The sequence below is a fragment of the Lepus europaeus genome, chromosome 5 (assembly GCF_033115175.1).
Source record: "Lepus europaeus isolate LE1 chromosome 5, mLepTim1.pri, whole genome shotgun sequence".
NCBI classification, from domain to species: Eukaryota; Metazoa; Chordata; class Mammalia; order Lagomorpha; family Leporidae; genus Lepus; species Lepus europaeus.
In genome coordinates this window covers 107,342,386-107,889,680 of record NC_084831.1, presented here as the reverse complement: position 1 = coordinate 107,889,680, position 547,295 = coordinate 107,342,386, and the positions used below count along the sequence as shown (strand labels likewise).

General features: G+C 41.4%; 8 protein-coding genes and 1 pseudogene across 19 annotated transcripts; 6 read left to right on the top strand and 3 right to left on the bottom strand.

Annotated features, from left to right (window-relative positions):
* Positions 1-12,238: 12,238 nt before the first annotated feature.
* On the bottom strand, positions 12,239-22,563 carry DCLRE1B (DNA cross-link repair 1B). 2 transcript variants are annotated; one of them, XM_062192002.1, is made up of 4 exons: positions 22,098-22,563; positions 21,310-21,475; positions 20,922-21,104; positions 12,239-16,334 (listed from the first exon to the last, which is right to left on the bottom strand). In XM_062192002.1, exons 1-4 carry the CDS (start codon positions 22,284-22,286, stop codon positions 15,256-15,258), a joined length of 1,617 nt encoding a protein of 538 aa, XP_062047986.1. In that variant the 5' UTR covers positions 22,287-22,563; the 3' UTR covers positions 12,239-15,255. The 2 variants fall into 2 exon arrangements, with proteins under 2 accessions (XP_062047986.1, XP_062047987.1); XM_062192003.1 differs by lacking the exon at positions 21,310-21,475 and having other exon boundaries at positions 22,098-22,180.
* Positions 22,564-22,783: 220 nt separating this feature from the next.
* On the top strand, positions 22,784-42,578 carry AP4B1 (adaptor related protein complex 4 subunit beta 1). 3 transcript variants are annotated; one of them, XM_062191999.1, is made up of 11 exons: positions 22,784-22,871; positions 23,011-23,199; positions 24,485-24,709; positions 25,488-25,618; positions 25,970-26,117; positions 27,680-28,176; positions 31,269-31,352; positions 32,099-32,202; positions 36,164-36,371; positions 36,594-36,875; positions 37,142-42,576. In XM_062191999.1, exons 2-11 carry the CDS (start codon positions 23,087-23,089, stop codon positions 37,567-37,569), a joined length of 2,220 nt encoding a protein of 739 aa, XP_062047983.1. In that variant the 5' UTR covers positions 22,784-22,871; positions 23,011-23,086; the 3' UTR covers positions 37,570-42,576. The 3 variants fall into 3 exon arrangements, with proteins under 3 accessions (XP_062047983.1, XP_062047984.1, XP_062047985.1); XM_062192000.1 differs by having other exon boundaries at positions 22,827-22,878; XM_062192001.1 differs by lacking the exons at positions 22,784-22,871; positions 23,011-23,199 and having other exon boundaries at positions 24,621-24,709; positions 25,449-25,618; positions 37,142-42,578.
* LOC133760506 (ADP-ribosylation factor-like protein 6) lies at positions 33,876-36,156 on the top strand (annotated as a pseudogene).
* A 3,367-nt stretch (positions 42,579-45,945) lies between the features above and the next one.
* BCL2L15 (BCL2 like 15) lies at positions 45,946-52,648 on the top strand. Its single transcript, XM_062193492.1, has 5 exons — positions 45,946-47,218; positions 47,322-47,451; positions 48,282-48,403; positions 51,105-51,329; positions 52,552-52,648. Exons 2-5 carry the CDS (start codon positions 47,334-47,336, stop codon positions 52,567-52,569), a joined length of 483 nt encoding a protein of 160 aa, XP_062049476.1. The 5' UTR covers positions 45,946-47,218; positions 47,322-47,333; the 3' UTR covers positions 52,570-52,648.
* An 11,114-nt stretch (positions 52,649-63,762) lies between these two features.
* On the top strand, positions 63,763-121,172 carry PTPN22 (protein tyrosine phosphatase non-receptor type 22). The gene is made up of 21 exons (XM_062191998.1): positions 63,763-63,849; positions 73,798-73,906; positions 74,196-74,272; positions 74,395-74,490; positions 74,969-75,007; positions 76,483-76,554; positions 76,646-76,705; positions 77,672-77,814; positions 78,138-78,204; positions 78,975-79,052; positions 81,967-82,053; positions 93,415-93,491; positions 93,624-94,450; positions 98,478-98,561; positions 98,709-98,818; positions 101,458-101,485; positions 105,733-105,816; positions 106,082-106,197; positions 108,880-108,910; positions 114,919-114,996; positions 121,095-121,172. Exons 1-21 carry the CDS (start codon positions 63,763-63,765, stop codon positions 121,157-121,159), a joined length of 2,415 nt encoding a protein of 804 aa, XP_062047982.1. The 3' UTR covers positions 121,160-121,172.
* Positions 121,173-124,444: 3,272 nt separating this feature from the next.
* RSBN1 (round spermatid basic protein 1) lies at positions 124,445-181,961 on the top strand. Its single transcript, XM_062191996.1, has 7 exons — positions 124,445-125,165; positions 144,083-144,756; positions 165,955-166,092; positions 166,360-166,502; positions 173,965-174,132; positions 176,372-176,480; positions 177,402-181,961. Exons 1-7 carry the CDS (start codon positions 124,460-124,462, stop codon positions 177,870-177,872), a joined length of 2,409 nt encoding a protein of 802 aa, XP_062047980.1. The 5' UTR covers positions 124,445-124,459; the 3' UTR covers positions 177,873-181,961.
* A 1,649-nt stretch (positions 181,962-183,610) lies between these two features.
* PHTF1 (putative homeodomain transcription factor 1) lies at positions 183,611-236,070 on the top strand. 6 transcript variants are annotated; one of them, XM_062191990.1, is made up of 19 exons: positions 183,611-183,752; positions 184,268-184,342; positions 184,946-185,002; positions 198,499-198,568; positions 199,028-199,186; positions 207,600-207,756; positions 211,072-211,209; positions 212,319-212,478; positions 213,312-213,485; positions 213,596-213,685; positions 215,627-215,848; positions 219,190-219,318; positions 219,955-220,227; positions 220,983-221,114; positions 221,598-221,684; positions 227,293-227,448; positions 229,458-229,553; positions 231,576-231,701; positions 234,155-235,304. In XM_062191990.1, exons 2-19 carry the CDS (start codon positions 184,298-184,300, stop codon positions 234,410-234,412), a joined length of 2,529 nt encoding a protein of 842 aa, XP_062047974.1. In that variant the 5' UTR covers positions 183,611-183,752; positions 184,268-184,297; the 3' UTR covers positions 234,413-235,304. The 6 variants fall into 6 exon arrangements, with proteins under 6 accessions (XP_062047974.1, XP_062047975.1, XP_062047979.1 ...); XM_062191991.1 differs by lacking the exon at positions 183,611-183,752 and adding an exon at positions 183,945-184,014; XM_062191993.1 differs by lacking the exons at positions 183,611-183,752; positions 234,155-235,304 and adding exons at positions 235,600-235,696; positions 235,890-236,070 and having other exon boundaries at positions 184,067-184,342.
* Positions 221,619-543,033, bottom strand: MAGI3 (membrane associated guanylate kinase, WW and PDZ domain containing 3). Of its 4 annotated transcripts, XM_062191988.1 has the most exons (22): positions 542,688-543,033; positions 354,675-354,791; positions 333,289-333,408; positions 328,099-328,308; positions 322,398-322,572; positions 319,792-319,871; positions 306,029-306,086; positions 301,164-301,258; positions 299,405-299,593; positions 295,458-296,063; positions 294,256-294,287; positions 291,805-291,961; positions 288,152-288,243; positions 284,975-285,167; positions 279,768-279,959; positions 273,524-273,709; positions 251,997-252,099; positions 250,446-250,572; positions 249,752-249,895; positions 241,818-241,956; positions 240,943-241,033; positions 240,288-240,375 (listed from the first exon to the last, which is right to left on the bottom strand). In XM_062191988.1, exons 1-21 carry the CDS (start codon positions 543,001-543,003, stop codon positions 240,984-240,986), a joined length of 3,381 nt encoding a protein of 1,126 aa, XP_062047972.1. In that variant the 5' UTR covers positions 543,004-543,033; the 3' UTR covers positions 240,288-240,375; positions 240,943-240,983. The 4 variants fall into 4 exon arrangements, with proteins under 4 accessions (XP_062047973.1, XP_062047970.1, XP_062047971.1 ...); XM_062191989.1 differs by lacking the exons at positions 240,288-240,375; positions 240,943-241,033 and adding an exon at positions 221,619-221,699; XM_062191986.1 differs by lacking the exon at positions 240,943-241,033 and having other exon boundaries at positions 237,252-240,375.
* Positions 269,097-269,368, bottom strand: LOC133760505 (small ubiquitin-related modifier 2-like). Its single transcript, XM_062193039.1, has 2 exons — positions 269,210-269,368; positions 269,097-269,159 (listed from the first exon to the last, which is right to left on the bottom strand). The coding sequence occupies exons 1-2, from the start codon at positions 269,366-269,368 to the stop codon at positions 269,097-269,099; spliced, it is 222 nt and encodes a 73-aa protein (XP_062049023.1).
* Positions 543,034-547,295: the final 4,262 nt, after the last annotated feature.

Genomic DNA, 547,295 nt, shown 5'->3' with positions numbered 1-547,295 from the left:
AGGAAAGCAACAGAGGATGGACCAAGTGCTTGGGCCCCTGGACCTACATGGGAGACCAGGATGAAGGTCCTGGCTCCCGGCTTCAGCCTGGTCCAGCCCCGGCTGTTGTGGCCATTTGTGGAGTAAATCAGTGAATAGAAGATCTCTCTTATCTTCCCCCTCCCTCTTCCTCTGTAACTCTGCTTTCCAAATAAATCTTTAAAATATAAAAATAAAAAGGCAGAAACCTGAGGTCAGAAGCAATCTTCTAACACATTCTTTTCTTACAAGTCCTTGGTTCAACCCAACTCTATAAAATGTTTCTAACCCCCTATCCTTCCAAGTTATGTCCCTTCCCACTTTCCCAACATATCTGAAAATTCACCTTTTGGAAGCCAATCCTGATTGACTCTCACATTGATTTGATTTGGCATCATCATCTGACTACCTAAATAATTTACTCATTAGTACCTCATTGATTTATACTTGTTGATCTCCATTTTTATTGTTCTCGGATCCTTGCCTCAGTCTGTTCCAGTATACAGAGAGCTGCTTAAAGTCTAGTGTTTTTGTTTTGTTTTGTTTTTTGCTTTCTAACAAAAATCATGAATTCATCCAGCAAACCCCTGTGTGCTGGCTCTATGCCACTCTGTACCCAGTACTCTGCTGATTACTGGGTCAAACACAAGATGAGTAAGACAGTCTTTTCCCTCTGGGAGCTTTCACTCTAGTGAGGAAAAAAGGCAAGCAGACATATACAACACTTTAAGGAAGCACCAGAGGAGGTAATATTTGAGCAGGATATCTTCAAAGAAGTTTCAAAGTGTGGTGTAGCTGGAGGTCACTTGTCCATTCAACTAATAGCCATAGAGCATCTTCTCTGTGCAGGCACTTGGTTAGAAATTAAACATACGATGGCCTTTTCCTCAGTAGGCCTGAGCGGTTGCTGTTGAAATGGGCAAGTTCAAGAAACCCAGGAAAGTGGTGCTGGTCCTGGCTGGATGCTACTTGGGATGTAGAGCCATTATTGTAAAGAACATTGATGATGGCACCTCCGATTGCCCCTCCAGCCATGCTCGGGTGGCTGGAATTGACCGCTATCCCCATAAAGTGATAGGTGCCATGGGCAAGAAAAAAATCACCAAGAAGTCAAAGATAAGTCTTTTGTGAAAGTTTGTAACTACAATCATCTAATGCCCACCAGGTACTCTGTGGCTATTCCCTTGGACAAAGCTGTGGTCAACAAGGATGGCTGCAAGGACCCTGCTCTTAAATGCAGGGTCCCAATGATATTGTCTTTGATATTTTCGAATAATATGGGCCTATTTTTTTATAATGATAACTCTCCTCAGAAGGTGGCTATGTGTGGCAGGTATTTTTTTCAAAAAAAGATTTTATTTATTTATTTGAGAGGTAGAATTACAGACAGTGAGAGGGAGAGGCAGAGAGAGAGAGGTCTTCCATTAGTTCACTCCCCAAATGGCCACAACGGCCGGAGCTATGCCGATCTGAAGCGGAAACAGGTGCTTCTCCCTGGTCTCCCATGCGGGTGCAGGGGCCCAAGCACTTGGGCCATCTTCTACTGCTTTCCCGGGCCACAGCAGAGAGCTGGATTGGAAGAGGAGTGGCCGGGAGTAGAACCCACGCCTATATGGGATACCGGCGCCTCAGGCGGAGGATTAACATATTGTGCCATGGCCCTAGCCCTGGGTCTATTTTTTGATAATAGAATTTTCCCTATTTTAGGTTGATCATTTATGTTTGTCTCATGGTTTACTCATGATTACACCCAGGTTATCCTTTCTGGCCAGGATACTACTGCATGAATTATATCATAGCCTTAAGATATACCCAAAGGAACATGGTAAATCTCTGTCCCTCATTGGTGATAATAATTTTGGTCACTTGGTCAAGGTGTCTGATTTCTCCATAGTGTATTTATTGATTTTTCTTTGTAATTAATAAGCCATCTGTGGGGAGATGCCTTATATAGTACTCAGCTCCTCACTGAGCCTGTTCCCCTAGATTTAGCACCTATTAATGATTCTTGCCTATACCACCCTCATTGCTGCTTATTTAGTTACTTATCTGTTTATTAATGACATAGACTAATAGATTACTACCTTTCCCAATAGTTTATAATTAGCTGCTGTCCTTAATTATTTTAGTGCTGGAATTTTCCAAATTTAGTCACTGTGTACCCTTAAAAGTTGGTTTCTGTGTCTTCTTTAGCATGTCCTCATAATAAGTTGTCCCAAATTCATCTTGTGCTCTGCGTTCCCAAGCCATTTTTCTGAGGAGTCTTGAGTGCTTTTGTTTTGTTTTGTTTTGGAGTGGAATTATATTAGAGAACAAGATTTGGGCATTGGACTCACAGGAATTTTTTTAATATGTTAAGCATCATTATATCTTTTTTAAGATTTATTTATTTATTGAAAGGCAGAGTTATAGAGAGGCAGAGGCAAAGGAAGAGAGAAATCTTCTGCCCGCTGGTTCACTCCCCAGATGGCCACAATGACTGGATTTGCAAGGATCCGAAGCCAGGAGCTTCCTCCAGGTTTTCCCACGTGGGTGCAGGGGTCCAAGGACTTAGGCCATCTTCTGCTGCTTTTGCAGGCCATAGCAGAGAGCTGGATAGGACGTGGAGCAGCCAAGACTTGAACTGGCGCCCATATGGGATGCTGGCACCACAGGCAGCAAGCAGCTTTGCCCGCTACGCCACAGCACTGGACCCCACAGTGACTTCTTACTGGATGCCTATGACCCTGGGTATAAATTGACAGTTTCTCATTCTTTCCCATAGGGTTGCAAACTGAGGTACACCCAGGATTTTTTCTTTTCAAGATTCGTTAGGGTATCCTTAGCAGAGCAAACTTGCAAAGAGTGATGTGGCAGACATGTTCCTTGCCTATTCAATGAATAGTTAGGTTTTAGCTAACTCCAGTCACAGTTCCCTTAACACAATTAAACTTTATTGTTATTGGTATCATCAGTCACTTAAGTGTGAGTGGTTAGGGGTAAGGGTTTTGTTCTGCTCCTTGACGTCATTCAGGGATCTGACAGCTTGTGTCTAGAGTCGTGTGGCCTCACTGTTCCTTGGAGTCCTGGATTCCCCACCCCCAGCCTCAACCTCCCTGGTTTATTTGCATCCGGTCAGGGAAAAAATGAAAGAGAAAATATGAATGAGTATGTGGGGAGTTCTTATAGTTCAGGCCTAGAGCCAAGAGCTTCATTCAGGTCTCAGACCCATGCTGGTGCAGGGGCCCAAACATTGGCTCATCCCCTGCTGCTTTCCCAGGCACATTAGCAGGGAGCTGGATCAGAAGTGGAGCAGCCAGGACACAAACCGGCGCTCATACGGGATGCTGGCACTGCAGATGGTGGCTTAACCCACTACGCCAGAGCGCCAGGCAATGGAGGCTCCTGAGCAAAGCTGGGAGAACAGAAGTTTAAAATTGAGATTTTAGATGCAGCTTAATTGCTGGTAATGACGGAATGGTGAGGTACAGGGAGAACAACGTCTTTCGAGACGAGAGGTCAAGAAAACTGAATGAGCAGAGTGCTGAAGCCACCCAGAATAACAGAGTGATGAAGGGGGAGAAGGCTGTGGGTCAGTGCTCAGTCTGGATAAACAAGGAGGGAAGGGGATGGCATGGCCAGGCAGGATGAACTTCAGAGGAGAGATTGCCCCCGGAAGGAAGGAGAATGATGGTCAGGAGACGCTAGGAGAGCAGGGAGAACGTGAGCTTCACCTCCTTACTCTGAAGTGGGAGTAAAGGCCTCTACTTGGGGTGGCTGGGCAGAAAAGAGTGTGTCCAGAAGAGAGCCGGTGCTCAGTGCAGGCCAGATGGGGAAGGGAGAACTTCAGAAAAGACTCTGAGGACATGGAATTTGCTGGTCGCAGAGCAGGAGACCCGAGGGCCTAAAGAAAGGAGTGTAATTGGGCCAGTGCTGTGGCATAGTGGGTAAAGCCGCTGCCTGCGGTGCCGGCATCCCATATGGGCACCAGTTCGAGTCTTGAGTGCTCCATTTCTGAACCAGCTCTCTGCTATGGCCTGGGAAAGCAGTGGGTGATGGCCCAAGTCCTTGGGCCCCCGTACCCACATGGGAGACCTGGAAGAAGCTCCTGTCTCCTGATTAGTGCAGCTCTGGCTGTTGCAGCCATCTGGGGAGTGGGCCAGCGAATAGAAGACCTTGCTCTCTTTCTCTCTCTGCTTCTGCCTCTCTGTAATTCTGCCCTCAAAAAAAAAAAAAAAAAAAAAAAAAAGGAAAGGAAAGGAGCATAAGGCAGGGTGATTCAAGACTTGGTCTCTTGATGGTGACCAGCTTTAAGCAGGGATGCAAAACATAGAGGGATTAATGTTGCCATCTCTGACTGTGACAGGGATGGGTGATCAGACCTGTTTCTGTGGTCCAGGGAAGTTGACTCAGGGTATTGCAGGTTGGAACCCGTGGTGCTTAAAGGTGCCTTCCTGGGGCTTCATGTGTTGTAAGAGTCTGAGTCATAAAGGTTTGGAATAACCACTGAAGTACATGGGAGAGAGGGCAGATCAAGGACATAAGGAAATGAGAAGCATCTTTGAAGACAGCAGGAACTAAACTTTGTAGTGATACCAGTTTCATGGTTCTTGTTTTCCCAGTGGTTCTACCTTCCCTGAATGGGAGTTGACTGATTCAAGGCTGATGGTGTATAGAGATAGTGTGGGAGCATAACCTACAACTGCATCACATGTAGGGTCAGGCCCTTTGTTTCCCTGCAGTGCTGTGTCAGGCTCAACCAAGTCTACTCTGCTCTGAACACCCAAGCACACTCTCTGGGCCTCTCATTATCACATGTTCCATTGCTGTAATTCGACCTAGCCTCAGGACTTCTTTTTAATTTTAAAGCTTATTTTTTTATTTATTTGAAAGGCAGGGAGAAAGAGAGAGATAGAGAGGCAGAAGCAGAGACAGAGAGATTTCCCATCTACTGGTTAACTCCCCATATGCCCTTAAAAACTGCGGCTAGACCTGATCAAAGCCATGATAACAAATCTCAATCTGTATCTCTCACACGGGTGGCAAGGAACCAACCACTGGAGCCATCACCTGCTGTCTCCCAGGGTGCACATGACCAGGAACTGGAATCAGAAGCGGGGCCAGGACCCAAACCCAGACTCTTGGATATGGGAGGTGGGCATCCCAAGTAGCATCTCAACCAATGTGCCAAATGCTCACTTCCCTTGGGATTTTATAGTTAAATCTGCTTAACATAGCATTTGAAATGTAATTTCACTTTACTCTCAACATTGTATTTCAAAATAGTTTTCAATTTACAGACCAAAATTGTGAGGTAGTAATATAAAGAGTTCTGATATTCTCCTTACCCCATTACCCTATTAACTTCTCATTAGTGTCTTTGTCACAATTAATGAACCATATTCAGCTTCCCATAATTTTTTTAATTCAGAAAACATTTTCCTTCCTCTGCTATATAAATCCTGAGTCTTTTTTTTTAAGATGTATTTACTTATTTGAAAAGCAGAGTTATAAAGAGATAGAGAGAGGGAGAAACAGAGAGATCTTCCATCCACTGGTTCAGTCCCCAAATGGCTACAACTTCCAGAACTGAGACCATCTGAAGCCAGGAGGCAAGAGCTTGTTCCAGGTCTCCCATGTGGGTGCAGGAGTCCAAGAACTTAGGCCATCTGCTGCTTTGCCAGGCTCATTAGCAGGGAGAGGTTGAAAGTGGAGCAGCCGGAATTCAAACAGGCACCTATATGGGATGCCAGGGCTGCAGATGGTGGCTTAACCTGCTGCTCCACAGTACCTGCCCCAATCAAGAAAACTTTTATCCCTCTCAACTCTCCCAGCCCCTAGTAATCGATATTTGATGTTCAAATTGAGTTGGTTTTTATTTCGTTTTGTTAATTTTAACTCCCATATATAAGGAAGAATATGCAGTATTTGCATTCCTGTGTCTGGCTTATTTCAGTCAACATGATGTCCTCCAGTTGCATCCATTTTGCTTCAAAAAGATTTCATTCTTTTCTATAACTGAATTATATTCCAAGGGACGCCTTGGTTGATTACATATTTTGGCTATTAGGAAGAGTGCTGTTAGAAACATGGTGAAGCAGGTTTCTCTTCAATATAATGAGTTCATAACTTTTGGGTATATATCTAGTAGAGGGTTTGCTGGATCATATAGGAACTCTATTTCTAGTTTTTAAATAAATTTCCATACATTTTCCACAGTGTCTGCACTAATTTACATTCCCACCAACAGAGTGGAAGAGTTCTCCTTTCTCCACATCCTTGCCAGAATTTGTTACTCTCTGTTTTTTAGATAATAGCCATTATGACAGGGGCAAGGTGATATGCCACTGTGGTTTTGATTTGCATTTCTCTGATAGCAAGTGATATTGAACATTTGTTTATGTTGATTTTGTATCCTGAGACTTTACTGAATTGGTTTATCAGTTCCAATGACTTCTTAGTGGAGTGTTTAGGGATTTCTCTGTACAAAGTCATGTAAACTGCAAACATGGATTGTTTTCTAAAGATTTATTTCTTTTATTTATTTGAAAGACAGAGACAGAGATCTTAGATCTTCCATCTACTGAATCACTCCCCAAATGGCCCCAGTGGCCAGCTGGGGCTGGGGCAGGCTGAAGCCAGGAGCCAGGAGCTTCTTCTAGGTTTCTCACATGAGTGCAGGGGCTCAAGGATTTGGGGCATCTTCTGCTGCTTTTCTAGGCCACAGCAGAGAGCTGGATCAGAAGTGGAGCAGCCAAGACTTGAACTGGCGCCCATATGGGATCCTGGCACCACAGGCAGCGGCTTTACCTTTTTTGCCACAGCGCTGGCCCCTAGAGTTCCCTCCTTTTCAATACTTTGGAATAGTTTTAAGAGTATTTAAAATGTTATATAGAATTCAATATTAAGCTCATTGATCAGGCCCCAGGATTTTATTTGATAAGAGACTTTTAATTATTGCTTCAGTATCATTACTTGTTATGGGTCTATTTCAATTTTCTGTCTTCTTGATTTAATATTCATAGGTTATATGTATCCAGCAATTTACCCACTTCTTCAAGGTTTTCCAATTTGTTAGCACATAGTTGTTCATAGCAGTTTCTTATGATCCTTTGTATTTCTATAGTATCGGTTGTAATGTCTCTTTTTAATCTCTGAATTATGTGAGATTTCTCTCTCTCCCTCTTTTTTTTTTTTTCCTTGTTTGGCTAAAGGTTTGTGATATTTTGTTTATAGTCTCAACAAAACATCTTTTCATCTTGTTGGTCTTTTGTATTTTTGAATTTTTTTCAGTCTCAATTTCATTATTCTCAAATTCTTATTATTTCTTATCTCTTGGTAATTTTAGATTTGGTTTGTTCTTGCTTGTCTACATCCTTGCAACATATTATCAGATTGTTTACTTGAGATCTTCATTTTTTTAAAATGTAAGCACTTATTGCTATAAACTTCACTTTTAATACTGCATTTGCCATATTCTGCAGGTTTGAATATGTGGTATTTTCATTTTCATTTGTTTAAAGAAAGTTTTTTATTTCTTTTTTAATCTCCTCAATCACCTATTGGTCATTCAGTAGCATTCAGTAGTTTAATTTCCATGTATTTGGAAATTTTCTATTGTTCTTATTGATATCTAGTTTTATATTTTTGTGATCTGAGACAATACATGGTATGATTTCAATAATTTTAAATGTACTAAGACTTGATTTGTAGCCTAATATATGGTCTATCCTAAATATATTCCACGTGCTGCTGAGGGGAACATATATTCTGTAATTGTTGGGTGAAATGTCTGGAAATGTCTGTTAAGTCCATATGCTCAATAGTGTGGCTCAACTTGGATGTAACTTTGTTGATTTTCTATCTCGTTGATCTATTAATGACAATGGGGTGTAGAAGTCCACCACTATTATTGTATTAGAACTACCTCTCCATTAGGCTGATATTTGCTGTATATATCTGGGTGGTCTTATGTTGTGTGCATTTATATTTATGATTGCTGTATCTTCTTGCTGATTTGGCCCTTTTACAGTGTCCTTTCTTTAATCCCTTTTTACAGTTTTTCATTTAAAGTTTGTTTTCTATGATAGGGATATGCACTCCTGCTCATTTTTATTTCCATTTGCGTGGTGTATCTTTTTCCAGTCCTTCATTTTCAGTCTGTGTTCATCTTCACCTGTGAAATGAGTGTCTCATAGGAATAATATAGTTGGGTCTTTTTTTAAAAAAAAATTTCATTCAACCAAGCTCATTCAGTGTTAACATTCATAGGTAAGAGCTAACTTCTATCATTTGACTAATTGTATCACCTCTCTTAGTAAGTGTAGTACAGTCTTGTGTTATCATGTTGTTCACATCCTATATAGGACTCCCTTCAGGATTTCTTGTAAGGCTGGTCTGGTGGAGGTGAACTATCTCAGTTTTTGCTTGTCTGGGAAATACTTTTTGTCTCCTTCCCTTTTAAAGTATAGCTTTGCTGAATATAATATTCTTGGTTGGAAGTTTTGTTCCTTTCAAGACCCTGAATGTATCATCCTACTCTCTTCTGGCCTGTAGTGTTTCTCCTGAAAAGTCTATGATTAGGGGCTGGCACTGTGGTGTAGCGGGTGAGGCCACCACCTGCAGTGCCAGCATCCCATATGGGTTCCAGTTTGAATCCTGGCTGCTCCACTTCAGATCTACAATTAGTCTAACTGGTATTCCTTTACATGTAACTTCATGTTTTTCTCTTATTGTCTTTAGGATTCTCTCATTGTCCTTAACTTATTTTTTTTTAAGATTTATTTATTTATTTGAAAGGCAGAGTTATAGAGAGGCAGAGACAGAGAGAGTGAGGTCTTTGATCTGCTGGTTCACTCCCCAGATGGCTACAACATCTGGAGCTGTGCCCATCCAAAGCCAGGAGTTAGGAGCTTCTTCTGGGCCTCCCACGTGGGTGCAGGGGCCCAAAGACTTGGGCTATCTTCTGCTTTCCCAGGCCATAGCAGAGAGGGCTGGATCTGAAGTGGAGCAGCCCAGATGGGAACCAGTGCCCAAATGGGATGCCAGCGCTGCAGGCAGCAGCTTTACCCACTATGCCACAGCGCCAACCCCCTAATGATGCTTTATCCCTACAAAGTCTGATTAGTAGGGTAAATGAGCTTGACCCAGTTTTCTTAGCTCCCCAAAAGCATTATCTTGAAGTGAACACACTGGGGATGGGATTGTAGCATTGGTGACAAGCTTTATCTTCCACTGACCAAAGTTGTCAATCGACAGGAGGAGCCAAGACTGCTAAGATAGCCATAATGCAATAGTTTTTTTAAATTTTTTTTTTTTTTTGACAGGCAGAGTGGACAGTGAGAGAGAGAGAGAAAGGTCTTCCTTTTGCCATTGGTTCACCCTCCAATGGCCACCGCGGCCGGCGCACTGCGCTGATCGGAAGCCAGGAGCCAGGTGCTTCCTCCTGGTCTCCCATGCAGGTGCAGGGCCCAAGCACTTGGGCCATCCTCCACTGCACTCCCAGGCCATAGCAGAGAGCTGGCCTGGAAGAGGGGCAACCAGGACAGAATCCGGTGCCCTGACCGGGACTAGAACCCAGTGTGCCGGCGCCACAAGGCGGAGGATTGGCCTACTGAGCCACAGCACCGGCCCCAATAGTTTTAAAATATGTAAATATTTGTAAAGGAAAGACTAACCCAAGTTTAGCCAGAAGATTTTTTTTTTTTTTTTTTAAGATTTACTTATTTATCTGAAAGGCAGAATTACAGAGGCACAGGCAGAGAAAGAGAGATCTTCCATCTGCTGGTTCACTCTCCAAATGGCCACAATGGCTGGAGCAGTGCCGATCTGAAGCCAGGAGCCAGGAGCTTCTTCCTGGTCTCCCGTGTGGGTGCAGGGGCCCAAGGACTTGGACTATCTTCTGATGCCTTCCCAGGTGTATTATTAGGGAGCTGGATAGGAAGTGGAGCAGCCGGGGCTTGAACTGGCTCCCATATGGGATGCTGGCTCTGCAGGATGCAGCTTTACCCACTTCGCCACAGTGCTGGTCCCTAGCCAGAAGTTTTGCATGATTGCAAGATGGTTCAATAACAGGCCAGTGTTGTGGCATAGTGGGTAAAGCTGCTGTCTGTGACATTGGCATCCAATATGGGTGCTGGTTCGAGTCCTGGCTGCTCCATTTACAATCTAGCTCCCTGCTAATGGCCTGAGAAAAGCAATGGAAGATGGCCCAAGTGCTTGTGCCTCTGAACCCGTGTGGGAGACCCAGATAAAGCTCCTGCTCCTAGCTTTGGCCTGACTCAGCCCTGGCCATTGCAACCATCTGAGCAGTGAAGCGGTGAAATATATTCTCCGTCTCCGCCTCCACCTCCACCTCCCCCTCCCCTTCTCCCTCTCCCTCTCCCTCTCCTTGTAGCTCTTTCAAATAAATTGATTAAAAACAAAAGAAAGCAAGCTGGCTCAATAGGATATCTGTCCAGGAGAAGAACCATGTCCAAGATTCAGGGAGGTTTATGTGATCCAGTGGGGCATGGATACGTTCAAAGACAAATTGGCCCAGGAAAGAGACAGTCATATGGAAGGATATGGCTAAATAAACACACTGTGGTCAAAATACAGATAAGCGTAACCCTTCTGAGAATCCCGCATAGCAGTTGTAGATTCAGATGATTATAAGAGAGAGCAGCAGCACTCTGTACAGGACAGATGGGATGTCCTGGGGAAGACAGCAAAGTGCCACAAACCCAAGACAAATCGGCTTGTGACGGTGGTGGTTGGGGAGGGTGGAGGTAGAAGGTGGGTAACACTACCCAACAACTACCAACTAGCAGCAGCGCTAAGGATCTGTGCACATGGACCTCCACATACAGAACCTGTTTAAAAGCTATCCTAAGAAGGCAGCAAGAACTCTCTCCCTAGCAGTGGACTCGAGATAGAGAACCCAGGTCCAAATCCCTTTTCGTGACAAAAGAACAAGCAGACACACTCATCTGTTTCCTACCACAAATGGTAATCTGGGTCAGGAGTGAGAGATGGTTCCCCAAAGCTAGCCAGATTATTTTCTTTCTTTTTTTTTTTTTTTTTAATTTTTATTTTTGACAGGCAGAGTGGACAGGGAGAGAGAGACAGAGAGAAAGGTCTTCCTTTGCCGTTGGTTCACCCTCCAATGGCCGCCGCGGTAGCGCGCTGCGGCCGGCGCACCGCGCTGATCCGTTGACAGGAGCCAGGTGCTTCTCCTGGTCTCCCATGGGGTGCAGGGCCCAAGTACTTGGGCCATCCTCCACTGCACTCCCTGGCCACAGCAGAGAGCTGGCCTGGAAGAGGGGCAACCGGGACAGGATCGGTGTCCCGACCGGGACTAGAACCCGGTGTGCCGGCGCCGCAAGGCGGAGGATTAGCCTAGTGAGCCGCGGCGCCGGCCCAGATTCTTTTCTATAAAGGGACTTAAGCCACTGTCAGTATCCTTGTGGAAAAATACAAATTCTCCCACAGATCATGAAACACTAACGGACGGCTAGAGAACTTCCTTTTTCCTAGCACCTTCAAGCCTAATTGCAAGATCTTCTATGGGGTCACCCTTAGATTCTAAAAATAATGTTCAGCAGCTACTTAAATATGTATGCCATAAAGGTGTTTAAAAAAAAGTTGTTTTGGTTTGGTTTGGTTTTTTTTGAGGATCCGAGACACAGAAAGAGAATGCCCACAACAATGGAAGCTGGGTTAGTCTGAAGCAGAGTTATGAGCTCAATCCAGGTCTCCCGTATGAGCAGTAGGCCCCAACTACTTGAGCCATCACCTGCTGCCCCTAGGGTGCCTATTAACAGGAAGCTGGAATTTGGGAGCAGAACTGGGATCCAAACCCATGGTTATGGGATGCAGGCATCCCTACAAGCACCTTAACTGCTAGGCCAAACATCCAACCCACAATTCAACATTTTTATCTGAGAGAGCATTGAGAAATCATATAAAGCAACTGGCAATCCCTATTATAAGTCACATGTTTAGTTTAGGAGAATAAGATGGAATCTTCCCATTAATAAAATGCAAACTTGCACCAACAACTAAATTTCTTGAAACCAGTAATTTCTGCTTCCCCATGTGAATTCATATAGATCCCTCTTGAAGGAACTTGTGTGACACAGCAAGTCCCAAGGGTGAACAAGTTCCTTTCTTACCAGGAGATAACGCCAATATGGGGACCCCTGTACTAAGAACTCCCTTATCTCTTCCAGCCAGCTTGGTGTCACGGAATTAAGAGAGAGGCTAAGCCTTGCCCACACGGTTCAGTAAATATTTATTGATTTCACACATGTTAGCATGTACTATTCTAGTGACATTTGAATTTAATGTCTTCAGGGTATCTTAATGGCACTTCTGCAGAAAAGATGGTAAGGAAATCTTTCTGGAAGGCAGTTTGGCACAATTTATATCAAGAACTTAAATCCCATTTCCAGTAACCTTCTCTAAAGAAATAAAAATGCCAAGATATATGCATAAGCCATGTGCACTGTGATAAGTACAATTAAAAAAAGGGCACAAAATGAATAGTATGGAAATGGTTTAACTATACTCACACAACAGGGTAGTATATAGCTATAAAAAATGACACCTTGGGGGGCCAGCACTTGGCATAGTAGGTCCCATATCAGCACTAGTCTACATTGTAGCTGCTATGCTTCCAATCCAGCTCCCTACCAATGGCCTGGGGAAAGCAGCAGAAGATGGCCCAAGTGTTTGGGCCCCTGCCACCCACATAGGAGACCTGGATGAAGCTCCTAGCTTCAGCCTGGCCCAGTGCTGACCATTACGGTCAACTGGGGAATGAGCCAGTGGATGGAAGATCTCTTTCTCTCTCTCAAAATAAATAAATCCTTTTTAAAAAATAAAATTCTGGGGACAGGCATTTAGTGTAGCAGTTAAAATGCAGCTGGGTTCAAGTCCTGGCCCTGATTCCAAATCCAGCTTTATGCTAGTGAGCACTGTAGGAGGCATCAGGTGATTGCTCAAGTACTTGGGTCCCGGCAATCCACATGGGAAACCTGGACTGAGTTCTGCTCCTGGCTTTAGTCTGGTCCAGTCCTAGCTGTTGCGGGCATCTGATGGGAGCGCCTTGTCTACCTTAGTCTGACTTTCAAATAAATTTTTTTAAAAAGAAATTTTTAATGACATTTTAAAAACTTATTTTTTTAAAGATTTATTTATTTATTTGAAAGTCAGAGTTACGCAGAGAGAGGAGAGGCAGAGAGAGAGGTCTTCCATCCACTGGTTCACTCCCCAATTGCCTGCAAAGGCCAGAGCTGTGCTGATCCGAAGCCAGGAGCTTCTTCCGGGTCTCCTACATGGGTGCAGGGGCCCAAGGACTTGGGCCATCTTCTACTGCTTTCCCAGGCCATAGCAGAGAGCTGGATCGGAAGTGGAGCCGCCTGGTCTCAAACCAGCAACCATATAGGGTACTGGCACTTCAGGCCAGGGCGTTAACCTGCTGTGCCACAGCGCCGGCCCCTATTTTAAAAAATTTAATGACATGGCAAAACGCTTAAGATATTAAGAAAGGAAAATACAGGCTATAAAATTATTGTCACCCAGATTTTGAAAAAATATATATATTTAACACATTTACATCACAGAAAAAGATTGGAATAAAGCATATCAATTGATCTACATAGAGGAATTAAACTTGACTTTTTTCTTCTTTACATTTTTATGATTTCCAAACTTTATTTTATATATAGAATAATTTTTTGAAAAATCAGAGGCTGAGAAACATTTGAAAACCCTGTCCTGTAGCACACACTGAATTAGAATTTTATCACTTGTTTAATCTCCGTAGTGGTGATGAGAGGTAGGTATCTCAGTCCCTGTGGACTCAGGGACTGTGGACCTGAGGCTCCACAAAGCAATTTGCCGAGGCTGCCCTGAATTCAAGCCCAGCCAATACCCAGGTTTCCTGCTGCATGGCATGCCTCGCCTGCCACAGCTCCTAGTAGGCCCTTGGGAGGCTGACAGTGAAGGTCATGGACAAAACAGCTATATACAGTTTGGCCGAACACAAGCCCTTATTTTGCTTTCTAAACTCTTCATTACAACCTCCAAAATTAGAATCTTGTTTCCCCTGGCTAGGAAACCGAGCCTTCTGCCTTCCTAAGGCCCCAGGTTTCATTCTGAAGCAGTTTTATCCACCTGCCCAGCTCCACATTATCTGTGCCCTTCCTTAGAGCCTGTTCCCTCATAGCTGTGGTGTTGGCTGTCCTGCTTATTGGCTTGGCATTTTGTGTTATGAACAGAAGGACAGGGCAGAACTGCACACCCCCCACCCCTTCCAGCCAGCTGGCTCCGTGGTCTCTTCCCTGGATACTAAAACAAACAGGCTGTGTGCTCTGGCTCCTTATTCAAACCAAGGGGGTAGGGGGGGAGCAACAAATATGCCAGCTATGTGAACAATCAGAGGAATATCTGGCAGCACATCTGATCTTTTGTAACTTTATTTCAGCCAAATAATCAGAGCCTCCACATAGCTGGGAGTCCTGTCACACCCTAGGCCTTAATGCTCAGCCTGGTTCCAGGTACTGCTGCCGGGACGGGTGCCCAACCCCCTCGCTGGCTCTGTTCCAGATGGGTCCCCAGCAACACTAATTGCGCACTCTGATGCAGGAGGCAGGAGGTGGAATTTTTCGCCATGGTTCCAAGTCCTCTTCATTGCTTCCTGTTCTTTCCCAGAGGCAGAGACAGGAAGTTACTTGGACGGGGTCACAGCAAGTCAGGGACATTCAGGACTGGAACATGCTGCTTGGGCCACCACTTTATCCTGTAGCACCACAGTTCATGATTAATGATGATCCTCCAGCACCATAGTTTATGATTAAAAAATAGAACTACCCAGGGGTTTCTGTGAAGGAGGGTGGGGGGGCACATTATGTGACACAGAGCACACAAAGGAACTACGGGAATAACCTACTCTTTTTTGATTCAGACTCATCTCTTTCGGCACCCACAGGAGAGGACTGCATGTACACCAAAGCTTGAGGAATGCTAGGTTAAACAGATCAAGTTACTGTAGGACCTCTAAGAACCTTTAACATGCTGATGCACATGCCCCAGAGTTTTCAGTGAAAAGCCTCTTAAACACAGTCAAGGTTACAACTAAGGATTCCATAGGTACCAGGACTCCAATAAACAAGCTTGGAGAAGTGCTGGTCCAGGGCGAGCCTGTGAGGATCCAGTACAGACAAGCCCCAAACTCCACTGTCTGAAACTGTAGCGTAGGGTTGAACAACACTGTTATTCTGTACTCTCCTGTGTGTGCTCCTGCGAGGGCTTGTGGTATTTTTCCACTTGCTGGTCAAAGCTCCTGGAAGAGAACTCTGCCTGGAAAAAGTTCACTGGAGTCAGAAGATATTTCAGTGCCAGGCCCCTGAACTTAGCAGCTAGAAGAGGGGTGGCCTTGCTATGACCCAGGGGAGAATCATGGCTCACCCAAGTGCTTGGGTTCCTTGTGGCTGCTGGGTCACTGTCTCCTCTGGGTACCAATGGGGGCCTTAAACTAATTTCCTCCTTTGTTTCTGGAGAGATGAACTCCTCATCTGAAGATTTTAAGTGCATAGAACATCCCAAAGGGGCAGTCACCTTTGTTACCATTTTCTGGGACTCACAGAAGGGGGCTGTCCCATCCCATTCTTTGCTGCAGAGATCTGAGAGCAACTGCTTCTTGACTTGCAAAGGACAGTGGGAAAGCTGCTTTTCAAGCTTCCCAGGCCAGGGAGAGTTTTCTTTCTTGGCCTTCTTTGAGTCTTTGTTAGCTTGAGATTGATCAACATCTTTCTCAGGGGATTCAAACACAACACCTTGGGCTCTGGCCCTCTTAAGCCTCCTTTCCAACAGCAAGAGAAAACTTGGTTTTTTAGAGAAGGAACTCATGTATTGCTGCACAGAATCTGGAATCAGAGGCACAGAGATCCTGGGGCCCAGGCTGTCCCAAAAGTAGTCTCCACAGGGCTGTCGACGGACAATGGGTACCACCTGGCATGGCTTCAGTGCTGAAACAAAGGTACGAAGTTCAGAGTAGGAGGAGTGGTCAGAGTAAGGGATGATGTGGATATTGGGGTGGGAGGTATGGATTTTCCGGCTGGTGGGAAGGATGGCAATGGTAGGGTGGGTCTGGTTCCAACGCAGCATGGCAGAATGGCAGATCTCTATGTTGTCCACGGCATGGATGCGGCCTGCCTCCTCCTCCACTGTGAACACATCTGCCAGGCCCAGCAGCTGTACCACCTCCAGACGCTGAGGACTCAACACCACCCAGGACTGACACTCCAGGGCCAGGTGCTCCAGCAGTGACTCCTTTCCCAAGCTATAGAGTCCTGAATAATGTGAATGGCATTGGGGAAAGTAAGAGAAGGAAGCTATTAGAGAATCCTAATATATCAACTAAACATTTAAAAACATACACAAAATTCATGGGGCCATCAGGGGAGTCTACCAGGGATGAGATGGCATTGGAGCTGAGATATATGGAGAAGAGGGAGGAGGGAGGCACACACAATCCACCTTTCCATTTGGTTCAACCAAAGAAAGCATCTACCAAGTGTTAAGTACATGAAAAGTAACAAACAAAAAGACATCTCAGCCCTCAAGGAGTGTAATTACACAAAGACCCAGAAACCCTGCAGTTAAGGGCAATCCTACAGATATGCAGACAGCCCTAGGAGGACACAGATAAACAGTATCTACGAGCTGATGGGATTAGGGAGTTTCCTGGAAAGGACAAGCTGTATCGAAGGGTGGGAAACAGTAAGAGGGGCCAGTTCAATGTTGCTAAAGAAGGAATTGGTGAAAAATGGAATGAGAGAGGCAAGCATATTAGAGGGCCTTGTGTGTACTGCGAGGACCTTGGACTTAGTCCTGGAAGTGAAGGGGGAGGAGTCATTGAAGAGTCTGAAGCAGAAAAATGGTTAATTCTAATCACAGGAATAATATGATCAGAGCAGGGCTTTAGAAGAAAGTAGAGCAGCGACGTATTCTACTGCCTCAATGAGAACAAGCTGAAAGCAGAAGTGCCGCTTGGAAGGCTCAAACTGCAGTTATACAGGAAGAAATAGGAGACATGAAATCGGGTAATGGTAACAGATACTAAAGGACTATTTCAAATCCACAACCAGACTGTGAACTCCGTAAAATATTTCTCTTATCTATTTTTCTTTAAGTTTTTATTTATTTGAGAAGCAGAGAAATACAGAGACAGAGCTCCCATCTGCTGGTTTACCCCACAAATGCCTACAATGGCCTGGGCTGAGTCTGTGAAGCTAGGAGCTGGGAACGCAATCCAGGTTTCCCACATGGCAGAGGCCCAACTACTTGAGCCATCACCAGCTTCCTACCAATGACTGCAATCAGGAGCAGAGCTGGAACTTGAACCCAGGCCCTCCCATATGCAATACAGGCATCCAAACTAACATCTTAACTGCCTGGCCAAACACCTGCCCTATATTTCTTTTTAATCTACTTTATTCCTGATTATGGTTCAAAATCTCACTCTTTGGGTATGAAGGTAGCCAATTTTATTTTCTCCTCATATATTTCCATTTTATTTCACTTTCTAGGTCCTGCCCTACTACCCTGTAAGCTCTCAAAATCAGAGCAATAGTTTATTCAGGTTTATATCCCCACTGTCTATTGAGTCCTTGGCACAGAGTAGAGGCTTATATATTATTCAGTGTGTTCATCAGGCCCTACCACAGCACCCTCCTAACCTACTGTGCTTCTCTGGGAAATTTCTGCATTGAAAACTGTAACTGATATTTCTTCATGAGCAGTTTAGCAATCCTCAGGGCAGAGGATATTTCTCAATCAGCTTGGTAGTTACCCAGGGAAGAATATAATTTTGTTAGTGCCATTTATTTAATCTCACTTTGAAATTCGTTTTAGAATTGGGACATGTCCTTTTTAAAAATATTCATAATGGTGGCAAATCTTTTCCCTTTTTGTGAACAATCAAAAAAGTTATTTAGAACTATATGTTAAATTTTTTTAACATTTTTATTTTCATATTATTTGAAAGGCAGAGAAACAAAGACAAGTGGACAAAGATCTTCCATCCACTGTTTGTTCCCCAAATGTCTACAACAGGCAGGGTTGGACCAGGCCAAAGCCAAAAGCCAACAATTCCTCTGGGACTCCCCTGTGGATGGCAGGGACTCAGGTACTTAAGCCATCACTTACTACCTCTCAGGGTGTACTTTTGAAGGAAGCTGGATTGGAAGTAGAGCTGGGACTTGAATTCAGGCATCCCAATATGGGATGCAGGCATCCCAAGCAGTGTCTTAACTACTGCACCATTTAAAATAAAAACTGGAGGCCGGGGTTGTGGCACAGTGGATTCCTGCAATGACAGCATCCCATATAGGTGCCAGTTCAGATTCTAGCTGCTCCACTTTCGATCCAACTCCCTGCTAATACACCTCGGAAAATCAGAGGAACATAGCCCTTGCCACCCACTTAGGAGGCCTAGATGGAGCTCTGGGCTCTAGGTTTCGGCCTGATCTAGCCCTGCCCACTGTGGCCATTTGGGGAGAGAACTAGTGAATGGAAGATGGCTAAATCTCACTCTCTCTCTCTCTGTCTCTCCCTCTCTCTGTTACTCTGCCTTTCAAATTAAACTTCGGCTCAGTAGGCTAATCCTCCGCCTTGCGGCGCCGGCACACCGGGTTCTATAGAACCCGGTCGGGGCACCGATCCTGTCCCAGTTGCCCCTCTTCCAGGCCAGCTCTCTGCTGTGGCCAGGGAGTGCAGTGGAGGATGGCCCAAGTTCTTGGGCCCTGCACCCCATGGGAGACCAGGAGAAGCACCTGGCTCCTGCCATCAGAACAGCGCGGTGCGCCAGCCGTGGCGGCCATTGGAGGGTGAACCAATGGCAAAGGAAGACCTTTCTCTCTGTCTCCCTCTACTGTCCACTCTGCCTGTCAAAAAAAAAAAAAGTAAAAAATGATTTTCATAATTTTTTCAAAAGGCAACTCCAGGGGTTAGCACTGTGGTATAGCATGTTAAGCCTCCGCCTGTGGTGCCAGCATTTCATATGGGCTCTAGTTGGAGTCCTGGCTGCTCCACTTCTGATCCAATTCCCTGTTAATGGCCTTGGAAAGCAGCAGAAGATGGCCCAAGTGCTTGGGCCCCTGCATCTGTGTGGGAGACCCGGAAGAAGCTCCTGGCTCCTGGCTTTGGATTGGCCCAGCCCTGGACATTGCAACTATTTGGGAAGTGAACCAGCAGATGGAAGACCTCTCTGTAATGCTGCCTCTTAAATAAATAAATAAATAAATAAATAAAAAAAAGCAACTCCAAAAGAAGAGTCCCCAAAATATTCTGTATCATTGTAGAATCACTAGATTAGAAATAGGTGTTTTTCAATGTCCCTAATATAAAGCACAATGCTCAAATATCAATGCTCTGATAAATTTCATTCATTCATATAGTAAACTTTTTAAAAGATTTATTTATTTGAAATGCAGACTAACAGACAGACAGAGAGAGAAAGAGAGACAGAGATAGATCTTCCACTCAATGATTCATTCCCCATATGGCTGCAATGGCCAAGGCTGGACAAGACCAAAGCCAGGAGTCAGGAACTCCATCTGGGTCTTCTAGGTCAGTTCCAGGACCCCAAGTACTGGAGCCATCCTTTGCTGATTTTCCATGCACACTAGCAGGGAACTGAATTGGAAGCAGAGCAACCAATACTCAACCCAGTACTTTGATCTGGGATGCCAGTGTTGCAAGTGGCAGATTAACCCCCTGCTCCCTAACACTGGCCCCAATAATAAGAATTTACTGAATGCCTGAGTCAGGCATTAATGTAGGCATTCAGAATACATATCCACACTAAAACAAAGAGCCCTGGGGCAGGAGTTTAGCCTAGTGGTTAAGAATGACTGAATCCCTTATCGAAAGTACCTGGATTTGGTACTTGGGTCCTGACTCCTGCTTCCTGCTAATGCAGACCCTGGGAGGCAGTGGTGATGGCTCAAGGAATTGGGTTCCTGCAACCTACATGGATACCTAGAATGAGTTCCTGGCTCCTAGCTTTGGTCCAGTCAGCTATTGTTGGCACTTGGGGAGTGAACCAGAGGATGGGGCATTATCTCTCTCTCCCTCTCAAATAAATGAAAAACAAAAACAAAAATCCTTCAACAGCTCTTTGTTGAGTTCAGGATTACCAACACTCTAGTTCCTCCTGCTTTGTTGGACTTCTTGCCCACTGTAAGCCTGTTGGAATGGTTGCCTCTCCTCTATTCCACAGCACACATAGCTTCTTCCCTCTTCCACCCACATTCTCAAGGAGTTTACCTTTGTGTAGGTGGGTGTGTACCGCACGCCCAGGGAAGTAGAGGATAGACAACAGATAATAAGCAATAGCATAATAATAAATGCACAGAGTACACTGGGAGGAGATGAGTGCTATAACAAATGTTAAAGCTAATCCTCCGCCTGCGGTGCCAGCACACCGGGTTCTAGTCCCGGTTGGGGCGCCGGACTCTGTCCCGGTTGCCCCTCTTCCAGGCCAGCTCTCTGCTGTGGCCAGGGAGTGCAGTGGAGGATGGCCCAAGTGCTTGGGCCCTGCACCCCATGGGAGACCAGAAGAAGCACCTGGTTCCTGCCTTTGGATCAGCGCGGTGCGCTGGCCGCGGCAGCCATTGGAGGGTGAACCAATGGCAAAGGAAGACCTTTCTCTCTCTCTCTCTCACTGCTCACTGTCCACTGTGCCTGTCAAAAAAAAAAAAAAAAAAAAAAAAAAAAGCTGAGTTGGTATAGGGGATCAGGAAAAGGGAATACAATTTAAAATGAGGCGGTCAGGCTAAGTTTCATGGAGAAAGGGAGAACTATGGAGGCTTGAAAGATGTGAGAACCCTCAAAGAACCCAGCTGTGGATGAGAGAAGGAAAGGAATTCACTCACCGATCTTTATGTTATGTTGAGGGTGCTCTCGAATGAGCTGGACAATCTGGTGGGCAGCTTCTTGTCGGGTGGGAAGAACCAGGGCTGGGTTGCAGTTGGTGTTGTCTAGGTATAAAGTATGGATCTGTTTGCCCGATGACAGAGGAGGCTCCCTTAGCATAGATGGTGTATATCGAAAATCACCTAGAAGAACACATGTGGGGGCAGAGGGTCAGAAAGCAAGGACTAGAAAAGAAGCCTCTCCCACCTCAAGCACAGATGGGCACGTTCTTACTATTCTGAACGCTGTGCAACATAGCTGCTTTGTGGAAACGTCTCCATCCTGTCCCTGCTCAAGAAATGTAGCATCTAGGCTGGGAAGATGGAAGGGACCCCTCTGGAGGCCCACCTGTGTAGAGGATGGTTCCAAAGTATCCTTCGAAGAGAAACATGACAGAACCAGGGCAGTGATGGGCATCCAAGAGGGTTACAGTCATGGTCTCTCGTCCAATTTCATCGAGCGGCAGCACGTGGCTCTCACCGACCTCTAGGGCTCGGATCCACTTCTTGGACACCTGGGGGAGCAACAGGGCATCCCTGGGACTATCCCGTACACACATCAAGGAAAGCCGACAGAGTCCTGAGCCATCCTGGGCAGAAGCCGGACTGAGGATTCCCAAGCATCCACCCATCCTCCTCCCGTTCCCCACCTTGCCCTTCAGACAACTTTAAACATTCAGAAAACAATCCAGTCTAGATTCTCAGGTTTTCTCCAGGTAGTAATAATCCCTTGAGGCAACTGTTAAAAAAAAAATTCCAGCCAGATTTTTAGGATCCACACCAACCATATCTACTGAATCAGATGGGGGGGAGTGGTAGGAGGGGGCTGGACGATGTCTATTTCCCCAGCCTAGGTGGATTCTTAAGATAAGACACATTTAGGAAACCTGGGCCTAGCTTATGGGAAAAGGTAGGGATACTTTCTGTGGGTGGGCTGAAAGGTTTCCCCAACTAAAATATCTCAACTCGGTGAGTTGGAAGCCACGCTCTGGGCTGGATTCAAACTACTCCGCATTTGTCAAAATCAGCCGTCCGGGGGGGCCCGCTCTGATTCCCAAGGCTGTGACAGGTCAGAATTCCCCACCCGGACGCCGGGACCAGCTCTGCGGAGGCCGACTCCGGTCCCCTGCCCCGTACCTGTCGCTGACGATGCAAGAGGTGGGCAGTGATTGGGGAGCAGTAGAGGGGCCGGGCCCAGGTGCTGGACAGGCCGACCGTGTGGTCCGAGTGCATGTGGGATAAAAAGAAGAGCCGCGCGCTACCAGCCCGGCGCAGGCTCCAGAAGTCCACAGCAATGGGCGTGTGCGGGATCAGGACCCCGTTCATGGTGGCGGGGCTCCAGTCACCGGTGGGGTCTTCCCGGGGCCGCGCGAGGCTTCCACCACGGCGCCTCAGACGCCATGCTGCGGCAGGAACTGGGCCACAGGCCCTAAGGGAAAAGTCAGCTCAGTAGAGAAGGCGCTAGAGTGGGCACCGTCGGAGCCGGGGCGCAAATCGCGGAAGACGCGGCACAGAGAGCCACCCCTTCCCGCGCGGGAGCCCAGGGCCGGGCCCAGCACTCAAAGCGCGCGCGGCGGGGAGGAGACAGGCCGAAGCAGCCGATTTCCGATGGCCCGCCGCAGCTCCACCAGAGGTAGCCTCGCGGCTGCGCTGAAAGGTGAGAGGTTGGGGGAAGGGCATCCCTAAGGTCGGGATCTCGATCGTGCTCGGCGCTCGCAGGGAGAGGCAGCTGCTAGAGGAGGGCCCTCAGCGAGGGGGCGGGACTTCCGCCGACAGCGCGATTGGGCCTATCGGAGCCGGCAAGCAAGGCTGGAACTGGAGAGGGCGGGGTTGTCCGCGGCGGGGTTGCAAATAGGACGCGGGGCCTAGAGGTAGCGGGAGTGATTTGTAGGCGGAGCGATCGGCCTGCAGGTGCGGGGTGAGGTCTGAAGGGCCCGGGGCGGAGGGAGGGAGCTCCCCAGGGTGCGAGGCTCCCTGGACTCGGGTTCCGGCTCCGGGGTGTGTGTGTGTGGGGGGTGTCTTCTCCCTGACCTACGTTTCCTTCGTTCAGGCCCCCGCATCAGGACCTGAAGGCGTCCACGCTTTGCCGGGGCGCGGTGGGAAGTGGCCCGAGGCTGTTGGCGAGGATGCCGTACTTAGGCTCGGAGGACGTGGTGAAGGAGCTGAAGAAGGCTCTGTGTAACCCTCACATTCAGGCTGATAGGCTGCGCTACCGGAACGTCATCCAGCGAGTGATTAGGTACCGCCCACTGCCCCCCAGCCCCCGGCAGCCCCCCGCCCCTGGGAAGGAGTGCACGCCGTCACCCGCGGCGGCTGTGCCGTGTGGGCTTGCTCCTGTGCTGGTGGGAGAGCCCCGGGCTCAGGCTGTAACAGGTACACTGAGCCGCCGACTTCCGGATCTGGGCTACACAGACCTCCTTTTGTTGCTTCAGATGCCCTTGTGCCACTGCCTGCCTGGCATTTCCACCAGGATAGTTCATCAAAGGTTTGCCCGAAAGAGCACCAAGGTCCTTCCCTCCGCCCCGAACCTGCTCTTCCGCTTGTGTCTGTGTCGATGAGGGACGCCAGGCGGCCGACTGCATGAGTCAACCTTGGCACCTGAGCCTTCACTTCTCATGTCAGCTGGGATGATTTCACAGTTCTAAACATCCAGCCTCTCCGCGTCTCTCTTATTGGCACTGGTGGTGTTCTGGTTCAGGCCTTCATTACCGAAGCCAATCGCAATAGCTAACTAGTAGGTCACCTTGCCCCATTTAAGTCAGAATGTTTCCACTGTAACAAATCTGAACACATAATTCTTGCCTACAGCTGTGGTTCACAGAATTTACTATGCACAAAAGGCCCCTCGGATGCCTTTTTAAAAATATATGTATTTTTCATCCTGTCTAACAATGGATTCTGATTTCAGTAGAGTGGGATGGAACGCAAGAATCTGTAATCTACAGAATGAGGTCCAAGCTTACTGTGGCACCTAGGGACCACCCTGCTGATTCAGCTACTCCAAAAGAATGCATCATTCTCTCCCACGGTGTAGCATTACCTCTCTCACATCTGCCACGAACTCCTGCTCATTCAGTCGAAGTATTACTTCCTCTGTGAGAAACATTTTCTGACTTCCTGTCTGGGTTGGACCTCTGGGTCCCCTCTGAACCTTGTAGGTTACTTTTGTTTAAATAGCTTAGCTATGGTCCTATAATTAGTGTATTCTTGTCTCCCTCCTTAATAGGCTTTGGGTTTCTGGAGGCCTGAGATCATGCTTTTTTTCCCCCCCAAGAGTATGTCCCTAGAGTATTTTCCTGGAATGTAAGAGCTGAATTTTACTGGGATGGACTAGGCATTTAGTAAGTTTGCTGAATGAATAGAACAATGTTTATTACAGGCCCGTGGTGTGAGGCATTGTGTGTAGACCTGTGCGCTTTCCAAGAGATCATACACTAGTTGGAGAATGTATAAGGAAAACAGTCTCTGTTGTATGTTGGGGATTTTGCAGTTCGCTTCCTCCTGCCATGTTCTCTTGGTTTCAGGCACATGACACAGGGCTTGGACGTGTCTGGTGTTTTCATGGAAATGGTGAAGGCCAGTGCCACTGTAGATATTATTCAGAAGAAATTGGTTTATCTGTACATGTGCACATATGCCCCCCTGAAACCAGATCTGGCGCTCCTGGCCATCAACACACTGTGCAAAGACTGCTCAGACCCTAACCCGATGGTGCGAGGGTTGGCACTACGGAGCATGTGTAGCCTCAGGTGAGCACCCTCGTCTCTACCTGGCCCTCTGTAGCTAATGAATTCAGTGAGTCACAAGGGCAGGAGCATTTGGCCTGGTGGTTTTGATGCCGGCTAAGATGTCTGTATCTCATGCAAGAGTACCTGGGTTTGAGTCCTGGCTTCGGTTCCCAATTCCAGCTCCTTGCTAATGCAGTTTCTGGGAGGCACCAGGTAATGGCTCAAGTATGCGGCCCTGTCACCCACATGGAAGATCTGCATCAAGTTCCTGACTTCCAGCTTTGGCCCCATCTAGCCCTGGCTGTCGCTGGCCTTTGGGAAGTAAACCAGTGGACAGGAGCTCTGTCTCTGTTGTCTCTCTGTCTCTGAGAAATCAAAAGAAGAAAAAAGAGGTCATGAGGCAGATTTTTAAGGAAGTTGATTCGAGCTCCTTAAATTTGGGGAAAACACTGCTATACTCTGACTGAGCTCAGATTTCCAACCATTAGTTTGGCTTCATGAACTATATCACACAGTTTTACTAACAGGAGTTTTCCATTCTCATTCTCTGTAAAATAGCCCTTAGTTTGGTTAAAGATTTCTAAATAATCATGTGTTTGACTTTTTTTCCTGTCTGTGCAATATCATTTCAAATGAAGAGTCAAGTGATAGCCTTTTAAGTTTGGTAGAGGCTTTCTCTATTTCTACATTATCTGATAGATGCACATTCAGACATCTACTAAACTTTTTGTTAACAGGAGCTTAATTTTGTCAAAACTAGCATTTCAGGATCTGGCTGACTCCAGAATGTATTTGTTAGGATGCCTGGTGTGCAGGAATATATCCAACAGCCCATTCTCAATGGTCTACGAGATAAGGCTTCGTATGTCAGGAGGGTAGCAGTCCTTGGCTGTGCCAAGATGCACAATCTTCACGGAGACTCTGAAGTGGGTAAGTTCAGTATAATCCATTGTAATCAATATTTATTTGTGCTCCATTGTATATATGACATTTTAAAACACGGTATATGTTTGGTAAAAGTTAACGTGGCTCTGCTTTGTATATATCTTTTTAAGGTAGGATGTAGTGCTTGGTATTTTCTGAGACCAGAAAAGTGCTTTCTTGCTTTCTTTGGGGGCCAAATAAGATCATTTGCATTAGCTACTTAGAACCATCTGGAGGTTTTTTTGGTTGTTGTTTGTTTGCCTTTGTCATTTTTATAGCAGAGAAGTTCGCTGTGATTGTGAGGAGCTGTTAACATGTTCCTTCCATGTCTGAGATCTTTGTTCTTTTTTTTAATAGATGGTGCCCTGGTAAATGAGTTATACAGTTTGCTGCGTGACCAGGATCCAATTGTGGTTGTGAACTGCCTGAGATCCCTAGAGGAAATTCTGAAACAGGAAGGAGGAGTGGTCATCAATAAGCCCATCGCCCACCATCTCTTAAATCGGTTTGCTTTTTTTTTTTTAAGATTTATTTATTTATTTGAAAGGCAGAGCTAGAGAGAGACAGAGGCAGAAGGAGAGAGAGAGAGCGAGGTCTTCCATCCACAGGTTCACTTCCCAGATGGCTGCAATGGCTGGCAATGAGCTGATCTGAAGCCAAGCTTCTTCTGGGTCTCCCACATGGGTGCAGGGGCCCAAGGACTTGGGCCATATTCTGCTACTTTCCCAGGCCACAGCAGAGAGCTGCATCGGAGGTGGAGTAGTCAGGTCTCAAACAGGTGCCAATATGGGATGCTGGCACTGCAGGCGGTGGCTTTACCCACTATGCCACAGCATCAACCAGAGAAGTGGGGGGGGGGGGGGCACTTTTTTTAAGATGTATTTATTTGAAAGGCAGAGCTAGAGAGAAAGAGATCGTCCATCTGCTGGTTCATTCCCCAAATGGCTGAAATGGCTGGAACTGGGTCTATCTGAAGCCAGGAGCTAGGAGCTTCTTTCGGGTCTCCCACATGGGTGCAGGGCCCAAGTCCTTGGGCCATCTTCTGCTGCTTTCCCAGGTTCATGAGCAGGGAGCTGGATTGGAAGTGGAGCAGCTGGGACTCAAACCGGTACCTGTTTGGGATACTAGCACTGTAGGCAGTGACTTTACCTGTTATGCCACAGTGCTGGCCCCCTCAGTGCTCTTTTTCTAATGAGATCCGCATCCCAATGGGACCTCATTGATGTATTAAATTAAGGACAAGCCTTGAACAATTTCTGTACATTAGAAAATAAAGTTAACAATTTTTAGCTTCCTCCTGTTTCACTGAGAGTTTACATTTGCCTCAGTTTCTCATGTTAATATCAAGATGACAGTTGTAGCCTTCTCCACAGTCATGTCCCCCAAACTAAGCCATTTACAGTGTCTTAAAATGAAGACAATTCAGTATATACTGATCATGTCTTTGGCCTTAGATGAGTGGGCATTTGTGTTTTCAACTCATCTTGGAATTTAAAGCCTATTTTGTGTGAACTTTAGTACATAAAAAGAATGATTCAGGGGCAGGCGTTAGGATACAGTAGGTTAAGCCACCCCTTGGGATACCCGTATCCCATATAGGAATGCCAGTTTAAGTTCTGACTACTCTGTTTCCAATCCAGCTTCCTGCTAATGCAACTAGCAAAACTGCAAATGATGGCTCAAGTGCTTGGGCTCCTGCCATCCTTGTGGGTGCCTGACCTCAACCTGGCTCAGCACTGGCTATTGTGGTCATTTAGGGAGTGAACCAGTAAATGGAAGATTGATCTCTATCTCTCCCTCTCCCCCTTTCTCTCTCCTGTTTTGCAAGTATTTGAAAATAAATAAGCATTTTTTAAAGAAATGATGAGCCAGCCAAGGACAAGCACTGGTAGACATCTTTTGTAGGGAATAAACATCAGCATTTTTTTTAAAGGAATGATTCAATTATGGCAAGCCTTATTTTAAAAAATTCTCCCCTTGTAATGATGAGCAGCTAAGATGACAGTAGCATCGAGATTGGCCTAATTTTGTTGCTAAAGTAGTACTTTCGTTTTGTTTTTTGGACAGAATGTCAAAACTGGACCAGTGGGGCCAAGCTGAAGTGCTGCACTTTCTGCTGCGCTACCAGCCCCGCAGTGAGGAGGAGCTGTTTGACATCCTCAACCTGTTGGACAGCTTTCTCAAGAGCGGCAGTGCAGGCGTGGTGATGGGGGCCACCAAACTCTTTCTGATCCTGGCAAAAAAGTTCCCTCACGTCCAGACCGATGTGCTTGTGCGAGTCAAGGGACCTTTGCTGGCTGCCTGTTCTTCCGAGAGCCGTGAGCTCTGTTTCGCTGCCCTGTGTCATGTGCGCCAGATCCTGCATAGCCTGCCAGGTCACTTTAGCAGCCAGTACAAAAAGTTCTTTTGCTCCTATTCGGAGCCCCACTACATTAAGCTGCAGAAAGTGGAGGTGCTGTGCGAGCTGGTGAACGACGAGAACGTGCGGCAGGTGCTGGAGGAACTGCGAGGGTACTGCACGGATGTGTCTGCTGACTTTGCCCAGGCTGCCATCTTCGCTATAGGTGGGTGTCTACTACTTTTCTCTTTCTCTCTCCTTGTCTCTCTCCCTCTCTCTTTAAGATTTATTTATTTGAAAGAGTTACAGAGAGGCAGAGACAGAGTGAGAGAGAGAGAGGTTCACTCCCCAGATGGCTGCAACAGCCGGAGCTGCGACAATCTGAAGCCAGGAGCTTCTTCCGGGTCTTCCACGTGGGTGCAGGGGTCCAAGGACTTGGGCCATCTTCTACTGCTTTGCCAGGCCACAGCAGAGAGCTGGATCAGAAGTGGAGCAACTGGGACCCAAACCGGCACCCATATGGGATGCTGGCACTGCAGGTGGTGGCTTTACCTGCTACGCCACAGCACCAGCCCCTACTTTTCTCTCTTGAGACCTCAGCCCAGCCATCTAGAAAGCAGGGGTCAGAGGAGCCATAGTGAGCAAAAGGGAACAAACTTTGTCTCAGAGACAAAGTACCATGCACCAAAGAAGGGAGTCAGTGATTACCGCAAAGGTGGAAGGCAGATTTTGATTTTTGGTTTTTGGTCAAGATGGGTGTTGTCATTACCTTCCAGGATATAGAGTATATTACTAAAATTCACATTGTCTTTTGTTGTCTTCCATCTAAAATTTTTTCCTGTATATCATTTTCCCACAAGAAAAATGGGAAAAGTGAACAAATGTTATTAGTTTTAGTTATTTTATTTTTTAAAGATTTATTTATTTATTTTGAAAGAGTTATGGAGAGTGAGAGATAGAGAAAGAGGATCTTCTGTCTGCTGATTCACTCCCCAAATGGCCACAATACCAGGGCTGGGCCAGGCAGAAGCTAGGAGCCAGGAGCTTCTTCCGGGTCTCCCACGTGGGTGTCAGGGGCCCAGGCACTCAGGCCATCAGCAGGGAGCTAGCTCGGATGCGGAGCATCTGGGTCATGAACCAGTGCCTATACAGGATGCTGGCATCGCAGGTGGCTGCTTTACCTGCTAGGCCACAACGCCAACCCTTTAGCTTCATTTTAAAGCTAAAATCAGGCACAAAGAAATGTTAATAAATTGCCATATATCCCTGAACTTGGACCGGAACCTGGCTTTCCTGACTCAAAGACCAATGCCAATTCACCGATTATTGAGCTTTTACTATGTATTGTGTTGAGTACAGCCAATAGAATACTTCCTAAGTCTATGAGAGACTTCTTCATACTACTACTCTGATTGGAGTTTAAAAGACTAGAGAGGTTCAAAAAATGAAAGCGACTGGGGAGCTAAGTTTTGATGGTCTTCAAGTGGAGGAGGAGGAAGAACACTTACACTTGGGGTATAGTATGCTGCTTTTTAGGGGCAGAGAAGAGCGAACACAGAAGAGAGCGGAAACCCTTAGAGTCAGGAGACTGCGGCAGTGGTCCCAGCAGCAGGCGTATTCCTGTGGAAGAATGGAATTGTCCTTGCTGGGACAAGGGGCTGCCTCAGACCTGACTGCCGTGTACAAATACCTTTGCTACTGTACGTTTGTTCATGGGACCATCTTCAACATGTAAACTTCTCTTGCCATGAACTTCCCATTTTCTGCTTTTAACAACAATTTTTAAAAAAGATTTATTTATTTGAGAGGCTGAGTTACAGAGAGAGGGAGTGAAAACCATAGATCTTCCATCCACTGGTTCTTTCCCCAAATGGCCACAATGGCCAGGATCTGGGCTGAGCCAAAGCCAGGAGCCAGGTACTTCTTCCCAGTCTCCTACATGGATGCAGGAGCCTAAGCACTTAGGCCATCATCTGCTGCTTTCAAGGCACATTACCAGGGAGCTGGATCAGAAGCAGAGCAGCCAAGACTCAGCCAGCCCCCATATGGAATGCTGATGTGGCAGGTGGCAGGTTAATCCACTGTGCCACAATGCTGGATCCCAACATTTTTGACAGGCAGAGTGGACAGTGAGAGAGAGAGACAGAGAGAAAGGTCTTCCTTTTTGCCGTTGGTTCACCCTCCAGTGGCCGCCGCGGTAGGCGCACTGCGGCCGGCGCACCGCGCTGATCCGATGGCAGGAGCCAGGTGCTTCTCCTGGTCTCCCATGGGGTGCAGGGCCCAAGGACCTGGGCCATCCTCCACTGCACTCCCTGGCCACAGCAGAGAGCTGGCCTGGAAGAGGGGCAACTGGGACAGGATCAGTGCCCCCCGACCGGGACTAGAACCCGGTGTGCCGGCGCTGCAAGGCGGATGATTAGCCTATTGAGCTGCGGCGCCGGCCCCCAACAGAATTAATTTTAAAGTTTGTTTTATACCAAACTTAGATTCCTCTTTTTTTTTTTTTAAAAGATTTTTATTTATTTATTTGAAAGGCAGAGTTACAGAAAGGCAGAGGCAGAGAGAGAGAAAAGTCTTCCATCCTCTGATTAACTCCCCAAAGTGGCTGCAATGGCTGGAGCTGGGCTAATCCAAAGCCAGAAGCCAGGAGCTTCTTCCGGGTCTCCCACATGGATGCAGGAGGCCAAGAACTTGGACCATCTTCCACTGCTTTTCCAGGCCATAGCAGAGGGCTGGATTGGAAGTGGAGCAGCTACGACTCAAACCAGCACCCATATGGGATGCCGGCACTGCAGACGGCTGCTTTACTCACTATGCCACAGTGCGAGCCCCCTAGATTCCTCTTAGTTCATCAAGTAAGGGGTAAATTTTTTTTTTTTTTGACAGGCAGAGTGGATAGTGAGAGAGAGAGACAGAGAGAAAGGTCTTCCTTTTTGCCGTTGGTTCACCTTCCAATGGCCGCTGCGGCCGGCGCATCTCGCTGATCCGAAGCTTGGAGCCAGGTGCTTCTCCTGGTCTCCCATGCGAGTGCAGGGCCCAAGGACTTGGGCCATCCTCCACTGCCTTCCCGGGCCATAGCAGAGAGCTGGCCTGGAAGAGGGGCAACCGGGATAGAATCCGGTGCCCCAACCGGGACTAGAACCCGGTGTGCCGGCGCCGCAAGGCGGAGGATTAGCCTGTTAAGCCACGGCACCGGCCTGTAAGGGGTAATTTTTTAAAAAAGATATCTCTGGTCCTCTTTGTCTTTGGTGGAAAATGATCTTAGAGAAAGGTGCTAGTATTTGGCTTAGTGATTTTCTGTTTTTCCTCCTCTGGTAGGTAACATTGCCAGGACTTACACAGATCAGTGTGTACAGATTCTTACAGAACTGTTGGAGCTGCGACAAGAGCACATTACCACAGGTAATAGCTATCTTTCTAGAGTTTTTTTTGGCGGGAGCAGGGGGTTGTCAACTGGCCGATTATAGTTGCTGAAAAGATATTTGTTGTTGAATGACTATTAATAGAAGGGTTTTCCTTGCATCATCTTGTGTTGTTGTCAGAGAAGTGTATGACCTATAGAGCTAGTAGAGTAGAGAATCTTCAGGGTGCCTTGGTCTACAAGGCTATTCTATAGATGAAGGATCGTATAATTTTCCCCATCTTTACCCCTCTTTTTGCTCTGTGACATTATACAATAGGCAGTGGCTTCCAGGGCGGGAACTATGGTGAGACAAGCAAAGTGCGTAGGATGCCAGTGAAAGAAGGTGTTTGGTAGGGAGGCCCCCGTGCAGGTGCAGTCGTGCGTGTCTTGGACTTTGCACCTTAGACACCTCACTTGTCTCCCCAGAGTCCCAGTCCTGGTGGCTCCATTAATACTGTCTTCAAAGTATCTCTTTACAGCAACACTGTCCTACAGTTCGCATATAGCCGTACATTTCATGAAGTGCTTTCCCACACATTAGTTCATCTGTCCTCATCTCAATCTAATGACAACATCCATTCCAGATATTATTGCCCATGTCATACATTTCTCAGATGCTCACTGCCTACCCTGCAAAACCCATGCCACAGATCATCAGACATCAAGTCTGAATGCATGACTCTTGTGATTCCTGCCTGCGTGGAGGTTCTAATCCTGTGCTCTTCTGCCCTGGGCCGAGTTGCAGTGGTGGTGCAGACTTTCCGAGACCTGGTTTGGTTGTGTCCTCAGTGTACCGAAGCTGTGTGTCGGGCCCTGCCTGGCTGTGAAGAGCACATTCAAGACAGTGAGGTAGACTGCTACTCACTTGGACTTCTAGGTAGAGGGGGAATGCATGGGACTCGGCCCTCCACGATGGAATCCAATTCTTCTGTCGGAAGTGGAAAACTCTCAGAACTGACTGCCAACTCACATTCTCTCTTGGATGTGGATGGCATATAAATTATGAACAGAGGATTAATATTATTATTACAATTCTTTTTTTTTTTTTTTTAATTTTTGACAGGCAGAGTGGACAGTAGAGGAAGACAGAAAGGTCTTCCTTTTTGCCGTTGGTTCACCCTCCAATGGCCGCCGCGGTAGGTGCGCTGCGGCCGGCGCACTGCGCCGATCCGATGGCAGGAGCCAGGTGCTTCTCCTGGTCTTCCATGGGGTGCAGGGCCCAAGAACTTGGGCCATCATCCACTGCACTCCCTGGCCACAGCAGAGAGCTGGCCTGGAAGAGGGGCAACCGGGACAGGATCGGTGCCCCGACCGGGATTAGAACCCGGTGTGCCGGCGCCGCAAGGCGGAGGATTAGCCTAGTGAGCCGCGGCGCCGGCTATTATTACAATTCTTTATACCATTATTTTCTCTTTCAAAATATTTTTATTTGAAAGGCAGAGTTAGAGAGGGAGGGAAAAACAGAAAAACAGATCTTCTATCTGCTGATTCACTCCCCAAGTAGCTGCCATGGCTGAGGCTAGGCCAGGCTGAAGCTGGGAACCTAGAACTCCATCCAGGTCTCCCATGTGGGTGGCAGGGACCCAAGCACTTGGGCCATCTTCCACTGCTTTTCCAGGTGCATTAGCAGAGATCTGGATCGGAAGTGGAGCAGCCAGGACTCAAACCACTCATGTGGGATGCCAGTGTTACAGGTAGCGGCTTAGTCTGCTGTGTCACTACGCTGGCCCCAACCATTGTTTTCTTGAACAATTTCTAACTAGAGATTGAGACCATGACGTTTTTGGCTAGAATCAGAACCAGAATCATCTGTAAAAGTTTTACAAAGATTTGGCTTCACCATAGGTTTAGAGATATAAATATTGCAGCAGATGGATATAGAGAGCTTTTAAAAAATTATCTATTTGAAAATAAGAGGTGAGGGGTGGAGTAGAAGAACAACAGAGTGAGAGAAACACAGAAACAGAGAACTTCATCTGCTGTTTCACTCCCCAGATGTCCACAACAGCTGGGGCTGGGCCAGGCTGAAACCAGGAACTCCATCCTGGCTTCCCGTGAGGGTGGCAAGGACCCAGGCACTTGGACCATTACCTACTGCTTTCCAGGGTGCACATTAGCAGGAAGCTGGGATAAGAAAAAAGCTGAAGACGGCAAGGTGCCTCACAAGAAACTGGCAGCTTGCCCGGCTCTCCTAGCCTTTGCTCGCCTCCCGCCCCTCTTTAATAGTTGCTCAGCGTGCATCTGGCCTTTTACGCTGGAGCTTTTCAGCTCCAGCTGCCAGAACACTGCTAATACTCCTAAAGAGGTGAAGCTTCGGGACCAGAAGAAGCTTTTGTTGCCAAGGAAACGCCACTGACCAGCCACTGATGCCCTGCCTGAGGTTGGGGGGGGGGGGGGATGCCAGTTGTTGCAGCTTGTAGAGGTGGTATTAGTCAGGACTGGTGATCTTTTGTAGAGGCATAGTGACAAAGGTTGAGGGAGCCCCCGCACCAGATTCCCTTTCCAGAGACGGATACAAGTGACTGTGTCCATTCTGTTCCGCACTAGCTCCCAGGCCGGCCAAGCTGACCTCAAAGACCTGGTGGTTTGTCATATTTGAATCACATTATGGGCTGCTAGACAGACTTTCAGGCTTGCTTGGCCTGAAGAAGGAGGTTCATGTTTTGTGCCTCGGTCTGGATAATAGTGGCAAAACAACAATCATCAACAAACTTCAACCTTCAGGTGCTCAATCTCAAGATACAGTTCCAATGATAGGATTCAGCGTAGGGAAATTCAAATCGTCCAGTTTATCTTTTACAGTGTTTGACATGTAAGCTCAAGGAAGATACAAAAATCTCTGAGAACACTGGTATAAAGAAGGACAAGCCATTATCTTTGTCATTGACAGTAGTGATACGTTAAGAATGGTTGTGGCCAAAGAAGAACTTGATTACTCTTCCGAATCATGCAAATATTAAACATCATCGAATTCCAGTCTTACTCTTTACAAACCAAATGGATCTTAGAGATGCAGTGACATCTGTGAAAGTGTCTCAGTTGCTGTGTTTAGAGAACATAAAAAATAAACCATGGCATATTTGTGCTAGTGATGCCATAAAAGGAGAAGGCTCGCAGGAAGGTGTAGACTTCAAGATCAGACCCAGGCTGTGAAGATGTAAAGCGATAGTATTTGGAAACCTCAAAAACTTTGACTTCAAGGAATATTCTAAGGCTAACTGAATACCTTACATTTTTTAAAAAATGTGTGTGCATCCAAGAGTGTTCTGTAATGTTCTGCTTGCATTTATGGACTCCGAATGACCTTTTTAAGAACACAGGGCTTCAGGTATGATAGTGTGACCATTAATTATATGAAAATTAAATCTTCCCCCAAAAGGATTCTGTAGAATTACCAACTTCTTGTTCAAGATGTCCATTTTATTATAATTAGGATGTTTAAAAGTCAGAGTTATAAGCCAAGCCATCTCAGTATTTCATCATGATTTATGGTATCTTGTAATATATTTTATCTTTTAATTGTCTTCAAAAATTTAGTTTATGGCATAACTTTGCAGTATGAAACGTGAATATGAGAAAGAACTTGAAATATTTATAAGGGACTTGGTAATTAATATAAAATTTTTACTGTGTAGCATTATCAATAAAATGTAAAATGAAGTTTTTTTAAAAACAGAGCCAGCATCTAGTGTAGCCTGTAGCCACCACCCACCATGCTGCATCCCATATGGGTGTCAGTTCATGTTCTGGCTGCTTCACTTCTGATACAGCTCTCTGCTAGTGGCCTGGGAAAAAAGCAGAAGATGGTACAAGTGTTTGGACCCCTGCATCCACATGGGAGACTCAGATGAAGCTCCTGGCCTCTGACTTCAGCCTGGCTTAGCTCTGGCCATTGTGGCCATCTTGGGAGTGAACAAGCAGATGAAGATCTTGCTTTCCCTCTAACTCTGACTTTCAAATAAATAAATAAGTGGTTTTTTGTTTTTGTTTTTAAAAAAAGAAAAAGAGCAGAGTCAAGACTGGAATCCAGCAACCCCAATATGGAATGCATTCATCATAAACAGCACACCACATGCCTTCCCCCAGAGAGATTTTTTAAGACGCTTTGGGGCTGGCTTTGTGGTATAATGGGTTAAGCTGCTGCCTACATGATCCACATTGCACAAGGGTTCCAGTTTGAGGCCTGGAAGCTGTGCTTCCAATCCAGCTCCCTGTTAAAATGCCTGGGAAAGCAGCAGAAGATGGCCCAAGTGCTTGGGCCCCTGCACTCATGTGGGAGACTAGAGGAAGCTTCTAACTGCTGGCTCCCAGCTCCTGGCTTCATCCTGGCCTAGCCCTGGTCATTGTGGCCATTTGGGGAGTGAACCAGCAGATGGAAGATTTTTCTGTCTCTTACTCTTTCTGTAACTTTGCCTTTCAAATCAATAAAATAAATCCTAAAAAAAAAAGTCTCCACAGAAGACTCTCATGTGCACTGTAGATTAATAACCTTTCAAAAAAAATTGAGAAGTTCTTTTAGGAGCTTCTGCTGAAACACTAAACCCCAAATTGGGTCAGAGGCCCTAAAGCAAAAAGAAGCCTGGTTATTGCTTAATCAAGTAGGTTATAAAAGTTTTGAGTTTCCTCTTTTGCGTTAGAATTTCATTCCTGTTTGCTGTAGAGTGTAGCGATCAATACAATACAAGTTGAAGTAAATTAAAGATTATAGCTCTTCTGGCATTAGGGGGAAAGCAAACCTGTAATTCTCTACTGTCTCCTGTGTTTGGATAGCCACATACTGAGCTCCTGTTCTTACTCCCTCGTTCCCTAGGGCAAGCAGGCTCTTATTTGGCTACTTGGAGTCCATGGGGAAAGAATCCCCAATGCTCCTTATGTGTTAGAGGACTTTGTGGAGAATGTGAAGTCAGAGACGTGCCCAGCTGTGAAGATGGAGCTCCTCACAGCACTACTGCGCCTCTTCCTCTCCCGCCCTGCTGAGTGCCAGGACATGCTGGGGCGTTTGCTACATTACTGCATAGGTAGGTTTTTCAAAAGAAAATAGTACTTGCCATGATGCCTCATAAAGTTCTCACCTTTTTTTGTTGTTCTGTGAGTCATATCTTAGACCTGAGAAAAATAATGTTCATGCTTTCTAGACTTTTCTTCCCTTTTTTCATTTTTTTCCTCCCTTTATGATTGGCACAAGGGCCAAAGGAGAGTGTTTTTGTTTTTAGTTAACTTAGTCTGTTGTCTTACCTCAGAGGAAGAAAAGGATATGGCTGTGCGAGACCGTGGTCTCTTCTGTTATCGCCTCCTCTTGGCTGGCGTTGATGAGGCTAAGCGGATCCTGTGCAGCCCGAAGTCTGACCCTTCTCTTCGTCTTCTGGAGGATCAGGCAGAAAGACCTGTGAACAGCTGGGCCGCAGACTTCAACACGCTGGTGCCAGTGTATGGCAAAGCCCGCTGGGCAGTGATCTCTAAATGCCAGGGGCCAGAGCGTTGTGGCCCAGAGCTTCCCAACACTGCGTCATTTGCCACATCAGGTAAAAGTGGCCCTTGACCTTATCTCTATCATGCTAAGTCTTTATCTATCTCAATGACTGGTAGAAAGTGGAGTTCCCTAGCTAAATATCAGAGTGTTACCTGAATTTGAAGCCTTTATAAACAAGAAGGAAGTTCATCCTTGGTTATTTAAGCCATTTCTCCAAAGACAGATTCACATTTTGAATCTTTGAGAATGTAGATTTAAAAATGTAGCTCTCATTATAGATGAAGAACATCTCTCACACAAGCTTTCCGACTCTTCCAGGACCCCTGATTCCTGAAGAGGACAAGGAGAGGGGACAAGATCTCCCTGATGCTGGAGCCCTCATGCTTGTCCCCGACCGCCAGCTAACTGCTGAGTATTTTGAGAAAACCTGGCTGAGCCTCCAAGTTGCTCATCAGCAAGTGCTGCCTTGGCAGGGAGCAGTCCATCCTGACACCCTCCAGATGGCTCTACAAGTAGTAAACATCCAGACCATCGCCATGAGCAGGGCTGGGGCCCAGCCCTGGAAAGCCTACCTCAGCGCTCAGGATGACACTGGCTGTCTCTTCCTAACAGAACTGCTCTTGGAGCCCGAGACCTCGGAAATGCAGGTCTCCGTGAAACAGAGTGAGGCAAGGACTGAGATGCTGAACAGCTTTATGTCTGTATTAGAAACTGTGATTGCAACGATTGGAGATCTGAAGTCCTGACAGATCCTTGCCACTTTTCCTGAACGAGACAGACAGCTCTCAGAGTTCCTTATCTCTGTCGTCAGAGCTGCTTGCAGGTCAGATCGTATCAGAGGCAGAGGAGAATGGGAAATCTAGGAATCAGGAGTCTTAGATTTTAGTCCAAAGACCGTTGACTTATTCCTTTCATACCCTTGGTGATTGACCCCATGTTTTAATGATGGTGTTACAAAGCTTAATGTTGGGAATAGGGTGAGGTTGGGATTGGGGGTCTTTCCGAATCTGTTTTAAGGACTGTGTTACTAATTAAAGATGGCTGCTCTCTGTGGAAACTGACAGGAGTCATCATTTGTGGGGCTCATCTCTCTGGCCACTCCCCAAACACCCTCTCTCCTGGCAGAAGCAAACTGCTTGCAGTTCCCTGCGTGCACCAGGCTCGCTCTCACCCCTGTGCTTTATCATTTGCTGTTATTTCTTTCCCAGAACATTTCCTCACCCTCATATCTTCTTTAATCCACACCCAGTGTGTCTTTCCGTGTTTAGCTCATTGATGAGCTCCTTCAGAAGCTTACTATGACCCTACTGCCCTCATTAATGAGCCTGTTCAAGCTCTTAGAGCAGCCAGTGTATCCCTCTCGCAGTACTATTAGAATCATTTTGTCATTCGTCCTCACCTTGTATTTTATTCATACTTGACCACATTTTATACATTGATCTTGAAACTTAACAGCAAGAGCCAATATTGCAAAATGATGATAATTAAGAGAACAGGGAAATATTAAAATTCCAGTTGAGATCAGCCGAACTGGGAATGGGGAAATAGACACATGTTCAGGCTGTAAGGGCCTACATAGATGATGGAGTGGAACCTCGCATTTGGCTCTATAGGTGATTTGGCACCTTTAGAGTGAAGAAAACAGCTATAAAATTGTCATCAGAGAGGAAGAAATACTCCAACTTTAATTTCTTTAAGAAAACTGCATGCTTCACAAAGCTGGCACTAAGTGTTATATGTATGTGATCTATGGGAAGTTGGTAAAGGGTTTTATATGACTATTTCTTACCAGTGTTCTTCAGTGAAAGCAGGGAGTATAATTTTAACAGGAAGCATAAGTAAGGCATTTCTCCAAGGACTTAGGATAATATGATCCAAGTAGATAGCCTTCATCATCCAGCTTAATTCCTGGGCTTCTATGTATCTACCAGATACATAGATGAACTGCATAGCTTTCAGATAGTGTTTGACCCATCACTATCAGCTAGGCTCTTCCCAGGAGCAGATAACAGACAGCTGTGACTTTTCTAGTTTTTCAAAGAGTCTTCCCCACTGGACAACTACTAAGGATGATGAATATGTTTCTTTCTCTCCGTCTCCACAGTGCCTACCTGTTTGTCAAGTGGCTATAAGTAATTAGATTCTGGTGGAGTTTTGAGATTGGTATTTCAAGTATGTTTTATTGTATTATATCCACTATACAGAAAATAATGGGATCCCATCTAGACAGATTTTCTTAAAAGTGACAAAATTGACATTTGGACTAGATAATTCTTTGTTGTACAGGGCTTTTCTGTACACTATGATTATTTACAGCGTCTCTGGTTTCTGCCTGCTGGATGCCTGTCAAAACCCCAGGCATGTCAACAAAAAATGGCTCCAGATGTTGCCAAAGATCCCCTGGGTGGGCACCACTGCCCCTATTTGGGAACGAGGATCTAGCTAGCAGCTGAAAAGGGAGTGATCAGAACAGCTTCAGAATTGCTTTGCCATGTTTTTATTTGTTCAGTTAAGCCTATAAATGTTTAAGTAGGTACTAAAAGAAATGAAACTGAAGTGTTAAGAGCTTCCAATTTAAAGTATGACAAGGGAACAGAATGCAGGTGGTGGAAATTGAATAAATTAATTGGCTTTTTTTTTTTAAAGACTACCAATGTGACTGAAATGTCAACCTAAAGAAAATTAGGTATGGCTCAGCAATTTTGAATAAATAATGTTATCAAAGTGGTCTCGACTATTAGAGCTCTTAGGAGATTAAGTTTGGTGCCAGCATTGTAGCTCAGAGGGTTAAGTCACTACTTGCAAGGCCAGCATCTCATGTCAGTGCTGGTTTGGATGCCAGCTGTTCTGCCTCTGACCCAATTCCCTGCTAGTATGGAAAGCAGCAGAGGATGGCCCAGGTGCTTGGACCCTTGCCACCCATGTAGGAGACCAGGATGGAGTTCCAGGCTCCAGGCTTTGGCCTGGGCCAGCCCTGTTCTTGCTGACATTTGGGGAGTGAACCAGCAGATGGAAGATTTCTCTCTCCTCTCTCTGGAGCTCTGCCTTTAAAATAAATCTTTGGCCGGCGCTGTAGCTTAACAGGCTAATCCTCCGCCTTGTGGCACCGGCACACCGGGTTCTGGTCCTGGTTGGGGTGCCGGATTCTATCCCAGTTGCCCCTCTTCCAGGCCAGCTCTCTGCTATGGCCCGGGAAGGCAGTGGAGAATGGCCCAAGTTTTTGGGCCCTGCACCCGTATGGGAGACCAGGAGAGGCACCTGGCTCCTGGCTTCAGATCAGCGAGATGCGCCGGCCGCAGCGGCCATTGGAGGGTGAACCAATGGCAAAAAGGAAGACCTTTCTCTCTGTCTCTCTCACTATCCACTCTGCCTGTCTAAATAAATAAATAAATAAATAAAATCTTTAAAAACAAAGAAAATTAAGTTCTACTTAGTTGCTTTTTTGTAATGTAAGAGGCATAACTAGCAGAATATGAAGTTGTTGCTTTTGGAAACTATGCTTTTTTTTTAAGATTTATTTTATTTATTTGAAAGAGTTACAGAGACAGATACAGAGAAAGTGGTCTTCCATCCGCTGGTTCACTCCCCAGATAGCCGCAACGGCAGGAGCTGCTGTGGTCCGAAGGCAAAAGCCAGGAGCTTCTTCCAGGTCTCCCATGTGGGTGCAGGGGCCCAAGGACTTGGCCCTTCTGCTGCTATCCCAGGCCATAGTAGAGAGCAGGATTGGAAGAGGAGCAGCCGGGACTAGAACCAGTGCCCATATGGGATGCTGGCGCTTCAGGCCAGGGCTTTAACCCACTGTGCCACAGTGCTGGGCCCCTGGAAACTATACTTTTATTATTCGTTCATTTTTATTTGACAGAGAGACAGAATGTGCTCCCATCTGTTGGTTCACTCCCCAAATGTCCATAGTGGCTGGGCTAGGCCAGGCCAAATCTGGGAATCAGGAATTTAATCCAGGTCTCCTATGTGCATGGCAAGGACCCAGCCACGTAAGCCATCACCTATTACTTTGCAGGGTGAACATTAGCAGGAAGTTGGTGCCAAAAGCAGAGGCAGGGCTTGAACCCAGGCACTCCAGTATGGGATGGAGGTACCCAAAGGGATGTTTTAACCTCTAGTAGGGGTGGGGAATCTTTTTTTCTGTCAAGGGCCATCTGGATATTTATAACGTTGCAGGCCATGCAAAATTATCAACTTGGGGCCCGTGCTGTAGCATAGCAGGTAAAGCTACTGCCTGCAGTGCCAGCATTCCATATGGGCACCGGTTCAAATCCCAGCTGCTCCACTTCTGATCCAGTTCTCTGCTATGGCCTGGGAAAGCAGTAGAAGATGGCCTAAGTCCTTGGACCCCTGTATCCGTTCCGGGTGGGAGACCCGGATGAAGCTCCTGGCTTCTTGGCTTCAGATGGGCACATCTCCAGCCATTGTGGCCAGTTGGGGAGTAAACTGGCAGATGGAAGACCTCTCTCTCTCTTTCTCTCTGTCTCTGTCTCTCTCTGCCTCTGGCTCTCTGTAACTCTGCCTTTCAAATAAATAAATAAAGCTTTAAAAAATTATCAACTTAAAAAATTAGCTTGCTATAGCTTTATTGAATTTGGAGTCCTGCCTGCATTGGCCTTGGCAGGGCCAGACCAGTGATTTCATGGGGTCTAGTGCAGCCCTCGGGCCAGGTGTGCCCACTCCTGCTAGTCAAGCCGCTCACCCTGAAAGTGTACAGTTAAGTCTCAGTGAAGAGCTAGTATCTCCTGTAGCCTGGTTTTACTAATTTATAAGCAAAATGACTAAAGCTCAAGTATTCCATGAAGTTAAGTTTAATTCTCTACTATTCTGTCCGCTTAGGTGCACTGTCTTTAGCTTCTGCTGATGTGTGATTTAGGGATGTGATAAAAGTACATGCTTACCTCTTAAAATCCCTAAGAGTGTTTGATACTGTCCTCTTACAACAGTGGCTTTCTGAGTTCAGTCTTAGCTGGTAGGTAAGCAGTTTGCAGCATGTGGAACGAGTGCCTGTGGAGACAGTGGGTTTTTAGGACATTGCAGAGGCCACCTTTTGCTTGGTTACTCACCGTGATTTTATTGTCACGGACCAGCGATGATTGTTTATCACCATTTCTCCTCTTTTTGAAGGGGAGTTCTGCCACAATTATTCTTTCTCAGATATTGAGTAGGGGGTGAGCGGACATAGGACTTGTTTTCGTGGTTACAGGGCTCCATGTTGAGAGGAGCAGCACCCAAGGACAGTCCTCCACATCCACATCCATGCAGATGACGAGATCCTGAGCTTTGAGCCAGGGATGTAATGGTACAGGCTTTTAGGGGAGGGATGTCAATGGAGGGCAGCAAGGGAAACAAGTTGTAGTGAAAGAATTCGAGCTTCATCATTTTTCAGGAATAATTAGAACCACGATATTAGAGCCGCAAGGGTAAAGGTGTGTGGGCTGGGAGGAAGAAATGGTTCAGAAAGGTGTTGCATTGAAGGCCCAGAGAGAAGTAAGTAAGGGGGGAAATTCGCTCCATGTTGCCCATGAAAGCTTCTACTGTGTTTCTATAGTTTTCCAACATTGGTTATAAAGGCTAACGCAAGGGGGCTGATGCTGTGGTGTAGTAGGTTAAGCTGCCGCCTGCAGTGCTGGCATCCCATACGGGTGCTGGTTTGAGTCCCAGCTGCTCCTTTAACAATCCAGCTCTCTGCTTACAGTCTGGGAGGACAGTGGAAGAAGGCCCAAGTGCTTGGGCCCGTACACCCACACGGGAGACCCGGAAGAAGCTCCTGGCTCCTGGCTTCAGATTGGCACAGCTCCAGCCATCGCAGCCGTTTGGGGAGTGAGCCAGCAGATGGAAGACCTCTGTCTGTCTCTTCCTCTCTATAACTCTGCCTCTTAAATAAATAAATAAATCTTTTTTTATAAAAAGGATAATGTAAGAGTCAAGATTAGATTCCAAAGATAATTTTTTAAAGAAGATTTATTTATTTGAAAGGCAGAGCTACAGAGAAGGACAGGCAGAGAGAGAAATCTTCCATCTGCTGGTTCACTCCCCAAATGGCTGCAATAGCCAGGGCTGGGCCAGGCTAAAGCCAAGAGCCGGGAGCTTCATCCAGGTGTGCCACATGGGTGTAGGGGCCCAAACACTTGGGTCATCTTCTATCCTAGACACATTAGCAGGGAGCTGGATCAGAAGTGGAGCAGCCTGGACTTGAATCTGTGCCATACGGGATGCCGGCATTGTAGACAGTAGCTTCACCCACTATGCCACAACGCAGACCCCACCCTCCAAAGATGATATTTAACCATAAACATATCAGTAGTGAAGTGAGGAAGGTGGTATATTATTGTGGGAAAAGCTTGAATTTGAGCTAAGACAAACCTGGTTCTAAATTTCTATTCTGGGACAGGTCCTTGGCCTGGCAGTTGTCAGTAGTTAGGACACCTGCATTAAAGTTTCCAGGTCTGATACCTGCCTCTGGCTCCTGACTCCAGCTTCCTGGTAATGTGGACCCTGGAGAAAGCAGTGTTCCTGCCACCCACATGAGACACCTGGATTGAGTTCCTGGCTCTTGGCTTCTGGCTCCTGGCTCCTGGCTCCTGGCTGTGGCCCCAGCCCAGCTCTACCTGTTGTGGGTATGTGGAGGAATGAACCAGCAGATGAGAGTTCTGTCTTTGTATCTCAAATACATAAATAAATGAAATTTTATGTTCTGCCACTTACTGATGTGAGAACTTGGGCAAGTTATTTGCCAGTTAGTTGATGTCTTATAGTCAATGTTTATTTTTTGTATATTTGGGAATATGTCAAAATGTGTTTCTCAGAATCCTTAGATTGTCAGTGGCTGGCTCTTGTGTGAAGAGGTTGGTCTACATTTTCTCAGAGTACTCTTCTAGTGTTAGAGGTCTGAGGACTACTGAAAAAACTATAGACTCAGCCATTTTGTTTATAGAGAGAATGAGTGCTAGATGACAACAAATCAAAGTGGACTTGTAGGACTGGCGTTGTGGTGCAGCAGGTTAAGTTGCCCCCTGCGATGACAGCATGTCATAAGCACTGGTGTGCATTCTGGCTGCTCCACTTTTGGTCCAACTCCCTGCTAATGTGCCTGGGGAAGCAGTGGAAGATGGCCAAGTATTTGGGCTCCTGCCATCCATGAGGGAGACCTGGATGGAGTTTCTGGATCCTGGCTTCAGCTTGGCCCAGTCCTGACCATCACGACCATTTGGAGAGTAAACCGAAGGATGGAAGATCTCTCTCTCTGTCTCTCCTTGGCTCTCTATAACTGCATTTCAAGTCAAATAAATACATCTTTTTTTAATAAAATGGCCCTTTAACTGTATAGAAACAATTGTTGCTTCTAGTCTAAAGACAATTTATGATCATTTTAAAAAATTAAGATTTCCTTTGAGCAGTTTTAGATTCACAGAGAAATTGAGAAGAAGGTATAGAGATTTTTCATACATCCTTTGCCACCACACATGTATGGCCTCTCTCCTTATGAATGCCAGAGTTGTATATTCTAATTTTTATAACTTTCATCCAAATTCCTCTTGGCCTTTTCATGGCTCAATAACTAATTCTTTTTAGCACTGAATAATTATTTATCTGGATATACCAAAGTTTACTTTTTCATGTACTAAAAGACATCTTGATTGCTTCTCAGTTCTGGCAATTATTATTTTTAAGATCTATGCACTTATTTATTTGAAAGACAGAGTGACAGGAGAGAGAGAGAGAGAGAGAGAGAGAGTCAGAAAGCTCTTCTACTTGTTGATACTCTCTTCAAACAGCCGCAACAGCCAGGGCTGGACCAGGCCAAAGCCATGAGCCAGGAACTCCAACCTGCTGTCCCACATAGGTGGCAGGGGCCCAGGTACTAGGGCCATCTTCTGCTGTCTTCCCAGGCACATTAGCAGGAAGCTGGGTCAGCAGCAGGGTAGCCAAGACTTGAACTGGGACTCTATGAGATGCAGGCATCATAGGTGGTAGCTTAACTTGCTATGCCTCAATACCGGCCTCAAGTTTTGACAGTTATGAATAAAGCTGTTTCAAATATCCATGTGTGTGTGTTTGTGTGGACCTAAGTTTTCAGCGTCTTTGGGTACATACCAAGACATGTGATTGTGGATTGTATGGTAATAGAATGTATAGAATATGTCAAACTTTTCTAAAGTAGCTCTATCGTTTTGCACTGCCCCCAGCCCACTGCTACCCCACCGCAAATGAGCATTCCTGTTGCTCCACATCCTTGCCAGCATTTGGTGTTATCAGTGTTCTGGGTTTGGCCATTCTAATAGATATGTTGTAGTTATCTGTTTTTTAAAATGGAAGGAAACAGAAGGGTGACTGGTTATTTTGCAAGACAGAAATTCTGTTCTGAACAACTGACTATTTGTGCTTGAATTTTTTATGAGTTTTTTTAAAAAGATTTATTTATTTATTTGAGAGGCAGAGTTACAGACACAGAGACAGAGACAGGGAGCGCTCTTCCATCCACTGGTTCATTCCCCAAATGGCTGCAGCAGTTGGAGCTGGACAGATCTGAAGCCAGGAGCCAGGAGCTTCTTCTAGGTCTCCCATGTGGGTGCAGAAGCCCAAGCACTTGGGCCATCTCCCACTGCTTCCCCAACCATAAGCAGAGAGCTGGATCGGAAGTGGAGCACCCAGAGCTCAAACAGGTACCTGCATGGGATGCCAGCACAATAGGAGGAGGTTTATTTTATTGCACCATAGCGCCAGTCCCATTAGTTGGAGTTGTTAAGATTTTCATCAGATGGCCGGTGCTGTGGCTCAATAGGCTAATCCTCCACCTTGCGGCGCCGGCACACCGGGTTCTAGTCCCGGTTGGGGCACCAGATTCTATCCTGGTTGCCCCTCTTCCAGGCCAGCTCTCTGCTGTGGCCCAGGAATGCAGTGGAGGATGGCCCAAGTCCTTGGGCCCTACACCCGCAAGGGAGACCAGGAGAAGCACCTGGCTCCTGGCTTTGGATCAGCGCCAACCGCAGCGGCCATTGGAGGGTGAACCAACGGCAAAGGAAGACCTTTCTCTCTGTCTCTCTCTCTCACTGTCCACTCTGCCTGTCAAAAATAAAAAAAAATAAAATAAAAAAAGATTTTCATCAGGTCAAATAGGTTGAATGATAGGTTGGCTCTGAGAGGTTTGAATGCTGCTTCTGAGACCCTGACCCATAATCTGGGTTTAGCTACATTCAGAAGGTGGCCACAACAGGTGAATATCCAATCCCAAGTTCTTTTAAAAACAATAATGGATTCTAAAAAAAAAAAAAAAAAAAAAAAAACCACACACACACAAAAACAATAATGGATTCTAATCCTGTTAGGAAAATGTCTTTTTCGTGTGTCAGATCCCTTTTATCCTAGTTATTAGGTTTTGGGCTAAAAGGAAGATATTTCCTTCTTTGTGCCTAATGAGTTCCTATTTATACTTCCAAGTTCATCTCAGGTGTTTCTGCAGTAAAGAAGCATCCCAGTCTCCGAGGTTTGCTTCCCTCTCACACTCTCAGTGCAACGTATCATAATAGGGCAAGACATCATGTGATTGTCATTTAACAGCTGTCATTTCTGCTGAAGTGTAAGCTCCCTAACACAAGAATTATGCCTGTATCATTTTTCTGTGTTATTTGTTGTGCTAAACAGTTCTGTGCACATAAGTGTTTAATCATCATTGTATGGTATGGCAAATAAATGCCATAATCAGAAGTTATAGCTTCAAAGCCTTCCTGTAAGTTATACCATACATATAACCTAACAGGAAGTATTTTTAATTTTTTAAAATAAATCTTAAGATTTATTTATTTATTTGAAAGTCAGAGTTACACAGAGAGAAGGAGAGGCAGAGAGAGAGAGGGAGAGAGAGAGAGAGAGGGAGAGAGGTCTTCCATCCGCTGGTTCACTTCCCAAATGGCCACAGCATCTGGGGCTCTGCCAGGCTGAAGCAGGAGTCTAGAACTCCATCTTTGTCTACCATGTGGATGTCAGGGGCCCAAACACTTGGGGGCCATCTTCCACTGCTTTCCCTGGCACATTAGCAGGCTGCGGATCAGAAGTGGAGCAGCCAGGACTCAAATCAGTACTCTGATATGGGATGCCTGTGCCATAAGCAGTGGCTTAACCCGCTGTACCACAGTGCTGACCCTAACAGGAAGTATTTCTTAATGATATTACCAAAGAGGCTCTTTCTCAATTCTATTTCAGTTTTAGATTTAAGTATAACCCTGGAAGTTATTCATTAATCAACTGGGTAGGGTGGGGTTCTGAAATAAGGAACTGAAAGTCTTGAAACAATCCCCAAGTGTGTGGAGAAGCTCTTTAGACACAGCTTTCTTAGCAATCAGCTATTTTTGAAGAAGGCTAGTGGGAAAGTGTCCAGGGCTACACGTTCAGGTAAGAAACTTAACAAGAGGTAGACACGTCTGTTGGTCTTCCAGTGTTTCTAACTCCCTGCTGAACTGCAAACTGCTTATTGTATGTTAAAACAACTCAACAGCAAACATCTAAAATGAAGACTTTTGAGGAGCAAACAGAATGCGTCATGAACGCTCTACTCGCAGACTTGCTGGGCCCAAAATTGCAGGTTGCTAACCGGAACCTAGGCAGCGCAGAAGAACCTGTTTCAGGTAAGCCTCCTGACCTGAGGTAGAGATTAAAGGGTAATAAGAATTTTTTTAAAAAGTTTTATTTATGTATTTGAAAGACAGAGTTACAGAGAGAGAGAGAGCGCGCTCTTCCATCCTCTGGTTCACTCCCTCAAATTGCTGCAAGAAGCTGAGCTTGACGCAGGCCAAAGCCAAGAGCCTGAAATTCCATCTAAGTCTCCATGGGGATGCAGGCACATTAGGGAGCTGGATCAGAAGTGGAGCAGCCAAGACTTGAACCAGTGCCCACATGGGATGCTGGTGCTGCAGGCAGTAGCTTTACCCCCTGCCACAGCACCGGCCCCTCCTCTTAAATTTCAAAAGGCAAAATGTAAGATTTTAGCATGCCTGAAAAGAAAGAGATTCTTTTTGAAGGCAGACAGAGACAAAGATCTCCCATCCCCTGGTTCATTCCCCAAAGGCCTGCAACAGCTAGGGCTGGAGCAGGCTGAGGAAGAGCCAGGAAATCAATCTAGTCTCTCACTGGATGGCCGGGTCTCAGCCACATGGCCTGCCACCTGCTGCCTCTCGGGGTGCGCGTTAGCAGGGAGCTGGAGTGGAGAGGAGCCGGGAGTGGAACCAGGCACTCCGATGGGACACAGGTATCCTAAGCTATGTCTTAACTCTTAACTGCTGCACCAGCCACCTGCCCCTGAAGGGAGATCTTTCTAGTGCTGTTGAAAGAACATCGAAGTTCTTGGGAAAGAGCAATGCCAAACTGTCAAGAAGACAGGAGAACTTTTCTTCATTGCCAGTTCCTGGGTCTTGCCATCCTTTCAAGCATGGTGACAAATGTGTTTTCTCCGTCTTAGGAGAGGCTGACTCTTTTGACGTGGCTATCATTGTTGGTCGCCTTCGGATGCTGGGTGACCAGTTCAATGGAGAGGTGGAAGCTGCTGCCAGAAATGTCATTAAAGAAACTGCTCCGGAGCAGGTCAGGTTTTTACCTCTTGCTATGGTTTGCTGCTTTTTTCTATTTCAAACTTCCTTTTCTTACTACTCCTTTACACTAGGACTAAGAATGTTCTGTGAAAGATTTGGGGACTTATATTCATTACAGGAAACACAGCAGGAATTGTCCAATTGCCATTTCTTAGGAGTTCATCAAAGCCCAAGTGGTACAGAGATGGACAGCTCTTGGCAAAGGCTGATAACCTTTTAGCTTGTCTTCGCTTGATTTTCATCAGAGCTGTGCTCAGTGTGCACAGAGCGTTTGTGTAGCAGGTTATTCTTGGCAAAGTGTCCTCTCTGCAGAGTGGATAGTGAGAGAGAGACAAAGAGAAAGGTCTTCCTTTTTTGCCATTGGTTCACCCTCCAATGGCCGCTGTGGCCAGCGCATCGCACTGATTCGAAGCTTGGAGCCAGGTGCTTCTCCTGGTCTCCTGTACGGGTGCAGGGCCCAAGCACTTGGGCCATCCTCCACTGCACTCCTGGGCCATAGCAGAGAGCTGGCCTGGAAGAGGGGCAACTGGGATAGAATCCGGCGCCCCAACCGGGACTAGAACCCGGTGTGCCGGCGCCGCAAGGTGGAGGATTAGCCTGTTGAGCCACAGCGCCGGCTGACTCTGCATGTTTTAATACTTTGTTGGGCATTGGCGTCACCCCCAACCTTGCTCCAAGGTCCCTAGTGAAGTCCACACAGGAAGTACAGGCAGTTTACAAGTCTGATATAGTGAGAGATGAACCCTTACAGCAGCCCTGTGGCTTTTCATCAGCACATAGATTACTGGCAGTAGAACTTGGACTTTGTATTAGATACAAAAATCATAAGATGGCATTCTAGGAGATATTGCTGATTAATATCAACAATGACAGCTAGTATGAACTCATCACTTACCACATGCCATTACAGTCTCATAACCATTATAGCCCCCTGTGAACCATCATAGAAACTATTATCCCTAGAGCAACCTGTCCTCATCTACATATAACACCAGGGGAGCAGATATCTAATGTGTTCACTGCTAGGCTCACAATAACTTGAACGGTAGAATAGCCAGGATTCGAACTGGGCGGTTATGGGATGCTGGCACTGCAGGCAGCGGCTTTATTCACTACACCATAGCAACGGCCCCAGTTGTTAGTTAAGATTTATTCTATTCATTTGGAAGGCAGAGTTACAGAGAGGGAAGACAGAAAGAAAGGAGAGAGATCTTTCATCTGTTGGAACCATCCATTGGTTCACTCCCCAGAGAGCTGCAATGGCCGGGATTGGGCCAGACACATCCAGGTCTCCCATGTGGGTATCAGGAAACCAAACATTTTGGCCATTTTCTACTGCTTTCCTAGGCGCATCAATAGGAGCTAGATCAGAAGTGAAGCAACCAGGACTTGAACCAGTGCTCACATAGGATGCTGGTGTCACAGACAGTGGCTTAACCCATTGTGCCACAACACTGGCCCCAAATTGCTCTTTTCCTCTTTGTAATTAATAAGTATTTTTATAGAGTGGTACTTTGATCTTATGTAAATATCCCCCTTTTTATCAAAATTTCAATCCATTTATTTCCATATCAGCATGGACCTATGAAGTCCTACTTTATTCTTCGAGGTAAAATCTGTGACTGTCATTTAGTGGCTCAGATTGTCTCAGATTTAGGTAATGGTAGCCCTTTTAATCTGGACTTTGTCTTTTTGATATGTCTGCATCATTTCTAACAGATATTATATTTCCCATATCCCAGCCTGGAACCAGCCATTCTCCAGAGAGCTCTGGTTTCTTTTAATGGAGAATGATATTTAGAAACTAAAATCTAGGGGCTGACGCCTGTGACATAGTGAGCCAAGCCTCCATCTGCAGCACCGGCATCCCAGATGAGCTCTGGTTCAAGTTCTGGCTGCTCCTCCTCCGATCTAGCTCCCTACTAATGGCCTGGGAAGGCAGCAGAAGATGGCCCAAGTGCTTGAGCCCCTGCACCCACGTGGGAGACCTGGAAGAGACTCCTGGCTCCTGGCTTCAGATCAGCCCAGCTGTGGCCATTGCAGCCATTTGGGGAGTGAGCCAGTGGCTGGAAGACTTTTCTCTCTGCCGCTCCCTCTCTCTCTCTCTCTCTCTCTCTCTCTCTCTCTGTAACTCTACCTCTCAAATAAATAAGATCTTAAAAAAAAATAAAGAAAGAAACTAAAATCTAGGCACCCTCTCCCATGGGTGCCCTTCTCAATTTATTTGGGCTTAGATACACTGCTCTGACCACTGTCATCTCCCCTCCCCCCCGCCTCCTCTCCCCAGTAGATCTGGCTTAGCCCCACCTAATGGCTTTTGGGCCAAATGGTTTGAGAAAGAAAGAGGAAGAGGACAAACTAATCTTTTCTCCCCCCACTGTAGTATGTCCTAGTCATTCAAATAATACCTTTCCAATGTGACCAGCTGTGCTATCATGTTCTCTGTAGTTTTCTTTCAAATCATTTTATTGCTATTGTTTTATCCTAAGCAATACTATCTGCAATCACGGATTTGAAGAGCTATTTATATATTTTCCTAAAGCCCCTTGAAATAACAGAATATTAAAATAAGAGAAGCTTGCCCATCCTCCCCTGAAGATTACCTCCGATGCGTTTGCTTTACTGGATTCCACCTGCAGCCTCTTGTATTTTCTGAGTGTTCCTTCACTGATACAGCCTGTCTCTCTCCTCAGGCAGCCACAGTACTCCAGGACACAGTGACATCTCTCAGCAAGGCTTGGTGCACTCAGGATTCCACCTTAGCATATGAAAGAGCCTTTCTGGGCGTGTCAGTGAAACTTCTGGAGGGTGTGGCCCGCATTGCTCCTAAAAAGGCAAGGCCTGTGGTTCGCTGCATGATAACTATGATCAACGGGTACAGAGCCATCCGGGAGTTTGTCGAGCGCCAGGGAGGTTGGGTGAGTATGTCAGGGCCCCTGTTTTTGCCACACATTTACACTCTTTTGGTACTAGTACCTGGGACTCCAGTTATGACCCTTTTTGTAAGGTGAAAATCGAGCAGGAAAACAGGCCTCCCTACTTTGCTAACAATGCCAGGATTTTCTTGCAATGGAAAAGAGGAGCAGACAGCAGCCTAGCCCGTGGGATTGGATCCCAGAGTCATACTGTCTAAAATGTTGATGTCAAGCTAGTCTCTGCTTCCTACATGTAATCATCTACAAAAGTTTATTGCTGGTGGAGTTAGCCTGGCTTCACTGTACTCCCTGGAAAATTTCTAGGTCTTTAGACATGTGTTGCTGAAGTTCAGAATCATTTTTTAAATGTTTATTTATTTGAAAGGCAGAGCTGGGGGGTGAGGGAGAAGAGAGAGATCTTCCATCCATTGGTTCTCTCCCAAATGCCTATAACAGCCAGGGCCAGGCAAGGCCAAAGCCAGGAGGAGGCAGGAACTCCATTTGGGGCTCCCACATGGGTGGCAAGAAATCAGGTACTGGAGCCACTATCTATTGCCTCACAGGCTCCTTAGAAGGCCACTGTATCAGAAGTGGAGACAACACTTGATCGCAGGCACTCTGATACAAAATGCCTGCGTCCCAAGCAGTGGCCCAACCCCCTGGGGCACAATGCCTGCTCCAGAATCATCTTAATATTGTTTAACAAAAAACAGTCTCATCCTCTGTAGTGGTAACTGCTGTAATTATTAGAACTTTAGGGGTTAGAGAGCTCTTGCCTCCCTTTCTAGGATCAGGAGAAGCCTTAGTAAGAGCTGCTGTCCCTGGCTACTTAGAGGAAGTTCCTCAAGACTATCCTTTCTTGGGGCCGACACCATGGCTCACTTGGTTAATCATCTGCCTGTGGCGCCGGCATCCCGTATAGGCACCAGGTTCTAGTCCCGGTTGCTCTTCTTCCAGGCCAGCTCTCTGCTGTGGCCTGGGAAGGCAGTGGAGGATGGCCCAGGTGCTTGGTCCCCTGCACCCGCATGGGAGACCAGGAAGAAGCACCTGGCTTCTGGCTTCAGACTGGTGTAGCTCTGGCCGTAGTGGCCATGTGAGGAGTGAACCAACAGAAGGAAGATCTTTCTGTCTCTCTCTCTCTCACTGTCTATAACTCTACATGTCAAATTAAAAAAAAAAAAAAGACTATCCTTTCTGACTATAGGATTTTCACTGTTCTTCCTAGGAAAATCTGGAGAGCTGAAGAAGAGGTGGAGTCCTTCCCCACACTGAATAGCGCTTCATTTTTGATCAGCTATTTGATTTCTGGCAATAAAAACAAACAAAACCAATCAAAAACCACTTTCTTTTTCTGGTCAGAACAGAACCTAGCTAAATAAGTTTATTTTCTATTGGTTGTTAAAGTCAGAAGCAACTCCTAGAAACCTATAGAGATTTAGCATTTTCTGTTTTCCCTTGAGCTGTAACGGGGTCCTACTGAAGCCAAGACTTCCAGAAACAAAGGAATGACTTTTAGTAGTGGAACTTCAGATAGGAAGGCAGGCTTTTGCTGGAGCCATTTTGGAGGATAGGGAGAACACTGGAAAAGATTTCTTTAGATGTAGCCCTGTCTGTGGGTGAGAATCTTATCTATGAATCTTGCAATCTAAAAGATTTCACTGAAGTTTTTGGTTGAAAAGCAAGGATTTTTTTTTGTTTCCAGATTCTTACCAAATTGTTAATTTCATCAGAGCAGAATTATTTTATGCATTTTAGATGTAGGAAGCCAAAAGTGACAGTTCGTTCATAGATCTTTCACCTAGAAAGGTCAAGGAGAGATACAATAGGTACTGCATTTTTATTGCACAGGGTGCTGGAAGTGCTGGCCCGCATGCAGGATAGCAGTGCCACCCAGCTTAGGTGAAGGCTGCGTACCACAGGAGTTTTGAAAGTGTGATTCACGTATCACTAGTGGATCTCATTAAATCGCTGAGTCCCAGGCCCCACCCCTAGAGATTCTGATGCTGAGCTTGGACCTAGGGACCTACTTTTTTTAACCAGCTCCGTGGGTGATTCTGATGCGCATAGCATTTGCTAACCAATCTTTACAGGAGTTGACAAAATAACAGACCATAGGCCAAATCTGACCTGCTGTCCTTTTTGGAATGTAAGTATTTATTAGAACGTGGCTACACTCACTTTTTTACATATTATCCGTGGTTGCTTTTGCACTACAATGGCAAAGTTGAATGGTTATGGCAGATACCATAGGGTCCATCAAGTCTGAGGTGTTGACCAGCTGGCCTCTTATGGAACAAACTTTCTGACCCCCTCCTCTGGAGCTAAATGAACATTTCTCCTTGAATAGTTGAAACTCTGTGGTAGCCCCAACAATTCCTGTCAATATAGTTATAGATAGGGTTTAAACTCAAAGATATTTACCTCTCGCTTTAGGACTTTGCCTTGAGAATATTAGCCAAAGAGCCGGGTGGCTCCTGAGACATTGAGGGAGGATGTACATTTCCTTGGCCCCACAAGTGAGAGTGGTTGGAAGTAAATCTGATGGTTTCTATGATCTGTGTATCTCAAAATATCTCTCACAATGTAATAGCTCGGTAGGTAATCATCAGGTACAGATTCCAGAAACCAGACTACTTACATGAATCTCCAGAAGAAATGTGTTGCTACATCTATTTATGAAAAGAGACATTCATGACTGGGGCTGGCGCTGTGGTGCACTAGGTTAATCCTTCGCCTGCAGCACCAGCATCCCATATGGGTGCCGGTTCTAGTCCTGGCTGCTCCTCTTCCAGTCCAGCTCTCTGCTGTGGCCTGGGAAAGCAGTGGAGGATGGCCCAGGTGCTTGGGCCCCTGCAGCCACATGGGAAAACCTGGAGGAGGCATCTGGCTCCTGGCTTCGGATTGGCGCAGCTCTGTTGCTGCCATTTGAGGAGTGAACCAGCGGAAGGAAGACCTTTCTATCTCTCCCTCTCACTGTCTGTAACTCTGCCTGTTAAATAAATAAATAAAATCTTAAAAAAAAAAAAAAGAGGCATTCATGACTTTGGGCAAAGTTTGTTGAGGTTAATCACTTCCCTTCCTACAGCCAACCATCTGGCAAAGAACTAAATATGTGATGCTGTTAATACTTTTATTTTTTCAACTTCTGTTTATCTCCCCTCTTCCTCAATAAATCACAATTGCTCAGTAATCCAGAAATGAGGTTTCTTGCTTCCCTTTAGTAGAAATTAGCTTTTTTTTTTTTTTTTTTTTTTTTTGCTGCCAAATAAGACACTTGACATACTCCTTTTGTCCCCTATGCTACTATAAACTCAGGATGGTGAGTTTTGTGGTATTTGACCTCTTAGGCAAAAATCACTGCTTTCACTTTGACTAATGCTGTTCTGTTTATGAAAGAAAATATTTCTGTCTAGCATTTGAAGTAAGTTTCAGCAGGTGCAATCTCAATCAGCTATTAAAGGTCAAAGACCAGCAGCAGCCTCCTCCTTTCATTTTCTTTCTCCTTATTGCCACTCTCTGTTTTACTCCACACTGCCCATAAAATGTTGGACTGTGAGTTTAGTTCCAGCCACTCTGCAGTATCTTGAGATTTGAAGATAGGGTGCCCCTTGGGTGACAGCAGGCAAATGGGCAAGGCAGCAGCTGTGGCCTGAGTGTTGTATTTGCAGCTAGGCCACTCTTTTAGGAGAGCTAAAACAACTGGGCTACGGGAAGAAGACATCGGAGCCCAGCGATTAAGAATGTGTTCAGATTGCCTGCTTCCAACAGTTTAGTTTCATCACAGGCTAATTATGTGACCTTGGCCAGTAACCTAATTCCTATGCACCTCAGTTTCCCCATCTGTAGAGTTGATTTAGTAGCTATTTCATGGGATTGTTGTGAGGGATAAGTGAAACAATACACGCTGGAAGGGACTTAGCCCAATGGCTGGCATATTTTAAGCTCTGTGCCATCAGCAGTTTGGAATCCCATGATTTGCAATGCACGAGGCTCTCGCTGGACTGTTTCCCTCCCCATGAACTCTTGTCTTCCCAACGCCTGCTGCTCTTGGGACTTTTCCTCCTGCCTTGTTGTGGGTGGTTTCTAAGTATGGCTTCTTTCCCTTCTTCCCAAATCCATATCTACGAACTCTAGGTCCCTGGTTCTGTAGGACCCTCTTGTCTCCCATGCTCTCCCAAACCGCCATGCAGCTGTCTCAAAATCTCAGTCATTTTTGCCTTCCTCTCTCCAGTCCAACTCACTCGGTCAGTCCCCTGCCTTCCTGTTTGCCTGCCTCTTCCTCCCAGGTTTTCTTACCACTTGCCTGAACCAGCCTCCTGCCTGGACTTTGGATTCATTGTCCTGTCCCAGTCCCGCCCCTGCCCTATTCCTGTGTGCCCTGCAGCCTGCTACCAAACTAGCCAAAGCTGTGGCTTCTTTGTCCATTGTTTTTTTTTTTTTTTTCTTTTTGACAGGCAGAGTGGACAGTGAGAGAGAGAGAGACAGAGAGAAAGGCCTTCCTTCCGTTGGTTCACCCCCCAAATGGCCGCCACGGCCGGCGCACCGCGCTGATCCGAAGGCAGGAGCCAGGTGCTTCTCCTGGTCTCCCATGGGGTGCAGGGCCCAAGCACTTGAGCCATCCTCCACTGCACTCCCAAGCCACAGCAGAGAGCTGGCCTGGAAGAGGGGCAACCAGGCTTTGTCCATTGTTTTGATTCCTTTTTAGAGATGGAGTAATTCACTTTAAAATTTAATATGCTATGTAGGGAGATGATGAGACATTTAAAAAGGTTATCAGAAGGGAGTGTTTGTTAATTAAAATAATCAATAAACACATCCCCAAAATATTGCTTTGATTTCCATTGTCTTAAAATCCTTCAGGGGAACATTTGAAGGTGATTGGTTATGTTTATTACCTTAATGACCATAGATGTGTTATATACATACCAAAACAAACTATACACTTTTTTGAAATGTATAGTTTATTAGATGTCAATATTATGTCTGTAAAATTGTTTTTTCTAAAATAAATAAAAATAAAATTGATTTTTAAAAACCATTAATGGCTGCCCACTGTCCATGAAATAAATCCTACTCTTCAGCCTGGTGTCCAAACTTCCCCAAGGTCTGGCCCAAACTTTCCTTTCTCCTCTACAAACCCACTGTTCTAATAAAACTGAAGCACTCACTAAAAAATTCCTCCCACTGTCCTCTATGAGAGTACTTCAAAAACGTCATGGAAAATGGAATTAAAGGATAAATATATTTGGCTGCAAAAATTTTGAAATTGTTATGTACAAAAGATCTTCAACAAATTCATTGGAAGTACATATTATGAAAATATTGTGCCTGGGTTTCAAAAATTCCTTAGCATCAAAGTAAACTTATCTTTTATTCCACTTTTCTATGAACTTTTTGAAGTCCTGCATGTGTGTCACATTGCTTTTTCTTGGGCTCTTCCTACGGGAGATCATCACTTCCTCCATGAAAAATATCTTCACCTCCTTAAACTTTTGCTTGAACTATTTTTTAGGTTCTTGCCACAAGTGGCCTTAAACTAGTAACTTGTTTTCTTAGCTTTCCTACTAGAAGAGAGAATCCTTGAATGATAGAATTGGTTCTACACTTGTACAGTACCCGTATATCCCATTTCTCTTGCATGTGCGTGGATATTATAACTATTAATTAAGTGAGTGAATAAATGATTGACTCAGAAAAGATTTCAAGTTTGACTCGACTCTAAACAGGATGCCAAGCCTCAGCAGCAGTCCTGCCTCTCGGTTTCCTGGGGGAGAAAAGGTCAATCATGAGTTATCAGTTGATCTTTGCCTCTTGAGGATTCTGAAACCAAAAGCAGAGCTACGATGCCATGTGTAGCATGGGAAGCTGACTGCGACGTCTGCAGCAGGTGGCCTGCAGAGCCCGATGCACTCCCAGAGTGCTGTGGTGACAAGCAGCAGATTGGAAGAGGGTAGGCGACTCTCCCGCTGCGGATGATGTAAACACAAGCAAGTCAAACCACCTCCTAAGAGATGCTTTATAGTGAGCCTCTTCGATGTCCACTTATAAAAGGAGAAACAAGTCTAGCGTGGAGATAAGAGGAGTCATTTCTCTCTGGCCATTGCAGTGCTTTTTGAGCTGGCCTCTGGACCTCAGCGTGGACACTGCTGCTTTCATAGCAAGAGCCCTGCTGCTTGGGCAGCAACCCTCTGGGAAGCACTGTTGCCAGGTTCCTGGGGAAGGCCCATCTGTGCCTGGCGTGGCAGGAGTGCCTAGCCAGAGACATGAAGCATGGGCGGTGTCAGGCAAGAGGCTGGAGTAGTGGCATAATGAGCAGCAAGTCAGAGAGTGAGAGTGGATCTCGCAGCAAAACCTTGCCCTGTGACCGTGACCTAGCACACCTTACCACCGCAGACTTGTTTAGGGATGCATGAACTCATGTTACGCACTGTGGTTGTACAAATGCATCGAAGACATTGTCACTGCCTTTGATACATCTGAAACTACAGGGGAAACTTCATTTGTCCTCTTTTGAATGAGCTATTTGAAAAGATTTTTGTTTATTTGAAAGGAAGAGTGGCTGAGAAAGAGAAAGAGAGAGAATCTTCCATCCACTGATTCACTCACCAAATGACTGCAATGGCCAAGCCAAAGTCAGGAACCAGGTCTCCTGCATGGGTAGTGGGGGCAACTACTTGGGCCATCATCCACTGCCTTCCCAGGTACATTAAAAGAGAGATGTTTTGGGTCCGGCGCTGTGGCATAGCTGGTAAAGCCGCCGCCTACAGTGCCAGTATCCCATATGGGCGCCCGTTCTAGTTCGACTGCTCCACTTCCAATCCAGCACTCTGCTGTGGCCTGGGAATGCAGTAGAAGATGGCCCACCCATGTGGAAGACCCAGAAGAAGCTCCTGGCTTCTGGCTGCAGATTGGCACAGCTCTGGCCATTGTGGCCAACTGGGGAGTGAACCTGCGCAGCTTAATCCGCTGCACTGCAACATCAATTCCTTAAATCAACTCCTTTTTTTTTTTTTTAAAGATTGATTTATTGTGGCTGGCACTGTGGTGCAGCAGGTTAAAGCCCTGACCTGCAGTGTAGGCATTCCATGTGGGCACCAGTTAAAGTTCTGGCTGCTCCACTTCTGATCAACTACCGGCTAATGTGTCTGCGAAAGCACTGGAGGATGGCCCAAGTCCTTGGGCCCCTATATCCATGCGGAAGACACAGAAACTGCTCTTGGCTCCCGGCTTCCAGTTGGCTCAGCTCCAGCCATTCCAGCCAGATGGGGAGTGAACCAGTGACAGAACTCTCTCTCTCTCTGTCTCTACCTCTCTCTGTAACTCTATCTTTCAAATAAATAAAACTTTGAAAATTATATATAATATATATATATATAAAGATTTATTTATTTATTTGAAAGGTAGAGTTACAGAGGGAAGGGAGAGAAGGAGAAAGAGAGGGAGAGATCTTGCATCTGTTGGTTTACTCCCCAAATGGCAAGGCTGATCAAAAGCCAGGAGCCAGGAGCTTCTTCCGGGTCTCTCACATGGGTACAAAGAGATGGAAGATCTCTCTGTCTCTCTCTCCCTTTCTCTGTTACTCTGCTTTTCAAATAAAAGTAAATCTTTTTTTTTTTCTTTAAAGGCAAGGAACAGGTAAAAAATTAAGAAAACTTCTATAGCTGAATACAAAGATTTATATGAAGAGATTTAAGCTATGAGAAAGTAATGATGAGATGAAGTTGAGACAAGATTTTTGAAGAAAAGGAGTAACTGGGCTTTATGGCTTTATAGCTTGCTTTTATTTCTGCCTTGGAGAAAATTAGGAGTAAAGGTGAGAAGGAGCAGAAGTGGTGGTGGAAGGAACCAGGTCTGTGGGTGATGTGGCTGAGTAGTTTGGGTGGGGATGGCCGATGGTGCAGGGCTTGACGACGTGGTGAGGAACCCGAACTTGCTGCCATAGATTCTCAGACTATTCTGGTTTTGAAGTGGAGCTTTCCAGAAGGTACCAGAATGGAAGAAGACTGAGAAACCTGAGTGTTTTTCCTATTGACTAGTTTATCTTGTCATAATAATCTGAAATTCTCCTTAAGAGATTTTCTCATCTAACTCTTAACACTCCACCGCACTGATGTTGCCCCATAACCCGATACTCTTGTTGGAGTAGGTGTGGGACTGGCACTCCTCTCTGTTGTTCTTCCCCCTCTGACCACAGGGGGCAGCAGGGAGATGTGCCCCCCCCCCCCCCCATACCCCTGCACATCCACGATTCTACTGTTAGAGCTGACACTCGGTGGTTTTGGCCAAGCATTTATGAGTCTTTCAATGACTGGAATTGTTGTGTTCATGTAGGGTTTACGCGAGACTGGTTTAAATGTTTCACTGTAAATTCTTCAATTCTTTTAGGTATTTTCCAACCTTTGCGGCATGCTGTTTCCCCTCCCCTGCTGTTGATCTTCCCACGAGATACAAATGAGTCAACACAGTCTTCATCAAACACCATGATGCTCCTTGAAGGAAGTGTGAAAAATGAAGTCGTAGCTTAGCGTTGTTAAAAACAAAACTGGAAGGTTGGTTGTTTTTTTTTTTGGCCTTTAGTTTGTTGTTTGCTTGCTTGAGTGGTCTCCTCAGGAAATGGCCTAGTAGCTAAATGGGTTTTTGAGGTTTGATTTTTTTATGCCATTTCCAGACCCTTGGGTTTTACAGTAGAAGACACTCCTAAGAACTGTCACTTGCTGTTTACCAAGGCTGCAGCTCTGCTCAGCCTCTCCTCACAGCTGCTGAATTAAAGAACGGTGGGGGCAGAGGCATCTAAGCAGGTGGTATTTTTTGAACTCGAAGCAAGCATTTCTTTCCTGTATTTCTCTGCACTTCCTCCCTCCATAAGAAAAGACAAAAAAGCTAGTGAGAGATGGTTTTGAAATATGGGAGATATATTTTCTTTTCTTAGGCATATTTTGGCACAACAGATGAATAATTAATAAAGTTCTGTTTTCTATGAAAGTAAGACCATTGTAAAGGAATAATGAGATGACTTTATCCCTTGTTTTCCCAAACGTAGAAAATCATTTTCCTTTTAGCAGTGTGCTTTCCAACTTTGCAAACAAGCGAATTAGTTGGGAATGTTTTTCTTTCGATCCATGATCAAGTCTGTAGCTTTAGTTCTGAGATGTTTTATTAACTGGTTAGGGATGTTTCTCACCTGTGCTGGCTTGCTCTCTATTTTATATCCAGCCCCTAATATAGTGCTTAGCATTTAGTAGGTGCTCAGTACATTTGTTGAACACTCATTAATTTTTGTGTTTTTTAAAGAATAATAATAATAATTTTTAGAGGCATCCTTAATGCCATCACACTCACACAATCAGTTCTTTTTTGCATCATTTGGTCTTTATCTAACTGTGTACATAATTTGCATGGTCTCTGTTTGAACTTGAAATTTTATATTTTAGAGTGGATGCATAGTGGGTGAGGCTGCCGTCTGCAATGTCAGCATCCCATATGGGTGTTGGTTTGTGTCCCAGCTATTCCACTTCTGATCCAGCTCCCTGCTGGTGGCCAGAAAAAGCAGTGGAAGATGGCCCAAGTGTTTGTGGCCATCTGGGCAGTGAACCAGTAGATGGACGATTTCTCTCTCTGTGTGTAACTCTGACTTTCAAAAAATAAATTTTTTTAAAAAATTTATATATTAAAATGTAAATTTTTCCTATATTTCATGTGTTTTAGAATAACCAAATGAAACATTTCAACGTTTAAAGCAGCAAGAAATTCTCTAAAGCTACATGGTGATAATTTGAGAAATACTGTCCTGTTCCCTCCAAAAACATTGCTGAAGAATTATGGTTTATTTTAATTTGCATGGGCTGGGATTGAAATTACTTTCTTGGAATCTTGACTCCAAATTGCCTATAGTCCAGATACCTCACTGACCGTCTCCTCTTGTGCAGCTCAATGAAAAGGATGAGGCCCCTTAGGGCTTGGAATAGCCTTCAGACACAGGATTTCCTGAAAGGAGTTGGAATAACATTGCAAAGCAGAAAAGACTGCTGATATTTTAGATACAATACATTTCCCTGTTTCCTTCAATACGATTTCAGATTCATTTTGTTAACATCTTTCTGTTTAAAGATTTATTTATTTATTTATTTGAAAGTCATAGTTACACAGAAAGAGGAGAGACAGAAAGAGAGAGAGAGAGAAAGAGGAGAGAGAGAGGTCCTTCATCTGCTGGTTCACTCCCTAGTTGGCTGCAATGTCTGGAACTACGCCAATCCAAAGCCAGGAGCTGGGAGCTCCATCTAGATCGACCACACGGGTGCAGGGTCCCAAAGACTCAGGCCATCTTCCACTGCTCTCCCAGGCCATAGCAGAGAGCTAGATCAGAAGTAGAGCAGCTGAGACTTGAACTGGCATCCATATGGGATGCTGGCATCGCAAGCGGCAGCTCCACTAGCTATGCCACAGCACCGGTGCCATTAACATCTTATATCTTGGGGCTGGTGCTATGACTTAGTAAGTTAAGCCTCTGCCTGCAGTGCCAGCATCCCATATGGGTGCCACTTTGAGTCCCAGCTGCTCCACTTCCGATCCGGCTCTCTGGTATGGCCTGGGAGAGCAGTGGAGGATGGCCCAAATGCTTGGGCTCCTGCACCCACGTGGGAGACCTGGAAGAAGCACTTGGCTGCTGGCTTCAGATCCGCCAGATGCAGCTGTAGCAGCCATTGGGGGAGTGAACCAGTGGATGGAAGATTTCTCTCTGTCTCTCCCTCTCTCTAACTCTGCTTCTCAAATAAACAAGTAAATAAATAAATCTTTTTTAAAAAATTCATACTTCTTGGCCGGCGCCACGGCTCAACAGGCTAATCCTCCACCTTGCGGTGCCAGCACACAGGGTTCTAGTCCCGGTTGGGGCGCTGGATTCTGTCTCGGTTGCCCCTCTTCCAGGCCAGCTCTCTGCTATGGCCCGGGAAGGCAGTGGAGGATGGTCCAAGTGCCTGGGCCCTGCACCCCATGGGAGACCAGGAGAAGCACCTGGCTCCTGCCTTTGGATCATCGTGATGCGCCAGCCACAGCGCCATTGGAGGGTGAACCAACGGAAAAGGAAGACCTTTCTCTCTGTCTCTCTGTCTCTCACTATCCACTCTGCATGTCAAAAAAAAAAAAAAAATTCATACTTCTTGAACTTCTGCCCTCAGGCAAACATGATATTCCAGTTTTGTGTGTGTGTGTGTGTGTGTTTTTACAGATTTATTTATTTTACTTGAAAGTCATAGTTGCACAGAGAGATGGGGAGAGGCAGAGAGAGAGAAAGAGAGAGAAAGACAGAGAGAGAGAGGTCTTCCATCTGCTGGCTCACTCCCCAGATGGCTGAAATGGTTGGAGCTGCACCAATCTGAAGCCAGGAGCCAGGAGCTTCTTCCGGGTCTCCCACGTGGGTGCAGGGGCCCGAGGACATGGGCCATCTTCTACTGTTTTCCCAGGCCATAGCAGAGAGCTGGATCGGAAGTGGAGCATCTGGGTCACAATCTGGCGCCCATATGGGATGCCAGCACTGCAGGCGGCAGCTTTACCTGCTACGCCACCGCGCCGGCCCTGGGTTTGGGTGTTCTCACCCTGACCTGGACACGAGTGGGGTTGTCCGCATGGATGAGGGAGCTCGAGCAGGCAGAACTACAGAAGCCTTTTCCACAGCAGCCTGCTTGTCAGGGCCAAAACACCGAATGCCCACTGTAGCTTTTCCAAGACAGTGGTGGTTGCCCTAAAGGCTACACTGTTGTCAGGAGGCGGCTGTGGCTGACTGTACTCTCTTTTTTCCTTCAGTTTGCTAGCTGCCTTTGGTTCATCCAAAAAGAGAATCCGAATTCCATAGGGCAGATGCAAAAGTTCTGGATAAAAACGTCTTCTCTGATGAACACGTGGCCACTGCTCACGGAGATGAGAGACCCTGGGGGTGCAGTCCCCACTCCACCCAGTGCCTCTCTCCTCTTCCCGGCCCAAGCGAACTTGGAGTTTCTTCGCGGCCATGAGGAAGCAAGGTGTCACGGAGCCCTGGAGAGCGGGGAGGCAGCCCTCGTGCACGAGAGCCGCCATTCTGCCTTCGGGAAGCAAGCCCAGCGGTGAATGGTGCTTCATCCAGGATGATGGCGCCGAGGCCTCGTGAGAGCCCCCATTTGATGTTCCGCTCAGCTTGTGTTTTGTGAAAACCTTGAACGGCACCCGGGGTTCCTCTGTGGAGAAGGAAGGCGCTAGGGCCCCCGGGAGTGCGAGGTCGGCGTGGTGCTGTGACCACAGAGGCCGGTTGCGTACTCATTTCCTCCAGAGCTTGCGATGCACTCAGCAAACCACAGCCTGCAGCACGCTGCGCTGGGCGGCGGCGGGAAGGGGGGTCTCGGCCATGACACACATCTGACATGCCCTCCCCCGGGCCCCTCGGGGACGGTTTCTCTCACTCTGCAGCATGGACCAGAGAGAAGCTCTGCAGAAGTTCCTGCACGAGGCCCAGAACAAGAAAATCCACAAGGAGGAGCTGGCCGATGAGTTTCTGGTGAGTGCCGTGTGTGTGTGTGGCTCTCCGGGCTCGGCGCGCACTCTTTGCCGGAGTAGGTTTCTCCAACTCCGCTAGACCAGCCTGCATGGGACAGGGGGTCAGATCGAAAGGGGAGGAAGGAAACTTAGAAGGTTGACTTTCCTGAGTGGGGTGTGTGTGTGTGTGTGTGTTAGGGATTGTCTCAAAACCACTGGCTTTGATATTTTCTGGCCAGCTGTTTGTAGTTTGACCAAGAATCCTACAGAAGACATATAGAACTACAGATGTATAAAGGCTATTGTTCACTGCACTCTCTGAGTTCCCCAGTACCTGCCTTGTGCTGTATGCTTCAACTTGCTGATTCTAGTTAAGACTCAGAGGAGACAGACTGAGATGAACTTCTTCAAGGAACAACACGTTTTTTGAGTCTCCCCAGGGGATTCTGTTTGGATGACACAGGGTTTTGAAGAGCATCAAAACTACCCACTGTCACGTTGCCTTTTTTCTTTTCCCTACTAAATAATAATAATAATAATAATAATATTATTATTATTATAAGAGCACGTGGTTTTACAACAGGCTTTTCCTAACTTTTTCTGGTTGGAGAGGTGGAATGGGCAGGGTGGGGAGGAGAAGTCAGCAGAGGACATGGAGAGAAGACAGATGGCTTTGGGCAGGAGACTTTGAGTGGCAGCCGGGTAGGCCCCCTTCACCCCACACTCTGGCACGTCAGGCAACACAGGGTGCCTGATAGCCCGTGGATTTTGGAATACTTCCATCTGGTGTTTTAGAGGCATAAGAAATGTAAACCTGAACTCTTCAGCTATGAAGAAGTGGAAGGCTCAGGAGAAGTGAAATATAAAACCTGGAATTAAATCGTAATTCTGTCACCAACCAAATTATTCCCTATTTGGCATGTTCTCTAATCTCCCTAGAAGTTTCCGGTTTCTGGCTTCCAGGTTGAAGAGAATACTGTGTGTCTTAGCTATCCTTACAGGTGATTAAATATCAATATCAATAGTAATAGCAACAGTTAAATGTGCTTATCACTCAGTTGTATTTATGGAGCACCTACTATGTACCAAGTCCGATTCTAGGCATTGGGGAATATGGTATAAGATGATACAGAATAAGATGAACAAAAACCTTCGCCCTCATGGAGCTGCCATTCTGGGACTAAGGAGCAGAAGTAAATCACTCTGATGTCTCAAGCGACTAGAACTTATGTATGAGTGTCATCATTATGTAGGAAACCCCTCTGCCAGCTCAGCTTGGATAATAACATGGCCTCATGAAAAACGTGCTCTCAGTGCCGCTGGCCAGGCGGCCGAGACCCTCTGGGTAGATTTGCCAGAGGCCCATGTCAGGGGCCTGCCCTTGGACCAGAATTCCTGGGCTAAATTCATCCAAGGCATAAAAATCGACTGTGGGCTCTGTCTTGTTTGGGTTGTGTTATTATTAGTAGTGTATCGCACCCTTAACAGTTTACCTTTTCTTATTTCTGGTCATTGTACTTGCTCACCAGATTCTAGCAGCCACCTCTTAACAGATTTCCCTGCCTCCAGACTTGCCCCACTGGGGTCTGCTATCTGCTCCACACCCAATGATCTTCCAGTAATACAAGTCTGGTCCTTCTTTCCCCTATTTAAAAATCTCTCTCTCTCTCTCAAGATTTATGTATTTATTTTAAAGTCAGAGTTACACAGAGAAAGGAGAGGCAGAGACAGAGAGAGAGGTCTTCCATCCACTGGTTCACTCTCCATTGGCTGCAACGGCCAGAGCTGTGCCTGTACAAAGCCAGGAGCCAGGAGCTTCTTCCGGGTCTCCCACGCAGGTGCAGGGGCCCAAGGACGTGGGCAATCTTCTACTGCTTTCCCAGGCCATAGCAGAGAGCTGGATCAGAACTGGGATGCCAGCACTGCAGGCAGCAGCTTTATCTACTATGCCACAGTGCCGGTCCCTTAAAAAACTCTTTATTGTTTGTGGTTTTTGTTTTTTTTTTAAGCCACTTAAAGTTGTGAGATCTAACACACTTTTAGAAAAGCACATAAATCATGTGAGTATAATTGCAAAACAGCCATCAGCACAGCTGGCACTCAGGTCAAGGGCCTGCAAAAGTTTGTGGAAAAAAAATTAAACAGTAAGTAGTAAGTTTACTTTTAGGCAAAAAAAAAAAAAAAAAAGAGTTGCAGGGGCCGGTGCTGTAGCACATTAGGTTAATTCTTTTTCTGCAGCACCAGCATCCCATATGGGTGGCGGTTCAAGTCCCGGTTGCTCCTCTTCCGATCCAGCTCTCTGCTGTGGCCTGGGATAGCAGTACAGGATGGCCCAAGTCCTTGGGCCCCTGCACCCATGTGGGAGACCCAGAAGAAGCTCCTGGCTCCTGGCTTCGGATTGGCTCAGCTCTGGTCATTGCGGCCATTTGGGGGAGTGAACCAGCAGTTGGAAGACCTTTCTCTCTGTCTCTCCCTCTCACTGTCTGTAACTCTACCTCTCAAATAAAGAAATAAATAAAAATTACATAGAAGAACACTGTCAGATCCCAGAAATCCAGGGTAAAGCCCTTCCCCATCCCCCACTCCTGCTCCCACCCTGACCTATTCTTCCCCAGGGATATTCACCATGCTGACTTCTAGATTAATCACTTCCTTGCTTTTCTAGCTCCTGATGTTAAGGCCCTTGTTTTAGGAAGATGATTAAGTGGAATCTCACTGTTCACTGACTCATGTCCTCCAATGGAAAAGACTCTTGCCCTCCCTCAGCCCCACCTAACGGTTCAGCTGAGACACCAGAGGGCTAGATTTGGGGGAACAGATGGGTGGTAGACAGGTCCAAATGGGGTGCTGGGGCAAGGTGGACACAGCCATGCGAGGGCTTTCTGCCTCGTCACGTCCATATCCTACCTAAGTTCTTAAGATATTTTCCCAGGGTTTGATGTTCCCCAGGCTGGAGGACTGATTCCATGACCCAAAGGCCAATGGCTGGCCTAGATGGTGGTGCCTTGGTGTGAATCATCAAAAGGCATCTTGTGTGCACTTTAAGGTACATTTCTTGTTTGCTGTCACTACCAGAATAAATATGCCACGTCACATTCTCAATCTCTCTCTCCCTCTCTCTCTCTCTCTCTCTCTATATATATATATATGCACGCCATTCAAATAAATAAAACAAATAAATAAATTTGACAGAGACAGAGGGTTCCTATGTGTTGGTTCACTCTCTAAAGGCCTGCAACGGCCAGGGCTTGACCTGGGGCAGAACTGGGAGCCACTATGGGCCCCAGGGTCTGCGTTAGCAGGAAGCTGAAGTCAGGAGCAGAGACAGGAATTGAACCCAAGTCCTCCAATATGGGATGCAAATGTCAACCCTGAGGCTAAGTGCCTACTCCAACAGCCCAACTTTGATTTCTTTTTCCCATCCACCATGGAAGGACCAAGTTTTCTTTTTCTCTCTCGAAAATGCAAATTCATATTATGTCTTCTGTAAAGTAACATAGTCCTTCCTCTCAAAGATATTGTGGTTTAGCACTTTCTTTTCCTTTTCTGTTCTCTTTGCGCAATGGCCTTAACTCATTTACTAGTTAAAAGAATGTATATGGCCGGCACTGTTGTGTAGCTGATATAGCTGCCACCTGCAGTGCCAGCATCTCATATGGGTGCTGGTTCGAGTCCTGGCTGCTCCACTTCTTTTCTTTTCTTCTTCTCCTTCTTCTTCTTCTTCTTCTTCTTCTTCTTCTTCTTCTTCTTCTTCTTCTTTTTTTTTAGATTTATTTTATTTATTTGAAAGGCAGTGCCACAGAGAGAGGTAGAGACAGAGAGAGAAGTCTTCCATCCGCTGGTTCATTCCCCAGATGGCCACAACGACTGGAGCTGTGCCAACCCGAAGCCAGGAGCCAGGAGCTTCTTCCAGGTCTCCCACACAGGGGAAGGGGCCCAAGGACTTGGGCCATCCTTTACTGCTTTCCCAGGATACAGCAGAGAGCTGGATCAGAAGAGGAGCAGCAGGGACTCGAACTGGAATGCCAGCACCTCAGATCAGGGCGTTAACCCACTGTGCCACAGCGCCAGCCCCTGCTCCACTTCTGATTCAACTCTCTGCTATGGCCTGGGAAAGCAGTAGAAGATGGCCCACATACTTGGGCCCCTGAACCCTCACGGGAGACCCAGAAGAAGCTCCTGGCTCCTGGCTCCTGGCTTGGGATGCGATCGGCCCAGTTCCAGCTGTTGCAGCCATTTTGGGAGTGAACCAGTGGATGGAAGATCCACTGTCTTTGCCTCTGCCTCTCTCTAGCTCTGCTTTTCAAATAAACAAATACATCTTAAAATAAAACAGTACAAAATATATATATTTAAAAAACTTGCCAAGTCTTGCTTTTCCCCATTAAGAAAAAAAATGTATGAGGGCTCTTAAAAAAATTTGTGGAAACACATATTAGGAAAAAAGATATGTCTGGATTTAAAATTTTTTGTGCCAGCATAAACTTATCTTAGTTTTTTTTTTTTTTAAAGGTTGATTTATTTAAAGAGTTACAGAGAGAGAGAGAGAGAGAGAGAGAGAGAGAGAGAGAGATCTTCCATCCACTGGTTCCAGTCTCAAATATCCACGACGGCCAATGGCTGGTCTGGGTGCTGGTGCCTGGTGAGAATCATAAAACCGCATGCACTTCCAGACAGGTGCCCTGTGCCTCCACTCCTTGTACTTCCCCTCCCAGATTTCAGTCCCTACTTTCGCTTTTTCTTAAAAAATAAAAAAGTGTTTCTTTACTTGAAAGGCAGAGTTAGAGAGGGGGAGATAGAAAGAAGGGGGAAAGAGAGAGAGAGAGAGAGACAGAGAGAGACAGAGACAGAGAGACAGAGAGAGGTCTTTCATCCACTGGTTCATTCCCCAAATGGCAGCAACAGCCAAGTCTGAGCCACATGGAAGCCAGGAGCCAGGAGCTTCCTCCATGTCTCCCACGTGGGTGGCGGGGGCCCAACACTGGGTCCACCCTCTGCTACTTTTCCAGGCTATTAGCAGGGAGCTAGATCAAAAGTGGAGCAGCTGAGACTCAACCGGCGCCCATATGGGATGCGGGCACTGCAGGTGGTGCTGGCCCCAGACTTATCCTTTCCTTCCATGTTCCCACGGACTTGTGACGTCCCCTTATCTGAAAGACTCAGTTCTGACTTCCAGAATCTGAGGGCCAGGACCCCAGTTCTTCCTCCTTTCTTGAAAAACATGGTATAGGCCACAAATCACATGAACTTCACATTAGCTAATCAGACACACAGATTCTGGTTCCTCACATGTTCTAGCCCATGTCAGGACCCATGAGGGAAGCCAGCATCTTCACTTCACTAAGTGACTCTCCTCCGAATTTCTCTCTCATTTTTTTTTCTTTGACAGGCAGAGTTAGACAGTGAGAGAGAGAGAGAGAGAGAGAGAGAGAGAGAGAAAAGTCTTCCTTCCATTGGTTCATCCCCCAAATGGTCACTACAAAGCCAGGAGCCAGGTGCTTCCTCCTGGTCTCCCATGCGGGTGCAGGGCCCAAGGACCTGGGCCATCCTCCACTGCACTCCCAGGCCACAGCAGAGAGCTGGACTGGAAGAGGAGCACCTGGATAGAACCAGCGCCCCAACCGGGACTAGAACCCAGAGTACTGGCACCGCAGGCGGAGGATTAGCTTAGTGAGCCGCAGCGCCAGCCCAAATTTCTCTCTCTCTCTCTTTTTTTTTTTAAGATTTATTTATTTATTTGAAAGTCAGAGTTACACAGAGAGAGCAGAGGCAGAGAGAGAGAGAGAGAGAGAGAGAGAGAGAGAGGTCTTCCTTCCCATGATTCACTCCCCAATTGGCAACGCCAATCCGAAGCCAGGAGCCAGGAGCTTCCTCCAGGTCCCCCTCACAGGTGCAGGGGCCCAAGCACTTGGGCCATCTTCTACTGCTTTCCTAGGCCACAGCAGAGAGCTGGATTGGAAGTGGAGCAGCCGGGTCTCGAACCAGCACCCATATAGGATGCCGGCGCTTCAGGCCAGGGTGTTAACCCACTGCGCCACAGCGCCGGCCCCCCGAATTTCTCTTGATGGTGCCTCTTCCAGGGCCCTCACATCCCCGCGTGGTTCGCCAAGAAATATTTTTACCCTTTGACCTCTTATCTTTTCTTCCCACACCTCAGTCCATCCCCAGGGTCCACCTTTCTTTCTCCTTTGTTCTCTTGCTTCCCACTCACAGATTCCTCCTCTTCCAGTGTGGTTCCCTCCCCCCCCCCCCCCCCCAACTCTTTGGTCTTTAATTCTGCTCTGTTTTGTGCTCTGCTGGTGTGTGTGTGTGTGTGAGGGACCAGAGGTCTGGTAAGGAGAGGGGTGAATTAAGAAGGCGACCCTCACAGTGGTCTGCCTTTTTGGTTTTTTTTTTAAAGATTAATTTATTTATTTGAAAGTCAGAGTTACACAGAGAAAGAAGGAGAGGCAGAAAGAGGTCTTCCATCCACTGGTTCACTCCCCAATTGGCCACAACGGCTGGAGCTGCACCGATCCAAAGCCAGGAGCCAGGAGTTTCTTCCGGGTCTCCCATGTGGGTGCAAGGGCCCAAGGACTTGGGCCATCTTCTACTGCTATCCCAGGCCATAGCAGAGAGTCAGATTGGAAGTGGAGCAGCTGGGACTCGAACAGGCGCCCATATGGGATGCCGGCACTGCAGGTAGTGGCTTTACCCGCTTCGCCACAGTGCAGGCACCATGGTCTGCCTTTAAAGTAAGACAATGTCGGGGGAAAATCTTACACACTTTTCCAGGTTAGCACTTCGAGCGAGATTTCCTGTGTAATGTTTTGCTTAAAGTGTCTTCCTTCATCATCCAGCCAGACGATGCCAGAAAGGGGAAGGAAGTTGGGGAAAGAAGCCATTCTACCCATTGTAGAGGGTGACAGTGACGGCAACCAAACAAGTGTGAGTTCACAACCACATAACCTTTGTCTGTGACATTTTAGATTAACTGAAATATACCTCACAAACAGGACTTTGACTACAGCATTCTCACTGGAAAACATCGAAGCAAAACAAATAAATAAAAATAGCATAACAAGGTGTATACACTGGGTTTGGTTCTGGAGATTTCTAGAAGGAACTGTTCTGGGGCTTGAGACGTTGTCAGCATCCCTGGGATCAACGGCAACTTAAGAGTGATGATTCTGCAGGTGCCTGAGAGCAGAGAGCTGAAAACCTGGTGTCACTTCCCCAGAAGTACTCCACAGCTGCCACACGCCTGCACCATGTCCAGCGAGTCCTCTTGTAGCCATCTCAGTGTGATGCTCAGCATCTCTTCCTCCAAATCCAGTCCTGAAAATCGCAAGAATTCAAACCATGGAAAGAGACTAGGATTGAAGAACTTACTTAATCTGTCACATCCCTGCTTTACAAGAGGTCACCTGTGTCTGATAAAATTCTAGAAACAGAAAGAATGGTTACTGGAACAATACAGGCTGGCACTCGTGGTCCAACAAATAAGCAAGCATTGGCTGTCAGTTCCATTGGCATTCTTAATTGTAAAAAACTTACACTCCTAAACCCGGAGTTACTATAGTAATGTCATGTCCCATTTGTTATTTAGGAGGTATCAGTTTAATTAAATTCCACATATTTGGCAATTCTTCCTGTTATGACTCTCAGCTAACAAACATGTTATGCTACACTTGATCTTGGCCAAAAGGCCAAGAAGCCATCAAGAAAAATATTATGATCCCAGTGTTTTTCCTCTCCTTGAAGATTCAATCACCAAGTTATTATCATTGGATCTTTCTCCTTTCCCCACCCATTTTTCTTTAAGCACTTAAGTCTCCGTAAGTGAATGGCTACGGATAGACTTCTTCATCTTTAGCTGTCCCGTAATCGGCGAATAGTAAGAAATATGGGAAAGTTAGCCTGGGGTCCAACTAGGGAGAGACTGACACACCTGGCTGCAGAGTTTGGATTTTTTTTTTTTTTTTCCAGCAGCAAAAGTGATTCACTGAAGTTGTTTGGAGTATGGGAGAGATGAGGAGATCAGTGTTTTAGTAAATACTCGTGTAATTATGCCCAGTGGATTTGAATGGAGAGAGAAACGTGTGATGATGACTCAAGAAGTCACACAGTAGTTCGTGATTTAAGGGAAAGAAACTGAACTAAGGTATCTGTAGTGAGCATAGTTTCAAATGCAGCGAGTCTGATGCTCTAAGAAACTCAAGTGGAAATTTCGAGGACCTAGTTAGGAATTCAGGGCTGGAACTGAGTAGTAGTTGGAAGTGTCTCCAATAGGAACTGCAAATCGAATTTTTGAATTAGTTAAATAAGTTAACAAGTAATTGATATGCCTTCAATAAGAGATACGATAACTCTGAGCAATTTATATATAGTGAGAGAAGAGCAGAGAGCTGGGAATTTAACTTTGGAACTTTGGGTAATCTCAATCAGAAGACAAAAAAAGGGTAGAGAGTCAATAAGAAAGCATAGGAAGTGAGGGGGGTGAACCAATGGAAGGAAGACCTTTCTTTCTGTCTCTCTCTCTCACTACCTAGCTCTATCTGTCAAATAAAATAAATAAATAAATAAATAAATAAATAAATAAATAAAATTAAATAAAGAAAGCATAGGAAGTGAGAAGGAGAAGTCAGAGGAGAACCAAAGTGGCATAGGCTGATAAGGATCCGGGCAAAGAGGAAATGTCAGGGTGGAAGTTACAGAGTGACACAGCTGGTTACGCCTCCACTTGTGATACGAACATCAGTTCGAGACCCAGCTGCTCCACTTCTGATTCAGCTCCCTGCTCATGCATCTGAGGGGCAGTGGCTGCTAGGCCAAGTCCTTGGGTCCCTGCCACCCATGGGGGAGACCCAGTGGAGTTTGTGGCTCCTGGATCAGTGCATAGAAGATTCTCTCTCTGTCTCTCCTTCTTTCTCTGTCACACTACCTTTCAAATAAATAAAGAAATCTTTCGATAGTTAGTTTGGCTGGATACATAATTCTACAATGAAAAAAAATTTTTTTAAGAAGAAGGAAGTCAAAGAGAATCAAGAGTGGCTGATGCTGAGAAATCTAGCCACAGGAGGTAATTAATGCTAATTATGTGGCCAATTCACTGTAAAGTCATGGGAAAATAAGGGGAGTTATTTTCTTTAGTTTAAGTTAACAAGTGTTTCTATTGATTATCACAGATGTCCCTCCCCTTCATCTTTTGCAAGTTGCATGAGTCTTTACCAAAGTCAGATCTGGTATATGCAGTTTCTTTGAATGAAAGAGAGATTAAAAAAAAAAAAAAATCCGAGATAGGATGGATTGCTAACAATAAGCCTAGGAGGAACTATCAGTTGCTCGGACCCCAAGTTTTGGTCTACAGTATAGTACTGGAAAATGAGGATACTTGTAAAGCGTTGCTTCACTATCTTGAGAAATCTTGCCAAGCAACAGAGTGTGATGTTGTTTAAAGATTTAGGAGCAGGCTTAAAGCTTGGGTTACATTTAAAAAATGACTCCCTTTGCAACTGAAATCTTTGAAAATTTACTAGATATAGAAAGATTTTATTCAGCTTACGCTCATATCTGCTTTGGGAGCCGGGGTGCAAACAGTCATCTAAAGTGAAAAACAAAAGCAAACAAAAAACTTAATGGAACCGAATAACTCACTGCTGACCATTGAACTAAGTAGCAGCTGTAAAGGAAGTGAACCGAACTTTTAATATTTTTCCGTTGGGTGGAGTATAAAGCTTGCTCGCAGAAGACTTCTGGTCTTTAAAATATGTCTGTTTCACCTCTGAGTTTCAGCTCTCTGCGGCTCAGTGAAATCTTCTCACTTCTCCAAACGTCCATGCACTCTAGGGCTCTGCCCCGAACGGCGGCAGCCCCAGCGAAGGCTCCCAGGATTGACGTGCCGTGTTCGGCCGTGAAGCAGGAAAGCCCTTGAGGGGGAGCTTCTTACCTCCTTTTTCTAAAAGTGATGATTCTTGAAATTTTATTACAGAAGCTGAAAAGGCAATCCACCAAGCATAAGATAGACAAAACCTTCCCCACAACTGTGGCTGAGAGGCCCGCGAATCTCAAGAAAAACAGATATAAGGACATTTTGCCCTGTAAGTTCCATTTCTCCTGATAAACTTGTCCCCTTTTCCAAATTCAATCATTCCTAGCTCTCTCTCTGCCTATCATTCGCTGTTCTCAGTCTCGGGACAGATTGATTCTCTGGTCTGCAAGATTAGGCATGAGCAAATTCGTTTGCGCTATTTATGACTGCAAGAGTATTCACCCATCCATCCATCCTCTCACTCACTCACTCAGTCTTCAAACAGGCACCCACTGTTCACACCGTTGGGCCCTGACCAAACCCTCTAAATCACACCGCATGTTTCTTTTGTGTTATAGATGATCATAGCCTGGTCGAGCTATCCCTGATAACTTCTGATGAGGATTCCAGCTACATCAACGCCAGCTTCATCAAGGTACACCGGAGGGAAACAGAAAGCCTTCCGTATCTCTCTAGGTGCCTGGAAAGGTGACTGGGAGAAGGCCTGTGGGAAGGCTGTGGTTTATTGCATCTCTTGTGATTTCCCTTCCTGTGTAGGGGGTTTATGGACCCAAGGCTTACATTGCCACCCAGGGTCCCTTACCTACAACCCTGCTGGACTTCTGGAGGATGGTTTGGGAACACAGCGTGCTGGTGAGTGCAGAGTGGCGCTTACTACTTTGTTTTCGAGTTCTCAAGGAGGGAAGCTGTCAGCAGGTGTGACGGGGGTTTCCTGTCTATTAAAACCGGTGCTTTTATTTGTCTTTTTCTTTCTTTCTTTCTTTTTCTTTCTTTCTTTTTTTTTTTTTTACAATCGACTACTGGAGTTACAGGTTTCAGGCATCTTTTAGTCAAAATTACAATGTCATTATTGTTCAAGGAAATGAAAGTTCACACGTTACCTGCCTCGTTGGGTGACAAGAATGTACTGATTTGAATAGAGAAAGGGGAAGTGAGTTCAGAAAGAAGAAGAGTAAGAGCAACGCTCTATAGCTTATCAGGATTTCTTTTTTGGTTGAAAAGCAAATCCAAATAGAAGAAGGATGATTAACCCTTTCTGACCCTGGAACCTATTTCCTAGCTGCTCTTCTGACCCGATAGGTGTTGACGTTTCTGTCTGTTTCATTCCCAGATCATTGTCATGGCGTGTATGGAGTTTGAAATGGGAAAGGTGAGTTGCTTTCCAGTACCTGCTGATCTACAGGTGAAGGGGAGAAGAAAGAGACAGGGCAACCAGCAGCAGAATTCTCTCCTTCAGTGAGGTTGGGTAAAAATGGCCATCTCCTAGCTTTCAGTTAGGGAATTCCACACGAAGAATTCTTATTATCTGTTTTCTCAGTGTGTTCTGCTTTTAAAGAATGACCATTCACTTTCCCATTTCTATTGATCAGATATCTTTTAACTTTCTGTAAGAGCTTCAGATCCTGAGCTGGCCAGCGTGCCATCCACTAGCTGCTTTTAGCTCTTAAGTGCTGAAGAGATTGACAGAGTGACCAAGGAACTCAGTTACTTTACTAAAATCTCAACTGATTTAAAAGTTGATCATCAATTCAGTTTTTGGAAAACTTTAAGTATGTTTGAAACAACTGGAGTATGTGAAACTTTTCTTTTTAAGATTTATTTATTTGAAAAGCAGAGTTACCAAGAAAGAGAGAGAGAGAGAGAGAAACGGAAGAGAGAAAGATCTTCCATCAGCTGGTTCACTCTCCAAATAGCCACAAAGCTGGGGCTGGTGTGCAGGCTAAAGGCAAGAGTGGAATTCCAATCGAATCTCCAAAAGGATAGCAGAAGCCCGAGTCCTTGAACCACTTTCCACTGCCTTCCCAGGCTCATTAACAGGAGGCTGGATTGGAAGCAGAGCAGCCAGGACTCGAACTGGTGCTCTGATACGGGATGCCTGCATTGCAGGCAGTGGCTTAACCCAGTACCCCACAATGCCAGCCACTATGTGAAATATTTGAACTACGAATTTTATGAAATCTAAATGGAAATAAAAGTATTTCCAATGAAAATTTTAGCATTCTAATTGAGATGAGCTGTAAACATAAAACACTAGGTTTTGGAGATTTAATTTTAAAAATGGTAAAATATGTAATAAGTGGTTGATGTCAATTACACATTGAAATTTTTTAAGATCTATATATTAAGCTAAGATATTCTATTAAAGTTAATTTCAATTTTTTCATTTTTGAATGTGGCTTGGAAAATTTAAAATTGCATGTGTGGCTCACATTGTATTTTTACTGGACATCACTGTCCTGACCTGCTTGTTGCCATTCTGAGTTGACAATTTTAATCAACAAATCAAGGAAACTTGGTATTTCACTTAACTTGGGCCACTATTTTAGTAGACATTTGATTTCCATTAGTCCTGCTGAAATATTGAAAGTAAGCCAAAGATCTCGAGTTCCACGTTTTTAGACTTGCAGGAAGTCTGTAATTTCTATATCCGTTAATTTTGCTTTCCCGTGCTTGGAGCTCCCAGGCCATGGTGCTGGGGTGGAAGCCCATGGGATTGCAAAGCCCTGAGCTGAGGTGAAGGACCTGAATCTGCTTGTGAGGAAGCGGGTGGGATTTATTTCTGAGAAGAGACTGGAGTGTATGGAGGGAAACAGGGCCGTAACTGCATTCTGCTTTGTGTAACAGAGAAAGTGCGAGCGCTACTGGGCTGAGCCAGGCGAGACGCAGCTGCTGGTCGGCCCCTTCTCGGTGTCCTGTGTAAGTACCATCAGCCCGCCATGGCCCAGCCAAGGCTCCGGGAGCTCCTCGACAGAGAGCTTGACTGATACTATAATCTTCTTCTGCTTAGGAAGCTGAAAGAAGCAAATCTCATTATATAATCAGGACTCTGAAAGCCAAGTTCAACGGGGTAAGTATAGAACGGGAGTGATGAACTCAAAAGCCTGCGGAGAGCAGGCAGGTAGATCCGTGTGTGTGACTCAGGCGAGACGTAGGGCTCTGGACAGTGCTGGGGCCTTGGATGTCCCGAGTCAGTCTTCGTATTCTGAAGAGACCTTTGGTGTGATCTGTGCTCCCCAATCTATTCCACACCATGGCACACATATAAAATAATCTCTGTAGGGTGAACAGAGGTTGGGTAGTGAGTAGGGACTGGGAATCAACCTGTGAGCTCAGACTGCCCTGAGGCCACCCCCCCCCCAATCCTCTCCCAAGGCAGGGATTTAATATAGCAGCGTGCCTGTGATTCATTTGAGGCACCCCAGCTGGGAAGACTTCGTTTGGACTGTGTTCATAGCTAACTTCCTCTTGTGAGTGGGACAGATGGGGACAAGCCAATAGTGAATGACCTTTAATTGCCTTTGATTAAAAAAATTTATTTAATTTATTTATTTAATTTATTTGAAAGGCAGAGTTACAGAGAGAGTGGAAGAGAGAGAGACAGAAAGAAAAAGGTCTTCCAGCCATTGATTCACTCCCCAGATGGTTGCAACAGCCACGGCTGGGACAGACCACAGCCAGGAGCTTCTTCTGGGCCTCCCACGTGGGTGGCAGAGGCCCAAGCATTTTCTGCGGTTTTCCCAGGTGCATTAGCAGGAAGCTGGATGGGAAGTGGAGCAGCAGGACTCAAACCAGTTCATATACCGGACACTGGTCTTAGCAGGCAATGACTTTAACCACTACACCATGATGCTGGATCCAAATTGCTTTTAATTGTTGTCAAAAAGCACTTGGTTATCTGAGGTCCATAGAGAAGAAAGCACAATAAATTGCAAAAAAAGATTCAGATGCAATCTAATAAGCCAGACTAATCTTTTGTAGAATGAGGTGGAGTCCTAAGCTTGAACTCTCCTTTTGTTCTGGCTATTTATTATAGGAAACTCGAACAATCTACCAGTTTCATTACAAGAATTGGCCAGACCATGATGTGCCTTCGTCTATAGACCCTATCCTGGAACTCGTCTGGGACGTGCGTTGCTACCAAGAGGGTGACAGTGTTCCCATCTGCATTCACTGCAGGTATGATGCTGTGTATTCCTCTCCTGCCGAGAATAAACCAAACATCAGAGTCTGGTCTGGACTCTGCAACGCTAACGGAAAAGTCAACAGCAGAAACAAGCTGTAATAAACTCTGGTGAATTCCGTGCAAGCAGTGCAGCTCTAGCGACCCCTGCCGTAAGAGCTTGGCAAGGCCCTGTCCTGAGGTTCAGTGTCACAGGAACAGACACGCTCTGGAAAGTGGTAGGGCTTGAAACACAGTGCCGCCAGGCTGCTTCCTCTCCAGCTCCCGTCCGTGGCCCCCTCTCTGCAAGTACACATGCCACTGTGTTCTTTCGTTTCAGTGCTGGCTGTGGAAGGACTGGTGTGATCTGTGCCATTGATTATACGTGGATGTTGCTAAAAGATGGGGTGAGTTTCTCTCAACACGCATTTCCTGTTTGCTTACTCTGGGCTTTCAGACTTCAGAATTGCTCGGTTTTTCAAAACATCTATCTTCATGATTCATCTTTTCTAGAAAATTCACTCGGAGACCCACTCTGCCAGATGATTCATTAGTTCCTAAATTGTTGGTGCAGTTTCCAGACAAGAGGCATCAGCATCACCTGAGAACTTGTTAGGAAAGCGAATTATTGTAATGGATGGAACCCCAGCTCCGAGGGCGGGGGCTGCAGGTGCTGCTGGTGGGCACCGAGTCTGAGAACCACTGCCTACAATGACACCTACCCTTCCTTAGGTTAGCCAAACTGCTTCAGCAGGTGCACTCGTTTTTTTCACAATAAAATTTTGTGTTTCAATCTATAAACCACTTTTTAGTGCCGACTAAGAAATGGGAAGTTTAAAATGTGGACTCTACACCTGCCTGCCAACTCACTTTATTTCAGGACACTCTCATACTTGGTTTCCACTGAGCCTTGTCCCTCAGTGTATATTCACTTTCAGATGTTTGATCACCCCATGAGAAATAATCCTGAAGTTTCTTCAGTCTTTTCTAGGGAAAACCCTAGGCTCTAAATCATAGTGCATGTGATGAGAAACATCATTAGCTTTATAAATGTATTCCTTTTCTGATATATCCCATGTTAGGAGAACGGATGTCATGGAAGTACAACATTACGAGGAAGTGGTAATAACTTATGAATAAAACATCAAAGTGAATATGTTTCCCTTTTGTTTGATAGATAATTCCTGATAACTTCAGTGTTTTTAGTTTGATCCAGGAAATGAGAACACAGAGACCGTCACTAGTTCAAACTCAGGTATGGACGTGGTGAGTGGATCAAACATGTGTCTGTGTCTTGCTCTGTCTCTGTGTTCAATGGAAAGACGTCAAAAGCAGCTGACTGCCCAAGATAACCAACATAATGCTTCTTATTTAAAAAGGGTGTCACAAAAATTCAATACGCTTGATTTAGTAGAAAGAAGTACCTGGGTCATATTAACTTAAAATTTTATAGTAATAAATTCATCTCTGAAATCATAGAAATTTAGTGATTTATAATTTCTGCATCAGGAGGTGGCAACAGAATCTGGCAAATCCAGTCTATAGCTCATTTTAGGAAATACTAAAAAATAAAAACAAAACCAACCATATTCCTGTCACTTACAGATGCAGATGGCGATTGTCACCATGCTTTCTTTTTTTTTTAAAAGCTGAGTAACCACCAGAATAACATTTTTTAAAGATTTGTTTATTATTTATTTGAAAGTCAGAGATACATAGAGAGAGGAGAGGCAGAGAGAGATCTTCCATCTGCTGGCTCACTCCCCAGTTGGCCGCAATGGCTGGAGCTGTGCCGATCTGAAGCCAGGAGCCAGGAGCTTCTTCCAGGTCTCCCACGCGGGTGCTGGGGCCCAAGGATTTGGACCATCCTCTACTGCTTTCCCAGGCCATAGCAGAGAGCTGGATCAGAAGTGGAGCAGCCAGGACTTGAGCTGGCACCCATATGGGATGCCGGCACTGCAGGCAGCAGCTTTACCAGCTACGACACAGCGCCAGCCCCCACTATTTTTCTGTACTTTCATTTAGTCCTTATTGTAATTATACTTCAAAAAGAAATCACAGTTATACAATTTTATGGATCACAATTGCTGAGCCTACACCAAAATGCCTGCACTCATTCACTTCATTAGGAATCCTCTTTGCTTCTATTGCTGGCCCAAATCTCTCACTGTCTACCGTATTAATTTCAACCATATTTCTACATCCACAGTTTAAAACACAGTTCTAAGTGGTTTCCATCTATAAGATAGAAATTGGCTGTCACCCTTCCATTCATTCATCAAATAATTTATTGATGTTTATTTTGGAACAGGCCCTTTTGATAATTTGTTAGAATTGCTTTTTACTATTTAAAGCACACATAAATGAACTTACACATAGAGTTAAAGATAAAACAATTGACAGTGTCCTTTTAGATATTTTAATCTAGAGGTTGTGAATTGAAAGGGGAAAATAAAGAGCTGTTGTAATATAGATTTATCTGTTCGGCCCACACAGGTTTTCCATTAATAGCTTATGGAAAAAATATATTTTTTCATGTGTTAACTGTAGGTGTATTCTATATTCCATCTGTGGGGGGGAATTTATGTGAAATGGAAGCATTAGCTGGTTTAGTGTTGTCAGACTTAAAAGAACATGACCCTTGTCAATGCATAAAAGAGTCCAGGAAGTACAAAGTCTAGTTATGTGCACTGTAATTCCAAACGAATAAAACCACACCTCATTTCAGGAAGGTTCCATTGCAGGCCTACTTCTAAGAGTTGGAAGACAGTTGAAAAAGACTTCACGTGTTGGCTTGTCACTGAGTAGCCAAACACGTATTTTAACAGTTGTAGCTGCTTTTCCTGATACTGCTGTAACCACAAAAGGACGCTGAGCCAGATGAATGCTTCCTGTCTGATTTTTCTGTCTTGACAAAAATAATGTGTCAGTGGTTGTGTTGAGGGATACAGCTCGGCACGGTCCTACTAAAATTATCTTTAGAAAAAGGTGCTCTTTCTTTGAATAGGACTGTGTAAATTGTCAAGGAAGATCCTGAAGAGACCTATTCAGGGGGAAAGTAAAGCCAAAATCAAAAGCCCGAGCAGATACAGTGGCAAAACATAGAGCAGGGAAAACCCACAAAGCTTATACTAGTAGATGTCTCAGTTCTCTATGGTGAAATCCTTTTATAATCACACATTTTCAAACCTTATTTAGTGGTTTATTTTTCTTGGGTAAATTACTAGAACTAGAACAAAATGTTAGCAACTTGTTCTAACTGCCCTAAACTGAATCAAAAGATCCCATTTCTAAGCCAAATCCTGGAAATTAGTTCTGACTGACCTTGCACAAACAGTAACTAAGGTACACATGCCTAGCTGCTTCGTAGAGCAAGTGTGCAGATCGAGTTAAATAACATAGTAGAGCTATCTGTTGGGGCAGGCACTATGGCATAGCAAGTAAAGCCACTGCCTGCAGTGCCAGCATCCCATATGGGCACCGGGTCGAGACCTGGCTGCTACACTTCCAATCCAGCTCCCTGCTATGGCCTCGGAAAGCAGTAGAAGATGGCCCAAGTCCTTAGGCCCCTGCAACCATGTGAGAGACCTGGAAGAAGCTCCTGGCTCCTGATTGGCCCAGCTCCAGCCGCTGCAGCCATTTGGGGAGTGAACCAGTAGATGGAAGACCTCTCTCTGTGTGTCTCTCTTCCTCTGCCTTTCAAATAAATAAATAAATAAATCTTTAAAAAAATAAAGCTATCTGGCTGTACACCAACCACTAACTACCTAGTCCCAGAAAAGATGAAGGTGGCTTACCAAAAAAATGCACCTAAGATGAAATAAATTTTTAAAAATATGAGCAGAGAGAAAATAATTAGAAGGAAGATGGTGGAGGGGAAGATAAGTAGGAAAGTGGGTTAAGACATAAAAGAAGCAGGCCATACTATCCTTGCACATTAGCTAGAGTTACAGATATTATTTAGCTATTTCTAGTAGCCTTAAGGTGCTTTGAAATCTGAAATGGGTTTTATAAACATGGACTACTGTTATTAAATTTGATAACTTACATTGCTGGTCCTTTCAGTTCCACCGTGTTAGTGTTTGATTGGAGTTCTTACTACTGAAGTCTGGTTCTGTGCTTCACCAATATTTGTTTTTTCATTTGTTCGGGTTCATGACGATCCTCAGGAGCAATATGAACTGGTCTACAGTGCTGTGTTAGAGCTGTTCAAGAGACACCTGGATGTGATCAGAGACAAATACCCCGGAACAGAGGTAGAGTCTGTCCAATTTTTTCCGTACTTGTGCTTGGTCAAGGATCTCAGATCGGTCGTAGGACTTCCCTACTGTCACAGCTGACTGCATGTCGGGTGTGCACAGGGCCGCACTGAAAATCTATGAAGGACAAGTCAGTTTGAGGCGATTTAAGTCAGAGCATTGACCTCTTGGTTAACGTATTATGTACAGTTGTCAGCTGATTTTAGTTTTTAAAGTTATACATTTATTTATAAGTCAATTACAGAGAGAGAGGGTGAGCCAGGAGCTTAAACTGAATCACCCATGCAGGTTACAGGGGCCCAAACACTTGGGCCATCTTCTGCTGTTTTCCCAGGTGCATTAGCAGGGAGCTGGATCAGAAGTGGAGCTGGCAGGACTCCAACTGGTGCCCATAAGGGACCAATGCTGTGGACGATAGCTTAACCCACTGCACCACAGCACCAGCCCCTTCAGCCAAATTTAGAAACAACCTCCTTACTGGGGAGTGAGGAAAAGGGCAGCATGTGGTCTGGTCCCGTGTTTTGTTAGAAGTCAGAGTAACAAATAGAAAGTGAAGTCACAATTGGGTGATTTTTTGGGCTACACTAGTCTTGTTGTCATTGCAGCTATTTGGAAAGTGAATCAGCAGATGGAAGACCTCTCTCTCTGTCTCTCCTTCTCTCTCCCTGTAGCTCTACCTCTCAAATAAATTTGAAAAATCATTTAAAAAATTACTGATTTACCTTTCAGGGTGTATTTAACATCTACTTTTCCATTTTTAAGATTATATTTTTATTTTATTTATTTATTTATTTATTTTTTGACAGGCAGAGTGGATAGTGAGAGAGAGAGAGAGACAGAGAGAAAGGTCTTCCTTTTTGCCGTTGGTTCACCCTCCAATGACCGCTGCGGCCGTTGCATCTCGCTGATCCGAAGCCAGGAGCCAGGTGCTTCTCCTGGTCTCCCATGCAGGTGCAGGGCCCAAGGACTTGGGCCATCCTCCACTGCCTTCCCGGGCCATAGCAGAGAGCTGGCCTGGAAGAGGGGCAACTGGGATAGAATCCGGTGCCCCGACCGGGACTAGAATCTGGTGTGCCGGCGCCGCAAGGCGGAGGATTAGCCTGTTAAGCCACGGCACCGGCCTATATTTTTATTATTAACCTGAAAATATTCACTGCGGTCCTACTGTTTTCTCAGCAGTAGGAATACAAAGTGTACAAGACATAGCCCCGATGATATCTCTCACCAGTTGAATGACGTAGCATACCAACTCCTCAGCAAGACAGGTGGGAAAGGGAGATGGGAGGAAAGCGAGAGAAACTGGTGGGATGAGGGAGCTAATTAAGCATTTTTATAGTTAATGTCAGTTCCAAAGAGAAATGATATGGGGAAGGCACGTGGCTAGGAATTATTACTTCATATTTGTGCCTATTTCATTGACTAGTATTCCCAGAACATCCTAATTTTATTTTATTTTATTATTTACTTATTTTTATTTATTTGACAGGCAGAGTTAGACAGTGAGAGAGACAGAGAGAGAGAAAGGTCTTCCTTTCGTTGGTTCACCCCCCAAATGGCCACTATGGCTGGCGCTGCGCCGATCCAAAGCCAGGAGCCAGGTGCTTCCTCCTGATCTCCCATGTGGGTGCAGATCCTCCACTGCCCTCTTGGGCCACAGCAGAGAGCTGGACTGGAAGAGGGGCAACTGGGACTAGAACCCGGCACCCATATGGGATGCCAGTGCTGCAGGCGGAGGATTAGCCAAGTGAGCCACAGTGCCAGCCCCCCAGTTTTATTTTTAATGACCTTGAGAGGCAGAGAGACAGAGACAGAGAACTCAACATCTGTTGATTGACTCCCTCAAATGCTCGTGACAGCCAGGGCTAGGCCAGGACCAAAGCTGGGAGCAGGGAACTCAATTCAGTCTCCCACATGGGTGCAGGAATCCAATTACTTGAGTCATCACCACTGCCTCCTGGGGTGGGGTAAGCTGGACTCTGGGGCTGGCGCTGTGGCGTGGTGGGCTAAACCTCTGTGTACGGCACCAGCATCCCAAATGGGCGCCTGTTCGTGTCCCAGCTGCTTGTCTTCTGATCCAGCTCTCTCCTATGGCCTGAGAAAGGCCCAACTCCATGGGCCCCTGCACCTACGTGGGAGACCCAGAAAGAGCTCCTGGTTCCTGGCTTCAGATCAGCTCAGCTCCAGGTGTTATAGCCATTTGGGGAGTGAACCAGTGGATGGAAGATTTCTCTCTGTCTCTTCTTCTCTCTGTAACTCTTCCTCTCAAATAAATAAATAAAATCTTTTTTTTTTTTAAAAAAAGTCACTAATGATTCTAGTGTTTCACTGCTAGCATGATGCAGACTTATTGGAGATATTAATTTCATAACTGTTTGAAGGCAGAGTGCATTGATTTCTATTTGTTAAGAATTTTTTCAGAAAGAATATTGAAGTCTATCAACTACATATTTTTGGACTTATGGAATGATTATAGATTTTCTCCTTTGCAGTTATATTATTGGATTTGTTAATGCAAAATCATCTTTACACTCTTAGAATAAAGTCTACTTGGCCAGGAACACCCTTTTAAAGTGCTACTAAGTATGCATGCTAATATTTTATTTAGGTTTTAGAAAATGCCAACGCCCAAAGTTAGCACAGTGGCAGTGCCATGGCTCCAGACAGTTGGATTGTGGAGAATGGATCTTTTGCCAGTAGATGGGATCATAGGAACAGGGCTCAGCCCCTCAGGCAGGGAACTGGTTAAAGCTATCCAGGGTGGATTTCTGTTTCCATGAAGATCTAGCAAACTTCTCTCTGTTTCTGCCACTAAGTGAAACTAGGAACTGTGGACATTTTATATGAAACAAATGTAAGAAGACCAAAAGACACAGAGAAGAGAGCAGCAGAGCCCTAGGAGCTAAGGTATAAGATGATGCTAGGCTCCCTTGAGTTTTCTTCTGCCATTTGTGTTGCAAACTTGGAGCTGAAGATTCCAGCAACTTAGAAATGCCAGTAGTATAGGGAGCAAAACAAAACAAGCAAGAACCTAACCAAAGAACCAGGGAAGTGGCAGCCTATCAAGACAATATTCTTTTTTTTTTTTAAAGATTTATTTATTTGAAAGCCAGAGTTACACACAGAGAGAGGAGAGGCAGAGAGAGAGAGAGAGAGAGAGAGAGGTCTTCCATCCATCCGCTGGTTCACTCCCCAAATGGCTGAGAGAGAGAGAGGTCTTCCATCCACTGGTTCACTCTCCAAATGGCTGTAACGGCCGGAGCTGGGCTGATCTGAAGCCAGGAGCCAGGAGCTTCCTCCAGGTCTCCCACATGGGTGCAGGGGCCCAAGGACTTGGACCATCTTCTGCTACTTTCCCAGGCCATAGCAGAGAGCTGGATGGAAATGGAGAAGCCGGGACTCGAACCAGCACCCATAATGGATGTCAGCACCACAGGCAGCTGTTTTACCCACTACACCACACGCCAGCCCCAAGACACAGTATTTTTAAATAGTAATTAATCTTCTCTAGTTACCACCAAAGACGAAGCTGGCTCTGGCCCCACCTGTGCCAGCAAAGTCTAAGGAGCCTGGACGTCCACCCTCACAAGGTGACCCAGGACCCTTGCTCCACTGCTGGCAGCTGGGACTGTCATCTCCACTGGCCTGTCGTGAGCTCTCGCACACTGCAGTGACAGTGGAGGAGCCTGGGTTTCCACCTGGTAGTAGCGTGGCACCCCGACCCTCCCCACTAACGCTGAAGCAGAACAGACCCAGTGAGGAGTCGGGACATTTGCCATCTCCCAGTGATGTAAAGCCAGTGGAGACGCAGGCCCCCTCCTGGCATTAACAGGATGTCCTAAGGCGTCCCCAATGAAGTGGGATCAGGAGAGAGCTAGCGCAGATTCAGGACTTTCCATGGTAATCCTGTGGTGAGCCAGCCCTGCTGCAGGGGCGGTAGAGACCTCAGAGGGAGCCTCCCCCGGAACATCTCCCCTTGGCTGGCAACAGAGGCTACATGAAGAACCTGGTGCAGGTGGAATCCACCTGGCAGTAAAGAGGCAGTGCCCCCACCCTTTCCCTCGCCAGAGCAGTATCAAAAGGCCCCATAAAAAAGGGAAGGTTTAATTAAGACCCAGAGTCTCAAAAAAATGTGGAAATATTCAGGTTTCAATAGAAAATCACTACAAAATCTCAATTTAAAAAAATAAAAAGGACAATCTATGTCAACACTGAGATGACAGAAATTTTAGAATTATTTGACAAAGATTTTAAATGAGTCATGATAAAAAAAAGTTTATTGAGCAATTCAAAGCATGCTTAAAAGAACTGAAAAAATAGGAAGCCTCAGGACGGGCAATGTGGCGCAGTGGATTAAGCTGCTCCTTGGGAGACCTGCATGAGTCCCAGCCTCTCTGTTTCGAGCCCACTGGGCTAATGCATCTGGAAAGTAGCAGATGATGGCCAAAGTCCTTGAGTTCCTGCCACCCATAAGGGAGACCTGGATGGAGCTCCTGGCTTCTGGCTTCAGTCTGGCCGAGTCCCAGCTGTTGAGGCCATTCGGGGAGTAAACCTGCAGATGAACCATCTCTTTCATTTTCACTCTCACTCTCTCTTTCTGTCAGTCACTCTTTTTTTCAGACAAATAAACCTTTAAACAAACAAACACAATTTAGCCAAAACAAAACCAAAACCAAAACTGGACGATTTTAAAGGAAATCAAATGAAAATTTTGGAACTGAAAAATAAACAACTAGCTCAGCACCTGGATTCAACAGCAGGTTAGAAAGAATCAGCAGACTGGAAGATAGAAATCACCCAGTTCAAACAAGAGATAAAGTAGACTGAGCAAAATAAACAGAGCTCCAGGGAACCAAGGGGCTCTAACAGCAAGTCTAGCGTTTGTGTCACTGAAGTCCCAGAAAGAGAGGAGACAAGTGGTGGAACTGAAAAAGTTTTGGAAGGAGCATCATAATTAAACTGTTGATAACTAAACACTAAGGAAAATTCTAGAAAGCGGACAGAGAAAAAGTATACCTTAATTGTGGAAGGAAAGCAATTAGAATGACAGATTTCTCATCAGAAACTGTGGAGGCTACAAGGAAGGGGCACAGTATTTTTCAAGTTCTGATAGAAAAGAATGTCAACACAGAATGACAGTAGGAATGAAGGGGAAATAAGACATTCTCAGATGAAGAAAAGCTGAGAAAATTTGTCACCAATAGAATTACCCTAAAATACGGCAAAGGACACTTTCTAAACAGGAAAATGATGAAGGGAAGAAGAAAGAACATGATAAGCAAACATGTGGGTAAATTTAATATCTTTCCTTTTCCTCTTGAGCTTTCTAAATTACATTTGACAGTTGAAGCACAAACATTCCACTACCTGATGTGGTTCTAAATGTACTAGAGGAAGTACTTAAGATGACCATATCATAACCGAACGATTCTGTGTAGCCTCATCTGTGCAATTGTGATATCCAGAGGCACCACTAAAACAGCTACACTGGAAAACACTCCAGGTAAATCAAAATGAAATTCTAGAGAAATGCAAGAAAGAAAAAGAGAATGAGAAACAGGACAAACAGAAAGCAAAAAATAAATGGCAGAATTAAGCCCTACCATTCAATAATTACTTTAAAAAGTGATCTAGGGGCTGATGCCATGGCGCACTAGGTTAATCCTCCACCTGCAGCGCCCGCATCCCATATGGACGCTGGGTTCTAGTCCTGGCTGCTCCTCTTCCAGGCCAGCTCTCTGCTGTGGCCCAGGAAGGCAGTGGAGGATGGCCCAAGTCCTTGGGCTCCTGCACCCACGTGGGAGTCCAGGAAGAAACTCTTGGTTCCTGGCTTCGGATCAGCGTAGCTCCGGCTGTTGCGGCCATTTGGAGAGTGAACCAATGTAAGGAAGACCTTTCTCTCTGTCTTTCTCTCTCACTGTCTGTAAACTCTACCTGTCAAAAAAAAAAAAAAAGTGATCTAAGTGCAGCAATATATATGTTGTTGGCAAAGTGAACAAAAACACAACTATAAACTGTCTATGAGGAACTCATTCCAAACTTGAGGTTGGTTGAAAGTACAGTAGAAAGATAAGTGTAAACTGCATCAAAGGAGAGCAGGGGTGGCTGTATTATTATCAGATGAAGTAAACTTCAGAGCAAAGACAATGATCAGAAACAAGGAAAGACATTACATAGTGATGAAAGTGTCAATCCACCAGCAGACAAGCAGTCCTAACCAGCACCTGGAAAACCACCTTTCTACTTTTTTTTTTTTTTTTGACAGGCAGAGTTAGACAGTGAGAGAGAGAAAGAGACAGAGAGAAAGGTCTTCCTTCCGTTGGTTCACCCCCAAATGGCCACTACAGCTGGCATACTGCAGCCGGCGTGCTGCGCCGATCTGAAGCCAGGAGCCAGGTGCTTCCTCCTGGTCTCCCATGCGGGTGCAGGGGCCCAAGCACTTGGGCCATCCTCCACTGCACTCCTGGGCCACAGCAGAGAGCTGGACTGGAAGAGGAGCAACCGAGACAGAATCTGGCACCCCAACCGGGATTAGAACCCGGGGTGCCGGCGCCTCAGGTGTAGGATTAGCCTAGTGAGCCGCGGCACCGCCAGCTTTCTATCTCCATAAATGTGAAGACTCTAGGTAGCCCCTCTGAATGGAATCACACAATACTTGTCCGCTCGTGTCTGACTTATTTCATTTAGTCTGATGTTCTCAAGCTTCAGTCATGTCATGATTTTGGTCAGAATTTCCTTATTTTTAAGGCTGACTAATATTCCACTGTGTCCCCCATTTTGTGTATCTGTTCATCCATTGGTGGGTAGTTGGGCTGCTTCCACCTCTTGGCTATTGTGAGTAATGCTGCTGTGAACACGGATGTGTAAATTTTCCTCACATCCCTGATTTCTTTTCGTTAAAAGGATTTTATTTATGTTTTTTAGCAGAGGTAATTATTTATTTGTTTGAAAGTCAGGGTTGGCTGGCGCCATGGCTTAACAGGCTAATCCTCTGCCTTGCGGCGCCAGCACACCAGGTTCTAGTCCCGGTTGGGGCACCGGATTCTATCCCGGTTGCCCCTCTTCCAGGCCAGCTCTCTGCTGTGGCCCGGGAAGGCAGTGGAGGATGGCCCAAGTCCTTGGGCCCCCGCACCCGCATGGGAGACCAGGAGAAGCACCTGGCTCCTGGCTTCAGATCAGTGAGATGCGCCGGCCGCAGCGGCCATTGGAGGGTGAACCAACGGCAAAGGAAAACCTTTCTCTCTGTCTCTCTCTCACTATCCACTCTTCCTGTCAAAAAAAAAAAAAAAAAAAAAAAAAGTCAGTGTGACAGAGGGAGAAAGCAGGAGAAATGGAGATAGAGATCTTACATCCTTGAGTTCACTCCCCAAATGGCCACAAAAGCCTGAGGCTGGGCCAGATCAAAGCTAGGAGGCAGGAACTCCATCTGGGTCTCCCACGTGTGGCAGGGGCCCAAGCACGTGGCGGCATCATCTGCTGCTTTCCCAGGTGCTGCAAGTGGCGGCTTAACCAGCTGCACCACAGTCTGGCCCGTGTCCTTGTTTTTCACTCTTCGGTGTATACCCAGAAGTGGAATTGCTGATCATATGGCATTTCTGTTTGATTTTCTGAGGAATCACCATATTGTTTTCCATAGAAGTTGTACTATTTAATATTCCCACCAACAGTAGAGTTTCCAATTTCTACATCCTTGCAAACACTTATTTTTTCTAAGATTTATTTATTTACTTGAAATTCAGAGTTAGAGAGAGAGAGAGAATCTTCTATCCGCACTGGTTCATTCTCCAGATGGCCACAACAGCCAGCACTGAAGCCCAGAGCTAGGAGCTTCTTCCTAGTCTCCCGCATAAGTGAGGGAAGCCAAGCCATCTTCTACAACTTTTCCCAGGCCATTAGCAGAGAGCTGGATTGGAAGTGGCACAGCCAGGACAGGAACTTGTACCCAACCCTCTTTTTGTTTTGTTTTAGATGATAGTTATCCAAATGAGTGTGAAGTGGTATCTTATTGTGATTTCTAAAAATTTATTTATTTGGAAGAGAGAGAGAGAGAGAGAGAGAGAGAGAGAGAGAGAGAGAGAGAGAAATATTCCATTTGCTAGTTCATTCCCAAACTGCCCACAATAGCCAGGGCTAGGCCAGGTTGAAGCCAGTAGTTTAGAACCCAATAAGGAGCTCCTATATAGGAGGCAGGGACCCAAGAACTTGAGCCATTACCTGCTATTCCCAAAGATGTGCATTAGCAGTAAGCTGGAATCAGAAGCAAAGCCAGGACTTGAACTCAGGCTCCAATATAGGATACAGATGTCCCAAGTGGCATCCTAACCACTGTGCAAAATACCCACTCCTCATTGTGGTTTTGATTCAACAATTCAATGATGTTAAGCATCTTCTTGTGTGCTTATTAGGGAATTGTATATCTTCTTTGGGAAAATGTCTCAAGTCCTTTGTCCACTTTTGAGTTGGATTGTTTATTTATGTTTGTAGATTTTTAGGAGTTTTCCATACATTTTGGGTATTAATGCCTCATCAAATATGTGATTTGCAAATATTGTCTCCCATTCTATGGGTTGTCTTTTTGATTGACTGATCATGTCTTTGATGTATGGAATTTTGTAATTTTGATGAAGTTCAATTTATTTTTTAAGGATTTATTTATTTATTTGAAAGGCGGAGTTAGAGAGAAAGGAGAGAAAGAGAAAGAGAGAGAGAGAGAGAGAGAGAGAAAAAAAAAACATTTTCCATCTGCTGGTTCACTCTCCAGATGGCTGCAACTGCCAGGGCTGGGCCAGAGCCAAGAGCTCTGGAGCTTCATCTGTATCTCTCACATGGGTGGCAGGGACCCAAGTACTTGGGCCATCTTCTGCTGTTTTCCCAGGCAAGGAGCTAGATTGGAAGTGGAGCAACCAGGGCTCAAACCAGTGCCCATATGGAAAGCCAGCATAACAAGTGGTGCCTTAACCCACTGTGCCACAATGGCGCCCCCATCTGTCTATTTTTATTTTGTTGTTGTACCTTTGATGTTGTAACCAAGAAATCATTGCCAAATTCAATGTCATGAAGCTTTTCCCTTATGTTTTCTTCAAAGAGTTCTACAGTTTTAGCTCTTGTGTTCAAGTCCTTGATCCACATTGAGTTAATTTGTTGTAGGCTTCTAAAAAAAATTTTTTTTTTTGACAGGCAGAGTGGACAATGAGAGAGAGATAGAGAGAAAGGTCTTCCTTTTTGCCGTTGGTTCACCCCCCCCCCCCCCAGTGGCTGCTGTGGCGGGTGCACCGCACTGATCCAAAGCCAGGAGCCAGGTGCTTCTCCTGGTCTCCCATGTGAGTGCAGGGCCCAAGGACTTGGGCCATCCTCCACTGCCCTCCTGGGCCACAGCAGAGAGCTGGACTGGAAGAGGAGCAACCGGGACAGAATCTGGCGCCCTGACCAGGACTAGAACCCTGGGGTGCCGGCGCCTCAGGCAGAGGATTAGCCTGTTTAGCTGCGATGCCGGCCCTAAATATTTTTTAAATTTTCGTTCTATTTGAAAATCAGAGAGAGAAAGAAAGATCTTTGGTCTGCTGATTCACTCCCCAAATACCCACAACAGCCAGGGCTAGGCCAAGTTGAAGCCAGGCACCTGAACCTCAATCTGGATCTTCTTTGTGGGAGGCAAGGACCCAAGTACTTTAGCCATTGTCTGCTACCTCACAGGGTACATATTATTAGCAGGAAGCTGTATTGAAAGTGAAGAGAGGCTGGCATTGTGGTGGAGTGGATTAAGTCAATGCCTGCAATGCCAGCATTCCCTGTGTGCACTGATTCAAGTCTTGGCTACTCCACTTCTGATCCAGCTCCCTGCTGGTGTGCCTGGGAGGGCAGTGGAGGACGGCCCAAGACCTAGATGGAGCTACTGACTCCTGGCTCTGGTCTGGCCCAAGCCTGGTTGTCATGGCCATTTGGACAGTGGATCAGCTGATAGAAGACCTCACTCTCTGTCTCTCCTTTTCTCTCTGTGTAACTCTGCTTTCAAATAAATAAATTTTTTTTTTAAAAAATTGCATCAATCAGAGGGAACAGTAAGTGTAAAAGTCTTGAATAGGAAACAAGTTTAGCTTGCTATAAGAATGGTGACAAAGCCAAAACACCTGTGCAGGGTCTTAGTCCACCCGAACGAGGATGGACTGGGTCTGAAGAAAGGTAAGTGCGCCACTCGCCCGTTCCCCAGCCTCTCGATCCGGGAGACAGTCAGACGCAGCGGGGAGTCAAGTCAAGCAAGAACTCGGTTTATTGCACATGTAGCAAAGCCTTTTAAAGCTCAAGACAGCAGGATTACTGGGCAGGGCATAAGGACCAACCAATTACTTAAAAGGTCATTTTACAGGGCGACTTTTTACAGGACCAGCCATATGTCTGTACACTCATCATCAGTTGTCACCTTCCCTGATGCTGCGTGCCAATGAGCTTTGGTGGTAAATGACCTTTGGGTACCGCCTACCTTACTTCCTTTGGGCGCCATCTTTGAATTGCCTCCTGTGCCTAATTTCCCCACAACCTGGACCACAGTGAGGAGGAGGAAGAGGAGGGTAGAACCAGAGGAAATAGGTACCCAGACCCAATAAGCAACTGTTAACTTTAAAGTTAAGATACTAAAATTTCTGAAGGTAGAACGTTCTTTTACATATCTATTTATTGTTCATTACATATATTTAATTATTATGTTATTTTTATTTATTTGGAAGGCAAAGGGAGAGAGAAGGAGAGAGGGAGAGAGAGGGAGAGGGAGAGAGGGAGAGAGGGAGAGAGGGAGAGAGAGAGAGAGAGAGAGAGAGAGAGAGAGAGATCTTCCACGTACTGATTCATTCCCCTAAAACTCAGAACAGCCTAGACTGGGCTTGGCTGAAGCCAGGAGCTTGGAATTCAATTCATGTGAGTGGCAAGAACTCTATTACTGCTGCCTCCCAGGGTATGCTTAAGCAGGAAACTGGTATGAAAAATGGAGCCAGGACTTGAATCAGGCGATACAAGATGTTATGTGAGCGTCCCAGGAGGCTTTGTCATTGGCTGCACCAAACATCCACTTTTTGTAGAATATTCCTCAGACTGAAGTTACCCCCAAGAACCTTTTAGAATTACCACATTGGAAAAGATGCTATAAACAGATCCTTTCTAGTTTCTGGAACACTAGTTGTCAACTATTTCGATCCTTTTCACCTCAGTAGGTGAAGAAGTTCTTTCTGGGTTCAATATTTCAGAAATCTTTCATGCATTAGTTTAAATCTTTATATTTTCTGAAAAATTACTTCTCAGCATTTTGAATATTAAAGTATCTCCATTACATTGCCTCACTAAAAACTAATCTTTGATTTCTTTCTCTTGAAGGTTCAAGCAAACTATTCAATTACTGAGCAAAATCCCACTCTATACACAGGCTCTCATCCCCCAAATTTACCCAAAAAGTGAGTATAACTTTCATATCTGCGTGTTGACTAATTGTGTCTGTGGCTGGGAGATGAATCTCATGCTTGTACTTGTCATTGTGCTGCCGGGAAGTGGCTTTGAAGTATGGTGTCATTACTCTTTTGTTTCAGCACCATAAAAGAAGCGAGAATGATGAACCAACAGAGCAAACAGAGGGCAAAGGCAGAAAATGCGGAAGCTTCTTCCTTTGACTTTAGGACTTCTGAAATCATTGCAAAGGAGGGGTTGGTTTCGCACCCTGAGAAACTGAATACTTCCTTTGATTTCTTGGAGCTAAATTATGATTACAACAGAAACGCTGACACAAGCATGAAACGGCAGACAAAGGCGTTTCCAACAGTTGGGGAGCCTCTTCAGAAGCATCAAAGTTTGGACTTCAGCTCCATTTTCTTTGGGGCATGTCCTAATTCCAAACCTGTAGATGCAACAGGAAGATATTTTAATTCAAAGGGACCAGTGGTACGAACCAAATCAACTCCCTTTGAACTGATACAGCAGAGAGAAACCAAGGGATCAGACATTAAGGAAGAGTTTTCTTATTTGGAGTCTCAAGGGCACGATGCTTGCCTCATGGAGATGCAGGCTCCAAAAATGATGCATGTTTCTACAGCAGAACTGAATTACTCACCGCCACGTGACTCTAAGCACCAGATGTGCAACGCCTCCAGTGTCAGTCAGCACGCCTCTAATGCTTTCAGTGGGTATTCCTACATGTCTTTAGTAGAAGATCCTTATTTTTCATCATTGCCTCCAAGTAGTGCTGGTTCTAAGATGTCTCTTGATTTACCTGAGAAGGAAGATGGAACTGTTTTTCCTTGCTCTTTGTTGCCCAAATCCTCTTCAACTCTCTTCTCTGACTATAATTCACGTGATTCTTTGGTGCTGAATCCTCCAACCAATTTTTCCCCACCACTGAACCAAGCGACAGCTGTAATGGGTATGTTATTTCTTGGACTTGGTACAGCATTTTATTTGTTTTATTTTATAGCATTTTAGATTTCAGTTTGTATCTATATAATGTTTGGTTTCTTCCTACCCCCTCCCTTTTTCCTCCTCTGCTCCCTTCTCTTTTTTCTTCTATCTCCTCAAATTATTTCAAAGAATTTTTTTAAAGATTTATTTATTTATTTGAGAGTCAGAGTTATACAGAAAGAGGAGAGGCATAGAGAGAGAGAAAGAGAGAGAGAGAGAGAGAGGTCTTCCATCTGCTGGCTCACCCCCCAATTGGCCGCAACGGCCGGAGCTGCGCTGATCTGAAGCCAGGAGCCAGGAGCTTCTTCTGGGTCTCCCATGCAGGTGTAGGGGCCATCTTCTACTGCTTTCCCAGGCCATAGCAGAGAGCTGGAACAGAAATGGAGCAGCCGGATCTCGAACCAGCACCCACATGGGATGCCGGTGCTTCAGGCCAGGGTGTTAACCCGCTGCGCCACAGTGCTGGCCCCATATCTCCTCAAATTAATACATTCCAGAAGTATTTTGATGATGCGATAGGTTGCAAATAACAACAACATGGAATATTCCATTAAACTGGCAGCAGTGGAAGCAGTCAGATCTGGTTTGAAAGTTTGCCAAGAGAACTTCTAAAGAAGGCAAGCCAAATTCCTAGAAATGTGTGTTGAAGGTCACAACTTACACCCTTAACATAGAGAAGTGACTTCCAGAAAGAAAGCAGAAAAAATTCGGCCAATAGTATCCTCTAGTCACCCAGAAATGTTGCACATTCATTTGCCTATAATGAGTTGACCATATTGCTAAGAATTGAGTTCTCTTCCCTTGGGATTTGGAGGGAGAGGACATAATTGCCTGCCCTTTTGTAGTAACTTAGCAGATGAAAATGTGTTGGGCATTTTGTATGCAACTTATATATATGTTTACTTTAATATTTTCTGTTATGTAATTCTGAATTGCGCATGTTGTTTTATTTAACTGAGTAGTTGGAAAGTAGAAGTGAATATTCTGTTAGAGAAGATTACAATAAGTTGATGTAAAAGAAGATAAGGGAAAGCAAAGTGTAAATTTACTATCTTGGACATATCATAAAATAATTTATAAAGAGCATTCTACCTAGATAGGAAGTTAAAAAAAAATCTTTTGCTCTATAATGTTTGTATTGTGCAGTTTTCCTTTTTAAATTTTTTCTTTTTTTTGAAATTAGTTGATTAATTTATTATCATTTCTTTGAAAGGCACAGACACAGCAGAAATCTTCCATTTGCTGGCTCACCCCTCAACTGCCTGCTGGGCTGGGCTGAAGCCAGGAGCTGGGAACACAATCCAGTTCTCCCTCACAGGCACCAGGGGCCCAATCACTTTAGCCCTCACCTGCTGCCTTTCAGGGTGCTCATTAGCGGGTAACTGAATTGAAAGCAGAGCTAGGACTCTGACATGAGATGTGAGTGTCCCAAGAAGTGCCTTACCGGCAAAGCCAAACCTCCATCCCCACCCTGACTTACTTAGTTTTCTTAATAAAGACATGTATTTGTAGCTTTGTTGCAAAGTTATTTGACCTAAATCTAGGAAGTTCCTTCTGATTAGCTTATGTTTTGATCTTGGTTTACAGTGTAAAGAAATTTTCTTCTATATACTAACAATACCTTAGACTTCTCAGATCATCAACATCACCCAAAAAAAACAAATCCTGACTTCCAGGGATTGCAGCAACATTGACGCATGTGCCATCTGGTGGCATTTCTTATAATAGCATTTAAAATGTTCTATACAAATTCTGTTTCTATAGAAATATAGGAAACCGTGTTATTCTATTTTGTAAAAAGAAAAAATGCATATTCTTGGATTCTGTGAATAATGAAGAAGAGATAAAAAATCTTTATGATTTCACTTACTGTGTAACTGAATCTTTGGCATATCAACCTGCTTTATTATGCCTTATTATATGCTGTATGTAAAACAAAAGCAAAGAGTATATTTAGAAAACAATCCAAAATATCCAAGATATAATTTTTATATTATGTTACCTGATACCCAGTGACTCAATCAAAATACTTTTGGTTGGAGGGGGCGGCGCTGTGGCATAGCAGGTAAAGCCGCCCCCTGCAGTGCTGGCATCCCATGTGAGCACCAGTTCAAGTCCTGGCTGCTCTACTTCCAATCCAGCTCCCTGCTAATGTGTCTGGAAAAGCAGCAGAGGATGGCCCAAGTCCTTGGGCCCCTGCACCCACGTGGGAGACCCAGAAGAAGCTCCTGGATTCTGGCTTCGGATCAGCACAGCTCTGGTTATTGCGGCCATCTGGGGAGTGAATTAGCAGATGGAAGACCTCTCTCTCTGCCTTTGCCTCTGCCTCTGCTTCTCTATAACTCTGAATTTCAAGTAAACAAATAAAATTTTTTTTTTTGACAGGCAGAGTTAGACAGTGAGAGAAACAGAGAGAAAGGTCTTCCTTTTTTTTCCGTTGGTTCACCCCCCAAGTGACCGCTACGGCCAGCGTGTTGTGGCCGGCACGCTGCGCCGATCCGAAGCCAGGTGCCAGGTGCTTCCTCCCGGTCTCCCATGTGGGTGCAGGGCCCAAGCACTTGGGCCATCCTCCACTGCACTCCCAGGCCACAGCAGAGAGCTGACTGGAAGAGGAGCAACCGGGACAGAATCTGGCGCCCCGATCGGGACTAGAACCCCAGGTGCCAGTGCCGCAGGCGGAGGATTAGCTTAATGAGCCACGGCGCCAGCCATAAAATATTTTTTTAAAGAATTTATTCATTTATTTGAAAGTCAGAGTTACACAGAGAAAGAAGGAGAGGCAGAAAGAGGTTTTCCATCCACTGGTTCACTCCCCAATTGGCCACAACCTGCCGGAGCTGCGCCAATCCGAAGCCAGGAGCCAGGAGCTTCTTCCGGGTCTCCCATGTGGGTGCAAGGGCCCAAGGACTTGGGCCATCTTCTACTGCTTTCCCAGGCCATAGTAGAGAGCTGGATCGGAAGAGGAGCAGCCAGGATTCAAACCAGCACCCATATGGGATGCCAGCGCTTCAGGCCAGAGCGTTAACCCGCTGTGCCACAGTGCCGGCCCCACAAATAAAATCTTTAAAACAATACTTCTGGGGGCCAGGTGTTGTGGCACAGCATGTTGAGCTGCTGTTGTGTTGCTGGCACCCCATATCAGTGTGCCACTTCAAGTCCTGGCTGCTCAGCTTCCGACCCAGCTCCCTGCTGATGTACATGGGAAAGCAGTGGAAGATAACCCAAGTCCTAGGGCCCCTCCCACCCATGTGGGAGAACCATATGAAATTCCTGGCCCCCAGCTTTGCCCTGGCCCAGCCCTGGCTGTTACAGGCATTAGGGCAGTGTACTAATGAATGGAAGATCTCTCTCTCTCTCTCTGTGTCTCTGTCACTCTGACTGTTAAACAGATAAGTAGATCTTTTGAACATATTTTTGGGATTTTAAAAGAAAAATATATTTGGAAGAATAACAAAAACATCCTGGGTTTGCACCTTATATGAGAGAATTTTGCTCTTTCCTTGGACAGACAAGACCAGCTTGACATAGAGGATGGTGCTTTCAATAGAAGTTCTGTTGAATTTAAATTTAAGATTAGGATGCTGGTGCTGTAGTGCAGCAGGTTAATGCCTTGGCCTGAAGCACCGGCATCCCATATGGGTGCTGGTTTGAATCCTGGCTGCTCCTCTTCTGATCCAGCTCTCTGCTATGGCCTGAGAAAGCAGTAGAAGATGGCCCAAATCCTTGGGCCCCTGCATCCCTGTGGGAGACCCGGAAGAAGCTCCTGGCTTCTGGCTTTGAATCAGCACAGCTCTGGCCATTGCGGTCATTTGGGGAGTGAACCAGTGGATGGAAGACCTCTCTCTCTCTCTCTCTCTCTCTCTCTCTCCTTCTCTCTCTGTGTAACTCTAACTTTCAAATAAATAAATAATTCTTTAATGAAGATTAGGCTAGAATACAAGAATTGCTTTCGGCTTGTTCTCATTTCAAATTGTTACTGTGTATTTGGACAGCAACTTCTCCAGGGATGGATGAGGAAACTCCCCCTCCGCTTCCGGAACGGACTCCCGAGTCTTTCATTGTGGTGGAGAAAGCTGGTGAGTGCAGTTCAGCGTGAGCCAAAGTGTGGACCACCTGCGTGGCTTCTCAGGTCCCCTCCGGGGTCTCTGTGCCGTCGCTGAGCAACACTGGGTTTCTAGAGCAGCACCTCTCCTAGGAACTGGACTCTACTCTCTTTCCTCCAGGAGAATTCTCAGCCAGCAGTCCGGAGTCCTCATCTGCAGCTGGGAAGGTGGAACCGGAAGCCTCACGAGAATGGAGTGGAACGGCTGAATCAGAGCAGTTGGATGAGTCGGTGAGACTCAGGCCAAGCAAGATCAGGGACTTTTTTCTGACCCTATTTATTTGAAGAGTTCTACTCCCTGCATTTTGAACACCTAGCACTCGATAATGATTAAGTAGATACTAAATATGAAACAATGTGCAAGAGAGTGCTTGTGGGGATTTAAGAAAGATATCAAAGATGCAATTCATGACCTTAAAAATCCTACAGATGACATACAGGATGTGGCCACATGTCGTTATGTTAGTGTCTATTGATGGTAGCAAAGCAGACGTGATCAATGCCAGATGAAAGGTAATGGAGATCCCTCTAGGTTGGAAGTGATGGAAGGAGACTCAATGAAAGAGGAAATATTTGAGCTGGTTCTTGAAGGATTGTTAAGGCAAATGTAAATGTTCCATAAGTAGAAGCTTCTTCACACAAGTCATTTGGTGGGCTGTTTCATGTTAGCTGTGAAAATGTATTACAGAAAGTAATGTTTGCAATGATGAATGTGCATATATATATATATTTTTTTTTTGACAGGCAGAGTTAGACAGTGAGAGAGAGAGAGAAACAGAGAGAAAGGTCTTCCTTCCGTTGGTTCACCCCCCAAATGACTGCTACGGCCAGCATGCTGCACAATTCCGAAGCCAGGAGCCAGGTGCTTCCTCCTGGTCTCCCATGTGGGTGCAGGCCCAAGCACTTGGGCCATCCTCCACTGCACTCTCGGGCCACAGCAGAGAGCTGGACTGGAAGAGGAGCAACCGGGACAGAATCTGGTGCCCCAACCGGGACTAGAACCCCGGGGTGACGGCGCCACAGGCAGAGGATTAGCCTAATGAGCCACAGCGCCGGCCTGCATATTATTTAAGATAAACCTTTTTGGAGTAATGTTTCCTGCTCCTGGAAGAAAAAAATCTATACTTCATTTTTTAAAAAAATCATTTTATTTATTTATTTGAAAGGTAATGTTTAGAGAGACAGAGAGAGGGAGAAACAAAGAGAAATCTTCCATCTGCTGGTTCACTCCCCAAATGGCCACAATGGCTGGAGCTGAGCCGATCCGAAGCCAGTAGCCAGGAGCCTCTTCCAGGTCTCCCACATGGGCACAGGGGCCCCAAGCACTTGGGCCTTCTTCTGCTGCTTTCCCAGGGCATAGCAGAGAGCTGGATCGGAAGCGGAGCAGCCGGGTCTTGAACCAGTGCCCACATGAAATGCCAGCATTGCAGGTGGTGGTTTTATCTGCCACAGGACACCGGCCCCAAAAATCTACATTCCTAATAGAAATCATTAAGCAAACATTTAAGGTGGTGCTTTGGGATGCCCGCATCCCATAACATGTGCCTGAGTTAGAGCCCCAGCTCCACTTCTGATTCCAGCTTCCAGCTCAACACTTAGCCTGGGAGGCAGCAGGAGGCAGCTTAAGTACTTTGGTCCCTGCCACACACATAGGAGACACAGATTGAGTTCTGAACAACCTGGCCCAGCCCTGGCCATTGTGGGCATCTACCAGCAGATGGAAGATCTCTCTGTCTTTCTCTATCTTTCAAATGGATAAAAATAAATAGAAGAATGCCCCAAGGGACAGTCATTTAGTTTAACAATTAAGACACACACATCCCATATCTGGATATGCAGGATCAGAACCTGGCTCTGGCATTCGCTTACTGCTGATGCAGATTCCGGGAGACCGTGGTGATGGTGTAAGTGATTGGGTTTCTGCCACCCTTGTGGGAGGACCGGATTGAGACCTGGCCTAACCTAGGCTATTGTGGGCATTAAAGGAGTGAACCAGAGGAAGATAATTCTCTCTCTATCTGTCTCTCTTTTTCTCTGTCTCTCAATAATTAAATATTGTTTTAAAAGAAAGGAAAAAAATGCCTATATTGCAATGCTAATAGGCAAAGATTCTGAAACTTTTAAATAGACACTAATTTTAATGTACCAGAGATTGTTGTCATTATTGTTGATAACATGCATACATGTCATGATCTTTATCTCAACTCCCAGAGCAAAGCTCAGTCACCCCTTTTCCAATGTCATTAAGTAACTTCTATGTCAATAATTTACCTCAAATTAAAATTTCAGAGACATGTTCTAAGTAGGAAAGAAATGAAACAAAAGGAATCAATTTGGGGCCGGCGCCGTGGCTTAACAGGCTAATCCTCCGCCTTGCGGCGCCAGCACACCGGGTTCTAGTCCCGGTCAGGGCGCCAAATTCTATCCCGGTTGCCCCTCTTCCAGGCCAGCTCTCTGCTATGGCCCGGGAAGGCAGTGGAGGATGGCCCAAGTGCTTGGGCCCTGCACCCGCATGGGAGACCAGGAGAAGCACCTGGCTCCTGGCTTCGGATCAGCGTGATGAGCTGGCTGCAGTGGCCATTGGAGGGTGAACCAACAGCAAAAGGAAGACCTTTCTCTCTGTCTCTCTGTCTCTCTCTCTCACTGTCCACTCTGCCTGTCAAAAAAAAAAAAAAAAAAAAGGAATCAATTTGGGACTATTTACCATGAGATATAAAAATCACAGTAAGAGTTCAGGATCTTGTTCATAATTGAGCATACTTATTAATTACAGAAATCAGGTTCTGCACTTCATAACCCTATAGCTATAAGAAGTGTACTTTTCAAGAAACAGCATCTTTCACTTTCATTTTTTTTTTTTTTTCTTTTAGAGTATAAAACTTCGGAGTCCCAAATCAGGTAAAAACTTTTTTGGCTTTACACGCTGTTTAGTAATGTGTACTGCAGGAATGGTTCATCACCTTTGTAATAATTCACCTTAGGAAGCCTCCTGGCTCCCACAATAGCTTGCATTATTTGCTTATTTGTGATTTTTCCCGGACTAGGGATTTTCTTTTGTCACAGGCAAGGTGATTTCAGATAGTGTCTTTCAAAATTTGTAGCTCTTCCACTATATAGATTTTATGCTTGTTGATAGTGGTATTCTAAAAAAATTATTTCTGGCCACTTAGTCCTTTCACTTGCCATTGCTTCTCCAGTACTTTCCTGGGCTTTACTTGTCTTAAACATTGAGTAACAGCAATGACTAACATTTATTGTGTACGTAGAGGTATTTTGCAAACATTGCCACAGGTGGTATCTGTCCTTGACATTTTATTCATGTTATCAGCTTAGGCAAACATGTAAATAGGTAATATAACACGCAGGTTTAAAAGCATATGTTCTGGGGTTAGTTGGACTCTAAATTGCCGGTGTACCAAGAATGTCAAAACACATAACCTTGGTTAAATCACACAGTTTCTCTGCCATTTTTCCTCATTTATACAGTGGGGATAATAGAGCCCCTTGGGGCATTTTTGTGAAGATTGAGATAATGGCTAAGCTTTTAGCACAGTGCTTGTCAAATATAAACCTTCATTAAAGGTTATCTATTACAAGTTTTATTAGATAATCATCAAATGAGGATTAACTAAGCAAGTTTCATACTTTACACAGTGTTTTAGGTTAGCTAGGATAAAAAAGAAAGAATACTACTTAACGCTTAGGTTTAAATTGAGTAGACAAAATGAATACCCCCATGGGAACATTAGGGGAAAACCTGCATGGCATTGATTACAATCACCAGGAGTCTGGGAAAACAGGATGATGTCATTGGAGTGGTTAGGAGAGGCTTCACTGAGTAGAAGAACTTTAAAGAATTTGGATAGAGAGAAAAAGGGAGATTGCCAGGAACAAGGATCAGTCTAACAATGACTCAAGGGTAGCAATCAGCATGAGGTGTACAGAGAAACTGAGTAGGTTTTATCTAGTTAGTGAAATATGGAAAATAAATTTGGGTAGTTAAGATGTGGCAGAGACTGGCATTGTGTCACGGTGAGTTAAGTCATTGCCTATAGCACTGGCATCCCATATGAGCACTGGTTCCAGTCCCAGCTCTGCTTCACTTCCAATCCAGCTCCTTGTTAATGTGCCTGGGAAAGCAGTAGAAGATGGTCCAAGTCTTGGGCCCTTGCCACCCAGGTGGGAGACTCGGATGGAGTTCCAGACTCCTGGTTTCAGCCTGGTCCAGCCCTGACCATTACAGCCATTTGGGGAGTAAAACAGCAGATGGAAGATCTCTCCCTTTCTGAGTGTCACTCTGCCTTTCAAATAAATAAAATAAATCTTTAAAAAAAAAAAAAAAACTAAAAACCCAGATGTGGCAACATTCTGAAGGTCTTAAAAGCTAATCAGATGAAGTATCCAGAATAAGCAAATCCATAAAGACAGAAAGCAGATTAGGCGTTGCTAGGGGCAGGGGAAAGAGGGAGTAGGGAGTGACTACTTAAGGGTGTGGAGTCTCCTTTTATGGTGACAAAAATGTTCAGGAACTAGACAGTAGTGATGGTTACCCACTACCATAAATGTACTAAGTGTCACCAGTGACACATCTTATGTGTATTTTAGCACACATACACACATAAAACTAGGCAGAGGAATTTAGATTTAACACACTAATAGTTATTGTGGATTATTCATCAGGGAAATATTAAGAGGAAATAGTATTTTAGGCAGATACCTACTAGATTATCATTTGCTGACTTTTTTTTTTTTAGATTTATTCATTTATTTGAAAGGCAGAGTTACAGACACAAACACACACACACACTCATACACACAGGGAAAGATCTTCCATCCACTGGTTCACTCCCCAAATAACTGCAACACCTGGCTGGGCCAGGTCAAACACAGGAGCCAGGAGCCTCTTCTGGGTTTCCCACGTGAGTGCAAGGGCCCAGGGACTTGGGCCATCTTCTACTGCTTTCCCAGGCCATAGCAGAGAGCTGGATTGAAGAGAAGTATCTGGGACACCAACTGGTGCCCATTATGGGATGCGGGCACTGCAGGCGGAGGCCCAGCCTACTACACCACAGCGCTGGCCCCAACAGCTTCAATTCTTGAGTATTTCTCATCAGGAAACTGGAAGATGGTAGACTATTTGAGAGTAGTTATCAAATAGTTATTAAATTTTTATTATAAACCATTTACTGTATTAGGTACTTGGAAATAAGTACTATACTTTTGTATGGTAACCATCATATAAGAAATAAACAAGAAAACTTTTAAAAAAGATTTTATTTATTTTATTTGAGAGTTAGAGTTACCGACAGTGAGAGGGAGAGACAGAGAGAAGGCCTTCCTTCTGTTGGTTCACTCCCCAGATGGCTGCAACGGCAGGAGCTGCGCCAATCCGAAGCCAGAAGCCAGGTGCTTCCTCCTGGTCTCCCATGTGAGTGCAGGGACCCAAGGACTTGGGCCATCTTCTACTCATTTCCCAGGCCACAGCAGAGAGCTGGATTGAAAGAGGAGCAGCCGGAGCTAGAACCGGTGTCCATATGTGATGCCGGCGCCACAGGTGCAGGATTAACCTACTGCGCCACAGCGACGGCCCCAACAAGAAAACTTTCTTTATAGACAAATTCTAAGACATAAAAAAAAAACCAATGACAAGCCGGTGCCACGGCTCAATAGGCTAATCCTCCGCCTGTGGTGCCGGCACACCGGGTTCTAGTCCCGGTCGGGGCGCCGGATTCTGTCCCGGTTGCCCCTCTTCTAGGCCAGCTCTCTGCTGTGGCCAGGGAGTGCAGTGGAGGATGGCCCAAGTCCTTGGGCCCTGCACCCCATGGGAGACCAGAAACACCTGGCTCCTGGTTTCAGATCAGTGCGGTGCGCCAGCCATGGTGGCCATTTGGGGCTGAACCAACGGAAGGAAGACCTTTCTATCTCTCTCACTGTCTACTCTGCCTGTCAAAAACACACACACACACAAAACCCAATGACTAGTGGAATTCTAGTACTTAACTGAATTTTCTCATTTTGAAAAGGCGTTAATATAGTACATAATAATAGCGCTATATAATGAGAAGCTTATGCCAACAGAATGCCATCTGTATGTTCAGGAGTTTATAGTGTGGGAAAATAGCTCCATTACTTGGAATTCTTTATGATGGAAAATTTCAAACACATATTTTATATCTACTGTAGTCACCTAACATACTAATAAAATTAAACAATTTCTTATTATTACATAATATCCAGATTATATTAAATTTTTCCTAATTGTCTCAAAAATGTGTTTTATGGTTGGTTTATTTCAATCTGGATTCAAAGTCTACACACTTAGCATTTGGCTTGTGTGTTTCTTAAGTCTTTTTTTTTTTAATCTGTAACAATTCTCCTTTCTTTTAATATTTTCTTATGTCATTCATTTGTTGAAGAGAGGGAGTCATTTGTCCTAAAGACTGCCTCAACATTCTGGATTTGACTAATTGTATCCTCATGATTTTATTTAACATGTTCCTCTATCCCCAGGATTTCCTATGAAATAATAATTAGATGTAGAAGCTTGATTAAATTCAGTTTTCGCTGGCGCTGTGGCTCAATAGTCTAATCCTCCGCCTGCGGTGCCAGCACCCCGGGTTCTAGTCCTGGTCAGGGCATCGGCTTCTGTCCCGGTTGCTGCTCTTCCAGGCCAGCTCTCTGCTGTGGCCCAGGAAGGCAGTGGAGGATGGCCCAAGTGCTTGGGCCCTGCGCCTGCATGGGAGACCAGGAAGAAGCACCTGGCTCCTGGCTTTGGATCAGCACAGCGTGCTGGCCGCAACGCGCTGGCTGTAGTGGCCACTTGGAGGGTGAACCAACGGCAAAGGAAGACCTTTCTCTCTGTCTCTCTCTCTCACTGTCTAACTCTGCCTGTCAAAATAAATAAATAAAAAATAAATTCAGTTTTCTTTTCTGTGGAAGAATGTATCTGCAAATGAGTTATAATACTGGCTAAAAAGGTATAAAGACAAAGTTCTTGAGGTTCTGGTCATTGTTTAGATAATGTTTTATTTGGTGGTTGTAGGTTAAGATTGATTAGTTAGAAAAAATTATACAAGGTCAAAGAGGCTGTCTATTTGAGATCTTTAATGGATGGGAGCCTTTGTGGAATGTGTTTCTCACTGCAGATCTGCATCGAGATCGCTCTGCTTCCCCACCACCTCCACTCCCGGAGAGAACCCTCGAGTCCTTCCTCCTTGCCGATGAAGATTGTAAGTAGCAGGGCCTTCCCCTAAAAGAATTAGAAAAATTAGAATGCTAAAACGTTAACAAGGAAAACCTGAATGGAAAACAAAGAATGATTAAATATCACAAAAGAATACATTTTAAAATCTCATGATGTATAGTAAAAATAATGTCTAAAAAAGTCAAACTAAGAATTATTGAATATAACACAAAGGTTTAAGAAGCTATATAACAAAACACTTTCTTTTCTTTCTTTCTTCTTCATCTTCTTTTGTTTTTTTTTAATTTGAGGTATGCAGCCCCAACGTATAGAAACTTATTCTGCTGGCTGTCCTGAAACCACAGAAAATTCAACATCTTCGAAACAGACATTGAAGACTCCTGGAAAAGGTTTCACAAGGAGCAAGGTAAAGAAGATAGGAGTTTTGGAAAACAAGCCGGAAGCCTTCCCTTGCTAAAGGCTCCCCCCTCCTGCATCGAGATGGAACATTAGATAGACTCTTCACTAAACTGATTATTCATCATGCAACAATCAAAATTAATAGAAGGAAACCAAAAAGCAGAAGAAATACAACTACATTAAGAATTTGTTTCTGGCTGGTGCCGCGGCTTACTAGGCTAATCCTCCGCCTGCGGCGCTGGCACACTGGGTTCTAGTCCCGGTCGGGGCACCAGATTCTGTCCCGGTTGCTCCTCTTCCAGGCCAGCTCTCTGCTGTGGCCCGGGAAGGCAGTGGAGGATGGCCCAAGTGCTTGGGCCCTGCACCCCATGGGAGACCAGGAGAAGCACCTGGCTCCTGCCTTGGGATCAGCGTGTTGTGCCGGCTGCAGCGCGCTGGGCGCGGTGGCCATTGGGCAGTGTCCATTTGGAGGGTGAACCAACGGCAAAGGAAGACCTTTCTCTCTGTCTCTCTCTCTCACTGTCTAACTCTGCCTGTCAAAAAAAAAAAAAAAAGAATTTGTTTCTGCTTAATTTTGATGCCAGTGAAACTACCAACTTGTTTATCCCTGGAACTACATACACTGATGTAAAGTTCATATGAGAAAAAAGGACAATAGTCAGAAAACTGCAAATACATAAATAGGCAATGAAAACAGGAGAGCTTTTTCAGCTGTTGAAACACTGTAAAGCCTCAATAATTAAAATGGCCTGATGTTGGTGTATGAAAAGAAATACATACCAACAGAGTAGAAGCAAAATCCAGAAATATATCCAAATATTGGCAGGAATTTAGCATATGATGAAGGTGGCATCTCAAATCAGAGGTAGGGATGAATGGTTTAATAATGCTTTTTTTGGATCAAATAATCACCTGGGGGGGGGAGGGGAGTAGGATCTATAGCTTGCATCGATACCAGGATAAATTCTAGATGGTTAAAAGATCCAGATGTTTTAAGAAAAATACCATCCTATAGAATTACTAAAAAAACAAAAACAAAAACAAAAAACAAAAAACCCCAAACTTAGAAAGATTCATCTATAACCTGGGAGTGAAAATGACCTTTGTAACTATGACTCAAAACCCAGGAGCCATAGTAAAAGCTACATATCAATTCAACTATCTAAAATAGACAATTTCTGCATTTTTAAAAAAAAATACCTTAGAAATCAAATGACAAAGAGCAGATTGAGAAAAGTATCTGCAGCTGGCACCATAGGCAGAGTGGTCTTTTTCACTAATATATAAAGATCTTCCAGAAATTCATAGAAAAGAATAATCATAAAATTAAAATGTACAAAAATACATAAGATAGTTTAAAGAAGATACATATGCATGGTCTTCCCTTTAAACATTTGATATGTTCCACCTTGTTCATAATAAGGGAAATAGAAAATTAAAACCACAGTGACTTATTGCTTTTCATCTGTCAGAATAGCAAATTCCCAAACCTTAATTACACCCTCTGAGAAGTTTTCAGGAAATAAGCATCCTACTTTGTTGGTAGGAATGCCCAGTGGTCCAATTTCTGAAAAGAGCAATTTAACAATATCAAACTTATAAATGCATGTAACTTTTGACCCAATAATTTCACTTCTAGCAAATATGCTTGCACACACATGAAATTGTACATATATACGAGGTAGTCACTGCAACATCATTTATAAGAGCAGAAGACTAAAACAGCACAAATGTTAATCATCAGGGGAGCCAATTACATAAATCATTTAGTATGTCCAATGGAGTATCGTGCAACTAAAAAAAGAATGACTCTTAATATATTTATTAACTTTTGTTTTGAAAAGGGAAGTTGTGATCTATATGCATGTTTGCTTCTATGTTCATAAGTAACTCCGGGAAGATACCTAAGAAATGGGCGGTGCTTATTTATAGGAGAAGCGTTGGAAACTGGGTAGAGAGAAGACAGGAATGGTAGCATTTTTATCAGGAGTTTTTGAATTATAAATAAATTATCTATTTTCTAAAAATCTAAAAATGTTTCCAAAAGGAAATTATGAAGTGTCTTTTATATGGAAGAATATGTTTCTATAGGGTGTTGGGGAAACAGAAATGTCATAAAGTATAGCTACTTGCTCTTGACAGGAGTATGTAGTTAACCTGTTGGAATAGCATGCCTATGTGAGAAACATGGAAATTATCAAGAATAAGCTTCCCTGAAGTAGATTAAAATCCCATACTGAGGCTATGTGGAGTAAAGTAGGTTCCTGGAGGCAGAGGACCTGGACTTGCTGAAAGGAGGCAGAAGAAAGGAGCTGGCTCCAGGGAACAGCACAGCACATGACTGCAAACATCCTTGGCTGCACTGGGGATGGCTATGGTCAGCGCTATGTGTGGAAGCCATTGTGGGTTCTGAATGATCCTAAATGAAGGAGGAACTTCCTTTTCCCCCTGACATTCGGATTGCGTTATTTCTAAATATACAGTGTGATGCTTACATGGGTAGAAAAAAAATAGATAAAATCAGGTGGCAGTTTTCATCGAATTAAAAATGGCAAGATGGAAACATAATTGTGCATTTTCATGGCTATTGTTAAGGAAATGAATGCTTTTAACTTAAGTCTATATTTCTACTTGATTAAAATATTTTGTATTACACAGAAAAAACTGACTTTTTCCTTTACTTTTGTAGAGTTTGAAAATTTTGCGAAACGTGAAAAAAGGTAAGTTTCTTTGTGTTTATTTTTTAGAATATAGATTACTTTCATGATTATATTTTTCTTTTTAAAGATTTATTTATTTATTTGAAAGGCAGAGTTACAGAGAGGCAGAGGCAGAGAGAGAGAGAGAGAGAGAGAGAGAGAAAGTCTTCTATGTGCTGGTTCACTCCCCAGATGGCCATAACGGCCAGAGCTGGGCTGATCCAAAGCCAGGAGCCAGAAGCCTCTTCTGGGTCTCCCACACGGGTTCAGGGGCCCAAGAACTTGGGCCATCTTCTCCTGCTATCCCAGGCCACAGTAGAGAGCTGGATCGGAAGTGGAGCAGCTTGGACTCCACTGGGCACCCATGAAGGATGCTGGCACTGCAGGCGATGGCTTTTCTGGCTATGCCACAGCACCGGCCCCATGATTATATTTTTCTTTGTGTAACCATCCTATGAAAAAATTAACATCATTCCTAAACAGAGCCTGCCTTGGGTCCTGTGGATCAGATCACCTCTGTGCCTTGTGCTTAGCTGGGCTCCACTGTGCTAAGATCAGGTGGGGAGCAGGGGGATAGAAACCTTTCTGCTCATACATAGAATGACAGTCGAATGTTTGGCACTTTCCACCCATCCTAAGATGATGTCTTATGAGTGAATGTGTTACTTACAATTCTCAGCAGTCTAACCTCTGGTATATTTTCTTTGAAAATAGTCGCAGCAAAACATATTGTGAAACAAATGTGCTGATTTAATGAAATAAGCAAACCATTGACACATTTCCATTTTTACCAAGTATTATTAGCAATAGAAGTCTGTTGCTTACTCTTTCTGCTATATTGTCATGAAAATAAAAGCCATAGACTCCTGAATCTGAGCTAAATTGTCTTAGAAATCCTTATTTACAAATTCAAAGTATATAAAACATGGTGATATACATTTTACAAATGTGATCCACTTGGTTAATCACAGAAGGACCAAGCAATTAATTGATATTATCTGCCTGAACTTGCATGTTTGTCTTCGACCCCTTCCAGATGGTTCACGACTCCAGAATTCCATAGGTCCTCCCTATAGTCCAGATCTCTTACTGGTCCGTAGGTTAAAGTTGTTCCTGCTTTTAATGAAATCGGACTTTCTTTAAAAAATTTTTATTTATTTATTTTAAGGCAGAGTTACAGAGAAGCCGAGGCAGAGAGAGAGGGAGAGGTCTTCCATCCACTGGTTCACTCCCCAGATGGCTGCAATGGAGGGAGCTGAGCCAGAGCTTCCTCTGGGTCTCCCACGCAGGTGCAGGGGCCCAAAGACTGGAACCATCTTCCATTGCTTTCCCAGGCCATAGCAGAGAGCTGGATCAGAAGTGGAGCAGCTGGGACTTGAACCCGTGCCCATATGGGACGCCTGCACTGCAGGTGGCAGCTTTACCCACTATACCACAGTGCTGCCCCCCCCCTTAATATTTATTTATTTATTTTTTGACAGGCAGAGTGGACAGTGAGAGAGAGAGACAGAGAGAAAGGTCTTCCTTTACCGCTGGTTCACCCTCCAATGGCCGCTGCAGCCGGCGCGCTGCGGCCGGCGCACCACGCTGATCCGAAGCCAGGAGCCAGGTGCTTCTCCTGGTCTCCCATGGGGTGCAGGGCCCAAGCACTTGGGCCATCCTCCACTGAACTCCCTGGCCACAGCAGAGAGCTGGACTGGAAGAGGGGCAACCGGGACAGAATCCGGTGCCCTGACCGGGACTAGAACCCCGGGGTGCCGGCGCCGCAAGGCAGAGGATTAGCCTATTGAGCCGCGGCACCGGCCTATTTATTTATTTGAGAGGCACAGAGACAGAAAGATGGAGAAACAGAGAGAGAGGTCTTCCATCTGCTGGTTTACTCCCCCAGTGGCCACAATGGCCAGAGCTGGGCTGATCCAAAGCCAGGAGCCAGGAGCTTCTTCCATGTCTCCCACATGGGTACAGGGGCCCACTGACTTGGGTCATCTTCTACTGCTTTCCCAGGCCATAGTAGAGAGCTGGATTGGAAATGGAGCAACTGGGACTCAAACTGGTGCCCATATGGGATACTGGTGCTGCAGGTGGAGCTACATCACAGCACCAGCCCCACTAAATTTCTTTGTTTAAGCTAGCATTTAAGCGCAGTGTCATTCATTCAATGGATACTAATTGAGTGCCAACTATATGCCAGGCACTGTGCAAGGCTTTTTGTATAAAATAGTGAGCAGAACAGAAATGGATTCTGCCTTTTTTTTTTTTTTTTGGACAGGCAGAGTGGATAGTGAGAGAGAGAGAGAGACAGAGAGAAAGGTCTTCCTTTGCCGTTGGTTCACCCTCCAATGGCTGCTGCGGCCAGCAAAGCTCGCTGATCCGAAGCCAGGAGCCAGGTGCTTCTCCTGGTCTCCCATGCGAGTGCAGGGCCCAAGCACTTGGGCCATCCTGCACTGCCTTCCCGGGCCATAGCAGAGAGCTGGCCTGGAAGAGGGGCAACCGGGATAGAATCCGGCACCCCAACCAGGACTAGAACCCGGTGTGCTGGCGCCGCAAGGCGGAGGATTAGCCTGTTAAGCCACAGCGGCGCTGGCCAATTCTGCCTTTGTGGAACTTAGGTCTACTTAGGCACTGACCTAAGACAGAAAGTTCACAGAAACATACATAATAATACATTGCGATCAATGCTATAAAGGAAAACAAAGGGGTAATTATGAGCGAGTAACAGCAGGTGGTCCTGAAGCCATTTCTAAGGAAATGACATTTAAGCCTGATATGAAGCAGCAGCCAGTCAGGCAAAGGGTTGGGAGATCACTCTAGGTAGAGGGAACAGCACATACAACATCTCCGAGGTGTAAGGATCTGTTGTGTAAGGAACTAAAAGGAAGCCATTCTAGGAAGGTGAGGCAGGAAAATTGAGGGAGGAGTAGGTTCATATGAGTCATGTTAAGTAGAGTTTATTCTAAGTGCAATGGGAAGTCATAAAAGGGTTTTAGGCAGAGATGTTACACCATCTGTTTTTTAAAAAGATCATTCTGGCTGCTGTATGGAGAATGAATTATAGGGTGACAAGAGTGGAAGCTCTCAACCATGATGTCTGATGCCAACTCTGGGTGGGAAGCTAATTGCTTAGAAATCCTTCAGCTGCAAGTTTCAAAAAGCCCAACTTACGCTGACTTAAGCAGAAAAGGGGACATTTACTGGCTTATAACCAGGGGTTCAAATGATGTAATCAGGACCTAATCTCATTCCGTACTGTTCAGTTGTTTTTTTTTTTTTTATCTGTATTAGCTCACCCCTAGGCAAGCTTTTAGCATATGGTTTCTGGCTTATCAAGAAAAAAGTCTTCTCTGGTTGCTGAAGCAATAATCTGATGACTGGTTTTAATTGAGTCTGATTGCCTTGGCTTACTTCACTTGCCCATCCCTGAATCAATGATTGCCAGTATAGTCGATGTTCCAAGATCATACAGGAAAGTATCTCACTGAATCCTTAACAATTGTTACTTATGGACCAATTAGAAATGAGGTCAGCCCTACACTCTGGTGTGACCATGCCAGGGTACCAACGATGAAACAATGCCCTTGATACAGGACATTTCCTGGATCGTAAGGTAGAATCAGCACCATTGGAAGCATGGACACTAAAAATTGGGAAGGGATGGAAAGGAAAAGCAAAGTTCTCTTACCAGAAGAGAAAACGAATGCTGGGGAGGCAGCATACAAATAACCATGACAAGCCAATGTGCAAAAGAGCAGTTCCCTCTGATGTGGATACAGGCAGACTCTGTGCCTCCTTTGTAAAATATTCCCCTTTTGAGATGGCTGTTTTCTGAAGGATGTATACAACTATCAGTGTGTACGCAGTGTAGAGATTACTGACACCTCCTGACCTTCCTCACCTTCATTTCCTTCATATTTGTGTCTTTATGTTCGATGCTTAGCCCAACACTTACTACATAGTGGCTATTCAATAAATATACTTTTTAAAATTATGTATTTATTTTCATTTTACTTGAAAGGCAGAGAGAGAGAGAGAGGAATGGAGAGAGAGAAAGAGACAGAGGAGAGAGATTCTTTCATTTGCCCACTTACTCCCCAAATGTCCACAATAGTCAGGGTCAGGGCTGGGCCAGGCCCACGCCAGGAGTCCAGAACTCAGTCTGGGTCTTCTACATGACAGGCAGGGGCCCAAGTACTTGAGCCATCAGCTGTTTCTTACAGTGCACATTAGCAGGAGACTGGAATGGAAGCAGAGCTGGGACTTGAACCAGTACTCTGATATGGGAGTCCCAAGTGGCATCTTAACTGCTGTCAAATGCTTGTCCCAATATGTATGAGTATCTTAACTGGATTTTATTGTAATTTGCTTTTTATTATATGTATTAAAATTACTAGTGGTTCATGCTGAATTATCTCCAGAAAGAGAAAGTGTTTCTAGAATTCTGCATTAGGTGTGTATGTGCAAACATATATATGCAGTTCTTACACTGCATTATGAAGATGTTGGGGAAAAAACAAAAAAAATAATAATTTCTCCTTATTTATATGAAAGTATATACAAACCTGAAATTACCTTTTTTAAAAAATTTTTTAGGCCGGCGCTGTGGCTTAACAGGCTAATCCTCCACCTTGCAGCACCGGCACACCGGGTTCTAGTCCCGGTCGGGGCGCCGGATTCTATCCTGGTTGCCCCTTTTCCAGGCCAGCTCTCTGCTACGGCCCGGGAAGGCAGTGGAGGATGGCCCAAGTGCTTGGGCCCTGCACCCGCATGGGAGACCAGGAGAAACTCCTGGCTCCTGGCTTCGGATCAGCGCGATGAGCCGGCCGCACTGGCCATTGGAGGGTGAACCAACGGCAAAAAGGAAGACCTTTCTCTCTGTCTCTCTTAGTATCCACTCTGCCTGTCAAAAAACAAAAAATTATAAAAAAAATTAAAAAAAATTTTTTTAAACTTTTTTGTTTTGACAGGCAGAGTTAGACAGTGAGAGAGAGAGAGACAGAGAAAAAGGTCTTCCTTCCGTTGGTTCACCCCCCAAATGGCCGCTGCGACCTGCACGCTGCGCTGATCCGAAGTCAGGAGCCGGGTGGTTCCTCCTGGTCTCCCATGCAGGTGCAGGGCCCAAGCACTTGGGCCATCCTCCACTGCACTTCTGGGCCACAGCAGAGAGCTGGACTGGAAGGGAGCAACTGGGACTGAATCCAGTGCCCCAACTGGGACTAGAACCCGGGGTACCGGCGTCGCAGGCGGAGGATTAGCCTAGTGAGCCACGGCGCCGGCCCACCTTTTTTTTTTTTAATTTCAAGAAAATGCACATGTAAAATGTGGACCAAGTTTCATTGTTTTCAGAACTAGGCAGAAAATAACACATGAATATATTAAGGTGTTGGGAAGACAAATATTTTTAAATTATTTATTAGAGGCAGATTAAGAGGGAGATATGGATATTGGAGGCCTGGGTTTGAGTCCTGGCTCTGCTTCCAAGTCCAACTTCCTGCACCCTGGAAGGCAGCAAGTACTTGGTCTCTGCCACCTATGTAAGACAACTTGTTTGATTTCCTTGCACCTGGCTTTGGCCTGGCCCAGCCCTGATAATTGTGGGCATTTGAGGAATGAGTCAGCAGATGGGAGTGCCCTCTGTCTCTCTCTCTTTCTTTCACTTGCTATCCTTCTCAGCCTCTCAAATTTTAAAAAAAAAAAAAAAAAGTGTACTAAAAGGAGCCAGAGTACCAAATAAGGTGAAGTCTAAAGCCAAAATGTGAATATCAAAAAAAAGTTGATTCATGATATAGTGGATCTTACTCTTTTGGCAACATTCTTTAGTGGTGGGCTTTATTATACAATCTATTTGCAAAGAAAATAAACCTTAAAAAATGAGATTACAGTATCCCATTTGTAAGTATCAATGTTTTATTAACATTTGATATTGATATTTTTGGGGGGAGTATTAATTACTCTGGAGGAAATGTTTAATATTAATAAGTATGCAGTTTGATAAATAGCAGTCTGAGTTGGTCATCATTTTCTTTTGATTCCAGGCATCTGTAATTCTTCCCCACCAAGCAAGCCAACAGAAACTGTTCAGTCAAATAACTCCAGTTCCTTTCTGAATTTTGGTATGTGTGTTATTTTATAGCAGAGTTAAAAATTTGTTAATTATTCATTTACTATATAAGTTACACAACTTTATGATTTAAGGTGGCATGCACAGATCCTTTATAGTCTTTTCCATTCAGTTTATCTTTTTATTTTTACTTTAAGATATTTATTTATTTATTTGAAAAGCGGAGAGGGAGAGGGGGAGAGGAGTGTTCACTGGTTCACTTCCCAAATACCTGCAGCAACAGCAGAGGCTGGGTCAGGCTGAAGCCTGGAGCCTGGAAGTCAACTTGGGTCTTCCATGTGGGTAGCAGGGATGCACCTGCTGCCTCCCAGGATGCGCATTAGCAAGAATGCTGGAATCAGAAGCAGAGAAGGACTCAGGCATCTCAGGTGGCATCTTAACTGCTGTGCCAATGCCTACCTCAGCTTATCATTTTATTTTTAAACTCAGCTACCTTTTTTTTTTTTTTTGACAGGCAGAGTTAGACAGTGAGAGAGAGAGAGACAGAAAGAAAGGTCTTCCTTTTTTCCATTGGTTCACCCCCCAAGTGGCCGCTATGGCCGGCGTGTTGCAGCCGGCGCGTTGCAGCCGGCGCTGCGCCAGTCCGAAGCCAGGAGCCAGGTGCTTCCTCCTGGTCTCCCATGCTGGTGCAGGCCCAAGCACTTGGGCCATCCTCCACTGCCTTCCCGGGCCACAGCAGAGAGCTGGACTGGAAGAGGAGCAATCAGGACAGAATCCGGCGCCCCAACCGGGACTAGAACCTGGGTTGCCGGCACCACAGGCAGAGGATTAGCCTAGTGAGTTGCGGTGCTGGCCCCAGCTACCTTTTAACATCTCACACAAGGACCTTAAAAAAAAAAGATACATTTATTGGAAAGGCAGAGTTACAGAGGGAGAGGGAAAGAGAGAGAGAGAGAGAGAGAGAGAGAGAGAGAGATCTTCCATTTGCTCATTCACTCCCCAAATGGCTGCAACAGCCAGGGCTGTGCCAGGCAGAAGTCAGGAGCCAGGAGCTTCCTTCCAGTCTCCCACATGGCTGCAGGGGTCCAAGGACCTAGGCCATCTTTCATTGCTTTCCTAGGCCCATCAGCAGGGCTCTGGATTGGAAATGGAGCAGCTGGGACTTGAACTGGTGCCCATATGGGATGCTGGGATGCAGTGGCTTTACCTGCTATGCCACAACACCGGCCCTGCACATAAGGGGCTTTGTGGTGCCATAGGTTAAGCTGCAATTTGCAATGATGGCATTCCCATATCAGAATGCTGGTTCAAGTCCCAGTTGCTTCAGTTGTGATCCAGCTTCCTGCTGATGCACCTGAGAAAGCAGCAGATGATGGCCACCCACATGGCAGATCTGGATGGAGCTGCTAACTGTTGTGGCCTTTTGGGGAGAGAACTGGTGGATAGAAGACCTCTCTTTCTCTCTCTCTGTCACTCTGCCTTTTGAATAATAATAAAAATTTTTTAAAATACTCACATAAGACTGAAGTGTTTACGTAGGCAAATTATTATGGTAACCAAATTATTGTATTGGCATGTAGTAAATCGATGAGTAGTTAAATGAAGAATTGACATGCTATGGTATTCTAGTGCCCATCTAAAGCAAAATTCTATAGAATAGACAAGTGTGACAGAAAGGGGGGCTGGTGCTGTGGCTCAGCAGGTTAAAGCCCCAGCCTGCAGCACCAGCATCCCATATGGGTGCCGGTTTGAGTCCCTGCTGCTCCACTTCTGATCCAACTCCCTGCTACTGCGCTTGGGAGGGCAGTGGAGGTTAGCCCATGTCCTTGGGCCCCTGCACCCACAGGGGAGAACTGGAAGAAGCTCCTGGCTCCTGGCTTTGGATCGGCCTAGCTTTGGATGTTGTGGCCAACTGGGGAGTGAACCTGCGGATGGAAGACCTCTCTCTGTTATTCTTTCAAATAAATAATAAAATAAATATTAAAAAAAAATATATATAGGGGCTGGCGCTGTAGTGTAGCGGGTAAAGCTGCCGCCTGCAGTGCTGGCATCCCATATGGGTGCCGGTTCAATTCCCGGCTACTCCACTTCTGATCCAGCTCTCTGCTGTGGCCTGGGAAAGCAGTAGAAGATGGCCCAAGTCCTTGGGTCCCTGCACCCTCGTAGGAGACCCTAAAGAAGCTCCTGGCTCCTGGCTTCGGATTGGTGCACTCCAGCTGCTGGGACCAACAGGAGAGTGAACCATCGGATGGAAGACCTTTCTCTCTCTCTTTGCCTCTCCTTGTCTCTCTGTGTAACTCTTTCAGATAAATAAATCTTAAAAAAAAAAAAAAGAAAATAGACCGGCGCCGTGGCTTAACAGGCTAATCCTCTGCCTAGCGGCGCCGGCACACCGGGTTCTAGTCCCGGCTGGGGCGCCGGATTCTATCCTGGTTGCCCCTCTTCCAGGCCAGCTCTCTGCTATGGCCCGGGAAGGCAGTGGAGGATGGCCCAAGTGCTTGGGCCCTGCACCCATATGGGAGACCAGGAGAAGCATCTGGCTCCTGGCTTCGGATCAGCATGATGCGCCAGCTGCAGCGGCCTTTGGAGGGTGAACCAACGGCAAAAAGGAAGACCCTTCTCTTTGTCTCTCTCTCTCTCTCACTATCCACTTTGCCTGTCAAAAACAAAAACAAAAACAAACAAAAATATATATACACACAAGTGTGATGGAAGGAATAGCAGTTACTGTTAAAAAATTTTATATAATGCATTCAATAATTGGAGATGAAAAACAATTATGATAGTTTAATTGCTTACCCAATTGTCCCTAAGTATTAGCTATAAACTTGATAATTTTATATTATTTTAAGCATTCTATTATTCTATGTGATGTATTTTATGATACTATTTAAAGTAGTACTGTGTATGCTATAATTTTTGTAAGAAGTATAGCAATCTTATATATTTATATATAAATATGTGTATTTATATATATAAATATATAATCACATGTATGATTTATTTATTTGAAAGGCAGAGCAACAGAGAAGGAGAGAGAGAGAGAGAGATCGATCTTCCATCTGCTGGTTCCTTCCCCAAATGGCTGCAATATCTAGGTTGGGCCAGGCCAAGCCCAAGAACCAGGAACACCATCCTGGTCTTTCACAAGTGACAGGGTCCCATGTACTTGGGCCATAAAAATGGCTGCCCTCCCAGGAGCATTAATAGGATGCTGGATTGGGAGCCGAGTAGCCGGAACTCAAACTGGCTCTAATACAGATGCTAGCTTCTCAAGTGTGGCTTAACCCACAGTGCCAAAATGCCAATCTGAGAAGTATGGCAGTTAATCTAGGGATTACTATAAACAATTACTGTGAACCAAAAGGCAGACACCCTCCCCCAAAAGGGGAACTGCTACACAGTGGTATCATCCTCATCTGTATGGTCAAAATTAGGCTGCTGTCACATCCAGGTTACAGGCTGCAAGAGTGCAAACCGGGGTGTGTGGCTTCCCCTCCCTTCTCTCCTGGTCTCAAGGGACTGAGCAGAAGTGGCAACACAACCTCAGCTCCCCTTTACCTGAAGAGAATGTAGATATGGACTATAGCTCAGTGTAAGAGAGTCTGGTACATGGGACATTGGTGGACAGACAGGTACAATTGGCTAGATGATTCTAGAAACATTTTGATGAAGAGGTAGTAATCTCTGCCACACCCTGTTTATGGTCTCTGTCTCACCTTGCCACAATATTTTAACTAGAATCTCTTTTGTTTTTTTAAGATTTATTTATTTATTTGAAAGTCAGAGTTACATAGAGAGAGGAGAGGCAGAGACAGAGAGAGAGAGAGAGGTCTTCTATCTGCTGGTTCACTCTCCAATTGGTCGCAACGGCTGGAGCTGCACAGAGCCGAAGCCAGGAGTCAGGGGCTTCTTCCAGGTTTCCCACGTGGGTGCAGGGTCCCAAGGAGTTGGGCCATCTTCTACTGCTTTCCCAGTTCACAGCAGAGAGCTGGATCGAAAGTGGAGTAGCCGGATCCTGAACTGGTGCCCTTATGGGATGCCAGCGCTTTAGGCCAGGGTGTTAACCCACTGCACTACAGCGCTGGCCCCAGCTAGAATCTTTTGATCAATTTCTTTCTTTTTTTTTTTTTAGTTTTTTTTGACAGGCAGAGTGGATAGTGAGAGAGAGAGACAGAGAGAAAGGTCTTCCTTTTTGCCGCTGGTTCACCCTACAATGGCCACTGCAGCTGGCGCATCGCGCTGATCTGAAGCCAGGAGTCAGGTGCTTTTTCCTGGTCTCCCATGCGGGTGCAGGGCCCAAGCACTTGGGCCATCCTCCACTGCCTTCCCGGGCCATAGCAGAGAGCTGGCCTGGAAGAGGGGCAACCGGGATAGAATCCGGTGCCCCAACCGGGGCTAGAACCCGGTGTGCCGGCGCCGCAAGGCAGAGGATTAGCCTGTTAAGCCACGGCGCCGGCCTGATCAATTTCTTTAGTCCTACAATTTTGTTTGGATTTCATTAACTCTAAGATTTGAAATGCCATAATTTAAAAAAGAAGTACTGATTTTATAAAACATTCATATATATTCATATAGAATATTGCATAAACAATAAAAAAACCCCACTCAACTTTTCCCAGAACACAAATGTCTCTGCTTCTTTCTTTTCTCAAATCAGTAATACCACTGGAGCAACTCATGGCCCACCCACCTTTGCAATAGGCTGTGATCTAATATCAGGATAAAATATTAGACAGCTGGCTTCATGTTGTTTCTTCTCAAATCTGCCTGGATTCGAACACTGTACCACTAAAAAACAGCACTTATTTTTAAAATTGATTTATTTTTATAAAGAAGTCAATATTAATTGTAAAAATAATGGTATTCAAAAAGAGTATTTAAATTAGAATGAGACATTTGTGGTTCAGGTTTATTTTTCCTGAATTGTCCCACATGCACAGAAAAAGTAGATCACTACTGTTCTAAATAATTGAGAACTGACCAGTAAAAGAGACGGAATACAGGAATTCCTCAACCGTTAGGTATTCAGGAATTATGTAATATGTCTTTCCTATTTTGAGTCCACTTGGGTTACAATTGAGCAATCTACACTGATGGGATAATTTTGACTCTATGTGAAATTATGACTTGAAATATTTTTCTGTCATCACTCCGAGGAGTAAATGTACATGAACATGCTATGTGCCCTTCTCCTAATTTCCTATTTTTTTTTTACTACCATTAACAAAATTTTAGTGGCTTAAAAATGTTTTTAAGTTAAAAAATATTTTTTTTGACAGGCAGAGTTAGACAGTGAGAGAGCGAGACATAGAGGAGCAACCGGGACAGAATCCGGCACCCCAACTGGGACTAGAACCTGAGGTGCCGGCACCGCAGGCGGAGGATTAGCCTAGTGAGCCTCAGCACTGGCCAAAAAATATTTTCAATCTTCTTTTCTCCTTCCCTATTCTGCTTCTCTTCTAGTTCTGGTGCAGTCTTCTGTGGGTTTAAATCCGAGCAACATTGGAGAATCTGCTTCATTCCAGGCAATGTTACGGATACTTTTAAACAGATGTCTCAACTGACCCTCCTATTAGTGCTGTAGATCAATAATACGTTTCCTAAGATGACAAATTTAAAGGCTTAGGAAAATCTTTGCATCTTTAATTCTCTGTTTCAAACATTTTATTTATCAATTTAAGTCCCTAAAATTGTTAAGTGTAAGATACCTTGAAAATATTTCACTATAAAAGAAAAAGAAAAGGGCCTGGCCCAGCTTTGGCTATTGTGGGCATGGATGGGCATGGAATCAGGGGATGGAGGATCTCTCTCTCTCTCCCCCTTTCAAATAAATACAAGTAAATTTTAAAAACTGTAGATAAAAATGATATTATATGCCAAATTGTCAAAGTTAACCAGAGTTCTTCATCCAATTATTACCATTATTAAATTTGTAAGTGCTTTAAAAATTCAAAATGTTATTACTATTCTATTATTATCACTTAGCTTTAATTATTATAAATGCCTTTAAAATCTATTATTAAATTGATCAAAGATTCTGCCTAACCTTTTGAAAATAGTCCATGTATTTGCATATATTACAATACTCTAAAATCCAAGTATTCATTTCTATATAAAGGAATCTTCTCTTTTCTTTTTTGTTCTCAGGTTTTGCAAAACGTTTTTCAAAACCCAAAGGACCAAGGAACCCACCACCAACTTGGAAGATTTAATACAACTCTGGATTAAAAGAATTAGATTGCAAATGCATCTGCAAATAAAATCACTAGAATACAGCCAGATAAAATAAGTGATCTTTATTCATAACAATAATGAAGTACTAATGCTTTCAAAAAGAAAGCAATATGCAAATAAGTGCCAGCAGTTTTGCATTTTCATATCACATTGGGTTGGAATCTGTAGATGAGCTGTCACTTGGGCTTATGTGAAGAATGCCATATCAGGGGCTGGTATTGTGGTGTGGCAGGTTAAGTCACTGTTTGCCACGCTGGCATTCACTAGCAGAGTGCCAGTTTGAGTCCAGGCTACTCCACTTCCAATCTAGCTTCCTGCTAATGTGCCTGGGAAGGAAACTGAAGATGGCTCTAGTGCTTGGACCTCTGCCACCACGTGGAGATCAGTTGGAGTTCCTGGCTCCTGGCTTCAGCATTGTCCAGACTTGCTGTAAGAAGCAGTGGATGGAAGATCTCTCTGTCTCTCCCTCTCTATTGCTCTGCCTTTCAAACAAATAAATAAGTCCTAAAACAAAAAGAATGCTGTATGACACACAATGTGTGTTAGAATGGATATATTTTTCATTTTTGGAAGTCATTTGATTACTTTTCTATATTTAGCATTGTTAACAATCGGATCACAAATTTCTACACTGCCAGAATTTAGCAGTTCAGAACAGGGGCTGATGTTGTGGCACAGCAGGTGAAGCCACTGCTTGCAATGTTGGCTTCCCAAATCAGAACTGGGGTTCAAGTCCCAGCTGCTGTTCTTCTGATCCAACTTCCTGCTACCGGGCCTGGGAAAGTAGTGGATAATGGTCCAGGTAGTTGGCCCCTGCTAGCCACGTGGGAGACCAGGATGGAATTCCTGGCTCCTGTATTCAGGCTTCCCAGACCTAGCTGTTGCCGTCATCCTGGGGAATGAGCCAGTCAATAGAAGATCTCTCTTTCTCTCCCTGCCTTTCAAATAAATAATTAATTAATTAATTAATAAACTTTTTAAAAAGTTAGAAAACATCTTTTGTCATTGTAGTATAAAATTTCTTTTTTTTTTTTGACAGGCAGAGTGTATAGTGAGAGAGAGAGAGAGACAGAGAGAAAGGTCTTCCTTTTTGCCGTTGGTTCACCCTACAATGGCCGCTGCGGCCGGCGCATCTTGCTGATCTGAAGCCAGCCAGGAGCCAGGTGCTTCTCCTGGTCTCCCATGCGGGTGCAGGGCCCAAGGACTTGGGCCATCCTCTACTGCACTCCCTGGCCACAGCAGAGAGCTGGCCTGGAAGAGGGGCAACCGGGATAGAATCTGGCGCCCCGACCAGGACTAGAACCCGGTGTGCTGGCGCCGCAAGGCGGAGGATTAGCCTGTTAAGCCACGGCGCCGGCTGTAGTATAAAATTTCTACTTAACAATGACTATTCCCTGGGAATTATTTTTGCCTAAGTGGAGGCTTACATATCTTCCCACTAATATTGTGGGAAACTAGAAAGAAAAGCAGAAGTTATATTTAAGAGACTAATCTGTGAACATAATGACAGTAATCATTCCTAATTTTGCTATATGAATAGAATATTCAACTACATTGGTGATAAATTTTAACCATACTTACTAAATTATTAATTCTAGAAAAAGAATCAATGAAATAGCTATCTTTTGGTATCACTTTCATTTAAAAGGTCCTGTACAAACATGTGCATTTTCCACCCAACCTTTCAGAGGTATTGCTAGTTTAAAATATATTTCTGTATGAATATAGGTCTGCCTTAACAAAATTTACCATTTCAAATCTAATTTCATGTAACATTAGTGGATAATTGTTACAAAGGAGTCACTTGAATTCCACTAATGATTTCACATCTTTTTATTAATAAGAAAGGTTTATAATTTTTAGAAAAATGTATTACATAGGGCCAGAGTTGTGGCATAGCTGGTAAAGCCGCACCTGGGATACTGGTTCATGTCCCAGCAGCTCCACTTCCCATCGAGCTCCCTGCTAATGGACTGGGAAAGCAGCAGAAGATGGCCCAAGTGCTTGGGCCCCTGCACCTGCGTGAGAGACCCGGAAAAAAACTCCTGGCTCCGCTCCTGGCAGCCCTGGTTGTTTCTCGTGTGTGTGTGTGTGTGTGTGTGTGTTTGTTTTGTAGCAACCTGGGGAGTGGACCAGCAGATGGAAGTGATCTCTCCGACTTCCAAATAGATAAATACATAAATCTTTAAAAAATGTATTACTTAAATATCATTTGCTCTTAAATATTAGGATTAGGAAGCCTAATGATGGGGCAAAGTGTATGAAATAGTTACCTGTTGTGGTACAATGTACCCAAAAGGTACTCAAGAAACTTCTTCATCTTTAAGCATCTTACAGTAGTGTTCATTTAGCTTAATTCTTCAGAACTATGGGCATCAAACCCCATTATTGTAATAATTGCTTTCAAATGTCGGTATTGATATTGATAAGAATCCTCGGTAAAAGCTAAGGTGGCAAAATTCTAACAGCTTTAAGCAGCAGTATCCTCTGGTGAACAGTAACGAGTTTTTGGAATGTTCTGTGGTAGCCACCGTTCACATTTTGCAACTTAGGACTTGGAAAATAGAAACTTATTTAAAAAAAAAAAAAAAAGAGCAGAGTTTCCCACGGCAAAACAAACGCTGGCCTCTCCCTGTCCCGACCCTAGAGGGCTCGGGAGGCGGCTGGCTGGCCAGGTGGGGCCGCGCTCGCAGGCTCCGGGCCACTCCTTGCACCTGCCTTGCTACGCCTGTGGTGGCGACCGGAGGCAAGGCAGATACGTGCGCCCCCACATCTCCGAACTGCGACTCCCTTCTACAGCAGAGCCGCCCTCATCCTACAGATTACTAAGTCTTTTTTTTTTTTGCCCCTTCATTCCGTCGCTTGTGAAGGGGCAAAGACTGGAGATTCTTCTACCTCACAAAGGTCTTGAGGGGACTACGAAACTTAGAAATCACTATGGAGACCACCTGCCCCGCGTAAAACCGCGGAGGCGCAGCGGCCGGCGAGAACGCGAGCGCGCCGCCGCCGCCAGACGCCGAAGGCCATTAACATTGTTTGGGCCGTTAAGGCGGTTGGCGGCAATTCGCCGCCCAGCGGCGGTTGCGTCGCGGCCCGAAGCGTGACTCGGCGCACGCTCCCTGTGCGCTCCTCGGCTCCTCCACTCAGAGCCGGGGACGCGGCGCGGGGCGCGGCGGAGCGCTGGCTCCCAGGAGGCCTTGCGCGGCCCAGGGCGCTTTACAATAGAAGCTCGGTTGGCGAGGCCTGAGGAGAAGCGCCGCGGAACTGGCGCTTCCGGCATGTTCGCCTCCGGACGGAGAGCCGCCGACAAATGGAGGGCGGGGGAGAGACTCCAATGCCCAGCGGGCCCTGCGCGGGCGGCGCTTGCGCGCTGCGAGGACGGGGGGGCGGTCGGGCCATTTAAATGTGTGTTTGTGGGTGAAATGGCTGCGCAGGTCGGAGCGGTGCGCGTAGTACGGGCGGTGGCGGCGCAGGAGGAACCGGACAAAGAGGGGAAGGAGAAGCCCCACGCTGGGGTCTCGCCGCGGGGCGTGAAGCGGCAGCGCCGAGCGAGCAGTGGGGGATCTCAGGAGAAGCGGGGGCGGCCGAGCCAGGACCCCCCTCTCGCTCCCCCTCACCGGCGGCGTCGTAGCCGCCAACATCCCGGGCCGCTGCCGCCAACGAATGCAGCCCCAACTGTCCCGGGTCCTGTTGAGCCTCTGCTCTTGCCGCCGCCGCCGCCACCCTCGCTGGCACCCTCCGGGCCCGCTGTCGCTGCCCCGCTCCCGGCCCCAGGCACCTCGGCCCTCTTCACCTTCTCGCCCCTGACGGTGAGCGCGGCCGGGCCCAAGCATAAGGGCCACAAGGAGCGGCACAAGCACCATCACCACCGCGGCTCCGATGGGGACCCCGGCCCCTGCGTTCCGGGCGAGCTCAAGCACAAGGACAAGCAGGAGAACGGCGAGAGGACTGCAGGGCTGCCTCTGATCAAGGCCCCCAAGAGAGGTGAGAGCAGACGAACTGCCCGGGCTGGGGCTCCCTCCCGGTCTCCCTCGGTTTGCTGTGTGCCGCCCCCCACCCCCCACCCCCCACCTCCTGCTCCACACTCCCCCGAGCCCACCGGGGTGGGCTCTGGGTTTCAGGCCGTGGACACAGTTTGACCTACTTGCGGCTTCGCGCTCCGAGGCCGAGCTGTCAGTAGCCGAGCCCCGTCCCAGTGCCCCGGAGCCTCGCGACGATTGTTTTCAAATTCGGCAGGGTTTCCGCGCCGCGCGGTCCCTGGCGTCGGATTAGTAGGTGGGGTACCAAAACTGCCTGCCTGAAGTAGTCGCCACACTCGCTTCTTCCTGTTTCCCCTGCGAGGAAGCTTTGGTGCTTACCCTCCCTCCCCCCTACTCAACCCCTCACCCCACCCCACCGCTCGAAAATATTCACGGGGCTGGTTCAGGGCTTCAGTGAGTTTGAATTCTTACAGTGGTTACGCGACTCCTTGGTTGACTTAGCTTCTGCAGGGTAAACTACCAAACGCAGGTATCCAGCGGTTTAAAAAAACTGGTTTTTTTGTTTTGTTTTGTTTTGTTTTTCTGTCGGCGACTTTAATCCTGAGAGTAGGGATGGGGTCGATTTTCTCTTCCTTTTGATACTAGGAAATAGGGCCACACAGTGCCCCTGAACAGGGAGGGTTGTGTACAATAGATAGTGGAGGCAGGAATTCCAGTTGCATTTTCATCTATGAGTAAGGCAGAATCCTTGTAATTCCAGTAATCTTTAAGGATTTTCAACCTATATAAGAAAAGTTGCATTATCTAATCAAGCGTGGATCTGGAGAAATTAGGTTGGCCAAAATTGGTGCCTTCCGTTCTCAAGTACCTGTAGCATTTATACATGTTCTTTGTGGACGCAATGGGATATACTTTTGATTATGCTACTTGTTTATACCTTGTGTATGATTTTTATATAATTGGTTAGTTGTGTCTTTTCAAGAACATTTTCAGATGTTTCTGTGTTTCTTAGTGCTGGAATACTTAGGCTATTACATTTTAATGAATCTGTCAATCTAAAGTTTTGGGAATCTTGCCTTCTTTTCACATATTTGGTTTTAACTTAGGACTAACCAGTATTTTGTAGTTCTGCTTCCAAATAGCGCATGGGTTGCAAATAATTGCTTGGTAAGTATTTATTAAAATAGAAGTTTAGTCTTCCTTCAGTGGATTATAGGTCTTCTCAGGAATAGAATTTGTTGTGCCAAGCAGATGGGCATGCCAGTTTCCACCACCAATATGCAATGATCCTGCTCTTTTTCTCCCCACCTTCTCATTTCTTTTGTGTGTCTCCATTTAACCATACAGAGCTATAGGGAACCATAGTGATCATTTGGTTTCTATTTGTATTATGGAAGAGGAATCGAGGCCTCAAATAGTGAAGAGACCGGTCTGCTCAGCCACAGTTGTTCATGGGTACCAACTACAAAATTTTTGAGATTTTAAGAACACGAGTCATTGGCATATTGGGGAGTAGAACCTAGACTCTTGAATTCTACCCCTAGCTTCACCCCCAAGCTGTGTGATTTTGCTCTTGCTGTTCAGCTTTCCCATTCTTTTGCTTCCCTTTTTCCAGAATGTTGATATCACAGTGATAGTAGCTGACTTTAAATCAAGGATTGCTGACCCAGCCCCCTTTTATGGGGGAGGTAGTGGTAATGACATGAGTAATATTTCAGAGTGTGCTTCTCAAAAGAGTACACGGGGCCCCATGCTCTTTTAAAAAACGTCTAACCTAGTGCTGATGGGTAGAACTTCCGTAGATGATGGATGTGTCCACTGTGCTGTGCACTATGGTGGCTAAACAGGGGCTTGAAATGTGGTTTGTGATTTTGATTTTAATTCTAGTTACTCACATATGACTTAACAGGTACCCTGTTGGACAGCACAGCTGCAAACATTTGTAGTTTGCCAGTAAATGAAGATGAGAAATGGGTTAAGATCAGGCCGTTTAAACAGTTTGGCTAAGAGGTTGTTGGTTTATATACCCCAACTCTATTCTGGAGGAAAAGGGCTGCCTAGTCAGTTACATTCAGGAAAACTGTGTGCTGTAGCCTTCTAGATAGGTGACATGCCCTGGGATTTTAAAAGTTCTAAAAATCTTACAGAGAAACTAATTTACTTTTGTTTGATCTGGATATATATATATATATATATATATATTTGACCAGGATATATATATATATATATATTTTTTTTTTCCTTTCTGATATCTTTTATTTGTTACCATGGTATGCAGGAGGCATGCTTCTGGAGTTAACACGAATTTATTTATTTATTTTTTCCCTTTAGGTATTTTTTATTTGATATTTTTAATTTGAGAGGAAGAGAGGCATCTATGGGTTCACTCCTTAGTCTCCCACATGGGTGACAGAAACACAATCACTTGAGCCATCGTTGCTGCCTTCCAGAGTCTGCATTAAGCCAGAAGCTGGAATCAGGAACCAGAGCCAAGAATCAAACTTAGGCACTATGATGTAGAATGCAGGTGTCTTAACGCTAGACTAATGCCTGCTCCCGAATCTGTGTTTAATATCGTATGTACTCTGTGACCATGAACAAATTAACTCTTAACCTCAGTTTTCCTGTCTGGGGTTGTAGTATTTCATTTATAAGGTTGTTGGGTGATTAAATGTAACAATGCATGGAAAGCGCTTAAAAAGCTGGTGTCTATGGGATCTGCGTTTGTGACTTAGCAGGTTAAGCTACTGCCTGCAACTCCAGCATCTCATTTGGGCACCGGTTTGACTCCTGGCTGGTCCATTTCTAATACAGCTTCCTGCTAACATGTCTGGGAAAGAAGCAGAAGATGGCCCCAATGCTTGGGCCCCTGACACCCGTGTGGGAGACCTGGATTAATCTGGTTTCAGTCTGGCCCAGTCCTGGCCATTGAGGCCATTTAGGGGAGTGAACCAGTGTATGATAGATGTCTCTCTCTTTCTCTGTCTCTCCCTCTCTTTGTAACTCTGCCTTTCAAATAAATTAATAAACCTTAAAAAAAAAAAAAAAAACCTAGTGCCTAAATCATAGTTGGTACATAGTTAAAAGTGGCTTTTATTATTTTGTTATGCTTGATCCTTGAAACAACTCCAAGATTAATAAGGGGGGTAGGTAGATCCTTGTTATTTATAGAGCTGTCTTCCTTTTGCTTATCCTTAGATTTGCAGAAATAATTTTAACTTGTTATTTCGAGATAGATATTACAGGAAATTGCAAAAATAGCAGAGGTCCTTAGCCTCCACCAGTTTCCTTCAGTGGTTACATCTTACATAACTACTGTATAATACCAACACCAGGAAATTGATATTGGTACAATATTATGTGTATAGTTCTGTGCCATTTTTATCACATTTAGATCAGTGTACCTGTCACTGCAGATACAGAACTATTCCATTGCCACAAAGACTGTCTACCCCTCGTGTTATCCTTTTATAGTCTTGGATACTCTCTCTGTCCCCCTTCCGCCCCATCTCTAATCCCTGGCACCATTAATCTGTTGTCATTTTGAAAATGGTATATAAATGGAATCATGGTATGTGATCTTTTGAGATTGGCTTTTTTCATTCAGCCTCTTGTCTGGGAGATCCACTTGCATTGTATATGTATTAATAGCTCACTCCTTTTCATTACTTGATATATTCCATAATATGCATGTACTATGGCTTCCCATTGACCTAGTCACCTGTTAAAGGACATTTTGATTATATCTAGTTTTTGCCTGTTATGAAGAAAACTCCTATGAGCATTCATGTTCAGATTTTTGTGTGGATATAAATTTTCATTTATTTATGGAATGCAATTAATAAGTCACAATGGTAAGTGCATGTTTAATTTTTTTAGTATCTTTTTTTTTTTTTTGACAGGCAGAGTGGACAGTGAGAGAGAGACAGAGAGAAAGGTCTTCCTTTGCCGTTGGTTCACCCTCCAATGGCCGCTGCGGGCGGCGCACCGCGCTGATCCGATGGCAGGAGCTAGGTACTTCTCCTGGTCTCCCATGCGAGTGCAGGGCCCAAGAACTTGGGCCATCCTCCACTGCACTCCCGGGCCATAGCAGAGAGCTGGCCTGGAAGAGGGGCAACCGAGACAGAATCTGGCACCCCAACCAGGACTAGAACCTGGTGTGCCGGCGCCGCAAGGCGGAGGATTAGCCTGTTGAGCCATGGCGCCGGCCATAATTTTTTTAGCATCTTACCAGACTATTTTATAGCATGTCTGTACCATTTTATATCCCTAATAGCAATGTATGAGAGATCCAGTTTCTCCACATTCTTTTTTTTTTTTTAAAGATTTGGTTATTTATTTGAAAGAATTACAGAGAGAGAAGGAGAGGAAGAGATAAAGAGGGAGGGAGGGAGGGAGGCAGAGGTGTCTTCCATCCACTGGTTCACTCCCCAGATGGCTGCATCTGCAGGAGCTGTGCTGATCTGAAGCCAGGAGCCAGGAGCTTCTTTTGGGTCTCTAATGCGGGTGCAGGGGCCCAAGGACTTGGGCCATCCTTCTGCTGCTTTCCCAGAGAACTGGATCAGAAGTGGAGCAGCGGGAACTGCAACCGGTGCCCATATAGGATGCCAGCACTTTACCCACTATGCCACGGCACCGGGCCCTTGCCACATTCTTGATAGTATTTAGTATTTTCATTGTTTTAAAATCTATTTTAATAAATATGTGGTGATCTCTCTTCATGATCTTCATTTGCATTTCCCTAACGGCTAGTGATACTTAAAACTTCTCATGTTGTCATTTGCTATCTGTGTGTCCTCATAAGTAGAATGTGTCTTTTGCCCATTTTCTAATCAAATTTTTCTTTATTATTGAGTTTTGAAAATTTTTATTTTTTATATTATAGGTATGAGTCCTTGTTAGCTATTTAGTTTGCAAATATTTTCTTACAATCTGTTTCTTGTCTTGCAGTCATTTAAACAACATCTCTCACAAAGAGCATACATAGCATAAGTTTTAAATTTTGTTGGAGTTCAATTTATTGATTTTATTTTTTTCTTTAGTGGATCATGTTTTGTTGTGTTTGAGGCTCCAAAGATTTTCCTACAAGTTTTATATTCTTTAACTAAACTGTGATCTATTTTTGTTAATTTTGTATTGGAGTGGGTTTTAGTTTGAGGTTTATTTACTTAATTTTTAACCTATGGATAGGCAGTTGCTCCAGCTTGTTGAAAAGATTACTGTTCCACTGAATAACTTTTATGAAAACAAATAGTTCTTCTGCCTTTTTTTGGGTACAACTTGTGAGGTAAGAATGGTTTTTGCATTCTAAATTTTTAAAAATTAATTTATTTGAGGGGGTGATGCTGTGGCATAGAGGGTAAAGCTGCCGCCTGCAGTGCTGGCATCCCATATGGGCGCTGGTTCGATTCCCGGCTGCTCCACTTCTGATCCAGCTCTCTGCTATGGCCTGGGAAAGCAGTAGAAGATGGCCCAAGTCCTTGGGCCCCTGTACGCATGTGGAAGACCCAGAAGAAGCTCCTGGCTTCTGGCTCCAGATCAGCTCAGCCATGGCCGATGTGGCCAATTGGGGAGTGAACTAGTGGATGGAAGACCTCTCTCTCTCTGCCTCGACCTCTCTGTAACTCTGTCTTTCAAATAAATAAATCTTTAAAATATGTCAAATATTAAAAAGAAGTATTATTTTTAAGCAGAAAGCAGGCATGAGGTCTCAACCACTGATTCACTCCCCAGATTCCTGCAGTAGCAATGATTTTGGCCAGGGACCAAAGCAGGGTGCTGGGAACTCCATCCAGATCTCGCGTGTGAATGGCAAGAATCCAGTTACTTACAGGTCTATATTAACAGAAAGCTGGGGTCAGGAGACTGAGACAAGTAGCAGTTACTCAGATATTCTGATGTGGGGTGTGGCATCTTAACTGCTAGGCCCAGTGCCCAGCCCTGTGTTTACATTTTAAATGACTGAAGAAAACATTGTAACACATGACAACCTTACAAAATTCAAATTCAGTATCTGATATAAAGTTTTATTGGAACATAGTTCTGTTCATTCATATATATTGTTTATGGCTGTTCTTACACTGCAGGAGTATTAGTTGAGACAAACCATATGGCCTGCAAAATCCTACTCTCTGGTTCTTCACAGAAAAAATTTGCCAGTCTCTGTAAGAAACTTGTTCCTGCACACCAGCCCAACAGTACTCAATCTGAATTCATGTACAGGCTAATTACAACTTGTTGTGACCCACACATTTAGCGTTGCTCATTGATAATTGAAATGAAAATTTTAAATGGTAAATTTGCTTCATCTGTAAAATGGGAAGTAAAACGATTTTTAAGGATGTAAAGTGACCTAGGAGTCCCACTTCTTTATAACTATTCTTTGCTCATGAATTTACAATTTTAATAATATTTTAATGTATTTTTAAAAAGTAAAGAAAAGAGGCATAGCCCTTCAGTTTTCTGGTGTCATGGAGTGACTAGATGGCACGTATGTGTGCCCGTGTGAATCATACTCCCTTTTTCATTTTTTTTTTTTGACCTTTGACCAGCTGTCTAACTGCCATCACAGGGAAAGTTTCCCTAAGGCAGACAGTTGATGGAAATTTTCTATGATGTCACAAAGCTGTTGGCAGGAATTTTAAATCCAGAAACACTTGATTGTTTTTGGTGATGGGAATGGAGAATTAGTGGGATTTTAAAGAGATTTTGAAATGAACAGAAAATCTTATATATAAAGGGATTGTTATTTTTCCTTGCCCACCCTGGAAGAAGCAAAAATGCTATTCAGGGCATAAAAACTTCTACATAGTATTAATAATGCCATCTTTTGATTATGCACAGTTACGTAATGGACATTAAGAATTTGTTGACTCCCTTAATTTATGTTTGTAGTACACCTGTAATTGGAGATTCTTTCAAAGCTCTTCAGAGCTGTTAATTATAACCAGGTGATCTTAGTTGATTACCTGGGAGAGTATTGCAGGAAGAGGAAACAGAAAGGAAGAGCATTGTGTAGTATATTAGAAAATTTTAATTTGGAATCGGACAGGTAAAGGTTTGAATTTTGGCTGTTACCTTGCTTTGTGACCTAATCTCAGTTATATAATCTTGATTCAGGGTCTGTTTTCTTCTCTGGAGACAAGATTGCTACTTGTATTTTACTGGTTTATTTGGCGTTAAAATAAGATAAAATTTCGTGATGTTTTTTAGCATACATTTGGTAAATAAGTTTTCTTCCTTCTGTCAGAGATTTTTGTTTTCCTGTGTTATACTACATTGTACTATACACTGGTCATTTCTGACTATTTTAAGATTTGTTTATTTATTTGAAAGGTGGGGGGGTGGTAAGAAAGGAGGGAGTGAGAGAGAGAGAAGGAGAGAGAGAGAGGTCTTTCATTCACTGGTTCGCTCCCAAATGGGTGCAAATAGCCAGAGCTGGGCCAGGCAGAGCCTGGAACCTGGAACCCCATCCTGATCTCCCCCATGGTGGCAGGGACCCACGTACTTGGGCCATCTTCCACTGCCTTCCCAGGTGCAGTAGCAGGAAGCTGGACCAGCTTCCTACTAATGTACATCCTGGGGGGCAGCAGGTGATGGCTCAAGTATCTGGATCTCTACTCACCTATGTGAGAGACCCAGAGGAAGTTATGGGCTTCTGGCTTCAACCTGGCCCAGCCCTGGCAGTTACAGGAAGTGTTTTAGTGGGGACTTAAACCGGCACTCTGATACGGATGCTGGCATTACAAAGCAGCTTAACCAGCTGTGCCACAATGCTTGCTCCCAGCTTAACCTTTTTTTTTTTTTTTTTTTAAGATTTACTTACTTGAAAGGTAGAGATACAGAGGGAGATGGAAAAGGAGAAAAACAGAGAGAGAGAGAGAGAGAGATCTGTCATCTGTTGGTTCACTCCCCAAATGGCTGCAATGTCCAGGACAGGGCCAGGCTGGAGCCAAGAGCTTGTTCCAGGTCTTTCCTCTGGGTGCAGTGGCCCAAGCAGTTGGACCATCTTCTGCTCCTTTCCCAGGTGCAGTAGCAGGGAGCTGGATCATAAGTCTAACAGCCAGGATATGAACTGGCACCCACATAGGATGCCAGTATTGTAGACAGTGGCCTAACTCACTATGCAACAACATCCTCCCCCCGCCCCCACTTCACTTTTGATACTCCAGAGTTGTTGCCAATTTTTTCTTTAATTTTTTACTTTTTTTTTCTTTATTTTGAAATTAGGTATTTGAATTTGTTTGAAAGATAGAGGCAGACAAACACTGATCTTCCATCCATGGGTTTACTCCCAACATGCGCAATAGCCAGGATTGGGCCAGGTTGAAGCCAGGAGCCCAGAAACTCCATTTGGATCTCTCATGTAGGTGGTAGGGATCCAGATACTTGAGCCATGACCTGCTGCCTCCCACAGTGTGCATTAACAGGAGGTTGGAATTGTAAGAAGAGATGGCAGTTGAACCCAGGTACTCTGGTGTGTTATGTTGGCATAACACTCAGTGGCATCCTAACCACTGTGCCAAATGTTTTCCCTTGTTTTTGCTAATTATTTTAAAGAATATTATAAAATACTTCTTTATGATTATAATTATGATCATCAGGATGACAAGCACTTAGTTATGTGTCAGATATTGTGGTGAGAGAGCTTTATATTCATTGTCTCATTTAATCCTTATAATAACTCTGAGATATATACTATCATTAATAACATTTTAAGATGAGGAAATTGAGGTTTTTTTTTTTTTTTTTCCCCCCCCCCAGAGAAAGAGATCCTCCCTCCACTGGTTCACTCCCTAGTGGGCTGCAAAGGTCAGGGCTGGGTAGGGCTAAAGTCAGGAGTCAAGCTTCCTTCAAATCTCCCACATAGGTGCAGGAGTCCAAGCAGTTGGGCCATCTTCTACTGCTTTCCCAGGCACATTAGCAGGGAGCTGGATCAGAAGTGGAGCAGCTAGGTCTCAAATCAGCACCCAAATGGGATGCTGGCGTCACAGGTGGCAGCTTTACCTGCTACGCTACAACACAGGCCCTGGAAATTGAGTTTTAAAGAGATTTTTGAGTGTGGCCAGAGATCTTAGTAAGCAGTAGATGTGGAACATTAACCTAGGTCTAACTCTAAAGCGACTTCTTTTGCCTTAAGTAGATAGACTCCTATCTCTAGAATTAAACTATTTTGAGGTCATAGTAGTAGTTAATGTGTATTGAATATTTCTTATATTCTTGAACTATTTTACGTACTTAACATGCACTTTTCAATTTACTTTGCACGCTGATTTTGAGGCAATACTATTGTTTCTCATTTTACCAATGAAAAACAAGTTACAAAGATAATAACAAAAGATTATGGTACCTCATTTGTTGGTGGGAATGCAAAAATAGCACAGCAACTGTTTTTTTAAAGGTTTATTTATTTGTTTATTTGAAAGAATTACAGAAGTAGAGGGAGAGAGAGAGAGATTTTTCATTCACTGGTTCACTGCCCAAATGGCCATAAAGGCCAGGGCTAGGTCTGGGCCAGGCCGAAGCCAGGAGCCAGGAGCTTCATCCAGGTCTCCCATGTGGGTGTAGGGGTCAGGCATTTGTGCCATCCTCTGCTGCCTTTCCAGGCATGTCAGCAAGGAGCTGGATCAGAAGTGGAGCATCTAGAACTTGAACTGGTGCCCATGTGGGTTGCTGGTGCTGCAGGTGGTTGCTTAATCTGTTGTGCCACAATGCCAACCTTGGTGCAGCCACTTTGGAAGACAATTAGTTTCTAGCAAGACTAAACCTACTTTCAGTGTATATATGATCTAGCAGTTACACTTCTTGGTATTTATACAAAGGAATTGAAAACTTAGTTCTACACAAAAAAGGCACACGAGTTTTTTTTTAATTTTTATTTTTGACAAGCAGAGTGGACAGTGAGAGAGAGAGACAGAGAGAAAGGTCTTCCTTTGCCATTGGTTCACCTTCCAATAGCTGCTGCAGCCGGCGTGCTGCGGCCGGCGCACTGCGCTGATCCGATGGCAGGAGCCAGGTGCTTCTCCTGGTCTCCCATGGGGTGCAGGGCCCAAGAACTTGGTCCATCCTCCACTGCCTTCCCGGCCCACAGCAGAGAGCTGGCCTGGAAGAGGGGCAACCAGGATAGAATCTGGCGCCCCAACCAGGACTAGAACCCGGTGTGCCGGCGCTGCAAGGTGGAGGATTAGCCTGTTGAGCCACGGCGCCGGCTCACATGAGTGTTTTTAACAGCTTTATTCATAATTGCCAAAACTCGGTAGCCACCAAGATGTTGTTTGGTGGATAAATGGGTAAACAGTAGCCCATCCAGACGATGGGATATTATTTAGCACTAAAAAGAAATGATGTGTCAAGCCATGAAAGTAAATGGAGAAATCTTAGATAGATATTACTAAGTGAAAAAAGTCAGTCTGCAAAGGCTATGTACTGTATGATTCCAATTATATAATACTGTGGAAAAGAGAAAGCTGTGGAGACAGGAACACCATCAATAGTTGCTTAGGAGGCAGGGGAGGGAGGAGTGAATAGGCAGAGCACAGTGGATTTGGTAGGGGAGTGAAACTACTTTGCTTGATAACTATAATGGTGGATGTAGGTCATAATACATTTGTCCAAACCCACAAAATGTATATCACCAAGAGTGAACACTAATGTAAACCATAGACTCCAGGTAATGATGATGTACCAGTGTAGATTTGTCAGTTGTAACAAATTTCATAATGAGCAGCTTTTTGTTTTTTTCTTTTGGGTCAGATTTTTATGTAAAACTGGAAAAATTCTGAAGAAAATTGAAAAGAGTTATCTTCAGGAAACAGCTTTAGTTTTTCCCTTTATTATGGCTAATGTAAATAATTATAATTGTTTTGCATTTGTATTAACATGATTTTGAATATATATTTTAAAGATTTGTTTATTTATTTGAAAGGCAGAATTACACAGAGAGATAGAGAGGTCTTCCATCCACTGGTTCACTCCCCAGATGGCTGCAACAGCCAGAACTGTGCTGATCCGAAGCCAGGAGCCAGGAGTTTCTTCCGGGTCTCCCATGCAGGTGCAGGGGCCCAAGGACCTGGGTCATTTTCCACTGCTTTCCCAGGCCATAGCAGAGAGCTGCATGGAAATGGAGCAGTAGGGAAGTGGAGCAGCTAGGACTTGAATTGGCGCCCATATGAGATGCCGGCACTGCAGACAGTGGCTTTACCCGCTGTGCCACAGTGCTGGCCTGATTTTAAATATATTACAAGTTTTAAAGTTCTAATCTGGGGTTGGCACTGTGGCGCAGCAGGTAAAGCCTCCACTTGGATCACTGGCATCCCATATTGGTGTCAGTTAGACTATTGGCTACTCTACTTCTGATCCAGCTCCCTGCTAATCGACCTGGGAAAGCAGCAGAAGATGGCCCAAGTGCTTTGGTCGCTGCCATGTGGGAGACCTGGATGAAGAAGCTTCTGGTTCGGGCTTCATCCTGGCCCAGCCCTGGCTGTTGTGGCCATTTGGGGAGTGAGCCAGCAGATTTCTCTCTCTCTGCTACTGCCTCTCCCTCTCCCTTTCTGTAACTCGACCTTTCAAATAAATAAATCTTTAAAAAAAATTTAAGCTACAATTAAAGTATAACAATGGTGTTATGAATTTAATGAGACTTTGGGGCAAGTGCTGTGGCGTAGTGGGTAAAGCCGCTGCCTGCAGAGCCGGCATCCCATATGGGCGCCGCTTCAAGTTCCTGCTGCTCCACTTCTTTTTTTTTTTTTTTTATTTTATTTATTTTATTTTTTTTGATAGGCAGAGTGGATAGTGAGAAAGAGAGACAGAGAGAAAGGTCTTCCTTTTGCCGCTGGTTCACCCTCCAATGGCCGCCGCGGTAGCGCGCTGCGGCCGGCGCACCGCGCTGTTCCGATGGCAGGAGCCAGGTGCTTCTCCTGGTCTCCCTTGGGGTACAGGGCCCAAGGACTTGGGCCATCCTCCACTGCACTCCCTAGCCACAGCAGAGAGCTGGCCTGGAAGAGGGGCAACCGGGACAGGATCGGTGCCCCGACCGGGACTAGAACCCGGTGTGCCGGCGCCGCAAGGCGGAGGATTAGCCTAGTGAGCCGCGGCGCCGGCGGCCGCTGCTCCAGTTCTAATCCAGCTCTCTGCTATGGCCCGAGAAAGCGGTAGAAGATGGCCCAAATCCTTGGGCCCCTGCACCTGCATGGGAGACCCAGAAGAAGCTCCTGGCTTCAGATCGGCGCAGCTCCAGCTGTTGTGGAGCTGACTTTAAAATAAATAATAAAATAAATCTTAAAAAAAAAGTTTACTGGCCGGCACCTTGGCTCACTTGACTAATCCTCTGCCTGAGGCGCCAGCACCCCAGGTTCTAGACCCTGTTGGGGCACCGGATTCTGTCCCGGTTGCTCCTCTTCCAGTCCAGCTCTCTGCTGTGGCCCTGGAAGGCAGTGGAGGATGGCCCAAGTGCTTGCGCCTTGCACCCGCAAGGGAGACCTGGAAGAAGCTCCTGTCTTTGGATTGGCGCAGGGTGCTGGCCGTAGCATCCATTTGGGGGGTGAACCAATGGAAAAAGGAAGACCTTTCTCTCTGTCTCTCTCTCTCACTGTCTAACTCTGCCTGTCAAAAAAAAAAAAGTTTACTATGTCAGTGATTGGCAAGGAAATTTAGCATCATTTAAAAAAAAAAACTTTAATGACTTTAATGGAAAGTGTATTAATGAAAAACTTTCAATAATATGATAGTAAATAAATTATGCTGTTTATAGATGGTATTATTGATAATAAAAGTGTATGTTAAAAGTTTGTGAAAAACAGCATTGAAAGTTGTTTATTTTGGTGGAAAAAATATTTTGAAACCCATACATAATTTTTTCATAAAATACATTTCCATAAATGCTTTGAAGACTTCTCTTATCCGTGAATTTCAAAATTTTTGTGTCCAAATAAGTTATCTTCTAATTCTATTTCCATGAACTTTTTGGTTTATCCTCATTTTTAACATATATTAGGATTATATTCATAATGTCAAATATTAATCTGATTGTAGTTATAATGACCTTTTTAAAGACAGCCAGCAATTTTTCTTGAATCAATTTATATTTTTTGTGGGATTTTGTATTTTTATATTGAACCTCATAGTTTGATTTGTGAAATTTCTTCTTAATCCTAGGGATAGCATAGCTTGGCTGCTTTTCTGTAAAGAATTGAGGTTAGTAACTTTTAGCTTTTATGTTATGGGGAATACTTGTCTAACTAAAACATGATCAGAAATGAAAAGATGAAGACTTTAGACATTGACCTAAAATTAAAAAAAAATCATTTGAGATAGATACACACACACACAGACACACACAGAAATAGAGAGAAAGATCTCCTGTCTGATGGTTCACTTCTCAAATGCCCATAATGGCCAAGCCCGGGGCTTGCCCAGGCCAAAGTAAGAACCTTGGAATTCAATCCAGGTCTCCCATGTGGGTGGCAGGGACCCAACTACTTTAGTGATCACTTGTTATCTCCTAAAGTGCACATTGTCAGGAAGCTGGAGTTGGGAGCCAGAGTTGGAACTCGAATCCAGGCATGTCAGTTTGGGACGTGGTTATCCCAATCAGTGGCTTATCTGCTAGGCCAATTGCTTACCCCGATGTTGACTTTTAAATATCGTTTTTTGTTCAAGGTGAGTAGTTAGTTGTCTTTCTTATAAAGAAACAATGGCTAAGTTATTGTAATAACCTTTAACAACATGTATATATTTATGCCACCGCAATAATTCTCAATATTATAATTCTCAGTTGCCACCACCATAATTAGAAATTTATTCATGGAAATTCATTAGCTAATATGAGCTGTATAGTCCCAAATAAACTAGGTAAGTTTACTATATCTTAGCCTTGGATAAGAGTCAGATATTGAAAAACAGAATTAATGAGGAGGTAGATTGATGTTTATTTCATATTTTAAACTTTATTGTGTAGATACGAGATTATGATTTAAGGTCTTTATAATTTTCTTGTACAGTTTTTTTTTTCTTTGAGAGAGGCCATAGTGGACTAATAGAATGGTTTTCATGTAAATGTGTTTTGGAATAAAACTCACAAAGATTTGGCCATGTTAGGTATAGCACTGGTAGGGGTTGGCGTTGTGAGGCATCAGGTTATGCATCCCATATGGTCATGTGTTCATGTCTCAGCTGCTCTGCTTCCCTCTCCGCGTCTTTCTGTACCTCTGCCTTTCAAATAAATAAATCTTAAACAAAAGAAATACTACTGGTAAGCTGATAGTAATATAGAGAATGTGTTATGATCAAGGTAATTTCTTCATGGTTTAATTTTAGTGGCAGATCTAGGTTGAAACTCATCTTCTGCATACCAGTTAGTTCTTCTGAAGCTTTTAAAGCAAGATCTATTGAGAAATTTTTTCTTCTCCTTTTTTCCCTGTGAAATTGCTAGAATGTTTAGCAGAGGATAATTTAGATGATTATTAAATTGGTCTAACTTATATTTCCTTATTTAGATTTATTTATTTGAAAAATTAGAGAAGGAGGGGGAGAATGAGAGAGAGAAAGAGAAAGAGAAAGATCAATCTTCCATCCACTGGTTTACTTCTCAAATGGCTGCAATGGCCAGAGCTGCTGGGCCAGGCCAAAGCCAGGAGCTGGGAACCTCCTTTGTGGGTGCAGGGGCCCAAGCACTTGGGCCATCTTCTGCTGCTTTCCCCAGGTGCATTAATGGAGCTAAATCAGAAGTGGAGTAGCCAGGACTCAAACTGCACCCATATGGGATGCCAGCTTTGCAGGAGATGGCTTCACCTGTTATACCACAATGCTGGTATCCTCTCTCTCTCTCTCTCTCTCTCTCTCTCTCTCTCTCTATATATATATATATATATATATATATATTTATTTATTTGAAAGATGAAGATATAGAGTGACACCTCTCATCCACTGGTTTGCTCTCCAAATGCCCACCATATCTGGGGCTGGGCCAGGCTGCAGCCAGGAGTCTGGAACTTAGTCTGAGTCTCCCATGTAAGTGACAGAAGCCAACTACTTGAGCTATCACCTGTCTCCCACAGTGCACATTATAGCAGGAAGGAAGCTGGAATTTGAAGTGGAACCAGGTCTTGACTAGGCACCAATATGGAATTCAGGTATCCCAGTTGGCATCTAAATTTGCCATTCAAATGTCCATCTCTCTCAACCAATTTTTTTTTTTAAGATTTATTTATTTGAAAGTCATAGTTACACAGAGAGAGAGTTCTTCCATCCGATGGTTCACTGCCCAATTGGCTGCAGTGGCTGGAGCTGTGCCGATCTGAAGCCAGGAGCCAGGAGCCAGGAGCTTCTTCTGGGTTTCCCACGTGGGTGCAGGGGCCCAAGGACTTGGGCCATCTTCTACTGCTTTCCCAGGCCATAGCAGAGAGCTGGATGGGAAGTGGAGCTGCAGGGACTAGAACTGGCGCCCATATGGGATGCTGGTGCTTCAGGCCAGGGCATTAACCCACTGTGCCACAGTGGCGGCCCCTCTCTCAACCATTTTTAAAAACAATTTATTTGGAAGGTGAAAAGATGGAGTCAGAGAGAGATCTACCTACCAATTCCCTCTCCCAAATGTCCATAACAGCTCGGGCTAGGCTAGGCTGAAACCAGGAGCCCAGAATCCAGTCTGGGTTTCCATGCAGATGGCAGGGACCCAAATACTTGAGCCATCACGTGCTGTCTCACTGCCAGAAAGCTGGAACCAGAAGTGGATCTGGAACTTGAACTCAAGCACTCCTTTATGGGATGTGGGCATCCCAAGCAGTGTTTTCTTTCTTCTTTTTTTTTTTTTTGACAGGCAGAGTGGATAGCGCAAGAGAGAGACAGAGAGAAAGGTCTTCCTTTTTGCCGTTGGTTCACCCTCCAATGGCCGCCGCGGCCGGCGTATCTTGTTGATCCGAAGCCAGGAGCCAGGTGCTTCTGGTCTCCCATGCAGGTGCAGGGCCCAAGGACTTGGGCCATCCTCCACTGCCTTCCTGGGCCACAGCAGAGAGCTGGACTGGAAGAGGAGCAACTGGGATAGAATCCGGCGCCCCAACCGGGACTAGAACCCGGTGTGCCGGCGCCACAAGGCGGAGGATTAGCCTGTTAAGCCACGGCGCTGGCCGCAGTGTTTTAAGTTTGGGTCAAGCGCCTGTCTCTCTATTCTGTTTAATTATATTAACATCTAGTTCCTTGGAGAGTTGCCTGCATTACTCATTTGATGCTGAGAAAAGAATTTAATTAAGTTTTGTTTTATTTGGTAAGAACTATTTTTATTTCATAAGAAATATGTCTGTTACTAAGTTTTTTGTTTTTGTTTTTGTTTTTTTTTTTTGACAGGCAGAGTGGACAGTGAGAGAGAGAGACAGAGAGAAAGGTCTTCCTTTTTGCCGTTGATTCACCCTCCAATGGCCGCTGCGGCTGGTGCGCTGCGGCCAGTACACTGTGCCTATCCGATGGCAGGAGCCAGGTGCTTCTCCTGGTCTCTCATGGGGTGCAGGGCCCAAGCACTTGGGCCATCCTCCACTGCCTTCCTGGGCCATAGCAGAGAGCTGGCCTGGAAGAGGGGCAACCGGGATAGAATCCGGTGCCCCGACCAGGACTAGAACCCGGTGTGCCAGCGCCACAAGGCGGAGGATTAGCTTAGCGAGCCGCGGTGCCGGCCACTAAGTTTTAATTAGTGAAATGTTTAGTTGTATAGAGAATGAAAAATTGAGTATTTTACCAGTTTTAGCAATCTGATTACATGTATATTTTGTATTTCATCTGTTTAGTTAGAAGTAATGTTTGCAGATCAAGGGTTTTCTTTTTCAATTTTTTTTTTTTTTTTTTAAGATTTACTTTCTGTTGATTTGAAAGGCAGAGTTACAGAGAGAGGGGGAAGAGACAGAGAGGGCGATATTTTCTTTAGATGGTTTTGTAACTGTTATAGTATCTGGTGATTTGGAGTGATTTCATATAGAGTACTGCAACTATGACATACTGGTATTTATATACAAGGATACTTCAAAAAGGACATGGAAAATTAAGTTCAACTATTTTGCTGCAAAAAATTTGAAGTCCATGCAGTTTTTTAATAGTATGTATTTTCCATCAACTTTATGAAGACCCCTCATATGCATGGATTTTAGATTTTTTGCAACACAATAAACTTGTTTTAAAATTATTTTTCTTGAATATACCAAGTAGATTATTTTCTTTACAATTTAGGAACTTGTTCTACTGAGCTCTAGTAACAGAATTACCTGAAGTATCTGTCTTAAAGTGAATTATTAGAATCATTCTAGAAATCATATTATTTGGTGGAATAATTCCATGCAATATTAGACCAGACTTAACAGTTGGTCAGGATTACATTTGATATTTAATCCTAAAGATTTCTCGCTAGATGCATTTTCTAACTAGAAATAAAAGATTACATTCTGTCTTAGGTTTATCAATCCATGATAATGTTTTAAAAATCAAAAGTAAGTTTTTAAATTACAGAAGTTGTATTTTTTTGTAGAAAATTAGTATAAATAAGCAGAAAAGAAACTAGACATTTATAATGCTACTACTCATAGATAACCACTACTAATACCTTGATATGTATTTCTGTAGGTATTTTTCTGTGTTACATCTTTATTAAACATATTTAGATCAACCAGACTTCTTCTCTCTAATCCTTTGCTTCTCTCTGGAATAATTTCCCCTAGATCTTCAGATGCCTGATTTATATTAGTATTAAGGAAGCAGTCTAATTGTCACCTCTCAAAAAGTGCTTCCCAACCATTTTGAGATGCCTGCTTATCACTACTTGGCACTTTCTTTTTCTTGTCCAACTAGATTGTAATGTCCAGAGAGCAGGGTTTGTGTCTCTCTCAGTACCATATCCCTAGTGCCCAGAAATATGCCTGGCCATATGACAGGTACTTACTGAATGAACGAGTGTTTAATAATATGAAAATGGATTCAGAATAAGTATGGATTAAGTGCTTTGGTAAGAAAGGTAAGATACAGCCCTGACCTTCAGTTGCTTACAGTCTAGAAGGAGAGGTAGAAAATTAGCTTTTGTAATAACACAGAGTATGATAGAGAAGTAAAGTGCTGAGGGAGAATGTGGCAGGAGTGGCTATCCAAGTTGGATAAAGAAGAGTTGTTAGGGAAGGTTCTTAAAAGAGTGACAATGAAAGCATTTGTAACCCTGTGATTCTTTCACCTATGATATAATTTATAATGGATGGGTAATATAGTATGCAGTACCACTACTACCAGAGGTTAGTCCTTTGTTATTAGATATTTAGGGGATTCTCAATTTTTGTTTTAAATAATAGTGTTAGGGATATCTTTATCATCTTCAATTATTTTCTTAGGTAACTTTTACTTGGAATAGAATCTGGGCCTATGGGTTATAACAATTTTCAGGGCCTTCGATACATTTCACTGAATTGCTGTCCATGAAAATTGTATCAGTTTATACTTCCTGCAACAGTATATGAGAAAGACCAAAAATCCATGCCTATTAGATAGGAAAAAACAGTATCTTATGGCTTAATTTGCCTTTGACCCACCTACATGAACCATAGTGATTTATGGATTGATAGCAAAATATGACAGGCTTCTTCAAAATAAGTTTACAATGGTTACTGAACAATGTTTCATAGGATTATAGCTTATGTGAAATATCTTGGTTATTTCCTTTAGTTTTTATTGCAAGTCATTTTATATGCGTACCCTTGTATTATCTATTTTTTAACCTAATCTTCAACCAAGAATGCTATTGTATTTTAAGATCTTTGTGTCGTTCATTTTCTAAAGGTGTAAGTTGTAATGGCAAATTCTGAGAAATTGTAGACAGACTTTAATTTGTGATCAAGTACCTTAAAAAGCTTGTATATTGACGCTAGTCCTAGCAACTAACTTCTTTTTAATTATTGTGGCCAGAAACACCAGATGAAAATGGTAAAACCCAGAGAGCTGATGATTTTGTCTTGAAGAAAATAAAGAAGAAAAAGAAAAAGAAACACCGAGAAGACATGCGAGGAAGACGTCTTAAAATGTACAATAAGGAAGTACAAACTGTCTGTGCTGGCCTGACTCGCATCAGTAAAGAAATCCTCTCCCAAGGACAACTAAATAGCACTTCAGGAGTTAATAAGGAGTCCTTCAGGTATCTGAAAGATGAACAGCTATGCCGATTAAATTTGGGCATGCAAGAATATCGGGTACCCCAGGGAGTACAAACACCTTTCATGACTCACCAGGAACATTCTATTCGTAGAAATTTCTTAAAAACAGGTACTAAATTTAGCAACTTTATTCATGAGGAACACCAGTCCAATGGTGGTGCTCTTGTCCTTCATGCTTACATGGATGAACTCTCATTTTTGTCTCCAATGGAGATGGAGAGATTTTCTGAGGAGTTTCTTGCTTTGACATTCAGCGAAAATGAGAAAAATGCTGCTTACTATGCTTTAGCAATAGTGCATGGAGCGGCTGCTTATCTCCCAGACTTCTTGGACTACTTTGCTTTTAATTTCCCCAACACTCCAGTGAAAATGGAAATTCTGGGCAAGAAAGATATTGAAACAACAACCATTTCAAATTTCCACACTCAGGTAAGGTTAAAATCATTGTTTAATTATTTAGTAAACACAGTATCTTAACAGTATTAACTTCATTCTATTACATAGTTTATACCAGCTCACTTTGATAAAAATTCATGGTGATAAAGGTGCTTCAAATTGTCTGTATATCCCATTGAAAAATTGTAATCACGGAGTTCTTTGGAGTGGGGCTTGTTGACTTTCTTGAAGAAGTGCTTTATACATGTTATGCATCATTCCAAGTCTCCATGGCAAGCCAGCTTGAAAACTCATACTGTCTTTCCCAAGTCAGGTAATGGTAGTGTGGAGAATGTGGTTTAGATCTGGTAACCTCAAGGTAACTTTAAGACTTAAGCTTACTGTCATAATAAAACATGTGAGGTTGTTGGCCTGCTTATTTATTAAGTTTTTCCTATTTGTGTTTCTCTTCTTTCAGTAACTTGTTGGCAGTCTGTCCCAGAAATATATCCCATTTATGTTAGATGGGAGTGTCACTAGGAAGACTGCCGTAGCCTGTGCTCCTTCTGCCTGTGCGCTGTTGTAGGTGAAGACATTTTCTGAAGCCTTGCTTGGGAGGCTAGGCTTAAGTCAGCAGGGAAACGACTGCTTCCTTTCCTAACCAGTATTTAAACCAAGCATTTTTTTCACTGAAGTTATGTTAGGGCGTAAAAATAAATTGATACTGTGTCCTAGTTTTTTTCCTGCTTGCTTTTCTCATAAGGATTATGGTTATGGATGGTAGGCTGTAAGTTTGTACTATGTATGTTGTAAATTCAAGATGAGTGGAGACTGTTTCACTTTTTTAAATGATTTATGATTTTGCAGCCTGTTTTTTCAGGTTGTCTAGTAATTTGCTGCCATTCTTTTCCCTGAAGACTTTTTTTTTTAAAGGATAGTCTGTTGCATAATAAGACTCTCAGCTGCTTACATTATTGTGGTTTCATGCCACTTAGATTTATTTGAAACCTCTAACTTGAATCTTTTTAGTGAGTCTTACCATCCTTGCCTCCAGTGAGGGGAGAAGCCAGTTTAGATTTATGAGCTTCGGAATTTATCTAATTGAAGTTCTCTCTGCAGTAGAGAGAGCAGGAGCAGCCAATCTGGAGAGGTCGCAAGACGGGGCTGCCCAAGACGTTGGAACACGATGTGCAATAAAGGGCTTCGTCTTGGATTTTGGCCTTGTTACCACAATCAGGTACCGAAGTGCTGACTTTTGTAGTAGATTTTCTTTTTTTTTTTTTTAAAGTTTTGCCCTTGGAAAGTTAAGGAGTCCTATTTTTATAAATACAACAGAAGAGACTGAAAACTGTTTTCCTGATATATTCCATTAATCCCAATAAGTCCTTAGTTAACAAGAAAAGATACTGCTGAGAGCAGAGTTAATGTACCCTGTCACTTTTTTAGTTTATAAAAATGCAGCAAATTTTCTCTTCTGATTGATAGACCAGCAAGCATATCTGAGAAATAAGCCAGAAATTTGTGGGAGAAAGGTCCTGGTTTTGTAAGGGTGACTTTTTAACTTTTGTGTTAGGCTTTAGCAGATAAAGTTTGTCAGCAGAGAGTTCCATCTAAACAGTTTTTAGAAAAAGAGTTTTAAAATATCTTCAAATATTCCCTGCTGATTTTTGTCCTCCAATTAATTTTTTAAAATGGAGCTGAGATTTTAATGACTTTACCAACAACTTACCTTGAGATTTACTTTGAGATTTCTAAAATAACCACTTTTTAAAAAATTAGCAGATTATTATTAAATTAGATATTAAGTATGTCAGTCTTATATGAATATTGAGGACTGTTGGACAAGTTTGTGATCTGGAGGTCATGGAACTTAATTGTATTTGTGAATTTCTGGCCTTAGAGAGAAGTGTGATGTAGATATAGGAGGTTAAATGAGCCCATAAGACTTTTAACTTAAATTTGTGCCTGTAAAATCTTTGGCATATTTTAAATGCTGGGATTTAAACTAATACAAATAGTTCAAATTTATTTAACACTTTATGGATTATAGAAATGTTTTCACACTCATATATGAATATTTATAGCAGTTGGGGAGTAGGTAAGCAGCTTTATTTTTCATCCATTGAAGAAACTGAGGATTATGGATGCTCTTTGTTAACCAAGGTTACATGGCTAGCAAGCAGAAGAGTCAAGGTGTAAATCTATTGCTTGAACAATAGCACGCCATTTTAATATACTTGTTCCTTGCTTCAGTCATTGGAGAAGAGATTAGTGCTTTTATATGTCTACTACTGTGTAGTCGGTGAAATTAAACTATCTCCATTTAAAACAATGTACAGAAGGCTTTGTTTCTAATGTTTCTACCACATGCCTTTAGATCATTGGGAATAAATGAATACCTAGAGTATTTTGGATTTCTTTGTCTTGGGAAGTCTTACAAAATGTGATTGACCTGAATAAAGTTGTTAATTTTTTATTTTAGAGATACTGTTATTGGAAGTTATTTATAGTTTAACTATATAGCCATAATAATTATTATTGAGTATTGTTCAGTTTAGTCAGCATTTATTGAGAACTTATTTTGGACTGGGCAGTTGTTCACCTAATTGATGAGCTCAGTGTAGTGGAGATGAATCAACTAACAATTCCAATACAGCTGAAGTACTAGAATAGAGAGGGATCAGAAGTCTGTGGGGTTATCTCAGACTTGTGATTAGGAAAAGCTTTTTTTTTTTGAAGATTTATTTATTTATTTATTTTAAAAGTCAGTATTATAGAGAGAGAAATGGGGAGAGAAAGAGATGCCTTCCATCTGCTGGTTTACTCCACAGTTGGCTGCATTAGGTAGCACTGGGCCATTCTGAAGCCAGGAGCTTTATCCAGGTCTCCTATGTATGTAGTGGGGGCCCAAACACTTGGGTCATCTTCCGTTGCTTTCTCAGGCCTCCAGCAGAGAACTGGATCGGAAGTGGAGCAGGTGGGATTCAAACCAGTGCCCATATGGGATGCCTGAGCTGCAGATGGCAGCTTTACTTGCTATGCCACAATGCCAGCGCCGGGAAGGACATTTTAAGGCATGGATACTTGAGTAGAACTTTTTTTTTTCTTTTTTAAGATTTATTTTATTTATTTGAAAGGCAGAGTTAGAGGAAGAGGGAGACACACACACACACACACATGCACAAAGGAGAAAGAGTAAGAGATCTGCTGTCTGCTGGTTCACTCCCTAAATGGCCACAGTAGCAGGGGCTGCACCAGGCCAAAGTCACGAGGAGCCTGGAAACCCATCCAGGTCTTCCACATTGGTGTCAGCGGTCCAAGCACTCAGACCGTCCTCCACTGCTTTCCCAGGCACATTAGCAGGGATCTGGGTTGAAAGTGGATCAGCCAGGACTCAAAATGGCTGTCATACGGAATGTCGTGTCACAGATGATGGCTTAATCTGCTGTGCCTCAACACCAGCCCTTTGAGTAGAATCTTGAAAGCAGATTAATACTTAACTGGGTAAGGACTTTTTTTGGGGGGAGGGAGGATTTATTTGTTTGTTTGAAAGGCAGTTACAGAGCAAGAAAAAGAGAGAGAGAGAGAAAACATGAGAGGGAGCTTCTATCCACTGAAGAGAGAGAGAGAGAAAACATGAGAGCGAGCTTCTATCCACTGGTTTACTCCTCAAATGGCTACGATGACCTGGGCTGTACCAGTTTGAAGCCAGGAGCTTCTTCTGGTCTCAAATGGTTGCAAGTGCCCAAGCACTTGGACCATCTGCACTGCTTTCCCAGGTGCATTAATAGGGAGCTGGATTGGAAGTGGAGCATCTGGGACTTAAACCGATGCCCATATGGGATGCTGATGCTGCAGGCTGTGGCTTTAACCTGCTGCACTGTAGTGCTGGCACTGGTAACAGCATTGTAAGCAAAGGAGAATTCTAGCTTATGCAAATACATAGAGGCATTTGAGAATATTCCATTTTCAGGGAGCTACAAATAGCTTGACATGCGAGCCGATGGCTCACTGTTAAGAAGTGGTAGGAATTCAGAGAGAGAGGAGAGAGAAAGGAAATCAATATTGTGAAGAGCTTTTATGATGTAGTGAAAAAAAAAGTACTTTTTCCTAAAGGTAATAAGGAATTATTGGTGAATATTAACAGGTGAGTGTTGAGCAATTTATATTTGCAAAGATTGCATGGTACTGTGGGGAATGTAACCAAGAATGGAAATGGAATCAGAAGCAAGAAGATTGATAAGGTTACTGTAGTAAACAGATGAGAAATGATCCATGTCCAAACTGGTATTCTCTCTCTCTTTTTAAACAAGACTTAAGATGAGAGAGAGAGAGAGAGAGAGAGATCCTCCATCTGCTAGTTCACTTCCCGAATGGTTGCAACAGCTGGGGCTGGGTCAGGCTGAAGCCAGGGGCCAGAAACTCCATTTAGGTTTCTCATAAGTGTTAGGGGCCTGCGTACTTGGGAGACTGCTTTCACAGGCCCATTAGTAGGAAGCTGGATCCAAAGCAGAGCATCGGGGACTCAGACTGGCACTCTGATCTGGGGTGCTGGTGACAAAAGCAGCAGCTTAATCTGCTGCACCAAAATGCCTGCCCTCCAAACTGGTATTGATACTAAAAAGAAAATAATAAGATCTGAGATTGTAATTAGATGATAGAGATTAACTAGACTTGGTGAGGGACATGGAAAGAATGTCTTAAGGTGTGGTCTGGACAAATGGGGGATAGTGGTGCTGGTCAGAGTCAATGCAGGGTTGAAAAAGCTGGTTTCTTGGGGGTAGAAGGAGTTGCTGAGTTCAGTTTAAGGCTTTTGTTTGTTTTAAAATTTATTTATTTATTTATTTTAGAAGGTAGAAAGAGAGGGAGAGACAGATCTTCCATCTGCTGGTTCATTTCTCAAATGGCTGCAGCAGCTGGGGCTGGGCCAGGCCAAAGCCAGGAGCTAGGAACTCTATCCATGTCTGCCACTTGAGTGGTAGGGGCTCAGGCACTTGAGCCATAAGCCACTGCTTTTCCAGGCACATTATCAGGAAGGTGGATTGGAAGCAGCATAGCTGGGACTCAAACTGGTTGGTACTCTACTGGGAGATTCTGGCATCACAGGCAGCAGCTTAATCAGCTGTGACATAATGCCAACCTCCAATTTAAGACATTTTGAGTTAGAGATGTCTATATGGGTGCTGTTAGAATATCTATTAGGTACTTGAATATCTGGATCTAAGATTGGGAGGCAAATGCAGGCAGAAGATGTAGAAGTTGAATAAATTAGCAAATAGCTAGGTGATCCAGGGATAGCATTAGAATAGAAAAGAAAGACAAGGGTGAATCTTGTGATGAACTTGTATGAGTATGAGAAACATGGGAAAAGACCAAAAAGAAAGGTAGATGAAAGACCAAGAATATATGTTTTCTAAATTTTTTTTTAAAGATTTATTTATTTGAAAGGCAGAGTTACACAGAGAAAGAGAGGCAGAGAGAGAGAGAGAGGTCTTTCATCCGCTTGTTCACTCCCCAGATGGCCACAATGGTGACAGCTGTGGCGATCCAAAGTCAGGAGCCAGTAACTTCTTCCAGGTCTTCCACACAGATGCAGGGGCCCAAGGACTTGGGCCATCTTCCACTGCAGAGAGCTGGATGCAAAGTGGAGCAGCTGGGACTCTAACCGACGCCCATATGGGATGCTGGTACTGCAGGTGGCGGCTTTATCCACTATGCCACAGCGCTGGCCCCAATCTAGATTTTTTAAAAAGATTTATTTTACTTATATGTAAGAGAGAGACAGTGATCTTACACCTGCTGGTTCACTCCTCAAATGGCTGCAGTGGCCAGGGCTGGGCCATGCCAAAGCCAGGAACCAAGAACTTCATCCTGGTCCCTCAAATGGGTGCAGGGGCCCAAGCACTTGGGCCATTTTCCTCTGCTTTCTCAGGTGCATTAGCAGGGAGCTGGATTGGAAGTGGAGCAGCTGGAATATGAACTGGAGCCCAGATGAGATGCCGGCATTGCAGACTGCTTCTTTGCCCACCATGCCAAACACTGGCCCCTAAAAGTTTTCTAGATTTTAAGAATGATGGAGTGATTATTATATCCATATAGGGAATCAAGTAAGATAAACATGGAAGGTACTGATTAATTAGGAATTTTATTGGAAATGTTAACTATAGATTTTTAAATATTGTAAACTATGCCTTTTCTTTGTAACTTTGCTGTTTATAATGCGCTGTACTTAAAAATTGGGCACTACTAGGGAGCTTGTCAGAAAGGCAGACTCTCATGCCCTTATCCAGATCTTCTGAATCAGAATCTTCTGTTGAAAGGTCCCCTGGTGGCTCATATGTACTTGAAAGTTTGAGAAGTTCTACCTTAGAACTCATGTCCTTTAGCCAGAAGAAATAAAGTGCAGGTTTGTTTTGTGCAAGAAAAATTTTGGTTACTGTGACTTTGCTATTTTTAAATTATTTTAGTGGTTACAGGTAGACCTATGTATATATAGGCCTTTTTTCTTCTATTTTTAACATTCTGTAGAAATAAAATGTTCTAATACCAAAGGAGGTAAGTTTATATCGTTGAAAAAACAAACTGATAACTTATTTGATTACTGACTCTTAGCAATTGATACAGGTTAATGTTGTAAATTTGAATTTTTGCTGTAAAAGACTACATATGTACTGACACAATTTGGTGTCTTAATTCTGCAGTATTCTTCTGTTCTGAATAAATTTTAAATAACAGGCTAAGTACCAGGTTTGACCAAAAGGTTCCAGTGTTTGTGGAATCCTAAGGTCAGTTAGTAGAGAAAAATTAGAGCTCACTTGGAAATGTTATTTCTCCTCAAAATAAAATATGTGTATTTGTATACACACTTATGTATACCTTAAGAATAAATGTTAAGTTATGCTATTTTTAAGTTAGGTTTTGTATTTGTAATTACAATATTGACTACTTGAAAAAAAATTTTTTTTTGACAGGCAGAGTTAGACAGTGAGAGAGAGACAGAGAGAAAGGTCTTCCTTTTCTGTTGGTTCACCCCACAAAAGGCTGCTATGGCCGGCACACTGCGCCGATCCAAAGCCAGGAGCCAGGTGCTTCCTCCTGATCTCCCATGCGGGTACAGGGCCCAAGCACTTGGGCCATCCTCCACTGTACTCTCGGGCCACAGCAGAGAGCTGGACTGGAAGAGGAGCAACCAGGATAGAGTCCGGTACCCTAACCAGGACTAGAACCCTGGGGTGCCGGTGCCGCAGGCGGAAGATTAGCCAAGTGAGCCGCGGCGCCGGCTGAAAATTTTTTTAAGAAAAAGTTTTTTTTTTTTTTTTTAATTTATTTGAAAGGCAGAGAGAGAGTGAGTGAGTAAGAGATTAATCTTCCATCTGCTGGTAACCTTCCAAATGGCTGCAACGGCGAGGGCTGGGCCATGCTGAAGCGAGGAGCGAGTAGCTTCTTTTGGGTCTCCCATGTGGGTGACAGAGGTCCAAGTGCTTGAGCCATCTTGCACTACTTTTCCAGGCCATTAGCAGGGAGCTTAATTGGAAGTGGAGCAGCAGGGACATTAACTGGCACCTGTATGGGGGTGCTGGTGTCACAGGTAATGGCTTAACCTGTGCCACACTTCCAGCCCCCAAAACTTCTTCAATGATTTTTACTTTGAATTGTGATAGCTTGGCGATAAGCATGCAATCCTTGACTTCTTCTGTATTATAAAAATCTTATGGTGAGCTGGATGTTTAGTGTAGCAATTGAAGGGTATACGTGAAGAAGAAGGATATATGTAGAAGATATGTAGAAGAAGGATAAATGTATGTGCTGGGGAGAGGAGAGACTGGTAAATATGCTTTTAAAAATTAATTTTATTTATATGGGAGGCAGACACAGAGAGCTCCCAAATACCAGTTTACTGCCCAGGTACCTGCAGTGGTTGGAGTTGGACCTGCGGTCAAAACTAGGAGCTGGGAAGCTCAGTCCAGGTCTTCCAAGTAGATGGCATGGACCCAACCAGGCAAGCCATCACCTGATGTCTCACAGGGTCTGCAGTGGCAGGAAAGCCGGAATCGGGAGCCAGACCTGGGCTATAAAAACCCAGGCACTCCTCCCATAGGATGTGGGCCTAGACCAAATGCTTGCCCCCAACTCCGTTTTTGTTTTAAATTAGCTACAAAGCAAAGCATGATCATGCGCATGAGCACTAGCTCACTCTGTGAATTCTCTCAGTGTCCACAGCCACCCATACTCGAGAGGTGGGAACTCAATTCTGGTTTTCCAGCTAGGTGTCAGAAACCTACTTTAGCCATCACTGATGCTTCCCAGGGTCTACACTAGCAGGAAACTGGAAGCAGGAGCCAGAGCTGAGGATTGAACCCAGATGCTCTGATGTAGGAACTGCTGTCTTAATCACTAGACCAAACAGCCACTCAATGTGTGTATTTTAAGTTCTTTTTTTCAGAAAAATTATACACACATACACATAATTGTGGTCTTATTAAAGATCATATCTTATGTTACTTTTATTAATCTGTAAAATGGTTATGTTCTGTAAACTTATATTCAATCTAAATGTCTACTGTTCTAGAAAACAAAAACTTATTTCCCTATTGTGTGTGGGACAAAGCCTTAAATGGATTTAGTATGTGCTCTTTTCTCAGATCTTTAATTAACTTTTTATAATGAATTGATACTAGTAATAAAGAGTTTGTATAGTGATGTAAAATTTGGGAGATAAACCCTTAAAGAACTCTACATATCAGTGTGCTATATGAGAGGAGAAATAAATATTTTAAATAGCTGACTTATAAAATTTAATGACACCAGTACAAATAGTAGATTCTTTTTTTGTCATTCCTGAGTACAGCTTATAATTCACTTTGACCCATTCATACTGCTTTTCTCACTGTATGTTTTCAAGTAGTAATGCCTTTCCATTTACAGGTCACAGTGTTAACATAATTTCTGACAAGCTTTTTCCCTTCTGTTTTTCAAATAATTAGTTTGAATAGGCTTCTTCCTAAAACATGAGTTCTGTGAAATAATCTACCCCTCCCCTATAACTGGATTTTCCATACAGTACATTTCTAGCTTGGTACACTACTGAGTTTTTTTTTTTTTTAATTTTTTTTTTATTTTTGACAGGCAGAGTGGACAGTGAAAGAGAGAGAGACAGAGAGAAAGGTCTTCCTTTTGCCGTTGGTTCACCCTCCAATGGCCGCCGCGGTAGCGCGCTGCGGCCGGCGCACCGCGCTGATCCGATGGCAGGAGCCAGGTGCTTCTCCTGGTCTGCCATGGGGTGCAGGGCCCAAGCACTTGGGCCATCCTCCACTGCACTCCCTGGCCACAGCAGAGAGCTGGCCTGGAAGAGGGGCAACCGGGACTGGGACTAGAACCCGGTGTGCCGGCGCCGCAAGGCGGAGGATTAGCCTAGTGAGCCGCGGCGCCGGCTTTTTTTTTTTTTTTTTAAAGATTTATTTATTTGAAAGGCAGAGTTACAAAGAGGCAGAGAGAGAGAGAGAGAGAGAGAGAGTGTGAGCGAGCAAGTGAGCACACCTCCATCCGCTGACTCACTCCCCAGATGGCTACAGCGGCTGTAGCTATGCCGATCTGAAGCCAGGAGCTTCTTCCAGGTCTCCTACGTGGGTGCAGGGGCCCAAGGACTTGGGCCATCTTCTACTGCTTTCCCAGGTCACAGCAGAGAGCTGGATTGGAAGTGCAGCAGCTAGGACTTGAACTGATGCCCCTATGGGATGCCAAAACTGCAGGTGGCCTTACCTGCTACGCCACAGCGTTGGCCCCATCACTGAGTTTTTAATTGGTTATGACCGTCCCTTGTAAACAGTGTGTATGTTGGGAACACAGTTGAACTTACTTAACTCTCAGAAGTTGCTTTAGGATAATTTTGTAAAGTTGAGTTTCTCATCTGTAGGACTAGATATGTATTGACCGAAAACAATGTGTATATTTAAAGATTGCTTAACATTTTACAGCTATTTAAAAATATATCAAATTTTTAAATATATATCAAACTATTTTCCTATATGCATATTTCTGTGATTCCACATCCTTTTCATCTCCCCATTTTGCCTTCTAATTTTACAAAGCTAAGTTTTCTCTGTTGACATGTCTTCTGGCAGCTTTACTTCTTTCTGTTCTTTAGTCTCTCCTTACCTTGCTGTAGTCCTCTCAACACTTATTTCTTCCTTCACTGTGCCCCAGTGTATATATACTTTGGAAAGTGGTAGATATCAACCTCTTTTTGACTAGAGGGAGGATTTCCAGGCCAGAGTTTCCCAAGCCTACCAGATTCAAAGAATTAACTGGGGTTGCTAATTCAAAATACGTATTAGGATCTCAGGTTCTTTTTCTGAAAATTCTGATGTATTAGGTGTGGATAAGTTGAGATAAGTACCTCAACTGATCTGATTCCTGTGATTGAGGAAGTTTAAGAAACACTGTTTAAAACCATATCCCAGGGCAGGCATTGTGACCCAGTGGGTTTAGCCACCCAAATTGGAAGTCCTGGGATTGATCCTGCTTCTACTTTAGATCCAGCTTCCTGCTAACGCTCATGTTGGGAGGCAGCAGAATATGGGTTAAGTACTTGGGTCCCTGCCACCTTAAGTGAGAGATCCTGAGTTCCGTGTTTCTCATTTTGACCTGGCCCAGCCCCAGCTGTTGTGGGCATTTGGTAGAGTGAACCAGAGGATAGAGGATTGATCTGTCTCTTTTTCTGCTTTTCAAATAAAAATAAACTTTGAAAAACCTTTTAAAACTATATGCCGTCTACTATTACTCTGATTCCTTTCATTTGACTTGTAGATAGCATCTTTTTAGAATTCCCTAGCATTATAAACTGAAAGACACTCTTGTCTAACCTCTACTTAGTGCAGATTTTTATTAAAAGAAAAATCATTTCTGGATTGGTAATCATTTCATTTGAGGCCTTGTCTGTTTGTAAGGTTTCCTGAGCTCCATTGGACCCTCAACATTGCTTAGAAATGTCTTTGTTCAGCTTGCTTGCTTGTTCTCCATAATGACCATTTAAGTTTTTAATCAGTACATCTTTTCCTCATTCCTTGTTAAAATAGAGAAGATACCTACTCCTCCTCAAAGGCTAATCTGTCTACTTGGCTTTTGGGTTCCATCTCTTAGCCTGCCTAAATTTTTTTTTTATCATAAAATACACCTAAAAGAAAATTTATCATTTTGACCATTTTTCAGCATATAATTCTGTGGCAGTAAGTTCATGTACAGTGTTACACAGTCATCACCACAGTTCATTTCCAGAACTTTTTCATCATCCCGAACAGAAACTTTGTATTCATTTGTTTAGAATTTTTAATGTCAATTACCTATCCCCACCCTTCCAATTTATATTAAATGAATTCCTGCTTTGTATGTGTTCTCTGCGTTTTGGAAATAAAAAGAATAACTTTTTCTTTCTTCCCAGAAGTAACTCTTTATCCTGAATTTGTGGTTTATAGTTTTCTTGCATCATTTAATATTTTAATAACGTGTGTATTTTGAGAGCCCCCAGCTAAATTGGGGTTTTAGTACCAGAGCAGCTAGGAAAGGAAAGGAAGTTTACAGTGTGCCTTTCACAAGATTATTTTTTAAAAAGATTTTATTTATTGATTTGTGAGGCAGAGTTACAGACAGAGAGAGGGAGAGACAGAAAGGTCTTCCATCTGCTGGTTCACTCCCCGAATGGCCACAATGGTTGTAGTTGAACTGATCCAAAGCCAGGAAGTAGGTGTTTCTTCTGGGCCTCCCACACAGATGCAAGGGCCCAAGTACTTGGGCCATCTTCCACTGCTTTCCAGGCCATAAGCAGGGAGCTGGATTGGAAGAGGAACAGCTGGAACATGAACCAGTGCTCATGGGATGCTGGCACCACAGGTGGAAGCTTAGCCTACTATGCCACCGTACCAGCCCCACACAAGATACTATTTTTACCTGTGGATAACCTAGTGCCTACTTGTGCAGCCGAGTCAGAGGGCCCCTCACGCAGGAAGCTTTTTCATACTGGCAGATACTCACGTGGCTCTTGTCCATTTTATGCCTGTCTGACCATCGCTGTGGTGCTGTGAGCCTGACATTGTGTTCTTCCTGATGTCCCAGCTTGGGGTAGCCCCTGGTTCTTTAGATGGAAGGCCCAAATTTAACACCCCATCCACAGTGGGAAATCTGTTCAAAAATTCATTACTTAAACAGCCTAGCCAGGGAAGGTATAGTGAGTTGGGAGGGTAGTCCCCTGTAGGTAATGAGAGGCAGGGATAAAGAATCAGGCAAAGAGAGAGAACCTAACGACCAGCAGTATGGGAAGGGTCATCAAAAAGTTCCTGGGAAATGCACACTATGAAAAAGACTGCATGGGTTTTAAAAAATTTTACACCAAAATAAATATCTTTTAATTTCATTTTTTCACAAATTAAAAGCAATTTATTCATGCAAAAGACAGTGACAGGCAGGTACAGAGAGTGAGTGAGCTTCCATCTTCTGGTTTACTCCCCATATGGCCTCAACAGCTGAGGCTGGGCCGGGCCAAAGCCAGGAGCCTGGGAACTCTATCCAGGTCTTCTACGTGGGTTGTAGGGGGTCCAAGCACTTTAACCATTATCTGCTGGCTTCCCATGTGCATTAATAGGGAGCTGGATTAGAAATGGAGTGGCGAGGATTCAAACTGCCACTTTGATGTGCAATACCTTATCCCACTGAACTACAATGCTGGCTTCTCTATGAGTTTTTTTTTTTTTTTTTTTTAAATACTACCATATGTGAGGGAATTCGACGTGGTTCACTTTATTTTTTTATTTTATTTTTGACAGGCAGAGTGGACAGTGAGAGGGAGAGACAGAGAGAAAGGTCTTCCTTTGCCGTTGGTTCACCCTCCAATGGCCGCTGCGGCTGGTGCGCCGTGGCCGGCGCACCGCACTGATCCGATGGCAGGAGCCAGGTGCTTCTCCTGGTCTGCCATGGGGTGCAGGGCCCAAGCACTTGGGCCATCCTCCACTGCATTCCCTGGCCACAGCAGAGAGCTGGCCTGGAATAGGGGCAACCGGGACAGAATCCGGCGCCCCGACCGGGACTAGAACCCGGTGTGCCGGCGCCGCAAGGCGGAGGATTAGCCTGTTGAGCCATGGCGCCGGCTGTGGGTCACTTTTAAGATTACAGTCAGATAGCTGAATGATCTATTAAAGGAAGTGGCAGGAAAGTAGGGCACACAGTCTGCTAAGCAGAAGAGATGCGTCTTAAGTTCTCATTTCTGGCCTGTAGCCTAAGTGATTTTGGTATGGTAGAGAACTATAAACTATATAAAGGGTGACTGGGTCTTGCTTCTGGAATAAGAAAGTTAAACTTGTATTCAAAGTGGATGTCCAGGCAACATACAATTATAATTCACTACAGTACGAAGGCAAAAACAGCAGTGATAATTTTATGCTTTAAAAATTTATAAACGGTATATGGCATGTATTCGGCAGGTTGTTGTGGTTCAACATTGTATTTGAGAATTATATTGATACCTGTAATTCCAGTTTGTGCATTTTAACCACTATATTTAGGATTTTGTTGTGTGACTACATCACTGTTTATTCTCCTGTTCTTGTACATTTAGGTTGTTTACAGTTTTATAATTGTGTTACAGTAAATATTTGTATAAATGTCTGTTAATCCACATGCATATCCTGGAACTTCTGTTTGTTTTCTGTTCTGGGATTCCATGACTACTGTTTGGATTTGATGACTCACATAAGACCTCGTGTCTGAATAGTCTTGTATTATATTTAGTTGGTAGTTTATATAGGTGTGGAATTCTAGGTTGGAGATTATTTTTCTTTTGATTTATGAAGGAATTACTCCAGTGTTTTTGAATTTCCCCTTTTGCTGTTAAGAAATTTAATTAGTTGTAATGATTCCTGATTCTTTGTGGTTGTTCTGTTTTATATTTATTTATTTTCATTCTTAGTTGAAAGGCAGACACAGAGATCTTTATCACTTGGTTCATACTCCCCTAGTGCCCACAACAGCCAGAGCTGAGCCAGGGCAAAGTTAGGAATCTGGAACTCCATCTGAGTCTCCCAGGTGGTTGGGCACCTTGAGCCATTTGCTGCCTCCCAGGGTGTGCATTAGCTAGCTGAACTGAACCAGGTATATGGCTAGGAGATGCAGATTTTCCAAGTGACAAAGTAACTGCTGCACCAATCTCTGCCCTGACTATATTTGTTTTGAAATTTTCTTCAATTCTGTAAGTTATCTCAGCTTTCTTTGAGCTCTTTGTTGTTTGTTTTAGTCTTCTGTTTATGTTCCATGTTTTCTTCATATGTGATCTAGTGATTTGTTCATACTTAAACATGTCTGTAAAACTGATGAGAAACTATGAACACATATTGGTAGGACTTCTAGATAGGGAGTCTAGCCATATCATTGTGAATGAATGTCCAAATATCAATGTTAAGAGATCTTTTTCTGTGACTTTTAATTTCTTTTTTCTTTTTCTTTTTTGATAGGCAGAGTGGATAGTGAGAGAGAGAGACAGAGAGAAAGGTCTTCCTTTTTGCCGTTGGTTCACCCTCCATTGGCCGCTGCGGCTGGCGCACCACGCTGATCCGAAGCCAGGAGCCAGGTGCTTCTCCTGGTCTCCCCATGCAGGTGCAGGGCCCAAGGACTTGGGCCATCCTCCACTGCCTTCCCGGGCCATAGCAGAGAAGGCCTGGAAGAGGGGCAAGTGGGATAGAATCCAGCACCCCGACCGGGACTAGAATCTGGTGTGCCGGCGCCGCAAGGCAAATTTCTTTTTTTTTAAAGATTTATTTATTTATTCGAAAGTCAGAATTATACAGAGAAAGGAGGAGAGGCAGAGAGAGAGAGAGGTCTTCATCTGCTGGTTCACTCCCCAATTGGTCACAACAGCCAGAACTGCGCTGATCCAAAGCCAGGAGCCAGGAGCTTCTTCTGAGTTTCCCATGCGGTCTCAGGGGCCCAGGGACTTGGGCCATCTCCTACTGCTTTTCCAGGCCATAGCAGAGAGCTGGATCGGAAGTGGAGCAGCCGGAACTTGAACCAATGCCCATATGGAATGCTGGCACTGCAGGCAGTGGTTTTACCTGCTACGCCACAGCACCGGCCCCCGACTTTTAATTTCTAAAGCTAAAAACCATCACCTTTTTTTTTTTTTTTTTTTTTTTTTGCTAGTGGTAGAGTAGATTATTCCCCTTTGTACTAGAATTTTTGGAACTGAGCTATGGAAGGAGGTAGGTGATTTCATTGTTAAATATATGGAATTTTACTTAATTCCCTCTTATACGTGTGCCTGGTATCTTTGTGTCTACAGTCATTTGTTGTTCTTGTTAACTTTCTCCACAAGCAGAAAAAGGAAAAGAATATGAGGTAATAGGTGAAAAGTAAATGAAAAGATCTAACCGAACCTTAAACATATTTTTTTAAATTTTTTTTTTTTTTTTTTTTGACAGGCAGAGTGGACAGTGTGAGAGAGAGAGAGAGAGAAAGGTCTTCCTTTTGCCGTTGATTCACCCTCCAATGGCCGCCGCGGTAGGCACGCTGTGGCCGGCACACCGCACTGATCCGATGGCAGGAGCCAGGTGCTTCTCCTGGTCTCCCATGGGGTGCAGGGCCCAAGCACTTGGGCCATCCTCCACTGCACTCCCTGGCCACAGCAGAGAGCTGGCCTGGAAGAGGGGCAACCGGGACAGGATCGGTGCCCCGACCGGGACTAGAACCCGGTGTGCCAGCGCCGCAAGGCGGAGGATTAGCCTATTGAGCCGCGGCGCCGGCCCCTTAAACATATTTTAAATCCCTGTTGTCTGTCTTTAGTTCTTTGCTTTGTTCCCATCTTCTCTTATACTTATTCCATGGTTCTGTTGTACAGACTGGCTTTTTGGGTATTCTCTATATAGTTCCTCAGTACTAACAGTTCTCAGTGTGTTCATTCCTCTACACACTTTTCAACTTCTAAAAGGTTTTGACGGATTGTGTCTGTAGTTTTTACTATTGTTCTTTTTGGTAAGCTAGCTTTCCAGATCTTTTATATGGGCATCAAGGCCCTGCCTAATCCAGCCCCAGTTCATTTCTCCATTCTCATCCTTGCTCTTGTTTGTTTTCTGTGTTGAGTATCATTAGCTTTTTTTTAGACCTTGGAAAGGGCAGTGCTTAAGAGATTCTGTTCTCTCTAAACATGTTCTTCAGATTTTAGCTTAATGCCATCTTGAATGCTTTATCCTCTGGATCAAGATTCCGTATTCTTCTTCATATTGTCACACAAAAAACTTTCTTCAGAAAGTTCATAGAAAATGCGTTATGAAAAAACTTTGCATGGATTTCAATTTTTTTGCACCAAAATGTTTTAATTTTATCTCCACAGATTTTTTGAAGTGTCTTCATATATTTTTCATTCTAAAGACATTTAAAGATTTATTTATTTGAAAGGTGGAGTTACAGAGAGGGGGAGGCAGAGAGTGAGAGAGATCAAAAGATCTTCCATTTTCTGGTTACTCCCCAAATGGCCACAATGACCTGTGGTGGGCCAGGCCAAATCCAGGATTCAGGAGGTTTATCTGAGTCTTCCACATGGGTTCAGGGGCCCAATCACTTGGGCCGTCTCCCTTGCTTTCCCAGGCACATTAGCAGGGAGCTGGAAGTGGAACAGTTGGGACTCTTAAGTGGTGCCTTTATTGGTAGCTGGCATCACAGATGGTGGTTTAACCTGTTATGCCATAGCACTGCCCCTCCCTCTTGGTTTTTTGTTTTTGTTTTTTTGTTTTTTTTTTTTAGATTTATTTATTTATTTGAAAGTCAGAGTTACAGAGGGAAAGAGAGGCAGAGAGAGAGGGTTCTTTCATTCACTGGTTCACATCCCAGTGGGCTGCAATGGTCAGAGCTGTGCTGATCCGAAGCCAGGAGCCAGGAACTTCCTCTGGATCTTCACACACGGGTACAGGGGCCCAAGAACTTGGGCCATCTTCTACTGTATTCCCAGGCCATACAGAGCTGGATGGGAAGTGAGCAGCCAGGGCTTACCAGCGCCCATATGGGATGCCAGCACTGCATGCAGCAGCTTTACTCACTATACCACAGCACTGGTCCCACCTCCCTTGTTTTTGTAGGGGTTAGCTAAGTTCAATGACGAGCGGACACCTGACAGCCCAGGTGGGCATCTGAGAGAGCAGACGTGACAATTTATAAAGTTAAGTGTTTTAGGTTAGTGTCTGCCACCCCCTACTGTATGTATCTTGAGAACAGTGCCTGGAATATAATATACAGGACATTTGTATTGAATGAATGAGGCCTGCTTTCTTGTAAATCTTATATTTTAAGATCATGTAAATTTGCTTTTCTATGGTAATAAGGCTCTTAGTTCATTTTCTGTTGCTATAACGAAATAGCTGAGGTTGGTGGTGCAGTAAGGACTCCATTAGTATCTTCTGGGGGTGATGCCCCCATGACATAATCCTCCGTCTGTTGGTTCACTCCCTGGATGGCTGGAACGGCCAGGGCTGGGCCAGGCTGAAGCCAGGAGCCAGGAGCTTCTTCTTCAGGGCTTCTTCTGCAGGGCCCTAAGATTTGGGCCGTCTTCCACTACTTTACCAGGTGCACTAGCAGGGAGCTGGATTGGAAGTGGAGCAGCCGGGACTTGAACCAGCACCCATATAGAATGTCAACACTGCAGGCCAAGGCTTAACCTTCTATACCATAGCACCAGCCCCAAGAATCTCTTCTTTGTGTGTAGGTGACAGTGAGCAAGAAGTGACAAGTTGGTACTAACAGAATTACAAGGTTGTTAATTAAAGTTTGTTATCTTTTGTGTTATATTCACTTTTTTCTCTCTCTCTCTTCCCCCTTTGCAGGCTTATAGTCTCTTTCTAAATTGGAAAGGTGGCTTTATATTCATTTTACATAGTAATTATCCTGTTAACAGCATTTTTAAGTTGTCTTTAAATTTAGTACTGTTAGTGGTGCTGGAATTAGAGTACTGTGATAGAAGAAAAATAGTTCAGTTTTAATTTGTATATAAAATCTAAAGTAATATGGATTCCTTCAAATTAACAATCCATTAAAAGTTACATAATTTAAAATGTAACAGGCCAAGTAAATTGCAAACTGCCATGTGGTAATGCACTTCTTTAGAATTGGTCTTGAGTTTCAGGAACTTTAAATTACAGATCTCAAGGGCATTTCTCCCATAAAACATGGTGTTTTGGTGCAGTGGGTTAAGCTGCTGCCTGCAATGCTGACATCCCATATGAGTGTCTCCTGGATGCTGCATTTCTGATTCAGCGCCCTGCTAATGTGCCTGGGAAAGCAGTGGAAGGTGGCTCAAGTGCTTGGGCTCCCAGCACTCATCTGGGAAATATGGTTGGAATTCCAGTTTCCTGCTTTAGCCTCTTCCAATCCTGGCTGTTGCAGCCTTTTGGGGAGTAAAACAGTGGAGGGAGGGTGGAAGATCAATGTCTGTCTGTCTCTTTCTGCCTTTTGTTTTCTCACATTTTATTATTTTTATTTATTTATTTATTTAAAGGTTATATTTAAGGTATATAAATTTTATATATTTCATATATATATATAGATTCAGGAACACAGTGATACTTTTTATCCTACCTTCCCTCCTCCCCGTATGCCAATCCTTCTTCCTCCCTCTCCTATTCCTACTCTGAATTTTTACAAAGATCCATAACTAAATCAATCAGTCACTTTTTTTTCCCCCAGTACACTGTGTAGTGTGGAAGCTGCTCTTGGTAGAGGAATTTCTGACAGATGGAGATGTCTGGGGATGTACTGGCAAATAACTGATATTTCTTACTATCCCTGGCAATGTGTGATTCCTAGAACCTGTACTAAAGGTTAATCTGCTTTATTTTTAAGGTGCTTGGCTTAGAAAGGTAGAGTAATGATTAGAAAAGCTTCCTTTCACCCCTTTCCTTATCCCTGTACCCTGTGGTGATCCTCTTTTCCGTGCTACCTGCTTCAGCTTTTTATAGCATGATAATCATGCATTCCTATGGGGTAATACGTACAAGTGCATACAAAGTAATTCTGACCTGGGTGGTTGCTGTGTAAGGGTCATAAAGTAATCTTGGGGTAAAGATTTGTAAGGCATTAAGAAATCTTCACTGTTTGAGAACAAGAACTAAAGGTTTAGCATTGTGCAGTGATTAAGCTGATGCATTCGATGCCACATTCCATATCAGAGTTCCATTTTGAGTCCTGGCTGCTCCGTTTCTCACCTAGCTTCCTGATTTTATATGCACCCAGGAAGGAAGCAGAAGATGGCCTAAGTTCTTGGCCCCTACTTCCCTTATGGGAGACTGGAATGAAGTTACTAGCTCCTGGCTTTGGCCTGACCCAGACTTGGCTGTTGTAGGCATTTGGGGAGTGAACCAGCAGATGGATGATTGATACCTCTTCCTCAGTCTCAGTATCTCTCTCCCTCTGTCTTTCCTTCTCTGTCACTCTGCCTTTATTTAAACAAATAAATAATATTTTAAAAATCTAAGATCTTTTTTCTATATATATTTTTGTGTGTGGGTGATATTAAAGTTGTGGGAAAAATATGAAGTTCTAAAAATGCTGCTTAAGAACTAGTGAAGAATTGTGTATGGAAAGATCATGTTAACTGTTTTCTATTAGATAAAATAAGTGACATTTCTATCAGTAATAGTTAATTCTTAAAAATATTTTGTATGTTCAGTGGAAGCCCATGTTATAGATACAGCTATGTTAGGCTTTTCAATTTATATCTTCAGTGAGTAGTAAATGTTAAATAATTGCTCTGAAGTGGAAATGCTGAATAAATGCCACTGTTTTTTAGTCTAGTCCATCTGTATGCAAGGATCTGTCTCTGCCCTTGAGAAACATTCATTTAAATTAAAGTTGGGTGGCTGGCACTGTGGCAGTGCCGGCATCCCATATGGGCGCCGGTGCAGGTCCCAGCTGCTCCTCTTCTGATCCAGGTCCCTGCTATGGCCTTGGAAGGCAGTAGAATATGGCCCAGGTCCTTAGGTCTCTGCACCTGTGTGGGAGAACTGGAAGAAGCTCCTGGCTTCAGATTGCCTCAGTTCTGGCCCATGCAGTCATTTGAGGAGTGAACTGATGGATGGAGGACCTCTCTCTTTCTCTGCCTCTCTGCCTCTCTATACCTCTGTCTTTCAAATAAATAAATCTAAGAAAAACATAAAAAATTAAAGTTAGGATACAGTGAGAACATACTTGAAATGACTAGACGAATAATATTAGATTGTTTGGAATCAATTCAATTCCATTTGAATGCTAAATAGGATGTACTATACAGGTGTGTATAGGATATGTCCTAAATTCATTAGACAGTTGATACAGGTTGGGCATCCCTAGTCCAGCACTTAAACATTTTCAGATTTTGGAGCATTTTAGATTTTTAGATTAGGAATACTCAACTAGTTCAGTCTATGCATATGTTCCAAGATCTGAAATGCTTCTTATCTCAGATAGTTCAGATAAGGGATACTGAGTCTGTGCTTGCAGATAACATTAGTCTTTAGAAAAGGGAAAAGTCATGGAGGGTGACCAGGAAGACTTGTGTGTGTGTGTGTGGGGGTGGGGGGGGATAAAGTCTTGAACTGATCTTCAAAAGATGGGTAAGATTTGGGTTTGCAGAAAAGAGGACATTCCAAGTTGACAGATTAAAGAGACAAATCATCAGAAGTAGAAATAAATTGTGCGTAAGTTGAGTAGAAAAAATAATCAGCTTGCCTAAAGTGAAGGCTCTTACATGAAAGCAAAGGGAGATTGGATTTGGGATCAATCAGCCTGGCATGTAGTCTGACGTGAAAACTTTCAAGTTAGGGAATACAGAATGAATATGGAAGATTGATCTGACCAGTCTGTCTTTTTCCCCCCTTGCCCTGCCAGTTTCACTGTTTATTGTTGTTTTTTTCCCTAAAGATCACACTTTAAAATATTTACAAAGCCCCAAAACCATCATTCTTAGAAATGTTTATTTTAATATGTTCATTATTCTTTGAGATGGTGGAACTATAGGTTAATTTGCACATTAAAATTTCTGTTTGTGGCTCATATCATATGTCATAGCTCCTATCATTATATTCATCAATGTGCTTGGGTGGCTCTGTATTAACTATTGACTTTAATCCAAGGTACTGATCATTGAGTTCTTAGATTTTAGAAGAAATAGCAACATTGGCAACAGTACCCTATTCTGATTATTTAATTGGAGTGTGTACTTCAGTCCTTTTTTCCCCCCTTTCCATATTTCAGGTCAACAGGACATACTGCTGTGGCACCTACCGAGCAGGTCCTATGCGGCAGATAAGTCTTGTTGGAGCAGTAGATGAAGAAGTTGGTGATTATTTCCCAGAGTTCCTTGATATGTTAGAAGAATCACCATTTTTAAAAGTGAGTATTTAATTTAGATTATTAAAATGTATTAAGCTAACTTTGCATATTAAGATTAAATTTTAGCTGGTTTTGATTAGAAATGTTTAGAAAGACTTTGGTACAGAGTACTTAAATTCTTTTTTATATAAATTACTATCTAATATAGTATTTATTTATTTACATACACATGCAAAAATACTCTAAACTTTTATTTGGGTTGGGGGGATTAAGCTATAAGTATACCTATAACAGTTTCTTAATGTGACTCATTCATCTGATTTCTAGATGACTTTGCCCTGGGGTACACTTTCCAGCCTCCGACTCCAGTGTAGGTCCCAGAGTGATGATGGACCTATAATGTGGGTGAGGCCAGGAGAGCAGATGATCCCTACAGCAGATATGCCAAAGTCACCCTTCAAAAGACGACGGTAAACATTTATTTTCTCAAATAAGCAAAGCCACTCCCCCACCATGTTTTCTTAAAAAAAAAATTGAAACCTAAGCACAGTTTGAAAACCATTTGTCTAGATTATTTGAAGAGCTCCAATAAGTTTATCTTCTAGTTGTCATTTTAGTTCAGTTCACTCATTATACAGTCATCAGGGTGACACTTTGTCCTAAAACAAATTTAGCCAGCATTGCGGTGCAGTGGGTTAAACCACTGCCTGCAATGCCAGCTGTTCCTCTTCCCATCCTATTCCATGTTAGTGCACCTGGGAATGCAGCAGGAAGAAGATCCAGGTCCTTGGGCCCCTGCACCCACATGGGAGACCCTGATGAAGCTCCTGGCTCCTGGCTTTGGCTTGGCCTGGTCCTAGCCATTGCAGCCATTTGGGGAGTGAACCAGCAGATGGAAGATATTTCTCTCTCTCTCTCTCTCTGTAGCTCTGCCTTTCAAATAAGTAAATCTTTTTTTTTTTTTTTTAAATAGTTTTTATTTGTTTACTTAAAACCTGGGTCCTGGCTGCCTGTAGCACAAAGATGAAACTCCTTAGTGTGGTTTACAAGGATCTATCATAATCTGACCCTAGAAGTACTCTGTAAGAGGTAACTGCTTCTAAACTGCTCCAGCATTACTGAATTCAGTTTGTAAACCATGGCCTTTCATTAATCTCTGCTTTTACACTAATCTTTTTACTTGGAATGACATCCCTTCCCCCATCTTCCTTTCTGCCTAGCAAACTCTTCATAATTCAGAGCTTAGCTTGATGTCATCTCCTTTGTGAAATTTTTCTTTTTTCCCTTAGATGATTATTCCCCTCTGTTCTACAACATTCTGTTCATTAATGATCTATTTACATGTTTTTGGTTCTTACTCAATTTTGAGCTCCTTGAGGACAGAAGGACTTTTATTTATCTCAGTCTTCATGACACATAGTAGATAACCAGTATTTGTTGAATGAAGCCAATAATATGTTATAGTACAGAGATTCAGTAATTCATATTGTGCTAATATGTTGTGTTTTAGACACTAAATGTAGATTAATTCATTCTAGTACTTTGAAAAGTGATTTCTATCTTTTTAGCCTTTGGAAATTGCAACTTAAACTAAGTGCCCAGTATGAATTCTAAGAGGCCAAACTAAACCTCAACTTAAAGCTTATAGGAGGATTATAACCCTAGGTACTTGATGATGCATGAAAATATTTTGTAAAAACTGCATATTAGTGGAAAGTGGTGGCATGGTAAAAGCTAAATCACTGGAAATGTTTGCATGTGGCTAGACCACAGCAGTTTTTGTACATGCTGATGATGAATCTTGAAATTCTACTAAATTCTTAAGTGCTATATACATTTTTGCTCTGTAATTGTCTCAAAAAAAGAAATGACCATTGTTTCCTGATTATTATAAACTTAAAAAAAAGAGTAAAAAGCCATAAACACACTCACTTAAGCATATTAACCATTAAAATTTTTGTCCATATATTACTTATATTTAAAATTTTCTTCATACAGAAATGAACTCATTTCTTTACAGATTTTATAAAAATTTATTTGAAAGGCAGAATTACAGAGAAGCAGAGGCAGAGAGACAGAAGTCTTCCATGTGCTGGTTCATTCCCCAAATGGCTGCGATGGCTGGAGCTGGTCTGATCCAAAACCAGGAGCCAGGAGCTTCTTCCAGGTTTCCCATGTGGGTGCAAGGGCCCAAGCACTGGGGCTGTCTTCTGCTGCTGTCCCAGACACATTAGTAGGAAGCTGGATCAGAAGTGTAGCAGCTGGAGCCGGCGCCATGGCTTAACAGGCTAATCCTCCGCCTTGCGGCGCCGGCACACCAGGTTCTAGTCCCGGTTGGGGCGCTGGATTCTATCCTGGTTGCCCCTCTTCCAGGCCAGCTCTCTGCTATGGCCCGGGATGGCAGTGGAGGATTCTCAAGTCCTGGGGCCCTGCACCCGCATGGGAGACCAGGAGAAGCATCTGGCTCCTGCCTTGGGATCAGTGCTGTGCGCCGGCTGCAGCGCGCCAGCCGCAGTGGCCATTGGAGGGTGAACCAACGGCAAAAAGGAAGACCTTTCTCTCCATCTCTCTCTCTCACTGTCCACTCTGCCTGTCAAAAAATAAATAAATAAATAAATAAATAAATAAATAAATAAATAAATAAATAAATGCAGCAGCTGGGACTCAGACCGGCGCCCATATGGGATGCCAGTGATTTAGGCTACACCAAGTGCCAGCCCCAGTGAACTAGTTTTTTACATGATGTATACTTTAAGACATTGAAGTTTCTTCCTATAGTTTTATCTGTTATTAATATTAACATATAGCTATGTCATTTCTAAATGACTGTAAGTTTCACCGTTTGGTAGTATCAAGATTTAGTTAACCAGTTCTTTATTAGTATAAGTTGTTTCCAGTTTTTCAGTGTAAACAGTATTTTGACGAGCATGACGGTGTGCTGGAGTCAGTTGGTGCCAGCTTAGAAGGGCCACTCTTAGCATCCCCTTTTATTTTTGCATTGCATGATCTCATATTAGCAGCTAGGAATTGGCCATGTCAGGAGTATTTATACTATGGAAATCAGCAAATCAGCTGTAAATCAGCCAACCCTCCTCCCTGCCACCAGATGTTAAACCTGGAGAAGATACCACTGATTGTAGATGGATGGATGACTTGGTAGAAATATAAGGCATCTTCAAAAAATTCATGGAAAAATGTGTATTATGGAAGAACTATACATGGATTTTGTTCTCTTTTAAAGATTTATTATTTAAAAAGAGTTATAGAGAAGTAGAGAGAGAGCACACAAGAGAGCAGAATCTTCCATCTAGTAGTTCACTCCCCAAATGGCCACAACAGCTGGAGCCTGGAGCTTTTTCTAGGTCTCCCATGTGGGTGCAGGGGCCCAAGGCACTTGGACAATCTTCTGCTGCTTTCCCAGGCACGTTAACAGGGAGCTGGGTCAGAAGCCTGCTCTTACTCACTATGCCACAGTGCCACCCCCCAATACATGGATTTCAAAAAAATTTTTCCCTAGTATAAACCTGTATTTTAATTGCATTTTTTATCAACTTTTTAAAGTACTCTCATATGTCTTAGCAGACATTACTGAAGGCTCAAAACGGTCGGCATTTCTAGTAGACCTCTGGAAATGTACTAATTTATATTCCCGCTCATGTAGTAAGACAGTGCCCCTTTCTTCACAGCCTCTATTAGCATCAGACAAAAATGTCTCATTTTAGTTTGCTTCTCTTTGAGGAGTTTGTTATTTCTTCTTTGGTGATTCTCTTTTTAATTTCCTTTACCTAAATTTCTGTTGGGATGTTTTTCATTTGTAAAAATTCCATATATATGTTGCCATTAATTTTTTGTTCTTCTTATATTGCAACTTTTTCTCTATTTTTCTTCTAGCTTCAGTGTTTTTTTCCTCTTTACTCACAGAAGTTTATATGTAGTCATATCTTTGTATCTTTTTCTCTGATGTTTTCCCTTTAGCAGTAGACTTAGGTCTTTCTTCATGGTATTATGAACTATTCACCTATATTTTTTTGTTTGTGTTTCTTTGATTTCATATCTACATATTTAATCTTCCTGGAATTGGATTTGGTGTAGAGGAAGATATTTAACATTTTCCCCAGTTATTTAGGTAGCTATACTAACATAATTTATTTAATGATCTATTGTTTTTCCATGAGTCTGAGTTGCTATCAAATTTTATTTCTGTTGGTATTAAATATTCTTAAGTGAGGCATTCAAAAGCCCTTTGAATTACAGTGAGTGAGTCAGAACATAAATACTAATGTCATCCTTTTGTGTTAATGAGAACTTCTTATTGTGGAAAATGGTGGAATTACTGTGAACAGCTTTCCTTGTTATCAAGGGCACTGCTGATGAAGGTGATACTTGGATTTATTGGAGTTAAAGAAATCCACGTGCAGAGTTTAAAAAATTACATAGTACGGTAGGGCTTCTAGTGAAAAAATCCTGCCCATCTTTTTCTCCCAGAGGCAAACACATTTTTGTTAAAGGTAAAAGACCTATTTTTTCATAATGTCTTTTTCTGGGGGGGAGGGAGCCAAAGGCTTTGATGGGGTGGTGATTTCTTGATATGCTGAGTGGGCATTCCTTCCTTTCTCCTGTGCTCCAGAGTGTTGTGTGACTCCTCCTTTGCTATTTTCCTCTTTGTGTCTTAATGTCAGCTGTCTTAAACATTGTTGAGATTAATTTATATTCTGTTTTAAAACCATTAGTAGTTTCACATACTTTGTTAATAGGTAGATTCTAAAATCTGATCACCAATAAATGACATCGATAATACGGGTAGGTATGATTATTGCAGGGTTCATGTGTGGGCTAAAAATTCATATTCTATGGGGGCCAACACTGTGGCATAGTGGGTAGAGCCGCTGCCTGCAGTGCTGGCATCCCATATGGCCACCTGTTCAAGTCTTGGCTGCTCCACTTCCAGTCCAGCTCTCTGCTATGGCCTGGGAAAGCAGTAGAAGATAGCCCAAGTCTTTGGGCCCCTGTATTGTGTGGGAGACCTGGGAGAAGCTCCTGGCTTTGTATTGGCAGCTCCAGCCATTGCGGCTAATTGGGGAGTGAACCAGCGGATGGAAGACCCCCCCCTCTGCTCTCTCTGTGTAATTCTGACTTTTAAATAAATAAATAAATGTTAAAAAAATTATATTCTAAGGTTTTGATGTTGTCATCCAAAAGAAGAATGTACAAACATCTTTTTTTTTAAGATATATTTTTATTTATTTGAAAGACAGAGTTACAAAGAGAGGTAGAGACAGAGAGAGGTCTTCCATCCACTGGTTCACTCTCCAAATGGCCACAACAACTGGGGCTGGGCCAGGCTGAAGCCAGATCTTTCTTTTCTGTTTCTGCACTTAGGTACTCAAAATCATGCTTTTTGCGGGGGCTGGTGCTATGGCACAGCGGGTTAAAGCCCCTGCCTTCAATGCTGGCATCTCAAATGGGTGCCAGTTCGAGTCCTGGCTGTGTTACTTCCAATCCAGCTCCCTGCTAATGTGCCTGGGAAAACAGCGAAGGATGGCCCAAGTGCTTGGGCCTCTGTACCCACATGGAAGACTCAGAAGAAGCTGTAGGCTCCTGGCTTTGGATCGGCTCACCTCTGGCCATTGCAGTCATTTGGGAGTGAACTAGCAGATGAAAGACCTGTTTCTCTCTCTATCTCTCTCTTAACTCTTTCAAATAAATAAAAATAAATCTTTTTTAAAAAAATCATGCTTTTGTTTGCTTTTAATTTGTTCTGTTTTCCCTACAGTTTCTGATTGCTCTTTTTGAGGGTAATACTTTTCTTGACAATATCCTAAACGTCTTTTATTCTCTTTCTTATTTACTTTTTTTTTTAAAGTCTTTTTTTTTTTTTTAAGATTTATTTATGTATTTGAAAGAGTTATAGGGAGAGAGATAGAGAGAGGTCTTCCATCCTTTGGTTCACTCCTCAATTGGCCGCAACAGCTGGAGCTGCGCTGATCCAAAGCCAGGAGCCAGGAGCTTCTGGGTCCCCCACACGGGTTCAGGGGCCCAAGGACTTGGCCATCTTCTGCTACTTTCTCAGGCCACAGCAGAGAGCTGAACTGGCTTGCATATGGGGTGCCGGGACTTCAGGCCAGGGCGTTAACTGCTGCGCCACAGCACCGGGCCCCCTCTTTCTTATTTACAATGTGTTACTTCCAGAACCACTCTGAGTTTCTATTTCAGTATGGCTTTCTTGTATAACCTTTTTTTATTTTTTTGTGGTGTTGATAGTTACCTCAAGTCTTTCCAGAATTTTTATTGTACCATCTGTCCTAGTACATAAGTTTTTTAATAATGTGTACTGATCAAATCATGATAATTAGCATGTCTATCTCATCAAACATTTATCACCTTATTGTGTTGAGAGCCTTTGAATTCCTCTCTTTTAGTTATTTGAAATATGTAATAAATTGTTGCAAACTGTAGTCTTATCCTAATGTGCTATAGAACACGAGTAGTTACTTTTTCTGTGTAACTATTTTTCTTAAAAGCATTTATTTATTTATTTGAAAGGCAGAGAATTACAGAGAGGCAGAGGCAGGAGAGAGAAATCTTCCATCTGCTGGTTCACTCTGCAAATGGCTGCAATGGCTGGAGCTGGGCCTATCCAAAGCCAGGATCCAGGAGTTTCTTCCAGATCACCCACGCGGGTGCAGGGGCCCAAGGACTTGGGCCATCTTGTACTGCTTTTCCAGGCCATACCAGATAGCTGGATTGGAAGTTGAGCAGTCGGGACTCAAACCGGTGCCCATATGGGATGCCTGCACTATAGGCCGTGGCTTTACTTGCAAGCCACAGCGCCAGCCCTGTAATTGTATTTTGATACCTATTACCTAACCTCTATCTTTTCTCCCCCTGCCTCTTGTGACCATTATTCTATTTGCTATCTCTGGGGCATGAACCTTTGTCACAGGTGGTGACTTAACCAACTACACCATAATGCTGCTCCCTCTTTTTTATTTGTTTTTGTTTAAGGTTTATTTTATTTACTTGAAGGTAGAGAGACAGATCATATTATATATATATATATATATATATATATATATATATATATATATATATATATATATATTTGAGAGAGAGAAAGAAAATATTGAGATCTTCCATCTACTGGCTCACCCTTTAAATGGCCACAACAGCTTGGGGTGGGCCAGGCTGAAGCCAGGAGCCTGGAATTCCATCTGGGTCTCCCATGTGGGTGCCAAGGGCCCAAGCAGTTGGGCTGCCTTCTATTGCTTTTTGAAGCATATAAGCAAGGACCTGGTTTGGAAGCAAAACAGCCAGGACTTGCACTTAAGGTTTTTCATCTTGCTTCATTGTCCTCTGGCATCTAATATTATTTATGAGAAATGGATGGTGGCCCAAGTACTTGGATTCCTGTCATGAATATGAGACTCAGATGGAGATCTGGCTCCTAGCCTTGTGCTGGCCCAGACCTGACTATTGGGAGCATTTAGGGAGTGAACTAGTGGATGGAAGCTTTCTCTCTCTGTCTCTCCCTCTTTCTAGCTACCTTTCAAATAAATAAATAAAATTTTAAAGAAAAGGTCTAGTAGAATATTTAGAAAAAAAATAAGGATAAGTAAGAGTAAAGAAGCATAAGCCTTAGACTCCAATTGTGTCTTTTGTTGTGGAATACCTAAAGTTTGTATGTCCATATACTACATTTGAGCCTAACGCAAGCTTATAGCTTCTACTTTATTATGACCTACATGGAGAGGGGAGTATCATTGAACATTACAGTAGTGTTCTAAATGCTGGCAAAATCACTGAACCGTGGGTTCTCAGACCTCACCTTAATTAAATCTGGTATTTAGCAAAAATTTTCACTTTACTGCTATTAATATTTCTTTGTTTCTATCTCCCTTGCTTTCTCTTTGCTTACAACCAAATCAACTCTAGATCAATGAATGAAATAAAAAATCTCCAGTACCTACCTCGGACCAGTGAACCCCGTGAAGTCCTCTTTGAAGACAGGACAAGAGCTCATGCTGATCATGTAGGTCAGGGGTTTGACTGGCAGAGTACGGCTGCTGTTGGGGTTTTGAAAGCTGTACAGTTTGGTGAATGGTAAGTTAATGGAACTCAGCTGCAAGGTTGGTTAACAGTGTCTAAGAAAACATGGATTCCACGTAAAAGGTTGAGAACAGTTTTTAAACGTTGGTAAGATAGGTATTAAGTTTGCTATTTTAAACATTTAAAAGCATACATTCTGGGGGTGGGTGTTGTGGCACAGCAGGTTAAGCTGTGGCTTGGGTTGCCTGCGTCCAGTATTGAAGTGCCCCAGTTTCTTTGTGCTTCTGATTCGCCTTCCTGCTAATGCACCTGGTAGGCAGCAGGTGATGCCCCAAATACCTGGGCCCCTGCCACCCATGGGGGAGACCCAGATGCAGCTCCTGGTCTGTCTCTGTCTCCCCACTCAATTTTCTCTGTCACTGTACCTTTCAAATAAATAAATATCTTTTAAAAAGGTATATACTGGAGTGTTAATATAATTATATTGTTGTGAAACAGATTTCCAGAACTTTTTCATTTTATAAAACTGGAACTCTGTACTTACTAATTAAACAACTTTTCCTTTCCTCTTCACCCCCAGGCTCTGGAAACTGTCATTCTACTGTTTCTTTGAACTTGACTACTTTACCTCTTTCATATAAGTGGTATCACGCAGTATTTGTCTTTTTATAATTAGCTAATTTCTATTGGCATAATATCCACATGGTTCATATCATAGCAAGTCCCAGATATGGACCACATTTTTGAAATCCATTTATTTATTAATAGGTACTTTAGTTGCTTTCAGTTTTTGACTATTTGGCAATAAACATTGGTGTCAAATATCTCTTCATGTACCATTTTTCATCTAGTTCTTGGGAGTATATTATACTCAGTGGAGTTGCTGGATCATGTAGTAATCCAATATGTTTTGAAAAAGTTAGTGTTTATTTATTTGGCAGAGAGAGAGCTCCAATCCTCTGGTTCACATTCCAGTTTCCCCCAACAGTTGGCACTATGCTGGTGCAAAACTGGGAGCCAGGAACTCAGTTCAAGTCTCCCATGTGTTTGGCTGGGACCCATCTATTTGAACAATCACCTGGTGCCTCCCAGGGTACACCTTTACAGGAAGCTGGAATCAGGGGTGGAGCTGGGATGTGAACCCAGGCACTCTATGGAATGCAGGCATCTGGCCTGGCTTCTTAACCAGTAAGCCCAGTGCCCACTACCCTATTTTTAATTTTCTGACGAACCACCAGACTGTTTTCCATGGTGGGTGCACTATTTTATATTTACTTGCAGCCCTATTTTAATAAAGTTGAGGACGGCCGGCGCCGCGGCTCAATAGGCTAATCCTCCGCCTGCGGCGCTGGCACACCGGGTTCTATTCCCAGTCGTGGCACCGGATTCTGTCCCGGTTGCCCCTCTTCTAGGCCAGCTCTCTGCTGTGGCCCGGGAGTGCAGTGGAGGATAGCCCAAGTCCTTGGGCCCTGCACCTGCATTGGAGACCAGGAGAAGCACCTGGCTCCTGGCTTCAGATCATCGTGGTGTGCCGGCCGCAGCGGCCATTGGAGGGTGAACCAATGGTAAAGGAAGACCTTTCTCTCTGTCTCTCTCTCTCTCACTGTCCACTCTGCCTGTCAAAAATAAAATAAAATAGCCGGCGCCGCGGGTCACTAGGCTAATCCTCCGCCTTGCGGCGCCGGCACACCGGGTTCTAGTCCCGGTTGGGGCGCCGGATTCTGTCCCGGTTGCCCCTCTTCCAGGCCAGCTCTCTGCTGTGGTCCGGGAAGGCAGTGGAGGATGGCCCAAGTCCTTGGGCCCTGCACCCCATGGGAGACCAGGATAAACCCCTGGCTCCTGCCATCGGATCAGCGCGGTGCGCTGGCCGCAGCGTGCCGGCCGCTGGAGGGTGAACCAACGGCAAAAAGGAAGACCTTTCTCTCTCTCTCTCTCACTGTCCACTCTGCCTGTCAAAAAAAAAATAAATAAATAAAATAAAATAAAGTTGAGTACATAGAATTGCAAACTAATTAGAGAACTGCAAATGCAATTAATTTAAAAGAAACTATTATTTTTAGCCACTGTTGTTTAAATTATGCAACAAATCTGAATTTTATAGGATTTTTGTTTGTTTTATTGGTTTTTATTTTTGTAAAAATTGATTAAAGAAGCAAATGTATACTTAGTCCTTCGAAGATATGTGTCTTTTTCTTTGTTAGTAGTAGCATTTGCAGGAACAAGAAAACTAAAATATTTAATGATTTTCCATTTTGAGATGCTTGTTGCTAAAACTTAATTTTGTTACTATTAGGAGTGACCAGCCTCGTATAACCAAAGATGTGATTTGTTTTCATGCTGAGGATTTTACTGATGTTGTACAGAGACTTCAGTTAGACCTTCATGAACCTCCCGTTTCCCAGGTAACTCTTGGCTTTTTTTACTACTCTTTGAGTGGGAGATACTGGAAATAAGTATCTGTACGTATTTTATTTTGCCTTTTATCTTACAGTTGGATGCATTGGGTGAATTAAATTTTATTTTTATTAAAGGCTGCAGGAAGGGAAAGAGAGGTGTATGGAAAATTCTTAAATGAGCTTCTCAAGGATGCTTGAGTTCCCTGCAGTCTTCAAGTCAGGTGGTTTTGGGACAATCCAGAAAGCCCAGGCTGTTCACTTCTTGCCATGAGCAGTTTCACTAGTTAATAATCCCATTGCACAATGTGCTATTAACTGAAAGACATTAAAGAGGGGCCGGTGCTGTGGCGCAGCAGGTTAACGCCCTGGCCTGAAGTGCCGGCATCCCATATGGGGGCCGGTCGAGACCCGGCTGCTCCACTTCCAATCCAGCTCTCTGCTATGGCCTGGGAAAGCAGTAGAAGATGGCCCAAGTCTTTGGGCCCCTGCACCCGTGTAGGAGACCCGGAAGAAGCTCCTGGCTGCTGGCTTCGGATCAACACAGCTACAGCCATTGCGGCCAATTGGGGAGTCTCTCTCTCTCTCTCTCTGCCTCTCTGTGTAACTCTGACTTTCAAATAAATAAATAAATCTTAAAAAAAAAAAAAAGACATTGAAGATAAAATGTTGCCCCTATGTGTGGCAATGAATATTGATACTTAACTGTACTTTGAAATACTTGATTCCCTTGGCCATCTAACTTTAAGTTGTACTTTGTTAATAGAAAGGTAGAGAAATATTTTGTAAGCATTACAAGATATTTTAGCAAGTTCTATATCATTTAGTATTGCATAACTTTCTCTACTTTTCCTGTGCTAATAATTATACATTATTTTCCTAAATTATTATGTTTATTAAAGTCTCATGTAACTTTTTTCCTTTCTTCAGTGTGTACAGTGGGTGGATGAAGCGAAACTAAACCAAATGAGGCGGGAAGGCATTCGCTATGCTAGAATTCAGCTGTGTGACAATGATATCTACTTCATCCCTAGAAATGTCATTCATCAGTTCAAAACAGTGTCAGCAGTGTGCAGCTTAGCCTGGCATATAAGGCTTAAACAGTACCACCCTGTTGTGGAAGCCACTCAAAACACAGAAAGCAATTCCAAGGACTGTAGTTTACCTGGAAAGCGGGAATTAGAGGTCGACTCCCCATGTGTGAGGATAAAAACTGAATCTGAAGAAACATGCCGAGAGATGCAGCTTTTGACAACTGCTTCATCGTCCTTCCCACCTTCAGCAGAACTCAGTCTCCAGCAAGAGCAGAAGACTCAGCCTACTCCTGTTCTAAAGGTGGAAAGTAGACTGGACTCTGAGCAGCAACACAATCTGCAGGAACATTCAAGCACTCCTGTGTGATATGTACATATTCAAACACATTTTTTAACTTTTTTAAATTTTGATGTGAAGTTATAGTTTTATAACTGGCTTAAGTTAAGTTTTATTGGAGAAATCTTGCCTATAATTCTATAAAGAGAAATGACATTCCACAAATGTCAAGCATATCTTTTTTACACAGATTATGCAAAGTTAAGAGTTGTATCTTATCCCGTTAGTACAGTATGTAATAGTGGGTCTGCTGCTACTTTCTGTTTTAAGGTGTGAGGTAACAATTCAATCTCTTCAAATCAAAATAAGAATTCTCTGGAATAACAGATTCTTACTTGGTAAATTATTCACTTCCCCTTAATTTTATCTTGCCTTGTCTCTTGCCATATTTGCTATTTTTATGATAGAAGAACAGATTTATGCTTTAGTACTTGTGTCTTTACGGCACAGGAATCAGTTTCCACAGTAAAAATGGCATAGGTTGCAGGAAAGAGATCCTGCATCTGGTACATGGGCAAGTAAGTTATCTAGTTCTAACCACAAAGAACAAGTAGTTTCTAAGGAAAATTCAGTGGCTCTCTGGTTTCTTAACAAAAGAGAAAGCACAGCACTTTCTTATCCAAACTGTCTTTTTTTTTTAACTGTTACTTAAAGCCCAGTGGATATATCAATTAAAAAAATCTAAAGATGAATAGTCCTTGGTCATTCATTACCCATGGTTCATTGATCTCTTCTAGAATATTGGTAACTGTGGAAGATTATTTTGGGTAAAAGAGATAATGTTGACACGACACTATTGTTCTGCTTCCTAGCATCCTCACATTTTGTGAGGATACTTTTGCTTCCTAAACTGATTACAAGCATCAGACGTAGAGAAATGATATCAGTCTTTCTGATGAGGCTGCCAAACTTAAGCATCAAACTTAGAAAAAACTATTCTGGTTACTTGGCATCAACCTCTTCATGAGAAGTATCTACTATTGAGACACTTCAGTTCACAGTTTTAACTGGTGAATACCTAGATTTATTTACTATTACAGTGTTGCTATTTTCTAATAAAGAATGTGGCACTAGACTTCATCAGTAGAGTTTCAGGTAGCCTAATGTTTAGTGCCTGAGTATTAAATTTTTTTATTTTTTAAACAGGCACAATTCATATAGCTAGTGTGGTCTTAACTTTCTATTATTTTAGAATGTTAATGTGATACACATTACACTTTCTCTTAGTTAATAATAAATAGGCCTTTTGTTTATTAAAGGAAGAGTACTCCCCACACCTAAGACCAGATTCTTGTATCTACCTGGTTACAGTGCAATTTGAAGATTTTTTTTTTTGGATGGTGAGATTTGAAATACTTACATTAACATAGGCAAAAAAAAAAAAAAGATGCTGCTTTATTATGTCTGTCACCATGAAAACACAGCTGCATCTTTTGAAATATCAAATATGAATTTTCTCTAAAATATTCTGAAATAGTTTAAATCTTATATAAATATTACTTTGTGCAATATTGTTGTGTAGTTAAATGCATATTAGCAAAGTATAGAGGTCACTGTGTAAATCGATAGAAAAGTAACCATCAGCAAATACTGCAGTGATTAGTTAGAATCTGTATTATTCCTTATATATATGTATATGTATGTATTCTCTGTTACAAAGGGTGAAGACAAATAGGGAAACATTTCAATGTAAACCATTTATGAATTGGAAGTGATGTTGCTTTTAGTTATCTTTGTAAATAAGGTAATTAGAATGGTATGAAAGATAATGTGATTATTGCAGGGGTGTTTTTAAATCTTGGGTATAAATTCTAGGGTAAATTCTAGTTTATCAAGACTAGTTTTTAAGGGATCTGCCTTTGAGGGTGTTTTTTGTTGTTTTATGGGGAAGGAGGTTAATCACAAAGTGTATGGGTTTGGGTTACTTCTTGTTTTCATTTTTCTGTCCAGAAGAATTTCATAGAGCTTTACCAGGCTGTGCAAAGTAAAATTCTTCTCAGGCAACATTTGCTTTTTAAGTAATCATGAAGAGCAAGGTTGTTAAAGCAGAAGGTGTTATTTTTCTGTTACCTGTCTTCCAAGATCCAGCGTCCCTGTCTCCCACTCGCCATCCAGCAGATGCCATCCGTCATCTAAGCTGGTCACTACTAATAACAAGGAGACTGTCTCCTGACAGCCAGCACTGTGTACAATCACTCAGGAACCAGCGGATCTGCAAAGACCTTCAATCAAAAGCAAAGCCCTGTTTTCCTTTTAATAAAACATTTACCCTCACCTCCAATATAAACACATTAAAGGAATATTAAAAATGTTTAAAATCATGTACTAATAAATTCATTGTATGTTAGAATTGCAATAGAAAGGAGAGAAACATTTAGCTAGTAATGTATCCGGAAACTCTGAATGTCCTATGTGAGTGAGTAATAGATTTTAATAGCATGCTTTAAAGACTGATGAATATAAAAGCAGAAGTTTTGAGTTTCTTACTGCTTTCAAAACTGTATCCTAGCTTAGTGATACAAATGACTGCAATTTTTCTAAATCATTAAATTACTTGGTTTGGTAGAGTGAGGCATGGAACAATCTGGCGTCTTCTAAGTTGTAAAGTAGTGATGGCAGTGAAGTTGTAACTGAAACTTAAGCTGATCTTCCTTTTTGGTATATTATCTGTTGTGCCAACTCTTGAGATTACTTGCAAAATGTGGCTATAAGTTTTAGTATTTTGTGGAGCAGAGGGATATTTTTTAAATGTGCTTATGGAAAGGACCTAATAAATGAATATTCCTAACTTAATAAATAGAATGATTTTATGGTATCCATTAAAAAGGGTAAATGTCTTCCCCTTGCCCTGGAAGTCATTCTATAATTACCAAGATATGCTAGGAGTAGGATTATGATTCAAAGAAGGATCCCAAATTCATAAAGCAATAATGAAAACCTAGTTCCCCCTCCAAAGTTTTAACTCTTTAAAACTGAATTCCTAGGCTTAATTGTATTTTGAATTTGCTTCTTAAGTACTTAAAATTTGTTTAAACTGGTACTTTATTATTTTAATTAAAGATTTTTGGCAAGTGCCTTTTCCCCTTAGAGACAGTTGGAATATCAGTTGACTAATATTGCAAGCTCTTGTAGGGGGAAAAAGGAGCTTAATTAAATAAAATTCTGTACTAAACTTTAGGAAAAGATGTCTTGCATCAGTCTTAATGGTCATAAAGGTTACGTTTAAAGACTGAAGAAACTTTTGCTTATTGCCTTTCCCTATATAAATATTATTTATAATGAAAGCTAATATAGGAACAAGACTCAAATCCATGAACATCCTTAGTGAATATATTCTTGATCGTTAATATTAGCCCATTATATTTTCATCTGTATTTGCCGTTAAAATTTTATTTTCATTTATACCTTTAGGATAATTGAATTTATCTTAGTAAATCTGTTAGATCATTGCTACAGGTTTTAAGAAAGGAAACTTCCAGTAGCACATGCCAGAGGTTCACATTTGGGCTAAGTTTCAGTGTTTTTAAAACAAGTTGTAGCTGTATTGGTCATGCAAGCAGAGGAGATGCGCAGTACTCATGTTTCCTGTAGCACATAAGGGACCTGTCCTCATCTTGAAAGTTTGTTGCTTTAAAAGCAAGTATCTCTCCATAAATATTATGGCCTTCCATTTTCTTTATACATTTTTTAGGATCCACTTGTGCATGTAGTTGAGACCACTGTCTCTCTAAATATAGCACTTTTCAATTCTCTCTAAAGGAATACTTATGTACTACTATCACATGTTGTAAATTTTCATGTAATAGTGTTTTCTGTGACTAAACTCCATTTTGATTGGCAGCTAAGACTTTTTTTTCCTGTGGCTTTAATTTATCTAAGAGGTCTTTGCATATAGATGAAATGTATAATTTGCCTGGCGGACTATTTGCGTTGTGTGGCCTTAGTTTGTTTATTGACATTAACGAGTGTTTTAAAAAGGTTTTTAATGAATAGTCTTAAATCTAAATTTGTGTGGATAATAATCCTTTTAACACAGTGCTTTTTTGTAGCTGTCTAAGTGTGTTAAATTGTTAAGCTATTTCTTTGTAAAATAGGACAATGGAATGCATAGAGGTTTTTTTTTTTTTCCTGTAAAGTATTTTTTTAATAAACAAAGTCTGATTTGTCCTTTACTGATGTTTTATCACAAAAATGAATAGCATATGTGAATTCTGGACACCTGGAATCTGTTGTTTAAGAGAACTAATTCCTCTCCATCCCCTATTATTTAGATTATTATTTTAGAAAATCTTTCCTATAAAAGAGGTCATTGATGCTTGGGAAAAATTCCATCCATATTGAGATGCAACTAATTTTTCAGAAGAATTACACTTGACATTTGTGGCAGTTACACCTCTTGTTACTTAAAGTGGTTTATATCTGCTTAGGAGAGGACTAATTTTTATTCTGGTGATGTAGATACTCTTGAACGGAGTATTACTGCAAATGGTGTACAGACCTCTTGGAACTCAGTGATGTATGACACAACAAGATGGATTTTTTTTCCTCCTGTTTTTGTTGAGATGCCCTTCTCTTAACTGAGGCACCTGTGCTAATCACAGATTGCCCTTGGTTCTGGAGAGGAAGAGCACTAACATTTATTGAATAAATGCCTTGGTTCAGGCACTTTCTCTGAGAGGATCTGCTGTACTCACAGCGGTTAGCAAGGTAATTCCTTCCCTGATGGAACACGGGCAAGGAAACAAGCGTGTTGTTGAATAAATGAAGCCCACATCGGAATCTGAATGCCGGTGTAGGTTCAAAGCGCCTACCTTTCGGGAAACCCGGCAGAACTGTAATGTTTAGCTGAAAGGAAGGGAGAAAGTTGTCAAGGAGCAAAAAATGCAGCAGGAAACCGCCGCCAGTGCGTGCGACAGAGTGGACAGAGAGACAGAGAGAAAGGTCTTCCTTCGCAGTTGGTTCACCCCACAATGGCCGCCGTGGCCGGTGCACCGCGCTGATCCGAAGGCAGGAGCCAGGTGCTTCTCCTGGTCTCCCATGGGGTGCAGGGCACAAGGACTTGGGCCATCCTCCACTGCACTCCCGGGCCACAGCAGAGAGCTAGCCTGGAAGAGGGGCAACCGGGACAGGATCCGGCGCCCCGACCGGGACTAGAACCCGGTGTGCCGGCGCCGCAAGGCGGAGGATTAGCCTAGTGAGCCGCGGCGCCGGCCTTGAATTCCTTTTTAAAAAATGTTTTGGCCATGATAATTGTGCTTCCTGGGCGGGGGGCTTGCTTGAGCTCAACCTGGACGCCGCTGCCGCGCCACCTCCCTTTACCCTAAGGTGAGCAGTGTGCGCCCACGGGCCTCCGCTGCGGTCGTCCTCTCCCCTCGCCCTGCAGCACCGCCGCCTGCGGCCCCTGCCACACCTCTGGGCCCGGGCGTCGTGAGCTCCAACATCCCTCCCTTCAGCCACCGCCGAGGACCTAATCCGCGCTCGTGCCGGGCCAGGCTTTCCCGGACCCGTACTGTTAGGCTAGCAGGCCCGGCCGCCCACGGGTCCACGGTGGCGAGGCCGTGTCTGAGGAGGCGACTGGGAGGCCGCGCCCCAACAGTGGCGGGGCCCCTGCTCGCGGCCCCCAGGCGCAGGGCTCTCCAGTGCCCGGGCCGGGCCGGGGGCGGAGCCAGCCGGGCTGCGAGAGCCGGAAAGCGGAAGCCGCGTGTGGCGGCGCAGCGGGCCGCCAGCTCTGCGCCGGCTGAGTCACGGCCGGGCCGGCCCCGGAGCCCGAGCGCCGCCGCCCCGCCTACCGCGGGGCCCCGGGGCCCTGCACCTGTGTGTTCCCGCCGGGCCCAAAGCCTTCTGCCGTTGCCGTAGCGACTGGCGGCCTAGCGACGCTGCCCTTCACTTTTGAGCCCCTTCGTCCCCCAGGTCATTGAGTGCTTGTCTTCCGGCGGCCCGTGGCGCCGTGTCGGAGGCGGCAGGCCGCCCCCCTCCGGGCGCTGGGCGGCGGACTGCCTGCGAGCCCCGGGCGGCCGCCGCGGTCTCCATGGTAACGGCGCCGCCGGCGTCGCCGCCTCCGGGGGAAGATGCGGCCTGCAGGGCCGGCAGCCTCGCCGCGGGCCTCACGGCCGGGCGGGGGCCGCTGAGGAGGACGCTCCGGGCCGCCGGCCTGCGGGGCGGCGGGCGCCAGGTGAGAGCCGGCCGCCGGGCCGCGGAGGGGCGGCGAGGCCTGCCCCTGCCCGCCCCCTCGCCCGCCTCCTGAACACCCTCGCTCCGACCATTGCAGAGGCTTCCTCGGTCGCCACTGCGCCAGTATTTTTTTTTTTTGTCGCTGGCAAACAGCCGGAGAAAGAGATAGTCAGCAGCTCATGGAGAGGCTGCGAGGAGTCGGGAGAGTAGCCATCAGCGACTGGCCTCACCCGCTGGTTTTCCTTCGTTTTCAGTGAAATCCCATTTTCTGGCTGGAGACACAGATGGCCTCAAATGAGAGAGATGCTATATCGTGGTACCAAAAGAAGGTAATATCGGTATATATATATTGTTTATTTGTAAAGCGTATTTCTTGCAAAAAAAAAAAAAAAAAAGAGCTCCGCCAGTGAGTATCGTGTTAGGAGTTTGCCAACGCCAGGACTCATATGTGATGTCTCAGCATCAATGGAAAAAGGGATGTGCCGGGTCACTATGGCTTCTGACGCCGGTTTGGGGGCCCACAGTAAGATTTTCGGGGACCCCCTGTCCAGCTTGCATCCACCAGCCACGGACGTTTGCTTCTGATCAAACTTTTTCCTTCAAAGACGCGAATCGCTGGTCTGCGCCGCTCAGCCTGGGGCTGTTCACTCATTCCCGGGTGCTCTGGTTTTCCTGAGAAGTGGAAACCTCTTTTACGTTGATATGAACTTGAAATACTTTGAGTGATACCTTTTAGCTTACCTTTGGATCTAGCTGTTGTAGAGTTTTGAAGGAAACAGCCCTTACAAGGGTTTAATTTATTTTAAATCGGAGCAGCACCAACATTTTCCAGTCATCATCTGCGTACTTAATAGGCTCGTGACTTTTGTGAGGCTTGACTGAAGTATAAGGATTTCTTCTGCATTGTTTAAATAGCCTGCTCCCTGTTTCAGATTGGAGCATATGATCAGCAGATATGGGAAAAGTCAATCGAACAGACTCAGATTAAGGTAAATTGATTTCTCTGATTCTAGTTTTGTTTTGCTGTGTTAATATGAAGAGTGGGTTATACTTTTTTTTTTTTAATTGTACTTTTTCCACCAAGTATGGCATTGTTTAGTTTTTGGGGTTTATAAGGATAACAATAGTACAAGCATAATGGTAAATGACATCTGGCCACAGCATTGGGAAATGGAAGGGGTGGGCCTATGAAGTAGAGAGCGAGGGTCCTGTGTAGATGGGGCAGTGGTTAAACTTAGCTCTGGTCAGTTTTTACCATATAGCAAGTATTGGGCCGGCTATTGGCAGAGGTTCAGAATTTTCAAGAGAAACTGGAAATAAATGTGAAATATCCAGACTCTAAGAGGTGTTGATTGTCTTTTTCTTCCCTTCCCTCCCCTCCTGTTCCTTATCACCGTGCAGCTCAAATAGAATCCATTCTTGGCCTAACTCCATCCTGTGAGCCTGCAGTTTTTAAATCATGTGTTTAGGGTATGATCTTAATGTAAGGTTTGCAGGCTCTTAAACTTTTTTTTACACTGCCCTTAGAACCAAGCAGATTCTCAGGTTCTTAACTGTTAACCAAGCAACCAAAGACTGATGTGTAATTGAGAATGGCAGCTTATTAATTTATAATAGGAGAGGGGAGGTTTAAGTAACCTAATACTCCAGAGTCAGGACTCTGGGTTAGAGATGTATGAGGGTGCTGGTGCAAATTAGCCACAGAATGGTTACTTGGTAGCAGGTGTCATTGGTAGCCCTGAGAGATGTGGGAAAGCCTAAAGAACAGTCACTGGTTCTTAAAAGAATGCTATCTCAGTATACTGACTTAACACTTAAATCTGCAGGGTCCTATTTCCTTGGAAAGTGTTGGGGGTGGGGTGGAGAGGTAGAGAGAGAGGGAGGGAGAGAATGAATGAGAATCTTCCATCTGCTGGTTCATTCGTTAGTTGACTGCAATAGCCAGGGCTTGGCCATGTAGATGTCAGGAGCCAGGAGCTTCATTTGGGTCTCCCTCGTGGGTGGCAGGGCCCAAACACTTGAACCATCTTTCACTGCTTTTCCCAGTCCATTAGCAGGGAGCAGGGACTTGAACCAGTGCCCATATGAGATGCTGGCATTGCAGGCAGCAGCTTTGCCTGCTATGCCACAACACTGGTCCCTGGACTTCCTTTCTTAAAGATTTGTTGTGGGCCATCTAGTAACAATTTAAAAACATATGGGTTAGTACATCTTACTATTTTATTCTATTTATCTGTAAGTCACACTAGTTAGAATGGGACATTTGAATCTTTGTTAATGAATTTAACCAACACTTAGGGTGCATTGTTTTTATAGGCCAACCAACCAGAAAGTCGTTTGAACTACCTGGTACTTTGCTGACTTTTCCCAGTATTGTACAATCCTTGATTATTTATATTAATGGGAATAGGACAGGATGCATAAATCTCCAGCTGTTATTTTGCAGCTCTCTAAATCCTGGCCTGTTATTCTCTTGTGAGCTATTAAACAGTATTGATAGTGAGTGTGGTATAATGGAAAGAGCATAGAATTCAGAGTTAAATCTTCCTTGATGATCTCTAGCCTTGTGATCTTTTTTTTGAAAACAAAACAAAACAAAAAACACTTACTTTTGCCCTCTTGAAAGGCAGAGTGACAGAGGGAGACAGCCAGACAGGGATCCTCCATCTGCTGGTTTGCTCCTTAAGTGCCAGGGCTGTGCCAGGCTGAAGCCAGGAGCTCAGAACGCCATCTGGGTCTCCCACTTGGCTGGCAGGGCCTCAAGCACTTAAGGCACCGTCTGCTTCCCCCAGGATGCACGAGCAGGAAGCTGGACTGCGAGTGGAATGGCCAAGGCTGTGGCTGGCACTGTGATGGTGGCTGCAGGTGTCCCAAAGGGCAGCTTCACTGCCGTGCTCAGTGCCCTCCCCTTATCCTGTGATCCTAAAGAAGGTGCTGTGGTTTGTTTGGGTTTTGATTTCCTAATTCTTACCTACCTCCTGCCCACAGCCAGTTTAAAGATTTCTCAGCTCTTACTTCCATGCCACTTAGTGCACACTTGCTGTGCACCGTATCAGAGTTATTTGTTGACCCGTGTGTGTTCATGGGCCCCAAAAACAGAATCGTGTTTGTATCTTTTAGAACATCCTGATTTGTGCTAGGAACTCTGTCTTGTCATATTTAATTGATCCCATCCATTGGGCATATTTTTACTTATTGTTTAATAAGGGTAATCTGCCTAACCACGCCTGCATGTGTAAACTTTCAAATTTATCAGCATTGGAATGAGTGGAAAGAGAACCATAAAAGGTTACTGAGCTAATGTGCCACACACGTACTTGATCCAAGAATATTGTTTAAAAGATAGATATGGTTCTTGCTTTCAGTGGTTTTACAGTGTAATGGTGGTGGGAGAAAAGCCAGGATATCTCTTTAAATGTGTTTGGTTACATTTAAAAAAAAAAAAAAACTGACCAAAGTGAAGGATACAAAAAAAGTGTGTAAAGCAATCTAAAAATAGATTAACAAAAATAAAAATATTTTTTGAAAACACAAAATAAGGAAAGGGGTACATGTTTGGTGCAGTGCTTAAGTTGCCACTTGGGGTACCCACATCGTGTATCAGGCACCTGGTTTGAGTCCAGGCGCTGCCTCTGATCCAGCTGCCTGCTAATGCACTGGGAAGGCACCGGATGATGGCCCAAGTACTTGGGTCCCTGCCACCCATGTGGGAGACCCCAATTAAGGTCCTGTCTTCAGCCTGACCCTTCCCAGGCTGTTGTGTGCATTTGGGGGTGAACCAGTAAGGAGATGGAAGATCTCTCTCTCTCCCTGTCTCTCTGTGTCTCTCTTTCAAATAAAATGAAAATAACTAAACAAAAACTTTAAAAATATAAACAAAGAGAAAAAGAAGGAAAAACAATAATGTTAACATCATAGTACTATTATGTAAATAGCATACGTAAAAGTATAATTCAAAATTATAAAAGACATTTTAAAAATCCTACCCTGGATCATGAAGAGTAATATGAGCTCTTCACAAACATGGAGTTGATGTGGGTGCTGAGCACAAGATAAGAAGTATTAGGAGGCCGGCGCCCTGGCTCAACAGGCTAATCCTTCGCCTTGTGGCGCCGGCACCCCGGGTTCTAGTCCCGGTTTGGGCACCGGATTCTATCCCGGTTGCCCCTCTTCCAGGCCAGCTCTCTGCTATGGCCCGGGAAGGCAGTGGAGGATAGCCCAAGTCCTTGGGCCCTGCACCCGCATGGGAGACCAGGAGAAGCACCTGGCTCCTGGCTTCGGATCAGTGAGATGCGCCGGCCGCAGCGGCCATTGGAGGGTGAACCAACGGCAAAAAGGAAGACCTTTCTCTCTGTCTGTCTCTCTCTCTCACTATCCACTCTGCCTGTCAAAAAAAAAAAAAAAAAAAAAAAGTATTAGGAAACAGAATGTAAGATTTAAGGGAAGAGCAAGTAGCCCAATGTGATTGCATGTAAGAGCTGTATGTAGATGAAGTGATAAGCCATCAATGAATTTGAATATTACTTGACTACTAAGAACTTTAGATACTGTTATGTAGAAAGTGAAAAGATTTTGGTGCTCTTTGAGTGGCAGGGCCACATCATGTCTGTATTTTTGAAGGATAGAAATAAAAATACATGCATTATAACAAAATCTGTGGGGGGTTTCCAGAGTAATAAGTGATGAATTTATGTACTATAAATGTCTAGTAACAAAGAAATGTCCAGGGATGTACATTTGGCTTAGTGGCTGAGGCTTTGGTTATGACCTTTGGCTTTTGGTTATATGACTCATATAAGAGTGCCTGGGCTCTGGTCATGGCTCCACTCCTGATTCCAGCTTCCTGCCAATGTGCACCCTGGGAGGCAGCAGTAGTTGGGTCCCTTCACCCATGTGGGAGGCTGGTCTGGCCCAGCCTATTGCTGGCATTTGGGATACAGATAGCAGATAGGAGCTCTGTCTCTGCTTCTCTGCCTCTTAAATAAAAAAAAAAAAAAAAAAAGTCTACATTGATTAGGAAGAGTTAGAATGAATCAAATTAGTGTTGGAGACTATAGAGAAAGAAAGTAGTAATAAGAGTAAAGCAGGGAAGGGAATACCAGCAAAGTTAGTGAAAGTAGCCATTATGTGTTCGTGTTTAACAAATATATGTTGAGAACCTGCCCACCATGTGTCAGGCAGTGGCTGTGTCTATCTAATGATGAGCAAAAAAATACTTCACATTTTCTTCATGGAGTTTGATAAAGTGGAAGAGAAACAATAATAAGATAATCTTAGTAATGTATAAAAATTACTTTGTGGTAAATGTTAAGAGGAAGAGCTATTGTTTACAAGCTTTTATACTTATTATTTTTTAAAGATTTATTTATTTATTTACTTGAAAGAGTTACACAGAGAGAGGAGAAGCTTGGGGGGGCAGTCTTCCATCTGTTGGTTCACGCACCAGATGACCAAAATGGCCGGAGTTGGGCCGATCTGAAGCCAGGAGCCAGGAGCTTCTTCTGGGTCTCCCATGTGGGTGCAGGAGCCCAAGGACTTGGGCCATCCTCCACTGCTTTTCCAGGCCATAGCAGAAAGCTGGATCAGAAATGGAGCATCCGGGCCGGCGCCGCGGCTCACTAGGCTAATCCTCCGCCTTGCGGCGCCGGCACACCGGGTTCTAGTCCCGGTCGGGGCACCGATCCTGTCCTGGTTGCCCCTCTTCCAGGCCAGCTCTCTGCTGTGGTCAGGGAGTGCAGTGGAGGATGGCCCAAGTGCTTGGACCCTGCACCCCATGGGAGACCAGGATAAGCACCTGGCTCCTGCCATCGGATCAGCGCGGTGCGCCGGCCGCAGCGCGCTACCGCGGCGGCCATTGGAGGGTGAACCAGCGGCAAAAGGAAGACCTTTCTCTCTGTCTCTCTCACTGTCCACTCTGCCTGTGAAAAATTAAAAAAAAAAAAAAAAAAAAAGAAATGGAGCATCCGGGTCTCAAACCGACGCCCATATGGGATGCTGCGCTGTAGGCGGTGGCTTTATCCGCTACTCCACAGTGCCGGCCCCTAAGCTTTTATACTTATAAAAAGAGCATGCGCCTAGTCCAGGAGGTCAGATTAGCTTTTCCTGAGGAGCTGATGCTTAAAATTAGATTTGAAGGGTGAGTAGAAGTTAATTAGGGCAAGAACAAATCTAGTCCCACACAAACTCTTTCAGAAAATAGAGAAGGAAATGTACTTCCCAACTCATTCTGTGAGACCATATAACTGATACCAAAACCAGAGAAATACATAAGAAAATTCGTCATGATTTTATGTGTGCAGATCCTTAATATTAAACTAAATTTAGCAACATAGAGAATGGATTATTTATTGTGAATGAGTGGGAGTTACCCCAGGAAAGCAACATAGCTTTAACATTTGAAAAAAAAAAGTAACATACTGTATTAGTAGAGGAAAGGACAAAACAGCCTATCTCAGAAATACAGGGAGTGCATTTGACAAAATCTATTGCTCATTAATTAAAAACCAGGAAGAGAAAGTTCCTCAGCCTGTTAAAGGCTGTCCAGGGAAAGCTGCAGCTGAAGAAACTAAGGCACACGTGGGACCAGTAAGCCAGTTATTTCCTCATCTTCAGTGGTAGGAGATGAACGGATGGCATTTGAGATTAAAGAAAGCACTGTAAACATCTTATTTAGAAATAAGGGAGAAAGGCCCACAGGCTCCGCCTTGCTCCCTGTGTGTCCTGAAGAGAGTGGGTGTACTCCCCAAGAATTTCCACAGATGGGAGAAGGAAGTCCTCTCTTTGAACTGCATTAAGTGAGGAGGATTCATCTACGTTTAATATTTCATCACATTGGTATTTTTTATGATTTATTTATTTATTTGAAAGGCAGAGTTACAGAAACAAAGGGAGAGACAGAGAGATCGATCTTCCATCCGCTGGTTCACTCCCTAAATGGCCTCAATGGCCAGGATTGGGCTAGGCTGAAGCCCGGAGCCAGGAGCTTCATCCGGGTATCCCACATGGGTGACAGGGGCTCAAACACTTGGGCCATCTTTTGCTACTTTCCCAGTGCATTACCAGGGAGCTGGATTGGAAGTAGAGCAGGCAGGACTTGAACCAGCTCCCATATGGAATGCTGACATCACAGGCAGTGGCTTTACATACTACGCCACAAGGTGGTATTTTTAAAAAGGGGATAAATCTGAAAATAGATCTCCCATATGACCCAGCCATTTTGCTCCTGGGAATTTACCCAAAGGAAATGAAATCACCATATCTCCATGTTTATAGCAGCTCAATTCAAAATAGCTACGTATGGAATCAACCCAATGTCCCTCATCCGATGACTAGATAAAGAAATTGTGGTATAAATACACAGTGGAATACTACTCAGCTATAAAAATTATGAAATCCTGGCCTTTGCAACAAAATGGGTGCAACTGAAGACATTATGCCATTATGCTTGGTGAAATAAGCCAGTCACCAAAACACAAATTTCTTGTTTTTCCCTGATTTATGGTAACTAATATACAGAGTACAAAAATGTATATGAGAGAAACGGACATTTTGATATGATTATTTTTTATAGCCCTTGATGATGCTCTTGAGGAACAGTGGTTATTCTACTTACTACTTGTCAATTCTTTATTTAGTAAAGGGGTAAGCTTGTGATTTTAAAGAAAACTTAGGGGCTGGCGCTATGGCACAGCGGGTCAATGCCATGGCCTGAAGTGCCAGCATCCCATATGGACACCAGTTCAAGACCCAGCTGCTCCACTTCTAATCCAGCTCTCTGCTATGGCCTGGGAAAGCAGTAGAGGATGGCTCACATCCTTGGGCCCCTGCACCCGCATGGGAAGCCCAGAGGAAGCTCCTGGCTCCTGGCTTCGGATTGGCGCAGCTCCGGCTGTTACGGCCAGTTGGGGAGTGAACCAGCAGATGGAGAACCCCTCTCTCTCTCTCTCTCTCTCTGCCTCCCCTCTCTCTGTGTAACTGACTTTCAAAATAAATAAATACATCTTTAAAAAAAATTTGCACACACACAAAAAAACTTAAAGTATGTCACTGTGAAAATTTTAAAAAATTAAAATTAAAAAAAAATAAAGGAGAGTGGGAGTGAGGGTACAGTGGGAAGTATCTTTATGCTCTTAAAATGATATATTAATCATATGTTCTCCCTGATCGGTGACAACTAACCGAGCACCAAAAAGGAAACCTGTTAAAGTGAAATGGACACTATGAGAAACGGTGACTTGATCAGCCCTTGCCCTGACTGTTGATGAACAACTTAATATGTTATCCCTCTTAGTATTTTTTTTTTGTCGGTTCTACTTAATACTATTGGTTTAATTCTGTAATTAATACACAGTTATTCTTAAGTGTTGAAACTTAACTGAAAAGTGATCCCTGTTAAATATAAGAGTGGGAATAAGAGAGGGAAGAGATATACAATTTGGGACATGCTCAAGCTGACTTGCCCCAAATGGTAGAGTTAGAGACATACCAGGGGATTCCAATTCAATCCCATTAAGGTTGCATGTACCAATGCCATCTCATTAGTCCATTTGATCAATTTCTGTTCACAATTGATCATAATGATAGGACTAAGGATTAAAGGGATCACATAAACAAGACTAATGTCTGAAAATACTAACCGATAGAACAAAAAAGGGAGAGAACGATCCAACATGGGAAGCGGGATACACAGCAGACTCATAGAATGGCAGATGTCCTAAACAGCACTCTGGCCTCAGAATCAGCCCTTAAGGCATTTGGATCCAGCTGAAAAGCCCATGAGAGTATTTCAGGCATGGAAAGCCAAGACACTCTGGCAAAAAAACAAACAAACAAACAAACAAAAAAACACCTAAATGAAAGATCTCTGTGAGTGAGATCCCAGTGGAAAGAGCAAGTCATCAAAGAAGGAGGTAGCTTTCTCTGAAGGGAGGAGAGAACTTCCACTTTGACTATGACCTTGTCTAAATATGATCAAAGTCGGTGAACTCAAAAGGCTTGCATAGCTTTGGCAACTCATGACAAGAGCTTAGGGTGATTACTGATGCCATAAACAAGAGTGTCAATTTGTTAAGTCAACAACAGGAGTCACTGTGCACTTACTCCTCATGTAGGATCTCTGTCCTTAATGTGCTGTACATTGTGATTTAATGCTATAACTAGTACTCAAACAGTATTTTTCACTTTGTGTTTCTATGTGGGTGCAAACTGTTGAAATCTTTACTTAATATATGCTAAACTGATCTTCTGTATATAAAGATAATTGAAAATGAATCTTGATGTGAATAGAAGGGGAGAGGGAGCGGGAAAGGGGAGGGTTGCGGGTGGGAGGGAAGTTATGGCGGGGGGGAAGCCATTGTAATCCATAAGCTGTACCTTGGAAATTTATATGCATTAAATAAAAGTTAAAAAAAAAGAAACATTGTCTGGAAATAACACCTTGGATTGTTTATTCTTCAAAATTTTTATACACTGTGTTAATATGTCACTATCGAGAAGTATGATTCCAGCATGATATCTATCCCTTTATATTGTTTTATACTTTTTGCTAAGTAGCTCAGAATTTTTTCTTTATTTTGATAATCTAATTTTTAGGTTCTCAGACTTGGCTTTTCTGAAATAATTTTTCCAGTTTCATGGTAGACTATTTAAAAATGCTAACTTACAGCTTCTTATTTATCCAGATGTATTTCCTAGATTATGATTTTAGTTCTTTCACGTGTTTTTTACCTGTCATCAAATAAATGAATCATACATCTAAAAAAATAAAATAAAATAAAATAAAATAAAATAAAATAAAATGATACATTAAATTCATGAAATTTGTTTCTTTTTATATAAATAACAAAAAATCAAAAAGAAAAAAAAGTGGTGTTCTCCTTTGACCAAAATGACCACAGGTACTCTCCATGTGTCTTAAATTTTTTTTTTTTTGACAAGCAGAGTGGACAGTGAGAGAGAGACAGAGAGAAAGGTCTTCCTTCCGTTGGTTCACCCCACAAATGGCCACCACGGCCGGCGCGCTGTGCCAGTTCGAAGCCAGGAGCCAGGTGCTTCCTCCTGGTCTCCCATGCGGGTGCAGGGCCTAAGCACTTGGGCCATCCTCCACTGTAAAAGATTTATTTTATTTATTTGAAAGAGAGTTACAGAGAGAGGTAGAGAAAGAGAGAGGAGGTCTTCCATCTGCTAGTTCATTCCCCAGATGGCCGCAACAGCCGGAGTTGCATCCATCCGAAGCCAGGAGCCAGGAGCTTCTTCCGGGTCTCCCACGTGGGTGCAGGGGCCCAAGGACTTGGGCCATCTTCTACTGCTTTCCCAGGCCACAGCAGAGAGCTGGATCGGAAGAGGAGCAGCCGAGACTAGAACCGGTGTCCATATGGGATGCTGGCGCTTCAGGCCAGGCTTTAACCCACTGCTCCACAGTGTCGGCCCTGTGTCTTTAAATTTAAATGATTTTTCTGTAGACAATACAACATTGGATCTTCTAATTTTCTCCTACTAGTCTCTTTTAATTGGTGCATTTGGATAATGCACATTTAAACTAATTATTTATATAGTTGGGTTAGTGTGTATCATATTTTATTTTCTTTCTGTTACCATTGATTGTTTTAACGTCTTATTTATTGATTTGTGTTTATTTGAAGCCCAGGGAGACAGAGGGAGAGAGCGATGCATCTGCTGTTCCACTCCTCCAGAGCGATCAGCAGCTGTGGGCAGGCCAGACTGAAGGCAGGAGCCAAGAAGCCCATCCAGGGCTCCCACAAGTTGGCAGGGGTCCAAGCCCTTGAGCCATCACATTGTGCCTCTCCGTGCATTAACAGGAAATTGTATCAGAAGTGGGGTTGCTGGATTCAGAGCTGATGCTTTGATGTGGGATGTTATTATCACAACTGGTGTATTAACTACTGTACCAAACACCTATGCCAGTTCTTGTTTTTAACTTTTTTTTTTTTAATTTGTATCCATTTGTTTTACTTTAAAAAAAAAGAAAAAAAAAGAATGAGCTACCATCTGCTGATTGATTCCTCAAATTACTGCAAGCGAGGCCGGTGCTGTGGTACAGCAGGTTAAAGCCCCAGCCACTAGCGCCAGCATTCCAGATGGATGCCAGTTTGAGTCCTAGCTACTCTGCTTCTGATCCAGCTCCCTGCTAATGCACCTGGGAAGGCAGCAGAGCATGGCCCAAGTCCTTGGGCCCCTGCACCCACATGGGAGACCTGGATGAAGCTCCTGGCTTCAGATTGGCTCAGCTTCAGCAGTTGGTGCCATTTGGGGAGTGAACCAGCAGGTGGAAGACCTCTTTCTTTCTCTCTTTCTCTCTCTCTCTCTCCATAACTCTTTCAAATAAATAAAATAGATTAAAAAAAAAGGCCAGCACATTAAAAAATATATATAATGTTCTCAATTATTTCCTCCTATCTTGTATATAATTTGTCATTATTTTTATTTATTAGAAGGTATAATGATCCTGTTCATTGTTGATATTATCATTTTAAATAAACATTTATCTTTTAGATCATATGAAAGTAAGAAGGTAAATATTATGTTAAAAAATTGAAAAAATTAAATAAGGAGAAAGAAGAAATAGCTAGGAAATAGGAGTCCAGGGTAAGGAAGGATAAGGCTGGAGTTACTTTTTATTAGCCTTGTATATGAATATTTTAATAAAAAGGATTTTTGAAATTTTCCCTCCTGAATATGTATGTATACACACACACACATATATATATGAATTTAAGTAAAAGTTGTAGAAAATTTTGTATTTCCATGTGAGATAGATAGGTTGGTAGGTAAAGAGATATGCTATATGGGAAAATTGGATATACCAGGAACCTTTATTTATACTAGTTGCAAAGCCAACAAATCTCATTAACATTTAGGCATGAGGTTTAGAGTCAAAGACTTAACTGTATATGGTATTTTCCCTAACTATTCACTTTCCTACTTAGAAGAAGATTATATGGCCCCACCGATTATCATGAGAAATTACGTTTTAAAATATATCATTTACCTTTCTAAAAATTTTTTTAAAAAGATTTGAAAGAGTTACAGAGAGAAGAGAGAAGAGAGGCAGAGAGAGAGAGAGAGAGAGAGAGAGAGAGAGGTCTTCCATCCACTGGTTCACTCCCCAATTGGCCACAGCAGCCCAAGCTGGGCCGTCTGAAGCCAGGAGCCAGAAGCTTCTTCCGGGTCTCTCACACAGGTGCAGGGGCCCAAGGACTTGGACCATCCTCTACTGCTTTCCCAGGCCACAGCAGAGAGCTGGATCGGAAGTGGAGCAGCTGGGTCTCGAACTGGAGCCCATAAGGGATGCTGGTGCTTCAGACCAGGGTGTTAACCCACTGTGCCACAGCGCCAGCTCCCCCCAAAATTTTTTTTAAAGATAGGATTTCATTTAAAAAAAAAAATTTTTTTTTAAATTATTTATCTGAAAAGCAGAGTTGCAGAGGCAGAGAGAGAAGGGGGACGGTCCTCCATCCACTGGTTCACTCCCCAAATGGCTACAGTGACCAGAGCTGGGGAGCTTCTTCTGGGTCTCCCCTGTGGGTGCAGGGGCCCAAGGACTTGGGCCATCTTCTGCTGCCTTCCCAGGCCATTAGCAGGGATCTGGATCAGAGGTGGAGCAGCTGGGACTTGAACCAGTACCCATATGGGATGTCAGCACTGCAGGCAGAGACTTAACCTACCATGCCACAGCGCCAGCCCCATCGTTGCCTTTAAAAACATTTTTTTTTTTTTTTTGAAAGGCAGAACTACAGAGAGCGGGAGAGACAGAGACAGAAAAAGATCTTCTGTCTTAAATGGCTGCAACAGCCACGTCTGGGCTAAGTGGAGCCCAGGAGCTAGAAGCTCCATCCTGCTCTCCCACATGGGTGGCAAAAGCCCAAGTACTTGAATCACCTTCTGCCTTCCCAGCTGTAGTAGCAAGAAGCTGGATTGGAAGTACAGCAGCTGAGACGCCAGCTGGCTCTCCAGTAGTGGGATACTGGCATTGCAGGCAGTGGTTTAGCCTGCTGAGCTATGCAGTAAAGACACTTGAAACTTCTTTTCTAAATTTTATATTTGTTTGAAAAGCAGAGATAGAGAGAGACCAAGATCTTCTGTTTGCTAGTCACTACCCAAGTTCTTGCAACAGCTTAGGTCAGGCTGAAGTCAAGAGCTGGGAATTCGTTCCAGGTCTCCCATGTGGGTGGCAAGCGCTTCCCAGAGTGTGCATTAGCAGGAAACTGGAATTGGGAGCAGAGCTTAGACTCAAACCTGAGTATTCAGATAGACACGGGCGCCCCACAAGGCCAAACTCACGCCCCTTGAAGCTTATTTCGTTGAAACAAGTGATGCCATTGGTTCAGTTGGAGCAGCAGATAGAGTTCTGAGAGGGGGATTTCTGGTAATTTTAAAATCAGTTTTTAAAAATTGATATGTAGGGGCTGGCACTGTGGCATAACAGGCAAAGCCATTGCCTGTGGCACTGGCATCCCGTATGGGAGCTGGTTCAAGTCCTGGCTGCTCCACTTCTGATCTAGCTCCCTGCTAATGTGCCTTGGAAAGCAGAAAACGGCCCAAGTGCTTGGGACCCTGCACCCATAAAGGAGACCCAGGAGAAGCTCCTGGCATCTGGCTTCAGTCTGGCCCAGCTCCAGCCATTGTGGCCATTTGGGCAGTGAATCAGCGGATGGAAGACCTGTGTCTGTGTCTCTTCCCTCCCACCCCGAAGTCTCCCTCTCTGTAACTCTGCCTGTCAAATAAATAAGTCTTTAAAAGAAAGAAATAGCAATATAAGCATATTATTTAGAAATGTAGAAGTAAACTACAAAGAGAAACAGCTACAAGAAGTTTAAATTTGTCTTTGAGGAGTGATATGGAGAGGAGAGGTGGCCCAGGGGACTGTTACTTTCTGCTTACTGATCTTTTGGCAGTGTTGGATAATTTTAAAAAGTGGTAAATCATGTGCATGCTTTGTTAATAAAACTAAAAATGAAAACAAAATAAGTGTTAATGACACAAGTTCCTTAAAGGAGCATTAGGATTAAAGCATCCCTAGTGAAAGGGAGTCACATGGGGGCTGCCATTGTGGTGTATAGCTGGTTAAGCCACTGCCTGCAGTGCAGGAATCCCACGTGGGTGCCTGTTGATTCCTGGCTGCTCCAGTGCAGATCCAGCTCCCTGCTAACGTGCCGGGAGAGCAGTGGAAGATGGCTCAAGTCCGTGCGCTCCTGCACCCGTGTGGGAGACCCAGAACAAAAGTTCCTGGCTTTGGACTGGCTCAGCTCCAGCCATCGCAGCCATTTGGGGAGTAAGCCAGTGGATGGAAGATCTCTCTCGACCTCTCTCCACCTTGCAAGTAAAATAAATAAACTTAAAAAAACAAAACAAACAAAAAACAAGGAGTCAGATGTGGAGAAAAAGAAATGGAAGTTTATCTTTTATATTTAAAGGGGCAATTTTTTTTTACTTACTTCTGGTTTTGCTTTGTTTGGTTTTATTCTAGGGCTTCAAAAACAAACCAAAAAAGATGGGTCACATAAAGCCAGACTTGATTGATGTTGACTTAATCAGAGGTGAGTTCTAAGATGAATTTGTTTCTTAGGCATATTATCATTATTTCATAGTGCTACTAAGGATTATTTTTAAGTGATGTGCCTTTATGATGGTGCGCTTTAATTTCCAAAAGTAACTTTCTTCCCTCATTGCTTAGGTGTTAGCACTTTTCCCCTTTGCCTTGGTGCTGTGTGGCTCTATAAATGACACGGCTTTCCTAAAAGGGAAAGAGCAAGAACTCGGAAGCTTGCTGTCGAGTAATTAAGAAAAATACATTCTGTAACATTCCAGCAAGCCTTGGATGAGCTTGTTGTCTAATGATTGAGGCCAGAAGTCCTTAAATTTATGAGCCTTCTTTGTAACTGAACAGGTTATATGCCAGTTTTTGCTGTCACTTGTTTTTTCATGTGGTAAGACAGTTGGGTATCAGTATAGTGTAGATAAATGATTGATGTTTTTGCTTTATTGTATGTTTAAAGGCTCAACTTTTGCCAAAGCCAAACCTGAAATTCCGTGGACATCTCTGACTCGGAAGGGGCTTGTTCGAGTTGTTTTTTTCCCACTGTTCAGCAACTGGTGGATTCAGGTTACCTCTTTAAGAATCTTTGTTTGGCTGCTACTGCTTTACCTCATGCAAGGTAACTCAAAGAGTTGGAATAAGCTGTGACTGTTTTTTTTTTCTTTAAGATTTATTTATTTTGAAAGATGGAGTTATGGAAGCAGAGACAGAGAGCGAGCGAGCGAGAGAGGTCTTCTACCCACTGGTTCACTCCCCAAATGGCTACAATGGCTAGAGCTGTGCTGATCAGAAGCCAGGAGCTTCTTCCAGGTCTCCCACGCGTGTGCAAGGGCCCAAAGACTTGGGCCATTCTCCACTGCTTTCCCAGGCCATAGCAGAGAGCTGGATCAGAAGTAGAGCAGCCAGGAATTGAACCAGCACCCATATGGGATGCTGGCATTGCAGGTGGTGGCTTTACCCACTACGCCATAATGCTGGCCCCTGTGACTTTTTTTTTTTTTTTTTGCTGCTTTTGGTGTTAGATAATTCAGACCTACTGTTCTTATATTTACTTTCTCATTTGTGGTTTAAAGTACAAAGAATTGAAAGGACATGTATCATTTGGGAATCGTCTTGAAATTATTTGCTTGGAGAGAACAAACATGATGCCTAACTCTCTCTTGTCTCTGAATTTATTTCCACCTGTCTCACTGGCTAGGTCTTCTCAGTCTTTTCTGCCTGACCTTTTTTTTTTTTTTTTTTTTTTAAGATTTATTTATTTATTTATTTATTTGACAGGTAGAGCTACAGACAGTGAGAGGGAGAGACAGAGAGAAAGGTCTTCCCTTTCCGTTGGTTCACCCCCCCAAATGGCCGCTACGGCTGGAGCTGTGCCGATCCGAAGCCCGGAGCCAGGTGCTTCCTCCTGGTCTCCCATGCAGGTGCAGGGGCCCAAGCACCTGGGCCATCCTCCACTGCACTCCCGGGCCATAGCAGAGAGCTGACTGGAAGAGGAGCAACCGGGACTAGAACCTACTGCAAAAAAAGAAAAAGAAAAAGAAAAATGCCTGTTCAAGTCTTTCCCATTTCTTAACTGGATTATTTTGATTTTGTTGAGTTTCTTGAGATATTATTATTATTATTGACAGGCAGAGTTAGACAGTGAGAGAGAGACAGAGAGAAAGGTCTTTCTTCCGTTGATTCACCCCCCAAATGGCCGCCATGGCTGGCACACCGCGCTGATCTGAAGCCAGGAGCCAGGTGCTTCTCCTGGTCTCCCATGTGGGTGCAGGGACCCAAGCACTTGGGCCATCTTCTACTGCTTTCCCGGGCCACAGCAGAGAGCTGGACTGGAAGAGGAGCAACCGGGACTAGAACCCGGAGCCCATATGGGATTCCGGCACCGCAGGCGGAGGATCAGCCAAGTGAGCCATGGCGCCGGCCCTTCTGCCTGACCTTTAAATATTAGATTACTTCCAGGTTGGATCCTTTGTTCTTGTCCTTTAGGTATTCTCGTCATGACCCATTGTTTAAATATAACTGATAGACTAGTGATTCCTAAATTTATACCTTCAGGCCAGGTCTCTCTGCTGATCTTCAGACTTGTAAGTCCCATTGCCTTCTTGAATTTTTTTTTTAAGATTTATTTTTTTATTTGAAAGGCAGAGTTATAGAGAGACAGAGGCAGAGAGAGAGAGAGAGAGAGAGAGAGAGAGATCGATCTTCCATCTGCTGGTCCACTCCCCATATGGCCACAATAGCCAGAGCTGGGGCGATCCAAAGCCAGGGGCCATGAGCCTCTTCTGGGTCTCCCACGGGAGTGCATGGCCCCAGGGACTTGGGTCATCTTCCATTGCTTTTCCCAGGTGCATTAGCAGGGAGCTGGATCGGAAGTGGAGCAGCCAGGACTAGAAGCAGCTCCCTTACAGGATGCTGGCACTGCAGGTGGTGGCTTAACCAGCTATCCATCACAGTGCTTGCCCCCTTCTTGACATTTTCAAATGGAAATTTAATTGGTTATCATGAACTTGATCATATGAGAAATGAAACTCTTGGGTTTTATTTTGGGGGCGGGGACAGATTTGTTCTCCTTTAGATTTTCTCTATTTCACTAAATGATACCTTTAATCACCCAGTTTTCAAGGGAGAAACTAAGTCTTCCTATGCTGTGTTACGATCAGCTCTCGGTCTAGTCTGTCACCAAGCCTGTAAGCTCTATCTCCTGGCCTGTTCCTCTGCACCAGCATCTCTGTCAGACCACTGGAATAATGTCTGCTGTGAGCCTTCCTTCTACCAAGCATTCTTTCCACAGCGATTACAAAAGCCTTATAAAAACAGAAACAGTATCATGTCATTTTCCTGCTTAAAGCTCTTTAATGACTCCCGATTGGCCTTAGAATAAAATGACCTATAATATCCTTCATTAATCCGTTCCCTGCTGTCTTCTCAGACGTCACCTCTCCACATCCATGCTCGCCGTAGGCATCATGGCTGTTTTTCTGTTCCTTATACAGAGCTCTCCTTTTCATTTGAACATTGTTAAGGCTTTTCAAGTGGGTGTCTTTTTCTTGTCTTTAAACCTCAGCTCAGAGTCAGCATGGTGGTGTGATGGGTTAAGCTGCTGTCTGCAATGCAGATATCCCATATGGGCTCAGGTTCGAGTCTCCGCTGCTCCACTTCTGAACCAGTTCCCTGCTAATGCACTGGGAAAGCAGCGGAGGATGGCCCAAGTGCTTAGGCCCCTGTCACCCACCTGGGAGACCTGGAAGAAGCTCCTGGCTCCTGTCTTCAGTCTAGCCCAGCCCTGGCTGTTGGGAGAATGAAATGGTGGTTGGACAGTCTCTCTCTCTCTCTTGCGGTCACACTGCCTTTCAAATAAATAAAACAAATCTTTAAAAAACAAAACCTCAGATGTAACTCACATAGAGTTGCCTTATACATTACTGCCTGATACTGTTCTTCTCACTACGTGCAGGGACTCAATATATTCTCTTTACTGCTGTGTCCTCACTGTCTTCCTGGAATACTTTCAGAAAGTAGGTAGTGTTTACTATGGCTATACCTGTGCAGAGAGAAATGATTTAGAGCAAAAAGTAGGTTGGATTAAGGTGAAAGAATCATGGATGATTTTATCTGTGCCAGTTTCTTTAAAAATTTATAATTATGGAGTGAAGAATATGCATATAAAAGGGTGCTTCGAAATGTTTATGGAAAAATAGAATTGAAAGAGGTTTATTTTGATGTGAAAATTTTGAATCCATGCATAGGGGGTCTCATAATACACATTTCCATGATTTTTTTTTTTTAAAGATTTATTTTATTTATTTGAAAGACAGAGTTACAAAGAGAGGTAGAGACAGGGAGAGGTCTTCCATCCACTGGTTCACTCCCCAGATGGCCTCAACGGCCGGAGCTGCGCCAATCCGAACCAGGAGCCAGGAACTTCTTCCGGGTCTCACACATGGGTGCAGGGTCCCAAGGACTTGGGCCATCTTCTACTGCTTTCCAGGTCATAGCAGAGAACTGGATCAGAAGTGGAACAGCCGGGACTAGAACCGGTGCCCGTATGGGATGCCGATGCTTCAGGCCAGGGCTTTAACCCGCTGCGCCATAGCACTGGCCCCTCCATAATCTTTTTTGAAGACTGATCATATGCATGGTTTTCAAAATACATTATACCAAAATAAACTTCTCTTTTTAATTCCATTTTCCATGAGCTTTTTAAAGTGCCCTTGACTGAACTTGCAGCTTTAATTTTTCAGTTATGACTGTGCTATCCAGTAGTTTCTGAAGTGATGGAAATGTTCTGTATCTTTGATGCCCAGAAAGTAGCCGCTTTGCCATATGTGGCTAAGTGAGTCCCCAGAATGAAGTCAGTGTGAATTAGGAACCAGGCTGGCGCCGTGGCTTAACAGGCTAATCCTACGGCTTGCGGCGCCGGCACACCGGGTTCTAGTCCCAGTTGGGGCGCCGGATTCTATCCTGGTTGTCCCTCTTCCAGTCCAGCTCTCTGCTGTGGCCCGGGAAGGCAGTGGAGGATGGCCCAAGTGCTTGGGCCCTGCACCCGCATGGGAGACCAGGAGAAGCACATGGCTCCTGGCTTCGGATCAGCGAGATGCGCTGGCCGCAGCGGCCATTGGAGGGTGAACCAACGGCAAAGGAAGACCTTTCTCTCTGTCTCTCTCTCTCTCACTATCCACTCTGCCTGTCAAAAAAAAAAAAAAAAAAAAAAATTAGGAACCAAACTTCATTTTTTTTCAATTTTAGCTAAATCTTCATGACTTTCATTTGAATGGCTGCATAGTAATCCTTCATATGGGCTTACCATCATTTAAAACTAGACCAGGATAAGCACCTGGCTCCTGCCATCGGATCAGCGCGGTGCGCCGGCCGCAGCGCGCTACCGCGGCGGCCATTGGAGGGTGAACCAACGGCAAAAGGAAGACCTTTCTCTCTGTCTCTCTCTCACTATCCACTCTGCCTGTCAAAAAAAACAAAACAAACAAAAAAACTATCATTTTTTAAAAATATTTATTTTATTTTTTTGAAAGACAGAGTTAGAAAGAGAGGTAGAGACAGAGAGAGAGGTCTTCCATCCACTGATTTACTCCCCAGATGGCTGCAACAACCAGAGCTGAGCTGATCTGAAGTCGGGAGCCAGGAGTTTCTTCCAGGTCTCCCACATGGGTGCAGAGGCCCAAGGTCTTGGGCCATCTTCCACTGCTTTCCCAGGCCATAGCAGAGAGCTGGCTGGGAAGAGGAGCCCCAGAACTAGAACCGGCACCCATATGGGATGCTGGCACTGCAGGCGGTAGCTTTACCCGCCACACCACAGCACTGGCCCGCCCCTTCCTTCCTTCGTTTCCTTCCTTTCTCCTGCCTACCTCCTTTTCTTTTCTTTCTTCTTTCCCTCCTTCCTCCCTCCATCCCTCCCTCCCCCTCTCTTTCCTCCCTCCCTCCCTCCCTTCCTTCCTTCCTCCCGTTCTTTCTCTCTTTTTCTTTTTCTCTCTTTCTCTTCCTTCCTTCCTTTCTTTCCCTTTCTTTCTCTTTTTCTTTCTTTCTTCCTCCCTTCCTCCCTCCCTCCCTCCCTTCCTTTCTCTCTTTCTTTCGAGAGAGGGAGAGACAGTGGATGGCAGCAACAGCCAGTGCTGGCCCAGGTGAAGCCAGGAGCTTCATCTAGGTCTTCCATGTGCATGGCAGGGACCCAAACACTTGGGCCATCTTCTGCTGCTTTCCTAGGCCATCAGCAGAGAGCTGGATTGGAAGTGGAGCAGCTGGGACACAAACCAGTGCCCATATGGGATGCCAGCATCACAGGCAATGGCTTTACCCGCTATGCCACAGCACCAGCCCCAAACATTTTGCTTTACAAGTTATCCAGCCTCAGGTGTTTTGTTATAGTAATAGAAAATGGACGAATCCAACCATATACTTTATTAGTATTAATTTTTCAGTGCTTAATTCTCATTAATTCTAATAGTTTTTTAATGCTTCTCTTAGATTTTGAAGTACTTGAGCCTACCATGCCTGTGCCAAGTATTCTTCTAGGTGCCAAGATAGATGTCCTACTTTTAAACTATATTTGAATTTCTAACATAAACCCTGCATGATTGTGAATTATTCGTTTGCTTTGTTGTTCACTTTGTTAGCATTTCAGCCATTTATTCAACAGATACTTAGTGCCTACTATCTGCTGGGTACTGATCTGGGTATAGGGGCAAACAAAACACAAAAATTCCTGCCTTCAGGATGCTTACTTTTTATTTTTTTAGCTTTTATTTAATAAATATAAATTTCCAAAGTACAACTTTTGGATTATAGCGGCTTTTTCCCCCCATAACCTCCGTCCCACCCACAACCATCCTATCTCCTGCTCCCTCTCCCATCCCATTCACATCAAGATTCATTTTCAATTATCTTTATATACAGAAGATCAATTTAGTAAATACTAAGTAAAGACTTCAACTGTTTGCATCCACACAGAAACACAAAGTATAGAGTACTGTTTGAGTACTAGGTATACCGTTAATTCACATAGTACAACACATTAAGGACAGAGATCCTACATGGGGCGTAAGTGCACAGTGACTCCTGTTGTTGATTTAACAATTGAGGCTCTTATTTATGGCGTCAGTAATCATCTGAGGCTCTTGTCATGAGTTGTCAAGGCTATGGAGGCCTTTTGAATTCACCAACTCTGCTCTTATTTAGACAAGGTCATAGTCAAAGAGGAAGTTCTCTCCTCCCTTCAGAGAAAGGTACCTCCTTCTTTGATGGCCCGTTCTTTCCACTGGGATCTCACTCATGGAGATCTTTAATTTAGGTAATTTTTTTTTTTTTTGCCAGAGTATCTTGGCTTTCCATGCCTGAAATACTCTCATGGGCTTTTTAGCTGGATCTGAATGCCTTAAGGGCTGATTCTGAGGCCAGAGTGCTGTTTAGGACACCTGCCATTCTGAGTCTGCTGTGTATCCTACTTCCCAAATTGGATCCTTCTCTCCTTTTTAATTCTTTTTTTTTTCCTTTTTTTTTTTTTTTTTTGACAGGAAGAGTGGACAGTGAGAGAAAGAGAGAGAAAGGTCTTTCTTTTGGCCACCGTGGCCAGCGCGCTGCGGCCGGCGCATCTCGCTGATCCGAAGCCAGGAGCCAGGTGCTTCTCCTGGTCTCCCATGGGGTGCAGGGCCCAAGCACTTGGGCCATCCTCCACTGCATTCCTGGGCCACAGCAGAGAGCTGGCCTGGAAGAGGGGCAACCAGGACAGAATCCAGCACCCTGACCGGGACTAGAACCCGGTGTGCTGGCGCTGCAGGTTAGCCTATTGAGCTGCGGCACCGGCCTCTCCTTTTTAATTCTATCAGTTAGTATTAGCAGACACTAGTCTTGTTTATGTGAGCCCTTTGACTCTTAGGCCTATCAGTGTGATCAGTTGTGAACTGAAACTGATCACTTGGACTAGTGCAGGATGCTTACTTTTTAGTGGTGAATTTATATCCAAATTCACAAGTTATCAGGGACAGGACTTTTTTGTTTTGGTGATGCCATTTTTATGTTTGGGTATCAGGATTTTATTAAGGCATGAAATACATTTGATAATTTTCATTTTCTCTACACAGGAACAGTTTAGTCTGAAAGGACTCATGTAAACTTGTCTGCCTATGGACATTTGTGGAGATAATTTTGGATATTTTTGCATTTGTTTATTTTTTGAACATTCCATATGCATATACAAATAGGCAGTATGGCACAGTAGTTAGGAGTGAGGACTCTGGAGTCTGAGAGTTAGGTTCAGATCTCAGCTTTGCTGATTGCTTTCTGTAAAACCCTGGGCCTGGGGAAGAACGCTTCCTGTGAGCAGAACAGCAGCTCTTCACAATGTCTTAAACAGCATCTCGTGTTCTGTGATGGAACTCTCTTAGAGCACCTAACTTATCTTGTTACCAGAAAGGCTGATTTTTTGTTATTTTTAAATAATAAATTTTAAAATAATTTTAAATAATTAAATAATTTTTAAAATAATTTCACTTTACTTGAAAGGCAGAGAGAGAAAGAGAGGAAGAGAGATCTTCCTTCCAGTAGTTTACTCCCCAAATGCCTGCAATGACCAAATGCACCAGCTGAAGTCAGGAGACCAAAACCCAACCTGGGTCTCCCATGTGGGTGGCAGGGATTCAAGTACTTGAGCCATTGCCTGCTGCCTCCCAGGGTCTGCACTGGTGGGAAGCTGGCGTCAGGACCTAAAACTGGTTCAAACCCAGGCCCTCTGATACAGGGCATGGGCATGTTGACTGCTAGGCCAAATGTCTACCCCATTTTTATTTTCTTTTCTAAGGGATAGGTTTTTGTAAAAACAATTTGTATAGGGGCCGGCACTGTGGCCTAGAAGGTTAAGTAGCCGCTGCAGTGCTGGCATCCCACATGGGCACTGGTTTGAGTCCTGGCTGCTCCACTTCCAATCCAGCTCCCTGATAATGCGCCTAAGAAGGCAGCAGGAGTCCTTGGGTCCCTGCCCCTCACGTGGGAGACCTGAAGAAGCTATTGGCTTCAGCCTGTTCCAGCGCTGGCTGTTGTGATCATTTGGGGAAGTGAACCAGTGGAAGGAAGCTTGCTCTCTTTCTCTCCTTTCTCTCTCTAACTCTGCCTTTTTTTTTTGACAGGCAGAGTTAGCGACAGAGAGAAAGGTCTTCCTTTTCCGTTGATTCACCCTCGAAATGGCCACTACGGCCAGCACGCTGCGCTATCCGAAGCCAGGAGCCAGGTGCTTCCTCCTGGTCTCCCATGCGGGTGCAGGGCCCAAGCACTTGGGTCATCCTCCACTGCCTTCCCGGGCCACAGCAGAGAGCTGGACTGGAAGAGGGGCAACTAGGTCAGAATCTGGCGCCCCGACCGGGATTAGAACCCAGGGTGCTGGTGCCGCAGGTGGAGGATTAGCCAAGTGAGCCACGGCGCTGGCCTAACTCTGCCTTTCAAATAAATAAAATAATCTTACAAAAGAAACAATTTGTATAGTTACTAGAATTAATTTTAAAGGTGAAATCTTGTGTTGTCCTTTTCAGTTATAGCGATTGTGTTATATTTAATGATGCCTATTGTGAACGTAAGTGAAGTACTTGGACCCTTGTGCCTTATGTTACTCATGGGAACTGTCCACTGTCAAATTGTGTCTACTCAGATAACAAGACCATCTGCAAACAACGGAAATCGGAGAAGAAGGTAAGATGACAAATTACATTTTAGTTGTATATTTTCTGGAGGAGGTATTATAGAGACAGAATATTCAATTAAGTTTATTTAAATTTTGGGCCTGCAACACCAGTATTCCAGGCGGGTGCTGTTCGAGTCTTGGCTGCTCTACCTCTAGTCCAGGTCCCTTCTGTTGTGCATGGGAAAGCAGCAGAGGATGGCCCAAGTGCTTGGCCCCTGCCACCCAAGTGGCAGATAAGGATGAAGTACCTGGGTCTTGGCTTCAACCTGGACAGAAAGCAAACTAGCTGATGGAAGACTCATCCTCTCTCTCTCTCTCCCCCCTCTCCCCCTCACCCCTCCCCCCATGTAACTCCATCTTTCAAATAAATAAGATAAATCTTTAAAATTATTTAAATTCATCTCCTTTTGTACATGTTTTTCATTTTTTGGCTTAAAACTAAAGGCTTTCCTTTTCACTTTTCTCCTTGATGCTAAGAAGCCTTGTTATAAATTTTTAATCCCAGGTGGGATTCTACCATTTGGTACAGTTGTTTAAAAGAGAAACTCATATGCTGTATTATTCTTTATTAATATTTATGCCAAATAATGATCTTTTTTTAAAGATTTGTTTATTTATTTGAAAGTCAGAGTTACACAGAGAAGGGAGAGGCAGAGAGAGAGAGAGGTGGGGGGAGGTCTTCCATCTGATGGTTCACCCCCCAGATAGGTACAACAGCTGGAACTGTACCGATCTGAAGCCAGGAGCCAGGAGCTTCTTCTGGGTCTCCCACGTGGGTGCAGGGGCCCAAGGACTTGGGCCATCTTCTACTGCTTTCCCAGGCCATAGCAGAGAGCTGGATGGGAAGTGGAGCAGCCGGGACTAGAACTGGCACCTATATGGGATGCCAATGCTTCAAGCCAGGACGTTAACCCACTGTACCACAGTGACGGTCCCCCAAATAATGATCTTTAAAAAACTTTCTCTTTGAAATTTAGCCAGTCAAAATTTGGTACAACTTTAGTATAGACAAGGATCTTTGAAGTATGTTAGGTTAATGCTACGAAAAATTTTACCATTTTTCAAAAATATATAAGTATTGATTTTCAAGTGATCTAAGATTTGACTTTTTACACATTTAATTAATGATTATCTTATACATGTGAGTGTCCAAAAAGTGTATTATTTTTTCTTAAAATATTTCTAGAATTGTGCTCTCTTAATTTGGTGCAAAAAATTTCAACATGCTCTTGGTTCCCTCCCTCCCTCCCTCCCTTATTTATTTATTTATTTAAAAGGCAGAGTTACAGAGAGGGGGAGGGAGAAAGAGAGAGTGAGCAAGCCAGGAACTGGGATTTTATTTTGGGTCTCCCACGCTGGTGCAGGGGCCCAAGCTCTTGGGCCATCTTCTGCTTTCTCAGGCAATAACAGAGAGCTGGATGGGAAGTGGAGCAGCCGAGTCTTGAACCCACATGGGTTCAGCCCTTATGGGATGCTGGCACTGCAGGCAGAGACTTTATCTGCCATGCATCAGCGCTGGCCCCAGTATCTATCCTTTTTTTTTTTTTCCCCAAAGATTTATTTATATATGTATTTGAAAGAGTTACAGCAAGAGAGGTAGAGACAGAGAGAGGAGAATCTTCCATCCACTGATTCACTTCTGAAATGGCTGCAATGATCAGAGCTGGGCCAGGAGCTTCATCTGGGTCTCCCATATGTGTGCAGGGGCCCAAATACTTGGGTCGTCTTTTGTTGCTTTTCCCAGGAACATTAACATGGAGATGGATCTGTAGTAGAGCAGCCATATCTCGAACAGGCGCCATGTGGGATGCTGGTGTTGCAGATGGAGGCTTAACATCTTGCACTACAGCACTGGCCTCAGGATCTATCTTTCAATGATGTAGGATCAAAAACATTAGTGATCGGTTGCTGTTATTTTGTATTACTCTAATTAAAAATGCCAAAGGAGTAGACATGCATTAAAGAAATTGTTCAGCACCAGCGTTGTGGTGTACCAGGTTAAGCTGCCGCCTACAGTGCTGGTATCCCATAATGGCGCCTCTTCAAGACCTAGCCACTCTACTTCTGATCCAGCTGCCTGCTAATGCACTTGGGAAAGCAGCAGAAGATGGCCCAAGTGCTTAGGCCCCTGCACCCATGTGGGAGACCTGGAAGAAGCTCCAGCCTTGTTCAGGTTGGCCCAACTCCAGCCGTTGCGACCATTTGGGGAGTGAACCAGTGGATGAAAGATCTTTCTCTGTCTCCCGCCCCTCCCTCTCTCTCCTTCTCTAACTCTGCCTTTCAAATTACAAAAAAAAAAAAAGCTTAAAAAAAAATTGCTCCTTCTACTAGTGTTGTTGAGTGTGCCTGAAAAAAACAGGTGAAAAATTTCCTTCAAGTAATGTTTCTGGACAGCAGTTTTAAAAATGACTGAATAGTGGAAAGAAATGGCCACCAAAGAAGGAGGTACCTTTCTCTGAAGGGAAGAGAGAACTTCCACTGTGCTTATGGCCTTGTCAAGCCAGTGGATCCAAAAGGTTCCATGGCCAAGGCAGCTCATGTCAAGAGCCTTGGGTAATCACTGATGTTGTACATTAAGAGTGTTGTTTGTTAAATAAACAACAAGAGTCACTGTGCACTAACTTCCTATGCAGGATCTCTGTCTCCAAAGAGTTGTATCGTGAGACTTAATAGTAAAACTTATTTTCAAGAACCACTTCCATTTAGTGTATTAAATGGAGGATAACACTATGTCTCGTAAGTTAAGAGCTCACAGTTAGCTTGTAATGTCTAAGAGTGCACAAGAGATGTACCCTCCTTGGGTTCTTCTTTAAAGGTGATTAAGTTTCTAAAAGGAAAGAAGGGGGAGGAAGGAAGGAAAAAGAGGAAGGAGGGGGGAAAAAGTGAAATCTCCTTGGAGAAGCAATGACATAGAACGGCCTTTGTCTAGACAGTTGAGGAACCGTTCTCTTAGTTTTTTTTATTCCATTTCTTTCTTTTTTCTTTCTTTCTGTTTTTCTTTCTTGGACTAAACAGGAGAGGGAGGAGGAAGTGGGAGGAGTGGGTGGGAGGGGTGGGTATGATGGGAAGAATTACTATGATCCTAATGTATTTATGAGATACATACAAATAAATGATTGAAAAAAATGATAGCATAGTTCTGTGGTTTGGGATTTGTTTTTGCCCTTAGTCAAATATTTTTGCATAATATAGTCTCGGTGTATGACATTAACCATTCTTGATTTCAGGTAGTGATCTGTTAGTATAACTTGCTGGAGGGACATTTTGGCAGAAACAGAAAAGTTTTTGTATAATCTAAAGTTACTGAAAATTTTTTTTTGTAGAAAATTACGGAAAACTGTAAATGGTGATGGAAGCCGAGAAAATGGAAATAATAACTCCTCTGACAAAGTCAGAGGCATAGAAACTTTGGAATCTGCACCCATTATTGGTGGGGTTTGGCGGACTCTGTTTGGCAACAGGTAGGAGTCTTATACTGGAATGTTAACTTCATTTTACAGTGTATATGATATAATCTGCCCACGGGAGTAAATGGTGTAGGCATTTTACCATTGTGGTGTGATTTTTAAGGGTTGTAGAAGGATTTATTTAGTTAAAATGTTGTCTTTCTGTCACATTACCTATAAATCCAGTAATCTGCCATAAAAATTTAATTCTGTTTGATTGTGACTTTTTAGACAAGATATTACAAATACACACATACACACACACACACACACTCTGAAAGAGTAAATATTTTAAGCCATGTCAGATAGCATCTCGAGAGAAAGAGGATTTTAAAAGGATTTTGTATTCTTCAGTATGAGGCTGATAACCATTTTAGAATTGGGGTGCAACACAGGAGCCTGCTGTTGATTGGCTTTGGGAGAGACAGGAAATGGATCTCAGACAGATTTTACCTTATTCATAATTTTGCAGGTCTTGACAGCACTATTTCATGATGTACTGATGATTGTGACTTAAAAATAGTTATTTTGTAGTTACTTTTTTGAATATGAAGTGTGTCCACATGTTTTTCTAAAGTTATGTTAACCCCCTTAGTTAACATGTTTGAGTTCTTTGTGCTGGGCACCACTCATCCCTTGTTCTCAGTGATTTTGAGAGCAGCAGGTATGGTGCAGTCACTGCAATGTGAAAATGAGTGACTGCTGACTGTAGGCCTTGGAGCTCAGCAGCTGGAGTGGTTTTTCTGGAATAGTCAGCAAGAGGCAAAAGGAGCAGAGGGTTGCTGGGCTCTGAAGGATGGGCTGGGCAGGAAAGGAGAATGTATTCTATGAGGTGATGCTGGGAGAATGGGGGGAGCATTGTGCACTCGCTTGCAGCAGGGAAGAGAACAGGCTTCTTCTCATGAATTGACAGAAGTATTTGAAGAATGAACACATATTCTCTGAGTCTCTGTGAGCAAATACTGTGTCTTTCTGTACCCTAAGCAAGCCAAAAGCCTGAAAAGTGTGATTTCTGAAATTTCTTGACTTCTGAAGACTATATTGTACTTGTCAGAAGAAAGCAATTTCATGGAAGGTTTTTAAAAAATCCAGTTAGTAATCTTTTTTCCTTTTTTTAAAAATAGGATTAGAAGAGTGAAATTAATATCTAACAAAGGGACTGAAACTGACAATGACTCAAGTTGTCTACATCCTATCATTAAGAAGAGACAGTGTCGACCAGAGCTTAGAATGTGTCAAACAAGAGAGAAAACAAAATTTTCAGATGGAGAAAAGTGCCGTAGGGTAAGATTTAGATGGATATGATAAAATCTTTTCTTTCCCATTTAAGATATTTCTATTCTTTCTTAGACTCTGGCTAGAGATACAGATAGATACTGATATGTTTGTAAACAGGTCTCAACAAATGAGTAAAACCCCAAGGCATGAGAAAGAAATTATCACGTAAAGATAGGAGCTCATTCCTAAGATTTCTATGTCTACACAGTGTTACTGGGTCTGCCGCTGATCCAGCTTTGGCAGTTGGCTGGCAGTAAATGGGTTAGTGTAGGCTATTGCGTCCTATTCCACAGAGGCAGTGATGGTGTAGTCTGGACTTGAGGAACTGTTTGTTAGGTTAGGTGGAGATGGTCTGCTCTGTGACTCCAGCTAACTACATACTTCTACCTTGTAGTTTTGAATGATTTTCTTATGTGTTAGACTGGTAGTAGTTGAATATTGAGCCATTACTGTAACCAGACATTGTTCCAGGTGTTTTCAACAACCCTGTGAGACAGATGTTTTTACTGTCATTTCTTTTCAGATAAGGAGACTGAGGCCCCGAGAAATTTAGTAGATTTCCCAAGGATACATAGCTAGTGAGTAGAAGAGCTGTGATCCATGTTTACAGTTTGACTTGTGCCTAAGCTTGTAACTGCCTCATCATACTGCAGCATCCATTAGGCTGTTCAGTTTCAAGTTAATATTTTTCTCTATTGAGATCAAGCACTTGTTTAGGTTTGTTTGGTTTAGGTTTCTTTTAGTGCTTGGCAGTTTTTGTATGACTTTTGTTTTCACATGTGCAGTGCACTAGCGTGTTCTGGGCTGTGCCCTGTGAGAGAGTGCTGTTCTCTTTGCAGGAGGCTTTTAGGCGTTTGGGGAATGGAGTTTCAGACGACCTGTCAAGTGAGGAGGACGGTGAAGCACAGACACAGATGATGCTGTTGCGTCGGAGCGTGGAAGGGGCCTCAAGTGACAATGGTTGTGAAGTTAAGAACAGAAAATCAATACTTTCAAGGCACTTAAACTCTCAGGTAGTTTTTATTTTAGTTTACAAAACTGTAGGAATTAATTCCTTAACCACTGAATAGTAACGAGGCACTTGACTTGTTTTCCTGTTGTTTGTTGGTTTGATTTTTGGCAGGTAAAGAAAACCAGTGCAAGATGGTGTCATATTGTGCGGGACTCAGATAGTTTGGCTGAATCAGAATTTGAATCAGCAGCCTTCAGCCAGGTAGCGTATCCTTTTGAGAGATGAATATTGAAGGTGTACTCTTGACTGTAATGACTTTGTCCTTTCATTTTGTACCAGGTCCCCTGAAGTTGTGTTTATGTTTGCCTCCCTTTCCCCTGCCGCAGTGATCTAGTAGCTTTTAGATGACTACTCACCCTCAGAATGAGAATGAATTCTTTCTTAGTTTGACTTAAAATTTAAAAAGTATTACAGATGATGCTCAGAAAGAGGTTACTGGATAGCTAAATGATGAGATTATTAATACTCCCCTGGAATATGGAGTTTCTTCTTAAGTATCCTACTTGGGATTGACATAAGTGAGATTGGACAGATTATTGCAAAAGGACCTCTTAAAGATGTGAGCAGTAAATTTCACCATGAAAGCTAATGGAGTATCTGTAATATTATCATTCAGAAATGAATGGTAGGTTTTTGCTTTGTTTTGCTTTGCAAGGTAATTGGGTCCGGTAAACACTTTTCTATTTAGGTTTGTACTGTAAGAGAGCTGCATGCCTATACTTTTCTCTGGCTGATTATCCTTCAACATGTTGGGGCTGGGACCCTGGACGTAACTAGGTCTACAGTTAAGATCGTAATATTTGAAGGAGAGAACATTTTGCGTGTTTTAAAAGGCTCAGCCAAGCCAACCAGTTGATCCCATGACTGTGTTTACAGGAGTCACTCCCATCCCAGAAAACCTTGGTTGTACAGTTCCATGACTTTAGCAGCAACTTCTTAGGAGGTGTTTTTTTTTTTTTTTTTTTTTTTATTGATTTGCAAGGCAGAATTAGAGAAACGGAGGGAGGGACACAGACACAGAGACAGAAAGGTCTTCCATCCTCTGGTTCACTCCCCAGATAAACACAACACCGGGGCTGGGCCAGGCCCAAGAGCCAGTAAGTAACTTCCTTTGAGTCTCCCACGTGGGCGCAGGGGCCTAAGGACTTGGGCCATCTTCTACTGCCTTCCCAGGCGTATTAGAGAGTTGGATCAGAAATGGAGCAGCTGGGACTCGAACTGGCGCCCATACAGGATGCCAGTAGTGCAGGTGGCGGCTTAACCCACCACGCCACAATGCCTACCCCCACCCCCATTTTTTTTTTTTTTTTAATATTTGTTTGTTTGAAAGAGCTGTATATAGAGACAGAGAGAGGTCTTTCACTCACTGGTTCACTCCCCAGGTGGCCATAACAGCTGGTGCTGAGCCAGGCTGAGGCCAGGAGCTTCATCTGGTTCTCCCATATAGGTGGCAGGGGCCCAAGCACTTGGGCCATCCTCTGCTCCCTTTTCTAGGCTGTTAACAGGGAGCCGGACTGGAAGTAGAGCAGCTGGAACATGAGCAGGTGCCCATATGGGATGCCGGCATTGCAGGTGGCAGCTTTACCTGATAAGCCATGATGCTGGTCCCCTAGAGGGGGTCTTTTCAAGTCCTGCTTGCTATTTATCTAAGTTTGACATTCAAATATTAAAATATGGAGGCGAGCATTTGGCACTGCTGTTAAGATTCTGCTTGGGACACCATATCCCATATCAGAGTGCCTGTGTTCGAGTCCCAGTTGTGTTCCTCATTCCAGCTTCCTGCTAATGCACACGTGGGAAGGCAGCAGGTGATGGCTCTAGTAGTTGGGTCCCTGATATCCATGTGGGAGACCTGGATTGAGTTCACAGCTCCCAGCTTTGGCCTGGCCCAGTCCATGCTGTTGCAGACATTTGGGAAGTGAACCAGAAGGTGGCAGCTCACTCTCTGCCTTTCAGATAAATGGAAATAAATACAATTTTTAAAATGTTAAAATATATTGTTACATGAAGCCTCATGGAGAAATGAATATATGGTGATCAACTTATGAATGTTTGTCAGCCATTGCCATAAATAATCTGTTATTTTATTTCAGATATCTTTTTTTTAAAAGATGAGAGAAATAATTGTGCTTTCCTTGCAAGGGCTCTAGATCTGGTGTGAATGGCTGCTCTCGAAGCCTCAACCTGTCAAGAAGAGACTCAGAAAGCACCCGCCATGACTCGGAGACCGAAGATATGCTGTGGGACGACCTGCTGCATGGCCCAGAGTGCCGATCGTCTGCCACCAGTGACAGTGAGGGGACCCACGTGAGCACTCTGCACTCAGGAACCAAACGTGACCCGAAAGAGGACGTTTTCCAGCAGGTCTGTGGAGGCCATAACCGGTAGCTAGTAGTTGTTGCCTGGGTCAGGTACACTGTAATTGGACTTTACGGTCATCTGAGAAGGTAGATATTGTTATCCTCGATTATGAGGTCAGCAAACTGAGTACAGCTTGTCAGTCAAGCTGCTGGGATTAGAACTCTAAAGGAAGTACTCTCAAGTTGCCCCAACCTCCCTTTTTCTTCCTAATACATTTCTGAGTTATTACCATTTTAAGGTTATTTTTATTTACTTGAAAGGCAGAATTAGAGGGAGGGAGGGAGGGAGGGAAAGAGACAGACAGACAGACAGACAAGTTGCAGGTGGCAGCTTAACCCACTATGCCTCATGCCAGTCCGCTGTTATTTTTCTTAGAGTGATTCTCAGTGTTTATTTTATAGGAACAGGGTTGTTTGATTGGGATACTTGCCTTATATTACATTTTCCTAACCACAGAGTGGTAAATGAATTTATTAGGAAGTGAAAGTTTGTTTCTCTAATAATATAAAACTCAAGTTTTTTTTTTAACTTTAGGTTTTTTTTTTTTTTTTTCCTCTCTCTCTCTCTTTTTTTTTTTTTTTTTTTTTTTGACAGGCAGAGTGGACAGTGAGAGAGAGAGACAGAGAGAAAGGTCTTCCTTTTTGCCGTTGGTTCACCCTCCAATGGCCTCAGCGGCCAGCGCATCGTGCTGATCCGAAGCCAGGAGCCAGGTGCTTCTCCTGGTCTCCCATGTGGGTGCAGGGCCCAAGTGCTGCCTTCCCAGGCCACTGCCTTCCCGGGCCATAGCAGAGAGCTGGCCTGGAACAGGGGCAACCGGGATAGAATCCGGCGCCCCAACCGGGACTACATCCCGGTGTGCCGGCGCCGCAAGGCGGAGGATTAGGCTGTTAAGCCATGGCGCCGGCCTAACTTTAGGTTTTTATTATCATAAAATTATAGAGCCTAGAAATGGAGATTCTTTGGAAGGATATTTCAACCTTCCAAGTAATGTAGGAATTCATCTTACACCTATAGAAATTTTTTTTTTTACCATCTCTCATGGGGTAGTAACATTTCCTACTTCTTTGGAATATCGTGACACAGCTAATAAGATAATTTAAAGTGCTTAGTATAATGCCCACAGGAGTGTTTACCTAGTAAATGGTAGTATTATTATTATCCCTGTCAGAACAGCAGTCACCATCTACTTAAACACTTCTGGAGCTGGAGTGCTCGTGATTCCTGATACAGCTTATTCCATTGCTGGTTAGGTTGAGTGATTTAAAAACGGTTCTCTTATCAGCCTCTCCAATGTTTAACTTACTCTATTTCCAGATCACCTTATAAATAGTAGTGGATGATGGATTGTCTAATTATTGAATTTTCTTGATTGTAAGGTACCATTTAGGATATGCATTTTCATGAACAACAACAACAAAAAGACCTACATTATTAAATATGTACAATTTTTAAACAGTTAACCAGGAACAACCTGCATTTTCTCATTTTAGTTTTATGCTAATCTCCTCAATGTTGCTGTCAATGTTCAAATGTAATGTTCTTTATATTTAGTCTGAAAATTCATCTGAATTACATCAGCCCTCCATGGTTATGTGCAGCGTCATGGTGATCTTGGCCTCTGTAGCGCTTTGGGGATGCATGGTTTGATTCTAAGAATAATGGAGGCAGGTAAACTCATGCTGTCAGACAGAAGTCATCGCTGCCCAAAGCTTCCTTGCTCTTCATTCCCCAGGCGTCTGAATACCGTCACTCACATCCCAGGCAGAACCCTTGCGGTGACTGTCGCCTCCACTCTGTACCTGTCATGCGTCCTCACGTTCTCCTGTTCACCATGTGGATACTGACGCTGACCACGTGTCCACCTTGCGTGCTGGAGGCCACTGTCCTCTCCTCCGGATCACTACCGCGGCCTCTCTAGGCGTGCCTGCGTTCCTCTCATTTTTCCTCCCTGCAGCCAGACTGATGCATCCAGAATACAACCTGATGATGCCACGCCCTTGAAAGTGCTTTTTGCTCCCTCTGAAGTATTTGTTTCTGTGTCTTCCTTTGCTCTCAGGTGTGGTGTCACCCACCTCTGACCATCTACTCCCCTCTCCTAACACGGTGCACTTACACGTGGCCGAAATTCGTCTGGTTTCTTTTATGCACCGGCCCTCACGTGCTCCTGGACCTTCGCACATGCTGGTTTCTTTGTCCAGGACAGATTTTTTTCCTCTTAATACCTATTCCTTGGGCTCACTCCTTTTTATTTTTTGGACAGGTTTTGGCTTGAGTGATACTTCCTGCAGGAAGCTTTTTTTTTTTTTTTTTTCCTATATAAGGGTACTTTAAAAAGTTCATGGAAAATGGAATTAAAAGAATCAGTGCATTTTTTTCCCACAGTATGTATCTTCTGTGAGTCATTTGAGGATCTGGTTTTCTCTTAAAACAATTTTTTCTTTCCTTACCTTGCATATTGCGGCTTTATTTACTTAAGTCTCCTTCAAAAGTCTGGAAGTGCCTTGATGGCAAGGAGCTGCTTGTTCTCTGTTGTATCCACAGTGCCCATTACACAGTAGGTGCTTAATACATATTTGTTAGATAAACCGATGAGTAAATTAGTAACATCAGTGAATGCTCCTGAGCATTATGCTAAGCACTGTGCTAGAAAGAGAAGGGCTACACCATTTGGTGCTTCTGTAGAAACTTGTATTTGGGGGTGTGGAGAAGATTAATGGGACATAAACACAGTGTAAATGCGCCATGTAATTGCTAATTTGTATGATACAGACTATAGGGATTTTTAATTTCAGAGGGCAGCATTATTGAGATTGTGCCTGTCAAAGAGCACTGTGATGGTGAGCTGGAGCTTGAAGAACCACACATGACATGACAGAGGAGGATGGGGCTCTTTCCCTGCCCGTCTCCTCTTGACCCTGCGCTTTCTGTGTTCTCATCAGGAGAATTAATCCCCATGTGTGTGATTTATAAAGCCCCTGAGGGCCTCTCCTGCTACTCTCAGTGTAGTCAGCTTGCTTTAGAAAAATCTTTCTTCTTTAATACCCCACCAATACACTAGGCTGATTCATTTCCATACTTTTGGAGAGGGAAGCAACCTTAGAATCATGGACTCCTACCTCTCCTCATTATGGAAGTTGCTTAGCCCCTCTCCAGATACAAAAATAGCGTGGGTGTACTAGGGGAAAAGGCCTGCGAATCAGCATCGTGGAGGTCTGGTGAGCTTTGTGAGGGAGGATAGTGAGGAGACTGAGCGGTAGTGAATGGAGCTTAGGAACCAGACAAAGGGAAAGGAAACAGTGCAGGCGAAGAGGAGTGGATGGAGCTTTTTTTGCTTTTCTTTTCAGAACCATTTATTCTGGCTTCAGAATTCAAGTCCTGCTTCTGATCGCGTCAGTGCAATAATCTGGGAAGGGAATGAGTGTAAAAAGATGGACATGTCTGTGCTGGAGATGAGTGGCATCATCATGAGCAGGGTAGGTTGGGTGAGTTTTACCTACTTGGTCGTTAGGGACTATTGCGTAAGAGTGCACATAGCGATTAAAACAGTACACTGCCTTTAAAACAAACGTGTGTACTTATTTTAAGTTCATAGTTTTTAAAAAAGGTTCATTTATATGAAGTGCAGAGTTAAAGAGACAGAGATCTTCCAACTGCTGGTTCACTCCCCACCTGTGCCTCAACAGCCAGGGCTGGACCAGGCCAGGAACTCCATCCTGATCCTGCCAGAAGGTGGCAGGGGCCCAAGCACTTGGGCCATTATCTGCTGCTTTCCCAGGCAGGCATATTAGCAGGGAGCTGGATTGGAAGTGGAGCAGCTGGAACTCAAACCAGTGCTCATCTGCAATTCTGAACTTGAGCCACAATGGCAGCCTCTGATTTGTAGGTAGACTCTGGTATATAATTTTCATTACACATGGTCTCTGTCAGCATGACCAATTGTTCAGGTGTATTCTACATATATTATTTATCTCATTTCAGCCTACTTTTCAATAAGAAAAAGTCATAAACTTGTATGCCATTTTTACCTGTACTTCTTTTAAAATGCTTAAAAATACTGTTTTGTAACTCTGTTAAGCTATGCAATAATGATGGAAATTCTGCATTCCCAGGTTAACGCATATCAGCAAGGAGTAGGTTATCAAATGTTGGGAAATGCTGTCACTATTGGATTAGCATTTTTTCCTTTTTTACATCGACTTTTCCATGAGAAGAGCTTTGACCAACTGAAGTCCATTTCAGCTGAGGAGATCTTGACTCTCTTTTGTGGGGCACCTCCTGTTATGCCTGTTATTATTTTGTCTATAATTAATTTTTTTGAAAGATTGTGTCTTACATGGATGTTTTTTTTCATGATGTGTGTGGCAGAGAGAACATACAAACAGGTCAGTAGAAAAATAAGTAAAATTTCTTTCTTCTGTTTTTGTGTATTGATACTCCTTTGAGTTATATTTATTCGCTTGATTTGGTATCTTCCCCAAAGCTGATGTGGGCAATGAAGGGTTAGTAAGTGGACACTTGTGGATTTAATGTCTGTATTGTTGACTATTTACAAATTACATGTTGTAATCTGAAGCTGTGCTGAGCCGTGTGTGTAGAAGTGGCTCCCCAGTGAGTGAGCCTTGGTGAGTGCTTAGCATCTGCACCCTTAGGGTGCCTTTGCTGCTTTTTAATCCATTGCATATGTAAGAGTTCTCAAAGTGATAATGTTCTTGTGAAAAATGGAAAGTGAAAAATATATATTTTTGAAATTTGACAGAATTATGGATTGAGAATTTTATATGTTGGTGATATCACAAGAAAGGTGACTTTGAATGGAAGTATAATTTGGGAGTAAGCCAGAATCATGTATAAACATTTTAGTTTGTGAATCTGGGGATTCACAAAGGTCTCTAAAGGGTACTCTTTGCAAACGTCAAGTGCACTGTACTATGGAGAAGTATGTCACCAAATAAAGTTCTTTGGAAGCAGCAGGGTAATGAGCTGTTAACAAAATATTTTCACTGTTCGTCTGAGTGATCACTGATGGGAATTTCATTCTTTTAAACATTTTTTATATGCTGCAAATACTACAATTATATGAATACTCACCCAGAGAAATATACATACTTCACTCTGTGATTTTTTTTATCTCCTCTAGAGATTTTTATTTGCAAAACTCTTCAGCCATATTACTTCTGCCAGGAAAGCTAGAAAATATGAAATACCTCATTTTAGACTTAAAAAGGTGGAGAACATTAAAATATGGTTATCGCTGCGTTCCTATCTAAAGGTGAGTTTTATCTGATTGACAATGGGATATGTGCATGAATAAGCCGAGAACCTGCCCATGAAGTTTCTGGGCAGCAGTTGCTCAGAGGGCAGTGTGCTTCTGGGTTCTGGGCGCAGTGGGATCAGTGGCCCTCCGACGTTGTGCATACCAAGTTAGGCAGGATCTCTCTGCAGACGTAGTAGCAATAAATAAATAAGAGCATAGAAAGAAGAAAAATTTGAATTTCATAGGACAGAATAATAGATATTTCATCTTTTTATGACACTTTGGGAAATACTTCAGCTGAAAATGTGTCCGTGAATCAGTTGTCCTGCTTAGTTTGGAATTTCAGCGTGTAGAGCTGATGACTGGCAGCACACGGTCACACCTTGCGCAGCTCTGAGAAGCACTGACTTAGTTCCCCAGCAGCATCCAGAGCGCTAGTGAGGTGAGGGCTGTCGCTGCGGCGACCCCAGACGCTGACATCTGCCTCTCCCTCCGCAGAGACGGGGCCCGCAGCGCTCGGTTGACGTGGTCGTGTCCTCCGTCTTCTTACTGACGCTTTCCATTGCTTTTATCTGCTGTGCCCAGGTAAAGCTTTCAAATCTGTTTTAACGAAAACATGGATATTCTCTTATCAAATTCACTTTCTGTTTTAAACCAGGTCACTGTGTTTAAGTATATGTTGTTTAATATACCTGTTTCTTTTGCTATTGTAGATGCTTGTTCATTTTTCTAACTGTTTGAAATGAGAGTAGAAGTCATTTTGAACTCCTTTAAGACTCTAAGATCACTTGAATTTCAATCGGTCATTTTTGACTGATAGTAAAGCCAGCATACCAGGGTTGCAAATAGTGACTTTCTGATTACATTGTCTCTCCCACATCTATTTGTTCTCACTCTAAAGGACACACTTTTCATTTCTTTCCCACTGATTCACTTGTACATTCATTCATTTACATGGGATCATGTATTCTTATTTTTATCCAATGAATTATAGTCTAATACTGTATTTGTTTTGATTCCTAAAGTGTCGCAGATTTGGCTCAAATTTTGGGAGCTCCTGAAACCTTTTACTTTGTCCTTTTGATGAATCCTTTATTTATTTGTTTATATACTTATTTATTTTTAAAGATTTATTTATTTGAAAGGGTTACAGAGAGAGAAGAGACAGAGATCTTCCGTTACTGGTTCATTTCCCACGTGGCCACAGTGGGCAGGGTTGAGCCAGGAGCCAGGAGCTTTATCTGGGTCTCTCTCACAGATGGCAGGGGCCCAAACACTGGGCCATTCTACACTGCTTTTCTCAGGCCATTAGCAGGGAGCTGGATTCAAAGTGAAACAGCCAGGATGCATACTGGCCCCCAGGCAGCTTTACCTGCCACACCACAATGCCAGCACCGTTCTATTTTTGTTTTTAAAGCACTTCTGTGCTTGTTTCATTCTGAAAAAAATTCAGAAAAAAACTACAGGCTTATCTTGCACTTTCCCAGAGAAAATACTCTGGATGTTTTCAGTCCTTTGAATTATGTAACACTTTGTTTTTGATAGATTTTTAAAAATTTTATTTAAATTATACAAATTTCATGTATTTCATATAAACAGATTTAGGAACATAGTGATATTTCCCTCCATACCATCCCTCCCACCCACGCTCTAATCCTTCCTCATTTTTCAATTATTTTAAAATTTATTGTTTATTTGAGAGGCAGAGTGAAAGAGGGCTCCCATGTCTGGTTAGTCCTCCAATGTCCACGACTGGGGCTGGGCCAGGGCCACAGCCAGGAGCTGAGAACCGAATCCAGGTCTCTCACATGGGTGGCCGGATCTCAGTCATTTGAGCCGTCACTGCTGCCTCCAGGGTCTCCATTGGCAGGAAGCTGGAGTCAGGAGCTAGAGGTGGGAATCGAACCCAAGTTCTTCTGTGTGGGATATGGGTATCGTCACCAGCACCTTAACCCTAACCACTAGGCTAAATGCCTGATCCATAGACACTCACTTTATTTTTCAACATATGTTCAGTTTTGTAAGTCCTCCATCAGTACTTTGAAAGAATTTATATTCCGTCCTTGTTGACAGCAATGTTCTATATATGCCACTTCGTCCAAGTCTATTAGTTTCATTGCCAAAACTGCCTATATTCTTTCTCATTTTTTGTCTGCTTATTTTTAAAAATATTTTTAAATTTTTGATTGGCAGGTGGTAATCATAGATATTGGTGAGGTACAGTGTGATATTTCAGTATGTGTGCACAATATGTAATCAGATCAGGGTGATGGCTGTATCTGTTACCGCAGACACTGCTTTGTCTCAGGAACGTTCCAAATCCTGTCCACTGGGATTGGCACTTCAGTGGAGCTGCTGCCTGCAGCCCATGTCAGAGCACAGGTTGGAGTCCCAGCTGCTCCACTTGCAATCCAGCTCCCTGCTGGTATGCCTGGGAAGGCAGCAGAGGATGTCCCAAGTGTTTGGGTTCCTGCCACCCACGTGGGAGACCTGGATGGAGTCTGTGGCTCCTGGCTTCAGCCTGGCCAAGCCCTGACTGTTGTGGTCATTTGGGGAGTGAACCAGCAGACAGAAAATCTCTTTGCTCCTCTGCCTTTCAAATAAATAAAAGAAAAATCCTCTGTCTTCTTGCTACTTTGAAGTATTGAGTTAATTTTTGTCAACTATTGTCATCTACTTTGCAGCTGACCATCAGAAGTTATTTCTTCTCTCCATTGCACCCCGTAGTCTTCTTGTTCTGTCAGCTGTTGGTAGAGGTGTGCTAAAGTCTATAATGATTATGGATTTTGTACAATTTCCTTTTATTTCTGTCAATTTTTGCTTTATGATTTTATATTTTTTTGCGATTTAAAAGTACGTGTTTTTAAAGATTTATTTATTTATTTGAAAGAGTTACACAGACAGAGGAGAGGCAGAAAGAGAGAGAGAGAGAGAGAGAGAGAGAGAGAGTCTTCCTAGATGGCCGCAACGGCTGGAACTGTGCCTGTCCGAAGCCAGGAGCCAGGAGCTTCCTCCTGGTCTCCCATGCGGGTGCAGGGGGCCCAAGGACTTGGGCCATCTTTTACTGCATTCCCAGGCCATAGCAGAGAGCTGGACAGGAAGCGGAGCAGCCGGGTCTCGAACTGGTGCCCACATGGGATGCCGGCGCTTCAGACCAGGGCTTTAACCTACTGTGCCACAGCGCTGGCCCCAAAGTACAATACTTATATTTAAAATTTTAAATTTATTTGAGAGACAGAGGAAGTGGGAAAGATAGCACTCCTCCACCTGCTGGTTCATTCCCCAAATGCCCACACTGGCTGTGGCTGAGCTGGGCTGAAGCTGGGAGCCAGGCATTCATTCTGGAATTCCCATTTGGATGGCAAGAACCCAATTACTTGAGCCATCACTGCTCCCCCCAGGGTCTGCATTAACATTAGACTGGAGCCAAGTTTTGAACCCAGGTAGTCTGAAATGAGATGGGAGCATCTTAACCTCGATGCCAAATACCTGCCCTTGCTTTATCAAGTTGTGTAACTGGTTCCATCTAGATTAGAATTGTTACCCATCTTCTTGATGGATTGACTTTTATGTCCTTTATAGATTTTTTCCCCTGAATCCAAGATCTAGTTCAGAATCACACATTACATTTAGTTCTGTGTCTCTTCAGTCTCCTTTAATCTGGAAGTGTCAAGTATTTTGTTTTTCATGACCTTATAAAATGTCTATTTATATTGTTTCTACTTATTTTGATATTCATTCACATCAGTTGTCTTTTGGTTACATTTTGTGTGTTGTATCTTTGTCTACTTTCTTAGTTTTTTTTTTTTTTTTTTTTTTTTGACAGGCAGAGTGGATAGTGAGAGAGAGAAGAGAAAGGTCTTCCTTTTTGCCGTTGGTTCACCCTCTAATGGCCGCTGCGGCCAGCATATCGCGCTGATCCGAAGCCAGGAGCCAGGTGCTTCTCCTGGTCTCCCATGCGGGTGCAGGGCCCAAGCACTTGGGCCATCCTCCACTGCCTTCCCGGGCCATAGCAGAGAGCTGGCCTGGAAGAGGGGCAACCGGGATAGAATCCGGCGCCCCAACCGGGACTAGAACCCGGTGTGCCGGCGCCGCAGGCGGAGGATTAGCCTGTTAAGCCACGGCGCCGGCCCTTAGTTTTTTTATTGTCCTCAAATTTTAGGCATATCTCTTATAATCAGTATGTCTTTTTTGGTTGCTTGTTTCTTAATTCAGCATCACAATCTTAGTGTTTCAGAGCATCTGGGTCATTTAACCAGGCTGTAATCACTATGATTACAAATAGTATCCGGTCCACCTGGTAATTTTCCTTTTTCTTTCTGTTGGCATTTTTTCTCATCAAATATTCTTTAATATTCCATGTAATCCTCTCCATCGTTAGACATTCATTTACCCTTGCTTTAGTAGTAAAAGAGATGACAGTCTGCATCCCTAATTTATAATTTAATGATTAATTTGCCACTTTATAGTGCCCAGACCTTATACAATTAACTTCACTTACTCCTTCACCTTTTGTGTATTATAACCTTGATTTTAACTTAACATAGATTTTAAACCCATAAAGGGTAATTATTATTGCTCTGTGTAATCAGTTACTCATTTACATTTACTCATACAGTTCCCCTTTCTGCTGCTTTTTATTATTTCATGCACTTTGTGTTTGTTTCTCTCTGGGATTATTTTCCTTCTATCTGGATGACTTTTAGTATTTAGCATTGTGCTAGTCTGCTGGTGATTAATTCTGTTTTTCCTTTGTTGAAACTGTCCATTACCACTTTGATTTTGAAGTATTTTTGTTGTTTTGTTTTTGCTGGGAATACAATTCTAGGTTGCCAGATGAGCACTTCTAGTGGTTGTTATCTTTTGATTCCCATGTTACATTTTGAGAAATCAGCTGTTACTCTTACTGCTTCTCTTTTGAAAGTAATGTTCTTTCTCTCTGGCTGATCTTGAGTTTTCCTTTGTCTTCGGTTTTGCAGCAGTTTGGTTGTGATCTGTGTTATTTTCTGTTGCTGGGAAACAAATTACGCCACCTCTGAAGACGTGGGACTAGGTGCCGTTAGCTGTTACTTTCCTCCTCTTAGTCGTAAATAACTCACCCAGACATTACACACATTCTGTCTTTGGAGATCAGAACTAAAAATGTTGAGGTATCTGTGGTAGACTTTGCAGGTGAGAAATCGGTAGGGGTCAGTGGGGCCTAACAGGCTTCTGACAAACCAAAGCTGGCACAAGTCAGAGTTGGAGTTTTGTGAGGCCATGGTGTTTACTGAGAGTGGAGATAGAAGCCTACGTGGCCCTATATAGGAGGGTGGAGAGGGCAGCTGCTTGGTGATTTCCCGTTTTTCAAAATGCCTACATTTTCATTTGTCTTTGGAATTGCTTGAGTAAATTTCTTTACTTTTAAAGCAATTTTTTTTAAGAAACAAAATGTTTTGCTGGAAATCTTGACAATCCTAGGAACCTCATAATGGTAGCTGCTGTTACTGCTGCTGCTGTTGTTACTTGGATCCTGCAGTGCAATAAAGAACTCATTCTCAGGGGCTGGTATTTAGTAGCTAGGATACCTGCGTCCCATTCAGTTATTAACTCCAGTTCCTGACTTCAGTTTCCTCCTAACGCACACCCGTGGAGGCAGTGGTGATGGCTCAGGTAATTGGATCCCTGCCACTTGAGGGCGACCTGGATAGCATTCCCAGCTCCTGGCTTTGACCGTGACCCACCCCTGGCTATTGTAGGCATTTGGAGAGTGGATCAGCAGACGGAGCCTCTTTCTTTCTCTTTGCCTCTGAAATTAACAACAACAAAGGAAATGATCCTTAGGATTGTTCTAGTCATACTAGTGGGATAGGCTACATCTAGAAAGAATGCAAAGTTAATACTTTGTACAGTGGTCACCATATAATTGTGAGTGGACACACTGGTGGTTAAAGTAGCTGGAAATGCATCTGCCTTAATTTTAATGTTGTATTTTAATGTTATATTTTTCTTCTGTATTACTTCCATTTTCTTTCATGAAAAGGAGGAAATCTAGAAATACATGATGATTAATTAAAGATAATAGTTTCTAAGTATTAAAGCTCTTCTGCTTTGAGTATTAAAATTCTGGATTCTTGAAAATGTTTTAAAATTGAAAAATTATATGATTTTGAGACAAATAGGAGACTTAACTTTTTTTTTTTTCTTTGTATAGGTTCTCCAAGGACATAAGACTTTTCTGAATGATGCTTATAACTGGGAGTTGTTGATTTGGGAAACAGCTCTACTGCTTTTCTTACTGCGCCTGGCCTCACTGGGGTCAGAAACCAATAAGAAGTACAGCAATGTTTCAATATTACTCACTGAACAGGTATTGGTTGGTCCTATCAGTGTGGGTCGGTAGTTAGCGACGGCATAACACCCTGTGAGATTCATGCAGAGGGTTCAGGGTAGGATCACCACCTCACTGTCCCTTTTTAGCATATGACCTGACATTGTAAATGGGCATAATATCTTCCTCATCTGCTTCCAGGATTGTGGGAGTGGAGATGTAATGGACTGAGAGTACTTTGTGTACTATAAAGGTATTTTGACTGGTTACAATGGAGGATATTTTTAAATCTCATATTCAAAATTTACTTATTTATTTTTAAAGGTTTATTTTATTTATTTGAAAGGCAGAGTTACAGAAAGAGTGAAGGAGAGACAGAGATCTTCCATCCTCTAGTTCACTCCCTAAATAGCTGTAATAGCCAAAGCTGGGTCAGGGTCAGGCCCAAGCCAGGAGCCAGGAGTTTTTTCTGAATGTCCCACATGGGTGACAGGGGCACAGGGTCTTGGGCCATCCTCTGCTGCTTTCCCAGGTGTGTTAGCAGTGAGCTGGATCAGAAGTGGAACAGCCAGGACTCCAACTAGTGCCCTTATGGGATCCAGAGTTGCAGATGGTGGCTTAACCTGTTGCACCAGAGTGCCAGCCCCTCATAGTCTACATTAAGTATTAGACCTTTAGAGTACTTTTCATTGAATACATTTAACAAGCTCTTTGAGTTTCTTCTGTATCAATCATAGAATACATTGTTCAGTGCTTGGGAAATACCTGTTTTTCAGTGTGTTACTAGGTACTGAGTTGAGAAATGCTTGTTGTCAAAATGGAGTAGTATAAAGTGGTTTTTAAAATTTTTTGTTTTTAATTTTACATTTACCCATTCCTTAAAATTTAAAAATTGATATAATTTCCCAGTTTTATTTTGTTTGCCTTAGAATCATAGTGGAGAATTCTTCCTATAAAGGGAAAAAATTAAGGAATTAATAGTTAAAAACAACTATCTTTGGGGCCAGCTTTGCGGCACAATGTGTTGGTTAAGCTGCTGCCTACAGTGCTGGCATCTCATATGGGCAGAGGTTCAAGTCCTGGCTGCTCCACTTCTGATCCTGCTCCTTGCTAACGTGCCTGGGAAGTCAGCATAGGACAGCCCAAGTGCTTGGGCTCCTGGCCACTTATATGGCAGGGAGACCCGGATGGAATTCTAGGCTCCTGTCTTCAGCCTGGCTCAGCCTTGACCATTGCGATCCTTTAGGGAGTGAACTATAGGGTGGAAGATCTCTCTCTCTCTTTCTCTCTCTAACTCTGCCTTTCAAATTAAAACGAATAGCTATCTTCCACAAATTTTTTTTTATTTTATTTTTTATTTATTTATTTATTTTTGACAGGCGGAGTGGATAGTGAGAGACAGAGAGAAAGGTCTTCCTTTTTGCCGTTGGTTCACCCTCCAATGGCCACCACGGCCGGCACATCGTGCTGATCCGAAGCCAGGAGCCAGGTGCTTCTCCTGGTCTCCCATGCGGGTGCAGGGCCCAAGCACTTGGGCCATCCTCCACTGCCTTCCCAGGCCATAGCAGAGAGCTGGCCTGGAAGAGGGGCAACCGGGATAGAATCCAGTGCCCCAACCAGGACTAGAACCCGGTGTGCCGGCGCTGTAAGGTGGAGGATTAGCCTGTTAAGCCATGGCGCCGGCCTCCACAAATGTTTTATGAGGATATTAAGTTAGTTGGGGAATACTGAGATAATGAGATACAGTTTTTGGATAAAGGTGTTTACATGCTAATTATATTACAATTTATATTAAGAGTTTTCATTGTTTTGATATTTAAGTTGCTTCATCATTAATTTTTCTTCACTAAGTTCACTATGTGTTTTTCTTTGCCAGAGGGAGACTGTTAGGGCGGGGGCGGGGCACATGTTCTCTGCAGAAGTAGCCGCTGGCGTGCCAGAACTTATTTTACTTGAAAACATGACCCTCAAAAATCTGTCTGATTTTATGCATTTTGTGTATCTTTTTCTCTCCGTTTACCTTAATCTCTATTCTTTCTTTCCCTTAGATTAATTTATATCTTAAGATGGAAAAGAAGCCAAACAAGAAAGAACAGCTCACTCTAGTAAACAATGTATTAAAGCTGTCCACCAAGTTGTTAAAAGTAAGCAACATCCTGTCATGCACTTTCGGTACCGCTGACATTTAATCAGCCGCTTCTGAGAAGACGCCGTGGGCAGGTGACGCCCTGGTGACGCAGGCGGCCCAGGAGGAGACCTGGGAGCAGTGGCCGAGACGGCGGTGGCTGGGGGTAGGGGTCACGTAGTGGTCTGCACCAGAGCTGAGGTGACAGAACTCCGGGGCAAGGCCGGGGCTGAAGAGTGGTTGTCTAACCACCCAGTGTGGCTGCCTGGGCAAAGACCCTGGAGGAGAGGAGCCTGCTTCTCCCCTCTGTCCAGCACGGAGTCGGATGGAGATCACTGATGGTTTCCTGGGGATGGCCCTCAAGGGGAAAGGTCCACCTGTGCAAAAGCAGACTCGTACTGGGCAGCAGGCCAGCTGCAAGGCACTTGTCACCTTCAGGGACTACAAATGGCCATGTTGGTCTGGGCATCAGTGCTCTAAGGAGGTGGCCAGTCTCCTCCACAGGGCAGTTACCGTGGCCAGCTCTCCTTTGTCCCCGTGTGGAGAGGCTAAGGGGGGAACAAGATTGACAAGTCCCATGCTGCCCTTGCAAGCCACGCTGCTGTGGCTCCGTGTTGCCATCCTTAGGCACGGTCTCAACCTCTGCACCCAAGCAGCTACTGCTGCTGGCTGGTGTCCAAGGGCTACCCAGCCTCCCTGAACAACTTCCCCAGAGCTCTCTGTGCTGCTGTCTCTGAGCCCTGCCCCTGACTTGCCCGACTCCTGGGAAGAGACGTGTGCAGTGAGTCTCTTACCGGGAATTCACTGGCCACGGGCTGTGGCCACCATGTAGTGTTTTTACAGAAGAAAAGGAAGGGCTTTTAAAGCTGGCTTTAAAGACATTAATTAAATCAGTGCTTTAGTACTTGGAAAATACCCTGGGAAAGGGTAGGTGTTGGACTGTGTAGATCCAAAACATTCACCTGATGGTTTTCAGCTAAACCTAAGTAATAATTGAATTTTGGGGGCTGGTATTGTGTAGCTGGTAAAGCCACTGCCTGTGATGCTGGCATCCCATATAGGCACCAGTTCGAGTCCTGACTGCTCCACTTCCGATTCCAAGTCCCTGCTAATGTGCCTGGGAAGGCAGTGGAGGATGGTCCAAGTGCCTGGGACTCTGCCACTCATGTGGGAGGCCCAGAAGAAGCTCCTGCCCTCCTGGCTTTGGCCTTGCCTAGCGGTGGTCATTGTGGCCATCTGAGGACTGAATCAGTGGATGGAAGACTCTCTCCCCTTCTCTGTTAACTATTTCAAAACCAATCAATCAATCAATCAATCTTTTGAAAAAATTTCTGGGACTGGTGTTGTGGCATAGCTGGTAAAGCCACCACCTGCAATGCTGGCATCCCATATGGGCACCTGTTCACATCCTGGCTATTCCACTTCCTATACAGCTCCCTGCTGATGTGCCTGGGAAAGCTGCAGCAGGTGGCCCAGCCTTTGCTGTTGTGGCCATTTGGGGAGTGAACCAATGGATGGAAGATCTCTCTCTCCCTCTCTCTGTAAAATTGCCTTTCAAATAAATTAAAAATCTTTAAAAAATCCTAGTCATTGCAAGAGTAGGAGGGGCTGACATTGTGGCAAGCAGGTTAAATTACTGCTGGTGACACTGACATTCCACGTTAGAGTGCCAGTTGGAACCCTGCTGTTCTGGGAAAGCAGCAGCGATGGCCCAAGTACTCCGGCCCCTGCCCGCCATGTGGGAGGTCAGGATGGAGTCCTCAGCTCCTGGCCTCAGGCTGGCTCAGGCCAGTTTGTTGTGGACGTTTAGGGAGTGAGCCACTGGGTGAATGATCTCTCCCTGTGTATGTCCTCCTCTCTCGCTGTTGCTCTGCTTTTTTAAATAAATCAATCTTTTTAAAAAGTGCATTGCAGATTTTTTGGGAAGTAGCTTGTAAGTACTGAGGAGAGGCTGCTGGCGGCCGTCCTCGCCCTTGTCGGACTTGACCGTGACAGGGAGGAGTCACTGACGGCATCTCACTGCAGTCCTCCTGTCTCCTAGGAGCTGGACACACCATTCAGACTCTACGGGCTGACGATGAATCCCCTCATCTACAACATCACAAGAGTAGTCATCCTCTCCGCCGTCTCAGGTGTTATAAGTGACCTTCTAGGATTTAATATAAGAGTAAGTGTGACCACCTCTCCGTAGCATCTCCCTCCTCAGAATTGCTCTGTATAACCATCGGTGCTGCTTACTGTGTGTGACTTGCATGGAGCTAACGTGTGAGGGAGGGAACAGTCTGGTCACTGGTCCGCAGCCTTCTCAGCTCAGGTTCTCCTTTAATTTATGTGCGCTAGACTGAGCTCTTGCATGGAACAAAAAAATCAAGTTTGGATTTCACATCTGTTTACTAGCATGGCCCAGGTAAGGGTCTCACTCTGATCTAGGGAAGTGTGTGGAGGTAGAATGGGTGAAAACCAACAACACTGAACTGCAGCGTGTCATCTTTGATCCTGGAAGTTGTTTTTTCTCTATGATATTCTGTAGTTGGTATTTCCAGAGCTGCTATTTTTTTTTTTTTTCCTTAAAGGGCTCTTGTTTTGTAGTCACGTAAATATACCTGTAAATCCCAAGTTTGTCTTGAAGCTGACTTACTTTGGGTATTTTCTTTTCTTAGCTATGGAAAATTAAATCATAAGCTGCATCATATGCCTGGACTCTGGGCCCTGGCTGGCGTCAGTGTTTACCCATGAAGGAGGAGGCTGCAGAACCAGTGAGCTGCCCACCTGCTGGTTCCCACGCACGGTGCTCTCAGCTCTGGCACACTGACGAGTCGTGTCTCCAGAGGAACAAGTCCTTTCCACTTGGGTGTGCATGCTAAAAAGCCTGTGTTTTTGTGGCTGTCCAACAGTACAGTCAGCAGCCTCGAGACTGTGTTCTGGTAACACAAGAACCATTTTCTGAGTTAGGGAATGTATTCTGGGCGCCTCAGTGCTCTGACAATTGCATTTACTGGAAGTGGTCTTCTGGATGACTGTGGTAGATGCCCAAAGCATGAAGCAGAATGTTTTCCTGGAAATATGCAAATTCAGTACTTTTCTATTATACTGTAAGGAGTTAAAGATTTCATTTCCATGTCAAAGACAGATTGAATAAATTATTTTAGGTTGAATCTGAATAAAAGAACTTTACTGGAAGTTTTTGATTTCTAGGCTTTTGTTGAAAAAAACTCAAACTGTGAAATAGTTAAACTGAGAAATTATTAATTAGCTTATCGTTTTTGTTCAGTGCTAATAACTGTTATCTGTGGTGGCAGTCACCACATGATGCCTTGTTACTAAGCGTGAGAAACAACTACAGGCCTGCTCATACACGGTGGTTTCCACATGCAGGTCGTCTCGCTGTTTCCTGTCCCATGCATCATGGGTAATTTTATTGTTTGCAGCCTGGTGCATCATCCCTCAGTTTCAGAGCCTCGGTGTGCGGTTGCTGGGCCACGCCTTTGTTGATGCAGGTTGTCCGTGTCCTCTTATGCACACTTGCACACATACATCCTCTGCCGTCCTCAGCCTCGCCACACGGCCTGAGCGGGGCCTGCCTGCTGGACCGCAAACCCCCAGAGCTCTGAGCCATAGATGCCTGCCTTCGTTAGTAAGCTGGCTTGAACATTCAGTAGTTGTAGCAGAACCTCACTGTCTCCCACCTCCTTCCTGCTGCCTGGAGTCTGGGAGCCCAGTGATGTTCCAAGCATTTTCTGTCTTCAATTTTGGAGGTTTCTGTTACTGTGCCTTGTGGTTCACTAAGCTCTTTTTCTACACTAATTAGCTGTTAGTCTCATCCAATGTACTTTTCATGTCTAAAAGTTTGATTTTAGTCCTTTTATGTCATAACACGCTTACTCTTTTCTATACTTTAACATAGTAAGTGTATTTATAAGAGGAGTAGTCAATAAGAACAGTAAGACAGCTGTCTCCGTCATTTTGGGGTCTGTTTTTATTGATGGGATTTTCTCACCCTGGGTCATATCTTCCTGAGTTTTTGCATGCCTGATAATTTTTTATTGGCTATGAACTTTGTGTTCTTAGGTGTTGGATTCTGTGTGTATTATTTTGGTGGTCTTTTTTTTTTTTTCTTAAAGATTTATTTATTTGAAAGTCAGTTTCAGAGAAAGGGAGAATAGCTGGGACTCAAGTTGGCGCCCATATGGGGGCCAGTGCTGCAGACAGTGGCTGTATGGGCTACGCCACAGCGCCGGCCCGATTTGGTGGTCTTCTAATGTTCTCAAGTTTCGGTTGAGAAGGCAGGGAAGCTGTGTGGGAACAGTTTGGTCATTTCAAGGCTTGCTTGTAAGCTTTGGCTGGTGGGCCAGAGCCGTGTTCAGGGCTACTCTCCTGCTGTTCAGAGGATTCTGTTTGGTGATGCCCTGTGAATTACCAGCCTTTTCTTTGTGGCTGTGGAAGGTGAACCATTCCTGGTTCTGTGTAAACTTCAAGAGTTTCTCTGCTTGTGTTCTCTGTGGCTCTTTCCCTCATCGTGGGTGTTTCCTCACTGCTTGGCGGGGTGTGCAAGGAGCCCTGTGCACGACTTGGAGTTGTCACCTCACCACAGCTGTCTTCTCTGTGGTGTTCCTCCTGCAGGTTCTGAACGTCCTGGTCCTCCAGATTCCCCACCGTCTCTCGACTCGGCGAGGCTGCTTGATTCAGTGCAGCCTAGAAACTGCAGGAAGCCACCCGGGGGGCCGGGGGACCGGGGGACGCACTGGATTCCATGTCCTGTGCTGCCTGCCACCTACATCCTACAGTCCGTTTTTTAAAATATATATTTTCATATGTATATATGTATATATCCATATATCTCCATCCCCATTTGTTCTTAGTTTTAAGGTGGGGGAGTAAATGCTTCCGCCACCTTAGTAACTGACAGTCTGCCCGCTTGCTGACGCTGAGGGTCCCCGTCTAGTCTGCTCTCCAGTCACTTGCAGCTTCCTCGCTGCCAGGTTAAGACAACTTGACTCTCGCCTCAGCTGCTCTGCTGACTTGCTGGTCTGTTTCTGTTCTTGCCTCGTGCGGTTGGTTCTCCACAGCCACATGAGTGAACTTGACAAATAGGAGATGTCCTCAAAAGCTCATAGGGATGCATATTAGGAAAAACTGTGCATGGCTTTCAAAGTTTTTTCACCAAAATAAAAATCTCTGTTCTTTGTGATGAACTTTGTGAAGCATGATGTGTTTCTGTCATTTCTACCTCTGTTCTTAACCGGGCGGTAGCTTCCGTTCGCTTCCTGGGTACTTCCTGGGTACCTCTGTTTGCTTCCTGGGCGGTAGCCTGCAGCGCTCTTTGTTAATGGGCCCGCTGTCCTCTCCATCACCGCCTCCATCACTCCCTGTGCCTTCCCTGCACCACGCTGTTTCTCCTGTGAGCCCTGAGCTGCCTGGAATATCTTCCTATGTTCACCCCTGGTTGGCTATGCAGCTGTCAGTTCCTTACTTGGGGTAGTTGTGTCATTCTGGTAGTTTCCTTCATGGCACTTAAATCACAGTTATCATGTTAAGTCTGCCTACTTGTTTGTCTCCTTCCCCTCAAGAATCTCAGCACCTTGAAGGTAGGACTTCTGTTCACTCCTAGGTCTCTAGGATACAGGACAGCACCTGCCCCACAGTCGGTGCTCAATAAAAATGCTGACTGAATCAAGACTAGACCCAAGTCATTTACCATTCATGAAATGTTGTTGTTGTTAGAATATAGGATGGAAGAGCTGTAGTTTCCTGGTTCTCCTGCCCTCAGTGGTTCATTTAACCCTTCAAATTTCTAGGAACATGTGCTTTTGATTTCAGAAGAGGAATGAGATTCTGATATTCACCTGCTGAATTTAAACCAAAACTAAACTAGATTTGGCCATTCACACATTTAATTGTAATAGTAATTATAGAGGGGTCAGAGAAATAATTTTATAATCTGCTCTTTTATTGGGACAGTGGCTATGGAGGCATAGTCTATGGACTTCTTAAATGTGTACATTATGGCCCGTGTAGAATATAAACTAAACCTTTGAAAAGCGGGATGACCAAGTACTTTCCTATAGGGGTTTGGTTCCATTGACTTTCCAAGAGGGGAGAAAAACGAAGCTCTAGGATGTCTTACCAAGCAGAAGTCCTGTTTCTGTTTTCTTATGCCTAGAGGTAAGTAGCCATGTGTGCTAGAAAAAGAACCTCCTTTCAAATGACCGAACTGCTTCGTTGAGAATGTTTGCATCTGCACACTCACAGTGGGCCACTGGGTCTCACTCTCAATCCTAAGCATGATTTTGTGGCGTGTTACTTCACCTGAGCATGTACTGACAAGTGACCTTAAATAACCCTTTGCTTCTTGCAGTTACTGCTGTCACGCTGAATGATGAAGTTTGAGTTTCACAAGTGAGCGCTAACTCGATACCTTTCCTGCAGCCTTACCTGGGCCTCTGAGCTGCACTAAGGCATTACTCCAGTGAACACGTGGTGTCCTTTAAGGACAAAATAAACACCTGTGCGTTTGCTAATAGTTCTTGCTGACTTTAATGCAAATATTGTAAAATAGACACATACTCACAGAATTGTTAAAATCTTGATTTAGGCTAACTTAAAGCTCTTCTCTATGTTTTCGTATTTTCATATATAAGTGAGGAAAATTCCAAGTTTTCTGTGAAGTAAAATCCTAACTTTATAATCATTCATTCATATTATTACCTTTCTTAAGGTTAATTGCATGGCAACATTGAAAACAGCCAATTTAGTGAATATCTTGAACTTACCTAACTAAAGCAAAGATTCCAGATTTCATTTCAACATGGTATGCTGTTAACAAGTCGTTGTGTTGTTAAACTGTAATGATGTTATTAGCATTAGTCATTATATTGATCAATCTAATAGAACCAGGAAGGAGCTGCCTAAATAAAAACTGTAGAGTGAGGCACTGAAGCATGCCATGGAGGGCACATGGGCTGCAGTCGACCTTACCCCACTCAGGTGTCCCCTCCCGTCACCAGCCTGCATCGGCACCAGTGTTGCTTGACCCGAGGGCACACTCCGGACTGGCTCCATGGCAGGCATTAGTGCTCCCACTGATGTGAATGCCCCTGCTTTCGTAAAACCCAACTCTTTGACTTAAACATAAAATTAATTTGTCTACATGTTTAAAAGAACATCTTGCTATCAAGATATGCTCATGTAGCAATAAAAAGTCAAATGCCTTTCTGAGGACAAGGAACTGACCATGATACAGAAGCTGATTGGCTCAGAGGATAAGACCCCACTTTCTAATCTTGCTAGTGAGGCAATGCAATAGCATCCCACAATTTCCTGCCTGCTGTGGCCAGTAAGATACGTGCAGTGGAACAGCAACAGGATGATTCTGCTGCCAGCCTGTGTGGCCTTCGCTGCAGCCTCTCCACTGCAGAGGTTTAGTTTTAGTGCGCACTCACACAGTAGCTAGGAATGTACTTTTCCCCGAAGAGTACTGAATTCATCATGGTCTTGAAGTAGATTTTGGGTATTATTCATACTGAGAGTTATATGAAATCAAGTCAGAGCGCTTCATCCTAAAAGTAAGTATAAATGTCAATTAAATGATATTTTAAAATGTGAATTGCCCCAGTGTGATGAAATAATTGAACTCCGCGATCTTGTGGTACTGGACTTCTGCTGCTGTTGCCGTGATAAATGTCTGGGGGCTGAATCCCCCATAGGACAGCGTGAGAGAAGGCTTTGTTAGGGTCAGACTGTTTATGCAACGCTGTTTTGTTGGCAATGAAAGCGAAAAACGGGCATCATGATATCTGGCACAAATCATTTCAAGCTTTACAGATGATAAAAGTAGAACCTCGGTAGCTGACATCATCACTGGAAGAGGCTTCCTGATTGTAGGCCTCTGGGTGTCGGCTGGAGGGGGGGGATTAGGCCCTAGTGGGGGCTGGCTCCAAAACCAGAAAGCAGCATTAAAACCGACAGCAAAAGAGATGCAGGCCAGGAATTACTTTTTGCTTTTTCTTTTTTTAATATCTATATAAAAAATAACGAGCAATTTACAGATCTCTTTCTCTAATCAGAACCTCAGTGTATATATAAAGGGACTGTACAATATATAAACATTTACAACCAGTACATCCATATTTTTCTAGGCATTCCAAGGCCACATCGCTAAATCAGTATATGATCAGTACAGTGACAGGTTACTTAGGAAGAGCCACATCAGACTGACAACATATGACATCGAAGTTATGTCACAGTTAACGATAAAAATAGGATCTGTATCATTAATTGTGAGCTATAGGGAAAATAAATCATTTCTGTGGTACTAAATTCTTGGCATTTACCAAGCCTCCTAGTTTTGCTCTATTCAAGTAGTTACAGTGGGTGACTAAATATAGTTCTGGATGAAAATGGGGTTTCACAACTCTCTCTGGGAAGTGCGTCTTATCTCCAGGGCTGTTGTCACGTGTGAGAGTTTCACAGCCAGACTCGCAGAGGGCAGGACCTGATGTGTTGTTTCACAACAAGATGAACTTGGGTGACAGCACAAGTGTGTGCAAATATTCTGGAAAATAATTGGATTCTGAGAATGTGCCTTTTTCGATGATGCTACTGAGTGCTGTTTCAGGGGACTGAGAAGCCCGCTGTTTTACGGAGTTTAAAACTTCCTTTGTCTTTCAACAAATATCTTTAATTAGAATTCAAAAGGACTCTGAAATTTGTAGAAGCTAAGCACATGTTGAGTCTCTTTCTTATTTCTAAATAAGGAAGCTAATGTAGATTAAAAATAAAATACAGTGCAGCAAGGACTGTCTGCCACGTCTGTCCTTCCTTGCTGGGTCGGTCTTAGCCAGGGTCTGCTGCTCCACACCTGGCGTGGACGTCTACTGCCAGAGCTGATGCTTCAGCTGGCAAAGGACTGTGAAACAGGCTTTCCGATCAGGTCCCTGAGACACTCTCTACCAATCTGACTCCTCAGGTATGTATCAGGACTAACCACGTTAGCAGTAGGTACAACGAAGACATCCAGGACCAGACGGTTGGTAGTTTTTCTTCGAAGAGCAATGAGCAGTATTTCCACACGCTGCTCTGTGGCTCCATGATGAAATTACTGCAGCAGGAAGAGGGGACCTGAGATCATCACGCCGGGGCTGGATAGCACAGCACAAGCTGAACTCTGCTGCTTAAAATCGTAAGTAATATCTTTAACAGCCAAACGAACATACAAGCCGTATGAAAGTGTCAATATTTGATTGTATATATTTTCTTTAAAGGAGTGAAATTTAAGTTTTATTTTTAAACTGGGACATCAGTAGCTGTTAGAAGAGGCAACTACCATCTTGATTTAATGGTGAATTAATCTTTTCTGCAAGGATTCAAATATTTCTCTCTGTAAACATGCAACATGCTATTGAGAACATCAACTTTCAAGGCAAACCTAACTTTTTCATGACTGGAGATATCTGAATGAGGAGGGTAAAGCTGACATGATACAGTAGATAACTTGGCACAGATACGAGGTGTGTGATGACCACACTGCTAAGATCAACAGAAGTTACTTGTTCAGACCCTCGGGAAGAGGAGCGAGCAGCCTGAGCAGGGCCCGCAGACGAGCGCCGAGCGCCGGGACGCAGCGCCTTCCTGAGTGGGAGGGAGGGCACTCAGCCGGGGGGGACACGGGATCGCAGCGATCCTAAGGCCCTTCATGCAGCCTCGGTCATTTGATGCTCAAATTAAAATGTTCAGGAATTGCTGCAAAAAAGTATTGTTTTGGGGAAAAATGCTTTTTAGTAAGAAAAATTACAACTTGTTTGCTACTGAAGGTCACACCCGTTTCTCAGTCTGCAAGTCACTCGTGCTTGGGACTTTATTTGCACTGGGCACCTTCCAGGGCCCGGGAGTTATGGGCGGCTTTTTCACGGGAGAGCCGCTCGCACTCCTCCCATCGGCCGCCTCCAGTTCCCTCCCTCTGTGGAAGGCCGGCCGCTCCTCGGGCTCCTGCCACGGCGGCTTCTCCGACACGTGGGCACTTTCCGCTGTTGCATCTTGACTAGAACTCGCCTCTCCTCTGCGTGCCGGCTTCCCTTTTCCATCTGCAGGCGGGGCTCTGCTAGTGGTGTTGGTCTTTTTGGATGGCAGAGCCTTCTCATCCACCCGCTTGCCTCTCTTCTCCGGAGACCTCGTTCTGCTCTTCCCCGGCCTCGCGCCCGCATCCTTCCTGACGCCCCCTGCCTTTCCCCTGCCGGCGGGGCCGTGCTCGGCGGGGCCCTCTGAGAACTCGGCCTGGGCGTGGGACTGCTCTTGGCTTCCTTCGGCCTTCTGCTGCTTCCTCGGGTTGCTTGTGGGGCGGGGCTCTTGTCCAGGGCCTGTCCTGGTGCTGAGCTGGGAACTTCTGTTCTCCCCTTTCCTGGGGCTGAGCGACCGGTCCCTGGGTCGTCTTGTGGGGTCATTTTTTCGAGGGCCGGCACTTTTTTCCAGATGTTCCTCTGAATGTGGATTGGTTGACTTTTTGGGACTAGTAGATCTACCTCTTGGTGGAACATCATTTTCTACTTTTAATAGATTTTTCTTGTCACTGTGCCCATGACAGTTGGGTTGGTCCCTCTTATTCACATTTTTTTGAAGAGACTGATGCTTTGTCTCAGACTGATTTTCATTTAAAGTGCTTTTCTTTCCAGGCGCAGCGTCCTTCAGTTCTTCTGCCTTTTTACCTGTCTGCACTCTCTTTAAGCATTCTTCAGTTCCTGGCACCTGCGACTCTTCAAATACCGAAGCAGAATGTGAAGATGGGGGAAATGGCGACTGTTCATCATAAATCACATTTGAAGATGAAGGATTATTAATATCCCAATCACCTAAAAAAGTGATTTAAGTAGAACATGATTAAATTTTAGAATTCTATATAGGTCCAAGAAGTTTGAAACTTCAACATCTGTTTGAGGTGTACTGACTGCTGAGACAGCCTAAGCGTGAGCATTTTAGTTTACATGTTTCCCTCTCTCCGTAAAGGAACATGTGTAGAGACATCTGTTCATACAAGAAGGTAGGCTGTTTCTATACATAAAATAATTCAGTTTTCCAATTATGTAGAATTAGCAAGATAATATATGAGCTGTAAATTATTAGTAAGGCCCAATAATGAACTTAAAAGAAATAAATAATAAAACTGGACCAAGCTTACCAATTAAGTTATTATCTTAAGGATATAACCAAATCACTAATTAATGAAGGAGACCAAACTGTGGTAACCAGAATGAGGTACATGGGCATTTGCAAATAATTTTCTTACAGTAAGCTGTCCAATTTAATGTCAAAAGAAGACTGAAAAGTGCAGAAGATAGAAACAGATGTATTTAATAGCATCATTTTTAATTAAAAAGAAAACAAGAGAAGGAAGTGATTTACAAGACATGCAAATTTACCAAGTCTTTTTAAGGAAAGACCAAGAAAAGCCCTGAAAGCCTTAATGTTGCTCAGGTTTCACGTAGGAGCACAGACCGGAAGGAGCCAAACCTGAAGAAGGAAGAGAAAAAGCCTAGGACTATGTGGAAAAAAAAAAATCAGCGCAGTTAGCAAAGTTGTCACTGGGAATGTATGATTCCTAAGCAGATGGTGGCAGATAACAGAGACTCACAAGCTGGAAGGTGACTGCAGGCGCTCCTGGCTGCACCCCTCCTCCGCCCTTTGCAGGGAGGGGACAAGTATTCAGTGGGTGTGGTCCTGCCTTTATTTCTAGGACAGTGTACTTAAAAGTAGTGATTTAAAAATACTGTGATGTTTCAAAAACATACAATGAAACCAAGAAAGTTTGCAATTAGTACAGGAGTACAGGTATGGTCTCAGGCCCAACTCTGTCTTGAGTTTCTGACAAGTGACCAGTAAAGCCTGAAGTCCTTACTCTACTCCCTCAGAGACACGCATCTTGCTGCATGGATGGAAGGAACATTTGCTGGGAGCGTGTAGTCAGGGAAGGAGAGAGCTGGGCCAGAGGAGCCACGCAGTGTTCTGCAGGACGTCTACATGGCTGCCTCCTGGGCCCTGCCGTTTTATAGACACATTTCTCTGCAAAAGCCATCTGTGTTTTCTGATGAAATCAACTTAAAATGGACTCCATTCCAACAAATTGAATACTTGAATTCACTTGTACAACGGTTATCCAACTAGATTCTGGTGGTTCTGGTGTTCACCTCAGAACTAGCTAGTAAAAAAATCTATCCTCCAAATAGAAATTCCTTTTCCTTCTGCTGTCCTTCCCTAACATACAACTTTGAAGCTACCAGCGAACTACATTACTTACCGTGGTCAGGTATCAAGCCAGCTCCTGGCCTCAAGAGAAGAAGAACTTTATTTCCACCAGCCTGAATGAGCTCAATTGCTCGAGTATGTGTGATGCCTTGTGTGGGCTCCCCATTGATTTCAACAATCTGGTCACCAACCTAGACAGGGAACATTCCCGGGAACAACATGAAACTCTGCACTCTTCTTTTCTGCTTCTGTCAGCTCCACAGCCATGAGACCTTGCTAGAGGACTCTCTCATTTGTTAAATAGTTAACGTGATCACAGCGCAATCATGCTAGGGCTGAGGAGTGCACAACAGCAGGGAGAGACAATGTCCAGTTTTACTTTCTCGATACAAATCGCACATGGATAAGTTTTATATGGCTGGTAAGTCAGGGTATAGGCATCTTCAATTCAAGAACCAAATTCTACACTTGGCACCAGAAGGTAAGCAGTGGAACATGAGGTGAAGAGTTAAGTTTCTACCCCAATCCAAATGACCCCACAGATCGCTATGTGGATGATCAATCTGTGAAGGGGACTTTCTAACTTGATCTGAATCTTGAATTTATTCCTTAAAACCTGGGCAGATGGTGCCTCATCTTTGAAGTCCTTCCTGGGAGAACTGCCCGCGCCTGGGTATTACCACTATATCTTGTACATGTATGAGGCATTAGACAAATGACATTTATAGATTAAAAGCCTAAAAAATTAGCTTAGAGAAGAGATTAATATAAACACTTACTTAAAGCCAGTAACTGCCTTACACTTAAATACTTCAGTGTAAAATCATTTCCCTGGCAAACAAACATAAAGCTAGGGATCAGAGTAAGATACTTCAGTACTGTTTGTGTTTGTAGAAATGTCTGTCGTTATTTTAAAAGAAAAAGGACAAATTGGAAAAGTCAAGTATAACTTTTGCAAAGAACCTGATTAAAAATAATGATTTTAAATTGATTTCAAGAAGACAGGACAACAGAAGACTATTGGCTTCAAAACAGAACTAAACCACGCGATATTGGTAAAATCTCCAGAAGCACAATTGTAAATCTTTATGGGCGCTTACTAAAATAACCCATAAGTAACAGCAGAAGGGGAATTGAGAATTACTTCTCAAAGGTCACTATCTACACCCAGTCCACATACAGCCCAGCGCTGTGGCCTCGTTTTCCTCAGTTACTAAGTGAGGGTTTCTGTACCGACCTCCTGGGGTTCTTGGAAGGATTTAATGAGATGAAACAGCGTTGTACACCAAGCACAAATGTTAGTTTTCAAGTACATTAAAGTGCACTGGTAGGAAGATTTAACTATAGACTACAGCCTATTCTTTACAATGCAAAAAAATTCAAATAAACTGTGAAATAGAAAATAAAGTGTCCTACATATTTACATATAAAAAAAGATGAGTCTTACTCTTAAAGAACTGGAGGATATGTAATCAGAAAAAAGATGGATTTCATATTGCTATGATTTGAATGTTTGTCCCTGGAATTTATGTGTTGGAATTAATCCCCAAAGTCATATGACTTACTGGAGGTGGGATTTTTTTTTTTTTGGGCGGGGGGGGTTCTGCATTGTGAGGGCTCTGCCCTCATTCGTCTATTCATGAACAAGGTTGAATGGCATACTGAGGAAGTAGCTTTGTTACCAAACTCCCTGGGTCACCCATGCGTGGTCTTGCCACGTGACGCCTCACAGGGCTCAGGACTGCACAGTCCTGTTATTAGGATGGCCCTCATCAGATGTGGCCTCTCAACCTAGGACTTCCCAGCTGCCAGACTGTGGGAAATAAATTTGTTTTCTTTATAAATTACCCAGTGTCTGGCATTCAGTTAATTTTTTAAAGACAATAAAAAAACAGGATGGAGAAAAGCACTAAAGACAATTAATTTAAAAAAAAACCTTACTATTGAGAAAATATGCATGAAACAAAAGCTGGTATGTAGATTTCTCTTGTTTAAGTAGTGAAAGAATTGTGTTGAAGAGATACAGAAGAGAAATCAGTATTAGACATACAGTCCTGCAGATAATTAAATGGCAATTAAAGAAGGTACTATCTGGGCATGCTTCAGGTTTATCCTATAAAACATGATTGAAATTCTAGTTAATTTCAATCATTTGGCTTAACTCTCCAAATCTGTACACTTTATTCTTAGTATAATAAACTGTAAATACAACTTGTAATTGAATAGATTTGCCACCAGGTGTCATTTTTGTTTAAAATTAAATTGGTGGGAAAAGAGGGCTTTCAGATTTCTGGTGGCAGGCCCTCAGAGGAGGGGAAGCTACAGAAAACTAAAGATAAAAAAGGCACCTCTGGGGCCGGTGCTGTGGTGTAGCGGGTAAAGCCACCGCCTTCAGGGCCGTCATCTCATATGGGCACTGGTTCGGGACCCGGCTGCTCCACTTCCTACCCAGCTCTCTGCTATGGCCTGGGAAAGCAATGGAAGATGACCCAGGTCCTTGGGCCCCTGCACCCACGTGGGAGACCCAGAGGAAGATCCTGGCTTCTGGCTTTGGAACGGTGCAGCTCTGGCCGTTGTGGCCAGTTGGGGAGTGAACCATTGGATAGAAGATCTTTCTGTCTCTGTCTCTCCTCTGTGTAACTCTGACTTTCAAATAAATGAATAAATCTTTTTAAAAAAAAGGCACCTCTGAGAGTAAACTATATTTTAAAATGGTATTTGAAAATGTAATAAAAAGGCACAACTTTTGACAGAAAAACATTCAAGTTCAATTTTTTATAATTTAAAATTGTGGGGACAAAGTAAAGAAGAAAGAAATGAAAGGAGAAAAAAATGAAATAGAAGAACAAAAGTAGGAAGAAGGGTTAGAGAAAAAAAATCTCTTTTTTCTCACTAAAAATATATTAGAATTATAACACAAGGCTTACATTATGTTACAGCCTGTTAAGAAACTACATGTAACAACAAATGCAGATGGAGCTCATGGGGTATGCTAGAGGACCACAGCTCTGGCCCCATGGCGGCACCCACAGGTGATTCAGCCTCCCCAGCTCCAGTTTTAAATCTGCAGGTGGGGGCAATGCCACTCGCAGAGACTGTAAGTGGAAGCGTGCTGCCTTCAGGAGTGCAGACTCAAGCTGTTTTCTGCTTCTGACTGCTTTTTGTTGAATTATTAATTATTCCCTAATATGGACTTTCCCATCATTCTCTTATCTCAGAACATCCTCTGCGCTCCTCCTCCTCTTAACCAGATTTAAGGACCAGCTTAGAACTCACTAAGCTTGCAGATCCTCTCAGTGACTGTCAGTTCCTTTCCAAGTGTAGTGACCAGTACAGTGTTGCTGACTACTTCATGCACTCCCCACTCCTGTCTACCAGTAAGAGTGAGGAACTGATCTTACCTGTTAAAAAACAACAATTATTTCATAGGTAGAATTGCTGTTGATGCAGTTTACTTTGAACGCTTCTATGGAATACCTACTATGATATTCAGTGCACTAGATCAGCCACTGAATAACAGATACTGGACCCCAAGTCCAGTTGTTAGCCTCACAGAAAATGCATGGGAGTGGCAGCTAGAGACAGATTTATCCCTAATCATTGTCATCAGTACGATTTTACTGAGTTCCAGTTCTATGCAAGATTCTCATGTTCCTTACCAGTTAAGATTTTGATAGTTAATCGCCAGAAAAATAACTCTTCTGAAGAGCTGACATCATCTTATTATAGCTTAGAGCAGTTTTGGACCTAATGGTTAATAGCTTGTTTCTGTTTTCAGTTTTCAGGGTTTATTTTTAATCATTCGATTCTGAAGTCTCTGCTCATTTATAAAGAACAACATGTCTGAGGAGTAGACTTTATCTGCATTAAGGCCTACTTGCCTTTTGTTTGGTTGATCAGTTGATCTGGGGATTATACTGGGAAGCAACATTTACAAATAATTATTATGAGGAGGGCCTTTAGCCTAGCAGTTAAGACACTCTTTCGGATGCCTGCATCCCACATAAGAGCCCCTGGGTTTTAATTCCCAGGTCTGGCTCCTGACTCCAGCTCCCTGCTGATGCTGACTATGGGAAGCTGCAGTGTGGGTTCCTGTGACCTGGCCACTGGTCATTGCAGGCAATCTGGAAACAGAACCAGTGGGTGGGAATTCTTTCTGTATCTCAAATAAATAATACATTTTTTAGGCCAGCACTGTATAGTAGTAGGTTAAGCCTTTGCCTGTGGCGCCAGCATCCTACATGGGCGCCAGTTCAAGTCCTGGCTGCTCCACTTCCAATCCAGCTCTCTGTTATGGCCTGAGAAAGCAGTGGAAGATGGCCCAAGTGCTTGGGCCCCTGTACTTGCGTGGGAGACCTGGAAGAAGTTCCTGGCTTCTGGCTTCAGATTGGCCCAGCTCTGGCTGTGTGGCCATTTGGGGAGTGAACAGGCAGATGGAAGACAACACTTTCTCTCTCTCTCTCTCTCTCTCTCTCTGTAACTCTGCCTCTCAAATAAATCTTTAAGAAAAAATAATGCATTTTTTGAAAATTAACAAAATCCTAATATCCTGATTTATCAGAGTCTTGTGACACTATACAATGGGAGATGCAAAACAAATTTACAGAACCCAGAGGAAGGATTGAGAAAACCAGGTAAGCACACCATCGTCCATAAACACTGAAACAAATTCTCTTCTTAAACCTTTTGGAAGGTACTTGGCCATGTGTTTTATGCGTGCAGCTGCATTTTGTAGAGGAAGCAGAGGTTCAGAGAAGTCATCTGAGGGTTCATAGCTGCAAGGTGGAGGGTGGGGGCTCAATCCTTGTCCTAGCTGATTTCCAAACCCATATATTCCTTACTCTACTGAATTTCTCTCTCTCTCTCTCTCTCTCTCAAAGATCGTTTATTTTGAAAGTCAGGGAGAGACAAGAGATATTTTCCATCCACTGGTTCACTCCCTAGATGGCTACAACAGCCAGCACTGGGCCAGGCCGAAGCCAGGGGCTACATCTCGGTCTCCCATATTGGTGGCAAGGGCCCAAATACTTCTGCTATTCTCCACTGCTTTTTCCAGGCCGTTAGCAAGGAGCTGGATAAGAAGTGGAGTAACTGGGATTCAAATCGGTGCCCACGTGGGATGCTGGCACTGCAGGCTTTACCTGCTATGCCAACAACACCAGCCCCTGAACTGTCTCTACAAGAAAGTGAACTGAGGCTAGATCCTAGCTCTTGGTTGTCGGCATCCTGCCACGAGTCCCGCTCCCTGTCGTAACATTCTGCAGCTCTGCTTCTGTGGCTCTGCTCTCACAACCTTCCCATGTTCTTCACTTCCTCTCACTCACTAATCACAGGTCTTCCTCAGGTCGCCCCTTCCAACTCACTCTCCAGTTGGTAGAAACCATGGGTAGCACAGACACAATACATGATTATGAAACCAGTAATGGGCGTGAAGTAGTGATTGTGCAGAAGCCTTCGCCAATCATGTCAGAAAGTGCCACCTAATAACTCCAGGACTGCCTGCCTTTCGGGTTAGTTTACTTAAGTTAAAAGGTAAAACAAACAGAGCACAAAAAACCCAATTCCCTCTTCCCAATGCTTACTGGTGACAGAGGAGGGAAGTACAAAAATTCTCTTGGATAGTACTCTTGAACTTAAAATTTTAGTATGCAACCTAACTAAATACAAGTGAATTAACTATTTTTTTTTTAAAATGAAGACAGCAAATGTCTTATAATAATAATCTTTTCAAAAATTTTTATTTGAAGGGCTAGCGCTATGGCATAATGAATCTGTGATGCCAGCATCCCATATGGGTGTTGGTTTGAATCCTGGCTGCTCAGCTCCCATCCAGCTCCCTGCTAATGTGCCTGGAAAGAGGCAGAAGATGGCCTGAATGCTTGGCCCCTGCACCCATGTGGGAGAGCTGGCTCCTGGCTTTCGTCTTGCCCAGCCCTGGCCATTGTGGCCATCTGGGGAGTAAACTGGAGGATGCAAGATCTCTCTCTGTCTCTGTCACTCTGCCTTTCAAATAAATAAAATGAATCTTTAAAAAAATTTTATTTTAAAGGCAGAGTGACAGAGAACAGACAGACACACACACACACACACACGCAGACATCTTCCATCTCTTGGTTCACTCCCCAAATGCCTGCAGCAGCTCGGGCTGGGTCATGCCAAAGCCAGAAGCCAAGAACTCCACTCAGGTCTCCCACACGGATGGCAGGGACCCAAGGACTTCAGCCATCACCCTACACCTGTCCTCCGATAAGGGATGCGGGTGTTTCAAAGTGCAGCCTAGCCTGCTGTGTCACAACCCCTGCCTCAAGAACGCTCTCTGATTGGCCCCCAGAGGAGAAAAACAATGTCTTATGCAGATCTATAAAGAATTTGGTCTGCAAAGCGATGCCCAAAGCTACAGTGTTGCAGAGTTGAGAATACCTGTGAAGGAGTATTAAGGATGTGAATTCCAGTCCTTCAAATAGTAACAGGTGCAGAGTCATGCTTTTTGACCTCTAGTCGCCTCTACAGATAGCTAAGAGAAAAAAATATCCTGGGACTACTGTTTCTTTTCTTTCTTTCTTTCTTTCTTTTTTTTTTTTTAAAGATTTATTTATTTATTTGAGAGGCAGAGTTAAAAACAGAGGAAGAGACGGGGAGGGGGGAGAGAGAGAGAGAGAGAGAGGATCGTTCATCTGTTGGTTCACTCTCCAAATGGCTGCAATGGCTGGAACTGGGTTAATCCTAAACCAGGAACCAGGAGCTTCTTCTGGGTCTCCCGTGAGGGTTCAGGGGCCCAAGGATGTGGGCCATCTTCTACTGCCTTCTCAGGCCATTAGCAGAGAACTGGATTGAAAGAGGAGCAGCTGGGACACAAACTGGCATCCATATGGGATACTGGCACTGCAGATGATGGCTTAATTTACTATGCCACAGAGCCAGCCCCCGGCCTATTGTTTCTTGGAGAAAAGATCCTGTTCTATTCTCAGGACTTTTAGTAAGTTGAAAGTATACTTTACTTATTCCATTTGCCCTGCCATGTTGACTATGCAAGTAAGGAATGAATTTTCTTACTGATCAAGGTCACTGGGTTTCAATCTAGTATAGCACACTGAAGTAGATACATGAAATCATCAAGGGGGTTGAACAAGAAAAATGGGTAGGCCGGCGCAGTGGCTCAACAAGCTAATCCTCCGCCCTGTGGCACCGGCACACCGGGTTCTAGTCCCGGTCGGGGCACCAGATTCTGTCCCAGTTGCCCCTCTTCCAGGCCAGCTCTCTGCTGTGGCCAGGGAGTGCAGATGGAGGATGGCCCAGGTCCTTGGGCCCTGCACCCCATGGGAGACCAGGATAAGCACCTGGCTCCTGCCATTGGATCAGCGCGGTGCGCTGGCCACAGCACGCCGGCCGCGGCGGCCATTGGAGGGTGAACCAACGGCAAAAGGAAGACCTTCCTCTCTGTCTCTCTCTCTCACTATCTACTCTGCCTGTCAAAAAAAAAAAAAAAAAAAAAAAAAAAAAAAAAGAAAGAAAAATGGGGGCAGGCATTTGGCAGAGTGGTGAAGATGCTGCCTGGGAGGCTCACATCCCATACTGCAGTGCTGGGGCCAAGCCCCACCTCCTCACTTCTGATCCAGCTTCCTGCTGGGGGCAGTAGGTGATGGCTCAGGTACTTGGGTCCTGCCACCCATGAGGAAGATCCAGACCGAGTTCCAGGTTCCTGGCTTCAGCTTGGCCTAGTTCTTGTGGTGGGTATTTGGGGAATAAGCCAGCAGACAGGAAATCTCTGTCTCTTTGCTTTCCAAATAAAGTGTAAATAAATAGGTAAAAACTAAGCAAAAAGTAAAACACAAAGTGACGAGTATTTGCTCTTTAGGTTTTAGTAATGGAAAAACCTGCTTCTTAAGATTCATCAGGTTTCCTTCTTCATTTTTCTTTACAGCAATTATTTTTAGATGTTTCCAGTCTGAAATGAGAGCCACAGGTTATGGCCAGAAGCCAACTCACATGGATTCTGCCGTCTTTGATGGCGGGGCCGTCCTCAGCAAGACGAAGGATGAACAGCCCCATGTTGTACTCCTTGCCCCCTCGGAGGCTGAATCCAAAGCCCCGGGGCCCTCTCTCCAGCTCTACTGGGTAACAACCAAGGCTCTACAAAGAAAGAAGTATACGAAAAATTCTCAACGACTTATTTACATTTTGAAGAAAGGCTACTTTTATAGCTGCAAGAAATAATACTCTCAATATGCATCCTGCATCGTGAGGAAGGAAGATCAGTTTGGGTTTGAGGGCTGTTTTTGTCAATGACCCTAATGAATCTGAAGATTTACACATCTTCTCTACTAGTTGGTCAATGTGCAATGGAACACTCGGAAACAGAAATTTAGAAGGTGCTTCCCCTAAGTAGATTTTGACATTTTCCTGAAAAAAAAAAAAAAAAAAAAAAAAAAGTGACTCCTACTTTGTTTAGTTAATACTATTTACTTCTAAGGACTTAATTAAGGGCTCAAATTTCTTCTACTGGAAGAGCCAACTTTTCCTTTTCTCTTTACAATCCTTCATGGAAGATAACTGTGAATACACAGCCAGGTAGACAGGACTAATATTTGGAACAAATTTTTGAACTGATTTGCACTAAACTTTCATAGCACTAACACAGCAACTCAAAAGTTTGGTCTGCATTTTGGGGATCCTGGCTCACCTGATTGTGCCGACTGCCCACGACGGAGATCACAGCAGTGTCAGGCGGGGTGAGGTGCTTGTGGTCAGACCAGGAATGTCTATAAGGAGTGGAGACATCTTTTCCCACTTCACCTTCCAGGGCACTTCTACAACAGAGAAATCAGCTCACTCTCATAAGTGAGAAAACGAGAATCATTGTAAAAGTAAAGGCAGGTTAATTTCTTGTCTTTGAAAAGCTAAACCTTGCCGTTCTCCTCTGACAAATCACTATTGGCTCACTGCAACCAGAACCGGGGCTGCTCGAGAAGCCCGGCCATTAACTCCCAACCCAGCCCGCGGTCTGACGCCAGCCCTGTCTTTCTTAAGGGCATCTCAGTGCGGTTTCCCACCAAGGAAAACTGCACTCAGTAGCTGAACAGAGGGCAGAGAAGCTGACCTTGTCACAGTGAAAAACAGCTTTCCTGCAGACGCTGAGTTTCTGGAAATCTAGTTTTTGTTCCATGGCAATGTTTGAACAAAACAGGAAAGAAAGACGCTCTGCTCTGCTCGGGGAGTCTGAGACAACAACCCATGTAGATCTATGGGGGCTGGAGCTGTGGCGCGGCGGGTTGAAGCCCTGGCCTGGAGCACTGGTATCCCATATGGGCGCAGTTCGAGTCCCGGCTGCTCCTCTTCTGATCCAGCTCTCTGCTATGGCCTGGGAAAGCAGTAGAGGATGGCCCAGGTCCTTGGGCCCCTGCACCCACATGGGAGACCTGGAGGAGGCTCCTGGCTCCTGGCTTTGGATCAACTGGCAGCTCCAGCTGCTGTGGCCAATTAGGGAGTGACCCAGTGGATGGAAGACCTCTCTGTCTCTGCCTCTCTGTAACTCTTTCAAATGAATCTTTAAAAAAAAACACAACCCATGTAGATCTGGAGTTTTCTTTTCTTTTTTTTTTTTAAGATTTATTTATTTACTTGAAAGTCAGAGTTACACAGACAGAGGAGAGGCAGAGAGAGAGAGAGAGAGAGGGTCTTCCATCTGCTGGTTCACTCCCCAGATGGCTGCAATGGCTGGAGCTGCGCCGATCCGAAGCCAGGAACCAGGAGATTCTTCTGGGTCTCCCACACAGGTGCAGGGGCCCAAAGACTTGGGCCATCTTCCACTGCCTTCCCAGGCCATAGCAGAGAGCTGGATTGGAAGAGCAGCAGCTGGGTCTCGAACTGGCACTCATATGGGATGCCAGCGCTTCAGGCCAGGGCTTTAACCCGCTGCACCACAGCGCCAGCCCCTGGAGTTTTCCCATCAAAAGCATAATGAACAAGAGCAGCAGAAGCAGAGGCTGCTGTCACTTTCCACCTTCGTGCAACTGGCATGACAGGATAATTGCACAGTGCCTGGGAAGGGGTTGAGGAGAGGGATGGAGACACTGGGGGAAAGGGAATAGTCAAAGTATTTGAGGGTGGAACCTGCCAGAGTTCTTATGTTGACCTCAACAGCTGGCTTCCATATTAACAGCATGGGAGTTGGGGATGCAGTGGGTTATAAAGATTGGGGAGATCAGGAGCGAAAATCTGAGAACAACCTCACCTGTCCCCAGGTGTGTGGTTGGCCTGTGACTGTCCCATGGGCCTGTGTTGCAGTGCTGGGCTCTGCCGGGCTGAGTTTGTTCCTGATGGTGGACCATGATGTTCTGTTCAAACGAAAAAACAGTAGAAGTAAGAACGGATACAGAAAAGCATGCGGCCAATAGGATCTATCAAAGTGAGACAAGCAGCTGTGGGCCGACTCTCAGGGAGAGCAGCATGGCTGCCAGCTGTCTGGAACTGGAACATTAACATCTTTCCCACCTGGGCTTTTGATTAATGCTTACAAGTCAAGAGAACAGAAATCATATTCTTACTTCCCACTTTCATTTTTGTTTGGCTCATCCATACAATATAGAAATTAGAAATGAACACACTCAATTACCTTTATCTAGAAGACAGAGCCCACGACCCATCATGAAGCCTGCTCTGTGACTTCCCAGAGCACACCAGTGATAATTGGTGATCTATTCTAGATAACAGAGCTAGGTTCCAAGAGTGCTGGTCTGCCTCATAGAATGGCAGATGTCCTAAACAGCACTCTGGCCTCAGATTCAGCCCTTAAGGCATTTGGATCCAGCTAAAAAGCCCATGAGAGTATTTCAGGCATGGAAAGCCAAGACACTCTGGCAAAAAAAAAAAAAAAAAAAAAAAAAAAATGACCTAAATTAAAGATCTCTGTGAGATCCCAGCAGAAAGAACGGGCCATCAAAGAAGCAAGTACCTTTCTCTGAAGGGAGGAGAGAACTTCCTCTTTGACTATGACCTTGACTAAATAATAGTGGAGTTGGTGAACTCAAAAGGCCTCCATAGCCTTGGCAACTCATGACAAGAGCCTAGGGTGATTACTGACGCCATAAACAAGAGCCTCAATTGTTAAATCAACAACAGGAGTCACTGTGCACTTACTCCCCATGTGGGATCTCTGTCCTTAATGTGTTGTACTATGTGAATTAACGGTATACCTAGTACTCAAACAGTACTCTATACTTTGTGTTTCTGTGTGGATGCAAACTGTTGATAATTTTACTTAATATATACTAAATTGATCTTCTGTATATAAAGAGAATTGAAAATGAATCTTGATGTGAATGGGATGGGAGAGGGAGCGGGAGATGGGATGGTTGCGGGTGGGAGGGAGGTTATGGGGGGGGGGGAAGCCACTGTAATCCAAAAGCTGTACTTTGGAAATTTATATTTATTAAATAAAAGTTTAAAAAAAAAAAAAGAGTGCTGGCCTGCGTGCACACCTTCTGCCAACCTGCCCCCAGTAGGCTCTGGCATATGGGAGCAGTGAACACCAAAGACAAACGTACAAAATTCTCCTGAGCTGACAAGTGTTTATAGATTCTACTGCTTCAGCATGTTAAGAACACAAACACAGGTGAAAGAAACATTTGTTTCTGTCTCATTCACAACAGCTTTGGATTCCCTGCTGTTCCCTGAAGCACAGGACTGCCTGCTGGTAAGACAAGATGGCAAGCCACGGGAGCGGACGGTAAGAAGAGATTGATTAATTTTAAAAATATTAATTTATTTATTTGGAAATAGAGTTGGGGGGGAGAGAGAGAGAGAGAGGGAGAGAGAATCTTCCATCCTTTTGTTCACTCCCCAAATGGTCGCTATGGCTAGGGCTGGGCTGGACCGAAGCCAGGAGCTTCATCTGGGTCTGCCACTTGGGTGCAGGGACCCAAGGACTTGGGCCATCTTCTGCTGCTTTGCTATGCACATTAGCAGGGAGCTGGATGGGAAGGGGAGCAGCCAGGACTTGAATTGGTGCCCAAATGGGATACAAGCACTCCAGATGGCAGCTTTACCTGTTGTGCCACAGTGCCAGCCCCAAGAAAGACATTCTTCAGTTTCTCAGACCCATATATATTTTTAAATATCCTTTTTTTTTTTTTTTTTTTTTTTGGACAGGCAGAGTGGACCGTGAGAGAGAGAGACAGAGAGAAAGGTCTCCCTTTGCCGTTGGTTCACCCCCCAATGGCTGCTGCGGCTGGCGCACCACACTGATCTGAAGCCAGGAGCCAGGTGCTTCTCCTGGTCTCCCACGCAGGTGCAGGGCCCAAGTACTTGGGCCATCCTCCACTGCACTCCCGGGCCATAGCAGAGAGGTGGACAGGAAGAGGAGCAACAGGGACAGAACCGGTGCCCCGATCGGAACTAGAACCCGGTGTGCTGGCGCCGCAGGCGGAGGATTAGCCTATTGAGCCATGGCGCCGGCCTTAAATATCCTTTTTTTTTTTTTTTTAAAGATTTATTTATTTGAAAAACAGAGTTACAGAGAGGCAGAGGCAGAGAGAGGTCTTCAATCCACTAGTTCACTCCCCAGTTGGCCGCAATAGCCAGAGCTAAGCTGATCAGAAGCCAGGAGCCAGGAGCTTCTTCCCGGTCTCCCCATGGGTGCAGGGGCCCAAGGACTTGAGCCATCCTCTACTGCTTTCCCAGGCCATAGCAGGGAGCTGGATTGGAAGTGGAGCAATTCTGGCGCCCATATGGGATGCCGGCACTGTAGGCAGTGGCTTTACCTACTATGCCACATAACCAGCTCCCAGACTCATACTTTTAATGATGAAACTTTTGTTTTATTCTGTCCAAATATCAGCCATAGAATATTTAAAGTATCAGAGAAGGAGCACAGCGTGGTGATGAAGATCTTGTGCCCCGAAGCAGGACGGATGGATGTGCATGACCTGGTCACTGAGTTGCGTGGGCTCCACTGCACACTGCCTGTATTCTCTGTGCTTCTCCCAGTCCCATCTACAGCAGGGGAATCAGTTACCTCACAGGGCTGCTGTGAGTATCAGAAGTGCTACAAATGCACAGCTCAGGACACTGCCTGGCAGGTGCTGTTCACCGTATCAGTTTCTATTCCATCAACACTTCTGTCATCGTTGTCCTCCGTATCGTCATGCCTCGCTGGGGGCTGGACTTCTCTAAGTACGCATCCTGAAATGCTCACCTCATTTGGAACAGCGCTTCATGTGTAGGCTATTTTAAGCTAGACTAATGTGGAAATTGATATGAATTACAATAAAGATGAATGACAGGAAGCAATTTCTGCTGAGGAAACACTAAAATATGTTGCACTATTTTATGGCTTGGATTAAGCTGCTTCTCTTCAAAATTTTGTGGGACTAAACACAGATAATTTATTGCTTAGGAACTTCTAGGGGCCAGCATGTGGTGGTGTAGGTTAAGCCGCTGTTGATTATGCTGTCATCCCATATAGGCACCAGTTTGAGACCTGGCTGCTCTGTTTCTAATCCAGCTCCCTGCATATGTGCCCGGGAAAAGCAGCAGAGGATGGTGTGAATGCTGGGGACCCTGCACCCAAGTGGGAGACCCAGAAGGAGTTACAGACTCCCCTCCCTGGTCCCTAAGCCCTGGCCCAATCTTGGCCGTTGCAGCCATTTGGGGAGTCAACCAGCAGATGGAAGATCTCTCACTTTCTCCGTGAAACTCTGCCTTTCAAATAAATATATCCTAAAAAAAAAAAAAGCAAAACAAAAACAAAAACAAAAACAAAACCCATTTCTTACAACCAAACATTTAAGAGAGCTCTAAAAACACAGGCAAGATGGTAAAAAGTGGCAGGAGGATACATGAATGGTCTATGGTTGAGCTAGGTAGCCCCTGAGGGTTTCTGACCCTCTCTGGCTGCTGGGCTTGTGTTGACATGGATTTCAACAACACGACCAGCCCTAGAGATGCAGGACCAAACTTCAGTCCAGAACTTATCCAGGAAGTTGGGGGGTGGGGGGTGGGTATTCTAGAAACATTTTTTTTTTTTTAAATGATCTGAGAATTTGCTGCTTTCTTACATTGCTGTCATGGACGTTACTTTCCAAATTAGCTGAACAAATTACACTCATTGGCTTCCTTACTGGTCTCCCTGCCATCACTGTGGCCTTCTCTCTGCTTTTAGAATCCGCCCCCCCCCTTTTTTTTGACAGGCAGAGTGGACAGTGAGAGAGAGAGAGAGAAAGAGAGAGAGAGACAGAGACAGAGACAGAGAGACAGAGAGAAAGGTCTTCCTTTTACCATCGGTTCACCCTCCAATGGCCGCTGAGGCTGGCGCACTGCGGCTGGTGCACCGCACTGATCTGAAGCCAGGAGCCAGGTGCTTCTCCTGGTCTCCCATGTGGGTGCAGGGCCCAAACACTTGGGCCATCCTCCACTGCACTCCTGGGCCACAGCAGAGAGCTGGACTGAAAGAGGGGCAACCGGGACAGAACCCGGTGCCCTGACCGGGACTAGAACCCGGTGTGCCAGAGCCGCAGGCGGAGGATTAGCCTGTTAAGCCACGGCGTCGGCCAGAATCCCAATTCCTTTTTTTTTTTTTTTAAAGATTTATTTATTTATTTGAAAGGCAGAGTTACAGATGGGGGTGCAGGGGAAAAGGCAGAGATAGAGAGAGACACAGAGAGAGATCTTCCATCTGCTGGTTCACCCCCTAAACAGCCAAAACAGTCTGGGCTAGGCCAGGCTCAAGCCAGGAACCTAGAACTCCATCCAGGTCTCCCATGTGGGTAGCAAGCGGTTCAAGTACTTGGGCCATCTTCTGCTGCTTTCCCAAGTGCGTAAGCAGGGAGCTGGATTGGAAACAGAGCAGCAGGGCTTAAATTAGCACTGATATGGGATTCTGGTGTCATAAACAATGGCTTGACCTGATGTGTTACAATGCAGGCCCCAGGATTCCAGTGCTCATACAGACAAATCCTGCTTAAGAACCTTTGTAACCTTTCGGCTTCTGCCCAAAGCTGTAACCTGGGCACACCTGCCTTCCCACTTCACTTGCTGTTTAAAATGTCAACCCCTGAGGCTGGGTTTGTAGCACAGTGGATTAAGCTACCATATGCAGTGCCAGCATCTCATCTGGGAGCTGGTTTGAGTCCCGGCTGCTCCACTTCCAATCCAGCTCCTTGTTAATGCATCTAGGAAAGCACTGGAAGATGGTTCAAGTGCTTGGGCCTCTGCACCCATGTGGGAAACCCTTGGGCTTCGGCCTGGCCCAGCCCTGGCTGTTGTGGCCATTTGAGATGTAAACCAGCAGATGGACGATCTCTGTCTCTCCTCTCTCTGTAATTCTTTCAAATAAGTAAATAAGTAAATCATAAAAAACCAAAAAACAAAGTGTCAACTCCACTGTTAAATCCTAATTAGCTCCTTAAGCACACTGTGATCACAACATTTCCATAGCATTTACCACTTGGTGTCAGAGCTAGCTGAACACCTGTCTCTCCTACTAGACTCTGAACTCCCTGTTTACAGGAACCAAGGCTCATTTATCTTTATATTTCTGTATCCACTGGAAATTCCCAGAAGTCCTTTGACCTTGCTGGCGTGCCAATTTCAAGTCATCTTCTCTAAACTGGAGAGCTCATTAGGGTTGAAACCTTTTCTCATCATTGTAAGTTCATTGCTACATTCAGAGGACGGAGACTGAAGAGGAAAACAGCATCTATAATGTGTCGTACTACGAGAATTAACGGTAAAACTACTACTTGAACAGTACTCTATATTTTGTGTGGCTGTGTGGGTGCAGTCTGTTGAATCTTTACTTAGTATGTACTAAGTTGGTCTTCTGCATATAAAGATAATTGAAAATGAAACGTGATGAAGAATGGGACCAGAGAGAGAGTGGGAGATGGGATGGCTGCAGGTGGGAGGGAGGTTATGGGGGAAAAAGCCGCAACAATTCAAAAGTTGTACTTTGTAAATTTATATTTATTAAGTAAAAAGAAAACCAAGATGACTTGGAGATACTTAGACCTTAGTCTGATAGTCTGAGTGCAGTGCGGTCACATTTAGACTTCACTAGCTAGCCAGAGTAATGGGTGGAAGGCACCTGAGCAGCGCAGTGTCAGTAAGTGAACCAGCTTCAGGTTTTCCTCCACCTTCCAAAAGATGAGAGATGCTACTTCCAGCCAGATGTACCACAATTTGGGGTAAGTTACGTGGTTTTTGTTGTTGTTGTCGTCCGTATCAAGGTGAAGTAAAACTTTCTATCAGTGGCATTCTCTTCATGTGCAGTTCAACCCAGTTACACGGTTTCTCCAATTGATTTTTGTGCTACAAGTTATTCTGCTTCTCCAAGTTAAATATTTATCCTATGATGTCAAACAAAGCTATATTCTCTCTCAATTTATCTGAAAATTCTTCAGTGAAGCAATGGGATAAGTCTCTCCTTCAATGAGAATTACAAGTTTTGCTGGAGTTTCCGTGAGTACTCCAGAGAAAATGTATTATGAAAGGATAAATACAAATCCACAGTTAAACTGCAGCAACAAACATGATATATTATCTTTACCAAGAGTAAATAAGAACTCTGAGAACATTCTAAAGTAAACAGTGAGACATCCCATGCTTTTAGGAATATTTACAGATATATATTCTCCCAAAGTTAATCTACATAAGGAAAATATTCAAAACTGAAGTTTTTTGAGAGGTCTGATAATTTGCTCTAAAATTTTACATGGAAAACTTCCATGAATACCTAGTTAATTTAGGTGGGGAGGAGGAGGGAGAGATATTTGCCCTAGTAGACAAATAGATGAAAATAGACCATAAATATATACATTGCAAAATAATAAACAGAAATGTATACCATCAGTCTAAGAACAAAATAAACAGCACAGAACAGAGCTTGGAGACTTACATGTAAAGGGTAAGTTAATATACAGAATACCTCTCCTAGAACTATTAACAGGGTGGGCACATAGGGATTAAAGACCTAAACAAAGCCTTATAAATCTAGCAGAAGATGATATAAGACAAAAATCTCTGTGATGTGGGATAAAAGAGTGACTTATAAACCTCAAAAGCTCAACTTTTAAGGTAATAATTGACCACTTGATTACATCTAACTTGGGAATTTCTGTGTAATGAAGGATATGATGGTCATAGTTAACATACAGATGATAGGAAAAGATATCTGCACTTTCTAAAATGAAATTGGAAGACCGGATTAAGATGGTGGAATAGGAAGGGAGCTTACTGCTCTAGTCTAAGAGAAGACAGTAATCAAACTCTCCACAGTAAAACATAAAGAAAAGATTCTAAAATGTGCACAAGAGAAACACCAGATTACTTTCAGGGGATCTTCAGTTAGACTCACAGCACACTTCAGAAACCTACAGGCTAGGAGAGAATGGTGAGATATATTCCAAGTTTTAAGAGAAAAAAACCTGACAACCCAGAATACTGTACCCTGTAAAGCTCTTATTTATGAATGAAAGTGAAATAAAGACCTTCCATAACAAACAGAAATTGAATTTATCACCACTCATCCAGTCTTGCAAAAGATGCTTAAGGATGTGCTATACACAGAAGCATGGTCCTCACTGTGAAAGAAGGTAAAGGAAGAAAATCTCCCAGTAAAAGTACAAAGGAAATCCAAAGTAAAAATAAGAATATTTATGGAAAAATAGCAGGGCAAAGTCGTTTCTTATCAATAGTCACTTTGAATGTAAATGGCCTCAACACTCCAGTTAAAAGACACAGACTGGCTGAATGAATTAAAAAACAAAACCCATCTATTTGCTGCTACAAGAAACATATCTCTCCAACAAAGATATACACAGACTGAAAGTGAAAGGATGGAAAAAGATATTCTATGCTAACAGAAATCAAAAAAGAGCTGGTGTGTAGCCGTCCTAATATCAGACAAAATAGACTTTAACACAAACACAAACACCACACACACACACACACACACACACACACTGTTAAAAGAGACAAAGAAGGGCACTATGTAATGACTAAGGGATACATTCAAGAGGAAGATGTGACTATTACAAATGTATATGCACCTAATTAGAGGGCACCTGGCTATTTAAAAGAAATGTTAAGAGAGCTAAAGAGAGACACGACTCAAATACAATAGTAATGGGTGACTTTAATATCCCACTTTCAGCAATGGACAGATCAACTAGACAGAAAATCAGCAAGGAAATAGCAGAGTTAATCAACACTATAGACCAAATGGACCTAACAGATATCTACAGAACTTCCCATTCTACAGTTGCAGAATGCACAAGTGTATAGAACTTTCTCCAGGATTAGCCACATACTAGGACATAAAGCAAGTCTCAGCAAATTCAGAAAATTTGAAATCATACCATGCATATTCTCAGACCACAATGGAATGAAGCTGGGAATCAACAACTCAGGAATAACCTAGAACATATGCAAACACGTGGAAACTGAGCAACATGCTCCTGAATGGAGAAATCAACAGAGAAATAAAAAAACTTCTGGAAACAAATGAAGATGTCAATATAATATATCAAAACTTATGGGGTGGGCCGACACCGTGGCTCACTAGGCTAATCCTCTGCCTGTGGCGCTGGCACCCCAGGTTCTAGTCCTGGTTGGGGCGTTGGATTCTGTCCTGGTTGCTCCTCTTCCAGTCCAGCTCTCTGCTATGGCCCGGGAATGCAGTGTAGGATGGCCCAAGTCCTTGGGCCCCGCACCCGCATGGGAGACCAGGAGAAGCACCCGGCTCCTGGCTTTAGATCAGTGTGGTGCGCTGGCCACAGCACGCCAGCCGCAGCGGCCTTTGGGGGTGAACCAACGGAAAAGGGAGACCTTTATCTCTGTCTCTCTCTCTCACTGTCCACTCTGCCTGTCCAAAAAAAAAAAAAAAAGAAAGAAAAAAAAAAACTTACGGGGTAAGGCAAAAAATAGTGTTAACAGGAAAGTTTATAGCAATTGGTGCCTACATCAAGAAATTGGAATGAGCTATCAATGCATCTGAAGGATCTAGAAAAACAATAGCAAACCAAACCCAAAAATAGTAGGAGAAAAAGAATAATTAAATTAGAGAAGAAATAAACAAAATAGAAAATCCCCCCAAAATACAAAAGACCAGCAAAATTAAGAGATGGTTTTCTGAAAAAAGAACAAAAAACAAACAAAAATATTGACATACCATTGTCCCAACTAACCAAAAGAAAGGAGAGAGAAGACCCAAATCAATAAAATTAGAGATTAAAAAGTAAATGTAACAACAGATACCACAGAAATTAAAAAAAAAATCATCAGAAATTACTACAAAGAGCTGTATGCCAACAAACTGGGAAACCTAGAAGAAATGGATAGATTCCTGGACATATACAACCTACCTAAATTGAGCTGTGAAGACACAGATAATCTAAACAGACCCATAGCCAAGATGGAAGTTGAATCAGTAATAAAGACCCTCCCAACAAAGAAAAGTCCAGGACCAAATAGCTTCACTGCTGAACTCTACCAGATTTTTAAAGAACTAACTCCAATTCTTCTCAAGCTATTCAAAATAATTGAAAGGGAGGGAATCCTCCCAAATTCTTTCTGTGAAGCCAGTATCACCTTAATTCCTAAACTGGAAAAAGATACAACTGAGAAAGATAGTTACAGACCAATTTCCCTGATGAACATAGATGCAAAAATCCTCAAAAAAATTTTAGCCAATCGAATCCAACAACACATCAAAAAGATCATTCACCTGGACCAAGTGGGATTTATTCCTGGTATGCAGGGATGGTTCAACCATTGCAAATCAATGTGATACATCACATTAACAAATTGAAGAACAAAAACCATATGATTATCTCAACAGATGCAGAGAAAGCATTTGATAAAATATAATGCCCTTTCATGATGAAAACTTTAAGAAAATTGTGTATAGAAGGAACATTCCTCAACACAGTCAAGGAAATCTATGACAAACAAATGGCCAGTGTCCTACTGAATGGGGAAAAATTGGAAGCATTCCCACTGAGATCTGGAAACAGACAAGGATGTTCACTCTCACCACTGCTATTCAGTATAGTCCTAGAAGTTTTAGCCAGAGCAATTAGGCAAGAAAAACAAATCAAAGGGATACAAATTGGGAAGGAGGAAGTCAAACTATTCCTATTTGCAGATGACATGATTCTTTTTTTTGACAGGCAGAGTGGATAGTGAGAGAGAGAGAGAGACAGAGAGAAAGGTCTTCCTTTTTGCTGTTGGTTCACCCTCCAATGGCCGCTGCGGCCGGCTCATCGTGCTGATCCGAAGCCAGGAGCCAGGTGCTTCTCCTGGTCTCCCATGCAGGTGCAGGGCCCAAGGACTTGGGCCATCCTCCACTGCCTTCCTGGGCCATAGCAGAGAGCTGGCCTGGAAGAGGGGCAACCGGGATAGAATCCGGCGCCCCAACCAGGACTAGAACCTGGTGTGCCGGCGCCTCAAGGCGGAGAATTAGCCTGTTAAGCCATGGCACCGGCCGATGACATGATTCTATACATAGGAGATCCAAAAGGCTCCACTGAGAGACTATTGGAACTCATAGAAGAGGTTGATAAAGTGACAGAATATAAAATCAATACACAAAAATCAATAGCCTTTGTATACATAGACAATGCCACGGCTGAGAAAGAACTTCTAAGACTAATCCCATTCACAATATCTACCAAAAAAAAAAAAAATCAAATACCTTGTAATAAATTTAACCAAGGACATCAAAGATCTCTATGATGAGAATTACAAAATATTAAAATAGAAAGAAATGAAGAAGATGGAAAAAAATCTTCCATGTTCATGGACTGCAAGAACTAATATCATCAAAATGTCCATACTTCCAAAAGCAATCTACAGATTCAATGTAATATCATTGAAAATACCAAGGACATTCTTTCAGATATAGAAAAAATGAAATTTTTTCATATTTTTTCAACCTTAACCCTAACCCTTAAATTCATATGGTAACAGAGAAGACCCCAAAAAGCTAAAGCAATCTTATACAACAAAAGCAAAGCTGGAGGCATCACAAAACCAGATTTCAAGACATACTACAGGGAAGTTATAATCAAAACAGCCTGGTTCTGGTACAAAAACAGATGGATAGACCAATGGAACAGAACAGAAACGCTAGAAATCAACTCACCCATCTTCAACTAACTTATTTTTGACAAAGCAGCTAGAATCAATCCTTGGAGCAAGGACAGTCTCTTCAACAAATGGTGCTGGCAAAACTGGATTTCCACATGCAGAAGCATGAAGCTAGACCCCTACCTTACACCTTATACAAAAATCCATTCTTGATCCGATACCATCAAATTATTAGAGAACATTAGGGAAACCCTGCAAGACATTGGCATAGGCAAAGACTTCTTGGAAAAGACCCCAGAGGCACAAGCAGTCAAAGCCACAATGGACAAATGGGATTACATCAAATTGAGAAGCTTCTGTATTGCAAAAGAAACACTCAGGAAAGTGAAGAGGCAACCAACTGAATGGGAGAAATTATTTTCAAACTATTCAATTAAATAAGGATTAATAATCAGAGTATATAAAGAGATCAAGAAACTCAACAACAAAACAAAAAATCCACTTAAGAAATGGGCAAAGGACTTAAAGAGATATCTTTTTTTTTTTTTTTTTTTTTTTTTACAGGCAGAGTGGATAGTGAGAGAGAGAGACAGAGAGAAAGGTCTTCCTTTGCCGTTGGTTCACCCTCCAATGGCCGCCGCGGCTGGCGCACCACGCTGATCCGAAGCCAGGAGCCAGGTGCTTCTCCTGGTCTCCCATGCAGGTGCAGGGCCCAAGCACTTGGGCCATCCTCCACTGCACTCCCTGGCCACAGCTGGCCTGGAAGAGGGGCAACCAGGACAGAATCCGGCTCCCCGACTGGGACTAGAACCCGGTGTGCCGGCGCCACAAGGTGGAGGATTAGCCTAGTGAGCCACAGCACTGGCCAAACAGATATCTTTCAAAAGAGGAAATCCAAATGGCCATCAGACATATGAAAAAATGCTCAGGATCACTAGCTGTCAGAGAAATGCAAATCAAAACCACAATGAGGTTTCACCTCACCCCAGTTAGAATGGCTTTCACACAGAAATCAACAAACAACAAATGTTGGCAAGGGCATGGGGAAAAGGGAAGCTTAATCCACTGTTCCTGGGAATGTAAACTGGTAGTGCCACTCTGGAAGATAATATGGAGATACCTCAGAATCTGAATATAGACCTAATATATGACCCAGCCACTCCACTCCTGGAAATTTACCCAAGGGAAATGAAATCAGCCTATGAAAGAGTTATCTGCATCCCCATGTTTACTGTGGCTCAATTCACAATAGCTGATACATGGAATCTACCCAAATGCCTTTCCACTGAAGACTGGATAAAAGAAATTATGGGATATGTACATTATGGAATACTATACAGCAGTTTAAAAAAATTAAATTCAGTCATTTATAACAAAATGGATGAAACTGGAAAACATCATACTTAGTGAAATGAGACAGCCCTATGGGACAAATACCACATGTTCTCCTTGACCTGTGATAACTAATAGAGCACCTAAAAGGCATTCCGTAGAAGTGAAGTTGACACTTTGAGAAGCAATGACTTGAACAGCTCTTGTCTTGACTATTGGGGAACAGTTTTTTTTTTTTTTTAAATACTATTTGCTGTGCTTTTTACTTACCATTGAGTTAAACATATGTGTATAAAGTCAATTGAAAATAGATCTCCGTAAAAAATACAAGTGGGAATAACATAGGGAGGAGCAAGAGGGCTTGGGAGTATAAGTGGACGGGTGGACATGGTGGGAAGAATCACCATGTTCCTAAAGTTGTAATTATGTAGTGTATGAAGTTTGTAACTGTAAATCTGTTTAGTTCTACATACATTCCCACAGACTTACTTCTAAGGGTACAGCTTAAAAACTTGCCATGGGACACCAAACCTCCTTAAGCTGGGTGATAAAAATAGCATGTGAAGTGTTAAAGTGATCATATGGATAGGATTAAGGGTCTGGTAATAATAATAGCTAGAATTAAAAAGGAGTGAATGCTCCAACATGGGAAGCAGTCCACATAGCAGACTCACAGAATGACAATCACTTTAAATAGCACTCTGACCTCAGATCATCCCTTAAGGCTGAAAATTCCACATGAGCATTTCAGGTATGGAAAGTCAAGACACTATGGCAAAAAATATCTTACATAAATGACCTCAGTGGGTGAGACCGTACTGGAAAGAAGTATTAATCAAAGAAGGAAGTACTTCTCTCCGAAGGGAGAAGAGAACTTCGACTTTGCTTATGGTCTTTTCTAAATACTGACAGTTTGTTGATTCAAAAGGTTTCCATAGCCTAGGCAGCTCATGTCAAGATCCTCAGGTGATTACTGATGTCATACATAAGAGTCTTAATTGTTAAATTAACAACAAGAGTCACTGTGCACTAACTTCCAGTGCATGACCTCTGTCCTCAAAGAGTTGTATTATAACTATGTCTAAGTGCTCCCAAAAGATGTATCATTCTTGGGTACTTCTTTAAAGTTAATTATTTCTAAAAAGAAATGAAATTAACTAAAAAAAAATCGGACTAATGCCTAAATAATTCACAATGCAGCCCTAAATATCAATCAGAAAAAACAGAATTCTTATAACAAACATGTGTAAAGGACATGAACATGCAATTTACAGGGAAAAAACTCAAGCATATGAAGAGATACTTAAATTCATGGATAATAAGAACAATCAAAATTAAGTAACAATGAGATGACTAACAAATCTGAAAGGTGATAATGTCAACTGCAGGCCAGGATGGAAAGGTGCAGGAAATGTTTTGCAGGTCCAAGTACAGATGGATGCAGCAGTTATAGAAAACAGCCTGAGAGTCCTGAGTCAATTAGCACCTGTGTACTGTCTGCATCAAGCAATTTTATGCTCAGAAATTTCCACACTGTTTTATAAGGTAGGTATGAGGATATGTATTACAGGATTGTTTGTGATATTGTGGAGTTAGAGGCAGTGTGCAGAAGTGGGCAAGTAACAGGTGATAAATATACATTATAGAAAACTGTCAAGGAGCCAGTGCTGTGGCAGAGTAGGTTAAAGCCCTGGCCTGCCAGCTGTTCCATTTCCAATCCAGCTACCTGCTAATGTGTCTGGGAAAGCAGCAGAGGATGGCCCAAGTCCTTGGGCTCCTGCACCCACATGGGAGACCTGGAAGAAGCTCCTGGCTCCTAGCTTTGGATTGGCTCAGCTTGGGCCATTGCAGCCATTTGGGGAGTGAACCAGCAGATGGAAGACCCCTCTTTCTCTCTCTCTCTCTCTCCCCCTGTAACCTCTGTCTTTCAAATAAATAAAGTAAATCCTTAAAAAAAAAAAAAACGTCAAGCAGTTAAAAGCAATCAACTATGTTCATTCAGCTATTTGGGTAAATATTAAAAACATGTGATGCTATGATACTGAGGCAAAAATATAAGAATAAGATTTCAGCAATATTAAAAATTTTGTGTATTGAAGGATAACATTGAAAAAGTAGAAAGAGAACTACAGCATGGAGAATACTTAAAACCGTAAATATAAGAGGGCTCTGCAAAGAGTTAATGGAGAAATGGAATTAAAAATTAAATTTATTTTGTTGCCAAAATTTTTGAAAGCCATAGTAAATATTTCCCATGAACTTTTTGAAGCCTGCTGTATCTGAGAAAGGTCTAGTATTCAGCATATAGAAATTTTACAATTCAATAATAAAGTTATAAATGGGCAAAGGAATTGAACAAACATTTCCCCAAAGAAGAGACACAAATGGCCAATCAGCACATAAAAGATGCTCAATGTCTTCAGTCATCATAAGGATATCAATGAGATACCACCTCATACTCATTGGAATGGCTAGAGAAACAAATAGACCCAGTAAACATAAGTGTTGTCAAGAATGTAGAGACTGGAACTCTCATACATTGCAGGTGGGAATGTAAAATGGTACATCTGCTGTGGAAAACAATTTGGCAGTTCCTCAAAGAGTTAACTGGAGTTACCATACAACCCCACAATCCCACTCCTAACTATAATATTCCCAAGAAAAATGAAATCATCCATCAATACAAAAACCTCCTATGCCAGTGTTCATAGCAGCATTACTCGCAGCAGTAAAAAAGTGGAAACACATGATGAACAGGTAAGCAAAATGTATGACTACATAATGCAACATTATTCATTAGGCACAAAAAGGAATGACGTACTTATACATGCTACGACAAAGGCAAACTTGAAAACATTGTGCTAAGTGACAGATGGCAGACACAAAAAGTCACATGGTGTATTTGAATGAATGGGTCAGCCAGTCTGCAGACATACAAATTCGAATCCTGGTTGCCAAGGGATAGAGGTTTGAGGAGAATGGGAAATGACTTTTTCTTTTTTTTTTTTTTCAAGAATTATTTATTTATTTGAAAGAGTTACGCAGAGAGGAGGAGAGACAGAGAGAGAGAGAGAGGGAAATCTTCCATCTGTTGGTTTACTCCCCAACTAGCTCTAGGAGCCAGGAGCTTCTTCCGGGTCTCCCACACGGGTGCAGGGGCCCAAGGATTTTGGCCATCTTCTACTGCTTTCCCAGGCCAGAGCTGGATCAGAAGTGGAGTAGCCGGGAGTCGAACCAGCTCCATATGGGATACTGGCACTGCAGGCGGCAGCTTTACCTGCTATGCCACAGTGCCGGCTCCAAGAAATGACTTTTAATGGGTCTGGGGTTCTTTTTTTTAAGAGGGGAACTGGTTAAAATATTACGGAATTATTAGTAATGGTTGCACAATCTTGTGACTATGCTAAAAACTGTTGAATTGTACAGGTTAGAATAATGAATTTTATAATATACGAATCGTGTCTCAATTAAAAAGAACTGACAAGGAGGCATGCCATGAGTAATCCTGAATTGGACCCTAGAAAAGTAAAACAATACTTAGAAAAATAATGAAAATACATAGTTTGTAGAAAAAAATCCAGTATAGAAGTGGGCATTGGGTGTAGTGGGGAAGAGGCCCCTTGAGATGCCCAAGTGCGTAATAGAGGGCCTGGGTTGCGTTCTGGCTATGCTCCTGATCCCAGCTTCCTCTGATATGCATACTGTGAGGCAGCAGGTGATGGCTCAAGTAGTTGGGTCCTTGCTATCCACATAAGAGACCTGTATTGTGTTCCTGGTTCCTGGCTTTGGCCTGGCTCAGCCACAGCCGTTGTGGACATTTGAGGAGAGAACCAGATCTCTGTCTCTGTATCTTTCAAGTAAATAAATGAGAATATTTGAAAAAAGCATAAAATCTAATACAATATATTCCTATAACTTAAAAATCATGCGAACACATGGCAAAAACTTTATTTTTTTAAACAATAAGTTTATTTAAACAAGATGCTTGATTTGAAGGGAAAACTATCTAGTATTCATTTTTTTTAAAGTAATTTACCCCTACTTAAAAGAAAGATTACCCTAAATGTAACAGCTACATATAAAAATACCTATAAAACTGTCCTTGGTTTTACAATGATAAATAAAAAACATTAAAGTTCTCGATTCAAACAAGGTATGCAAGGATTTTTATGTTGTTGTTTTTGTTAAAACTGTGAGAGCAAAATAATTTACTTAAATATAAGATAAGAGCTGAATGAGGGGCCGGCACTGTGGCGGAGCAGGGAAAGCCACTGCCTGCAGTGCTGGCATCCCATATGGGTGCTGATTTGAGTCCCGGCTGCTCCAGTTCTGATCCAGCTCTCTGCTGTGGCCTGGGAAAGCAGCAGAAGATGGCCCAAGTTCTTGGGCCCCTGCACCTGCATGGGAGACTCTGAAGAAGCTCTAGGCTCCTGGCTTCAGACAGGCACAGCTCTTGCTGTTGTGGCCTTTGGGGAGTGAACCAGCAGATACAAGACCCCTCTTTCTCTCTATGCCTCTGCCTCTCTGTAACTCTGCTTTTCAAATAAATAAATAAATAAATAAATAAATAAATAAATCTCTTAAAAAAATAAGAGCTGAATGAGTGTTCCACTAATGAAGAAAGGGGATATTTTCACAGAACCAGTATTTTTCCCCATTCCATCTCCAATTGATGTAAATCAAAACATATCATTGGCCATTTAGTTAAAAAAGAGAGAGAGAGAAAGAAAAGAAAAACTGCAATATGCGTGTGCACATACACCAGGAATAAAGGAATGGGGAAGAGGAAGATGAAATAGAGCAAACTGTACTGTAGTAGTCAGGACATGATGAAACCAACTTGCAGTTTTCTAATGAAGAGTGTATTCTGGGTCTGTAAGAACAGAGCTTTGGAGTAAAGTAGTAGGTTCCCTTCTTAGCAGATACCTCCTGTCTGGGGCTGGAACACATCAAGTGTACCTGCATCTTCCAGTTCCAGCTGTGTACATGTGTCTGATTCAGTCCAATCAGAAATCTGATCTACCTCACTGACAAACCCTGTTGTTCATAATAGGCTTCCATTAGTTTCCTAAGTGGTGTATGCCTCTTCTTAAACCACACCACAGAACCATCCTGCCCCCTGACCTGCAAATGAATATCATTGCTGTTCTCAGTCTTGACTCCTTCCTTGGGCTTTTTGTCGGCCATGGCAAGCACCAGTCTCCTCAGCTGGCACTCACAAAAGAGGTACCAGGTCCACACTGAAAGAGCACCAGGAGTGGCAGAAGGAGGCAGCAGTGATGGATGAAGAAGATGGTGTACACCAAAAACTGTATTTTAAAACGAGTGGTGCTTGGTTTAGCAGGTAAAATGCCCACATTTCATATCAGAGTGCCTGAGTCTGATGCCTGGCTCCAACTCTTGATTCTAGCTGCCCGCCAGTGTAGACCCATCAGGCTCTTTGTTTCTCAAGTCAATAAATTTTAAAAAAGGACATACAAATAAAGTGTGACACATAAAACTTATGGTTGCCAATGGCAGCGGGGACAGAAGTGAGTGGGAAATGGAAACAAGTGGGAATAAACAGGTAAATATTTAAATAGGAACTCAAAACAAAATTGTCAACATTGCCAGAATCATTCCAATATGAATGCTTGGTAGCCTTCAGGAATGGCTTATTCACTAAAATGAATAAGATCTAACAAAAATAATTAATTTTGAAAAAAGTGTAATCTAAAAGATGCTTCAAGGAGCAGTGCTGTGGCACAGCAGGTAAGCCACTGCTGATATCCCATATGAGCAGCAGCTCAAGTCCCAGATGTTCCACTTCTAATCCAGCTCCCTCCTCATGTGACTGGGAAGGCAGCAGTGGATGGCTTTGGGACCCTGCACCCATGTGGGAGATTCAGATGGGATTCCTGGTTCCTGGGTTTGGCCTGGCTCAGCCCAGGCTGTTGTGGGCCGTTTAGGGAGTGAACCAGCAAATGGAAGATCTCGATTCTCCCCCTCTCTCTCTCTTTCCCCCACCCTCTCTGTTTAACTCTGCCTTTCAAATAGAAAATAATTTTCTTCGCAGGAAAGCAGAAATACTAGACAGAGTCACCTTATGTTTTATTCTTTAGAACAAGACACCATAATGACAAAAAAGGTATTAGTGCTGTGGGGCATGCCATGAGGCAGAGATCGTCCTAAGGGTCGTATATGAGACATGACCCTTAACCTGCTATTTCCTTGGCAAAACAGTACAAATATTAAGCAGTATGGAGCATGTGGGGTGGGGCAGGGTGGGGGGGGAAGGATGGAGGAATAGTTGTTTCTTCTCCAGGTAACTTTCACCTGTTAATAGTGACAGGAGAACAGGGGAGCATATCCGATGGAAAGCAATGCACCTCTGGTATGTGATCTGAATGTGGTATTTCTAAAAACATCTTTATAGCTACAAAGAGTCATCTGACTCTTTAATGTAGTGGATAGATTTAATACTTAATTCAATGAGAAACCTGGAAGACTTACAAATTCCACGAATGAGATTTTTTTTGGCTAGAAGGGATACTTTTAATTTTTTCCTAAGAAATGTGAGAGATTCTCAATGTTTTCAGTTTGGCAAAAAACCTGAGTATAATTAAATAATGTGTAGTTACTGAAGTGTGACTTTATGTCTCAAATGTGATCGCATTTAAAGAAGCCATGACTGCATATGTACTCTAAGCATGCATTGCTGGGGAGTCTCCTCCCCTTCTATCTCTCCTGGACAGTGACTCAGTTAAACAAGGAAGCTTGGGGCCGGAGCTGTGGTGTAGAAGGTTAAGCCTCTGCCTGCAATGCCAGCTTCCTGTATGGGCGCTAGTTCGAGTCTCGGCTGCTCCACTTCCTATTCAGTTCCCTGCTGATGGCCTGGGAAATCAGTGGAAGATGTTCAACTGCTTGGGCTCCTGCACCCACGTGGGAGACCTGGAAGAAGCTCCTGGCTTCGGATCTGCCTAGCTCTGACCATTGCAGCTTTTTGGGGAATGAACCATCGGAAGGAAGACCTCTCTCTCCTCTCTGTCTGTAGTGACTCCTCTCAAATAAATAAATAAACATTTAAACAGGGAATCTTGAGTCTGTTCTGAAGTATTTGGGCCAGATGTCAAAGGAAATTTTTACTGCAAGCACAGTGATAAGCAAGGGGCCAGTGTTGTGGTGCAGTGGGTTAGCAGCCATCTCTGCAATGCCAGCATCCCATATTGGCGCTGGTTTGAATGTTAGCTGCTCCATTTCCAATCCAGCTCCCTGCTACTGCATCCAGGAGAAGAGTGGAGATGGCTGAAGTGCCTGGACCCTATTACCCATGTCGGGGATCTAGAAGAAGCTCTGGGTTTCTGCCTGGCCCAGTCCTGGCCAATACAGCCAGCTGGCGAGTGAATCAGCAGATGGAAGGTCTCTCTCCTTGTCTCTCTCTTTCTCTCTATAACTCTGCCTTTTAAATAAATAAATATCTTTTAAAAATGTTTTCCTTTAAAAAAATAAAAAATGATGAGCAATTCTGGATAAACTTTTAGAGAAAACACCAAACAATAAATGGTAATACTGGAACAAAATATACTAAGAGAAATAAATGATCTCTCTCTCCTTTTTCCTACTAAACTATCCCAAAGCTACTCAAAGTGTGGGCCAGTTAGCAACAGGACAGGTATAGCTACTAAGAGCATGTACTTAGATAATTTTATAACAACCTGACAGGACAGCTTTGTTTTTTAAAAACTTTCTTCATTTTTATTTATCTCAGTAACACTGCACTGAGATGGACTTGGGAAAAATATCACTGGTCCTTTTCTACAGATGGTTTGACTTATCTACGCTACCTTTAGTGCCACTCCGGTAGCTGCTTCTGTCACGTAGTGCCTATTGCCAGGCGTGGTGATACGCAAGCGAACTACATACCTTGTTCTCAGAACAACCCTGAAATGGCAACTAAGGCCTGCTTTTCTCTGTGGGCCACAGAACAAATGCCAAGAGTAGAATGTGGGTTGTGGAGACCATGGAATAGAAATTGAAATAAAAACAATCTGACCTAAATCACAGGTAACATTCAAAAAGTTTTTTTGACATTTTTCTTTCAAAAACATTTTATTGAACATTTGCTAAGTGCCTAACATTGCTCTATAAAACATCCAACTGTATGAATCCTATGGCTTTGCATTCTAACAGCCAGGGAGATAGATAATACAAACAATAAACAGTCTCACATATAAGTGCAATGAAAGAACTAGTAAAGCAGGGCAAGGGATTACAGGAGTACTGGAGCAGGCAGGGAGCGGGCTAGACACCACAGCTAGGAGAGCACATCAGTGCAAAATACAGAGTCTAGAGCCACAACGCCTTTCCTGATTCAGATACTATTTCTGTTGGTAACTGGTCTTATGATCATAGGCAAATTCTTTACTGCTCTGTGACCCAGCTTCCTCAACTGCAAGAATGGGATTACTGTACCACATGAGTTAGTACATGTAAGGGATTTAGGGCAGTGCCTGTGTCAGGTAGCCAGGTGCCTCCTATATGTTATTATTTTCTTAGGGATTGAGTTTTAAGTAAAGACCTGAATGAGGCAGCCAGTCATGCAGGTAAAGCAATGACAGTTATTATCAAATGAACCCTGTGTATATAAGCAGTTATGTACATTTTTATCTTTAATCCTTGTTTTGCAAAACCAGGAAAAGTAAGTAAGCACTACACCATAATTACCTTACAATTCATAAACAAAGTACATGAATTAGTTCAAAATAGTTCATAATTAGAAATTCCTCATGATCAAAAGGGAGTCTCAAAGCAAGGCAAGACACTAAGTGTGTCTGTAAGACCCCCTGGCTGCCAGTTTGCGCTGTATGCCCTACTAACCAGCCATTCCTGCCCACTCCCCTTTCTCCTGTTCAAAAGCAGCTGCCCAGAACAAAGCCCTGCCCTCTGGCAGGAAAGGCACACCCTGGCACGGGCATGACATAAAATGGTTGATGCTAACAGTGACTTTCTTTGAACTGTTTAAAGGATTTCCTGTCACTGAGGCAAAGACTCAAGACGTTATTTTAAGAAAATAAGATCTGAAAAGTATGACCAATCTCCTTCATTTCTGGGTGCTGGCTTCTCTGGCACATAAACAAATGACCACCACTCACTAGCTGCATTATTTTTCTTGAGCTGCTGATAACTTTAAAATAAACTGTCTTTTAAGGTTGTTAAATGGGAGAGGCAAAGAATAAGCCTCCAGGGTATACACACAGCTCTGTCACTGCAGTGATCCTGGCAATGCTGAAGGTGGCTGTTGCCTTCTGCGGGCTCCATGCCCCTCATGTCGGCTTGGGAGAGGCAGAACTTTCAGCTCCTTACCTTCTTCAGCAATGACCGTGAGTGTGACAGTGACACCGGCATCTTTGATCAGCTGAACAATGTTATCATGGGACAGTTCAATAATGGACTGCCCATTCACTGCAGAGATATGATCTCCAACTTTCAGCTTTCCACAGTGATCAGCTGGACTTCCTTCTATGACTCGGCCAATTTTATGAGGAATAACTAGGGAGAGAGACATTTTACTCTTTTTCAATTATGTATCTAGCAGTACTGAATTTACCATTACCATCACTTCAAAATTCAACATCATAATAGAAAATCCTTTATAATATGGCAGAAAAGATCACATGTCATCAAGCTTTCCAAATGCAACTATTTTCATATCATCTACTTTTTAATCATAATCACAGATAACCTTTACACAGTTGTAGTCATAAAAAATAAATTTGTTATTTTCCACTTACCAGAAAATTTTTTCAATTTTTGTATCATCATCTGAATTACCCTGTTTAAGGGCTACTGATCTCATTGATCTTAGATCTCGTTCACTGTTAGCCACTTTGGCTGTATCAAGTTTTTAGCTATTTTAGAACTGAGACTACCTCTGGTTATGTTGGGAGGACAATTATTCTCACAAGGAACCAACTCAAGTTTAGGGCTCAGTAGATAATGGTTAGAAATTGAGGTATAGTGAAATGATTAATCATTAAAATAGGGGCTGGCACTGTGGCGCAGTGAGTTAACAGCCTGGCCTGATGCACTGGCATCCCATAGGGGTGCCGGTTCGAGACCTGGCTTGCTCCACTTCCAATCCAGCTCTCTGCTATGGCCTGGGAAAGCAGTGGAGGATGGCCCAAATCCTTGGGCTCCTGTACCCACGTGGGACACCGGGAAGAAGCTCCTGGCTCCTGGCTTCAGACCGGCCCAGCTGGGGCTGTTGTGGCCAACTGGGGAGTGAACCATTGGATGGAAGACCTCTCTCTCTCTCTGCCTCTCCTTCTCTCTCTGTGTAACTCTGACTTTCAAATAAATAAATAAGTCTTAAAAAATCATTAAAATGAACCATACTTTGGTCTACATAAAAATTAATTCTATTTGTGCCTTGGGTGTTTTAAAATTCAAAAGCTGAGTAGAACTAGAATATTAAATGTTCAACATTAAGACTACTTGGCTCATGGGTAAAGTTCTACCCTGAATGCATAAGTCTGAGTCTAATACATTTGCAAAGACTCTGCAACTCTATTGTATCTTTAGCCATAATGGTAAGGGCTTTCCTAGACTAATTTTTAAGACACCTTGCTATTACTTTAGCTTCAAATCAGTTCTTGGGCATTCAGGACATTTTGTCAAACAAAATACCTTCCACCATGCAACAAGGAACATTTGTGTCCCAACACAAATGCTCTTTTTATGTTCTCTGAGAATTTCCTAGTTGAGATTAGTAAACTTATTGGACATTTGGACTCCTGCTGACTACTGATTGATATGAATTAATATTTTTAGATGGCACTGTGAATTGTATTTAATTTCCTTAGTAAAACATGCTCCTTGCCAGTGTTTCTGAATCATATCTTGGAGTATATTAAGGATTTTTTTAAAACATATTTTTATTTACTTGAAAACAGTTACACAGAGAGAGGAGAGACAGAGAAAGATCTTCTATCCACTGGCTCATTCCCCAAATGGCTACTAAAACCGGAGCTGGGCCAGGCTGAAGCCAGAAGCCAGGAGCTTCTTCAGGGTCTCCCACGTGGGTGCAGGGGCCCAAAGACTTGGGCCATCCTCCACTGCTTTCCTAGGTGCACTAGCAGGGAGCGGGATTAGAAAAGGAGCATCTGGAACTTGAACTAGAGCCCACATGGGATGCCAGTGCTGCAGGCTGTGGCTTAACCAACTGCACCATAGTGCTGGCCTCAGGGATTTTTTAAAAGACCTTCATTTGGATAAGAAAAATTATTCTTTACCATGATTTATGTCTCTACAGACGACAGTGCCTTGGTTCTTCTAGGATTATAGAGTGGGAGATTTTTACCTTAAAATAGAGGAAGGTAATACTGGAAGCAAGTGCCTTTTAGCTCAGAATTATGTCAAATACTAAAAATTCCATTTTCCTTACAAACAAAGCAATTAGAAAAATGTCAGTGCACGTTGGGCCATGTCCTGCGTTGGCATCATGAGCCGATTTGCTAGTGGTAAAACAGGTAGCACATCAGAACTATATGGCAAATTGCACGGTGGCCCTCTGGTACCCTTCTAAATCAATATCACAGTTTTTCTTCTTCTTAGAAAAGATTTACTTATAAACAGTGTTTATTCTAGAAAAAAAAAAAAAATGTTCCAGCTCCCTGGTTCATTAAAAGGAGTCTGTTCAGTCTTGGGAAAGCATCAAACATGATTAAGCTCTGAAGTCTCGGTGATTCCCTTCCACCTTGAGAGCAATATGGTAAGAAGGGATTAACAAATGGTAACACACAACTTCAAGGCCTTAGTTGTCTGGGTGAGGGAGGGTAAAACTATAGGTTGTTACTGTGTTGGCATTTTTAGTGGTACCATCAAAATGGTTAAAGACATTACACAGACTAGCAGAGAGATAACTTCTGGATATTTTTAAAATGGAATAGGAAATTTTTCAAGGTAACCCCTTAGAGGATACACAGTTATGGAAAAGCCAGAAGTCCTGTCTTGTTTTTGTTGGTATACAAGGTCTCCAGGCCTTCGCTATAAAGCCAAGATACCCATCTTCATTCGTTTGTGACTGAAATCTGCCTCACAGCCTGGCTGTCCAGCTGCTGAGATCACTTTACTGCATTTCTTTTCAGGAAAAGAAACACAGTAACTGGAAATGTCCCCTTTTCAAGGACTGAAAATTGTATCACAAGAAAGAGCAGCACTAAAAGCTCTGAAAAGCACTGAAAGCAAAAACTAGCCAAGTTCTTTCCCACTTTAATAGAGGCCTTGTCTGAGAGCTCAGGTCCAGCGGCCCTACCAGGGATGGGGAACCTTTTTTCTGCCAAGGGCCATTTAGATATTTACAAAATCATTCGTGAGCCACACAAAATGATCAAACTAAAAATTAGCCTGCTATAGACTTACTGAATATTTAAAAAAGATTTATTTATTCATTTGAAAGGCAGAGTTACAGAGAGAGAGTGGGAGAGACAGAGAGATCTTCCATCAGCTGGTTCACTCCCCAAATGGCCACAATGGTTAGAGCTGGGCTGGTCTGAAGCCAGGAGCTGAGAGCTCCATCTGGGTTTCCCATGTGGGTGCAAGGGCCAAGGACTTGGGCCATGCTCCACTGCTTTCCCAGGAGCATTAGCAGGGAGCAGCTGGAATTCGAACCAGTGTCCATATGGGATGCTGGTGCCACTCATTATGCACTGTGACTTACTGAATTTTGAGTCCTCCCGCCTGTGGAGGCCTTGGTGGAGCAGACCAAATGGTTTTGCAGATATGGCCCGTGGGCTGGACATTCCCCACCTGATTCAGACACATGGGGGGGATGCGGATTTGGATCCCTGCTTCTCAGTAGAGAATCTCAGAATTTCACAACTAAAGATGCTATGAGGAATTCTTCCTGTGGCATATGTCGTCAGAAAATACATACGATTAGGCTGCTCCACTTCTCATCTAGCTCCCTGGTAATGCACCTGGGAAAGCAGCAGAAGATGACCCAAGCACTTGCCCCCTGTACCCATATGGGAAGCCTGGAAGAGGCTCCTGGCTTTTGATTGGCTCAGCTTTGGCCATTGCTGCCATTTGGGGAGTGAACCAGCGGATGGAAGACCTCTCCCTCTCTCTCTTACTCTCTCTGTGACTCTACCTCTCTGCAACTCTGACTTTCAAATAAAGAAATAAATCTTTAAAAAAATACATTAGAAGAAAAAAGTAAACTATGTTGAGCAGAGCTCAGTCAAGACCCATAAAGAATGATCTATTCTGACAGACAGGTTTCCTGCCTTTTCACCTGTGCTAACGCCTTTCTATACAAAACCTTTGCAGTTTGCAGTGACTACTGTCTGACTGATGGCTCCTCATCCATGCTCATGCCAGGACCCTTCTTCTATCCACAAGATGGATGGAGGTCCAGGGAGAATGCTTATAGGGCACAGTGTTGGGAGAAATTATTCATTAGCATTTCAGTAAAATTACAAATTCTGGTTTTACATCATGAGTGAAAATATCAAGTACTTTATATAAAATTCACCAACAATCTTAAGTCTAAATTACGATTTATGTTGATAATTAATGGGCTGCAAACACTCATTTCCTGTCATTTTACATTTTAATTTTACATCTTACATTTTAATCGGGCTTTCTTTCCCATCTCATTATTAAGTATTGATAAACTTTAAAGCTTTTTTTTTTTTTTAAAAAAAAAGGTCAAGAGAGTGGCAATTTTCTAATTAATGATGATGACAACAATGGCAGCAGAAGCTCTAGCAGGCAACAGAAGCTAAGAGGACTGGAAATCTGGCCCAAAGGCTGCACACCATTATCTTGTTTGATGCTCACCCTTATGAGAGGCAGGGAGTGTTATCACCCACATTTACAGAGGAAAATGGAGCTTTTGGAGGGTAATTTTCCCAAGATCAGACAGCTATTTAAAGATATAAGCAAGGTCAAATCCAAGTTTGTCTATTACAGAACCCAACACTTAATGACACTGCCTTATACAGAGATCTACATGTATGCAGGCAAAGCCATCAAAATAGTAAGATGCTATTAAGCAAATAACTAAAAATACTTAAAATGTTTAAATATACATGAATACATAAAGGAAATAAATTTACTATATTAAAATTTGAAATATAAGCAAACATAAAAATGTTTAAACATATTTAAGCTTGCAGCTTATTTTACTGAATTCCTCTAAACTACTTCCCTAATTTCTGTAATGCCAGAAAGGGAACATCTTCACTACACAAAGTGGTTAGTCTCCATCACACTGAGGAATAATCTTTTACAAATTTTGTTAATTTGATTGTCTAGGATTATTGTAAGGTATTAGAATGACAATATGATGATCCTTAATGGTTGTCTCTGGAAATACTGATTTCCAATGATACAGCATGAAAACCACCTAAAAGCTGCTTTTCTTTCATTTTTCTGACACAGGCCACATAATCATCCTCACAGCATTGGTGACAGTTCCAGTTCCAAGTGTTACCATAGCAACTGCTTTTGGAAAATGAAACTAGTATCAGTGAGCAGTGACCTGATACTATAGCAATAATTCATCCATGTCACAGAATCTTCTTCCTTTATACACCTGTAATAATTTTAGCAAGAGTTTTTGCAAATTAGTTTGGTGTACAATACTTTCCTGGAAATGATTTCTTTTTTAACTAGAGTTTTAATAATCATCTAGTCTAAAAGGTTCTCACCACTCCGAGATACAGTCATATCTACTGGGAAAGGCAAGGGGATATTTTCATGTGATCAAAGACTTTTACCATTTGACTTGGAAAAATAAAGTTATCAGAGAAGCGTAATATATAAATATCAATGTGCTGGTTGGTTCTCACCTTATAGAGTAGATTTTATAATAATATTTAAAGATTATTATTTCTTAGAAACATCAAGATAAGACAAATGCTTCATTTGCTGAATCACAACAGCTCTGAACCTGCCAGATGTATTCTTTTCTTTGTTGAAAGAACTGACAGAATATTTATTCCTCCCAGATGAGAAAGTTCTCTTGAGTGTGGTTCAAGATATTTAGTTTTGAAAGTTCTGACAAATTTTTGACTTTTCATTGAAACATTTGTGAAGGGTAGGATTGTTTCGTATCATTCAACAGGGCATTTTATAGCAGAATATAGCAAATACTATTGAATGACATGAAAAACCTATTCAAGACTTATTTGGGATGAGACTTTTCTATTAATGTGTTTTTCTCAATTGTTTTTAGTATTTAGGTCATTTCTACATACATGATTTCTCCGAATTTAAAAAAACCTATGCCCCTATATTTAAAAGAAGTCAGCATTCTTTCACCAAGTCCATTCAGTCATGTCCCTGACATACTTAGGATAACCTTGAGGCAAACTGAATTAACGAGACATTTCATGGAATCTGAGATGAAAGGTAAACCTGAAACCCAAAAGGTTTGGTTTAAGTCACTTAAAATCACACACACACACACACACACACCCCACTAAAAAGTAAGTCTCTAGGGCAATTTATACAAAGTTGCTAATTAGTTTCCCAATCTCCAGAGGGAGGCACAGAAAACAGACCTTGGCAGAGGGAGAGGATAGGATCCCACAGCTCTTACCTCCTGGAGGGGGTTTGTTTTTGGAGGTGAGGATGACAAAGCCAAATCCTTCATTTTCTTTTCTTTGCAAGACGACATCATAGGCCTCTTGGGGAGCAGGCCTGGCTGGGACAAGGTCTGCTCTGTTCAGGCGAGGAGATCCATTCTGTGCTGAGAGGAAGGCTTGAGAGCTGTCATCCTCAGACTGTTTCTCTGAAATAAACATGACACTTTTTTGTCATGTAATACACATGAAATATTTTGGTATTTCTGGAGCAATATAAATTTTGGTAACTAAAGTGTTTTTGTACAAAACCTCTCAAGAAAATTCAGTTTCTAATGACACAAAGAATAGAAAAGCAGCCTTTTCTGTGAACTTAGGGCCTAGCGTGAGTGCAGATACATGCAGCAGCATGCATTTGACTTTGTAAATACTGAAAGTACATAACTGGAAAAATACTCATGCTCTAATATTATTTCAGTTTAAAGAAGTTTTTTAAACTTGTAAGATCTGACAATTAAAAAATTCTTCTTGAAATTGTTTTAGAGAATTCCACAAGGTTTGTCACCTTGACCAATCATTTTAACAAAAATAGAAACAATGAACAATGCAGTAAGCTTTCTTTTTTTTTGTTGTTTGTTTTTTATTTAATAAATGTGAATTTACAAAGTGCAACTTTTGTATTGTTGTGGCTCCCCCCTCCAACCTCCCTCCCTCCCAGCTTTCTTATTTTATTTCTAAATATTTATTTATTTGAAAGAGTTACAGGGAGAGGTAGAGGTAGAGGTAGAGGTAGAGGTAGAGGTAGAGGTAGAGAGAGAGAGAGAGAATCTTCCATTGGTTGGTTCATTCCTCAGAGAGCGGCAATGGCTGATCTGGAGGCCAAAGCCGGGAGTCAGCGGCTTCATTTGGGTCTCCAATTGGGTGTGGCACGGTCCCAAACACTTGGGCCATCTTTTGCTGCTTTTCCCAGGCCATTAAGAGGGAACTGAATTAGAAGTGGAGTACCCAAGACTAGAATTGGCATCTGTCTGGGATGCTGGCATTGCAAGCGGTGGTTTTACCAGCTATGCTACAACACCGGTCCCTGTAAGCTTTCTTTTTAAATCAACTTTACAATGTTTTAGTTCACTGACTGAAACTCACTGATGTCTGGGAGGTCAAAGCATCAGGGCAGACATGCTGCTCCATTATAACATTGACCATCTACAAAATGCCTTTCACAATGTGCATTTCAGGTGAGGTTTCCTGGCTGATATTAGACGAGCACATCATTAGCAGTTTTCCCGTAACAAGCTGTCCACACAAGCCAAACTCTCTTTTGCATTATAAGGTCATAAGGAATAGTCCTCAAAGGAGTAGAACATATTGTTTTCCTGTTATTCAAGGATAATAACAGGATTTGAGAATGATGAAACTTTGTCCTGATTTTTTTTTTAAAGGCAAATTTTGTGATAATTTGGTCACACATCACTAACAACCACCACAACACACTGTGGTTGAAGAATACTTATTAATAAAGTCCCTTGGCTCAAAGTTTATTTTTTAAATTTATTTTACTTATTTAAAAGGCAGAGAGAGGGAGAGACAGAGAGAAAAAGAAATCTTCCATCCACTGGTTCACTCTCCAAATGGCCACAGTGACCAGGACAGGGCCAGGTTGAAGCCAGGACCCTAGAACTCCATCTGGGCCTTCCATGTAGGAGGCAGAGGCCCAGTATTTGGAACATCTGCTGTTGCTTTCCCAGTTATATTATTGGAGCAACCAAGACTCAAACTGGTACTCCCCAAATGGGATTATTGAGTGTCATAGGTGGTAATCTGCTGCACAACACCGGCCTATAGATTTTTTTTAAGGACATAGTTTTATTTTTTTTCAAAGTTATTTACTTTTTTTTTTTTTTTTTTCATTTTATTTGAAAGGCAGGGACACAGACACACAAAGAGATCTTCTATTTTCTGATTCGATTCCCAAATGCCCACAACACTCAGGGCTGAGCAAAGGCTGAAACCACGAGCCTGGAACTCCATCTGGGTTCCCCACATCAGTGGTAGGGACCCCAGGGTTTCAGCCATCATTTGCTATCTCCCAGGATGTGCATTAGCAGGAAGCTGGACTGGAAGTGGAGCAGAGGGGACTCGAACCATGGGATGCAGGGTGTCCCAAGTGGCAACTTAACTATTGCACCAAACATGCCCTTTAAAACTTATAGAATTTTAAATACATTTTAGCATCTCACCAAAATGCTACCAATACTCAGTCATTATTAAAAATAAAGGATCTGTTTGGCATGATGTATGGACAGAACAAATTAGCAAAGATGCCTCAAAAATAATCATTCTATTATGACACTTCTTCGTGATGCTTTCCAGGGAAGAGCCAACTTGTAGGTGGTGTAACATCATGTTTTTACTGTAAGTATTTATGTTCCAACTTCGGCACAACTAAACTAGTGACAGTGCATTAAAATTTATATTCAACTCTAAAGGCCCAACTATTTCCTAAGACAGGCAGGCCTTTACTTTGGATGTTGCAATCAAAACTACAGAACCCCATTTTTAAAAAAAGATTTATTTATTAAAAGTCAGAGTTACAGAAAGGCAGAGGCAGTGAGAGAGAGAAAGAGGTCTTTCATCTGCTGGTTCACACCCCAAATGGCAGCAATGGCCGGAGCTGGCCAGATCCGAAGTCAGGAACCTGGAGCTTCTTCTAGGTCTCCTATGCGGGTGCAGGGGACTTGCTCCATCTTCTACTGTTTTCCCAGGCCATAGCAGAGAGCTGGATTGGAAGTGGAGCAGCCAGGACTTGAACTGTCACCCATATGGGATGCGGCAATGCAGGTCGTGGCTTTATCCACTCAAAATGGATCAAAACCCTAAAACTACAACCTGATATCATCAAATTATTAAAGAAACTGGAGAACTCTGCAAGATATTGGCACAGGGAAAGAGTTCTTGGAAAACATCCCAGAGGCACAGGCAATCAAAGCCAAAATGGACAAATGGGATTGCATCAAATTGAGACGCTCTGTACTGCAAAAGAAACACTCAAGAAAGTGAAGAGGCAACCAACTGAATGGGAGAAATTATTTGCAAATATGTAACTGATAAAGGTTTAATAACCAGAATATATAAAGAGATCAAGAAATTATACAACAACAAAACAAACAACCCAGTTAAGATATGACTTAAACAGATATTTCTCAAAAGAGGAAATTCAAATGGCCAACAGACATAAGAAAGAATGCTCAGGATTACTAGCTGTCAGGGAAATGTAAATGAAAACCACAATGAGGTTTCACCTCACCCCTGTTAGAACACCTTTCATACAGAAATCAACAAACAACAAATGCTGGTGAGGATGTGGGTAGCCTAATCCACTGTTGGTGGGAATTTGTAAACTGGTACAGCCACTGTGAAAGACAGTATGGGGATACCTCAGAATCTGAATATAGACCTACCATATGACCAAGCCATTCCACTGCTGAGAATTTATCCAAGGAAAATGAAATCAGCATTTGAAAGAGTTATCTGCACCCCCAATTCAGTTCACAATAGCTAGGATATGGAATGAACCCAAATGTCCTCAACTGAAGACTGGATAAAGAAACTATGGCTATCAGAGTGTCTTTCACACTGCAGTTTATTTACTGTCCTCCCAGTGTTACTGTGCTTGCTTGTTCTGCATATTCTCCACTGCACCACTGGTTATGGTAAAAGAATTTCATTGAATATGTTTAAAGTATTACAAAGGCAGCTAACTTTATAATCTATGCATCTCTGCGATTTTTGGAGAAATTTTATTCTTTGATAGAATTGTAAGAGTTGGAAACTCTGCACCTGTGTCTGTGTCTGTACTCATACATACATATATATATATATATATACTTTTATACATACATATATACATATATATGTGTGTGTGTGTGTGTGTGTGTATATATCACACAGATACTGAGGATATGTGAGATAAGTTCATATACAAATGTAATGATTTAGATCCTGGGTTCTGCAATTAATAACTGAATTTTGGTCAACCTTTCTGTAATTATAGAATCAGATATTTGTAGAATTTATATCATTGTGTTGTAAAGATGAAATACATAATCCATGTATCTGGTACATAGAAAGTACTCAATAAATCTCACGTCAGGGACAGGTGTCATGGTGCAGCAGGTTAAGTTAGTCCATATCATAGAGCTAATTCAAATCTCAGCTCATCTGCTTTTGATGTAGCTTCCTAGTAATGCATCCTGAGAGGCAGTGGATGACAGCTCAAGTGCTTGGGTCCTACCACTCATATGAGAAATTAGGATGTGGTAGCTAGTTCTGGGATACTAGATTCAGCCTGGCTTAGCCCTGGCTATTATTATGGGCACTTGGAGAGTGAACCACCTGATGGAAGATCTCTCTTGCTCTCTCTCTCTCTCTGTCACTATGCCTTTCAAGTAACTAAAAAGTAAACAGTGAAAAGTGTTATTGTTTACCAAAACTTCTTTGGTAGATACATTTCACTTTACTTGAATTTGGAGTTTCATCAGTATCCAAGATCTTCTTATATTTGTTTTTTTAAAAAGTGCTTATTTATTTGCTAATTTATTTGACATGCAGAAATAGAGAGAGAGAAGGAGTGAACTGATGGTTCACACCTCAAATGGTTGCAACGGCTGAGACTGTGCCAGGCTTAAGCCAGGAGCCAAGAGCTTTATCCAGGTCTCCCATGTGGGTGCAGGGGCCCAAGGACTTGGGTCATCCATTGCTGCTTTTCCAGGCTATAGCAGAGAGCTGGATTGGAAGTGGAGCAGCCTAGACTTGAACCAGTGCCCATATGGGATGCCAGTGCTGCAGGTGGTGGCTTAACCTTCTACACCCAGTGCTGGCCCTGATATCTGGTTAATGAGATATCTTTGTATGACTTAGTAATTATTTTTGTATTTTAAAGGAACAGATCTAAACAATATTCCCATCTCCAAATAATATGGCAAAATTCATTAAAATGTTAATGTAATCTTAATTTATAGGCCCCAAATCCTTTTTTTTGGATAGTGTTATTTCTGGATCTGTTTAACTTTACAAATCTTTCCACAACAAGACCTGGAACACACCAAATAGATCATCTCATGTACTATTAAACATAATAAAACAACCTGCAAAATCACACGGAAAATGGACTCAGTCTTTTTTATTTTATTTTTTTAACTTTTAAGAGCAGGAAAAGTTTACATACCTCCAAAGAAGATCTTCCTTCTGACAGTTAACAACACATGGCCATTGCGAGCAGCGGTCGTCATTAGGTCCAAGACTTGCTTGTGTGACTTCCCTTTAACAGGAATTCCATCAATGCACATCAGCTCATCAGCTGCACGCAGTCGACCATCTTTCTCAGCTGCTCCCAGAGGAATAATGGCTCCGATATATATCTGATAAGATAACAAAGTGTAGGTTGGTCTGTATGGTCTACTCAGATCAGTTGAAGAGTTAGAGACTTCTTGACTCAGCATTGGGAAAAACAGCAGGTTTTGCAGTTCAGTTATGAAAATAGACATATTTTAGAAAGATGGTATCTTACAAAGTGCCCATTCTTCAAAATGCACTTTAAATAACCATTCTGTATCACATAATCCCATCTGGATCCTTTAAGTAGAAGAACAGTAGAAAATATAAAGTTGTTGAATAACTTAAGAAACACCATCATTACTACAATGAAACAAAACATAAAACTCAGAAAAGTAATTCTATGGAGTAGCTATTAGAAGTGAATGATTTTCTTAAGATTTATTTATTTATTTGAAAGGCAGAACTAGAAAGAGAGAGAGGAAGAGGGGGAGGGGGAGAGAGAGAGAGGGAGGGAGGGAGAGAGAGAGAAAAAGGGGTGGGGGGGGGAGATTCTTCCATCTGCTGGTTCACTCTCCAAATGGCCCCAACAGCAAGAGCTGGGCTAGTCGAAAGCCAGGAGCCAGGAGCTCCATTTGGATCTCCCATGTGGGTCAGGTGCCCAAGCCCCTGGGCCATCATCCACTGCTTTCCCAGGTACACCAGTAGGGAGCTGGATAGGAAGTGGAGCAGCCGGGACTCAAACTGGCATCCATATAGGATGCTGGTGCTACAGGTGGCTTAACCCGTTACACCACAGCACTAGCCCCAGAAAAGATTTTCTACACATTATTCACAGTAACTGGGTCCATTCTTAGAATACTCCTATCACATATGGCTAACAGTGCACAACAAAGAAATAATTCTCCTTCCTAAATATCAAAAAGAACAAAGTAGCCCGAGGTTCATTTGCATTTAGTTGAGAAGATCTGGTTCATTCTGCTCACTAACAATTAGAATCCTATAATTAGGCAACCTTGAATGTTAGGCTAGTTTCAGAGTTGCTAAAACCTAACATTTAAAAATAAAGAAAGGTTCTCCCAAGTTTAAACAACAGATAAATTCTTAAAATGTCTCAGTGAACAATATGAGTATCAACAAAATAGGAACCAATAGAAACAAAAATGCATACACCATCAAAAAACAATAAAAATATCTTACATTTGTCCTATACAGGGTAACCTGTCTTAAACTTTATGTATATTCAATGATTATTGTAATTGTAACCGATATTACTAAATATACTTTTATTACTATATATTACACTATATAAATCAAATATTCTATTCAGAAGAAGAAAGAAGCCTATTATTTTAAAAGATTATTGCTATTCAGGTCTGGTGCTATGGTACAGCAGGTAAAGCCATCGCTTGTGGTACCAGCATCCCATATGAGCATCAGTTTGAGGCCTGGCTGCTCCACTTCTGATTCAGCTCCCTGCTAATGCATCTGGGAAAGCAGTAGAGGATAGGCCAAGTCCTTGGGCCCCTGCATCCATGTGGGAGACCTGGGAGAAGCTCCTGGTTCCTGGTTTTCAATTGGCTCAGCTCTGGCTGAGGGCCATTTGTGAATGAACCAGTGGATAGACGACCTCTTTCTCTCTGTAACTCTTTCAAGTAAATAAAATAAATCTTAAAAAAAAAAAAAAAACAACCAAAGATTATTGCTATTCACCCAACTTTCAAGTATAACAATGCAGTGATTTTTACATTATACCAAAGAAAATGGGGCCAGTATTGTGGTGTAACAGGTTAAGCCACACCTGTGACACTGGCATCCCATATCAGTGCCAGTTCAAGTCCCAGTTGCTCCACGTCGATCTAGATCCCTGCTGATGCAATCAGGAAAGCAGTGAAAGAAAGCCTGAGTGCTAGATTGAGCCCTGGGCTCCTGGCTTTGGCCTGGCACGGTCTCAACTGCAGTGGCCATTTGCTGAATGAACCCTCTCTTTCTGTATTGCCCTCTTTCTCTGTAACTCTGCCTTTCATGTAAATAAAATAAATTGTTTTTTAGAAAAGAAAATGTAAATATGTTCTAAAATTCCACAAAGTACTTTACTTCTTTATCATTTAAACCAAGGGCAAAACTTAAAAACAAAACCCACTGCATCTGTTCTCTAATTTAATGTGAGAATCATGTCTAAACAAATTTCTAGAGTTTAGTTGTTAAATAAATATACACTTAAGTAGTCTTCAAAAACATTTATCTACTTCAAAGGCAGAATAATAGAGAGAAAAAGAGAGAGATCCTCCATCTGCTGGTTCATTTCTTGAACACCCACAATAGTCAGCGCTGGGGCTAAAGTCAGGATCCCTGAACTCCATCTGGGTCGCCCACCTGGAGAATCATCATCTGCTGCCTCACAGGGTGCATGAGCAGGAAGCTGGATGGACCCAGCACTCTAATATGGGACTCAGGTGTCCCAAGCAATAGCTTCAACTGCTGCACCACAACACTTGCCCCAAAATTCTAGACAATAAATGCTTTGCAAATATAGCCCTTATGCCTTCTGGACATATTAGTTATTTTGTATTCCTGTGGCTTTAGAGATGAAAGGACAGGCAAAGTACTGAGTATGCAAATGCCAACCCATTATTAAGACTAGGTGAAGTTATATGCACAGGCTCAGCCAATTATTCATGGAGTATTCAGGTGATACAGTATTTCCGGTTAGGATACTGAAGAACAAAGATGAGAAGGAAACTGTCTTAGGATCTGTTTAACAAAGGCAACGTACATAATAAATTAAAATAAATTTTACTCATTTACAAAGAGAAATAAATTAATCACTGTGCAATTTATACCTGACACATTCAGTGTTTGCTTACAGTTTTTAGCCTCAACTACATCACATTAATGGAGGGACTAGGATACTCATAGGAATGCAGTTGTTCTTCATATCAGCGAAACTACTAGAAAAATAAACCTTCAAAAAAACCCTACAAAACAAAACAAAACACACCACATTCTACCAAATTACTACTCAAAAGTGTTCATGAAAGCAGCCATGCTCCAAAGTGCTCACACTTACAGATTGGTCGGGGCCATCTCCTCCTAGCACCCTGAAGCCAAACCCTGATTCCTGTTTCCGAAGAAAGACATCCAAATCTTTGGTGTTTGGTGCTAAGGAAAAACAGGAAATATAAAATAGATACTTATATTTTAAAAGGATTAGAACAAAACAAAATTCAATATTTAGTAGGATAATATAATTTAACTTTAATCCCAGGAATTTTTGATATGTGAAAATTTACACAGAGCATAACACATACATAATTCAATTATAAATATTTGTTTTGAGCAATAAACAAAACTGAATCAAGATTATTTAGGAATGTTTATCCCTACTTCCATGCATTCAGTATTACACTAACTTCTAATGCTGTCCAAGCACATTTAAATTCAGAATTCTCCAATTTGAGTTTTACATTTGATAGGTGCAAATGATCTAACACAACACTTGGGTAATGTATTTTATAGCTGAGGATAAAGATAGCCCATAAAAGTGCCTATTTCTACTCTTAAAATAATACCTTTGTCTCAGAATTTATTCCATATAACTACTTACTTACACTAGTTTTACAAAAGGATAGTATTGTAAAGGAAAATACAAAGAGCTAACACCTATTATTGTCTCATTTTCTAGGTGGGGAACCTGAGGGCCCAAGTAACTTGCCCAGTCTGACAGAGCAAGGAAACGGTAGAGCTGAGATTCCAACCCAGCTTGATGTCCACAGTGCAGGCTCTTAACACACAGTATCCTGCTCCCAGAGGGCAGTTCTCATATTGCCACATATTAAGTCAGGAAAACCTAGCTCATGACAAGATTTTATCTCTGGGAAAGCATAAATGTTATTTACAAGAAAGAAATACTATAAAGAGAAAAAGAGAAACATATCAAGGAAATAAAAAAAAAAAAGACAAAAGCAAATGAGGCAAGAAGGATGTAGGATGAATTCTTGACAATGTTCTTCAGAAGCAGGCTCTTGAGAAATGCTTCCTATTGGACACATAGAACTTTAGAGACTACAGAGGTCATTAACTCAGTTCACTTAATTTATGGGACTACAGAGTTTATACCAATATTAAGAATCTATCTAAACAAAAGAGATATCTGCACCTCCATGTTTATTATAGCTCAATTCACAATACCTAAGACATTGAATCAACCTAAATGCCTGTCAACCAAAGAATGGATAAAGAAATTATGGGATATGTACACTATGGAATACTATACAGCAGTAAAAAATGGAATCTGGTCATTTGCAACAAAATGGATGAATCTGGAAAACATTATACTTAGTGAAATAAGCCAGTCCCAAAAGGACAAATTCCATATGTTCTCTCCAATCTGTGAGTGAAATTGACACTTTGAGAAGGGATGACTTGAGCTGCCCTTGTCCTGATGTTGAGGAGCAGTTTTGTTTTTCTTGTTTTTTTCCCCCCTTCATGCTCTTGTTAAACTCTTAACATAGAGTTAATCATATGTGTATAAAGTCAACTGAAAATAGATCTCAGTTAAAAATAAGAGTGGGAATAAGAGAGGGAGGAGAAAGTTTATAACTGTAAAGTTGTATAGTTCTGCATACATTCCTATGAACTTAATTCTAAGAGTAAGTAATTTAAAGACTTGTCATGGGACTCCAAATCCCATTAAGTTTGGTGGCAAAAATGCCATCTTAATCACTAACCTGATCATATTAAGTGTTAAAATGAACATTTAGTTAGGATTAAGTGTTAAAGTGTGATCATATAAATAGGATCAAGTGCCTGGTGATAATAATAGATAGAATTAAAAAGGAGAGAATGTCCAACAAAGGAAGCAGTCCACATAGCAGACTCATAGAATGACAATCGCTTAAGTAACACTCTAACCTCAAAATCAGACCTTAACGCTTCCTGGTCTGGCTGAAAAACCCATGAGAGCATTTCAGGCATGGAAAGCCAAGACACTGTGGCAAAAAATGCTCTACATGAAAGATCTCTGTGAGTGAGACCCCAGTGGAAAGAAGTGGCCATCAAAGAAGGATATACTTTTCTCTAAGGGGAGGAGAGAACTTCCACTTTGCTTATGGCCTTGTCCAAATACTGATGGAGTTTGTGGACTCAAAAGGTTTCCATAGCCTATGCAGCTCATGTCAAGAGCCTCGGGTGGTCACTGATGTCATACATAAGAGTGTTAATTGTTAACAACAAGAGTTAGTGTGCACTAACTCCCCATGCAGGACCTCTGTCCCCAATGAGTTGTATTATAAGAGTTAACTGTAAAACTAGTTCTCAAACATTTTTTTTGTGTGTGCATGTGTGTGCAAATTGTTGAAATCTTTATTTAGTATAGAGTTGGTCTTCTGTGTACAAAGTTAATTGAAAATGGATCTTAATGGAAAATGGGACTGGCAAGGGGAGAAGGAGGAGGAAAAGAGGTAGGAGCGTGGATGGGAGTGCAGGTATGGTGGGAAAAATAAGTATATGCCTAAAGTTGTACTTATGAAATTTGCATTCCTTAAAAAATAAATTAAAAACATAAAAAAATTTTAAAAAAAGAAGCTACCAAGCTATGAATGAGATATCTGTAGAAAGGGATTATATATAGTAATACTAATTTAAATTACTGCTTTGTTATGCTTATACCTGGTTTTTAATTTTCCTAAATATGGCCTGGAATGTCAAGATAAAGATTAAAACTAGTTAAATAAGCATGAAGTCAATTATACATAATATTTCTATCTGTACATATCTTTTCCAAGGTAGATTTAGATTTAATTGCTAGAAACAAATGAATTTTAAACATTAAACCTACATAAGGCTGCAATTTTACTTTGGAAATGATTTTTTATTCTAAGTAAATTAGTACAAAAATGAATTTTTGGCTTATGTACTCTCTTCTCATCTCTCAGCTGGATTCTTCTAAGGTGTTGACTGGTTTCCTCCTCACACTGTAAACCCTTCCTCAAACCACATACCCCTCTGATTCTTCCTCCAAGGCCTACCAGGAAAATCTTCCTAGAACACAAGCCCAATAATACTTTCCCTATTGATAAAATCTTTCTGGGCTCTCTATCATTTATACCATCAACCCCAGCTTTCTGTTAGGGCCGTAAGTGTCTGTGCACACTCTGCTCCTGCTCTCCTTGGGCTTCCTTTGCCAGACATACCTAAGCAAACTGGGCTCCTGGTAGCACCCAGGCCTTTCAAATGCTCTTCCTCCCACTTTTTCCTTTGTCTTCCCCATAAACACCTCCTCATTTTTGCAACCTGCCAAAAACAATTTCTGAATGAAGTTTTATCTCTTCCTTACTCCCCACATAGATGAAACTGATCATTTCCTAGTTCAGTTTCCAATTTACCCAGTTCATTGATCCATCACTGTACCTGTTAGGCTTATTTGTACTCATTTTGTATACTTACTGGAATGAATATTTGTATTTTTGATTTAAGTTTGGTTAGATTTCTGAGTGCTGGGCACTCAGATACAATGGTATCTAGTAGATAGCTGGAACTTGGAATATGGCTTTGAAAGAATGAGTAAATGTTGCATGTACACAAAAAAGCCCAGAGTCATATTAAAATGGGAATTAAGGAATAATTTTTCAATACACTTTTGAAATTGTCATGCTCCCAGCTTTAAAAAAAGTCAAATTTATATTATTACATACTCTTCTGAAATAGCCCACAACTACTTACGTTTATCTTCATATAAAGTTTTAGATTTCAGGTAGACCTCAGAAGGATCCAATTTCGGAGATCCTGACCTGATAATGCTGGGTGGAAAAGGCATAGGCTGGGGAATGGGCTCATTTATGGCCTCCAGACTTCCTGAATTTTCCTTTTTATCTGTTTTCTGAAATGGAAAAGTGCCTTACTTAGTATTTTAAAAAATAAGATGGATGATTAATTCATAAAACCATCATCTAAGCTAGATGTGTCAAGTGATTATGACAGCTGTGGTGGTGGCAGGGTCAAAGCCACAGCAGACCTGTGGTATCACAGGAATCCACTTTCGCAGCCACATCTATGTGGTTCAAACATATTTATGTTAAACTAGAAATAGTTTAAATGATGTCAACTGAAAGGTCTCAAATATTTATAAGTCTAAGTGCACTTGCCCTTTTCTCTACTACCAAGACACAACTTGAATTTGGAATGAAGATGAATGGGAATACAACACAAGCAGCACTTCTAAGTAAAGCAAGAAGGAGACTCAGAGAATACCTTCACGAAATTCTTGGTAAGTTCCACCTCTCACTGAATTAATTCCCAGTGAAGATGTTTAAGATAATACTTTCTAGGAAAATGGGATAGAACTGTTACCTAATATTAAGGGAAATGTACTATGCCAGACAATCAGACAGAGGAAAATAGCAATATATTTTAATATTTTTCTTATTCAGATAGAACTTTCCCCAAAATTTTATAAATGAAACCCAGTAAATAGCCTATTAAGAATGGCTTTGAAGCTGGCGCCGTGGCTCAATAGGCTAATCCTCCGCCTTGTGGCGCTGGCACACCGGGTTCTAGTCCCGGTAGGGGCGCCGGATTCTGTCCCGGTTGCCCCTCTTCCAGGCCAGCTCTCTGCTATGGCCAGGGAGTGCAGTGGAGGATGGCCCAAGTGCTTGGGCCCTGCACCCCACGGGAGACCAGGAGAAGCACCTGGCTCCTGGCTTCGGATCAGCATGGTGCGCTGGCCGCAGCGCGCCGGCCATGGCGGCCATTGGAGGGTGAACCAACAGCAAAAGGAAGACCTTTCTCTCTGTCTCTCTCTCTCTCCCACTGTCAACTCTGCCTGTCCAAAAAAAAAAAAAAAAAAAAAAAAAAAAATGGCTTTGAGAACTGCTGACTAGAATGCAAAGGCACAGTCTGTCAGGGAGTCTCTAGGTGCTGGTCACTATAGAGCCCTGTGTCCCCGGGGGAACACTCTCTAACCCAAAACCCCATGAGATGGCAGGTAAGCCAGTCTCCTGCTCTTCTCCCACTGTCGCAGGATTCTGTTAGAAGCAGTTAAAGGTCATTAGAACCTTTCACCAATTAGAAAACATTAGGGTCACTTGGCTACAATGGCATCTGTTATGAAATAATTAGTGGCAGCATAGGAATTTAAAATGATTACTAGAGGAACTGGAGAAATGTGAAAAAAACCAAAAAACAGAAAACAAACAGTGCAACTTGAACCGACTAGACAAAAAATTTCTGTTCACAATGGAACTCTACATGGTATAGTCCTTAAGGAGGCAGCAGCTGAATGATTCTGTTCTTTTCGGCTCATACAACAACAAATTTGCAGAGGATTCCTATTTGGAGTGCTAGAAAGAATTAATCCATTTAATATCTTACAGTTTTCCCTTAACTGCCTGTAGTTTATGTTATAGGAGACCATCATACCAAGCAAACTAGAAGTATATATTGGATTTTAACTATAACTTTGCATCAATACCCACATAAGTGTGGATATTTACATAGCCACAATGTGCACCTAGGACAGTTTCTTCTGTAACAATGCTATTTGGTAAACGTTCATTTTTTAAAGTTCCTTTCTCTACACAGTTCCTTAACTAGGCTACTCAGTTACTGAGAAGAATGTCAGTCAAACAGTGTTTGGGTCTGACAGTCTATTGCTTTGATAAGAAATACATTTAGCACAGAAGGTCATACATACTCTAGAGAGTCTTTAGTCCTAAATGTGAGACAGTGTCTAAATGTGGGTATTTAGAGTCCCCAAGAAGTTATATGAATTTATCATGTCTTCTCTTGGGGCATTAGAAAGATGATGTAATATTTTATCACCTGTTTTAACAGCTGGCTACTTCTTGCCTTGATCCTCTGAAATACAAAGAAAGTGAGTGGATTTCTAAGTAAGTTTTTAAGTGAATCCACATTTTACTATTTAGAGGACACGATTACTGGTAGCATGGGCCTCTTCTTGCATTACTCTAATTGCAACACTCACCAGCGAGGGCAGCCCCCTCACTAGGGGCCTTTCTGACACCTCCCTAGAGGTTTTGGTATAAGCCCAGGGCAGCATGGTCCTGACTTCTCCCAGCTGGTCACTACCACTACAGCCAGCTGCTCTTAGGAAAGGGGAATACAGCATCTCTCAGTGTGTTGGGAAGAGGCATTTAAGGACCACAGAATACTCACCATTTTGGCAGTTTTAGTTGGTGATGGAGGACCTTAAAGAAAATGAGCCAAATTTTAAAAACAAAGGAAGGATTCCCAGTCACAAATACTGTTAATGTTTATGACAAAACTAGCTTCAACTTTTAGTAAATTCTATCCATATCATTTCCTATGTGGCAGGCATTATATAGACATTCTTGATTTCATTTTTATGACAATCTTAAGGTATAATATTATTATAATTTCAAAGATAAGGTAAATTAAGATTTATATATATGTGTGTGTGTATATATATAGATATAGATAGATAGATACAATCAGTAAGTGTAAGTGGCAAGTCAGGAAACAGACATCAACCTCTCTGACATAAAACCCTTGTCTTTATTATATTCACTGAAGCCCTGGATAACCCTCTAATACTCCAACAAGAGATTTCACCTTACTCTGAGCACATTCTACCCTAAGGCCCAGAGAAGAAACCAAGATGGTTTAAAAAAAATAGAATTAAAAATTCCCCAGCAAAAGTGTTCATTTCCCTCAAAATGAAAACTAAAAGCCAGAGAAATAAAAGAACAAATATGCTAAATTTTATTCTTTCATATAGGCATGGACTTAAGAAATCAATTAACAGGCAACTTTGTAATTAGTCCTTGGAGCTGCTAGCAGTTCATGATAGCTGATGACCTTGGAAAAATAAAATGTATATTTCTCTCACATAAGCACAGTGGGATTTAATTAACATTTATGGGCAGATACTAGAGCTTAAGACAAAAGCTTTATGAGCATAAGCTATCATGATTGCCTTTGCAGAACAGGTCAACATACCACCTGACATTTACTTATTCACAAAGATATTAGCTCTTTCAACACAGCTTTGGTGAACTACAGAGGTCTAGATGAAGCAGCATTGGTTGAGAGAGTCAATTCTTATCACTGTTATCAATGCAGAAAATGAAGTTAAGAGGATATATTTCATTTCAGGCAGTACAGTGCTGTCTCTCTCTAACCCTTGAAGCCCTAAGTCAGATTCAATGACGCCACTAATAACTAAAAGAACTGATGAGAAGGATAGCATTATGGAAATAATCAGAGCCCTACGGAAATGCACACCTAGTAACAGTTAAGTCTGCTGGGATTAGACATGCTGACCCGTAGTACGGACAATGAACATATAAAAATGCTTGAGCATTAAAGATTTTTTTCCTTGTTGTGCTTTTACTCACCTCCTCTTAGGATAAGCAATGGTACATCTGCACCTACTGGAAACTGCTTTAATACTTCTACCACCTGGAGATGTGTCAAATTCTGTACATTTTGATGATAAATTTCCTTAATTATATCCCCTTTCTGAAGGCCTTGACACCACTGGCTATCCAATATCATTTTCACCTTCTGCCCAGTAGGGCTATCAGCTATTGCAAACCCAAAGCCTTTAGGGCCCTTCATCAAAGGAATAGTCACTAGTTCAGGCTGGGAACTGCCTGATGAAGCCATGGATGCTCTCTGCTCACTTGGATCTGATGGTCCATTGAGACGATCACTGGTCAAGGTATGTCCCGATTTTCCATTTTGGTCCAGAACCACTGTTCCTGGCTTAAAATCCTGAGTATTCATGCAAGTCTCTCCCTTGGTTAATGACTGTCCATTGATGACAGGGGTAGCAGCAACAATGTCCACAACAGGATCTTCACTGTCATCAGGAAGTGGATAACCACGGCATAAAGTGAGTTTTACATATTGATTGACAGGTACCAATTGAAACATATGGACAACATCTGCATGGGTGTGACCCAGGACACAGCTGCCATTGATGTCCACAATAACATCACCTGGTAAAACATGCAAAAGAAAATTACAACCACGAACTAAATTAATTGTGCTGGGTGAAGGGGTGCAAAATAAATTTAGCAACTATCTTTGGATTCCGGAAATCTCTTATTGTTTACAAGTATTACCTGCTGAAAAGATAGATTTGAAAAACAGACTTTCTCCCATTTGTGACTCCTCTCTAAAAATTATATACAAATGTCTAAAATCTTAATTATCTTAGCAGGAAGGAGCTTTAACCTCAAGTTCAAGTGAACCATTTTAAAAAGCCCTGCAAATGGATATTATCATTGTTGTTATATCCTGAGTCACACCTAAGTAGCCACACAAAGCTCGGCAGATTGTAATAGGTACTTAGTACATAGAAGAGGAGCAAATAATTCCACTGGCTACTGCTACAAGCAGACTATCCTTAAATTCATCTCATTTGATTTTAAGAAGCCATTGATTATAACCTACTTTAGAAATTCTAGGTTTGTGAAATATAGAGATGAAGGTTAGAATGATGTTAATTTATGAATGGTTTTCAAAAACATATTTCTGTTTATAGAGACTTTGAATCTTATAAATCAGATTTCAAAAGGTGACACAAGCAAGAAAAATTCAACACATGCAAAGAATACATTATTTAAGATACTGAAAAGCCAGCTAAATTAATTCTTATAAAAGTTCTGCTGTCCTAGTTTTATAACATTATGACCATTTTTGTTGTAGAATTACCAAAGACATCAGTTGGGTATTTTTTAACAGGCTCCTTAAATTTGTTCTCTGTTATCTCATCCCCTTGCAGCTTTAGTTTCAATATGATTATTTAAAAGGTTATTGCCAAATGAAGGTGCTTTAGTTTGTTCTCATTGCAGAACAAATTTAAAAAATAAAAAAGAAATAAAAAATAGAAATAAAAACGTAAAGAAAAATCAATGAGAATGATGTTAAAAACAAATGTTAGTCTAAGTAAATTTTTGTTTCATGATCTAAGAAGATAACAAAAATTAGACTAATTAGAAGCAAAGCTTTGACGTTTCTTCCCTGGAGAAAGCTTCCAGAATTTTCATGGAAGTACTGTACTGCTATGAAAACTAGATAATAACAATTTTAGGCAAAACTGAAATTATAAAATTCTGACAACATGCCGGCGCCGTGGCTCAACAGGCTAATCCTCCGCCTTGCGGCGCCGGCACACCGGGTTCTAGTCCCGGTCGGGGCACCGATCCTGTCCCGGTTGCCCCTCTTCCAGGCCAGCTGTCTGCTGTGGCCAGGGAGTGCAGTGGAGGATAGCCCAAGTATTTGGGCTCTGCACCCCATGGGAGACCAGGATAAACACCTGGCTCCTGCCATCGGAACAGCGCGGTGCGCCGGCCGCAGCGCGCTACCGCGGCGGCCATTGGAGGGTGAACCAACGGCAAACGGAAGACCTTTCTCTCTGTCTCTCTCTCACTGTCCACTCTGCCTGTCAAAAAAAAAAAAAAAAAAAAAAATTCTGACAACATACATAATAGCTAAGAAATACATTTTTTTTTCTTTTTGACAGGCAGAGTGGACAGTGAGAGAGAGAGAGACAGAGAGAAAGGTCTTCCTTTTGCTGTTGGTTCACCCTCCAATGGCCACTGTGGCCAGTGCGCCACGGCCAGCACACCGCGCTGATCCAAAGCCAGGAGCAAGGTGCTCCTCCTGGTCTCCCATGCGGGTGCAGGGCCCAAGCACTTGGGCCATCCTCCGCTGCACTCCCTGGCCATAGCAGAGAGCTGGCCTGGAAGAGGGGCAACCGGGACAGAATCCGGCGCCCCGACCGGGACTAGAACCAGGTGTGCCGGCGCCGCTAGGCGGAGAATTAGCCTGTTGAGCCACGGCGCCGGCCAAGAAATACATTTTTACAGACAAAATGTTGAAAAGGTCAAAACTGAGAGCTAAGTAAAATCTGACTGTTAATTTATTTCTACAGTTTAATTTTATACAGTAAAAAGTAGTTAAAATATTTTTCTTTATAAATACAATTTTTTGACTATTTTAAGTTTTCTTATTTTAAGCTTCAACAGAAAAGCAAAAAAGAGATCTCATATCCTAATTGAAAATAACTTGGTATCTGTCACCAAAAAGTATTATGATGATAAACCAATCACATGTGGGTCCATATTTATTATGACCTCTGAAATAAGAGAGAATTAGAAAAGTCTACCAAAAGCACTACCAGGCCGGCGCCGTGGCTTAACAGGCTAATCCTCCGCCTTGCGGCGCCGGCACACCAGGTTCTAGTCCCGGTCGGGGCGCCAGATTCTATCCCCGTTGCCCCTCTTCCAGGCCAGCTCTCTGCTATGGCCCAGGAAGGCAGTGGAGGATGGCCCAAGTGCTTGGGCCCTGCACCCGCATGGGAGACCAGGAGAAGCACCTGGCTCCTGGCTTTGGATCAGCGAGATGCGCCGGCCGCAGCGGCCATTGGAGGGTGAACCAACGGCACAGGAAGACCTTTCTCTCTGTCTCTCTCACTATCCACTCTGCCTATCAAAAAAAAAAAAAAAATTCATTAACACGGTAGAATTAAAGTAAATAGCTCAGTAATGGGAATTTAGTCCATACTAAATATATAAAAATTAAAAAAAAAAAAAAAAAAAAAGCACTACCAGAAGCAACTTCAGTGTAAAATTAAAATCCTTTTGGAAAACATCACTTAAACACTCCAGTAATCAGTCAATTGTTTTGACGCTCCTCCAAGCTCCACAGGCACAAATACTGTCAGTCATATTACAGTATTAACAATTGCCAAATAAAGACTTGAGGAAAACTACAGAAAACACAAGATTACAGTTTTATAAAGTTATGTTTGTGTCTGTAATCCTTAACAGAAGAGTTAAATTTATTAACAACCAGTAAGAACTAAAGAAGTAACATTCTTTAGTAACAACTAAAGAAGCAAAAATACTTGGGGAAAAAAACCCTTGGGATGTACAGTTTGTTTGATATCACTATAAATGTCACAATGGGCTGTTTATCAAAAAAGGAAATGTTAGATATCTCCAAAAGTACCCCTACACAATCCAGGAAAATCAAACAACCAAACAGTTGTCTGATATGGTTAATAAATCTTTAGTTTTATGCTGCCAAAGGATTATTTCAAAGTTATATGAAGTACTCCAAAAACATCAATGTTTTTTCTAATAGTTTCTGCTTATTTGTAAAAAATGGCCCTTCCTCAAAGCTAGCATGCACTTAATTTTGAGGGTGGATCACTTAAATAAGGAATCTTCCTCTTCAGCTATGTAAGTTAATTCTCTCCCTCTGAAACTTCTCTACCATAATTTTCTTTACAGTATCACTACTCCTTAGTCAATTCTGAAAAACTCGTTACCTGGTGCAATCTTCCCATCCTGAGCTGCAGGACCATCTTTCAACACATTTTTAACTTGTAGGAACTCATCAGGTCTATCTCCACCAATAATGGTAAAACCAAATCCCATTGTGCTTTTTTTCAGTGATGCTCGAACAAGGACACCTTTAAGTTGGGATGGATCTCGTGTGAAGTGTGATTTTTCCACATCTGTGACAAATGACAAAATGAGTTTGAGACTACAAACCTTAAATCTGATATTAGAGATAGGTCAATGGAATATTTCAGAAATAAACAATTCATGTGTTCTAATTTGCACACTGTTCTGAACAGCATTGTGAAATCTCATGCAGTCTCAAGGCATCTCACTTGGGACATGAATCACGCTTTTGTCCAAAATATTCACTCTGTATATGCTACTTGCCTGGTAGTCCTGGTTATTAGATCAACTGTAGGGTATTATAATACTTGTTTTCAAGGAACCCTTATTTTGTTTAATGATAGCCACAAAGCACAAGAGTAATGATTCTGGCAGTTTAGAGATGACAAAGAGAAGCCATAAAATGTTTACTTTAAATGAAAAAGTCCAAGTTTAGGGTAGGTATGTTGTATAGAAAAAAGCATGGTATTTGTAGGCTTTGGTATTACCCATAGTTTCAGGAATTTTTGGAGAGTCTTGTATCCTCTGTGGATAAGAGGTAACCACCATATATCTTTATGAATAACAATGAAATCTATCATTTAGTGATACTCTGTGCCAAATACCACTGTAAGCACTTTATATGTATTAATCTGCATACTCATAACCATCTGAAGAGGTAGGTATTATTATTATTCCTATTTTATAGATGAGAAACAAGCAGATAGATCCAGGGGGGTTCAAACCCGCTCCTCAGTCTGCAAATTTAACACTATTCTAGGAAGGCATCTATCCCCAAATATAACAGTTAGTTTCCTATGTTATGCTGTGAACTCTTGAGAGCAAGACCTGTCCTGACCTCAATCACTGTTGACCTTCTACTGCTAAGCAAAGCACTGGGTATACAGTAGGTGCTCAAAAATACTTGTTAAAGTAAAAATGTTTGCTAAAACAAACACAAAACTTAAGCAGAGGAGATTATATTTTTAAAGTGTAGCTATAAGAAAGGACTATTCCTCCCATGGGCAACACAAGTGAAGAGTCTACTGGATTACCACAATATGACCCTAAAGACCCCTAGTTACTAATGACAGATGGTGAAGGGGAGGAGATGAGGAGGGATGAACAGAATCTGAGGACTTCCAAATGCATCTGGCTTTACTAATACCCACAATCCCACTTGAGACTTAATAATGTAGGCAAATAATCTGGTAGATTTATTTAGTATGTGTTAGTTCAGGAAGAATCATTAGATTTAAGTTATTAACTTGAAAAAAGCTCATAATGAGCTAGAGATTCAATACTGGCCTGGTCTTAAAAACAAGGAAGCAATACAATCTTGAAAACAAAACCAAGCTCAGAAAAAAAGCTTCTCAATTCCTTTTCCCAACAATTTCATACTTAAACTTTTTAACTTGATTTTCAAATATTTCATATTTTTATTATAATCATGAGAAAAATCTCAGTATTCTCACAATGTTTGTGTATTTTATTAACATCTTTACAAAAATTAGACATTCTCTGTGGAATTTTTCCCTCTCTGATAAATTTCAAAGACCCAACAATAAAAAGTTAAAACTCATTCAGCATACACATTTCATAAGCTATTCTTAGAAGAAAAGACCAAGAAAAACATTCTACCTGATTTTGAAGATCCAATTTCAGCCTGTCCTGCCTGCTTTTTCCTTTTGGCTTCCTCCACTGGATTTTCAAACTGGGTTTTCTGGTTAAGGTGACTGTAAATATAGAAGAATATGCATTTTAGTTTAAGATGAAATTTGCATATTTTAAAATTGATGATACCATGGCATCACCATAGATTGATGGGCAGATAAGTATCTTTTGACTGTGGAACACACAGAAGCTGACAGATGACAGTGGAAGGGCTTTGGGGTAAGTAAAGAAAGGCCTACGGAAGACACCTGGATATCAAAGCTAAAGCTTTTTTATTTTAATACTCGCCTCCCACCCCTCCCCCAATTTTCTTCTTGAAAGGTGCAGAGGGACAAAGATGGAAAGAGAAAAGATGGAGAGATTTTCCATCCACTAGTTCACTCCCCAGATGACTGCCAATAGCCAGGGCTGGGCCCAGCCAAGGCCAGGAGCCAGGAACTCAATTTGGGTCTTCCCTAAGAGTGGCAGTGATCCAAGCATGTGGGCCATCATCTGCTGCCCCCTAGAGTGCACATTAGCAGGAAGTTGGATTGGAAGCAGAGAAGCTGGGCCTCTGAACCAGGCACTCCAATATAGGATGCAGGCATCCCAAAGGTGTCTTAATAGCTGTGCTAAATAGCTGCCATAAAAGCTGAAGCTTCTGCTACATTTACTGTAACTTCCTTTATAAAACAACACAATGTGGCCAACGAGAGTTTTCAAAACTATAATAGAAATCTTCTTGTCTGATACAACCATAATAAATGTTGGTAACTAATTTTTTAAGTTTTATTTTACATAGTTATTTATTTAAAGGGAAGGGTGAGAGAGAGAGAGAGAGAGAGATTGATCTTTCATCTGTTGGTTCACTTCCCCTCAATGGCTGCAATGGCTGGGGACTGGGCAGAAGCCAAGAGCCCGGAGCTCCATCCAGGTCTCCCACATGGGAGGCAGGAACTCAAGTACTTGAGCCATCTTCCACCATGCACATTAGCAGGGAGCTGGATAGAAGCGGAGAAACTAGGACTTGAACTGGTGCTCTAACATGAGATGTTGTGTTGCAGGCAGCGGCTTATTAGCTTGCTGTGCCACAACACTGGTCCCAGTAATTTTTTTTTTTTAAGGCAGTTAATCATAGAGGGTTTTGACTGAAGTTTCTCCAACATGAAGCAAACTATAAAGATACTTTAAGAAATCTGCATACAGAACCCTTCTGAAATACTACTGTACTTTTCTACTCATTCACTCACTCACTCACTCACATCAATTCATCAACAACTAAGAAAGTGACTTGCTTATATCAAACTGCACCACAGAACAATTCTTTCACACTTAACATTTTCATAATTATGTGCTAGTTAAAGGAATTATATAATTACATCATCACTTCTACTGACTTTTATGATTGGAAACATTCACAGCTGACTTTTGGAAAGCACAAAGTTCTGCAAGGGAAAGCAGAAAATTTTGAGAAAACTTGAGGGTAGGCAATTAACCAATGGTCTTTACCATTCTGTGGCTAGTACATTTTACAGAGGGGACACAGCATTGTAATGCTGGCAATAAGCTTGTTCATGCTGCTGCTGGTGCAGAATGCAACTATTATTAAAAAGATATTTAACAACCTGAAGAAGTCTAATACAGAAGAAATGGGAATCAAATTTTAGCACTGCTATAGTACAAATATATTTCTGCAAAATGATATGCATTGTCCAGTAAAATCTGCTTTAATAAGTGATAATAGTGAACACCAAAAATTAGACATCAAATCATGAGAATTTCAGTATTATGACTGTCTTTAGATAGGATGAATACTAGAAAACTTAAATTAAATTAAATATAAATGGCTACACAAATCAAATATATATTTTGCTATTTGTGAATATTAATGGTGACAGTAGAGAAAAAGGATCCCAGGGACAAAAACCAACCAATCAACCAACCAACCAAAAAACCCTCACAGCGAAGAATGTTAGCTTTCTCTATGTCATTTAGACTTCTGAGGCATACTAGCTCCCAAGTAGATAGGGTTATTTAGTTTCAGAGCTCTGAAGATGCCAAATCGTACTTTACATAATTTAGGTTCTGGTTTCACTTATGCTTCTGCTTTGTACTAACAAGGGGGCTCCCTATCCATTGAATTAGTTACTTAACCTTTTTTGAAAATTAAAATCTTAGTATTTTAAAAAATTTATTTAGTAGGTATTGATATTTTACATATTAAAAAAAAAAAACCTTAAAAACTGACACTCAGAAAAGAATAAAGCTGTATAAAGAATCTCAGCTCACCATGTCACCAGCTAGAATGACTCACCTTGTCACCCAAGCATTAGAACATAAAGAGCAGTAATTTGTATTTATATTTTTTGTAATGTGTGGGAGAAGAGAGTAGAAGCACACAAATGAGTAATCCCCTTCCTAGAAATTCTTTGACAAAAGAATACAATGAGGGAAATAATTACATCTTTTATCTTAGACTGGATCAAAATGTTACCCCAGAAAACAAAACAGTGAAAACATTCTTTTTCATTTAGTTACTTTTATCCACAATGTTAACATGTAACAGATTTTGTTTTCCATATAACTAGCTATGGGAAATAAGAGAGGAGAATATTAGAATTATCATAAAGACTAAATACAGGTGGCAAACAAAAATGATTAAATATTTAATTGAGATCATAATTGACATTAACTTTTTTGGTCTAATATCTGGATTTTAAACATTCATCTCAACAAATAAAATATTCTTTCACAAACAGTCTGAGATATAAAAGCAGATGTATATTTTGGCATGTGATCTAAGTGTATCAAGACATTTAATGCAATACAATCAATATAACACTTCTAAACATAGAAACAACTTAGAAAGCCTGCCATTAAATTTTTGGAAAATTTTTATATTTAAAACTAAATTAATCTTTTTCAGAGTCTCATTCTATCAAACATTCACAAGGAAAAACTACCATTGCAGTTGGTGTTACTACTACCAGGCTCCTGCCAAGAGCAATCACTGTGCCATCTGGTTTGACAAACTAAGTGAGCCAAAGAGTAGCCATTCAAGTAACAGCTTTTTATCTCCTTCGGTAAACTCACTGCAGATTACTACTGTGGAGATTCAAAACCTAACTAATCTGGGAATCAAGCCACACTCCATAGCTCAGCTGACTCCACACTAATGTGCATCTTGAGTACAGTCTGGTCTTTCTTAGTAATAAATTACTCTCCTGTAAATGAGCTCGTTCTGGGAACATCATACACAATCATGCTGCTGCTGCTGCTGCTTCTAATTTAAACCATTTCACCCACCTCCATGACAACAGGGTGGAGGTCACTTCAGGATCTGCCCTGAAGTTGCTTCAATATTATATCTTTGCTTAATGGGAACCAGATCATTCAGCTCAAGATTTTATAACAGGCAAATGACTTTCACCTCTTGACCATGCATTCACAATCACTTGGAATGGACAATAATGAGAATCATTATCTCATAAATGTTCACCAGTGTCAATGACAAATAATAGTTGATTGCAGTCCAATTTAAATAGACAAAACTAGGAGGAGAGGCAAAATAATCTCATAAAATCTTTTCAGTTGGCCTCCAAATATTCCTTTGACTTGAAAAATGGTTGTTTCTTTCTTTATTTATCTAAACATGCCTTAGGAAAAAGATAACAAAAAGAGATGGTGTATACTTCTCATATTACATTTCATCAACATCAGTAATACATTAAGTAACACAACAGAAACAAAATTAGCCTAGCCTTTCAAAAGAACTAAAATACTGAAACTGTGGAATTACAGACCTAACTAAAAACAGAAAAGAAAAAGAAAGAAAGAAGGAAAAAAGAAAAATAAGGAAAGTATATACCTTAGCATCACTCTAATTGTGTTGCTTCCTTAGAGATTGCATTGGATTTTAAGAAGTCATTCCAAAAATATCTCTAACCTCAGGGACTGAAGTAACAACCTACCTATTACAATAAAGACCAGAGTTACAATAGGAGTCAGAGATCGTTACTTTGGGGATAACCACCAGGAAGTGGCATTGGTTTATGCCAAAAAGTGATGAAAAATTAATGAACAATCACAAAACTGGAAGATTCTCTAATTTGCTATTTTCCCATGTAATGGTGTTTTGCCTTTACTAGCTAGGCAGCTGGTTCAGAATTGAGTTTCCAGGTTAACATAACACATCTGATCAATTATTTGTCTGGTATTAGACCAGAGGTCTAAATTCTTTCTGTAATATCTAGAGAGAAGCAACCTTAACAGTAAAAACAACATAGCAATCAAATAAATGAAGGGAAAGAAAAATTAAATGTTGACATTAGCCTAACATATAAAGCTATTTGGTGATCCTTCCACACATACATTTATGTTTAGATTTAATCATAACAGCTGCAGAAGCAACTCTCTCTCCCCCAAAGAACATACTTTTGATCATATAACTCAAAACTATGGATCATTATGTTCCAATGCTTTTCATTACTTTTATAGGCATACAGTGCCAGTGCCGGAAGTGACCATAACAGTTCAGCAAGTCCAGTACCTTCATTTCAGTTTTCCACCTACTGCTTTTCTCTTTAGAAGCTGTGGTATAATGACAGCACCTCCAGCTATTAGTTCTCCAGGCATCTTCCCTCTCACTCTCCATATTTGGAAATTCAAAGCCAATTTCTGGAAAGCCCAAAGTCAGTGAAGTAAATGCTCACTGTCCCTAACCTCTCATTCCCCTAGTTGAAAAACTTGAAAGCTGGATTGCAGAAGCACACCATGCTGTATCTAGTATTCTGTAAAGCTGAGTGCTGAAAGGACAGCATTCGGGAGAATATTAACTGAAGCAACAAACTTACTCAACATAGTATGTCCCATACTGAGGGTCCTCTATTTTCTCCCAGCCATAAGGAAGCTCTGCAAATAAAGAAAAGTGAGTGAAATCGCAGATTCAAAAGGAAAGAAAAAAATTCAAGAGTGAATTTGTTCTTTATTTCATTATACCAATATTTTAGAGTTAGAAAGCTGAAGGCTCACTTCCAAAGAACAAACACAGTTCAAGTCTGAGTGGCTTCCTCAACAGTGATTATGTCAGTAAGTAAAGAGAATTGCAGAACAAAAGATGGCACCCAACTAAAAGCTGACTCACACGACATCAAAACATTAATTATATTAATTGTCCTAAGAAATCTATGATATGTCTTTCACTGAAAAAGCTTGATAATGCTGATATGAGACATACTTACCCTGTAGTCCAATACAAACAGTAGCTGCTTGTTACAAATTTTCACCATTATACATAAACATTTCTGTTACACATTCTGACCCACTTCCCCTCAAATGAGAGTCCAGCCCTGGATTTCTGCAATTTCAAATGGGTAATCTAGATTTGCTTAAAACTAAGAAAGTACCTGCTTTCATTTGTATTAAATTGATCTGAGCATCTGCCAGAACACTAGTTTAATGACTACAGTGTTTCAAGTAATCTGTTAAAACAGAAAAAAGACTAAGTAAAAAACTGAGATACCCTTTTGTTCACTTTGATCCTCCATAGTTATAAAGCAAACAACCACGAGTTAAACAGGTAAGATATTTTGTCACAAGGCATTTGTTATGTGGACAAGAGTATCTTGGGATTACATCTATAAAAATGCACTATATCAGTATTAGCAGAGCATTATCATTATGGCTCTTCCATGAAAAGGAGTTTTTTCTTTACCAGAAATTTTCTTGAAATAGCATGGGAACTGCACGATGCTGAGGAAGGATGAATTCTACAAGGGTGCCACGACTGAATTTATGCTTTGTCTTTAGAGAAGAACTGAAGGAACTATAGAGAGCTCAAACAGTCCATTTGTTATCTGAAAAATTCACTGAAAAAGATATGTTAATACTTAATTAGGAAAAAAGCTCAGCAAAAATATTTCATTTTTAACTTGGAAGTTGGTTTAGCCTTTTAATTGAGCATTTAAAGCATTTGGCAACTAACAGATTGAAGTACAGCTTTCTTTAGGAAAAGAAACAAATGTGGCAATTTATCTTCTAGATTGCTTTTAGCAATTTTAAACTCTTTCCACTGATACCATTAACCAGTTTTTTTTTTTTGCAAAGTAGATTAAAGCAGATAGAGAAGTGGTTATTATTTTCCCACTTAAAATGAAAGTGATAAAAGCAAGACTGAAACATCCAGCGTGTTTATACACTACCCACGGATTGATTTATTCACTAATTTCCTTCCTTGCTTCTCTTCCTCCCCTCTCTTTCTTCCTCAAGTTCATGTTCTACACAAGAAGGCAGCTGATATAAATGACAAGATAAACAAAAGCTTTCTGGGGGAGTGAAGAGGAATGATACCAATTGTCTGATAAGGCTAGCTATCCCAAAAAACCTCAAAGAAAGCAATGTTTGAGTCTTAAGGGACAAGTTGAGATTAGGGTGAGGAGGGTCATTCCAGACAGATCAAAGGGCGCTGAGGAGTTAAGAATGTCTGGCATTTTCAGCAATTATAAGTGATCTGGTAGACTGGAGCACAAGTTGCATGCAAAAAAGGATGAGCCTTAAAAGCAAGTACCAATTCCAACACTCCTGAAGTACCTTGTTAGAGAGTTTGATCTTTATTTTGGTAATAGTAGAGCTGATGAAGCTGCACTGTGACATGATTAAATGTATATTTCAAAAAGATATGGGTAGCAATAATAGAGGATGAGATAGGTTGAGTGGAGTAAGAATAAAGGAACACTAAACATTAATATGAAATTATAAAGGGAGGAACTAAGGCAGTGGTAGCAGGGACGGGAAGAAAGAACGGATTGCAGATATAAGGCAATCAAGGCAATATGACTTAATGACTGTCATGAGTCTTGAGGGAGGAAAGGAGGCAGAAGGCTAAGACAATGCCCAGGTTTCTGGAATGAAAATGATATATTATCAAATATTTACTTAATATCTAGTATGAAAATGGCTGTGGAAATAGGTAAGTTGAGTTTAGAGGAATTTAGAGGACAAATGGTATATTTTCAAAAAGCCTACAATAGTATCTAGCACTAATGAACCCTCAAGAAATGGCAGGGTTTTTAAAATTAGAATTTCTAGAATTTGGCAGTTAACTGCACCAAAGAGAAGAAAGTGAAGAAAAAGTTGCATGCTAAGTAGGTTTTGGCTCAAGCAAATGGGAAGCTCTGTCCTGTCATTTGTTGATGGTAGAAAGAGAAGATGTTAAATCTGAGTGGCCTGTAGAGCATACTAACAGAAGTATCTAATGAACTCTTGGCAATATGAATGTGGTACTCAAAAGAGAAATACAGAAGACAGAACTGAGAGACAATGTAATCAAAGCTATGGCACTGGACAGGATTATCTAGATATATAATGAACAAAGATGGAGACTAAAAGAACTTTGTGAGAGCTAATATTTTAAGGAGCAGATGGAGAAAGTAAGAACAGTCAGGGGAATGGTGTCAAAGGCAAGCGTGATCAACACCAACAAATGCTTCCCAAAGCTGTCAGGAATAAAGGTAAGGGCTAAAAAGTGCACCAGATTGGAAACCAAGAAGTTATTGGTAACTTTAAGAAAAGCAGTTTCACTGAAAAGGTAGGAAGCAAATGGCAGAATATTATTCAGTAAAGAATAAAACAGGAGGTAGAGTCCTTAGGAAGAAATTATTTTTAAATTGGTTTTGTCTGTTTTAACACTGGATGTGAAAACGATAGTGTGAAATCTATGGGTAGGGGCTAGAACTGTGGCACAGTGGGTTAAACTTCTGCCCACATTGGCATGTCAAATGGTCTCCGGTTCTACTGCTGATCCAACTCCTGCTAATGCTCCTGGGAAAGCAACAAAGGATGATCCAAGTGCTTGGGCCCCTGCGTCCAAGTGGGAGACCCAGAAGAAGCTCTTGGCTCCTGGCTTTGACCTGGCCCCAGCTATTGTAGCATTTGGGGAGTGAAACAGTGAAGAGAAGATCTCTGACTCTCTCTCCTTGTGTCCCTTTCTCTCTCTCTTTCTCTCTCTGTCTCTCTAACTCTTTCAAATAAATAATTAACTAAATATATTAAAAAAGAAAAGCTATGGGGAGGATTAGGGGCAAAAGAAAATGTTTATTTTTTAATTTTTTTGACAGGCAGAGTGGATAGTGAGAAAATGTTTATTTTTGAGATAGGAAAGACCTACCCCAACCATCTTTTCCTGTTTTAGAAGCTAGAGCATTCCCCCTACAAATTGATTCAGAAGCAGAACTATTTTTGGCATATCTAGCAGCTGGCTGTTTCTAAAGCCCATGAGTTTATCCTTCTTTTTTTCCTCCTCCCAAAATAGGACTTTTCGTATTTAAATGTATAAATTACAATTGCTTTCTCATGATGGAGCTCTATTCAGTAGATAATTTTCTTTTATCATGTTCCTAGCTCCAAAATGACATCAACATTCAATACATTTGTAAGCTGCCTTTAGTAAAAATTTAATCTCTCTTTCATCATAAGGAAAATGGGGTGTGTTGAGAGTAAAACGAATTCCTATTTTTAAGATAACTGCTTAACGAAAATACTAATTATCCTATTTGAATGGAAGACAAATATGTACATCAATTAAACCACCAGATACAGTGTAAAGACACAGTTGGGTTCTGAGTATCAGAAGACTGGGACAAAAGGCTAAGTCTTAGAAATTTTAAGGTCTTACTAGAAGATCTTAATTATTTAGCAGAATGCAAATAGTATCTTAAACTATATAATTCTACATTTGGAATATTATTATTTTCTTTCCAGCATCTACTCTGAACATAGCACTATGGCAATACCTCTGTGAGTCAGAAGAGTTTATCTGGCAGGGGTGGGATGGTGGTAGTAACAAAATGCACAGAAGAAAGTGGTAAAGATGGGCTGTGCATAAAACAAATATGCTGAAAGTTCCAATTCTTACCAGATAATTATAGGTGCACCCAGCTGTAGGGTAGATAGCAGCCCTTATTATATTAAAGGGGTTTGGACATTCCTAGAATAAAATTTATCTCTAAAGAGATATTATTAGAATGATCATACAATGTATTGTCCACTTTCAAGAACAAAAGGGATAACATAATTATGCTGAAAAAGGAAGGTTAAATTGAGTTAGTCTTGGGCCAAGACACACAGTTATCTTTAATGTAAAGAGCATTAGGGGGACAAGCTCATCCAGGAACAAGCTTATCCCAATTCTTCAAATCACACAAAGGAAAAAGAATGGACGAAAGAATGTCTTATCTGACTGGTCAGTTTTATACAATGAACTCAATATGCATGGCTCAGGGACTCTTGGGTTTTCCTTGCTATTCTGGATGCCAGAGTGCCTGCAAGGGTCCATTCTGGTCCATTCTCTGCCATGCCTACAGAAGGCCTGTAGTTGAACACAGAGGCTGGAGTTTGAGTGCGTAAGTATGTTTCCTGAAGGGGTGAAATATCAGTAAGCCCTTACAGTTCCCAGGCAAAGTCCAGATTTACTTACACATCAGCTGGTATTCTGACCTCATTTCTCTATCTCCTATATGTTTTTTCCCTATTGACAACAAACTATTGAAGACAGGCTTATTATTTGTTGGCCCTCCAGAGCCTTCTACAGATTAAAAATATTTCCAAGAAGGGTGAGCAAAACATAGAGGACAGAGTAGCTTATTTCCTTCCTTCTTTTTTCCACCTTGTTCTCCTCCCCTCCCTCTTTCCAAAAATTTACATCTCTCCTGAAGGAATACACAGGTGAATGAGACAAAAACATTGCCTTTTTTTTTTTTTAATTTGAAAGGCAGAGAGACAGAGAGATTGATATTTTCCATCCATGGCTTCACTCTCCAAATGGTTTCCAATGGTAAGGGCTGGGACAGGCAGAAGGCAGGAGTCAAGAACTCCATCTGGGTCTCCCATGTGAGTGGCAGGGACCCAAGTACTTGAGCCATCTTCTGCTGCTTTCCCAGGTGCATTAGCAAGGAGCTAGAGCAGCTCCTTGGGAGTGCAGCAGCCAGGATTTGAACCAGAGATTTGATATGGGATGCTGGTGTTCATGGCTTAACGCACCACACTACAATGCCAGCCTAAAAGAATCACTCTTAAACAGTGTGGTATCTAGCTACAGTGCAGTAAGTACTGCAATAGAGATATGTCATGTGGTACAACAAAGCCCAGAAGATAGGACACCTAGTTCTGACTGGAAAAAGAATGAGAGGAGGCTACAAAGAAATTACACTTTCGATATGAGCTTAGAAAGAAGGATAACAGGTACAGGTCAGATGGACAGAGAGAGAAAGCAAGGCTGATTCCCGGCAGAAGGAGCAGGCAGATGACAAAGGCAAAGACAAAAATGTCAGATTTATCACATAAAAATACTCTAAAAAAGAAATGCAAAAAAGGGTTCAATTATTTAAAAAAAAAACCATTAATATTTTACCAAGAAATCTGGACTTAATTTGCTGTGGGAAGTAAAGGAGAAACATTTGTATTTTAGAAAAGTTAATTTGGTGATATTAGGCAGTGTCATCATGGTTTAGTGATCATGTAGCCTTCTCAGTAGAAAATTCAAACATGTACTTCATATATATGTATATATAATTGTAAATGTATATGTATATGTACTATTAACTATATAATAAAGCATTTACAAAAATAGGTATTTAAAAAGAAGATGACTAAGGAGTTATGACTAGTCTACCCCAATTTGGTTGAAAAAAGCTCATATGAAAATGTAAGTATTGACTCATATTTTTTTTAAGATTTTATTTATTTATTTGACAGGCAGAGTTACAGACAGTGAGAGAAAGAGAGACAGAGAGAAAGGTCTTCCTTCCTTTGATTCACCCTCCAAGTGGCCGCAACGGCCGGAGCTGTGTGATCTGAAGCCAGGAGCCAGGTGCTTCCTTCTGGTCTCCCATGCGGGTGCAGGGGCCCAAGCACTTGGGCCATCCTCCACTGCTTTCCCAGGCCAGAGCAGAGAGCTGGACTGGAAGAAGAGCAACCGGGACTAGAACTGGCGCCCATCTGGGATGCCAGCGCCACAGGCAGAGGATTAACCTAGTGTGCCTCGGCGCTGGCCCCGGCTCTTATATTTTTATACTATAAACTTAGACTTGGATATCTGTATTATCTTCAATCAATAGTATCTTTCTAGAAGTCTTTCATTCATTTTTTTAAAAATGCAATACTTATTTCCATTTTATTTGAAAAGCAGAGAGAGAAGACAGAAACCTTTCATCTGCTATTTCATTCCCAAATTTATAAAAGCCAGGGCTGGGCTACGCTGAAGCCAGGAACCCAGAACTCAATCCAAGCCTCCCACATGAGTGTCAAGAACCTAGGTGTTTAACCATTACCCCCTCTCTGCCAGGGTGCACATGAACAGGAAGCTGGAACTGGACGCACAGTTGGGCCCAGGCACTCCCATATGGTATGTGGGAGTCCCAGCGTCTTACCATTCTATCAAACACCTGTCCCTACAGATATCTTTTAAAATGACAATCCCATTTTATGTGTGTTCATTCAAAGAAGTAGATAACATAGTCTGTAAACCCACTTAACTGAACATAAATAAACTGCCAAACTTCACAGTGCCCTGGACAAAAGAACATTTACTCATTCACTTCTCAAGATACTCTAGGTAGTGCGTATATATGATAATTTCACAAATGGAATGAGTAAGAATGCCATTATTGGGGCTGGTACTGTGATGCATAAGTTTAAGCCTCTGCCTGCAGTGTCAGCATCCCAAATGGGCGCCAGTTCGAGTTCTAGCTGCTCCAGTTCTGATCCAGCTCCCTGCTAATGCACCAGGGAAGACAGCAGAAGACAGTCCAACTCCTTGGGTCCTTCCACCTACGTGGGAGACCAGAAGAAGCTCCTGGTTTCTGGTTTCAGCATAGTGCAGCTTTGGCCGTTGCAGCCAGTTGGGGAGTGAACCAGAAGATCGAAGATCTCTCTCTCTCTCCCCCCTTTTCTCTCTGTATCTCTGCCTTTCAAATCAATCAATCAATCAATCTTAAAAAAACAAGATACTTGGAATTTTTTAAAAAGCTATTATAAAACTGTATATAAACAACAAAGAAGATTATACTATTTTCTTTAATAGTAACATTATGAAAAATGAGTTATAATATAACATTTTCATCCTGTACAATAGATAGTTTGAGTATCACCATTTTCCCCACTTTGCCCAGCAAAAGGGCCAGTCACCTGGTGTGAAGGCTGCTGGGAAGTGTAATCCAAACAACGATTAGGGCCTGCTCAGAGTCCCAGGAGCCCCACATCCACCTACCAGATCTGCGTGAACCTTATAAATCCAGCAATTAAGACCACTGCAGGGTTGTTCCCACTTGGTTCTGTAATTTTCTGGGTAAGGACCCAGAATACTTTGCAGAGCTATGGAGGGTCCATAGCTGTTCATCCCCTCTCTTCCCTCTATGGCCCTCAGCAGGATGAGGTGATGAGACTGTGATGACATCGGTTAAGAGGTTCAGTTGCTTGCAAGGGGGATGGGGACAGGGGAGTACAGTGGTTATAACTGTTCCACTTTCCTTAATCCAGAAAGGAAAGAAGGAAACAGGAGATGGGGAAAATATGTTGAAGGGAGGTGTCCATCACTCTCGTCACCTCAAGCAGAGTTTAAATCTTTTAAAAACAAACCGAATATACACATTTCTAACTCCTTGGCAAATCTGAGTTTCAGTATCAAAGATGGTTCAGAGAGGGATGGGCATTTGGCACAGCACTTAAGCTGTTGCTTGGGGCACCTGTATCCCTAATGGAGTACCCCAGTCCAAGCTGTTTCCGATGTAGCCTTCTGCCAAGGTGCACTGGCATAAAGGATATTTTAGAAGAAGAAAGTCCAATGTGTGCAGTGATTAGGGGGAACTGGCAGGGAAGATACAATATAAAGGAAAACACCTACACAGACAACAGATGAATACACAGCTATGTGAAAAAGCAAATGTAACAAAATGTTATTTTTCATTGGGGGCATGTGTAGGTTCATTGTAAAATTCAATTTTTTATATGTTAAGATTTTGCACAACAACATATTGGCCAAAATAGGAAAAAGAAAAAACAATGACAGAGCTTGGAAAGTATATAGGGAAAGAGTAGAAGAAAGAAGGCAACATGATTGCCAGGATTCCAGCCCAAATGTTTATGAGGATGGTATCTTTAACAGAAAGAAGGTGGCGTGGTGTTAGGAGGAAGATGGCAAATTTAGTTTTAAATATATTTATCTGGGGACTAGAGTTGTTTAACAGGTTGGGTCACCACTTGTAATACCGACATCCTATAGGGGAGTGCCTGTTCAAAGTCCAGCTGCTCTGCTTCCCATTCAGCTTGTTGGTAATGTGCCCAGGAAAGCAACAGAAGACGGTCACATGGAAGACTGGGATGGAATTCCTGGCTCCTCGCTTCAGCCTAGGCCATCCCTGGCTGTTTAGACATTTGGAGAGGGAATCAGCAGCGGGTAGAAGATTCCTCTCTCTCTCTCGCTCTCTCTCTGTTACTTTCTGCCTTTCAAATAAAAAACTAATAAATAATAAATCTTTAAAAGAAAATATATTTATCTGAAGTGCTAGCAGGATAATTCAAAAAACAAAAGTTCAAAAGCAACAGAAAACCCAGATCACAATTCGGAACAGAAGACAATACTAATGACTCAGATAAGAGGGTTTGCTACAGACAAATGATAGTTAAAGCCATGAGAATATTTCTACAAAATAAAACAGGAAAAGACAGAGAACTGAACTGAAACAATCAGGAGGCAGGAAAAGGAATGGAGACCAGCAAGAGACATGCTCTACAAGAATACCATATTCACTATCAAAAATGTCAACATTCGGTACTGGTATTCTGTAGCAGATAAAGCTGCCACTTGTGACACTGGCTTCACATATGGACATCAGTTTGTGTCCTGGCTGCTCTACTTCTTCTTCCTCCTCTTCTCTCTCTCCTTCTTTTTAAAGATTTATTTATTTGAGAAGTCAGAGTTACAGAGAGAATTATTATGATGAAGTCTTGAAGTGTTTTAGGGGGAAATGGATTTTTATTTCTCCTGAGACAATACTTCACAGAAAATTGCCCAAAGTTCTCCAAAATGTTGATATAATTTTACAACCTTGATAATTAAAGTTCCCATTGCTCTAAAATCTCTCCAATATTTGATATCATCAGTGTATTTGTCTGTAGTCCTGCTGGTGGGTGTGGGATGGTGTCTTGCTGTAATGATGAATAATGGTAAGTATTCTCACTCTCTGATACTTCTTTTGTGAAGTGTCAAAGACCTCTGACCATTTTTTAAAAAAAATTTAATTGAAGTACAAGTTACAGCCCATAAAATTCATGTTTTAAAATAAATAATGATTTTAAATAATTTACTCAGTTGCACAATCATAACTGAGTTGTGGTGATACATTTCATTTTTACATTTCTATCACCCCAATAGGATGCTTTGTGTTGTTTACAGTTAATCTATGTGCATCCTCAGTTCCACAAAACCAGTAAACCTACTCAAATTTTATGTTTTCATAGATTGACTTATTTAAGACATTTTACATAAAGGAATCATATAATATCTGATCTTTTATGCTTTTAATAACTTTCACTTAACATGTTTCTGAGGTTCACACATGTTTTAGTATGTATAGTACTTTTTTCCTTTCTACTGTTGAACAGTTTCCCATTGTGGGTTATATCACATATTATGTATCATTCATTGGTTAATGAACATTTGAGCTTTTTTCACTTTTTAGCTATTATAAATAGAGCTCTTTGAATATTTGCATGTAGGTCTTTGTGTGGACACATATTTCAACTCTTCTTGACTAGATACCCAAAAGTAGAATTACAGGTCATATGGTAAATTTATATTTATCATTTTAAATAACTGGCAAATTGTTTTCCAAAGGGGCTATACAATTTTATATTTTGCCTAGCAATATACCAGGTTTACTGTTTCTCCTCATGCTCAACATTAGCTATTGTCTTTTTAAAAAAATTATAGTCATTCTAGTGACAGTTAAGTATTTCATCATGGTTTTAGTTTTCAAACCATCTAATGACTAGTGATTCTGAGAATGTTTTCACGCGTTCATTGGTCATTTGTATATATTCTTTGGTGAAATGTCTGTGAAATAATTTGCCCTTTTAAAATTTGGCTGTTTGTCTTCATACTAATAAGTTGTGAACAACTTTGTCTCTCTTTTTTTTAAGATTCATTTATTTATTTGAAAGGCAGAGTTACAGAGCCAGAGGCAGAGGGAGGTCTTCCATCTGCTGGTTCACTGATCCCCAGATGGCCACAATGGCTAGAGCTGGACCAATCTGAAGCCAGGAGCCAGGAGCTTCTTACAGGTCTCCCTCGTGGGTGCATGGGCCCAAGGACTTCGGCCATCTACTACTACTGCTCTTCCAGGCCATAGCAGAAAGCTGGTTTGGAAGTGCAGCAGCCGGGAACCAAACCAGCACCCATATGGAATGCCAGCACTGGAGGCAGCAGTTTACCCCCTACGCTATACTGCTGACCCTGAGAATAACTCTTTATAGATTCTGAACAAGTTTCCCTTTGTAAGATATACAAATATATTGCAAGGCTCGTGACTCTATCTATTCATTTTTTCAATGATGTCTTTTCTTTTTTCTTTTTTTTTTTGACAGGCAGAGTTAGACAGTGAGAGAAAAAGAGACAGAGAGAAAGGTCGTCCTTCCATTCACTGTTCATTTGGTTCACCTCCCAAATGGCCGCTATGGCCGGTGCACCATGCCGATCCCAAGCCAGGAGCCAGGTGCTTCCTCCTGGTCTCCCAAACAGGTGCAGGGCCCAAGCACTTGGGCCATCCTCCACTGCCCTCCCGGGCCACAGCAGAGAGCTGGACTGGAAGAGGAGCAACCAGGACAGAATCTGGTGCCCCATCTGGGACTAGAACCTGGGGTGCCGGCACCACAGGTGGAGGATTAGCCTAGTGAGCCGCGGTGCTGGCCTCAATGACGTCTTTTCATGAAAAAAAATTTAAAGTTTTTAAGTAGAAAGTAGTAATTTTTCTTTTGTGGTTCATATATTTTGTGGACTGTATTAGATATCTTTGCTAATCCAACTCATAAAGATACAATCTTACATTTTCTTCTAAAAGCTTTATGGTTCTAGTTTGTTGTTGTTTTAAAGAGGAAAGAATTTATTTCAAGAAGCCGGCATCTTGGGGAAAGAGATCTCTTGATTCAAAATGTGTTTTTTTTCCCAGTGGTTTTAGTTTGTATGCTTAGATCTTTGATTCATCTTGGAATTATTTTAGTGTGTGGAGTGAAATACAGTTGATGTTCATTTTTCCATAAGAGTATACCATTTGTTCCAGATACTCTCCTTTCTTCATTGAATTAACGATTTGATCCCTTGGTTGAAAATTAAGTGGCCAGATGTGTGTGCATCTAACTGTAGACTTTCTATTCTGTTTCACTGACCTATTAGTCCATCATTATGCCAATAATATACTATCTTTTAAAAATTTTTTTAGTTTTAATTAATTAATTTATTTTTTGACAGGCAGAGTGGACAGTGAGAGAGAGACAGAGAGAAAGGTCTTCCTTTTTGCCGTTGGTTCACCCTCCAATGGCCACTGCGGCTGGCACATCTCGCTGATCCAAAGCCAGGAGCCAGGCGCTTCTCCTGGTCTCCCATGGGGTGCAGGACCCAAGCACTTGGGCCATCCTCCACTGCCTTCCCAGGCCATAGCAGAGAGCTGGCCTGGAAGAGGGGCAACCGGGACAGAATCCAGCGCCCCGGCCTTATACTGTCTTGATTATTGTAGCTTTATAATAAGTTTTTACATCTGGTACCTACGTACTCTAACTTCACCTTTAAAATGTTTTCTCTTTTTTAAGAAGATTTATTCATTTCAAAGTCACAGCAACAGAGAGAGAGAGAGAGAGAGAGAGAGAGAGAGAGAGATCTTGCATCTGCTAATTCACCTCCCAATGGCCACAACAACCAACATTGCGCCAGGTCACAGTCAGGGACCAAGAACTCCATCCCGGTCTTCTACATGGGTGGGAGGGGCCCAAATACTTGGTCATTTTCTGCTGTCTTTCCAGGCACATGAATCAGATGCTGGGTCAGAAGTGGAGTAGCTGAGACTTGAACTGGCACTCTGATGTGCAAGTGGCAGCTTAACCTACTGTACCACAATGGTGGCTTCCAACTTTGTCTTTCAAAACTTTGTTGGTCTAACTACAGCCTTTACATTTCTACATATATATTTTAGGATCAGCTTGTCAACTTTTTCAAAACAGTTGTTAGGCCTGCGCCACGGCTCACTAGGCTAATCCTCTGCCTGCGGCAACGGCACTCCGGGTTCTAGTCCCGGTCGGGGCACCGGATTCTGTCCCAGTTGCTTCTCTTCCAGGCCAGCTCTCTGCTGTGGCCCCGGGAGGGCAGTGGAGGATGGCCCAAGTGCTTGGGCCCTGCACCCGCATGGGAGACCAGGAGAAGCACCTGGCTCCTGGCTTGGGATTGGCGCAGCGCACTGGCTGTAGCAGCCATTTGGAGGGTGAACCAACAGAAGGAAGACCTTTCTCTCTGTCTCTTTCTCTCTCACTGTCTAATTCTGCCTGTCAAAAAAAAAAACAAAACAGTTGTTGAGGACTTTGACTTGGATTACATTGAATCCAGATATCAACTGAGGGTAAATGAAATCTTTAATAATATTATGTCATTCAATCTATCTACATAGTATATTTCATTAATTATTTAGGTCTTCATTAACTCTTCTCAATGATGTTTTGTAATGTTCAATGCTGAGGATTTTCACATCTTTAGATTTTATCCAAGGTATCCAGTTTTTTTTAAATGTCATTGTAAAGAATTTTAAACAATTCCATTTTTCAATTTTTCCTAGAGAAATTCTTAATATTACAATCATGCTGGACAAAGGATATGAAAATACTCTTAAAATTTTTATAGATTAAAATTCAAAATAAAGAAGATTAATAATTTTTAGTGATATAAAATGAATGCAAATTTTATTCATTTGTATTCTGTTCTCAAGAAGATGTAGCAAACAATTTTGGATGCCGTAAACTATACTTATTTGTAAAACTATACTATTATATAAATCTATAATACATAAGAAAGGTAAGCATTATTATCTGATGATTCTTGCAGAAATAATTTTCCCACTAGGTAGTATAAATTGTATGTATCTTAAGGGCATGTTAAATATTTTTGAGTTCCTACTGCTGTTCAAATGACTAAGGAGTATTCATGGATACTAGCATATCCATCCAAGTGCATATTATATTAAATATGTTTTTTTGAAGCTTCAACAGACATAAGGCTACCTTGCAGCTGAGAATGTATCTAATTTATTAAATATTTAAAGTCTTAAAAGTTTGTCTTTAAAATGTATGTAAAAAAAAAGAAACTGTACTTATTAAGACATCTTTAAAAAATTGTAATCCTCAAAAAGAGAGAAATGAAATTAGATATAATGACATAATTACCACAGTCAGTTGATTATGGTCTTTATCTACTGTTTATATGCTTACAAACATTATAGTTTGTTTAGGGTTTTGGAAATTTGATTATCTAATCAAGAGCAAGAAAAGATTAAGAGAGCAACAGCATAAAAGGTTTCTGAATCTCTACCTCCATCTTCACAGTCTTCAGGGGCTTTGGCTTTCTTACAAAGACGAGGATCCAACCAGGTGGTTGTCTTGGTATTGTGGCTGTAGAATACAGGTTTCAATTAGGAACAGTAAAATAGTGAGAAATCTTGCAAAAGATTAAAAGTGACAAAAAGGTACATGATGTTTGAACACTTATCCTCTACAAGCCCCATTTGTAAATCTCAAATTCAATAATGCTATTGTTCTCACATAGCTACTTAAAACTGCCATAAAGCAAAGGTGATGCTGGAGGCACTAAATTGAGAATGAAGACTTTAAAGAAGGGATAAAATGACAAATACAGAACAAGAGACACTTTAAACAGTCAAAAATATTTCAAAAGGTGGGCACATAGCCACATACTGTGCATTATGGAGCCAAAAAAAGCTGCACTGAAAATCTTGTTTGCTTTGCAGGCTGATTTCCTCCCTCCCTCCCTTCAAAAAGTGCTATATTTCCTGAGTGTTTCTGATGGTACTGTGCTGGGGGCTGGGGAGACGGGGCAGCAGCTCAGATATAGCTTCCTTCTTCACAGGGGCTCTATACAGTAAAATAGAATAAAACAAAAGTCTTAAAGTGGCTGTTTCTGCAACATACAACTAAAAACAATGGGTATGGCTCAACTCTATGCTACGAAAACGAAGTTCTCATCACCATGGATCACACAGGAAAAAAAAGGACTGAAAGATCCCATCCTTCGCTCCTTCAAAAATTTTATTTATTTGAGAGGCAAGTAGAAGAAAAGATAACCCATTTGATTCCCCCAAAGCTGCGGCCAGGAGCCAGAAACTCAATCCAGGTCTCATAGGTGAGTGACAAAAACTCAATTACTTGAGTCACCCCGGGATCTGCATTAGCAGGAAGTGGAGTCAGCAGCCAGAGCTGAGGATTGAATGCAGGTACTCCCATGCAGGATGCAAATGTCCTAACTGATGTCTGAACCACTAGGCTAAATGTCCCTCCCCTTCAAATAAACTTATCTTTTAATTTCAATTTCTAAAATGTTTTGATGTCCCCTCATATTTATAATCAGTAATGCATCACATACGGTAAAAAGATCATCATGCATACAAACATGTTTACTCTAGGGGAAGGATGTGGAATTAGGACCATTTGAGGAAACTAATTCAAGTCCCCACCTCTAATTCTCTTCTGTATATATTTACATGCTCTTTGAATGTAATGACCAGCCCTCAATATTTTAACTTTTATTTAATTGCTATGTTCTGCAACTTTACTATATTAATATTATACTTCTAAGCAAATTAAAGAATTATAGATATAAGAGAATACAAAAATTGTTCATAATGAAACTTCCAATAAACTAGTTAGATAAATTATTTTCTTAAATAAGCAACATAAAATTTAGGCCAATCTAATCATATGGTACACAGTATTTCTACAAATTTTAATAGTGCTTTTTGTGAACTTGTATTAATTACTCTGAGGATCAGTAATGTTTCTTCTATATTATTTAATTATATTGCTTGAATATAGCAAACCCAAGATCTAGGACTGAAAATACTTAGTTTAGATAATAATATGTCCCCTTCCAACTCTTAAAATGCTTATGGCCAGTGCTGTGGGTTAAGCCTCTGCCTACAACACTGCATCCCATTTGGGTGCTCGTTTCGAGTCCCTGCTGTCCCACTTCCCTGTTAATGTACTTGGGAAAGCAGTGGCAGATTGCACAAGTCTTGGGGCACCTCCCACCCACGTGGGAGACCCAAACAGAGGTTTAGGTTCCTGGCTTTGGCCTGGCCCAGTTCCAGCCATTTGGGGAGCAAACCAGTGTATGGGAGATATCTCTCTCTCTCTCTTTCTCCAACACTGACTTTCAAATACATAAATAAATCTTATTTTAAAAAAATACTCATTAAGGAGGCCAGCACTGTGGTGCAATTTGTTAAACTACTGCTTGCAACGCTGGGAATCCATATTAGAGTGCTGGTTTCAGTCTCATCTGCTCTGCTTCCAACCCAGCCCAATCTAATTCCCTACTAATATGCCTGGGATACCAGCAGATGGCCCTGCCCTCCATGTATGAGACCAGGATGGAGTTCCTAGCTCCTGACTTCAGCCTGGCCCAATCCTGGCTGTTACAGCCATCTGGGGAGTGAACCAGTAGATGGAAGAGATCTATTTCTGTCTTTTCTCTCTCTCTCCCACTCTCTGTCACTCTTGTCTTTTAAATAAACAAATAAATAAATCTTTTTTAAAAAAATGCTCACTGTTGGACAATCTACTTAAAGCTTGAAAAAAAAAAGGCGAGACAAAACATCCTGTATTTCTTATCTTTTATTAGGCATTAATGATGAACCTGTTTTTAATCTTACTTTTACTATACAACACAGGTCAAATATGCTATTGTTTTACCCAAGTCAAATAAAAATGAAACATCATCAAAGAAAATAATCAGATTAAGAATCAGTTGTTATTAAGTATGAAAAATGATTTCATTTTCATTTCTTATTAAGTATGAAAAAAGTAAAAGCCTTTAGAAAGTACATGGCTAAAATGAGCTCAAAAGTTCTTTTAGACATCTTCACAGAGAGCACGTTTACAGAGATACAGATATTTGCTTACTCAATGAAGTAGATCATCCCCGTGTCAGTGTAGGCCATTTCCCAGTTTTTGGGCAGTGGTTCCAAATTCTCATCTCTCATCATATAATTTCTAAAGTCCAGAGAGCTATTTGTTTGGTTGTAACTTGGTACCGTCTTCATCCAGTCAGATGACTCTGAATGTCTTTCTTTGTTTTCTGTCAGTGTCCAAAACAGAACGGCATGGAAAGTAGGTAAAGTTATACTTTTCTTCAAATAACCTTCTTCATTTCTAACAAAACGCTAAAAACATTTAAGTGCAGAAAATTTCTTTATCTATTATGTCTACTTTCTACTATATATTTTGAGAGAGCAAACAGATATATTTAACTTTTTAACTCACTAATCGACTTTAACTCTGCATAGCACCTCTGATGTAGGTCTGGCAAATAAGAGAACCATACTGGAATCAATGTAGTACAAATCCCAACAGCAGCAGGGACTACAGCATCACTCATGCAGTCCCTGTATGCATCAGGCTCTGTTTTAAGCACTTAACATACATTAACTCAATATTAGCAGAAACCCTGTGAGAACCTATTGATTTACAGATTGAGAAAACAAAGGCACAGAGTTAACTTAGTCAAGGTCACATGGCCATCAGACAGCAATGCCAAGATTTGAATAGGTGTGGTCCAGGCTCTTATCTGCTATAACTAAGCTGCCTCATACACATTTAACATAGGCTTTTTGATAACCTTAATTTTTAGTCATAACACTCAATAGACTTACTGTTGTTAAATATTATTTTCTGGGATTAAATTTCTTTTAATGTCATAAATCTGTAACATAGGTAAGACTACTAAAATTCAGTTACTGCCTAGGAAATTCACAATTTATGAGCTTATAACTCATGTCTAGAGCTTAAAGACATTATAAAATATCACTGTAAGAACTCCAAAGAATAGATAATACATTAGAATCAGAATCTGAGAAAAGGCCTTAGATATCTTCAGGTGCATTGTATACAGTACTTCACCTCCAACAATCCTTTATCTAGTCATCTCCTATAATCTATTAATCCTATTACTTAATACCTTTCACTGTTCCCCAGCATCTATTCATGTCCCCACTGCCCTCCTTATCCAACTTAAATTCCATGATCAAAGACTAAAATCAACCCTTAAAAACATTCGTGATTCATTTGTCCCAACCTAACTTCTCACAATTGCCTGGCTAACCCATAACTCTGCTTAAATCCCACTCTCCATCTATTGCATGCCAGACTACACAGTTAAGACAGGCAATGCTAACTAGTTCACTTTAAATTCATGATCACTACTCAAGTGGGCATTTAACGATGCATCGTAACGAAATATGTTTTGATCCATTTACTTTGACACTCTGCAGATAAGAAATCATAACTTATTTCTCCTTTAATCATCCAAATAGTTCCCTCTTATCCATGAGAGATATGTTCCAAGACTACCAGTGGATGCCGGAATCTGGGATAATACCAAATCCTATATACATAATACTTTGTTCTTTCCTATGTATACAAGCCTATGGCAAAGTCTAAAATATAAACTAGGCAAATAACACATTAGCAGCAATAGACAATAGTGAAACAGCACAGTTATAACAATATACTATAATAAAAGCAACGTGAATGTGGTCACGTTCTCTTATCTTATTGTACAGTAATATCTTTAGAATGTGGTTGATAGAGGATAACTGAAATCTCAGAAAGAAGCCGTGGATAAGGGAGAACTACTGTACTGCTTTTCTCTTTATCCCTAATCTCATTTGATGGCCTTGTTTCCTATTTCACAGGGAAAACAGATGCAAGCAAAAGAGAACTTTCACAAACTCCCACCATCCCAACTGCACAATAATTCTGCCCATTCACTCCCCATCTGTTAGGTGAACTGTCTGTATTCCTAGCTAAAGCTAACCCTCCAATTATGAATTATATCCATCCTATTCCCCTCTTGTCTAGAGCAATTCTCTCACCTTCCTATACCATCACTATTCCCTATCTATTACATCAAATCCATCCACAAAAAGCAATTCAGTTTTCCTTCTGGCAACCATCCCCATTTCTTTTCTCTTTTCACCAAAGCAACTTGGAAAGACTTTATACTTTCAACTTCTATTCTTCTAATTCTCTCTGGGTCTCACTCCATTCAAGCTTTGGAACTGCTGTCAATTAAACTATTCTTGTGAAGGTCATCAATAACCAGCACTTTGCTAAACCTAATGATCAGGTCTCAGTTTCCATCTTACTTGTGCTATCAACACCACCTGACGTGGTGGGTCACTTTATTCCTTGCACACACATTCAAAATCTCCTAACTGGTATCTTTGTTCATGTCCATGCACTCTTACTGCCTGTTCTCAATACACAAGCATGAATGATCCTGTCAAAAGTGTTGCATCATGTTACTCTACCATTCAAAACCTTCTAGTGGTTTCTCATCTTAGAACCAAAATAAAAAATTATTCTAATGACCTATAAGATCCCATGTACTATGCATCCCCCTGCCCCACCCATTGCTGTAACATCTCACGTATTACTGTTCTATGCTATTGCTATCACTCTGTTCTTACCACTTATGATAAACTGTCCACATTGTATTCAATGATATTCACTTATGATAAACTGTCCACATTGTATCCAGCCCCATTGGTTTCCTTGTTGTCTGAATATACCAGCATGTTCTCACTTCAGGTCATTTCTACTTACGCTACTTGTCTGGAACCCTCTTTCCCTAAATATTTTGAGTTATTCACTTTTTTCAAGTCATTTATGATACTATCTAAAGTGGCAAATCTTGACTACAACTACTCATTATCCACATCCTCCTCTTCTTTATTTTTCTCTTTAGTACCTTCCAGCAACTGTTATTCATTTATGTGCCAGTTCTGTCTCTCCCAAGTCAAGTCTATGAAGGCAAGGGTTTTTTGTTTTTTCACTCACTGCTTTATTTTCAACTTTCAGAACAATGGCTAGCACTTTGTAGACTAGCAAGTACTCAAAAAACATCTATTGACTAAATGAACAAAACATACTTCTTAAATTTTTCTATGTAGAAAAGTGACAAATTAAAAGGCATTCAATACATAAAACAATCTTAAAGGGAACTGTATTCTTGAGAAACATGTTGGAGAACAGCAAAAGCCACTGCATGATCTATAAACTTTTAAAAAACAGTTCATGGGGCCAGCGCTGTGGAGTATCAGGTAAAGCTGCCACCTGCAGTGCCAGCATCTCATATGGGTGCTGGTTAGAGTCCCCGTTGCTCCACATGCAATCTAGCTCTCTGCTATGGCCTGGAATATCAGTAGAAGATGGCCCAAGTGCTTGGGCCCCTGTACTGATGTGGGAGACCCAGAAGAAGCTCCTGGCTCCTGGCTTCAGATTGGCCCAGCTCTGGCCATTGTGGCTATTTGGGGAGTGAACCAGCATATGGAAGATTTCTCTCTCTGCCTCTGCCTCTCTGTGTATCTCTGCCTTTCAAATAAATACATAAATAAATAAATCTTAAAAAAATAGTTCAAAGTAAGTAAAGGAGTTTGCTTAATAATCAATGATGTGGGAAGATACTGTTTTATAAAATCCTCTCTTAGAAAACAACTTTTGCATTATTGCATAACGCATGTCATCTTATGTGGGCATATTAGCATATTCTTCAGAAAAATATAACATGCATACTGGTAAATACGAGTAAGGCTGTATCTTCTATCTCCCTATTTCTACTGCCCAACAATTTTCTGATTGTTCAAGGCAGAGATTGTAGTCCTTAAAAGCAATATATGAAGTCTATTTCCCTAATTTTGAATGACAAGTTAACAACTATGGTTAGTACTTGCTCAGAAAAGATGAAAGGCTTTTAGTCAGGTGTTTTGTTATCTTTTCATTTAAATATTCCAGATATTTTCTCTTGCACAGAAATACATAATCCAACATAAATGTCCCATGGAATCTGTATCTAAGACAGTATACAAACTGCCTCCTACACATTCTTGGATATATTCCCTTTAAATATCAACATCAAAGAGTATGTAACATTTGGTTTAGTAAGTGGCTTACATCACTAGCATAAACTATGGAAATTACACATGGGGTCTATCTCTAGGGAAACCAAGGACCACTGAAAAGCTCTGCATTAGAAAGGAAATAAAAAAGAACATCTTTTTCTTCAAAGCAAAAACATGTAAATTCCTAGATTCTGAGACAGATTCATGGTCTCTAAACTTAGGGTTTGGAATTTTAAAACATGAACACACTTAATTTTGTGGGATTATTATTTTCTTTCTTTTTTTTTTTTTTTTGGACAGGCAGAGTGGACAGTGAGAGAGAGAGACAGAGAGGAAGGTCTTCCTTTTTCCGTTGGTTCACCTCCCAATGGCCAATGTGGCCAGCGCCAGAGCGCTGCACTGATCCGAAGCCAGGAGCCAGGTGCTTCTCCTAGTCTCCCATGCGGGTGCAGGGCCCAAGCACTTGGGCCATCCTCCACTGCACTCCCGGGCCACAGCAGAGAGCTGGCCTGGAAGAGGAGCAACCGGGACAGAATCTGGCGCCCCAACTGGGACTAGAACCCGGTGTGCCGTAGCCGTAGGCGGAGGATTAGCCTATTGAGCCACAGCGCTGGCAGAATTTTGTGGGATATTAAAGCTGACATTAACATGAAATGGCTCCATGATATAAATTTCCTTAATAATCCCTAAAGAATTAGATGTGAGTTCACCAAAATCTTTTAAAAACTGTTTCCAGTCTTGACACTCAAATATATTCAGTAATTTTTTAACATTAAACATGTGGCATGACTATGAAGAAGTTAGATAAAACAAAATTCACACTCTGGGAGGGAAGACAGACAATGAACATATTAAAGCAAATATAATATACATTGCAAATTTTAATAACTGGTGAAGGAAAAAGATCAATGTGCCTTGGGGAAATGATATGGAAATGGGTTCTGCAAATTTAGACATGTAACTGTTATTTTTTAGTACCTACTATCTGCTATGCATTGTTTTTGGTGTATTCGGTACAACAGAGAACAAAACAAGCAAAAATTCCAGTCCTTATGAAGTCTACATTGGAGTTATTATAATAAATATCACTGACGTAGGTTAGGCTGTGATTCTGTGGTTTTAGATCTATATTCTCAGTTACAGATATAAGTATATCCTAAGCATTCACCACATTAAATATTCAAAAGCAGATTCTTCATCATTAAATTTCTATCAATTTTGCATTTAATGTAAAATATAGGAGTGATATTTGGAAATTTTCCTTGAGTGGATCCAGAATTTAAAAAATTCAAAAATACTGTTAGCAAATGTTTCAGATAATTTTGACTGGTTTATCTCGAAACCCTATGTATTTGGTTTGAGCTGAAAGCTATATTCTAAAACATCTGTATAATTTTTCTACTTCGTAAAGTAGGACTTATGCCAACAAGATCCCCATATTCTAGCATCAGAGATATATCTCAAATATTTTAGGCAACAGGAAGGGTAATGGCATATTATTTGATTTTTTACTCCTAGCTTATTATTGATTTATCAAAATTGGACAATTCACTTTAGTTTAACAGAAATAACATTTTCAAAAAAAAAAAATCAGTATCACTTGTTCTCAAAAAGCTTCATGAAAAAGTTTACTACTTCCAATTCAATGTTATAGCAAAACTAACCTAGAAAATCAATTATTAGCTGTTCATCTATTTACAAACCTGCATTTCCACTGCCATTAACAGCTTCCTTGTCCTCATCTTCTTCCTCTTCAGGAAGAGAGCTGTCCATTCGTTCCATCTTGCTGACAGATGTAGTTCGTTTTCTTTGTGATTCTGTGTCGAACTCATTATCAAAGAGAACTTGATCAACCGGATCTGGCTGGAAAGGGCTGGGTTCTGCTGGAGGCTTGGGAGTTCCATAGAAATTTCCTTAAGTGGACAAAATAACAGCAGCTGAAAGTACTAATGTTGAAATGAGAGTCAGAGCAACAGGACCTAGTACATGTCTCTGTTTCTTACCCTAAAGGTTTTGAATATTAACCAATGATCAACAGGAGGCCAAAACACTCCTTCTGGGGAAGGAAAGAGGTAGAAACAGGGAAAAGAGTTTCTCAAGTACACTCCACCATATATCATCTAACATCTTAATAGCATTTGTAATAAGGCCTGGAAGTTAACTACATGTAAGCAGATTATTTATTCCCTACAGGGTTTGCTTTACATGGGTTCTGAGTTAGGGTCTAATTTGTGAATGTAAGTTTATCTATCGGAAAAGACAGAGAAGAGAGGGAGAGAGGGAGAGAGGGAGAGTCAGAGATCTTCCATCTGCTGGTTCACTCCCCAGATGGATACAGCGACTGGGACTGGGCCAGGCTGAGGCCAGGGGCCAGGCTGAAGCCATGAGCCAGGCTGAAGCCATGAGCCAGGACTTTCATCCGGGTCTGCCAGATTGACAGCAAGGGCCAAAGCACTTGGGCCATCTTCCACTGCCTTACCAGGCTCCCTAGTAGGAGGCTGAATTGGAAGTATAGTAGTCAGGACTTGAACTGGAGCTCTGATTTTGGGATAGCAATTTTGCAAGTGGTGGCTTAACCCTCCAAGCCACAAGAATGACCCTGAGGATTAGTAATTTTTGCAGTAAAAATAAAATGCTCTCCAATTGGAAAAAAAAAAAATAGAATGTCTTCTCAATTTGTCATGCAGTTCTCATTAGGCAGCCAAATGCAATGAGTAAAATCTCAACAGGCCTAGCTGTAATAACTGTTTGTGCCCGTTGCTAGTTTTGATCTTATAACAAACATTATATTAATGCTATGGAAAAAGAAATATGGTAAAACAGTAAAACACTCATGATCTATTTGGATTTTAAAAATCATCTTCTACTCAAACTTTTTGGCTCCTAAGAAAGTAATTATGATGCTCACTCATGTAAGGAAAATTAATGTGGTAAATAGAGAATTTTTTCCCCCTAGATAGGAAAAAAATATAACACTGAGGTAAATCTAAAAATAACATAGTTTACCTTAAATTGAGCATGCTTTAAAGGGGAAAGCATTAAGATGAAGTCTCTGGAAATTTGACTTTGAGCAATAATTGTCATTAAACATTTTGACAAAACAAATCAAACGAAAAAACTTTTCAATTATGTTCTACCTCTCCCCTCTCCACCACTTCCTTAAATCCAAATCCATGTTGGAAATAGGTTACTCCTGACACACAGGAGTATGCAAAGATTTGTTTTAAAACACACAGAGTTTTCTGGAAACTTTCTGGCCCACAAATAAGTAAAGAAAAGAACCAATCAAAACATCAGTTCACAACTTCTCTGGAGCAGCAGGTATAGGAATATTTCAAAAAAAGGTTTGGTTGGGAAAAAAGGATGGCCTAGGATCTCGATTTTTTTCCTGCCTAATACTCAAAATTCACATTACCAAGGAACCTGGATGTACCATGACAAATAAAAAGCCCACTCTTCTAAGGATGGTAGTAGAATTACCAGAAACACTGGAAACATATTTTACTGTGAATTCTTAGCAATTATTATCTAACTAGGAAGTTTACCTTTTTTCTAAGAGAAAAACTTAAAAAAGCAGGATATTATGATTACTTTTCATAATCACTGAATAAATATTGGCAGTTTCCTTATTTTAAAAAATTTAATTTTGGGCTTAGATTAAAAAGGAAACTTAGTATTGTTTTTAAGTAAGTTAGACCTATTTTTCTCAAGTTATTTGTAAATATCAGAATTATGAATACCGTAAGGTATAAAATTCCAAGGTTTATGAATTGGAATTATGGTTTTAACAGAAAAAATTTTTCATTGTTTAAAGCTGTTTTAGAGCTTGTTTTTATTTTCTGAAGGCTTTCTTTTTCATTTTCATAGAATTATTTACCACTAGTATTTCAGAAATATATAAAGTTATAGACATGGTAAAAATGGTATCCAAATGTCTATTTTACTTATATAAATATATGTTAATATTGATTATCGTCATATTTCTTTCAGATCTTCCCTTTTCCCTTTTTTTTCTCTTTAAGGACACACATATACAACTAAAGCCTTATTTTCCTGTCCTGAAGTTGGTTTTTATCTTTTCCCCCAATACTGTATACATCTAGGACACATGTATTTGTACCCATAAACATATATTACTGTTTGCAGAAAAACATCATGAAGTGGGGGCCAGCATTGTGGCATGGCAGGTTAAGTTGCCACTTCTGACACTGGCATCCCCTATTGGAGTGCTGGTTTAGTCCTTCCTATACCACTTCTGATCAAGCTCCCTCACCAATGTGTCTGGGAATGCAGCAGCATATGGCCCAATAACTTAGGCCACTGCCATCCACATGTGAGACTCATATGGAATTCCTGGTTCTTGGCTTCCGCCTGGTAGTAGCCTGGTGGTTGCAGCCATATGAGGAGTGAATTAATGGATGGAAGCTTGCTCTTGTACGCTCTCTTGCACTCTCTCTTGCTCTTTCAATTAAATACATACATCTTTTAAAAAGTTTCATATAGTGCTGGGGGCCGGCGCTGTGGCACAGTGGGTTAAAGCCCTGGCCTGAAGCGCCAGCATCCCATATGGGCGCCGGTTCTAGTCCCGGCTGCTCCACTTCCGATCCAGCTCTCTGCTATGGCCTGGGAAAACAGTGGAAGACGGCCCAAGTCTTTCGGCCCCTGCACCTACATGGAAGACCTGGAAGAAGCTCCTTGCTTCAGACAGGCTCAGCTCCGGTCACTGTGGCCATTTGGAGAATGAACCAGCAGATGGAAGATCTCTCTCTTGTCTTTCCCTCTTTTTGTTTCTACCTCTCTCTGTAACTTGGTCAAATAAATCTTTTTTTTTTTTAAAAGACATATTAATAATGTTTGTTGTAGCTTTATCGGTGGTAATGAGGAGTTGGAGGCAATCAGGAGACCATCACTAGTAGAATGGGTAAGTAAAATGCAATTGGAATCAAATTATCAATACTGTGCAATAACATGGATGAATCTAAAAAATGCAGTTGTAAATGCAAACAATATTGAATGAAATATTGAACACAGTTCAGATGTAAATAACAACTATATTCACATAAGACACAACACACAATTTATAAGAACACATAAAAATAAAAGCTACATATTAAAAACATCAAAATGATTAACTACAGAAAGGAGGCTTTTTGCATAAAAGTAAAGGTAAATCAGTAGCTATCATTTCCTCTGAGTTTTTACTGGCTACTTAATCTAAAGGAGATATTCCTGTTATTTCTTTAAATCTCTTGTTTCCTTCATAACATCTCACTTTGTAATTACTTTGTTTTCTGACTATCTTCCCCACTAAGTAAGAGGCAGGGGATACTATCAGGGCAGTATCCCCAGTCCCTGTTATAGTAGTTAGTACATAGCAGAGACTTAATAAATGATTGTTGAATGAATGAAACAGGATCAAGTAAAGTTCCTAATTGAATGAATGAATGACTCAGGAGAGCTAAGCCTAGAAGGGCAGTTAGGTCAAACTTAGTAGGTAAAAGGAAATTATTGGAGGTTTTGCACAGCAAAGGGACATAATCAGAGCTATGCCTGAAGGTCAGTGTGGTGGCAATGGGCAGGATGGATGGGACAGAGGGAAGAATTTGGTATGAACTATTCAACTGTGATAATCTATACACGAGCTCATCAAGTGGGCCTGCAATGATGTAGTGAAAGTGAGAGGAAGATGGCCGGCGCCGTGGCTTAACAGGCTAATCCTCCACCTTGCGGCGCCGGCACACCGGGTTCTAGTCCCGGTTGGGGCGCCGGACTCTATCCCGGTTGCCCCTCTTCCAAGCCAGCTCTCTGCTATGGCCCGGGAAGGCAGTGGAGGATGGCCCAAGTGCTTGGGCCCTGCACCCGCATGGGAGACCAGGAGAAGCACCTGGCTCCTGGCTTCGGATTAGCGAGATACGCCGTCCGTAGCGGCCATTGGAGGGTGAACCAACGGCAAAAAGGAAGACCTTCCTCTCTGTCTCTCTCTCTCACTATCCACTCTGCCTGTCAAAAAAAAAAAAAAAAAAAAGTGAGAGTAAGAGCATTGTAAAATTGGCTACAAAAGGAAGAAATGAGTAGATCTGGTAGTTGACTAGATGTGAAATGTGAGAAAAAGGAGGGAGTTAAATATTCTGCTGTTTTGAGCTCATGGTGTTGCTGAAGAGAAGAATTATAAAGAACTACTGTTTCTGGAAAGAACATAAATGCATATTTGAGTATGTTGAATTCAAGGTTATCTATTTATTGAGCATCATCTCCAGGCACTGAAGACAATCACATAAGAAAGACATAATCATTGTTATCACAGAGCATGTGAAATAAGCAATTAAAGTAGCATGATGAAGTGAAATAGAAAAGCATAGGGTGCAAACGGAAGTGGATAAGCTTGCTAGTGTAAAGTATGTTAAATAAGGGGAAACAAAGATCTAACTCAGAATCATCTAAAAGTTGAAACTGATCTCAAATTTCTGTTGTATTTTCTAGAATTTCCTGGTTAGAGGAAATGGAGATAACAAAAGAAAACCAATGATTCTGTTTTTGTTGTTTTAGTCCCCATACTTGTGGGATTTTGGATTCCCAACCACAAATAGAAAGCAATCAATAAATACCTGTTCAGTGCACATGATGAATGTGAACTATCATATGTGCAAACTAGCCAGGCTAATTTTCATATGTTGTTCAGTCAACTTTATAATAATGGAATATTCTTGTTTATTGTTATCTCAGCTTAATTAGTATTTTACAAATCTCCCAATCAAAAGAGAATTTTCCCAAAATCTGATAGGAAAGCAGAACAAAACAAAAAAGGTATTCTACTCATCAAATTCCCTTTGAAATAACTGCAGTTACTCAGATGATTTTCTGGGCATTGCTGTTGCTAGTATTTGGGGACATACCATCATATGTTCCACTTTCTAACAGTGCTCCACTCTCTTCCAGTGCTTTGAACTGTTCAACAGAAATGAAATTATAGTCCACCCCTGGTACTTCCCCATCCCTGGGGGCCCTTGTAGTGCCTAAGGAGGAAAAAAAAAAAAAGGAAAAATGTTGTAAAGTGCTTTTAAGGTTACAAAATACTCAGAGTAATAGGAAATTCAGTCTAAAAACATATGGAAGATACAGACTATTGAATATAAATTATATATATTGTACCTGCTAGAATGAGGATCAGAAAACTTTAGTTGATGTTATATTATTAGGTGAAAGTAGGAGAATAAAGAGTAATAATACTTTAATAAAATCTACAGATAGCCATGACACTGAAAACTACAACACTTTAAAATAATTTTAGTGCCAAAGGAGGCTTATCTTCCCAAGATACAACACTCAATCTTTATAAAACCTCAATTATCATTAATTAACAGCAAGAAATAGAGAAAAATCTACTAGTAAGTACTTAATTTCTACCCCCACTTTATTACCATGTACTTGACAAACAAAAGTTGTATATAATTATAGTGGGCACAACACATTTTGATATATGTATACATTATAAAAGATAGACTTCATTATTAAGTACTTATGTTTGTTTGTCACTACTTCCTTCAAGTAATTTCAAAAAATTAAGTGGTAGGCAATTTTATAAAACTGATTACAGCAACAGATCACTAAATCTCCAAATATTTAGGAATTGATGCTGAAATAGAATCTTTCAGATCCAAAGTTCTAATTCAGGTTATGGTAACACTGCTATCTTTGATTTAATTTTACTAAAGAGTAAATTACTTCTATGAACTAGCATTAGAATGTCATTTCAAATACAACAGAATATAAGAAAAAAACAGTAGGTTTTTAGCTAGGAAGAGTCTGAGATATGGCAGCACATCTTAGCAAACTGGCTTCGCCACTTACATCCCTTTCCAGTAATGGTACTCTGTCAGTCACATTGGGCTCCTCCCTTTATTCCACTCCCAGTCCTCAAATCCAGTTGATTCTACTTAAAACTATCTCTAGATACATCTTTTCACCTCCACTAGTCATCTAGTTCATATCATTATCTGTGGCCTGTCCTGACTACACCCCTTACCCCAACTGCAGTCAGTGACCTTTCTAAAATAATCTGAACAGAAAACCAGTCTCTCTGAACTCATTAATGACTTCCCTGATTGTTGGCATGAAACCTAAATCCTCTAAGACATTTAACAGGGCCCTTTGCAGTCTAGCCCCTGGCTACTTTCTTGCTTCACTCATTCCATATTCTAGGCTTTAGCCATCACAGATTTTTTTTTTCCCAATTACTTTTATATTCTTTCCATTCATTTACCTTCAAGGCCTTTGTCTTTCCCTAGACAATTTCCTACTTCCTTTCCCAGTCTTACCTCAGCTAACTCCTGCTCATTTTTCAGGTCCTCACTTAGAAAGTTTCTTGAGAGAACCTTCCCAGATTCCCAGTGTAGGATACAGCAGAATGCAGAAACTCTCTATCTGGTTCAAAGTAAAGGCACCAGCTTGTCACAGTGCGGGAATCTTAGGAGGTACTCAGTTTACATAGTGGTCAAAAAGTGAAATTTTAAACAAATTCAATTAGCATAATGGCTAGAAAATAATATTATTATAAATCAATTTTTAAAAAACTCAATTGCTCCTACTTCCTAGCTGTATCACACGCTATTTTATAACATAACATAAAAATCCACAAAGATGATAACATAATAATGCAAATGATCAGAAAAGATACATTTTATGCAGTGACTGGACTGAATTTCTCTTTTTTTAACCATTTTTTAAAATATTTATTCATTTGTTTGAAAATCAGAATTATATAGAGAGAATCATCTATCTGCTGGTTCATTCTCCAAATGGCCACAATGGACAGCGTCAGGCCAGGCTGAAGCCAGGAGCTTCATCTGGGTCTCCCATGTGGTTGCAGGGTCCAAGCGTTTGGATCATCCTCTACTGCCTCTGCATGTGTACCAGCAGGGTGGAGCACCAGAATTCAAACAGGTGCCCACATGGAATGCTGGTGACACAGATGGTGGCTTAACCTGCTATGCCACATTGCCAGTTCCTTTTTATTTTTTTAACCATTTTCTAAAAGTGAGCATTTCTTTATGTTTCATCCAACAGATTAAAAAAAAAACTAGATAATCTAAATCTTTTTTCTAAGCATAATACACTTCCATTTTCAAATTTCTGATATATTTACCAAAACTACAGTTAATTTTTTAGGTCAACAGTTTCTAGCTCTATAGCAAGTAAAAATTAACATTAGGAAATAAACTTTATGAATAAGTTATAATTTATAATCCATAATGGATGAAAAAATATTATAACACTTCACACCTTTTTACCATTAAGACCTGGGACTTGTTGCCCAATTCCTTGTACCTATACTGGATTTCTGACTTACCTTGATTTAATGGGGAAACAAGTTTAGGAGTCTACACTTCCATTTTCACCCTCTTGGAATAGTCTCATCACATGGCATGGATGTCTAGGTTAGATTACTAAACGAGTTGAGAGTCCCAACCAGCAAGCAGCAACAAATCCCCAAACACATAAGGTCATCTTAGGCAGCTCCAGTTGAGCTATTGAAGATTATAGTCACGTGAGTGGTCCTAGTTGAGCCCAGCTAATTCATAGAGTCTTGAGAAACAACACATGATGGCAGTTTCACATTACTAAGCTTAGGTTGGTTTATTTTGCAGCAAAATCAACTTGGGATATTATTCAAATAAGCTTTACTATAAAAGATAGTAACTGTGTAAAACACAATTTAACAGCAAACCATATTCCAGATACACAATGAAAAGAATACTAACTCAAAGGACAGGAGGAACTGTTTTAGTCTCAGATTATCACTAACGGTACAATTTGGATCAAGCACTTAACTTCTCTGGGCTCCATTTTCTTTCTGCAAAGTGGTGTCAAGCAAGATAGTGGCCATGATTCCTTTTATTAACAGATATGAATGTTATATGTGATTCTAACATTTATATTTCTAAGACTTAGAAAATAAGTTTAATGTTCTTTTTACGAAGTACTATAAAAACCATAATCCCTTACACATAAACAGTTCTTTTCCTTCCCCAAACTCCATTGTCTTCAACATTCCAGAAAACTTATCTTTATATTCTTCTGATAATCTGCATGTTTTATGTAAAGTTTCTACATTCCCCCTTCCCTCAGTTACCATTACATTTCTCTGCTTTCTCCAAACAGCTGTTTATTCAGTCTCCAATTCCTCTCCTCTCTTGAGCTCACTGCAATGACAGCACTGCTCTAACTCCTCACTGACACAGTTTGCTGTGCTCAACAGTAGTCTCTACTTTGCTTAACTCAATGGTTAAGTCTTAGCCCTCGTATGCATTACCTGCCCTATGGACAGTATTTGACAGAACTGATCATTCTCCCCTTTTGTTTCACTCTGAAATAGAAAAGTACACAAAATATAAATTTAAAGTTTAACAACTAACAGAAGCAAATCCATCCAGGTAAAGAAACAGAAAATCACCAGGACTCTAAAGCCTCTTTGTATGTTTCTGATCATAAAGTTTCTATCCCTCCATCCCCAAAAGTAACCACCATCTTAACATTCGTGGTGATGATTTCCTTCACTTTCCTAAGCAATATAGCTTACTTTTGCATGGTTTGAATGTTCATGTGAATGGAATCATACAAAATATATCCTCCTATGTCCATACCTTTACTTGCCATCACATTTTAAAACTTCTATGAATATGTTAACTGTGTAAAGGTATTTCACTGTGTATTTAATGTGCAAATGTTTTATGAGATTAAATATTCTCAGATTTTTACTGGCTGCTATGGTTTGAGTATGATTTGTCCCCACCGACATTAATGTTGAGGCTTGGTCTCCAAGAGAACATTTAAGATGCATTTAAGATGTAATTAGGTCATGTGGGCTCCACCTTCATGAAGGAATTGTTGTAGTTCTTGCAAGAATGAGATTGTTATCTCCAGAGTAGGTTGTTAAAAAGTGAGCCTGGCACCTCCCCTGTGTCTTTCTGGCACATGTACTTCTCTTTTAGATGTACCTGCTTATATTCCTTCTGACAGGAGGACCTCTGCCAGAAGCCCAGAAGATACTGGTACCATGCTTTTGGATTTCCACATCTGTGAGCCAAAATAAATCATTTTTTTTATAAACTACTGAGACTCAGGTATACTGTTATAGCAACAGAAAATGGACTAAGACCCTAGCCATATAGATTTCCTCTGCTGTGCAGTGTCCAAGATATCCCTCCCCCCCCCATTTATATTGAGTTGTCTTTTTAAAAAACTTATAGTTCTTTATATTCTGGGTACTACCATTACATTATCAAACCTATGTAACTAACAGCTTCTAAAATGTACCCCAATTCTACCCCTAAGAAAGGAAAAGTAAAACCCAATCTTGATAATTACAATCAAAAGATTTTATCTATTGTATGAAACTGTCTTAGTATTGATGAAGTATGGTAGCCCTTTAAAAGATATAGGCTTTGCAAAAGGGGTACTTCTGTGAAATATGAGTTTATAAAACAGTGCTTTCTCAAGAATTGTGCAGCTGATTATGGAGAAAACACCGTAAGGATTGACCTTTCAGAATCTACTGCATTCTAGGACTTTGAGATGTACTGATAGCTCATTTATTTGGTACCTTTCCAATTTCTTCGTGTAGGCACCAATTGTTACAAACTTCCCTCTTAACACTGCTTTTGTTGTATCCCATAAGTTTTTTTTTTTTTTAAAGATTTGTTTTATTTATTTGAAAGAGTTACAAAGAGAGGTAGGACTTGGGCCATCTTCTTCTGCTTTCCCAGGCCATAGCAGAGAGCTGGATGAGAAGTAGAGCAGCTGGGACACGAACTGGTGCCCAAATGGGATGCCGGCACTGCAGAGCGGGGTTTTAACCCTCTGCACCACAGCACTGGCCCTGTCCCATAAATTTTGATATGATGTATTGTCATCTTCATTCATTTCCATAAAACTCACAAAACCAGTAACAATTTAAATTAAAATGATTTACATAACTATGAATCTTTTCCTACTGCGTGATTTTCATTTCATCTTTTTAAAAAAGTAGTTTTTTGATGACAGAGTTCTTGATTTTAGTAAATCAGATGTATCATTCTTTCCTTTATAGCTAATAGACTTCATATCTAGTTGAAGAGATCTTTCCCAAAGCCATAGTGATATTCTATATTGTTTTTTGGTGAAAGCATTTCATATTTAAGACTTTCATATCCCAAAATAGATGTGGGGGAGGAGTACTGATGGGAGGTAGCAGTCCAATTGCTGTTTTTTTCTTTTTTTTCCCAAAAGATGATTTAACACCATTTATTGAATAATCAATTATTTACAACTCTGATCAATCACAGCACTTCTATCACAGAAACATCTATGTAAGATTTGGCATCTATTTCTGGATTTCATATTATATTTATTTATTGACCATTCCTGCACCACTGTTAGAGTTTTGAAATAATTCTACTTGCAAGATAGTGACATATAATACAGCAAACCTATCTTGTTTTTCCTATTCATAGTCTTTCCATTTAAATACCAGAATGAAATAGAGTAAAAAAAGCTGGAATATTTAAAGAATTAGGTTGAATCTATTAATCAATTTGAGGAGAACAGACATCTCTGCTGCATGGAGTCTTTTTAATCCGCAGATGAGAACTCTGACAATATATTTAGATCTTCTGAAGTGTCTTTTAATTTTACCCTACAGAATACTTATACTTTCTAAGGGGTTAATTTCTAGATATATCAAATATTCATATGCTATTACAACTGATATCCTTTTCTAAACGTTCATTCTCTAATTATTCATTATATCAAAGAACACAATCTTGGAGGTTTAATTGGTCACTTTTAAGGGATATTATTTACAATGAAATTACACTATTCTAACAGTACAATTTTATGAGTTCTAGAAACCATCACTCACAAATTTTCCTGAGGCCTTCTGCAATCCACAACCTTATTGTCCTACTGGCCTACTATAATCATAGATTTGCCTTTTGTAGAACCTTGTGGGGAATCATGTTAATTTGTTTCCAGTAGTTTTCTGTATGACTTCTTTAATGTAACTTGACACTTTGAGATTCATCCATGTTGCTTGATTTCTTTTTACATGTAAGATCAAATGTGATATAGCAGGTTAAGCCAGCACCTGCAATGTCAACATCTTATGTGAGCACCGGTTCAAGTCCCAGCTGATCACTTCTGATCCAGCTCCCTGCTAATGTACCTGTGAAGCAGCGGAAGATGGCCAAGCCCTTGGGCCCCTGCCATCCAATTGAGAGACCCAGATGGAGTTTCAGGCTCCTGTTTTCTTCCTGGCCCAGCACCAACCACTGAGGCCCTCTGGGCAGTGAACCAGAGGATGGAAGCTCGCTCTCTCTCTTTCAAATACATAATTCTTAAAAAAAAATCATGTCATCTGCAAACATAGTTCATTTTAATTATTCTTTTCTGAGGTGGATGCTGTCTTCTTCTTAACTGATTATTCTGGCTAGAGAATTTCCAGCAATATGTTGAAGAAAAGTGGCAAGAATGAACAACCTTGTTTAAGTGTCTGATCTTAGAGGAAGAAAAGCTTTCATTTTTTTTTCCCTATTGAGTATGCTATTTGCTATGGGTTGGTCATATATAGTTGTTTGTTTGTTTGTTTTTGACAGGCAGAGTGCACAGTGAGAGAGTGAGAGAGAGAGAGAGAGAGAGAGAGAGAAAGGTCTTCCTTTACCATGGTTCACCCTCTAATGGCTGCCGCAGCCGGTGCTCTGCGGCTGCGCACCGCACTGATCTGAAGCCAGGAGCCAGGTGTTTCTCCTGGTCTCCCATTTGGGTGCAGGGCCCAAGCACTTGGGCCATCCTCCACTGCACTCCCAGGCCATAGCAGAGAGCTGGCCTGAAAGAGGGGCAACCGGGACTAGAACCTGGTGTACCGGCGCTGCAGGCGGAGGATTAGCCTATTGAGCCGTGGCGCCGGCAGGCCATATATAGTTTTAATGATGTCGAGGAAGTGTGTATGAGTGACTTTCAAAAAGTTTATGAAAAATCTGTATCATTAAATAATTATGCACAGATTTCAAAAATTTTTTGCACCAGAATAAACTTATCATTTAACTCTATTTTCCACAAAAATTTTGAAGTACTCTTGTATTCCTAATTTGTTTTTATAATGAAAGGATAATAAATTACATCAAATGCCTTTTCTGTACCAATTAAGATGTTAATATGATATATTATATTAACTGATTATAGTATGTTGAATTATTCTTGTATTTCAGTCATAAATCCTACCTGCCACAATAGGTAATCCATTTAATGTGTTCTCTGTTAATATTTTGTTTAGGATTTTTTTTTCGACAGGCAGAGTTAGACAGTGAGAGAGAGAGAGAGAGAGAGACAGAGAGAAAGGTCTTCCTTCCATTGGTTCACCCCCCAAATGGCCACTATGGCCAGCATGCTGCGCTGATCCGAAGCCAGGAGCCAGGTGCTTCTCCTGGTCTCCCATGTGGGTGCAGGGTCCAAGAACTTGGGCATCCTCTGCTGCCTTCCTGGGCCACAGCAGAGAGCTGGCCTGGAAAAGCAACAGGGACAGAACCGGCGCCCCAACCGGGACTAGAACCTGGGGTACTGGCACCACAGGTGGAGGATTAGCCTAGTGAGCCACGGTGCCGGATTTATTTTATTTATTTGAAAGGAGAGCTAGAGAGAGGAACAGACAGAGAGAGTCTGCCATCTGCTAATTCACTCCCCTTTTGGCTGCAATGACCAGGGCTGGGTCAGGCCAAAGCCAGGAGCTTCTTCTGGGTCTTCTATATGGGTGTAGGGGCCCAAGCACTTGGGCCGTCCTCGGCTGCCTTCCTAGGCACATTCACAGGAAGCTGGATTAGAAGTGGAATAGCCAGGACTCAAACCAGTGCCTACATGGGATGCAGGCACTGCAGGTGGTGGCTTAACTCACTGTGCCGCTGCACTGCAATACTGGCCCGTTTAGGATTTTTGTGTCAATATTCAACAGGATATTGGTCTATACTTTTCTTATGTCTTTGTGTGGTTTGGTATTAGGGTAATGGGTCCGAATGAGTTTCAGAAAGAGCACTGTAAATTGGTGTTAAATGTCTTACTGCATTTTCCAGTCTAGCCATTTGGTTCTAGGCTTCTCTTTGTTGTGAAGTTTTTTTTTTTTCTTTTTCTTTTTTTTTTTTCTTACTAACACTTCAATTTCCCCACTATTTCTCCACAATTTCCCCATAGGTCTGTTAAAAGTATTTTATTTTTCATGATTCCATCTTGGTAGGTTTATAATCCTAGGACTTTATCCATTTTTTTCAGCTTATCTAATTAGTTGGTTTGTAATTGCTCATGGTAGTTTTATAATTTTTATTTCTGTAACATTAGTTGTAATATTTTCTCTTTAATTTCTAATTTTAGGAATTTGAGTCTTTTGTTTTTCTTGCCCAGCTAAAGATTCATCAATTTTATTGCTCTTTACAAAATATCAATTTTTGGTTTTCTTGATTTTTTTCCTATTGTTTTCCTATTCTTATTTGATTTACCTGTGTTCTAGTCTTTATTATTTCCTTCCTTCCCTTGACTTTGAGTTTAATTTGCTCATTTTCTTTTTTTTTTAATATTTTATTTTATTTTTTTTGACAGGCAGAGTGGACAGTGAGAGAGAGAGAGACAGAGAGAAAGGTCTTCCTTTGCCGTTGGTTCACACTCCAATGGCCGGCACACAGTGCTGATCCGAAGCCAGGAGCCAGGTGCTTCTCCTGGTCTCCCATGGGGTGCAGGGCCCAAGCACTTGGGCCATCCTCCACTGCACTCCCGGGCCATAGCAGAGAGCTGGCCTGGAAGAGGGGCAACCGGGACAGAATCCGGTGCCCCGATCAGAACTAGAACCCGGTGTGCCAGCGCCGCAGGCAGAGTATTAGCCTATTGAGCCACAGCGCCGGCCAATTTGTTCATTTTCTAATTCCTTGAGATATATGGCTAGCTTGTGGATGTGAGATTTTTTTTCCTTTCTTAATATGTTTACTGTTATAAATTTCCCTCCTAGTTCTGTTTTCACTATATCCCAAAATTTCATTATGTGCTATTTTCATTATCCGTCTCTAGATATTTTCTAAATTTTCTTGTGCTTTCTCCTTTAACCCACCTGTTGTCTATGAGTGTACTATTTAATTTCCATATAGTATTTGCAGATTTTCCTATTTTGCATTATTAATTTTAGTTTTGTTCCATTATTGTCAGAAAAATGTCATATAGCTTAAAAATTTGTTAAGACTGGGGCTGGCATTGTGGCGTTGAAGCTTTAGCCTCTGCCTACAGTGCTAGTATCCCATTTGAGTCCCAGTTGCTCCTCCACTTCCAATCCAGTTCCCTGTTAATGCACCTGGGAAAGCAGTGGAACATGGCGCCTGCACCCATATGGGAAACCCAGAAGTTCCTGCTCCTGGCTTTGGATTGGCCCATCTCTGGCCATTAGGGCCATTTGGGGAGTGATGGAAAATTGCTCTCTATTTCTGCCTTTCAAATAAATAAACAAATCTTAAAAAAAAAATTTGTTAGGCCGGTGCCGTGGCTCAATAGGCTAATCCTCTGCCTGCGGCGCTGGCACACCGGGTTCTAGTCCCGGTTGGGGAGCTGGATTCTGTCCCGGTTGCCTCTCTTCCAGGCCAGCTCTCTGCTGTGGCCAGGGAGTGCAGTGGAGGATGGCCCAAGTGCTTGGGCCCTGCACCTGCATGGGAGAACAGGAGAAGCACCTGGCTCTTGCCATTGGATCAGCGCGGTGCACTAGCCGCAGTGCGCCAGCTGCGGCAGCCATTGGAGGGTGAACCAGTGGCAAAAGGAAGACCTTTCTCTTTCTCTCTGTCTCTCTCTCTCTCTCTCTCTCTCACTGTCCATGCTGCCTGTCCAAAAAAAAAAAAAAAAAAAAATCGTTAAGACTTTGTAGTCTAACGTGAGGCTTAGCATACAGAATGTTTCATGTATGCTTGATATGAATATGTATTCTGCTGTTAGGTGAAATATTTTGTGTATATCTCTTAGGTCCATTTTGCCTGCAGGACTCTCCAAGTTCTCTTTTTCCTCATTCATCTTTTGTCTCATTCTATTAAATTTCCTTTTATTTCTTTTTTTTTTTTAATTTTTTTTTTTTTGACCGGCAGAGTGGACAGTGAGAGAGAGACAGAAAGAAAGGTCTTCCTTTTGCCGTTGGTTCACCCTCCAATGGCCGCCGCGGTAGCACACTACGGCCGGCGCACCGCGCTGATCCGATGGCAGGAGCCAGGTGCTTCTCCTGGTCAATTTCCTTTTATTTCTGAGAGTACTTCATTGTATGCATATACAAAAATTTTATTATCCATTCATCACTGATGGACATTGGGCTGTTTCCAAATTTTGGCTATTAGAAATAAAGCTGCTGTAGACTTAAGAGCCTTTGGGCAGACATATATTTAAATTTATATTGCATTTATACCTAGGAGTGAAATTGCTGTTTCATATGGGAAGTGTATGTTTAGCTTGACAAAAGTGTCAAATGATTTTTCAAAGTAGATGTACTACTTTGCATTCCTACCAGAATATATGAGAGTAGCAGTTTATATACATTAGTGTTTCCATGTAGGGATTTCCTTCTAGAGTCTCTAGGGGAATTTACTTTTTTTGAATCCTAAGAAAAAGCAATTGATAGGAAAATAAGAACACAAGCACTATAATTTTCTTGCAAGAATTAAAGGTTAACAATTCACCATAAAGATGTTGCTAGATTATAGGAATCAATTGATACAGCAAAAAGCCAACTGCAGGAAACAGTGAAAAGTAGCATCAAATATTAATTTTTCCAGGAACCAAGACAAAAGCAAGTAGGAGAGCAGTAGTCATAATTCACTCAGTCTTTTAACAACTGTTCCATGTTACAAACAAGCGCTCATGGCCCTAGCTACTAGTGCTGCTTCTTATCAAAGCAACAATAAAAAGATTACATGTGAATTATACGTTACATAAATCCTATGAGTATTACCCAAAAAATACGTTTTAAAAGCTAAATAAGTCCTCAATTTGGCAATTTCAACAACTAATTCTGTATAATATTTTAACCTTGCCAGAATATCTGGATGTCAGCTTATTTGAATACTATTTGATAATATTATCTGGCATTTTTCCATGGCTTCAGTATGAGGGTACTTTAAAAAAGCTCATGGAAAAGTAGTAGCGGCCCAAGCACTTGAGTTGCCACGTGCTACTTCCCAGGATGCATTAGCAGGAAGTTGGATCAGAAACAGAGTAGCCAAGACTTGAACCAGCACTCTGATATAGCAGTAGCATAACTCACTGTGCCACACCTGCCCCAAAATGTACATTTCTCCATTAATGTTTTGAAGAGCCCAAGTACACATAAATTTGCAACAAGCTTCAGGGCTTTGCAAAAAGTAATACAAAGAGAGGTAATGAATGTTGTTGAACACTCAGACATGAGAGAAAATGATCTAAAATCCAAAGTAAAATCAACATAAAGTTCAATGGCAAAACCACAACCAGAAAAAGCAGACAAAATATTTTCATCATGGGGCAGCGCTGTGGCTTAGTGGGCTTAGCCTCCACCTGCAGTCCCATAATCCCACATGGGCTGCTGGTTTGTGTCCAGGCTGCTCCTCTTCCAATCTGGTTCTTTCCTGCCTGGAAAAGCAGAAGAAGATGGCCCCAGTCCTTGGGCCCCTGCACCCACACAGGAGACCTGGAATAAGCCCCTGGCTCCCAGCTTTGGATTGGCTCAGCTCTGGTCGTTGCAGCCATCTGGGGAGTGAACCAGTGGATGTAAGACCTTTCTCTCTGTTTCTCCCTTTCTGTATGTAACTCTACCTCTCAAATAAATAAATTAATTAATTAAAAATCTTTAACAAAAATAAAGTTTAAAAAATTTTTCATCATTAAAAAGGAAAACATGATTATATGATGCAACATATACCCTACTATCCATTTTGAAGATGTTTTGGACATATTCTTAACAGTTTGATGTCAATAAAAAAATGAAATTCTTTCCATGTATGGAAAGATCACCAAAGATCAACAGTATTAGATAATGGAACTGATGCTTTGTGTGCTTTAATATTTAGAACTGTAAAATTCAAATATTAAACATGATTTTAATTTGCCATTTATGATGTTAATACTAAGATTTTCTTTTTAAAATTTTTATTTATTTATTTTCAATTTGAAAGGCAGAGGGGCGGTGCTGTGGTGCCGTGAGTTCAAGCCCTGGCCTGAAATGCCGGCATTCCATATAGGCACCGGTTCTAGTCCCGGCTGCTCCTCTTCCAATCTAGCTCTCTGCTATGGCCTGGGAAAGCAGTAGGAGATGGCCCAAGTCCTTGGACCCCTGCACCCACGTGGGAGTCCTGAAGAAGCTCCTGACTCCTGGCTTCTGATTGGCGTAGCTCTGGCTGTTGTGGCCATCTCAGGAGTGAACCAGCGGACGGAAGACCTCTCTCTCTGTCTCTACCTCTCTGTAACTCTGTCTTTCAACTAAATAAATCTTTTTTAAAAAAGGAAGAAAAAACAAAGAGACAGACACACATCATCCATATGCTGATTTACTCCCAAAATGCCTGCAACAGCTGGAGCTAGAACAAGCTGGAGCTACAATGTGGAATACAATTCTGGTTTCCCACATGAGTGGTAGGAATCCAACCATCTGAGCCATCACCTGATGCCTCCTTGAGTGTCCACTAGCAGGAAGCTGAAATCAGTAGCAGAGCTAGGACTCAAAGTCAGACACTCTGAAATGGGATACAGGTGTCCCAAGTGGCAACTTCAAGTACTGTACCCTTTTTAAGGTTTCTTATTAGAAAATGTCTGTATCATGTAAGAAGCATTTTAAATGTTATTAAAATCATATTAGTTCATAATAATAACAAACCACTGAATTTTATCTTGCTACTATTCTTTCTGTATGCATTTGCCACTCGGGTGAATCCATCTCTTACCACAGTGTTTGTAGGCATTATTACTGCTATAAATGCCAAGTGCAGTAGTCATTTGGGCTCTCAAGGCAATGGGTTCACTTGGCACTTCTTAACAACCAACCATAAGTGATAATTGTGATTAAGCTATGCGGCTATGGTTTGTCATGAATTAAGCATCCTAATGCCCACTGGAAGGAAGTCAATACTACACCCATGCCTAAGAACACACTTAAAGTCAATCCTGGGGGCGGGTGTCTGATGTAGCAGTTAAGACACTACATGAGACACCCACATCCCATGTTGGAGTGCCTAGGTTTGAGCCCCAGTACATTTCCTGATACCAGCTTCCTGCTAACACACACCCTGGGAGGCAGTAGGGATGGTTCAAGAAGTTGGGTCCTGTCACCCACATGAGAGACCTAGATTAAGTTCTGAGTTCCTGGCTTTGGTCTGGCCCAGCCCTGGCTGTTGTGAGCATTTGAAGAGGGAACCAGTGGATGGAATGCACCTGTAGATGGAAGATCTCTCTCTCTCTCTGCATTTTAAATAAATTTTTAAAAATAGGATTCTATACATAAAAATAAATGAAAGTGAATAAACAGATAAATAAATACAACCAATCTCAAAACCCATTGCGGGAGTATCTGTCTACTGGGAACATTACCAATAACAATTCTGTATCACTTAGTATCCAGAAAGGAAAGAAAAACCATGTGGTAATTTGAACAGAAAAGGTTTAATATAAAGGATTATCAAGTGTATATAGGAAATTAACTGGAAATAAAAGAAAACTCTAAAGAATACCACCCTAGAGCTGAGGGAGAACACTGAGGTGAAGAACAAATTTGAAAGGGAAAAACTCAAAACAGGGATTCAGAGCCGACAGAACAGTCCTCTGGGTGGTGAGATTTTTTTTTTTTTTCCACTGGATTGCCTGGGGGTAGAGCTGGTTCACAGATGGTAGGTCAAAGAGGGCACATAGGGAACTGCCTGGGGTACAAATGAAATTCATTGGCAAGTTGCTGTGGGTGATGGTGGTGGGAGGGAGAGCATTTTCAGCTTAATAGAAAACCAGCTGGGATGTTGACTATACCAGCCAAAAAACCGACCAGAAAACTGCTTGCAGGGGAAGTTACTGAAATCTGGAGAGTCAGCTGGGGTATCCGTAGAACTCATCAGGAAATGGTTAGGCAGACAGCTAGAAACAGCAGTGGAACACAAAGGCCACCTATGAGGGTACTGCTGAACTCACTGCTGGGAAGCCTCCTACAGGTGTGTCATGGAACTTACCACCTGGAAGCTGACTCCTAAGGTACTGCTGAAATTTGCTGGGTGTCTTTTTGCTTGGCAATAGCAAAAAGAAAAAGATACACTAGAGCTGGGACAAGAAGCCTAGTATCTATCCACCTTTCTTTAGCATCCTTCCTGCGCCCTCTATTGACAAAGCTTAACATTGCGCCAGTGGACAGGAACTATTTCAGTACCACAACCTCCCTCCCCAAAATAGACACAAAGCCAAGAAGCCATGGGTAATAACAAAAAGCAGGTTAGTTCGGAGAGAGTCTATCATGACTGGGAGATGAATTTTGTCAAACAATTCTTCTGTATCTACTGAGAAGATGGTTTTTTTAGTCTGTTACTATAATGATTTTTAAATTTAAATGAACTATGCATTCCTGGGACAAGTCCCACTTGGTCATAATACACTATCATTTTACAAATTGCCAAATATTGATCTGACAAAATGCTGTTAAGAATTTGAGTCTATGTTCATGTAAAATTTCAGTCTAATATTTTCTTTTAATGTTTTTGATTCAGAATTTTTTTTATTTATTTGACAGGTAGAGATATAGACAGTGAGAGAGAAAGACAGAGAGAAAGGTCTTCCTTCTGTTGGTTCACCCCCCAAATGGCCGCAACGGCCAGAGCTGTGCTGATCCGAAGCCAGGAGCCAGGTGCTTCCTCCTGGTCTCCCATGCGGGTACAGAGGCCCAAGCACTTGGGCCATCCTCCACTGCCCTCCTGGGCTACAGCAGAGAGCTGGACTGGAAGAGGAGCAACCGGGACTAGAACCCGGCGCCCATATGGCATGTCGGCGCCGCAGGCAGGATTGACCAAGTGAGACATGGTGCTGGCTGATTCAGAATTTTTTTTTAAAAAGATTTATTTATTTGAAAGGCACAGTTACTCAGATTGAGTAGGGAAAGAAAGAGCAAGCAAGTTATCTTTCACCATCTTGCACACTCCCCAAATGGCTGCAATGGCCAGGAGTAGGTGTCAGGCTGAAGTCAGGAGCCTGGAACTTCATCTGGGTCTGCCATGTGGGTGGCGTGGGCCTAAGCACATGGGCCATCTTCTGCTGCTTTCCAAGGTGCATTAGTAGGGAGTTGTATTGAAAGTGGAGCAACCAGGACTCAAACCAGCATTCATATGGGATACTGGCATCACAGGTGGAGTTTAGCCACAATGCTGACCTCCTTTTTTTAGATTTTTATGATAGAAGTTCAGATCAGTGATTGGAGAGCTTTATTATTCTATAATGTAAGTATTTAATACAACTTGACATTTATAAAACACTGCTCTTGCAACATCCTACACATTTTGATATACTGGGTTTACATGTTTTTTATGTTGGTATGTGTGATATTTTGTATTTCTCTTGCAATTTATTCTTTTTGATGGATGGGTTATTCAATAGTGTGAATATTTAATTTCCAAATATTTTGAGATTTTCCAAATACTGCATTAATGATTTCTAATTCAATTCCATCATAGGTACAAATATTTTGTATGATTTAAATCCTCTTAACTGTATTTAGTCTATTTAGACTACAGTGTATATTTGTAAATGTTCCGTGCAGACTAGAAAATGGTGTATTCTGCTGTGGTTGGGTAGTATGTTCCAATACATAGTAAAGAGGTTAAGTTGGTTCAAAGTGCTATTCGTGTTTTCCATTACCTTAATGAATTTTTTGCTTAATTTTAAATTAATCATTAAAAGGAGGTATTGAAATCCTGAATTAACGTTGTTTTTCTTTTTGTTCGATTGTCATGGTACTATCTACTGTCTACATAAAGAATTTCTATTAATCTTTCTTATTCTGCTGCTGAAAAATTCCCTTTTATTTTATCTGAAAAATTATTCATTGGTCTTTCCCTTTTGAAGAGTATTTTTGTTGCACATAGAAACATAGGTTGGCTTTTTTTCTTTTCAGTGTGTAAGCTGATGGGCTCTTGTTTGTACTACTTCTGTTGACAGGTCTGTAGTCATTCTTTGTTCCCTTGCATGTAATAGAGCTGCTTTTTATTTTTCCTCTGCCTTTCTTTTGTGTTTTCTTTTTAATCACTTTTTCTCAGTAATTAGATTATGATGAGCTTTGGTATGGTTTCTTCATGTTTCTTCAGCTTGGGACCTATTAAGCTTCTTATATCTGGGTGCTTATGGTTTTCAGAAAATTTGGAAAAATTTTAGCCACTATTTCTTCAGGTGCTTTTTCTGCTACCTCCACTTTGGCTTGATATGTGCCAAAGTTCAAGGTGAACAGATCACAATGTTGTTCTGCTATATTTCAATGTCTAAAAACAGATGTTACAGAGATCTTGTCCAATTTGTAGTTGTTTATTACAACAGGGTTATTAATCCAGTGTCAATCAGTATTTCATAGCAGAAGTATAAATTGTTTGTCACTGTTTTTATTCTCTGTGTTTTGGTTTGATTAGCTTAAAATATTATTTAATTATTTGAGAGGGTTAGAGAGAGGGAAGGGAAAAGGGAAATGAAGGGTGGGGGGAGAGGGGCTCCCATCCACCAGCTCACTCCCCAAATAGCTTCCAATGGCAAACTGGAAGCCAAGAATTCAATGCAGATCTCTCATATGAGTGGCAGGAACCCAATCACTTGAGCAATCACCACTGCCTCCCAGAGTCTGTATTATCAGGAAGTTGGAGTCAGGAGCCGGCGCTCGGCACAGAACCCAGGCATTCTGGGTTAAATGCTCTAAGCCAAATGCTCTCCCCCCACCATCTGATTAGTTTATATTGAAGTTCACTGATCTTTTCTCATCTGTGTTTCTAATCTGCTGTTAAGCTCATCAATTTTTAAAGTTTCAATAGTTTTTTATATATCCCATTTCTCTTCATTACATTTATATTCCTTTAAATATATATAATAACTCCTAGTATGGTAAAGCCATCATCTGTGTCAGTGTCATTTCTATTTCTTTTTTCTATGGGTCACATTTTTTGCATGTCTAGTAAATTTTTATTAGCTGCTGGATATTGTGAATATAACACGTTACTCAATATCCTATTGTGTTACCTTCCTTTAAAGAGTCTCTTTCACTCTCTCTCTCTCTGGACAGCTAGTTAAGTTACATGTACACCTACATGATCCTTTTGAGATCTACTTAATTGAGCTTTGTTACAGTGGGCCGAGAGGAACTTAATCTACAGCTATTTTAGCACTACTAGTAAGACAGGACACACAAAGATTTCTCTATTCATTCATGCTGGTAAGAATTCAGAAGTCTCCTGGCCATATGTAAAGCTCTAGGAATTGTTAACCTTAAAGCTGCCAGAGAGTTCTCTGACCTTGAGGCGTCTGGTCCTACATAGTTTTAGATCAGTATTCAGCAACAGATTCAAGGAGGCATTTTTGCAGACTGTTTTAGCTCTTTTCTTCTTAGTGTTCCCTTCCATGGTACTCTGTCCTGCATATTCCAAGTATCTCAGACTTCTTGAACTTCTGTTGCTTCATATTCTGGTAGGCGCTCCCTGTCTGTTCTGTGGCCCACAAATTGCCTTTTAAAGCAGAAAGTTGAAATCATTAAGACTCCTCTGTATATAATCTCCTTTCCTCTTCTTTCAGGGATCATGGTCCTTTTCAATCTATGGTCCACATCTGACTTGGGCAAGAGTAGAAGTCCGCCTCACCTGTCTTTCTTTTCTTGCTCAAATTATCTCAATTTTTGTCTGTGAGGACCTCTTGGAGGTAGCTTCTATGTCCTTCTGCTATGTCCCTATAATTTTTAAAGTTTTTATATGCTTTTTGGCACAACTAGATGTTTCAGACTCATTTTGTACTTTTCTCACCCCAGATCCAGAATCAAAATTTTCTCTAAGGAGACTTAGAATACTTCAGTAAAGAATGAAATATAGAGACTAGATGTGACCATTCATTGTGTTAACTGGTACTGACTGCTTCTAGGTTCCTAGAGGGCGGTTTGTACACTTCAGTTTCTAAGTTAAATGTCCTGTGAAGATCCGAATGGGCTGAAGTTGCTTGGATCCTATGACCTAAAACTAAATAAATTGTAGCTCCTTTCTAGGACAAAATCTCATACTGAGAAGTTACAAAACTGTGACAATAAAAGCAAAATGTAAAGAAGATCCAAGTGAAAGTGGCAGAGAGACACATTTTAGAAAGTGCAAGTACATATTTGTATTACCTTGTCTTATCAGAAGAGGAAACTCCAGAACTAAGAAATTAAAAATACTATTCTGAGGTACCCTTCACAAGTGAAATACCAAGTTAATTACAAGGGAATGCAAATCAGATTGTTATCAGATTTTCTAAGAATATTGCTCTACACCAGAAAAAAAAATAAGATAATTGACAAACATTATTAAGATAAATTTCATATCTGTGTAAACAGCAAAGTATAGAGACCACGGAAAAACAACTAAGATGATCCTATGAGCCCTGACTGGGAAATCTCAGAGAGGACAAGCTTTGGACAACCATAATGTTTCAATAAGCAACAGCATGAGGATTGGTAGTTCTAGTAGATATATACTGACCCACAAAATAAAGAACAAATTGTGGTTATAAAGGGAGAATACAATAATGTAATGGCTATTAATTTTGCCAGTATAAATGCAGCTCAACTCTCAACAAACAGGGTAAGAATGAGGAAAGCATCCGTCAAGTACAATCAGTTTACTGATTCTCTTGTATTTCTTGGGAGTGAAAAGATAATACTTCAAATTAGATAATGGAAAGAGGAAGGGAAGAAAGAGGAGATGACTGGATAATTTTAATATTACTCACAGTTGGGCCAAAATCAAAATAAAGGGGGAAAGAGAAAAAAAGAGAATTATACAAAGGTAAGTAAGTAACTATTAGAATTATGATACAAATCTTTCTCAAAAGAGAGGGATCAGGGGCCAGTGCTGTGGCGTCATGGGTAAAGCTGCTGCCTGCAGTACCGGCATCCCATATGGGTGCCAGTTCAAGAACCGGCTGTTCTGCTTCCAAACCAGCTCTCTGCTGTGGCCTGGGAAAGCAGTGGAGGATGGCCCAAGTCCTTGGAACCCTGCACCTATGTGGGAGACCTGGAAGAAGCTCCTAGATCCTGGCTTCGGATTGGCCTAGCTCCGGCTGTTGCAGCCATTTGGGGAATGAACTGGCGGATGGAAGACCTCTCTCTCTCTCTCTCTGCCACTGTCTGTGTAACTCTGACTTTCAAATAAATAAATAAATCTTAAAGATATATATATATATATATATATATATATATATATCAAATAAAATAGACTGCAGAGTAAAAAGAATATAAAAAACTTATTATGGTAAAATAGAAAAACATCTCAAAATCAAGGCTGAATACATTGATTACATTAATAATTAGAAAGAAAGCTTTATATTGGCTATTCAGTAAAGTCCAGAACTTCTTGTAAAACAGAAATTCAGAAACTTCAAGAATAAAAAGATGGACAACAATTTTATCAGGTAAATACAAATTAAGAAGAAAGAAAAAGGAAGACCTTTCTCTCTGTCTCTATCTCTCTCTCACTGTCCACTCTGTGTCAAAAAATAAAAAATAAAAATAAAAATAAAAAATAAAAAAATAAAGAAAGCAGGAGGTGTTGCAATTCTGAAATCTGATGTGGTAGTTGGAGGAAATTACAGATATGGAGTCAGATTTAATAACAAAATATTGTATACTATTCTAAGGAATTTCTGAAGGATCAACTATAGATGGACAAGAATCAAATGTACACTTTAAAGATGAATTGCATTGAAGTAACATGAGAGGCAGGGGATCCAAATGAATGGGGGAAGGGGACAAGCACTGCCTAAGTGCCTACTCCAGGACAAGCAGTTGACATATATGTTCTCATTTTAATTTTAATTTTTAAAAGATTTATTTATTTATTTGAAAGACAGAGTTACAGAGAGGCAGAGGCAAGAGAGAGAGAAAAGACTTCCATCTGCTAGTTCACTCCGCAAGTGGCTGCAACAGCCGGAGCTGGGCCAATCCAAAGCCAGGAGCCAGGAGCTTCTTCCGGGTCTCCTACACGGTGCAGGGGCCAAAGGACTTGGACCATCTTCTACTGCTTTCCCAGGCCACAGCAGAGAGCTGGATGGGAAATGGAACAGCCTTTATGGGACGACACTGCAGGTGATGGCTTCACCCACTATGCCACAGTGCAGGTCCCCTCATTTTAATTCTAATAACTATATGAGGTAAGTCTTGTTATTCCCATCTTATATATAAGCGCAGGAATCTGAAGCAGCTAGAATTAAGATTTTGAATTCAGTTTTATCTAGCTCCTTGCCACTATATAATGCTATTTGTTGTTAAGAGAAAATCAGTCCAAGCAAAAAAGAATAAAGGTCTAAAGAACTGAAGAAAGATGCTTTAAAAGCATAATTAGGAAGGCGTGGTGATAGGACATTACATAAGATAAAGCAAGAAGAAAATAGAAATAAAGAATTCTGTAACTATTATGACAGCTAATATCCACAGGAGTTATAAAAAATTGGAAAAGAAAATAGAGCAGAATGGCCTTACATGGCTTTTTATTGTTTTTTATTCTTCCCAAGATCTGCACTAACTAAAATAAAAACTCACATATATATAATTTAGTATACATTAAAAATATATTATCACAGCAATAACCAGGTCCTCTGAAAACTACTACAAGACAAAACTACTACCAACATCCAGGTGAAAACTCAAAATGGCAAAGAATGCTCCATCCTTTTCTTCTTTTTTTTTTTAATTTGGTAAAGGGCAGATTTTAAAACTAGAAATGTTCTAATAAAAATATTTGGTTTTGGTATATAAGATATTGAGAGCTTAAAAGGTCTTCTTATTGCATGTACTTCAGAAATGGATTGCTACAAATAAAATCTGGCTAACAACATGTAAATATATATTCTTAAATTCCAGTCATCACTTTTTAAAACCTCTGAAGTTCTCTGAAATTTTTTTTATCTGCCTTTTACTTCATTCTTGTCCCCAAGTTAGTCTTCACAATTTCATGAGATACTCTACTGAATTATTTCTAGATGTCTAGTTAAGAAAGGATATTTCTGCTTTATTTCTTTTATTTCCTCATATACTTACATGGAATGGTTCTCAAGTAGAGATTATCTCTGATCACTTGCTGCAGTTTGTGGTCAATTGATCCTTTTTGAAACTGAAGACTCAGGTAATGTCGCAAATCTTTATTAATGACTTTGCCTACAAAAAAAAAACACAGAGAAAATAAACATATAACTGTTAGATGGCTATTTAAATATAGAAGCTATTAAATAAATGCTCTTAAATCACTTAAACATGAACAGAAAATTTTATTCAGAGGAAGATAACTAAGACCAAAGTATGATAGGTACCATAATTAAAACACGTAGTTCCAATATAATGTGGCTAAAATTTTACATGTAGAAGGAGAACGTCTAGGTCAGAGAGTGTGACAAATGTCCACTTAGAAATTCACTAAGTCCATGTCTTTAAATTTCATCTATACACTGATAACTTACAAATTTATCTTACTCTCCATACCTGACCTATCTCCATCAGGCTCCAAAATCATCAAACTCATTCTTACATATTGAAGATATATTTATAATTCAAATAAACATCTGAAATTTCAGATAGCCAAAAAACATCTTAATTTCACTTTCTTCCAATGTTTTCCTCTGCCCCAATTTTCCCATATTTGAAAACAACAGCACCATAAACCCACAGAATAATCCCCGGAGACATCATCCTTGAGTTCTTGTCACTTCTATCCCCCAGATGTAAATCTAACGGAAACTTTTCTCAGCTCCTTATTTACTCTACTTCTCACCAGTGCCAAAGCCACGACTCTCCCTAAACTACATCAGCTCTCATGTTGAACTCTGTTACAGCCTTCAGTCAGCCTCCTTGCCATCAGTTCTTGCTTCCTTTCTGCCCTGATCATTCACACAGCAGCCAGAGTGAGGTTTGAAATATCACACAGAAAATTACTACTCCAGTTAGAGACCCCGGTGACTTCTTGTTTTATTACACTTGTAATAAGATTCAAACTCAAATACAAAACCTAAAAGGCTCTATGTGTTCTGGTCCTGGCCGTCTCTGACTCCAGATTATAAACACTCCTTCCCCATGTCAAGCTGTGTTCCACTCACATTGGCTGTCTCTTTGATTTTCAAAGGCCAAACTGGGCCCCATCAATAGGGGTCTTCTGTCTTTATACTGAACTTGAATTTTTTTGTCCACTTGATTGATTTTTATATATAGTTTGAATAAGTAAGATCAAAGGTTTTGTATTATTTATGGAAAAATGGCATATAATTAAGAAGAATATTAGGAATCGCAAAGAAATGTTAAGCAGAGAAACAGGACTACAGAAATCTCACACAGTGAATTTGTACTAAGGACTGAATTTAAAACTAAAACCAAAGCAGTTCAAACACTGTTCTTTAGATGAAACTTAGATAATTAGAAAATATTACAATAGATTGCTTTTATGGAATAAGATTATCAATAGATTATCCTACTAAGAAATAAGTGTTTGATTAAAGTATACTATTTATTTTGTTTGGAACTACATACTTAGGATAAGTTTATATAAACCAAAAGGTTATTATGACCAGTTCATTCTTTTAACTATTATTCTACATTATATTTCTAATTTCTTTTATTCTTTTCACATACATATTAGGAGAATTTGAGAGGTTTGTAGAAAAGTAGAATTACAAGAAAAGTTTATTTTGGTATAAAAATTTTTTGCAAATCTATGGATTTTTCAAAATACACATTTTCCATGACTTTTTAGAGATCTCTCATGTAAATAAACTTAACCTATGTATGAGGGTGTAAATATACGCAGGAAATCAGAATGCTTCTAAAGTTCAGAGATAACATTCAGATCCTAAACTAATAAACATAACCAAGAAGAGTCTCATTTTTGCCTTGCTAAGAACAGATGCTGAGGAAGTGGGGAACCTTTGTGATTAGAGGAAATAAACAGGAAAGATATTCACAGGGATGAATACAAAAAAGTCCCTAAGCTGAGAAGTTTCTTCTCTCAGGCATTTAGGAGTCCCAGAAACCCAAGTCTAATTCTGATGGAATCGTAAAATTATTTCATTATTATAATTATTATTCATTACTGAGTAAAAAAAACATAATTCATAATCAACAGTATACATTATTGCTTATTAGAGAAAAATACACCTAATAATGAGTTGTTTACATATTTAAAAAATTAGGTAAGAGTTATAAGGTTGGGTGGATTGTTATACAGGTACTTAAAACTGTTTTATGTTATTTGAGGAATGGTTAGGATTTTTGAATAGGTAGAGAATACATTGCTATTTTTCCCATTTAAAATAACATTAGCTCCAATATTTAAAAGAAACATAATCAACATATTTTCAAGACAAGATTTAATTTAGATAAAGAATAATATAATAATTAAAGAAGAAAATCTTAATAAATTTTTCTCAACTCAAAAAGATTATTTTTACTGTAAGATATTAAGATACGGTATAACTTAACAGAAGTAACTATAAAAATCTAAAAACCTGATCAGAGTTCAATGTATAGAATTTGGGGCCAGCGCTGTGGTGCAGTGGGTTAAAGCCCTGGCCTGAAGCACCGGCATCCCATATGGGTGCCGGCTCTAAACCCAGCTGCTCCTCTTCCGATCCAACTCTCTGCTATGGCCTGGAAAAGCAATAGAAGATGGCCCTAGTCCTTGGGCCCCTGCACCCATGTGGGAGACCCGGAATTAGCTCCTGGCTCCTGGCTTTGGATCGGTGCTGCTCCGGCCATTGCGGCCATCTGGAGAGTGAACCATTGGATGGAAGACCTCTCTCCCTCTGCCTCTCCTCTCTCTCTCTGTATAACTCTGACTTTTGAATGAATAAATAAATCTTTAAAAAACATATAGATTAACAATAATTAAATATAATTAAAGGCAATGTCACAATAAAATTATAAATTACAAATTAGAGGGTGACTGGTCTCTTACAAACATAGCTCCAGTGGGAAAAAGTCTACAACTGAAAGTTTAAAGTATATGAATAAATCCAGGTACTAAAGTTTTACTGTACAAATCCATAATCAAAAGAACGCCTAATTACAAATTGATACTTTCTGAATATATGCAAACTAATATTTACTACTAGTTCTTTTTGAACAATCAATATATAGAGTAACTGGTTCTTATTTAGATAAACCTTGTGATACGCCTGAAGCATGGTTGTGGCCAGGTAACTAACTGGAGATTTATTAACATTTAATCATTTTTTTCTACAAGGACAGCTGGGGAAGAGTCTGTCAACTACTTGCTTAAGATACATGTCTTTTACTATTCTCTAATCCAGTAGTAATTATAAAATGGAAAAAAAAAAAAGAAAAAAATGAGATCAGGTTGCTATCTTTCTTATAAACCCACACTGTTGCATGGTATCTTTCTATTCTCTTCTGAACACTTTGAATATTTTATTTCATTTTTACAGTCTCTTACAATTTTGCTACAGTTTAAGTAAGGGAACTGGTCTGCGTCTCTACTGTTTTTCTTCTTTGGGAAAACTGTAAACATGTGTCTCTCTCCAGTCTCTTGGTACTTCCCATATTCTCCAAGATTCTGCAAAACAAAGAAACAAACAAACAAAAACCAAAGAGAGAGAGGAGAGGCAGAGAGAGATCATTCATACCTGAACTCCTTCTACTTCTGGGAGACATTTCATTTGAGCCTTGAAAACTATCTTCTCATCTTTATTTGGTTCAATTTCTCCTGTTTATTTATTTATTTATTTTTTTTTTGGACAGGCAGAGTGGATAGTGTGAGAGAGACAGAGAGGAAGGTCTTCCTTTTTGCCATTGGTTCACCCTCCAATGGCCGCTGCGGCCGGCTCATTGCGCTGATCCGAAGCCAGGAGCCAGGTGCTTCTCCTGGTCTCCCATGTGGGTGCAGGGCCCAAGGACTTGGGCCATCCTCCGCTGCCTTCCCGGGCCATAGCAGAGAGCTGGCCTGGAAGAGGGGCAACCGGGATAGAATCCGGCGCCCCAACCGGGACTAGAACCCAGTGTGCCAGCTCCGCAAGGCGGAGGATTAGCCTGTTAAGCCATGGTGCCGGCCCAATTTCTCCTGGTTTTGGTTGGTTGTTTTATCTTTCACTATTGGAAAAGTACTCGTGCTATTTCAAGGTTATACTAGTAGGAAAATAAGAATGGTATAGTGGCCGGCACCACAGCTCACTAGGCTAATCCTCCGCTTGCGGCACCAGCACCCCAGGTTCTAGTCCCGGTTGGGGCGCCGGATTCTGTCCCAATTACTCCTCTTCCAGTCCAGCTCTCTGCTGTGACCCGGGAAGGCAGTGGAGGATGGCCCAAGTGTTTGGGCCCTGCACCCGCATGGGAGACCAGGAGGAAGCACCTGGCTCCTGGCTTCATAGCGGCCATTTAGAGGGTGAACCAACAGAAAAGTAAGACCTTTCTCTCTGTCTCTCTCATTCACTGTCTAACTCTGCTTGTCAAAAAAAAAAAAAAAAAAAAAAAAAAAAAAAAACAAAAAAAAAACAAAAAAAAAAAAAAGAAAGAAAAAGAAGAAGAAGAATGGTATAGGTCTGATTTCTGTGAATAGCTAATATTAAGAATGTCTTCTTGAGAGAGTGAGCCTACTACTTCCTTCTTGTTGCTTTTGTTCCAAACATAACCTGAATGGTTCCTTGTGCTCTTGTAAGCATCTTCACTTTTTTTTGAGATTTGGCTTTTGCACTGTATAACTACGTGATCATTCTGTGCTCCTTTTGTCTATCAATCATACACATCGTTTAGGAAACCTGAGTTGCTTGTAGCATTCTACACACCCATTATAAAGTCTTCACAAAATTTTTCTTTTAGAAATCTCTAGCCTTGGAACCACACCTAAAGATGCTATAAACTTGCAAACACCTGTTTTCCTCAAAGACAGAGGATGGGCATAACCATTTCTTAATTCTCTACCCTATTAGGATTATAGCTGGCAAATGCTCTGAGCAGCTCAAATTTCTTTATTGTGAAGTACCTAACATTCTCCAAAGCTGTCTTTCAGGTTTTTGAGTCACAATCCAGGAAGAGAGCAGACACCAGCCACCTGCTATGGGGTTGTCCAAAAGCAACTCCAGGCAGATGGGTCAGAAAGCACGCAAAAGTCACCCTCTGTTTCCTTTCAACACTAAAATCGTCCATCCCAGGAGGAACTCAACATTTATTACCATAATTTGCAACCTATGTTGGAGCATGTTTCTGTACTGTACCTGTGTGGACTTGTATCCTCTACATATGATTACAGAAACTTCCCCTCTTACATATTCAAAAGTAAATAAATTTATTTACTCTATATAAATAAGTATTCTACAATACACAATAACCATTTTCCCTGCTAGTAGAGTCCTGCTTTATAAATTACACCTCAGGGTCTCCTTATTTACTGTAAATAAATCACTTGTATAACAACTGCTTCTGGTACATTTCTTAGAACTTACCAGGAAGTGGGCTACAATTTTGGATGGGTAATATGTCTGTAAGACAACCCGGTGACTTTACCCAATAGAGTGTTCAATGTAACTAGCTCAACACAACTTACATTACTAACTAGTCCGTTTCTATCAGACCTAGACTCAGAACAGCAGTGTGATTTGGTTGCTTCCTGATTCACCACATGTGCTTTACAGCAGTAAGATAAAGTTCTATGAAAGTGGTGAGAAAGATGGACAGAAGCTTAACACCAGCCTGGCTCTCTGGCTCATGGAAGGGGACCCTACAACAAAGCAAATCAAACTGTAGTCCACTTGCTTATGAAACTATATGTGGTATTTACATGGCTTTTTTAGATAATCAGTATTCATACACTCCATAAAAAAACAAATTATGTAGCAAAAAAGTAATTTAAAAATACCTTATACATTTTTAAACATAAATGTTTATCAACTATTTAAGGGCCAGGTCATGGTTTGAGTTTATACATTTGTTCTCAGTACCTAGCACATAGATGAGTGGTCAGCTTCATTTTATAATTTTAACTTTTCATTTTACCCTCTCCATCCTTGAATATATGAAATTTTAAAGACAACAATTACTTGATACAGCAATCTTTAATAGTTTACATATAAGTATAGCTTAAGCTTTGTTTCTCAATGAACTTGATTTTATTTTGACCCTGTCAAAATGGTAAAATAAATTATTCCTTACAGCAGCTGGTCTGAAATACAAAATAAGGCTAAGTTTGCCATTCGAATCTATTGTCTTCTGACTCTACTGGGGATAACGAGTCTCCAGCACAGAAAAAAGATAAAAGTAAAAAGCTGAAACCCTCTTCTTTTTAAGGGGAAGGTATAGGAATGAGAACAGAGCAGCAAATAGAGAACATTGGTCTCTAGCATTGTTTTTATTAGATAATAATTATTTTTATATGTTACACATTTTAACTACTCATGACAACTTCGAGGCACATGTTATTTTTTAATGTTGCAACTGATTGTATTTAAATTGTTAATTTTTAGGTGATATATAATTATACATATTTATGGAGTAAAAGGTAAGTGTTGTTATTATTCTCATTTTGCAGAAAGTTGAGGCACACTGAAATTTGTATGGTACCACAAAAAAGACCTATAATAGCTAAAGGGATTCCAACCAAAGAAAATAAAGCTGTAGGTAACACGATACCTGATTTCAAAGTCTACTACAAAGCTATAGTTACTAAAACAGCATGGTATTTGCATAAAAACTGACAAAGATCAATGGAAGAGAATGTCCAGAAATTAGTTCATGTACAAACAGGTAACTGATTTTTGACAGGAACATACATTAGAGATAGGATTAGCTTTTCAATAAATGGTGTTGGCAAAACAGACTGTATAAATACATAGAATGAAGTTAGATCCCTACATCTCACCATATGCAAAAATCAACTCAAGATGGATCAAACCTAATTATAAAACCTGAAACTATGAAACCGCTAGAAGAAAACACAGGGAAGACACTGATATAGGCATGATTTTTTGAATAAGACCCCAAAACCACAGGCAATAATAGCAAAAACTAAACAAACGGGATTGTATCAAACTGAGAAGCTTCTGCACAACAAAGGAAATGGATAAACAAAATGTGGCAGATACATACAATGGAATACTATTCAGCCATAAAAAGAATGAAATCCTGTCATTTGCAGCAAAATAGATGGAACCAGAGGATTTCATGTTAAGTGAAATAAGTTAGACACAGAAAGGCAAATATTGCCAAGTTCTCATTGATATTTGAGAGCTAAACACAAAACAAAATAAAAACATCTCAATCCGAATAAAGAATGTTAATACTTGAGGCTGGGAAGTACAGAAGGGATATATGTTGTTGGGGTTTGAAAAAAATACAGGCAGGTCAGGTGCTGTGGCGTAGTGGGTAAAGCTGCTGCCTGCAGTGCCGGCATCCCATTTAGATGCTGATTCAAGTCCTGGTTGCTCCACTTCTGATCCAGCTCTCTGCTATGGCCTGGGAAAGCAGTAAAGATGGCCCAAGTCCTTGGGCCCCTGCACCCACGTGGGAGACCCAGAAGAAGCTCCTGGCTCTGGCTTCGGATTGGTGAATCTCTGGCTATCGCGGCCATCTGGGGAGTGGACCAGCGGATGGAAGACTTCTCTCTCTCTCTCTCTCAGCCTCTGCCTCTCTGTAATTCTGCCTTCAAATAATAAATAAAAAGCTTTATAAAAATTAAAAAAAAAACATGAAGCTGGATGTGGTTCATTAATTGTGACAAATATACTAAAATGAAATGTTAATTGGGGAAGCTGGGTGTGGTTTATAGATTATGACAAATGTATATTAATATAAGATGTTGACAATAAAGAAAGCTGGGTGTAGAGTATATGGCAACTCTGTACTAGTTCACAATTTTGGTTTTGTAAATTTAAAATCATTCTTAAGTTAAAAGTTAAAAATTTTAAGAATCTGACATACTGAGAGGTAAATAAGTTGGCCAAGGTTACATGGCTAACAACTGGTGGACCAGGGGTGTGAACTCACTCCATCTAGCTTCAGAACCTACACTATAAACACTGTTCTTTTTTTTTTTTTTTAACTTTTATTTAATGAATATAAATTTCCAGTGTACAGCTTATGGATTACAATGCTTTCCCCTCCCATAACTTCCCTCCCACCCGCAACCCTCCCCTCTCCCGCTCCCTCTCCCCTTCCATTCACATCAAGATTCATTTTCAATTCTCTTTATATACAGAAGATCAATTTAGTATAAAGATTTCAACAGTTTGTACCCACATAGAAACACAAAGTGAAACATACTGTTTGAGTACTAGTTATAGCATTAAATCACAATGTACAGCACATTAAGGACTGAGATCCCACATGAGGAGCAAGTGCACAGTGGCTCCTGTTGTTGACCCAACAAATTGACACTCTAGTTTATGGCGCCAGTAACCACCCTAGGCTGTCGTCATGAGTTGCCAAGGCTATGGAAGCCTTCCAAGTTTGCCAATTCTGATCATATTTAGACAAGATCATAAAAGACAGGGTGAGGATAGTAACCAATGATCCTAAGAGTGGCATTTACCAGGTTTGAACAATTATACAGCATTAAGTGGGGAAGAGGACCATCAGTACACACAGGTTGGGAGTAGAGCCATTGGTGGTAGAGTAGAGGTTATGATTACAAAGGAATGAGGCCCAAGTACGCTAGACAGGGTCTAGAACAAAGGACAGAGTCATTATTAGAAGAGCTAAGAAAGGTGCTGTCTAAGCTACAATTAAGTTTTCTGATTGAGAGGCAAATAGAACCTGACAGAAGGGGCTTGATAATAATCTGTTGGGCTTTAGGCCTTGTAAGTTAAGAGGCCCAGACCTATCTATCTCTTCACATGGGGTATATCCTAAGGGAGGTGTGAACCTCCTAGGGGAAGGCACTCTGTTGACTTTCAGTACGTGGCTGGCCTGGGAGGAGAGCTGGCCAGGTAAAGGCAGGGGGCATCTCTAACAAGAAATTTACAGTTCTGCCTGCAATGTTGCTGACCCTACTTGACCATACCCTCAGCTGCAGTGGTCACTTTGGAAGTTGGGCTGAGTGAAGGGCTTTTCAGCTTAGAGCCAATAAGATCTGTGGCTCTGACCTGGGCATCCTTCGACTCCAGGGCAGGTCCATTTCCAGTGATCCAACTCTTGGCAGAGCTGCCAGGGCTCTTCACAAGCTGACTTCTGCTGAAGCCCAGGCTTACCACATGGAAAGCCACTGCAGTGGACTGGCCTGTTGGGTCTCCTTGAGGGCAGATCACTGTACAGATCAGCCATTAATAGGCCTGCCACCCATTGCTTCTGATGCCTAGCTTTCTTTTCCTCCTGGTCTGTGTTAAAGCAGACCAGAGGATGCAAGTCAAGGGAGTGCCCGTATCCCATCTCTAATCTTTGGTGGCCTGAACTACAAGTCTATAGTCACAGGCATGTTCTGTAGTAGTTTTTCTAAGGTAGACAATGCCCATGAGGAAAATTATATTCTCACTTTAAAACTTTCTTTCCCTTTGGTCTGAAAGGGAGGTTTTTTCTACTTACTGTATACTTCGCTGATGGCGAAGTGAATCTAGCTATGAGATTATTATTTAAGTTCTTATTTTGGCTATGCTATTACAGAAAAATGTTAGCCATCTCTTTTATAAGGTCTAAAGATTAAATTGTGTGTCCTACAGATTCCTTCATAATAGAATTAGTTTCCTACCTTGAAGAGAATAGAGAAATGAAAGAACAAGTTGGGCTTAGAATAGAGAAATGAGGGAGCAAGTCCTAGATCGCTTGCTGACAATAGCAATATCACATGAATACTTAGCAAACAGTTTCAACCATTAGATACCAACTTAAGAAAACATTTACCAGAAGGTCCAATGCCTTCTAGAAATTTTAAGAATCATGTATTTGAAAACACCTCTTAAATATCTAACATGGTGTAGTTTGTTTAACCAGTAAACTTAAGCACAACCATATAAAATGTTTTTAGTTTCTTTCTACCAACAAGTTTAAAACATAAGATACACAGATTCAGGTCACACAAATTAAAATGTATCTTTGATTGATTTTAGCAGCTTAAATTTATGGACAATCTTATCTATAAGCCATTTAAAATAAAACTCTTAATAAAATTTCCCCATGTGGACATACAATATGTACACACATATAACATAGCATAATAGACCAATATAGCAATTTTAATAATAGCTTTTAAAATCTTTAACTCTATAAACACTGTTCTATAATGTCTCCATCACTTACCCATCTCTATCTGTGTGTGTATCATGTATGCGTACACCATCTCTTTTGATTTACATCTTCTTGTGCATAAGCTTATAAAGTAAAAAGTTACTGTTTTCACAAGAGCTTATTTTTATATGAAACAGTCACATCTAGTCACTTCAGAGTCCTGAGGTAGTAGGGCACTTGGTAGAAAAGCAGTAAATGAAACTGAGCCCAAGTGGAACTTAAAATCTCACAGGGAAGATGAACATTGAAGAAGAAATCTCAAACACAGGAACATTATATAAAACAGCAGACCAGAGCACTACAGGAATCTATAGCCTAGATGCTAAGACTTCAGTGAGTAAGTGCCACAGGAGATGAAAACTGGAGGATAAACATGTGGGAGCTGGTTACACACAGAAGAGGCTGGAGATTGGTAGAGTGAACAGGATGTGAAGACACTTACTTGAGGTGGGAAAGAACACAGTAGTCAGATGAACTGAGAGGTACTATCATTGGCTCTAAGGAAGTGAAAAAGAGCACACACAAACTGAGACAACCATTTCAGGGTCCAGTGTATTGAGCAGAACCTTCTAACAATAAAATAACATCAACTGACTGCAACCTGACATAAAAGCCCTTTATAACTGCTATAAGCTAACAACTCTGGACATATTTTTTCTGTATATTCCCTATATGTCATGATTTCTATTCTGTCTTCTATCTGTAAGAGTATATTAAAGGTCATAAACTTAGAAAGCCTGTATCTACACAATTCTCTAAGTATGCCATTCTCATTACAGGCAAGCATGAATGTAATGAATTTTTTAAATAATTCATATAATTAATTATTGTTCAGTCCCAAGTGTGAAAGGCATTAAATACTCTAGAATCTCCTCAATCACTGAAATTTTTTAAGAAAAAAAAATTTTTATTTAATTGAAAGTCAGAATTACAGAGAAAGAGAAGGAGAGACAAAGATGGCTTCTATCCACTGGTTCACTCTCCAAGCAGCTGCAACAGCCAGGGCTCAGCCAGGCAGAAGCCAGGAGCCAGGAGCTTCATATGGGTCTCTCACAAGGGTGCAGGGCACATGGGGCCATTTTCTGCTGCTTTTTGTAGACCATTATCAGGGAGCTGGATTGGAAATGGAGCAGTCAGGACAAGAACCAGCATGTGTATAGGAGGCTGGCATCAAAGGCCTGCTACACCACAATGCTGGGCCCAAACATTGCAATTTTGAAAACTAGTCAATTTTCAATACTGTTTAAAGTTACAGTTTGAAGCAGTCAAGTAATGTAGTTTTCTGCATAACACTGCAGTCACCTTATCAGCCAGAAGAAAGGCTACTGCTAACAGAGGCCACATCCTTTATCTATATTAGAAATCATAGTACTAGCACATGGCAAAATGGAAGCATGAAGTTTCCATAGGTTAGTGGAAAGAGACATCATAATGTTTTGGTCAGATTTCATCTATTGTCCTGGGTACTACATCACCAGCATTTTTTTAAAGATTTTTTTAAAAGATTATTTATTTATTTGAAAGGCAGAGTTACAGAGAGGCAGAGAGAGAGAGAGAAAGAGAGAGAGAGAGGTCTTCCATTTGCTGGTTCACTCCCCAGATGGCAGCAATGGCAGGAGTTGCACCAATCTAAAGCCAAGAGCCAGCAGCTTCTTCTGGGTCTCCCACGCATGTGTAAGGGCCCAAAGACTTGGGGCATCTTCTACTGCTTTCCCAGGCCACAGCAGAGAGCTGGATTGGAAGTGGACTAAAACCAGCACTCATATGGGATGCTGGCACTACAGGTGGTGGCTCTACTCACTATGCCACAATGCTGGCCCCTACATCACCAGTATTTTACAACAATTCTTATTTTAGTTTTAAATTTTTTGTTTAAATAAGGCAAGTATTTCCATGCATGATGAATTTACAAATAAATTCTCTAATAAGCTATCTAAATTGTGAAGTGAAAGAGTCAGTGCTACAGAAGAAAAATGCCATATATATTGTCACTTCTGAATTTAACTACACCAGCCCTGTTAACACCCTAACCTATCCTTCTAATCTCCACACTCAACTATTTCCACTACTGGTTTCTGTTTCATGTCCACTCTACCTGGTTCCCACAGTACACATAAATACTGTTAGAGCAAAGGCCTGCATCCTGACCATTTGTCCATCAATACTGTGAAGCCAAGACTCAAGCAGAACTCCGGAGTTCACCTTAAGATGCTACTGTTTTCATCTCTCTGTCCTGCTGGTTCTTGCCATGCAACAGTAGGGTACGGGTCTGCCCCTCACACTGGATCTTAAGCAAAGTAAAGTCAGGAAGCATGTTTTGCTCATCTCTGTATCCTTCATAGTGCTGAATAAACACTTGTCTTAAACATACAAAAATAACATTTTAAATAATGTGATGGCTATACTGATAAGAGTTTTTAATTGAATTCATCTTACAAAAAGATTTTTACTATAGTTCTCAAAGACACTAGAACCCTTTCACTAAGCAGCATCATTAAGAGTAATGTTCTGATATACAACAAAGTAGTTAAATGCTCATGATTTATTTTAAATGCAAAAAGATAGTTACAAATAGACTATTCGGTGTGAACCCCAAATGAAGCCTATCTGACTATATGCAAATAAAAAAATGCAACTTGTACTTAAACACTTAATACTTAAAGAATTGCCACAGCTTTTAAGTATTGTGTGATTTTAAAACATTTTTATAAAAAAGTCTTCTTCAGTTTTTATACTATAGGACAAAAAAAACTGGGGTGAGTGTTGTGGTGTACTGGATAAAGCTGTCACCTGCAGTGCCGGCACACCATATGGGTGCCAGTTTGATTCCTGGTTACTCCATTTCTGATCCAGTTCCCTGTTAATGTACCTGAGAAAGCAGCTCCAGTGCTTGGGCCCCTGCCACCCATGTGGGAGACCTGGAAGAAGCTCCTGGCTTTGGATTGGCCCAGCTCTGGGAGTTGCAGCCATTTAGGGAGTGAACCAGTAGATGGTAGATATTTCTCTATCTCTCTGTTTCTCTCTCTGTAATTCTGCCTTTCAAGTATATACATAAATCTTTTGAAAAGAAAACCATTTACAAACTAGAAATGATATTTTCAAAAATTTTGCTTTTTGAAGGTCATTAGGAATTGAGAAGCCTGACTTAATGGAGCATTTTGACAAAAATACTTGTACACATGCTTTATGAAAGCAGACATTTGCGAAGGTTTCCCTTTAGTTTTCTTTAAAATAAGCATTATTTTCACCATATCTAGGTTAAATTGCAATAATTTTTCTTTAAAATGTTGAGCCAATTGTTAAGTACAGAAAAAAATCTACATTTGAAAAATAAAATGAAAATCATCATTCTAGACAAGACACAACAAAATTGTCATAATTTTCCCATAAAAAGTCATATATTGGGAAGAGCCAAGTAAGACGAAACCTTCCTAGCAGAACAGAGTGGGAAAAAATAGAGAATAAATAATCAAAACTGGACTTTTTCCTTTTCCCAAACTTCTGATGGGATTATGTAGACTTAGTACTTGAAGAAAAACAGTACTTTAAAAGTGCTATCCTAAGGCTATTTACAATTTTTTCTTTGTGACACTCATGTCAGAAATCATTAGCAAACCTGTCATAACGCCAGATAACCAGTGCCTGGTTGGCACAACAATAACTGAGTCATAGTATTATGCTGCATCCTTTTGACAGGAAAGTACAAAGCCATCTATTGTGCCCTGTCATTTTCCCTGAAAACACAATAACTGGGTTCAGCAGTCTTTGTAAATCAAAGCGCTTCAACAGAATGTCCAGGACTTGAGGTGGGAGACCTGTTACTGATATTTCATTACAACAGCTGATAAAGAGATAATGGAAAGGGAACCCGACTAGAATTCTAACCTAAAAAACTAAGCATTAGAGAATTCATACTGTATTTTAAGAAGCTTCATTATGTAAATATTGTCAACCTCTGGGTTCAGGCAGTAGGCTGATATAATTAATCACCATTAAAGGAACCATAACAGTGCATTTTTCTCTGGTAGCTTTTAACAATATGAATTTATACTAAGCCTTAGACATTTTCTAAAGTAGATGGTTAAAGATTCTAAAAACCACATTAGACATCAAAGTACTCTGGCTCCAGAGAGACTAACCATTAATTCAACAAACAAAATAATGTAAACATTTCCCATTTCCATGTTTAAAAAAAAAAGATTCATTTATCTGAAATGCAGAGTGACAAAGAGAAAGGGGGAGAAACAGAGAGAGAGAAAGACCTTCCATCTGATGGTTCACTCCCCAAATGCCTGCCAACAGCAGGGACTGGGCTAGTTTGAAGCCAGAAGCATCCATCTGGGGGACTCCATCTGGGTCCCCCACGTGGGTGGCAGGGACCCAACAGAGCAGCCAAGACTTGAACTGGTACTCCGAGATGGGAGGCTGGTGCAGCATGTAGTAGCTTAATGCACTGTGCTACACAGCACCCCACCCCCTTTCCATTTCTAATCTCTATGGTTAATCAATAACAGATTTTATAGGATTTTTAAATTAGCCTTATAAAATATGGTTACATAAAATGTCCATTCAAGACCTGAAAGAGAGTCTTCTAAGCAACATGGCAATATAATCCACTTTTACCCAAAGTCCTCTTTGTAACACAGAACAAAATGAAGAGAAAAAAATCAAAAATAGAAGGAAGAAAGTTCATCTCTGCCCACTCAAACAGTAACTCCAAAAAATAAAAACAATTAGACCACTATATGAGAAAGCCAGAGGCAATATACAATTCTCTAGCTCATATACATGGCATATTTTATAGATTCTAAGTACAAAATAAGTGCCCCCCACTGATATTCTCAACTTCTATGGATTATATAAAAGCATGGCAGGATTAAAGGAAGAACTCTTTGGACAAGCTGTACAATTTTTTCTGTGGAAGGATCTCAACTGGAAGTATGATACCAGTAGGCAAACCTACTTCAAAAGCTGCATACCTTAGTAACTTTGAGAGTAAAATGGTACAAGCGTTGATCAAAAGGTGTATGGCTGTGGGTGTTTGGCCTGGTAGTTAGGATACCACCTTAGGGCACCTGCACCACATATCAGAGTGCTTGAGTTGAAGTTCCAGTTCTACTACTCCCAATTCCAGCTTCCTGTTAATGCATACCCTGGGAGTATCAGGTGATGATCCAAGTAGTTGGGTCACTGACAACCATGTGGGAGACCTAGATTGAGTTCCTGGCTTCTGGCTTTGGCCTGGCCCAGTCCTGGCTATTGGGGGAATTTGGGGAGCAAACCAGCACATGGGAGATCTTTGCCTGTCTGTCCCTCTGCCTTTCAAATAAATAGATAAATTTTAAGAGGTATCTGGACCTCTAAAATGGGATATGTTAATTAACCATCAGCATAACATGAAGCACAGGGAACCAAATGGAACATTACCTTCCCAAATTTCCAACGCTTAGGTGACAGAGACAAAACTCCAAAAATGTGGATACTTTTGACTTTAGATCCTTGTCTACCTTTGACATTCTCAGAAAATGGAATAGCTAAATCGAGACTCTATGCCATTGTAGAATAAGCAGGAAAGTTCATGTGAAAATACTAAGAGCCAAGTGGTACTGAGGTAAACCAGCAAGGAAGTCAAGAAATAGCGCTGATGGGCTTTACGTAAAGATCAGATCAGACTGGCATATTAAAAAGGTAACTGACACAGCGAATATACAGGGGAATGGGCCAAAACCAGCTAAGTGGCATGCAGTTAAAAGGTGAGGGCCACTGTCCAGGTGAGAGATGATTTACATTCACAGCGGTAGTGAAGGGAAAAGGAGACAAGTTAGAAATTCACTATAGAGACCCATACAAATGAGTAGGTTTTTAATAACAAAAATAATCCTTAGAAGAAAAGACACTTTAACATTTGGATCTTGGGAAATCTCAAGATTGCACTAAAATGTATAAAGTATTTTATTTTGAAAAAGCACAAAGTGCTTACTGGAATACTACATTAGCCTGAACCAACAACAATTTAAGAAACAATCTGACACACTTGGTGAGAGGGAGAGACAGAGAGAGAGGAGAAAGGGAAGTAAACACAAACTTAGTATTACACTTTGAAGTACTGCTTCACAATTGTGTGTTAGAGGCCATTTGAAAAAAGTGATTCAGTTCTTAGGTGATGGGATCATGAATGTATGCCAACAGAGAGAAAAACTGTGGTAAAAAGTTCTGCCTTAATAGTACTTGTGGTTGAGACAGCATTAGGCACAGATTAAAAAAAAAAATAGTGTTTCAAACAACTTAGATGGAAGGGAAGAGGAGATGATCTAGGGAAACTGTATTAGATAACTCATTACAGTGCTGACAAAACACCACATAATCAGAGTTAGACTTCTTTTTCATGAAATAGTGAAAAAAGGAGCAATTCTAAGTTGCTATTTTTAAATATACATATGTGTACCTGAACATTAAAAGTAGAAATTTCATAATGTCCCCGAAAGTTAAGATTCACCTTGCCTAGTCAAAAGAACATTATTTTAAAATACACCTTTTGGAAATTGTGGTATAACTTAAGGACAGGATCTTCTCATATTTGGATATACTTGATATTGTGGCTAGAATTCATAAGCCTTGGTGATACATTAGGCAGGAATATTCAAGGAAAGACAGACTCCTCTTCCTACACACCTCCAAAAAAAAAAAAAAAAATCACTCCAGGTTTCTAATTTGAGTATCAGGTAAATTTAAGTTCCATTGAGGAAAAGAAATAGAAATGAAAAGGAACAGGCTTGGCAATTAAGGCAGGAAATCGGGTTATAGTTTAGGATGTGTTGTTTTTAAGATGCTGGTGAGAAAGTCACAATGTGAAAATATCAAGTAGGCTGCTGGATGTAAGTATGTGGAATTTACAGAAGAGTTCTGAATTTAGAACTGTTAATTGGGAGTCTTTAGCTCTCTGAGAAACTGAAAAAAAAAAAAATCTAGCCTTGGTAGAGACATGGGACGATAATTATTTTCATGCACTAATGATGGGAATATAACCTGGCACAACCTTTATGAAAAGGCACTACGGTAATATCCTGATCAATAACATGTATTTACATATCCTCTGAAAAAGAGCTCTACTAAGGCAATATTCACACACACACACACACACACACAAGTAAAAGATGAATGTTCATCACAGCATCACTTATTAGAAGTTTAAATGTCAATTACAGGGAACTGCAGGGTAAATTAACAGCAATGAAACACATCTTCAGTTACTCATGCATAATAATATCTAAATACACTGTTGAGCAGAAAAAAAGAAGCTGCAAAACAGCAACAGTGCACAAAGCCATTATGAAATAGGTACATGCTTTTCCTAAAATGATAAATGCTTATCTCTCTGTGAGTGGCAAGACACTGAAGAACTTTTACTGTCATCTTAAAGCTTTAAAAAAAAATAACAGATTTTTTGAAATTAAATTATGAAATTTCTACTTTTAATGTTCAGTTACACATATGTATATTTAAAAATTGTCAAATTGTTAAGTCAACAACAGGAGTCACTGTGTACTTACTTCTCATGTGGGATCTGTCCTTAGTGTGTTGTCCAATGTGAAGTAATGATATAACTAGTACTGAAGCAGTATTTTACACTTTGTGTTTCTGTGTGGGTGCAAACTGATGAAATCTTTACTTAATATATACTAAATTGATCTTCTGTATATAAAGATAATTGAAAATGAATCTTGATGTGAATGGAATGGGAGAGGGAGTGGGAGATGGGAGGGGTGCGAGTGGGAGGGAAATTATGGGGGGGGGGAAGCCACTGTAATCCATAAACTGTACTTTGGAAATTTATATTTACTAAATAAAAAAAAAAAAACACCAGTTTTTATAAACCTATAAAGTTTGCGCTTTTTCCCTTTTTTTTTTTTTTTTTTTTAAGGGAAGAGGCAGAGAACAATATAATCTGTGAGGTAAACAATAAAAAAAAAAAAAAAGGAAATGAACACCTTAGCTAAGTACAGTTGATTTTTAAATTTCAGAGCTGTGTAATTAGGAATACAATGTCAAAGCTGAACACCACTCCAGGCTGAGGAGCAAATGATTGGACTAGGGAAGTCAGTCCTGGTTGACCCACATCTGCAATTTGCTTACAGAACACATATTGACTGGACCTCTAACACAGCACTTAAAAGAACTGGTTCCCTAACCATGACCCAGGGATCAAATACAGTGGAGTGACTTGGGGCAAATTATTGTCAGACCACATCTTAAGGCTTAGAAAACCATGTGCAAGAAAACACAGACAAGAAAAAAACAATTACCATGACTCCAATTCAATTTTTTTTTCCATAAACAGAAAAGTGTATGACAGGCATCAGTCTCTCCTTTAAATAAAAGCAAAAGGATAGGAGGATAATAAAACAAAACAGCAGCCACTGTACTAGGTGTTTAGAATATAAAAAATCAAAAGCAGTACTTGTCTTCAGCGTCACAGTATCTCCCCTGGGTCAGCACTGTGGCATAGCGGGTAAAGCCACCGCCTGCAGTGCAGGCATCCCATATGGGTGCCGGTTCAAGTACCGACTGCTCCACTTCTGATCCACTCTCTGACTCTCCTCCTCTCTCTGTGTAACTCTGACTTTCAAATAAATAAATAAATCTTTAAAAAAAAAAAAACATAGTATCTCCCCTGGTATTACGGTATTATAGACAAATATAAACACATAACTACACAAACTAGTTAAGAAGCATGTACAGGGAGCTCCCAAACTCCTTCTGTGAGGTCAGCATCACCTTAATTCCTAAACCTGAAAAAGATACAACAGAGAAAGAAAACTACAGACCAATTTCCCTGATGAACATACAGGCAAAAATCCTCAACAAAACATCATCCAATCGAATCCAACAACACATCAGAAAGATCATTCATATGGACCAAGTGGGATTTATCCCAGGTGTGCACAGAGATAGTTCAACACTGTCAGATCAATGAATGTAATACATCACATTAACAAACCAAAGAACAAAAATCATACAGTTATCTCAAAAGATGCAGAGAAAGCATTTGATAAATGCAACACCCTTTCATGATGAAAACCTTAAGCAAATTGGGTATAGAAGGGACATTCCTCAACACCAACAAAGCAATTTATGACAATTCCACAGCCAGCATCCTATTGAATGGGGAAAAGTTAGAAGCAGCACTAAGATCCAGAACCAGACAAAGATGGCATTCTCACCATTGCTATTCCATATAGGCCTGGAAGTTTTAGCCAGAGCCATTAGGCAAGAAAAAGAAATTAAAGGGATACAAATTGCGAAGGAGAAAGTCAAACTATCGCTATTTGCAAATGAAAAGATTCTATATATAGGGGATCCAAAAGACTCCACGAAGAGACTATTGGAACTGATAGAAGAGTTTGGTAAAGTGACAGGATGTAAAATTAACACACAAAAATCAATAGCCTTTGTATACATAGACAATGCCATTGCTGAGAAAGAACTTATAAGATAAATCTCATTCACAAAAGCTATAGAAAAAATTAAATACATTGGAATAAATTTAACTAAGGAAGTCAGAAATCTCTAGGATGAAAACTACAAAACATTAACAAAAGAAATAGAAGACAAAAAAGTGGAAAAATCTCCCATGTTCATGGATTGGGGGAATCTGTATCACCATGATGTCCAAATTACCAACAGCAATTTACAGAGGCAATGTAATACCAATCAAAATACCAAGGATATTCTTCTCAGATCTAAAAAGAATGATGCTAGAATTCATATGGAAACACAAGAGACTTTAAAGCCCAAGCAATCTTATACAACAAAATCAAACTGGAGGCATCACAATTCCAGATTTCAAGATATATTATAGGTTAGTTATAATTAAAACAGCCTGGTACTGGACAAAATAGACATGTAGATCAATGGAACAGAATAGAAACTACAGAAGTCAATCCATGCATCTACAACCAACTAATCTTTGACAAAGGAGCTAAAATCAATTGCTGGAGCAAGGATAGTCTCTTCAACAAGTGGTGCTCGGAAAATTGGATCTCTGCATGCAGAAATTTGAAACAAGACCCGTACCTTACAACTTATACAAAAATCAACTCAAAGTGAATCAAGCACCTAAATCTACAATCCAAAACCATCAAATTACTAGAGAACATTGAGGAAACTCTGCAAGACATTAGCATAGGAAAAGACTTCTTGGAAAAGACCCCAGAAGCACAGGCAATCAAAGCCAAAATTAATAAATGAAATTACATCAAGCTGAGAAGCTTCTGCACTACAAAAGATTAATATCCAGGATCCACAAAGATCTCAAGAAACTATGGCTGGCGCCGCGGCTCACTAGGCTAATCCTCCGCCTGTGGCGCAGGCACCCCGGGTTCTAGCCCCGGTTGGGGCACCAGATTCTGTCCCAGTTGCTCCTCTTCCAGTCCAGCTCTCTGCTGTGGCCCAGGAAGGCAGTGGAGGATGGCCCAAGTGCTTGGGCTCTGCACCTGCATGGGAGACCAGGAAGAAGCACCTGGTTCCTGGCTTCGGATCAGCGCAGCGTGCCAGCCATGGCGGCCATTTGGGGGGGGTGAATCAATGGAAGGAAGACCTTTCTCTCTGTCTCTCTCTCACTGTCTAACTCTGCCTGTCAATAATAATAATAATATCTCAAGAAACTCAACAAAATCAAAATAATCCAGTTAAGAAATGGGAAAGACTTGAACAGGCATTTTTCTTTTCCTTTTTTTCTTTTTTGACAGGCAGAGTGGACAGTGAGAGAGAGAGACAGAGAGAAAGGTCTTCCTTTGCCGTTGGTTCACCCTCCAATGGCCGCAGCAACCAGTGCGCTGTGGCTGGCGCACTGCGCTGATCTGATGGCAGGAGCCAGGTGCTTATCCTGGTCTCCCATGGGGTGCAGGGCCCAAGCACTTGGGCCATCCTCCACTGCCTTCCCGGGATATAGCAGAGAGCTGGCCTGGAAGAGGGGCAACTGGGGCAGAATCTGGTGCCCCGACCGGGACTAGAACCCGGTGTGCAGGTGCCACAAGGTGGAGGATTAGCCTATTGAGCCACGGTGCCGGCCTTGAACAGGCATTTTTCAAAAGAGGAAATTCAAATGGCCAACAGACACATGAAAAAATGCTCAGGATCACTAGCTATCAGGGAAATGCAAATCAAAGACACAATGAGGTTTTACCTCACCCCCATTAGAATGTCTCTCATACAGAAATTCAACAAACAATAAATGCTGGTGAGGATGTGAGGAAAAAGGCACCCTAATTCACTGCTGGTGGCAATGTAAACTAGTATAGCTATACCTCAAAAAGCTGAAAACAGATATACCACATGACCCAGCAATTCTACTCCTGGGAATTTACCCAAAGAAAATGAAATCAGCATATGGAAGACTTATCTGTGCTCACTTTGTAATAGCTAAAATATGGAATCAACATAGATTCCCATCAACTAAGGACTGGATAAAGAAATATTGTGTGTATACACACACACACACACTATGGACTACTACTCAGCCTTAAAAAAGAATGAAAGCCTGTCTTTTGCAACAAAATAGATGCAACTGGAAATCATTACACTTAGTGAAATAAGCCAGTCCCCAAAGACAAATACCATGTTTTCCCTAACCTTTGTTAACTATACAGTTTCAAAAATGTAATGTATAGGAGTGAAATTGACATGTTGAGATTCAATGATTGTTTACAGACCTTGTCTCTACTGTTGCAGAATAGTGTTTTTATCTTCTTACTATTTGCTGAACTCTTCACTTAGTGTAGGGTTAATCTTATGAGTATAAAGTAAACTGAAAGTAGATCATGGTAATTCTCCTACCAGTCACAATTACCTCTTCTTCAGGGAGCAATGGAGGGAGAAATCCAGGACTCTGTAGCTCAAGTTAAAAGAAAACCCTTATAATTTCAAGCTGCTGCAGGCAATTATTGTTATGTTATTTCCATGGTGGAAAAATAAACAGGTGACAAATGAGAAATAAACCAGAGACATAGACAACAAGAGCTATAAACACAAGGAACAGGCACAATCCACATATCATTCTTATTTTTCATGGACGGAAGTCAAAAGTTACTGCTTTATAGAGGGATATAAATAGATCACAATTAGGTTGGAAAAAGTCTGTTGTAAGTTCAAGTAAAGACTAACATCAATTCCTTGGCAGTTCCTTAAAAACATACACTTCAGGTATTACTTGGCTGTATTACCTGGTTACTGACATTACAAGGCACGTTTATAATACATATACTCGGAATTAATGTTTCTAAACTCTCCAGTAAATTCAGACAATCCCCGACTCTGGATGGCTTGACTTAAGATTTTTCAACTTTACCGTGGTATGAAGTATACATACAGAAGAGACCATACTTTGAATTTTGATCTTTTCCTGAGCTAGCAATGTGTGGTGGGGTCCTCTCTCATAATGCTTCACGCCAGACAACAGCACTAACCTGCTGCACCCAGCCTGCCATGAGATTACCAGGGTAAACAATCAACATTCTACAGAGTTACATGTTGCTAAGCTATGATGTTCAGTAGGTTAGAGGCATTAAAAACATCTTTTTACTTATATTTCAACTTTATGATTATCAGTATGTAATACCATTGTATGTCGTAAGTAGCATGACTTATTTGTGCCATAATTTTAATAAACATTAGATACTTTCTAAAATTCAAATTAAAACCAAGTCCACTTCAGCTGTTCTTGAAGAATGCTATTGTACTTTAAAGAAGGTCTAGAAGACAAAATTCACCACTGAAGAGAAAACTATTCATTTTCTTAAAAGTCAGATGTAAAGATTTTTTTTTTTAAAGGAAGGATTCCAACTTCCCTAGAGAAGGCAGATCCTTTTTTTTTTTTTTTTTTTTGGACAGGCAGAGTGGATAGTGAGAGAGAGAGACAGAGAGGAAGGTCTTCCTTTTTGCTGTTGGTTCACCCTCCAATGGCCGCTGCGGCCGGCGCATCTCGCTGATCCGAAGCTTGGAGCCAGGTGCTTCTCCTGGTCTCCCATGCGAGTGCAGGGCCCAAGGACTTGGGCCATCCTCCACTGCCTTCCCGGGCCATAGCAGAGAGCTGGCCTGGAAGAGGGGCAACCGGGACAGAACCCGGTGCCCCGACTGGGACTAGAATCCGGTGTGCCGGCGCCGCAAGGCAGAGGATTAGCCTGTTAAGCCACGGTGCCGGCCCAGATGTAAAGATTTTTTAAGAGTCGTAAAAATATGAAAAATTGCAGCAGGAAGTAGCTCTAAAGATAGATCACTGTCCCTCTACCCTTCCTGGACTTTTGGGGCTAATGTAATCCCATACAACTCCTGCTTTGTAAAAAAACAAAAGGGGAGAATGTTAGTAAAATGGCATAGTCTATATGGCGTGATCTATGCCTCACTAGCCATCTTAGGCCCTGGCCCTCAGGCTTCAGTCACAGGCCCCATGGCCCAACCACTGGTGTCAGCTCCACCCCCATCCTAATGGCATTCGCTGCTCCTACTTCCCTGCCTACTCCCCAGCACGGGTTTAACAGGACCTGCTCCTGAACAATGGAAATATCTCTCTCTGTCTCTCTCTCATGCTCTCCTTCTCCCTCTTTTCCCTCTTCGCCCTTCCCTCCAGTCGGACGGGTTTCCCCACCAATAAACCCTTTCCCTTAAAAAAAAAAAAAAAAAAAAAAGACAAATTGGCAAATTGTAGTTACTAGTGATATTATGGGTAACTATGCCTTGTACTTAAATTTTTTTCCTTAAATGTTGTTACTATTTTAACAACCCCCCCCCCAAAAAAAAAACTCAAACACAAACATGTGGGTATACTTTTTCTACAGCCTAAAAGACAACAACATATATACATTTCACATACATGGAAATAAAGTTTAATGTTCACCTTCATTTCTGTTAAGCTGTTTAAATTTAAAATTTAAAAGCTGCTTAAATTTTAAAATTTAATGAAAAACTGGGATAGAATGATTCATTGTTGTCTACAGCCATACTACCCTGAAGGTGCCCAGCCTCATCTGATCTTGGCAGCTGAGCAGGGTCAGGCCTGGTTAGTACTTGGATGGGAGAAAGATTCACTGTTGACTCTACAAAAGTGAAATATACTATTTTTCTTATCAAAGAATGAATAACTAGTAAGCTATAATGACTATTTTAATTAAATTACCTAGCCAATGCTGTGAAGAAATCAATTTAACTTGTTTTAATGGTTAAGTTACTGATTTCTATTTGTTTTGGTCATAACTGTATCAGTCATTGTAATATGGTATATTAAAAATTTTTAAATAATCACTCATGTTTCCTTTAATTTTATAGCTGTGATTTATTTCTAAACATTACAAATATCTTCTAAGAAATTATGAGAAATTTTAATTTAAAAAAAGGTAAGATTGGCCAGTGCCGTGGCTCAACAGGCTAATCCTCTGCCTTGCGGCGCCGGCACACCGGATTCTAGTCCCAGTCGGGGCACCGGGTTCTGTCCCGGTTGCCCCTCTTCCAGGCCAGCTCTCTGCTATGGCCCGGGAAGGCAGTGGAGGATGGCCCAAGTCCTTGGGCCCTGCACCCGCATGGGAGACCAGGAGAAGCACCTGGCTCCTGGCTTCGGATCAGCGAGATGCGCCGGCCGCAGCGGCCATTGGAGGGTGAACCAATGGCAAAGGAAGACCTTTCTCTCTCTTTCTCTCTGTCTCTCTCTCTCACTATCCACTCTGCCTGTTAAAAAAAAAAAAAAAAAAAAAAAGGTAAGATTGCAGAGTCCAATTTGAAAAGTTCTGTTTGTCGGTTCTGTGTTTACCACAGGTATACAGATACTTATCTTAACTATGACTGCAATATGCATAAACCACCTTCAAGGGAAAAACATGGCTTCGGTTATGTATTAAGGATACTTATAAGCATGGTCAATTTAGTGAAAAATGGTGCCCTGCTGTTTATTTCCCAGTACAACTTCTGTTTAAATATATAAATCTCTTCTTTTGAAAATTGAAAGAGGGAAAGCTACAAGGGAAAAAAATGGCACACACAAAAAAAATTGACTAGGCAATTTACAGAAAATAAATACAATGACCTTTAAACTTACAAAATGATATTTGCCCTCACTGGTAAGATAAATGTTAATTAAAACAATAGCAAGATGCCATTTCTCACCCTTCAGGCTGAGAAAACATTCAACACTCCTGAGGTTAGGAAGAAATAGGTATTCTTATACATCACTTTTGGGTAGGGGGTGGCATTGCCCATAGAAAACTATAAAACTAAGCCTAACTAGAAGTTGATATGCTTTGGATCATCATGTGCTGGCAATTCTAAATAATGTCAGTGACAATACTCCCTGAAAAAAAAGTTTTGCTGTTCTAAATTCTAACTTGTTGCAGTGACTGTTCAGTTTTAGTAACATGTATTTAAGTTCCACATAAACAAATTTTTATTAGTTGTTTCTCAATAACTACTGAATGTATATGGAAGTTACTTTGGAGAACTCCCAGTCTGGCCTCTTATACATGTGGGCTGAGTTACAACATTTATTTCAAAAGTTAATTTTGTAATGTTTTGAAATTATTCAAGTTTCCTTTGAGCACAGTTCACATATCTAGGCTCTCAGATTCTATATATTCCTGCATTTAAACAACAGATTTCAAATAAATAGCATTTGTAAGCTATTTTTTCTTTTCTAGATTTTTTTTTCTTTTTTCCTGTCAGGAAGTTTTAGAAGAGTTAATAAGACACAAAAATATTTGCACATAGCCAGAATTAGCCCTGAACAATGAACAGTAAAACACAAAGCTTTAAAACTGTTATTTAAAGAACAGTACATGGAAACTGTGGTTAAGTACACAACAATAAAATGTACGGAAGTAGATATTTATGTAGAATAAAGAATTAAAAGAATACTAGAATAGACAACAAAACATGTTGCTCTTACATTAGAAGAAACCAAAGAGGTAACGTCTATTTGAGTGCCCAGTTTTAAACTACTGGATCAAAGAGCATCAACAGTCACTATCATTTTCCCTGCATTTTTGCATAAATGACTTTAAAAAATATATATATATATAACAGAAATTTAAGATGAATTTTCTGATGGAGATATTTTAGCAAACACTTTCTTTAATGTAATTTTTTTACTTTCTTTGGATTGGCATGTTTATATATTTAACATTACATTTTAAAAAATTAATGTTTACACCTCATTTCTATCCACTATTATATTTTATTTTATTTCATGGTTACTATAGAAAATAATTTTGTCATACAGAAGAACAATAGATTAAACAATTATCTGCTCTAGGCATCAGGTATTCTAGGTCTGCCACTGTCCAATGCAAAATGATACAGCCAGTGCAGAACATACAGAGTCACAGTCACTACTATAAACTAAAGTTTATGTCTTCCAAGAATTCCTATTTTGAAATCTAAGCCCAGTGTGATGGTGTTTGGAGATAAGGTCTCTGAAATGCAATCAGATTATGAAGGAAGATGATTAGGACCTTATAGAGACCCCAAAGAGCTCTTACTCCTTCTACCATGTAAGACTAGTGAAAAGATGGCTATCAACCAGGAAGTGGGTCCTCATCAGGCATCAAATCTCTTGGCACCTTTAGAGTTTCCAGCTTCCGGCAAGATAAGAAACAAATGTTTTTCAGGCACCACGTCTATAGTATTTTCATTTCTTTTCTTAAAGACTTATTTATTTATTTCAAAGTCAGAGTTACACAGAGAGAGAACAAGAGACAGACAGAGAGAGAGGTCTTCTATCTGCTGGTTCACTCCCCAACTGGCCACAACAGCCACAGCTGCACCGATCCGAAGTCAGGAGCTTCTTCTGGGTCTCCCACATGGATGCTGGGGCCCAAGGACTTGGGCCATCTTCTACTGCTTTTCTAGGCTATAGCAGAGAGCTGGATTGGAAGTGGAGCAGCCGGGATTTGAACTGGTGCCCATATGGGATGCTGGCACTGCTAGGCAGAGGCTTTACCTGCTACGCCACAGCGCCAGCCCCTAGGGTATTTTCATTTTAGCAGCCCTGACAGACTAAGGCAGTTACATAATAAAAAGTAGAAAGACTGGGAGACTAACCAAGAAATTAATAGAAATGGTCACGTACAGGGGATTTAGTGAGAGAACAGAAGTAGGTCGTAGAGACAGAAAATAGAAGCAAAATTTCTCTAATTGTACAAGTACTTTATACCTATACAGTCTGACTTCTGAACCAACAAATATTTTAGAAATTCAAAATAGGACTAAATAAAAGATCTAAGAAACCAAGTCTTAACTGAAAACAAGCAGAACAAATGAATTTAATTCACATTTCAAATTGTCTACATGGTACTACAGAAGCATGTAGAAAAAATTCAAGTTACTTTAAAATTTTTAGATTTTACTTGTGTTAGGAAAATGGCACAGCCTTACCTATGGCACGATCTACACCCTGACACCATCCTAGGCTCTAGCCCCTGCCGCCATTGCTAGAAGCCAGGTGGCCACATGGCCCAACCACTGATGTCAAGCTGCACCCCCATGCTAATGCGATTCGCTGCTCCTACTTCCCTGACTGCCCCCCAGCAAAGTTTTAAAAGTACCTGTTCCTGAACATGTCTGTCTCTCTCTTTCTCTCTTCCTCTCCGTCTCTTGAACTCTGTCTCTGTCTCTCTCTTACGCTCTCCTCCCTCTTTTCTTCCTTCGCCCCTTCCCTCTGGTCTGCTGGATTTTCTCCAATAAACCCTTTCCCTTACTCTGGTGTCTGGTGTGTTTTATGGTGGCCTTACAACTTGCGTAGCAGAGACACAGAGTGAGCAAGCTCTTCCGTCGTCTGGTTCATTCCCCAATTGGACACAACAGCTGGGGCTGGGCCAATCTGAGGCCAGGAGCCAGAAATTTACTCTAAGTCTTCCATGTCTGTGGCAGTGGCCCAAGCACTTGGGTCATCTTCTGCTTTCCCAGGTGGTTTAGCAGGGGGCTGGAACAGAAGTAAGCAACTGGGACTTGAACCGGTGCTTACACTGGTGTGGCAGGCACCAGGCCTGAAAGACATAGAGTTTTCATCTTCTGGTTCACTTGCCAAATGCCTGCAATAGCTGGGGCTGAGCTGGAGTTAGGGTGGACAGAGTGGGGAATGCATTCAAGTCACCCAGGTGCATGGTAGGCACCCAATTATTTGAGTCATCACTGCTGCCTCCCAGGGTTTGCTCCAGTCAGGAGCTGAAGTTGGGAATCAAACCCAGACATTTCAAGGTGGGACACAGGCATCTTAATCACTAGGCTAAATATCTCCTCCGTTCAAGTCCCTTTTGAACATAGTATTCTGACTTATATTCAATCTGGGGATATATTCTAAGGAAAATAAAAATCTCAAATAAATCTTTAACTTCACATAATAGTTGCAATATTGGGTTTATAATACTGAGTTTTGTAATTGGGTTGATAATATTGGGTTTTGTAATTTTGAACCTATTTTATTTGTGCTACAGGATAAAGCAGAAGTCAAAGTTATTAGGAACTAAGAGATTCAATGCTAAGTAATCTATAATACAAAATTATAGTGTTACATTTGCATAAGTATCAATGCAAATCCATGACTCTAAAAATATATAGGACAGGCATTTAGCCTAGTGGTTATGATGCTGGCTAAGATGTCAGATTCTCTATCAGACTGTCTGTGTTCAAGTACCAGCTAAATTCCTGATCCCAGCTTCATGCTAATGTAGACTGTGGGAGGCAGCAAGTGATGGCCCAAATGGTTTGATCCCTGCCACCCAAATGGGAGACCTGGATTGTATTCCCTGCTCCTAGCTTCAGCCTGGCCCAGTCCTGGCCATTGTGGGCATCTGAAGGAGTGAACCAGAGATGGGAGATCTTTGTTTCTGTCTCTTTCCCTCTCTGTCACATACAGTCTAATTAAATCCACTAGAAGTAATGCCATGTTAGTAGCAATGAAAAACCCTAATACTCAGATCTTACTTTCTAAATACTCTTCTCCATTAAAAGGAACCAGGGTTCCTTGGAGAAACAACTAGGTTCAAGTCTGAGAAAGAAAAAATGTAGGTGAGTCTAGGTCATTACGTTTTTCTGGAAAGAAAAGAAATACTGAAAGACTAACCAAGAGCAATTAAAAGAGTACTGGAGGCAGCTTTAAGAGGCTCTCACAAGCCACTGGAAAGAATTTAAACATCAAAAAGAATGATTATAATTGATTGCAATAAACTGAGTACATAAAAAGCCAAGAGTCCATAATGATACTCTAAATAGATGGGAAAAAGGAGCTCATCTGTAACCAGTGGGGGTGATTACAATAACAAACTCCTTCTCAAAACTTCTAATGAAAAGAAAATAACTAAGCGTCTATCCTGCCTTTTGGGGAAATAACTGTTGTTGAGTCCTAGCTGGAGAGAACAGTTTTTCCTTACCTAACAATGCCAACTAACAAGGTGAAAAGAATAATAGAATTAGTAACCCCCATGAAACAGCCAATTCAGGCAAGAATCATCCATGGATGCTATGCCATTTAGTATGAAATTATTCCCCACAGACTGCATGCTAATTTCAAAGAGGAAAATGATGTTAATACAAGGAAAATACCAAACCTAGTCTGGCTACTAGGAGGACAATATGACAACCTGCTAATCCATTGGTATTATAGTATATAGTGCCATTATGATATATTCTTGCCCAAAACACCTAATCTGAATAATATCAAGTCTTTATATTTACATTCTGATTTATAGAAATTACAAAAGATAATGGAGCAAGATAATTATACCATGAGGAAACCAACAGGCAAATTGAGAACATTCTGGTTTCTTTTTTAAAAATTCATTCATTCATTCATTCATTCAAAAGGCAGAGCAAGAGCGAGAGCATGAAGGAGAGTGAGCAAGAGAGAGATCTTCCATCTGCTGGTTCACTCTAAATGGTACCAACATTCAGAGCTTTGTCAGGATGAAGCCAAAAGTCAGGAACTCTAGCCTAACCTCCCACATGGGGGCAGGGGCCCAGGTGTTTAGGCCATCGCCAGTGTCTTCCCAGGCACATTATTAGCAGGCTGGATGAGAGTGGCAGCTTAACCCACTGTGCCACAATGCCAGCTCCTATTTTGGTTTCTTAAAAAGTCTATGCTCCCCTCGAAAATAGGGTGTGTATATATGTGAGAATGTTTTAGAACTAAAGAGATGAAGAGATATAACATCCAAAGGAGGGGCCAACGCTGTGGTGTAGCGGGTAAAGCCACTGCCTGCAGTGCCAGCATCCCATATGGGTGCCAGTCCTGGCTGCTCCACTTCTGATCCAGCTCTCTGCTATGGCCTGTGAAAGCAGTAGAAGAAGGCCAAGTCCTTCGGCCCCTGCCACCCACATGGGAGACCTGGAAGAAGCTCCGGGCTCCTAGCTTAGGATCAGGGCAGCTCCAGCTGTTGTGGCCAGCTGGGGAGTGAATCAGTGGATGGAAGACCTCTCTCTCTCTCTCCCTCTCTCTCTCTCTGCCTCTCCTCTCTCTGTGCAACTCTGACTTTCAAATAAATAAATAAATCTTTAAAAAAATCCCAATGTATATGAACGTTGCTACAATCCTGTTAAGATGAAAAAAAAAATCTATAATTTTTTTGAGGTAAAAGGACTGGACAGTTGGTAGCAATAAAAAATTACTGTTGGTCTTCTTCGGTGTAATAGAATTGTAGGTATAATAGGAAATGCATGCTAAATTTTAAAGATAGGAGTGTGTGTTTAGCCTGGTAGTTAAGATGCTTGTGTTCCATACTGGAGCACCTGGGTTCAGTTCCAGACCTGGTTCCAGACTTCAGCTTCTTGCAAATGCAGACCCTGCGAGGCAGCAGTGGTAGTTCAAGTAACAGGGTTCCCACCACTCACATGGAAAACCTAGATTGCACTCCTACCTCCAGGTGCTGATCCTAGCCCTTGCAGGTATTTGGGGAGTGAACTTATGGATGGGAGCTCTCATTGTCTCTCTGCCTTCAAACTAAATTTAAAAAATTTAAATATTTTAGAGATAAAGTGTCATGAAATTAGCAAATTTGAAATGGCTTGGCTAAGCACACACACACATACTTGGAGTTAGGTGAGTATGTGATATCACTAGCACTGTCCTATTGTTTCAAATTTGCTGTATGTTGAAAGATTTCATGAGTTGAAAAAATAAAGAATTCTTTAGTAAACACAAGATTAGTTCTAGTAATGTGTACTAAAATAGAACACATAGTTTATAAAAGAACTCATTCTATATTCTCTGCCATCTGCCAACTAGGAATCAGTTTTAGATCTTTTTTATTTCCCTCAGTCAGAACCAAAACAGGGTAAAGTGGTCGGCAACATCTCTACGTTAGCAGAGTGACTTCCCTACGGTTCTGGGTTTTCTCAACAGGCAAGAATTTTCTTTCATCTGACTGCCTGCTTAACCTCAACTTCATGTCTTCTGAAGCCCAACTAATGTAAATTAAATTGTATTCAATGCTGAAAGTCTTCTAAATCCTTCTCTGAGCACCAAGTTTTACACCTTGACTTTTCACATAAATAATAAATTCTTAAAGGTAACACAGGTTTTTATATCCTTTTCTCCCTATTTAACATGCTCTTCATTTAGGTAGTCTCACCGACTCCGCACAACTTGCAGTAATTCCTCAAAGGATATCCCCAACTTTCTGTGTACCTCCAAACTCTCCTGCCTACTGAATATTTCCCCTTGGAAACGTTCTTCAAATTAAGCAAATCTAAATCTTAGTCCATCATATTCCCCACACCCCACAAAAAAATCATCAGAAAATGCACTGTATTTTTATTTCAGCTAGCAAACTAGAAATCTAGGAGTTATCCTTGGCTCTTTTCTTCTCCTCATTGGAACATCAAGTCAATAATAGTAATAAGTTGCAAAAACAATTATTATAATAACTAATAGTACTTACCAAATGCATGACACTGTTCTGAAAAACTCTGTTCATATATTAATTCATTGCATCCTTACAACAATCCTATGAGACAAGTAGTTTTTGTCTTCCCATTTGACAGATAAACAGAATGAGGTATAGAGAGGTTTATTAATTTGCCAACTTTCTCAGTTTTCAAAAGTTTCATTTTTTTGTTTGTTTTTAAAAAGATGTATTTACTTATTTGAGAGGCAGAATTACAGAGACAGACATAGAGGTCTTCTATCTCTTGGTTCATTCCCCAAAAGGCCACAATGGCTGGAGCCAGGTCGACCCAAAGCCAGGAGCCAGGAGCTTCTTCTGGGCCTCCCACACAGGTGATGGGGCTCAAACACTTAGGCCATCATCCACTGCTTTCCCAGGGCAACAGCAGGGAGCTGGATCGGAAGTAGAGCAGCCAGGAATTGAACTGGTGCCCATATTGGATGCTGACACCACAGATGGAGGATTAATCTACTATGCCACATTGCCAGCCCCAGTTTTCAAAAGTTTGTAAGTGGCAGGGTAAGGTCTTGAATCCAACTCTTTAGGCTATGAAGTTGGTGAAAGCTCTTCCAAAAGTTCATGGATAGTGAAACTAAGATAAGGTCATTTTGGTGCAAAAGAATTTTGAAATCCACACACAGATTTTTCATCACGTGGATTTTCCACAAACTTCTGTTTTCTTTAATAACATATTTTCTCCTCAGTCATCGAATATGGTTGACATTACCTTCTAAATATTTCTCAGACTCATTCAGTTCTATTTCAATGACCACTCCCCCAATCCATGTCACTACAATCTTTTGCCTGATTAAGCCAACAGCTTCCAAATTGGACTTCTTGCCTCCAGTCATTTTCTAATGTAGCCAGGGTAATTTTCCCAAAACACAAATCTGATTATTCATAACTCTGCTTTTGTACATATGTTTCCAATTGCTTGCAACTTAACTAAAAATTGCATTCAAATCTCTTTATGTGCTTTATCTGTGAAAAAGAGTTTATTTATTTGAAAGGCAGAGTTACAGGGAGGGAGGGAAGGAGGGAGGGAGGTAGGGAGAGAGAGAGAGAGAGAATCTTCCATCTGCTGGTTCACTCCCTAAATGGCCACAACGGCCAGGGTTGGGACTGGCTGAAGCCAGAACTAGGAGCTTCTTCTGGGTCCCCTACATGGGTACAGGGGCCTAAGTACTTGAGTTATCTTCTGTTGCTTTCCCGGGCACAATAGCAGGGAGCTGGTTTGGAAGTGGAGCAGTCAGGACTTGAACCAGTGTCCATATGGGATGCAATTTTACCTGTTAAATTACAGCTGTGGCCCCTTTTTATTTTTAACTAACTAATTAACTTGAAAACCAGAGAGATCAAGAGTCAGAGAGAGTCTTCCATTTGCTGTTTCACTCCCCAAATACCTGCAACAGCCAGGGCTGGGCCAGTCTAAAGCAAGAGCCAGGAATACAACCTGGGTCTTCCACATGGAATTCAGTACTTGAACATCACCTGTTGCATCCCAGGACAGCCATTAGGAGGAAGCTGGATCAGAAGAGGGAAGGCCTGAACAGGCACTCAGAATAGGATACAGGCATCCCAAATGGTGATTTTAACTCTGTGCCATGGGCCTACCCTTTTAATGTGTTTTAAAAGGCCTCTAGCTTTCCTCCTCCGCCCTCCTTCCTCTTCATATTCTATGCCTACTGTAATTCTTGCATTCCTCAAATGTTAGGTTTTCTTCTGTTTGTAGGGCTTTGAATGTTATGCTCCTTTCCTCTGGAACATCCTTTCTCAACCTGCTGTCTGGATGTTACAAACACCCTTCGCACATACCACTCGATCAATTCTTTGAGTAAAGCCAAGGGAGCCAAGCTAGGATCAATTCTTTGAGTAAAGCCAAGGGAGCCAAGCTAGGAGACTAAGGCCATGTCTGTACACAGAAGCAATTTCTTTGAAGAATCCTCCCTGTTCTACCAACTCAAACTTAGCTGGTCCTCTTATTTGCTTCCTTAGGACTCTAAAATCCCTTATCACACATACATGCCTCATCACACTGTACTTAACAAACCTGTCTTATCACTTGTCTATGCAATCTCTGGATTACACAGATCAAGTACAAATTATCAAGTGCTCAAAAAATATTGATAAAATCCAACAGAAAAACTTTAAGCTTAACAACCTTTTCCGTCTATCTTTTTCTGTATAAACAAAATCTTTTCTTCTACTCAAAACATTTATTTTTAATGATCTTCCACATTACCAAATTATCTCCATTATTCATTAATTTTCACCAAAGTCTGAATTTTAACACTTACATTTAATACAGAGAGGAAATACAGTTTGATAAAGTCTGCAACATTTTGGCTGGTGCCACGGCTCAATAGGCTAATCCTCTGCCTGCGGCACCAGCACCCCGGGTTCTGGTCCCATTGGGGCACCGGATTCTGTCCCGGTTGCTCCTCTTCCAGTCCAGCTCTCTGCTGTGGCCCGGGAGTACAGTGGAGGATGGCCCAAGTCCTTGGGACCTCCACTCGCATGGGAGACCAGGAGAAGCACCTGGCTCCTGACTTTGGATCAGCGCGGTGCGCCGGCCACAGCACGCCGGCCACAGCACGCCGGTCACAACACGCCGGCCACGGCACGCCGGCCGCAGCGGCCATTGGGGGTTGAACCAATGGAAAAGGAGGACCTTTCTCTCTCTCTCTCTCTCACTGTCCACTCTGCCTGTCAAAAAAATAAAAAAATAAAAAGAAAGTCTGCTACATTTTAATCTCTATATGCAGTTTTTAAAAGAACATTTTATGGCCAGCGCCGCGGCTCAATAGACTAATCCTCCGCCTTGCGGCAGCAGCACACCAGGTTCTAGTCCCGGTCGGGGCACCGGATTCTGTCCCGGTTGCCCCTCTTCCAGGCCAGCTCTCTGCTGTGGCCAGGGAGTGCAGTGGAGGATAGCCCAAGTGCTTGGGCCCTGCACCCCATGGGAGACCAGGAGAAGCACCTGGCTCCTGCCATCCACGGCGGCCATTGGAGGGTGAACCAACGGTAAAGGAAGACCTTTCTCTCTGTCTCTCTCTCTCCCTGTCCACTCTGCCTGTCAAAAAAAAAAAGAAAAGAAAAAAAAAAGAACATTTTACAATTATCCTAGATTTTTCAAAATGTCAATGTCAAAAAAAGTAAAAAAAAAAAAAAAAAAAAAGGCAAGAAGAATGGTCTAAATTAACAGACCAAAGATTCTGGACAACTAAAGCAAATGTGATGATTTATATTAAGTACTTCTATTGGCTTATTCCTACATTGGGTACTACAATAACCTTATGGGTACATAGAAAAATGTTCCTGTTCTCAAGAGATACATGCTTAAGTATCATGATGTGTGTGCAGTTTACTTTCAAGTAGTTTAGTTTAAAAAAAATCACACACATGCTAAAAAGAAATAAAGTAGATTTAGTACAGGTTAAAAATTAGCTTAAGCAAAATGTATACGGATACTCATTTGCTTTTCTTTTACTGCTATAGAAAGCTCCACCCCTGTCCCCAGTGCCAAATCAAAATACCAAGGACAAAGTTTTGAAGTGAAAGAAAGAGAACATTTAATCTTTCAACAGATGAGAGGGTAGAAGACCTCTGTGTCTCAAGAATTGCAGTTCTGCTAAAAGAGGGTGTTTTGGAGTTTTTAAAGAAGCTGCCTGCCCATTTCTGGGGAGCTTCCAAATTTAAAGCAAGGGAGTAGTCATCCCGTCCTCCTGAGCTCACAGTTTATTGTGAAAACAAGTTACCTATCCCACCCTCCTGCATAGTTTGTTTGTTTTTTATGAGCAAGCCAGATAGGATAAAGGATTGTAAATGGGTCTTTTGATGGGTTCTGTCCCTGTCTTGTAACTGAATGTCAATTAAAATTGTGCTTTTTTCCTCTTGGAAACCCTCCTCTGGCTGGAGGTCTTTGACTCTTAATTAATATTGCTTAATAAATCTCGAAAGAAAGGAAGAAAGGAAGGAAGGAAGGATGGAAGGAAGGAGGGAGGGAGGGGGGAAAGAAGGAAGAAAGAAAAGGGAGCTACAGGAGGAGTCAGGAATAAGGCGGGAAAGGTACAGGCAGCTACATGTTGGTCTCTGGCCACGCAACAAATCTTGTACATTCCTATATTGTTTCTTCCTCTGGCTGTCTGCAAAAGAAGTTGAGATAAGGAACAAGGTAATGTGTGCCTTAGGGCACGGGCAAGTGGGAAGCCAGCAGGCCAGCCTTGAAGCATCAACAAGAATTTGTTGTATAAATGCTAAGTAGTCAGCCTGGGGGCCACATGCAGGTGGTAGTGATCTTTTGCCCTGGACCTGGAATGTCCATGCCCAGACCTGGAATTCCCCCAAACAAAACTCAAGACTGTTGGCCACCATCTGTTGGAGAAGCAAATGACCTCATAAGTCCAGTGATTAGAATCTTATAGGACTGACCTTCCCTCTACCTTAATTCACTGACTTAACCCAAGGGAAGGCGCTGATGGTGTCTAGAATCTGTAGTCAAGGCACTGTTTGGGGCTCAGTTCCATCATCATTTTTGTAGGGTTTAACTTTAAAAAAGAAGTTGGGGGAGGGGGGGCAGCACCATGGCTCACTTGGTTAATCCTCCATCTGCGGCGCCAGCATCCCACTGTAGGAGTTGGAGTCCCTAGCTTGCTAACTGCTGGTTCCATTTCTATACTCTGGCTTGCTTGCTTGCCTGCTGTAATGCCGTGATAGGCCTCATCCTGGACCAGCCAAGGAGGCAGGCCGGGTCCTTGAGAACAAAGAAAGTATGCTCCCCTGGAATTTATGACCTTCTGCCCCCCACCAGCTCCCCTGGAATTTATGGCCCAATGCTTCCCGCCAGTTCTTCCCCATGCCATCTCCTTTGTGTGGCCTTCCCGCCACATAACGTATATAGTCTTTACGTTTAAATGAACCAATGAATATGTTAGGTCCCAAAATCTTGCCATATAGAGAATAAGAAGGTAACCTATACTTGAGATGACATGCACCCTTCTAAGTGTGAGGCTATAAAAACCTCTATTATGCAAACGAGAGGGCCTTTTGCCTGTGCACTTCTAAAGGGCTGTGTGTGGGTAGGGGGTCCCAGCCCTGGTAACAAATAAACCTTTGCTTTTGCCTCCACAACTGTGCCTTGTGCATTGATTGGGAAATTCAGACTCAACACCATATGGGCGCCGGGTTCTAGTCCTGGTTGCTCCTCTTCCAGTCCAGCTGGGAGACCATGAAGAAGCATGGGAGACCATGAAGAAGCATTTGGCTCCTGGCTTTGGACTGGCGCAGCACTGGCCATGGAGGCCATTTGGGGAGTGAACCAAGGAAGGAAGACCTTTCTCTCTGTCTCTCTCTCACTGTCTATAACTCTACCTGTCAAATAAATTAAAAAAAAAAGAAGAAGAAGAAGTTGGGGAAAAACAGCTAATATTTATGGAACGATTACTACTGGCTATACATTGTTCTAAGACACTTACATAAATTAACTTACTCCTCACAAGACCTCTATGAATAAGTAGGATTATTTTTATCTATTTTATAAATGAATATCCAAAGACACACTGGTAATTGTATAATGAGGTAAAAAAGCACGGCCTTTAAGAGGATAAAACACAGAGATAAGCCCATGAGTATCTATAAAGAAATACATAATAAACTAAAAGACATATGAGAATGAAGGATTTTAAAGTTAAAGGGAGGAAGAGTTGGAAAAGTCCCAGGTCCATAACCCATGCTTTTCAGTGACCTTTGTGGGGCTGCAGGCAGGACAGAAGACCTGGCCTATATTAGAAAATAAACTGGAAAACTATCATAGAGCAATAAGGATTAGAAGACAGAAAGCAAGCCCATGATATTAAGATAGCCATACCATAAGAGAATGAAGAATGAAGATATGAAAAGTTTCTATACAAAATTCAAAGTATGATTACTACCAGCATGACACTAAAGGCAAAGCTTTTCTTTCTTTCTTTTTTTTTTTTTGACAGGCAGAGTAGACAGTGAGAGAGAGAGACAGAGAGAAAGGGCTTCCTTTTTGCCATTGGTTCACCCTCTAATGGCTGCTGTGGCCGGCTCATCGCGCTGATCCGAAGCCAGGAGCCAGGTGCTTCTCCTGGTCTCCCATGCGGGTGCAGGGCCCAAGGACTTGGGCCATCCTCCACTGCCTTTCTGGGCCATAGCAGAGAGCTGGCCTGGAAGAGGGGCAACCGGGATAGAATCTGGCGCCCCAACCGGGACTAGAACCTGGTGTGCTGGCGCTGCAAGGCGGAGGATTAGCCTGTTAAGCCATGGCGCCAGCCAAAGCTTTTCTTTTTTTAAAAGATTTTATTTATTTATTTGAGGCAGGGCTACTAAGAGAGGGAGACACAGAGAGAAAAGTCTTCCATCTGCTGGTTCACTCCTCAAATGGCCACAACAGCCAAAGCTAGGAGCCAGGAACTTCTCAAGCACTTGGGCCATCCTCCACTGCCTTCTCAGGCCACAAGCAGAGAGCTGGATTGGAGGAGGAGCAGCCAGGACACAAAATAGCCCCTTTATAAGATGCTGACACAATAGGCAGAGGCCCACCGCAACACAATGTTGGCCCCGACAAAGTTTTTCTTAAAGTTAATTACTAAAATGTTTCCAGGAGTTGTAAGCAGGGAAAGCATAAATAGAGTCCAGCACAGTGGCTTATCCTAGCTGACAACAATAAAAGTAAGCACACCTTTTCTTTTCTTTCTCCAGAGATCTGAACAGGACACTAATTTTTTTAAAAAGCCCTAAGATTCCACAGTAGTGTCCACAGAATATACAAGCACATAAAGGGTAGTATAAGGAAATATATTTCAAAATGTCTAAAAAATATTTATTTACTTGAAAGAGTTACAGGGGGGAGGAAGAGAGAGGGAGGGGGGAAAGAAGGGAGGAAGAGAGAGAGAGAGAGGAGAAAGAAAGAGAAAGAGAAAGAGGAAGAGGAAGAGGAAGAGGAAGAGGAAGAGGAAGAGAAAGAGGAAGAGAAAGAGAAAGAGAAAGAGAAAGGATGTTCCATCTGTTGATTCACTCCCCAGATGGCCACAATGGCTGAGGGTGGGCCAGGCCAAAGCCAAGAGCTAGGAGCATCTTCCAGGTCTCCCACATGGGTTGCAGGGACCCAACCACTTGGACCAGGCCATTAGCAGAGATCTAGATTGGAAGTTGAGCAGCAGGGACATCAACTGGATCCCATATGGGATGCTGACATTGCAGGTGGTAGTTTTACCTGCTATGCCACGTTGCTGGACCCTAAAAGTTCTTATATATAAAATACAATTTGCCAAACTAAATAATATTACCTATATTAATTTATCAACATTTACTGACATTTCTATCACCTTTGCAAGGATATAGGTCTTCACGGCAGGAAATTCTCTATTCCTAACATCTAAATCTGACAGGTATACATTAAGGATTCAAATGTCTGCTGAACATACACACATTTATGAAACGTCCACATGAATAACTGAGGGAAATAAAGTCTCAAACATATGCATTCATATTTTACAATATTTTTATAATTTTTATTTCTATTAAACATAAATTATAAGTTAACATGCTCATAGCACTAAAGCCTTAATGGACCATGTTCATATTTATTTCAAACCACAGGAATTAGCCATAATAAAGTAGACATGAATTTATTAGCATCTTCCAGAATGATAGTAATTAAGATAGACAAACAAAAAGCATATGCGCAGAAACAGTTAACAAAGCAGTCTTAGCTGCTATCATTCAAAGCCTGCTTTCAAGGTTGGCCATTGGCTGGCTACTGGGAAACCTGGATTCAGGATGGTTTTCATCATTTACTATTAAGAACGTTCACTGTGCCTAAACAGTGCAAAAAAAGTTGTATGTGTGTGTACATGTGTGTACATACACATATACCTATACTTATACTTATACCTAAACCTATACATATATATGTATATGGTTTACTTTTCCTCCAGGTGGGAGTCTGGAATTCTGGTAGATGCTAGGCTGATAACCTTAGCCACTGAGTTTCTAATAAACTACCCTGGTACACAACATTTCACATGTGTTGTCATGACACAATACTAGAAGAGTTAAGGGCATCCGGCATGACTCCATTGGGAGCGCAAGCCTGGCTTCCTCAGACTTTACACCATGTGCCTTTTCCTTCTGCTGTGAGTCAGATGATCTGCCAAGTCCTCTGAGTCCTTCCCAGCAAATCACTATACTTAGAAGTGGTCTTGAAGGCCTATGAAACAGCATGCTGTATCAGATAGTAATACCATAATTTGGGGATAATGAAAATTATCAAACACTTAGTGAATTTCCATAAAAAGTTGTAACAAATGGAAATGTAAAAGGAATCATAAGGATTTTGATTTTGGAGTGTTTTGCAATAATCAGTTCTACCTAATGGTTAATGTACATTTTTCTTTGGGGACAAAGAAGCAAAAAGATAATTAATTAATTATGAGAAATTCAATCATACTTTAAGCTATGAACTAGGTCTCAGCCTCAAAATTAATGGAATTATTCTTAAGAAATCTCATTTCCACCTTTACCTTTCTGAGTTCATAAAAACCCCAATAGATAGGCTCTAGAACAGGTTTTTGGAGCTCAACGATCACATTTTAAAGGCCCAAATTCCTCAAACAGTTTTTTCTGTTTGTATAGACAGGATTGGTGTGATGTAACGAAGTTTCAGTGTCCTTTTCTTTTTCCATCCTAAAAATGATATACAGCTCATAGTAATGAAATAAAAGTAATAATGGTAAATAAATAAAATAAAATAAATAAATAAAAGTTGGGGGCTGGCGCTGTGGCATAGTGGGTAAAGCCGCTGCCTGCAGCGCCAGCATCCCATAATGGCACCAGTTCTAGTTCCGGCTGCTCCATTTCCGATCCAGCTCTTTGCTATGGCTTGGGAAAGCAATAGAAGATGGCCCAAGTCCTTGGGCCTCTGCAGCTGCATGGGAGACCTGAAAGAAGATCCTGGCTCCTGGCTTTGGATAGGCAAAGCTCCAGCCATTGCGGCCAACTGGGGGATGAACCAGAGGATGAAAGACCTCTCTCTGCCTCTCCTTCTCTCTCTGTGTAACTCTGACTTTCAAATAAACAAATAAATCTTAAAAAAAAAAAAAAGAAGAAGAATAAATAAAAGTTGGATGGGGCTGGTGTTGTGGTGTAGCAGGATGCCTGCAGTGCCGGCATCCCAGATGGGCTCTGGTTAGAGTCTAGCTGCTCCGCTTCCAATCCAGCTCTCTGCTATGGCTTTGGAAAGTAGTGGAAGATGGCTCAAGTCCTTGGGGTCAGCTCTGGACGTTGGGGCCATTTGGGGATTGAACCAGTAGATGGAAGACTCCTCTCTTTTTGCCTCTACCTTTCTGTAACTTTGCCTTTCAAATAAATACATCTTTAATAAAAAAAGAAATAAAAGTTGGAGACAGTGTATAACCAGAAATTGTTCAGCTGCTTCCTGTGCTACATTTTTCCAATTAAAAATAAGCAAAGATATCCTAGACATTCACTGTCTTAGAATAAGCATGTAAGTATTTTATAAAAATATTAAATAACATTCTAAATAAATTTAATTACTTTTTAAATTAAATTGGTTAGAGTTAAGATCCCTTTGGAGACAAAATACAATACATATTTTTATCACAAGAATACCTAACAAGTTTCATAGCAATTTCACTTTGGAACAATTCTGTTAGCTACAGAAAGATTAGGTGCATTGTCCAAATTTTAAATCACAGTCTGAATGGAGGCAAGGGTAGGAGATCTGTGATTCTAATTATGGTGGAAATGCTTTACTATCTAAGCAAACAGTCATACTTAAGACATAAATAACCACATTTTCCAAGAAAAAACACATTAAGATTTCTAATATAAATTAAAATACTGTTTTTTTCTGATTATAAATTGGAATTAAGTATGAGGCTAATCATAATGTTCAATGAAAAGCCATTGCTTATACAAAAACATCTGGTTACTAATATGAATTTAAGAGACATCAAAACAAAAAAAAAACCAATCCAGTCAAATCATAGTGAATAAAAACTATAGCCATAAATCTAAAACCCCATTCACTCATTTAGTTGCATGAACCAATAAACACTAGGGAAAGATACAGTCTTTGCAACTCTAGGAGCTTATGGTAGTTAAGCAAACAAGACAGAATTAGTCACATGAGTGGTACTTATTTCTGCTATTACAGAAGCCAGTAACATAGATTTAGGGGGGAAAAAGACAATGTGGTCAATTTTAGAGATACTGAAGAATGTAATGACAGTAAAGAATATTCCTTGCAGGCAATTAGGAACCACTGAAGGTGTAAGAGAAAAGGCATTAGGAGGTTCAAATTTCTGTTTGAGATTCATTCTCGACAGCAAAGCAGAAGATACACTAGGAGAAAGGGTACACAATCATCTACTTATGGTAGAGGGAGTCTAGGATGACTCCCACACTATCTGACTAGCAGGACAAGACTGAATTGTTTAACACTTAACAAGTTTGACACACTATAGGACACACAAGTTTAGACAGATGTCCACTCTACAGCTAGAGGCTTCCTACTCACAAGGCTAGCCTAAAGATTTTGAACTGGTAGTATCAATACATCCATGTGTTTAGATGAGGTAATCCAAGGCAGTTACCAGACAATATCTGATTTTGAGTCCCATCTCTATCATTTATTTATTACCTGGGTAAATATTCTTGAGCATCTACACTTCACTTTTCTTACCTGTAAATGAAGATAATATCTATTTTATAAGGTTACTTTAGGAGTTAAATGGGATAACTATGATAAGCGTTGACACACTAACCTGTACAGTTTGTAATTAAAAGTGTCAGATCATTTTTGAAAATCATATAATGAAAACAACAAATTAAGTCATTAAATTTTACTGATTTTTAATGTAGTGAGGTTCTTGAATAATCTTAGATATACATTTGGGAAGCGGTAATAAAAATTTGTTTTCTAGTCTTTATTCCCATTCCTTTAACCAAAACTCTACATCAAGCCAACTGTAACTACTTTACATGACAGATTCAAATACAACAAATGTTAAATCACAAAAACTGAATAGTCCCAAACATCATTCATATTTTTTAATGTTACAACAAAATGTCAAATATCAATGGCCTTTGGGAGTTTTATTATGAGATCACAGTTTTTGTCAGAGTTTTATACTTCCCATACCTACCTTTTACCATTATGAGATCTGACAGAACAGAAACTCTTAGTGAGATGCTAAAATCAACATCTATTTGAAAAACTACATTGTATTTATATCAGATCTATTTACACATACAGCCAATACATGCTTTAAAATATCAGGTGAAGGTTGGCAATTAGGAAACTAACCCTGAACTACATTTCAGAGTTTTCTACAGTATGAAAATTCCTCTTCTTCAAATGTTATAGTGTTATTCTTTGCCACTGTTCATATTCTGGAGATGAGTGCTACATTTGAAATTTGGATCTGTGGTTTAAGGAAATACAAGAATACAAATGCTTTGGCAACATCATTAAACAGACCACACTCTGAAGAGGAGAGAATGGAATGATCAGGTTCTAAAATTTATTTCTCCAAAAGCATATTTTCATTTATCTTTCTAACAAATTCAACAATTTTTCTGAGGAAAAAGAATAAAAAGGATGCAGAGAGCTGTGTATGGCTTTGAAACAAGTAGTTCTCCCCCATCCCATCTAATTTCCAAATAGAATGTGCCAAAATATTTTGACCTTTAAGTGTTTACTGCATTTGTACAGTTAATTATGCTGTCTTCAAGTATTGCAATTTACAATTAAGGCCAAATAAAGAGAGGCATTAACATTTAATCTTTAAGTCTTATAGTTATGTAAGATTAATATGCTTGAATTTCTGCAGACAAAATATGATTTTGATTTCAAAATCTAACCTTAGACACATAGGAAAATGTTTTTCTTCATGACGACTCCCTTAGTCTTACAAACACATGTGAACCATGTGAACCCACTGTGCCTTGCCCTAGGAATAATTATCTTATTGATTTTTAAATGTGAGGGTTTTTTTGCTTTTAATGCTTCAAAGCCAAGTAACTATACTTTTCCTCCTTAAAGAACTATATGACCTGCAAATGTAAAGAAAAATAAAGCAAAAGGGGACTTTTTTTTTTAAAAAAAAAATCATCCAGGTAAAAAAGGATTGTGAAATGTGAACTAGCAAGGTCTGGTTCTAGAGAGCCAGGGATATGAGAGAAGATGCAAAGAAGTTAACCAGAATGATGCTATTACAAATTTAAGTTAGGAGAAGGTGTTTGGTGCATCCGTTAAGGTGACACTTAGGATGCCTGCATTCCATACTGGAGTGTCCAGGTTCTCCGGCTCCACTCCTGATTAAAGCTTCTTGGAATATGCACCTTATGAGGCAGCAGTTAGTGGCTCAAGTAGTTGGGTCCTTGTCATCCACATGGAAGACCTGGATTGAATTACCAGCTCCTGGCTTTGGCACTGGCCAGGCCTAGCTGTTGCAGGCATTTAGGGAATGAATCAGAAGAGATTTTGGTCTTTTTGCTTTTCAAAATTAACTAAGTAAATAATTTTTCAAAGGTCACACTTATACTTTTTTCATTTACCTCAATTCTTCCAATACATCTGTTATTTGTAATTGATTCATTAACATGTGAGAACGTAACTTTTACTTCACAGTAACTGTTATACTCCTACAGCTCTTATTTGTTGCACCTGAAAGGTGACATTTTTCTCAACTAATTCAACCTTCAGTGAGTCAAAAACATTTAAGTTACAGATCAATAAATGCCAGCTTCAGTGAACTTATTAAATGTCTTTTCATACAAATTTTCATAAAACTACTATCTATCTAGTAATTTATAACTATCCAACAAGAGATTTTCAGATTATCTGATCTGTGCATAGAAACTGAGACACAGAAAAGATGAAAGACCTGCCCAAGATTGCCTAGAAATTATTGTCACTTCATTGCCTGCCACAGACTAATACAATTATAAATACTAGTTCTAGGGTTTAGAGATCTAAAACTAAAAAAAAACTTTTGAAGCAAAACAAAACAAAACAAATAAAACTACCTTATCTTGACTTCAGGCAACAGAACATTCCTATACGTTTAGAAAAAAAAAACAAGGTATATGCTAAGTGGGAATGGTAGAGCCACCATTACTCCTAAATGTTCAGCCATCCATTCATGTTACCACATATTGAATGCTTGGTCTGTGCCACGCACTGTGATAGATGCTGCAAACTAGCACTTGTGTTCTTGGGCAAGGGTAACGCTACTCCTAGGAGTTCTTACACCCTTTAGTCTCTATGCTGTGGGGTGGCTTCCCTTTTCCTTCAATACCATTTGTAACATCAGATTTAATTGGATTTTACCTAGTTAAAGATGTTTTGGTCTTTCTTTAAAATTACCTTCATGGGTTGGGTTAGGAGAAATATTTACCCCATGAATGCAATAATCAATGTAATGATAAGGCCAAGTTGTTATGAAGTGATAAGAAAATTTTTATATAGATCAAACAGAAAATATAGTCACTCTGTAATTACTCTCTGAAGACAGAGAAGACATCTATCATTTCAAGAATCAAAATCTTCTAAACTTATCACTTAGATGTATAAAAATGAAAAGTACATGCCTATGATATCTGCATAGCAAATACTAGAATTTGGTCATCCATTTAAATTATTTTCCTCAAAAACCTTTTGTTTAAGGTATACAAACTTCATGCATTTCATAAAGATAACTTTAGTAACAGTGATTCTTCTCCCACTACCTTCCCTCCCACCCATGCTCCTACCCTTCTTCCTCCTCCCTCTCTATTCCATTCTTACTTTTTACGAAGATCTATTTTCAATTAACTTTTTTTTTTTTTTGACAGGCAGAGTGGTTAGTGAGAGAGAGAGACAGAGAGAAAGGTCTTCCTTTTTGCCGTTGGTTCACCCTCCAATGGCCGCTGCAGCCGGTGCATCGCGCTGATCTGAAGCCAGGAGCCAGGTGCTTCTCCTGGTCTCCAATGAGGGTGCAGGGCCCAGGGACTTGGGCCATCCTCCACTGCCTTTCTGGGCCATAGCAGAGAGCTGGCCTGGAAGAGGGGCAACCGGGATAGAATCCGGTGCCCCAACCGGGACTAGAACCCGGTATGCCGGCGCTGCAAGGCGGAAGATTAGCCTGTTGAGCCACGGTGCCAGCTATTTTCAATTAACTTTATACACATAAGATTAACTCTATACGAAGTAAAGAGTTCAACAAACAGTATGGAAAATAAACTGTTCCTCAACACTTGAGACAATTGCTATTCAAATTAATCACATCTCAAGATATTTTCTTCTTTCACTTCTATAGATCACCGTTTAAGTGCTCTATTAGTTATAACAGTGCAGGGAGAACATATGGTATTTGTCCTTGTCAGACTGACAATGTCACTAAGTATGATAGTTTCCAGTTCCATCCATTTTGTTGCAAACAACAAAAGGATTTCATTTTTTTTCTGCTGTGTAGTACTCCATGGTACACATATCCCATAGTTCCTTTCTTTTCTTTTTATGATTTATTGATTTGAAAGGCAGAGTTACAGAGAAGCAGAGGCAGGAGGGGAGAGAGAGAGAGAGAGAGAGAGAGAGAGAGAGAGAGAGAGAGAGAGAGAAAGGGAGGAAGAGAGAGAGAAAGGGGGGAGACAGGGAGAGGGAGTGTGTCGTCCATCTGATAGTTCACTTCCCGAATGGCTGCAATGGCTGGAGCTGGAGCTGATCAGAAGCCAGGAGCCAGGAGTTTCCTCTGGGTCTCCCATGTGAGTGTAAGGACCAAGGACTCAGGCCATCTTCCACTGGATTGAAAGTGGAGCTGGATTGAAAGTGGAGCAGGTGGGACTCTAACTGGGGCACCCTACCAATATGCCACAGCACTGGCAGCCCATAATTTCTTTATCCAGTCTTCAGTTGATGGACATTTGGGTTAGTTCCATATCTTACCTAGTGTGAATTAAGCTGCAATAAAAATGGAGCCACAGAGAACTCTTTCATATGCCGATTTCATTTCCCATGTATAAATTCCCAGCAGTGGGATGGCTGGATCATATAATAGGTCTATATTGAGATTTCTGAGATATCTCCACGCGTCTTCCACAGCAGCTTTAGCAGTTTACATCTCCACCAACAGTGGATTAGGGTACCTTTTCCCCTACATCCTTGCCAGCATTTGCTATTTGTTAATTTCTATATAAAAGCCATTCTAACAGGGGTGAGGAGAAACCTCATTGTGGTTTTGATTTGCATTTCCCTGATGGCTAGTGATCCTGAGCATTTTTTTCATGTGTCTTTTGGCCATTTGGATTTCCTCTTTTCAAAAATGCCTGTTTAAGTCCTTTGCCCATTTCTAAACTGGGCTGTTTGTTTTATTGCTGTTCAAATTCTTGATCTCTTTATATATTCTTGTTATTAATCCTTTATCAGTTGCAGAGTTTGCAAATAATTTTTGCCATTCTGTCAGTTACCTATTCAGTTTGCTGAGCATCATTTTTCTATATCTGAGAAGAATGCCCTTGGTATTTTCACTGGTAGTGCATTGATCTGTAAATTGCTTTCGGTAGTGTGGACATTTTGATGATACTGATTCTACCAATCTGTGAACATGGAAGATTTCTCCAGTTTTTCGGTGTCTTCTATTTCCTCCTTTAATGTTTTGTAATTCCCATGGTAGAGATCTTTGACATCCTTGGTTAAATTTATTCCAAGGTATTTAATGTTTTTGTAGCTATTGTGAATGGGACTGATCTTAGAAGTTCTTTCTCAGCTGTGGCATTGTCTGTATACAAAGGCTAGTGATTTTTGTGTGCTGATTTTATATCCTGCCATTTTACCAAACATTTATGAGTTCCAACAGTTTCTTAGTGAAGTCTTTTGGATCCCCTATATATAGAATCATGTCATCTGCAAATAGGGATAGTTTGACTCACTCCTTCCCAATTTGTATCCCTTTGATTTCTTTTTCTTGCCTGATGGCTCTGGCTAAAACCTCCAGGACTATACTGAATAGCTATGGTGAGATAGGCATCTTTGTCTGGTCCGGGTCTTTAGTGGAAATGCTCCCAATTTTTTTTCCCCATTCAATAGGAAATTGGCCATGGGTTTGTCCTGAAATGCCTTGATGATGTTGAGGAATGTTCCTTCTATGCCTAATTTGCTTAAAGTTTTTTTTTTTTAATCATGAAAGGATGTTGTATTTTATAAAATGCTTTCTCTGCATCTATTGAGATAATCATATGATTTTGTTCTTCAGTTGTTAATGTGTTGTATCACATTGATTGATTTTCAAACCATTCCTGTATACCAGTGATAAATCTCATTTGGTCTGGGTGAATGATCTTCCTGATGTGTTGTTGGATTTGATTAGCTAGTATTTTGTTGAGGATTTTTGCATCTGTGTTCATCAGGAAAATTGGTCTGCAGGTCTTTTTTCTGTTTTATCTTCTTCAGGTTTAGGAAATAAGGCTTCATAGAAGGAATTTGGGGAGATTCCCTCCCTTTCAATTATTTTGGATAGCCTGAGAAGAATTGGAGATAGTTCTTTAAATATCAGGTAGAATTCAGCAGTGAGTTCATTTGGTCCTGGGCTTTTCTTTGCTGGGAAGGTCTTTAATACTGATTCAGTTTCCATCTTGGTTATTGGTCTGTTTAAGATTTTGTTCTCACTGTTCAATTTAGGTCAGTTGTATTTTTCCAGGAATCCATTCATTTCTTCTAGGTTTCCCAATCTGTTGGCATAGAGCACTAGTAGTAATTTCTGATGATTCTTTTATTTCTGTGATATTTGTTGTTTCATTTCCTTTTTCATCTCTAGTTTTTTTGATATTTGTCATTTCTCTCCTTTTTGGTTAGTCCAACACTATGTCATTTTTTAAAAATTTTTTTTTCAAAAAACCAGCTCTTCCTTTCACTGATCCTTTGTATTGTTTATTTTTTCTCTAATTTTAATTATTTCTTTTTTTTCCTAATAATTTTGGGTTTCATTTGCTGTTATTTTTCTAGGTCTTTGAGATGCATCAATAGCTCATTTATTTGGTGCCTTTCTAATTTCTTGATGTAGGCACCAGTTGCTATAAGCTTTCCTCTTAACACTACATTTGTTGTATCCCATAAGTTTTGATATGTTGTGTTGTCATCTTTATTTGTTTCCAGAAACTTTTTGATTTCCCTTTTTATTTCTTCTATGACCCACTCTTCATTCAGGAGCATGTAGTTCAGTCTCCATGTGTTTGCATGTGTTCTAGAGATTCTTGAGCTGTTATTTCCAGCTTTGTTCCACTGTGGCCACAAAACATGCCTGGTATGATTTTGATTTTTTTGAATTTGCTGAACATTGCTTTACGGCCTAGTATGTGGTTTATCTTAGAGAAAGTTCCATGCTGTGGTAAAAAGAATGTGTATGCTGCAACTGTAGGATGAAAAGTTCTGTAGATATCTGTTAGGTCCATTTGGTCTATGGTATTGATTAACTGTTATTTTCTTGCTGATTTTATGTCTGGTTGATGTGTCCATTGCTGAGAGTGGGGTATTGAAGTTCTCTATTACTATTGTATTGGAATCTGTCTCCCTTTAGGATCCACTAGCATTTCTTTTAAATAGCCAGGTGCCCTGTAATTTGGTGCATATATGTTTATTATAGTCATTTCACCTATTGAGTTGATCCCTTAATCATTACATGGTACCCTTCTTTGTCTCTTGTACAGTTTTTGTGTTAAAGTTTATTTTGTCTGATATTAGCATGGCTACACACCAGCTCTTTTTTTTTGGTTTCTGTTAGCATGGAATATCTTTTTCCATTCTTTCACTTTCAGTCTGCATGCATCTTTGCTAATGAGATGTGTTTCTTGCAGGCAGCAAATACATGGGTCTTTTTTTTTTTTTTTTAAATATATTCAGCCAGCCTATATTTTAACTTGAGATTTGAGGCCATTTACTAGGTTATATTGATAAGTAACCATTTGTGCCATTTTTCTATAAATATTCCTATTGTTTCCTTTGTACTTTTACTGGGAGATTTTTTTAAAAGATGCATTTTTTTTATTTGAAAGTCAGAGTTACACAGAGAGAGAAGAGGGAGAGAGAGAGAGAGAGAGAGAGAGAGAGAGAGAGAGAGGTCTTCCATCCGCTGGTTCACTCCCCAACTGGCTGCAATGCCTAGAGCTGCGCCGATCTGAAGCCAGGAGCCAGGAGCTTCTTCCGGGTTTCCCACGTCGGTGCAGGAGCCCAAGGACTTGGGCCATGTTGTACTGCTTTCCCAGGCCACAGCAGAGAGCTGGATCAGCAATGGAGCAACTGGGATTAGAACCAGCGCCATATGGGATGCCGGCGCTTCAGGCCAGGGTGTTAACCTGCTGCGACACAGTGCTGGTACCTGGGAAATTTTTTGTCTTCACCACCTTTCATAGTGATGACCATGTTTCTGTGTGTAGCACATCCTTAAGCATCTTATGTAAGACTGGACGCGTGGTCACAAATTCTTTCAATTTCTGTTTGTAATGGAAGGTCTTTATTCTCATTCATTAATAAATGAGAGTTTTGTAGAGTACCTTATTCTGGGTTGACAGTTTGTTCTCTTAAGATTTGGAATATTTGTTGTCACTCTCTTCTAGCTTGTAGGGTTTCTGATGATAAATCAGCTGTGAGTCTAACTAACTGGAGATCCTCTGAAAGTAATCTGGCATTTCTCTCATGTACATTTTAGAATCTTTTCTCTATGTTTTAATGTGAAGAGTCTGACTACAATGGCACATTGTAGTCAGAAGCATTGAAATGCTTCAAATGGTCATGTCTTTATGAAGTCTATGTGCTTCCTGTGCTTGGACGTCCCTTTCTTTCTCCAAATTAGGGATGTTTTCTGTAATTATTTCAGGAAAAGGCCTTCTAATCCATTCTTTCTTTCCACGCCTTCAGAAACTCCTAAGATCTGTATGCCTGGTCATTTGATAGCATCCCTAAATATCCAACATTGTTTTTTAGTTTTCTAATTTCTTCTTTATTTGATCTGACTGTAAAATTTCCAAAGATTTGTCTTCTCATAGATTCTTTCTTCTGCCTCACCAAATCTGCTGTTAAGACTTCCCACTGCATTTTAAATATGATCTATTGAATTCTTCATTTTCAATATCTCATTTTGATTTTTCTTTAAAATCTCCATTTCATGGAAAAAATTTTTATTCATGTCATGTATGGATGTATTTAATTTGTGGATTTGCATCTAGTTACTTCTAAGCAATCCTACAATTTGTTGAACTCTGTTTTTGACATTTTTTCAATCTCTTCTTCACATTCTAGTATTGAAATGTTTTGTTCCTCAGGGGTGTCATGTTGTCATATTGATTCTTTAATTTCTCCATTTATCTTTAGGCATTTGTGCAGTTGATTGTTTTTTCCTTTAGATGGCTTTTATCTTTGGACTATGCCTGTGTGGCTTAGTGGAGTGCTGCTTTTTTAGTGAATACTCAGAGTTATGTGCTGGATGTGGCCAAGGATCTCTGTTCAGTGTACCAAGGTGACGGGAGTGTCCAAGGTGACACCTAAGTTGGGCATCATAAATATATATATTTTTTTAAATCAGAGGGAAATACGATGATCTCTGTTGCCATACTCTCATGCTCACATCCTCTCCTCCAAGGAGAGCAATGACTGGGCACTATCCCCAGTGGGTACAATATTTATCCACTCTGCCACAAGAACCACACAAAGGATCCATGCAGGTGTGAGCATGGACTCTGCAGCAATGATGCTCACTAGAGAATCAGGGAGCCCTGAATATGTGGAGGCGCCCATGGTGACTGTCCCAAGACCCAGCTAGACCCTGCACCCTCCCATGAAGCCAGTGTTTTCACAGTCCCAGCACATAAATCTTCCATAGTCATGAGCACCCAACCCCTTGTCAATTCTCCCAGCCAGATTCAGGCATCTCCTCTCAGCTGGTTGCTGGTGCAGCTGTTAAAAATGTCAAAATGGCAACCGGCCCTCTCTCAGCTAGTTACAGGACAATGGTGCTGCATGGTTGGGGAGAGAGAAATGTGCTCCCTTTTTTTCCTCTCTAGGTTGGCAGGTACATTTTTCCCCAACAGGGATCCATGTTGGACTCATGCCAGTCTCTTCCCACAGCTTTATCGCCAGTGGCTTGGGCTGCTGCAATGTGGTCTCTCCTCACTCTCCAAAGCTGGTGCTGAGGCTCTTGAGTGCTGGGATCCTGAGTTTGTATGTCTACACCCTCCATGTAGTTCTGCAGTGTCCCTCTAATTTGCATGCAGTTTCCTCTGCAGATTTCTCCCTAATTCTTCTCTGAGATCGCACTCTCTCCACTTTTTTTTTTTTTTTATCTTCCCCTGAACTAGAGCAGTAAGCTCCCTCTCTATACAGCCATCTTCGAATCTCTCTAAAAACCATCCATTTAAATTTGGAACTGAAATGTATACGTTGTCATTGACTTTAAGAAGAGAAACAACAAACCAGATACTAGATAAAAACTGAATTTTTTCACTCTAACCATGGACACACACAGTCTAAATGCTTCAAATGACAAGCTTCCAATTAATCAACATTTAGTACTCTAAAATGACCACATATTCTGTTCAAACAAAAACAAAATGTACAGAAAATTACATCTAAATGCTTGCTTAAGTGTTAGCACAATTACTATGATTTTTAAAAAATGTATTGATTTGAAAGGCAGAGTTAGAGAGAGAGAGAGAGAGAGGGAAAGAGACAAAGAGATCTGCCATCTGTTGATTGACTTCCCAAATGGCTGCAATGGCCAAGGTTGGGCCAGGCTGAAGCTAAGAGCCTGGAATTCCATGTGAATCTCCCAATAGGGTGGCAGGGGCCCAGGTACTTGAGCCATCTTCCACTGCTGTTCCCAGGCATGTTATCAATGAGTTAGATGGGAAGTAGAGTGTTTGTGGCTCAAATCAGTACTTATATGTGATACAAGGATTGCAGGTAGAAGCTTAATCCTTTGTACCACAATGCTAGACCCAATTAAAAAATTATAATTATAAAATTACTATCTTCTTTGTTTTTTCCAACTTGTGTTAGTTTATGTTCACTCTACTGGACTCATTCTTTAACTCAGTTTAAATATTTATTGTCAAGCAAATAGTAACACGTCTATGGGTCATATTTTAAGGTATCTTTCCTTATCTGTAAATAAATTCCCAGAATATCCTGAATATATTTTACTTTGGAAGAATGTGATAGAGAGCAGAAATCATATTCCTTAAACCACTTCTACACAGGCATTTTGGGAGTGAATCAACAGATGGAAAATCTCTCTCTCTTTTCCTTTGTCTCTAACTCTGCCTTTCAAATAAATAAATTTTAAAATATAATAAACCCTGCATCTATACACAATTTAATTATCTAAAGCTATATTAACACTTAGCACTATCAATGGACCACATTAGGCACAGGAGGGGGGTACTGACAAAGATAAGGACTAGTCCGTGCCTTTAAGAATTCCCTAGGCTAGTGACAAAGTGTCTTAAGGATGCAGAGTCCTAGAGAAATTAAATACCGCTTGAGCAGTAAAATAAGAGAAGAATGCTCAAGGCAAGCAGTGCATATGAAGACAGAATCCTGAAGGTAAGTTTAGAAAAGAGCCAGCAGTTCAATATGAACTTAATAATAGGATGGTAGAAGAGGCTCACAAGGTAGACTCTAAAACTAGTAAATTAGCCTGAGGCCAAACTGTTGAGACCCTCTAAGCTCAGGACTGAGTTTGGGATTTTTTCCTTTAAACAATACAAGTTAATGGAAATAATTAAGCAGGAATGTGATATGATCAAGATTTTGTGTTTAGAAAGAATCTGGGGGGCAGGAGCCATGGCTCACTTGGTTAATCCTCTGCCTGCGGTGCCGGCATCCCATATGGGCACCGGTTCTAGTCCCAGTTGCTCCTCTTCCAATCCAGCTCTCTGCTGTGGCCTGGGAAGGCGGTGAAGGATGGCCCAGGTGCCTGGGCCCCTGCACCTTTATGGGAGACCAGGAAGAAGAACCTGGCTCCTGGCTTCAGATCAGCATAGTTCCAGCCGTAGTGGCCATTTAGGGGGTGAACTGACGGAAGGAAAACCTTTCTCTCTCTCACTGTCTAACTCTATGTCAAATTAATAAAAAAAAAAAAAAAAAAGAAAGAAAGAAAGAGAGAGAGAGAGAATCTGGCAACAGTATGAAAGAAAACAGTCTAAGTATACAAAAGCTTTATCGAGGTATCTCAATTAAAAGTTTACTTTTAGTTTTGGTGAAAAAGAAAAAATGATTAGTCAAAGGAACATACTGAAAAACAATACTGAAAACGCCAAACAGGCCGGCGCCACTGCTCAATAGGCTAATCCTCTGCCTTGCGGCGCCGGCACACCGGGTTCTAGTCCCGGTTGGGGCGCCGGATTCTGTCCTAGTTGCCCCTCTTCCAGGCCAGCTCTATGCTGTGGCCTGGGAGTACAGTGGAGGATGGCCCAGGTGCTTGGACCCTGCACCCGCATGGGAGACCAGGATAAGCACCTGGCTCCTGGCTTCGGATCAGCACTGTGTGCCGGCCATTGGAGGGTGAACCAACGGCAAAGGAAGACCTTTCTCTCTGTCTCTCTCTCTCACTGTCCACTCTGCCTATCAAAAAAAACAAAAACAAAAACAAAAACAAAACAACAACAACAACAACAAACAGATATTCAATGACTTGAATTATGTGCATATTTACATAAAGTAAATCCGTGTGAAATGTCATGGCAGTAGATATTATTCAAATGTAAAAGTTACTCAAGGCCCAGGAGTAAATCTATTTTATACACATTTTTGTTCATTTTTTAAAAAGATTTATTTTATTTATTTGAAAGAGAGTTACAAAGAGAGGTATAGACAGAGAGAGAGGTCTTCTATCCGCTGGTTCACTCCCCAGATGGCTGCAATGGCCGGAGCTACGCCGATCCAAGGCAGGAGCCAGAAGCTTCTTCCAGGTCTCCCAAGTGGGTGCAGGAGCCCAATGACTTGTGCCATCTTCTACTGCTATCTCATGCCATAGCAGAGAGCTGGATCGGAAGAGGAACAGCCAGGACTAGAACCAGTGCCCATTTGAGATGCCGGTGCTTCAGGCCAGGGCTTTAACCCGCTGCGCCATGGCGCTGACCCCCATTTTTGTTCATTTTAAAAGGTTATGTACGTTCTTAACGTATTAATAGAAGGTTCTTATCAGATACTTAGAAATTTCCAGTGACCTAAGTAACACAGACAATACCAACAACTTGCAGAAGATTGTGGTTTATAGATGTTTGACTAAAAAAAAAAAAAAATTAACAGCTGCATTTTTAAAAACACATTTGTCACTGGTTAAGGTCCTAAGTGGCTCAAGCTTCTATTTTAAGCCCCTAAAAGTACCTAATATTCTCCCAAGTTGTCTTTCAGGTTTCCAGTCACATTACAGGAAGAGAAGCAATCTCCAGCCACCATGAACTGGTCCAGACCCTATTGCAAGAGCTACACCTACACAGATGGGCCAGAAAGTATCCAAAGATCACCCTTCAATTCATTTTAACACTAGGAGCTCTGCCTCAGCGTAAGCATTATTACCTTAACATAAGGCCTGTGTTGGAGCGTGTTTCTGAACAACACCTGTGGGGACATGTGCCACCCCTTCATGTTACTACAAGAACTTCCCCTCTAATAAATTCGTTTTTCCCCTAAAATAAGAGATGCCCATTTCCCCTACTGTTAGAATGATGGCTTTGGAAATTATTCCCCATGGTCTCCTAATTTGCAGCAAATAAATTACTTTGTGTGACAACTCTTTCTGGTGCATTTCTTAGAACTCACCAGAAAGTGAGACCCCATTTTGGGTAGGTAGCAAGCATACTGAGAAGCAATTATTTTTACAGTAACATATTCATTTCCACAATAACACAATTTATATGAAAGAATACTTGAACTAATTGAATAGTATCCATTAGTGTTGACAAATTGAAACTTTATCTGAATTTCAGTTGAGGGAATTCATAATAAAAAGGCAAAAATGATTATTCAATAAGGTATTTTTAGGGTTAATAGTAAAGTTTTCAAAATAATAGTTGTTTCTAAAATATATATAGGATTTTGTTCTTGTTTAGGACTGGGAAAAATTTCCCAGATCTCAAAATGGTAATTTAAGAACAAAATAACCTTTGTATCAAGAAGTTTTGGTAAGCAGGCAAACAACATAACAGCCAATTCCTCATAAAAACCCTCTTGCTTAATGTTAGGGTTGCCTAAGCGAGAATGAAATTGTTTCTAAATAATACCATTATTTTACTCACTTTGTGTAATTTTCTTCCACTCATTTTTAGAAGGAAAAAAAAATCAAGAAAAATGTTTTCTCCATATAAGTTATATATAATTATTTTCCTATTTTGAAACAGCAATGGCAATATTCAATAAAAGCTCCTAAAGTTTAAAAAAAATCATTTTACAGCAGGGAGGAGACATGCAGGAAAATCACTGATCAATAAAGCTTAGATGTTTCCTTTTGCTCTGACCTCATTCTTCCATTAGACAATACTTTCTGCACAGCAAAATGTAAGGTACATTTAAGGACCAAGAAATAGCATTCGATGTTTATCAGTGATTTAGAGATGGGAAAGCAAACCAGCATTCATACCTCTTCTATCCCAAATGGTTCCCTATCCACTTCTTTCCTTTCTCACATTTCCCATACTTATCAGAAACAAGCCTGGCAGAATTAAGAACTGTGATAACTGCTCCTGAGAAAGTTCAGTTAAACAAGGTGAGTTGTGATAGTTTCAAAGTGCATTTATCTACCACTTGAATGTAGTTTTGAGTCTGTGAGAAAAACAGTTGAAAAATCAGGCAGGCCTGAAAAACAACCTGCATTGCAACCCTTTGACTATGGGGATTAAGACTCAGATATGGAAATTTGAAGAGAGGTGCTTATCCTTAAGTTTTTAATACTTCAGTCACTTCCACAGCCCCTGTTTCTTTCCCTTTGATAAATATAAGATACACATTTCTCATGCTTCTTTTTTTCTGAAGGTTTTTATTTAATGAACACAAATTTCATATGTACAGCTTTTAGGAATATAGTGTTTCTTCCCCCCATTCCCGCCCTCCCACCTCCACTCCCATCCCATCTCCTACTCCCTCCCCCATTGAATTTTTCATTAAGATTCATTTTAATTGACTTTATATACAGAAGACCAACTCTATACTAAGCAGAGATAGATGTCAACTGTTTGCACCCACAGACACACAAAGTATAAAGTACAGTTTGAAGACAAGTTTTACCGTTAATTCTCATAGTATAGTTCATAAGGTCCTACATGGGGAGTAAGTGCACAGTGACTCCTGTTGTTGTTGATTTAACAATTAACACTCTTATTTTTGATGTCGGTGACCACCGAGGTTCTTGACATGAGCTGCCAAGGCTATGGAAGCCTTTTGAGTCCACAAACTCTATTGGTATTTAGACAGGGCCATATATATGCAAAGTGGAAGTTCTCTTCTCCCTTCAGAGAAAAGTACATCCTTCTTTGATGGCCTCTTTTTTTCCACTGGAGTCTCACATAGATCTTTCATGCAGAACAGTTTTTGCTACTATGTCTTGGCTTTCCATGCCTGAAATGCTCTCATGGGATTTTCAGCCAGATCCAAATGCCTCTGGGGCTGATTCTGAGGTCAGAGTGCTGTTTAGGGCATTTGTCATTCTATGAGTCTACTGTGTGGACTGCTTCCCACGTTGGAACTTTCTCTCCTTTGTAATTCTATTATTATTACCAGACACTTGGTCTTATTTATGTGACCCCTTTGACTTTTAGTCCTATCTATATGATCAATTCCACACTTAATATGATCACTTTATCACATAAGATGGGATTAGTGCCACCCAGCTTAAAGGAATTTGGAGTCCCATGGAAAGTTTTTAGCTTCACCCTTAGGGGTAAGTCTGGAAATGTGTGCTGATCTGTACAGCTCCTCCCGCTCTCATTCTCACTCTTATTTTTAACTGGGATCTATTTTCAATTGACTTAATATACCTATGACTAATTCTATGTTAAGTAAAGAGTTCAACCAGTGGCATTAAGTAGAAAAAATAAATAAAATGAAATAATAAACTGTTCCTCAATAGTTTATTCAAGGGCTGTTCATTTCCCATGCTTCTTTTAAGTAGTATTTTCTCATAAATTAGCAGCGAGTAAAAGAGAGGAGACTCGCTTGGAAATTTAAACACTAATTTTGGTGTCAGACAATTATAGCTGCCATTCTGGTTTGCTCAAGCTCTCATACCTATCCTTTTAGTAATAGAAACTGCCTTCATGGCCATAAAAAGGAAAAATTAACTTAAGTTTGGTCAGTCATGTTAGGCAGGAAGACAGACATTAGCCTATATGTGTGAGAAGAAACAAAACAGAAAAAATGGGAAGTTTATATGGTTGAATGAGGGAAGGGACACAGATATTTTATCCACAATCTGACACATATCAAAGGTCCCACCTGATAACAGAGGTCTCTCTGTCAATAACACTCCAGAGGAGGACCTCACAGCACCCCCTCCCACCTGTGGACAGCCTAAGGAAATCTACCTTGTGGTTGCTATTAAACATTTCTAATAACACTCAATTAAAACCAGGAAGCCTTGTCACCCTGCAGCATGACAGGAAAAGAGGGAGGAAAAATGACAGAAGTCCGCCCTGTTCCTATAAAAACACCAGTCTAAATGCAGACATGGTACTTGATTTTCTGCTGAGCTGCATATCTGGCCTGTCAGGTGTACTCCTTCTTCATTAAACTTCCCTCGTTTGTTAGCCATCTCAGTCTCTTGTTTAAGGCCTTTGTTCTAGCCTTACCAGTGGGAAAGAGAGCAGATTTGGAAAACACCAAGCTTCAACTTCTAGCCACAGTGGTAACTATGATATTTCATTTGGGGCCCGTAATGATTAGCCCAAAGGGTAAGAACATAACCCCCAAAGAACCAGACTTCTTCCATAAGGCTGACATGTAAATACTGGGAGATTTTCTTTTTCCAATGGGTGACTAAACTGGGACAATGGGTAGGATCACATCTTCCTGTCATAAAGTGAAGCTGTCTTTCCTTAGTAGGAAAAAAGATCAAATTACAAAGAGACGCTAATCTCTTTCCATTAAGTCATTCAATTAATATTAATTAAATATGTACTGTGTGCCAAGTGTGAAACCAATCCATATTCAAGTGTCCCTAAAAGTACAGGCAAGACTTCTCTAAGACTTCTCTAGGACCCAGCCTCCCCGCCCTTATCCCAAAGTTTCCTTGCTTCCCTGCAAGGCAGAAGTTATGAAAGGGATCTCTCTCTCTGCTCTCAAATACAAATTTTATTTTTTTAAAAATTTTTATTTATTTAAAAGGCAGGCAGGCAGGGTGGGAGAGAAAAGGTGGAGAGAAATATCTTTGATCCACTGGTCCACTCTCCAAATGCCTGCAAAAATCATAGCTAGGCCTTGCCAAGGCCAGGATTCAGGAACTCTATTTAGGTCTCCCATGTGGGTGGCAGGAACTGAGTACAGGAGCCATCACCTGCTGCCTCCCAGGCTAAATAGCAGGAAGTCTGGAGTAGCAGAGACACAATTTAGGAACTCTAATAATGGGATCCCATATTTGGTTCAAACTACTGAACCACAAAAACTGCTCCTCAAAATAAAATTTTAGAAATTAAAAAAAAAAAAACACTGTTAAGATTAAAAAACATGATACTTTTCAAGACATGGGTGGTCTGAGGAAAAAAAAAAAAAACTAGAAAGATACTATTCGAAGATGAAAGTACAACAGAAAAGGCCGAATTCAACTGCCCTAACTATAATGTACTGGAGCCAGTGCCGTGGTGTAGTAGGCTAAGCCTCTGCCTACAGCACCAGCATCAGATATGGGTGCTGGTTCATGTCCTGGCTGCTCCTCTTCTGATCCAGCTCTCAGCTTATGGCCCAAGTGCTTGGGCCCTGCCCCGATGTGAGAGACCCAGAGGAAGCTCCTGGATCCTACCTTCAGAATGGCCCAGATACTGCTGTTGTGCCCATTTGGGGTGAACCAGCAGATGGAAGACCTCTCTCTCTGTCTCTCCCTCTCTATAACTCTTTTTCTAAAATAAATAAATAAAAAATGTATATAAAAAGTATCACCCTAAGTTTTTTTTTAAGATTTATTTATTTACTTGAAAGAGTTACACACAGAGAGAAGGAGAAGTAGAAAGAGAGAGAGAGAGGTCTTCCATCCACTGGTTCACTCCCCAATTGGCTGCAATGGCTGGAGCTGCGCCAATCTGAAGCCAGGAGCCAGGAGCTTCCTCTGGGTCTTCCCATGCAGGGGAATATATACATATATTAATGTGTACTTCTATACGTATTTTCTTCCCATTCAACAATACCTCTTAGAAAGTACCTTTCAGTTAACGCAGTGTTCTTTTTGATGGCAATAAAATAATCTAAAATGTGTTATACTACATTTACCCATTCTACTATTAATCACCATAATTTTGTTTATAATTTTTGATACTGTAATAAGTGTTGAAATAAACATCCTTGTCCATACCAGTGCTTTCATCTTTGGGATAGATTCCTTGAAGTGAAATTATTGAGACACAGTATATGTGTATTTTCTATTTTAATAGATACTGCCAGACTGTCTTCCAAAAATGGCAGTAATAACTCACATTTCCATCAGTAATGTATTCAAATAACTTCCCACAGTCTCATCATCAAGTAACAGGTGTTTTCAATCATTTTAATGTGTGCCAATTTTATGGAAGTAAAGCAATAGTTTGGTGGAATTTTAGTTTGCAATTTACCAACTACAAATAAGTCTGAACAATTTTTGAAATATGAACATACTGCTCTTCAGAGATCGTCTACTCATATTCTCTGCTCATTTTCCTATGGGGTTATTTGTTTTCTTATCAAATTTAAGATCCATTTGTATGTTACAGATGCACACTCTTTATATGTATCTCATTTTATCTTTAAATTTGCTGTGGATCATTAATATTATGTTCTTTTTTTCTCCTTATACATTTTACAGCTTTTGTGAGCCAAAGTCTCTTCTTTAAGTTGTCCAGCTTCTAGATTTCCTGTTTCATTAAGAAGGATAACTAGCAAGTGTTTTCCACTTAAATATCAAACCTTTTCCCTTCCATCTACATAAATTATGAGAAACCCCATTAGGTTGTATTTTATTGAAAGCTCTCCTCCACTACTAATATTTTTCCTTTCACTATAGTTCCTTACCCTATGTTGAAAGTCAGAGTTACACAGAGAGAGAAGGAGAGGCAGAGAGAGAGAGAGTTCTTCCTTCCGCTGGTTCACTCCTCAGTTGGCCACAATGGCTGGAGCTAAGCCAATCTGAAGCCAGAAGCCAGGAGCTACTTCTGGGTCTGCCATGCGGGTGCTGGGGCCCAAGGACTTGGGCCATCTTCTACTGCTTTCCCAGGCCATAGCAGAGAGCTGGATTGCATGTGGAGCAACGGGGACTCGAACCGGCATCCATATGAGATGCTGGCACTGCAGGTGGCGGCTTTACCCGCTATGCCACAGTGCTGGCCCCATTCTAATTATTTTTTTTAAATGATCTCATCTTTACTCTCTCTCTCTCTCTTTTTTTTTTTTTTTGACAGGCAGAGTGGATAGTGAGAGAGAGAGACACAGAGAGAAAGGTCTTCTTTTTTGCCGTTGGTTCACCCTCCAATGGCCACTGCGGACGGTGCATCTCGCCGATCTGAAGCCAGGAGCCAGGTGCTTCTCCTGATCTCCCATGCGGATGCAGGGCCCAAGCACTTGGGCCATCCTCCACTGCACTCCCGGGCCATAGCAGAGAGCTGGCCTGGAAGAGGGGCAACCGGGATAGAATCCGGCGCCCCAACCAGGACTAGAACCCGGTGTGCCAGCGCTGCGAGGCGGAGGATTAGCCTGTTAAGCCACGGCACCGGCCTATCTCTCTCTCTTTTTTTTTAAATACTTCTTTATTTATTTGAGAGAGTTACAAACACAGAGAGGGAAAGACAGAAAGAAAGGTCCTCCATCCTCTGGTTCACTCTCCAAAATAGTTGTGTCTTTTTTTGTTTGTTTGTTTGGTTGGTTTTTTTTTTTTTTTTGGTTAAGATTTACTTTATTTATTTGAAAGACAAAGTTACAAAGAGAAGTCTTCCATCTGTTGGTGCATTCCCCAAATGTCCGCTACAGCCAGAGCTGAGCCGAACTAAAACCAGGAGCCAGGAGCTTCTTTTGGGTATCCCACGTGGACCCAGGGGCCCAAGGAACCAGCCATCTCCCATTATTTTCCCAGGCCACAGCAGAGAGCTGGATTAGAAGTGGAGCATCTGGGACACGAATCTCACATGGGATGCCGGCACTGCAGGCAGTGGTTTTACGGGCTACACCACAGTGCTGGCCAGAATTCTCTATTTATTAAAGTAGATATACTTTTCACAACAAATTACAGATAAGATACTTGATGTAATTTGGAATCTTCTATCCATTATACAGAGTCTGCTCCTCAACATCACGTCATAGAAAGATCTGAACTCTGCTGACTCATTTCCAATGGTGAGATACTCATTACTTCTCTAGACCTTGCAAGTAACAAGTTTTTTTTTTTTTAAATTTATTTGACAGGTAGAGATAAAGATAGAGAGAGAGACGGAGAGAAAAGTCTTCCTTCTGTTGGTTCACTCCCCAAATGGCCGCTACAGCCCACGCTGCGCCAACCCGAAGCCAGGAGCCAGGTGCTTCTTCCTGGTCTCCCATGCGGGTGCAGGGGTCCAAGCACCTGGGCCATCCTCCACTGCCCTTCTGGGGCACAGCAGAGAGCTGGACTGGAAGAGGAGCAACAGGGACTAGAACCCGGCGCCCATATGGGATGCCGGCACTGCAGGCGGAGGATTAACCTTGTGAGCCACAGTGCCGGCCCCAACAAGTTTATTTTCCAGAAGTCCCTATTCATTTCATTCTAATTATCTATTTCATATTCTTGTCAAAATAACCAAATTAATATTTAACAGAACAGAAATTTGATATATTAATTTCAAATAATTCTTAGTACCTAAAGATTATTCATTTCCTTCCTCCCTTACCTCCAATGAAAACCTACTTCGTTCCAAGTATTAGAAATCCAAGGATGAGAAAGAACAGTTTATGACCTTAAAGACATGTAAAGCAGTATATATATAATGTATGTGCACATATTACCATATAGAAATGAATAAAGACAAAAATACTGTAAAATGAAATTTGCTCAAGATCTATTTTAGTGATTTCTATGACAATCAAGGCAATAACTGGAATGACTTCAAATTATGCAAGTTTTTTTTTTTTTTTTGACAGGCAGAGTGGACAGTGAGAGAGTGAGAGAGTCAGAAAGGTCTTCCTTTTGCCATTGGTTCACCCTCCAATGGCCGCTGCGGCTGGCGCGCTGTGACCGGTGCACCGTGCTGATCTGATGGCAGGAGACAGGTGCTTCTCCTGGTTTCCCACGGGGTGCAGGGCCCAAGCACTTGGGCCATCCTCCACTGCCTTCCCGGGCCATAGCAGAGAGCTGGCCTGGAAGAGGGACAACCAAGACAGAATCCGGCGCCCCGACTGGGACTGGAACCCAGTGTGCTGGTGCCGCAAGGCGGAGGATTAGCCTGTTGAGCCGTGGCGCCGACTGCTCCAAATTATGCAAGTTAATGAAGTTGAAGACTGAAAAAGACATAGTACTGAGAAAATTAAAATTCAGTACTGTCATCTTCAAGATGGTTCAATCAATTAAACTCCAATGATATTGTTTTAACCAAGAGAGTATAACATTCTGGTCAGGCAATATAATGTGTTTTGTAAGAAATCTAAGAAGCCTCAATCAACAGATCATGTATCATTAGGGCAATCTGGCCTAGATAAAATTACTTTCTAGGGGCTGGAACTGTGGCACAGTGGTTAAAAGCCCTGGCCTGCAGCACTGGCATCCATCTCATATGGATGCCGGTTCAAGTCCCGGCTGCTCCACTTCTAATCCAGATCCCTGTTAATGCTCCTGGGAAAGCACTGGAAGATGGCCCAAGTCCTTGGGCCTCTGCACCCACGTGGGACACCCAGAAGAAGTTCCTGGCTCCTAGCTTTGGATTGGCTCAGCTCTGGCTATTTCGGCCATTTGTAAAGTGAACCAGCAGATGGAAGACCTCTCTCTCTCTGTTTCTACCTCTTTCTGTAACTTTGTCTTTCAAATAAATAAAATAAATCTTAACCAAAAATAACTACTTAATCTTCTAAAAAAATTACTCTTTAAAGAAGAGTGGCCATATTACTTACACATTAAGAGTTGAGTTTCTTTGATAATCAGTACTATCTTAAGACCAAGCAAAATTTGGAAAACTATATATAAACAGATTTAAACTTCTTGAAAACGCAAACAACTGAAAAGTAGTTCAATTTGAAGGTTAGAACAAAAGGTAAAGAAAACTTCCCAAAGCAAAATGCAATCATATTTATACCAAGAAATGAATAAATCATTTACCAGATAAAACAAATTCCAGAAAAACCTAAGAAACTGACTTAACAAGGTTTTATTCCAACAAGGCAGAGGTTTCTCCTTCTATGAAATCCTAAGACACTTTGCAGACCCTTATCTGTGGTCAAAGAGAAAGTTGTTACTGATTTACTCAATACTGACAGTCACATTTAATAAACATATGTAGGACTTCATGGATTGTGATGTATTATAAGCATTTCCATACATCAATTGGCACACTCGATTCAAAATTTTAAATCTCAAACTCAAAAACTGTGCAACTGAATAATTTTTCTGGGACAAAGACATGGGATAATTCTATTTATATTAACCAGAAACCTTACCCTTGGCAAAGGCAAATGTCAGTGAATGTTAAATCAAATAAAATATCTTCCTGAAAATGTTTATTTTTTAATATTTAATTAAATATTTTGAGACCAAAAAAAGCTATAACAACAAGCAAAAAAATAGCAAGTTAAGACACAAGTCCTTAATCAGACAATTAGGCTAAAAAAGATAACAAAAAGTTCACAAAAAAGTTAAATCCCTAAAAGGCTTTAAAACCATTAGTCATTCTATTATATTAAAGAAAACCTAGGAATTCTTACATAAAGCACAGCCATTTTCCAAAAACAAAAACCTCTATGAATCACAGGCAGTCTAATGAAGTCAGTTGTTTGATTTATGTACATATAATATGCCTCCATTTTAGCATGGCAGAGTTACCTGAGCTCTCTGTGGTACTTCTATGATATTTTTCTATATTGCTTCATTATACAGTTCACCATAAACATTTGTTTACCCCCCTAGTTTGCCTTTCTGTAAGCTCCTGAAGATAAGAGACTTTATAATCCCTAAAAACTAACATAAATTTTAGCCTATTGCTTCAACAAAATACTAGCCAATCAAATCTAACAACACATCAGAAAGATCATTCACCTGGATCAAGTGGGATTTTTCTCAGGTATGAAGGGATGATTCAACATTGTCAAATCAATCAATGTGATACATTACATTAACAAACTGAAGAATGAAAACTGTATGATTATCTCAATAGATGCAGAGAAAGCATTTGATAAAATACAACATCTTTCATGATGAAAACTTTAAGCAAATTGGGTATAGAAGGAACATTCCTCAACACCATAAAGCAGGTTATGACAAACCCACAGCTAGCATCCTATTGAATGGATGAAAATTAGAAGCAGTCCCACTGAGATCTGGAACCAGACAAGGATGCCCATTCTCACCACTGCTATTAAATATAGCCCTGGAAGTTTTAGCCAGAGCCATTAGACAATAAAAAGAAATCAAAGGGATACAAACTGAAGGAGAAATCAAACTATTCCTATTTGCAGATGACATGATTCTATATATAGGGGATCCAAAAGACTCTCTCTAATAAGAGACTATTGGAACTGATAGAAGAGTTTGGTAAAGTGGCAAGATATAAAATCACCACAAAAATAAATAGCCTTACATTTGAGATGTAATGACTTTGAACAGCCTTGTTGAGGAACATTTTATTTTCACACAATTTGTGGAACTCTTTACTTATTATAGAGTTAATCATATATGTATAATGCTAATTGAAATTATATTTTGGTAAAAAAAAAAAAGAATGGGAATAGGAGAGGGAGGAGGGAAACAGGTGGGAGGGCAGGTTGAGTAGGAAGAATCTCTATATTCCTAAAGTTGTATTTATGAAATGCATGAAGTCTGTATTATTTAAACAAAATGTTTCTGGGGGAAAAAAAAGAAACTCCTGTGGCTTTTCATACATAGTAATCTTACTGTGACAAATTCTTTACCAAACCTAGTAAAATGTTATCTTCAAAAAATAAATAAATAAAATAAATCTTAAAAAAACAAGTACATTGTACAATGTCTAACATACAACAGGTAAAGGAAAAAAGTAATTACTCACATGACAGAGATAAATTATCTTCCCACAACCATTCTTCTTTCTTTTAAAAATATAACACACATAATTTCTAGGCCTTACCTGAAGGTAAATGTGTCCATGGGACTAATCAGTTCTGGCTAGTCATATATATATATATTTTTTTTTGAAAGACAGCGTTACAGAGAGAAGTAGAGACAGAGAAAGAGGTCTTACATCCGCTGGTTCACTCCCCAGATAGCCACAACAGCCAGAGCTGTGCCGATCCGAAGCCAGGGGCCAGGAGATTCTTCTGGGTCTCCCACATGAGTGCAGGGGCCCAAAAACTTGGGCCATCTTGTACTGCTTTCTCAGGCTCAGCAGAGAGCTGGATCGGAAGTGGAGCAACCGAGACTAGATGGGATGCAGTTGCTTCAGGCCAAGGCATTAATCCGCTGCGCCACAGCACTGGCCCCCAAGTCATATACTTTTAAAAAGTTGCTTATAACTTGGTATATTTTCCCTTTTCCTGAAAGCTAGAATGTGAATATGTTGGTGGTGATTCAGATTCTTTGCAGACAACACCTCAGGAGATGGTAGAACAATAAGATAAAAGCAACAAGGTACCCTGCATGATAGTGTGAAATAGAACTGCCCAATGTTCTGAATTGCCTCCTACCTTAGATTTACCAAAGCAAGAAAAATAAGCCTTCAGTTTTCCACATGCAAAATGATAATGCCTACAAGTAAATACATTTTACTGCCAGAATCCATCTGAATCACTCAATAGCATGTTTTCTGGAATAACCTTAAATGAATCCTCTAAAGCTTTGTCACTTCTGGAAAGAATCATATGAACAGAAAAACAAAAATAAACTCAGCATATACAGGATTTGTGACAACATGTTACATGTGGAAAGACATGTATCTTTTCCCTTGAACATGCTATCTTGATGCTTCATGACTACTCATTTCGTGAGATTTATTCAGAGGAATAGCGTACTGAATTTACATTTAGATATGAAATAAAATTTTCTATGGGAAACATTAATAGAAGGCAGAGGGGAAATACACGTGTATTCTACCGCCTTCTTGCTTCATTTCCTAAAGTATCATAAATCCTTTACTAAGCAGAAATCTTCCCTATTAACAAGAGAAGTTGATTTATGGGACTACTATATAACCAATCATTTTATTACCCCCACTTTCAAATGGTAATTTTCTTTCATACCCTACCAGTGGAAACACCTACTTTAAGATTTTCTATAAGGTAGGGAAAAATTACTAAAAGTATAAACATAAAAGCATAAACTGAATAGAGAATAATGAATACTTTGAGTGCTAAACTTTAATAAATTTTAAAACAATTAAAAGCAGATTACAAGTCCTAAGCAAACTTTCTTCATCCCAGGAACATAAAGTGCTCCAAGTCCAATACTTCCTAGGGTTCATTCATATAATCCTTTCACAACTTAAGAGTAATTTAATAATTATGAATGATCAAAATCATATTAGTCATTCATCAGTTGACAATAAGGATAGGTTCTGAGAAACATGCCATGGGCAATTGTGAAAACACCATAGAGTGTACTAAGACAAACATAAATGGCACCTACAACTAACTTATCTTTGACCAAGGAGCTAAAATCAATCCCTGGAGCAAGTCTCTTCAACAATTGGTGCTGAGAAAACTGGATTTCCATATGCAGAAGTATGAAGCAAGACCCCTACCTTTACACCTTATACAAAAATCCATTCAAAATGGATTAAAGATCTAAATCTATGACCCGATACTATCAAATTAATAGATAACATTAGGGAAACCCTACAAGACATTGGTACACACAAAGAGTTCTTTGAAAAGACCCAGAGGCACAAGCAATCAAAGCCAAAATTGACAAATGGGAATATATTAAACTCAAAAGCTTGTGCCCTGCAAAAGAAACAATCAGCAAAATGATGAGACTACTGACAGAATAGGAGAAAATATTGAAAACTATATACCTGATAAAGGTTTAATAAGCAGAATACACAGAGAGATTAAGAAAATCCACAACAACGAAACAAACAATCCAGTTAAGAAATGGGCAAAGGACTTTAACAGATATTTTTCAACAGAGGAAATCATAATGGCCAACAGACATGTGAAATATGTTCAGGATCACTAGCCATGAGGAAAATGCAAATCAAAACCACAATGAGAATTCTTTTCACTAGACTAGCTTTCACACAGAAATCAACAAACAACAATACTGGTGAGGATGTGGGGGAAAAGGTACCCTAATCCACTGCTGGAATGTAAACTGCTAAAGCCACTGTGGAAGACAGTATGTAGGTACCTCAGAAATCTGAATATAGACCTACCATATGACCTAGCCATCCCACTCTTGGGAGTTTACTGAAGGGAAATGAAATCACCATATCTAAGAGTTATCTATACCCCCATGTTTATTGCAACTCAATTCACAATAGCTAAAACATGGAATTAACCCAAATGCCCATCAAATGAAGACTGCATAAAGAAATTATGGGATATGTACTCTATGGAATACTACACAGCGGTGAAAAAAAATGAAATCCGGTCATTCGCAACAAAATGGATGAAACTGGAAAACATCATACTTAGTGAAATAAGCCAGTCCCAAAGCACAAATACCATATGTTCTCCCTGTTCTGTGATAACTAATAGAGCACCTAAAAGGAAATCTATAGAAGTGAAATTGACACTTTGAAAAGCAATGACTGGGCCGGTGCCACGGCTCACTAGGCTAATCCTCCACCTGTGGCACCAGCACCCCGGGTTCTAGTCCCAGTCAGGGCACCAGATTCTGTCCCAGTTGCTCCTTTTGCAGTCCAGCTCTCTGTTGTGGCCTGGGAAGGCAGTGGAGGATGGCCCAAGTCCCTGGGCCCTGCACCTGCATGGGAGACCAGGAGGAAGCACCTGGCTCCCGGCTTCGGATAGGCGCAGAGTCCCAGCTGTGGCAGCCATTTGGGGGGTGAATCAACAGAAGGAAGACCTTTCTCTCTGCTTCTCTCTCTAACTCCACCTGTCAAAAAAAAAAAAAAAAAAAAGAAAAAAAAGACTGAGCTGTCTTTCCTTCTATTTTTAAAAAATAAATAAATAAAAAGAAAAGCAATGACTGGCACAGCCCTTGCCTTGACTGTTGACAAAAAGGATTCTTTTTTTTCCATAATGGAGAATGGGACTGGAAATGGGAGAGGGACCAAAGTGGTGGGATGAGAGTGGAGGTGGGAGGGCAAGTATGGTGGGAATAATCACTGTATTCCTAAAGTTGTACTTATGAAAGTTGTATTTATGAAATAAAAGGTTTCTTTGGGAAAAAATGATAAAGATCTAATCATTCCATATAACCTCTTGATGCAATCAACAGATAAGATTAGCACGAGATGTATGAGGCTATTGCTGGCATAACATACTGTCTATGGTACTCAGGTTTCTATTACTTTAACTAAAATGTCTTGAGAGAAGCTACTTAGGAAGGATGAAGGTTGACTTTGGCTCATGATTTTCGAGGTTCACAGTCCAAGATTGGGCAGCCCCATTGGGCTGATGTCTGATAAGGATAGTAAATAATGAAACACAAGCAGAAAGAGTATCACATGACAAACCAGGAAGCAGAGATAGAACAGGAAGCATGCTCTCTCTCTCTCTCTATAACATTGTGACTTAATCCTGGGAACTCTGCCCTAACAACCAGTCCACACAGTCACAATCAGTCCAATCCAGTCCAATGACTTCCCAAAGTATCTACCTTTGGACACCACAATGAGATCAAGTCTCTAATCCATGGGTCTTTTGGGGACACCCAACTATTAGCCAAACCATAACACTCAGAGAAAACTTTCTTTTTAATAACAAGAAGTACACCTGAAAATAACAATTAAAAGTGTGATATAGTAAATACATAACCAGTAACATAGTCATGTGTTATCAAGTATTACATACTATACATAATTGTACTGTTATATTCTTATTATACTAGCAGCTCAGTGGGTCTGTTTTTACTGGCATGATCATGAACACTTGAGTCATACAGCACGTCAGAACATTATGACAGCTATGACCCACGAGACAATAGGAATTTTTCAGTTCCACTGAAATGGGACTACCATCACAAATATGTTCAATTGTTCAATAAAATGTTTTATGGTACATGATTCTACATTACATCTCCATAACATACTGATTAAAAAGACAAACTGTGAAGTCAAAAATTCACCTGAATTCAAATTAAGGATCTAGCTCCTAATTTTTATTTTAGAACAAGTTATTTAATCATTTTGCTTCAATTTCCTTTATTTTTTAAAGATTTATTTACTTATTTATTTGAAAGAGTTACACAGAAAGAGAAGGAGTGGCAGAGAGAGAGAGAGAGAGAGAGAGACAGAGACAGAGAAAGAGAAAGAGAAAGATAGGTCTTAAATCTGCTGGTTCACTCCCCAAATGGCTGCAACAGCCGGAGCTGTGAGGATCCGAAGCCAAGAGCCAGGAGCTTCCTCCTCCAGGTTTCCCATGTGGGTGCAGGGGCCCAAGGACTTGGGCCATCTTCCATTGCCTTTCCAGGCCACAGTAGAGAGCTGGATCAGAAGTGGAACAGGCAGGTCTCAAACCAGCGCCCATATGGGATGCTGGCATTGCTGGCGGCGGCTTCACCTGCTACACCACAGCGCCAGCCCTGCTTCAGTTTCCTTTCAACGTGGATTATTAATAGTATTTGGCTCAGACCAAGATCTATTACTGTTTTTTTCCTACAATTCTCTTAGCTTCCCTCTGCCATGCATGTGTATGTGTTTATGTACATATGAATCATATAGAAAAACATACTATGAAATAGACATATACCTAACGTCCTGCAGTCTTAAATAATGAGAGCCACAAATGTGAACTACATGTAGAATTTTAAACTTTCTGGTGCATACACAAGAAAAGCAAAGTGAAAACAGGTAAAATTAACAATATTTTTATTTAACCAAATACTCCAAATTCTATCACTGTAATAGGTAATTAATATTTAAATTACTAATGACAAATTTATTCTTTTGAGGAGTTAATCTATTTTCAAAATCCAGCATATTTTACACTTACGGAATATGTCAATGCAGATGTTAATTTTCATTGAAAAAATTGATCTTTATCCACTTATTCCCTTCTTCATCTATTGATACACTCACTACAAATAGGAGCTATGAGCTGTGCTGTCCAATATGGTGGTCAGCAGTCACACAGGTCTACTCACATTGAAGTTATCGTCAGCTGCAGCAGACACATTTGAAAGTGCTCAATAGCCACTTGTAGTGAATGGCTACTAATTTTATTGGACACTGCAGATTTAGAGAGATTTTTAACTTTATTTAGGTAATTTCTACACTGGAAATGTCTGCCAAATATGCATTAAGAAGGTAGAACCTAAATCTGTCCAAGGGAACCATAATTCAGAGAAGGTGATCTTTCAGCAGAAATGTAAAGCGTTAAGTAGGAATTTGCCAGCCAGACAACTTGGAAGACAGTCAAAGGTAAAAGGAACAAAACCAGGGGCAAACACTTAGGAGTTTCAGAGAGTCTATTAGGAAAACTACAACTAGCTCAGCAGTACCAAGGACATGAAACTCACCAAGGTCTGGGCAGGAACCAAATCTTTGAATTTGCTATAGACCATGATATAATACTGCAGGATACTAGAGATTTGTTGAAGAAAGCCTTCTCTCCCTTAATTTGTGGTAAAAGCTAAGGAAGAAGTGTTGAAATGGGAGAAGCGGGGGAAAGTCAAACAAACTACATCTTCAAGTCAAGAGACTAAATTATATTAAATATAAAATTAATGAACATAAATATGTAAAATAATAGTTTGGCAAACGTTATCTCACAGAAGTTTAACAGACCATTTTTATCATCATCAAAATAACTATCATGGGGTGGCACTGTGGCATAGTAGGCTAATCCTCTGCCTGCGGCGTGGACATCTATATGGGTGCTGGTTCTAGTCCCAGCTGCTCCTCTTCCAATCCAGTTCTCTGCTAAGGCCTGGGAAAACAGTAGAACACGGCTCAAGTGCTTGGGCTCCTGTACTTGCATGGGAGATAGGGAAGAGGCTCCTGGCTTTGGATCGGCCCAGCTCTGACCATTGCAGCCTTTTGGAGAGTGAACCAGCAGATGGAAGACCTTTCTCTCTCTCTCTCTCTCTATCTCTCTCTCTCTCTCTCCCTTCCTTCCTTCCTCCCTCCCTCCCTCCCTCCCTCCCTCTCACTATCTGTAACTCTACTTCTCAAATAAATGAAATCTTTTAAAAAAAACTATTATTTTAAATTGTCAACTTCAAAAATGTTAGATTTTGTTTCCTTTAAAATTTTTAGAAATTAGCTTTAGAAATCCATCTGGAGGGACTTTTGACAATGGCACGAAACAATTTCTGCATCCAACAATCTCATTTAGTGGAAGACAATCATGAAAATTTCAAGAGCCAAAAGACATCTGTATTGTTTAACTGCCACTGAATTCCAGGAATGGTAATTAAGACTTGTTCCAAAAAGTCTTATTGCCTAAGCAGGCTTATATTACTGAGCTATCACACACAATACACAATGATTAAGATTTTTAACACAAAGTAAGTAAAATAAACAATAAAGATGAAAAGCTATAAAGAAGATACTTTGATTCCTTAAACTATAAAATATCATACTTTTTAAAATTTATATATTACAGGGGCTGGCACTGTTGCTCAGCAGTTAAGCCGCCGTCTGCAGCACTGGCATTCCATATGGGCAGTGGTTCAAGTTCTGGCTGCCCCACTTCCAATCCAGTTCCCTGCTAATGTGTCTGTGAAAGCAGTGGAGGATGGCCCAAGTCCTTGAGCCCCTGTACCCATGTGGGAGACCTAGAGGAAACTCCTGGCTCCTGGCTTCAGATTGGTGCAGCTCCAGCTGTTGCAGCCATTTGGGGAGTGAATCAATGGATGGAAGACCTCTGTGTCTCTACCTCTTTCTATAATTCTGTCTTCCAAATAGATAAAATAAATCTTTTAAAAAATTCCAAATCTAAAGCAATAAATAAAACCTTCAGAAGTGACCAGAGTCAACCTCACTGAACATATTCTTTACACTAGTACCCAAAATAATTTTTTCAGTTCAAATTCTGACTGCTCCAAATTGGCTCATTTAATTATTATTTGTTAAGTCAATTTTCACAGTAACATTTTCGGAACTTTACTTCTATTTAAATTACTTTAACTTATGTAAAACATAAAATGTCATTCAAAATATCTGTTCTTCATAATTCTTTTTTTTTTTAAAGATTTATTTATTTACTTGAAAGTCAGAGTTACACAGAGAGAGAAAGGTCTTCCATTCGCTGTTTTACTCTCCAATTGGCCACAGTGGCTGGAGCTGCACCAGTCTGAAGCCAGGAGCCAGGAGCTTCTTCCAGGTCTCCCATGCGGGTGCAGGGGCTGAAGAACTTGGGCCATCTTCTATTGCTTTCCTAGGCCATAGCAAACAGCTAGATTGGAAGTGGAGCAGCCGGGACTCGAACCGGTGTCATATGGGGTGCTTGCACGGAAGGTGGCAGCTTTATCTGTTATACCACAGTGCCAGCCCCTGTTCTTCATAATTCTAAGCAATACACACATAGGAAAATGCTATGCTAAATTCAAATTTTAGAGTATTCTAAATTAAATGCTGTTGCAATTCATCTTATCATTTAGATAGCAATTATTATACTACATAAAGCCCCAAAAGATAAGGAAATTGGGGGGACATTGTGGCAGAGCAGGTTAAGCTGCTGCCTGCCATGCCAGCATCCCTCATGAGCTGAACACTCACTTTAACTGGAGTTCAGGTCCCAGATGTTCTGCTTCCAGTCCAGTTCCCTGCTGATGTGCCTGGGAAAGCAGCAGAAGATGGTCCAGGTGCTTGGGTCCCCTGACACCCATGTGGGAGACCCAGATGGGGTTCTGGGCTCCTGGCTTCAGCTTGGTTCAGTCCTGGCCTAGCTGTTGTGGCCATTTAGGGAGTAAACCTGTGGAAAGATGATCTCTCTCTCCTCTTTGTTAACTATGCCTTTTGAATAAGCAAAATAACTTAAAAAAAAAAGATAAGTAAATTTAGCCAGCAGGTATATTTCACTGAAAGCGTTAAATGTATCCCAGAAAACTGGGATTTGCTTAACAAAGGTGTCAGGTTTTCTCTGCTGATTTTCATCATGATAGGCAGGTAAGTACTCAGTGTTTCATGTTTTTGATAGGCAAAAGGCAAGTAAACCTCCTAGCAGAACATTTTTAATGACATAAAGGAGAATGAGGAGGAGGGATGAAGGTAGGGATAGAGCACAGGCTATTTTGTTTTGTCACATAGAGTACTAACATAAAACCTTAATATGTTAATTAAGGTCATCAATATCTCCCTAGCATTTATCTTCAATTCCAAGTGCTCTATCAATTTTTCTTAATGTCCTAAAGTACATTAAAATAGAGGCCACCACCAACTACAATTTCTCTGTTCCTCCTCATAGCAGCATCTATTGAAAAAGTTGCCTTAATTGTTTATCTCCACTACTCACTTCAACCTATTACAAACAGGTTTTGGCCTCACCACTTCAATAAAACAGCTCTTCTCCAGGTCATCAAAGTTCTTCAGTTTTTAAAATATTTTAATGGTCACTTCTCTGATCTCACTTTAAAAAGAAAAAATTCTCTCTCAGCATCCTTTTACTAATTGACTACTCTCTTAAAACACTCTTCTCTATTCCTACCTCACTGGTTGCACCCTCTCTGTTCTCTTTTTCCTATGTGAGACTTCTAAAGCCTACAGTGCCGTGGGGCTCTAATCTTGGCTCTGTTCTCTTTTCAAATTACACTCTCTTCCTAAGTGGTTCCATCTGGACCCAAAGTTTCAAAAACCAAGTAAGCATGGATGATTCTCAAACTGCAGTCTCTAGCCTAGACCTCTCTCTTGAGTTCCAGAGTCCTAAAGACAAACACTACTCAACATCTTCACAGCGAATCTCATAAGCATTTGAAACTAACCCTTGGGAATCCCCTGTGAGTTCACAGGACTGGAATTTTATTTTTTAATTTCTATTCTGGGCAGACTTAGTTGTAAGAATTGATATTTCATGGCTTTCTTTTTTTAACAGGTCTTTCAAAAACATTTTTTTAAGCAGAAAAACTCATTTTATCTTGACTCTTTTATAAATCTAGGATATATTGTGAGGTTTCAGTGATTATAGTCTTACTACATCTTGCAAATTTTTGCTAGTTTATCATTCTGAAAACTATTTAATTAGTTAACAACTATTCCCAACTATACTAAAGAACAATATAAATAATGAAAATAGACTAATGAAATTGCCGGTACTACTGGACCATCCTTCAGTTTTCTTATTGCATTACCCAAAGCACTGTCTCATCTTGTGAAAAGTCAGGAGATCCTACTCTTGCATTTTCAAGGGCTTCAATGAACACAGTTGAGAATTCAGAATATTCTGTTTTCCACTCATGCTGGCAAAGAGAAAAAAAGAGCTGATAGACAAAGATGTTTCACAATTATTGGATGGTGAATATAAAAAGATAAATGAAAAATCTCAGATTATGACTCTTCATATGATGATATTCTAGATAAATTTTTCAAAATTGTACAGTAAGATTTTAAGGACAAAATGTTAATATGGTGAATATAAAATTATTACATGGTGAATATAAAGAGATAAAAGGAAAATCTCAGATTATGAATCTTCATATGATGACATTATGGCTAATTTTTTGAAACTTGTACAATAAGATTTTTTTAAGGACAAAATGTTAATATGATACTCTTATTCTGTTAGAATCTATTCAACATGAAATTTCAGCATGCAGTATGTTATGAAAACCTGGATCATTCAGCTAAGGATGTGTAGTAATAGTCTTTCATCTTTCAATGATATTTGTGCATCACAAAATTTACTTGATAAAATTCTTAGATGGTTAAAAGCTGAAGCAGGTAGCCATACAAAGGTGTGTAGAAGGAAATAGATGCAAAAATGAAAAAAAAAATCATTGCATGGATCATTCTAATTGTTGGAGAGAAATCTAAAAAGCAAAAGGTGCTTTCAACTGAAAATGGTCATAATTTCTTCAATAAAATCATAAGCTATTTCCAGCACCTTTGGCATACTGTTCAGATCACCACATAAGGTGTCCACACCCCAGAGCCCACTATCACAGTCTCAATTCTTTGTGGCAGGTTTGGTGCAGTGGCTGAAACCCACAGTTTGGGATACCCACATTCCATATCAGAATGCCTGGCTTGAATCCTGGCTACCTGACTTCCAATTTAGCTTCCTGGTAATGTACACCTTGGGAGGCAACAGATGATGGCTCAAGTACTTGAGTCACAGCCACTCATGTGGGAGAACCAGATGATGTTCTAGGCTCCTGGCTTCATCCTGGTCCAGCCTTGACTATTGTGGGCATTTGGGGAGTGAACCAGCAGATGGAAGTACTATCTCTGTCTCTGTCACTGTCTCTCTCTGCCTTTCAAATAAAATTAAAATAAATAAATAAAATTTAAGTGGCAGCACCTAAAAAAATTTAGTCATTTAAGTTTTCAAAAGTATTGCCTTTTGACAATGACAAATATTTATATCTGGAAATCAGTATTTATGCAGTATATATGTCCTAGGTTTGTATATGGCAGTTGAAGAGCAATTAATTATATTCAAAGGACTTTCTTCCCAGTTTGAATATGTGCATGTCTTTAAAATCAGGAAAATACAGAAAAAAAGCTGGGTTTGCTATGTATAAATTCTTTCTTATTCAAATTTCTGATAAAGTCATTTTAGTCATTCCTATATACTTCTATAAATTATTTGCAAATGATTCAAAAATATATAAAATTGAAAGTAAAAAGTGTTTAATGGATTTAGATAGTAAATGATAACTATTCCTTGGGATATTGAGTGTTAATATGGCCAAACCAATATCTGTTTCTAAACTCAAAACGTGTCTATTTTAGCAAACAGTACTATTATGCACTTTATTACTCAAACCAAAAAATAGGGTCATCCCTCACTTTCTGTCCTACCACTTCAATCCATCCATCTAGTCCTACTGACTTGATCACCAAAATATGTCCTGAAACTCCACTGCCACCACCACAAGCAACAGTGTCCTTCATTGTCTTCCTACTTTGTCCTTTGCTTTCCTCTTGTAAACCCTCAGTATACCAAGAAAAACAGCATCATCATTTACCATCTGAATCGATTTTGCTCTTTTTACTTTCAATTTTTTTCTATTTTTGAGTTGTTTATAATTTATAGAAGTATATAATAATGAAAATGACTTTATTAGTTTAAATGTACCAAATCCAGCTTTTTATTCTGCCACACAGATCATAAATATGCCACTTTGGAGGGGGAAAAAAAAAAAAAAACTCTAATGGGTTTTACCACAATTTAAAAAATCTAAGCTCCTTCTTTTGGCCCAAAAGTTTCTACGATATCTGGTACCTGACTACTTCTCCAATGTTACCTCCTATTACTCTTTCCCTTGCTCACTATGCTTCAGCCAAGCTGGCCTCCTTTCTGTTCCCATACATACTGAATGCTTGCCAATTTGAAGTTCTTTCTGCTGGAAATGCTGTTATATCACATCCTTTTATGGCTTCCTCTTCATCCTCATGCTTTGGGTCTCAATTCAAATGCCACCCCTTCAGTGAAGTCTTTTCTGACTCCAGCTTAACAGCTCTTGTCATATCCCAAGCCATTCACAATCAACCAAATCTATTTCATCTTCCCCACATTTATCAATATTATCTTATTGGTAATTAAAATGATGGTATTTATGTATTATTTATTATCTGTTTGCCCCCTCCGCACTATAATCTTCCTAAGGACAGAAACTATCCTGCTAATCTCTGTATTCTCCAACCAAGAACAGAGATAAGCACTTAATTCAATAAACATTGGCCATTTAGTTAACAAAAGGGAATCTGTGAAAATTACCACATACTTCCTGCTGAGGACAAGATGAAAAGTGTTACAGAATAGCACATGACTTCCATTCCTACATTTAACTAAGTATTCTTAATAAGGAATAAAAATGTTTGTATATCAATCCACTGTTGACATACAGTCCTAGTTCCAAATACACTACCAGGATTAATATGTTCAATCTGCAAGAGTAAAATGGGAAAATGTAAATGTGAAATATAGTATACCACATTCTACTTTCTCTTCTGACTTAACATTTATAATTTTAAACCAACTTCTGGGATACAACCTCCACTACATTCTTTCATCAGCAGATAAAAGAAAATTATGTCCAAATTCTTTCTCAGGTTATATATCCCGGCTACACTAAGTCATTTGGAACTTTTTTTCCCCTCTCAGTCCATCAGCTAGGATAAACTCCAGGCCACCCTTTCCCCTAGTATTAACTGCTTCTTTGCCAAACTTTGAGTTCCACAGATACAAGAATTTTTAAAAAGGAATAAGGACTAATGTAAATAAAGGCACTCATATGTCCCTTTATAGAAAGAAACAAAAGGAGAGTATTTCAGCATCCCAGAATTACAAAACAAGTCAAAGGGGTCGCACACAAAATGAAATTTCAGTGATCATTCTACCCATCTCATTTTACAAATAAAGAGACACATATCAAATTAATTCTCCAATTTAACAGTTCCTTAAATTTTCATATTTAAGATGAAGAAAGAACATCCATTGGACAATGCAAAGGAAAAAATTTTATAATAACTTTTTGAAGGCTGGTGTTGCAGGGTGGAGGGTTAAGCTACTGCCTGCCACGCCTGCCACACCTGCCACGCTGGCATCCCATATGTTCAATGGCTGCTGCACCTCTGATCCAGCCTCCCTGCTAATGCACCTGGGAAAGTGGCAGAAGATGGCAAAAGTGCTTGGGCACCTGCCACTGAGGTGGGAGACCCAGGTGGAATTTCAGGCTCCTGGTTTTGGCTTGGCCCAGCCCTGGCCTTTGAGGCCATTTGGGGAGTGAATCAGCATTTGGAGATCTGTCTCTGTGTGTATGTGTGTCTCACTCTCTGTAACTCTGCCTTTTGAATAAATAAAATGAAACTTGAAAAAAAAAACTTGTTTCAAAAACTTATCCTTATCCCTTATATTCAAAGAGTTTGATTTAAATGCAGTGCAAGTCCATTCATTCTACAAATAAATGTGAAGTAACTACTACGTTCCAGGCACTATGAAAACAGTTGGAATGGGAGGAGGTATAAAGTCCCTGTCCTCATTGAGCTAACATGCTAGAAGAGAGAAAAAAGAAAATAAACAATAAGTAAAACATAGCATGCCAATTGGTGGTTAAATGCTATAGAGAAATACAATGCAGGAAAGAACAGGAGATATGGAATAGGGTGAGGACTGGGAGTGATTTTATATACTCATGTACGTATGTATATATGTATGTACTTTTACCTGGGAGGCAGAGAAACAGAGACAGGGAGACATCTTCCATTCACTGGCTTATTCCCCAAAAGCCTACAACAGGTGAGCTGGGCCAGGTGGAAGTCAGAAGCCTAGAACTCATTCCAGGTTTCCCATGTAGGTGGCAGGGACGCAGCTACTTAAGCCATCACTTTCTGCTTCCCAGGGTGGCCCTGGTGTTAAATAAGCTAGGCAAGGAAGTCCCCTCTGAAATGGATGTAAGTAAAGATGTAAAGGAAAGAACAGCCCTGTAAATATCTGGAGGAAAAATATATCAGAGAAGACAACAATAGCAAGGTCAATGACCTTGAAAAGGGGTCCTGCCTGGCTTGTTCCAGGAAAGGCAAGGAAGGTAATGCAGCAGCAGTGTGTGCAGTGGAGAGCAGTGGGAAATGAGGTCAGAGAAACATTAGGAAGCTAGATCCTTTAAGAGCCTGTAGGCTATTCTAAGAACTCTGGGATGTATTCTATGATGGACACCAAAGAGTGTTGAGCAAAAGAGTGATGTGAAATGACCTACACTATTACAAAATGACTCCAGCTACTGATAAACTGAAGCAGATAACAGCATCACAAGACCAGCTAAAATTCTAAAACAGTTATCCTAACAAAAGACAATGGTGATGGCTCAGACTAGTGTGATGGTATTGGAAATAATGAGAAGTCATTGAATTCTGGATACATTCTGAAAGTGCAGCCAACAGAATGTGCTGACAAAGTAGATGTGCTATTTGAGAGAGACATGCAAACATACCTACAAGCAATAAAAGCATGTATTTTAGTACCATTCTTAGAGGTGTGCCATATGTCTAAGTATATATCTTAGGCATTATATTGCCACAATCAAAAGAACACTTCCTTGACCCCCAAAGGATCTCATACCCCTTTTTCAGTTGTCAGGTAAAGCACTCACTGATTGATTTGTTGCTCTGTCACTACAAACATTAGTCTGAAGTTTCTAGAATTTTATATAAATAGAATCTTACATGATTTTGAGACACATTTACATTGTACCTATATCAGTGGATCATTCCCTTTTATTGCTGAGTAATGGTACATCCCTTGTACAGATATACCCTTTTTTAACCCATTCACATGGTAATTAATATTTTGGTTGTTACTAGCTTGGGATTGTATCACTTTATGTACATCTCAACATTTTGTGATTAAAACTAATGTGATAAAAGTCTTTGAGGGAACTTACATTTTCACTTCTCTTCAGTAAATATCTAGGGATAGAATGGTGGAATTGTATCATTAGGTTTATGTTGAACTTTTAAAAATGTAATTGCTAAGCTGTTTTTCAAAGAAGTTGTAACATTTTATATTTTCATCAGTAATGTTTAAGGGTTCCATATCTTTGATAACACTTGGTTTTGTCAAGCTTTTCAACTTCAGCGATTGTAATAGATATATGAAAGGTAGTATCTCATGAAATTTTTAAACTGCATTTACCTGATGATGAATAGCACTATTTTTCATGTGTTTATCAGCCATGAGTCTATCTTTTGTTTAATGTTGCCTGATTTTGAAACATCTTTTTTTTTTTTTTTTTTTGACAGGCAGAGTGGACAGTGAGAGAGAGAGAGACAGAGAGAAAGGTCTTCCTTTACCGTTGGTTCACCCTCCAATGGCCACCGCAGCTGGCGCACTGCAGCCGGCGCACCGCGCTGGTCTCCGTGCTTCTCCTGGTTTCCCATGAGGGTGCAGGGCCCAAGCACTTGGGCCATTTCTCCACTGCACCCCGGGGCCACAGCAGAGAGCTGGCCTGGAAGAGGGGCAACTGGGACAGAATCCGGCGCCCCGACCTGGACTAGAACCCGGAGTGCTGGCGCCACAGGCAGAGGATTAGCCTATTGAGCTGCAGCGCCGGCCTTGAAGCATATTTTTAAATGCACAAATTAATTTCTTATATAAAATAAAACTAGTTCTGGCGTTTATTCTTTAGTTTTATATTGTTTACACTGCTGTTTTTATAAAAATACAGTATTTAGTAGAGCTATTTTCTCCCTTGTTCATTAAAAATCCTGTCTTAGTTTTTTCAAACATTTATTCTTCCAAATAAAGTTAATTTTCTGGAGACTCTGGTCAAATATTTAAGTAAATATTTTTGAGACTTTGGCATGGTAAATCTATTAAGCAAATCAGAAGCATTCATATCTTTTTTTTTTTTTAAGATTTATTTATTTGAAAGACAGAGTTACAGAGAGAGGTAGAGACAGAGAGAGAGGTCTTCCATCTGCTGGCTCACTCCTCAGATGGCCACAACAGCCAGAGCTGACTGATCTGAAGCCAGGAGCCAGGAGCTTCCTCTGGGTCTCCCACACGGGCACAGGGGCCCAAGGATTTGGGCCATCTTCTACTGTTTTCCCAGACCATAGCAGAGAGCTCGATTAGAAGTGGAGCACCCAGGTCTTGAACCGGCATCGATAGGGGCCAGTGCAGTGGCGCAGCAGCTTAACACCCTAGCCTGAAACACTGGCAATAACAATATGAATTGTTATCTTCTTTTCTCCAAAAGTCCTGCTTCTAATTTCTGCTGTGTCTTACTGCATTGTCTAGAACTTGATACATCTTCTTTCCTACTCAAATTAATGGACAGAGGTGAATTAGTCAACTTTTTTATTGTACTTTTAATTTTTTTTATTGTACCTTCACAGAAACATCACCACCATTTCATCATATAGCATGACCTTGGCTATTGGTTTGGATAGAAATTCCTCTTTTTTTTGTTTTTAACTAAAGCAGTCTTAATCCTAACTATTAAAGATTTTTTATAGAACTACTGTGCTTTATTAAACTCTTTTCTGGCATCAGTTAAGGTGACCTTGTATTTCTTCATTTTTTACTTAATATCACCCACATTTTTAAATTCTGTGAATAAATTCTAACTGATTACAGCATACCGTCATTTAATATCCTATTAAATCTGATTTGCTAAAATTTTATATTGACTTTCCCATCCATATTTGTAACTGGATTATCATTTTCCATGTGTATATATGCATGTTATAAAACAGTTCAATAGAAATTATTTCTTACGGCTGGCGCCGCCACAGCTCAATAGGCTAATCCTCAGCCTGCGGCGCCGGCACTCCAGGTTCTAGTCCCGGTCGGGGTGCCGGATTCTGTCCCAGTTGCCCCTCTTCCAGGCCAGCTCTCTGCTGTGGCCTGGGAGTGCAGTGGAGGATGGCCCAAGTGCGTGGGCCCTGCACCCCATGGGAAACCAGGACAAGCACCTGGCTCCTGGCTTCGGATCAGTGCAGTGCGCTGGCCGCAGTGCGCCAGCCGCGGTGGCCATTGGAGGGTGAACCAACGGTAAAGGAAGACCTTTCTGTCTCTCTCTCTCTCTCTCACTGTCCACTCTGCCTGTCAAAAAAAATTAAAAAAAAAAGAAAGAAAGAAATTATGAAATTATTTCTTAAAATGATTGGAAGAATGTGTCAATAAAACCATTTAATTTTCTTTTGTCCTTTAACAAACAGAAAGGCAGAATAACTGTCTTCATAATTAAAGAAAAAATGGTGGCAGGCATCAATGTAATGTTAATATGCCTGTTAAGACATTTGCATCCATATCAGATTATCTGGGCTTGATATCCAGCCCCAGTCCCTGTTCCACTTTCCTACTAAATGCGCACCCTGCGAGGCAGCAGTGATAGCTTTAGTAATTAGGTTCCTGCCACCCACAGGGGAGACTTCCCTGAGTTCCTGTTTCCCAGCTTCAAATCCAGGGCCATTACAAGCATTTGGGTAGTGAACCAGGAAGTCGGAGTCCTGCTGCTTTCTCTCTCTCTCTCTCTCTCTCTTTCTCTCTCAAATAATTAATTTAAAAATAAAAGCCGCACTGCTTTTTAAAAAACAAAGAAAAGGCAAAGACTAGGAAGAATATGGATATTAAAAAAAGAAGAAATCGAAGCCGGCGCTGTGGCATAGCTGGGCGCTGACTCGAATCTCAGTTGCTTTGCTTCCAATCTAGCTCACTGCTAATGTGCCTGGGAAAGCAATAGAAGGTGACCCAGGTGCTTGAGACACTGTACCCATGTGGGAAACCTTGGAAGAAGCTCCTGGCTCCTGATCGGCGCAGCTGCAGCCATTGCAGCCAATTGGGGAGTGAACTAGCAGATGGAAGACCTCTCTTTCTTTCCTTCTTTCTGTGTGTAACTCTGTCAAATAAATAAATAAATCTTTGAAAAAAATTACAAAAACTATTTCCTTCTTTTTTCTTGATTAGATCTGCTGTAGGTTCCCAGGATTTTTCAGAAAATTCATTCTATTTATCCCATTGTATCTCTGTCTCTAACTTCCCAATTTCTGTGTCATTTCTATTCTTTTCTTTCTTTCAATTTATTTTTCCTTGTGATCTTGATCTGGTATTTCTCTTTTAATGAACAAAAGGTAAAGTTTATAACTATAACTATTCCAGGTCCCACACTAATTCCTCATATATACCTTAACTGGTTCTGCTACTTCTTGTGTATTTTTTTCTTACCAATTTTCCAATATTTCATACCTCAGATCCATCTTTCTGGGCATATTTCCAATAACAATTTCATTATCTTCCTTTTTCAAGGTTGAGATGAACCATGATAGCTATCATTTATTGAACATATACTATATACCAGGCGCTGCCACAAGAACTTCACATGAATTGATTTAATCTTCAGAAATTCTGCTGGGTGGATATTAATCCTTAACTTTAAAATGAGGTAGCTGAGACAAGAGAGGTTAAGTAACTTGCCCAAAGTCACATACCTACTAAGTGACATAAAAATGTGTGACCTGGACATATATATTATTCTGACTTCACAGCCTAAATTAAGTTGCTTCGTGGTAAGAAGCAGTTACGTACTCTTGCTCCTTTTTAGGAACTGAGCCAGACTAACAATTGGACTGGACTGAGCGACCCTCAGCAGGAAGGACTGAAGCCAAATTTATTCACTATTTATTTGATGGAAATAGAGAGGGAGGGGAGAAAGTGCGAGAGGAGGAGAAGGGAGAGGAAGAGGAGAGAGAGAAGGAAAAGGTAGAGGAAGGGCCAGAGGGGGAGGCTTAGTCAACCGCTGGTTCTCTCTCCAAATGGCTGCAATACCCAGGGCTGGTACAGACTGAAGCCAGGAGCTCCATCTTGGTCTCCCACATGAATGGCAAGGGCCCATCCCCCACTGCATTCCTTGGCACATTAGCAGGAAGCTGGATCGGTATTGGAGCAGCTGGAACTTGAACTGGGATGCTGATGTCACAGGTGGCAGCTTAACTCACTGAACTACAACACCAATCCCAAAGCCTAATTTAAAACAATAAATTACTCATCCCAAATGACAACTATTGATCAAATCAATATTTTGACTTTTGTTTATTAATTTATAACTCTATTTGGGATTTGTTTACATAAATGGCTTGCATAATTTCTGTTCCTTACTAATTTACTATTATCCTAACTAAATGTCAGTTTTAGTAAGTCTTCTAGAGATATTTGAAAACAAAGCAGTGTACTGTTTTTTGAGTATAATGTTTAATATAGTATTAAGCATTATATTTTTTGTACACCATTTCTTTATTATCTACTTACTGTATCATGGACTAGAGTGGTGTGTTAGTATTTCCCACAAAGGGAAGTGGTGGGACACAATGGTTAAATGCACAAACTCTGAAATCAGACTGCCTACTGCTTTCTTCTCATAAATAAAATGTATAATTAGCTCCTCAACAACTTGTCTCACCAAATATTATTATTAAAGATATGAACCATAAAGGACTATCATAGCTAAATGTTCCTAAAGAAGAAAACAAGCAACAGCCAATCAGCCAAATCAAACATAACAGAAAATCACCAGATAGGTTCATCTTCACAGTATTTATGGCTAGTTCTGTATTTTTGTTTGAATACATATACTTAGCCACAGAAAAATGTTTAAACTGAATAGGCTGCTCCATTAGCAATATACTTTTACATTCTGTTTTTCTGAGTTAAAATGCATGCTTGTGTTTCATTCTCATTGTGCTTTTATGCCAATTTGTAATTATGAAATTTAATATTAATTAAATTTTGTGAAATGTGAGCACATAAAAGGGTGTACCTATGGAAACTAAGACAAATACCTTGGGAAAACACTGAAAGTTATGGAAAGGTAAGTTTCTAAAAGTTAAAATTAAAACAGAAATAATTATTTTAAAAGTAAAAACCAAGGGGCCAGTGCTGTGGAGCAGTGGGTTAACCTGCCCGCTACAGCTCCAGCATCCCATATGGGCACCAATTCAAGTCCTGGCTGCTCCGCTTCCAATCCAGCTCCCTGATAATAACTCTTGGGAAAGCAGCACAGGATGGCCCTAGTGCAGAGACCCCCACATGGGAAACCTGGATGTGGTGCCCAGCTCCTGGCTTCGGCCTGGCTTAGCCCTGGTCATCTCAGCCATTTGGGAAGTGAACCACTGGATGAAAGATCTCTCTCATCTCTCTCTTTGTCTCTCCCTCTCTCACAGTAATTCTTTCAAATAAACAAATAAATCTTAAAAAAAAAAAAACAAACTAGGTATTCCTACTTTACAAAATTGGAATTGGAAATAGCAGTTAAGCATTATAGGTTGGTTATGTAAGAAAAATAAGACTACTTGGCTGGCACCATGGCTCAACAGGCTAATCCTCCGCCTTGCGGCGCCAGCATACCGGCTTCTAGTCCCGGTTGGGGCGCCGGATTCTATCCCGGTTGCCCCTCTTCCAGGCCAGCTCTCTGCTATGGCCCGGGAAGGCAGTGGAGGATGGCCCAAGTCCTTGGGCCCGGCACCCGCATGGGAGACCAGGAGAAGCACCTGGCTCCTGGCTTCGGATCAGCGAGATGCGCTGGCCGCCGCGGCCATTGGAGGGTGAACCAACGGCAAAAAGGAAGACCTTTCTCTCTCTCTCTCTCTCACTATCCACTCTGCCTGTCAAAAAAAAAAAAAAAAAAAAAAAGAAAAGAAAAATAAGACTACCTTTAATTGGTATTTACATTATTTTAAGCTAAAAATAAAATATTCATAGAATGTGTGTGTATATGTAAAATATGTATGTGTATATATATATATATGTAAAATACTCTACCTTAACTAGAATTTTCAATTTCTTAGTCAATGAACGGTTCCATTTGTATCCTTTACAAACAAGAAAGCACTAGGTGATACTTAAAATAAGCTGGGCTGGTCTGCCTTCCCATAAAGAACCTATAACTTATGCTTATATATGCTTAAATAATTATAATATATAACATATAATTGCCTAGTTATAAGGACTTGACTTTTGCATGCAAAGTGGAATGTATTGATTTGTTGGTCAACTGATGATTCTACTTTTACCTGTTTGATAATGAATCATAAAAGTAAAACTTCCTGCCACATTGCTTCGGTGGTGTTAAGAAAGAAGACCTCTTCAGTACCTTGCATAAAGTTTCTTCATTCAATATTTCTACTTTTGGGTTTTCCTTTCTCCTGGCTTCCTTGTTCCTCCACTATTTCAATTTACTTTTCCTGCTGTTTAATATGCCACCTTGCTGAATAAATAGATCATACAAGAAGTTGCTTAATTCTATTCAAATCAATAGAGTAAAAAATATACTAACTACTGTGTTTGTGACATTTTGCTCCCTACAAAATATTAAAGCAGCTGATTCTAAGAAACTATTCTCAATCACAAGTCACTACAAAAGACTCTGTGTTTTCTTTAAAACTAAAGAAAAAAGAAAATACCTTTACTGTTAATGTAAACTCACAGTATTGCATTTCAACATCATAACACAGAAATCAAATAATGAAAGCCCTAAAAATTTCAGGAAACAATGAAGTTCCTGTGTGTATGTGTGCATATGTGTGCACACAGAAATTAAACTAAATTGGCTAACTAAGTCTGATTTCCTAATGAAATAATTGTACAGAGATCCTATAGACAGGTCATGAATCTGCAGAATGGATTTCAAATTAAAATTCTGTAGTCATTTAGCTCAAATCTCCAAAAATGAATTAATATTAAAAGATTTCCCTGCACTTTAATTTCCCAACAGAACACCTTACAACTACATTGGTTTGACTTCCTACGTTTCTAGGATAGGCACAGGACCTCTAGGTCCAACACTGCTCCATTCACCTTCCTGTCTCTCAGTCCTTCCTCTTCCTAAAAGGGAAAGCTGAGAAAAACAAGGTCTTTGGAGGAAATTCCTCTTTGGGTAAATCTACAGTTTACAATTTGTTTTGCTCATGAAAGAAAAACACTGAGATCTTACCTTCCCCCCCTTTCCTCCTTTCCTTCTTTCTCTCTCAACCTTCTCTCCTCTTTCCCTGACTCTTTCCAACAACAAAAACTAACTGTCCAGGGCAAAAATTGGTCATTCTGGCATGCTTGTAATTGGCATTTATAATAGGATACTTCAGAATTACTACTGAGAGGAACTAATCATGAGGGAACATTTATTATCCAAACATCCTCATTTGCTTAGCTTAACTAATTGAAGGACAGCCATTGGGAGGTGGAAGCCATAACTACTGTGTATGGACACTGTTCTGGCAATTACGATCAGTTTTATTTCTACTAATTTACTTTCTTTGTTTAAAAAAAAAAAGTATTCATAAATAAAGAAAATGCTACAGAATAATCAGCCACAACCCCACTATTTAGAGGAAACTATTAATTGTTAGAATTACTTTTTTCCTTTTAATGGTATATTTCCCCATGGGGATATACCTGCTTGGCCATACGTTCCACTTCTAACTAAAAAAAATTAAAATTAAAAAAAAAAAAACTCCTTAAATGCTGTCTATGTTCCATATGAAGAACAAAAGCGAAAGTATAACCTAGATCCAGAATTGATCTTCATTATAGCAAATTCAGGAACACCTGGTATCAAAAAGTGAGACTAATGGGACACAAAAATGAGATGTTATATAATTATATATTTGGAAATATTTAATATACATAGTATTGTGTACAACTTCATATTAAAGATTTTAAAATCTATAGATTTGATTTTCTAGAAAAATACAAATTATTAAAACTAATCCAAGAAGATGAAGAATAACTGAAAAAACCTAAAACCAGATTTCAGCTACATATCCTCAAAGTCATTTAGCTCAAGGTCATGTTTGGAGGTTAAGGCCTAAAATAGCATATAATCCTTACAGGAAGTTTATCAGCTCGTTCTACAAGCTAGTATAATCCCAATGACAAAGTTGACTAAGAACAGCCTCCTTCAATCCAAATGATAGACCAACTTCACTTGTTCAGATATATTAAGAACATCTTTCTTTAAAAATCAGCAACTTGAATGTCAATACTGAACTGAATCTACTGAAAAAAATAATACCATAGCAGACAGTTAACCAGAATTTCCAAGATGTGATCTCTTTTGAATGGATGTGCTTCCAGGGTTTAGTTTTTTTCAATTGCAATATAGTGAATATTACCAAAATTAGAACAGGACATATTCCTTTTATAGCTTGTTTTTATTTTTAGTCATTTGATCTTTCACTTTGTACTTACATGATTCTACCAATATGTAAGATTGGCACATTTTTAAAGGGAGGGCTTAGAATGTTATTCAAATTAATTTCCAACCTATTAGAATCAATACGAATATGCTGACTAGAGAATTGTTCTTTCATAATAAAAATGCTCAATAAAATAAATATTGGAGGGCCAGTTAAAGGTTCTGGTTGTTCTATTTCCAATCCAGCTTCCAGCTAAAGTGCCTGAGAAAACGGTGATGGTTCCAAGTACTTGAGCCCCTACGCACCCATGTGGGAGAACATGATGCAGTTCCTGGCTCCTGGCTTCAGCCTGGCCCAGACATGGTTGTTGCTGCCTTCTGGGGTGTAAATCAGTAGATGGAAGCTCTCTCTTTCCCTCTCCCTCTGTCACTCTACCTTTCAAACAAATAAATAAATAACTCTATCCTAAAAAAAAAAAAAAAGCAGATTAGGTAGCTTAAACAACAAAAATTCAAAAATTTACGAAAAAACTAAAAAGCATATTCTATGAGTATAGGAATATTGCTTATTAATGCCTTAAATATATAAACAATAGTACTCAAGTTTATTAGGTATGGAATACCAGAAACATTTATGAAACATTTACATGTGAAATTAAAAAAAAAAAACTAATACATAACTGTGTATGTGGAGCTTCTATACTTACATAGATTTCAATTATATAATAGCAGTTGTAAAAGAAAAAATTAAAATTTAGTTAAGTTTCTTTTTTTTTTTTTTTTTTTTTTTTTTTGACAGAGTGGATAGTGAGAGAGAGAGACAGAGAGAAAGGGCTTCCTTTTTGCCGTTGGTTCACCCTCCAATGGCCGCTGCAGCCAGCGCATCTCGCTGATCCGAAGCCAGGAGCCAGGTGCTTCTCTTGGTCTCCCATGCAGGTGCAGGGCCCAAGGACTTGGGCCATCCTCCACTGCCTTCCCGGGCCATAGCAGAGAGCTGGCCTGGAAGAGGGGCAACTGGGATAGAATCCAGCGCCCCAACCAGGACTAGAAGCCGGTATGCCGGCGCTGCAAGGCAGAGGATTAGCCTGTTAAGCCGCGGCGCCGGCCTAAGTTTCTTTAAACTAGAAAATTATTATCTTTGTGTAATGTTGTATTACAAAGAAGCTAACTTAGAGGCCAGTTCTTACCCATTAGAACGGCTAAAGAGAGACATAATAAAAGCTAGTGAGGATAGAAACAACTGGAGTATGCATATACTGCTGACAGAAATGTTACATTTTAGTAGGATCACATAACAAATAATGAAAGTCCAAATGACTAGAAACAAACCTGAAGTTATAATGGAAATGTCTTATTCTAATTTTGGTAATATTCACTACATTTTAAGTATTTTTACTTACAACATCCTTGGTATTTGTAAAGAATAAGAAAATAATGCTTTTAATAATTTCATTCAATTCTTTCAGGGCAACAGTCCATGGAGAAAACTATTAAGAGTGTTCTACTATGTACTTACATCCCATGTGGGATCTGTCCTTAATGGGTTGTCCAATGTGAAGTAATGCTATAACTAGTACTGAAACAGTATTTTTACACTTTGTGTTTCTGTGTGGGTATAAACTGATGAAATCTTTACTTAGTATATACTGAATCGATCTCCTGTATATAAAGATAATTGAAAATGAAAAAAAAAAAACAACTTGGTTTTAAATTGGAAATTACATAGAAAATTAATTAATTTTAAAAAAATATCATGTAGGATCTCTGTCATTAATGTGCTGTACACTGTGATTTAATGCTATAACTAGTACTCCAACAGTATTTTTCACTTTGTGTTGCTATGTGAGGGAAAACTGTTGAAATCTTTACTTTATATATACTAAACTGATTTTCTGTATATAAAGAGAATTGAAAATGAATCTTGATGTGAATGGAAGGGGAGAGAGCGCGGGAAAGAGGAGGGTTGCGGGTGGGAGGGAAGTTATGGGGGGGAAGCCACTGTAATTCATAAGCTATACTTTGGAAATTTATATTCATTAAATAAAAGCTTTAAAAAAAAGAGTGCTCTAAATGATTCTCTAAGCTAAAATACATACCCAAGTTTTTGGTGATCATCAAATTCACTGCTTCTTTCTTCTGCATGCTCAAATCTGCCTTTGAATCTCTCAAGTGAACTTTTCAACTTATTTACTGTACTTTTCAAGTCCAGAATTTCTTTTCAATATCTTTTTTTTTTTTTTTTAGCAGCCAAACACATTTATTAGTCTTTTTTCTTTTTTTTTTTTTTCCAGGAACCCAAAAATATTTTGTAGTTATAATGTAAGCAACTGAGTTGCACATAATACAATCATATCTTTCCAAAATAAAATAAAAAACTAAACAAAAACAAAAATAAGCTGTTTAAAAGCCAAAAAAAACCCTTCAGAAAACTCTTATATATGCATTACATCATCTCTCAGCTTTAATGAAATGACGACGACTTAATTCCTTATTACTCAACCTGTCACAATCCAATAAAACACCACCCTTTAGTTTTTTTTGTTTTTGATTTTTTTTTTTTTGAAATCCAGCATGAGAAATACAGTACCTGCTATGGCAAAAAATACACATAAAATGCAACTTTTCAGCTTATTTGTACATTAGTAGAGTTTAACATTTTATTGTTTGTTTTTTAAGTGAACCAGTGATTTTAAGTACCACTATACTAAAAAAGTAAAATAAAATATAGAAAAGGGGGCCCAGCCTGCCGTGCAAGTGCACCTGTAAAGTGCCTAGTTTCTGTGTCCATGTAAAACCGGTTAATATGAGGAGCCGCTTCAACACATGCGAGTTTGATTAAACCTCTATGTTAAGAGGTTTAATCTCTCAAGTGAACTTTTCAACTTATTTACTGTACTTTTCAAGTCCAGAATTTCTTTTCAATATCTTTTTACATTCTCTTTCTCTTTACTATTATTTCCAATTGGTCATACATCATTTTTTAAAAGATTTATTTATTTGAAAGAGTTAGAGAGGAAGAGACATAGAGTCAGATCCTTCATCTGCTATTTCACTCCCCAAATAGCTGCAACTTCCAGGGTTCAGCCAGGTCAAAACCAGGAGCCAGGTGATTCATTCAAGTCTTCCACATGGGTGGCAAAGGCCCCATTGGGCCATCCTCTGCTGCTTTCCCAGGCGCATTAACAAGGATTTGGATCAGAAATGGAGCAGCCAGGACACAAACTGACACCCATAACGGGATGCTGGCATAGCAGGCTTAACTCACAAGGCCACAACACTGTCCGCCATCATTTTTACTTGACTTGCTCCCACATTTTTTTTTTAATTTGACAGGTAGAGTGATAGACAGTGAGAGAGAGACAGAGAGAAAGGTCTTCCTTCCGTTGGTTTACTCCTCAAATGGCCGTTACAGCCAGCGCTGTGCCAATCTGAAGCCAGGAGCCAGGTGCTTCCTGGTCTCCCATGCGGGTGCAGGTGCCATCCTCCACTGCCCCCCGGGCCACAGCAGAGAGCTGGACTGGAAAAGGGGCAGTCAGGACTAGAACCCAGTGCCCATATGGGATGCCGGCACCACAAGCAGAGGATTAACCAAGTGAGCCACAGCGCCGGGCCCTACCACATCTCTGGGTTATTTTATAGTTTTTGTCTAGTTGATCTGCCCTCAGGCCTTTTTCAGGGTCAGTTTCAGTTTTGTTTTGTTTTTGAATGACCCATTTTTTCATATTTCTATATTTTAGAATTCTTGTGTTGAAAACTAGACATTTGAATTTAAGATTGTGGTAACTCTGAAAATCAGGTTTTCCTCTTTCTCCAGGGTTTGTTGGGTTTTGTTATTGTTTTTATTGTTTAATTGTTGAAAGTTGTCTTTGTGTCAATGCTTAGCCTAAAGTATAAATGTTGGGTCTTTTCTGAACCTGCACCTTTCCCTGGGTATGCATGATCACTTTCCAATTTCTCCTAAATACACAGTTGCTTTTCAATGTCCTAGTCTTTAATATCCAACCTCCAACAGAGGGAAAAAAAAAAAAAGGAAAGAAAAGAAATATGAAGGGCACAGACGTCAGCTTATTAAATCTCCTGGAGGGGCTGACACTGTGGTACAAGTTAACTGTCCGCCTGCGGCACCGGCATCCCATATGGGTGCTAGTTCTAGTCCCGGCTGCTCCAGCTCTCTACTATCACTTGGGAAAGCAGAAGATGACCCAAATGCTTGGGCCCCTGCACTAGCGAGGAAGACCTTCAAGAAGCTCCTGGCTCCTGGCTTTGGATCGGCCCAACTCCAACCATTTTGGCCATTTGGGGAGTGAACCAGCAGATGGAAGACATTTCTCAGTCTCTCCCTCTGTCTGTAGCTCTACCTTTCAAATAAGCAAACAAATAAGTAAAATATTTAAAAAAAAATAAAATTCCTATAATCACTTTAGCTGGAGGAGGAAGAACAAGAATGGCCACATACTTCTTTGTACTTCTCCTCAGGAGCAGCAACCAGGACATTGATTCCAAATATTTGGAGGATAGGATAATTTCTGTCCACCATAGCTCCCACAGGCTGTGTAAAAGTTGCACCCGCACTGCCTGCCATGGGGTTAGGGTAGGGGATGGGTATCTGTTACAGTACAAAGACCTGAAACTGAATGAAATAACCACAATTTATCACTTAAGCCTTCCCCATGGCAGTTTCAAAGCTTTGATAGACTCCAAAATAGTTACAATAGGCAGATGGTGTCAGTGCAATCATTGTCTAGATGGGAGATAGTTTTCTAATCATCACCTTCCCAGAATCTTGTAATAGTTAGGTAATTTTGTGTATATGCTATAAACCATTAAATTGTGCACAATAAAACTATGTATATTATATCCGGCGCCATGGCTCACTAGGCTAATCCTCCACCTGCGATACCGGTACCCTGGGTTCTAGTCCAGGTTGGGGCGCCGGATTCTGTCCCGGTTGCTCCTCTTCCAGTCCAGCTCTCTGCTGTGGCCCGAGAGTGCAGTGGAGGATGGCCCAAGTGCTTGGGCCCTGCACCCACATGGGAGACCTGGAGGAAGCACCTGGCTCCTGGCTTTGGATCACAGCAATGTGCCAGCCGTGGCGGCTACTAGGGGGTGAACAAACAGAAAAAGGAAGACCTTTCTCTCTGTCTCTGTCTCTCTCTCTCTCACAGTCTAACTCTGCCTGTCAGCAACAACAACAACAAAAACTATGTATATTACATCTCAATTTTCTAAAAAAGAATCAATACACAAAAAGTGCAGTCTCTATTAAGAATGTTGTTTTTAGTAAAGATTTCATCAGTTTGCACCCACACAGAAACACAAAGTGTAAAAATACTGTTTCAGTACTAGTTATAGCATCACTTCACATTAGACAACACATTAAGGACAGATCCCACATGAGATGTAAGTACACAGTGACTCCTGTTGCTGACTAACAATTTGACACTCTTGTTTATGGCATCAGTAATCTCCCTAGGCTCTAGTCATGAGTTGCCAAGGCTACGGAAGCCTTTAGAGTTCGCTGACTTTAATCTTATTCCGATAGGGTCATAGTCAAAGTGGAAGTTCTCTCCTCCCTTCAGAGAAAGGTACCTCCTTCTTTGATGGCCCTGTTCTTTCCACTGGGATCTCACTTGCAGAGATCTTTCATTTAGGTCTTCTTCTTTTTTTCTTTTCCATGGTATCTTGGCTTTCCATGCCTACAATACTCTCATGGGCTCTTCAGCCAGATCCGAATGCCTTAAGGGCTGATTCTGAGGCCAGAGTGTTGTTTAGGACATCTGCCATTCTATGAGTCTGCTGTGTATCCCACTTCCCATGTTGGATCCTTCTCTCCCTTTTTGATTCTATCAGTTAGTATTAGTACTGAAACAGTATTTTTACACTTTGTGTTTCTGTGTGGGTGCAAACTGATGAAATCTTTACTAATTATATACAGAATCGATCTTCTGTATATAAAGATAATTGGAAATGAAAAAAAAAAACCTGGTGTTAAATTGGAAATGGCATAGAAAATTAATTAATTTAAAAAAATATTATGTAGGATCTCTGTCTTTAATGTGCTGTACACATTATTTAATGCTATAACTAGTACTCCAACAGTATTTTTTTCACTTTGTGTTGCTATATGGGGGCAAACTGTTGAAATCTTTACTTAATATATACTAAACTGATTTTCTATATATAAAGAGAATTGAAAATGAATCTTGATGTGAATGGAAGGGGAGAGGGAGCGGGAAAGGGGAGGGTTGCAGGTGGGGGGGAAGTTATGGGAGGGGGGAAGCCATTGTAATCCATAAGCTGTACTTTGGAAATTTATATTCATTAAATAAAAGTTTAATAAATGAAAAAAAAAGAATGTTGTTTTTATGATATGAGGGTTTTTATTAACAATGTCATGGGGCAGGCATTTGGCCTAGGGGTAAAGACACATACACACCTTAATGGAGTGCCTACGTTTAGGTTCCTGCTGCAGTTACAGTTCCAGCTTCTTGATAGGCAGCAGGTGATACTTTAAGTAGTAGGGTCCCTGGCACCCAGGTGAGACACCTGGTTTGAGTTCTCGACTCCTGGCTTCTGCCAGCCCTGATTATTTTGGACATTTAGTGAAAGAACCAGTAAATGGACAATGTATCTCGTTCTTATTCTTGTTTGTTCTACCTCTCCCTCTATCGCAAATAAATAATTTTTTTTATTAAAAAAATAGGGCTGGGCACTTGTAGAAGTTAATTTGCCACTTGGGATGCCCTCATCTAGTATTGGAGTGTCTGCTTCAACAAGTTCCTCTTTCCAACACAGCTACTAATGCATACGCTGGGAGACAGCAGATTAAAGTGCTGGGATCACTGCCATACACTTGGAAGACCAACATTGAGTTCCTGGCTCCTGGCTTTGGACTGATCCAGCCCTAACTTTGCAGGCATTTGGGGAGTGAACTATTGAATGGAACAGCGCTCGTGCACTCTCTTTTGGCCTTTTAAATAAAAAATAATTTTTAAAAATAATGTCAAAACTGGCAACCAATAACTTCTTATCACTTTTCAAGTATATCCTTTTCAGGTTGGCGCCGTGGTTCACTAGGCTAATCCTCTGCTTGCGGCGCTGGCACCCTGGGTTCTAGTCTCAGTTGGGGCACCAGGTACTAGTCCTGGTTGCTCCTCTTCCAGTCCAACTCTCTGCTGTGGCCCAGGAGGGCAGTGGAGGCTGGCCCAAGTGCTTGGGTCCCTGCACCTGCATGAGAAACCGGGAGGAAGCACCCGTCTCCTGCCTTCGGATCGGCATGCAGCACCAGCTGTGGCGGCCATTAGGCCAGTGTGAACCAACTGAAGGAAGACCTTTCTCTCTGTCTCTCTCATTGTCTATAACTCTCTGTCTCTCTCTATCACTGTCTAACTCTGCCAGGCAAAATAAATAAATATATGTGTATGTGTGTGTGTGTGTGTATTCTTTTCAACCTCAGATTAAAAGGACTTAAAAAGAAACGTTGTGGTGCCGGCATTGCGGTGTAGTGAGTAAAGCTGCTGCCTGTGACACTGGCTTCCCATTTGGATGCCTGTTCCAGACCTAGCTGCTTCTTCCGATTCAGCTTCCTGTCAATGCGCCTGGGAAAGCTGCAGAAGATCACCCAAGTGCTTGGGCCCCTGCACCCATGTGGGAGATTTGGAAGAAGCTCCAAGCTCCTGGCTTTGGCCTGGCAAAGCCCTGACCATTGCAGTCATTTGGGGAGTGAATCAGTGGATGGAAGATCTCTCTCTCTCTGTAACTCTGCCTTTAAAATAAATCAATAAAAATAGCCTCTCCCTCTCTGTAACTTTCAAATAATTAAATTTACATTCTTATTTTAATGTATTAAATATTTTACATAAATAAAAGTTACATCAAATCATCAAATAATTTGATTAAATTAATTTTAAGGGGTTGCAATTGAAAACAAATCCAAGTATAGATTATACCATTTGTATACCTTATTCCCTTAGAGTGACTCATGAATCATGGATACATTTTGAGCATCATAAATTGTCCTGATTACAGACTTACTTACATAAACTTCAATAACTTCTTGTCAGCAGTGAAATTTTTAACAAGGAGTCAATGACTACTCATTTGTAATATGTACTACAATAAATATCCAAAACCTAATCAAGCTTTTGCTATATTTCAATTGTTAATTCCCTTCCAGAAAAAAAGCTTCCTTTGGAACACTGAACAACTACAAATAATCTTAAAATCTTATTATTCAAGTTAATAGGATTAGGGGCTATGTTTAAACAATGTTTGACTTATTAATATATTAAAATGATATTATTACTCCCCAGAGTAAGGCATTTTAATTTCAATTCAGTACACACTGAATTGTTAAGCCAAGATCCTACCTAGGTCTACATTATTAAGTCAACACCTATTCACTGAGGGGTTACTATGTGTATAAAAAATAAGGTCAGGAATAAAGATGTTAACCTCGATATTCATGGAATTTACAATATAATACAAAATGGAAGTAAGCAGTTAATATAAACTGCAGATAGCTTATAAATGTTGAAGATCTTATACTTTAATATACAGGTAATGAGGAAACCATTAAATGACCTGAACCATCTACTGTATCAGACAAAACTAGGCAAAAGGAGATAAGCAGGAAGGCTAACATAAGAATCAAGACAAGGATGATGAAGAATCCAAACATAGGTAATACCAGGGGAAGAAAAGTTGAGTAAGATTCTCCAGTCTAATTTAGAAAGTAAATTCAATAGGACTTAGTGACTGCATATACAGGAAGCACTATCAAGAGGTTAAAGCTTGCACGGACTTCAAAAATAAACACTCCTGAGCTAGAAGTTTGGCTTTGATTCATTCCAGGTGCGAACAATGGGCAATGACCTCATTTCTATAAGTTTCCATTTCCTCTGTAAAACTGAGGATAAGAATAGAGCCTGTATATCAATGGAGTCCTCACCAAGACTGAATTAGAAAGACTGCATGGACAGCAATTAGGATAGTGCCTGTTACATAGGATGGCAAGGTAAACAGTGATCTCTCTGACAATAATAGGAAAAACAGGAAGAACCGCTGATGAGGGTTAGAGTGAAGACTAGCTAATTACTTCAGCTGGAAGCCTATAAATAAAATTCATAAGTATGCAAAATGATTAATACAAAAATATTTGTGACAGTAAATTAAATAAGAAAGATTTCCAGCTTGTCAAAGGCCTTAAAATACCATGAGACAATGGTTTGGTCAAAATAATAAATCTACGGCCCCCTAAAAAAGATCATCTATTATATCATTCTTGCTACTTTCTACATGAGCAAATTGGAATCCTCAGAATGATTAAACACCTCAAAAGTAGCACCGCTCAAGGATATACATAGTATGAACTCTTTAGGAAATTAAATGCTATTCTAACTCTTAATTTGCTCTAAAAAAAAAAAAACACACAAACAAACAAAAAAAAACTGCTGAGTCCTTACATAAAACTTCTTTTTAACCATACTCTTAAAGATACTGGCAAGTTTGAAATTATGGGGATACAGTTAGAATGGCTTTCCTACAGCAATCAATAAACTACTTCTAGCAAGGATGTGGGAAAAAGGGTACAATAATCCACTGTTAAAGGGGATGTAAACAGTGTGGAGATACCTCAAAAATCTGAATATATACCTACCATATGATCCATCCATAAAACTCCTGGAAATTTACCCAAGGGAAATGAAATCAGTAAACAAAAGAGCTATCTGCACCTCCATGGTTATTGCAGCTCAATTCACAATAGCTAAGACATGGAATCAACATAAATGCCCTTCAACTGAAGACCAGATAAAGAAATTATGGGATATGTACACTATGGAATACTACATAGTGGTTTAAAAAAAAAGAAAATGGATGAATCTGGAAGACATCGTACTTAATGAAATAAGCCAGCCCTGAAGGGACATACCATACGTTCTCCCTGATCTGTGAGAACTAATAGAGCACCTAAAATGAAATCTGTAGAAGTGAAATTATACTTCAAGAAAGGATGACTTGAGCTCCCTTTGTTTTGACTGTCGAGGAATAGTTTTGTTTTCTTTTTTTTTTCTTCCTACTATTTGTTGAACTCTTTACTTAACATAGAGTTAATCATATGTGTATAAAGTCAATTGAAAGATCTCAGTAAAAAATAAGAGTGAGAATAAGACAGGGAAGAGGAAGTTTGTAACTGTAAAGCTGTATAGTTCTGCATACGTTCCTACGGACTTCTGAGGGTACAGTTTAAAAACATGTCATGGGGCTCCAAATCCCATTAAACTTGATGGTAAAAATGCCATCTTAATTGTTAAAGTGATCATACAGATAGGATTAAGTGTTAAAGAGATCATATAAATAGGGTCAAATGTCTGGTAATAAAAATAGAATTAAAAAAAGAGTGTCCAACATGGGAAGCAGTCCACACAGCAGACTCATAGAATGACAAATGCTTTAAGTGACACTCTGACCTCAGAATCAGACCTTAAGGCTTCCTGGTCTGGCTGAAAAGCCCATGAGAGCATTTTAGACACGGAAAGTCAAGACACTGTGGCAAAAAATGTTCTACATGAAGGATCTCTGTGGTTGAGACCCCAGTTGAAGGAAGTGGCCATCAAAGAAGAATGTACTTTTTCTAAAGGGAGGAGAGAACTTCCACTTTGCTTATGGCCTTGTCCAAATACTGACGGAGTTGTGGACTCAAAAGGCTTTCACAGCCTAGGCAGCTCACATCAAGAGTCTCAGGTGGTCACTGACGTCATACATAAGAGTATTAATGGTTAAGTTAACAAGAGTCACTGTGCATTAACTCCCCATGCAGGACCTCTGTCCTCAATGAGTTGTATTAAGATGTAACTGTAAAACTCGTTCCCAGATAGGTGTGTGTATGCATGCATGCAAATTGTTGAAATCTTTACTTAGTATAGAGTTGGTCTTCTGTGTACAAAGTTAATTGAAAATGAATCTTAATGGAGAATGGGACTGGCAAGAGTAGGGGGAAGAGAAGGAAGGGTGGCAATGTGAGTGGGAGGGTGGGTATGGTGGGAAGAATAACTATATTCCTAACATTGTACTTATGAAATTTTATTCCTTAAAAATAAAAATAATAAAAATTTAAAAAAGAAATTACTGGGATAAAAATTGGTAGCTTTTAATACAATCTAGTGGCAATGATGTTATGAAAGGTTCTCAAAAAATAAATCCCTTCCTTCAAAAATAAATTACAAGGGGCTGGTGTTGTGGTACAACAGACTAAGTCACTACCTACAATTGCAGGCATCCCATATCAGAGTGCCAGTTTGAACCTCAGCTACTCACACTTCTGATCAAGGTTCTTATTAATGTAGCTAGGAAGGCAGCAGATAATGTCCCAAGTACTTGGGCCTTTGCCACCCATGTGGAAGACCAGGATGGAGTTCTTGGCTCCTGGCTTCAGCTTGGCCCAGCCCTAGGTGTTGTGGCCATTTGAGGAGTAAACCAGCAGATAGAAGACCTAACTCTGTCTCTGTCTCTCCTTCACTCTCTCACATTGCCTTTCAAATAAACCATAAATAAGCATATCTCTAAAAAACAAATAAATCTTCTCCACTCGTGATTCAGCTCTCTGCTAATGCACCTGGGAAAACAGTAGAAGATGGCCCAATTACTGGGGCCCCTGCACCTGTGTAGGCGACTTGGAAGAAGCACCTGGCTCCTGACTTCAGGCTGGCCCAGACCCAGCCATTTGGGCCATTTGGGAGTGAACTGGTAAATGGAGATCTTTCATGTTCTCTGTCTCTCCCTCTCTCTCTGTAACTTTGACTTTCAAATACATAAACATATCTTTAAAAAATCAACAAACTGTATTTTATGAGAATTCAAATGCCTTCCAGATATAAGAGATTCTACATTAATGATGATACCACAATTTCTAAATATGAAAATGTGTTTTAATGATAATTTTAATTGTGATTTTTAATCAAGTAAATGTATTTCCTGGAATATTTTGTAATGAAACTAAATTCATTTTGAAAAACATGTACAATTATAGGGACAATAACAGTTATAAGAAGATTCTTTTCTATAATCCTCTATGAGGCCCTACTTCACAAACATACTCTGTATTATCCGAAAACTCTGTATAGTAAGTATCAATGCAATAACAACTCTTATTTTTCTTTTCATTCTCTCCTTTTCCTAATTTACTCTTTGTAGCACTTTCTGTCCACTTCCTAGCTAAGCTCCATAACGTTCTAACAGACTGGTACTTAAGCAAAACAAAGTTTTCCCCCAAACCTCAATCAGGCAGATATTACTACATTCCATGCAGAAAATCCACATTCAATTCTAAACAGAAGCAAAGCAATACAGGCAAAAACAATACCAGCAAAGAGCCAAAATCTTTGTAGATATCATAACCAGAACAATAATATAAATCAGTCCTCAGAATCCTAGGTTAAATCCTTAGTTAAAAAAATAAGTTATGGGGCCAGTGTTGTAGTACAGCAGGCTAAGCTGCCAAATGTGACACCAGCATCCCATATGGGTACCAGTTCAAGTCCCGGCTGTTTCACTTCTGATCCAGCTCCCTGCTAATGCACCTGGAAAAGCAGCAGAAGATGGTCAAGTCCTTGGGCCCCTGCACCCACATGGGAGACCTGAAAGAAGCTCCTGGCTCCTGGCTTCAAACTGGCTCAGCTACGTCCGTTGTGGCCATTTGGGAAGTGAACCAGTGGATGGAAGACATTCCTCTCTCTGTCTCTCTCTCTGTAACTCTTTCAAATAAAAAAAAAATTTTTTAAAGTTGCTGAATCAAAGTGTTGCAGGCAATGAATATAGAAATAATGAATATCAAAGTTTATCAATTTTTGTGTAGACTAATTTAGTTATATCCAAACATTAATAAATGCTCAATTATCCTTTTGTCATTTTCAAATTATGTTTGCCTTACTTTTTTAAGATTTATTTATTTGTTTTTTTTTTTTTTTTTTTTTTGACAGGCAGAGTGGACAGTGAGAGAGAGAGACAGAGAGAAAGGTCTTCCTTTTGCCGTTGGTTCACCCTCCAATGGCCGCCGCGGTAGCGCGCTGCGGCCGGCGCACCACGCTGTTCCGATGGCAGGAGCCAGGTGCTTATCCTGGTCTCCCACGGGGTGCAGGGCCCAAGCACTTGGGCCATCTTCCACTGCACTCCCTGGCCACAGCAGAGAGCTGGCCTGGAAGAGGGGCAACCGGGACAGGATCGGTGCCCCGACCGGGACTAGAACCCGGTGTGCCGGCGCCGCAAGGCGGAGGATTAGCCTGTTGAGCCACGGCGCCGGCCTATTTATTTGTTTTAAAGGCAGAGTTACAGAGAGTGAGAGAGACAGGGAGAAAATCTTCCATCTGCTGATTCACTCCCCAAATGGCCACAACGGCTGGGGCTGAGCCAGGCTGAAGTCAGGAGCCAGGAGCTTTCTTCATGTCTCTAAAGCAGGTGCAGAGGCCCAAGCACTTGGGTCATCTTCCACTGTTTTCCCAAGCACATTTGCAGGAAGCTGGATGGGAAGAGCAGCAGCCAGAACTTGAACTGGTGCCCAGATGGGATGCCTGCGCCATGCTACGCCACAGCACTGGTCCTGGTTTTCTTGCCTTCTTTAAAGATTTAAAGTATTTTATTATATCGCTAAGAAAATCCCACGTTGTAGCTTACAACATTTCTAAATACTGAGGAAGAAAATTGTCAAAACAAATGAAACCAATTGCAAAGAGTTGATATAGCATATGTAAACATAAGATTATTTTAGGAGTTAACTTTAGTAAAAAAGATTTATTTTAGAGGCAGAGTTACAGAGAGATGGAGGGAAAGACAGACAGACGGAGGGGAGGGAATCATCCAACCACTGGTTCACTCCCAAAATGGCCCCAGCTGCTGGAGCTGGACCAATCAAAAGCCAGGCGCCAAGAACTTCTTCCAGGTCTAATCACTTGGGTGCAAGGGCCCAAGCACTTGGGCCATTTTCCACTGGTTTCCCAGGCCATTAGCAGACAGCTGGATTGGAAGTCAAACAGTCATATGTGGCGGCGCCCATATAGGATGATGGCACCACAGATGGAGACAACCTACACCACAGCACCAGCCCCAGGGGTGAACTTAAGTGAACTTTTAGCTTATTACATAGGCCATTCCTAAAGCCTTGACCATCTATTCAATCAAGGAAGAACTATTATGAGAAAGCCCTGCTCCTTCTGCCAGAAAACCATGACACTAAGGGTCAACAGCATTATGCTTTGTATTTAAATGGTGATAAATCTAAATCTAGCAAAAAAAAAATCTAAAAGAAAATTCTAAAATGATTAATATTTTTGACTGAAAAGGATTAAAAGTAGGCTTGAACAAAGCAATAGAAAACCTGCTTTACACACAAACACAAGGATTATTTATATTATATATTTAGATTATATATTTAGATTTATATACACCAATTTATTTTAATGAAATAACTTTTTCAACACAAAGCTTCAAAACTATATGCAATAGTGAAAGATTAAGACTCTAATGAGTTAATTAATTTTTCTTTTTAAGTGACCTTTGTATAACTTACCCACAATAAAATCAACTTTTCAGTAACACAGATGGTAGACCAGACATTGCCAATGTCTTAGTCTTACAAAAAGCTTTTAATTTTTAAAATTTCCCCATGCTGTGTTTACTGCTTTACACATGTCTCTTACTGCCAAAGAAATGCTAACTAATTGACTGAGATTCATTTTGTTAGTACACAGCTGGGTACTTTAGTCATTCAGCATCTGCTTCGCGCAACACATCTTCTGCCTTTTCTTCATTTACCTCAAAGCAGTCTCTAAAAGTTGTCCACTATAAAATATATATGCTTCTTCTCACAATTTGGAAGTTGAACTTGATAATTATCATTATGTTTATTATTACTATACTACATTATTAGTAACTTCTGAATGACTAAAAAATATCCAGTGAATACAAGGATCTGGAAAATCTGGTATTAATATCAATTTGTAAAACAACATAGTTGTGGGTTGGAGTGAGCATCCAGCAGAGTGGTTAAGAAGCCACTTGGGACTCCTTCATCCCATATCACAGTGCCTAGGTCCAGCTCTGCTTCCAATTCCAGTGTTCTGCTAATGCACACCCTGGCAGCAGTGATGGTTCAACTAGCTGGTGTCCTGGCACCCGTAAGGAGACCAAGATTGAGTTCCTGACTCTTGACTGGCCTCAAGTTGGTGCATCCTAGGCTCTTGCAGGTATTTGGGGAGTAAACCAGCATATGAAGATCTCTCTCTCTCTCTCTCAAATAAATGTTTAAAATTAAATAAATTTTCAAAATGTATGGTTAAGCCAAAGAATGAAACCCAATAAAAGCCATACAGTAATCAGATGTAATTCTCCACACATATGTATCTCTGAGATCACAGCGCAGTAGGTTAATCCTCCGCCTGCAGCGTCGGCATCCCATATGGGCGCCGGTTCCAGTTTCGGTTGCTCCACTTCCAATCCAGCTCTCTGCTGTGGCCTGGGAGAGCAGTAGAAGATTGCCCAAGTCCTTGGGCCCCTGCACCCGCGTGGGTGACCAGGAAGAAGCGCCTGACTCCTGGCTTCAGATCGGCATAGTTCTGGCCATTGTGGCAACTTGGAGAGTGAACCAACGGAAGAAAGACCTTTCTTTCTGTCTCTCCCTTTCACTGTCTGTAACTTTACCTCTCAAAAAATAAAATCTTAAAAAAAAATAGAAGCATGAAGTACCCACAGGATAGAACATATTTCATTCTGCATTCAATATTCAGAACGCTTCTTAACTTTTTATCAGATAGGGACTGAATCATCTGAGACCTTAGCTTCTCCTGCCTTTTCACTTTGGATGAATTTATGTTAGTTTGTATGCATTGGTAGGGTGCTAGACTAAGGTAAAACTGACACAAGGGTCATTCATCTCATGATATGTTCTATTCCAAATGTTTCTTTTCAAATTGCTTGATAGTAATAAAGTACTTCCCAATAAGGATAATGTGTAAATGCAGTGAGATCTCAAGCCAGTCTTCAAAAGCCAATAGACAGGCCTGTGCCATGGCTTAACAGGCTAATCCTCCGCCTTGTGGCGCAGGCACACTGGGTTCTAGTCCCGGTTGGGGCACTGGATTCTATCCTGGTTGCCCCTCTTCCAGGCCAGCTCTCTGCTATGGCCCGGGAAGGCAGTGGAGGATGGCCCAAATCCTTGGGCCCTGCACCCCATGGAGACCAGGAGAAGCACCTGGCTCCTGGCTTCGGATCAGCGAGATGCGCCGTCCACAGCGGCCATTGGAGGGTGAAACAACGACGAAAAGGAAGACCTTTCTCTCTCTCTCTCTCTCTCACTGTCCACTCTGCCTGTCAAAAAAAAAAAAAAAAAAAAGCCAATACAAACTAGAAAATAAGCAATAGTATATAACCCAAACATTCTTTATACCACTATTTCTAAGGCAAATTTCATTCCAGAATCCAAACGTGTATCTGAGTAGCATATTGTCCCAATCGCTGACTGGCAAAGCAGCAAGAGCTCCACAGTTCAATTTCCCTTTCTTTCCCAATCAGCCAAATTCAACAGGGTAAGAAAACAGGAGGTCTAATAATTGGAGAAGGTTCCAAAATAGGAAGTCAGGTGGTAGGACTAAGAACTACAAAAAGGTCTCATTGTTTTCATTTAGTCTGAAAAGGAGGCAGAGGAAGTCCAAAGTATGAGATAATAGGGGAAAAGCAGCAGCCTTACAACACCATCATCTGAGGCAGGCATTTGGTGCAGTGATTAAAATACTACTTGGGACACCCACATCCCACTACCCGAGTGCCTGGTGTAAGTCTCTGCTCCACTTCCATTTTCAGCTTCCTGCTAATAAATATCCTGAGAGGCCGCAGGTAAAGGTTCAAGTATTTAGGTCCCTGCCACCCACAAGGGAGATTGATTGACTTCATGGCTCCTGGACTTGTCCAGTCACGGCTATTACAGGCATCTTAGGAATGGAACTGTGCATGGAAGATCTGTTTCTCTTTGCCTCTATCTTTCTGCCTTCCAGATCAATAGAAATAAATAAAAATTTTAAAATAGTAATAATATCATTATCATCTCTGGGTGGTTGAAGCTGCAGACATAAAAAAAAAGCAGCAGCCAACAAACTATCTGAGGCACACCATCCAGCAATAGTAGGTTTTGTTTTGGCTGCTTTTGTCGTTTGGTATGTGATGATGACGTGAGCATGTGGAGGACAGTCAGAAGCAACAACATTTTTTTAAAATCATTTTTATGCCAATGACATAGGGAAATATCTGAAAAGTCAATTTTGCAAAATATTAGCACCTATCACATAAGAGCACAGCTAATCTCCTAAGCTTTTACTTTATTTAAAGTAATGCACAATGCTTACTTATTAACTGCTTCAGACCAATGAAGTGATAAGCATATCGTGTGATAGTTCTCAGTATTGACATCACAACATCATCACTACCAGCACCACCATCACTATGGAGACACTTCTCAAACTTTATATGAGGAAGCAATGTGCTCAGACCTAGGAGAAGAGAGCTTACTGGTTTAATCACAACCATCCTGATCTCTACATTCCCAGTCTTTTTCAAAACATGAATGATGGCAAGACCAGAGTTTGAAAAATAATTAAGCTATTACAGCAGTCCACACAATCAACTATAGCTAATAAGGTATAAAGGTAGCTTCTCATAAAGGTTTTTATCATCTAACAAAAGCCACAGACATGGCTAACACTATTTCCTCCTTCTTACTTTTTGGAGCTTTAGACATGACATATCCAACTCTACAGATGTCCTATGACAGTAAGAAAGAGAAAGAAAGACAATTAAATCATTGTTGACTATCTATTGCTAAACTTTTTATGATGTGAAGTCATTTAAAATTTGTTTTGCTTAGGCCAATGGTAAGTCTGTTTTCCTGCTGCTTGTAGTTTATGTATACTCTTACTTGATACAACTACTATCTGTAAAGCATACAATATGTGCCCAACACCGCACAGTTAACACTCTACATACATAATTTCATTTAATTCTCACAGCAATCTTTCAAAATAGGTAAGGCTATCAGTGATATTTTTAAGAAGTAAAAAAGCAGAGATCTACAGAAATGAAGATACTATTAAACAGCAATCTAGAATTCAAACCCAGACCGGTTTGATGTCCAAGTCCACATTCTTTATACTACATCATACTAGATCTCATTACAAATTATCACAATTGTATGGTTAGGGAAACAGCATGGTAAAATGAAATAACCAGAGACTGTACAGTCAAAACAGGCCTGGGTTCAAGCCTTGGCTTTAGTACTTCACAGCCAAGTTGTTTAACTTCTGGTTTAAACTATAAAATGGTGATAATAATAAATAATAACAATAAAGAATATATGATAATATGCTCTTGCAAAATTATTGTCACAATCACATTTATTTAAAACTGTCTAAAACTAAATACATTCCCTAGGACAAAACAGACATTGAAACTTTAGTTTCTTTTCCCCTTAACATTCTAGCATTTGAATGTTCTGTCCAAAGCACAAACAGAGATGAAAGATTCTATTTGTGTTCTCACAAAGTTCATAGTCAACTGGAGTGATAAAACATACAGTATAGTAATCTTAGAGGCTTTCATAGGATGGTGCCACAAGAGCACAGAGAAAAAACAACTGTCACAAACTGACTACAGAAAATATCTCTGAACAGGCATGGCACAGTGATGCAGTTGCCACATGGCCTCCAAAGTGCCTGGGTTTAAGGCCCAGCTGTGCTTCTGAATCCTGCTTCTGCTGAAGCACACTTTGGAGACAATGAGTAATGGCCCAAGTGGATAGATCCCTACCACCCGTGTAGGAGACCCAGAATGAATTCTCAGTTTCTGGTTCCTGGCATTACCTTGGGACAGTCCTAGCTGTAGGAGGAATTCAAGGAATGAACCAACAGGTGGGGGCATATTCTCCCTCTCCTTCTCCCTCCCTCTGTCTCTGCCCAAATTTAAAAAAAAAAAAAAAGTGTGTGTGTAAAAGAGCTTGCCAAATGATGAGGAAGGGAGGGGACAAAAGCAGAAAAATGCCCTAAGTAGGGGGAACAGTATGTGCAACTGTAAAGAAGGAAAAGAACACTGGATGTATTTCAGGAATAACAAATAACTCAGTACAGTTGGAGCTAACAATGAGTAACAAAGGAAAGATTTTGATAGATAAGCAACAGATTATAAAAGTCATTATTTTAAAAAGAATGATTTGGGAGCATGTTGTTCATTCTCCAAGTGTTTGTATATGATCTAGATTCTTGAATTGTTGATTTCCAGCTTCATTTTGTTGTGGTCAGAGAAGATACGTGGTACGATTGCAGTTTTGTTTTTTTTTAAATTTTCTGAGACTTACTATATGGCCTAGCATATGGCCTACACTAGAGAAAGTTCCATGCCCTGATGAAAATAATGTGTATTCTGCAACTGTGGGGTGAAAAGTTCTGTAGATATCAGTTAGGTCCATTTGTGTCAATTAGCTTTGTTGTTTCTTTGTAGATTTTGTCTAGTTGATATGTCCATTGATAAAAGTGTGGTGTTGAAGTCCCCCATTACTACTGTTTGGAATCTATGTCTCCCTTTAGACCCATTAACATTTCTTTTAAATAGTCAGGTACCCTGGGTGCATGTATATTTATTATAGTCACTTCTTCCTGTTGAATTGATCCCTTAATCATTATACAGTACCCTTCTTTAACAGTTTTTGTGTTAAAGTCTATTTTGTCTGATATTAGGATGGCTACACCTGCCCTTATTTGCTTTCAATTAGCATGAAATATCTTTTTCCATCCTTTCACTTTTAGTCTGCATGTATCTTTGTTGGTAATATGTGTTTCTTGTAGGCAGCAAATAGACGGGTCTTGTTTTTAAATCCATTCAAATAATCTGTATCTTTTAACTGGAGAGTTGAGGCTATTTACATTCAAGGTGATATTGATAAGTAACAATTTGGCCCTGCCATTTTTTAAAAAAGATTTATTTTATTTGAAAGGTGGAGTTACAGAGAGGCAGTGGCAGAGAGAGAGAGAGGTCTTCCATCCCCAGATGGCCACAATGGCCAGAGATGCATGGTTCCAAAGCCAGGAACCAGGAACTTCTTCCAGGTCTCCCATGTGAGTGCTGGGGCCCAAGGACTTGGGCCATCTTCCAATGCTTTCCCAGGCCATAGCAGAGAGCTGGATCAGAAGTGGGGCAGCCGGGACTATAACTGGCACTCATATGGAATGCCGGCACTGCAGGCAGTGGCTTTACCCACTAAGCCACAGTGCCGGCCCCCATGCCATTTTTCCATAAATATTCCTATTCTTTCCTTTGTACTTTTACTGGGAGATTTTCTGTTTTCATCTTCTTTCATAATGATGACCACGTTTCTGTGTTTCTATGTGTAGCACATCCTTAAGCATCTTTTGTAAGACTGGACAAGTAGTGACAAATTCTTTTAATTTGTTTGTTATAGAAGGCCTTTATTTCACCTTCATTAATAAAGAGAGCTTTGCAGGGTACAGTATTCTGGGTTGACAGTTTTTTCTCTCTTAAGATTTGGACTGTATCTTGCCATTCTATCCTAGCCTGTAGTTTCTGAAGTCGGCTGTGAGTCTAACTGGAGATTCCCTGAAAGTAATCTGGCATTTCTCACACATTTAAGAATCTATTGTCTTATATTTTATGGCTGAAATTTTGACTACAATGCGTCATGGTGAATTTTTTTTCTGGTAATGTCTATTAGGAGTTCTAAGTGCTTTCTGTATATTTTGGATGTCCCTTTCTCCAAATTGATAAAGTTTCCTATAATTATTTCACTAAATAGGACTTTTGGTCCATTCTCTCTTTCACTGCTTCAGGAATTCATAAGACACATATGTTGGGTTGTTTGATAGTACTCCATAGATCACCAACTTCACTGTTAAGTTTTCTAATTTCTTGGGGTTTTTTGTTTGTTTATTTGTTTATTTATTTTTGGGTCTGATTGAAAGATTTCCATAGATTTGTTCTGGCTCAGAGAGTCTTCCTTCTGCCTCACTAAGTCTGTCTTTCCATTGCATGTTTTATTTGATCTATTGAATTCTTCATTTTTTTCCCAAAGATTTATTTATTTATTTGAAAGGCAGAGTTACAGAGAAGCAGAGACAGAGGTGGTGGTGGTGGGGGTCTTCTATCTGCTGGTTTACTCCCCAAATGGTCTTAACAGCTGGAGCTGCGCTGATCTGAAGCCAGGAGCTTCTTCTGAGTATTCCACACAGGTGTAGGGTCCCAAGGACTTGGACCATCTTCTACTGCTTTCCCAGACCACAGCAGAGCGCTGGATCGGAACTGGAGCAGCTGGGACTCAAACCAACGCCCATATGGGATGCCAGCACTGCAGGCAGTGGCTTTACCTACTACGCCACAGTGCCAGCTGAATTCTTCATTTTTAATATTTCATTTTGATTTCTCTTTAAAAGTCTCAATTTCATGAGAAAAATTTTCAGTCATGTCATGTATGTCTTTTAGTTCATGGATTTGCTTCTGATTGCTTTTGAGTAATCCAATGATTAATCTTTTGAAGTCCATTTCTGGCCTTTCATCAATCTCTTCATCTTCACTTTCTAATATTGAAATGTTGTATTCCTTTGTGGGGGTCATGATGTCTTCCTTATTCTTGTTTCTTGAATTTCTGCGTCTATTTTTAGGTATTTGTGGATTTACTTGTTGGTTTTTTCCTCTGATGGCTTTTATCTTTGAAGTATTCCTCTGAGGCTTAGTGAAATGTCTGCACTTTCAGTGAATACCAAGAGGTTTGTGCTGGGTGTGGCCAGGAAGCTCTGGTCAGTGTTCCAGTGTGGGGAAATTATCCATGCTAACAAGCAAGCTGGTCATGGCAGATCTCCTCTTGTTAACAGAGGGAGGGGAATGGTCACCTTTGTTGGTGTGATCACCCCATCACCTCCTCTCCTCAAAACTGAGCAATGCCCAGGTGTTAATCCCTAGTGAGGTCAACACTCATCCACACTGCCATATGAACCATACAAATGATCTGTGCAGTCCTTACTCTGAGCATGGTTCCTGATGAAATGACCCACCCAAGGCAACTACGGAGCTACAAGCATGTGGAGCCTGACCCAGTGATTGCCCAGAGACACAACTACACCTTGTATCTTCTCATGCAGCCACTGAGACCCCACAGTTCAGCACACAAGGCTCCCAGAGTCATTCAGTGCAGAGGTTCCTCTCCACCCAGCCAGCCTGTCCAGTACACAGAGAGGCAGATGTTTCCTCAAGCCAGTTCCATGTAGACAGCTTGAGTCCCAGAGCCTGGGGTATGTTGGGAGGCCATAAGCACCTCACAGTCTTACGTGGGTGCCCAGGCCGCTGGCAATCCTCCCAGCTGGGCTCAAAGTCAGTAGGGACTGTGGATCTTCCCCCTACTAGAATCTCTGGATCATACACATACACAAGAGCCACAAGCCAAATGCTGCCCTCTCCCTGCCACTGTCACCAAAACTGCCAAGAAGATGGCATCCTGTCTCAGCCAGTTGCTATGAACAGTGGGTCACAGAAGAAAAACAAATTTCTGGAAATGAATGAAGAAAACAATACATCATAACAAAACTTACAGAACACAGCAAAAGCAGTGTTAAGAGGTAAGTTTATAGCAATTGGTGCCTACATGAAAAATTTGGAAAGGTATCAAGTAAATGAGCTATTAATAAATCTCAAGGACCTAGGAAAAGAACAACAAACCAAATACAAAATCAGTAGGAGGAAGGAAATAACTAAAATTAGAGAATAAATAAAATTGAAACAATAGAAAAGATTAGTGAAACAAAGAGATGGTTTTTTGAAAAAATAAACAAAAGTAATATACCATTGGCCCAACTAACCAAAACAAACCAAAAAAAAAAAAAAAAAAAAAAGAGGGAAAAGACCCAAGTAAATAAAATCAGAGACAAAAAAGTAGATGTAACAAACACCACAGAAATAAAAATCATAATCAGGAATTACTAGGAAGAGATGTCTGCCAACAAATAGGGAAACCTATAAGAAATGGATAGACTTCCTAGACACATACAATCTACCAAAATTGAGTCATGAAGACAGGAAACCTAAACAGATCAGTAACCCAAACTGATACTGAATCAGTAATAAAGACCTTCCTAATAAAGAAAATCCCAGGATTAGATGGCTTCAGTGTGGGATTATACCAGACATTTAAAGAACTTTTTCTAGAGCTATTGAAAATAACTGAAAATGAGGGAAGCTTCCCAAACTCCTTCTATAAAGCCTGCATCACCTTAATTCCTAACCAGAAAAAGATACAACAGAGAAAGAAAACTATAGACCAATATCCCTGATGAACATACATGCAAAAGTCCTCAACAAAATATTAGATAATCAAGTCCAACAACACAGAAAGATAACTAACCCAGACAAGGTGGGATTTATCCCTGGTATGCAGGGATGGTTCAACATTTGTAAATCAATAAACGTTACATGATATTAACAAACTGAAGAACAAAAATCGTATGGCTATCTCAATAAATGCAGAGAAAGCATTTGATAAAATACAACACCAATTCAGGATGAATGCTTTAAGCAAATTAGGTACAGAAGGAACATTCTGTACCTGGTTGGAGTGTGGGTGGGAAGTATCACTATGCTCCTAAATCTGTATATATGAAATACATGAAATTTGTATAACTTAAATAAAATTTTTTAAAAAATGATTGCCAGTGAGGATCACAGAGGTATATTGAAGGATTGTAAACAAATAGTCAATAATACAAACAGAAGAAATAAGACTAGCCTCTGAGCTTCTGAACTATAAATATAGTGCTCTAACATGTAAGAAAAATAAAAATAATTTCACATTCTTTTGGACTGAAAGAGTAACTAAATAAAGACTTTAAAATTTTAATGTGTTATTCAATATACACAAAGGTAACTGAAAAATACTTCTGCCAGTGGCAACATAGTTAAATAATAAATAAGTGAATGAAAAACCATTAAGTAATCCTTATTTATGTTCTACTTTCTTTCCCTTTCTATTACCTACAAGGAAAACAACTGAAAAACAAATTAATGACAAGCTAATGAGATAGACAAGAAAGAAAAAGGATGAACATAAGGATCTAGAAAAATAAAAACACTTAATTAGTTCCACATGATTAAAGTAGTAATCAGTTTAAGACAACAATATGTACTTGTTTTAATTCCAACTTTGTTGTTCGTATGAAACATCAATAGATCAATGGATAAGGATAACTTTAGTTCTAAGCCTGCTTTAGGCAAAAGGGCAAAAGACTATAACATAACATCAAAATTTAAACAATACTAATATTAAATGTTTTTCATCTATTCAAAAGACAGAGCTAAGAGAGAGAGAGAGAGAGAGAGAGAGAGAGAGAGAGAAGATACAGAAACAGACAGCAATCTTCCATGTGATGGTTCAGTCCTCAAATGCCTACAAAGCCAGGAGCCTGGGACTCCAAGAGTGTCTTCCAGCCAAGACTGGAACTGACACTCTGTTATGGGATGAGAGCATCCCAAGTAGTGACTTAACCTGCTATGCCACAATGCCCACCCCTAAACAATATTAATACTAAATAACAGGATACAAAAACTAGGCTAAACATGGGATTGGGAAGGACAATCAAAATAAAAGAAGATTTTTAAAACTCCAAGATTATACTTTTAAATAATTCACTTTAAAACATTCTAAAACTACAGGGTACAATATTGACATTATTTGTATTTGACATCTTCTCTACTTCAAAATTTTACTATCTATTTACTTATTTATTTATTTGAAAGGCAGAGTGACAAGAGAATGGAAGAGATTGAGAGATCATTTATCCACTGATTTACTCCCCAAATGTCCACAATAGCCAGGGCTGGGCAAGACCAAAGCCAAGAACCAGTAACTCCATTTGAGTCTTCCTCACGGGTAGGAGGAACCCAAGTATGTTATAAGCTGCCTCCCAGCCATGTTAGCAGGAAGCTAGACCAAAAGAAGAGGAGGGACCCTATTCTAGGCACTCCAATATGGGATGAAGATGTAGCAAGTGGTGGCTTAACTCACTGTGCCATAACACACGCCCCAACATTTTCTCTATCATTGTCATGTTCAAACAATTTTATAAACAGATACACATCTTTTATTTATTTGATAGAGTTAGAAAGTGAGAGAGAGACAGAAAGGTCTTCTTTCCGTTGGTTCACTTCCCAAATGGCTGCTACAGCCAGAGCTACGCCGATCCGAAGCCAGGAGCCAGGTGCTTCCTCCTGGTCTCCCATGCGGGTGCAGAGCCCAAGCACTTGGGCCATCTTCCACTGCCTTCCCGGGCCACAGCAGAGAACTGGACTGGAAGAGGAGCAACCAGGACAGAGTCTGGCGCCCCAACCGGGACTAGAACTTGGGGTGCCAGCGCCACAGGCAGAGGATTAGCTGAGTGAGCCGCAGCTCCGGCCCTAGATTTTGATTTTTAAATACTTTAAAACCTCTTTGCTGATCGACAGGTTAATTTATTAGTCTTGCTTAAATAGAAACACAGAATAAATATTACCAAGTCTTGTGAATGTGAGTTACTATGTACCTTCTTCAACATTCTTAGAAAATAGGGAAATCTATTTTAATCTCACTAATATTTTCATGTCTTACTATGGTCCTCTACACATTAAAAAATATAATATAGAAGGCAACTTATTATTTCATTTATATGTTTCTTATACCACACACTGGAACCATTAACAGGTTAATGAGAATGATTGGTATTTAGCCCTTTTCTGTGATCAAAATATAACCTCTTTAAATCTTCAATCAAATTGTATATTATTTTAATTTTATATCATTTTGGATTGCTCAGATACTATTAAATCATTCATATGACATAAGTTTCATAAGATCCATGTATTTTTTTGGATATATGCTTTCCAATAGTATTGTTATTAAGCACTAAATTCAATCCTCACAAATTAAACACAGCAATTTTAAGATTCCCAATAATAAGAAGATGCTTCTAGCATCTCCAAAAAAATCCTTCATTTATGAAAGATCTATAGCCTCAAGTTTTCAACCAAAAAGATCAGAACATCATTTCCTATGTTTTTCAGAACTGGCCAAATGGGATGCCAGAAAAGTTTAAAACCTTGCCAGTCTTCTTTGCTCTCCCCTTTTCCATTAGACTTAGAAAAATGTTTATATTCTTGCTTTCTGTAATATTACAAGTCTTAAATAGAGATTTAAACATAAAAAATAAAGGCATCCCTCCACATGTCAGTTAATTATTCTTTGTAACAGCAGCATCTGCCACACATTAATACAGAAAAAAATGCTTACTAAATGAATGCCTGCACCAAGAATGAACATATAAATAAACCAATGCTGTGACTTTATAGTCACACAGTCAGAAAAAACATAGTATTAATTCTTTTAAAGTAATAAATCACTTTCCTAAATTGCTCTTAGCTCCACTTTTGTAGGCATCAATTTATAGCATATTTAAAATATTTCAGGTAGGTTAGCAATAGTAAAATAGGCACTTTCAAATTTATATCTTAATATTTTTAAGAGCAAACTAGAGTGGGAAGAGAGGAAATAGTTATCAATTCATTATAATGAACAACAGTTATTAATACTGAGGATCAAGAATTCATTGAAGGGAGGACACTGTGGCTCAGAAAGCTAAGCTGTCATTTGTGACATCCACATCCCATATCATCAAAGTGCTGGCTCAAGTCCTGGCTCCCCCAGTTCTGATCCAACTTTCTGTTAATGCATCCTGGGAGGCAACAGATGATGGCTCAAGAACTTAGGCCCCTGCCAACCACGTGGGAAACCCACACGGAGTTCCCGGCTCCTGGTTTCAACCTGGCTTATCCCTGGCTGTCTGGGACAACTGAGGAGTGAACCCATGGATGGAAGATCTCTTTCTGTCTCTCTCTGTGCTACTCTGCTTTTCAAGTAGATGAAAATAAATTTAAAATAAACATTAAGAAAATAATAACAATTGTTTTAAAAAAAAGAATTCATTGAGCCACCTAAAGGTCAGTCAGGAATAATCATCTTGGATAAAATTCAATGAAACAAACAGAAAAAACAAAGAGGCTATTACTATGAAAAATGCTTATTAAGTGTTCACCATGTATTTGACACAATAGAAAACAGCAAAAAACTAATTTCCCTTGAGGAAAAAGAATTTAGAACTTAAAACTCCAGTTCTAAAATATGTAACATAGAGTCTTGGAGACAGAATACCCATGGGGAAAAAAAACCTGAATAACCAAGAAAAGAAAGAACTACTAAGCAGAATAGCATATGAATTTCAATATAAAGCCTTAGAATGCTTAGTTTACAAAACACGTATTATATAACCAAAGATGTAACTATAAAAATCAAAAATGATATATCACAGAAAGCTTTGCAAGGATAGAACACAAGACTCATAGATAAAAAATGGTTTGGGATTAGGGTGGGCATTTGGCACAGAAGTTGGGTCCCACTTCAGACACCCAACACCCATGTTGGAGTGCCTGGTTTGAGTCCTGGGACTACTCTGCTACTGACCCAGCTTCCTGCTAATGCACATCCTGGGAGGCATTAGATGTGCATTAGGACTCGGGTCCCTGCCACCCACATGGGAGAGTTAGATTGAGATCTGGGTACCAGTTTCAGATTTGGAAGGGATTTAGAAAGTCTACCAGTAGATGAAAGACCCCTCTGTCTCTCTTTCCCTCTCTCTCTCTCTCTCTCTCTCTGCCTTTCAAATAAAAATGAAAATAAGTAAAAATTTTAAAAAGAAATGGTTTGAGACCAAAATACAAAAACAAAATCTAATCTTACTCTTTTTAAAAAGCAGTATTATTAAAAATACTACTTATGTATTTTCATGAGTACAACAATCCTCCTTGATATGTTTATTTTTAGCACTCAGTATAGTGTCTAACACACAGTACATATATATATCTGTTGAGTGGAAACAGATAAACAAGACACTGATCCTTGTCTTGAACACCTTACTCAGGAGATAAAAAATTACTCATCACAATTCAGCATTACTAGTGGTATAACACAGTATGTTATAAAGCACAGAGAGTGCACAAGAGATTGTCAAAGAATCAAAGGATATTCAGGGATATAGAACTGGGAAAGTATGGCCTAATTAAAAGGTATTATTTTGGGATATAATAAACATGAGAATATACTGCTACTACAAGGATGCACATTCCACAATGGCAGAGATGTTCTGCAAGTTTTTCCACTACCTGTGGTATACTGCAAAAATGGTCACAATTTGTTTCCTTTTTATATATCCTCACCTCTTCAAATGTGATTTTACAGCTCCTCTTACTAAAAAAGAAAAAGAAAAGAAAAGAAAGAAAGAAAAAGAAAAAAATGAAGTCCTCTTTTGCATCCCTTGAATTTCAGCTGGACTTCAGGACTTCAGGATGCAACAGAAGCAATCCTGTGCCAGACCAAAGGCTAAGCCTCAAAAGTCTTGCATGTTTCACCTCTCTCGGAATCCTGTTGATGCATGTAAAAACCCCAGTGTAGACTATTGGATAATAAGAGAGATTTAGCCTGGTCAGCTTCCATTCGACTGTAACAGGGATCAGCAAACTTTTTCTATAAAACACCAGATAAAGATTTAAGTTTTGAAGACTATATATTATTTTTATGGTACATTCTTCTTTAGGTTTTGATTACAACTTTTCAAAGTATCAATAATGTTCTTGAAGTCATAACAGGGCCACAGACTGCCAACACCTGTCCTAAAGGACAGCCAACCAACCACAAAAGCAGAATTCTCTTCTTGACCTCAAATGCATAAATGAGCCCAGCTAAAATCAAAAGAAGTACCCACTGAATGTAGTACAAACTGTCCACTTACAGAATCATCAACTGAATACATGATTGTTATTCTCACTACTTTTTGGGGTGGTGACTTAGTCATCAAAAGCTTATGGATATAGCATCTTCAGTGCCTACATCAGCACTGTCATTTTATTGGCTCTCACTAAATCTGTTGTGAATAAAATATTATTTAGCAGGAATGATAACAGCCGGAACATACATAATGTGAGTGTTTGAAAACTCAAGGGTCCAAAGGACCAGGCAAGTAAAGTAAAGTGAAGCAATCAGTGTAAAGGACACATTAAGAGAGGCCGGCACTGTGGCTCACTTGGTTAATCCTCCGTGTGCGGCGCCGGCATCCCATATGGACGCTGGGTTCTAGTCCCGGTTGCTCCTCTTCCAATCCAGCTCTCTGCTGTGGCCCAGGAAGGCAGTGGAAGATGGCCCAGGTGCTTGGGCCCCTGCACCTGCATGGGAGACCAGGAGGAAGCGCCTGGCTCCTGGCTTCAGATTGGCGCAGCGCACCGGCCATAGTGGCCATTTGGGGGTGAACCAAAGGAAGGAAGACCTTTCTCTCTCTCTCTCTCTCTAACTCTGCCTGTCAAATTAAAAAACAAAAAACAAAAAACAAAAAAAAAAAAAAAAGAAAGAAAAATACTATTTCTCATGCACTAGAATGTCTATAATCAAAGACAATATAAAATGATAGAGAAACTATAACCTTCATGCACTGCAGGAGGGAATGTAAAATAGTACAACCACTCTGGAAAATAGTCTGTCATTTTCTTTCAAAAATTAAACATAGAGGCCAGAATGGTGGCACAGCTATGTCCTGCAGCACCAACATCCCATATGGGCCCAAGTCCAAGTCCTGGCCACTCCACTTCAATCCAGGAGTAACAAAGCCAGAAGAAGCTCCTGGCTCCTGGCTTTGGCCTGTCCCAGCCCCAGTCACTGCGGCCATTTGGGGAAGATCTCTGCATGGAAGATCTCTCTGTGTCTCTCTTCCTCTATCTCTCTCTGTAATTCTTCCTTCAAAATAATTAATTAAACATAGATTTAACACAAGATCCATAAATTCTACTCCTGGGTATCTACCAAAGAGAACTTAAAACATAAGTCTACAAGAAGCTCTGTATATGAAGATTTTAACTGGAAACATCACTAACACCCATTAGTTGGTGAATGGATTAGAAAAATGTGATATGAATATATTTATACAATGAATACTACTCAGCAACAAAAGGACCAAAGTACTGACACATGTCACAGCATGGATGAACTTCAAAATTAGTATGCTTAGTGAAAAAAATCCAGATAGAATGCATACTGCATAACTCAATTTATATGACATGTTCAAAGACGGCAACTATATAGAGACCAAAACAATATATCAGTAGTTGCCCAGGGCTGGGCTTAGAATGAGGAGTGACAATGTGTCATTTCAAAATGATGGAAATACTAAATTAGATTGTAGTGACAGCTGTACAATAATGTAAATATAAAATTCGTTGAATTGTACAAGTCAAACAAGTGAAGTTTATAGTATGTAAATCATACTTCAATAAAGCTACTGGGGAAAAAAGAATCAGCAGGATTTGGTCAATTATTAGCTTGGTAAAAGAATAGTGGGAGAAATTCAAGAAAACATCTAGATTTTTGACAAGGTTACCCTTTACTGAAAAGATAAGGAGAAATGAACAAAAATAAGTTTATTGAGAGAACACCCTGAATTGTTTGGGACATACCAAATATTATGTATTGATAAAAGGGCTAAATTTAGCTGATAATATCCAAAAAGCAGAATAAGAACAGCTTTTAGATTTATTCCTTCATTATATTGACAAATATACCAGGAACCATGATTTGTTCCTGAAAATATATAGCAGATGACCAGGAAACCCTTTTCTTCTTTCATGGAGTTCATATTTAATAGAGATGAAAATGTGCAGGAAGACTTCTTTTAGAAATATACATAATGCAATTGAGAACAATCAACACAGAAGTGCCAGTTTAGCCTGGTATGATTAAATTCACCAAAAATGAAGAAAATAAAAAGGAGAAGGCAGGCCAAGGACTTTGACACAGATTTATAAGAGCATCTGGAGAGGAAGTGTATTTATGAAAGAAACAGAAGACCAATTAGACAGATAAAAGGAAGTAAGGAGAAAGTTCAAGAAAGAGGGAATAGGAGCTGGCATAATGGGTAAAGCTGATGCTTGTGATACTAGCATCCCAAGTGGGCACTGGGTCCTGTCCCGATTGCTCCACTGGATCCAGTTCTCTGCTAATGGCTTGGGAACAGCAATGGAAGGTGGCCTCAGTGTTTAGACCCCTGCCATCCACGTGGGAGACCAGGATGAAGCTCCTGGCTTTGGTCTGACCCAGCCCTTGCCATCGCAGCCATCTAGGGGAGTGAACCAGCTCTCTCCCTCTGTTTTTCTCCCTCTCGCTGTGTAACTCTTTCAAATAAGTAAAATAAATTTTAAAAAAAGAATGACAGGGCTGGCGCCGCAGCTCAACAGGCTAATCCTCCGCCTGCGGTGCCGGCACACCAGGTTCTAGTCCCGGTCGGGGCGCCAGATTCTTTCCCAGTTGCCCCTCTTCCAGTCCAGCTCTCTGCTATGGCATGGGAGTGCAGTGGAGGATGGCCCAAGTGCTTGGGTCCTACACTCCATGGGAGACCGATAAGCACCTGGCTCTTGCCTTCGGATCAGCGCGGTGCGCAGGCCGCAGCGCACCAGCCATGACGGCCATTGGAGGGTGAACCAACGCCAAAAGGAAGACCTTTCTCTCTGTCTCTCTCACTGTCCACTCTGTCAAAAAAAAAAAAAAAAAAAAAAGAATGACAGAGCAGCAAGATAATGAAGGGGAAATATGCAATTGAATAGTACTTTGGTCTTGATCTGAGTGAAATACAGGAGCCACTGCAGAACTATAAAGAGAGAAATAACATGGGGCCAGCACTGTGATGCAGTGGATTAAAGCCCCGGCCTGCATCCTATATGACCACCGGTTCAAGACCCAGTTGCTCCACTTCCAATTCAGCTCTCTGCTATAGCCTGGAACAGCAGTAGAAGATTGCTCAAGTCTTTGGGCTCCTGCACCCGTGTGGGAGACCTGGAAGAAGCTCCTGGCTCCTGGCTTTGGATCAGCTCAGCTCTGGTCATTGCAGTCATTTGGGGAGTAAACCAGTGGATGGAAGACCTGTCTCTCTCTCTCTGGCTCTACCTCTCTCTGTAACTCTGTCTTTCAAATAAATAAAGTAAATCGAGAGAGAGAGAGAGAGAGAGAGAGAGAGAGAGAAATAACGTGATTTAACATTTTTAAAGGATCACTGAGGGTGTTGTTCTGAGAAGATTAAGGACACCAGGGCAGAAACTGGGAGACCAGTTAAGACACTACTGCATTAAGCAAGAGTTGATGGTGACAGCAGTGTTGAAAGATCAGATTCTGAATAAACTGTAAAAGGAGAAAAAAACAGGACTTCATGATGGATTGCATGTGAACTCTAAGATAAGCAAATCAGAGATTACTGCAAAGTTTCTGGCTTAGATAACAGGAACAGGCAGCAGATGAAATAAGGACATCTGCAAACGGAGGATGTGGAGAAAGAGAGAGATCAGGAATTCATTCTTGGGATGTTAAGGTTGAGATATATATGAGAGCTCTGAGTGAAGATATCTTAATAATTACTTGGAAAGAGGCATGGACATTAACCAGACAGGAGAGAGGAACCAGCACAGCAGAATGAAAAGAAGCAGTAAGTAAAAAGGAAGAAAACCAAGAGAAGCTATTATCTCCAAAATTCAAAGAAGAAAATATTGAGGATGGCAGTGTTTCACTATACCTGCAGTTCTCAACTAATGTGATTTTTGTCCTCGTTAGACCATGTGGCAAGTCCTGGTGATTTTTTTCTTATCGTCGTACAGGGTAAAGTAGGGTGTACTAACAGCATCTAGTGGAAAGGGACTGGGCATAACAATAAATATCATATGATACATACATAGCACAGTCCTCCTCTCCACCACCAGCTGAATTCAAACCTCTTTGGAAAGGGTGTAGTTTTAGCTCTCCACATGGCAGAAGTGCTACAGTTTTGACTGGCAAGCAAGAAATTATCCATCTACAGTGTTACCAACAACAGTCTCCAGGAAACTGCCCATGAAACTGATGCTATAGCTCACCAGAGGGTGGGCTTCACTGCTTCCCTCTCCCCCCATCTGCAGGCTGAGAGCCAAAATGCAAGATGGATAGCATGTCAGGTCCAGGAAAGAAAGCTGCAGTATCTCCCCAGCACCCTCTCCTGACAAAATCTAAACACTGTGCCTGAGGGCAAGGGAATGACATTCCAGGACAGAGCTCCAGTATCACAAACTGGAGCAATGAAAGGTGGATTTGGAGCTGACAGGCAATAAACTGATGGCTGCCACACACTTTCATTTCATTTCTCAAAAGGATTTTAAATAGTCAAACTTTAAAAAATAACTCATACCCAGGAAATAGTTATTAAAGGTGGGCCACAAATTTTCAGTCAATTTCTATGTGCCTAAATTTCTAAATAATTTTGATTACTTGTGGGGTCCTTTATTTGGCATAAGTTAAAGCTCTTCTTTTAAAGTGGGAACTTTATTCTCAACTATGTACTTAAAGACAAAAAAAAAAAAAAGATGGCGAAAGGATATACTACAAGGATTAATTCACAGTTCTCTAAATGATTTAGTATCAGCTAATGTTTATATTTTCAAAATTGTTTTACATAAGTAGATATTACTTTTAAAATTAGGGATATTTAAAAAAAATTTTTACTGGTCACTAAATATCAATGCATGGGATTAAAGTTGTATAGCCTCTTATGTAACAGGATTCTGAATTCCTTTGAAAGAGCATACATTAGAAGGAAATCATTTCTGCAAAGTAAATCCTGAAGTTTTAGGTTATTTCCTAAAAGCTGTGGATTTAAAGAGAATAAACCAAATGTTAATCCTTTTGAATGTTATGAACGGTATTAGCAAATTCACAACATTCAATTTAATGATTCAGGCAGAAGTACAGCTCTAAATTAAGATGGACAAATGAAAAATCTCCTAGAAATAAAATATCAGCCAGAGAAGCAGATCTGATCACCTTTGTTTCTCTGGCAAAATTTATAGACCCAAGATTGCCTGAGGGTACAATCATATCACCTGCTCATCAGCACCCTATATTGTCAACTAGTCAGCCCTATGTCCTAACTCCTAAGGGTCTTTATTGAAGAAAAATCACCACTGGCCATTAACATAAAAGACATTATAACACATTAAAAATCAAGAACTGCAATTAAAATCATTAATATGAGTATAACATTTTTGATAACTAATATCAGATGAATTTTTTTTTAAATTTATTTATTTGAAAGAGAAGAGGGAAAGACAGAGCAAGAGTGAGATCCTCCATCTGCTGGTTCACTTACCAAATGGCTATAGACAGTAAGGACTGGGTGAACCAGGCCAAAGCCAGGAGCCAGGAATTCCATCCAGGTCTCCCACATAGGTGGCTGGGGTCCAAGTACCTAGACCATCTTCTGCTGCCCTCCCAAGCTCATGAGCAGGAAGCTGAACCAGAGGTGTAGCTGAACCAGAGGTGTAGTAGCAAAGACTCAAACCAGTATTCCAACAAGGGATGCAGAGGTTAACCTGCGATGCCAACGCCAGTCAAGATCAGAAGAATTTTAAAGTAATCTGATACAACTGTGAAAAAGGATACGAATCAACAGAAATTCATACCTTATTGATACAGTAGCAACTCTTTATACTTTTGGTTATAATTCTGTCTTATTACAAGTATTATATATATTTTCTCTCAATTTCTAACTTTTCTTTATGGCACTTTTTAAAAAAATATTTACTTATTTATTTGAAAGGCAAACTTACAGAGTGGGGGTGGGGATGGAAGTGTGACAGAGAGGTCTTTATTCACTGATTCATGCCCCAGATGGCTGCAACCAGGAGCCTGGAACTCCATCAGGATCTCCCACATGGGTGCAGCAGCCCAAAGACCTTGATCACCTTCAACTATTTTCCCAAGCACATTAGCAGAGAGCTGTACCAGAAGTGGAACAGCTGGGACTCAAAATGGTGCTCATAGTGGATGCCAGCACTGCAAGAAGCAGCTTAACAAGCCACACCACTATGCCAGTCTCTATGGCACCTTTTGTTAAACACAAGTTCTTAACTTTTAGTTATTCAAACTTATTGATTTCTCCTGTTTATGATAAACATAATGTCTTTTGCTTATACACAAAAAATGCTTTTCTAGTTTAAGTCATAAAGACATATCCCTATATCAAAAAACTTTTGAGCTTTGCCCAGCACAGTAGTTAACAACACCAACACTGGATCCAAATTGCCTGAGTTCAAACAGGGCTCTGCCACTGTGACCCTGGGCAAATACTGGATTTCTCTGTTTGCCTCAGCTCCCTCATGTGAAAAATGCAGACAGCTGACATAATTAAAGGAGTAAATATATGTAAAGTGCTAGAACAAGGTCAAGTATTTAATGATAATAACTATAAAAAGGTTATCCATTTTTAGCTTTTGATATGGCTGAAACTGATTTTTATACCGGGTATAAAGTAGAAATTTTAATTCATTTTTCCCATATAACTGTTCCAGTAATATATAACAAATAACTTATTATTTTCCTACAGATGTATAATGCCATTCTGACAAATATTAAGTTTCCATAAAGGTCTTTCTGTACCTCTCTATTCTGTTACACTGGTCTAATTCTCTCTCTCTGTCCTGATACCATACTGTCAAATTATCAATTGTTGACATCAGTAACTATTATACTACATAGTATAGACCAAGCCTCCACCTCCAATTTGTTCTTCAAGTACACAGGATAACTAGTATTTGCAAATTTTAAAATAATTTTCAAATTTCACTTTTAGAAACTATTGGAATTTTGCATGGAATTGTATGAATTTACAAATACATCTGTAAAGGACTGATATAATTACATAATCTATATTCAGTTTCCTATCTGTACTTATAATTTTTAATTTAAATTATAAATATGACATTTACAATGATGGATTTGTCAAAAAATGTTTTGTTCAGTTTTTATTTATAGTTTCAATTCAGGTTATTAAAATCACTTACAAACTAAGAAGAATTACATGGTTTTTCAGTAAAATTAAACCTTTATCATTATATAGTACTCAGAAGCTAATATTTTGCCATACATCATATATGCTCTGACTAACATCACTACACAAGAAATATTTTTGTCAGCCAGCATTGGTCTTAGCAGGTTAAGTTATGCTTGCAATGCCAGCATCCCATATCAGAGTGCTGGGTCTATTGACAGTTGCTACGTTTCTGAATCAGCTTCCTGCTAATGTGCCTGGGAAGGCAGCACAGATGGCCCAAGCACTTGGATCCTGCCACCCATGCGGAAGACCCTGATTCCTAGCTTTGGCTCTTCTGTTGAGGCCATCTAGGGAGTAAACCAGGGGATGGAAAATCTCCCTCTTTCACTGTCTTTGTCCCTCTCTCTAATGCTCTGCTTTTCAAATAAATAAATAAATAATCTTTTAAAAAATAGTATTTGCCTTTTTTCTCCATTGTTTACTTTCAACCTTCTTCTTTCTATGCTTTACCTTTGCAGTCTGACCTGTGTCTTTTAACTTAACAATACAATCCATTAATGCTTACTATGATTGCTTGGATTTATTTCTACCATTTCATCCTGTGCTTTTCTCCCAACATTTTCTGGTTTCTTTCTCCTTCATGCTCATTGAATAAAGTACTTTTGTGTCATTTCATATTTTTTCCTCTCCTCATTTGAAAGCTATCCACCATTATCATTCTTGTGATGTTAAGCTTTAATGTTTAACATTCCTATTCATCAAAATCCTATCTTTTGGCTTCTCCCCAAATAATACAAATGCCCTAAGAGGTTTTAAATCTAGTTATCTCCACTCCACATAAACTGAATTATAGCCCAGTATTTTAGTATTACCCTGATGTTACTGGTTTTTTTAACTTCAAAAATTAAACACTGTTTTTATTTTATATCATCAGCGTTTACTTAGATTTAATCCTCATACATAGCTATTTTTAGTTATACTTCTTAACTCAAATCTGTCCTCCTCTGACCAAAAATAAATACTTCAAAGTTATCTGGAGGAAGGGGAGTGGCATACATTGCTAAATTCTCTTTTTATTTATCTTAAAAATATCTTTACTTTCCCCTTATGTTTGAAGGACTATTTCACTAAAAATACAACTAGCTGGCCATTATTTTCTCTTAGCACTTTGACTATTTCATTGTCTTTAGGTTTCTGTTTTAAGATCTCTGATTTTGTCCCACATTTTACTACAGTAAGGCCATGTGCCAGGGTGTGAAATTCTTTATCTTTATTTGTTGGGCTTTCAAAATATGAAGAATTCAATCTTTCACCTGGAAATCTCTCAGCCATTAATCACTTCAAATATTGCCTCCTGCGCAGGGGCAGATGCTAGGCACCAAAGTTAAGCCACTGCATCAGCAGGAATGCAGAAATCCAAAGCAGAGTTGAGATCTGAATCCATGCACTCTGACATGGGATTCAGGCATTTGGAGAGTAAACTCTGGAATGGATAATCTCTCACTGTCTGTCTGTCTCTCTCTCTGCTTTTCAAATAAATAATTAAAAATATATTGCCTCCTTCCCATTTTCCAGTATTATCATTTCAACTGTACTCACAACCTATCTTTTTATCAAAATTTCCATGCCTATGCCTCTGCTTTTGTACTTTCTGTATAATAATTACAAAATCTTCTGATAATTTTCCTATTCTACCACATGTAATCTGCTGTTTAACCTTTTGTCAGTATTTAGACAAGGCCATAAGCAAAGTGGAAGTTCTCCCTTTAGAAAAAGTACATCCTTGTTTGATGACCACCTCTTTCAACTGGGGTCTCAACCACAGAAAATCTTCATGTAGAACATTTTTTGCCACAATGTCTTGACTTTCCATGCCTAAAATGCTCTCATGGGCTTTTCAGCCAGACCAGGAAGCCTTAAGGTCTGATTCTGAGGTCAGAGTGTCACTTAAAGCATTTGTCATTCTATGAGTCTGCTGTGTGGACTGCTTCCCATGTTGGACACTCTTTTTTAATTCTATTTTTATTACCAGACACTTGACCCTATTTATATGATCTCTTTAACACTTAATCCTATCTATATGTTCACTTTAACACTTAATATGATTAGTTTAGTGATTAAGATGGCATTTTTACCAAGTTTAATGGGATTTTGGAGCCCCATGACATGTTTTTAAACTGTATCCTTAGAAGTCTGTAGGAATGTATGCAGAACTATACAGCTTTACAGTTACAAACTTCCTCTTCCCTGTCTTATTCCCACTCTTATTTTTTTACTGAGATCTACTTTCAATTGACTTTATACACATATGATTAACTCTATGTTAAGTAAAGAGTTCAACAAATAGTATGAAGAAAAAAAAGAAAATGAAATTGTACATCAACAGTCAAAAGAAGGGGAGCTCAAGTCATCCTTTCTTGAAGTGTCAATTTCATTTCTACAGATTTCATTTTAGGTGCTCTATCAGTCCTCACAGATCAGGGAGAACGTAGTGGTTGTTCAATGTGCTTCCTTTACTTCAATGTCCCTTTCTTTCTCCAAGTTAGGGAAGTTTTCTGTTATTATTTCACTCAAAAGGCCTTCTAATCCTTTCTCTCTTTTCATGCCTTCAGGAACTCCTAGAAACTCATATGTTGGATCATTTGATAGTATCCTGTAGATTCTCAACAGTGTTTTTTAGTTTTTCTAATTTCCTCTTCTTGTTTTTGGTTTGACTGAATAATTTCCTGTGCTTTGTCTTCTAAATTCAATATTTTTTTCTTCTGCTTCACCAATTCTGCGGTTAAGGCTTTCTACTATATTTTTTTTATTTGTTCTATTGAATTCTTCATTTCATTTTGATTTCTCTTAAGATCTCAATTTCATAGGAGAAATTTCATGTCCTGTATGGACTTCAGTAGTTTATACATTTGCTTCTGATTACATCTATGTAATCTTAATATCAATTTTTTGAATTCCATTTCTTGCATTTTTTTCTATCTCATCACCTTCACAATCTAGTACTGAAGTGTTGTGTTCTTTTGGGAGCATAATGTTGTCTTCCTTATTCTTGTTTCTTGAATTGGTGCATTTATTTTTTGGCATTTGTGGAGATACTCATTGATTTCTTTGTTTTTTCGCTGTGGTGGCTTTTATCTTTGTACTATGCCTCTGTGGAGTTTCTGCTTTCAGTGAATATCTAGAGGCTTGTAGTGGGTATGGCCAGGGACCTCTGTTCCACTCTCCAGGGTGAAGGGCATGTCTAAGGTGACACACTCAAATTTGGCATGGTAAATCTCTCTCTCTCTCTCTCTCTCTTTTTTTTTTTTTTTTTTTTTTTTGTAATCAGAAGGGAAGTTTATTCTGCTGAACTGAGCTCCTCTCCTCAAAGGAGACCAGTGCCTGAGTGCAAGCCCCAGTGGTTATATTCATTTGCTCTGCTCCAAGGACCACACAAAGCATCTGTGCAGTCCTCAGTGTAAGTTTAATTTCCCCAGTAATGTCCCTCACTAGGTAACCAACATTCACTGAGTGTGTGGAGTCTCTCACAGTGACTGCCCAAAGTTCCAGCCACACAGTGAGTCCTCACACACACCCTCAGTTTTTTTCACAGTCCTGGCACAGTAGTCTCCCACAGTCATGAGCTCTCAGCCCCCTATTAGGTCCCTCCACCCCACCCCGGGAGTCAGGAGTCTCCACTCAGCTGGTTGCTGCGTACAGACACAAGCTGGCACAGCTGTTACATTCATCCAAAATGGTGCCTACTCTATTAGCTTGTTAAAGGGCATCATTGTAAAGTGGTCAGGGAGAGAGAAATGTGTCCCTCTTTTTTTTCTCCTCTAGTTAGCAGGTACACTATCCCCCACGGGGCTCCAAGCCGGGTTCCCTCTAGGCTTTTTCTGCATCTTTAGTGCCAGTGGCTTGGGCTTGTCTAGTCTCACCTCACTTCCCAATGCTGTTGGGTGGGCTCTTGGCTGATGGAGTCCTGAGCTGTGGGCGTCCACACCCTCCACATAGGTCCATCATGTCCTTCTGATTTGCATAGCTTCCTCTGCTGTTTTCCCCCTAACTCTTCCCTGAGACTGTACTTTCCACTTTTTTTTTTTTTTTTATTATCTTCTCCTGGAATAGAGCAGTAAACTCCCTCCCTACTCCACCATCTTGGAACTCTCCTATTTTGGTTAATTTTCAAAACTTTGATAAGTACTTTTTCCTTACTCATGTTTTCAACTTTTTCCTTTAAATATTAAAGCACTCATTTCATATTCTATATTCATACTCCATTAATTGCAGCTTTGTGGCCTTGGTCCTTTCATAAATTGTACCTGTTGACTCTCATGGTGGCTTCTAATGACAGTAGTTTCTGATTATGGACACCTATTTTAAAATAACTCTGGAAATTTTCTGCAGCTTGATTGAAAATATTTTGTCCCAAGTAGAGTCTGACTTTAGTTCTGTCAGGCACTCAGAACATTCAATACCCAGATCCATGTTAATTGTAATTCTTGGTTTAGGCTTTATCAGATAATGCAAACAATGTTAACTAAACCCCAAATATAGATGAGGGAAAAATGAGTGGTCATAAATTCTCAGAGGAGTGTTTTCCCCCTTAACCTTTAACTCAAAGCCAAGGCCACAAGGCCTGCTTCTGTGGAGTAAGTGGGTGTTTTTTGCCCTTAATACTTGCTCACCCTTTCCCTAAAGTGATTTTCAGTCTGGCTTCCCAATCCTGGAAGCCCACAGCAGTTCTACCCTCTAAAGTTCCAGGTCATGTAAGTTTGTATATGTCCTCTGGTAGTCAGAGGCTTCAAAGCCATCTCACTTCCCTGATCTGCTTGCTCCTTCTACTCCTTCATTTAAAATAACTTTTTTGTTGTGAAGCTTCTATTTTTAATCAAGCATGCTTTACATGTTTTATACATGAAAGATTCAATCAGCCATACTGTCAGAAAAGCAAACTCAATGAATCCTTCCTTCACTGCTCGACCTAATGCCATAAACCATTTTAAGTTTCCAGACATTTTTTTCACTTTAAGGACGTATTGCAGAAGTTACTTTAGGATAGTTTATTCCATAGGAAAATTCCTTTCAAACAAGAATTTAATGGTGATGAAATCAACAATATTTAAATGTAGCAATGTTTGTATTAAAATAATTAAACAGATAAAGGGACTAGTGTGAATACAATTTGGGAACTGTTGAAAAAAATGAGATAGTTCTACTAAATCAGTGCAATTTACTTTCTAGTCAAATATCATACATTATGAGTTATACCAATCACACAGTAATTCTATTATAATTTTAGCCCTAAACACCTCTTTTCATATTCTAAAGAAATTTCACAAAGCCAAATGTCACATATTACTTTACATGTTACTTGGCCATTTCAACCAAATAATCTCAGTTTACAGTTAATATAGGATCTCACTTGTGAACTACAAGGGTTCCATGTTCTTCCATGAATACCTCTATTTATTTATTCAAATATTTGAATATTTACGTAGTGCCAAGCCCTGTTATAAATACTAGAAATAGGTGCAGATGTTTGGCATAGTAGTTAGGAAACCAATTGGGATGTCCGCATCCCATTGTGGAGTGCCTGGGTTCAAGTTCCAGCTCTACCTCCAATTCCACCTTCCTACTAATACACACCCACGGAGGTAGCAGGTGGTGGCTCAAGTATTTGGGTTCCTGCCACCCATGTGAGAGACCTGGATGGAGTTCCAGGCTCCTATCTTCAGCCTGGTCCAGCCCTGACTGTTGAAGGTATTTAGGGAGTGAACAAGCAGATAGAAGATCTCTCTCTTTGTCTTTCCCTTTCTCTGTCACTCTGCCTTTCAAATAAATAAATAATTTTTAAAGATTTATCATAAAGCTATGGTAATTAGGAAAGTGTGTTAGTGGCACAAAGAGAGAAAAGAGAACAAGAACAACCCAACAGAAAAGATTAAAATAGAGCCACTCTGATTAGAGTAGCCATCTGACACACGTAGCTACTGAGAATCTGAAATTCCTCTACTACAATTCAGGAAGCGAATTTTTATTTTTTAAATTTTAATTAAGTTCAAGAACTGATCATTGATTCAATTATAGGAAAGCCCCTCCCCACCCCCCAAAAAAAGTCATTTATTTGAAATGCAGAGAGGAGCACCACAATCTGTTGGTTCACTTCCCAAATGCCTATAATGGCCAGGAACTAGCAACTGCAACGCAATCTAGGTCTCCCATGTGGGTGGCAGGAACCCAATTACTAGAGCCATCACCCTGCTTCTTATGATCAGCACTGGCAGGAAGCTGGAGTCAGGAGCCTGAGCTGGGAATCAAACTCAGGTACACTGATACAGAGGCAGATACCTTAACTGCTTAGGCTAAACACCCACTAATTATTGCAAAACCTAAATATGGGTTGGAGAGTCTTTTAAGTATGTGAATCTAGCTACTTTTTCAGTTGTGAATTTTTGATATCTAAATACAGATAAAGTATTTCTGATTAAAATGTTCAGAATGAATTGAAATCTGCTACAAATGTAAAATACATGCCCAATCTCAAAGACATAGTATAAAAGAAGGTAAAATATCTCATTAGTAATTTAATATTACATGCTAAGACAGTACTTTGATATTTTGAGTTAAATAAAACATCAAATTTCCTTATATTTCTTTTTATTTTCTAAAAATATGGCTATTAGAAGATCTGAAGTTACCTACAAGGCTTACATTTGTGGCTTGTGTTATATTTCTATTGGACAGTCCTCATATCGTGAGTCCTGAAAGAGGACCACGCATTTACACACGATTTGTAAGAAAGGGAATATTGCAAGAGTAGGGAGTAAAGGATGGTCTTTTATTTATTTATTTATTTTGACAGGCAGAGTGGACAGCGAGAGAGAGAGAGACAGAGAGAAAGGTCTTCCTTTGCCATTGGTTCACCCTCCAATGGCCGCCGCGGTCTGCACACCGTGCTGATCTGAAGGCAGGAGCCAGGTGCTTCTCCTGGTCTCCCATGGGGTGCAGGGCCCAAGCGCTTGGGCCATCCTCCACTGCACTCCCGGGCCACAGCAGAGAGCTGGCCTGGAAGAGGGGCAACCAGGACAGAATCCGGCACCTCGACTGGGACTAGAACCCAGTGTGCCAGCGCCGCTAGGCGGAGGATTAGCCTATTGAGCCACGGCGCCGGCCTATTTTTTTTAAGATTTATTCATTTACTTATTTGAAAGTCAGAGTTATACAGAGAGAGGAAGAGATACACACACACGGTGGGGGAGGTGGGGGTTCTTCTACCCACTGGTTCACTACCCAAATGGCTGCAATAGATGGGGCTCAGATTCCAAGCTTCTTTTAAGTCTCCCACATGGATGCAGGGGCCTAAGGACTTGGGCCATCTTCTGCTGCTTTCCCAAGCATATTATCAGGGAGCTGGATAGGAAGTGGAGTACCCAGGTCTCAAACTAGCACCCCTATGGAATGCTGGCATCCCAGGCAGCAGCTTTACCCAATACCCAAGGATGGTCTTTTTAATAAATGGAGTTGAGTGAACTGGGGAAAAATGAATCTTGAGCCCTCACATAATAAATAAAAATCAATTCTAGATGGATTCTTTAAATGTGAAAGTCAAAACAATAAAGCTGTTAGAAGAAAACAAAGTATCTTTATTACCTTGGACTAGGCAAAGATTTCTAAACAAATATGAAAATTATTAAATCATTTTTAAAACTTGATCAATTGGACTACACTTAAACTTAAGAACTTCTGTTCTCAAAAGACATCATTAAGAGAATGAAGGGCAAGTCAGTGTGGAAAAAGAATCATAAAAGCAGGGGAAGCACATAAAAGAGGGGGAGTATCACACACAGAGACACACACAGCAAGAGCACACCACTACATAAACAAATACTGCAGTATTTAACCACTGATTTTCTGTTAATAAATTCCAGTGTAGCAAAATTTCACTTTACTAAAGTTTACATATTTAAAAAATAAAATTTTATTTTGCAAATTTTGATTTGCTTTAGAAATACTTACACACATATGCCTGATTGTTAAACGCAATGTACACAAATCCAACCCTTTTTAAAAGATTTATTTATCTATTTGAAAGTCAGAGTTAAAGAGACAGAGAGCAGAGACAGAGAGGGAGAGATCTTCCATCTTTTGGTTCACTCACCAAATGGCTGCAATGTCCAGGGCTGGGCCAAGTGAAACCCTGGAGCTTCCTCTGGGTCTCCCCAATGGGTACAGGGGTCCACGGACTTGGGCCATCCCCTGCTGCTTTCCCAGGCCATTAGCAGGGAGCTGGATCAGAAGCAGAGCAGCCAGGACTCAAACAGGCGCCCATACGGGATGCTGGCATTGCATGGCACTCATGCAATGGATGGCATTTTAACTTGCTGTGCCACAGTGCCAGCCCCACAAATGCAACCCTTATAAGATTGCACATGGTCACTGTCAGAGTCAGTATATAAAATGTAATATATCCTTGAACAAAAGGTATCCTTGGAAATTTATCCTTGAATGAAAATTAATAAGATAAACATTTTAAAATGTAACTTGGACTTTCAGTCCAGATGAGGAAATCCAGCTCCTTCCATTTAAGTATAACTATAAATCTCAGAAATACTATAAGAGACACATGGTAAAAGGAAGGCAAACTGTTTTGGGATCCCAAGTCAAGAAGAACACAAAAGCAGGGTATCTTACATGTCCTACACTCAACAGAAGGAAAGCGAATCCCAGCATGTCCTGACTCCTAATCTGGCAGAGAAGCCAGTATAGGTATAGTTAATGCTCATTCCTCCCCAGGATCGAACAAGAATCTCTACAAGACCACCAGGTAAACCTGAAACTGAAAAGGTTATGACTGGGAAGTAGCCATGGGACACAATATCCCTTCTCCACAAGATCTGACATTCCTCTGGCATATGGTAGGATATCAGGGTGGGAAGTGTCCAGTTGGGGGACATATTTGGCCTAAAAGACCTGAACCTCCCTTCCTTCACCCAGAAAACAAGGTGGCCCAGTCTGGTGAAACCCTTTCTACCTCCTATGGTGACACTAACTCAACCAGTGGAAGCCCCAGTGACACCAATATAAACCTTTCAGATCAAAACAACATCACAAAGGCTCTGAAAAGTAAATACTCATTGGAATCACAGGCCTTAAAGGAGGCAGGATGTCAGGCTAAACTTACACATATATAAAACATAAAGCAAGAGGAAAGTAATATATAAAGTCACACATATATAATCACTTATAGGGAAAGTAATGAAATGGCAGACTTAAGGTCTAACATATTAATAATTATCTTACATGTACGTAATAATTATCTTACCTGTTAATTATTTAATAATTAATAATTTATTAATAATTATCTTACATACATATAAATAGCCCAAATATACTAATAAGAAGACTGAAGAGCTGGTGTTGTGGCACAGTGGGTTAAGCCAATACCTGTCATGCCAGCATTCCATATGAGCACTGGTTCAAGTCCTGGCTGCTCCACCTCCAATCCAGCTCCTTGCTAACATGCCTGGGAAAGCAGTGGAAGATGGCCCAAGTGCTGGGGCCCCTGCCACCTTCATGGGAGATGTTAATGGAGTTCCAGGCTCCTGGTTTTGGCTAGGCCCAGCCATAGCCACTGCAGCCATTTGGGGAGTGAATCAGTGGATGAAAGTTCTCTCTCTCTCTGTCTCTCCCTTTCTCTAACTTGGACTTTCAAATATATAAATAAATCTTTAAAAAAAAAAAGATTGAGACTGGCAGTATTCACGCAAAACATGACCCAACTACCTGTTATCTACAAGACACTCAATACAAATTCAACATTAAGTGAGGTGAATACAAAGTTACAGGAAAAATGATATTATGCAAATATCAATTTTAAAACCTTAAGCATAATTATATGTAATCGACTGATAAAGTCAATTGTAGACCAAAGAAAATCAGGAGACAAAGAGGGATATTACATAAAGATAAAAGGATCAATCTGCCAAGAAAACATAATGATTCTTTTTTTTTTTTAACTTTTATTTAATGAATATAAATTTCCTGTGTACAGCTTATGGATTACAATGGCTTCCCCTCCCATAACTTCCCTCCCACCCGCAACCCTCCCCTCTCCCACTCCCTCTCCACTTCCATTTGCATCAAGATTCATTTTCAATTCTCTTTATATACAGAAGATCAATTTAGTATAAAGGTTTCAACAGTTTGCACCCACATAGAAACACAAAGTGAAACATACTGTTTGAGTACTAGTTATAGCATCAAATCAAAATGTACAGCACATTAAGGACAGAGATCCCACATGAGGAGCAAGTGCACAGTGGCTCCTGTTGTTGACCCAACAAATTGACACTCTAGTTTATGGCGCCAGTAACCACCCTAGGCTGTCATCATGAGTTGCCAAGGCTAAGGAAGCCTTCCAAGTTTGCCAACTCTGATCATATTTAGACAAGGTCATAAAAGGGTGAGGATAGTAACCAATGATCCTAAGAGTGGCATTTACCAGGTTTGAACAATTATACAGCATTAAGTGGGGAAGAGGACCATCAGTACACACAGGTTGGGAGTAGAGCCATTGGTGGTAGAGGTTATGATTACGAAGGAATGAGGCCCAAGTGCGCTAGACAGGGTCTAGAACAAAGGACAGAGTCATTATTAGAGGAGCTAAGAAAGGTGCTGTCTAAGCTACAATTAAGTTTTCTGATTGAGAGGCAAATAGAACCTGATAGAAGGGGCTTGATAATAATCTGGTGGGCTTTAGGCCTTGTAAGTTAAGAGGCCCAGACCTATCTATCTCTTCACATGGGGTATATCCTAAGGGAGGTGTGAACCTCCTAGGGGAAGGCACTCTGTTGACTTTCATTACTTGGCTGGCCTGGGAGGAGAGCTGGCCAGGTCAAGGCAGGTGGCATCTCTAACAAGAAATTTACAGTTCTGCCTGCAATGTTGCTGACCCTACTTGACCATACCCTCAGCTGCAGTGGTCCCTTTGGAAGTTGGGCTGAGTGAAGGGCTTTTCAGCTTAGAGCCAATAAGATCTGTGGCTCTGACCTGGGCATCCTTCGACTCCAGGGCAGGTCCATTTCCAGTGATCCAACTCTTGGCAGAGCTGCCAGGGCTCTTCACAAGCTGACTTCTGCTGAAGCCCAGGCTTACCACATTGAAAGCCACTGCAGTGGACTGGCCTGTTGGGTCTCCTTGAGGGCAGATCCCTGTACAGATCAGCCATTAATAGGCCTGCCACCCATTGCTTCTGATGCCTAGCTTTCTTTTCCTCCTGGTTTGTGTTAAAGCAGACCAGAGGATGCAAGTCAAGGGAGTGCCCGTGTCCCATCTCTAATCTTCGGTGGCCTGAACTACAAGTCTATAGTCACAGGCAAGAAAACATAATGATTCTAAGTATGTATGTATTTACCAAGTAACAGAGACTCAAAATACATTAAGTAAAACCTGACAGATATGAAAGAAGAAACAGACAAGGCTACAATTATAGTTAGAGGATTCAACAACCTCTTCTTAGAAACTGACAGAACTAGTAGAAAGAAAATTAGAAAGATATGGGGCCAGCGCCGCGGATCAATAGGCTAATCCTCCGCCTGGGGGCTTCGGCAATCCGGGTTCTAGTCCCAGTCCAGGCGCCGGATTCTGTCCCGGTTGCCCCTCTTCCAGGCCAGCTCTCTGCTATGGCCTGGAAGTGCAGTGGAGGACGGCCCAAGTGCTTGGGCCCTGCACCCGCATGGGAGACCAGGGGAAGCACCTGGCTCCTGGCTTCTGGCTTCGGATCAGCGCAATGCGCCGGCCACAGCACACCAGCACGGCGGCCATTGGAGGGTGAATCAACGGCAAAAAGGAAGACCTTTCTCTCTGTCTCTCTCTCTCTCACTATCCACTCTGCCTGTCAAAAAAAAAAAAAAAAAAAAAGAGAGAAAAGAAAAGAAAAGAAAAGAAAAGATATGGGGCTCGCACTGTGGCACAGCCAGTTAACACACTGGTCTGAAGTGCCGGCATCCCATATGGTCACCGGTTTGAGACTCGGATGCTCCACTTCCGATCCAGCTCTCTGCTATGGCCTGGGAAAGCAGTAGAAGATGGCCCAAGTCCTTGGGCCCCTGCACCCGCGTGGGAGACTGGAAGAAGCTCCTGGCTCCTGGCTTTGGATCGGCGCAGCTCCGGCCATTGCAGCCAATTGGGGAGTGAACCATCGGATGGAAAACCTCTCTCTCTTTCTCTCTGCCTCTCCTCTCTCTGTGTAACTCTGACTCTCAAGTAAAAAATAAATAAATCTTTATAAAAAGAAAAAGATATAGAAGATCTGAATAACAAAATTAACAAACAGAATCTAAAGGACATAACCGCTCCCAATCCATTCCATCCAACAGCAGAATAGACATTCCTTTCAAACATCAATGGCAAATGCACCAAGAAAGACCAGACCCTAATCCATAAAACAAACCTCAGTAAATTTTTAAAACCTGAAAATGTGTTCTCTGAACATAACAGAATCAAACTACAAATCAGTCACAGAAAGACAGCAGAACAACCTCTAAACACAGGAAAATTAAGCAACATACTTGTAAATAATCTACATCTTAAATGAATTTTATAGGGGCCAGCATTCTTGTGGTTAAGTAGCTTGGGTTAAGCTACTACCTGTACCACTGGCATCCTGTATGAGCACCAGTTTGAGTCCTAGCTTAAAAAGAAGAGCTTTACAAAATTGAATGAAATGAAAATACAAGATATCAAAATATGTTTGATGTAGCTAAAACAGTGCTGACAGGGGAAAAAAGTGGGTTTTTTTTTTTAAGATTTATTTATTTATTTGAAAGTTGGAATTACAGAGAGGGAGGGAGAGACAGAGAGATCTTCCATCTGCTGGTTTACTCCCCAAATGGCCACAACTGCCATGGCTGGGCCAAGCCAAACTTTGGAGCCAGGAGATTCATCTGGGTCTCCCACATGGGTGCAACAACCAAAGAACTTGGGCCATCTTCCACTGCTTTCCCAAGCATATTAGCAAGCAGCCAAATAGGAAGTAAAGCAGCTGGGACTTGAACTGGTGCCTTTATGGGATGCTGGCACTGCAGACAGTGACTTAAGCCGCTGTGCCATAGCACCTGCCTTGATGAAAAATTTACAGCACTAATAATAGTAGTAATACGGAAAAGTCTCAAGCTAATAATATATTACCTCAAAAAAACTTAAAAACAAGAGTAGAAATTACCTCAAAAGTAGAAGGAAGGAAATAAAAAGTTATGGGAAAATTAATATTTGAAATAGAAAACCAAGAGAAAATAAAGAAAACGTTGGTTCTCTGAAAAGAAATTAAAACATACTAACTTTGATATAGAAAAATCCACAAGAAGACACAAACCACCAATATCAGGAATGAAATAAGGGATATCACTATAGATCCTGCAACCATTACAGATAAGGGAATAATCTGAACAACTTAATACTCAAAAACTCAACAATTCAGAAGACAGGTTGAATGTTTGGCTAGCAAAAAAGATGCTCCCTTGGGACACCAGCATCACATTTTTTGAGCAAATTCCTGTTCCACTTCCAATTCTTGTCTTCGTGCTAATGTGCACCCTGGGAGATAGCAGGAGATGGCTCAAGTACTTGGGTCCCTGCCACACAAGCAAGAGACCAAGACTCAGATCCTAGCTCCTGATTTCAGCCTAGGCCTGGAGTGAACCAATGGGAAACTGAGGGATGAGGCAGCAGATAGGAGATCACTGTCTCTCAAAATTGATTAATTAACCACTCAGCCAAAATGAAAAAGATAATTTGCATACTCTTACAAAACATTAACTTGATCTTGTACTTTAAAAACAGTGAAAAAACTCTGCACCAATTTTATATCTCTTCATCTCTTCTACAAAATAGAAGAGTCAGGGCCAGTGTTGTGGTGTAGCAGGTTTGAATCCCAGTTGCTCCACTATGGATAGAGCTCCCTCCTAATGTGCCTGGGAAAGCAGTGGAAGTGCCTGAGCCCCTGCCACCTACACGGAAGTGCCAGATGGCTCCTGGCTTTCTCCTGGACTAGCCCCAACCACTGTGGTCATTTGGGGAGTGAACAAGCAGAAGAAAGATCTCTTCTCTCTGACTCTTCCCTCTATGTCACTCTGCCTTTTAAACAAATAAAATAAATCTTGAAAGAGGCGGGGGGGGGGGGAGGGAGGGAGGGAGGGAAGGAGGGAGGGAGGAAAGAAGGAAGGAAGGAAGGAAGGAAGGAAGGAAGGAAGGAAGGAAGGAAGGAAGGAGAAAGAAGAGACAGAGTGAGTGCTGTGGTACAGTGAGTTAAGGTGCCACTGGGGATGCCTGCATGTCCTACTGGAATGCCTGGGATCACCTCCACCTCTGCTTCCAATCCAGCTTCCCAGGAATTTGCCTGGAAAACAGCAAATGATGGCCCAAGTACTTGGGTTCCTGCTACCCATATAGAAGACCCAGATGGAGTTCCTGGCCCAGCCCCAGCAGTTGCAAGCATTTAGGGAGTGAACCAGTAGATATAAGATATCTCTTTCTCTCTCTCACTCCCCTTTGTCACTCTGCCTTTCAAATAATAAATACATACACACACACTTCTTTAAAAAGAGGAAGAAAGGAAGGAAGGAAGGAAGGAAGGAAGGAAGGAAGGAAGGAAGGAAGGAAGGGAAAATATTTCCCAACTAGTTTTACGAAACCAATATTTACTTTTCAATTATGTTCACATAATGAAATAGATGAATGTTCATACCAGCTTTAGTTACAATAGCCAAAAACTGAATCAGTATATATTTCTTTCAACAGGTAAGCAATTTAGCAAAAAACACCACACAGAAACAAATGACTGATACATGCAACAGAAAATTATGCTGGATGAAAAAAGGCATATGCTATATATTACATGATTCCAATTTTATTACATTTTTGAAATGACAAAGTTACAGAAATGGAAAACAGATTAATTCTTGCTGGGGGTAGGTAGAGGACATGTGCCAAAGAGGTAGATGTGGATTTAAAAGGGCACTAGAAGGGATTCTTCTGGTCATGAAGTATTCCCTATTTTGTCTTTAGAGATGGGTATACAAACTTACACATATAACAAAATTGTATGCAAATACACACAAACACTAGTGTAAAACAATAGTGTACCTGGGGGCCAGGTATAACTAGCTAAAATGGATGATTGATTGTATAAATGTCAATATCTTTACTATGATATTGCACTATAGTTTTGCAAGATGTTATGATTGGTAAAAATTAGGAAAAATGTATATAGGGTATCTATATTTCTTCTAATTACATTTGAATTTACATTAATCTCAGTAAAAAATAAATTTCAATTAGGTGCTGGCACTGTGATGTAGCAGATAAAGCCACTATCTACAGTGTGAGAATCCCATATGGGTACAGGTTCGAGTCCTGGCTGCTCCACTTCTGATCCAGCTCCCTCTAATGCACTTGGGGAAAAAGTCAATGGTGGCCCAACTTCTTGGGTCCCTGCACCCATGTGGGAAACCTAGATGAAACTCCTGGGTTTGGCCTAGCCCAGCCCTGGCAGTTGCATCCATTTGGGGAGTAAACCACAGGATGGAATCGCTCACTTGCTCATTCTTTCTGTCTCTCCATCTATATAACTCTGCCTTTCAAATAGATAAATTTAAAAAAAAATTCAGTTAAGCAAAAAAACAATAATCGCTATCTAAACTCACCTCCCATTCAGACAGTAAAGGGGTGGAGAGACTAAGTTGGGCAGGATGTTTTATCTACAGCTATAAAGTCAGTTCACACTTTCAAATTTCAAAAATAACAATTCTAAGGAAGCACTCAGTTCAGCATCCAAGTCACCAAATCATGTATCACACAATCAGTAAGCAAAGCCAAAACCAAACACAGTTAGATTAAAAAAAAAAAAAAAAAAAGCAAAACCGTTATAAATGTCAGAGTTGAACAAGAGTAATATTAGATGAAATATACACCTCAAAGTAAATACAGAGGTAATTACAAGGGTGGACAGGTGTTGTAGCACAGATTAAGTCACAACTTAGGACACCTGCATCCCCCATCAGAATGACAGTTTGAGTCCCAACCACTCAATTTCTGATCTTGCTTCCTGCTAATGCACCCATGAAGGCAGCACAAGATGGCTTGGGTCCCTAATAGCCTGTGGGAGACCAGGATGAAGTCCTGGCTCCTGGCTTTGGCCTGGTCCAGCTCTGGCTGTTATGGGCATTCGGGAGTGAACCAGTGGACAAAAAGTGGACAGAAGATCTCTCTGCGTCTCTCCCTCTTTGTTGCTCTTTCAAATAAATAAATAAATCTTTTTAAAGACTTTAAAGAGAGACAGACAGACAGAAACAGGGAGAGATAGATCGGTTTTTCATCTGCTGGTTTACTACTCAAATGGCTACAACAGCCAGGACTGGGTCAAGGCAAACCCAAGAGTCCAGAACCCCATCTGAGTTTCCCTTGTGGGTAGCAGGGGCCTAACTATTAGAGCCATTTCCGCTGCCTTCCCAAATGCCATTGGCAGGAAGTGGGATAGGAAGCAGAGCAGCAGGGACTCAAACTGGCACTCTGATATGGAATGCTGGTATTAGCAAGCCATGGCTTAGTCTGCTGCACTAAAATACCTGTGCAACAAATCATTTAAAGAAAAGTAATTATAAAGCCGCACAGTCCCTCACATCTGGTTTATTGCATGCAGATATTGTTCCCTTCTGAGTTATCTTCCAAAAAAATAAGAGCATTCTGTGAGATCTACTTAACTATGACAGTAATTATTGGCATCCATGATCACAATAGTAATCTAGTTCCCTTTCTGTTTGAAGCTTGGTTACCTCCCATTAGCTACAGAAAAAAACAAGTATCAATTTTCTTACAAATCCTATATTACATTTAGAATAAGGGCATATAATATCTGGGACTGGTGCTGCGGCATAGCAGGTAAGGCCACTGCCTGCAACACCAGTATCCCAAATGGGTGTCAGTTAGAGTCCTGGCTACTCCACTTCCCATCCAGCTCCTGCTGATTACCTGGGAAAGCAGCTGAAGATGGCCCAAGTGCTTGTGCCCAGGCTCCTGACTTCAGACTGGCCCAGCTCTGGCTGTCACAGCCATTTGGGAAGTGAACCAAAGGATGAAAGGTCCCTCTCTCTCTGCCTCTCCCTCTGTTTCTGTAACTCTGCCTTTCAAATAAATAAATAAATAAATCTTTTTTTTTTTAGAGATATAAAATATTTATTAGAGGACAGAAGAGAGGAAGAAAATAATTAATGAATTAATAAATGTCAACAAACCTTCATCCCATGAAAATGCCCAAAGAACTTCAGGCAGCTTGAGGTTCTAAAGCCCCTAAGCCCATATTTTGTGAAACCCTGTTTAGATTCTGCATTTTGAGGAGCTTACCCTAGAGAACTAGGTCACTTAGTTCCTTAATGCAAGGGGTAGACAAAACAGCTTCTCAAAGCTCTTTCTGGGGCCAGTGCTATAGAGCAGCAGGTAAAGCCACCACCTGCAGTGCCAGCATCCCATACAGGCATCAGTTCAAGTCCTGCCTGCTCCACTTCCAATCCAGCTCTCTGCTATGACTTGGAAGGGCAACGAAGGATGTCCCGGGTGCTTGGGCCCTTGCACCAGCATGGGACTCCCGGAGGAAGCTCCTGGCTTCTGGCTTCAGATCCACTCAACTCCAGCAGTTGTGGTCATTTGGGGAGTAAACCAGCAGATAGAGGACCTCTCTCTCTCTCTCTCTCTCTCTCTCTATTTCCCTCTCTCTCCCTCTGTCTGCCTCTGCCTTTCTGTAACTCTGCCTTTCCAGTAAATAAATAAATCTTTAAAAAAAAAAAAAGCCCCCCCCCCCTTTTAATATTTATTTAGTCAGAGTTACACAGAGAGAAGGAAGGCAGAGAGAGAGAGGTCTTCCATCCAATGGTTCACTCCCCAACTGGCCGCAACGGCCAGAGCTGGGTTGATCCAAGCCAGGAGCTAGGAGCTTCTTCTGGGTCTCCCATGTGGGTGCAGGGGCCCAATGACTTGGGCCATTTTCTACTGCTTTCCTAGGCCATAGCAGAGAGCTGGATCGGAAGTGGAGCAGCTGGGACTCAAACTGGCACCCGTATGGGATGCCGGCACTTCAGGTGACAGCTTTATCCACTACACCACAGCGCCAGCCTCAGAAAAAAGCCCTTTCTAAAATGTTATTATTTAATGACAGTCACTGGTCAAATCTGCTAACAAGACTACCAAATTTTCACTGTCAAATGTAATGGCACCAAAATTTTTAACTGAACAGGAGGACCCTTAAGTATATTTATCATGTAAGACAAGTTTTAAATATAAAGAGGAACCTGGAGAAACCATGAGAAGTTTTTGTGTATTAGCAAAGGCATACTTAAGCAGAAAACATGAGTCATAATAGCCTCAGGACAAAAAAGTAAGTGCCAGGATGTTGTACTATATATCACACTGGTTAGAAAGTATGCTTGGGGGCTGGTGCTGTGGCACAGTGAGTTAAAGCCCTGGCCTGCAGTGCCAGCATCCCATATGGGCATATGGACCTCTCCCTTTCTCTCTCTCTCTCTCTACCTCTCTCTGTAACTCTTTCAAATAAATAAAATAAATCTTTCTCTTTTTTTTTTCTTTTTCTTTTTTTTTTTTTTTTTTGACAGGCAGAGTGGATAGTAAGAGAGAGAGAGACAGAGAGAAAGGTCTTCCTTTTTGCCGTTGGTTCACCCTCCAATGGCCGCTGCGGCCAGCTCATCACGCTGATCCGAAGCCAGGAGCCAGATGCTTCCTCCTGGTCTCCCATGCGGGTGCAGGGCCCAAGGACCTGGGCCATCCTCTACTGCCTTCCTGGGCCATAGCAGAGAGCTGGCCTGGAAGAGGGGCAACCAGGATAGAATCCGGCACCCCAACCGGACTAGAACCCGGTATGCCGGCACCGCAAGGTGGAGGAATAGCCTGTTAAGCCACGGCGCCAGCCTAAATAAAATAAATCTTTAAAAAACAAAAGAAAGTATGCTTAATTTAGCTGTTTCAGAAAAAAAAAAAAACTCAATAAAAACTTTAAAGCTATAACACAACAGTATGAAAGAAATAAATTTCCTACATAGTACTTTATGAGATGTTTAGAAGTACATAAACTTTTTTTTAGGTCTCCCAATACAATCTTCATGACTACCAGCACAAAAGCAGCTCTCTCCTTTGAGATGGATTCCCTAGATGCAGTATAACTTTTGGAGTATGCTCAAAAGTGAACTACTAGTAGGTACTATCTCTCCCAGTTAGAACCATTAATATTGGTTGGTTATGAATGAAACCATAAGATATGTTTATTATATTCCTCACCTAAATTCTTTCACATCAGCCTAGTAAATTAAATATCTATCTATCTCCTATCTGAAAAACTCAATGATTAAATATTCAAATTCTTTTCCATATAACTTTTTAGGAACACCATTCTTTAAAAAAAAAAAACTTACTTTTTTCACTTGAAAGAATTTGAATCATTAAAAATAAGAGGATACTTCAAAAAGTTCATGGAAACTGAATTAAAAAATAAATTTATTTTAGTGCAAAAAAATTTTTTTTAAAGATTTATTTATTTATTTGAAAGGCACAGTTACAGAGAGACAGAAGCAGAGAGGTCTTCCATTCACTGGCTCACTCCCCAAATGGCTGCAAAAGCCAGAGCTGGGCCTATCCAAAGCCAGGAGCTTCTTCTGGGTACATGGGTGCAGGGGCCCAAGGACTTGGGGCATCTTCTACTGCTTTCCCAGGCCATAGTAGAGAACTAGACTGGAAGTGGAGCAGCTATGACTCAATCTGGCACCCATACGGGACGCTGGCCTGGCAAGCAGTGGCTTTATTCACTATGCCACAGCACCGGCCCTGCAAATTATTTTGTATCTATGCACACAAGGGGTCTTCAAAATGTTTACGGGAAAATGCACATTATGAAAAATTTATGTATGAATTCAAACTTTTTTCATCAAAATAAATTAATTTTTTAATTCCATTTTTCCACAAGTTTTTTTTGAAGTTCCTAGTACACTGAACCCACAAGGACTTAAACACAAATGGATCATTGCCTTAAGTAGTGGATTCCTAAATTTACAGTTCTTTTTTCAATCTCTCTTTAAGACCTTATGCTTGCTGCAGTAACGAAGTGGGAGATAATAAAGCAACAGAGTCAAAGTTGAATCCCTTATAGCAGAAGTCATGTTTCATATCCAAAAGATAACAGCATTGGGCTGTGCAAAGACAATCACTACACTTTAGGGTAAGGGCAAAGGCTCACGTAGACCCAGTCAGTAACCAGATCCAATCCACAACAATTCCACTAACAGGTCTTTCATCCTCTGTTTGGCAGTGCCAGTGTCTGGGACATGCTGCTTCTTTACAAGACTGCCCACTCTATCCTCAACGTACTGACTGTAAGAAAGCTCTCTCTTAAAGTGAGTACAAATCTGTCTCCTCAGTAATTTCCACCCACTGGTTCTAATTCTATCCCCTAGGACCACACGGAAAAGGCCAAATCCTTCCTCAATCTTCCAGATGCCAGCCTTTCCTTTAACTGTTTTAGGATAATTATCAAGTTTTTCATAATTGTTATAAAGTAGACTGAATAGCTCCCCAAAGATGTTCATACCCCAATCTCAAGAACCTATGGTATATTATATTCTAAGGCAAAAGGGACTTTGAAAATGTAATTAAGGATCTTGAGGTGGGGATATTACCCTGGGTAAGACGTATAGCCCAGCATAATCACAAGGGTCCTTGGAAGACAGAGGATAAGATTGAGTAAAAGGGAACGTGACAATAGAACAGAGATGTACTTCTAGATGGAGGAAGAGGACAGAGGCAGACTCTACCAGAGGTGGGAATCTTTTTTTCTGGCTGGGTCCATTTGGATATTTAGAAAAATCATTCGTGGGGCCATACAAAATGATCAATTTAAAAATTAGCCTGCCAAAGACTTACTGAATTTAGAATCCTGCCTGCAGTTGCCTTGGCAGAGCCAGACCAAATGATTTTACAAGTATGTGTAAAATATGGTCCTCAATTTCAACTTGCTTTCAATTTCATACAAGAAAATGGTATATTTATTTATAAACAGAGGAATAATATGACAGTATAACAAATGAGTAGCATAGACAGTTAACTCCCCTAAAAGAGGACAAAAGAGTGTTCTATGAAACACAATGGTTAAAGAAGCTGAAGACGGGAATTCACTTGGGTAAGACAAAGAACAGAAATAGAAAAGGGTGTACTGGACTAATGAAATAAAACAACTTAAGGCAGGAATGCAAAAGACATATTCTGAGAAGAGGAAGCAGCCAAATTAGACACTGTGGAGAATTTTAGGTAGGGGAGTAGAAAAAGATGACAGGAAATACGGGCAGGAAACAAATAACAGAACCTAATACATCACCTATCATAGTGTATTACCTGTAAACACTCAAACTTTTAAAATAAATTATAAGGATCTTAAATGCTAGAAAAATAAGCTTATAGTTTCTCTGATAAATAATAGGGAACCACTGGATAAGAAAATTACTTACGCAAAACTGAATTTCCACTAGTATACTAAGTAAAAGAAAAAATATTGAAACCAAGGGACTTCATATTTAAGGTTGAAAAAGTCCAGGCAGGGAAATGGATCTGAAAATTAATCGTTTTTCAAGATGGCGGAATAGCAACAGAACAGTCCGAATCACAGGGGAAAATTTATGATTAAAAAGGTTTGAAACTACACACATGAGATAAGGCCGTGAGGAATTCACAGTGGAAAACTCAGCAAGAGTGGCAAAGATGGTCCAGGTCTACACCAAAAGAGTGAATAAGGAAAAAAAAGGGGGGAAAAACAAAACAAAACGGAAAGAGTGGAGGTTCCGACCCAGAGAGGAGAATGCAGGCCCCAGCGGACTAGGTGAGAGGGAGAGGGAAAATCTCGGATTCGTAGAGCTGCAGCTAGCAGCAGGAGGGAGTGCTTGGTGAACTGTTTCTGTAGTTACACATGGGGAAAGAATAAATGAACGATATAGAGGTGCTGCACCTCCCTCTCTCTCCCCTCACCCTTCAGGGACCCGCAGCTGCCTGAAGAAGCCATTCTGCTCATCTGGGTTTTTTTTTCCCCCACCTCTGATTTTGGACCAAGCAAGTGGCAGCTGTTCCTGCCTCCCTTGTGGGCACCTAGCAATAGCAGGGGTCACTTCATCCGCCACCCAAACAGCAAGGAATACAATACTTACGAGGAATACCTTACCCCACCACGCAAGTGGTACAGCAAGGGGTAGCCACACATATCGAAAGCTCGTGCCCGGCCCACCACCATTGAGAAGAGAGCCCAGTAGGTGGGGGTTCCCTGTACACACTCCCGACCCACAGACCTATAGCAGTTCACAACAGAGAAAACACCAGGGCTACTCCGCCATCTTGAAACCATGCTCACAGGAAAACCATCACAGTACAAAGGTTCAGTTCATTAAGCAGTCCTAACTAGTGCAGAAAACACCAGGGACTAACATCAGGGCATCCCACAGCTGTGAGTAGGAAGGGCTGGTCACACCCTCCTCCATACAGATATCAAGAGGAAAGCTACTAAGCCCCACAGCTTACTTCAGATATTTGCTCCACCCTGGAATACTGATCAAAGCAATCAGGCCACACCTACAAAATGCCTCCTGGTACTCACTGAAAGTATAGTATAAGCCACACAAATTCCAAAAAACAAAGGAAAAAACTTAAGAATAAGGAAGACACTATGAGCCCCTCAAAGGAACCTTACAACACTTCAATAGTAGAAAGTGAAGATGAAGAGACTGAATATGTGCCAGAAATGGAATTCAGAAAATTAAGCAACTACTTAGAAGCAACCAAAAGCAAATTCAAGAACTAAATGAAAATTTTCCCATGAAATTGAGATATTAAAGAGAAGTCAGAGTGAAATACTAGAAATGAAGAACTCTACAGATGAAATAAAAATGCAGTGGAAAGCCTTAGCAACAGAGTAGGTGAGACAGAAGAAAGAATATCAGAACTAGAAGACAAATTTCTGGAAATTTTACAGTCAGACCAAAGAAAAAGAAGTTAGAAAACTAAAAAACACTGTTGGAGATATGCAAGATACTATCAAATGACCCAACATATGGGTGCTAGGAGTTCCTTAAGACAAGGAAATAGAGAATGGATTAGAAGGGCTTCTTAATGAAATAATAACAAAAAAATTTCCCAAACTGGGAGAAAGAAAGGGGCATCTAATTACAGGTGAACATAGAACTCCTAATAGACATGACCAGAAAAGATCTTCACAACACACTGTAATCAAGCAAAACATAAAGAAAAGATTCTAAAATGTGCATGAGACAAATGCCAGATTACATTCACAGGATCTCCAATTGGACTCACAGCTGACTGTTCATCAGAAACCAACAGGCCAGGAGAGAATGGCGAGATACAAACTCATAGAGAAAAAAACTGTCAACCCAGAATACTGTACCCTGCAAAGCTCTCACTTATGAATGAAGGTGAAATATGGATCTTCCATAGCAAACAGAAATTGAAAGAATTTGGAAATACCCACACAGCCCTATAAAAGATACTCAAGGATGTGCTACACACAGAAACATGGTCACAACTACAAAAGAAGGTGAAGGCAGAAAATCACCCAGTAAAAATACAATGGTAACCTAAAGTTAAAATAGGACTATTAATGGAAATATGGCAGGACAAAGTCATTACTTAACAATAGTCACCCTGAATATAAATGCTCTCAACACTCCAGTTAAAAAACACAGACTGGCCTGCGCTGTGGCTCAACAGGCTAATCCTCCGCCTTGTGGTGCCGCACACCGGGTTCTAGTCCCGGTCAGGGTGCCATATTCTGTCCCGGTTGCCCCTCTTCCAGGCCAGCTCTCTACTGTGGCCAGGGAGTGCAGTGGAGGATGGCCCAGGTGCTTGGGCCCTGCACCCCATGGGAGACCAGGAGAAACACCTGGCTCCTGCCTTTGGATCAGCGCGGTGCACGGGCCGCAGTGTGCTGGCTGTGGCGGCCATTGGAGGGTGAACCAACGGCAAAAGGAAGACCTTTCTCTCTGTCTCTCTCTCTCTCTCACTGTCCACTCTGCCTGTCAAAAATTTTTTTTAAAAAATTTTTTTTAATTAAAAAAATAAAAAAAGACACAGACTAGCAGAAGTGATTAAAAAACAAAACCCATCTATTGGCTGCCTATAAGAAACACATCTCACCAACAAAGATGCATGGAGACTAAAAGTGAAAAGATGGAAAAAGACAATCCATGCTAACAGAAACCAAAAAAGAGCTGGTGTAGCCAGAAACTATTAAAAGAGATAAGGGCACTATATAATGATTAAAGGATTAATTCAACAGGAAGAGGTGGTTATTATAAAAGTATATGCACCTAATTACAGGGTACCTGGTGAAGTAAAAGAAATGTTAGTGGATTTAAAGGGAGACAGAGACTGAAATACAGCAGTAATGGAGGACTGCAATACCCCACTTTCAGCAAGGAACAGATCAAATAGACAGAAACTCAGCAAGGAAACAGAATTAATTGACACTATAGACCAAATGACCTAACAGATATCTACAGAGATTTCTAATCTACAGCCAAAGAATACACATTTTTCTCACTAGTGCCTGGAATTTTCACTAGGATAGGCCACATGCTAGGCCAAAAAGCAAAACTCAGCAAATTCAAAAAAATCAAAATCATACCATGCATCTTTTTGGACCACAATGGAATGAAGTTGGTAATAAACAACTCAGGAATCCCTAGAACATATGCAAAATACATGGAGACTGAGCAACATGCTCCTGAATGAACAGTGGGTCATCTAAGAAATCAAAAGAGAAATAGATGACAATATACCATACCAAAACTTATGGGATACAGCAAAAGCAGTGTTAAGAGGAAAGTTTATAGTAATTGGAGCCTACATCAGGAAATTGGAAAGGCACCAAATAAATGAACTATCAATGCATCTCAAGGACCTAGAAAAACAACAGCTAACCAAACGCAAAACTAGCAGGAGAAAAGAAATAATTAAAATTAGAGAAGAAATCAACAAAATCAAAACTAATAAAATACAAAAGATCAGCAACAAAAAGCTAGTTTTCCAAAAAAATAAATAGAATTTGCATACCATTGGCCCAACTAACCAAAAAAGGAGAGCAAAGACCCAAATCAATAAAATCAGAGATGAAAAAGGAAAGGTAACAACAAAAATCACAGAAATAAAAATAATCATCAGAAATTACTACAAAGAGCTGTAAGCCAACAAACTGGGAAACCTGGAAGAAAGATTCCTAGGCACATATGACCTACATAAATTGAGTCATGAAGACATAGAAAACCTAAACAGAATCATAACCAAGACAGAACTAGAATAATAAAGACCCTCCGACCCTCCCAACAAAGAAAAGCCCAGGACTGGATGGCTTCACTGCTGAATTCTACCAAACATTTAAAGAACTAATGCAAATTCTTCTCAAGTTATTCAAAAAAACTGAAAGGGAAAGAATCCTCCCAAATTATTTCTATGAAGCCAGCAACACCTTATTGCTATACTTGAAAAAGGTACAATATGGAAGAATCATTTGCAAACTATACAACTGATAAAGGTTTAATAACCAGAATATACAAAGAGATCAAGAAACTCCACAACAACAAAACAAACAATCCAGTTAAGAAATGAGCAAAAGGGGCCGGCACTGTGGTGCAGTGGGTTAAAGCCCTGGCCTGCAGTGCTGGCATCCCATATGGGCGCTGGTTCTAATCCCAGCTGCTCCTCTTCTGATCCAGCTCTCTGATATGGCCTGGGAAAGCAGTAGAAGATAGCCCAAGTCCTTTGGCCCCTGCACCCACATGGGAGACCTGGAAGAAGCTCCTGGCTCCTTACCTTGGATCAGCTCAGCTCAGGCCGTTGCAGCCATTTGGGGAGTGAACCAGTGGATGGAAGACCTCTCTCTCTCTGTCTGTCTCTACCTCTCTCTGTAACTCTTTCAAATAAATAAAAATAAATCTTTAAAAAAAAAAAAAAAGGACTTGAACAGACGTTTTTCAAAAGAGGAAATCCAAATGGCCAACAGACACATGAAAAAATGCTCAGGATCGCTAGCTTGCAGAGAAATGCAGATCAAAAACACAATGAGGTTTCACCTCACCCCAGTTAGAATGGCTTTCATACAGAAATCAACAAACAACAAATGCTGGCAAGGATGTGGGGAAAAAGGCACCCTAGCCCACTGTTGGTGGGAATGTAAACTAGTAAAACCATTATGAAAGACAGTGTGGAGATACCTCAGAAGTCTGAGTATAGACCTTCCACATGACCCAGCCATCCCACTCCTGGGAAACTACCCAAGGGAAGTGAAATCAGCATATGAAAGAGCTATTAGTACCTCCATGTTTATCACAGCTCAATAATAGCAAAGACATGGAATCAACCCAAATGCCCATCAACTGAAGACAGGATAAAGAAATTATGGGATATGTACACCATGGAACACTACACAGCAGTTAAAAAAAATGAAGTCTGCTCATTCACAACAAAATGGATGAAAATGGAAAAATTTTCACTTAGTGAAATAAGCCAATCCCAATGGGACAAATTCTATATGTTCTCCCTGACATGTGATAACTAATAGAAAACCTAAAAGAAAACATGAGGAAATGAAATTGACACTTTGAGAAGCAATGATTATGGCCTTTCTTTTGACTGCTGAGGAACAGTTTCTTAGTCTAAGTCTTTGTTTATCTTTTCCTTTATAATATTTTCCTTAACTTTTTCTCTTTCATACAATTCACTGAATGTTATAGTTAACATAGAGTTTATCATATATGAATAAAGTCAATTGAATATAGATCTTAGTAAAGAATAAGAGTGAGAAGAAGAAGGAGGGGGCCGGCGCCATGGCACAGTAGGTTAATCCTCCGCCTGTGGTGCCAGCATCCCATATGGGTGCTGGTTCGAGTCCCAGCTGCTCCTCTCCCAATCCAGCTCCCTGCTATGGCCTGGGAAGGCAGTGGAAGATGGCCCAAGTTTTTGGGCCCCTGCACCTGTGTGGGAGACCTGGAAGAAGCTCTTGGCTCCTGGCTCTGGATCGGCACAGCTCCGACCATTGCAGCCATTTGGAGAGTGAACCAACGAAAGACCTTTCTCTCTGTCTCTCCCTCTCACTGTCTGTAACTCTACCTCTCAGATAAATAAATAATAAAAAATCTTTAAAAATGCAAAGGATTATTATTTTAAAAAAGAATATGAAAGGGAAGAGGAAGGGGAGTGGGAGTGAGGGTGGGAGGGTAGGCACAGTGGGAAGAATCACCAAGATCATATTTCTGAAATGTATGAAGTACACAACGGCAAAGCAGTATAGTCCTACATATATTCGTATGTATACACTTCTAAGGGTACAACCTAACAACTAGCCATAAGATCCCAAAAACCTTTAAGCTGTCTATAAAAATAGCAGCTTGTTACAATGATCAAATGAATAGAAACAAGTGGTAAAGTGTCTAAATAGATATCACCAAGAGTTAAAATGATCATATTAATAGGACTAAGTGTTTGGGAACAAGAATGGACAGAATTATAAAGGAGTAAAGGCTCCAACATGGGAAGCAGTCCATACAGCAGACTCATAGTATGACAATCACTTTAAGTAGCACTCCGACCTCAGAATCAGCCCTTAAGGCATTCCAGTCTGGCTAGAAAGTCCAGGGGAGAGCACTTCAGGAATGGAAAGCCATGACACTCTGGGGAAAATGTCCTACATAAAGGACCCCTGTGGGTGAGACTCCAGGGGAAAGAAGTGGCCACCAAAGAAGGAAGTACCTTTCTCTGAAGGGAGGAGAGAACTTCCACTTTGCTTATGGTCTTGTTGAGCCAGTGGGTCCAAAAGGCTTCCATAGCCGAGGCAGCTCATGTCAAGAGCCTTGGGTAATCATTGATGTTGTGCATCAAGAGTGTTATTTGTTGAATACACAATAAGAGTCACTGTGCAATAACTTCCCATGCAGGACCTCTGCCCACAAAGAGTTGTATCATGAGACTTAACAGCAAAACTTGTTCTCAAGAATCACTTCCTTTTAGTGTATTAAAGGGAGGATATTATTATGTCTCATAAGTTATAAGTTATAGTCATGTCTAAGAGCTCACAAAAGTTGTATCATCTTTGAGTTCTTCTTTAAGGATAATTAAGTTTCAAAAAGGAAAAAAGGGGGAGGAAGGAAGGGAAAAGAAGAAAGGGGGGGGGGAGTGAAAATACCTTCCAAAAGCAATAACAAAGAACAGCCCTTGTTTAGACTGTAGAGAAACAGTTCTCTTAATGTTTTTACTCCATTCTTTTTTCCTTCCTTCCTTCCTTCCTTCCTCCCTCCCTCCTTCCCTCCCTCCCTCTATCCCTCCATCCCTCCATCCCTTCCTCCCTTCCTTCCTTCCAGTTTCCTTTTCTTTCTCAGACCAAACAGGAGAGGGGGGAAGATGAGGGGGCAGTGGGAAGAATTACTATGTTCCCAATGTTGTATTTATGAGATACATACAAAAAATTTTTTTAAAAAAGAAAGAAAATGAATAGCTGGGATTTAAAAAAAAAAAAGTATTGCAAAGAATAACTGACAAAACATGGTGACTTGTTTTTCTTTTTTTCAGGAGTTTTTTTTATCTAATAATATTCTAAAATATTTGAGTCTGGGTTAGAAGGAAGACATTCAGAAAACATTTACAGAAAAACAAAGTATGCTAGTCACTGAGGTGGCAGGGATAAACTAATGATCAGGACAATTATCTCAGCGAGACTTGTAGACTAAAAGGACACAGATATGTAACTATGAGCTCTAACAGTGTGATAAATGCTATGGATGGGTAAAGTAGAACTTATTTGAAGAGTACATAGCCCAACACCAAGATCATGAGAAGAAACTGATGTTAGGAAGGAAATCAAATGGGAGAGTGTTGGGGAGATGAAGGGAGAAAAATGAAAGAATATATAATACATTAAGTCCCTCTATTAAATGAATCAATGAAATATAGAGTTCAAGTTAAATGATCAAATATCAATAAATATAGTCACTAATTTAGGACTTGCTCCTATCCTAAGTAACCATTTCTATAATCTGTTTGAAATTAAAATTTTTTGTTTTAATGAACTATATTACAGGGTGAAACTGCATTCTCAAAAGACCACTAACCAACAAAGGGACACCAGACAACTTTATGGGTGATGGAGATATTTTGTTTCAGCTGTTACAGTGATTATATAACTATACATTCACCAAAAACAACAGAACTGCACACCTAAAATGAATAAATTTTATGGTATGTAATTATATCTCAATAAATCTGATATTTTCAAAAGATCATTTACAGGGCCGGCGCTGTGGCATAGTGGGTAAAGCTGCTGCCTGCAGTGCCGGCATCCCATATGGGGACAGGTTTGAGATCTGGCTGTTCCTCTTCCAATCCAGCTCTCTGCTATGGCCTGAGAAAGCAGTAGAGGATTGCCCAAGTCCTTGGGCCCCTGCACCTATGTGGGGGACAGGGAAGAAGCTCCTGGCTCCTGGTTTCAGATTGGCTCAGCTCCAGCCGTTGCCGCCATCTGAGGAGTGAACCAGTGGATGGAAGACCTCTCTCTTTCTCTCTGCCTCTCCTCTCTCTGTGTAACTCTTTCAAGTAAATAAATAAATCTTAAAATAAGAAAAAAATTGTAAAAAATAAATAAATTTTTTAAAAAGATCATTTACTTCTTACTAATTGCTAAATTCAATGACAAATGGCCAAAGATGATTCAATAGTTACTTAATGCCATATTAGACACAAAGTATATAGGCCAATATCACTTTTACAATCTATTGATAGGATTCTATTAATAACTACTCCCCCAGAAAGATACTTTCTTAATAAATATGCAATTTCATAATTTTTGTTTGAATGGAACCCTAAGCATTTCATTTTTAATCCAAAAAACAAGTCTTAATGCTCAGACTTGGCATTTAAATCCAAGTTAATATGCAATCATACATTTTAAAAGTAACACACAATTATTCTTAGGTGTTTAAATTTTAGCTGAAAAGTGATCCCTGTTAAATTTAAGAGTGGAAAAAGAGAGGGAGGAGATGTACAATTTGGGACATGCTCAATCGGACTTGCCGCAAATGGTGGAGTTAGAAATGTGCCAGGGGATTCCAACACAATCCTATCAAGGTGGCATGTACCAATGCCATCTCACTAGTCCAAGTGATCAATTTCAGTTCACATTCGATGGCTCCGATAGGTCTAAGAATCAAAGGGATCACACAAACAAGACAAGTGTCTGCTAATACTAACTGATAGAATCAAAAAGGGAGAGAAGGATCCAACATGGGAAGCGGGATACACAGCAGACTCATAGAATGGCAGATGTCCTAAACAACACTCTGGCCTCAGAATCAGCCCTTAAGGCATTCGGATCTGGCTGAAGAGCCCATGAGAGTATTGTAGGCATGGAAAGCCAAGATATCATGGGGAAAAAAAAAAAAAAAAAAAAAAGACCTAAATGAAAGATCTCTGTGAGTGAGATCCCAGTGGAAAGAACGGGGCCATCAAAGAAGGAGGTACCTTTCTCCGAAGGGAGGAGAGAACTTCCACTTTGACTATGACCCTATCGGAATAAGATCAAAGTCAGCGAACTCTAAAGGCTTCCATAGCCCTGGCAACTCATGACTAGAGCCTAGGGAGATTACTGACGCCATGAACAGGAATGTCAAATTGTTAAGTCAGCAACAGGAGTCACTGTGTACTTACACCCCATGTGGGATCTGTCCTTAATGTGTTGTCTAATGTGAAGTGATGCTATAACTAGTACTGAAACAGTATTTTTATACTTTGTGTTTCTGTGTGGGTACAAACTGATGAGGTCTTTACTAATTATATACTGAATTGATCTTCTGTATATAAAGATAATTGGAAATGAAAAAAAACAACCTGGTGTTAAATTGGAAATGGCATAGAAAATTAATTAATTTTAAAAAAGTATTATGTAGGATCTCTGTCTTTAATGTGCTGTACACTGTTATTTAATGCTATAACTAGTACTCCAACGGTAGTTTTTTCACTTTGTGTTGCTACATGGGGCAAACTGTTGAAATCTTTACCTAATATATACTAAACTGATCTTCTGTATATAAAGAGAATTGAAAATGAATCTTGATGTGAATGGAAGGGGAGAGGGAGCGGGAAAGGGGAGGGTTGTGGGTGGGGGGGAAATTATGGGAGGGGGGAAGCCATTGTAATCCATAAGCTGTACTTTGGAAATTTATATTCATTAAATAAAAGTTTAATAATTAAAAAAAATTTTCATTAGATGATAATAAAAAAAAAGAAGCTATTTAAAAATCTAAATCATGATAGCCCTCCTTCATGACCCCTCCCCTTTTTTTAAAGATTATCCATCTATTTGAGATGGCAGAGTTACTGAGAGAGAGAGAAAAATAGAGAAACTGAGAGAGAGATAGAGAAACTGAGAGAGAGGTCTTCCATCTACTGGTTCACTCCAAATGGCCACAACAGTCAGAACTGGGCCAATCCAGAGCCAGTAGCTGGGAGCTTCCTCTCAGTCTCCTAAGTGGTTGCAGGAGCCAAAGCATTTGGGCCATCCTCCACTATTTCCCAGGCCATTAGCAGGGAGCTGGATCAGAAGTGGAGCAGCTGAGATTTGAACCGGCAACCATATGGGATGCCAGTGCCACAGGTAGGTGGAAGCTTAACCCACTATACCTCCATGCCAATCCCCATGACCTCCCTTAAACTAGCTCTCCTTCATGATCTCCCTTCTTCTGTAATCCGCTGTATCTCAAAACTCCTGACTTTTGTTGTGTGCTATCCATTCTTCATCCCAGTTCTATCTACCCTGGAAAATTTCTTTCTTTCTTTAAAAAGATTTCCATGCTAATCTCTATCCCCTCTAATGTGTCCTACACATCAGGGTCAACCTTATCATGTCTTCTTTTTATTATATATATTCTTGCTCAAAAAAGTTTGACTGTTCTCATTGGTTTTAGGATAAAATGCAAACTTCTCTGACAAGCTTTCAAATCCTTCTTAATCTGACTTAATCCTATACATACAACTTTATTCAAGATAAATAAAATATAAACTGTAGGAAGAAAAGATCCTGGGAAAGGTCGTAAGGAGATACAGTAAAATCTTTAAAGCCTTAAAAGAAGTACAAGGCATACTCCAGAGTGAAGAAAAAGCCAATTTCATTGGTATACAGTTGGAACAAAAAATAGTGGAATGGCTGGAAGAGAAAGCTGGGTCCGTACTTTTAAGGCTGGTGAGCTAAACCAAGGATTTTAGTAGAAAACAGGATAAATAATCATAGAGTTTTTCAATAGAGAAATGACAAAACAAAACTGACATCCAAGGAGAATAACTCCTGGGCTGAAGTACAGGATGTAATAATGATGGAGGGATGAAATAGAAAATAGAAGCAAAGGAAGTTTACAGCTCTCATAAATAATCTATGCATAAAGTACCAAGAAACAAGGAGAAACTATTCATTCTCAGCCATTGCTGGTCTATGAATACCCAAAACTTCAAAACAGCACAGTGTCGGCTGTCTCATCAGGTATGGCAAGTTGAAGGGGGGGAGGGATGTCAATGCTTATAAAATTCATCCACATAATATTTGAGTCATTTGTTTATCTTCATCTATCTGTAAACCAGTGGCATGGATAATTTAAAAACATCCCAAATTCCTTTAAATTTCAGTGAATTTTTGGCAGCAAAATTGCTTGAATTTTTTAATTGCTTATTTTAGTTGTTAGCATTACTTTTATTACCAAAGAAACTACTAACAAAGCATTTACAAGAAAGTTACCAAAAACACAGGGAAGAGAATGAGATTTAAAAATTGCTCTTGGGGCCAGTGCTATGGCACAGTGGGTTAAAGCCCTGGCCTGCAGTGCTAGCATCCTATAAGGGTGCTGGTTTGAGTCCCAGCTGCTCCACTTCTATCCAGCTTCCTGCTAATGTGCCTGGGAAAGCAGCAGAGGATGGCCCAAGTCCTTGAGCCCTTGCACCCACGTAGAAGACCCAGAAGAAGCTCTTGCTTCCTGGTTTAGGATCAGCTCAGCTCCAGCTGTTTAGGCCCTGTGGGAAGTGAACCAGTGGATGAAAGACCTCTCTCTCTGTGTCTCTACCTCTCTCTAACTCTGTCTTTCAATAAATAAATCTTAAAAAAATAAATGAAATGTGAAAGTATTTATTGAAGTAAATAAAATAATTGCTCATTTCTAAAAATGTGAAGATTTGTTTTAGAATTTCACTATTTGATCTAGCCATACATTTTCATAAATACTGTTGAACTTGTAATAATAATGTCATCTCATACCAAATTTTACATAATAACTGAAATCATTGTTAATAATACGAAAGAAATCCTAAAGTCTTAATTTTAGCATTTAACAGTGTCTTACATGTAAGAATCATCTGCTTTTAGTAGTATATTTTAACTTGAAACAATTGAGACTTGTTTTACTGTTACTACATGTTAAATATAGCTATTTTTATACATCATAAAACAAAATAGAGAATTTAGTATTAGTTAAAAATAGATTTTTTAGGGTAGGCATTGTGGTGCAGAACACTAAGCTGCCGTTTGCGATGCTGATATCCATATCAGAGTGCTGTTTCAAGTCCTGGGTCCTTAGCTTCCTGCTGATGCTATTGGGAAGCTAGTGGAGGATGGCTCAAGTACTTAGGTTCCTGCCATCCACATGGGAAACCTGGATGGAGTTCCTGGCTTCTGGCTTCGGCCTGGCCAAATCCTGGCTATTGTGTCCACTTGGGTAGTAAGCAAATAGATGGAACGTATCTCTCTATCCCTCCCTCTCCCACCCGCAATAATCTCCCTGTCACTCTTTCAAAAATAAATAAATGAACTTTTTAAAAAATAAATTTTTGTTCAAGATTCAAAGAGGAAATCAATTACATTCAAATAAGCAAGTTTTGGGGCCAGTGCTGTGGCACAGTAGGTAAAGCTGCCACCTGCAATGACGATATCCCATAGGGGGGCTGGTTCTAGTCCCCACTGCTCCACTTCCAATCCAGCTCCATGCTAATGGTCTGGGAAAAGCAGTAGCAGATGGCCCAAGTGATTGGGCCCCTGCTTCCCATGTGAGAGACCTAGAAGAAGCTTCTAGTTCCTGGCTTCAGCCTGGCCCAACCCTGCCTGTTGCAGCCATCTGGGGAATGAACCAGGGGAAAGAACTAACTCTCTCTCTCTAACTCAAACTCTCACTCTCTCTTTCTTTCTTTCAAATAAATAAATAAATCTTTAAAAGAAAAACAAACACAAAAAGAATCCAGTTTTGTTTAATTTCTATCAAAATTTGTATTTCATTTAATTCAGCAGTTTTTCAAGAATCACCGTACCTTAAAATGTATCACTTCCAGATACCTATTGGTTAGAATGAATTCTCTGGGAAGTAATTAGCGATAGTAATTTCCATAGACCAGAATACACATGAACACTCACCTACATATGGAACAGCCTTATGGTAAAAGATATAAAGAGATGCCTAATTATACTATCAGAAGGAGTCAGGGCCTGGTGCCGTGGCTCACTTGGCTAATCCTCCGCCTGCGGCAATGGCATCCCATATGGGCACTGGGTTCTAGTCCCAGTTGCTCCTCTTCCAGTCCAGCTCTCTGCTGTGGCCTGGGAGGGCAGTGGAGGATGGCCCAAGTGCTTGGGCCCCTGCACCCATATGGGAGACCAGGAGGAAGCACCTGGCTCCTGACTTCAGATCAGCGCAGCATGCCAGCCATAGCAGCCATTTAGGGGGTGAACCAACGGAAGGAAGACCTTTCTCTCTGTCTGTCTCTCTGTAACTCTACCTATCAAATAAATAAATAAATAAAAAGAAGTAGTTAGAAAAAACATAAGGCATATAAAAATGAGACATTGGGAGCCAGCACTGCAGCACAGCATGTTAAGTTGCTGTTTGCAAGACCTAGCAACCCATATCAAAGAATTGGTTCAAGACCTGGCTACTGTACTTCTGATCCAACTCCCTGCTAATGTGCCTGGGTGGGCAACAAATAATGGTCCTAGTGCTTGGGGCCTGACATTCATGTGGGAGACCCAGATAGAATTCCTGTCTCCTGACTTCAGCCTGGCCCAGCCTTGGCTCTCGTAGTCACTTGGGAAGTAAACCAATAGACAGAAGATCTCTCTTTTCTAATGCTTTACCTTTCAAATAAATAAAATAAAAATTTTAATGAGGCATTTTGTAGGTATTAATATAGAGGCTTGTATATGTATCAATTTAAAAGTCCACTGCTTACAAAACTGATGAAGAGAGGTGAAGGAGGAAGGGGAATGCGGGGAGCAGGGGAGTGAGGGAAGTGTGGTTGTCTTCTTGGAACTATACATATGGAATGCATAAAATCTGTTCTCTTTATATTAATAAAAAAAGTTTAAAAAAGAAAATTTACAACCTAGATGTAGAACTTGATCATTGGATTCCCATTGGCTAATTCTGACTCTGGAGCAAGACGAAGACAACAGAAAAAAAAAAAAAAAGTCTACTGCTTTCTATTTGATTAAGGCCGATATATCCAAATACTTTAATTTTTTTTTGGTAAGTTTTTATTTAATAAATATAAATTTCATAGGTACAGCTTTAGGAATATAGTGGTTTTTCCCCCATACCCACCCTCCCACTCCCAAACCATCCCACCTCCTACTCCCTCTCCCATCCCATTCTTCATTAAGATTCACTTTTAATTATCTTTATATACAGAAGATCAACTCAAAGTAAAGATTTCAACAATTTGCACCCATACAGATACTGTGTATAAAGTACTGTTTGAACACAAGTTTTACAGTTAATTCTCATAGTACACCTCATTAAGGACAGAAGTCCTACATGGGGAGCAAGTGCACAGTGACTCCTGTTGTTGATTTAACAATTGACACTCTTATTTATGACGTCAGTAATCACCCGAGGCTCTTGTCATGAGCTTCCAAGGCTATGGAAGCCTTTTGAGTTCACAAGCTCTGTCAGTATTTAGACAGGGCCATAAGCAAAGTGGAAGTTCTCTCCTCCCTTCAGAGAAAAGTACTTCCTTCTTTGATGACCCCTTTTTTCCACCGGGATCTCACTCACAGAGATCCTTCGTGTAGATAATTTTTTGCCACAGTGTCTTGGCTTTCCATGCCTGAAATGCTCTCAACCAGATACAAATGCTTTAAGGGCTGATTCTGAGGTCAGAGTGCTCTACTAGCTTTAATTTCAAAATACTGCCACTTGACAGATTCAGTGGCTAGGATAAATGTCATATATTAGTGTTTTACATTTATCAAGTTCCTGTTTTTTAATATTTTGTTAAGGAGCTTATTGTGGCACAGCAGGCATCCTACATCCAAGCATTGGTTCAAATCGTAGCTACTCTGCTTCCAATCTAGTTCCCTGCTAACGCACCTGAGAAAGCAATGGAAGATGGCCCAAGTGCTTGGGACTCTGCCGCCCACATGGAGTTCCAGGCTCGTGGCTTCAGCCTAGCCCAGCCCTGACTATTGCAGCCATATGGGAGTAAACCAGGGGATGGAAAATTTCTGTCTCTTCCTCTCTGTCACTCTGACATTCAAATAAATAAATAAGTCTTTTAAAATAATAAATAAATCTTTGTCAACTTATGTTTCACGTCATGTTTGGTATTGCTTTTTGTTTTGTCTTTAGAAAAGTATTTTGTTTATTTGAAGGACAGAGTTACAGACAGAAGTAGAGAGAGAGCGAGAGAGAGAGAGAGAGAGCGAGAGAGAGAGAGGTCTTCCATTCCGCTCATGCATTCTCCAAATGACCACAATGGCCAGAGCTGAGCTGAGCTGATTCAAAGCTAGGAGTCAGGAGCTTCTTCGAAGTCTCCCACGTTGATGCAGAGGCCCAAAGAGTTGGACCATCTTCTACTGCTTTCCCAGGCATATTTGAAAGGAGCTGGATCAGAAGTGGAGCAGCCAGGACTTGAACCAGTGCCCATACAGGATCCTGGCACTGCAGGCTGTGACTTTAACCTACTGCACCACAGTGGCAGCCCCTGGTTTGTTTTTAATTTACTTACTGACTCAAACTTAAGACTGATTCTGATTCAAAAGGTCAAATCACTTCTGCATTTACACAGGATCCAGTCTGGCTGTCTAAAGGAGGGTAGCAACTGGGAGGTGAGGAGTTAAGTTCCAGAAATGCAAATTGGAGACATTTACATACAGAGTAAGAGGACCATATTCTATGCTGATCAAAGCAGATACCCTTGGCAAAATTTTAGGTGTAGAAGACAAAGCACAATGAATCACCAGTAAGTCCTAGGCATCCTCACAGGACTATTTAACTACTTAGGCAGGGCCAACAACCTGGGATATCAGTATCATTTATCAACATGACAGTTATTACTGTGAGGTGAGGGCTGGAAATTTCCTTTATAGTTGACAATTTAGCAAATAATCCAAAATTATGGATGATTTTTGAACCAGAAAAGAATTTTTGACTAAAATAACTTACACCATCTAAAATATAAAGCCCCAAAGATATTGACCAGTACAGTATGATGAAAATGTACTCCAGAACCAAAGAGATACAATGTAGCCAGTTATCAAGATCCCCATAAATGTTCCTAATTTTTGACCATGTAATTACATGTCTGACAATCTCATAGCCAAAATAATTCAAAATAATAAAAAACTAATTATTATAATAGCCTCTGGATGTCCAGTGATTAGTGATTTCTTGTTCTGCTTCTTCATACTTTTGGAGTGTTTGAACACCAAATGTAGCAGGGCTAGGATTCAAATTTTAAGCCTAATAATCAAAATCCTGGCTCTAGATCTCCTTGAAACATGAAAGGTTTTCCAATCCCCTTAAAAGAACTGTCACACAGAAAAGGTAAGGTCATCTTGTATTTCAGTCCTTACAATGAATATCAAAACACACAGCACTCCTCAATTTATTTTGAACAAAATACAGTATTGTTATTATAGAAAGAAATCTGTTAAGAAGACAGAAAAAAAGTAAGCCAGGGGAAGAGAAGTGGAGCTGCCCAAAGAAATGTGGTGATAAAGATGGGATAGGAGCCACATGTATCTTCCATACTTTCCAGAATCAATTACATGAGTCAGAATAAACTTAATGGTGTGATTTAAAGAAAAGTTCTTAAAGTATCACTTGAAATTTTGGCTTTTTGGGTCACATAGGATGGAGGTTATGAGGTAAACATCCCTGACCAGGTTTACCAGTGATAATCCTTCATATCAGTTTAGTGTAACTTATTATAGAAAATGTTAATCATTTAACTTTCCTGACATCTGTCACTCTTATAAAGGGAAAATGACAAGTGCTGGAGAATGTCAATCAGAGAGAGGGTACTGAAAGCAGATAGTCAAGAGATAGTGTGTGTGTTGCAGGGAGGAGAGAGGAGGAAGGGCTGCACTGTGGTGGAGTGGGTTAAGCGGCCACCTGCAGCACTGGCATCCATAATGGACACAGGTTTGAGCCTCTACTTCTGATCCAGCTCCCTACTAATGCACCCAGGAAAGCAGCTGAAGATGGCCCAAGTGCATGGGCTCCTGCACCCACGTGGGAGACATGGAAGAAGCTCCTGGCTCCTGGCTTTGCTCTGGCCCAGCCCTGGCTGTTGCAGCCATTTGGGGAATGAACCAGCAGATGAAAGATCTCTCTCTCTCTATGTCTCTGCCTCTCTCTGTAACTCTGTCTTTCAAATAAATAAAAAAATCTTAGAGAGTGTGTATGGAAAAAGAAAAATAATACCAAGAAGTAAAAATGAGGGTGAGTTAGTTAAAAAAAAAATGAGATACAAATATTACTTTCACATATAATCTTATCTATGTCTAGCCCTAAGCCTCACCTCCCACTAATGCCTCTAATGATGTCATTAAGTCTTTAATACCTCAAACATCCTACTTCATTTTGACCATATTTCCTATGCTAAGTGTAATACTTTCAGGAATATTTCACCAAAATAAATCAGAGATACCAAAGGGGAAAAAGTTCATATATATTTTATAAAATCTATGTACAAGGGATGGCACTGGGAGTAGTAATTTAAGCCTCCACCTGCGATGCCAGCATCCCATATGGGCACTGGTTCAAGTCCCAGCTGCTCCACTTCTGATACAGCTCCCTCTAAAGAGCCTGGGAAAGCAGCTGAAGACAGCCCAAGTCCTCAGGTCCCTGCATCCACATGTGAGACCTGGAAGAAACTCCAGGCTCCTAGCTTTGGCCTGGCCCAACCCAGACCATTGCAGCCATTTGAAGAGTAGACCTATAGACAGAACACATTCTCTCTCTCTCTAACTCTGCCTTTCAAATAAAAAAAAATAAGTAAATCTTAAATAAATCTACATTCAAATTCAGTTTTATGAAAAACTATATATTCCTTACTGGACATGGTTTGCCAACTCTAAGTTTAAAAAAAAAATTCAATTGTGTGAAGTCATTCTGTGTTTGTGTTATGTTTTTAAAAAAGAAGGCTTTTAAAAGAACTTCTTCCTAAAACACATATCCCCAAGAAATGCAAATGAGAATCAATTTTAGTCTCCTTCCCCTCTATACTCTTAATTCTTATTGACAAGGAATTAAATTCTACCTGGTTCTCATTTTCCTTGACAAATTTGAGAAAGTGAACAGGGAAGAAAAAAAGATCAAACCTGTTATGGCTGGAATAGGATTTGGCTCCTGAACTAATGCACACATTTAAACCCCAAGGTCCTAAGTTGATGCACGAAGAAGGTTGGAATCTAATCCAGTTATGGTGGTTAAGAGGTAAGCCTATTTAGAGGTCCTTGGATTGATGGGAGTGTCCCTCAGAAGGCCATTCTAGGGGCTGGTACTAGGGCACAGCTGGTAAAAATGCCACCTGCAATGCTAGCATGCCATATGGGCTGGGGGCCGGTTAGAGTCTCGGCTGCTCCATTTTTGATCCAGTTCCCTTCTAATGTGCCTGGGAAAGCAGCAGAAGATGGTCCAAGTCCTTAGGCCCTTGCAACCACATGACAGGGAAAAAGCTCCTGGTTCCTGGCTTCAAATCAGCCTAGTTCCAGCCATTGTGGCCACTTCTGGAATGAAGCAGCAAATGGAAGATCTCTCTCTCTCTCTCTCTCTCTCTCTTCCCTTCACTCCCTCGCTCTCTGCCACTGCTTCTGCCTCTCTGTAACTCTGCCTTTCAAATAAACAAACGAATCTTTAAAAAAAAAAAAAAAAAGAGGAGGAAGAGAAAGAGGGGAAGGGGGGGGGCAGGAGGAGGGAGAGGAAAAGGAAGAAGGCCATTCTCATAAGACAGCTGGTTTTAAAAACCCAGCTGGGGCTGGCGCTGTGGCTTAACAGGCTAATCCTCCACCTTGCGGCGCCGGCACACCGGGTTCTAGCCCCGGTCAGGGCGCCGGATTCTATCCCGGTTGCCCCTCTTCCAGGCCAGCTCTCTGCTATGGCCCGGGAAGGCAGTGGAGGATGGCCCAAGTCCTTGGGCCCTGCACCCGCATGGGAGACCAGGAGAGGCACCTGGCTCCTGGCTTCAGATCAGTGCGATGCACCGGCCGCAACGGCCATTGGAGGGTGAACCAACAGCAAAAAGGAAGACCTTTCTCTCTGTCTCTCTCTCGCTATCCACTCTGCCTGTCAAAAAAAAAAAAAACAAAAACAAAAAACCAGCTGGACCCTGAGACTTTGTTCACCATGTGATCTCCTTCCATATTCCATAGTCAACCATCACTACCTTCATCAAAGGCCAAACCAATATGGCCAACTAATCTTGGACCTGAACTTTCAAAACTGCAAGTTAAATAATCTATTATCTTTATAAAGTTCATTTTCTCAGGTATTCAACAGTAGTAACAAAAGATGACTAACACAAAATTCTTTTTTAATGTATGTGTATTCATCTTAAACATTTCCACCAATGTGAAGGTCTTCAAAGAGTTGCCTTCCAGTCTAGAAAGTGTTCACTGATAAATGTAAATTTATTTTGGTAACAGACCAATTCTAACACATAGTCTAGTAAGTAGAATCTAAAATTAATAATGAACTATTTAAGTATACTGTCAATGAAAAGTACAAAGATAAACATTATAACAGATTAATCCTAAAAAATGTCTGAAGGAAATAAGTTTAGGGCTGAATTTTGAGGGATTGTAACAATTATATTGCCAAGTATCCATATTGAGAACTAATCAGAAATGAGTTTGGGAAGATAAGAGCTGAGAGAGTTACCGGAGGATACCAAATATTGGAACAGAGAATAACCATAGCAAGGAATGAATACAATGCTCCACAGAACTAATTTCTTAAAACATAAATTCTCAGAAGCTAATATAAATGTTTATTTTATAAGAAGGCATAAAAGTAACATCAATTAGTTTGACTTTTAAACGTCTCATATTTCTGTACCAACTTAAATCATTATTAATTTCCAGGTAAGAGACTGATAACCTGGCCAGTTAATTCCATTAGATAGAAACTCAAATAGCATATTTTCACTCTTTAGAAAATAAGGTGTTCATACAAAAAAAAAATCGATTTGTCCTATTCATACTACTAGAAATTATATCGATATAATTTTACCACAGAGACTGAAGTTTTGCATACATTGAATAAGTTCCTCTTTTTCTGAACTTCAGCTTTTATTATATTTTTATTTATTTATTTTTTTTTTTGATAGGCAGAGTGGACAGTGAGAGAGAGAGACAGAGAGAAAGGTCTTCCTTTGCCGTTGGTTCACCCTCCAATGGCCGCCACACCATGCTGATCCGAAGGCAGGAGCCAGGTGCTTCTCCTGGTCTCCCATGGGGTGCAGGGCCCAAGGACTTGGGCCATCCTCCACTGCCTTCCCGGGCCACAGCAGAGAGCTGGCCTGGAAGAGGGGCAACCGGGACAGAATCCGGCACCCTGACCAGGACTAGAACCCGGTGTGCCAGTGCCGCAGGTGGAGGATTAGCCTATTGAGCTGCAGCGCCAGCTTTTATTATATCTTTAAATAAACATATACAACAAAAGATGAAGAGGAATCTGAGAAAGGCTGAATTCCTTGAAATCACAGAACTTGAATCATTCCCTTTGTATCTGGGCCTTACGTGGGCTTAGTGCACAGTAGGAATGCAAGGAACATTTGTTAATTAAATGCAAAGGCCTTGCCAACAAGATTAATGCTTGGAAGAACCCCAAACTACTTTCCTGAACCAAATACCTGAAAATGTTCTTAATTCTACAATATTATAAAGTACTTTCCAACAAGTCTTAAGTGCCATGTTAACTTTATAATCCATCAATTCCAACAGTGGTTACACACCCTTTGCATTTTGCTCACTTTTATTATTACTTATAAGTTAAAAATGTAATCAGAGTCCTAAACTAATGAAAATCTTTATATCAGAATGCCTAGTTCCACCAATAACTAGCTATATGGCCTTGAGCATATTTTTCTCCAAGCCTTAATTTTCTCATTTGGAAAATGAGAAAAACGAGCATTTAAAAGCCTTACTTTGAGAAAGTGTGTTAATGGCTACAATTTACTTTGAAATGTATAAAAAAAATGAATAGAGGGATTAGAGGGATGGATTAACAAATAAAAAAACAAGTAGAATAAAAAGAAAATTGGAGCAGGTATTGTGGTACAGTAGGGTAAGCCACCACTTTGGCACACCTGCATCTCAAATCAGAGTGTCTGGAACGGAGTCCTGCCTAACTCTAGTTTCCTGCCTAAGCACCTGGGAGGCAGCAGATAAGGGCCCAAGTCTGGATTCTTGTCACCCATTTAGGAGACCCAGATGGAGGCCCTGGCTCCTTGCTTTACGTTGGCCCATTCCTGGATGTTGCAGGTATTTGGGGAGTAAACCAGTGGATGGATGCGATTCTCATTCTTTTCTTTTTCCTTTCTTTCTTTTTTTTTTTTTTTTGACAGGCAGAGTTAGACAGTGAGAGAGACAGAGAGAAAGGTCTTCCTTCCGTTGGTTCACTCCCCAAATGGCCACTACTGCTGGCGCACTGCGCTGATCTGAAGCCAGGAGCCAGGTGCTTCCTCCTGGTCTCCCATGCAGGTGCAGAGCCCAAGTACTTGGGCCATCCTCCACTGCCCTTCCAGGCCACAGCAGAGAGCTGGACTGGAAGAAGAGCAACCAGGACTAGAATCTGGGGTGCTGGCACCGCAGGCGGAGGATTAGCTAAGTGAGCTGCGGTGTCAGCCCATCATTCATTCTCTCTCATTCTCTCTCTTGCTCTCTCTCCCCATCTCCCTGGCAGTGAACTAGTAGATGGATGATTACCTCCACCCCGACCCTATCACTCTGTCCTTCAAATAAATACATAAATAAACAAGCAAATCTATTTTTAAAAAGTTAAAAGAGAAGTATCAAGGTGGTATATCTATTTCCTTCACAAAAAAATACTTGATCACTCCAACCAATCTTCTATTCCTGGAGATGGTACTACTACCCACCCAGTTGCTCAAAGCAGAAACCTAAATGTTATCTTGAAGACCCTTCCTTTCCTCACCAGCAGTCAATCAATGTGATCCATTTCATTTCATTGTCACCATACCCTTAAGAATTCAAGCCATCATAAATTTTCAGCTAAACTAAAAGGTCTCCCTTCCACACTTATCCCCCTTCCAAATCAGAAACAATGGCTTTTTGAAATACATACTAGGGCTGTCGCTATGGTGCAGCAGGTTAATGCCCTGGCCTGAAGCACCAGCATCCCATATGGGCGCCAGTTCAAGACCCAGCTGCTCCACTTCTGATCCAGCTCTCTGCTATGGCCTGGGAAAGCAGTAGAAGATGGCCCAAGTCCTTGGGCCCCTGCACCTGTGTGGGAGACCCAGAAGAAGCTTCTGGCTTTGGATCGGCACAGCTCCAGCCATTGCGGCCAACTGGGGAGTGAACCATTGGATGGACGACCTCTCCCTCTCTCTCTCTCTCTCTGCGTGTAACTCTGACTTTCAAATAAATAAATAAATCTTTTTTTAAAAAAAAGAAGTACATACCATTCTCCACCTTTATACTTTTCCACTGCCAAAGATAAGATCCAAACTCCTCACTGTGCCTTACAGTCAAGCCACCCCACCCCCCACTGGCCTTTGTCTACTTCTTTGATTTCATGCCTATCTCTTTCACCCCCTCATTTACTAAGTGCAAACCACTCTGGCCTTTCTGTTTCTATAAGATACCAGGTTCTGACATTGAGGTCTTAACACTTCACAGTCCCCTCTGACTAGAAAATTTTCACAGGGCAAACTGCTTCTTTCTAGTCAACTTTAAGCTTACAGGTCTCCTCTTCAGGCAGGCTCTCCCCAAACAACCAATCTACAAAGGTCCACATGAAAAGTGCTGAGAAAATTCTTATCTGCATTATAACACTTCAATGGTGGATTCATATACCACAATTAAATAATTTTTATTCTTTCATTTAGTAAGAATATCCATGGGTTCTTCAGAGATCCACTCCCAATCCCTATTTTTTTTTTTAAGATGACTTTTTAAAAGATGGAATTTGATCCAACTTGAACCTCTAAAACAAGGATATCAAATAAAATTAAAACATTATCTTTTTTAAAAAAAAAGATTTATTTTTATTTATTTGAAAGGCAGTTACAGAGAGAAGGAGAGATAGATATTGAAATCTTCCATCTGTTGGTTTACTCCCCAAATGGCTGCAATAGCCAGGGCTGGGCCAGACCGAAGCCAAAAGCCAGGAGCTTCTTCCGGGTCTCCCACATGGGTGCAGGGGCCCAAGGACTTAATTATCCTCCAATGCCTTCCCAGGCACCATTAGCAGAGAGCTGGATCAGAAGTGGAGCAGCAGAGACTGGAACTGATGCCCATGTGGGATGCTGGTGTTGCAGGCAGCAGCAGCCTTTCCCATCATGCCACAACACTTGCCCCAATATTACCTATCTTGAGATCACACATCTGGAATATTTCCAGATCCAGAAATAAATATATATACATACACATATTCTCTAGAGATAAAAAGCAGCTCTGAATATACAAGTAAGGACAAATAAAACAAAAGAAGAACATCAGCCTAGGTTTATACCTGACACCCAGAGGTTGGACAATCCCCAGTGGAGAAGTTAAGGAGCACTGCAATTGGCTGGCAGAATCTATACTCATATAACGTCAGGTTTTTTTGTTTTTCTTTGTTTTTTGTTTTTTGTTTTTGTTTTTTTTTTTTTTTGAAATCAGAGAAGCGTGGGAGAAGCGATCAGATTAAAGAGAAAACAAAACTGGAGTGATGAACAGAGAGCAGCTGATCAAAGGCAGTAGAGAGGCTGAGGCTGTTGCACTAGGTACAGTTAGCTCTAGGGCCTACATCTTGGCAGTTCTTAAAGGCACAGGCAAGACCTACAACAGCAAAGAGACCAACACCACCTATGCCCCACCATTCTAGCACTTCAGGCTATACTCTACAAGCAACTACAATAGTCTACAAGATATTTATACTTTAGAAATATCACAGAATAATTAAACAATATAGAGAGGCATCTATCCCTCACAGAGACTTTAATCTTATCCTTGTGTAAACTGTTTTGGAGGAGATGTGGACCACATATTCAAAAGCCACAAATGTCTCCCTCTAGAAATTCTTACATAAATATTACACTTCTTCTCCTCTTCTTTACCTACATTTCTATCCCAGAAAATATGAACCCAAAATTTCAACACATTGCCTTCTCTTCATGAGAAGGCAAATAAGCATAAATAAGTAAAGTGAAATAAAAGTCCAGAGTGTTTTATTTATTATGGTTGGTAACAGAGAAATTCAAGTTCATAAAATTCCAAGAACAGGAAATAAAATAAGGCTAACTCTCCTGGAGACTAGAGGTGTAGGATGATTCTAAAATGATTCTGAATCTTGGGAAGAGGAATTTGTGGCCCTTCCCTCCAGTTCTCCACTATTAACGCCATTCAGCTCTATATAATAGATCAATTTTTCCTGCATACTCAGTTTCTTTTCCCATAAATCTAGTTTGTACATGGCTTATCATACCCTTTCCAATCTTGACTCTCCACTTCTACCCCACAATCAGTGGTGCAGAAGGTAAATGCTAACAATCTCACCATAGTGAACTGTGAAACAACGGAAACAGAGCTGGGAAGATAAGTGAAGTAGTAAACCATTATATATCATACAGATATAGCTACCATACAACTATAATAGATATAAAGAAATTCTAGAGCATAGATAGTAGTAAAATAATCAGAAAATAATTGAGTATTCATTGTCTTTACTGATTTAATTATGATTTTATGCAGCTTGATTCCTAATAATGTTTGTTCATGACAACTGACAACAAAACTTCTATAAAATTTTTTCTAAAAAAGAAAAACCATTTCATTTCTTCAATTTTGTCCAGAATAGCTGACTTAGGGTATCTGGGGTTTTTAATTAACTTTTGTTTGACAAATTATATGGTGTGCAATGTGATGCTTTGATATATGTATACAATGCAGAACTATATTAAATCAAACTCATTAATGTATCCATCATCTTGCTTATTTGTCATTATTTACAATGATAAATACCCCCTATCCATCTGAAACTTTGCACCCTTTGGTCGATTCCTGAAAATTTAACAATTGGTCTTGTGAAAGAGTACAGCCAACTCTAGTACATCACTGCAAAACCTCTTACCTGAAGTTTATACCTCTACACTAACTGGAAGTTCCATCCTTTTTGCCTTAATTCAGACTCACAGAAACGATTTTTACTGGCTGCTCTCTTCTTTTTTAGCCACAGAAATCATGAGTTGCTGACCCATCTATTGACCTATATGCCTGTGGCTTGCAAGGGGAGGCTGAGATCAAATGATAAAAACCATGAGTGGCTCAGCAACAGATATGGTAGGTATGACAGACATAAGCTAACCTAGTACAAAAGGTCACTGCAAATGTTATAAACCCATTAACCCTATGATCATTCCACCTGCATGTCATTTCAAAAAGAGCTCAATGACATGACAATGAGTTATCATGAATGGACTAACCTGGGATTAAAACACTATATTTAAGAAGATGAATATGCAGGAAAGGATCCACTAGCATTCAACATCCACCTCCCTTATGGTATGCCTTCCTGAAATGCAGGGTTGGAAAACTAAAAATATTTCTACACTCCTTTACAGCTAGTATTCTGGATGCAAATTTGATTCCACCATTAAAATACAGAACACAAGATATGGAAGGGAGAAGTGAGGCAGAGCCCAATCAGCCTGTAGCCTTTAGTTGCTTTCACAAAGTCATGGACATGTTAACGTCTAGCCCCCACCTTTGAACTAAAACAAAAAAGAAAGAATTTCCGGCCGGCGCCGCGGCTCACTAGGCTAATCCTCCGCCTTGCGGCGCCGGCACACCGGGTTCTAGTCCCGGTCGGGGCACCGGTCCTGTCCCAGATGCCCCTCTTCCAGGCCAGCTCTCTGCTGTGGCCAGGGAGTGCAGTGGAGGACGGCCCAAGTACTTGGGTCCTGCACCCTATGGGAGACCAAGATAAGCACCTGGCTCCTGCCATCGGATCAGCGCGGTGCGCCGGCCGCAGCGCGCCAACCGCGGCGGCCATTGGAGGGTGAACCAACGGCCAAGGAAGACCTTTCTCTCTGTCTCTCTCTCTCACTGTCCACTCTGCCTGTCAAAAAAAATAAAAAATAAAAAAATAAAAAAAAAAAAAAGGAAAAAAAAAAAAAAAAAAAAAAGAAAGAATTTCCAATTAGGAGCAGGAGCTTCAACTTAGAGGTCTGCCACAGTAAGACTGGAGTTGACTGTATTCTTTCAAGAGATAAAATATTACATTTTTTAGGAGCTCTGCATGTCAGTTGCCAAACACAGTCATTCTTAGGAATTCAGTTACATAAAATCATGATGAACTATTAAAAAAAAACAAAGGTCATAAATACTCCAAAGTAATCATGCTCTAATTATTTTATGGACAGCAGCAGAGGCAGCAGTGGCCAGATTCAGCTTTCCAGCATTTAGTCACTAGCTCATAGGCATCAAGGAGAAGTCATCACAGCAGTGGTCAGACTTCTAGCAATTAGAAGGGTAACAACCAATGGTCCCCTGACCACAGCTACAGTAGTACTTTCCTGCCACTATTTCAGTGGTGACCTCCTGACTGCCACTGAAGGTGGCAGAGTTGGCAACTCCCACAGTGAGTGTTTCAAGGTACCCTGGAAGTCATTCACAGAGACCTGGCCTATAGCCCAGTCTTCCTGCCCTCTTGAAAATTCCCTAAGCAACTAATTCCCTATGTTACAGCCCTTTCTGCATCCTTCACTGGAACCTAACACCACAGAAGAAGATGTGATCAACTCTACAAAGATTTTTTTTTTTTCCTGTTTCAGGACAGCGTGATTTTCTCACAAACATACAATGAACTTAATCATTGCCACTGGTCTTGCCTAATGGCCACCTCCTTCACTTTCACCTTATCCTTTGTTACAGCCAGCTATCTGTGGCCTGACACATTTACTCATCCTGCATCTAGCAAGAGTACAGTCCCTCCTGTTAGTTTTGTTAGTTTGCCCTCAGGATACCAAACAAGCTTCAGGACTCTGAGCAGAAGGCGCCCTTGACAGTATATCTACCACATCCCTGAGCATTTCTTACACCTAAAACTTATCTTCCCCCATTGCATCCCCTGGTCAGTTAAGCAAAAAATAAAATAAAACTATAGCTGATTGTAATTCAGACTTGTAGCAACACTCCCACAAAGAGGGGCAAGAAACAGCATCAGCAATCCATAAAAAAGCAGCAACTATCAGAAGGATTTTACTGTGAGCATTGTTAAGAATCTGATAATAATAATACTTTTTTCAAAGCTAAAACAACAAGAACACATATTTAAATATTCAGTTAACACCACTGATGATTTTACGACTATTGTAATCTAAGCCATAAGCTATACCATTATGTAAGGCTAAAAATGCCCTGTGGAATATAATGATTAAAATTCTTTCTTGTGCTCCAACTTCTAGGTTACCACTGACTCTAACCACACTCATGCATAAATGATGGCCTAACAAACTGAGTTTAGCGCATTACACTTAATTCCAAAAGAATGCAGATTGCATAAAGAGACAGAATATGTTTAACAGTTTTTTGTTTGTTTTACCAATTTTCTACATACTCATGCCAGAAACCAAAACAATAAAAGGAACCAGATGATCCAAGTTCTAGTGTCAGTCTGCAGGGTTCATGCTGACTCTTGCCACTGCTAAGCCTCAACTTCTTTATAGACTAAAGGGTACTGATTGGATTGCTACAATTCCTTCCACTTGAGTGACTGACTTTAAGCCTAAATAGGAAACATAACAGCACAAACACTTAAAGAATAAGAATGCCAACAATCTACAAGCTGCCTCTTCAAAGAATCCTTCTTAGTGTATACTACTTGAAGCCTAGAAGAGAGGTCTAGTTGAATGCAATGAGTTATTCTTCTATCTAGCTTGACTAAATTTTATTGAACAAAAATATACTTGAAAATAGCCTGCATACTTACGAAAGATTCCTAATTCTAAATATGTTCATTCTTATATTCACCAAAACACTTTCTAGGTTACCTGTCTCAAGATGTGCAAACACACACCTTCCTGGTGAGTGAATTACACAGCAAGCGGACAGGAAACATGAGAACAAGGTATTATTCCAGTGTCAAGTACACAATTCTCCCAGTTATATTTACCCTAAAAGTATCTAAGCTTTTACACATATAACTGTTGAAAATATTGCTTTAAAAATGTAGCAAGAATTAATACTAACTTCTCATTTGTTAGAAATTTGTGGGGGCCCATGCTGTGGCTCATTTGGCTAATCCTCTGCCAGCAGCAATGGCATCCCATATGGGCACTGGGTTCTAGTCCCAGTTGCTCCTCTTCCAGTCCAGCTCTCTGCTGTGGCCCGGAAGGGCAGTGGAGGATGGCCCAAGTGCTTGGGCCCCTGCACCCGCATGGGAGACCAGGAAGAAGCACCTGGCTCCTGGCTTCGGATCGGTGCAGCACTGGCCTTGGCGGCCATTTGGGGAGTGAACCAACGGAAGGAAGACCTTTCTTTCTCTCTGTCTCTCTCTCTCACTGTCTATAACTCTACCTGTCAAATAAAATTAAAAAAAAAAAAAAAAGGAAAGAAATCCATGGGAATAACTATCATACAGTTTGGCTGTACATATTAAATTGCACCACCACAAACTTTGCTTAGAAACAGAACAAAGCTACTACAGTAGTTTTACTGCATTTAATACTCTAACAATTCATAATTGTAGACTATTTCCTTTTTCTGGAAAAAGGAAGTAAAACTAATTTTTAGATATAATGAACTAATATTGTATCCAGAAAAGGAAGAAAACTCCACATTGCTTGCTGTCATAGTCCTACCTGTCTGAACACTGATGTGTTCTCTTTGTACCTCAGTTTTCTCTTAGTAGAGAGATGACAACAACTGACTCACTTCTTTACAGGAAGATGTGAATGCCAACACCTAAGTCCTCATAAACCAAATGAGATGGGTGTACAATGCCCTGACACATGGTTTTTATTCAGTCAGTGACAACTAGATTATCATGACAAGTCCCCAAGTCTGAACATTCCTATTAGACTTAGAGCAAGGTAGTCTAAACTTAAGAGTTGACACCAGAAGGAGGTTGAAGTGTCATTTCATCCATCAATATTACACTGTGAGACAGCACTAGTTACTAAATCTAAATCTATTCAAAGGAAATGAAAATTTTCATTAATAAGGACATTCCAACTTAAATACTAGTATGAGTGAACAAAATCCTTAGCTAATATTGAACATATTTTGACAAAATGGTCTGCTAAAAACCACCAAGATGGGTTAAGATACAATTTTGTGAGCAGAATTAAGAAAGAATATAACATTTTTAAGATTTCATATCCTAATTAATCAATATAGGAAATTAATATTGGAGAACTCTAGTCATTATAGGTTTTTGCCATTGAAGCGGTAATTTTCCAAATATGGCTGAAAGACATCCGGAGGGGACATTGCTAATCTAAAAATACAAAGTCCCTGCTGGGATTCTTATTGGTAAATCACATCCAATTCCATGGATGTTCATTTTTAAGTCTAGTAAATATATATTTTATCAACATTTAATACTCACTAAAGGTCCAACTATAAAACAACACATGGCAAAACTATAAAACTCCTATTGTACATAAACTTAAAGTTGATACTAAGATTAGAGTTTTTAATGGCATCAAAGCTGAAGATATTAATATAGTAATTAGAATATAAAAGCAGGGGTGGGCATTTGGCACATTTAAGACACCACTTAGAACACCGGCATCCCATTTCAAGTCTTGGCCCTTCTTCCAAATCCAGCTTCCTGCTAATGCACACCTGGGAGACAGCAGGTGATGACTCAAGTACTCAAGTCCCTACCACTCACATGGGAGACCAGGAGGAAGCACCTGGCTCCTGGCTTCGGATCAGCGCAGCACCGGCCGTGGCGGCCATTTAGGGAGTGAACCAACGGAAGGAAGACCTTTCTGGCTTTGGTCTGGTCCAGTCCTGGCTCTTGTGGGCATTTGAAGAGTACACCATCAGATGGAAGATTTCTCCATCTCTCTGCCTTTCAACTCAATGAAAATAAATTAAATATTTTTAAAATTTTAATATAAAAATAATATAATGATATTCAGAGCACCTAATCCTCTCTTTCTACTCTATACCTCTATTTTATGTATCTCTGTCCCTCCAGAGGAGACAGGAAGAAACATAAAAATGGGGGGTGGGTTTTATCCTACAATATCTATCAAATAACTTTTTTGGTGATTAAACAGGTACCACATTATATCACACTTAGTGTTTCAAGGGTAAGAGTCAATGTAGTTCGCATAACATCTATGGGATCATGGTTAAAGGGGCCAGCATGAAGGTGTAGAAAAGGTAAAGCAGCCGCCTGCAAAACCAGCATCCCAAATGGACACCAGTTCATGTCCCGGCTGTTCCACTTTTGATCCAGCTCCCTGCTAATGGCCAGAGAAAAGGACAAAATGGCCCAAGTGTCTAAGCCCCTGCCACACATGTGAAAGTCCTGGATGAAGCTCCTGACTCTGGTCTGGCCCACTGCTGCCTCAGAGGAGTGAACCAGCAGATGCAAGCTCCTCTGTTTTTGCTTCTCTCTCTGTGACTCTTTCAAAATAACTAAAAATGCTTTTTAAAAAAAAGGTATTATTAGGGAGTCCTTAGAAACAGTATAACGATACTGTTGAGACAATCTTTGTTTAAAAGGTCATTGTTTTAAAAGCAAAGCACCATGTAAAGTAATTAGATTAGAATTTCATTTTCAAAATGATAAAAATGATGTTAAGTGTAAAACACTTCATTGTTTAGACTAATAATCATTTTCTCAATGTCAAAGGTAATTAAATGATCCTCTAAAGTATTCTAAGGACAAGAAGCACTGATTTAGAGAATCTTTTTTGATATTTTAAAAAATGAAAGAAAGGGGCCAGCACTGTGGCATAGTAGGTTAAACCTCCACTTGCAGCATCAGCATCCCATATGGGCACCGGTTCGAGTCCTGGCTTCTCCACTTCCAATTCCGCTCCCTGCTAACGGCCTGGGAAAGCAGTGAAGATGGCCCAAGTGTTTGAGCCCCTGCACCCACATGGGAGACCGAGAAAAAGAAGCTCCTGGCTTCTGGCTTTGGATCAGCTCAGCTCTAGCAGTTGCAGCCATTTGGGAAGTGAACCAGCGGACTTTTGTCTTTGTCTCTCTCTCTCTCTAACTCTGCCTCACAAATAAACAAATTTTTAAAAAATGAAAAATTATAAGCAGTACATTCAAATTGTATGAGTTATCAACATCTCTTTTTTAAGGATGTATTTATTTATTTGAAAGGCAGAGTTAGAGAGTTAGAGTTAGAGTTAGAGTTAGAGAGAGAGAGAGAGAAAGAAAGATCTTCCATTCGCTGTTCACTCACCAAATGGCCACAACAACCAGGCTGAGCCAGGCAGAAACCAGGAGACAGGAGCGTCTTGCTGGTCTCCCACATGGGTATATGACTTGACCCACCTTCCACTGCTTTCTTAGGTGTATTAGCATGGAGCTGGATGAGAAGTGGAGCAGCTGGGACTTGAACAGGCACCCGTATGGGATGCTGGGGTGTAAGCCATTTAACCTGTAAAACCCCAGCACCAACGCCCAACATCTCAATTTTTGAAAGAAATTGCTTTCAGATAAAAAAGCACTTTTTGGGTTAAAAAACACCAAATATAGAAGCCTTCCAAGTTTGGAAGGCTTCCATAGCCTTGGCAACTCATGATGACAGCCTAGGATGGTTACTGGTGCCATAAACTAGAGTGTCAATTTGTTGGGTCAACAACAGGAGCCACTGTGCACTTGCTCCTCATGTGGGATCTCTGTCCTTAATGTGCTGTACATTTTGATTTAATGCTATAACTAGTACTCAAACAGTATGTTTCACTTTGTGTTTCTATGTGGGTACAAACTGTTGAAATCTTTATACTAAATTGATGTTCTGTATATAAAGAGAATTGAAAATGAATCTTGATGCAAATGGAAGGAGAGAGGGAGCGGGAGAGGGGAGGGTTGCGGGTGGGAGGGAAATTATGGGAGGGGGAAGCCATTGTAATCCATAAGCTGTACACTGGAAATTTATATTCATTAAATAAAAGTTAAAAAAAAAAACACCAAATATAGTCTTTGAGTAAAATCTGTGCCTCAGTTTTGGTCTACAATCAATGATAGTTCTGTGACAAATGTGTATTACTGCTGGTTTCAAAGCAGGACAGATTTTACAATTTAAAACATATCATTTTCTGTAGTGCTATCTTCTTAGCATCCCAGCCTTTGAGGAACTGCCCTCTACAGTTAATATTCCTCTACAGTTAATAATCACATTGTGCTACCTATTTCTAGCTTCAAGAATGGACATGTAACCCAGACCTGACCAATCATGTACCCCATTGCCCTCTATTCACAGTAACTGGTCCAAGACATGGGCAGAGGGCCCTATCCAAATCCCTGCATGAGACTGATTACTGGACTCAAGAAAAAAAAAAAAAAGATGAGACGCTTAGAGGACCCCCTATGACCTGAGGGTTCTATTACCTGTTCTGCTCTTTTCTGAAGAAAGAGCTATCATGAAGAAAAGAAAGACAAGTAACAATTCAGATGATCATCACTTGAGAACATTAATTTAGCTGTTACTGAGCTATGCCTGGATTTGCATGTATGTAAGTTTATAAAATTCTTCTTGGACTAAATTAACCTCACTAAACCTTGTGTCTTGCTACAGAACTCTTTTTTTTTTTTTTAAGATTATTTATTTGAAAGGAAGATTTACAGAGAGAAGGAGAGACAGAGAGAAAGAGAGATCTTCCATCTGCTGGTTCACTACCCAAATGGCCACAACAACTGGAGCTGGACCAGTCTGAAGCCAGGAGTGGGGTGCTTCTTCTGGGTCTCCCATGTGGGTGCAGGGGCCCAAAGATTTGGGCCATCCTCTACTGCTTCCCAGGCACATTAGCAGGGAGCTGGATCAGAAGTAAAGCAGCTGGGACTTCAACCAGCGCCCATATGGGATGCCAGTGCTGCAGGCCATGCCTTAATTTGCTCTGCCACAACACTGGCCTCAACTACAAAATTCTTATAAACAGAGAAACCAGAAATTGAATTAGGACTTTTTCTCCCTCTTCTGATGAGATCTAAGCTGTATATCACAAGATATCTATGACAAACTAGATAACAATACCCATAGAGTAATATATTTTCAGGACTATTCCATTAAAGTAGATATTTTATTTTATTGGAGGAAAATACAAAGCAAATTTAGTTTAATTCAATTTGATTCTAATCAGTAAATAAGGAATTTATTAATAAATACTTGCCTTTTTTCTTCATTGTAGGGTATTTTTAGTTCATAAAATTCTTTTTATTTATTTATTTAATGAATATAAATTTCCAAAGTACAGCTTATGAATTACAAAGGCTTCCCTCCCACACAACTTCCCCCCAACCCGCAACCCTCCCCTTTCCCACTCGCTCTCCCCTTCCATTCCCATCAAGATTCATTTTCAATTCTCTTTATATACAGAAGTTCATAAAATTATTTCTATTAATGTCATCATGTTAATGAAATCCCATTTGTTGTCACATGTAATTCCTAATCAGGACAATAAGATACAGTACAGCTTCTCACAAACTTTCCTGAAGTAAGAAAAATAACATGTTTTCAAATCTCTGCAAAAACATAGCAACAGCAAAGAGGCAAAGATGCCAGAAAGTTTTAAGTAGACCACTGTTCATACTCATACCCATGACAATAAATAAAGCTACTAAATAACATAGACCCTATTAATAAATTTGAAGAAAATTTCTTTCCAATTCCCACTCATATTTTAAAAAACTTCTAGTAAATTGTGGCAGAAATTTAACTCATTGTATTTCTTACTGAGTCTCTAAACCAATATTTATCTTTAGTATGTGTTAATAAAACACCTGTGAGCACAGTTTCTGCTTTCCCAGGTATTTAGAAAAGTCACAAGCCAAATTATTGTCATCACGAGGTAGTCCATGTTCATCTTGCCATGTTGGGATGATGGAAATGGTGGGGGGAATTACTCCTTGGGATCATTGCCATACAACAGAGTAGCTGCATCAGGATAAAATTTCTAGAGTTGGGGATAGTGTGTGTATAAGAGGGAATGGAAGGGGCCGGCGCTGTTGCGCAGTGGGTTAACACCCTAACCTGAAGCGCCGGCATCCCATATGGGCGCAGGTTTGAGACCCAGCTGCTCCACTTCTAATCCAGCTCTCTGCTATGGCCTGTGAAAGCAGTAGAAGATGGCCCACAGGCCAGCGCCTTGGCTCACTTGGTTAATCCTCCACCTGCCGCGCCGGCATCCCATATGGGTCCGGGTTTTAGTCCCGGTTGCTCCTCTTCCAGTCCAGCTCTCTGCTGTGGCCCGGGAAGGCAGTGGAGGATGGCCCAAGTGCTTGGGCCCCTGCACCCACATGGGAGACCAGGAAGAAGCACCTGGCTCCTGGCTTCGGATCGGTGCAGCACTGGCCGTAGCAGCCATTTGGGAAGTGAACCAACGGAAGGAAGACCTTTCTCTCTGTCTCTCTCTCTCTCTCTGTCTGTCTGTAACTCTACCTGTTAAATAAATTAAAAAGATGGCCCAAGTCTTTGGGCCCCTGCACCCACGTGGGAGACCCGGAGGAAGCTCCTGGCTCCTGGCTTGGGATCGGCACAGCTCCCGCCACTGCAGCCAATTAGGGAGTGAACCATCAGATGGAAGACCTCTTGACCTCTCTCTCTCTCCTTCTCCCTCTCTCTCTCTCCTCTCTGTGTAACTCTGACTTTCAAATAAATAAATAAATCTTTAAAAAAAAAAGAATAAAGACACAAGGGTATCATCCTATGGCCTGTGCTTTTCTCCTCCTCTGCTTCTTATCTACTACTGAAAGATTTTAATGCCATTCAAGTACAACTTGTCCATCTTTCAAAGCCAGAATAGTTCAGAATACACAATTTCCTCCCAAACCACACAAGTCATAAAATAAGGGTGGGTGGCAAGGCCCTATCAAGACAAAAAAGAATGAAACCTTTCTTTTACCTCACAGACATGCTTAATTTTCACAAATGCTCTGTGCTCACCCAGATGAAGAGAATTTCTTAGAATTATAAGACACATTTTGGTGGAGAAAACATCTCTTTAATGTAAGCAAATTACTTCATTTGGTGCTCAAATAAAATACAATTGGTTCTATCATGTGTGAATAAGTGGCCTAGAGGACTTATCCAAAAAATGGGACAGTAAATTATTTTATGGACAATTTAAGGGCTTTTTCAATAGACAGTGCTGTTTATATTTTATTTCTTTTTCTTTTTTTGTTGTTTCTTTTTGTAGTGACTTGAGAACCCAAGCCCTTTCGAGGCTACAACTCCATAACCACACTTTAGAACATACTACACAGCCAATTAAGGAGTCTAGTTCTCACCCAAATTTATACTCAAACTTACCTAAAGAGTTCAAATATTGGGATAAAAGTGAAATCCTTACCACAAGTATTCCTTACCAATTAGTCATTAAGCTCCTACTAAGTTGTCACCCTCTTGAAAACAGAGACCATGTCTGACTCATTTTTACATTGCCAGTGCTGGCTCAGTGCTACACATGGGGGTGCACTAAGAATTTGTGAAAGGAATTAATGCATGCCACTAACAGAGCTTACTATTTCTCTTTGCAAGTTAAAATAAGCACCTTTCTTTGGAAAACATTCAGAATAGTTATTCTTCAAGGAGAAGAGCAATGAATGGATTCACCTCTATTTCTCCACAAACAACTCTGTCAACACCTGCCTCCAAGCTACTGAAACTCTTACCCTCAGCAACAGATTAAAATTCAGTACATATATCCTCCACCACAATGTAGTATTTCAAGGAAATTATTTCTCAACATTTCAGAAGAGAAGCAAAAATAATTTAAGGTGACACAGCTTTCTAGTTTTCAACATCAAAATATTTAGCCTTTGTTAAATCAGAAAGAATCAAAAATTGACTTTGAAATTGGTAGAGCTTAAAATCAGCAGATAAAGTAGTTCAAAAAATGAAGTTCTCCTATGACACACTCCCCAAACGCTAAACGCCCAGAAAATGTATAAAGCACTTAGGGGTCACACAGTAAAGACTCTCTATGAAATTATCCTGAGAAAGTTAGGCATTTACTTCATAACTCAGATACTTGAACAAATTTAAGAAATCTATTTTATTATCAACTTACATAACTTAGAGAGTACCAAAAAATTACTGAAATTTGTTTCTCATAACAAGAGGGTTTAGAAAGTACTCTCCTGGCCAGCGCCACCGCTCACTAGGCTAATCCTCCACCTGCGGCGCCCGCATACCAGGTTCTAGTCCCGGTCGGAGCGCCAGATTCTGTCCCAGTTGCCCCTTTTCCAGGCCAGCTCTCTGCTATGGCCCGGGAAGGCAGTAGAGGATGGCCCAAGTCCTTGGGCCCTGCACCCGTATGGGAGACCAGGATAAGCACCTGGCTCCTGGCTTCGGATCAGCACGGTGCGCCGGCCGCAGCAGCCATTGGAGGGTGAACCGTCGGTAAAGGAAGACCTGTCTCTCTCACTGTCCACTCTGCCTGTCAAAAAAAAAAAAAAAAAAAAAAGTACTTTCCAGGATCTCAGGGGGAAAAATAATTCATATTGCCCAAAAGAAGTTATGTGCTATGAAAATTAGTTTTAGCAATAAACTGAACATTATAAAGAATGGCCTGAAAATTTAAAGTGAAAAACGTTAAGTGTCTGTCCTACTAAGACAGCAAGAAATTAAATAATTTTTAAAATATCTCAACCTAGGAAAAAATTTACAGATTGAATTATAAGACATCTGAGAGTGAGAGCAGGATCAAAAAAGCAACTAGAAAAAATTATATACTAATATAACTGAGATATTTGGAGACAATACGTCCCACAAAATGATGAGCAGAAAAAAAATTAAGTACAAAGATGTTGAAGATGTAATAAGAATCATCAAATCACCAAGTTCTGCCACGATGGTATAAGTTCATTACTCATGTGAATCGAAGGCATCAATGAACAGAATCTAGAACCTGGATAATTTATTATTATGGCCTATAGAATGAAAAGAACCACTACCAAAATTTGAAAACACAGGGCGTTTTCAAATTTAGGTTTATCAAAATGTACTATTTCATATAACAAAGGGGTTGCTTCATCCAGTCTCCAGTTTCTACTGTTTAAAATAAGGTATTGAGGAATTTATTGTATCGTAAACCTAGGAGGCTAGCAATTAACTCTACTCTATTTTAGTATTCTCTTCTTCAAATTCTACAACCACCTAAGCAAAACTCACTAAAGTACCAAATTATCCACTAAGCCCTCCCCCACCACAAAAGCCCATTAACAAAAAGATCCAAGAGCTAGAAGAAAGGCACTGAGTTACATATTATTTACACAATATAAATATTCCTTATTTAGAAGTACTCAGTAATATTTCTTCACCATGGTGGAATGATTTCTAGGAATTAACACATTTTAGCAAAATTCCCTTGTAAATAAATTAGGTGTCCCAAAGACTCAAAGGTGAAGACTTTTATCCATATTTAATTAACATTACACAAGATGTTTCACACTAGTTTTTTTAAAATAAACTGTAACACTGTTCCCCCAATTTTCATCTATAGCTATCGCAGCAGACTCAGGATACTTGAAGGCAATGTGTGCCTAATAAAGCAGCGACAATGATTTCATATTCTGATTGTATCAGTATTTAATCTCTGGAGTAAAATTCACATAATTCATAACTGCTTAAAATATGTTAAAGGTACATGAAGAAGTACTTGTTTATAAATTCCATAAAATTTTGCACACTCATAGTTTGGGGAATTTTAGAACTAACTTAACTACTTGTATCATTAATCAAACCAGAAATTATTTAAGATTATATTCTGAAGTGAATCAAAGAAATCATTCCTGGCCATAGTATGATTATATCATGAAACAATTTCACCAGAGATCCAAAGTTCAACTTCCTTTACTGCTAGGAAAATACAAAGTTCAAATTCAAATGACAACTTTTCATTGCAAAAAAATAAATGTCAGGGCCATAATTAAGGAATAAGTAACTAACTAAGCTAAACAATGGGAGAACCAAGAAGCAGTAAAAGTACCAACTGCTAAATATGACTTTAATATGAAAAATAAGGAATTCCCTAATTGTCTCAGAAAAGCCTCAGGGGCTTTATTTTAAAGAGCTACTTTCCATTATCTGCTAAAGATTATTAAAAAAAAAAGAAAGAAAGAAAAATAAATGCCCAAATCAAAGCTGTAGACAGTCACTGCCAGAAAACATCTTATTAAGTCATCCAGTTAGTGGTACTGGCTGTGGCTGGGCTCCCCTTAGCATCCACTAGATGAAAAGGAGGCAGCAAGGAGAAAGCAGCCCTGCAGCAGCCATGTCCTAGACTCCAGCTCAACCCACCACACGGACTTTGTCAGAGGCCAGTATTTGATCAGTCCCCATTAATATTAAAGAAATGCTTACATCTTATTCTTATACTTGCTAGCTTCTAAATGACAGGTTATGACCATAGTTTTATAGAGTCAAGACAACAGAAAGAGTGCTACATATACTTTACAATACCTTATTAAACTGAAACATGCATTTCACAAAGTTTAGGTAAAAGGAAAAATGTAAGGGCAAATTTCTTTTTCCCCTTGCTCTGTATTTTCATCCTCTTCTAAATGAACCACAACAGTAAGAGTCTTTGACTCTTATGGAGATATTTATGCTATTTTTAATCAAACCCAAATTTCTACAAATAATCTCAAGTTCTTCTAATATTTAAAGTCTTATGTTTAACCAGCAAAAATCATGCTACTTTATACAAAATACTGCTTTTCAGTAGAGCACTTATCAAATTCATTTAATATGAAACTAAGAAACTAGAAATACTATTTTTAAAAGCATTAAAATTTCTAAATCTCAATTTACTTGGAAACAAGATTATTCTCATGTAACACAGACATAACAGTACACATTAGAAATTAGTGATACAAAGTATATCTTTATAAATAAGCAAAGTATTTAGAATTTACACTATTATGAAATATACTGCTACCATTAATCAATGTTTTTCTCCTTATTTCAACTCCATATTTAAAATAGACAATATCTTCACATGTCAAGAGGGCAAAACATTCTTACAATAAAAATGTCAACAACATTGTGAGGCAAAGGATGTTTATTCTACACAGTTCATTAACATCACCAAACACACTCTAAACCTTGAATTATTTTCTTAAATTTGATATGCAGACTGAGTAAATGCATAACATGTAGACCAGATTAATGTTCATGAAAAAGCCATTTCTCTGGTTTTCCAAAAGAATCACAATAATTTGGAATATACCAGTTTCATCAACCTAACAACAGTAAGACTTTTTTTTAAAGGTAACAGTTATACTCTAATTTATACTCCAACTAATCAAAACAAAACACAAAGCGATGATGCAGATATTCCCATTATCCACTGACTCATGGGATTTGAACTACAAGGCACCTAGAGTAGCAAAGCCTGTCTATGTAGTATTTTGTTCATTGTTGACAGTGCCTGAGTGTCTGAACTAAAACCCTAAAAGCTTTTCCTCTATCCTTCTTCACATATGGTCCTAAAAGTTAGAGCAAAGAAAGAATTTTGCAATTCTCAAAACTACACAGAAAAAGTTTTAAAGTCTGCCAGAGCTTTTAAAATTACCAATGAAAACATCACATAAATCCTTAAACTTAAAATGATGATGATGGAACATGAAGAAAATCTTCATTTAAGATTAAAGAACCATGTGAGTGTGTGCATCCATTTAACCACACTACACTCATCCTTATGTATACGGTGCACCACAAACCATCAGTTCCCATTAAGAATAAGAACTATCAGAAATGTTTCCAAAGTGAGCTGCTGGGAGAGGGGGAAAAAAAAAAAGAAAAAAAAAAAAACTGAGGGAGACAAATTTTTCTCCAGAATTTTCTAGCATTTTGTAGTGAAGAGATGGACTGACATCCAGCCCAGATCCCAATTAAGCAGCCCATCATATTGTGATGCATCATTTCAGTAGTGCACATTCAGGAAGAAGACAGCTTGACTTCTAATCACGTTGTAATCCTAATTCCCTCTCCTACAAACACCTCAGACGGCAGAATATCCCACCCGTTCTAACACACCCGACGATACAGCAGACAACAAATTCATCAGGACTACTACCTACTACCAGCTCTCACTGAACCACTGTACGCAATCTGATCAATGCTTTGAAACTGGCAAGTATGCCATAAACGTAATGTGCTTTGCACCAGATTTTACTAGCATGAAACACATCAGGGCAACGGGGGCTCTTTCCACCTACCACTTCAACAGAATTCTGTTAAAATCAAAAGCTCCAGAAAATCCTTTTACTCAGCCAGGCACCTCGCTCTTCCTTCAAAACCCAGACTCACGTTCAACAACACACCGCTCGGTCACATTTCACCTCCGGCACCCTCCTCGGCTCCCACACACCTGAACCACCTGGCCTGAGTTAGGCTGTTAGATGTCTGCTGGCGTGCAAAACACCCCGAAGCAGCTAAGCCCTCCCAGCTGCACCAGGTGGTGACCCTGGCACCAAGTGTCTCCATAGTAAAAACCTTACTCCTTGTTAGAAGATGCGTTAAGACCATGCCCAAGAAAACGCTACAATCCTGAGGACCTTTTCCACAAGGCCTCCTCCCAGCAGAAAACTGTCTGCGGTGGGCGACGGAGCTACAGATTTAGGAAACCCAGCCTCTGGTCGCAGTTCTGTGACACAGCAGCCATGCCAATCCAGAACTCAGTTTTCCAATCGGCAAAATGGGAATCAGCACCCTTTCTCTCCCCACCCCCCAACCCCCAGGGAGTCAGGCACACCCAGGAGGTCGGAGATAGCCCGGGGACCCTAAGCGGCGGAGAGATGCCAGCGCCCCAGGACGCCCACCTCGGACCTCCCTGGCCTCCACCCACCACCACCACCACCACCACCAGGCAGAATAGGCGTACCTGGCTTCACGGTCTTGAGACGGATGGGCTCGCGGAAGTGGCGGATGACAGCCAGGGTGTCCCGGTTGGTGAGCCCGCTGACGGGCGTCCCGTTCACCTCCAGCAGCACATCCCCCGGGCTGGGCGCCTTGCCCGACACCACGCAGCAGGTGCCCCCGCCGGGCTCCTCGCGGAGCCGCCCCAGGTAGGGGAACTCGCCGCGCTCCGCGCCGCCCCGGATCTCGGCGCCCAAGTCGCCCGGGGGCCCGGCCCAGGACACCGCACACTCCTGCACCTTGCTGAGCCAGTGCTTCTTCTTCTTCAGCGTCTTCGACATCCCGAACCCCGCTGCACCATGGGGGAGACCCCGCGCGGGCGGCCGGGGCGCCGCTCCCGCGCCCTCTCAGCCGGGGGGCCCCGGGCGGCCCGCGGAGCCCGGCCAGGGGGGGCTCGCCGCTCTGGCACCCCCCACCACCACCACCTCAGCCCGCCGGGCGCCGGCCCCTCCGAGCCCCGAGACGCCCCTCAGACGTCCCTCCCGGCTGCGCTCTCCGGGGCTGAGCGGGCTCCGCGAGGGCCACCGCGGGTTCGGCTGAAGAAAGGAAAAGGGAATTGTCCTCGGGCGATTCCAGAAGGGGTTTCGGGCGGGGTCACTGCCGACGGCTGGCCCCCGGGCTCTGCGCCCGAGCGGCGGGAAAGGCTGAGGCAGGGGGGCGGGGAGGCGAAGGGGGAAGAGCCGGAACGGGAAAAAAATCCGTCCGGGGCGCGCAGAAGTAGAGCCGTCGCCGGATCGACCGGGGCTGCTGCGGAGCCGGAGCGCAGAGACCGACGCCTGGCCCAGGCTGCCAGGAAACTGCCGCTTTCAAACCCGCCGCAACCTCCTCCTCCTCCCTCTTCCCTTCCCCCCGCCCTCGCCCATCCCTCATCCAGAGCCCCGCCCCCTCCCGCCGCGCGGCGCCCGGCGCGCTGCCGTCACAGGCCCGGCGCTTGGGAAGGAGCCCAGCTCTCGACTCTCGCGCCGGGGATTGGGCCCCGGCAGGCAGGGGGCGGACCCTCGACGAGAATGAGCGCAGGTGATTGGTTGACGGGAGTGGAGGGGGCGGGCATTGGGATGACTGAAGTTTAGAGAGGGTGGAAAGAAGAAGTTTGGAAGAGTGAGGAAGGGCGACGGGGAGGGGCAGGGAAGTGAAGCGGACTGCAGGTCGCTTGGCAGGGAGAGGCCCTACGCGCGGCGACTGAAGCCAAGGAAAACTCGGATTCGTGGAGTGCCCGAACTCCCCGAGGTGGGGGCGTGGCCGGCGAGCAGGGCGGGGTCGGGGGCGGAGCCTCGGAGCCGCCGCGGGGCGCTGAGAGGAGCCGGAGTGCTTAGACTGGAAGACGGCGCGCCGAGTCCCGGGCGGCCTGCCACAGCCGGTCACTTACCTAGAGTCGATCTGTGCTGCTTCTTGTTATTGAACGGCCACTGAGGCGGGGGATCCAGAGTCCCGTGGATGGAAGGTAAAATAGAATCCTGCGCTGCAATGGCTGCGTGAGCTGGGGCCAATTAGAAGACCTCTCTGAACCGAAGCGGCCTCAGCTGGAAGTATCCGAGTTGTTGGCGAAGATTCCGTGAGATGTCTGTAAAAGATCTGCACGGTGCCCCGCCAGACGATGGGTGCGCCTTAGTATCTGGTAGCGGATGATGATGAATTTGTGATAGGGAGGATTTGTGCCAGCCACTGGGAATCCCGGGGTGAAAGAACAGAGGCCCTGCTCTCAAGGAGGCTACCACCTAGTGCGAGGGCCAGACGGGGTGGCCTGGATGGAGGTGGAAGGCGGTTAGGAACTGGCCTGGTAGCCAACATAACTGGGTTGCAGTCTTGCCATGCTGCTTACCCGCTGTTTGACCTTGGCCAAATGGATACCTCAGAGCCCTTCCAACACTTATTTCTTAGAAATTCCTCCTGCGCTTTCTCCCCTCCCTCGCCTTCCCTTGTCTTTGGAATGCCCTTCCTTCATTCCGGCTCTGCAAAATCCGATCCATTCTCACCCCAGATGCCATTTCTTCCAGGTAGCCTTCTCTGGTTTCTGGCCCTCAGGTGCGGAGTGTCTTCTCAGAGCTCTGAGACTTCCTGACATTTACACTCTCTCCCATCTCCTTTTAGTGGCGGCAGAAAGCTCTCATGTAAGCTGTGAATAACTCCACAGAATTTCACATCTCAGGTAGACTGGACCAAGCCCCAACAACACACCTGCAGTGATTTTGTTCACACCATTGTATCAGTCCGGGTTTTGGCAGGAAACAGATGGCTCTTTACAAAGAGGTGGACAGCGTGTGGGAAACCACAAGGGAAGCATGGAACCCCAGGGCTACAACTCCTAGATCTATGGGAGCAGGAGAAAGAACAGTTACCAAAAGGCAGCCACAAAGAGGAGAGCATGAGCGGGGCCTGTGCCCTCCAGCCAGTCAGCAGGTGCACGCGGCTAAGAAATCACCCAAGGGAGAAGCTGGGGATTTGTATCTCACAACCAGAAGCCAGGGGAACTTTTGATGCTGTCCGTCTCAGCGCATCTGCAGGGGAAAGGGAAGTACCCAGCACCCTGGGAGTTACTCCAGTTTACCCAGGTCTGAGATAAAGCTGGAATATATTTTTTGAAACTACTATCTATACTAATGGGTTCCTGGATGAACTCCTGACAATCTCCACATCATCTGTTTTGGCTAAAACTCAGAAAACCTCTTTCCCTGCCTAGATCAGATCTGTTTAGAATGCCTCTGGCCACAAGGGAGAGACTGACAAACAGTAGCCCAAAGCATTAGGTCTTTAACTTGAAATGCAAGTGTTCGTAGTGGCAGGGTTCATTGAGCAGCGCAAGCATGTCTTGGACTCAAGCTCTTTTTGTATGCAATTCTACGCCATATAAGCACATTGGCTTTGTCACCTCTTAATTGCAGTGTAGCTGCCACAGCTCCAGACATCATATCCTCAAAGCAGAAAGGGAGGATAAGGGAGCACTACTGCCACTTTTTTGGAGAAAAATCTTTCCCAGGCTACCCCCCCCCCCAGGAGAATCTCCCTTATTGGCCAGAACATGGTCACATGTTCACCTCAGATCTGTCACTCAGTAAATAGGATTGCCACCATTCATTAAATTAATCATGAGTCACTCCCATACAAATAGGGATTGTGTCTTAGAGGAAAAGAGGGGGATAGTAGTTAGGTAGACACTCCCAACAGTGTCTGCCACACACCTCAACCAAGATTAAGCAGTATCGATTCTTGAACACAAAACCACAGTGATTAGGAGCTTGAACTTCAGTGTCAGACTGAAAAGCCCAACTAATCAGCTTAGTAGCTCTGTGATCTTGAGCAAGCCATTTAACTTCACCTAACTTCAATTTCCTCATCTGTAAAACGGGTCTGATATCACTTACCTAACTGGGGTGTAACACTGTGTACAGCTGTTTGAGTTAAGCACTAAATAGGGTGTGGCAAATGGCAAACAGTAAATTATCATTTTAGTTTGTGCTAAATTGTAATATTTATGACAAGGCTAAAGCCATTGCTAACCACCTTTCCAATTCTGTAAGTTTTGAATTCACCATCTTAGGTTCAATTTTTAAAATAGTCTAAAAATAAGCTACCTATCCCGTTGAATAAATTCTGGTAGAATACTATTCTGTACATTACTACATAGTTAAGGGGATCATCTTATAAGTTTCTGTCTTTAAAATAGCACCTAATTATTAAGACTGTACCCATGTTTATCACTGCCTCCCAAACCTGATGGTGGGCTTAAGAGTTGTGATTCCTATGGGGGAATACTAGTAAACCAAAAAATAAATGGGGGGTCAGCACTGTGCCATAGTAGGTTCAACCCCTGCCTTTGGCATCAGCATCCCAAAGGGACTACAGTTTAAGTCTTGGCTACACCACTTCCCATCCAGCTCCCTGCTAATGTGCCTGGAAAAGCAGAGAAGGATGGCCAAGTGCTTGGACCTCTGCCACCCACATGGGAGACCTGGATGAGGCTCCTGGCTTTGGCCTTGCCATTGTGGCCATCTGAGGAGTGAACCAGCTGATGGAAGACCTCTCTGTCTCTCCCCCTCTGTTTCTGTAACTCTGGCTCACAAATAAATAAATTAATTTTTAAAAAAATGGGACCAGTTGAATTTAATGATCTCTAATATTTATTTGCGCTATCTCTAACCTGTAGAGGTAAGATATTCAAATATTTCAGTATGAAAACCTTTCAAGTCAAGTACCAAGAGGGATGCAGCTGCTCCAAGTATCACATCCTCTTAAAGTGATGTGCAAAGACTGAAAGAAGGGAAGAAACGTCTCCTTTCCTCATATCTTCTATAGATCAAGGAGGACTTCTGCAGAAGTCTTCTGCCACACATGATTATGCAGCTTCATCTTTGCTGTGCAGAAGGGGCCTAGCCCCTTATAAGCAACACGGCTGCACCATAGCTGAACAAAACTGGGGAGTCTTCTAGTAACTATGTAGAGAGGAAAATGGCTTTTGGGTAAGCAATCCACAGTGTCTGCTACAAATACACTGCATGGATTTAGTTCTAATTTTTTTTTTAGCTGAGTGGAAAGTTTATTTCATAATGTTGTGCCAAGTATTCGTAATGAGTTAAAT

Excerpts from the sequence above, each read along its gene's own strand:
- DCLRE1B (XM_062192002.1), bottom strand. The coding sequence starts at position 22,286 with ATGAACGGGGTCCTGATCCCGCACACGCCCATTGCTGTGGACTTCTGG. Across the intron at positions 21,476-22,097 it reads TCTTGCATCGTCAGCGACAG|GTGTCCAAGAAGTGGATCCG; the intron begins GTACGGGGCAGG and ends TTGCTCCCCCAG. Across the intron at positions 21,105-21,309 it reads TGGAACCATCCTCTACACAG|GTGATTTTCGATATACACCA; the intron begins GTGGGCCTCCAG and ends GTGTTCTTCTAG.
- MAGI3 (XM_062191986.1), bottom strand. The coding sequence starts at position 543,003 with ATGTCGAAGACGCTGAAGAAGAAGAAGCACTGGCTCAGCAAGGTGCAG. Across the intron at positions 354,792-542,687 it reads TCTCAAGACCGTGAAGCCAG|GCAAAGTCATTAATAAAGAT; the intron begins GTACGCCTATTC and ends TTTTTTTTGTAG. Across the intron at positions 273,710-279,767 it reads AAACAAACCCCCTCCAGGAG|TTATTCCTCATAAAATTGGC; the intron begins GTAAGAGCTGTG and ends CTCTCTCCCTAG.
- PHTF1 (XM_062191990.1), top strand. The coding sequence starts at position 184,298 with ATGGCCTCAAATGAGAGAGATGCTATATCGTGGTACCAAAAGAAG. Across the intron at positions 215,849-219,189 it reads AAGAGGACGTTTTCCAGCAG|AACCATTTATTCTGGCTTCA; the intron begins GTCTGTGGAGGC and ends TTTTCTTTTCAG. Across the intron at positions 221,115-221,597 it reads CGCTGCGTTCCTATCTAAAG|AGACGGGGCCCGCAGCGCTC; the intron begins GTGAGTTTTATC and ends CTCCCTCCGCAG.
- PTPN22 (XM_062191998.1), top strand. The coding sequence starts at position 63,763 with ATGGACCAGAGAGAAGCTCTGCAGAAGTTCCTGCACGAGGCCCAGAAC. Across the intron at positions 74,273-74,394 it reads TCAACGCCAGCTTCATCAAG|GGGGTTTATGGACCCAAGGC; the intron begins GTACACCGGAGG and ends CTTCCTGTGTAG. Across the intron at positions 82,054-93,414 it reads ACAAATACCCCGGAACAGAG|GTTCAAGCAAACTATTCAAT; the intron begins GTAGAGTCTGTC and ends TTTCTCTTGAAG.
- AP4B1 (XM_062191999.1), top strand. The coding sequence starts at position 23,087 with ATGCCGTACTTAGGCTCGGAGGACGTGGTGAAGGAGCTGAAGAAGGCT. Across the intron at positions 28,177-31,268 it reads GGCTGCCATCTTCGCTATAG|GTAACATTGCCAGGACTTAC; the intron begins GTGGGTGTCTAC and ends CTCCTCTGGTAG. Across the intron at positions 32,203-36,163 it reads AGCACATTCAAGACAGTGAG|GGCAAGCAGGCTCTTATTTG; the intron begins GTAGACTGCTAC and ends CTCGTTCCCTAG.
- RSBN1 (XM_062191996.1), top strand. The coding sequence starts at position 124,460 with ATGTTCGCCTCCGGACGGAGAGCCGCCGACAAATGGAGGGCGGGGGAG. Across the intron at positions 144,757-165,954 it reads TTTCAAATTTCCACACTCAG|GTCAACAGGACATACTGCTG; the intron begins GTAAGGTTAAAA and ends TCCATATTTCAG. Across the intron at positions 166,093-166,359 it reads AAGAATCACCATTTTTAAAA|ATGACTTTGCCCTGGGGTAC; the intron begins GTGAGTATTTAA and ends TCTGATTTCTAG.
- BCL2L15 (XM_062193492.1), top strand. The coding sequence starts at position 47,334 with ATGAAGACTTTTGAGGAGCAAACAGAATGCGTCATGAACGCTCTACTC. Across the intron at positions 47,452-48,281 it reads CGCAGAAGAACCTGTTTCAG|GAGAGGCTGACTCTTTTGAC; the intron begins GTAAGCCTCCTG and ends TCTCCGTCTTAG. Across the intron at positions 48,404-51,104 it reads AAGAAACTGCTCCGGAGCAG|GCAGCCACAGTACTCCAGGA; the intron begins GTCAGGTTTTTA and ends CTCTCTCCTCAG.
- LOC133760505 (XM_062193039.1), bottom strand. The coding sequence starts at position 269,368 with ATGGCCGACAAAAAGCCCAAGGAAGGAGTCAAGACTGAGAACAGCAAT. Across the intron at positions 269,160-269,209 it reads ATGAACAACAGGGTTTGTCA|CTGGAACTGGAAGATGCAGG; the intron begins GTGAGGTAGATC and ends ACATGTACACAG.